The 576,716-nt window shown below is 43.1% G+C and overlaps 4 protein-coding genes, 3 non-coding genes and 1 pseudogene across 12 annotated transcripts; 3 read left to right on the forward strand and 5 right to left on the reverse strand.

Annotated features, from left to right (window-relative positions):
- Window positions 1-2,543: 2,543 nt before the first annotated feature.
- Dgat2 (diacylglycerol O-acyltransferase 2) lies at window positions 2,544-34,008 on the forward strand. The gene is made up of 8 exons (XM_090348439.1): window positions 2,544-2,861; window positions 16,252-16,380; window positions 23,050-23,157; window positions 23,466-23,536; window positions 29,085-29,289; window positions 29,688-29,862; window positions 31,811-32,013; window positions 33,699-34,008. The coding sequence occupies exons 1-8, from the start codon at window positions 2,741-2,743 to the stop codon at window positions 33,851-33,853; spliced, it is 1,167 nt and encodes a 388-aa protein (XP_090204565.1). The 5' UTR covers window positions 2,544-2,740; the 3' UTR covers window positions 33,854-34,008.
- A 10,869-nt stretch (window positions 34,009-44,877) lies between these two features.
- Uvrag (UV radiation resistance associated) lies at window positions 44,878-345,624 on the forward strand. 3 transcript variants are annotated; one of them, XM_090348440.1, is made up of 15 exons: window positions 44,880-45,232; window positions 77,061-77,178; window positions 83,836-83,870; window positions 93,976-94,137; window positions 110,579-110,653; window positions 129,194-129,276; window positions 182,428-182,533; window positions 196,345-196,471; window positions 212,032-212,116; window positions 215,373-215,460; window positions 217,037-217,097; window positions 225,426-225,591; window positions 277,019-277,097; window positions 319,312-319,403; window positions 343,743-345,624. In XM_090348440.1, exons 1-15 carry the CDS (start codon window positions 45,140-45,142, stop codon window positions 344,443-344,445), a joined length of 2,073 nt encoding a protein of 690 aa, XP_090204566.1. In that variant the 5' UTR covers window positions 44,880-45,139; the 3' UTR covers window positions 344,446-345,624. The 3 variants fall into 3 exon arrangements, with proteins under 3 accessions (XP_090204569.1, XP_090204566.1, XP_090204567.1); XM_090348441.1 differs by lacking the exon at window positions 83,836-83,870; XM_090348443.1 differs by lacking the exons at window positions 212,032-212,116; window positions 215,373-215,460; window positions 217,037-217,097 and having other exon boundaries at window positions 44,878-45,232.
- Window positions 90,973-91,080, reverse strand: LOC150053513 (U6 spliceosomal RNA). Its single transcript, XR_016538191.1, has one exon. It is a non-coding gene; the product is annotated as a U6 spliceosomal RNA (small nuclear RNA).
- On the reverse strand, window positions 187,595-187,874 carry LOC150053514 (transcription and mRNA export factor ENY2 pseudogene; annotated as a pseudogene).
- Window positions 345,625-376,687: 31,063 nt separating the features above from the next.
- Wnt11 (Wnt family member 11) lies at window positions 376,688-394,992 on the reverse strand. 2 transcript variants are annotated; one of them, XM_090349118.1, is made up of 6 exons: window positions 394,692-394,992; window positions 391,320-391,502; window positions 384,109-384,344; window positions 382,520-382,797; window positions 379,676-379,968; window positions 376,688-377,441 (listed from the first exon to the last, which is right to left on the reverse strand). In XM_090349118.1, exons 2-6 carry the CDS (start codon window positions 391,400-391,402, stop codon window positions 377,267-377,269), a joined length of 1,065 nt encoding a protein of 354 aa, XP_090205244.1. In that variant the 5' UTR covers window positions 391,403-391,502; window positions 394,692-394,992; the 3' UTR covers window positions 376,688-377,266. The 2 variants fall into 2 exon arrangements, with proteins under 2 accessions (XP_090205244.1, XP_090205245.1); XM_090349119.1 differs by lacking the exons at window positions 391,320-391,502; window positions 394,692-394,992 and having other exon boundaries at window positions 382,684-382,797; window positions 384,109-384,190.
- Window positions 394,993-417,253: 22,261 nt separating this feature from the next.
- Window positions 417,254-417,325, forward strand: Trnap-agg (transfer RNA proline (anticodon AGG)). The gene has a single exon. It is a non-coding gene; the product is annotated as a tRNA-Pro (tRNA).
- A 251-nt stretch (window positions 417,326-417,576) lies between these two features.
- Window positions 417,577-417,648, reverse strand: Trnap-ugg (transfer RNA proline (anticodon UGG)). The gene has a single exon. It is a non-coding gene; the product is annotated as a tRNA-Pro (tRNA).
- An 86,661-nt stretch (window positions 417,649-504,309) lies between these two features.
- Thap12 (THAP domain containing 12) lies at window positions 504,310-532,379 on the reverse strand. 3 transcript variants are annotated; one of them, XM_090348446.1, is made up of 6 exons: window positions 532,171-532,379; window positions 519,458-519,578; window positions 514,656-514,763; window positions 513,246-513,282; window positions 507,149-507,552; window positions 506,291-506,376 (listed from the first exon to the last, which is right to left on the reverse strand). In XM_090348446.1, exons 1-6 carry the CDS (start codon window positions 532,257-532,259, stop codon window positions 506,365-506,367), a joined length of 771 nt encoding a protein of 256 aa, XP_090204572.1. In that variant the 5' UTR covers window positions 532,260-532,379; the 3' UTR covers window positions 506,291-506,364. The 3 variants fall into 3 exon arrangements, with proteins under 3 accessions (XP_090204570.1, XP_090204571.1, XP_090204572.1); XM_090348444.1 differs by having other exon boundaries at window positions 504,310-507,552; window positions 532,171-532,376; XM_090348445.1 differs by lacking the exon at window positions 532,171-532,379 and adding an exon at window positions 531,527-531,639 and having other exon boundaries at window positions 504,310-507,552.
- Window positions 532,380-576,716: the final 44,337 nt, after the last annotated feature.

Below are 576,716 nucleotides of genomic sequence, written 5' to 3' on the forward strand. Positions count from 1 at the left end.
TTGACACTTCCATTTCATGATGCCACCTCCAAAGAGACCCTTTTAAAGCAGGCACAAGCCGAACAGTGGTCTTTCAGGCCTGCAGGTGTCTTATCTCCAAGAATCTACTGGTGCCTTCAGCATGTCTGCATTCTTCTTTGCTCCAGATTATACTATCCCACCCTGCCATCCCTTTTTGTATTGGTTCCTTTTTGAGATAGGTTCTCAATTTATGTACAGCTTGTTTGGACTTCACTCCTCCTATGTGTTCTGGAGTGACAGGCATGCATCACTTTATCCAGATATTGTGCTTCCCCCATAGCTGTGATGACAGGTTCTGATCATCACTACACTCAGCTATTAGTTGTGATGAAATCTCAATAATTTTTGGAGGGGTGGGGGCCTGAGCGGGCCTTGAGCCACTATCCTCCATCTCTGCCTCTCAAGTAGGAGGGTAGGCTTGAACCCCTGCCTTAGACTTGGGGTTCTAGTTTCTCAAGATAATTTACTCTTGTGGCTTTGAGGGAGCTAAATTAATGCAAATGTCTCACGGGTAGCATCTGTCACATGTTTCCTTGGGACTGTGACTCTTGAATTTCTCCTTTACCTGTGAAAAGAGAGTTAAAAGCAGAGACTTGCTCTCTTTTTATACTGCAATTAATAGTGCAGCCAGTCTGCTCATGCCAAAACTGTTTTTTCAAAAATCAGTTTGTTGCTCCCACATCTGATAAGCCACTCAATGTGTTCTTGATACCAGCCCTTTCTTCCAATCCATTGACTATTGCCTTGCTTGAGGCTCATCCTCTCTCACCCAGCTCTGCCCCATAACCCTTCAGGCTTACAGACCCTCCTGTCTAACTCCCATACTATGACTAAAGTATTTTTTCTTTTTGTTGGAGGTGGGGCTTAAACTCTGTGCTGTCCCAGAGCTTTTCAGCTCAAGGCTACCACCCTACCCCTGGGCCTGGGTACCTGAGCTCTTCAGCTCAAGGCTACTGCCTTACCCTTGAGGGGGTATTGGAGGTAAGAGTCTCTCAGTCTGTAGTGCTGGGGCTGGCTTTGGGCTGGCTTTGAACAGCGATCCTCAGATCTCAGCCTCCTAAGTAGCTAGGATTATAGGCATGAGCCACCTGCCAGGCTCATGACTATAGTATTAGAAGCTCTCTCTAAATCCCATTATCACCTCATGTCTAAGAATGACACAGTAGATCTTTTCTGAGACCAAGTCTTAGTTGCCCTCTTTGTCTGAGCTCCAAATACTCCAGCCCCAAACATGCTGATTTTTTTTTTCTAAAATGATATGCCTGTCCTGCCTTGTATTTACATGCTTTGTGTGCAAAACTATTCTCCATGGGCAGTAATAATAATAAATTGAACAATCCTAGTTAAGCATCCTTCATGATTCACCTCTTTAGCTCTTCAAGTACCTCACAATAATTTTTCTTATTTTGCAGACAGGAAAACGGAGGCTCAAGAATGACAGGACCTAGCCAGTAGCCATGGCTCACGCCTGTAATCCTAACTACTGAGAAGGCTAAGATCTGAGGATCAAGGTTCAAAGCCAGCCTAGGCACAAAAGGACCTGAGACTCTGATCTCCAATTAACCTTTGGAAAACAGGAAGTGGGGCTGTGGCTCAAGGGTAGGATGGTAGCCTTGATCTGAAGAGCTCAGGGACAGCGCCCAGGCACAGAGTTCAAACCCTATGACCTACAATAAATAAACAAACAAACAAACAAACAAACAAATAAATAAAAGAATGGCAGGACCAAAGCTGAATGCTAGGTAGGATTCCAAATCTGTAGTATATAGACCTTGTGAGGTGTTCCTCCTCTCCCCGTCCCCCCACACCTGTCCAGGGCGAGGCAGGGTTCTCTGTCTGTGGTTCCAGAGCCCCCTGGCTTCCTGCCTATCCCAGCACTGGTGGTCTTCCCTGTGGCCAGCTAACCTATGTGAGCATCCCAAGGACAGAGTCCTGGGTATCCAACCGTGCACGCAGATGCTTTCTGAAGCCTCTTTATAAGTGAAAAGGTAGGTGATTGGGAAGCGCAGCCTTAACCTAGCTAATCCCAGCACTATGACCAAGGTGCCTTTGCATCTGCAGCCACAGGAAGACACAGCCAAAGGAACGTGGGCACCCAAACGCCCTCGGACAGCCCTGCACGTGCTCAGTTTCCCGGCCCACGTTCTGGCTGCCAGGCCGTACCAATGTCTCTGGGGGAGGCCGAGAGGGTGAGCTGAGAAGGCATCTGGAATCGCCAGGCGCTCCCCTTGAGAAAGAGAGCCAGCCTCCAGGTTTCTGTCCTCTTCTGTCCAGCTGGCCCAGGACAGGCCCAGGCACTGGCCTGGGAGGAAGGGCACGGAGCCGGCACCTAGGCATGCCACCCGGGCGAGGACATGGGGCGAGCCGCGGGGTGGGGGTGGGGGCGGAACGCCCCGCCCCCTCCGAGCCCCGCCCCCGCCGGGCCCCGCCCCCGCCGAGCCCCGCCCCTCCGCGTCGCGCCCCGCCCCGTTGTGAGGTTATAAAGCGCGCTCCGAGCCCGCGGCGGGCTCAGTGGCCGCGCCTCGCTCGCTTTCCGGCTGCTCGGCGCTCCGCCGCTGGCCACTCGTCCCAGCTCCGGTGCCGGGGCCGTCAAGGCTTGGGCACCGTCCCCGGGGCTCCCGTGCTCTGCGCGAAGCCCTGGCCCCGGTGGCCAGGGCATGGGCCAGGGGCGCGGCGTGAAGCGGCTTCCCTCCGGGTTGTGAACTGCACTGGCTTCAGCATGAAGACCCTCATAGCTGCCTACTCAGGGGTCCTGCGAGGCGAGCGCCGGGCCGGCGCTGCCCGGGGCGAAACCTCGAATGGAGGAGCTGAGCTGTCCCCGGAGAGATCTGGAAAATGGGGTGAGTGTCACACCGGGGGCTTTCTCTCGTCGTGGGGATAAGCGACTGCACACCTGTGCTGAAGCACTGGCCAGTGAGGAGGTCCCAGCTCCTCCCCCTTCCCTCCTTTGCTCTCCCTCTCTCCTGAGGCCGGGTCTGTCTGTCCAAAACTGCGCTCGAGCTCATGATCTTCCTGCCGCTGCCTGCTGAGCGCTGGAATTGCGGTCTTCCTTTTCTTTGGGGGAGACTGTCCCCGCTCCCATCGTCTTGTTATTCCACCTGATCCAGTCAGTCAGGCAACCTACTCAGGTCTAGGTTCGTTCTCCATTCTGGCAGTCAGTGGTTTTTGCAACATCTGTTACATCACTTCCAGTCCCCCCAACTGATCAGGGTGACACCACCCACCCTTCTCAGGTATTCGGAATATTGAGCTCCTCCCCAGCATCACCCCCCTCCACCCCCAGACTGTTTCTGACCCCTGGGCAGTTCCCTCCCTTCGGTCTTCACCAGGTGGAACAACTTTGGCTTGAGAGGCTGAATGCAGCAGGGTAGAAAGGGTGTTGCAATCCCCTGAAGCAGCCACTGGATGGGGTACATGCCTGGCTAAAACAGGTGTGTCTGCACTGTCTAATATCCCTCTCCCATCTGCCAGCCCCGGCTGCAGAGCCCAGCCCATTCTGTAACAGCTCTGAGCATGGTGTACTCTGGATATACTTAGAAGGTGGGGGCTTGAAATCCTCAGTGAATTAGGAGCAGAGATGAAATCAAATGTCAGAGTTTTTCCTGTGCAAAGGAAAGCATTCCCACTCTCTTTACCTACACTTAAGAAACTGAGGCAGTTTCCCTCCTTGAGAATTAATACAAATTTAGGCGACCCTCCGTTGTCTTGGTCATCTCAGTTGTCTTGGACTGTTTGGCATAAAAACTCTCTTCCTAAGACTGCATTATGCTTGGAACTTCTCTAAGGTGATGTTTTTCTTTAGTGGTTAACAACTGCCTGCTCTATTCACCTTCATAAAAAAATAATTAATATTTCAGTGAAAATCCTAATACATAGACAGACAAGAAGAAAATAAAGGTCTCTGGTAAAGCCAGGTGCTAGTGGCTGGTACTTGTAATCTGAGCTACTCAGCAGGCTGAGATTTGAGGATCATTGTTTGAATCCAGTCTGGTGCAAGTGATACTATGCTAGCCTTGAGCACAAATGCTTAGGGACAGCACCTAGGTCCTGCATTCAAGCCCAGGACTGGCACCAAGGGAAAAAAAGTAAACTATCCAATGATACTTTTCTATTAGCATTAGCATTTCTCTATGCATAGAACATATTATGCATAGAACATGTCGTAGATATAGCTCTGAATTCTGTTTTCCCCTTAAGGTTACATCATGAGTATTTCTTGCTGCTAATCAAATCACTTCTAATATTCTGGCTGGAATGATCAGTCTCTCTTTCGCTGTCTTAACATTGACATTGTTCCTTGGGCTCTTCTCATTGCCCTTGGAGAAGTACAGAGCTTCTTTCCCCATCCTAGTGTGAGCAGCCTTATCTGTCCTACCCACCAGCCAATAATCTCTGACAGCCTCTTTTTAGTGTGCTCTGTTCACCGTGCCCTTTGATGCACTACCAGGGAAAGAAAGGATTGCCCACATGCATGTGTTTACAATGTTTTTGTCTTTGGATAATGGAATAGGAAATCTTCTCTGTGGTGATTCTTCCTCAGGATCCCTTCCGAGACTCTGCAGTCCACAGGCTGTGAGCTATGTCTTCCAGGCGCCTGTGACCTTAGTTTTCAAATTTTAAAGTTTGTTACAAAAGAAATTTTTTTTTGCCGGTCCTGGGGTTTGAACTCAGGGCCTGAGCACTGTCTTTGGGCTTTTTCCTCAAACCTAGCATTCTGTCACTTGAGCCTCAGCACCAATTCCGGCTTTTTCTGTGTATGTGGCATGGAGCAATAGAACCCGGGTCTTCATGCATGCTAGGCAAGCACTCTACCACCAGGCCAAACTCCCAGGCCACAAAAGAGAACTTATACTCCAGAAGGTTGTTATTTGTTTTTTTTTTTTTTTGCCAGTCATGGGCTTGAACTCAGGGCTTGGGCACTGTCCTTGGACACTTTACTCAAGGCTAGCCCTATGCCACTTGAGCCTCAGCACCACTTCCAGCTTTTTGTATGTATGTGGTACCGAGGAATCGAACCAAGGGCTTTGTGCATGCTAAGAGAGCACTCTACCACTAGGCCACATTCCCAGCCCCAGAAGATGGTTTTGACCAGAATTTCCCATGTTGCTAGAAATATGAATTTTAAAAACTGGGTGCAAGAATTTTCCATCGTGGAATATAGTAAGGACTGAGATGAAATGCAAACCAGTCAGTTCAGCTCTGAGATTTACTTTAATAAAAGACTAGGTGGGGTAGGGGAGGGTACTAAAGCAAATTTGGGTTATCTTCACATCTTCGTTGCACCTATCCTACATCCTTGGTTTTTGAAGACACACCCTAGTGGCCTAGTTTGCCTCTGTAGATAATTTCCTCACTGCTTTAACATGATGTGAACACTTGTTGGTGGTAGTATTCAAGGAGAGCCCATGGATTCTATGAAGGGAAGTGCAGAGCTGGGTGAGTGATAACAAAATATACCTTGGTGTCTGATTTCTTTGAAGGAGAGTGGGTGATGGCTATATATTGGGGGGCAGTAGTAGGGGTAATTTATGTTTTGTTTTGTTTTTGCCAGTCCTGGGACTTGAAACCAGGGCCTAGGCACTGTCCCTGAGCTTCTTTTGCTCAAGGCTAGCACTCTACCACTTGAGCCACAACATCATTTCTGGCTTTTTCTGTTTATATAGTACTGAGGAATCGAACCCAGGGATTCATACATGCTAGGCAAGCACTTTACCAGTAAGCCACATTCCCAGCCTTGTGTTGGTATTTTCTAATATCTGCAGTGCTTCCCTGGTCCAGGTGTGGAAGCTCTAGTTAGTTGTGTGTGCACTCATGGCTAATGTGGTGTGTGTTACTTGCACTCTTTAGGCCAGAGCCCCTTGTCTGTATCTTCAAAGTTCAACACAGGACCATGCACATGGTGCAGGTAAAATTCTAAGCTGATGTCTGTTGGCTCCAAAGAGCCAAACTGAAGAAAAGGATGTATTATAGGGGGCAGGTATGAATACAGTAAAGGATTTATTTTTTTTTCTTTTGCCTGTCCTGGGGCTTGAACTCAAGGGCCTGAGCACTGTTCTTGAGCTTTCTCAAGGCTAGCACTCTACCACTCTAATCATAGCACCACTTCTGGCTTTTTCTATATATGTGATACTGAGGAATTGAACCTGAGTCTTTGTGCATGCTAGGCAAGCACTCTACCATTAGGCCAAATTTCTGGCCCCCAGTTGCTGGGTGACCTCATAAGCTGGGGTAGGGGGAGTGGGTTGGAAGAGTGTTTCATCCTTCTTCCCATCCCTGGGGGCCTGAAGCAAGACTTCAGAGAGGGAGTGAAAAATGGTCAGAACTGTAGAACTGAATCAGAATGAGAATCTCACTCTCATGTTCCCCGCTTCCTCAAATCTATATAGCTTTACCCCCATCACTTTCCCAGTTATATACTTCGGAGTTATCTGTAGTGGCAAGGAAGGACTGGGAAAGGAGGGCCAACAGTTTTTATTTTATTAGCAGGCAGATGACTCAATAGCCAGTGTGGAAATCATGCCTTATCCCCACACACCTCCCTTTAAATTCCACAGCAAGTATTTGAGTCATATCTGTTGTTGCTGGATCTGGCCCAACCCTCATGGCACAGATGGGAATGCTGAAATCCCCAGAGAGAAGAGACTTATTCAGATGTGTGAGAGCCAGCCTAGAGCCCAAGTGTGTGGTTAACCTCCCTGCACCATTAAAGAGTGGTGTGGGGCCCAGGAAGGGCTAAGCACTGCTCATTGTGGGTGTTCTGCAATTTGCTGAATGAGTGGCATGAATGAGCTGTTGATGGCAGGCAGCTCCTCTTTCCCAAGCTTGAGCTCTAGTGGTGCATGGAGATACCTCCCCCTTCCCCACCCTCCACCAGAGCCTTGGTTGCCAGATGAACTGCTTGCTGCTACCTGCTCTCCCCATACTTTAATCCTAAATTCCACCTCAGGGCCTCTGAGTCCACATGAGCAGCCACCACCACCTCACAACCTCCTGTCCACCAGACCATCTCAAAGCCTTTGCACCTACTGCTTCCTGCCCAGATCTTTGCAGGTCTGCCTTCTGGATATTCAGACTTCTTTCAGAAACCTTCCCTAGCCACACCACCCCAGAAGAACCCTCCCCCCACCCATCCCAATCTCACCACATATCCCTTACCATTACCTTAAAATCCTGTGTATCTGTTTAGGTATTTGTAACATAAGAATGTCAACACTTGCGGGGCCTGGAGCATGGCCTAGTGGTAGTGTGCTTGCCTGGCATGCACAAAGCTCTGGGTTCGATTCCTTGGTACCATATACAAGAAAAAAAGCCGGAAATAGTGCTGTGGTTCAAGTGCCAGAACGCTAGCCTTGAGAAAGACCAAGAACAGTGCTCAGGCCCTGAGTTCAAGCCCCAGGACTGGCAAAAAAAAAAAAATTGTCAAAGGTACCCTGTCTGTTCTTCCTCAACGTTGGGTTTCTAGCATCTAAGTACTCTGCCACAGGTAGTAGGTGCTCAGTAAATATTTGTTAAAATGAATGACTCATTAATGGGATTTCCTGGTCCTCTTGTCAGAAAGCCTTGCTGGTAGCTTTCCCCAAGTCTCCTCTTCTTCTGCTAGTGACTGGGGCTGAAGCTGTGTGCTTCCCCAGAGACCCCCACACTCTGGTGAGCTGACTGCGGGGATCAGCACCTGGTGGGTGAAACCACACTTATCATGGTTTACCTCACAGTTTCTAGCACTTAGAAGCCCAGATCCAAGATCCCTGCCCTGCTTTTTCTCTGACACATGGCTGGGTAACTCACTGCTTTTCTGGCATCTTGGAGCCTCCCATCACCAAAATAATCAGAAATCCTAGACTCTCAGAAAGTGAGTGGGCAAGTGCTTCATAAACTAACTTAATAGTTTTGTGCCATTGTCCTGTGAGATGTGCTGTCAGTCCCAGCTGGCTTGTGGATAGTGCTGCCTCTGCTCCGAAAATCTATATCTTCATTGTTGAGGTGGGAACATGTCTCTAGTTCATTGAGAAAACTTCCCCGTGTGTCTACCAGCATACCAGCCTTTGAGAAATAGAACCCTGGCGGCAGCAGGGTTGGGGGGGGGGATGTGTACAGAGGGAATAGAGAGGATCAGCCAGCCAAACACTGTCAGAGAAGGAAGAAGTGGGAACTAAAAGTAGGAGGTGAAGAAACTAAATCAGAAATCAAGGGAAATTGCTGAAAGAAGTAATCTTTAGTGTGAATCTTGAAAGATGCCCAGGCATCTTTTGTCTTAGAAAAACAAATCAGAATATCCAAGTATAGGAGGATAGAAATAAAGCATGTGCAGACTCACTATAGACCTGTATTGTCCAACTTGGGCTCTGGTCCTGGTATAGAGAGGCAGAGACAAAGGAGACAGGATGCTACTATGTACAGTTCTGCAGTAACTTACCTGGGGAGGAACCTGTGGTAGTCCTTTGGTGGTAAGAGTTTGATTGGCCACTGGCCCTACTGATACTTGAATCTAAGGTATGTACATCCCTGTCCTGCTACTGAGGTGTCCTGCATCCTCAGCAAGCCACTCTCAGTCCTCTGCTGTACAAAATGAACAACAGTACAGCAAAGGTAGCCTTTTAGTTATGGTGCTGAACCTGAGAGCCTCATAGGAACAGGAAGCCTAAGCTCCTGTTGTTAGAGCCTTTAGAAGTTCTCAGTGGAAGTCTAGACCAGGAGCCTTGTGCTCTGCATATACTCCCTGTGTGGCCTTGGGTGAGACCCTCAGCTCCGTGATGCTGTTTGCTGTCCTCTAGTGTTCTTTCCCACTCTGCTGGAAAAGTGTGATGATGCTAGTCCTGCCTTGGTTGCTCTGGGCCACACTTCCTCATTCTTGTCTCTGTGTCAAATGTGGAAATGGAATTTGTTCTTGCTTGGGGCCCAGGTAAGCACTCCACAAGAACCTGCCTCCCCACATTTGCTGTAGATTGTCACAGGGGCCTATTTTGAGGACTGCGTGGTGACGCATATGCCAGCTAACAGTGTTGCCATGGTGCTCCCTCCTACTCCAGTATTCTTGAATGTTCTGGATCAGAAGGTAGGGGTGGAGAAGGCGGACCATTGTGGTCTTCAGCCATTGTATCACAGTCCTAGCTGTAGCTCTAGGGTGTCCAGAACATGACATCCTATGAAGCCCATTTCTTTGGGCTTACCACCTGAACCTCTACCTTCCTTTATGAAAACAGAACATGGGAAGACCCGTGCCACTGGAGTAGCCAAGAAGGGTCAGTGTTCTCTTTATTTAGGAGGATCTTTTATGGATTAAAAATAATGATTGGAGCCTGGCTCACACCTGTAATCCTAGCTACTAAGGAGGCTGAGATCTGAGGATTAAAGTTCAAAGCCAGCTCAGACACAAAAAGGCCTGAAACTCTTATCTCCATTTAATCTCTAGAAAAGGGGAAGTGGGGCTTGGCTCAAGGGTAGAACAGTAGCCTTGAGCTGAAGAGCTCAGGGACAATGCCCAGGCAGAGTTCAAGCCCCAAGACCCACAAAAAAAAATAAAAATAAAAATAATGATTGGTAAATTCTAGCAGATCACAGAAGGTTCAACTTGGCAAGGCCTCAGACTTCAGCTGTTCCATTAATTTAGTGCCAAGGAAAAAGATGTAGAGAGGAGAGGAAGAAGCCCATGTCCCCATCAAGTCTGTGGAGACCCAGAATTGAGGAGGTAAGCCTCAAGACTGCCTGCAAGTTGTATTTCTCTTATTTTGGTTTCTTCTGTAGGCCAGATGTCCCAGTGGACCCTGTTTAATGACACCTAATTTCCAAAACAGAACCCTCAAAGGAAATTGCTAGTCTTTGCAGAAAAGGACTCAGCAATGTGTTGTGACCGAATGAATGATTAGCTGTCTGTTCCATCTGAAGTTGCAGGGACTGGGGCAGTGGCTGGCTGTCCTCCCTGCTTTCAGGGTGGAGGTCAGCACTCTATGGCCTTCCTTCCAGTCCTTCACATCTCCCTCTCTGCTCCCACGGTCTGTTTTTCAGGCAATGGAACTGCTTACATTTCGGCCTTAAACTTGTATTTCCTCGCAAGGCCTTTGCCTACACCATGGACAGGGCTCTACTACCTGGACACTTGACTCCTTGCATCCCCCTTACCAGCTTAGCATCACAGCTGAGTTATTACTTCCCTAAGAAGGCTGGATTGGAGCCTTCTCCTTGGTGCCTAGCCTGGCTGGCCCTAGATGTAGGTTTCACCACCTTGTTTCCCCAGCCATACTGGGTGCCAGATTCAAGAAGATCTCACAGGCTCACACCTGTAATCCTAGCTAGTTAGGAGGCTGAGATCAAAGCCTGCTTAGGCAGGAAAGTCCAAGAGACTCATCTCTAATTAATCACCAAAAAGCCAGAAGTAAAGCTGTGGCTCAAGTGATAGAATGTACGTCTTGAGCAAAAAAGCTCAAGGGGTGGTGCCCAGTCCTTGAGTTCAAGCCCCAGGACACACACACTCACACTCGCAAACAGTTCTCAACCTGTTGACAATCCCCAGGCTGTATAAAGTCCAGTGGAATCATTTGGTACACAACAAGCAGACATATATGCTTTTCATGAGCTGCCTAACACGGTCTGCCCATATTAATAATTTATATGACTTTATGATGTTTAAAAAAATCTAATTATCTCTTGGTAGAAGATAGTTTCCCCACCCTTGCTAGCAAATGCCAAAAAACATTGGGAAGCTTAGCTCCCAGAGCAGAATGCAGCACGTAGAAGGCACTGAGAATGAATGGAGTATTGGGTTCCATCCTTCTCTTATTCTCCCCATCTTTCACTCAAGCCTATACCCCTCCAGCTAGGAGGGTCCCTTCCTTCCTAATTCCTCTGGCCAATCCACCATGAAGTAGGCTTATCTGTTCTTGTCCAAGCCCTGTTTATTCATCACCATATTTTCAAGCATTCATTTAGTAAACATAATCCTGTACCTGCTCCCTGTTGGAATTCTCAGATGAAAGAGACCTAGCTTCTTGAAGACAAACACACACCCTCGCCTATGTTGAGAAAGATTGATTATAGGAGTGAGGTGGGGCTCACACTGGGCGTAGCCAGTCTAACCTGGGCAGGAAGGACTCGGTGCTCACTGGTTCAGTGTGTGCAGAATGACTGGCCAAACTAGACTTCGAGGTGAGAGGACTTTTTCTAGGGGTACTGAAGGCAGGGAGGACCGGGAGAACAGGAGACTCCTAGAGGAAGAAGTCTCTGGCGTACTATATGGCAAGGCACTGAACAGACCTGCCCTGAACTAGGACCCTAATAATAGCAAGTCTAACTCTCCACAGTAGGCAGTTCTGCATGTCTGTCCCTGTCATCATCACATGTAGACTTCACTGAAAGGGGCTAACTGGGGGCCCCTAAGAGACAGCTTAATTCTGGCTTCAAAGAAAAGGCATCTTTTCTGAATTTGGGATTACTTCCTAGACCTCCCTGGGCCAGACATTATGCCCAAGGGGGTTGATATAATGGTCTCCAGTCCCATGCACATTTATCTGTACTTGGTTACAGATGAGTCCAAATGAGCCATCCCTGGGCTTGGGGTATAAACAGGATGCTACATTACTTAGGGAGCCCAAAGGGCCATTTCCACCTCCCTGCTTCCCTAGTGAGACACTGCTTGGGCCTTTTTCCTCCCATTCTTTGGAATCTTGTAAGGATCCTGTGTGGTAAGGAAGGACAGTGGGTCTTGAGAGAATGGTTTTCAAGGCCCCACAGTGGGAAGCAAAGGAGCCAGGGCTTGAATGCAGTATCTTTCCCATACCTTTGCTCCAAGTCAGGGCAGGTGTTGTCATAAACATTAGACCTGAGAGGACACCAAGGCTCACTTGATAATTAACTGGCATTCACACAGATCTTTACTTTTTTATGATGCTTTTTCCTACACATTATCTCCTGTAATTCTCTTCACAATCTGGCCAGGTGGATATTAGTCTCACTATGCAGATGAGGAAACTGAGGCTTGTATAGGAAGTGACTCATCCAGGCCACACTTCCTGCACATTAGGAACCAATTTTCCTGACTCCTATCCCTGCACCTTCTCTGGGATGGTATATCTCTTCCTTCCATAAATACTGGTAGAGGTGGCAAAGGAAACAGCCTGGGCTGTCTTCCTGCTACCCTGCTACCTGTCTGCATGTTTTCCTGTGTGCTCAGCACCTTCTCTCTCATTCGAGAGACTCTCTATTCCTGGCTCTGTCTTGCCCCCAATTCCTTTTCTTTATTCCACCACATGTTAGCATGTGCCTGCTTTCTCTTCCCCTCAGCCCAATCTGAGCTTCTTCACAGGCAGAACACCATCTGCTGCTTCCTGGCTCTTTCTTTCCCTAGAGTTTGCCATGAATCCTTAGCACCTTCTAAGTGCTTTGCTTCTGTCTCCAGCCACCTCCTCCAGGAAACCACCCTGGATTGCTCAGTCCTACTTCTCTATTCTCACCTTCTCTCCTATGTAATCCTGACTACCCTCCCCCTACTCTTTCTTGGGCTTTTGTGTATCCATCTTTGGGGCAGTTCCCCTGACCACAGTGTTCTCTCTCCTCTTTTCTTCTAAGCTTGCCATAGAGAGGCCTCAGGCAGGGCCTTTTTGATGCCTCCCTGCTGCAGCCTTCACTCTCTTACCTCTTAATGGGAAGCCTTGACATATGCAGTCTTGACAAGTTGATTGCTCACCGTTTATACCCTTCCCACTCAGCCACATGGAGCAGCAGTGCCAGTCTCACCTAGCAAATGCCACGTGTCTCTCACACGCTTCACCTCTCCTTTGTCTCTCCTGCAGTCCTGTGGGGTTTCCTCTCCTTTATCCGGGGGCAGATAAGTGAAGTGAAGGAGAGGTTAGGTGAGCTAACGTTAGGCAGGAAAGACTGACTGGAGTCCTTCCTCAGGTCTAAGGGGCTGTTTAGACTCTGGCACTTTTAGGCAAGTGTAGGGAGAGCCTAGGAAACTCTGGTTTCATTAGCACTCGGGTGTGGCTTCCCTGGTCACTCTGATTATCAGATATAAGACAAGGTTGCAACACACCTGCCACCACCCAAGTCTTGCCTGGCCTGTTGTGTGCAGCTCCAGTGGCAGCAGGTAATCCATAGCTATTTGGCCTAGGGCCACAGACAGCTCTAATATCAAGCTGGTAGCAGGTAATCTGTGGTGGGAAAACCTAAGTGGGCTTTACAGTGTTTCCATGAGACTGCCTCGTGCATATGACCTAGTGTGGGGCAGAGTGAGCATCCCTCCTTAGCTGGTGTCTTTCTAGAACCTGTGTGTAGATGGCTGTGTAGTCAGTCCTCAGTGACATGATATTGTAGAAATGTTGAGAAACCTGGACCCAGCTTTCCACTGTGAAAGATTAATCTCTCTTGCTTTACTCTGCTTCAGTTTTCTCTCTATAAAGTGAGATTGTCAGTCCTGTGGCTTCTCTACCTTTCCAGGGAGAGCTATGGGACACACCAGACCTGACTAAAGGGGAGGAAACTACTTTCTGGATGGCTAGGAAGTTTCTTGGACTTCTTTATGTCTCCCCCTCCCTCTCTATCATTCCTAAATTGAAGAGCACATGTAGTTTGTCCAGTGAACGGATCTCTCTTAAGATCTCTTGAGGCACATTTGGGCAGAGCCCCGCTCTGTTACTGTCTTGCTGAGATGTTTTGGGTGATGATATCAAGAACAGGAGTCTGCACGCCTGGGCAAGGGTTTTGGAGGCTGAAGTTCTGTGGGCCCCTTGGACTTGGCCCTGCATGAAGCCCATGGGGCCTGTGGAATGTCCAAAGCAGAAACTGCCTTTTCTCTTAGCAAACTTTCTGAGTACCTGTTCCATGTCAAGCTCTGGCAGGGCACTGCAGACCTAGATGGGCATCAGAGAGGCCTAGACTTAGGCAGCTCTGGATCTCATATGAGAATTAACTTGCACTAGGCAATGAGCACAACACAAGGGACTTTATGCTAGTTCCTCCTGACTTCCTTGCTCTAGGTAGACAGGTAGCCCCTGCCAGCTCTAGGTTTATATTGCCCATAGAGTTCTCAGAGGACAGATGCTCTACCTCTGACGGCTTCCTGGAAGAAATGCTGGCCACTTGTGATTTAGAAAGATGAACTTTCTGTCATTGTTCATCCTCAGTGGACACAGCAGGGTGGAGCAGTGACTCACTTAGGCCCATTGGGGGCTTCCATTGGGGCCTGGGGTTCAGCATCTGTGAATAGGCTAGTTACTCAGCTAAGCCATGCAGAGCCACAGCCCGTTACCCTTCTACAGGCAGCCACCACTGCCTTACACAGTAATACTAGCTCTTCTCTCCCCCCTCTCTACTCCCTACCATGTCCCCTAGTCTGCATTCTCACCTGGATGGCACGGTGAATTCCGGGCAGTGGTTGAGGCTGGGTATGTTAGTGTGAGAACAGAATTGACTGATGGTAAAGTCTGCCTGGGCTCTGGCAGAGTCTGCCTGGGCTCTGGCTCAGGACTTGGGACACAGCTCTCTGGCTCTGAGGTTTCCTTGGTAAAATGAGGTGAAGGTTGAACAACATGGGTTGTGAGTTCCTTCCCTCTGACTCTAATAAGCTTAGTAGGGAGATTCAAATGAGGCAGAGGGAGAATTTTTAGGTTTTCTCAGGTGTTTCTGGTGGGGTGTGTCACTGGTAAGAAATTTCTGCATGGCTACTCCTGAGCCAAAGTGCTGTCACCAGACACAGTTGGCTAGTCCTGACCCAAAGACAGGGTCTACATTAGTTGCAGCCTGGTTTGCCTTCTCAGAAGTGAGTCTCTGGTGCTGGCCTTGGGGATGGATCCTGGCAGCAGGAGGATCCCCTACTATCTTCGGTCTCCCAGTCTTATTCTGCCTGACAGATTAGATTTGACAAGTCCTGTTTTCCAGAACTTGTCAAAAGTATTTGCCTGAGTAGATCCAGGCAGCTCTAGCCAGTTTACAGGTAATACTGAGGCTGTTGTGTTCCTGGACCACACTGAGTAGAAAGTGCTTTCTGTCCCCTTTCCAGAGAGGACACTGGCCTACTATTGACTTGCCTATCATTAGTCTATCACTGATGGCTATGGCAGCTGGAAGGTGACATGGCCACTTGGCAGCTAAGAGCCTGGTTTGGGCCTCATTCCCCCTCCCCCTCTGGCTTATCCAGGTCTCTTCTCACACTCCTCATACCTAATGCCTACCATACCTGGGTGACCTTGAAGTAGATAGTTCTAATTTCTGCGCCTCGGTGTCTATTGGGCTCTGCTGATTGAATCTAGAGGGCCCTTGGACTCCAGTGTGTGTTGATGGGCCAGTCTTAAGATGGGATTTTGATAGGTAGGGACTGGATTATAGACCAATCCTCTGGAGTGGCAGGGAACCTAGCCTCTTTATTTGCTTATAGGGTAAGGCGAGAGGTTATAAGACCCTCAAGGAGAAGTCTGTGTCTGAGTCACATCCTGAGTTTTGAGCAGTGTGTGGTGGAAGGAGTGCTTGGGTAGCTCACAATAGGCTCTCAGTGAAGATGTGCTAGGCAAAGGGCTCACAGCTTGGCTCAGGGAGGGAAGAGTGTGAACTGGCCTTGCTTTATTCTAGGGCTAGAAGAAGTAGGTGTGGCCTACAGACCTTGCTGTGTTCTTACCCAGTGCACTCCAGCAGGACATCATCCTGGGGGTACAGCCACAGAGGCAATTAAGTGGGCACATCTTGTCCTGACCTCTAGACCTGGCACTTGCTTGATAACAAAGAATAGCTCTAGGCTGCCTGAAGTCCTCTGCCCCTGTGGGCACTGTGCTGATGAAAGGAAATCTCTCTGCACGTGATGAGGTGAGGGACTACTGGTATTGGGGTAGAAGCAGGAGCATCAGTCCCGGACAGGGGTTACTGATGCTCAAAGTAGAGTTGGCCCCAAAAACCAAAACATTGCAAATCACATGTTGAACCTCTGTCCCTGATCTCCCAGGCAGCAAAGATTAAATATTTGTGCTGGTGCAGATAAAGGATAGAGAGAGGTGTTGGGAGCAGAGTTGAGAGCATAGAACTGGCCATTATAGAGGATTAGCCAAGGCCCAGCTTGTCTGTGTGATCTCCCAGTGATGCTGAGAGGGGATGCCATGCTCACTGTGCCCATGTAGAGACCAGCGACAGTGTCTGACTCTGTGACCCATGTTCTCATATCTGTGAAGGTACCTGCAGAATGTTGGGTTGGTATTGGGAACCCTGAAAATGGAAGAAAGAGTGGCATTTAACTGACATCTCCCTCTGCCGCAGGTACTGGCTCCAGCATCCTCTCTGCCCTCCAGGACCTCTTCTCCATCACCTGGCTCAACAGGTCCAAAGTGGAAAAGCAGCTCCAGGTCATCTCTGTACTACAGTGGGTCCTGTCCTTCCTCGTGCTGGGTCAGTGTGGCTGGGAGGGAGAGTGGGTGTGTGGATGAGACCGTCTCAACAGAGGTTAGAGCAGAAGCAACCTTCCCACAGTCTCTTCCCACTTTCTTCCACCTTTGGGTCTCTGGTTTAAGTACTCCATTCCTAAGCATGCCTGAGGAGAGTGTGGGAGGAGGTGCTGTGATCCATTTTGCAGATGGAGAAACGCTTTCAGCTTAGAAGTAGGCAGCTTAGCCAAAGCCACCGGAATAAGGGCTTGTGGGACCTCCCCCCGCCCCCAAACCCTGTGCCACTCACAAAATTTTCCATGAGGCACATTGTTTTGCCTTTTGGGTATCTGGTGCCTGATTTAAGGCCTGACTGTTAACAAATAGCTCTGAGACCTTGTACAGGAGACTTGAGCCCTGCACATTCTCCTTCTGACTGTGAGAGCATGTTGCTTTTGTAGAAAGGAGGTAAAGGGAAGAGAGTATGGTAGTATAGCTTCAACTGTAGGAGAGCTTTAGTTAAGGGAGCACCCCCGAGACGACCGTCCCAGTCCTTCTCCTCTCTGCTAAATATATTCTGGCCAGGAGCCTCACTGCCTGGCTGCCATCTCAGCCAGGAGCAGATAGGATCTAGAAGGAGGGCATGTCTTGCTCTCCTGTAAACTTCTTCCCAGGCCTTGTGTACCCGACACAGCAGGTCGCTTCCCGAACATGTCAGTACAAGCCAGCCTGCCACACTGCCTCCTGTGTCTGTGGCATGGCCCTCTGAGTGGCCTGCTCAGCCTGCTATCTAAGCTGCTGGTGCTTAGCAGGTGTTAACACCTACAGCAGGAAAGACAAATCCCTCAATGTATCAGGCCCTTGATATGTCCCCTCTAAAGCAGAACTCATCGAGGGGTTCAGTGACAGCCCAGGACTGATACTCATTAAATGGTGAGGTTTGAATGAAAACCTAGTGCCTCTTTAGGGAGTCACTGAACCTCTGAAATTAGATGCAGGATTTAATCTATGTATTTTATCTGTTGTGGGGCTTGAATTCAGGGCTGGGGCACTGTCCTTGAGCTTTTATGCTAGCACTTGACCACTTTGAGCCATAGTTTGACTTCCCAGATGCAAGCTTATATGCAAAACCATGTAGTTCTTTACCTGTCCTCAGACTCTTACAGGGACAACAGCCCTAGAAAAAGAAGGAGCAGAGATTTAGAGAATAGAGCAACTTAAATCAAGGACACCAGCCCCCTGATTAGACTGCTCCACCAGCTCTCCTTTGTCCCCACATGCACTCAGAAGCCACTATGCTCTGTTTTAGTGGGTCAGGTTTTGAGTAGCTTGTGTAGCCTCAACCCACGCTGCAGCCGATGGGGTCTGGCCCCAAGCTGTAGGTTAACAATCAAGCAGGTCCAACCACAGCCCAGAAACCTGCCTGAGCGAGTCTCCCCAACATCCTCCTGTAAGTGGGAGTCAGGCCTAGGTGGGGATGGGCAGGTCTGCTAAGCTTCTGCTAATTACTATTCTGAAGCAGCATCCCACACCTGCCTGCAGAGGCTGACCTGGTATTGCAAAGCTGCCCCACCTATCCCCAACCTGCCCCTGGCTGGACCAGAGCTTTTACTATTTGTTGTACCATGGAGCCTTCTGATATTCCAGTGAATGCTGCCCCACCCTCTTTCTTTTGTGCCACCATTGGGGCTTGAGTTCAAGACCTAGGTCTTGTCCCTCAGCTTTTTTTTGTTCAAGGCTGGTGCTCTACCAGTGCTCCACTTCCAACTTTTTGGTGATTAATTGGAGATAAGTGTCTCATAGACATTCCTATCTGGGTTGGCTTCAAGTTGTGACCCTCAGATCTCAGCTAAGGTTATAGACATAAGCCACCAAGGCCAGGCTTTATTTTGTTTTATTTTATTTTTATTTGATGATGCTGGAGTTTGAACCCAGGACTTTACTTACAAGCAGGTACTCCACTACGCCACACCTCCAGCTTTTTTCTTTTTGTTTTTAAATGTGGAATAATACTATACAGAGAACATTAGGTTTCAACAGAAACCAGTGCCAGTGATATAAGAATCTAATGTATTCGGTAGGTCAGGTATAGTGGCTTGTGACTGTAATCCAGATATTCAATGGAAGGAAATGAAGATGGAGATTCAAGACTTGCCTAGTTAAAAGTAATTGAAATCCCATATCAACAAGCAAGCTAGATGTGATGGTCATTTCTGTAATCTCAGCTACAAGCAAGGGATAAGATAAGAAAGAGGATCATGGTCCAGCCATTCTAGTCAAGAACTGCAAGATCCTATATGAAACATAACTGAAGTAAAAAGGGCTAAGGCATGGCTTAGGTGGTAAGATTTCCCACCTAGCAAGCATGAAGCCCTGAGTTCAAGCCATAGTATTGCCCCCCCCAAAGTTTTAAACTTGTAGATTTTTATAGTTTAAAAAATCTAGAAGCAGGAATAATGCTTACTAATTCTTTTTATTAAACTGCTGTAAGACATGGCAACATTTTTTATTAGCTTCTTAATCATCATCTGGAAAGATGCATTCTAGAGTAACATTATTTAAAAAATAACTGGGTTGAGTTTGTGGCTTAGTGGTAGTGGTAGTGCCTAGGATATAATAGGCTCTGGGTTCGATTCCTCAGTATCAAATAAACAGAAAAAGCTGGAAGCAGTGCTATGGCTCAGGTAGCAGAGTAATAACCATGAGTAAAAGAAGCTCAGGAAGCTTCAAGCCCCAGGATTAGCAAAATAAATAAATAACTGTGATAAAGTCACAAGTGGGTATAATAAAGCTGGTGCAGGGTGTTTTCCACTCCCAAAGGTATAAACATAGTCCTTTCCTATGTCTCTAATACCAGAGGATACAATGAAAAAGACACTGACTGAAACTTGACTCTTCTAGCAGAGGGCCCAAAAGATGGTATGTTCTTAAATAGGATTTCCTTGCATTAGCCACACAGTTCTTACCTTCTTCATAAACACCAGCTAAAAAACATTTTTTTTAAAAAGCCAAGGAAACCCCTCCCCCAAAACACACAAACCCCCAAACAAAACAAAAACCCACAACTGGATTTCCTACATAGCCAAATGAAGGCAAGAAGGATTCAACAAAGCAGATACCAAGTAGCACTTCAAAACCGCAGACCACAACCAAAGCACCAGTCAGACACTGCTCATTTAGATGTGTTCAAGGATGCTGACATCATTAATCACCTGCTTATATTTTCAGGAAAAGGGAGAGCAGTTACCACAGTCCTTTGTGCTCAATCCAACCATCATGTTACAAAAATAGCAAGTTTCTCTACCCAGCACCAGGTATTTTCATTTCCCTACCACAAGCCTGCAAATGCCATAACAATCTCTGAAGAATGTAAGGAAGCAAAGAAACCACATCTAAAGCATTAGCTAGTGGTCACCCTGGTATTATCTTCTTTTTTATTCTAGTGTTTCATCTATTTACAGAAAAAGAATTTTGTCAATCATGGGGCTTGAACTCAGGGCCTGGGCACTATCCCTGAGCTTCTTTTACTTAAGATTAAGCGCTCTACTACTTAGAGCCACAGTGCCACTTCTGGTTTTCTTGTGGTTAATTGGAGGAAAGCGTCTCATGGATTTTCCTGCCTGGGCTGGCTTTGAACTTCAATTCTCAGATTCTCCAAAGGATTACAAGCATGAATCACCAGCACCCAGCTCATAGAGATTTTTTTTGTTTTAGGTTGAAAGTATATACACTTAAGAACTAAGTTCTGATGGCTTTGCCAGGTGCCAGGAGCTCATGCCTGTAATCCTAGCTGCTGATGCAGCTGAGATCTAAGGATTGTGGTGGTTTGAAGCCAGTCCAGTCAGGAAAGTTGATGAGACTCTTATCTCCATTTCACCACCAAAAAGCTGGTAGTGGAGCTGGGGCTCAAAAATGGTAGAGCTGTAGTCTTGAGCAAAAAAGCTCAGGGACAGTGTCCAAACCCTGAGTTCAAGCCTTAGGGCACACACACACACACACACACACACACACACCTAATGGTTTAAGTAGTGAGTGATACAAAATAAGTTTCCAACGTATTTTCAGCAACGATAATGTGATGTGAAAATACTTTGGTCATCTTTTGGTGTCCTTTCAGCAGGCAGTGCTGAAACTTCCACAACTTGTTATACTCCTAAGGGTTAAGTCTCCATGAGAGATGAGTGCAGGGGTATATGTCACTTTCTACCCCATCCTCAGCCATAGACATTTTCTGTGTGTCAGGTTGTGTGTTACCCTCATTTTGTTTTCCCAACACCCTGGAAGAAAGTAGTGCTCAGGTCTGAGCAGTGGCAGTATGTGGCAGGGCCATGGTGTTCACTGTTCTCTGCTTCCATGGATACTGAGCACCCACTGGCTGCTCTGCACCACAGAAAGGCCTCAGGACATGAGCTGCTTTAGATCCAGGGAGACGAGTTGTGGAGTGAATGGGTTCTTTACTGCATGGAGAGTGTTTATGTCGCATGGGTCAAGTGACTTAAGTTCCCACTGCAGCCCATCATGACCTCATATAAGTTAGGATAAGGGACAGTTTCTCCAAGAGAGCGCAAGAACTAGACTCTGAGAAAGGAAGATTTGCTGGATTCTACTTTATTTTTTGTCGGAGACCTGAACTTGAACTTGTACCCGAGGCTTTCAATCATTGGCTGGTATTCTACCATGTGAGCCACTCTTCCAACCCTGGATTTGATAATTTTGTCCAATGATACTTTCCATGTTGGTGGCTAGGGCTTTGCCTGGTTTCCACTCCCAAGGAACTCAGGGGAGCTTCTGCTACAGGGAGTCTGATGAGAGGGGCACATGATGAGAGAAATGAGAAGGGCTGAAACTAAAATGCTTTCTCCCCGAGATCGCCTCAATATTTTCTTTTTTTCGTGCCAACCCTGAGGCTTGAACTCTGGGCCTGGGTGTTGTCACTGTGACTTTGTGCTCAAGGCTAGTGATTTACCAGTTGTGCTATAACTCTTACTTTTAGCTTTTTTGGTATTTAATTGGAGGTAAGAAGACTCATGGACTTTGAACCTTGATCCTCAGATCTCAGCCTCCTGAGTAGCTAGGGTAACAGATGTGAAACACCGGTGCCTGGTCTCATCAATTTTTTTGTCCTCTGTCTAGGCTGCCTTGGCCACATAGTAAGGACAAGGTAGACAGGGCCATCTCCTTCCCAAGGAGACCAGCCTTCCACACATGGGCCCTGGTGGACTCTGACCCTTTAGCCCTACTACCTCCAGAGGAACTGGGGTTTGCTGGCATTTAGGTCTTCATCCTGCTCACACCCTACTGTGAACCACAAAGACCCTGCTTGGGCCCTCCTGCTGCCACAGAGACTCCAATCCCTGCAGGATGTGGGGCTGTGATAGAGCCTTGCCAGGCCTAAGTAAGGGGACCAGCAAGCTGCTGAACAATGTGACTTTGTAAGCAGCCTAAACATAGATGTGGCTCTTTGCCCAGCTATCTAAGGAATGCCACAGTTGCCTATACCAGGGGATGTGAGCTGCAGATAATTTCCAGGACTCACCTTCCCTGTATGTGATGTCCCTTTTCTACTGTCCCAAGGACCAGATGCTTGGCCACTCTGCCCAACTGGTTCAGGGTTTTAGGATGGCTTGCAAGTCTAGAATAGGACTGGCTTTGGGGAGGGGATGTGACCAGAGTGCCATTTCTCTGCCCTTAGGCTCACAGAGCCTGTCCTTTCCCAGCCCTTCCAGAGGAACTGCTTACCATGATAGGAGAAGAGGGCACTGAATTCCTGGGCCAGGCCTCTCCCACACCTCTTCTACCAAGCATGAGTTCCTGCTGATTTTTGGTCAGCGGGCAAAGATTTCCCCGCCCCAGTATGGAGACTCAGAGGTGCAAGATCCACAGGGATAGATTGATCCTGGACCACTTCTGGAAGAGACAAGGGCTGAGCTGGGCCTGAAAGCTAAGGCAAGCACCAGAGAGAGAGCAACCAGGGGCAGGCATGAAGTAATCCATGCCGGTTCGTACCTCCCTTACTTCTCTGGTGCCAGGTTCAGCCCATGGCCAGCAGCAGGTCCAGAGACCAAGAGGAGTCTTTCAGGCATTCTGCTGGGGTTGGGGTTGAAGCAGACTCTGGCTTTGGCCTGGGACTGCTTGGCAGCCCTCCCTTGACTTGGATGGAGCCAGCTCTCTTCCAGCTAGCACCTATGGGGTCCCTCTACTGACACTGAGACATCTCATCTTTTTGTGAACTTTTGAAGTGTGTGGACGTCAGAGTCAGATCCCAATCTGAAAGCTGGTTCTGCCACTGTCCTAGTGGGGAAACTGAGTGATTCACCTTCCCTTCAGCTCCCATATTCCCATCTCTACAATGAGGGTGGGGTGGGGTGGGGAGGAAGCCACTGGCTTAATCCAGACCTGAGAAATAGAGAACAGTTTTAGAGAACAGCTCAGGAGCAGTCTCCTCCCTTGGTTCAGAGTGACTTTGCCAGGAAAGCTGTGGGGAGGGACCATGAGCATAGCTCCACAGGAGGCTGGGCTCCCTCTGCTGATACCACTGCCCAGACATCATGGAGCCTCGTTCCCCCTCAGCACCAAGGCTGCCCTGTAGAATCTAGATGATTCTGGGGTCCATGGCTTTGCTCCTCACCAGGCTAAGTGTTCCAGGAACACTGGGAGGACGGGGCTTCACCTGTGGCTGTCTGCCTGCCCCCAGGAGTGGCCTGCAGCCTCATCCTCATGTACACCTTCTGCACTGACTGCTGGCTCATCTCTGTGCTCTACTTCACCTGGCTGGCATTTGACTGGAACACACCCAAGAAAGGTAAGCACATGCTCTCTCTGCACAGCCACAGCCCCTCTTCCTCATGGATGCAACCTGGTTTTCTGTAACACTGATTTTATGGAAAGCACAGGGCAGGAAAGTGTGCTGTTTTGGGTGGGGGCCCTCCATCAAGGCTTTCATAGCTCAGGGAATATATGTGGGAAGAGGCCTGCTGGGCAGGGTGGACAATGCAGCGGGGGCTGACAGGCCCCTCCTGCAAGGCTTCAGACTGGCTCCATCTTGACTGCCTTACACAAATGTCCCCTTACCTCCACTTTGGGCCAACACTGTGTTTTGTTCCCTGGAAGGTGGCAGGAGATCGCAATGGGTACGGAACTGGGCTGTGTGGCGCTACTTTCGTGACTACTTTCCCATCCAGGTAAAGATTTGTGGTGGTATCTTGGGAGATGGGAATGGAAGAAAATTTGAACTCAAGACTTCACCCACACCCTGTACAATGACCACATATGTGGAGGTATTGTGAACTCTTCATCTGTGAGCATCAGGTTGTATTGTTCCCAACTTTCTGCAGGATTAGAGGCACATAGTGCCATACCAGATGAGGAGAACAACTTGAAACGGGAATATATGTTGGCTACTAGGGGAGAGAAAGTTGCTTCAGTTGAACTTCACGTTCAGCTTTGAGCTTCCTGGCAGCCAAAGCAAAAGAGAAACAAAATAGTCATTGACTTGGATTGGACAAGAGAAGTTTCTTGTTGTTGTTTTTATTGTTTGGGAAACAAGACTTGTTTTATCCCTTGGATCTAAAAGATCCATTCACTAAGCACCTGCTGATACAACTGCATATATTATGGTAATTGCTCTCCGTGACTTCAGGACATAATTTACAATGAGCGTGATTTATCCAGTACAGTATCAAGGTAAGTTGAGTTTATCTAGCTTGAGCTGGGGCTAAAGTGACATGCATAGAAGTGAGAAGCATTTTCTCCCAAAGGTCTTATAGAACTTGTCATTGAGGCCAAAGCCCTGGGAAAAGACAAACCCAAGGATGGAAGTGGCTTTGAGAGGGATGTGTCCAGAGTTGCCTTCAGGATGTGTGGCATTGAGGAGGCAGGAGAAACTGAAGAGAAGCCTCAGGGTCAGAGAATAGCCAGGATTTCCTGAGATTACAGTTGCCATCTTGCTTGACAGCCTAAGGCTCCTCCCAGCCTTGGAGGGAGGCCCCTCTGTGCAGCAGTGCTGGGAGAAGTCAGCTGCAGCCTGGGGTATAAAGATAGGATGGGCCTATTATGGCCAGACTGGGAGCTTATCTTCCAGAATACAACAGCCCTCCAGGAGGCAAGTTCAGACCCAAGTAGTCCTTAAATTTCCTTCTTGTGGTACCTTGGGCTGCTTGAGGGCCTCCATGCTGCTCCTCTGAGCACCTGAGTGTCTTGGCTCTATCTGTTCCACTGGTGAGTTTGTAAGCTGAGGGATGCAGCAGAGCTGTTTGGCTTTGACACAAGTTGATGATGCTGGAGGATTGTGGATTGTCTTGGCAGAGCTTTCCTCAGCATCCAGTCCTGGCACACTCAAGCCCCAAAGCTGTCCAGTAAATGCAAGGGCCTAAAGGTGGAGACAGCATGTGAGCCTGAAAGTGTCCCAGGCATGAGGCAGGGGGTGAGTCAACATGGAGAATCTCCTGTCATGCTGCCTAGAGGTGCATTCCTGAACTGCATTGCAGTCTTGTGGGGGCCTCCCAGAGCCACTCCCTCTGCCCACCGGGCCCTGCCCAGCCCTTCTGTCTCTTAGGATCAAAGTTCCCCCTCCTCCCTGTTCAGACACCCATGTCTGAATGGTCTGAGGTTGCTGTGGCTGGAGGGGGTTGCTGTCTATGACTAACCTTCTCATTTTGGAGGTGAGGCCTTCTAAGTCCCCCAAAGAGTCAGGACTTGTTCAGTCTGTACAGCAGGTCATGGCAGTGGGAACGCTGGAATCTGGCTCCCACCCCCTGTTTCCCAGGAGGGACTCAGTCCCTAGATGTCCACACTACCTTCTTTCCCACTGCTGTAGGAGACATGGCTTTCAATCCCTGAGCTGTCTCCCTTTTCACTGACCAGCCATTGTGCTTGTCTGTTGCTGGTTCTGTGCTGGCCCTGCAGGCACAGAAGAGTGAGCCCGGTGCCTGCCCTTAGGATGGGCTCATTGTCTGATGAATCCTTCTAGATCTTGTCTCATTCTCTACAGACTTTTTCAAGCTCACTGAGAGTCACTTGCCTCCTTTGCTCAATGGCGCTATTAAGTGACATAAACTTGTATCACAGTTGAGAGGGACACTAATAGGTTCCATTTCTCTCTGCTATCTTTTTCCTACCCTAGGGGTCAGTCTACAGTGTTCTCTCTTGTGGCTATGTCTTCATCCTCAGAAGGTCTCCTGGAGGCTGGAGAATGGGGTGACTTGATGGCTTTTGATCAGAGCTGGAATGATTGGTCAGGTGTCCTTCCCCATCTCATCTCCGCCCTTCCAGAAGAACCCAGACATGCCCCATGTCCTCTGTCCCTTCTCTTATGAGAAGCCAGCTGGAATTGAAGCCAGTATATGGGCAAGCAGACAGCAGAACAAAAGCCACATGTAATCTTCTCATTTTATGCCCTTATAATGATCTGTCCCAGTACCTCCTCACCCTCCCCATTCCTTCTTAGTGGGGTTCTCACTGTTTGCCTCCAGAGCAGCCCAGCTGTCCTGAAGAGCACTCCTCCTGGCATAGATTGGGGCTCAAGAGTCAGCAGCAGTCACCTGGAATTGGGGGTGAACACTGTCTTTGGTCACCCCTCCTTGGCATAAAGGAAGGACCTTTGGAGAGCAGGTTTGGAAAGAATCTAAGCTTCAAACCATTTCACTGTCCGATGGCCTCATTTCACAAATGGGCCCTCTGAGGCCCAGAGAGGAGGGACTGCCTGTGCAGTCAGGAAACCTATCAATGGCAAATGGCTTAGGAGCCAGGGCTGCCCATTTCAGGCTGTGTCCTACTTCTGCGTTCTGCTTCCCCTTGCCTGTCCTTGTATGCTCAGAGCCTTCCTTGGCATGGGGCTAGGGAAGGCCAAGGCTCTCTGAGCACCTTTCTGTCCTAGGAGGCAGGGTATGTGACCTGTCAGGAATGCATCCCAGGCTCACATTGGCCAGTAGGCTTGGCATGGACATGCTGTTGGGCTGGGACTTGGCCACAAGAACAGGCTTGTCAACAGAACGCAGCAGCAGTGCCCTTCCTCCCTCTGGAGTGGACATTCTGTCCAGGGCTGGGTGAGGGGAGTGTGACAAGACCACAGATGAGAGCTCTCTCAGGTGTTTCCATTCGGCTGGAAACAACACCAAGGACTTGAACCTGCAGACACCACACAGGGCCTCCCTGAGCCACCCAGCCCATCAGATAGAGCCCACCAGGCGGCACATGTGCATCACAGAGGTCAGTTTGAAGTACAGCCAGGTGACTTTGTCCAAATGGGAAGATAACTCATGGTGACCTCCTGGGGTTAGTCACAGTGCCTCTCTCTAGGCCATAGTGCCTGCCTTGGCATCTAAGGAGTAGCCAGATCTATAAGCTCTGTGGTCCATTCATTCTATGCTTCAGCTACAGGCGACAGGCCTGTGCCTGGCTGTTAATCAGGAACAAGTTTCCAGCCTAGGCTCCTTCTAGGAAAAAAAGCCACCTGGATTCTTCTCTCACTGCTTTCTTTTCTATGGAAACTTCCCAGGGTACCTTTTATTACAGGCTTTACTGAGGGCTAGATAAATGGACAGCCCTGTCCAGCAGAGGCAACACCCCACCTTACACAGCTCTTGTGGAACCCTCACTGTTTCCAGCTCTGGCCTTCCATAGTCATCAAGTGGATAGCAGAACACTGGCTGAGTTCTGGAGCAGCTTTGATCTGTTTCCCAAAGGGAGAACACTAGAGGAGTCCCAGGTTCATGCCTGTAACCTTAGCTACTCAGGAGTCTGAGATGTGAGGATCAGGTTCAAAACCAGTCTTGGCAGGAAAGTCCACGAGACTATATCCAATAAACTACTCAAAAAACAAAAATCAGGAAATGTCACTGGCTTTAGTGGTGGAGCCTTGAGCACAAAGAGGCTCAGGGATTGAACCCAGGCCCTAGAGTTCAAGCCCCAGGACCAGCAAAAACAAGAACAAGTTATTTTGGGGCAATGTCACCCCTTCCCTCTCTCCAGTTTTTCCCTCCCATCCCCATATCCATTTTCAACATAGTATCTAGTGAATACCACTGCTGCATTTGTTCATCCTTTGTCCTTCCATTTCTGTGACCTTCCTCCTTTCCCTACCAAAGGCAGAAAAATGAACAAACAAGACAAAAAGAAAATGCAGCAGCACCTGCTTTCTTTTGTGTGTGTGTGTGTGTGTGTGTGTGTGTGTGTGTGTGACTTGAACTTAGGGCTTTGTGCTCTTGCTTGACTTTTTTTTTTTTTTTTCAGAAAGCTGGCATTCTACCAGTTGAACCACACTTCTACTTCAGGCAGGCTTTTTTCTTGTAAATTTGAAATATGAGTGTTGTGGATTGGTTCAGAAAAGTCTCAAACCTCCAACCTTCACATCTCAGCCTCCTGAGTGGCTAGAATTATAGGTGGCAACACCTGCATTTCAATTTTGTGAGGCCATCACCAGGCACGCTATTCCCCAGATTGAGTGCAAGAGCTTTCACTTTTGGCCCCAAAGATTCTCAAATCTCTCCCAGCAACGTAGCCCAGCCCCACGCTACCATCTGCTTTGGCGCAGGAACTGGATTTCTATAAGTTTATCTCATGGAAACAATCAGGAATGGGCACAGTGAAGTGTTTATTGAAGCATAGCTTCACAGAAGTTTGTACACTAAAAATGTTCATCAATATTGGCATGTGGCAGTGCTGCTCCATGTGGCGTAGCTGTGTCTGATAGGCACAAGTTTAGGCTATATCTGGTAGAAATGATACCAGGGAGGTGATGTTGTGCTTTTGCATCTCTTTACTTTCTTATAGTTTATATGTTCTTCCTGAGTATTATTTTCTAATCAGAAAGTGATAGATGATGAGCAAAACCTCTTACTGTCCCTTCCTTTTAGAACCACCCCCTCCCCAACCCAGTCCTGTGCCTGGTAATGCTGGGTAGGTTGGTGTCTCGGGCTCCAAGCCTTTCACTACTGAAGGACACATTGTACCACCCCAGGGACCTCAGGGCATGTAATGGGTCCTGGGGTTCTGAGGAAGCCCATCATTCTTTGGAACATCCCAGGACTACTGTGTTGACAGTGGCACAGGGCAGGTTGTCAGCTCTTGCAACAAACCACCTTTCCCCTAACCTCCACCCCTGCTCTGTTTCCCTGGGACTGGCTGGGTACAGGGTTGACATTTGCCCTGTCCTGTCTCACAATCAAGCAGTTCCTAGCTGCCTAGTAGGAAATTTCCGTCAGGCCAGCTGTTTAGTTCCTTGGCTACTGGAGGATTAGGAGGAGGGATACTTGTCACTGTTGTCCTGTAAGCCACTGATGAGCCATTAGGGTGCCAGGAAAGATAGACAGTCCTCCAGGGAGCTCCCAGACAGGAAGGCTGACTGTGGTTGATAGAACACAGGTAAGACCCCTCTTGCCAGACTAAAGATTCTAGACTCTGCCCCCCAACAGTGGCTGGATACCCTCTTATTTTGGTCTGAGCAGGCTGGGTTGGATTTGAGTTTTAGAGCAAATCACTCTGGCTGTGATGGGAAAGGTAAGCCCAGAGACAGGAAGGCAGGAGGGCGGCCAGATGTGAACAAATGGACCCTTGTGTGTGTGGCTGGGAAACGTGAGGAATGAGAGTCCCAATAACGTCTCAGTGATGAGAGTCTGAGGTTAAGTTTGCATAGCCACTATAGTCCTTGAGAGAATCCCTTCCCCACCTTCTAGGCATGCCTCAGTGTCCCTCTTCTGGGCACTGGCCTCTAACCCATGGTTTTCTTTGCAGCTGGTGAAGACACACAACCTGGTAACCACCAGGAACTACATCTTTGGGTACCATCCTCATGGCATCATGGGCCTTGGAGCCTTCTGCAACTTCAGCACAGAGGCCACCGAAGTGAGCAAGAAATTCCCTGGCATAAGGCCCTACCTGGCCACACTGGCTGGCAACTTCCGGATGCCTGTGCTTCGGGAGTACTTGATGTCAGGAGGTAAGATTCTCAGCTGGCCACCTCTGCCAAAGCCCATGAACAGGGTGGCACATGGAACTGAAAATACTGTTTCATTGGTGCTGGTGCCCTGTGGGTAGATACTAGTTGCTGCAGACACCTGGGTCAGGAGAACCTGGCTGGCACCCTTTTCTGAGCATACCAACCCTTAGACTGTGTGTTTTACAACCCAATCAATGCCTGTGTCCCTGTCTTTGTCTACTTGCCTTGACTCACAGTAGCCTGACCCATGGGAGCTTCAGCATCAACACCAACCCGGCAGAGTTAGGACCCCCAGATAAGTTGAGGCTCACGCAGGTGTGGAGTTGCAGTACAGGTTTTATTTTCTGTTTGTGTGCATCCACATTCAATCCTGCTCTGTGTCCCCACTGCCCTTCCAGGCATCTGTCCTGTCAACCGAGACACCATAGACTACCTGCTTTCAAAGAATGGGAGTGGCAATGCCATCATCATCGTAGTAGGGGGTGCAGCTGAGTCTCTGAGCTCCATGCCTGGCAAGAATGCAGTCACCCTGCGGAACCGCAAAGGCTTTGTGAAACTGGCCCTGCGCCATGGGTGAGTGCACCTGTGCATGTGCTCCTCTAGTGCTCTCCTCAGTGTAGGCAACAGGACTTTAGAGCACAGGAAGGGAGGAAAGATTGGAACCTAGCCTGCATAATGTGGGCCAAGTGTGCTCAAGTCCAGGTAGGGGGTAAAGGTTTAGCCTGTGACCCTTGGGCTCTTGCAGGTAGAGTTGAGAGGCGGCTAGGCTCAGAGGTAGGGTGTATAAAGACTTACAACCTGAACTGTGGGGCCCGGGTGTGGCTCAGTGGTAGAGCAAGTGCTTAAATGTGATGTCAATGGCTTTAATCCCTAACACCAAAAAAGAAAGAAAACAACCTGAGGCCCAAAGGAGGTGGCATGGTTAGAAATGCCAAAGAAGGTTTGCAGGAGGTTTGTGAAGTAGAAGCCAGGGGAGGAGCTGAACCCTGACCCTTTCCACAAAGCCAAAGGCACATTGATTGTCTAGCACATCTCCTCTAATAAATACATCTGCTGCTATGGTTCTCTTTGACTCCTCAGCAGCCTGCACAAAGAGACTGTATCCCCACTTCCTTAGTCTGTGGCTGGCAGAGCCAGGTTCAGAGTAAGATATTTGTTGCCCATATCCATTGCTTTCTGTCAGATGGGGACTCTGGGCCCCTTTGAACCAGGTCTTGAGGTAATAGACCTCCAGCTATACAGAGATCAGAGTGGCAGAGGTGTCGCCTGTGGGCACAAGATAAAGGGGGTACTTGGCCATACCAAGTCCTGGAGTGTGGTCAAGGAACAGCATCCCTTCCCTGCCCTCACAGGACACACTCAGGCTTTAGAAGAGGCTTCTTTGCAGACCTTAGCCCTTAGTCAGCCCTTGTCAGAGCAGTCTCTGCCTTTAGGAAACACCAGTAGCAGTGAGAGTGGAGGAACACATGTTAACCACACAGTGTGCTGAGTCTGTGATACAGGGTGACTCAAAGTTTGCCTGAGGTAGGCTGGAACAAGGAATCAGGCCCTGACTGATGAAAGCAAATATGGCCTTCTAGAGCAGATAGTCCTGCATGATGAACAGAGAAGCATAAGAATCTGAAGTGAAGAAGCCGGAAGCTGGGTACCTGTAATCCTGGCTACTCTGAAGGCTGAGACCTGAGGATCACAGTTCCAAGCCAGTTCAGGCAGAAACGCCTAAGAGAACCTTTCCCCCTCCTACCGCATCTGGGATTTGAATTCAGGACTAGGCACTATTTTTTTTGTCATTTCTAGGGCTTGAACTCAGGGCCTGGGCATTGTCCTTGGATACTTTTTGCTCAAGGCTGCCACTTGAGCCACAGCACCACTTCTGGCTTTTTCCGTGTATGTGGTTCTGGGGAATAGAACCCAGGGCTTCATGCATGCTAACATTAGGCCATGCTCCCAGCTGTGGGCACTATTCTTTTTTCTTTCTTTCTTTCTTTCCTTCCTTTCTTTCTTTCTTTCTTTCTTTCTTTCTTTCTTTCTTTTCTTTTCTTTTCTTTCTTTTTTTGTGTCGGTTGTGGGGCTTGAACACTGGACCTGGCACTATTTTTTGGTTACTTTTGCTCAAGGCTAGGGCTCTACCACTTAAACTCCATTTCTGGCTTTTTCTGAGAGTAGTTTATTGGAGATAAGAGGCTCTTGGACTTCCTTGTCTGGGCTTGCTTGAATAGATCCTCATATCTCAACCTCCTGAGTAGCTGGGATTATAGGTATGATCCAGGTATGCTTTGCACACCACTTCAATAAACTATAAAAAAAAAAAAGTCCAGAAAGAGAGGTAATAGAGAACTCTCCTAGATTCCAGCCCTAGGACTGGCAAGAGAAAAGCAAACGAATCTGGAGTGAAGGAATTGAGATTCTGACCTCCCCTGGGGATCAGGGACAGCTTGGCCATTGCCCAGGTCCTCTAGGGTGACTATAGGAACTGCAGCCAGTTTCTGCAGTGTGATTGACCCTGACCTTTCCCTTGCAGAGCTGACTTGGTTCCTACTTACTCCTTCGGGGAGAATGAGGTGTACAAGCAGGTGATCTTCGAGGAGGGCTCCTGGGGCCGATGGGTCCAGAAGAAGTTCCAGAAGTATATTGGCTTTGCTCCATGCATCTTCCATGGCCGAGGCCTCTTTTCCTCTGACACTTGGGGTCTAGTGCCATACTCCAAGCCCATCACCACTGTAGGTGAGTCCCAGCCCAAAGGCCATCCAGAGCACAGCAGGATAGCTGGAAGGCTACCTGGCTCTGATTGTGGTACTTGTGGGGTGGTGAGTTGGAGTAGGGAGTGACAAGTATGGAGTCAGGGCCTGTGCACTGCATCAGAGGAGTCTCAATAGATCCTATCAATGATGTGACTCTTTCACTATTAGATAATAGGATTTATCTACCTTATGTAGGAGGAGAGTTCTATAAGAAAGAATGACCTGGCTGGGAATGTGGCTTAGTGGTAGAGGGCTTGCCTAGCATGCATGAAGCCCTGTGTTTGATTCCTTAGTACCACTTAAACAGAAAAGGCTTGAATTGGTGCCTTGGCTCAAAGCTATGAAAAAGAAACTCAGAGACAGTGCCCAGGCCCTGAGTTCAAACCCTACGACTGGCAAAAAGAAAGAAAAAGTGACCTAAAGGAAGCTGGGCTACACTGTGATGATCTGTGCTACATAGAAGGCATAAATTAGGATCATAATTTGAAGCTTACTCTGGCTAAAAGTTAGGGAGATAGTCCCCCCCAACTATGTCAGCCAATAAGCTGGTATTGTAAGTCCAGCTATACAAGAGACATAGATTAAAAAAAAATAACTACAGCAAAAAAGGACTAATGTGTGGCTCAAGTGGGACTTTGAGTTCAAACTCTAGTACTACAGAAGGAGGAGAAGGAAGAAGAGGAGGATGAGGAGGAGGAGCCACCTAAGGAAAGTTCCAGAAACAGGATTCTATAACTTTTTGAGGAACAGAAAGAAGAAGAAGAAGAAAAATAGGAGCATAGACCCATGAAAAGTATAGCAAAACACTAGCTTTGCCGTTTGGGTGTGTTTGGGACATGTTATAGAATTCCAGTCTGTTATCTGCTGGGCGTGGTGGCATGCACATGTATGTGGGCATGGGTTTGAAGATCACAGGTTAGAGATTGTGTCATTGGTGCTTGTGGACTTGAATAGTATACTTGAAGGGCCAGAGCTCTCATAGATAGACTGGAGGCCATGGCACACATTTCCCCCACAGCACAGGTGAGGCTGGAGAGGGTTTGGGCCCTCAGGGGGGAAGAAGAAGGTCTTGACTTCTCATCTGGTACAAAGCTGGGAGGACAGGTTCCAATGAACATTTTAAAGTGCCCCCTGAGGCTGCTGCATGACAAATGGGTTAGAATAGGTGAGATGGGAAGCCACAGAACCAGTCTCCAGGCTTTCCTGGTACGGATAGAGTGACAGGGGAGCTGGAGGAGAAAAGCTTAGGAGAAAGAGAAATCCCACAAAGAGCAGTAGCAGGACTTAGGGATGGTGTGGGTTTGGAAATGAAGCAGGATGAGAGAATAGAACACATCACAGAGTGGGAGAGTTGTCTCCCCCTACTCCGCATCCTTCTGCCCTTTCCTACTGTTCAAAGCATGTTCCATTCTTCAGAGAATCCTTAGGATTCCTCAGGTGACAGACAAGGAGACATTGCTTTCCCAGAGCAAAAGTAAAGTTGTTCACTTGATTCTATGCCTTTCATAGTAATTTCTGGCTGGATACAGTGGGTTTATTTCTTTGCTTGATCTCTCTGCTGTGTGACTGTAGGCAGCTTCCTGCTTCGGGAGCAGTGATTAGCATCAGGAGGGGCGCCTGATGACATTTACTGACCCTCTGCCGTTTCCATCCCCTCCTCCTCAACAGTGGGTGAACCCATCACCATCCCCAAGCTGGAGCACCCAACCCAGCAGGACATTGACCTGTACCACACCATGTATATGGAAGCCCTGGTGAAGCTCTTCGACAGGCACAAGACCAAGTTTGGCCTCCCAGAGACGGAGGTCCTGGAGGTGAACTAACCGATCCGGCCCTTGAGAAGTCAGCTCCTGGAAGGAACCAGTGGGCAAAATCGTTTTCTACTGAGCGTTCTCAAGTGCTTTTTGTTCTGTAAATTTGGAAGCGTGATGGGTGTCTGTGGGTTATTTAAAAGAAATTATAATTTGTTAAACCATTACTATGTTAGGTCTTTTTTCAGAAGGAACAAGTCACTATCTCCAGCTTTCTCCACACTTTCAGTGTGTCCTGTTCTGGTGGTGGTGAACATACAGCCCCCTTATGATTCCTCCTCCCAAAACGATAGAGAAAGCCCCTTAGTAACCCAGGCTGGTTAGATGATGCGCTCTTTTCCTCAGGGCTGTGAGGCAGAAGCCACAAACATCTCCATCCCCCCCCCCCTTGTGGGGGGCTGCAGGACTTGGGGGAGGACACAATGGGCACGGCTGTCCCATTTGGGGAGGACAATGGAAGCATCTTGAATGTTCCAGCTTGGGTGTTCTGCCTCCTCACCTATTCCCTCAGTCTCTCCAAACTGAACTTGGTCTGGTCCCCTATGACACTGGGAGAGCCTCTGGGAGAGACCTGTCTACTCACCACAGACTATGGAAGTGACTGGTTTTGCTCTGGAGGCTCACAGCCTGCACTTAGCCCAGCCCAGCCTTGGCGTGGAGAAGCACATCCTTCCCAGATGCCTGGTGAGAGGACTGGCCCCTGTTCTGTTCAGACACTGGGTCCAGGACAGGAGCCCCCCAATCCTAAGCTTTCCAGATGTGTGCCTTCCTTAGGGTCTTGGGGCCCCTCCTGTGTGCTCCGTGTTCTCTCCATGAGACCGTTGTACCACATTAGACTTTTGTATGTTCCTAGACAAATAAAAAACGAGAACCTTCCATGAGTCATCGCTGGGGCTGGGGCTGCCTGCTGGACCCATTGGGGTTCTGCTCATCTACTGTGTAATCAATGACTTCAAAACTTGGGAGCTTCATACATTTGCTCTCCCAGCCCTGACTCAGGGGTCAAGGCTGTGCTGGGTCCTCTGCTCAGTCTCTGCCCAGGGCTGCAGTCCCAGTGTTGGACCAGATCACAGGTGGCTCAAGTCCAAACCACTTCCCAAGAGGTTATTATTATGAGTGGTGAGATTATCTCTTCCTCCTGGGCTGTCAATCAGAGACCATTCTGGGTTCCTTGTCACAAGTGCACCTCTACAGAGGGGAGTGAAAGCAGGCTTTATGAGGGCTGATGAAAAGAGCCAGGGTGAAAGGACACAGCCCTCTGTAACTGGATCCCAGGAGTGGTGTCTGCCAATACCTGGTGTTCTCTGCATTAGATGTGAGTGTGTAGGTTCAGCTCACACTGAAGATGAGGGCCCACCATCTCTGTCAAAGATCATCTCTGAAGATGGCAGGGAAGACCCAAAAAAGGAAGACGCAGCATACTGACCCCCAGTGGACACAAAGTCTTGAGAGATACTGCTGCTCTGCTCATTCTCCATATTCTCCCTCCCTCCCTCCTCTCTCTCTCTCTCTCTCTCTCTCTCTCTCTCTCTCTCTCCCTCCCTCCCTCCCTCCCTCCCTCCCTCCCTCCCTCCCTCCCTCCCTCCCTCCCTCCCTCTCTCTCTCTCTCTCTCTCTCTCTCTCTCTCTCTCTCTCTCTCTCTCTCTCTCTCTCTCTCGTGGGCTGTGGGGCTTGAACTCAGGGTACTCAAGGTTAGTGTTCTACCACTTCAACCATAGCACCACTTCCAGCTTTTTCTGAGTGGTTTATTGGAGATAAGGCCCAGGCTGGCCTTGAACCACAATCCTCATGTCTCAGCCTTCTGAGTAGCTAGGCTTATAGGTACATGCCAGGAATGGTCTGTGCTTGTTCACTCAGTTTGGTAAATTCTAAGAACATTAAGTACTAAGCTTGAGACCCCTTCCCAGTTGAGACCAAGGGACCACCTGGGTCCACCAGCTGGAAACAGCTGAGCTGCTCAGACAGAGATGACTCTAGCTTCATCCGGGATGCCTCATTGAGGACATAATGCCTGAGCATTGAAGGGTAGCTGGAAGCTCACCAGAGCAGAGCGGCAGGTGCAGCGATCTTCTTGGATCTTCTTTGATTTGAAAGACCAAGTGGTGGCAGAGGAGGGGTCTGTAGTGGGGCTTGGCTTGGAAGAGCAGGGGTTTGGTTTCTTCAGAGTTGCTAGGTAGTGAAGAAAGCAAAGCAGTGAGAGAAGTGCTGGGAGGATCTGTTTTGGAGGCAGTTTCATGTGTGCCCAGGTTGCACTGGAACTCAGTTCTCTTACCTCATCACCTGGAATGCTGGGATTACAGGCATGGCCCACTCTTCTGGGCCATCTTCTAGAGGATTTGACAAAATCTGCCTTCTGTCACACTGTGAAGCAGATTGTCTTCAGGAAGGAGAGCTCAGGTCAGGTTTTAAGGCTTGAACTCAGGCCTGGACTGGAGCTTTCTCAAGGCTAGTGGTTTACCACTTGAGCCACCACCACATCACTTCCAGCCTTTTCTGTGTGTGTGGTACCAAGGAACTGAACCCAGGCTTTATGCATGCTAGGCAAGCATTCTACCACTAGACCACATTCCTGGCCCCTCTTTTGTTTTTTTTTGTTTGTTTGTTTTGTTTTTTCTTTAGAGAAGGTCAGCCTCACACGCAAGCTTATCTCCCAAGCAGGAGACTGATCCATGCTTGATAGTAACTCTGCATCTGCCTTCGGGTGAAGCCCTGACCCTAACCCAGGTCATGGGGGGAGGGGTGGAAGAGAGGTGTTATTCTCAATCATTAATTTTATGTGGAGAGCATCACTAATAACTGGGACCCAAATCGAAGAGGTTTCCTCCCACCAGAGCAAGGAACTGGCTCTGCTTTTAAGCATTGCCTGAAGGACTTTAGAGGATGATGGAAGGTTTTACCTTGGAGTGGGAACTAGAACTTTCTTAACCACACACTTTCCTTCCTGGGGTGTGGTGGTTCTAGCTGATTCCTATTTACACGATTCTGCCTGTTGTTCCCAGACGTGACCACAAGGGGGCATGGAGAATGGTTCTTAGGCAGATGTCTTGAGGCTTCTGGAGCCTTCTCACATTTTGACCTTTATCTGCTTTCACCCTGGGCTAGAAGCTAGAGATAGTAAAAATTGCAAACTCACAAATGCTCAGGACTAGACAGGAACTTAGGAATCATTTAGAGTAAATTCTTAGGAAACTTGGCATAGAGAGATCATGGGATTTATCTTTAGCCACACAGCAAATTCATAATCACTGCATGCTCTCTCCAAACCCAAAACTCCTTGTTCCTAGGTGGTTCCAATGTAATTATGGAAGCAGAACTGGAAAGCAATTACACACACATACACACCTTTTATTTTTTTAGTTTTGTTTGCTTAGATAGGGTCTTGCTCTGTAGCCAGTGCTGGCCTTTAACTCACAATGTAGCTGAGGCTGGCTTTTTTTGTTGTTGTGTTTCCTCCCAGTCCTGGGGCTTGAACTCAGGGCTTGAGAACTGTCTTTGAGTTTTCTCAAGGCTAGTGCTCTGACAGTTGAGCCCCAGCACCACTTCCAACTTTTTCTATGTGTGGTACCAAGGAATCAAACTAGGGCTTCATGCATGCTAGGCAAGCACTCTAACATTAGGCCACACTCCTGGCCTTGCGCCTTTAATTTGTGTGTGTGCTGGGAACCTGAGGCTTGAAGGCAGGGCCTTGTATATTTTCACTTTTTTGTTTTTTAGCCTCAAAGCTGGTGTTCTACCACTTGAGCCACAATTCTAACTACTTCAGGTTTTTTGCTGGTTAAATATAAGAATCTCTCACATTTGTCTGCATGGTCTGGCTTTGAACCATGATCTATGATTCTCAAATCTTAGCCTCCTAGGTAACTAGGACTTGAGGCTTGAGCTGCTGGTACTGGGCCTTTCTTGGAATTCATGTTGTTGTTGTTGTTGTAGGTAGGTCTTTGCATTTACTAAGTGCTCTAACATTCCAACCGTACCTCCAGTTTTGCTTTTAGTTGTTGTTGTTGGTTTGTTTTTCAGGCTGGGTCTTGTGGTTTTGCCCAGGTGGGCCTTAAACCACAAGCCTCCTACTTCTGCCTTCTGAGTAGCTGCGATTATAGATGCAAACTCCCACACTGAGCTAAATCTCTCCCCCCCTGCCCCCCCCTTCTCCTCTTTTCTCTCATTCTAATACTTGGGTAATGGGGACTTGAACTCAAAGGACATACTTGCTGGACACACAAGTGAAAACCTCACCTCCATTCCCATTTGCTTTCGTTTATTTTTCAGATAGGTCTTATACTTTTGCCCAGAGCCCACCTCAGATACCCATCCTCCTTACTCTGTCTCCTGAATAGCCAGAATCCTAGGCATGAACCAGCAAACCTTACTCCCCTGACTGGACTTCTAATAATATTTGAATAGACTGTGAATTTTCATTTTCATTTATGGACTGTGGCCACAAATCATGCAACCAGACTTGATCCTCATCTTGCTTAAGCTCTGCCAGTTGTTTCCAATTAACCCCTCCCAATATCATCCTCTCAAGTTCCTGTAAACCTGGATTGCCTCTCACACTGCTGGTTCTTTGTGCTATTAAGCCCGCCCTGCACTGCCCTGGGGTGACCTGGCTTTGTTCTCATCCCTTGTATTTCATATTTTTATTTATTATTTACTTTGTCATTCCTGGGGCTTGAACTCATAAAGGCTAGCTCTACCACCACAGCACCACTTCTGGCTTTTCTATGTATGTGGTACAGAGGAAGCGAACCCAGGCCTTTGTGCATGCTAGGCAAGTCTTCTACTACTAGGCCAAACTCCTGGCCCACTTCATATTTTTAGACTTCACTATTTAGGTTGAGAGAGAGGAAGAAGAACTGCCTAGGGAGTTTTGCCCTTGGGGTTTTGTAGTTACCCTGCCGTTGATGGGAGGGAGCTTCTCATTCTTAACTGCTGAGTCCTAAATGACTTATCCCAATAGTGCACGAGGGACATGCAAGAGTCTTGGCTTCACAATATCAATTTACCACTAAGAGCACACGACTTTGGGCAGGTCGTAGCTACCAAGCCCGGCCCTACCCTCTTTTTTTTTTTTTTTTTTTTTTTTTTTCTGTTGTTATTGGTCAGTTGTGGGGTTTGAACCCAGGGCCTGAGAACTGTCCCTGAGCTGTTTTGCTCATGATAGTGCTGTACCACTTTGAGGTATAGTTCTACTTTTGGGTTTTGAATGGATAAGCCTCACAGGGCTGAGATCTGAGGATTCCGGATCAAAGCTAGCCTGGGAAGGAAAGTCCATGAAACCCTTACCACCAATAAACGCAGAAAAAGCCAGAAGTGGCGCTATGGTTCAAGTGGTAGAGTACTAGCCTTGAGCACAGAGAGGCTCAGGGACAATGCCTTGGCACTAAGTTCAAGCCTCATGACTGGCAAAAAAAATGTTTCATGGGGACTACCTTCAAACCAGGATCCTTAGCTCTCAGCCTCCTGGGTAGCTAGGATTGCAGACCGTGGGTCACCAGTGCCCAGCTCATTCTACCCTTGTTAAACTAGCCGGTGGTGAACAGATTATGAGCTGTAAATTGGCCAATTGGAGCAGGGGGGCAGGGACTTCTGGGTTAAGGATTAAAAAGAAGCAACCAGCCTGCTCTGCCTGCATACATGCCACATTTTTGGCTGATGGTATACTTTTCTGCAGAAGTAAATCTTCAAGTTGGTTTATTTTTCCTATGTGACACCCAATCTCGTGAGCCATTTTTAATAGTCTTGGATGTTAGGGTCCAGTCCCCCAATATTAGGGTCCAGAATGAGTCTGACACAAAAGCGGGGGTTAAACAGAGTTTTATTCCACGCCCAGCACCGAGAATCACTAAGATGTGAATGAGAGGGTGACCCTGCCTAATCTTACAGGCTACTTTTATAGATCACCAGCCATGTGATTGGGCTTGGCCATACACAGGTGGCCAATGGAATCTCAACATACTTGAGTGATGGCTGAAGCAACCACTGACACCTTTGCTGTTTGAGCTGACCTATCATCTTGGTGGGCTTCTGGCACACACAAAGGAAAGGGAGGGAATTTCCTGGCTGGCAAAGGGGATAGGGTTGGGGAGGAACTCTGGTAACCCCACATTGTTAAACTGCTCTTGTAATCTGAGCTCTGTTATCAGGGAATTTACAGCCCCTGGCTTGAGTCAAGTACTCCTTTGTCATGAAATGCCTATAGGGGATGGAAGAGGGGTCTCCCAAGGGTCTCTATTTTAGGGGAAATCAAGAAAGGGGTCCCTTCATTGAAGTGCAGTCCTCCTGATATCATCCTCCTGGCAGATCGGATTATAGGCATCAACCACTGGGAAATAGACTTGAAATGTCAATTTCTTTCAATTTTGACTACATTGAAATGTCAATTTTCCTTCAAATGTCTCTTTCACCTGCTGCTTCTCTTATCACTGCCCATTCTTCCTAGCTCTAGCTTTTTTTTAATTTCCTTTTTCTTCCTGTTTTCCACATTCCCTCTTTCAGGCTGCTGCTCCTGTACCTGTGACCCACACCACTTTTCTTGCTTCTCACCAGTCTTTGTGCAATTGACTTCTTATCCTTCAGGCCTTGCTCTACATGTCTGTTCTAAGGAAAGTTTTCTCTGGATGCTTCTTGCCAAATCAGCCTCTGGGTTCCAGGCATTGTATTCATGATGCATTGGCCTGGCTGGTCCACATTTTCACAAGCCCCTGTGCTCACACCTGCTCATTCATAGACAGTGAGGAAAGGGCCTGGTCCCTGGGGACGCATCTTTGGTTCAGTCTTGCCACAAAGCTTACTATGATTTGGGGCAAGTTCATTTCTTCTGAGAGTGTTCCAGTTGGGGGAGGATAGAAGTTTTCTATTTTCAGTGTTCCTCAAAGGCCCATGTGTTGAATAAAGGCTTGCTTCCCAGCCCACGATGCTAAGAAGTAATGGAATTTGTGGAGGTAGGGCTTATGGGGAAGAAGTTAGATCACTGACGGTGTGTTAGGATATACCACTCAGGGTCTGGGCACTGTCCTTGGACACTTTTTTTTTTTTTTGCCAGTCCTGGGCTTGAGCTCAGGGCCTGAGCACTGTCCTTGGACTTTCTCAAAGCTAGAGCTCTACCACTTGAGCCTCAGCACCACTTCCGGCTTTTTTCTATGTATGTGGTACTAAGGAATCAAACCCGGGTCTTCGTGCATGCTAGGCAAGCACTCTACCACTAGGTCAAACTCCCAGCCTTGGACATTTTTTGCTCAAGGCTAGCGCTCTACCACTTTAGCCTCAGCACCACAGCACCAGCTTTTTCTGTGTATATGGTACTGAGGAATCAAATCCAGGGCTTTGAGCATGCTAGGTGAGTACTCTACCACTAGGCCATGCTCCTGTCCCATCACTTTCTTTTTTGTTTTGTGACAGTACTGGAGCCTGCACTCAGGGCTTTGCACTAACACACAGCTCCCTCCTCTTTTGCTAGTTAATTGGAGATAAGAGTCTCTTGGATTTTTCTGCCTGGGCTGACTTCAAAAGTTGATCCTCATGTTTCAGCCTCCTGAGTACCTGGCGTTATAGGTGTGAGTACAGCTTGATTTTTTTTTTTTTAAAAAACCAGTCCTGGGGCTTGAACTCAGGGCCTGGGTACTGTCATTGGACACTTTTTGCTCAAGGCCAGTACTCTACCACTTGAGCCATAGCATCGCTTTTTCTGTGTATGTGGCACCGAGGAATCAAACTCAGGGCTTTGTGCAAGCTAGGCAAGCACTCTACCACTAGGCCAACCTCCTGGCCCCTAGGGTTTTTTTTTTTTTTAAAATACAGAGCTAGGGATTGAGCTCAAGGTCTTGTGAATACTAAGCATCCACCTGATCAGTGAGCTATACCCTAAACAATGGTGACATGTATTTTCTTGAATACAAGCAGCAGACTGAGTTTTCCCCTATCTCTAAGGGGTGGTATTTCCAGTTCACCTAGGGTTTATGCCGTATCAGAGAAGTCTGAGGTGGGTGTGGACTTAAAGTCTGCGTTTTCAGCGCCCAGCAGTCTAAAGAAACTGAACCATAGTAAAAGCTGTGAAGAGAATGGGTCCTGCTGTTTCTGCTAACCTCCTCCCCCCAGTACTTTCTTCAATATTCTGTTTCAATGTCAAAGCCACTGTGAAATCTGACTCTCAGCTATTTCCTCTGGCTCCAGCCAGCATTGAGGTACAGGACTGTTTGGGTCCTCTGACAAGTAGTGGATCTGGGTGTGATTTCCTAGCTTCTAGCAAAGGGCTAGATAAGGAGGGGCCCTCGGTGAACATAAAGTAATAAATATGGCTGATACTCAGAAGGGAGAAGTGATTCCTTGTTCTCACTCTAGGTCCTTTCTCTTATTTGGAGGCCTGAATAATGGTTCACCAGTTTCTAATTATAGCCTATGGGACTTGAGAAGATGATCTTATTTGGAAACAGGGTATTTGCCAGTGTAATTAAATGATGAAATTTTAAGATGAAATCTTGCTAGGGTCTAAAATCCAATGTCGAGTATAAGAGGAAGAATAAAAGACAGGAAGAAGAAAAGGCTATGTGAAAACAGAGGCTGAGACTGGAGTTCTGCAGTCATAAGATAAGCCAAGGACTCTGAAAGCCACCACTAGTAGGAAAAGAAAGGAAAGGTGTGTAGGAGTGTAAGGGGTGTAGGGGTGTGTGTGTGTGTGTGTGTGTGTGTGTGTGTGTGGCTTGAACTCAGGGCTTGGGCACTGTCCCTGAGAATTTTTTGTTCAAGCCTAGTGTTATACTATTGAACCATGGTTCCACTTCCAGCTTTTTGCTGGTTAATCAAAGAGTCTCATGGACTTTCCTGTTTGAGCTGGCTTTGAACTTTGATCCTCAGATCTTAGCCTTTTAAGTAACAAGGATTACAGGCATGAGTTACAGATGCTCTATGGAAGTGTTCTCTCTCTTAAAGCAGTGGAATCTTACTTCTGACATTTGAGACATATGAGAGAATAAATACCTGCTGAATTAGGCTGCTCTGGTCATGGTAATTTGATATGGCAGTCTCAGGAAACAAAGGTGTTTTCTGTGAAATTCCACTAAATCTTGGCACCACATGAGTTGAGATAGATGGTGATTTGGGATTTCCCAACTACTGTCTGAACAAAAACACCTGACCTCACCACCTAGGCTCCAGCCAGGAGGGGCCAGTGTGTCACCCCAGAGACAGTGGGACAATTCACATGATCTAGTTCTGAAATCAGATCCAAGTTTTGGTGTTTTTCTGAAAGGTAATATGCTTATGTGTTATAAAGATTTTTTTTTTTTTTTGTCAGTCATGTGGCTTGAACTCCAAGCCTGGGCTTCTGTGCTCAAGGTTAGTCCTCTACCATTTTGCGCCACTTCCAGTTTTCTGGTGGTTAATTAGAGATAAGAGTATAGAGATAAGAGTATCAAGGACTTTTTGCCTGGGCTGGCTTTGAACCATGATCCTCAGATCTCAGCTTCCTCAGTAGCTAAGATTACAGGCATGAGCCACCAGCAACCAGTTAGTTTTTTTTTTTTTTTTTTTTTTAATACAGTGCTACGGACTGAACTCAAGGCCTTGTGAATACTAAGCATCAACACGAGCGGTGAGCTATCCTCTCAGCCCACTAAAAATGTTTCCAATCCATCAACTCTGTACATCTGTTGTTTCACTTAATTCCTACCTTAATGTTCTTAGTATTTTACAGATGAGGAAACTAAAGCTGAAGGTGGGGGTGGGGAGGAGCTGATTTGCTTGGGGACAGGAGCCAATGGAGGCGGAGGAGGTAGAGTCCAGAAATGCCCGAGTCCTGCTGGGTCTGACCACCTGAAAGCAGTGTTCGGTTAAATCAGCTTCGGTGGAGAAGTTTCAGTGTGTGTGCGTGTGGGTGTGCGTGCCTGCAGTTCCCCCACGCACAGATCAATAGCCTTCAAAGTGACCCAGACTCAGGGCTACTTATTATAAAAGCGACTGCTCGGAAGTGGAGCTGTGGCTCAAGTGGTAGGACATCCACCTGGGGTGGAAACAGCCAAGTGGGCGAGCAAGGCCTGAGAACTGGCACAAGAGACAAGTCACGGTTACCAAGCCTATTAGGATGATCAAAGAAAGCTTTCATGGAGACAATATGTGTATTTTTTCCTTCGGTCAGGCAGTGGGGGATCTACTGATGGATCAGATCAGGTCCTTCTGCTTGAGGCATTCAGTTTGTGTGCGTGTGCTTAAGAGAGAGACACACGGAGAAGGCGAGGGGAGAGAGGAGCGGGAGCGGGAGTCGGATTAGGAGAGGAAATCTTAGCCCGAGATTGGATGGGCCGCAAGCTTCAGTGAGGCGGAGGAGAGCAGGAAGGCTTTGCAGGGACAGCAAAGCCACCCGCCCGCCCACGGCGCCGAAGCACCCTCCAGGGCGGCGGCACACCCCGCGCGCGGCCGGTCAGAGTACCCGAGGACTCGCGGGTCGGAGGTGGCGGCGGCCGAGCCGACGGGCCGTCCGACCGGGCTCCTCCGGTGCCAGTGCGTCCTGCGGGGCGGCTCTCCGCGGAGCCATCGATCATTCCTCTTCTGTCCTCGTCCGCGGGAGAGACAGACAGCCTCGGGAAAAGACTGCTCAAGGAGCTGGCAATAGGGAGACTACCCATCCTGACCCGCGGCTGCCAAAACGGGGGGGGGGGTCCCCTGCCGGGTCCCCGCCCTCCGCCGGAGGCCTGTTGCCATGGCAACTAGGTGAGGGCGGAAGTAGCTCTGAAGACTAAGTCTCACGAATCAGGTGACTCGCCAGCCTTCTGCACGTGACACGAGAGCCTAGACGCTCTCTGCCTCATCAAGACCCCGCCTCTCTTCCTATCGCCGAAAATTGACAGCGAGCTAGAGCCACAGCCCTTGCGACTCCACCATAAGACCCCGCCCCTTCATTGGGGAAGGACCAATCAGACTGGGATAAAAAGAAGCAACGCCCCGGGTTTCACCCGGGCTTGACAGACGCAATTGAGGCCAGCCTCCAGTCCCTCCGCCTCCAGGCCATTCCGGGCGGCGATGGACTGAGCTATTACCCAATAGCACGTCCCTTGGCTGCCTTTGCGTCCCGCCCCCGTGAGAGATGAGCCAATGAGCGAGCTAGTCCTCGGCCGGGTGGAGGGGGGGTTGCACTGCGGTAATATGGCTCTTCCTTAGCCAGCGGCGGCGGCCAACGCAGGGACTAAGCGGTCGAGCCTCTCGGGTGGGGAGTTTCTAGGCTGCAGGGGCTTGGCAGGTCGTGACTTGGAAGCGGCGGCGGATGCCAGAGGAGGGTCCGCCCCGCCGCTCGGCGGCTCCGGAGTCGAGATGAGCGCCTCCGCGTCGGTCGGGGGCCCGGCCGCCGCTCTGCCACCGGGTTCCGCCGCGCGGGCCCTGCATGTGGAGCTGCCGTCTCAGCAGGTAAGCCCGCCGGCGCTCGGCGCGCGGCGCTCGGAGGAGACCGGGGAGGCCCTCGTGGAGACCCGGTGGCCTGCGTTGACCCCCTTCCCCCTCCCCAGCCAGCGGGGAGACCCTGAGAGGTGGCCGGGAGAGCTGGCTGCACGGCGGAGGGCTGTCAGGGGCTCTGGCGAGGGGAGGGGTCCCGCGACGGCCGGACGTCGGGGGTGGGGGGACCCCGGCCCCGAGATGGGCGTGTGGCAAGCCCGCACGGAGGCAGCCGAGCTCCCCCGGGGCCCGCCTCTCGCCCGCCGGCCGCCGGGGATCCCCGGGCCGGGACCCTCCCCTCTTTCCTGCAGGGAAGGCACCCGGCCAGGTGTGGGTGGGGGGGTCCCTGTGCGCCCGGAGACCAGCCCGAGCGCGGCTCTCCCGTCCTGTCCCCGGCTGCGGAGGCCAGGAGGAGGTGTCATTTCCAGCACTTCTTCAGCTGCTCCCCTCCGCTCCTTTCTAATCCGCAGACCCTAGGCTCGCATTTGAGTAGTCAGTAATCGGAGGGAGAGGATTTGATTGATTGGTGGCTTCCCATCCTTCAAGCAAGGGCTTTGAGGGCGTCTTGGATCCGCACTGTAGGGAGATAAGGATTTGGGGATCTGAGAACTCGACTACTCATTCCTTCCCGTCCAGGGAAGATTTCGCAGGAGTGCTAGCACTAGACAGAGTTAAAATACCCGGCAAACTGTCAGTCTTGGGGAACTTGTCGTGTTGGATCTGTTGTGCAAAGTGCTCATAAATCTCCTAAAAAACTGTTTTGCATAACTACCTGTTAGAGCCGCGAAGATAGACCAGAATAAGATTCCATGTTTAGCTAGGTGGGGGGCTGGTTTCAGAATCCCGCGTCCTGACTCCGTCTCTGGTTCACTCTTGTTTGCTTTGGGAACTTGAGCAATCTTCTCTCCATTACCTCCGTACCTCCTTCATTCCTGCCTGGAACTTTCCATCCTACCCGAGGGACTTCGAAAAGGCTTCCTAAAGAAAGTTGAGAGAGAGAGAGAGGGGCGGGGGGCATGGGAATGGGGTGGATGTGTCAAAAAGGTGTGTGTGTGGGGGGACTAAGGGGAAGAGAAAAGTTGGGGCTAATAGCCATCACTGGGATGGTTGTAGATAGGCAGAGGGGTTTGCAGATGGTACCAGGCTTTCAGTCGTGGAAGAGGATTTAAGAGTAGGCTAGCCTCTGCCCTGGTTTTGTGGCCACAGGGAGTTGGTGGTGAGTACTAGGAGTTTGAGGACAGTGAATTTGAATTTGTGCTGTGAGGTTCTAATGAGAACATGAGTGTGCCCAGATAGCCTAGTGTGTATGAATGTGAGGGGGATGGATAGTGGGAGAAGGGAGGACTGATGAGCACTGTTGAAAGGGCCCAAGAAAAATTTAGTTTGGGGGAGCTTTGAGAACACATGGGATTTGAGAAAGAGAAAGAAAGCATCATTTACTTCATAGAGCCTGTTTGTTTAACCCCTGGAGAAATAATCCAAACAAAGTCTCCATGGAACGAATTCAAGTGCATCTGCCAGTGTCTGCCAAATTTTTGTATTGGTGCCAAGGGACATATAGTGGATTCAGTGGACAGCTGAAAGCTGTATGGGGTACCAAGGAGGATGCTATTTGCAGCTTTCTGGATCTTTCTGGAATTATGGGAAGGCAGCCTATATAACAAAGCCTATTGACTTTTGCAGTTGATAATTAGCTTTGTTGATCAAAAGTTCAGCTTTTGGGGATATAAATGTGTAGTATTCTAAACAATAAACATTTCTGTCATTGGCCTGTCTGAAGCACAGATGATTAGTGTATAGCTTAATGAATTGTCACAAAGTGAACCATTGTATGACTACTATCCAGATTAAGAAATGCAAAACCATGAACATTCCAGAAGTTCTCTTTGGCTACTTTCTTTCTACTTTTTTCCTCTCAACCGTTTTTTAAAATTTCTGATATAAGAGATCAGTTTTGCCTGTCTTTGTATTTTATATAAATGAAATTATGCAAAATACAGTCTTCTGTGTTTGTCTTTTGTAAATTTAGTATTGTTTGCGAGAGTCAAGTGTGGGTGCACACATGTATTTATAAAGCTTTTCATTTTTAGCCTCAAACTGTGTTTTGCCTAGATTTTGGTAAATTTCAAATGTTTAGATAGTTGCAGTGTCCATACTCACTCTCTTTCATGGTGATATTAAAATAGAGGCTTGTGTTTGCTAGTCTGCACTTCTAGCCCCCTTTTCCAATGGCTGATTTTGAAAAGGGGCCTTTTTGTTTGTTTTTGCATAGATATTGGGGCTTGAACTCAGGGCCTGGGACCGTCTCTTAGCTTTTTCTGCTCCAGGCAAGCACTCTCTCACTTGAACCACAGCTCCACTTAGGCTTTTAATTGGAGATGAAAGTCTCTCAGGGGCTGGGAATGTGGCTTAGTGATACAGTGCTTGGCTAGTATGCATGAAGCCCTGGATTTAATTCCTCAGTACCACATAAACAAAAAAGGGAGACATGCTGCTGTGGCTCAAGTGGCAGAGTGCTAACCTTGAGCAAAAGAAGCTCAGGGACAGAGCCCAGCCCTGAATTCAAGCCTTAAGACTGGCAAAAAAAAAAAAAAAAAAGCTTCCTGTACAGATTGGCTTCAAACTGTGATCCTCAGACCTCTGCTTCCAAGTAGCCAGAATTACAGGCAAGAGCCACCAGTGCAGGCATCTAACAAGATAGAGGGTCTTGGCTTTCTATCCAACTGGCACCTGAGCATGGGTCTGCCTCACTGTAAGCTTCTGGTTCTTGCTGGGGTCATAGGTGTGTACCATGGCATCCAGCTTTCCTTGAGGGAGTTGTTTGAACTTTTCTGCCTGGCCTGGTTTGGTTCTGTCCTCCCTATCTTAGTTTCGTGTGTAAGTTGAGGAGACTTAGAATCTTTTCTGCTGGGGCTGACCCTGAATCTTCAGTCCTGGAACTGTCTATCAAGTAGCTAAGATTACAAGCATTAGCCACTGGTACAGAGCAGCTTTCTTTTGAATAGCACTTTGAAAATCAAGCATGTCATTTATCTCATTGTAGTTGATAAGGTGTTCATATTTCTTTGTGTGTGTGTCAGTCCTGGGGCTTGAACTCAGGGCATGAGCATTGTCCGTGTGCTTTCCTCAAAGCTAGAGCTCTACCACTTGAGCCACGGCACTACTTTTGGCTTTTCTATGTCTGTGGTACTGAAGAATCAAACCTGGGTCTTCATGCATGTTAGGCAAGCACTCAACTACTAGGCCATACTCTCTGCCCCCAGGTGTCCATATTTCTAAATTTTATTATTGATTTAGGATTGCTGTGATAAAAGTGAAAATCAGTGGTCCCTCAGCCTGCTTGAGACTGTATTTCTCAGGCAGTGTTATTATTTCTCAGTATTATTGACATTTAGGGGCTGGGCAGAAGCTATAGCATGTCAGCCACATTCCTGGATGTTCCCAAGATTTCAGCAACACCTTCAAAGTTCTGACAATAAGTATGGGATCAAGCTGGACACTGGTGGCTCATTCCTGTAATTCTAGCTACTCAAGAAGCTAAAATCTGAGAACCATGGTTCAAAGCCAGCCTGTGCAGGAAAGTCTGGGAGACTTTTATCTCCAATTAATCATCAGAAAACTGGAAGTGATGCTATTTTCTCAAAATGGTAGAGTGCTAGCCTTGAGCAGAAAAAGCTCAGGGACAATGACCAGGCCCTGTGTTCAGTTTTTTGCCACAACGGACAAAAAATGAATGGGTTCATATAAGGCCAAATGTCCTTTGGTGGGAGAAATTGCTTCCAGTTGAAGACCAATATTCTAGGGTGTGTGTGTGTGTGTGTGTGTGTGTGTGTGTGTGTGTGTGACTATCCATTAGCTGTACAAGTTTAATTGTGACTTTCCACACATGTATACAATTTACTAAAAAAATCTTCCACATCTTTTTCTCTTAACCTGTTCCCCCTTTCTAATCCAGTATCAGCAAGTTTCACTGTCTTATTTTCATACAGACAATCCATTTAGACAACATCTATCCTTTTTCACCCTTTAACCTTTTTCTCCCAAGTACCTGTCCTAGCAGAGCTAGTTTTCCTGCTGCTCCTATTACACACATATCAATTAACAGCTTCCACTGAGGTTTGTTAATCTATTTTCTGTATTGTTACAGTGTGTTTCACATTTATTCACCCTCTGTCTTTTTTATTTTTCCCTCCTCTGGAGTAGTTTCTTCTGTAGGACTTGAACTCAGGGCTTGGGCACTGTCATTTAGCATTTTAGAGCCACAGCTCCACTTCTGGCTTTTTGGTGGTTAATTGGAGACAAGAATCTCCTGGACTTTACTTCCCAGACTGGGCTTTGAACTTTGGTCCTCTGATCTCAGCCTCCTGAATAGTTAGGATTAAAGGATTAAAAGTGTGAGCCATGGGTGACTGCTGTAGTCACATTTTGAAAATGATTGTTGCTCTTTTAATTTTTAGTTGCAGTTTAGTATTCATTGTGCATCAGTATGGGCTCATGTGAAGAGTAAGTTCCTTCATACCCTTAGCTTTACGATTCTTGAGAAACATTTATTATGCCCTTGTCCTTAAAATATTGAGAGAATTTCTTTCCTTTCCCAAGGCTTCAAGCCTTTGTATAGTATAACCCAGATACACTCTCATTTACTCAGAATGTAGAAAGTTTTTTTTTTTTTTTTAAGAGTTATATAGTGACTGATCCTTTAAGAAAGTCACAGGTTCAGCCGGGAGTTTGGCCTAGTGGTTAAGGTGCTTGCCTAGCATGCATGAAGACCCGGGTTCAATTCCTCGGTACCACATGTAGAAAAAAGCCGGAAGTGGTGCTGAGGCTCAAGTGGTAGAGCTCTAGCCTTGAGAAAATCCAAGGACAGTGCTCAGGCCCTGAGCTCAAGCCCAGGACTGGCAAAAAAAAAAAAAAAAGTCACAGGTTCCTTAAGAATTTAGTGAAAGGGGGCTGGGAGTGTGGCACAAAGCCCTGGGTTCTATTCCTCAGTATCACATACACAAAAAAGCTGGTAGTGGTTCTGTGGTGCAAGTGGTAGAGTGCTAGCCTTTAGAAAGTTCAAGGACAGTGCCCAGGCCCTGCGTTCAAGCCCCAGAACTGGCAAAAAAAAAAAAAAAAAGTGAAAGTTACAAGCTTTTTATAGAAGCTATGCTTATATAAGTACATGAGTACATTGTTTTGACCATAGGTTTTATTATTTTTTATTTTTATTCATTTATTTAATTATTTTTGAGAGGTTGAGTCTTTATTACAAAGCTGGCTATTGTAAAGGACTTATGTCCTAAAGAACTCACAGCCTAGAATGCAGTTTATAAAGGCAAAATCATGATTGGTATGAGGAAATAAACGTATCAAATATGTGTTTATAGAAGCAAAACAAGCTAAATGTAACAATCAGGGACTTAGGGAAAAAGTTCCTTGCAGCAAGACTTTATTATTTATTTGTTTATTGCCAGTCCTAGGCCTGAGCTCAGGGCTTGAGCCCTGTCCTTGGACTTTCTCAAGGCTAGAGCTCTACCACTTGAGCCTCAGCACCACTTTCAGCTTTTTTCTATGCATGTGGTACTGAGGAATCGAACCTGGGTCTTTGTGCATGCTAGGGAAACACTCGACCACTAGGCCAAACTCCCGGCCCCAAGGCTTTATTTTTTATATTCTTTGTCAGTCATGGGGCTTGAACTAAGGGCCTGAGTGCTGTCCCTGAGCTTTATCACTCAAAGCTAGCACCTTTGAGCTATATAGTGTCACTTCCTGTTTTCTGGTGATTAATTGGAGATAGGAATCTTTGGGACTTTCCTGTGTGGGCTGGCTTTGAACCACAATCCTCAAATCTTATCTTTCTGAGTAGCTAGGGTTACAGGCATGAGCAACTGGCGCATAGTTTGCACGTAGGTTTTAGTTCCCTGGAATTACAAGCATGTGTTACCATGCCTGGCTGATTTTTTTTTTTTTTTTTTTAACTAACATTGTCCTGATAGACTTTTGGACAGTTGCCAGACTTTGGGACTTTCCCCTTCCACCTGTGCAATGAATATCATATTAGGGGATATCTTTGTATAAGTATACTGATATTTCCTTCCCTTCCCTCTTTCCCTCCCTCCCTCCCCCCTCTCTCTCTCTCTCTTTCTTTCTTTCTTTCTTTCTTCCTTCCTTCCTTCCTTCCTTCCTTCCTTCCTTCCTTGCCACTAGTGGGGCTTGAACTTAGGGCCTGGGCATTGTCCTTGAGCTTTCTCAAGGATAGAGCTCTACCACTTGAGCAATAGCACTACTTCCAGCTTTGTATGTGTGTGTAGGTCTTGGTTATGGGGCTTGGGCTTGGGTGTTGTCCCTGAGTTCTTCAGCTCAAGGCTACTACCCTACCCCTTAATCCACAGCGCCACTTCTGGTTGTCTGGTAGTTAATTGGAGATAAGAATCTCACGGACTTTAGTACCCTGACTAGTTTTGAATTGTGATCCTTAGCTCTTAGCCTCTTGAGTAGCTAGGATTACAGGTGTGAGCTACCTCGCCAAACTCACTTGCAGTTTTTTCTGTGTATGTGTACTGAGGAACCAGACGCAAACCTTAGTGCATGCTAGGCAAGCACTCTACCTAGTGTGGCACTAGGCCATACTCCTGGCCTTGTACTGATATTTCTGATATTTCACTCCCAAAGCATGGGCATATTTGCACTTCCTTTATCAAGTTTTGATAGGGCTGCTTCTCTACATTTTGTCAACTTTGGGCATAAGTTTTCTCATGATTTCTACCCTTATGTACAGATTAAATATCTATACCATATGTGCATAGATACTTTACTTAAATTTGCATTTCTTTAATAGTTTTATATACATAAAATGATATATATATTTAATATATATAGGATTTGGATTGGGATTTAAACTAAGGTCTTGTGCTTACTTGGCTAGCACTCTACTACTTGCATTATATCCCTAGCCCAGTGTTGGTTTTTATTGTTTTTACTTTTTGTGTCAGTTACTACTGGTTTGAACTTAGGGCCCGAGCTTGGTCCCTTAGCTTTTTCATTCTAGGTTGGTGCTCTACTACTTGAGCCACAGCTCCACTTCAGCTATTTGCTGGTTAATTGGAGATAAGAAGCTCACAGTTTCTTGAGGGGATTGGTTTTGAATCGCAGTCTTCAGGTCTCAATATCCTGAGTAGATTAGATTACAGGTAGGAGTTACTACTTCTCCTTTTGCTGGTTACTTTGGAGATGGAGTTTAGAAAATTTTTCTGCCAGGGCTAGACTGGAACCAAGGTTTTCCAGGGCTTTGCTTTGTGAGGTGCTAGGGTTACAGCTTTGAGCTACTAGCACTCAGCTTTAGCTATACTTTATTAACTTCATATGCTATATGTCAGATATGCTGAATGTCTTTGAGTACATTGATTTAGTATTTTAGCATAAGTTTAGTTATTTTTGTTTAGTTATTTATTTCCCTTGTATTAAATTTTCTATTGCCTGTTACATTTTTATTGATTGTAATAGCTTTTTTTTTTGTATGCAGGGTTGCTAGTCTTTATCCACCTTGAATTTTATTTTATTTACTATAGTTTAAACTCAGGAGCTTTACCCCAGCAGATCAGTCTGGCGATTTTTGAGATAGAGTCTCATATTTTATGTGAAATGGCCTGGATTGTAATCCTTTTAATTATACTTAGCTAGGATAAAGGGAATGTACTGTCATGCCAAGCTTTTTCTATTGAGATGAGATGGGATCTTGTGAGCTTTTTGCTGAGGCTGACCTGGAACCTTGATCCTCCCTGTCTGAGCCTTCCTGAGCAGCTGTGATGACAGAGGTACATCATCTTGTCCAGCTAGCTGTTGGTTGAAATGAGGTCTCCTGAACTTTTTTCACCCAGGCTGTCTGGAACCATCATTTCCCCCTATCTCTCTCTACTACATCAGCACAACTTTGACACCAGATATGAAGGATTCTCCAAATACATGAAGAGGTTCTCCACTGGATAATAAGTGGTGGCCGAGAAGTCATTCCAATTTTGACACTATCTGCAGTTAGCATCCTGTAACACAGGTAAAAGCTCTATCCCTGCTTCACTTGCCAGTTTCAAGTCTGAACCTTCAGAGCTGGCCAACAAAAATTTTGGGTTTCATGATCATTTGCTACAGGGCAAGACTCAGGGCAGTGTGTTACTTCCATTTCCTAATTTTTTTTTTTTTTACTAGAATGTAGCAAAGGAGAGCACAACCTCCAATACTGCAGGTCTGTGCCTCTTGCTGTTCCTCAATAAACAATCCTCACTTTTTTTTTTTTAAGGAATGTAGCAAAGTATATAGGTAAACAGCTAGCCAAACCTAATGTGGGGGGAGGACAGGGGCCAAACTTTCATTCCCTCTCAGGAAACCTCAGTCTCCTTGGTTTCTGAGACTTTTTTTCTGGAGGTTTCATTAGTAAGCAGTTTTAATTATTAATTCCCCTTCTTGGTAGGAATTGGTCTTAAAATTCCAATCTCTCTCTCTTTTTTTTTTGTCCAGTCCTGGGGACTGGATTTAGGGCCTAATCAGTGTCCTTGGGCTTCCTCAAGGCTAGTGCTCTACCACTTGACCCACAGCATCACTTCTGGCTTTTTTTTTTTGTGTACATGATACCAAGGAATCAAACCCAGGGCTTCCTGCATGCTAGGCAAGCACTCTACCACTAACTAGGCCATGTTCCTGGTCCCAAAGGTCCCATCTTCAAACCATAGTTTTGTTTTTTTTTTTACTCTTCATCTAGAAGTCCACCGAGAATCCACCTTTTTTGGACCAAAGATACCCATTTGCCCAGGAAACACCCTGGGGTTATGTGGTTTGTGTCAGGAACTAGGGTCAAATACTTAATGTTAGAAGAAAAGTTTTTCCTAGCAACCCTATTGCTTAGGAATTTATAAAGGATTTAGGAGCTCTGGGCTAGGAATGGGGGCTGAGACCAAAATGCATATTCCTTACTATAAATTATAGTACCACATGGAATATGTGCCACATCAGGTCCCTGTACTGGAGCTTTCCTCATCATACCTCCTCCCTCCCTATACTGCTCTCTGGAAGCCAGCTAGCTACTAGTTATAGTCCATATTCCACCTTCTTGGGGCTGAGTGTTTACATAAATTATTTGTAAGTTTTTTGCAAGGAAGGTTTATATCAGTAGCCACCCACTTTACAGATGAGGAATCTAAGGTCGGGGTAACTTTTTATTTTTGGCCAGTCCTAGTCTTGAGCTCAGGGCCTGAGCACTGTCCTTGGACTTTCTCAAGGCTAGAGTTCTACCACTTGAGCCTCAGCACCACTTCCGGCTTTCTTCTACACATGTGGTTCTGAGGAATCCAACCCTGGTCTTCGTGGATGCTAAGCAAGCACTCTACCACTAGGCTAAACTCCTGGATCCGGTTGGGGTAACTTTTAAAAGACACCCTGACATCAACCTATGGGCTTTAGTCCAGGCCTTCTATTCCCTTTTATAGTCATCACCTATACACTCGCCTATTCCCTTTTATAGTCATCACCTATACACTCGCCTATTCCCTTTTATAGTCATCACCTATACACTCGCCTGATAAAGAGTGTTAAATTACCTTCCACAGCCCCTATACTTAGCACTGTGTCCATAACATAGAAGGAACTAATTGTACTTTTTTTCTTTTCCAAATTTTCTTTACATATGGGACTTCCCTGAAAGAACTTTACAGCTTAAAGAGAGAGGAGGACAATTAGCTTGAAAGAGGAGCCGCTTGTCAGAAGCAGATACAAAGCTTAGTTTAATATATTGAATATATAATGTTGTATATTGATAATTTATGTTGTATAATACTATTTACATATGTAATTTTCCTTTACATGTTTGTACCTATTTAGAAACTTTGTTTATTGGTGCCTGTTCTGTAGCTTAAACTTAGGTGCTATCCCTGAGCTTTTTTGCTCAAAAATGAACACTTTTGTACTTGAACCGTAGTTCCACTTCTGAATTTTTGGTGGTTAATTTTGGAGATAAGAGTCTCACAGGCTTTCCTAGCTGGGGTGGCATTGAGCTGTAATCTTCAGATCTCAGCCTCCTGAGAGGATTAAAGGTGTGAGCTACTTGTGGTTGTTCAGCCAGAAACAGTATTGTTATATTTGCATTTTGTTTATTTTTATTGTTATAAAGGTAATGTACAGAGGGGTTACAGTTTCATATGTCAGGTAATGAGTCCATTTCTTTTTGGATAATGTCACCCCTTCCTTTCTTCTCCCAGTTTTTCTCTCCTGTCCCCACTCACAAGTTGTGTAGTTCATTTTCAACATAGTTTCTACTGAGTACCACTGGTGCATTTGTTTACTCCTTGTCCCTCTATTTCTGTGCCCTCTCTTGTTTCCTTTTTCTGGAGTTCATTTTGATGTTTTATATGATCAGAGGCACATAGGCATTGTGCCTTTGTGTTTCTTCCCTAAGAGTATAGAAATCTTATTTTTAAAATTTAATGTCTCCAACTTCCCTTCCTTCCTTCCTTCCTTCCTTCCTTCCTTCCTTCCTTCCTTCCTTCCTTCCTTCCTTCCTTCCTTCCTTCTTCCTTCTCCCTCCCACCCTTGTCCCTCTCTTTTTCTTTTCTTTTTCCTCTCTCCCTCCCTCCTTCCCCATTTTTCCTCCTTTTTCTTTCTCTCCTCCTCTCCCCTTCCCTTCTCTCTCATCCCCTCTTTTCGTTCCCTCTTCTTTTCCTTAGCTGTGTTGGTAAGGCCTCTGAAAGCAGAGGAAAGGCTGTGTCTTATAGGGAACACATGCACCGTGCAGCACAGCACTCTGCTATGTACCATTATTCTTGATACTCAAAGAAAAAAAAGTGCCATGTATAGTTGTGGGTAGGGAAAGTTAAATCATAGCCACTTTTGACCTGCTTTGGAATAAAAGCATAAAGAAGCTCTGGAAACTTAAGACATCAGCATCCTAAAATCATTATTTTGACATGACAAAGTGCCATCAGGAATTCAAGTGTGTGGAATTTTTGTTTATGTATTTCCTGTAAAAGATTTTTTTCCTTTGAAATGAAAAGCTTTGTTCTTATTTAGTGGTTGCTTAAAAATTTTCTCCCCAGAGTCACAATTCTGTTTAGTGGCAGAAAATTTAGAAGTGAAACTGACTGGAAATAGAGCAGGAGCAGAACTGAAACTAATAAGCTGGGCCTGAAGTATGGTAAAATGAAGAAAGTTAGATTTTCATAGCTTTCAAATGGGTGTTTTTGATCGGCTGTGTATTTTTACTTGTCAGCTACAGTATTGCTGTGGAGAACAAGAAATGTTTGTCATTTTTAGTATGTATTTTAAAATGTAGACATTTTAGAAAAATTAAAGACAGACCTGTTTTCGGAGAGTAGTTGAAGCATTTTAGATTATATCCTTTAGGTTTAAGCACTGCTGTAATACCTCATTTTATTAGAACTAACCTTTTTTTTTTTGGTGGTGGTGGGGTCATAGGTCTTGAACTCTAGGCCTGAATGCTGTTCTTGAGCTCTTCAGTTCAAGGCTAGTGCTCTACCACTTGAGCCACAGCATCACTTCCAGTTTTTTGGTGGCTAATTAGAGATAAGAGTCTTAGGGCCTAGTGGCAGAGTGCTTACCCAGCCTGCATGAAGACCTGGGTTCCATTCCTTGGTATCACATACATAGAAAAAAGCAGAAATGGTACAGTGGCTCAAGTGGTAGAGCACTAGCCTTGAGAAATCCCAACGACAGAGCTCAGGCCCTGAAATTAAGCCCCAGGACTGGGGGTGGGGAGGCGGGGGAATGAGTCTCATAAACTTTGATGCCTGGGCTGGCTTTGAACCTTTATCCTCAGATCTCAGCCTCCTGAGTAGCTAGGATTACAGGTTTGAGCCACCAGTGCCTAGCAGAACTAACATTTTTCAATGTATTATGTTTTCACAGTTTAATTCTTTAGACTGTAAGGTAAAGGAACACAGAGAAGCAAATTTTCACACTGTAATTTTTTAAAAAAATTCATGTTATACTTTTTTTGGTTTAGCACATAGCTTTGTTTTTTGTCCTTTAGATGGAAATGTGAATTTCCAACCATGGAATTTTAGAGATGTAAAAGCTGAAATCCTCTGAGGTGAAATTGTTTGTCCGGCCATGGGCTTTGTACACTTGTTTACTCCTGATCTCAAGGGCTTTGTAAAGAGTACTAGTTTAACCATCTGTGCTGCTGGAGATGGGGAAATGACTAGAGCTAGGTAAGAGAAAATAGAAAAATAGAAAAGTGAAAGTGGGAATCAAGATTTATGTCTAACTACTACCAAAAACCTTAGTGATCTATAAAATGACTACTCTTTGTGACTCTGAACTCGAAGTAACGTGTTTATATCAGTTGATGTTAAAACTATTCTAAATTCAGAGTAGAAAACGGAGGCAGCTCTATAATTGTTTTCTTTTTGTGTGTGTGTGCTAGTACTGACAAATACAGACTCTTACTTAGCTTTGTACTAGTGCTTTACCACTTGAACCATGCCTCCATTCCAGCTATTTTTGATGGTTAATTGGCAGTAAGAATCTTGTGGATTTTTTTTTTGCCTGGACTAGCTTTGGAGCATCATTCTCAGATCTCAGCCCTTTTGTGGCACTGATGCTGACTCCGTTTATTTAAGATACTTAGGAAGTGATTTCTTTGAGGGCTAGGTCCAGATTCAGAACTGCCTGCCTGCCTTCCTTCCTTTCCCTCCCTTCCTTTCCTTCTTTCTTTCTCAACTTTTTTTTTGTTACTATAAAGGTGATACACAGAGGGGCATATAAGTCAGGTAAAGAGTACATTTCTTGGCCAGGCGCCCGGTGTTTCAGCTACTCAGGAGACTGAGATCTGAGGATCACAGTTCAAAGCCAGCCCAGGCACAAAAGTCTTTGAAATGCTTATCTCCTAAACCACCAAAAAACTGGAAATGGTGCTGTGGTTCAAGTGGTAGAGCACTAGCCTTGAGTTGAAGAGCTCAGGGAGAGCGCCCAGATCGACAGTTCAAGCCCCATGACCGACCCCCCCCTCCAAGAGTACATTTCTTTTGTTGACGACCCTTTCTTCACTCTGCTTTTCCCGCCCATCCCCGCCCACAAGTTGTATAGTTCATTTCCAAAGCCTTACTTTCTAGTGACTTGATAACAGAGGGTTGGCAGTGTTTTTCTTGTGCAGGGCCAGTTACAAAAGGTTACTGCTGTTGCAGGCCCTACAGTCTGTAGCAACACTAAGCTCTACTGTTGTCTTACTAAAATAGATCTATATAATGTGTAAACAAATGATTATGGCTGAAATCCAGGAGATAACTGCAAGTTTTTTTTTAAAATTTTAAGTAGTTATTACAAAGGGATTTCAGTGTAACAAGTCAGATTATGAATACAGTGAATGTTGAGTCAATGAAAAATTATATATTTGCATTTGTTATTATTAAGTTTAAATATTTAAGTATGTAAAATCTGTACTTGCAAAATATGCACAAATAGGCAATATTTCTGGCCAATGGGCCATAGTTTTCTTACCTCAATAAGCAACAACCTAAATTTAGTCAGTGTTGGATGCTATAAAAAAGAAATATAGCACTTGGCATGGTGATACACACCTGTAAATCCAGTGCTCAGGAGGTAGAGCTAGAAGAATTATCAGACTGAGGCGAGCCTGAGCTGCCTTGTGATACTGTGTCTTACACACACACACACACACACACACACACGCACACACACACACAACAAAGGCTGGAGATACAACTCAGTTATTGCCTAGCATGTCCAAGGTCATGGAATTGCTCCCAAGCACTGAAAAAGTAAGTTATTGCATAAACCACAATATGTTGCAAGGAATTCTGGTATCTAGGATAAAATAGTTACTAGACCATAGGACTGCTGTAGTACATCTGGGGAATACCAGTTAAAAATTTTATCTGTCCCTATTGGTTAGCTTGACTTTCAAATAAATTGCTCAGGTGGGACTTAGGATCAGGGGGTAATATGCAGTGTTCCCAAAATATATTGGTTTGTAGATTTCTTTTCCTAAGGAACATCTCAGGAGAATGACTTATTCTAGACTCTTCTTTGGGAATCAACAAGCCAACCATAAGATAATTACCAAAAAGACATATGAACTGTCAAAGTCCACAAATTATGTAGAATGTATGAACTTATAAGATATCCCCTTGGTTCTCACTAAGAGCACTTTTACCTTTTACATTTAGAAATTGTTCCAGAAATTTTAGTTATTAGATTTCTTAACTCCCAGAAGTCTTAGAAGCCATTAACTAGAAGGAGGAAAAGTATCTCCTGCAGGCAGGCTCATCAGCAGCATGAGCGAATGAGCCCCCTGGAGTTTGCGTGGAAGCAAATAGTTCTTTATGAACCAATACCTCTTCCCCATTATTAGCCGATTTAGAAGATTGTAATTACTGCCTGTTCCTTGAATTTCAAGAAAAAGACGATGACTATCTTCTTTCATGATAAGGTAGCAAGTATGTAATGCCTTGTTATCGTTATCGTTGTCGTCATCATCATCAGGTCCTGAGCATTGTCCCTGAGCTTCTTTTGCTGAAGGCTAGCACCAGCACCACTTCTGGCTCTTTCTGTTTATGTGGTATTGAGGAATTGAACTCTGGACTTCATGCAGGGCTAGGAAAAAAAAGCACTCTGCCACTAAGGCACATTCCCAGCTCCTCCAGTGCCTTTTACAAGAGTATAATAAGAATTAAAAATGAAACAACTTGATAGTTAGAAATAAACTTAACAGCTGGGACTGTGGCCTAGTGGTAGAGTGCTTGCCTAGCATGCACAAAACCCTGGGTTCAATTCCTTGCTATCACATATGCAGAAAAAGATGGAAGTGGTGTTGTGGCTCAAGTGGAAGAGTACTGGCCTTGAAAAAGCCCAAGAATGGTGCCCAAGCTCTGAGTTCAAGCCCCAGGACAAAAACAAAAAAAGAAAAGAAATAAACTTAAGATCTGTTCATAACTGAAAAATTTTGGAGTAGTATTGCAGCTTATTCGTAGAATGAGTGCTTAGCATGAATAAAGTCTGGGGTTCAAGCCCTGCATTTTTCTGCTCGCCAAAGCACTGAAGAGTTTAATGGATTAGTATTAATTTTACAATTGGCCTATATTAATTATACGGAGAGGAGAGTCATTGCTACAGTCTTTCACCTTTACAATGTATTCCAGTCAGTTTCACTCTGATACCACAGCTAACCACAGTGTTAGAATCCTGGCTCCACCATTTAGGAGCAGGCAGTCTGGAAATTATTTAATTTCTGTGATTCTGGGAGGATCGAATAATATTGATAGAAGTAATAGTCCACTCCTGAATTCCTTGAATTCAGTGATTTACACATGTGCTTGAAAAGGTACTTGGAGCCAGAAGTTAATGGCTCATGCCTGTAATCTTATCTATCAGGAGAGTTGAAATCTGAGGATTGCAGCTTGAAGCCAGTCTGGGCAGGAAAGTCCATGAGACCCTTATCTCCAATAAGCTCAGAAAAAGCTGGCAGTGGCACTGTATTTCAAGTGGTAGAGTGCTTAGAGACACAGGCCCTCAGTTTAAGCCTCAGGACTGGCACCAAAAAAAAAAAAGAAAAGGTGCTTGGTTCCAAAAGACTCCAGAAATCTTGTTGTTTTTGCTGTTGTCATTACAACTGTCAGACACTGAAGGAAAACAGAGGATAAATAAGACACTGTCCATACTTCAAGGGTTAGAATAAAGCAGATATGTCAGCAAACACGTATGATATAATGTAAGATAGTTTGAACAAAATGCTGAGATGGAAAAGAAGGGAAGTACCTGTAGCAGAGGACCAGCTTAAGCAAAAAGTTTAAGAAGCTTGTAGCATGCTGTGTGTCTTTCTCCCCATCATCTAATTCTCCTGTGCCAATTTTGACACAATCGTCTACCACACATACCAAGCTGCTGGTTATCACAGGTTTGTCTTCCCAGGCTATCTTCAAAGCAGAAGTTAGCCCCAGCTCCCCCATGTTGAGGCATGATTCCTACAAGATTGTGCCTGCTTCAGACACCACTTACAAGTCTTGGACCTCCTGTTCAACTCACTTACCAGCTCGGCCTAGGAAGTTCCTACTATCTGTTCATTAGGTTCAATAATGTGCTAGATTAGCCCACAGAATTCAGAAAATATGGTTTTCTTACTGTTATAGGTTTATTAGAAAGAATTCTACTCAAGAACTGGAAAGGACAAGATACGGGCCAGGTATGGAGGAAAGGGTATGAAACTTTTATAATCTGGGTTTGCCACCCTCACCAACTTGGAAGCTCTTCATCCTCAATTATTTAGGGTTTAATGGAGATTCTGTTATGGATGCCCAGTTGTTAAATCATGGTCATTGATGACTGGCCCAACCTTCCAGTCCCCCCTATCCTCTGTGGAGGTCAGGAACTAGGACGGAAAGTTTCAGCCTTCTTTCCCTACTGAAACCATTTGGCTGTTCACGTTCCAGTTTTGCCAATCTATCTTCTTTTATAGGAAATTCCCTCTTGTGATAACTTTCCTTAACTATAACAAATTCCTAAGGCAATAAACTTTCTTGGACATTTCTTTTTGGACAGTGTCACCCCTTCCCTCAGTCTCCCATTTTCCCCTCCTATCCCTACCCACAAATTGCGTAATTTATTTTCAGCTGTGTCTACTGAATATCACTGAAAACTACAAATACCATTGGTTTACCCTTTGTCCCTCTATTTCTGTGCCCCCCCACACCTTTCCAAAGAAAGATAAACAAGACATAAAGAAAACAAAAACAGTAGCTAAGGAAAAAACAACTCGTTTCCATTTTCTGGAGTTCATTTCAATAATAATTTGTATGATCTGATGCACATAGGCATTGTGCCTTCCTCTCCTAAAAATATCCTCTGTGTGTGAATGCCTAGAGTCCTGTATAATTTATTATGTCCTGGTGTATTTTAGATCTGTTCCTTCTCCTCTTTCTTGCTCAAAGCTTACACTCTAGCACTTGAGCCACACTTCCACTTGTGGCTTTTTGTTGATTATAAGGGATTTGTCTCCCCAGACTGGTTTCAGATTACTAGCCTAACCTCCTGAGTAGCTAGGATTACAGGGGAGCCCCTCATGCCATGCAGAAAGTATACATTTTTGACACATTCTTTGAAAATGCAGTATAACAAAGACTTAAATGACCTTCAGAGTCCTTTTTAGTTTTGCAGTTGTACTTTTCTGTTCATGAAATGTTTCCACTGTAGAGATTTGTTTTACCTTTCCGCCTGTTCCATCTCCATTATGATAGATGAATTCTAAATCTGTCACTGTGCTTCCAATTAGAAATGTCTAAGTTAATTCATCTTTTCCACTGATAACCACATCCCTCACTTGACATCCTTATTTGTGAAATACCTTATCTTTATGAAAGTCCTTTCTGTTTTCCAAAGAGCTTTTATGTTCATTATATTATTTGATCTCTGCAGTAACCCATGGGGGTGGGCAAGTCGACATATCTTGATAGAAAGGGAAGCAGTGACTGACGAGGGAGGGGTAGCATGCCCCCCCCCCCTTTGATAGCTCAGGATTATTTACTCTGCATTAAGCTCTCACCACTCTGTCACTCTACTGCAGGGAACAGCTGCCCACATATACCTGTGTTTAAACATGGATTGCCATCTCTTTAAAAAAAATATAGACTCACTTTACTTGAAAAAATACTATATTTCCTCTTCTCTTCCTCCTTTCCTCCTCCCTTTTCCCCCTCCCTCTCCCTCCCTCCTCCTCCTCCTCTGCCTCCACTTCCTCCTCCTCCTCCTCTTCTTCCTTCTTCTTTCTTCTTCTTTCTTCTTCTTTCTTTCTTTGCCAGTACTTAGGCTTAAACTCAGTGCCTCTGCACTGGGCTTTTTCAAAGCTAGCGTTCTACCACTTGAGTCACAGCACCACTTTTGGCCTTTTCTGTGTATGTGGTACTGAGGAATTGAACCCAGGGCTTCATGCCTGCTAGGCAAGCACTCTACCACTAGGCCATACTGCTGGCAAAGATATTATGTTTCTATGATTGACAGTTCAAAGGTAATCAAGGGGATTCATTGAACATTCTCCCTACTACTCTGCTCCAAATACCTGTATTCTCTCCTGGGGGGCAAAGATTATGATAACCTAGAGATTGTTACTTTCCAATAACTATATATTTTTATAAACATTGATCACATCAATTCTGTTGTCTTTTCAACTAATAGTGGATCTTTAATATTGTGTCATCAGTGCTCAAAGGCATGCCACATTATGTATTTTTGTTGTTGTTAGTTGTGAGGCTTGAACTCTGGGACCAGCTCTTCAGCTCAAGGCTACCGCCCTACCCCTTAAGCCACAGCCCCACTTCCCATTTTCTAGTGTTTAATTGGAGATAAGAATCTCACTGGCTTTGTAGTGTCTGGGCTGGCTTTGAACCCCAATCTTCAGAACTCAGCCTCCTGAATAGCTAGGATTACAGGTATGCACCACCATGGCCAGGTACATTATGTATTCTTTATGGCCATATTTTCACTGTAGGATATAGCATAATATAGTGAGTCCTTTACTGATGGACATTTATTTGTAGTCTTTTGCTGATATAAGCAATATGTTATTAAATACATTTCTTAGTCAGCTTCATGTTACTATAATAAATGCCTTTGAAAGTCAGCCTATTAAGAAGAAAGGTTTTCTTTGGCTCACCATTGCTTTTGGTACTGTGGAGTAGTTGTACATCATGGTGGGAAGTATGTACCCTAGCAGATGTCATTCACCTCATAGTCAGGACTCAGGAGAGAGAATGGGGAGTGGGAGCTGGGATTCTACTGTCTCGTTCAAGGACTTGTTCCAAATGACTCCAGACCTCTCACCAGGATCCATCTCTCAGAGGTTCCCCTACCTGTTCTTATTTATTTCTTGCTAAACAGGTGATCTGTCAGTTGAACCATATGCTCGGGCACTGTCTCTGAGCTCTTCAACTCAAGACTAGCACTCTACCACTTGAGCCACAGTGCCACCTCTGGTTTTCTGGTGGTTAATTGGAGATGAGTCTCATGGATTTCGTGCCCAGGCTGGCTTTAAACGGTGATCCTCAGATCTTAGCTTCCTGAGTAGCTAGGATTGCAGACATGAGATGCTAATGTCCACCTACATGGACTTTTTGTGATCCTTTAAGTATAGGCCGGGCGTGTGGCCTAGTGGTAGATGCTTACCTAGCATGCATGAAGCCCTGGGTTCTACTCTTCAGTACCACATACACAGAAAAAGCTGTAGGTGGTGCTGTGGCTCAAGGGTAGGGCACTAGCCTTGAGAAAGCTCAAGGACAGTGCCCAAGACCTCAGTTCAAGCACCAGGAGTGGCAAAAAAACAAAAAAAAAGAAAAAAGAAATGATTCTAAGTATAGGACATGGAGGCAGGGGATCATAAGTTTTAGTGAGCTGTGTTCGTATAACTGGTCCTATAAAACAAACATCTAAACTATAGCAATATGTTGTATTGCATTTCTTTCTGCAAGTGTATTATTATTATTTTTTCTTCTTTTGCCAGTCCTGGGTCTTGAAACTCAGGGACTGGGCACCATCCTTGGACACTTTTTGCTCAAGGATAGTGCTCTGCCACTTGAGCCACAGCATCACTTCCAGTTTTCTGGTGGTTAATTGAAGATAAGAGTCTCATGGATTTTCCTGCCTGGGCTGGCTTTGAACTGCAGTCCTCAGATCTGAGCCTCGTGAGTAGCTAGGATTACAAGTGTTAACCGCCAGTGCCTGGCTTTAGTGTTATTTTAATTGCATCTCTCTTAGGAGTGAGGATATTTATTTATTTATTTAGTGGGTCAGGGCTTGAACTCTGGACCTGGGCCCTGTCCCTGGGTTCTTTAGCTCAAGGCTACTGCCCTATCCCTTGAGCCACAGCCCCACTTCCCTTTTTCTAGTGATTAATTGGAGATGAGTCTCAGAAGAGTCTCAGGTTCTTTAGTGCCCAGGCTGGCTTTTTTTTTTTCCCCAGATATTTTTTATTGTAATTAATAGAAGGGTTACATTATATTCACCAAATAGAGGGTGCATTACTTCACGTACATTGATACCCTTTCTCATGTCTTGGTCCCCATTTCTCTCCCCCCAGCCCCACCCCTCATCTTGTTTTACCCCCTTCCCTATGCGATTTCAAATAACCAAATACACATATATCCAATATATCAGATAACAAGGTAAAATACTGTAACAATATGAGATAACCAAGGGACAGCAAAAGAGATGAGCAATAACATAGTACATTAAGGACAGCAATCACTCATTATATGGCTTTTATTTTTATATCCTGGAGGTCCTTTCATTAGCATCATACTATATGGCCTTATAGGTCTTGTTCTATTGTAAATCTCTGCTAGGAGAGCCCAAGGTTTCTACTGATTATGACAAATGAAGGAAACCATTGAGCCTATGTTCCATTGAGTCTGGCTTACTTCACTTAATATGGTTTTTTCTAAGTCTTTCCATTTCCTTACAAATGGGGCAATGTCGTTCTTTCTGACAGCAGCATAGAATTCCATACTACATCTTGTTGATCCACTTATCAACTGACGGGCATCTTTGCTATGGTGAATAGTGCTGCAGTGAACATTGTTGTGCTAGTGGCTTTAGTATGTCCTTGTTTCTGAACGATTGGGTAAATGCCAGTGGAATTGCTGGGTCATAGGGGAGTTCTATGTTTAGTCTTTTGAGGAGCTGCCATACTGCTTTCCATAGTGGTTGAACGAGTTTTCATTCCCAACCAAAAGTGTAGTAGTGATCTCTCTTGGCCACATCCCCGCCAGCATCTGTTGTTATTAGATTTCCTGATCATGGCCACTGTAACTGGAGTGAGGTGGACTCTTTGAGTTGTTTTGATTTGCATTTCTTTTATGACCAGAGATGTCGAGCATTTCTTCATGTGTCTATAGGCCATTTTTTATTTCTTCTTCAGAGAAGTCTCTTTAAGTCTTTGGCCCATCTTTTAATGGGATGGTTGTTTCTTTGGAGATTAGTTTTGGAGTGATTCAATTTTTTGAGCTGTTGATGTATTTTAAATATGAGGCCTTGTCCGTTGTACGGTTAGTGAAGATCTTCTCCCACTCTGTAGGCTTTCCATTTAATTTGCTAGCTATGTACAAGCTGGCTTTGAACCGCAGTCCTCAGATCTCAGCCTCCTGAGTATCTAGGATTACAGGCATGAGCCACTGTGCCTACTAGGAGTGAGCATTGGTTTTTTTTTTTTTTTGCCAATTCTGGAACTTGAACTCAGAGTCTGGACAGTGTCCCTGGTCTTCTTTTGCTCAAGGCTAGTATTCTACCACTTAAGCCACCACTTTGGGCATTTTCTGTTTATGTGGTATTGTGGAATTGAAGCCAGGCCTTCATGCATACTAGGCAAGCACTTTAACTACTAATCCACATTCCCAGCTCTGTTTAAGGGAATTTTATGTTTCCTTTCCTGAGAATTCTCTCAATATTCTTTTTTTTCTTCTTTCTTCGTTTCTTTTGTTTTTGCCAGTCCTGGGGCATGAACTCAGGGCCTGGGCCCTGCCATTGGACGTGTTTGCTCAAGGCTTAGTGCTCTGCCACTTGAGCCACAGCACCACTTTCTGCCTTTTCTGTGTATGTGGTACTGAGGAATTGAACCCAGGGCTTCTGTGTGTGGTAGGCAAGTGCTGTACCATTATGCTACGCTCCTGGTCGTCTCAATATTTTTTATTGTTGTTTTTCCTGTTTTTTCCAACAGGAAATGAGTTCCTTCTGTTTTAGTGAAATTGCCTTTGTTATGGGAATTTTTTTATTTTAGGTTACTTTTCTCTTTGACTTTTTATATGATCTGTTTTCTCCATTTCTAATTTTAAAACAGTCGATGGACTTTTACTTTTATTGCTTCTGGGTTTTCTCTCATTAGACCTTTGAGGATATAAAAGAATTCTTAATTTAGAGTACTGTTTTTTTTTTAGAGGATTTTATTAGCATATATTAGTTACATTTCTACATATTCATAAAACGTATCTTGATCAAATTTACCCACTCCATCTCTCTTTTGGATACTTTTTTTTGTTGTAGTTCTTTTCTGGGTCTTGAACTCAGTGCCTGGCCACTGTCTATGAGATGCTTTATTGCTCAAGGCAAGTGCTCTACCACTAAAGCCACAGCTGTACTTCTGGCTTTTTGATAGTTTATTACAGATAAGAATCTCATAGACTTTCTTGCCTGGTCTGGTTTCAAATTAGGATCTTCAGATTTCACTCTCCTGAGTAGTTAGTATTATAGGAATGAGTGAATGGTTCCTGCCCCCTTTGTATACTTTTATTCTTTAATTGTTTACATTTTAATATTATTAGTTGATGTTTAAAAATTTAAATAAAACTGTAATCAATACATAGAAGCATAAAGATTATACTTTTTTGGGAGGAACCATGTAATGTTTCTATATGTGTATACATTATACAATATCATTTCTTTATGATGACAAATTCAAAACATTTCCATCTAATCAGATATTATCATGTCTGTAATTATCCTACTTTACAATGGTATGCCAAAAAACAAATTATTCCACTATATATATATATATATATATATATATTTAAATAGCTTTAAGTCATCTTGAATTGATACAAACTATAGGTGTGTATTTTGATGACTACCATATTGCCCTGATGCCTTCATTGATTACTTCTCATTTCCTTAGGAGTTCTCTATGATTTCTTTGTTATTCTTATTCTCTTCTCTATCTTCAGCCATATCCATTGTCTATGTAGTTGCTTCATTAAAGTTCACTTTTATTTAGATACCTGTGTGCCCTTGTCCTTACTGATTGAACTTTAAAACTTTTTATTATGGAAATTTCAACATATACTGGAATACATATTGTATATATCTAAGTATTGCTCAGTATAACAGTATATATGGGTAAATTATGATATACTGTGATAACCAGGGGAGTGGGGAGTCCCATCCCATCCTGATGTCACCACTAGGGGTGGAGCTGAGCATAGTAGTACATGTTTGTAATCCCAGTTATATGGGAACAATTTGCAGCCAATCTAGGCTATGCACTCTTCATCTGTATTTAAACTGTTTTCAGTTGAATAACACTGACAGGTAAAATGTATTGTGAGAACAAGCAGGGCAGGAAGTCCCTCCTCATGCAGGGGCACCCAATATATAGGGGTTGGCTGTTCCAGAGAGATAACGTACACAGCACACCGGAAGCTCCTGGAGAAGAGGAGTGCTGGGCCAGTGAGAAAGAGAGGCCCATGCAGGACACCCCTAGAAGGGAGGAGTGCTGGAGCCCTTGCAAAGGAGAGAGAACTCCAGACTGGAAGCTCCTGGAGTGCAGCAATGCCCAGGAGAGAATGGCAAGCTTCAAAAGGCCTGTGGAGAAGAGACAGGCCTGCAGAAGGGTGACACGCCTACGGAGGGGTGACAGGCCTACAGAGGGTTGAGAAACCTTTGGACAGGCCTGTGGCGAGGTGACTGGCTTGTGGAGTGGTGAGAGGCCTGTGGAGAGATAAAACAAACATCCCCTTAGAGGTTGCAGCTGCTCCTAGTTCTGAGGTGGCCCAGGACAAGGCAGTTGCAGACTGACTAACAAAACTCCTTTTTTTTTTTGGTGGATCATGGGGCTTGAACTCTGGGCCTGGGCGTTGTTCTTCAAAACTCCTTTTTTTTTTTTTTTTTTTTTAACTTGAATCATGCCTCAGTGGATTTTCTCACTTTCAGATCATTACAATATGAAAATATAAGGTAAGATCGTCAATGTTATAGAGAGCTAGTAAAAGCTGAAGATAAGAACTTTCAGTTATCTGTTACGCAGGTTCCAGAACTATTACTTCATGACGGATTTTGGTTAATCTATATGCCTAATCTCTGTAATTATGTTGAATCAGATTGCAAGCCTGATATTATTCTGAACACTCAGATTACTGAGAACTCTCTTCTCTCTTCCAATTTTTATCCTATCCAACTTTACACAGGACATGTACATGTATATATATATGCACACATGTGTATATACATATATATGTATATATATGTACACGCATATATTTGGTCAATTGTGAGGCTTGAACTCAGGGCCTGGGTACTGGCCCTGAGTTTTTTTGCTCAAGTCACAGTGCCACCTCCACACAGATCATATTGTATAACTTTTTTCCCTTTGATACTGTGTTTCTAAATAGCCAACCTTCCTTCCTCCCTTGGTCCCGTACCCTCTGTGTCCTCTCCTTCCCCTCTTCTCCAGTTCTTTTCTTTCCTTCTGGTATAATCTTGTTTCCTGATCATGCTTTTGCCATTGTGTTGATAAGGGGGTCTTGAGAACTTTTTTTTTCCTGCCCATGCTGGCCTTGAACCTCCATCTGGACAGTCTCAACTTTTCAGGTAACTTGAGTGTTGGCCAGTAGTCGTTTTTGCTTTTCTTATTTTTAAGCCAAGGTTTTTCTCTTTTGCTTGTGTTGTCCTAAGACTGCAATTCTCCCGTGCATGCTTCCCACATCGATGGTGCTACAAATGTGTGTCACTGTGCCCAGATTTATTTATTGAGATTAGATTTTGCAAATGTTGCCAAGACTGGTCTGGAACCCCTTGACCTCTGTCTCTTGAGTACCTAGGGTTATATGTGTAATCTATTACCTTGGTGCACGTGTGCTCTGTCCACTCTCTCCTCTTCATATGTATTCTTTTTTTTTTTTTTTTTTGCCAGTCCTGGGCTTGAGCTCAGGGCCTGAGCACTGTCTTTGGACTTTCTCAAGGCTAGAGCTCTACCACTTGAGCTTCAGCACCACTCCGTTTTTTTTTTTTTTTTCTATGTATGTGGTACCGAGGAATCAAACCCGGGCCTTTGTGCATGCTAGGCAAGCACTCTACCACTAGGCCAAACTTCCGGCCCTCATATGTATTCTTGACTGGTCTTAACTTGCTATGTATATCATGTTGGCCTCGAGTTTGTAATCTTCGTATCATAGCTTCCTGAGTACTGAATTATAGATATGTACCGCTACACCTAGTTTTTAATTCGTGTGTGTGTGTGTGTGTGTGTGCACGCGCGCACATGTGCGCGCGCGGGTGTGTGTGTTGTTTACCTGAACTCAGCCCCTAGGTGTTGTACTTGAGTGTTTTTGCTCAGGGCTAATTTCTGTTTTAGCTAGAGTACCATAGACTTCCTGCCTGGGCTGGTTTTGAACTGTGATCCTCTGATCTCAGGTGTGAGCCATCATAGGACAGCTAAAACCCTCATTCTTTCACCCCCCCCTCTAGTCCTGGGACTTGAACTCAGGGCCTAGATACTGTCCTTGAGCTTTCTTTTTTGTTTATTTATATCCTTGAGCTTTCTTAAGGGCACGTACCACTTTTAGCTTTTTCTGTTTATGTGAGTACATGCTAGGCAAGCATTCTACACTAGGCCACATTCCTGACCCTAAAACTCACATTCTTAAAGTAGAGAATACCATATTTTTATTCTTCTAGCTCATAAGCAGAGTCTGAAGAAAATAAAAAGATGTAATGAAGAGGGAGCAAGCAAGGGAGGGTGAAAAAGACAACGCAGGGCCATACTGGGTTTGTCACTACAGAGACCTATAGTTTCTTAGAGCAAAACAGGGAAAGTGGAAGAAAAGTACTTGTTTTGTCCTTCCAAGCTGGGGGTAAGTATGGTCATGTATAAGGAAATGTAGAAAATCCAGAAATGATTTGGGCTTTGGCTGTTGAGAAGCCTATTTTATAATTTAGTCCATTTAGTAAATGATTTTATTAAATTCTTAGACTGATTTGAAGATGAGGGAGAGTACGGCTAATGTGAAAATAAAAGCTGCAGTTCTAAGATTGTGTGTGATTTATGCCAGCAAAAGCTCTCAATTAGGAACAAGAACTGTGAAGTGTTTCATGAGAGATTGGTGTTGTTGGGTTGTTTGTTTAAATCTGTAACATTGACTGTTGACACTATTTACTTACAGCCAGTTAGGACCAGGCAGTAGTTTTTAAAGCATTCTGTGTTCTTTCATAGCTTTTCACAGTGAGTCTTTCAGATTGGGTGGAAGGATTAGGGAAAAACAGATGATTGGGAGTGCTGGGTTGTAGAAAGGGCTTTTCTGTTTCTAGTTTTTAAAAATATGACGTGAATTTATTGAGGTTAAATTTCTGGTTCAGAACTTCCATGTTTACCTTCTGTGCAAGTATGGGAAACAAATTTTTTTCCAGATTTGCTTGTGTTGCAGCTTTCTTACAAAATTATTTGTTATATGAATATTTGTTATAATCAACAGTAATCTTCATTTACTTGTCTTAATTCTTTCCTACCCTTGAGCCTGGTCCTGGGTTGAGAACAAATGCCTAAACTAAAAAAGAAATGAAGCCAGGAGTTCAGAGTATGAATGAGAGAAGATGTCCGGGACATGTTAGACTACATTTTTCAAGCAAATAATATTTAAAAAATTATCCCATAAAAGCTGCAATTAGTTACATCAAGAGTCAGCAAAACAACGACTCTGTACGTGCGTGCGTGCGTGCGTGTGTGTATATGTATGCATGTATGTATGTGTGTATGTGTTTATGTGTGTGTTGGTTCTGGGGTTTTGAGTTAAGGCTAGTACCACTTGAGCCACAGCTCTACTACTTACAGCACTTTGGAGATAAGAATCTCACAGACTTTATTTTCCCAACTGGCTTTGGCTTTAATGATCCTCAGATCTCAGCCTCCTGGGCAGCTAGGTAATCTGGTTACAGGTGTGAGCCACTGGCTGGCCAGTGGCTGGTTTTTGAAGCAACTAATGAGCTAAGCCTGGTTTTTACATTATTAAAACTGATAAAGAAGAAGATGCAGAAAGACTGGATATGCTCTGAAAAGCATCAAAATATTTAAAGTGTTTACACGTCTACCCTTTCAAGTTTGCCAACCTCTGGTCTACATTATTCAGTGGGCATAGAATATTTCTTTAGGTGACCATTTAAAAATTCTTACTGTATCTCATGCCTGTATTTTTAAATATTCTTCTATATGACTTTCTGTTACATGAATGTTCTACCCTTTAAGAGGGGCTGGAAATTTGGCCTAGTGGTAGAGTGCTTGTGTAGCATGCACGAAGACCCAGGTTTGATTCCTCAGTACCACATGCATAGACAAAAATAATGCTGGAAGTGGTGCTATAGCTAAAGTGGCAGAGCTCTTAGCCTTGAGAAAGCCTAGTGCTCAGCCCCTGAATTCATGCCTCAAGACTGGCCAAAAAAAAAAAAAAAGTGGCTGTCAACTTTCTGATTTTGTAGAGATAGAATAAACACCTCTTTGTACACTTTTATATTATGTAGAATTGCTTGGTTGTTAATATGAATATATAACCGCATATAGTGCATGAACCATATGAATTTTAAAATTGGATAGTTGTTGCTAAGTTGCCCATGGTCCAAATTGGACCAGTTTACATTTTCCTTAATTCTGTTAACCTTTACTGTGACTGTTAATAGTGGTATTGTAGCCTATGTCAATCGTATAGGTTATCTATTGTGGTGTAGCAGATACACAATAGTGTCTTAAAACAGCATCATTTATTTATTTTATTTCTTTATTTATTTTTTTTGCTAGTCCTGGGCTTGAGCTCAGGGCCTGAGCACTGTCCTTGGACTTTCTCAAGGCTAGAGTTCTACCACTTGAGCCTCAGCACCACTTCCGGCTTTTTTCTATGTATGTGGTACCGAGGAATTGAACCCGGGTCTTCATGCATGCTAGGCAAGCACTTTAACCACTAGGCCAAACTCCCAGCCCCAGCATCATTTATTTTGCTCATGAATCTGGGCTTAGTGAGAAGTATTTCTCTGTGCTGTCATTTCTAAAGCTTGGGTTCAAGACACTCCCCAGCAACCAGCAGGGCTGTGGGGAAGACCTCTGAGGTCCTTTCCATGAGTTTTCACTGGATCCCAAGCAAGAGCATCCTAAGAGAATCAGGTAGTTATATTGCTTTTATGATTTACCCTTAGACATCACCTAGAATAATCTCTGCCACAAGTCACAGACTAGTCACATTTTTAGGGGAAAGTAACAATGTGATCACTTCCTGATCACAATGTTTGTGAAGAGATATAAGTTGGGATCCATATAAGGTGTCCATGTGGCAGAACATTGGTTTTCATGTGAATATCTTTGATTATGGGGGTGATTTTACATTTTTTCATTTGTTCAATGATTATTTCCATTTCTTTCCCTATGACTTGCCTTTTTAAAATTCCTTTATTCTTGTTTTTTTTTTTTTTCCGGTTATGGCGAATGAACTCTGGGCCTGGGCATTGTACCTGAGCTGTTCAGCTCAAGGCTACCACCCTGCCCCTTGAGCCACAGCACCACTTCCGGTGTTTAATTGGAGATAAGTGTCTCATGTACTTTACTGCCTGGGCTGGCTTTGAACCTGGATCCTCAGATCTTAGCCTCCCGAGTAGCTAGGATTACAGATATAAGCCATGTCCAGCTCCTTCATTCTTTTTTTTTTTTTTTAATTGTGATCTAGGACATTGATTATATTGTTGATTTGTAATAATTCTTGTAAATTAAGCATATTAGACTTTCATTGTGCTCTTGCTCTTGGGAATTGTGTTAGTGAGTTTTGGTGCTGTGACAAAACACCTGGCCAAACAACCTAAAAGGAGAATTTATTTTGGCTTATGATTTTAGGAGTTAGGACTTTCAGTCCAGAGTCCTTGGGCACATGCTGAGACAGAACATCATGTCAGCAAAAACAAGTGACAGATATTCACTTCATGATGGATGAAGACAGAGATGAAATAGGGACAAGATAGCCTCAGTGACCCTTCAGTGATCTAATTCCTTCAGTCCTAGGTGGAAGGTTCTATAACATGAAGCTCTTGCATTCTGAATGCCTTCAAAGCTAGCACTGTATAGGTCTGCCTTGGGACCACTGTTGAACAGTAGTCAGACTTGGACTACTGAATATGCAGAAACATTTCCCCAGATACCACTGTATGAAGCCTTCCAAATATGTATAGAATTTTATGTTCTTGAGACTGATGGGTGGGGTGGGCAAATTCCTGAGATGCCATTAGAACGTCCTCCTATTGTCCTAGTACAAAGCACTTGGCTTCTTTCCAATAATCTGAATCTCTTCATCAGTGATACTTTCCTTTAAACATGCTCTTTTTCTGGATAAACTACAAATTTTGCATCCCTTTACTCTTGAATTTTGCTCCCAGTTTCATTGTTAGTTTGCTGCTAGTTCTCACGCTTGTTTGCTCTTCTACTTCCTCTCTCTCCTTCTCTCCCTCTCACTGTATTTTAAGTTTGGATGAGTTTTTTATTTTCCCAGGTCTTTTTTTTTTTTTTTGCCAGTCCTGGGGCTTGAGCTCAGGGCCTGAGCACTGTCCTTGGGCTTTCTTAAGGCTTAGAGCTCTACCACTTGAGCCACAGCACCACTTCCTGCTTTTTCTATGTATATGGTACTGAGGAATTGAACCCTGGTCTTCATGCATGCTAGGCAAGCACTCTACCACTAGGCCAAACTCCCAGTCCTACCATGTCTTCTTATAAAACGTCCTGATGTAGTTGGTCTGTTCTCCACTCAGCTGAGAGTTGCAGAGCTTGGGATGAGCGGGTGCTCAGGAGCTGGTTGCCTTAATTACCACCATAACACAAAGATTTTAGCCATACATCCATTAGAGACAATTTCTGTCCAAGCCCTGCTTTGAAAGGCAATCAGTTCCATTATGACTGCATTTGTGATAGATTATTCTGTTGAGTTGAAGATAGGTCTTTGTCTTGATAGTCTTGTCCTCTGTGGCTTAGAGGAGGTTAAAGACCAAGCTGTATATCAGGCATACATAATATGGAGATGGAAATACATATCTATAAGTACAGTGTAGATATAATCCCTTAGCTTCAGTGAGCCTGCTGTCCTTCCTGCTTTTGATACATCCTCTTTCATTTATTATTTATAGTTCCTTTGTCTATATTTGGTTACTTAGAAATGTTGAGGTAGAGAATAATATGCAGGAGGTGTGGCTCAAGTGGGTGAATATGGAACAAAGCTCTTGAGTTTAGTCCCCGGTACTGGCAAAAAACAAAACAAAAACCCTAAAAGAAACAAGAAAATAATGATGACATCTCTTCTGAGGATTAAATGATGACAGGTGTGTAATGTTTAGCCAGGAACATGCCCAGAGTAAGCATGTCATAAATGCTGCCAGTGCAGTGGTGGAGATGGTCTCTGTGTCTCTGTCATCATGTCTTCCTGCTAGATGAATGGGGTAGGTAACTGTAAGCCACCATTACAATGGCTAAGTATTTTGCCTGAAAAAAGCTGGGTATATACCTGTAATCCTTGGGAAGTTGGGGGAGGAGGATCTTGGGTTGGAGGCCTTATCTCAAAACATAAACAAGCAAACACCTAGGTAGATAAATAACAGTTTGACTGAGAGGCCTAAAGAGAACTATGCAGCAGCAAGAGCAGCAGCAGCAAACACTTGTAATCCAGGGTGGGAAATGGAAGGGGGGCTGATTGTGGAAAATTGAGCTTTTCAGAGTGAGCCTAGGGAATTCTCATAAATACATTGAAACTTTTCATACTTAGAGGATTAAGCAAATTTATTAGCTCATACTCTTCTGTGTCAAAGAATATTAATCTCTAGGTTGGAAGAAAGGATTGCGTTGTGTGTATAGAGGAAAGTGCAGGGGCTTGCCTGGCTGGCTGGTGCATAACTGAACACTAATGGGTTCCACTAGGGATTAAGAGCCCTCCTCAATAGGGGCCTGCATGAAGCATATTTATTTGAAGACAGCATTCATTTCTGTTTTGAAGTCTGAAGATAATGTATCTAGTCTGGGGAGGAGGCTGTTAGGAAATAGAGACTAGTTGGTGCTGGGGAAGTGAGAATTTAATTAAAACACAATAGTTGTGGTACTGGCTGAATGGAGTCCTAGAGAGTTACTACTGGTTTTGGCTTTGGTCTTGATCTGTTTTTCTGGTTGTACAAATGATCCACTATCTAGACTGAACCAGCAACAATCAGTGATGGCTTTTTTTTTTTTTTTTGGTTGGTTGTGGGGCTTGAACTCTGATCCTGGGTACTGTCCCTGAGCTCTTCAGTTCAAGGCTAGGACTATACTCCTTGAGCCACAGTGCCACTTCCAGTTTTCTAGTGGTCAATTGGCTAAGAGTCTCATGGACTTTTGTGCTTGGGCTGGCTTTGAACCGTGACCCTCAGATCTCAGTCTTCTGAGTAGGATTACAGGTGTGAGCCATCAGTGCTGGCTAACCGCTGCTTTTCTGTTTGTATTCAGTGGATTTTGCATGTCTGCTTGAGTCTGTGGAAAATGCAAGTTATTGCTTAGGTTGTGTGTTAGAAAATATGAAGGCTATTCTGTAGGAGTATTACACTTACATTTCTGGTGTTCCAAAAATATAATATCTGTTGTCATTTTATCCCTACAACAATTCTACATGAGATAGGGCAGGTGTAATTCCTGTTTGACCAGGGGGATACTGAGGCATGAATAAAAGGCTGGGTCATAGTTGCCTGTTCCATAAGTTAATCAGTTGGGACAACCTGTTAAGTTTCATTTTGTAACTGCAACATTTAGTAACTGCAACATTTAGAACATTTTATAGAGGGCTGGGAGTTTGACCTAGTGGTAGAGTCCTTGCCTGGCATGCACTAAGACCTGGGTTCAATTCCTCAGTACCACATACACAGGAAAAAAAGCTGGAAGTGGTGCTGAGGCTCAAGTGGTAGAGCTTCTAGCCTTGAGAAAGCCCAGGACTGGCAAAAAAAAAAAAAAAAAAAAAAAAAAAAAAAGAACGTTTTATAGAAAGAAAATCCTGAATACCCTATCTTTGTGTTTTTTTTTTAGCGACGACTTCGGCATCTTCGGAACATTGCTGCTCGGAATATTGTTAATAGAAATGGCCATCAGCTCCTTGACACCTTCTTCACACTTCACCTGTGTAGTACTGAAAAGATATGCAAAGGTAAGGTCACCTGTGGTCAATTGCTATATTTCCTTTAATTTTTTTTTTTTTGTGTGTATTTCCAGAGTTTGAACTCAGGGCTTTGTGTTTGCTTGCTAGGCTAGCACTTTCTCACTTGTACTGCAGTCTAGCTTTATTTTTTTAGATAAGGTCTTGATTATTATGATAATTATGATTATGGTGATGTACAGAGGGGTTCCAGTTAAATAAGTCAGATAAAGAATACATTTCTTTTTGGACACTGTTACCCTTTCCTTTGCTCTCTATGTTTTTCTCTTCCATTCCCTCTTACAAGTTAAATAGTTGATTTTCAACACAGTGTCCAATCAGTGTAGCTGAGATTTCAGTTATGCTTCCCTATGCTTAGCTTTTTTGTTGAGATGAAGGGATCTTATTAGGTTTTTTCTTTGCCTGGACTGAACTTACGGTCTTCCTAATTTCTACCTCCTGAGTACCTGGAATTACAAGTATCACCCACTGTCCTCATGTTTTTATTTTGTAACACAGTGATTCTTGGTGCTTTCCACAATTATTGTTTATTGTAAAGCTAAATTATTATGCTGTCTGAAAATATGTTGAGCAGTTATAAAAAAGAAGCATAGCAGATGGGCATTGTGGTTCACTTTTATAGTCTCAACTGCTGTGAGAGACATTGCTAAGGGGATCGTGGCCTGAAGCTGGTTTGAGGATAACATGTAAGACCTTATCTGAAAAAGGATAGAATACTTGCGTAGCAAGAACAAAAGCCTGAATTCAAGTCTCAGAATCACCAAGAACAAAAAAACTGTGTCTAGTAGATAATTTATTCGATAAGCTTAGTAGTAACTAAGCTTTATGTTGATAAGTTTGTTAGTCCTTTATGAATTTATCTGCTAATATTCTAGGAGCTAGCATTTAAAATGGATTATGAAGGGGCCAGGGTTCTTGCTCAGCATTCATAAGGCCCCGGTTTTAGTGATGATTACATAATCCTTGGTATAGAATGACCATATAAACCAACTGAAGGCTATAGCAGATCCCCAGAAGATATGTGTGACACTTGTAACTTTTGGCATCTTTTTTTTTTTCTTTTTGCCATTGTGGGGCTTGTATTTAGGGCGTGAGTGCTGTTCCTGAGTTCTTTTGCTCAAGGCTAGCACTCTACCAGTTTAAGCTACACAGTTCCACTTCTGCTTTTTAAGTGGTTAATTTGAGAGAAGACTCTCCTGGGGACTGTTCTGCTTGGGCTGGCTTCAAACCACGATCCTCAGATCTCAGTTTCCTGAGTACCTAGGATTACAGGTGTGAGTCCCCAGGGCCCAGCTAGTCATCTTTTTAGTGCTCTTAGGAGATCGTCTGCATTTTGAATAGTTCACATAAAATGTCAATTATTCTCTCCAGAGAATAAAGCCCGTGTCAGTGGATTCTAATTCTCGTTCCCTCTTACATTTGGAGTTTTTGTAATATTGGGGTGTTCTTCAGAGTAGTTATTTTCTTACCTATGAAATGTTAAACACCTTTCCTCTCCTGGATACCAACTAGGTTAGATCTATCCAAGGGAGAACTCTGTAATCCAAGTATGAGATTTGTGGTCTCTTATATTTATTTTTATTTTTTGCCAACCTTGAAGCTTGAGCTCAGGACCTGGGCACTGTCCTTGGAAACTTTTTGCTCAAAGACTAGCCTAGGCACTGTCCTTGAACACTTTTTGCTCAAGGTTAGCACTCTGCCACTTGAGCTGTAGTGCTACTTGTGGCCTTTTCTGTGTATGTGGAAGTGAGGCATCAAACCCAGGGTTTATGCATGCTAGGCAAGCACTCTACTACTAGGCCACAAATCCAGCCCCAGTATTACTCATTTCTGTGTTTCTTGAGTTTTTTTTGTTAAATGCCAGTAACAAGTGAAGATGGGAATATCCTTATACTTTTCACACAGCCATACTATTACGAATATCCTTACATTTCTATTTCTTCACACAGCCATACCATTACATTGTGTGTCTGTGAGTGTGTGTGTGTGTGTGTGTGTGTGTGTGTGTGTGAGAGAGAGAGAGAGAGAGAGAGAGAGAGAGAGTATTCTGTGTGTCTAGATTTACTATATACCTTGTGTTTTTTATTTGTTATTTCCTAGGTTTTTCCATATTTGTTAGGGAGACTTCCTTTTTCATTTTCTCTTTTCAGTAATAGGGCTTGAACTGTGATCCTTGCACTGAGTGCTCTACCATTTGAGCCATGTCTCTAGTTTTCGATTTTTTTTCCAGCTTTTTTTTAATTGTAATTAATAAAAGGGGTACATGAGATTTGCCAGATAGAAAGTGCATTAATTCACATACATTGATACCCTTTCACATGTCTTGGTACCCATTACCCTCCCCCTCGATTCTTTTAAAACATTTTTTATTGTTATTTTAAAGGTGATATGGAGTAGAGTTACCATTTTGTAAGTCAGATAATGAGTACATTTATTTTTGGACAATGTCACTCAAGTTCTGGCCTTTTTTTTTTGCTTATTGGAGATAAGGTTCTCACAGAATTGTTTGCCTGAGCTGACTCTGAATCATAACCCCTAGATGTCAGTCTCCTGAGTAGCTAGGATTATTGGCATGAGTTACAGGTGCCTAGCTGTGTTTTCTGATATATTTACATTGAATAATTGTACTATAGTTTATTTAATTGGCTCCTTTTTTCTGGGAATTGAAGTTGTTCTAGTCTCTTACTACATACATAGATAGCATTGTTGTTATAACTTTGCAACTACCTTATTTTATATGAGTATTAGCATACTTATGGGGTAAATTCCAAGATGTGGGAACTGGGACAAAGAAAATCATGTAGCCTTTATGTTGGAAGATAGTTCACAACTATCCTCCTTAGGAGTAGTTTTCTGTATGAACACCTTCTCCCCCCAGCCTCACCTATAGGCTGAAAACTACTGAAGTTTTGCCAATCTGATAGATACACATAGTTACACTGGTTAGTTGAAGCTTACATTTCTTTTGTTTTGAATGAGATTGGGCAGTAGTAATACTTTGAACAAATGGAATTCATCATAATAGCCACAATGTGCCTTTGCATCTGTGTCTTCAGTCTCCTGACTGCTATATTTCTTTACAGGGATATCTGCAGAGCAATTGTAGTTAATAGTCCTATTCATATACAAACAGGTCTTGGATGATAACTTTTTTTTTTTTTTTTGGTCGCTTGTGGGGCTTGCATTCTGGGCCTGGGCACTGTCTCTGAGCTCTTCAGCTCAAGGCTAGTGCTCTACCACTTGAGCCACAACACCACTTCTGATTTCCTGGTGGTTAGAGAGTCTCAAGGACTTTTGTGCTGAGCTGGCTTTGAACTGCAATCCTCAGATCCCAGCCTCCTAAGTAGCTAGGATTATAGGCATGAGCCACTAACTGTTTGAAGATCTGCTTGTTAAATAATTTTGTAGAACTTGATAAAATAAAAATTAATACAATTTATTAATGAGCAATATAGTTTTATAAGTTACTTTAACTATACTTCATTTGACTTTCATAATAACCTTGTTATTTTCTGGGTGCCATTCTCCTTTAAAAGGTGAACGAACTGTAGCACTAAAAATTTAGTGAACCTGTGTAGATCACAAAGCATACTGGAATTTTTGTTAGCTATAAATACAACGTTCACTTTTTGAACCATATTGCTAATTTTATTGTCAATATTTTAGATTTAAAAGAACAATGCTCATTGTAGGCCCAGGCTTAGAAATGAGCTCATATTCAGCATTGTGCTTTTCTTAACCTATATAGTCCCTTTGTTGACATGTCTTCCTCTATTGAGGGTCTATCAGAAGGTGAGTTGCTTACTTTGGTTTCTTTGCACAGTCATCCAAACATTCTCAGAGATTTGATTGGTAAGAACCTTTTAGATACTTTGCAGATTAAGGAACATTCAAAAGAATGAAGGAATTTGTTTACCTTATTCTTTTTTTTTTTTTTTTTTTGCCAGTCCTGGGCTTGAGCTCAGGGCCTGAGCACTGTCCTTGGACTTTCTCAAGGCTAGAGCTCTACCACTTGAGCCTCAGCACCACTTCCGGCTTTTTTCTATGTATGTGGTACCGAGGAATCGAACCCGGGTCTTCATGCATGCTAGGCAAGCACTTTAACCACTAGGCCAAACTCCTGGCCCTGTTTACCTTATTCTTATTAAATTTTTTTTTTTGAAAATAAAATGTGGATTAAATCCAGTGCTTTGTACATGTAAGTACTGTGACACTTAGCTATATCCCAAGCTCCTCTGATAATTCAATAAATAATAATAATAACAACAGTGATGGTATTTTCTGGAAGACAAGGATTAAGTAATGTAGGTAGTATGCTTTTCAGCAAGTGCTTTAACAAAACAGCCCATACGAGTGTTTATAAAGGTGCTTATTTTTTTATTGTGTACTAACCCTTGAACTCAGGGCCTTTCCCTTAGCTTTTTCAGTCAAGGCTAGCATTCTACCATTAGCTACAGCTCTGCTTCTTGATAGTTAATTGGAGATGAATGTCAAGGACTCTCCTGCCCAGGCTGGCTTTAAATTTTGATCCTCAGCTCTCAGCCTCTGAAGTAGCTAGAATGACAGGCATGAGCCACCAGTGTCTGGCTTCTAGGAGGTTGTTTTGTTTTGTTTTGTTTTGGTGGGTTCACTATTTAATAATAGGCATGCTATTCTTATTTTTTTTTTTTTTTAGAGAATGGTGTTAATGATTTATCGGCAAAAATGCAAACAGCTGAATGGTATATTGACACAAAATCATAATGTTTGCTAACGTTAGAAATAGGAAAAATAGAAATAGCCATAAAAATAAAATACCTTAAAAACCCACATCTGAGCAAAATTATATTTGCTCATTTATAGTTGCACATAAAATGCCAATAAATATAAAAATCACAATTGCAAAATTAATCTTAACAAATGCATAGCTGCTATTAATATATTATAAAAATGAAGTTTTAATGTGCATAAATACTTGCAAACAGACACAGAAGACACTAAACAACAATATAATATTACTATCATTATTACACAATGCAGCATACAAGGTTTCTGAGGCGTGATGTTTTTTGTTTTAGTTTTTTAAACAATAGGCATTAGTGGATAATTCTGACATATTCTACCTCATTTTAGTTCCAGCTGTACTTTTGTAAGGTTAATCTTTTTTCTTTTTAAGTTTTTATTTTCTTTTTGGTGTGGGGATTGAAGGTCTTTTCTTGAATTGCTTAATCATGGCTAGTATTCTACCACTTGAGCCATGCCTCTAGTTAGGTAGTTTGCTAGACTTGGAGTCTCTGGTACTTAGAAAAGTCTTGTTTTGAACTACTATCTTTTAGCTAAAATGACAGGTGTGAGTCATAGGCACCTGGCTCTTAATCTTTTTAAGTTCATTAGTTAAAAAGTTAGGTGTAAGCAAAGGCTGTGAAATTGTTTAATTGATAAAATATGGAGTGAAATTTTTTAATTGCTAAAATGTGGAGTATCTGTCTAGCCTGTGCTGGGATTATTTTAGGGATTGAGAAAAAAGTTTTACAGAGCAAACACTGTTGGTCTCATGGGTATTAGGGAAGGAATATGTGAGGCATAAATTTCAATATGGTAGAAAAAATGGTTTCTGCATATATCACCTCAAATCTTCTGCACACCTTCCTCCTCTCCAGAAAAGAATCCATATCCCTGTCAGTGAAGTGTGGATCGCATAGGAAATGTCAGGTGAAAATAGCACAAAGATACAGGAGTGTTTGTGCAGGGAGACATGGAGGCAAGTTGGAAAGTTTGCAGAGGGAATGTTGGACAGTTGTTGAGATCCATTCTTCGTTGCAACTAATAACATTTTAATTTTGTCTTTGAGTTTTGTAACGTTTACCAACACACATCTAAGTTTGTTCAATCATGAAATGTTAATGCTTACACAGACCCTTCAATCATTTGTCTAATTTGTAAGTTGTCCAGTGAAGAAAAGAGCTTATAGAAATTATAGAAGTGCAATGTTGGGGACAGTTAGAGAGCTTAGGTTATGGGGTTACTAAGTGAGTGTTTGTTTCACTGAGCTACTATTACAGGGATATCCACTAGAGATGTTTGAGGACGACAAAACAGATGGAATCAGTTGTACAAAGTGGCATAGGGAAGGAAGCAGAGTTTTGAGTTTTTAAGAGTTCAAATTAGAATATGTGTAAAAGGAGGTAGTTTGGTAATAGTCATTACATTAAATGAGAAAGATTCTCATCTTTGTTTTTTTGTTTTTTTTTTTCCCTTGTAAAACATTTAATCTAGCCAGGTGTGGTGGCTCATGCCTGTAATCCTAGCTACTCAGGAGGCTGAGATCTGAGGATCATGGTTCAAAGTCAGCCTGGGCACTAAAAAGTCCATGAGACTCTTTGCTCTAATTAATCACCAGAAAACTGGAAGTGGTGCTGTGGCTCAATGGGTAGGGTGGTAGCCTTGAGTTGAAGAGCTCAGGGACAGTGCCCAGGCTCAGAGTTCAAGTTCCATGACCCACGGACAAAACAAAAAAATCACGTAACCTTTTAAAAATGTTTATTTTTTTATAAAGAAAACCAAGAGATCTCTTCAATGTCAAAATAATTTAGTAGGTCACAGTATTAAGAGTTAATGAGCTTCATTTCTTTCATTTTACTTATTGTTCTTTTTCTTTTTTTTTTTCAGAATTTTATAGAAGTGAAGTGGTTAAGAATTCCTTGGTAAGTTTACTTTGACAGCTATATGATCAAGCCTGTGAACCTTATTTTAGGAGAATTATTAAGAATTATGGTTCAGTTATTGTGTTCTGGAAAATTGGCAAACTGACCCTTCCCTCTCTCCCTCCCTCCCTCCCTCCCTCCCTCCCTCTCTTCCTTCCTTCCTTCCTTCCTTCCTTCCTTCCTTCCTTCCTTCCTTCCTTCCTTCCTTCCTTCCTTCCTTCCTTCCTTCCTTCCGAATTTAGGGTCTTGAGCTTTTTTGCTAAAGGCTAATGACTTCCTACCACTTGAGCCACAGCTCCTCTTACGGCTTTTTTGGGTAGCTAATTGGAGCTAAGAGGCTCACTTTCCTGTGATCCTCACATTTCAGCTTCCTGAGCAGTTAGGATTACAGATGTAAGCCCCTGATACCCAGCCAGCAGTGATTTTTTTTGTTTGTTTGAGACTGGGACTTGAACTTGGTCTGTTGACATTTTTGCTTGTTGACCGGCACTCTATCACCTGAACCATGCCACCAACGCTGGCAGTGAATTTTTTTTTGCCAATCCTGGGCTTTAACTCAGGGCCTGGTTTTCTGGTGGTCAATTGGTGATAAGAGTCTCAAGGACTTTTATGTCCAGGTTGGCTTTAAATTGTGATCCTCAGGTCTCAGCCTCCTGAATCTATGATTATAGGTGTGAGCCACCAGCACCCGTTTTTTGTTTGTTTGTTTGTTTGTTTGTGTTGTTGTTGTTTTGGTTTGGTTTGGCCAGTCCTGGGGCTTCCTTTGGCTTTCTCAGTGCTAGCATTCTCTGCTTTTTTCTGTGTATGTAGTGCTGAGGAATTGAACCCAGGGCTTCATGCATGCTAGGGGCCATGCTTCCTGCCCCATTGTAGTGAACTTTTTTTAATGCTATAAAGATCCTAATATTCTGTCTGACACAGGGTTTTCAGTGAATATATATTAGGTCCCTAGATATTAGCCCTTAAAAAGTTCCTAGAAATTGGTTTAAAAAGTTAATTCAAAGTGGGGCCTGGAGTTTGGCCTAGTGGTAGAGTGCTTGCCTAGCATGCACGAAGACCTAGGTTCAATTCCTTGGTACCACATACATAGAAAAAAAGCCAGAAGTGGTGGAGGTTCAAGTGGTAGAGCTCTAGCCTTGAGAAAGTCCAAGGACAGTGCTCAGGCCCTGAGCTCAAACCCAGGACTGGCAAAAAAAAAAAAAATTAATTCAAAGTGACCCACATCTGCATAGTAAAAATATGGGGCAGTAAACTCTTTGAAATGTGGCAGGCTGTATCTGGCTGTATCTGCATGTACCAACTTAGGAATCATTGCTCATTGTCTGGCAGCTATTTTGAAAAAGTATGAAGGAAAGTCTGTGATGAGAAGATTGACAATAGCTTTGCTGTATTACTTTTGCGTTGGCTTAGAAAGGAAACCTGGGCCATGTATTCATCCACATGAAATGACTTCGAAAACCTCTCTCCTCCAGAGCCTTTTGATTTCTTTCATAATGAAGTATTAAAGGTCATATAAGATGAGGCTAAATGAAAGGATCTTCAGGATATGGAAACAAAAGCCATGTAATGTGTGATTGCTGTTCTTAATATACTATGTTATTTCTCATCTCTTTTGTTGTCCTTTAGTTATCTCATATTGTTACAGTATCTTACTTTGTTATCTGATATATTGTATATATGTTTATTTGTTTATTTGAAATAGGATTGGGAGGGGGGCAAACAAGATGAGGGGCGGGGGTGTGGGAGGGAAATGGGGACAAAAACATGAGAAGGGGTAGCAATGTCTATTAAGTAATGCACCTTCTGTCTGGTGAATATAATGTAACCCTTCTATTAATTTCAATAAAATATATATTTTTTAAAAAACTGTTTAAGCTGGGTGTCAGTGGTACACGCCTGTAACCCTCACTACTCAGGAAACAGATCTGAGGATCATGGTTCAAAGCCACTCTGGAGAGGAAAGTCGGTGAGACTCTTATCTCCAATTAACCACCAGAAAACTGGAAGTGGTTCTGTGGCTCAAAGTGGAATAACATTAGCCTTGAGCTGAACAACTCAGGGACAGTGCCCAGGCCCAGGAGTTCAAGCCCCATTCCAGAAGAGGGGAAAAAGTGTTTAATACAATCTCCACCCCAGAGCTCTGCTCTTACAGTCAATGCTGTGTTGCCAAAGTATTTGTGCCATTTATCTTATCAGCAGTATGAGTTTTTTAGTTGTTCAATTATTCTTGCCTAAGTTTGATAGTACTTAGAGCCATTCTGGTGTAATCCTTGTATTATGACGTTAATTTATACTTTCTCACAAATTATTGCAGGGAAGCATTTTTTTCCCCCAAGTGTTTGACTGTTTTAGATGTTCTTTTGAGGCTGGAGGTCGGTCATGGGACTTGAACTCTGGACCTGGGCGCTGCCCCTGAGCTCTTTTCCTTAAGGCTAGTGTTCTACCACTTTGAGCCACAGCATCACTTACCATTTTCTAGTTGTTAATTGGTGATTAGAATCTCCATGGGGAAGGAACATCAGCTATGCGAGACTTGTCCTTCAAGAGAAGTTGCTTTTCTGCTTTTCCTGCTAAGGTTTGTATCTTACTAGGAAAGTTATCCAGTTTTCTCATGTCTTTAGAATTAGTTACAAAGCTTGTCTTCCTGCTCCAGGTATAACAAACTGTAACAAGTTAGGTGAGTTACTTAATGTTTCTCCTTTGGAATTTTAGGATTATACTGTCTAGTGCACAGGACTCTTAGGTTTTGTGATGATAAAGTAAAAATGAGTAGTTTCATTGGAAGCAAGGTGCCTGGCACTTAGACTTTAATAACTGAGTATCAGTTACTGGAGAGATTAAGTACACTGGTAGAAATTTCTACCTTTGAGGAGGGAGAATAGGTAAGAAAAACATGGTGATGTGTCATGGCAGGCACCTTAAGTTAGCTGCTCACAGGTTCCTGTGGGAACATAGAGAGGGTTGTTTGCTCCTAAATGACCTTATAGTTAGGAGGTATAGGACATTTCTGTTTATTCAGTATTTGAATATTTACTGTATCTCCAGGGTACTACATTATCTGTCAGGAAAAGCAAAAAGTCTCAGGCTCACAGAATGTCTGGCAGTGGAGAGAATCTTCTTTGAGGAAGAAATGTTTGAACTAAAACCTGGTGGTGAAAGAAACATTAACTAGGAAAACTGCAGTTGAGGGTAGAGAACAAGAAGAAGGGCTCTATCCGGAGACCTCAACTTCCTCATTTTAAAGCTTAAACTGATAAGTTCAAAGTTCCCTTTTAGTCTTAACATTTTTCTACAATGTGTAAAGTAGGTGGCCACCCTGATATTGTTTGTCTCTTTGTTGAATGGAGCTTCCTGATTTGCATGATCACCAATGTTAAGCACAGTACTTGCCACATTATGGCTCACAGCTGATTGCAATTATTCCTGTGAGGTTGGGATGGTGAAGGGGGATCCTGAGGGGAACAGGCCCATCCCCAAGCGCAGGAACTAGAGAGCTGGGCCTAGAACTCCAGGCTGTAAGGTTTTCAAGCCCTAGATGGTGAGCTGAGTAAACCTGTGAAGGCCAATTCTTTCCTGGCTACTCTGTTCCATTACGTTTCCTTTTTCTTTTCTTAAAAAAATTTTTTTTTGGGGGGCTGGGAGTTTGGCCTAGTGGTAGAGTGCTTGCCTAACATGCATGAAGACCTGGGTTCGATTCCTCGGTACCACACACATAGCAAAAAGCCAGAAGTGGTGCTGTGGCTCAAGTGGTAGAGCTCTAGCCTTGAGAAAGTCCAAGGACAGTGCTCAGGCCCTGAGCCCAAGCCCGGGACTGGCAAAAAATAAATAAATAAATAAATAAATAAATTTTTATTGTCAGGGTAATGTATAGAGGGGTTACAGTTACATTCGTCAGATAGTGGGTACATTACTTCTCGAACATTGATACCCCTTCTCATATTTTTTTTTCCCTTTTCCCCCTATGTTTTGTTTTTCTGCTATTATTGAGACTTGAAAGCCAGGCACAATACTTTTTTTTTTTATGGCTAGCAGTCTCACACCTATATTTCTAGCTTTTTGGAGGTTGTTTGTATGTAATGATTTTGATCTCCGTTTCCTGAGTGGCTAGGCTTATAGGCATGGGGCCTTGGTGCCTAGCCATGCTTTATTTTTGCCAATAACTAATAATCAGACTAGCAAGAACGAGTCTGAACTCTGAAGTTTTCAAGTGTGACTATGAGATCTAAACTAAGGGAATTACTGACAGTGTCTTAAGGTCCCTTTTGTTCTAAATTCTCACATCATTTAATGTGGAGAAACAAAACCTAAACAAATCAAAATTTACAGGCCAGATTCAAATTCTGCCACTGTTCTCAGCCTGAATGGTTAAGCTGGTCTTCTTCCATTTGCTTCTCAGCTTAGAGTTTTCCATGTTCCATTTCAAATATAGTCTGTCCTCATGGGTCTAACTTGCCCCCTTCTCCCATTTAGAAAAACTTCACAGACTGAGTTGGAGTTAGGGATAAAAGCAGCTCCAGGTAAGAGGGCAACCACTCTCCAGTTCTTAATCTGAACTCAGTATGTTTTTTTGTTCGGTTGGTTTTTAAAAAATAAGTAACTGGACCAGGTGCTGGAGGCTCATACCTAACTGCTCAGGAGGCTGAGATCTGAGGATTGTGGTTCAAAGCTAGCACAGGCAAGAAAGTGAGATTCTTATCTCCAAGTAACCACCAGAAAAACCAGAAATAGTTCTGTGGTTCAAAGTGGTGCTTTGAGGAAAAGAGCTCAGGGACAGCATCCAGGCCCTATGACTGACAACAAACATAAACATATGCCGTTTTTGATATCTAGAGCCCTGAAATTGTTGTTTGGATAGTTTTGTCTACTTTTACTATTGCTTTTTTGAGGGAGATTATTGCACTGCTCTACAATATTAAAAATCCTCTTCCTATCTGATATATTGAATTTATTTGTATTAGGTTATTTGAAATTTGATAGGGAAAGGGGGAAACCAAGATGGGGGTGGGTGGGAGGGTAAAGGGTACCAAGACATGTGAAAGGGTATCAATGTATGTGAATTAATGCACCTTCTATATGGCAAATATCATGTAACCCTTTTTTTTTTTTTTTTTTTTCCAGTCCCGGGCTTGAGCTCAGGGCCTGAGCACTGTCCTTGGACTTTCTCAAGGCTAGAGTTCTACCACTTGAGCCTCAGCATCAATTCTGGCTTTTTTCTATGTATGTGGTACCGGGGAATTGAACCTGGGTCTTCGTGTATGCTAGGCAAGCACTCTACCACTAGGCCAAACTCCCGGCCCTCGTGTAACCCTTTTATTAATTACAATAAAAAATATATATTAAAAAAAATCCTCTTCCTTTAGATTTGCCCCTCCCTCCCCTGCCCCTCCTCCTCCTCCTCTTCTTCTTCCTCTTCCTCCTCCTCCTGTCTAGGAAATTGCTATTTCTTTTTTTTTCCTTTTCTTTGCGGGGGGGCAGTCTTGGAGCTTGAACTCAGGGCCTGGGTACTGTACCTGAGCTTGTTTTGCTCAAGGCTAGCACTGTACCACTTGAGCCACAGTGCCATCTCTGGATTTTTCTGTTTAGGTGGTACTAAGGAATTGAACCCAAGGCTTCATGCATGCTAGGCAAGCACTCTGCCTCTAAGCCTCCTTCCAACCCAGTTGCTATTATTTTTTTCTATTTTTTTATTAAAGAATTTATTAACATTGATTTTTACATCATATTTCAAATCACTTGTTTAACAAACAAGTATTCAAGAAGGGAATCTCTATATACAGTCACTGGCACTTAGATTTTAGAACATAATTAAAATTAGGCTGAGGGTTTGTATTTCATAGATACATATTAATCTATGCATTAAAACATTATGTCTCTGGAGTCATAAATTTTATGTTTATGTAGTTGTGTTTATATTTCCAATACCATGTCCATAACATTGGGTACGCAGCAAATATTGAGTCATCGATCTTGTACTGTTTGGATCTAATAGCCACTATTAAGGATACCATGCGCCTTTTGTTCCTTTGGTCTTGATTTACCTCATTTAACATGAGTTGCTCTAGATTCATCCACTTTGCTGCAAATGCCATTATTTTATCTTGTCTGTTGGCTATGGAGAATTCCAGTGTGTGTGTGTGTACGTGTGTAGGTGTGTATACACCCCACACTTTTTGTATCCATTCATCTGCAGTAGGGCATCTGGGTCCAATTTCTACTATTTCTTAAATAACGCTTTGTCCCCCTGTTGAATCCATTTTTCTCCCTCGGAATTATTTACTAAATAGCTATCAGATATTTTCATTCTGTCATGCATGTTTTTGGATCTTTTCTCCATCCATATTTGTTTTCTCATTTCTCTTCACACATTTATTCCTTTTTTTTTCTTTTCTTTTGTTTGTGAGTATCTTGATATGTGACCCAAACTGGCTTTAAAATGCCTATCTTCTAGCCTCAGCATCCAAATCCTGCAAATACAGGCTTTTACCACCATGCTCAGCATCTGAACAATTGCTTTCTGTGCAATTTCTTCCTGTAGGGAAATTTCTCCCTAGTCCTCATGGCAGCCTTCCCTAGGGACATTTGTGGGTAGGAGGTTGTTAAAATTTAGTTTTATTTTATGCACCATGTAGTGTAATGCTTTTGTGGTTGGAGCTCAGTTTGGAGGGACTTGTTGGACTTGTTGGGCTTTAGCTTGAACCTAGGGTTTTTTTGTTTGTTTGTTTGTTTTTTATTTTATTTTATTTATTTATTTTTTTTTGGCAGTCCTGGGCTTGAGCTCAGGGCCTGAACACTGTCATTGGACTTTCTCAAGGCTAGAGTTTTACCATTTGGTACCGAGGAATCAAATCTGGGTCTTCGTGTATGCTAGGCAAGCACTCTACCACTAGGCCAAACTCTGGGCCCGAAGTTTTTTTTTTTTTTTGTATTGCAAGGGTAATTTATAGAGGGGTTACAGTTACATTCGTCAGGTGCATTACTTCTCGCACCCCTTCACATGTTTTTGTCCCCATTTCCCTCCCCCCACCCTCTCCCAATCACCTTGTTTTCCACCTTCCCTTCCCTATTTCAAATAAATAGATGTATATACAATATACCAGGTCAGAAAAATATGGAATGCTTCATGAATTTGTGTGTCACCCTTGCGCAGGGGTCATGCTAATTTTCTCTGAATCATTCCAGTTTTTAGTATATGTGCTGCCGAAGTGAGCACTGGGTCTAGGTTTTGAGCTTTGTCCTTGTCTCTCTTGAAGACCTCCAGAACCAAGTTTGTATGGTTTGGCAGTGGTTTCAAGGTGAAAGTGACAAAAGACTGCTAGATAGCTACTTCCCTCTCCCCCCGTCCCCCCGCCCCTGAATTCTTTCCTTCTTGGTTTGGAAATTGTTCTGTAATGTTAATGATTATTACTATGTAAAAAATATTCTAGCCAGGCATATTTATTGGAAGATTGCTTAGCCTGCCATTATTAGAAATGATGGCTGCCCTTTCCTCACCTTGAGCATTTATATTTGTACTTTACATATTTCTCATTGCTAATGCTCTTCATTCCTTCTGGTTGATCTAGGTTTCCATCTGGTACCATTTCTCTTCATCCTGAAGAACTAGCATTTCTTGTAGTGCAGGTCAACATAGCTATTCCTAAACTTTAAATGTTTAGCTATCTTCATATTTGAATGAAACTCTGCCCTTGTTTTGCAGGGTTATTAAAACATTTATAGTGAGATAATTGTAAGGGAATATTTCACATTCTTAGGTTTGTTCTGGGTTTCAGCATCATACTAGGAAATATTAATGCAGTATTTCAAGTATTAGTAGTATGGGTAAAGAAAAGATTAGACGGAAACTCAAAGACCAACAGGTTTTATTTGATTCAACCTGAGAAGGGTGACCATGAAGAAATGGCACAATTCCCTTACCATGAAGGTCTCTTCACAGGAAAGTGAAGTGAGGTGGGGCAGAAGTCTGGGGTAGTTTGTCTCTAGAGTGGGGCAAGATGGGAGCAGAGGGAGGGCTCTTTTTGTATAGAAACGGAATCTTGAGTTACAGGAAAGGGCTTTTTATTTTATTTTATTTATTTATTTATTTGCAGCATCTGGCTTTAGCAGACATGTCAACAAACAGTATGGTCCTCAGTTCACAGTTTTATCTCTTTTACAGCACAGAGCATGTTAGGGATGGGAGAGGGGAAAAAAGGAAGGGAGACAATTCAGCCTGGTCTGTAGCAAGGCAGTTCTAACATATGTCCATTGGGTGTTTTTAGTTTGAGTAGAGATTGGGATCATAGTAAGAATGGACTTTTGTTGCTCTGAGACTGATTGCAAAAAATGAATCACAGGATTGTTCTTGCATGTAACATTCATGCCAGGTATCCATTACTCCCTTCTAGATTTGGTGCCTACCCCAGCCCCTTCTCACTTAGGGAAAGCACCTAGCACAAAGCCAAAACCATTTAAGTTACCCTTCTATAAAGACCTTTTGATTCACTTATTTGTGTAACATTTAAGTTCATTTACTTAGTTGAATAACATTTACGTTCACAAAGTCAAGTATTGGTGGCTCACGCCTGCAATCCTAGCTACTCTGGAGGTTGAGATCTGAGGATTGTGGTTAGAAGCCAGCCTGGGCAGGTAATTCGTGAAACTCTTATCTCTAATAAACTATTCAAAAGCAGAGTGGTACTGTGGCTCAAGTGTAGAGCACGTGCCATGAGCAAAAGCAGCTCAAGGACAGGGCTCAGGCCCTAGAATACAAGCTCCCCAGGACTGGTGCCAATTCCCCCTCCAAACAAACAAACAAGCAAACAAACAAAGAAAATGTTATGTATGTATGTATGTACGTACGTATGTACGTATGCACGTATGTATGTATGTATGTATGTATGTATGTATGTATGTATGTATGTCAGTATGTCAGTCATGTGGCTTGGACTCTGGCATAGGCACTGTCCCCTGAGCTTTTCAGCTCAAGGCTACCTCTGGAGCCAGAGCCCCACTTCCCATTTTCTAGTAATTAATTGGAAATAGAGTCTCATGTTCTTTAGTGCTCGGGCTGGCTTTGAACTGCAATCCCCAGATCTCAGCCTCCTGAGTAGCTAGGATTACAGGCATGAGCCACGCACATGGCTAAAAAGTTTTATATTTAATTAAGTTTGTTTTCATTTAGCAACATTTATTGCAAGAAAACAATATGGAAGCAATAGTCAATGTACTATAATTAATTTATCTTTGTTATTAAACCCCTTCACAGTTTGACTTTTCAAAATGTTTGAATTATCTAGATGGAAATATTTGTTTTTAGAGCATAAATTTGATCTTGTCATTTCTTTTAACTTTAGAACCTTTCAATGGTTCCACATGTTGTAAGTAAAGTCTTGCCTGCTTGGCAAGGCATTAAACAGCCTTCAGTTTATTCAGTCCTTGTTTCTGCCCTTAGTCCTGTGTTGTCCTGGTCCTGCCAAGAGTTGTTGTCAATTCTTTACCACTTTGTCATTTCACACCTCTGAGCCCTTGTGTATCATGTTCCTTTGCCTGGAATTCCTTCTTTGAATCTGGTGAAATCCTACTTTTCCTTTTAAAAGTCAAATTTCACAGCCTCTGATGTCCCTGTTGCTTTAGTTTATTATTCTCCCTATGACACAGTGGAACCTTTCACATTATTCTGTTACTGACTCTGTGAAATAATACAATTGTTTTTTATTTATTTTGTTTTTGCAGTGTTGGAGATTGAGCCCAAGGCCTTGCACATGTTAGGCAAATACTTTACCATTGATTTATATCCCCAGTGATGTGATTATTTTAAATAGATATTTGAGCCCAGCTATATAAGTTGGAGGTTCTTCTGGAAGCATTGTTTATGTGTTGGCTTTCACAGAAGTGTTGAGTGAATGAGTGAATTACCATGTGTAGTTATGTCAGTGAGAGACAGAAATATATACTCCTTCTAGTAATGACTATACATTATTATCATCTTTGTGTTTAATCTTCTGCATATTTCATTTAAGGTACACTTTAGTTTATTTAGTTTTGAAGACAAAATGATTGAAATAATTGTAAACCTAACCTTAAATAAGTTAGTCTTCCTAAAGTATGTTTCAATTTCCACCCACAGAATCCAACTTGGCGGAGTCTTGATTTTGGAATAATGCCGGACCGTCTTGACACATCTGTGTCTTGTTTTGTGGTAAAGATCTGGGGTGGAAAGGAGGACACCTACCAGCTGCTGATTGAATGGAAAGTCTATTTGGATGGGCTGAAATACTTGGGTCAGCAGGTAATTTTTAGACTGTGATGTCAGGTGGTTGCCATCTTCAGATTAATCTGTCTAACCTTCCTATTGATTCTTCTGTCTCTATATTCTTTATTATAGAGAGAGACCTCTGTGGCTATTTACTTATATTGTTTATTTATGGTTATTATGTCTGAGTTTCTGCCTCCTTAAAAATAATGCTTTTCACTCAAGACATTTATGTAAATGTAAAGTAAATGTATGTAAATGTAAAGTCTCACTTTCTGTTTTGTCTCTTTGTTGAATATTCTCCTATAGAATCTAGAAATTAAGTTGGAATATGGAATACACCACTAGTCACATCTATTTTGACCAGAAGAGTTGGGTTATTCCAGGAATAGGAGGAGCTACAAGTTGTTGAGAACAGTATTTATTTATGAACATCCTGGATGTTTTCCGAATAAACAATTCTTTATTTTATAATAGGAATATTCCGTACCTCAATTTGCTTTATTTTTATTAATTTATTTATTTATTCTATTCTACTCTTTGAAGTGCTGGGAATTGAACCCAGGGCCTTCCTCAGGGTAAGCAAACACGTTCTACAGGACCCTACAATAGATTTCTTGAATTTTTTTTAATATATTTTTTATTGTAATTAATAGAAGGGTTACATGATATTTGCCAGATAAATGGTGCCTTAATTCCCACACATTGATACCCTTTCACATGTCATGGTCCCCATTTTCCTCCCCCCTCTCCCACCCCTCATCTTGTTTTCCCCCATTCCCTATCCAATTTCAGATAACCAAATACAAATATATCCGATATATCAGGTAACAAAGTGAGATAGTGTAACGATATGAGATAACCAAGGGACAGTAGAAGTGATGAGAGATAACATAGTACCTTAAGAATAACAATCATTAATTATATGGCTTATGTTTATATCATATTTTAAATGACAAGTTTAACAAACAATTGTTCAAGGAGGAAATCTCTAATTACATTCTCTGGGACTTAGTCTTTAGAACTTAATCAAAATTAGGCTAACGGTTTGTATGTCATAGAAACATATCAGTTTATGAAATAAAACATTATGATTATAGAGTCATAGTTTTTTTTGTCTATATAGTTATGTTTGTATTTCCATTACCATGTCCATAGCTTTGGGTATGCAGTTATTGAGTCCTCGCTCTTGTACACTTTGGATTTAATAACTGCATATTAAGGATACCATGCGCCTTTTGTTCCTTAGGTCTTTTTTTTTTTTTTTTTTTTTTGCCAGTCCTGGCTTGAGCTCAGGGCCTGAGCACTTGTCCTTGGACTTTCACAAGGCTAGAGCTCTACCACTTGAGCCTCAGCACCACTTCCAACTTTCTTCTATGTATGTGGTACCGAGGAATCGAACCCGGGTCTTCATGCATGCTAGGCAAGCACTTTAACCACTAGGCCAAACTCCCGGCCCCTGTTCCTTAGGTCTTGACTTGTCTCACTCAGCATGATTCGCTCTAGATTCATCCACTTCCCTGCGAATGCCATTTTTTATCTTGTCTGTTGGCTATGTAGAATTCCATTGTGTATATATACCACATTTTCTGTATCCATTCATCTGCAGTAGGGCATCTGGGTTGTTTCCATCACCTGGCTATTGTGAATAGTGCAGAGATGAACATAGCTGAGCAGGTGTCCTTGTAATATCCTGGTCATGCTGTTCAGGATAGATGCCAGAAGATTTCTTGAATTTTAAACTGAAAGATTATATCTTTTGACTAGTACCTACCCACGCCATCACTATACCCCAGTTCCTGTTAACCTCTATTCTGTTCTCTACTTTCATGAGTTCTACTTTTAAAAATTGCATACATTATCTTAGTCATGTTATTTAAAAATTGCATACATTATCTTAGTCATGTTCTTGGAAACAAAGTTTCAGATGCCTGGCCCAAACTCCTGAGATTCCACATGTAAGGTTTGACCACTTGCTCTTAAGCCAAATAAAGGATAGTAGTGAGTGGTAGAAGGCAGAGGAAGGAGACTTACTATGTGGCCTAGGCGGTCTTGGGAGGAGGCAAGGTAAAAACACTTGGGCCCATCTTTAGCTTTCTTTGACACATAGACATGAGCTTCTTGTATAGGCAGCATTGGTTGGGACAGCAAAAGAGTCTGCATAATAACCGTTGTAGTTACAAATGTGGCCTGTTTGGTCATTAACTCAGTTCTAGTCTTCATGGAGTCCAGAAGATTTGTTTATCACTGTCATCACTTTAGGGGAACAGTCTGGTCCCTCTGAGATGATTACTTTTGTTCCAGATTGAAGGCTCGTTACAGATAAGTATCTTCATTTAGTGCCACAGTCTGTCCTACAAGTACTTTCATTTAGAGGCAGAGTCTGTCCTACAAGGCTTTGCTGCTTCTCAGGATTAGTTTTGGTCTCTTCCCATGAAGATGTTTCTAATGAGTCCTGCCCTTCTTGCATTGTAGGTGTGTGAATGACTCAGAACAAAGACAGACACAAAAGTGGAGGCAGGGATACTAAGCTTTTCTTCTGCATTTGTTAATTTGTGGACCCAAATAAGAAATCAGCGGTGCTTTTCAGCAAAAGCAATTCAAGGACCTGTTAAAATTCTTCCCTTATGCTTCCACATTGCTCAGTCTTGAGGGAATTACATATTGGCTTATCTAGCTCTGTATATTTCTTGGACAGAAATCTACATACCAGAAGGGGACAAATAGTTGATAGTACTTGAAGTATTAGTAGGATTGAAAATATTTTGAAGTCAAAAGTACTTGTTTAACCTCCCAGCAGTAGGGGCTGGGAAGTGCTCGCTTAGCATGCGTGAAGCCTCGGTTCAATTTTAGTATCATGTATGTGTATACAGAAACTAGGGTATAGTATGCACATCTGTATATACAGAAAGAAGCTGGAAGTGGTCCTGTGCTCAAGTGGTAGCGCATTAGCCTTGAGGAAGCCCAAGGACAGTGCTTAGGCCCTGAGTTCAAGCCCCATGACTGGCAAAACACCCCCAAAACTAAACTAGCAATACCAAGTGGGAGTAAAGGTCAGGTTATTTATTTAAATAGAAGGCCTTGACCAAAAATACGAGTTGCCTTCTGCCAGTGATGTGTGATGTGTGATGTGTTAGTTTGCTTATGAATCTCTTATTCCTAACCTCTCACCTTTGATTACTTTTGGGAGGGTTGGCACAAGTGACTCCATTTGGATTCTAGCAACTTTTTCCCTTTTCTGAGCAGGTCTTTCCCCTCCCCCCCTCTCTCCCTCTCCTCTCTCCCCCTCCCTTCCCCTCCCCTCCCTCTCTCTCCCTCCTTTCCTCCCTCTCCCTTCCTTTCCCCCTTTCCCTCCCCCTCCCTCCCCCCCTCTGTTTCTCTCTGTTTCTCTCTTCTCCTTCCCTCTCTCTTTCTCTCTCTCCCCCTCCCTAGTTTGTGTTCTCTCTCTCCCTCCCTCTCTCTCTCTCTCTCTCTCTCTCTCTCTCTCTCTCTCTCTCTCTCTCTCTCTCTCCTCTCTGCCCTCTCCCCTCTCCTCTCCTCTCTTCCTCTCTCCTCCTTCCCTCTCTTTCTCCTCTCTCTCTCTCTCTCTCTCTCTTCTCTCTCTTCTCTCTCTCTCATCTCCTCTCTCTCTCTCTCTCTCTCTCTCTCCCTCTCCCCCTCTCCCTCTCCTTCTCTTTCCCTTTCTCTCCCTCCCTCCTTCTCTCTCCCTCCTTCCCCCCACCCCCCAGTATCCAGGCCCTGAGTTCAAGCCCCAGGACTGGCCAAAAAAAAAAAATCATGCATTTTTAGCTAATGTTGGCTGTTTATAAGAAATACGTTTTTCAAATGTTTCCTGCCAGCTCAGCTTTAGAATTTCTTAATAGTGTCATTCATAGAACATAGAGTTTTTTGATGCTGATTAACTGCACTATTATTTCCTTCTTTTGTGTTTCATGCTTTGTATGTATGGTTTATTGCCTATCTCAGTGCTACTAAGGGTTTTTTTTTTTTGTTTGTTTGTTGTGGTTATTGTTTGTTTTCTGTTCTTTTCTTTCAGAACTATTCTGCTACAAGTTTTACAGTTTCAGGTTTTACATTTATCTGTTGAATTGACATTCATATGAAGTACAAATTCCATTGTTTTGGAGATAGATGAACAATGGCTTCTATACTCCTTGTTGTGAAAGCTGTTATTTCCCCCAGGAATTACTCTGTCATCATTTTTGAAAAATCGATTATCAAGAGTCATTTGTATGCATCTAGTTTTGGATTCCAGTTCACTTGGTCTGTGTATCTAAGGCTTGTGTCAAGTTGTCTTGATTTCTATAGTTTTATGTCTTGAACGTCTTTATGTCTTGAATTCAGGTAACATGAACCTTCCAACTCTGTTCTTTTTGGAGATAGTTTCTGGCAATTCTAGATAGGCGTTAGAACATAAATAAAAACAAAAGCAAAATATTTTTGTGTTGTCTGTTTTGTTTTCCTTTTTGTTTATATTTTAGAATCTTTTTTTAAAACCAATTTCTACAAAATTTTTCAGGTATTTTAATAGGTGTTGAACTTAAGAAAATTTAGGAAGAATTGACAAATTGACCTGTTACTATTGTGTCTTTTGATCTATAGAAATGATATATCTCTTCATTTATGAGAAGCTTTGGTGTTATTCATCAGTGTTTTCTAGTTTTTCATATATGGATCTTGTACATATTATGTTTATATTTGTAGATTTCATATTTTTATGCAAACTTAATGACATTCCTTGAAAAATACTCTTATTGCCAGTTTTTGTTGTACATTTAATGCAACATATGTTTTTGGTCTCTCACCTTGATAAACTTATTTCTAGAATGTAAGTGCCTTTTAAATTTTTTTAGATTTCTTTTATAGATTGCTAAATAAGCAGACACATTGTGAACACTGACAGTTTAGGGTTTTTATTCTCGTTTATATGTATGTATGTGGATACATATATGTATGCATGCAAATACGCAAACATATGCTTTTATGCACTGATGGATTTGAGTTGCTAAATTTTATTTTTTTAGTGCTGGTCCTGGAGCTTGAAGTCAGGGTGTGGGTGCTGGTCCTAAGCATTTTTGCTTAAAGCTCATATTCTACTGCTAGAGCCAGAGCTCTGCTGTTTCTCTCTGTCTCTGTCTCTCCCTCTCCCTCTCTCTCTGTCTCTCTCTCCCTCTCACTCTGTCTCTGTCTCTCTCTCCCTCTCCCTCCCTCTCTCTCCCTCTCTCTCCCTCTCTCTTTGTCCCTCTCCTTCCCTCCTTCCCCCCCTCCCCCTCTCCCTCCTCTCCTCCCCTCACCTTCCCTCTCCTCTTCTCTCCTCTCTCAATCTGAAGTAAGAATCTCATGGACTTTTCTGCCTGAGCTACTGGCACTTGGCTGTTAATTTTTTTGTGTCTATATTTATGAGGATTATTGTCTATACTTTTCTGGAAGTCTGTCTGGTTTGCCATTATTAGAACAATGATGGATTCATAAAATGGAATGCAAAGTATTTACTTCTATTTTTCGGGAGGAATTTTTATAGAGTTGTTGTTACTTATTCCACACATATTTGGCAGGATTATTTAGTAAAGCCATCTGGATGTTAGGATTTCTCTGTGGTAGAGTTTTAGAGTTTGCTTTTCCTTCATGGACTGTGGGAGCAAGCTGTCTAGGCTAACTGTGACTTCTGGGAGTTTTGATGGCTTTTCTTTCAAAGGCTGTATCATTTGAGATTTTAAAATATTCTTTGTAGTCTTTCTATGTCTTTTGGATGCGTGTACGATTAATCATGCTTCCCTACTTTGTTCTTGTTATAGTTTTTTTTCTTCTCTTTGGCTTGATCCCTTTTATTAGAGATTTATCGACTTCATTAACTTTTCAAAAGCTAGTATTTGACTTTATTGATTTGTCTTTGTTCTTAATTTCATTGATTTGTTTCTATCTTTATTAATATTTGCGTTCTTTAGATATAATTTGTTCTTCTTTGCTAATTTGTTTTTTGCTAGTTTCTTTTGGAAGTTGCCAATTTGAAGTTTGGCACTATCCTTGGATACTTTTTGCTTAAGGCTGGTGCTCTGCTACTTGGGTTATAGCACCATTTCTAGCTTTTTCTGTGTGTATGGTACGAAGGGATTGAACCCAGGGCTTCCTGCATGCTAGACAAGCACTCTACCACTAGGCTATGCTCCGTCCCACTTGATTTGTTTTTAAAATCAGCACTTAATAAAAATTTCTTGTAAGCACTGCTTTAGCTACATTTCTTGTAAACACTTCTTTAGCTATATATCTCACAAATTTGGATTTTGTGTTTTTATTTAATTCTAAATATTTCCTAATTTTTCTTTGTTTCCTCTTTGAATCAGACAGTATTTAGAGACCTGTTGTTTAAGTTTCCAGATTTACTTCCATTGTTGATCTTCATTGAGTTTAGAAAACATTACTTGTATGATTTCAACACTTTTAACTTTTAAAAGATTTAATTTTATGGTCCCAGTTATTTATTCTACCTTGGTGAATGTTTCTTGTTTGTGTTATGTGAGTTCTTCTGTTGCTGAATGTGGTGTTTTACAATACTAGTGAAGATATATTGGTCTGGATTAAATTTCGAATGATGCATTAAAATTAACAAGAGCAATGAAAATGAGAGTAGAATCAGAAATAAGGTGAAGTAGAGCTAAATCTACCCCCATCATTTTCAACTGAGTGATGATACAACTTGTCAGAAGATATATATGTATGTCAGAGCTACATAGGAAACCCATATTTCCTACAGCCTTTACAGCTTGTCACAACTTTGTCCTTAGGAATCCTGAACTAAGCTGAGCTGGATCTATATTTTGATGAGAGTCAGGAAAATTTGGAAGCAGTCAAGGTGGAAAAAAATTGGAGAATTTGTTGAATATTGCTTATGTGGACCATTGTAGTACCTTAACTTACATGAGGAAACAGAAGTCAGTGTTTTCAATAGCAGCATATGTAATGGTTTAATATCTTTTACAGATACATAATGACTGGAGGCTTTTTGAGGATCAAGAGACTAAATGTTATTATTTCCTCAGTATTTAAGTGAGAAAACAAGAGCACAGAGAGATTAAGTGATTTGTTGAAGGTTACACAGTGATTACTAGATTCATGTAATTACTGTTTGTTTCCTTGATACAGATTGTATTTGTTCCTCATTTTACTATCTTGGATCAGCTGTCTTATAAAGTTTGTTGGTTTTTATATTGAGATATGAGGATGTGATTAATATAACTGTAGTTTCCATATTGAAATTCTAGTTATTATTATATGAGTCCATTTTTTTTTTTTTTTTTGGTCAGTTGTGGGACTTGAACTTTGGGCCTGGGTGTTGTCCCTACAACCCTATCCCTTGAGCCACATTGCCACTTCCTGTTTTCTACTGGTTAATTAGAGATAAGAGTCTCATGGACTTCAGTGCCTGGGCTGGCTTTGAACCTCGATCCTCAGCTCTCAGCCTCCTGAATAGCTAGGATTACAGGTATGAGCCACTGTGCCCAACAATCAGTCATCTTTAATTAGTAAGGGAGAGCAATTATTACAGTTTTTAATGCAATGTACTACTAAAACAGTGCATTTAAGTAGCATTCAATATAATAGTCTGTTCTGTTAAACACATTTTTTTTTCATTACTAATTAGGAACCAGTGACTCTTACTGAGCTTTTGATTGCCCATCTTCCCCCAATACTTCCCCGTCCAGTTCTTTCATAGACTCACTCTCTCTCTCTCTCTCTCTCTCTCTCTCTCTCTCTCTCTCTCTCTCTCTCTCTCTCCTCTCTCCCTCTCTCCCTCTCTCCCTCTCCCTCTCCCTCTCCCTCTCCCTCTCCCTCTCCCTCTCCCTCTCCCCTCTCCTCTCTCCCTCCCTCCCTCCCTCCCTCCCTCCCCCCTCTCTCTCCTCCTCTCCTCCCCCCCCCTCTCTCTCCCCCCCCCCTCCCCATGCCAGTCTTGGGCTTGAGCTCAGGGCCTGAGCACTGTCCTTGGACTTTCTCAAGGCTAGAGCTCTACCACTTGAGCCTCAGCACCACTTCCGACTTTTTTCTATGTATATGGTACGGAGGAATCAAATCCTGGTCTTCATGCATGTTAGACAAACACTCAACCACTAGGCCAAATTCCTGGCCCCTCTCTTTCTGATACTACAGAGCAGGAAATATTTCCTGCATGTTTGATGGGGCAAGTAAAGCAAGTGCCATTAAACTTGAATGGTTGTAGACATCCACAGTGTTCCAGACATCAACAGTTTTCCACCCAACAGCAGTACATTACACATTTTTCTCAGCAGCTCACAGAACATTCTCTTAAATAGGTCATATCATAGTTCATACAAAGAACGTATGGAGCTATAAGAAGATTAACATAATCCCTTGCATTCTATCTGACCATAGTGAAATCAAACTAGTGAATAACAGTACACTATAAAAACTGCACATGGAAGCTGAACAGTCTGATACTGAATAACACTTGTGTCACAGAACAAATTAAAGAAGAAATTAGAAAGTTTCTACAATGTAATGAAAATGAAAATTTATTACAAAGGATGCAGCAAAATCAGTCATAAGGGGCAAATTCATCTCCCTAAGAGCTCATATTAAGAAGACAGAAGAAACACAAGCAAAAAAACTCTCAAAAAGCAATTAAAGCTTCTAGAAGAGCAAGAAAAAATTAAATCTAAAGCAACTAGGACAGAAATTACAAAAAATAAAAGTAGAAGTTAATGAGGTAGAAATAAAAAATCCATAAAATAAATGAAACAAAAAGCTGTTTTTTTGAAAAAATTAATAAAATTGACAGACCTCTTACAAGATTAATGAAAAAAAGAAGAGAGGAGACTCAAATGAACAAGGTTAGAGATGCCACAGGAAAAAATCACAACCAACATACAAGATAACCAAACAGTCATAAATTACTACTGTCAGAATCTATATTCACTGAAACAGAAAACCTAACAGAAATGGATGAATTTTTAGAGAAATATAAACTGTCCAAATTGAACCAAGAAGATATAAATCAACAGAATAAATCAATATCATAAAATGAGATAGAGAATGCAATCAGAAGTGTGCCAATTAGGAAAATAGCCCAGCCCCAGATGGTTTCAATGAAGAATTCTATGAGACTTTTAAAGATGAATTAATACCCATACTACTGAAGCTCTTTTGAGAAACAGAAGCAGAGGGAGCCATCCCAAAGTCATTCTATGAAGCCAATATCACACTCATCCCCAAACCAGGGAAGGATTAAACTCTATAATGAACTCAGATGCAGAGCTTCTCAATAAAATACTAGCCAACAGAATCCAGAGGCAAATTAAAAAAATTATACACTATGACTAAGTAGTCTTTGTTGCACAGATGCAAATCTGGTTTAACATTGGCAAATCAATGTAATTTACCATATTAATAGAACTAAGGTCAAGAATCATATGATTATTTCTCTTGATGCCAAGCAAGCCTTTAACAAAATACAGCATCCATTCATGTTGAAAGTACTAGAGAAAGTAGGAATAGGAGGTACATTCTTTAGAATAATTAAAGCCACATACTACAGGCCAACAGCCAATATCATACTAAATGGTGAAAAACTAAAGCCATTTACCTTAAAGTCAGGAACAAGACAGAGATGCCCACTCTCTCCACTTCAATATAGTTTTGGAATCTTTAGCCAGAGCAATAAGGAAAGAAAAGGCCATCAAAGGGATCCACATAGGGAGAGAAGAAATTTAAACTATCTCTGTTTGCAGATGACATGATCTTATACCTGAACAACCCAATAAGTTCTACTCCCAAACTCTTAGAACTAATAAGCCACTTTGGCAAAGTAGCAAGATACAAAATCAACCCAACAATACACAAACAGAAGGAGAAATCATGAAAACAATCCTATTTGCGATAGCCCCCACCCACAAGAATAAAATATTTAGAAATTAACCAAACATGTAAAGGAATTATTTAATGAAAACTAAAGCCTAAAGAAATTAAAGAGGATATTAGGAAATGGAAAGACCTTCCATGCTCATGGTTAGGGAGAATCAACATTGTGAAAATGGTCATACTGTCCTGCACAAGCATTAACTCAAAATGTATCCAAGACCTCAATATCAGACCTGAAACCCTGAAACTGCTACATGATAGAATAGGAGAGACACTGGAACTCATATGCACAGGCAAAAACTTCCTGAACAGAGTTCCAGGGTCACAAAAGATTGGGGAAGAGAGTTGACAAATGGGACTACCAAAAAATAAGTTTCTACACAGACAAAGGCATAGCTACTCAAGTAGAAAGACAGCCACTCAACTGGGAAAAGATATTTACCAATACTACATGAGACAAATGCTTCATATCCATTATCTACAGGGAACTCAAGAAACTAATTCCTCTCCCCCCACCACCCTAACAAAACAAACCAGTCACTAAATGGGCAAGGGAACTAAAGAGTTATCAAAGGAAGAGGTTAAAATGGCAAAAAAAAAAAAAACCCACACCAACATATGAGAAAATGCTCATCATCCATGATCATAAAGGAAATGCAAATAATCCTAAGATACCACCTTACCCCTGCAATTAGAATGGCCAATATTCTGAACTCAGACAATGACAAATGCTCTTGTGGAGAAAGAGGAACCCTACTGCACTGCTGGTGGGAATGTAAACTAGTACAGCCACTTTGGAAGGCAGTTTGGAGGTCTCTTAAAAAACTGAAAGTAGACCTTCCCTATGATCCTGACATACCCTCTCCTAGTCATCTACCCTGAGCATCATAACCTAGTATATGATAAGGACACCTGCTCAGCCATGTTCATCTCTGCACTATTCAAAATAGCCAAGCAATGGAACAACCCAGATGCCCTACTACAGATGAATGGATACAATAAAATGTGATAGATACACACACAGACACACACAATGGAATTCTATGTAGCCAAAAGGCAAGATAAAATAATGGCATTTGCTGGGAAGTGGATGAAACTAGAGTGAATTATGTTGAGTGAGATAAGTCAAGACCAAAGGAACAAAAGGTACATGGTTTCCTTGATATCTGGATATTAGATTCAAACAGTACAAGAGTGATGACTCAATGTTTGGGTACCTGAGGTTATGGACATGGTCTTGGAGATATAACTACATAAACATAAAAATCTATGATGTGGTATATATTCTATAGATATAATATTATATAAATTGATATGTATGACATACAAACCCTCAGCTTTATTTTAATTATGTTCTAAAATCTATGTGCAGTGATTGCATACAGAGATTCCCTTCTTGAATACTTGTTTGTTAAACATGACATTTGAAATATTATGTAAAAATCAGTGTTACTAAAATCTTTCAAAAATTTGAAAAAAAAATACAAGGAAAAAATTTTGTAAAAAAAATGGCCATACTGCCAAAAATGATACACAATTTCAATGCAATCCTCATCAAAATTCCAAGGATATTTTTTTACTAAAATAGAGGAAACAATCCATGAATTCGTATGGAACAACAGAAGACCTAGCGTAGCCAAAGCAATTCTAGGCAAAAAACAATACAGGTGGTATTACACTACCAGATTTCAAACTCTACTATAGAGCCATAATAACAAATCAGCATGGTATTGGAACAAATAGACTTGACGATCAATGGAGCAGAATAGAAGATGTAGAAATAAAAGCACATACAGTCAGCTAATATTTGACAAAAGGAGCCAAAGATATTCAATGGAAAAAACAGCTTCTTTAATTACTGGTGCTGGGAAAACTGGGTGGCCACATGCAGAAAACTATTAGTGTATCCCAGCTTGTCACCATGCTCAAAATGGATCAAAGACCTCAATATTAATAGGCCCGAAACTCTGAAGCTGCTACAAGACAGAGTATGATAGACACTGGACCTCATAGGCACAGGCAGGAACTTCCTGAACAGAATCCCAGGGTCACGACAGATTGGAGAGAGACTTGACAAATGGGACTACCTAAAAATAAAAAGTTTCGAGCTGAGCGCGTTGGCTCACACTGAAATCCTAGCTACTCAGGAGGCTGAGATTTGAGGATCGAGGTTCAAAGCCAGCCCAGGGAACAAAAGGACTTGAGACTTTTTTTTTTTTTTTTGCCAGTCCTGGGCTTGAGCTCAGGGCCTGAGCACTGTCCTTGGACTTTCTCAAGGCTAGAGCTCTACCACTTGAGCCTCAGCACCACTTCCGGCTTTTTTTCTATGTATGTGGTACCGAGGAATCGAACCCGGGTCTTCATGCATGCTAGGCAAGCACTTTAACCACTAGGCCAAACTCCTGGCCGAGAGTTTTTTTTTTTTTTTTTTTTTTTTTTTGGTGGGTTATGGGCTTGAACTCTGGGCCTGGCCACTGTCCTTGAGCTCTTTAGCTAAGGTTACCTCACTATCCCTTGAGCCACAACCCCATTTCCCAGGACCTGAGACTCTTATCTCCAAGTAATCTCTAGAAAATGGAAGTGGGGCTTGGCTCAAGGGTAGGGCAGTAGTTTTGAGCTAAAGAGCTCAGGGACAATGCTCACTCTGAGTTCAAGCCACATGACCCACCAAAAAAAAATTAAAAAAAATAAGTTTCTGCACGAAGACATAGCTACTAAAATAGAATGACAACCAACCAACTGGGAAAAGATATTTACCAACAATACATCAGACCAAGGCTTAATATCCAATATTTAAAGGGAACCAAAGAAATGAATCTTCCCCAAACTCAACAAACCAATCACTAAATGGGTAAAGGAACTAAAGAGAAACTTATCAGAGGAAGAGGTAAAAATGTCAAAGAAATATATGAGAAAATGCCCATCATCTGTAGCCATAAAGGAAATGCAAGTAAAAACCCTGAGATACCTCCTTACCCAAATCATAATGGCCAATATGAATTCAGATAATAGCAAATGTTTGTAGAGAGGTGGAGAAAGAGGAACCCTATTGCACCACTGGTGAGAACTAGTATAACCACTCTGGAAAGCAGTTTAGAGGTTCCTCAAAAAACTAAACATAGACCTTCCCTAGGACTCAATCGTATCACTCCCAGGCATCCACCCTGAGCAACATGACTCAGGATATGATAAGGACCACCTGCACGTCCGTGTTCATCATTGCACTCTTCACAGTAGCCAAGAGATAGAAACAACCCGGATGCCCCACTACAGATGATTAGATCCAAAAAATGTGGTACATATATACAATGGAGTTCTGTATTGCCATTGAACAAGAGAAAATAATGATACTCTCTGGGAAATGGATGGAGCTAGAGAAAATCATGTACAGCGGGTTAAGCCAAGACCAAAGAGACAAATGGCACAGGGTCTCTCTGTTATGTGGGTATTAGATCTATGCAATGCAAGGGTATTGATGGGACAGAGAGAGAAAGAAGGACCAACCAATTCCCTAGCAAAGAGAGGAAATGTACATAGCACCCAATCTCGAAGAAATGGTTTCATTGTCAATATTCAAAGAGTTAAACCTTTCATTCTATGTAAGTCTAGAAGTTTTTGTATATTCCAGTATTATAAATTTTGTAGACTAGAACAGTGATGCTTAGTATTTTAAATGTTAAAAATGATTTGTGATAATTGCTAAGTACTGTCACAGTACTGTAAAATATATGTAGCCACTTAATCTTAACAATAAAAAAATTAAAAAAAAAACTGCTGTATGTTAAAAGCACTGGGCACTGGGGCCATAAACACAGCAGAGTTCCCTGTAATAAAGTACTTCCTTTTTTTTTTTTTTTTTTTTTGCTAGTCCTGGGGCTTGAACTCAGGGCCAGAGCATTGTTCTTGGGTTTGCCTGAAGGCTAACATTCTAACACTTAAGCTGTAGTACTACTTCTGGCTTTTCTATGCATGTGGTACTGAGGAATCAAACCCTGGTCTTCATGCATGCTTGGCAAGCACACTACCACTAGGACAAACTCCTGGCTCCATGAAATCAATTGAAGTTGGAAATAGAACCCAGGACTCTCAATGTTAGCCTCATGTCTTCCTAAGTACTCGAACTGTGTTGTCTCCTTTCCATGAACTAGTTTAGTGCTCATCTTTGTGAAGATTACACTCTGAGAACTTTACTTTCATGCTAGATTCACCTTTGCCTATACTTTTCTCATACCTTTTTAAATGCCATTGATATTTTCCTTCCAATTTAAAAAATAATATATGCCCTTTGTGGAAAAGTTTGGAAATCAAAGAGATAAAAATTCATGTAATTGTCTACCTAGCTATAAACATTCATTGTTAACATTTTGATGACTATATAGTTCATTTTCTTCTCCTACGTATGTAAGTAGATAAAATATTTTTTTTAAACTTCCCTGATAGAGAAGTGGGTTTTACTATAGCATAATGAAGCTAATTTAGTTTTTTTGTTGTTGGTGTGGGTTTTTTTTTTTTTTTTTTTTTTTTTTTTTTGCCAGTCCTGGGCTTGAGCTCAGGGCCTGAGCACTGTCCTTGGACTTTCTCAAGGCTAGAGCTCTACCACTTGAGCCTCAGCACCACTTCTGGCTTTTTTTCTTTTTTTCTATGTATGTGGTACTGAGGAATCGAACCCGGGTCTTCATGCATGCTAGGCAAGCACTTTAACCACTAGGCCAAACTCCCGACCCATAGGTAAAATATTTATAAAACATCAGTCCCATTTAATCTTGTAACTCATTTCATAATGTTTCCTTGTTTCTTTTTAAAGATGAGAAGCTTCCTGAGATTGATTACAGCTTTCATTAGAAATCCATGATTATAGACTCATCTTTGCTAGTGATTCAGCTCAGTAAATGATATGGATAAACAGGAAACATATTTAGGTTTGCTTTCAGTATAGAAGTAGAAGATGTTGAAGTCATATAAATGTTCACAGGGCTTTTTTTTTTTTTCTCCAAAGAGAAAGCCTCAGCTGAGGCATTTGTATAAATCAGTGAAACTCATCATTAGCAGTCAGTTGAAATACAACAGATTATGAATTTATGTACATAGTCAATAAAGGAATAAAGTATTTCTTAGTACAAAATATGGTATGCACCAATCTTTGAATATAATTCCACTATTAATCATTTTAAATTAGTCAATTTATATTTTGTAAAACAAAAGAAAACTTATTGAAGTTTCAAAGTGCTATTGTAATTATTCCTAGACTCACTTAAAAACATGTTATTTGGGGCTGGGAGTTTGATCTAGTGGTAGAGTGCTTGCCTAGCATGCACGAAGACCCACATTCAATTCCTTGGTACAACATACATAGAAAAAAACCAGCAATGGTGCTGTGGCTTAAGTGGTAGAGCTCTAGCCTTGAGAAAGGCCAAGGATAGTGCACAGGGCTTTTTTGTTGATACCCTTGGCTGCTCTTTCTCTATCTGGAGGGTGAATGGATCACATATTCTAGTATTTCTATTGTTCTTCTGCTTGAATTCTCTTTAATTAAGTAGCTGGCTAACTAATTTTTTTGTGGTATTGTGGATTGAACTAGGGCCTTAGGCTTGCTAGGCGAATGCTCTTCTGTAAGCCACTCTGTTAGCCTATGAACTCTCATTTGAATCTTTTTACAGTAGAAACTTTTTTTTTTCTTTTTGCTAGTCTTGGGGCTTCTGGCTTTTTCTATGTATATGGTATTGAGGAATTGAACCTGGGTCTACGTGCATGCTAGACAAGCACTCTACCACTGGGCCCTGTTTTTGTTCTTAAAGGCTACAACTCTTTCTGAGGAAAATAAATTTATTATACATTTCATATTAGATACTTTATATTGACTTATCATAAGATTTTATTTCTTAAAGGTATCCTCCCCCTTCTCCCTTCCTAGTTTTTAATGTGACAGGGACTTGTTTGATAGCCTAGACTGGCCTTGACCTTGTGATCCTTTTTTCTCTGCATTTATGATTGCTGGGATTAAAAGATATGCACAACTAGGTCTTAAATGTTTTAGTTATGTTCTCCTGCTGTTGAATGTTTGATAGTTAAGTCAGTTGAAATTCAAAGAGAATAATATACAGATAGTTAAGACTATGATTTTTTAAAACTGTCCTTTTGGATATATGAATGAATATTCATTTTTATGTTCTTTTTTGAAGGCTTCATATTGAAGCATTCATATAGATTTATTGGCTTATTTCCTTTGAGAAGAACATGTGCAGTGTCTCCTTGAACCCCCTGTCCTTCAGGAATAGCTGTTTTGTGACACCTTTCAGAGGTGATTCTAGAAAATAATTTTCCAGATGTGTCTGGAAAATTGTATGTGAGTACAACGTGGAATCTTGAGGTACTTTTCTGAGGCCTTTGACTCCGTAGTAAATGCTCCAATAGTCACCTGTGTTTTGTTTTGACAAGTGTCTAATTTAGATGTAGCAGCTCCCTTTCTCAGCTTTGAAATTGGTCCTGTTTCTCTGATATATTCAAGTGTGACTGGAAGTGCAAAATCCTCACTTAAACCCCAGTATAACCCAAACTCCCTCAAATATATGATTGGAATGATTAATAGTGTGCTTTCCTCCTTTCTTAGATTCATGCCCGAAACCAAAATGAAATAATTTTTGGGCTAAATGATGGCTACTACGGTGCTCCCTTTGAACACAAGGTAAGAGGAGTCTCCTCCTGTTGTGGGGTTTGGTTACTGTAGGTGTGCCTGACACCTGGGTTGATAGAATTCTAAGATGCTCCATGTAAAAATCATGCTTTAAAGGATCACTGTAAGATTCTTGTTTCCTGTGGTATAGGATAAATGCTTTTTAGCGTGAAAATCATCTTGTAAGGTATATAGCCAATCCAATTAAGCTTTTCTAAATTCAGGTTATATTCCTTGTAAAACCTAAGCTAGCTGTGTTCTGTTATGCTACATAATTCTTTTGAGGTGAATAATGGGTGTGTGTGTATGTATGCGTGTGTGTGCATGTGCACATGTGCATACTTGGATTTAGGGCTTTGTGCTCTCCCTTGCCTTTTTTTAAGTCCTAGGGTTTGAACTCTGGGCCTGAGTTCTGTACCCAAGTTTCTTTTGTTCAAGGCAAGTTCTCTACCACTTGAGCCACAGTGCCACTTCCATCCTTCTCTGAGTAGTTTACTCAGATGCCCTTCAGTAGATGAATGGATCAAGAAAATGTAGTATGTATACACAGTGGAGTATGCACTTCCATCAGACAGAATGATATTGCCTAATTCATAAGGAAATGGAAAGAATTGTAAAAAATCATATTAAGTCAAGTAAGCCAGACCCAAAGAAACATAGACTGCATGGTTTTCCTCATTTGTAATAGTGTACGCCTAGGATTGTCAAACCAGAGGATCATAATAGCTCAGTAGCTATGTACATATCACCCTGTAAAATGATGATAATTGAAATGAACTCCAAGATATGGACACGAGATGCCGAGGCCCATGGTGTGGTGTATAGGTTGCCTTGTGGTGCAGGAGTCAACTCACCAAGGTCACTGCTGTATGAAAGACAGAGATAGTAAATAGCTTTAGGATATGTAAGAAATACTTGTGCCCAAGTATACATATGGATAATTTAAGGATGACCAGTAAAGACTAGAAATGGAATAGGGATTTCTAATTAGATAAGAGAAGAGAAGGAATACAGAGAACAAAAAGTTTTGCCAACTTGGGAGGAGATGGATGAGGAAACAAGGAAAGAAATGGGTAACAAACTGTTGTGTGGGGGTAGGAGTGAGTCCAAGTACATTTGTAATTGCAGTGATTCTAAGTGTATGTCAAAAGTCATGCTTGGAATATTTTATGAAAAATTTAAAATGCTTAATCAACAAGGTTTGGAGAACAGTATTAAAATTTACAGACATTTTGTTCTGTATAGAAGAAAGCAAAACTTATTCTTGTCAAATTTTAGAGCCACTTTTAAATGGTAGCTGAAAGTTTTGTTGGCCAATTCTTTGGCTTCTCTTTTTCTTTTTTACATTGCTGATGTTTATGTTGATCCTCATTCTGTCCATGTTCTACTGTCTTTAACTAGTCTGGGTCTACTGGCAGAAGTATTCTTTATTTGCTCAGAACTTTTGCTTCTCTGCTTCTCCAAAAGGCTTTTCTCATTTCTTTTTGAATTTTAAAAACCCAGTGAACCTCTTAACTGTAGGAAAGGGATTCATCCAGAGTGTATTTGGAATCTTTCCCTCTCCTTCCCTCCCCTTCATCCCTTCTTGTGGCACTAAGGTCCTTTTTACTTCAGTTATTTTTCACATAGGGTCTTACATTATGCCAAGGCCAGACTGAATTATAATCCTTCTGTTTTTCATGACATTTATGTGCTACCACACCCAGTGTTTTATTGCTTGAGATGAAGCCTAGGGGATTACCTAGGATGCTTTATCCTCCTCATCTCTGCCTCCCAAACAGCTAGGATTATAGACATGAATTATGGTGTCCTATCTGGACAACTATGTAATACAACTAAAATTTTGGACTAACTTAAATTGCAAGAATTTTAATATTTTATTAGTAGCCTCTGCTGGCATCATTAGGCAGTGACAGGAGTTTTTAAATTTTGTGCAGTAAATTTTTATTTATTTGACAAATCAATTGCAGACAATTGAATAAGTAACAATGAACTCTTGGTCTTTAGTTGTAAAATAGTGTTTTTTTCTCTAGTCAATAAACATCAAGTGTCTATTACATGCCTATTGTTAAACAAAATCCTGCACAACATAACCAAAACTGTAAAATATAGATTGATGAATAGTTATATTTTCCATTAAAAAATAAGACAGCATGCATTCCAGTCAGCTAATTTTGAAGAATAATCATCTTGATATAGGTTGTTTAGGTTTTGCAGGTAAGTGAAGGTAGAAGTCTTTAATTGGAAGAATACCCAGGAAGAGGTTTTAGTGTCTGGAAACTACGGAGAATCAATGAAGAATGCTGTTGTAACTTGAAGCTGGGGTGGGAAGAGATTGGTGACTACACCCGAGTGTCTCCCACGTTTCCCAGGTGCAGTTATCTGCAATCATGGTGCTAGGGGTGGACAATAAATAAAAGGCTTTTGGTCTAAAAATCTAGAAACATTTATGATTCCTATTTGCCTTTAACTCCACATTGGCTATTTTTGCCTTAATATCCTTTTGGCAGTCACTCTTTTGGAGCATTGTTGTCAACTATCTTGGATCATTGTACACTCAGTGGTTAAGAACATGGGTTTTTGGCTGGGTGCTGGTGGCTCATGCCTATAATTTGAGCTGTTCAGTAGGCTGAGATCTAAGGATCAAAAATTAAAGCAAGCCCAGGAAACAAAGTCTGTGAGACTTTTCTCCAATTCACCACCAAAAGCTGAAAGTGGATGTGTAGTTCCAGTGGAAGAGTGCTAGCCTTGAGGGAAAAAGCTTAAGGACAGTGCCTAGGCCCTGAATCCAAGCCCCAATACAAGCACAAAAAACAAATAAGAACTATGGATTTTTCGGGGGAGCTAGTTAGAGTTGGCAGATGCCTGTAATCTCAGCTGTTTGGAAAGGATAGGCAGAAGGATTGTGGTTTGTGGCTAGCCAGAAATTATTGAACTCAAAAACTGGCTTTATTTATTTATTTGTTTGTTTATGGTTATGGGGCTTGAACTCAGGGCCTGGGCACAGTCCCTGAGCCTCTTCATGCTCAAGACTAGAGCTCTACCATTGAGCCACAGTGCCACTTTCAGTTTTTGAGTGCTTAATTGGTGCTAAGAGTCTCACGGGGACTTTTCTCCCTGGATTGACTTTGAACTGCAATCCTCAGATCTCAGCCTCTTGAGTGGCTAGGATTACAGGCGTGAGCCAGTGGTGTTGGCTGGCCTTTTATTTTTAAAAATAGTGACTTAGACTAAGCACAAGGTCAGTACTACACAGACACACATTTTTGGTGGTAGTTCCACATACGACCACTGCTTACCTATATAAGATACTGTGCATATTTAGTTATATCAGTTTGTTTCCTCATGTAATTGCAGGTAGCAATCTGTCCCTCATCCTAAGTCATTTTGAAGATTAATAGGATAATTGTAGAGGAGGAGCCTGGCACAGGAGTACAGTCCACTATGGGAACTAGTATTCACTGAGGTGTAAGTCCTTTGATAAGAGTGTCTATGTCCCTGATACTTAACATTGTGTCAGATGGTAACCCTAGCACAGTACCTGGTATATGGTAGATGCTCGATAAAACATCAGTGAATCCTTTCTGGGCTTAGAAGTAGAAATTTTAGAAGATGACATTTCTTTTACATTATTTTTTCCCCTAGCATCAACTTCTTATAATTATTTTGTATAACCCATATTGGCATAACTTTTAAATCTTGGCCCATTGAAAAGGCATTAAAAAAGCATTAGACAAGGCAATACTGCCTGTGGTGGTCTATAGATTCAATGCAATATTCATCAAAATACCAATGTCATTCTTCACTAAAGTAGAGAAAACAATCCAAAAATTCATATGGAACCACAAAAGGCAATATTGCTAAAGCAGTATTTGATCAAAAAAAGTAATGTGGAATGTATAACAATTACAGACTTCAGACTTTACTATAGAACTATAGTAATGAAAACAGCTGGATCCTGGCACAAAAGTGGGCCCAGGGAGCAATGGAACAGAGTAGAAGACCTCGAAATAAACATATAGGCATATATCCATCTACTATTTTGTAAGAAAGCCAGAGACATAGGCTGGAAGAAAGACAGCATCTTCAACACATAAGCAGAAAAATGAAACAGTCCTTATCTGTCACTCTGTACTAGTATCAATTAAAATTGAATCAAGTACCTCAATATAAGACCATGAAACGAGTACAGGAAGGAGAAGGAGAAGCATTAGAACTTCCTAGCACAGGCAGAACTTTGCAAGTAAAGTTCCTGGGGCTCAGCAAGTCAGAGAGAAAATTGACAAATGGGATTTCATAAAACGGAGAAATTTATGCATAGCAAAAGACATAGTTAACATGGTAAAAAGACAGCATCAATGGAGGAATCTTTTTTTTTTTTTTTGCCAGTCTTGGGCTTGAGCTCAGGGTTTGAGCACTGTCCTTGGACTTTCTCAAGGCTAGAGCTCTACCACTTGAGCCTCAGCACCACTCCTGGCTTTTTTCTATGTATGTGGCACCAAGGAATCGAACCCGGGTCTTCGTGCATGCTAGGCAAGCACTTTAACCACTAGGCCAAACTCCCGGCCCCTGGGGGAATTTTAACCAATTATTATGTCAGTTAATGACCTAACATCCACAATACACAAAGAGCTCAAGAAACTAAGCTCTTGAAGAATTAACAATCAAATTAATAAATGGGTAAACAAGCTAAACAGAAACTTCTTAGAAGAGGTACAAATGGCCAGTAGACATGTTAAGAAATTCCTAGCATCTAAGTGAAAGGACCTCTAGGATATTGAAACAAAAGCCATATAATGAGTGATTGTTGTCCTTAATGTACTATGTTATCTCTCATCTCTTTTGCTGTCCCTTGGTTATCTCATATTGTTATCTGATATATTGGATATATTTTATTTGGTTATTTGGAATTGGATAGGGAAGGCGGGAAAAGCAAGATGGGGGATGGGGGGAGGGCAATGGGGACCAAGACATGTGAAAGGGTATCAATGTATGTGAATTAATGCACCTTCTATCTGGCAAATATCATGTAACCCTTTTATTAATTACAATAAAAACTATTAAAAAAATTCCTAGCATCTCTGGCCACAAAGGAAATGTAAATCAAAACAACAACATTAAGATTCCATCTCACCCCAGTTACAATGGCCAACATTAGGAAAACAAATGATAACAGATGCTGGTAAGGATGTGGCCAAAAGGGAACTATAATATACTGCTTGTAGGAATGTAAGTTGTTCAACCACCCTGGAAAGTAGTGTGGAGGTTGCTCAAAAATTAAACATAAAACTTCCCTATGGTTCAGCAATTCGACTCCCCAAAGTTTACAAACCAGGATACAGTCAAGCTATTGCACAATCATATTTATTCTAGTATTATTCACCACAGACACAGGTGCCCAGATTAGCCCAGATGCCCCTCATGGGATGAATGGATTAAGCAAATACAGTTAATGTATTCAATGTATATTTACTACATATTCTATGAAACTAGGAAAATTGAAGGGAGGGGCCAGACTGGGAGGGATGAGGGAGAACGGTGAAAGCAATGACATCAGTAAAGATGCATTGCACTTATAAACTGATTTGATGAATATTATAAAAATCGTTTTTAGAAGGCATTCGATTTAGGAGTCTTTTTGCATATTTAAAACTATAGCAGCAATATCTCTAAAGTCCACTAGATGGCACTGCTTTCTCATTTTAGTGGGGAAAAACTAGGGAATGGAATTCAAGTCAAATGAATCCAATCTTTTCCAGTGAAAGAAATTCTCAGGAGATTGAAATAGCAATTTAGTGATGAACTTCGCAAAAGTAACCATATGACTTGATCATCTTAAGTACATTTTAATGTTGAGATTGAAGATTTAGGGACAGCAGGCTCAGGATCTGTTTTAAAACCCTGTACAAATGAGGAACAGATAAGTTCCTGATTTTTGTATTTTTCAAGTCAAAGTGCTTTTAAAAGTAGAAAAATTGAATCCATGTTTATCTTTCTTTCCTTTTTTAATACTTTGCTAGGCAGATATTCAACTACTTGAGACCCATTTCCAACCTTTTTGTTATGGTCATTAAAAAAAAAAAAGCCTTGCTCTTTACTTGAATCCACCTGGAATATAATCCCCTAGTTATGCTTTCTGCCATGGCTGGGATGACAAGAATGTCCCACCATATCTAGCCTTTCTCTTGAGATGAGAGCTTGCTAACTTTGCCTCAGTGAAAAAAGACTTAAGAGACTTTTATCTTCCTCATCTCAGTCTCCTAGGTGGCCAAGATTACGTGAGGCACCTTGGCTGGCCAAAACCCCCTCCCGAATCCTTATCCCAGATGCTGTTACTGTGTTCTTTGAGCAAACCACATGGTCTCTTGTAATTTTAGGCACCTATTCCCCAAAGTAAGGAAGTCCTAGGTAGCTAATTAATACTTCAGGAAGCAGACTAGTAGCGTACTCCTATCATGCAAGTGCTGTGGGAGTCTCACACAGGAAAGAAGGATTACAAGTTTGAGGCCAGCCTAGTCTCCAACAAAAGAAAATCAGAATAACAACAACATATCCTGTAGAAACTATTATGGTATCTAGCCCATACCCCCATAGATGAAGAAATTGAGGTTCAGAGGACCTCTTGAACTCTTGATCTTGTCATGGCAAATTTGTTTCATGCTGCAGATGATAACTTAGACATTGCTGAAAATACACCTGGGTGATTAATATAGGTAAATATGCATAGCACATAGATGTTAACAGTAATTAATGTTAACATAATATTTTCATCTTCAATCTTTAAAGAATCACCTATAAATGATTTTACTCCCTCTTTATGGCAACTTGCCGGAAGGAAGAGTGACTGGTATCCTTTCCTGCTCTTTGAGAGCTGAAGTGACTTACTTTTCAGTCCCTTCTGTGCAGTGCATTGCTCCTCACACTTTGCTTTGAAGCCTTTGCACATACTGTTAAAGATGTCACCAAAGTATCTGTGTGTGTTTACTATAGTTTTTGGAATGTATCACTCTCTCCCTTCTTAGGGAATACAAACTTTATTTTTCAAACACCAGCCTCAAAGTAGGTATCATCTAGGTATGTAGTCAATAATTGTGGAATACAGGAATGTCTGAGATACTGATTTGATTTAGTGGCAGAAGTGGGCATCAGAACACATGTTCTCTGGCTTCTTTTTCCTTGTACTATGTTATCTGCAAAGGGAAGGGCCAGATTTTTTTTTTTCTGTCAGTGCGTGTGGCTTGAACTCTAGGTCTGGGCGCTGTTCTTGAGCTCTTCAGCTCAGGGCTTGTGCTCTATCACTTGAGCAATAGCACCACCTCCAGTTTTCTGGTGGTTAATTGGAGATATGAGTCTCACTGCAGTCCTCAGATCTCAGCCTCCTGAGTAGCTAGGATTACAGTGTGAGCCACCCCAGCGCCCAACTGCTAGATTTTTTTTAATGACTTTTTTTTTTTCTTTGCCAGTTGTGGGTATTGAGCTCAGGGCCTGAGCACTGTCCTTGGGCTTTCTCAAGGCTAGAGCTCTACCACTTGAGCCATAGCACCACTTCTATGTGGTACTGAGGAATCGAACCCAGGTCTTTATGCATGCTAGGCAAGCACTCTTTTACCAGTAGGCCAAATTCCTGGCCCTGCTAATTTTTTTTTTTATCATTTAATTTCTTCTGGAGATTCTTCCATCATTTAGTATCTTTCATTGTGATTAAATGCTATATGTTATTGTACTTACAGTAACTCAAGTAGACAAATAGAAATGTTTTTGTTTTCAGGATGTATGTACTGAAACCAAGAAAGTTAAGAAGTTCGTACTTAGCTAACTTTATAGAACCAAGGAATTAAACAAATGCCTACATATTGGTTGTCAGATTAATGGAGCTAACTTGTTTCCAGAGCACAGTCCGTCCAGCACACAAGCAGAACATTCAGAATAAGGACCAAGTGTCCTGAGTATAGCTTTTATTTTTAACAACAGAGCTACATAGGCCTGTTAGTACATCATCAAGGAAAAGTTGGAAAACGATAAAAACTACTTGTTCTTTTACATACTTCATCTCCCACCTCATTACAGAAGAGGAGAAACAGACTGGACAAACTCTCAAGGACTATAAACTTTGCCTGCTTTTTTTTTTTTAGTTAGTTTTTTTGGAGGGGTAATATTAGGGTTTGAACTTGGCACCTTATGTTGTTACTTAGCTTTTTTGCTCATGGCTGGTGCTCTACCACTTGAACCACTCCTCAGTCCTGCATTTTGCTGGATAATTAGTGGTAGAATCTTTTGGGCTTTTCTTCTTGGACTGGCTTTGAACTTCCATCCTCCAGATTTTAAACTACAATGTTGCTGGCCTTCTTGCATCTGAGTTGGTTTGACCACTTGGAGCTCAAGTAATAGATAACGATTTTGAGCAGAAAGCAGCTATAGAGTCTCCTGAGTAGCTAAGATGAGCTATGAGCCAACCAGTGTTCTGTCACTGCCTCCTTTATTATAAAGCTTTGAGGTATCAGAACCCATTTTTAAATCCAGAATAATATTGTACCAGATGTGCACCAAGCTTTTAAAAACTACCACTGCTAGTTCATTTGTGCAGTACCTAAATTGTCACATTCTTCAATGGTTTCTGTTTAATCTGTGTGACAAGTCCAAGAGATAGTTTTGTTTCCTGAGTGAAATATCCTGGAAGAAAACATTTAATTATGATTCAAGATAACATAGTGAGTAAGCAGCAAAACACCCAGGTCTAACACATTTCAAAGCTCTGTGTGTGTGTGTGAATGTATGCATGCATGCATGTATGTATGCATATGTGCATGTGTACACCAGTCCTGGGGTTTCAACTCAGGGCTTGGATGCTGCTTCTGAGCTGTTTTGTTTGAGGCTACTGTTCTACCACTTGACCTACAGCTATATTTCTGGCTTTGTTTTGGAGATAAGTGTCTCATGAACTTTCCTTCCTGGAATGGCTTTGAATCTCAGACTGCAATTCAGTAGGTGAGATTACAGGTGTGAGCCACTGTGCTCAATCAAGCTTGCTTTTTAAAAAACCCCCATTGAGTATCCTTTTTTTTTTCTTTTCTTTTCTTTTGCTGGTTCTGGTATTTGAAATCAGGGCCTGGGCATTGTCCTTGAGTGAATTTGCTCAAGGCTGGCACCCTACTATTTGAGACACAACACTTCTGACTTTGGGATTCATGCATTGTACCACTAAGCTACCTCCCCAGCTCCTCCTTCTCACTTCTTGTAGTGCCCAGAGTACTGAGTCTCTGTCTTTGTATTGATGCAGAGATTCCCCCTAGCTATGTAGTATAAGAGCACTAGGAACAGTATATAACATGCTTCAGTCTACAGCCTTGGGTATTTATTATTGGAGAGGGGGCTTGCATGCCCATGAGACCATAAACTCACCCAAATTCACTAAAGTTCCACATATTACTCATTATATTTGGCTTTCCTCTAGCCGTCCCCCCTCCTTTTCTCTTGGATCAAATTAACTTTTGACAGATGTTTGGAAAATCATCTTATCCTGTAATTCGTATTTATAAATCCTGTTGCTGCAGTGTGGTCCCCATTCTCTCTCTTCATTGAAGCCAGAAAATAATCTGGGAAAATGCCACATTTCCTGTTATGAGTTTGGAGGTTCTTGTCTTTTTAGCACAAGTTCTGAGCTTTTGAGAGTCATAATACTGGAAGATTGAAAGCCAAGCATGCTTTTTTTCATATGGATGTTTTAGATTCTTGAGAAGTAAACAGAAACAGCTTTAGGTTTGTTCTTACCAGGGGATTTGGAGTTCAACATTTTGTTATGTTTCAAAGTTGGAAAACTTGTTTTTACTATTCTCCTTTAGATTAGATTTATAATGAGGACATTCTTGACTTTCATTTTCTCCTGATAAATCAGTTTCAGTTTAGGCTATTCTTTTTTTATGTGAACCAGTGTTGGGGCTTGAACTCAGAGCCTGGGTGCTGTCCTTGAACTCTTCTGCTCTCTGCCACTTGAACGACAGCTCCACTCATTGCTTTTGGTAGTTAATTAGACTTAAGAGTCTCATGGGACTTCCTGGTTAGGCTGGCTTCAAACTGCACTCCTCACTTCTCAGCCCCTTATCTAGCAGTATTCTTTTACAAGCTACAGACCACTGCCATCAGCTCTCTTTCTACTCTTGCCAGTTAGCTTGCTATCACTACTCCCTACTCCTTTCTCTTCACTTCTGTTGGCTTCTCACACGTTCAGCAATTTGTATCCTCCTACCCACATTGGCTTAGTGAATTCTTTTCCAAGAGTGAATGAAGTCTGCTAGGATCATATTGTCCTTATCTGTTGTAAAAGACATTTCACTTTCTATATTCCTGTTATGGTGTGGAAATTGAAGTTTTTGAATCACATGTTCTTGGGAGTGTGTGATTATAATTGTGATTGCCTGCTGACCTGCGAACAAGAACCCTTTCTTTCCTGTTGACTCAAGTTTCAACAAAAGGAACTAATTTTAGCTTTCAAATCCTTACATTTTTGCTTCATAGCAGTCTTGCTATTTGCTCACTGCTTTTCACTGTTTGGAAAGAGGAAAAGCAAGTCTGCAGTCTTGGCCAAGTGAAGGGAATGCTTGCATTGAGCTCAGCATGTAGGAAGAGGTCTCACCTTCCCTCCTTAACAGCTCAGCATCTGGGCTTCATCAGAACTCAGGCCCAGCGTGTCCAGAGCTTGCTGATGCTTAGCAGAGATGCTTGCATGGTTTTCTCAGTTTAAACTTGGCTAACACTTAAAAGCGTATTAATGTCTAGGAATATGTACACATAGGCTCACAGACTGGCTGTTGATCATCAGGTAGCTATTTTAGGAGTATTCATACAAATAAATATTTTGTTTTTAAAAAGTGCATTCACTGTGTCTGAAAATGTGCCCAAGAAGAAGAATGAGCCATTGTTTTGTTTTCCCTACCCACCCTGAGTTCTTATTGTCTCTGGTGAGGTGGAAAAGGGTTTTATGCCCAGCTCACTTTGCATATGTGTAAAGCTCACTTACAGTTTGAAGTACAGAGCACTATGGAAAATGTTGGACTGCTTTCAGTGGAGCCCTTGAATTTGTTCTCCCAGCTTCCCTTGGGCCTTTTCTCCTTCCTGCATTGTACTAGATGTTTTAGGTTTCTCTGTAGTTTACATTTCCAGGACAAAGTTCTGTACAGCTGGATTTGGTATGAGTGCATGGGGATGGGTACATTCAAGGGGTGCAGGCTGAGCCTAGTTCTCTCCTCTCAGAATGTTCTCTCCGTTGTGTACCTTCATTTAGTCAAGGTTTCCAGTTTCCATTCCCCTTTTGAAGTCCGTTCAGACAAGTCACCCTGGACCATTTTTTGTTGTTGTTGTTTTGAAAATTGAAATTGCTTCTGATAGCAGCTGCCATAAACCCACTTTATTACTGTTTTTTGACATTTCTAAAATGTTGATAATGTTCTTTGTTTTCTTAAAACCAGTAGAAATTTACCTTTAGTAATTAATCATGTGTAGTCTTTCTGTAATTTGACTCTTTATGTTTAAACATCACATCCTTAACATTTTCTTATGCTAAAATATATCCTTGTCAGTATTAGCTTAGATACATTTCCATAGAAAGGCTTTTTAAAAATCCTATAATGTATCTCCTGTGTCCTATGTTTGCTATTCCTCTTTCATGTTCCATAATACCTGGCATTACATTTCCCTCATCTTTCATCCTATTATCCCATCAGAATCTTCATTCTGATTTTACATTTGCTCTCTTCTCTTTCCTAATCTGTGTAAAGGTGGGGAGAGTGTCTGTCTTTACTAGAATTTATCCCTATTGCTTATCACTATGCCTGCCATATAGCAATAATTTAGTATATAATTGTTGAATGAGTGGATGAAGCTTCTATAGCAGTAGATCAATGGAAGTTCTATTGGGATGTTCCATAGGCTTGTCAATTACTATAGCCTACTACTTAAAAATTCTAGTTCTTGGGGCTGGGAGTTTGGCCTAGTGGTTAAAGTGCTTGCCTAGCATGCATAAAGACCCGGGTTCTATTCCTCTGTACCACATACATAGAAAAAAGCCGGAAGTGGTGCTGAGGCTTAAGTGGTAAAGCTCTAGCCTTGAGAAAGTCCAAGGACAGTGCTCAGGCCCTGAGCTCAAGCCCAGGACTGGCAAAAAAACAAAAACAAAAATTCTAGTTCTTTCTGTCTTTGATTTCTGACCATTTCTGCCTAGGTACCTGTAATTTCTAAATTATTAAACTAAGATTGTTTTCTTGTCTGGTTTCCCATATCTTTATTCCATTGATTGAGTCGGTTATGAATTTTTTTTCTTTAATCCATTCTGTTCAGTTAGAACTGGACTCATTGAGTCCTTCTTTGAGATAACTGGTCTCCATCTCCATTGTCATAATCCAAGCTCAGGTCAGTATCCCCAAAGGGCCGATCACTTCAGTAGTTTTCTGGCAGACCCATGGACTCTGGTCTGTTTACATCTATTCTGTGTGCTCACCACTGCTTGATTAATCTTGTTAAAGCATACTTTCATTTTGTTTTTATTCCTTTGCTTTAAAACTGTGTCAAGTATATTTCCTACCTGTAATGCTAGCTATTTGGGAGGCAGAGATCAGGAAGATTGTAGTTCAATCTGGGCAAAAAAGTTTGTGAGACTCCCATCTCAACCAATAAAAAAGCTAAATGCCTATCACCCCAGCTATGTGGGAAGCATAAATAAGAGGATCGTAGTTCAGTTTAGCCTGAGCAAATAGTGGGATCCTGTTCAAAGATATTGATAATGTAAAGGGAGGGAGGCTTAAGTAGTAGCGAGCCTAGCAAGTATAAGACACTGAGTCCAAATCTTAGTATTGTCAAAATATTGTATAAATTGTCAGTTTCTGCTGGATGTGTTCAGTTCTCTTCTATTAGCCCACATTGAGTCCACTGTGTAGTACTTTTGCTTCTATTGTCCACATCTCACTCATCCCCTTCATTACCATTGCTATCCTTGAAGTTTGAGCTCTCAGTCTGTCTAGTATGTGGGGAATTTTTGTAATAGCCAACTAACTGGTATTTGGGCATTGTGCCTCCTCCAATTCATCATATCTGTCATTACCAAAGTAACCTTCTTTGAACAGCCCTGATCATTACCATACAGAGTCAGAAACCCTTTATGAGTCTTTGTTGCCGTAAGTTGTCTTCACCCTTCAGCATGGTATTCAGGCTGACTGTACATGGGACCTCCCAGCCTACTTCTTCAGCTCTCTCTCCCTTTCCTTTCCAGTCCCAGGCTCCACATCGTTTCCATATCACTGAGGCCAAACAAATTGAATCACTATTTAATTTTCTCTGAATGCAGCTGTGTTTCTTCGTGTCATACTTTGGGTAAAGGTATTCAGTCTGTATGAGGCTTTCCTGTCCAGGCATCTAGCCTCTCAGTGCTACTTAATCCATCCCAGTTCTGCCACGTCTACAGCCTTTCACATCCCTGCGCCTACTATGTGGAGTCTTTGTGATAGCTTTTTTTTCTAAAAATGTTTCTTATGACACCCGTACATTACTTGCTTTACTGGAATGTTCACTATCTTACATGCTTGATGGGGTGGTGAGGAGCCATTACCTAACATCTTCTTTGTGTTAAGTGTGCAGTGAACACCAAAATGAATATATATGTGTGAGTAACACTGTGGGTTTCACAATTAATTCTTTTACCAAGTAAGTTATTTCCATATAACTTTGGTAGTTTTAATGAACAGTTATGACTGTTGGATTAGCTAAACACCCTCAAAATGGACTGACAGGACCATGTTTTTGACTTACCTAGTAAGTCTAGTACAGGGATAAACAAACCAAAGGTTGGCATATGCTTTTATATGCTTTTATGTTTCAAAAGAAATTGAAAGAAAAAGCAAAGACTATGTCACAGAGGTGACAAATGACCCACAAAGCCAAAAATACTATCTGTCCCTTTATGGAAATAGTTTCCCAGCCACTGATCTGGAAATACACCTGATTTGTCTGGAATTACTGTGCTTGTTGGAGATGGAAATTATCTGTTTCCCTAAACTGTTTAACAGGCTCTCACCAGACAGGCGACTCTTCTCTTCCTTGAAAAAGAATTGTCAGGCCTGGGTTTCAGAGGAGTTTGAGTGACAAGTGAGCCTTTTCTGGGCTCTTTTGCCCTTGCTGTATCTCACACAGATAACCAGATACAAATGAGTTGTTTCTTTCCATTATAATCCTTTGTCAGAGCTCTGTCAGGATGGCATATCTGGTCCTTAGATGTGGTTCAGAACAAGGCACTTAGCATATTTCAAGAATGTTAATTGCTAAGCGAGGGAGGGTTTAATACTGTCCTTAAGTTGCCTTAAGTGTACATGGCCTCAGAATTTGACAATTGTGGAAAGGACTACAGGATCATCAAGTAAATCGCAGCCATTGAAAACATGGGCAAGGAGCCAGACTGCATGGCTCTCCCACTAATCCGCCCTGGCTCAGTTTCCTCACCTTGAAAGTGGGGCTAATAATAGGACCCTCTTCACAGGCTGCGTGAGTGTTCAGTCCTGGAACAGAATAACAGACTGCATGAGGACCACAGTACTGCCTGTGATGCTGGGGATGCTCAGAAACACCACTGTTCATTGCAGTGTTTGTTTTGGTAGTAGTCTCAGTTTATAATTTAAGAAATGGAGGGCACAGGGTTCTAGGCTGGCTGCTCTTTAGGAAGGTGACTGGTGGTATGTACTCAAGTCTGATTTTAGACTTTCTTTTCTTTTTCTTTTCTTTTTTTTGCCAGTCCTGGGCTTGAGCTCAGGGCCTGAGCCCTGTCCTTGGATTTTCTCAAGGCTAGAGCTCTACCACTTGAGCCTCAGCACCACTTCCAGCTTTTTTCTATGTATGTGGTACCGAGGAATCGAACACGGGTCTTCATGCATGCTAGGCAAGCACTCTACCACTAGGCCAAACTCCCGGCCCCTGATTTTAGACTTTCTATCGAATGTTCCTTCCCTGTTCTCTCTTGGGTTGCTTTCTGTTGTACTAATAGAGTTAGGTAGTATTTTAATAGAGAAAAAGATTTGGTAACATTTTTCCCCCAGTCCTTCTTCTTCTTCCTTCTCCTTCTCCTTCTCCTTCTTTTTTGTGGGTCATGGGGCTTGAACTCTTGGCCTATACACTGTGAACTCTAGGCCTATACACTGTTCCTGAGCTCTTTAGCTCAAGGCTACCGCCCTACCCCTGGGCTTGGTTGTCCCTGAGCTCTTCAGCTCAGGTACCCTTGAGCTACAGCCCCACCCTCCATTTTCTAGTGATTAATTGGAGATAAGAGTCTCATGGATTTTGTGCCGGGCTAGCTTTGAATAGGGATCCTCAGATCCCTGCCTCCTGAGTAACTAGGATTACAGGCATGAGCCAGTGCCCTGCTGCTTCTACTATCTTGTCATTTAGATTTTGTAGCCATTAAGTAGAATAGCCCTCAGAATTTATAATGTGTTTTATAGTCATCTCTCCTAATTGGGGTGAAATTCATGTTATATAAATGTAACATTAGTATATTCAAGTTACATAAGTGTAACACAAGTATTATTCTGTGCCATTGGGTCCATTTACAAGATTGTACAGGAACCCCTCTATCATGTTTCAAAGCATAATTATTACCCTAAGCAAGATTTTGTACCCATTCAGAATCACTCCATCTTGCCTTCCAACAACACTTTGTAAAACATCATTTTTCTCCTTTCCAATTCCTGGAGTTTGAACTCGGCCTGGGCCCTTTCCCTGAGCTTCTTTTGTTCAAGCTAGCATTCTACCACTAGACACAGCTCCACTTCTGGCTTTTTCTAAGTCATTGATTAGAGATAAGAGTCTTGCCAACTTACTTTGAAACTGCCATCATCTAATCTCAGCTACCTAGTAGTTATGAACTTGGCCTATCAACCTACTTTCTGTCTCTATCAATAGGTATTTCACATAATTGGAATCATACAATACATGGTCTTTTTTTGTCTTCTTGCATTTAGCATATGTGGCTTTTATCATTATTTTGTTCCTTTTTAGGACTGAGTACTGTTCCAGTATGTGCATATATTGTGGTTTACCTATTTGATGAACATTTGAGTTGTTCTTCCGTTTGACTACTGTGAACTCTGCTACTGTTGTAACATTTGCAGACAAGTATTTGCTTGAATGTCTGTTTTCAGTTTTTTGGGGGTATAAAATTGCTGTGTGACATTACAATTTTATGTTTTGACTTTTTAAGGAATTGGTAAAAAGTGACTTACCATTTCACATTTTAACATTAATATATGAGAGTTCTAATTTTTCCTCTTCTTTGCCAACATGTGTTTCTGTTTAGTATGATTATTGCTTTTATTATAGCCATAGTAAATACGGTGACATAAAACAATGTTTCATTGTAGTTTGATTTACATTTCTTTAGTGACTAGTGGTGGTGAGTATCTTTTTTGTGTGCTTTCTGGCCACTGGTATATTGTTTTTGGAGAAATATCTCTTTTACTTCTTTGCCCTTTACAATTGGGTTGTCTTGGCTGGGCCCTGGTGGCATACATCTGTATAGCAAGGTAGGCAGTTGAGATCTAGGGATTATGACTGGAAGCCAGTCTAGGCAGACAAATCTGAGAGATCCTTATCTCCACTCAACAAAGTGCCAGAAGTGGAGAGGTGTGGTTCAAGTGGAGAGTACCAGCTTTGAGCAAGAAAAGATTAAGGGAGAATGTGAGGCCCTGCGTTTAAGCCCCAGGACTGGCATATGCATTTGTGTGTGTGTGTGTGTGTGTGTGTGTGTGTGTGTGTGTGTGTGTGTGTGTGCATGCGCATGCATGCGTGCGTGCGCATGTGCTCACATACACACAGTGGGCTTTTTTTTTGAGTGGGGGCATGGTTGAACTCAGGGCCTTATGCTTGCAGAGCAGGTACCTTACTAGGTGAGCCATGCCCTCAGAAGCTATTTTTTCTTTTTTTGTTGTTATGAGTACTTTCTGTGTTTTTAATATTTGGACTGGTCAGATATATGATTTAAGAAATATTTTCTATTTGAAAGTTAATTGTCCACTATAAAGTGACCTATTATGCCCCCAAACTTAATTTTAGTGATGTTCAACTTAATGTAATTCACATGCCTTGGATGTTATAGCTAAGAATCCACTTGGAATTTGAGGCTATATAGTTTATACCTGTATTTTTTTCTACTTGTTTTTTTTGGGGGGGGGGTTGTTGTTATTTGTTTCTTTTACTACGTGTATCAAGCTCTTTGTATAGTGTAGGCTGGTCTTGATCTCATGACCCGCTGACTTCAGTTTCCTTAGTGCTAGGAGGCATATACATGTACTACCAACCCTGGTGAGTTTTTAAGCTTTATAGGTCTTTAATTTCTTTTGAGATATTTTTACTATATATTGTTAGAAGGGACTTGTGTCTTCTTCCCTTTGCCTTTTTGTTTCTCTGAGTTCAGTTGTTTTATGTTTCTGTGTGGCACTTGGATTTCCTTTTCTCCAGGAAAATGTTACAAATGATGGGAGATGTAGTTGAAACATTAATACTCTTTGATCATATAATGTGTTAAAAAAGAGACTTGTTAAGTTTTCTTGGAGAGTTCACTATAGTTTATAATGTGAAGCATTGTTTCTGTGGGAAAATGTGAGGAAAATTATTTTATATTTATTGGTTCAAAAGGTTAGATTTCTGTGTCAATGAAAATTATTCTTTTAGTAATCTTTAAAATTTTAAATTCATTCAGGAAGTTATGAATTATCTGTGTGTGTGCCTGTGCGTGCGTGTGTGTGTGTGTGTGTGTGTGTGTGTTTGTGTGTGACTGGAGATTAAACTCAGGGCTTGATGTTTGCTAGGAGGCCCTCTGTCATTTAAGCTGTGCCTCTAACCCTTTATGCCTGGGCTCCCATCCTTCTGCTGTGCTTCCTCATACTTCTTCATATTGCTGAGGGTGACAGAGTGCACCATTGTGCTCAGCTATAGGTTCAGATGGAGTCTCAAAAACTTATGCTTAGAGGGGGAGGGAAATGGGGGCAAAAACACGAGAAGGGGTATCAATGTGTGTGAAGTAATGCTCCTTCTATCTGGCAAACATAACTGTAATCCCTCTATTAATTTCAATTAAAAACAAAGCAGAAAAAAAAAACCAAAATAAAACCTTTATGCTTGGTCTAGTATGGAACCTTGATCCTTTGATTGCCACCTCCCAAATACCTAGGATTACAGGCTTGAGCCACCATGCCTACATTTTAAGTGAAAAGAAAAAAAAAATATATGCACACTCCAAGTTCTGGGGCTTGAACTCAGTGCCTGAGTACTGTCCCTGTGCTTTTGTGCTCAATGCTAGCACTTGAGCCACAGCTTCACTTCTGGCTTTTTGGTAGTTCACTGGGGATAAGAGTTTCATAGACTTTCTTGCCTTTTCTAACTTGGAACTGTGATCCTCAGATCTCAGTCTCCTGAGTAGGATTACAGGTATGAGCCCAGCTTAAGTAATGTTTTTAAGTGCAAAACATGGTATGCGCAAATATTTTGTTTTCAATGATTGCTTTCTTGATCAATATCTTCCAGGGTCATTCAAATGCTCAGAAGAATATTCTTCAGGTGGATCAGAACTGTGTACGCAATTCTTACGATGTCTTTTCTTTACTAAGGTAAGCAGCTGCATACAGTCTCCCTGAATTCTAAAGAATTCACCCTATAAGTTTGTGACATTTCATTGTGGAAGAATGTATTAGAAGTTGTTACCCAGGCTTAACATTTTCTAGTGAAAGCTTCATAAGTTGTCTAGCTGTAATGATTTAAGTTTATCTCTTTCACAAAGCATTTGAAAAGCCATTTCTTTTCCTTGAACAATGGGACAGAGGAGCTATAAGTCAGGTCTTTTTTTCTTTCCTCCTCCTCTTCCTTCTTCTTCTCATCCTTCCATTTTTTCCCCCTTCCAGTACTAGGGCTTGAACTCCAGTATTTCTCGTTCTTGCTTGGGCTTTTTTGCTTAACAAGGACACTTTACCACTTGAGCCACTCCTCTAATTTCAGTTTTTTGCTGATTAATTGGTGATAAGAAATTTATGGACTTTTCTGCTTTGGCTGACTTAAAACTTTCATCCTCAGATCTCAGCCTCCTGAATAGCTAAGATTCCAGGCCAACAGTGCCTGGCTAAAAATCCATGATCTTTTTTTTTTTTTTTTGCCAGTCCTGGGCTTGAGCTCAGGGCCTGAGCACTGTCCTTGGACTTTCTCAAGGCTAGAGCTCTACCACTTGAGCCTCAGCATCTCTTCCGGCTTTTTTTTTTGTATGTATGTGGTACCAAGGAATCGAACCCGGGTCTTCGTGCATGCTAGGCAAGCACTTTAACCACTAGGCCAAACTCCCGGCCCCAAGTCCATGATCTTAAAACAGAGACATATCTACAGGCTGATCTTCTGGACTGCAAAGAGAAGCAGTATTTATACTCATCAAAAAAAAAAGTGCCACTACAAAAGCCCATCAAGGGCCTAGACATACCTAGGGTTCCAACCCATAGCTCATCTCAAAGATTCATGCTGGGCAAGCCAAATAAGCTTTGTAAGAATCTGATTCTCATAGGTTTTAAATTCTTCCACTGTATGTGTTTTATAATTTTTAGGCTTAAATTTGAAAGCTTATAAATTGTCGCTTTAATTTTACATATGATAGATCATCTAAGCTATTTTTCCAGGGGTAAGCTACTGAAGTAAATGCATCTCAAAATTATCAGTAACTCAACCTTTGCTTATCCTGCTTCACAGATTGTCATTGAAATTTGCTTTTGCACGTATTTTTTTTAATGTTTATACGCATACCACAAATTTCAGGCTATTAGATATTTTCTATATAGCTTTAAAGATGATTGCAGAAGGATGTTTGAAGAATGATTATTTAACAAACATTAGAAAGTTGTGAAATTTGTATTGAACTCTTCCTTATGATCTAATTTGTGTCACTTGGATCCTATTCACTACTTCTAATTTTTAAAAATTACCTTCTAAGTCATTGTACAAAGAGGATTCAATTTAGCATGTCACTTTAGGAGTACAATAATTTTTTTTTTTTGGCCAGTCTTAGGGCAGTATCCCTGAGTCGGTGGCGGCTCCTCCTCCTCCTCCTCCTCCTCCTCCTCCTCCCTCTCCCTCTTCCTCCTTCTACCTCTCCCTCTCCCTCTCTCTTCCTCTTCCTCCTCCTCCTCTTCCTTCTTTCTTCTTCTTCTGGCTTAAACTTTGGGCCTGGGTGCTTTCCCTGAGCTCTTCAGTTCAAGGCTGGCACTCTACCACTTGAACACAATGCCACTTCTAGTTTTCTAGTAGTTGGTTGGAGATAAGTATCTCATGGACTTTGGTGCCCTGATTGGCTTTGAACCGTGATTCTCACATTTCAGCCTCTTAAGTAGCTAGGATTACAGGTGTGATCACCAGCACCTGGCCCTGAGCTTCTTTTGCTTAAGGCTAGGCCTCTACTACTTGAACCACAGTGCTATTTCTGGCATTTTCTGTTTATGTGGTACTGAGGAATGGAACCCAGGGCTTCATGCATGCTAGGTAAGCACTCTACCTCTAAGTTACAGTCTCAGTCCTACAATATGTCTCGATCAATGAACCCTTTCCATCTGTCTACATTACTCTCAAGAAACAATATTTTTTTGGTTGGGGAGTGTTGTAAGACTTGAGCTCAGGGCTGTCCCTGAGCCTCTTTGTGCTCAAGGGTAATGCTCTACCACTTGAGCCCTAACACCACTTCCAGTTTTTGAATATTTCATTGGAGATAAGAGTATCAGAAATACTTTTCTTCCTGGGCTGTGTTTGAACTTCAGTCCTTAGAAAATCTTAGTCTCTTTTATAGCTAGGATTACAGATGTGAGCCACCAACATACAGCAAGAGTGATTTTGTAAAGAATTATATTAAATGTTTATTTTGTGCCAGACACTTAAGAATTTTAATAAACAGTAACTTTTAATCTTGAGGACAAAGACTAAATGCTATTAATACTCCACATTTTTATTACTATCTTTAAGTAGGTGTATAAAGGGGTTGCCATTTAACAAACTAGTTGATCAGTTTCACCCCTTTAACATTCTCACCCATCTTCCCCATTCTACCTTCCCTCACTCTTCTTAGTTTTGTAGAATATATATTGTTTTGATTTTTTTGCAACATTCTCCTTCTCTTTTTCCTCTTCATTTGTCTACCTCTTTCTCCTTGATGTACCCCTTTTGAGTACCAGATTCTTGCTTTTCTGAAGAGTTAAAAGATTTGAGTTCTTCCTTGGATCTACTGTATTTCAGTTAATACATTTGTTAGTATGTGCATAGTACCCAACATATTTACTTATTAGTGTGTATATGAAATCTAGCTTCCACATAAAAGGAGAACATGCATCCTTAGTCTCTCTAGGCCTGACTTACGTCACTTAATGTAATTTTTTCCAGGTCTTTTCCTTTCTTTACAAATGGTACAATATCATTCTTTCTAATGGATGAGTAAACTTCCATTGTGTATGTATACCACATGTTTTACACCCTTTTGTTCATCTGGGCTGATTCTATACCTTCGCTATGGTGAATAATGATGGAACAAACATGATTGTGATGATGGCTTTACTGTATCCTGATTTGTGATCTTTTGGGTAAATGCCTAGAAGTGATATTGTTGGGTCATAGGATAGTTCCATGTTTAAGTTTTTGAGGAACCACCACACTTCTTTTGAGAAGACCCTTTTTAGCTCATTAGCCCATGTTATTAATTGGTTCTTTGACTTTTGACTGAAGTAATGGCTTGTAATTGATAACTTTTGATTCATATTTTAGGCATGTCTTTACCTTGATTGTTTAGACTATGTAACAAAGCAATTAGGGTTTCCTTATTACAGGGTGGCCATACAAGGCACAAGTTGTGAATATGAACGCTTGTTTTTGAGCTTATTTAGTTTGGGTTATACTGAGTTTTAAGTATTGCAAAGAGCAATGTATAGAAATACTTTGAAATGTGAATAAGCTATTAATTTATCTTGACCTCTTTTTTTCCCTCTCAGTAAAATGAGGATAAGATGTGATTATTTTAAAGATGTTTTCTAAGTGGAAGATTGCATGATCCTTTTGGAGAAATAGTAGAATTAGAAGAAAGAAAAAAAACTCAAGGTCTAAGAGAGGACTGAGGATAGTGGAGATTGGAGAAGCTAAGAAGCTGGTTTGTGAAGGATGTGAAGGGAGAACGCTGACATATTCAGGAGAAAAGGAGCCGAGCAGAAGTTGTGGGTTTTGTGAGTGCGAGGCACACTGATCAGCTGGATGCCGGTAGTTTTCCCTCTTAAAATTCACGTAATGGCTCTGATTTCTTCAAGGAAATGGAAACAGTGATGTTAAAATTTTGGGAAATTCACAAGCATTTTCACAATTATTCTCTTAGAAACTTCTGTTTACTATCAGGGCTTAAGCTTTGCCTTTGTCTTGAGCTGAGGTTGCCAGGTGGTAAATGACTTATTTTTTGAAGGCACAAGGCAAATTAGAACCAGATTGGAGACTGGATTGAAAAGTTTCTGGCAAGAATGCTTAGGAGTCCTTTTCATAGTGTTATTTTTCTTGCCTGGTGGTTATAGTACTTATAACATAGGAACTGAGGGAATTTTCTTAGCACAGTGACTTCCAAAAATGTGAAAGCATCAGGCATTGTGGATGAACTTCCAGTCCTTTCATGTGGTAGTCGAGGAATTACTGAGCATTGATCTTGCAGGAATTTGATTCTTAGAGTATGATTTCTAGATCACCTTCCAGATTTCCCCAGAATAGAAATAATTCAGACTGCCTTTAAATGGTGGCTTGTTGCACAACTCATTTATAGATATAAACACAGGCACACTTTTTCTTAACCATCACAAGTGCCTGTTTATCAACCAAATAACCTGAACCCATAGAGTTAATCCTTGATACTTTAAATTGCACTTGTCAATATTAGAGGAACCCGCTTTCTTCATCTTTCAGACATAAGGAACTAGTCCCTCCCACCCCCAAAAAAATCTGCTTTACTGACAGCTTTGCTTTTCCTGTAGCTTTTGCCATAACAAATTTGAAGTGCCTGCTGGGAAACCTGTGTGCCTATCAATCACTGTGCTCTGTGGTTCACGTTTCCTCTCCCTCAGGCATATTGTCTCTGGATGAGGACAGTTACAAATGTATACATTTTCTTTTCCTGATCTTTCTTGGCTTATAAAATTATAGCTAATTGGTCTGTAATTATATTTGAAAACATAGCCTGAATTCTTTAGTATTACTTAGCTCTAAAATTGTCAGAGCTGGTTGGAGTCAAGATGAGAATCGAGGCCTCTGGATTATTTGCTTTGAGATTATATTCTAGTTAATTTTTACCGGAGCATTAGGTCCCCAGGATGCATATTTCCTCTACAGTTTTGTTTGTGAGAATCACAGAAGAAAAAAAAAGAGGAAATCTTGATGGAAGCAAGGACTTTGGAGCATCTAAAACCTGGACATTAAGCTCCTTCAGATGGACTTGTTTTACTGTTTTGCAGCAAAACAGTGATTTGAGATTCAGTTGTTGTCTTGTGATTCAGAGCTGAGAATTTAGGATAGTTTCACGGTTGCCAAACTATTAGCACCTCTTTGCAAATTTACATTAAGTATGTAATAGTAAAATTAAAAATTTGCAAATTAAAAGTTTATTTTTAGGTAAGCAGACATTTAATTATTTAATCCTTTAATTATTGTTATATTTGATGCTTTAGGATGTTCACCACAAGGTGTCAATGTTGCTCCTTAACTGGCATTGGAAGAGTCATTTAGTTTACAATTTTGAGATGAGAAAAGAAGAGAACTTGAATGGAGCATAAAGGAGTCTTCCAAAGAGCTATAAATATAAAATAAGCACTTATTTTTAGAAGCTGCGTTTAAAAATATTGTTCCCTCCAGTTTGAAGAATATAGACTGATTAGATAATTGCTTTTAATTATGGTTCCCCTCACCCCCTTTGTTTTGAAACGTTTGTGAGAGATAGGGAGTAATTAAATGATTATGAGGAGAGGAATGGCAAGGTAAGGCTTGCAATGTAGAAGTCTAACTATTGTGCCAATGTGAGATAGTCCTGGAGCCGACACTGGAGGCAACAGAGTCATCTCTGACCCTGCCTGTTCTCTTCCATTGACAACTTGTGTTAGGTATTGTGTGAAAATACTCTCTTTTCCCCCTTTCCTAGCTTCTAAAAGGTATGAGTAGTAAGACAGGTGATAATCACTCTGGTTTTCTTCCTCAGTACTTACTGCTTTTCTTTTCTCCTTTTGAAATGTCTTGCTTTGTCTGTAGGCTTCAGTTCGTTTTCTAGTTTCTAGTCCTAAAATATCATGTGCAAGCAAAATGGGAATCTAGACTTTGGGCTAATTCCTTAACCCAGCCTAGTCTTACAAAATAACATGGGGATAACACTTTTCTCATTTTACTGAGAGTATTGTGAGAAATAAATAAGGTGGATTATTAGCAGTGTCTTAGGACAGTTACAGGCATATTATTCAAGAAGAGATTTCTTCTTTGGTTTCATTTCCCTTCATTTGGAGTTAATTTTCTCTTCTACAAAAGATAGTTTCTGCTGGGCACGGTTGCTCACTCCTATAATCCTAGTTACCCAGGAGGCTGAGATCTGAGGGTTGAGGTTTTTTTTTTTTTTTTTTTTTTGTGCCAGTCCTGGGCTTGAACTCAGGGTTTGAGCACTGTCCTTGGACTTTCTCAAGGCTAGAGCTCTACCACTTGAGCCTCAGCACCACTTCCGGCTTTTTTCTATATATGTGGAACCAAGGAATCGAACCCGGGTCTTCATGCATGCTAGGCAAGCACTTTAACCACTAGGCCAAACTCCCGGCCCAAAGATTATAAGACTTTTTTTTTTTTTGCCAGTCCTGGGCTTGAGCTCAGGGCCTGAGCACTGTCCTTGGACTTTCTCAAGGCTAGAGCTCTACCACTTGAGCCTCAGCACTACTTCTGGCTTTTTTCTATATATGTGGTACCAAGGAATCGAACCCGGGTCTTCATGTATGCTAGGCAAGCACTTGAACCACTAGGCCAAACTCCCGGCCCTGAGGGTTGATGTTTAAAGCCAGCCTGGGCACTAAAGTCCATGAGATTCTTAATCTCCAATTGACCACTAGAAAACTGGAAGTGGCACTGTGACTCAAGTGGTAGGGACAGTGTCCAGGCCCAGAGTTCAAGCCTCACTACCGACAAAAAAAAAAAAAAAATTCCTTATTAGCGACTCGGCTTTTCAGCTTGATTTCCAATTGTCTTCTTGCTGTTCTAATGTTTATTGCCTCTGCTATCAAAATTACCTTTATTCATCTCAGTCATAGGTCAGTAATTTTTGGAAGCCTGCTCTATTTTTAAGGATTCTTCTGCATTACCAGTATTTCTGGCTCCTGCCTCTTTTTGATTTCTGGTGTGTATTTTCTAGTGGCCCCTGGGAAAATTGTATTTCCTCATCCTGGAGGAGTCTCAGCTCTGTTCCCACTATGGCCAGAGCCATACTCATTGGCTTAATCTACTTATCCCTTCTCATCCCCCTTCTTCCCCTTGTCCTCTTCCTTCCTTCTCCCTCTTCTTCCCTCTTCCCTCTTCCTCCTCCTCCTCCTCCTCCTCCTCCTCCTCCTCCTCCTCCTCCTCCTCCTCCTCCTCCTCCTCCTCTTTCATTAGCACCAAGCTCTAGCAATTGTAGTTATTTCTCTCTCTCTGTGTGTGTGTGTGTGTGTGTGTGTGTGTGTGTGTGTGTGTGTGTGTGTGTTTCTTTCTTAGGTGTCTTCCTTCAGAGATGCATTTAGATAGTTATGGCTGCTCTTCTCTGTTTTTACCACCTTTTTTTTTGCCAGTCGTGGGGCTTGAACTCAGGGCCTGGGCACTGTCCTTGGGTTTTTCTCAAGGCTAACACTCTACCACTTGAGCCACAGCCCCACTTCTGACTTTTTTCTGTGTATGTGATATCAAGGCATTGAACCTGGGGCTTCGTGCATGCTAGGCAAGCACACTGGGCCATGCTCCTGGCCTATACTGTTTTTTGACCTCCTAAGTAGTTTCTACTTCCAGTTTTTCTTGTGTACAGTTAGTAGTTATGGTTCATATAGCAGTTACCTTGTGCCAGGAATTACTATAAATGCTATGCAGTGCTTTACTCTTATGCCCCACAGCATCAATGTGTGAAAGAAATATTCTTTCCAGTTACAAATGAGAATATTGAGGCTCCAAAATTGACATAGAGTGAGAGCCCAGACAGCATAGCTCCATACCCCATTTTCTTAATCCGTTGATTTTATAGTTTTATAGTCAATGCTGAGTACCACATTAGTTCTGCTCATCTGCTGTATTGCTTGCTTCTCAGTGGCCCATCTTTTAAACAGTTGCATCAGTCTGGTCATTTGTTGGTGTTAGAAATCTTTGAGCTTCATTTCAGAATTGTATTATTCAAAGGACATTGTTCAAAATATCCCCATGGGAACTGTCATCCCGTTTCAAGTTCCTGCCTTCTCTCAACCTGTGCGATGAATAGCTAGTGTTTATGGAGCATAGGTGTGTCATAATGATTAAGTAGATAGTAAATGTTTGCATTATCAAATTCATCTATTCTAAAAGTTGCAGAGAGCATTATTATTTTTGGTTACATGTATTTCTGTTTGCATCTGGCAAACTGAGAATTGCAAAAAATTTCTAGACTTTTCTATAAAAAATGTTGACAGAGCTGTCAGATCTGTGAGCTTTCAGCCGGCTCTGTCACTTTCTATGTCATCCAGTGAGATTTTCAGGGGGTTGTAACTTTTAATTTGATGCTTTATAGATAGTTTTTCTTTTTTTCTTCTTTTTCTGAGAGAACTTGATTTGGCAGTCTGCAAGCAAATTTCTTTCTTTAGTTTCATAGAAAATACTTTCACTTTTAATTTTCTGTTTGAAAAGGAACATGTTCAACAAGTAAAGTTTTCTTTGTGGCAGTGTTAGGAAAAAGAGAGGGTGAATATGCAAGAGTTTTAACTATATTTGCAATCTTTAAGTTTCAGTATAATAATCTACTTTGAGGGAACAGTTTTATTTCGTTATCTCTTTTCTACACTTTCTCAGGTAGCAATTGAAACTATAGACAGCCAAGAGCCCATGATAAGCAGTTGTCACAACATTTATAGAGCTAAATACGCACGTTGTATTCATCACAGAGACCAGGTTCTTACCTGGTATTTATTTGCCTATTTTAACTAAGTAAGGAAAGCGATTAGGAGGGTTACTATTAAGATAAACTTACTGACAGCAAGGAGTAGCTTGTTCTATCTAACACAGTCTCATTCTGGAGTATGGCTTTGTGATGATTCCTAGTAGCTATCAGCTGGTTTTATCTTTCTGTTGACTGAATTCTTTTTTTTTTTTTTTTGCCAGTCCGGGGCTTGAGCTCAGAGCCTGAGCCCTGTCCTTGGACTTTCTCAAGGCTACAGCTCTGCCACTTGAGCCTCAGCACCACTTCTGGCTTTTTCTACGTATGTGGTACCAAGGAATCAAACCCCAGTCTTCATGCATGCTAGGCAAGCACTGTGCCACTAGGCCAAACTCCCGGCCCTTGACTGAATTCTTAAATAGACTTGCCTCACTCTTCTGTGTCAGAGGAGTTGAGAGGCAGATTAGAGAGCACAGCTAGCTATGTCCTGTGTGGGAGCCATCATCTTTGCCCAAGCCCATCTCCAGTTTGTGTTCTACATTCAAGCTAGTTATGAGAAGCATTGACAAGTGTTCTCACTCATGCTATCTGCACTTAACAGATGAGGAAACCAAGGAATAGATGTGAAAAGACTTGCTTCGGAGCTGTTTTTGAAATACAAATTTGTTTTTTATGTTTAATATATCTATAATTGTATACAGCAGTATGAATGAGGACATACATATACATATATATATATACTTATTATTATGATGTTTTTACTTCAGGTCAGTAAAATCTCAGAAGTGGAGAAAATTCATTAATATTTTGTTAATTTTGGTTTTTGATTTTTAAATATAATTTTACTGCTACTAAAGAGTTTCACAGAGGTGTTATAATTCATTTAATAAATCAGGCCATGGGTATAATTTTTTTTGGACATTGTCATCCTTTCCTTTCCTTTCCGTTCCTCCAGTTGCCCCTCCTTCTCTGCTCACTAGTTGCATAGTTCATATTTTAAGTAGTGTATATAGTAATTTTTTCTATTCATTGTAAGCTTTTATTAGGCATGGATGATAAATATTTTGAAATACCTTTCTGCTAGCAATATTGTGGCTTTTCTTTAAATTTTAACTTAAACTAATAAGTCATATACATTTCCTGGTATTTTATTACTGATTAGCTATAGATTATTCTTGATTATTACTGTAAGTGACAATAATATATAGTATGTCTTGTAGTTTTCTTGGGGGTGAGGTTAGTAGTTTTTCTCTGAAGACCTTGAAATTAAATTCTAAAAATTTCCATCTTATTCTATGATATTAATCTGTAAAAAGATGTTAATAATTGCAACTACCTCATTGGGCTATTGGGATGATTAAACAGATTAACGAAAAATACTTAGTATAGTACCTGAGCATCATTAATTAATAGCATTATATTTGTTAACAATTGGCATCATTTTCATCTGTAACAGATTAAATAGTTCTGAATATTGTCATTTCCTTAAACATATATTGGTACTTAACTATTAATTCATCCTGTTCAGGTATTGTGATGATGTTAAATCTCTTCTAGTCCTTTTGGTGCTATTTTCTTTTTTTTTTCTTTATTTTTTTTATTGTAATTAGTAAAAGGGTTACATGATATTTGCCAGATTGGTGCTATTTTCTAAATTCATTTTTTCTCTACTTTTTTTTTTTTTTTGGTCATATGTGGGACTTGAACTCTGGGCCTGGGTGTTGCCTGTGAGCTCTTCAGCTCAAGGCTCTACTCCTTGAGCCTCAGCACTGCTTGTGGTTTTCTGTGGTTAACTGGAGATAAGACCCTCATGAACTTTAGTGCCTGGGCTGGCTTTGAACTGAGATCCTCAGATCTCAGCCTCCTGAGTAGCTAGGATTACAGGCATGAGCTACCACACCCGACCCCTACTTTTTTTTTTCGGTTTGTTGTTGGCCAGTTTGTTTTGAGATAGGAAATCATCTGTTTCCTCTTGACTTTTCAAAACTATTGCTATAACAGTATATATAGTTTTATTTTGGAATTCTTTTTTTTTTTTTTTTTTTGCCAGTCCTGGGCTTGAGCTCAGGGCCTGAGCACTGTCCTTGGACTTTCTCAAGGCTAGAGCTCTACCACTGGAGCCTCAGCACCACTTCCGGCTTTTTTCTATGTATGTGGTACCAAGGAATCGAACCCGGGTCTTCGTGCATGCTAGGCAAGCACTTTAACCACTAGGCCAAACACCTGGCCCTATTTTGGAATTCTTTTAATCATTTCAATGCTTTGGAGCATATTTTCTATTTCAACTTGAAAAGTGCTCAGAGATTTCAGTTAGAAAATACTGTTATGAACTCATGTGTCCTCATCAGACAGGATGCTTTCTGATGTTGAAATTATAACAGCTTTTTATTATAAAAAAGTGAAATGTTTGAGGTACTTTTTATGTTTAAAGTGTTCTTATAATAGGAATTGAGAATATAAAGTCCATATGTTTTGGGATCTTACAACTCTAATTTACACTTTTATCTCTAATGTATAGCACCAACCTGGCTATGAGTTAATGATCAGTATTTAATGAATGAATGTATAAACCACATGGGCAAAATGTGGTCTGATTGGATAATAACTGAATATCAGATTTTTGGACAGATTTTTAAATCATCCTCTCCAAAGATAATTATATTTGCATTGGATATGTTCTGCCCCAGTTATGGCATATTCTTAATATATCTGAACATTTCATTTTGGACAAAGTACTTGTTAATGGAAACGTCATGTGAGAGCATTGTGTGTAAAATTACACTAAATCCAGTTTATTAAATGAGTGCACAAGTATGAAACTTAGTGATAGGTCTCATAGTGTTTAACTAGAACCTCTTGTAGGCTATTCATGTTTCGAAGTTCATTTTCTGTAGTTTACTAGCTGTTAAAAAGAGCAGGAATACAGTGGGTGACTTAAGTGAGCCTTCCCCAAACAGTATTCTAATTCCTTGCTTAGTGTAAAGTTAACTTTCAAATGTTGTTAAAATGGTGAATGAAGAATAAAATGAGCATGAAGAAGTGAAGAGCATTCTTTGAGGCAGTCAAGTGTGAGTAGTCTTCTGCCCAAGACTATTCTCTGTTTCTGCCTGGTCCTTCAGTTCTGGCTTGAATTCACAGCGTTACTTTACTGAGACTGCTTTGTTTAAGATGTCACTGCGAATTAAGGCTTTACCATCGTGCCCCTCACGGCTGCCTTGTAACTTCTACATTCCCACCGGTGCCAGGCATGTTCCAAGGCAACTTTCCAAGGGTTAGTGATTTCACCCCCCTGCCTATGCCAATAAAAATAACCAGCTACCACTAAACACCTACCCCACCCAGAACTTGATTTTTACATGCTGTTTTATTAAGAGAACTTATCTGAGATTTTAAGGGAATTAATGCATTTTGTCCGACAGGGTATTACCTGGCCCTTAAACTAGCTTTTGTTCTGAGGATGAATAGTTTGCTTTTGTGGAAGATCCAAGGTGGAGCACATTTATCTGTCGAGTATGGACTTCACTGTGACCTTATTTCTGTAGTTGATTCTCTGTGACTGGAAATATTCTGCTCGTAAGAGAGACAGATTTCTGCTTTGTGGACTTACAGTCTAATAAAACTGATAAACAGATGCAGCAAGCAATGGCTCTTTCATTTACTGAGAACTTAAAGATAATTTCCAAGTATTTCATGTTCTAGGTATTGATCAGAATGTATCCCTTTTCTACAAGGGCCTGATAGGATTTGAAGAAGAAAGTAATCTTTGAGTACCTAAAATATGAAAAGCACCTCACGGCTAAAATTTTGTATGTGTATCTTTGTAATATTGACAACACCGTACTCTTGGTATAGGTCTATGAAGCAAGTTGAAGTTTGGAAAAGTTGAACACATCTCTGAATGTATTCCACTAGAAAGTAATGCACAGCCCTGTGTGTCAGAGACCTTTCCATTGTACTTCTCCATTTCATGTTGAAGAATCCTCTGGTATTCTTTTCTGTTGTTGAGACTGCTAGAGTTGCAGATACCTGCAGATGCTGCAGAAGAAAGTCTTTGGTGCTGCATCAGATGTTTCTGAGTCTCCTGACAGTTATATAAAGATTTTCATGATAGGCTTTCATAGCACCCTCCACAGTGTGATCCTCATGCCCCACACTGCGCTGTCCCCTAGAAGAGATGTTAACTAAAGTCTGTAGTGGACTGCACAGCCCCCCAATCTCTTGACTGCTATAGTGTGAAGTGGTTGGACACATCATTTTTCCATAATTGGCATTCCTGACCCTTCTCAGTCTTCCATTTCTTAAATTTAGATTAAGAAGTACAGACCATTAAAGAAAAATGACCTTTCTGTAGTAGCATTGCTTTTTCTGTTGCTCAGATTCCTTGATTCTGGTGACAAAGTCAGATTTGAACTTTGAAGTAAAACTAACTTTTTAAATGATTTATAGGGAGAACATCTGGAGATTTGAATTTATGAAAAATCCAGTGTAAGCCAGGAAATTGACTCAGCAGCATTAAAAAAAAAGGAGCTAAGATTGTCTTCTATTGCATTAATTAAAATATGTTGTCCAGATTAGGTGAAGTAATCGTCTTCTTGGACTTTCTGTTTATTAGATCATATTTGGAAATATTTTGCTTGAGTCCCAGTTTACTTTGATGAGAAGGAGCCAGGGATGATGGCCAGGATGACTATTTGTAAGTTGTCCAATAAGGACTAGTTAGAGTAGACAATATTTAGCCTGAGGGAGGAAAGACTTGGGGTTTAATGGCTGTGTTTAAACTCGTGTTTAGCTAACTTGGCAAACTTGTTTTGGATAATGATAGTTCAAAAAAAAACCCCACACTTTTTGAACATGTACTATCTGCCAGATAAGTCTTTTCTTTCAGCATACCTATTGGAGCCTTCCTTATACTTACCAGTGAGGAAGGTGTAATATCAAGGAAGACTTTTTCAAAATAGCATTGTAGTATAAGGATTAAGATTCTATGACTCCATTTTCTTTCCTTTTCCCATGTTGCCACTTACATTCTAAAGAATTAGAAGTCTTTCTGAAGGGAAATTACTTGGAAGAGAAAAAGTATAGAGGTTTGGTATTCCTGAGAATTGAACATAGATTGTAATATATATATCACACCTTCTTTTCTTCTTTTTCTCTCTTTTCCTTTTCTTTCTTTGTTTTTTTGTTGGGGGGGAGGGGCATTCCTGGGGCCTGAACAAAGGGCCTGGGCACTGTCCTTGGACACTTTTTGCACACTCTGCCACTTAAGCCACAGCACCACCTGTGACTTTTTCTGTGTATGTGGAACTAAGGAATCTAATCCAAGACGTCATATATGCTAGGCAAGCACTCTACCACATTCCCAGCCAGCATCATACCTTAATGGTCCTTTTATTTTGTGCTAAGACTGGGCTTGAGCTCAGAGTTTTATATTCTTAATTGGTTTTCTTGCCCATTGCTGGTGCACAAGCATTTTGAATCACAATTTTAGTCTAGCATTTTATAGGTTAATTAGAAATGGTTAATTGGTAGATTTTTCTGCCCCGGTTAGCTTTGAATCATTATTCTCTGATCTGTGTCTCTTGAGTAGCTAGAAAAGTTTGTTTATTTATTATTTTTGCTGGTCCTGGGACTTGACCCTAGGGACTGGGCACTGTCCCTGAGCTTCTTTTGCTCAAGGCTAGCACTTTCCCACTTGAGTGCCACTTTTGGCTTTTTCTGGGTAGTTTATTGGAGATAAAAGTTTCACAGACTTTTCTGCCCAGATGGCTCCGAACTGTGATCTGTAGAGCTTAGCCTCATCAGTAGCTAGATATAGGCATGAGCCACCAGAGCCTGTTATTATTTTTTATGGAGCTTATATTACCTGGGAAATTCAGAAGTAAAAACAAACAAACAAACTTTTCCACCCTTTTGCATGCTCTCTCTCTCTTTCTCTCTTTTCCCTGTCTTTCTCTGTCTCTCTGTGTGTCTCTGTCTCTCCCTCCCTCCCTCCTTCCCTCCTTCTCTCTCTCCCTCCCTCCCTCCCTCCCTCCCTCCCTCCCTCCCTCCCTCCCTCCCTCCCTCCCTCTCTTCCTCTCTTCCCCTCTCCCTCTCTTCCCCCCTCCCTCCCTCCCCCCCCTTCTATGCTACAAACCAATGCAGGGAAGGGCTAGAGAGCATTGCACATGGTAGAGTGAGTTATTGCAGATGAAGGAAGGCTTCACCAAGAAGAAAATATTTGAACAAAGCCTTAGAAAGATAAGGCTGTTAGTTGTATGGGCATCTGGAGGAAGAACATTCCAGAGAGACAAGATCACAGATATCAAAGCCCTGTGGTGGGAGTGAGCTTGGTGTGTTGCAAGAATAGCAGTAGCTAGGAAGTCAGGCCTGGTTTGAACACAGTGAGCAAGTTGGCAGAAATGAGATATTGTTGTAGATTTTTTTCTAAGCATAATAAAAAGCTGTTTGAGGATTTTGAGCAATAGAGTAATAGGATAAGAGTTTTACTTAAAAGAAAATGACTGAGGGAGTAGGTCAGTGTGCAGGGAAGTGGTTTGGTCTCAGGAAGACAGGCTGTCTGTGTGTTGTCACAGTGGAAGGCATGAATATGGATATGGGTATGGAATCACTTGCCAAATTTGGAGATAGACAAGTGAACAAATTGTCCTCTGATGGCATCTGTTTTCAGTAGGGTCATTAGCCAGGTATTAAGAAATGGAGGGACTCTATAAGGTTTGATAAAAGATAAAGTATAAAATAGCAGACTTTGAGAGAGGGAATTCATCAAGCTGATATTTCTCAAATGTTAACTTGTATCGGAGTCAGCTGGAGGGATGTATATACAACTGTGGAGCCCTACCCTCGAATTCCTGGATCTGGGAATTCCTTGGGATTTGCACTTCTAACTCTCCTGGTTCTACTGGTTCTTACTTTGACTGTACATTCATTCATTCATTCATTCATTCATTCATTCATTCATTTATTTCCAGTCCTGGGCTTGAGCTCAGGGCCTGAGCACTGTCCTTGGACTTTCTCAAGTCTAGAGCGCAACCACTTGAGCCAAAGCACCACTTCCGGCTTTTTTCTATGTATGTGGTGCCAAGGAATTGAACCTAGGTCTTTGTGTGTGCTAGGCAAGCACTCTACCACTAGGCCAAACTTCCTGCCCTGACTGTACATCTAAAGGGGCTATTTATTTACCCTGTTGAATTTACTTCTCCAGATATATTTAGCTACTTGGGATGCAGAGGTGGAGAAGACAATGAGTTCAACCTAATCAGAATTGGCGGGTTTTTTGCCACATTTATTCAAGGGACAAAAGAGGGTCAAAGAAGTGATCTGTATAGCAATGGATCTTGGAACCTAAACTGAATGAGAGAAAAGAAGTCAAGATTAGTGGAAAAACTGTTCAGCTCAATGGTATTGGAAGTTGATAATGGTCATCAGAACTGGAGTGTGGTTCTGGAAGTGATCTGGGAAGATGACAGGTGATAGGGGTTTAGATGCTTGAAATTAAGGTTTTAAAATAAGCTGCTAAAGTTACTGACTGATTTAAAGCAGGGGTGGGGAACATCTGGCCTGCAGGCTGAATAAGGCCTGCAGAATCATTTGGTTCATGATAAAACAGACATGTATGCCTTTCTTACATTGCTCATTGACTTCCTGCAGCTGTCAACCTCCAGGGATAATTTTGTATGGCCCACAAATGATGTTTTAAATATCCAAATTGCCCTTGGAAGAAAAAAAAGGTTACTTACCTTTGTATGAGAATATATGGCTGAACTGAGTTGAACTGAAGAATTTGACAAGTTGGAATATTGCATGAGTGTGGAAGGATCAAGAATAATGGTAGGAGTAGCAGGGAGAAGGAATGAGGAAGGGAAAGAGGAAGGGAGGAAGGAAAAGGGAAAGGTTGAGAGAGGGAAGAGAAGCTAGAATCTTTACTCACCAAGCTAGAATGATCCCTAGAGGGATTGTAGGCAATGGCAGTAAGAAGGGAAGGTGGCACAACCAGATAATATATATCTTGAAAGCATCAAGACTCTGAAAGTGGATATGAACAGTCTGGAAAATAGAGGAGTGGAAAAGAGATGTCGAATTAATCTCAAAGCTCAGTGTTGTGTGGGGTATGAGAGAACACTTTAGATTCTCATTTGAGGTATGTTCTCACAACAGCTTTGTTACAGTAAGTGTTGTTATCTTCACCTATACAAGTTAGGAAACTGAGGTTTAAAATAACTGGTCTGACAGTCATAGTTTGGGAATACTGGAAGTGGTATCATGTGAGAGCCTAGAGATGCCCAAATATTGACTCATCGTGAGACATACTCTAATAATTGGAGGTGTACACTGATGCGGGTATTCTTTGGAGGAGAAGGTGAGCTCCGTCACTGAAGTGAATCTGTCTTACAGCTGTAACTGAATCCTTGAATGGTAGCAAGAGAAAAGCAGCAGAAAGGAAAAAGAGGAAACAGCTATTTATTAGCATTGCAGAAGAGAGCAAGGAGGGAGCTAGTTGAATTTATCTCTAAGATAAGAATCTCAGGTTATGTGGTTGTGGTGGATTGTACAGCATGGTGAATGTACCACAGAAGCGAACAGCTTAAAGTCTGATTAATAATACAGATTCTGATGAATCATTCAGAATATCACACATGAAACACTTCCTGCCCAGTGAAGTAAGAAAAGAATGATAGCTTTCTTGGAACCTAGAATTAGAGGATGTATACCTATGGATGTGTATACAGAGATCATGGATCATAATGGTAGGGCATATTAAGTACTGCGAAAATGGTTTGAAATAATTTCTTGAGCATCTGAAGAGAAAGAGCACACAGGGGTCTGGCTATGTGATCTTATTCCAGAGAGGTGTCCAGACATTTTTCCAGAATCTTTCTTTCTCCAGTGTTTGATTGAGACAGCATACTTGCTCAATTTTCAAGATATTCTACCTTGACCTGTGTAACATTAGGATAGAAATGTCTGGAGGAGGATTAGATTGATATTTTAAAATAGCGTTCTGTCAACTAAATCTCCTGGGAAATGGTCTAGTGACAGTAGCTCACGATTGCTGATCTTGCAGAGGGTTGCTGTGTTTCTGTTTAAGCTTGACTAAAATCTGGCAGAATTCCTTTGAAAACCACCTCCTTTGTTTGAACAAAAAGGACTGTTGGTTCAGGTTGTGCTGGTAATTCCCATTAATACTTTAGGCATTGATTTTTAAGAAGTGCCTGGTGGCCGATGTTAGAACAAATTAACTGTTCATTATTTTTTTGGCAATGCTGGAATTTGACATCAGTGTTTTATACTTTTCAGATAGTCCCTCTACCATTTGAGCCATGCTTCTAGCCCTTTTTTGATTTTAGATTTTTTAGTACTTTCAGGAAAGGCATCACATTTTTTGCTTAGAGCTGGTTTCAAACTGAGATCTTAATATATTTCTGCCCTTCTGTGTAGCTGGGAGTGTATCACTACAATGACTAATTGATTGACATGGGAGTGTTTCCTTTTTTTTTTTTAAGGCTAGTATTGAATTGCTATCCTCCTCATTTTTACTTCCCATGTAACTAGGATTAGAAGCATAAGCTACCACTCCTGGATTTATTTATTTATTTTAAAATACATATCCTTATTTTATAAACTTACCTTGGTATTTCAGCACAGTACTACTATTATGTCAAATGTATTTTCTTTTCTTTTCCTTTTTTCTTTTTAGTCAATCATAGGGCTTGAACTCTGGGCCTGGGTGCTGTCTCTGAGCTCTTCAGCTCAAGGCTAACACCCTAGCCCTTGAGCCACAGCCCTACTTCCCATTTTCTAGTGATTAATTGGAGATTCTTATCTTACATCCTTTAGTGTCCGGGCTGGCTTTGAACCTCGACCCTCAGATCTCAGCCTCCTGAGTAGCCACTGTACCTGGTTTACGTGTATTTTCTGACCATACAAAATTTTTTGAATCATTTTAGATAGAAATACAATAAGACAGTACAACTAGTTTCTGTATTCCACATTTAATATCTGAGAAGTATGGTATGTTTGTTACAACTAGTGAGCCAAGATCAATATGTTACTAACATATTGATGCCCTCTTCTAGCATCTCATCCTGGTACAATACTGTATTTAACCTTTGTGTCTTCTTAGATTACTCTTGGCTGCAGGGTTTCTCAGATATGGATGTTTCTTGTTGACCTTGACAGATTTGAGGTATTTTGTAGAATGTACAGTGAAGTATTTTGTAAAGATGTCTGATTCCTTTCTCCTTGTTTAGACCATGTTTTCGGGTTTTCCAGTATTTTTCTCAGTTAATAATTATGATTTCAAGACAATACGTAAAATATTACCAGTCAAGAACTTTACCATGTGAGTGTATCTGTGACACAAATGATAGTGCATCACCTTGATTGAAGAACAGCCCTCAACACACATACTGTGTGGTAAACATTGTAGATGAGAACTAGGATAAAGGTTTCATAGTCCAATAATAGAGAGAAAGAATGCTCATCAATTACCTGAAAGTCATTAAGGACAAATCCTTATTGGGCATCTGCTTTAGTAGGGCCATGTACCACTCTGTCAGTCATTGTTCCGTTCTGCCTGTTCCGCAGGGAGCTCTGCCCCAGTGTACTTTTTTTTGGAATACGCAGGATGCATATTCCAGTGCTGCTCCATGAGGAGCCTCACAAGGCCAACTTCCTCAATCAGTGTAACTGGATTTAGGCTCTGTTAGGACAGAGAGATTTAGGCCTAATGGTGCCTTCTACCTCACCCTTAGACCTCTATTTTGATCCCAGCTTGCTTGGCCATGCCTTTGTTTTAGGGTTTGTGTTGGGGAGGAAAAAGGAAGCACTGGGTCATATTTGTGTTCTGAAACTTTACGTGTTAGCTCTGCTGTCGCTGTGATCAAAATATCTGAGAGAAATGTCTGAGTTTAAGGGAAACTTGCTTTGGGCTCAGGGTTTTCCTTCTTGGTCACTATGGCTCTGTTGCTGTGGACTGGCATCCCACCAAGGAGCTGTTTGCCTCATGGTGGCCAGGAAGGGGAGAGGGAGGGACGGCAGTGAGAGAGGGGATGCCTATATTAGCTTCCTGGCTTTGTTTCCATCTTATTTCAGCTGGGTACCCAGCCTCTGGATGGTGCTGCTTACATTTAGGAATGTAGTTAATCCCTCTTAGTTAATCCTCTCTGAAATACCTTACAGACACACCTAGTATCCTTTACTAATCTAGGTGCTTCTCAGTCCAGTCAAATTGACAATCAAAATTAGCCACCACACATATGGGTGCAACTCTGTTTAAATACTCTTGATACCCTTGCAAGTTGTTCTCCTTGTGGGGACAGGGACTCTGGTTTATCTTGTTCAATAGCATAGCCATCAGTGTGATGCCTCTTCATTGGCAGTACATAGTAGGTATCAAGTGAACAAAGAACAGTCGTGATCTTGTCAGGTCGTACAAAGACAGATTTGTACTTCAGTGACAAGCAGCATGGAGGAGAAAGGGAAGGAGCAACTAACTTGCCTAAGATGTTATATTCTTCCAGACTTAGGTCACCTTCCTCTGCCCTAGAGAACCTTGGATTGTAATTCATTTTTTGTATCCATTTTGCACTTACCATGCATTCTGCCAAAACATTATTAACTCTACATTCTTATCTTTTTATGTAGGTTATCTTATTTCCTTAACATTAATAATTATTCTTTTTTTAAAGACAGGTTCTTTTCTTTTCTTTTTTTTTTCTTTTTGCCAGTCCTGGGCTTGGGCTCAGGGCCTGAGCACTGTCCTTGGACTTTCTCAAGGTTAGCACTCTACCACTTGAGCCTCAGCACCACTTCCGGCTTTTTGCTTTGTATGTGGTACTGAGGAATTGAACCCGGGTCTTCGTGCATGCTAGGCAAGCACTTTACCACTAGGCCAAACTCCCAGCCAAATGGAAAGAACTTTTTTTTTTGTGCCGTTCCTGGGCTTGAGCTCAGGACCTGAGCACTGTCCTTGGGCTTTCTCAAGGCTAGAGCTCTACCACTTGAGCCTCAGCACCACTTCTGGCTTTTTTCTATGTATGTGGTACCGAGGAATCAAACTCGCATATTCATGCATGCTAGGCAGGAACTCTACCATTAGGCCAAATTCCCAGCCCTTCTTTCATACTTTTCAAGACCTCGTCATGATTGCATTTGTTTTTTGTAATTTGTTCAGTGAACCTTGTAATGCTAACACATCTTCAAACTCAGAAGTTGGACAGCAAAACTGGTGGAACAGCTAAACTTCAGATGTTACATTTCAAGGCTACAAGTGAATGTCTAACTTACAGATTCTTTCCTACAATGAATGTTTGCTATGGAACTTTTTTTTATATAGAACAGATAGAAGAAGAAAGCTTTATAATTTCTTTGTGAAGAGATACACTGTGTTAGGCATTCTAGTTTTGATTTTTAACACTAAGCTGTTCCTGTAGCCTAGGAAACCAAAACTTCTCCATGCTTAATTTTAAGCTAGTTTTCTTTTTAATAATAAGTAGATTTTGATGGGGGAAAGAAGTTGTCATGTGGAATTACTTTGGGGAGCCGTTTGAATAGACTTGAAACACTGTTTATACATAAATAAATTCCACAATCTGAGAGATACCCTGAGAAGGCCCAGTGCACTGGCATCTGCTAGTCAGCCTGCATTTGATCCTGAGATTGTGTTCTGTAGAAGAGGTGCTGAAAGCACCTTTGATAGAAAGCAAATGGGCAAGGCAGCATATTTTTCTCTTTTAATTTCTTTTAACTTTTCCTGGGTATTTGTCAGTTTTTTTTTCCTTCAGTGAGATAGAATTGTTGAATTAAAACTGTAAATGTCTATGTACATTTTCAGATTGCTTTTGGCTTTTCTTTTTTTTCAATACTGTTTCCCAATTACAAATTAGTATGATTAGTTTTAATCACTGTTGTCAGCATAGATTGTTCAGTAAGCAGATTTTTAATTTTTACTACTCAGTTATTGTACTGGTTATATACAAAAAAAAAGTGAAGTGTTGACCAGGCGCTGGTGGCTCATGCTTATAATTCTAGCTACTTGGGAAGCTGAGATCTGAGGATTGCAGTTCAAAGCCAACTCGGACACTAAAGTCCATGAGACTCTTGCCTCCAGTTAACCACTAGAAAACTGGAAGTGGTGGTAGCCTTGAGCTGAAGAGCTCAGGGACAGCACCCAGGCCCAGAGTTCAAGCCCCACGACTGATCTCCCTACCAAAAAAATATTCCACCAGTGGTCCAGGCTGGCTTATTCAAGAACACAGAAAATGCCCCACGATGACATGGGGGGGTTTCTGGAGAAGATACTTCTCCTGTCTATCTCTGGCACATTGTTAAAGATGAAACTACAGCCTCTGTGTGCCACTTTAAAAAAAAAACAAAAACATAGTTCTGGGGCCAGGCGTTTGGCCTAGTAGTAGAGTGCTTGCTTAGCATGCATGAAGACCAGGGTTTGATTCCTCTGGACCACATACATAGAAAAAGCCAGAAATGGTGCTGAGGCTCCACTGGTAGAGCTCTAGCCGTGAGAAAGTCCAAGGACAATGCTCTGGCCTGAGCTCAAGCCCAGGACTGGCAGAAAACCAAAAAACCCAAAACAAAAACAAACAAACAAAAAACAGTTCTGAGGGGCCAGGAGTTTGGCCTAGTAGTAGACTGCTTGCCTAGCATGCATGAAGACCTAGGTTCAATTCCTTGGTACCACATACATAGAAAAGGCCAGAAGTGGTGCTGTGGCTCAAGTGGTAGAGTTCTAGCATTGAGAAATCCCAAGGACATTGCTCAGGCCCTGAGTTCAAGCTCCAGGACTGGCAAAAAAAAAAAAAAAAAAAAAAAAAAAAACCACAACAACAACCCCCACCCCCGAATTCTGAGATGAAAAGTAAAAATTCCTGCTTTATCCTCCCCTACCTTCCCTAGCCCCATTCCTTTGCAGTGACTGCTTTTAACATTTTTCATTTCCATTATAGTGCTTATCCTAAAAACTTGACGTAATGTACTTTGTTTCTATTATGTGATAAATAAGCTTTAGATCATGACTTAAGACTTTGGACAATAATGTGAGTTATTTGGCACATTTATAGTTCTTGTGTCCTCTTTCCTGTACTTGGCATTTCTGTTAGCAATCATACTTTCATATCATCAAGTTTAAAAATTTTTTAAACAAAATTTATACATTTTACAATCATCAGCTCTTACCCTTGTCTATAAGAGACCATAGCGCCACAGAAACGTGTCATTTATAATATTACCATAAATCCACAAATAGATTGATATGCCAAACTCATAATCAAATGGTTGAGCCAGTGGCTAGATTTTTGTTGATATTGTTGCTGTCTGTCTATAATGTACAAAGTTCTTTTTCCTATGATTGCATAAGTACAGTTCACTTTTCTTGGTAATGTGTTACTGGAGAATTGAAGTAGAATATTACATTTTTGAGGTGAAGGGGTTGGCAATGTCAATATATAACTATTATAAAAAAACTTAAAAAGTTAGATACAGCATAGTAAGTTCTATATTTTATGCAGAGGAAGAATCTGCAAGGCCTTGTTCAGAAACTTTTTGCTTTGTGAGCCATTCTACAAATTAGGGTATTCTAGTCTCTAGTTTCATAGTAGATTAAATGTTATTATTTAGTTATCAGAAACCCTGAGAAATGTTGTGTGATGTCTGATAAAGGAAAAGGCAGGGAAAGATCTGAAAAGCTGCTAGCATTTTTTAAAGAGCATTGTGATGTAAGGTATATGATACAGCAAGTTCTCTAAGCCTCAACATTTTTGATCCTCATCAGACTCTAAGAAAATGTCTCAGTATTGTCATTGTACATAAGGCCAGAAAGCAATTCATCAGGTTTAATTTTGAAAAGTCTCTTTTGACATTTAAAAAGATGTATCACATTCAGGTTTCAGTTGATTGGAAAGATGACTTATTTGAAGACCTTTTCTGAGGTCATGGGAATTTGAGATATTGGTGGAAATTTCTGTATTAGTTTTTAAAAACAAAGTCCAGCAAATTAGTTATTCTCTGAATTATTACTGCAAGGCAGCTGTTTGTTGACTTTGTTGTGAAATAAAAGGACAGTTTGCTGGTATGTTCCCCCACCCCCTGCTCTATGCCATCATGTCACTGGATTGACCTTTATTCCCACAAACCAGGAAGTGTACAGTCTGTGTTGGACATAACTGAATATACTTTTTGGTGGAAGTCTTACTTGGGTTACTACAACCTTAGTACTCCCTGCTTTGATTTCTTGAGCATTTTATGGCTTTTCCCTTTGATTTATAGAAACACTGCAAAAATAGTGCAGAGAGCTTTTCTTCCTTTTACCATTTGAAAGTAAATTACTAAGCCTGTCTCTCAGTCATTGCCAAATAAATCAAAGAATGTATTCCACCATCAAAACCATTCTCTTAGACAATCATAACATAACTATTATAACTAGGGCATTAACATCACTATATTACTATACTCTAACTCGGATATCCTATTCAGGTTTCAAGTTTCTCCAGTTATCCCAGTGTCCTTAAGAACAACATAAGGATTCTGTCTACTCTCACACATTGCATTTAGTTGTCATATCTCTCTTTGTTAGTCAAAAATAATTCCCAGGCTTTCTTTGACATTTTCAAAGACTTTCAAGCCAGGTGCTGGTGGCTTATGCCTTTCATCTTAGTTACTCAGGGAACCTGAAAATTGCAGTTCAGAGCCAGCCTGGGCAAGAAAGTCTGCAAGACTCCTATGTCCAACTAGCCACCAAAGAATAGGAAGTTGATCAGTGGCTCAAGTGGTAGAACATTAGTCTTGAGCAAAAAACGAAGGGACAAGGCCTAGCCCCTGAGTTCAAGCCCTAGTACCAGCATACACACACACACACACACACACACACACACACACACACACCCCTTCAAGCCAGTTATTTTGTAATGCACTTAATGTTAGTGTGTTTCTTGTTATTTCTCAAAGAAGTTCATCATTTCTAGATGGCATAGAACAAAAGTAAGTTGGAGGTTGTACATTTTGACTTGTCCCAATAATAGTGGTACTAATTGAGAACCCTTTGTTAGAAGTAACATCTGCCAAGTTTCACCTCTATGGAGTTAATCATTTTTGACTTCATAATCAAAATGTTTCCTGGGGAGATAATTTTAGATATACAAGTACCTAGTTTTCATCAAATTTCTACTCATTAGTTTTAACATGATTTAGTTTTCTTGGCTGAATTAATTATTAAAGTGATGGTTGCCAAATTCCATCAGCTATCTTAGATTTATCAGTTAACATTTGATGTAAAGAAAAGTTTACTTCTCTTTCTACTTTTTTATTTATATAGTATGAATACATGGATTTCTGTTTTATCCAGTGAGTGATTAGTGCTAGAGTAGTTTATGTTGATTATCAAACTAGTCCAGATTTGGTCATGTGAATCTCTTTAAGCTGGCTTCTCTATTACAGTATTATGACATAGTCCAGTACATTTTGAGTACCTTTTTGCTTTTTGGCACAGTACTTTATTCCAGACTTTCCTTAAAAATCACTGCTTCCAGGCTGGGAGTTTGGCCTAGTGGTAGAGTGCTTGCGTAGCATGCACAAAGACCCAGGTTCGATTCCTTGGTATCACATTCATAGAAAAAAGCCAGGAGTGGTGCTGAGGCTCAAGTGGTAGAACTCTAGCCTTGAGAAAGTCCAAGGACAGTGCTCAGGCCCTGAGCTCAAGCCCAGGACTGGCAAAAAAGAAAAAGACAAAAAAACAAAAACAACCCCCCCCCCCCACTGCTTCCCTTCCTACAAACCAGTGCAGAACAAGAAACTTTAGCTTAAAAATCATTTCATTATTTTTGTATATGAAGTTACAAATTTTAAAATATCTGAGGATTTAGAATTATTACAGCCGAGTCTATATAGCCTAAGTGAAAGTTTTCCAAATTTAACACATTCAACACTTTTGATAAATTTTAGGAAGTCTCTTTAGAGCATTCAGACCTCCCCTCATAGTCCCAAGATTTCTGCCTCGAGTTATCTGTAACGATTACTAATTCCTGGACAATTATTGTGTAAATCCTAATTTTTAAGGAAGATTAGAAGAGAGGACAAATGAGGATAGGGTTTTTTTTTTTTACATTGTTGTTGGTTTTCGCATTCTGCTAAACGAAAGTGTAATATAAAAATAAATAGTCCCAAAAGAAACATACCATATGACTGTGAATTGAGACTGGAAAAGTGTAAGCCCAAAGAAGAACTTGCCTTATTGTAAGTTGACTTATTGTATCTTGTCATAGTGAGAGAGAGCAAACAACCAGCCCTTTTGTATTGTCACATATTTTCTTTCTGTCATAAACATCATAATTGCTGTCCTTATTTTTACTTTTTATTTTACTTATTTTTAGTCTTCTAAAGAGATTTAAATACAGATAAAACTTGCTGAACAATGGGATACTTTGAAAAATTCATTGCTAAGTAATTTTGGTATTGTGTTAACATCATACAGAAACCCAAATGGCCTGGATCCGTCACTCTGCATTCAAGGAACATGGTGACTAGGCGATTTCTGATACAACTCTTAGCATGAAACAGCACACTGTTAGATTTTAGAATAGTAGAATGTATATTCTAGTGCTGAAAAGTATAGTGTAGTAAATACATACACCAGTAGTAATTATTTACGATCATTAACAAGTGATGTGTCCTGAAGATTGTTACATGTGCTCATCATTTATATGACTGGCAGTGTGGTAGGTATGTTTGTACCAGAATCACCATGAAGATGTGGATTATATGTTCCAGTTTTAAAATGGCTAGGCTGTTACTGGGCAAAAGGAATTTTCTGTTCCTGTGTCTTAGGGGACCACCACTTTATAGAGTCCACTGTTGACCAAAACATTGTTCTCTGGTGAATGATGGCTCACATATTTGCCATTTCTCGTGTCTTCATTCCCATGTGTAGATCTGCTTTTCCATCTGGTATCATTTTTCTTGTGTCTGAAGTTTTTCCTTTGGAGATTTCTTGTGCATTTCATTTGGTAATTGAAGTCTTTCAGTATGTCTGAAAACATCTCTATGTCATCTTAATTTTTGAAAGATATTTTTGCTGGGCATGGAAACGTAGGCAATGTTCTTTTCCCCCTTTAATTTTTTAAAGATGTTGCTCCATTGTCTTCCAGTTCACATTGTTTGCAGTGAGAAACCTGTCATTTCAACTTATTCTCCCATCTCTGTATTCTGTGTGTTTCTCAAGCTGTTTCTAAGGTTTTTCTCTTTATCACTGTTGGAAGCAATTTGATTTTGATGTGTATTGGTATAATTACTCTGGTTTTATGCCTGGAATTGGTTCAAAGTTATAGATGCGTGGGCTTATTATAGTCATCAAATTTGAAAAATTTTAGCTGTTATTTGGAGCCTTTTTTTCTTCTCCTCCAATATATTTCCCCTTCTGGATTTCAGTTGCAAGCATATTGGGCCTCAGAACTTGTGCTGCAATACTGATTCTTGGTTTGTTTTTAGTTTAGTCTTATTTCTTTCTGGGTTTCATTTTGAATAGTTCCTATCCAAATACTCACAGACATGTAGTATGTCATCAGGCTTATTAATCTCTTCTATAATATTTGATTTGTTCATCCTACATCATACACCATACATACATACATACATACATACATACATACATACATACATACATACACACACATGCACATGTCTGCATGAGCTTCTGGCTGCTCACAATTGTTGTTTTCAGCTCTTAGGAGTTCAAATTTTTTTTTTATTTTTGGTCATGAGGCTTGAATTCAGCCTGGGCTCTGTCTCTGAGCTCTTTAGCTCAAGGCTACCACCCTACCCTGGAGCTAAGCCCCATTTCCCTTTTTCTGGAGGTTAATTGGAGATAAGAGTCTCAAGTCCTTTTGTGCCTGGGCTGGCACCTTGATCCTCAAATCTCAGCCTCCTGAGTAGCTAGGATTACTGGTGTGAGCTACCACGCCCAGCTCAGGAATTCAAAATATTTTGAGTCTCAAAACTTTTCTATGTTTCTACTTAGTATGTTCATTTTATTCTCTAGAATTAAACATATGAATTATAGTTGCAATAACTTTTAGTGGCTTTGTCTACTAATTTGTCATCTCAATTCTTGGTCAGTTTCAGTTTATTCATTTTGCTTTTCATTTTGGATTATACTTTTATGCCTTTTGGCATGTATAAATTTTAATTGGATATTAGACACTATAAATTTTATGTTGGCTGGGCAGGTGGCTCACGCCTGTAATCCTAACTACTCAGGAGGCTGAGATCTGAAGTTCAAAAGCCAGCCTGGGTACTAAAGTCCATGAGACTCTTAACTCCAATTAACCACCAGAAAACCAGAAGTGGCGCTGTGACTCAAGGGGTAGGACGGTAGCCTTGAGCTGAAATGCTCAAGGACAGCGCCCAGGCCCAGAGTTCAAGCCCTATGACTGACAATAAACAACACACACACACACACACACACACACACACACACACACACACACACACACACACACACACAAAACCAATATATTTTGCCTTATAACTTGTGAGGTTTAATATTCCTAAAAATGTTCTTGAAGTTTGTTACTTGCTTTCAGTTGATTTTAGGCTTCATTAGCCCGGATCAGAGCAGCAGTTAGGGCTGGTTTTATCAGCTTTGAAGGAAAATTTCTTACATTTTTTTTTTTGTAGCTCCTGAGTTACGAGGCATGTTCTGGCTTTTGGGAATAGTTATGATTCCTGGTGAAATATCTCCTTGCTATTTCTTCTGCTCCTTTTCCTGGCCTCAGATTTCCTTAGGTGGTTCACTGATGAGTCCTCAACTGAATTACTTGTGTATGATGCTGCATAGGTCTCTAGTTTGTTCCATGTTACTCTTTGATCTTTACTGCAGAACCCAAAGAACTCAAGCACTGGAGGTTTCTTATCTCTTTTTCTTCCACATTATTGCTCTTTTAGGACTCTTGTCTTTGTTCCTAATCCTGTGTTCCTAAGTAATCTGAGGTTATCATGGAGCTTACTGTCCATGCTTCCCTGATTCCACATATTACTCCTCTTTGTTCTAACATCGGTCTAAAGAATAATTGTTTCATATGTCTTCTTATGTTGCTCCTCTCCGGGGCAGCAACACGGGAGTGGGGAGGGACACACAGGGCCAGCCTGTAGTCCTCCGGGAGCCAAGCGAGATGGTAAGTGTCGATGACCCAGCCCTCCCCCAGTTACCGGGGAAGAAAAAAACCACGCTGAGTCAGAAGCAGTGTTAACCATGAAAGCGCATCAGATCTCTCTGCTGATCTCTGCTGATCTCATGTTCTCCGATGCTCTCATGCCTTTATTGTGTCAGACAATTACTTATATACTGTTAGGGTAGGAGAAGGTGGGAACTGGGAAGCTAGCCAATAGGAAGAGGGCCTCTGTGCTACCACTAAGGGCCTGGGTGGGGCTTTCAGGTACTGAGCAGGTCAGGTGCAGGAAAGCATGCGAGACTTGAGCTGCTAGACCCGTGAAACTGCGGGGGGGTTCACGTACACAGAGATGCCTTAAGAGAGGTATGCAAAGGACTAAATGCCTGGTCAAATCCCTTTAATTGCCGCTGAGCCAGAATCAGGCCTCAGAGATGGAGGTCAGGCCCCAACATTCTTAGTTTGTTAAAGCTACAAATTTTAACTGTTATTTCAGATAGAAATTAAATTTAGCCTTTATTACTCCATTTTGGCAAGAAGCAGAGTAAATTATGTTGTCCTCTTTGTTGTCCTTGGTGTCCTCAGTAGTATCTTTGTGACTTGAGGATATCATAACTTTATTTTAGTGAAAAGGTACCTACCGCTGTATCATTTTCCTTTTCTCCCTTTGTTCCTGTTCAGATTTGAACTGAGCCAATTTGATGGAAAGTCTACAGTTGGGCCAATCACAGTACAATTGGAGTCAGTAACTAAATCTATTTCAATTTCATGGAGAATTCAGTTGCTCAGAGGCAACATAGTATCCATTAAATCTTAGTTTAAGTTGACAGAACTGAATTTGAGTGGTTTTTTTCTCCTCTACCTTAGCCAAGTATCCTTATGTACTCCCTTTATACATGTATGCATCAATGTGTATATACCCCTATGTGCATGCATGTACAGGTGTGGGTATACACACACATGCCTGCATCCTGTATAAGTAAGGGACTTCATAAATGTGTAGTCTAAAGAGTTTTCACACTCTGTAAATATTATTTTGTTTATTAGTGATAAAAAAGACTTGGGAGGAATTTGAGAATTTGTGAGGCTGGAAATGAACTAGCTCCAGTGGGATGAGAAGAGGAGGGCATGATGCTTTATTTTTTGGAACAGACTTCAAGAGTTCTAGGATCTAGAAACTTGTCTTTGGAGACACTGTAGTAATTTTGATTTGTTTCCAGTAAAAACTGCAGCAAAATTGCCAGTGTGTAAGGAATTCTGTACATGGTCATTTTCTTTAGATAGTAAGCCAAATGGAGAAATTTGTTAAGCCAATCCTGAAACACCAAAGCAAAATGAGCAAGTTTAATTGTATGTGTTGTGATAGGGAATTCTATGAAAAAGTTGTTAATTTCTGAGAGCAACATTTTTTCTTTCAAATACAGGTAATAGGCCATTTATATAACTCTAAATAAAACATGGCATATGTGAGTAGGCCAGAAAGGACAAAGTAATGTGGGGTACAGAAGAGAGAAGAAAGTGGAGAAACTGGCTTTAGTCCCAACTCTCTGACTGAAATATTGGGCAAGTCATTTCATCAAACTGGGTTTCTGTTTTCGTATTTAAGGCTGAATTTAAAGATCTCTAAAGTAATTTTTAGGACCAACACTGAACATTATCATAATCCTTCAGTTGATAGATGACCTTAATTTACGTGAGAATCAGTTTCTTCTTTATTTCTAGAACTAACATCATTTATAAAATTGCTTTTTTTCTTCTACTTACAAGGTCATTATCTGGTTTGATTACTCATCTGATTAAAATAAATTGTCTCAGATTAATCTTTTTTTTTGGGGGGGGAGGGTAGTTCTGGGGCTTGAACTCAGGTCCTGGGTGCTGTCCCTGGGCCTCTTTGTGCTAAAGGCTAGCACTCTACCACTTGATCCACAGTGCTACTTCTGGCTTTTTCTGAGCATTTTATTGGAGTTAAGAGTCTCATGGACTTTCTTGCCCAAGGTGGCTTTGAGCTGCGATCCACAGATCTCAGCCTCCTGAGTAGCTAGGATTACAGGGTTGTGAGCTATAAGCACCCAGCTTCAAGTTCATCTTAATAATTCCTGAAATTTCCAGGCCTTCAGCTAGGTAGAGACTTGTCATTACTGAGATACTCAGGTGTGATAACATAAACATTGTGGGTAGCTCTTCAAAGTGTTTTGGACAATAGCATTCTTACTGGGATACTATTCTTATAGGGAAGAAGAGAAATTCTATTTAGCGTTATCTTCTACTCAGATATTTGAATAGTCAAAGTCTAGTGATAAAAAACTGTATATACTTTTTAGTTTTGATTTGCATTTTATAGACAATACAGACAAGTTAGATACCTTCGACAAGGTCATGAGGTTAATGGAAAGCTAAATTCAAGCCATCAGTTTCATGGCCTGCTCTCCCATCAGCTATACACTTCACTATCCATTTTTACAGTGAAATATCAAGTTGCCTATTGCATTTCCATAGCGAGGTGATACGTCATTTCTTTATCTGTTATGACCTATCTTATATGACTTTATAATGGCCATATTGACTGTTGTGGACTGTAACTGAGAACGGATCCTTTCATAGTATCACTTAGCAGTTCAGTGATTCTGATGCATGCCTGAATGGTTGAGTTAGATTATCTGTCTGAACTGTTTTTGCCATTGCCAGTGGGACGAAAAGAATTTGTGACAGAATGTTTTCACCTATGTCATTATTGGACACAATATTAAATTCAGCTGATAATCTTTGTAGCAAGCCTTCTTTTAAGTTCATCATTACTATTGCCAAATCTAACATCTCACTCTGCAACTTGAAATAATTTCTTTGGGTATAATATATCAAATTAAAATTAAGGAAATATCAATTTTCCATAGTTGATTCTTCAAGTACACCTTATTTTTCACTGAAAGTCATAGAAGTCCAGAAGAACTTTTTAGATGGCAGAGCTTCAAGTCTGAGCTAAATTCATCAGGAGCCCTTATACAGGTGATTTTATGACTACTGTGTGTGTTGTTTGTTTGTTTGTTTTGTTTTGTTTTTGTGGATCTTAGGGCTTGAATTGGCCTGGGCACTATCCTGAGCCCTGCAGCTCAAGGCTATCTGTTGCCCTACTCTTGAGGCAAGCCCCACTTCTCATTTTCCAGAGGTTAATTGGAGGTAAGAGTCTCAGGTTCTTTTGTGCCTAGGCTGGATTTGAGCTTTGATCTTCAGATCTCAGCCTCCTGAGTAGCTAGGATTACAGGCGTGAGCCACCACACCTGGCTTCCTGAGACTTCTTGATCATGTAAGATCAGGGCAATGAAATCTAATGATAAGGAGTCCTAGAATCCAAAATAAGATGTTAAGAGAGATAGGATGCTTGTCTTAAGTCACTTTTGAAGATTATTTAAGATTAAAGGGCAAAACCTAGGTACATAAGGTAACAACCACACTTTCTTACTGCATTCCCAGTTATTTTGAGTATAACTTTGATCTTCAGAGAAAAATGAATTAGAGTTCTGTGTATTTGATAGCATGACTATGATTTTCTTTAAATATATTGTCATTATTACCTTGAAATATTTTATTAATGTCCTTGAATTAAATGTGTGTCTCTTATCTCTCACATTGATGTTAGACCCCTTTGTCTCTTGCTGTCTACATAGTACTGACCTCATGCTGGGAGAATCTTGTCTCAAGGGTTACCAATTCATTTTTTCCTTCATGGTTCAACACTGCTGATTTCTATTAGGATTTAGCCAAATTCACTAGCTTCTTTTTCAAATGTTCTTCTTAGGAAGCCTGATTAATTAATAAATGCTATTTAAATTACAGATTTAAAAACTATCAACTATATAATAATTACTGCTAAGGTTTTGAAATATGCAGATGGGGATACAAGAAAATTAGATAAGCTGTTCAGCCTACTTAGACAAAATAATTCAGCACCCAATTTTGTAGTTCATATGCTTGTTGAATCACATAAGGTACTTACAATAAAATTAGAAAAAAGAGAAGCCACATGACTTCCTAAAGTCTTCAGGAAAAGCATAAATAAAGCTGTGGGCTTAGAAAAGTTTTGAAGGGCTTATCGAGGAGGACAAGGGTGCACAGAAAGGATAAATCAGGGGCCGGGAGTAAGGCCTAGTGGTAGAGTGCTTGCCCAGCATGCATGTAGACCCAGGTTCGATTTCTTGGTATCACATACATAGAAAAGGCCAGAAGTGGTACCGTGGCTCAAGTGGTAGAGCCCTAGTCTTGAGAAACCCTAAAGGACCTGAGTTCAAGAAGCCAGGGCTCACACACACACACACACACCCCACCCCCCGTCTTAGTTTTCCCTCCTTCCCTATCCAATTTCAAATAACCAAATACAAATATGTCTAATATATCAGATAACAAAGTGAGATACTGTAACAATATGAGATAACCAAGGGACAGCAAAAGAGATGAGAGATAACATAGTACATTAAGGACAACAATCAAGTTACTCTTATTTTAATAGTCTCACTCTCTGTATCCCTCCCTCTCTTCCTTCTGCTTTCATCATCTTTTCTTTTCTTTTCTTTTTTTTTGCCAGTCCTGGTCCTTGAACTCAGGGCCTGAGCACTGTCCTTGGACTTTTTCTCAAGGCTAAAGCTATACCACTTGAGCCACAGTACCACTTCTGACTTTTTTATGTATGTGGTACCAAGGAATTGAACCCAGGTCTTCGTGAATGCTTGGCAAGCACTCTACCACTAGGCTACATTCCTGGCCCTCATCATCTTAAAAGATAGGATTTAGCTTTGCTGTTAAAGCTTATCTGGAAATTCCTGATCTTAAGCCATCCTTCTATCTTAACTAGCTGGAAGTACAAGTGTAATGCAGGTGTCCTACTGGCTTTCAGTTGACTCACTTGTGTATGTAAGATATATAATAGCGACATTTGCATATGAATTTTTTTTCTGAGTGGATACCCTTGTTTCTTTTCCTCCCCCTATTATTATTACTGAATCCTCCATGATGCATGTTGGATTGTCATATATCATACCACCTCAAAATTTAATAGTAGTTTAGCTGGAGCATGGTGGTTGATAAAGTATAATGTAGTATTTGTGAGGCTATGGCAGGAGGATTGAGAGTTTGAGGACAGCCTTGGCTATATAGATGGACCTTGTTGAAACAGAAAAAAAACAGTTGCTTTTCCTCAGGTCTTCATAGTTTTATGGAATGTCTTTCTTGTGAGAAGCCTTGCATGCAGTTACAATCAGCTGTGGTTGGAGTCATCTAAAGATTTTGCTTTACCCTCATGTGTTTCATGGCTCAGCTGGAAAGGCTGGAGCAGTGGGGGCTGGCTGGGCATCTTTTTCCAAGCAGCCTTTTCACATAACAAGCTTGAGCTTCCTTACATATGGCATTCTCAGGGTAGTCAGATTTCTTACATACAGCCTGGCTTTTCCCAGAGTGAGTGTTCAGAGAGGGGAAGAAGTTTCCAGGCCTGTTAAAGCCTGTGTCTAAAGTATCAATTACACAGACTTAATCAAATTTAAACCATTCTTATATTTCTGGGATGAATTTTACTCTCTGAGTGTGTGTGTGTGTGTGTGTGTGTGTGTGTGTGTGTGTGTGTGTGTGTGTGTGTTAAAACATTGAGTTAAACTTACTAATATTTTATTTAGTATTTTGTAATCCTCCTCCTGCCGTCATGGGGCTTGGACTCTGGGCCTGGGCGCTCTCCCTGAGCTCTTGACCTCAAGTCTGTCACTCTACCACTTGAGCCACAGCCCCACTTCCAGTTTTCTTTTCTTGCTTGCTTTTTTTTTTTTTTTTTTTTGGTGGGTCATGGGGCTTGAACTTGGCCTGGGCGCTGTCCCTGAGTTCTTCAGCTCAAGGCTACCTACTGCCCTGTCCTTGGGCCAAGCCCCACTTCCTGTTTTCTAGAGGTTAATTGGAGATAGTCTCAGGTTCTTTTGTGCCCCCCTGACTTTGAACCTTGATCCTCAGATCTCAGCCTCCTAAGTAGCTAGGATTACAGGCGTGAGCTACTGCACCCAGCTTACAGTTTTCTAGAGGTTAATTGGAGATTAATCTCATGGGTTTTAGTGCCTTGACTGGCTTTGAGCTGTGATTCTCAGATCTCAGCCTCCTGAGTAGCTAGGATTACAGGTGTGAGCCACCATGTCCAGCTAGTTTATTTTTTTCTAAATGTAAAATGAATTGAGAAGCACTGTATATTTTTCCCATGATGTAAAACAACTTGCATAATTGAGATTCAGGTTGTCCATTTGACCTGTTATCCTACTTTGTTATGTACTGGTATAAAAGGAGACGAGATCAATGTATGAGCCAGACCATCCCTCCTGGGCTTCTCCAAATGCAGGTCCTTCTTACATACAAATTGCATTTATTCTGTCCCCAATTGCTCAAAAGTCTTAGCTCATTGCTGCTTAAACTCCAGAATCCAGTTCCATCTAAATTACATAGGAGTGAGACTGAACGTAGGTGCCGTTTTTTTAGGCAAACTTCCTTCCAGCTGTGAGCCTGTGATAGCAAGCAGGTTTTAGGCTTTTGAAAGGCAGTGGTGGTTAGCCATGGAATGCTCATTTCCATCAGAAAGGAAAAAGTAGAAAAGAAAAAAAAAGGGATAACTGGTCTCAGACATGTTCTAAACCCAACTGGACAATTGATACTAACTGGTAAAGCTGACAGTAATTTTCTTTCACTATATGTATGTGTTCTAGACAGCTTGGGGTTGAGATTAGTCTCCAGGCCTCTGGAAGCCTGGCTCAGTTTGTGTATCCGCACAGGTTGGAGTCTCTTGTTAATGGCTATACAGTTTTGGAGGCAGTCCCACTCCATGGCTTTCATCTCCTCTGCAGTGGCCCTTCTTCTGAGTCTCTACTAGGCTTTGCTCTAATGGAGACTCTATGAAATGCCTTCTTGATGGCTCTCCCATTGAATAACATCTGGCTGGCTTCTTTCCATCTCCTTAACCTCCTTATCTAAGTGTTGCTTAGCCATACCTTCTGTATGTCTCCTGAACATCCTTGCTCAAATTGAAGGTTTTTTTTTTCCCTCCCTGTATCTTTATGTTCCACTTCTCTTTAACTGATAAACTACATTTTAAACCATCACTTTCCATGTGTAATATTTTACCATATGCAGTTAGAAGAAACCATGCAGCAACTGGAATGTTTTGCTTAGATAGTTTTTCACTGGCTATATCTGGAGATAAAATGTTTGTTGTTTTTAAGGTTCATTTCCCATACCTCCATACTCACTCCCCTCCACTCCCCAGTCCTCTATAGCCGGAACAGTTCAGCTGGATCTTTGCTACTTTATACTTGGTCTTTCCTCCAGTTTCCATTGCTTTGTTCACGATGAGGTCTCATTAGAATTGCCTTCACTGTTTGATTTGCAAGAGCATTCTGGTTATGATCTCTTAGATATTCTCTAAGAAGATTCAGACCCTCATTATAGCTTTCCTCATCCTCAAAGGCTTTCCCAGAATCACTCTTCACTCGCTACTCATGGCAAATCTAGATCTTCTCTAACTTTTTCCCTTAAATTCTTCCAGCTTCTACTAAGTCCCAAAGTTACATTTCCAGTTATTTGTTATAGCATCCCCCCACTCCTGGTACTAGTTTTCTTAGTTTCTTTCACTCTTAGTTTCTTTCTTATGATATAATAGAATACTTGAAACTGAGAATTTTATAGTGAATAACCATTATTCATCAGTCCTGGAGGCTTGGAAATTCAAGATCAAGTCACTAGCCTATGACAAAGGATTTGTTGGTGCATTTTATTATGTTGAAAAATATCTGCAGCATTGAAAGGAGAGAAAAGGGACAACCTCACCCTTTTGTAATGAACCCATTTCCAAGATAATGACCTCAATCCATTTATGAGAGTGAGATCTTATCTCCCAAAACGGTCAAAAAAATTTTAACCTGAGTTTTGGAAAGGACAAACATTTAAACCATAGTATCTTTAAAACCTTCATAGCCTATTGCAACTCCAGCCCTTCCTTTGCTCATCTTTTTCATTTCTCTGTGGTTATCGGTCTGTTCAGGTTTTCAATCTCTTGTTGAAACAGTTCGGCAATTTACATTTTTGCTAGAAAAATCATTTAATTATTTTTTCTAAATTGTTGGCATAAATTATATACTGAGTATTCCTTTTCAATTGAAAAAAAAATCTTGTCTATATCTGTAGTTTGTCCTGTTTCTTGTTTCTAATTCCGAAGTACTTTTCTGTGTACTTCCTCAAGTATGTTTATTGTGCAATGAGTACATTTTAAATTAAACTTGCTAAAAGGCACATGGATGGTATTATGAAAAGATCTGGGAATGATTTAGCCTGTTCTGCTGCCAAATGCGGTTCGTGTCTGCAGTGAGTTATGCGAGTTGTAAATTGGAAATGCGAAGACTTGATTATTGTTCTGTGAGTATTGCTTCATCAGTATTGTTCGCTGGTTGTGAGAGGACGTCTTGGTTAGACTTGACACTCTGATTATCACATGCTTCTATACCATCTAACCTCTCCTCAACACAACTTTCCCACCCACGATGCTACCATGAAAGTAGCAATGATATTTTGTATTATTTGAAGCCATTACCATGAGACCATGTATTCTCAAATATGTGCATGGTCTAGACAGAGGAATGTAGAAGCATTAGGGTAGACTCCTGGTCTTTTAGGAAATTATCATATTTCATAAGCCTATCAACAAGTATTTGAGTAATTCCCTTGTAGCTGAGACTACTGTAGTTAGTTAGTTTATTTATTTATTTATTGTTGCCAATCCCAGGGCTTGAACTCAGGGCCTGAGCACTGACCATGGGATTTCTCAAGGATAGAGCTCTACCATTTGAGCCTCACCACCATTTCTGGCCTTTTCTATGTATGTGGTACCCAGGAATCAAACCTGAGTCTTCATACATGCTAGGTAAGCACTCTACCACTAGGCCATATTCCCAGCCTGCAGAGGGTTTTATAGAGTCCACAACAGAGTATCTACTTCTGGTCCACCTCCCCAGGCTGCCTCTTTGGCCATTGCTCCCATTATTTTAGTGCATTGCCTGCTTTATAAGGCAGATCTCAATACTGTGCATGGCTAGTCCCTTGAATATAGGTGACCTATTTGCCTTTTCCTCCCTCAATTTCAGCTTAAATCTTGCATATTTGTTTATTTTGCTGGCACTGAGGCTTTCATTCAGGACACTCTTACATGTCTTTTTGCTCAAGGCTGGTGATTAATAAGTTAAGCTACATTTCCACTTCTGACTTTTTGCTAGTAATTGGCGGCAAGAGTTTCGTAGACTTCGAATCCCAGTCCTCAAATCTCAACCTCCTGAATAGCTAGGATTACAGGTCTGAGTCACCAGCACCTGGTTATATCCTGTTTCTTTAAGTGGTCAGTATCAGGGAGCCAATTATCACAGACTAATGTAAGTACTTTGCAAAGGTAGTTAGATTTGCCCGTGTAGATAACTCCACTAAAGTGTTTGAAGCTATACTGTGTTACCTTTGGGAGCAAGATGAAATATGAGCTAAGTGATAGGAAGATGGATGGATTGATAACTGCTTAATGACTTGCTATCAGCCTAGAGGGAAATTTGCAACTATATGGCACCAGGCTTTTTTTCCCCCCCTAATCTTATTTAACAAGTCTATTCAGTTACTCATCTGCCAAATGTTTATTGAGTAGTACAGGTTGGAAATTGCAATATGCTTAAGGTATAATGATGATCGTAAGAGATAAAGTTCTTCTTTTTGAGGATGTTAGAGCTAAGCATTTGCAAGAAGAAAACTTACAAGGCAAATGCAGTGGCCATGTGAAGCTGTCAGAACGACAAGTGACTAAGATTCAGGTTTCTTGATGAATTTTGACTGGAGTAAGGATACACTTGAATCCTGAAACCAGTTGAAAAGAGGAAGGCTTGCCATATGAGCAACAGCCTTATTAAAAATGGTATGTATTTAATCATTAGTCATGATTGCTAATAATCAGTGAGCTATGAATTGTCCCAAAATGTCTTATGGAAAGGCATGTAGTTTCTAGAATGAGAAATGCTAAACCCTTTCTGCTACACAGATTTCAAAAAATGTTTTCAAGTCAGTTTTCCAGAGGGGAAGGGATCCCAAGTTCCCTCCCTCCTTTCCTTCCTTCCTTCTTTTCTTCCTTCCGCTGGTTGTTAGGCTTGAACTCAGGACCTAGTCACTGTCCTTGAGCCTCTCTGTGCTCTCTGCTCTACCACTTGAGCCACAGCACCATTGCCGGCCTTTTCTGTTTGTTTATGTGGTGTTGAGGAATCAAACCCAGGGCTTCATGCATGCTAGGCAAGCATTCTACCACTAAGTCACATTCCCAGCCCCAGATCTTGAGATTGCCTTTAAAAATTTATTTCGTGATACTGGGATTTGAACTTAGGACTTTGTGCTTGTGAGGCTCTTTCATTTGAGCCCTTGAACTTGTGATGACTTAAGGTCAAAAATTGGTTCACAGCTGACTGGAGCTCTTTGCTTATGGTCTCACGTGGTGAGAAATTATAGTGTGAGTTGTACTGTGATCCTTTCTGATGCTCACACTCTTTCAAGGTCTTGTGGTTGTTGGCACATTCCACTTCCTTTTCTGGTTTATGAGGTCAAGGCCCTTGTTCTTCTACTGGTTGTGTTCCTAGACTGCTGTCAACTCCATAGAGGGTGCCTGTAGTTCTTTGACATGTAGCCACTCCCTAACCCCTCACATGCTTCAAATCCCTTATTTCTGGGAGGGCTAGTCTCTTTTAAGAACTTACCTGATGAGCTCAGACCTGCCCAGTATGGATTGGAATTTTCAACCAGAACATACATTTTCTCATAGATCTGAACACAAGAAATAGGAGATGAAAGCAGGGAGCAGAGCTGAGGTTTCGGTGAAGATTTTCTTCTAGGCTTGAAATGGGCATCTTCTTGTGGTGTTCTCATATAGCTTTTTACTTCTTTCTTTTCTCCTTTCCTTTTTCTTCTCTTTAGTGGAGAGGTGAGATGGGATTGAGAGGGAAGAGGAAAAGGAAGAGTATCTTCCTATTCTGATAGGAAATTTGGGTCTTTATATCATTGAAATCCCTTTACTGTGTAGAATAATATACTTCAGATAATGTTCATATTCACAAGTCTTGCTGACACTTCAGGGGAGGAGTTTATACAGTGCGTGTACACCAGTATGTGGGACGATTGGCAAGGGGGCATTTTATCATTCTGCCTCCTATGCAGATAGTAGGATAGAAAGCACTTAATTGAGATATGAAGTGTGTTGTAGGTAGAATATTATATAAAGAAAAGGCATCAGATCCTGGTACAATGGGAATAGCACTAAACTGGGATTCATATATTTGGAAGGCTCACCCCAAAGAATATGCCTGAAAGAAAGCCTTTGGAAACTAAAAATGTGTTTAACACACAGTCTTACTGATGCTTAGACTTACCGGGGGAGCTGAGGGAAATAAAAGCAACCTCTGCCTGCAGATAGTGGGTTTTGATGGGAAAATGCAGCCGTGAAGAGCATGGGCTTCAGTGTCTGAAAACCTGGGTTGAGACCTGACTGATTTCTCATTCTTTTAGCTTTAGTTTTTTCACACGTAAGGTGAGAATGACAGTGTACAGAGTATAAAAATTTTAGTGAAGGTTAAATGAAATCTACATTTCAGGCTTTTAATCCAGCGCCTGGTACCTAGCAAGCATTAAATAAAATGTGTATTTGTTCAATAATAATTACTAAGTAAATTAAAGCATACTATATGCCAGATACAATTAGCTGCCAGGAGTTTAATAACTTGGCATCACTGTTCCATTTTATTGGAATATAAATTGCAGGATGCAGCACAAAGTTTTCATACATTTTAATCAAAGAAATCAACTAATTTAGTCAATCAATTAATTTACCAAGATAGCCTGGGCAGCTTTGAACTAAAAAACTGTGCCTGAACCTCCTGAGTGTTGTATTATAGGCTGGTGCCATGACACATAACTTTTAATGTGTTTTAGACTATTCTGCCATTGATTGGGTTTGGTCACAGAATAATATTTAGTCTTTAGAATTTTGCGTTACTTATTCTAGTATGTGGCCCTGGTTTTTATGTAAAGGGTTCTATTTGCTTTTTGTTTTCTGAATGGTTGCTACACTAAGACCTGAATGTTCAATGCTGTGTTTCTCTGGAGACCGCTGCTGCTGTGTGTGTTTTAAGAAGGTCATTCTGACAAGGTCAGAGGGAGGAAAACCTTTTACTAATGCTGAATGGGGTGCTTATAGTAGGAATAACAAGAGGGAAATGATTTGATAAGAATATCCAGAGTCAACAGTTTAGGTGGCTGAAAATGTGGGAAAGGAGGAAGGAAAAAGCAGTAGTATTATTGTCAGGTCACAGTGCTGCAGGGACTCCCCATGTCAGGAAGTAGAGATTTAGTTGATTGAAAAATTCTAATATATAGTTAATTTTAGTTACCAGAAAAACCTTTTATCATTGATGGAATGGGTGCCATCATGACTAGGAGAACATGAAGCGTTAACCTCCACTAGATACATCACAGAGTGAAAAGGACTGTGTAAGTAATCAACCTCACTAGAGAGGACCTAGAGTATCCAAAGTGTTTAGCATTTAACAGAGGTGAAGAATGATAAAGTGCTCGGTATGATACTTCTAAGTTATCTCCAAAGGAATTTAACCCTAGACCTGTGTGTCAAATCCTCTGTAATTGCATGTAAATGGGAGCATTTAAAATCCTCCCTGTCAGCCACAGTACTCACTAGATATTTTGTTGAAAATGAACTATATAACTTGTGAGTGGGGATGGCTGGGGAAAACTGGGGGAGAGTGAGGGAAGGGGTGATACTGTTCAAAAAGAACAAGACCTGATATATGTAGCTGTAATCCTATATTTCACCTTTATAATAATAGGAAAATTAAAAATAAATAAAGTCATCCCCCCTACCATTCCCTTCTTCTCTCTTTTCTCCTCCCTTTCCCTTTCCTTTTCAGCTTTTTTTTTTCCTTCCAGTCCTGAAGCTTGATTTCAAGGTCTGAACACTCTCCTTGGGCTATCTCAAGGTTAGAGCTCTACCATTTGAGCCACAGCACCACTTCTGGCTTTTTTATGTATGTGGTACTGAGGAATCATACCCTGGTCTTGATGCATGCTAGGCAAACACTCTACCACTAGGCCAAACTCCGAGCCCCCTTTTTAGCTTTTAATTCAGGGCCTGGTGCTTGCTTGGCTTTATTGCTCATGACTGATGCTTTACCACTTGAACCATGTCTCCAATCTAGCAATTTTCTGTATTACTGGAGATAGAGTCTCACTGACAGACCTTTCTATCTGAGCTGGCTTTGAACTTCTGAGTAGGATTACAGATGTGAGCCACTGGCTTTTAACTTAAAAATCTCCTGTACCCTCCCCTTATGGTTAATTTCATGTTATTACTTCCTGTATCTGAGTTTGTTACCTGTATATTATATATACATTTATTTGTGTATTTGAAATAAAGAAAGGAAAGGGAAAGACAAGATGATTGGGGGAGGGAAAAGGGGCCAAAACATGAGATCGGTATCAGTGTTCAAGAAGTAATGTACCCATTTCCTGACGAATGTAGCTGTAACCCCTTTATACATTTTTTTCTTTTTTTTATTGTAATTAGTAAAAGGGTTACATGATATTTGCCAGATAGAAGGTGCATTAATACCCCTTTATACATTATCTCGGCAATAAAATGCAATTAAAAAAATCTCTTGTGCCCTATAAGAAGAGAAATCTGGAGTACTGGACTATATTGCTGGTTGAGACACAGTTTTTAGTCCTTATGTCTTGTTTCCCTTTTTATTTTTTAAAACTGAAAATTATGGAGTAACTGCAATACAGTAGTGATAGAGGTGATGTCAAACCATGACTGTGTAGCTAAATCTTTGTATAGCAAATGTTCTGGAGGCTGGGAAGATGAGTTATGATGAGTAACTGAGCACATAGCAGCTGGGTGGAAAAGGCAGCTGGGTACTAAGTAGGAAGTGGAATTGAGAAGAGCAGCACCTGAGGAGGCAGGATGCTATTGGCCAGGTGAAGATGAAGGAGGCCAACGATTGAGAAATGAACAGATTTAAAGTGGTCTTTAAATCAAGCCTTGTTGCTATATCCGAGGTCTAGACCTTAGGTCCTTTGACTTGGAGACAATGGCAGGTCATTGTTTGGTTCTAGCCTGCCTGCCTGGCTGCCTGCCTTCTTTCTTTTCTCCCTCTCCCTCTCTCCCTCTCTCCCTCTCACACTCTCTCTCTCTCACTCTCTCTCTCTCTCTCTCTCTCTCTCTCTCTCTCTCTCTCTCTCTCTCTCTCTCTCTCTCTCTCTCTCTCTCTCTCTCTCTCTCTCTCTCTCTCTCTCTCTCTCTCTCTCTCTCTCTCTCTCTCTCTCTCTCTCTCTCCTCTCTCTCTCTCTCTCCCTCTCTCCCCCTCTCCCCCTCTCCCCCTCTTCCCCTCTCCCCCTCTCCCCCTCTCCCTCTCTCCCTCTCCTGTCCTCTCCTGTCCTCTCCTGTCCTGTCATCACTCTGAGCTGTCTCTCTGTGTCTCCATCTTCTGATTTAGAATCTTTTTTTTTTATTCTTTTTTTTTTTTTTTGCAGGTTTTTCTTTTTCTAATCCCCTTAATACTGACACTCCCCGGGATTCTGTTCTAGGCTCTGTTCTCTCTCATTCTCACAGTCTTGCAGGGTGAGCTCATTTACTTCCATGTGTTAATAGTGTTATGAAATATTGCAAGGTCCCATGACCTTCTTAGAATCTGTGTGTTAGCAATTACCCCGTATCTCGGTCTCCAGATCTGCTTCTTCAACTCATAGGCAACACTGCTCTCAGATGGTACATCAATCAGACTTCGTGGACTGCTCCTCTTAGGTTCAACTCAATAAAGATCAGCACCATTTTCCTCACTTTCCAAACTACATTCAGTTCTGTCATCCTTACTTTTTGCAGTACAACTTGTACACAGTAAAATGGAGAATTTACTTGTACTGATTGAGGGATTTTGATGACTTATTCAAATCAAAGTATAGTATTCTTTCATTATCCAGAATGTTCTTTCATATTCTCCTTTGTCAGTCAGTGTAACACTGACTTGTAATCACTTCTTATTGCCTCATTATCTCCCTTCACAGCGCCCCCCCCCATGTCAGTCCTGGGGCTTGAACTAAAGGCCTGGAGACTTTCCCTAAGCCTCTTTTGCTCAAGGCTAGCATTCTACCACTTGAGCCACAGCACCACTTTCAGCTTTTTCTCTTTATGTGGTTCTGAGAAATTGAACCCAGGGCTTCATTCATACTAGACAAGCACTCTACCACTAAGACACATTCCTTGCCCTGCCTCATGTGGTTTGAAATGTGACTGCTTACTCCCCCCATACTTCTGCCATGATGTTCTGTTACCTACTGTCCTTACCAAAGGTGGAATCAGTGGGATTCCTCTCATCTTGAACGTGGAACCACCCGAGTTGTGAGCTAAATGAACCCCTTGTCTCCATCCATCAACTGTCTCCGATATTTTGTTTTCTGATACCTTACACAAGTCTTCTGTGGTTATGGGCCTTCATTTCTTTTATATCTCTGAGTAGAGCCAGCAGCTTTTTACAAGAGGTGTATATTTGGCTTATTAATACTCTACTGACAAGTTTTCTAAATTATAGTTTTATAGCAATATGCGACTGTTGGAGTTGTTCTGCCACTTGAACCAAACTGTAGTACTTTTTCCTTTATTTTTTAGATAGAGTCTCATGTATTTTCCCAGTTCTGTGATTATGATCTTAATACCCATTCCTCCCACATAGCTAGGATTACAGATGTGTACCATCATTGCCCGCTTAGCTTTTTTTCTTTCTTTTTTTTATTTTTTTTTGCCAGTCCTGGGCTTGAGCTCAGGGCCTGAGCACTGTCCTTGGACTTTCTCAAGGCTAGAGCTCTACCACTTGAGCCTCAGCACCACTTCCGGCTTTTTTCTATGTATGTGGTACCAAGGAATCGAACCCGGGTCTTCATGTATGCTAGGCAAGCACTTTAACCACTAAGCCAAACTCGCGGCCCCCTGCTTAGCTTTTGTGATAGGACCTTATAACTCTTCTTTTAGTCTAGCCTGCCTTAAACTGCAATCCTTCTACCTCTGCTCTCACATATTTAGGATTATAGGCATGCATCACTACACTTGACCTTACTGTTTCTGGTTTCGATTTTTAATCTTGTACTGACTAAATATATTCAGTTCCATTTTATGAGCATATCAACCATTCTTATATCTTCTTTTGTGATGTTTTTGCCTATATAGTTTACTCATTCTTATTTATTGGATTACTGACATTTTAATGTTGATTTATAAGAATTCTTTGTACATCCTGTATACAGGTCCTTTTTTTCAGATATATACATATGTATACATGAACATATGCATAGCATGTTTGTATGCATTATATAAACTAATGGTTTTTTTCAGTCTATGCCTTGGGGTTTTTTTTGCGGGGGGGTGAGGGGGGCAAGGAGGGTTGGTTGTGGGCCTTGAACTCAGGGCCTGAGTGCTGTTCCTGAGCTCTTTTTGCCCAAGCCACAGCAACACTTCTGGTGGTTAACTGGAAATAAGAGTTTCACGGGAACTTTCCTGCCTGAGCTGGCTTTGAACCTCAATCCTCAGGTCTCAGCATCCTAAGTGGCTAGAATTACAGGCTTCAGCTACTGGCCCACAGCTTTCTTTTTTTTTCTCTCCATTTTCTCACTGTTGCTTTTTAAATAAATTCTGTTTAAGAAATTGCTACCTAATGATGAAAATATTTTCTCTTTGTTACTCTAAAAACTTTATAGTTGTAACTTGTATATCTAGGTCTCTGTTACATCTCCTAGTTGGGGTTATGAGATAAGGTAGAGGCTAAGATTCATTTATTTTTCTATGTGAGTATGAGTGACTTCAGTGACAATGCTTTATTGACAATACTTTTTTCTAATAAAATAGATTATGTAGAAATAAATTTAATTATATAATCTGAACTGTATTTCATAGTTATATTTAGTCCTGTATGTATTATAAAATTAAGTAATTACCATTCTAAAATCTCATAGTATAAGATGTCTCTCTTTTTTTTTTTAGCTGTTTTGTATTTCTGTACCAGTTTTAGAATCTGTTTGCTACTCTGCACAAGAAGCCTACTGGAATTATGATTGAGATTGTTTTTGGCTTAGTAGATCAGATTAGGGAAATTTACCCTGTTAATAATGAGTCAGTCTATCAAGTCCATAAAATAGTATATGTTTGTTCATGTAAATGTTCTTTAGTATCTATAAACAGTTTTTTGTGACCTCATAGTATAGATGTTGAATACTTTCATTAGATTTAGTGTTAGCTCTCTGGTAATGCTACATAGAAATGCCATTTGTGTGGTATAAAAATGCCAGTTGTGTGGGGTCTTTTTGTTGTTGTTGTTGTTTTTTATTACTGATACTGGGGCTTGAACTCAGGACCTGAATGATTTCCCCTAGGTTTTTTTTTTTTTGCTCAAAGTTGGCCCTTTGCCACTTGAATCACAGCTTCACTTGTAGCCTTTTTTGCTGATTAATTAGAGACAAGATTTTTACTGACTTTACTGCCAGGGCTGCCTTAGAATTGGGATCTTCAGATCTCACCCTCCTGAGTAGCTAGAATGAAAGGTGTGAAGCACCTGGCTTTGATTGTTGTTTATTCTGAATCTTAAATTTGCTAAATTTATATATGAGTTCTACTACTTGAAGAGTTCACAGTATTTTTCCCTAAATACGTGGTCATAGCATCTGTGCATAGACATTTTTGTTCTTGATTCCTTGTACTCCTATATTTGTGACTTTTTATATTGTCTGGTTACAGATTGTTTGAACCACAGGTATGGTAAATATTTTTGTCCTGTTTTTGGTCTAGAATATAACAAGCAGTGAAGTTTTTTGTTGTTGTTTTTGCCAGTCCTGGGGCTTGAACTCAGAGCCTGGGCACTGTCCTTAAGCTCTCAAGGCTAGAGCTCTAATACTTAAGCCTCAGCATCACTTCTGTCCATTTCCATGTATGTGTTTTCATGCATGCAAGGCAAGCACTCTACTACTAGGCCACGTTCCTGGCCCTAGAGTTTTTTTTTCTTTATCAGTTTGAAGAAGCTTCCCAAGTATTCTTGTTTGTTAAATATTTCTTACTTGTTTTTAGTCATTAACAGATAGTGAATTTTATTGAAACATTTTTGTATCTTTTAAGAGAATCATGTTTTTTCTTCTTCATTCTGTCATTAACTCTCAATGTTATAGCAACCAGTCTTTGCCCCAGTGTAAGTTGATCAAGACATATTAATTTTTACACATTTGCAGAGTTGATTTGCTAATATTTTCTTAATGATTTCGCTTCAACTCTTGCTCATTCACTCCCTTTATGCAGTTTGACTCTCTTCTCTAAGGTAAAGCAACTGGTAGAAAGAGTATATGATTTCGAATTAATTCCTTTTAAGTATGTGTAGTGATATCTTCTCTTTCATGTAGATGTTGCTGTATTGGCTTTTTGTTACTAATGCAAAACCTGATACTTATGAAGTGAAGAGGTTTGTTTAGCTCACACATCTAGCACAGTGCAGGTTCTGACACAGGCCCATAGTGGACAGATGATGGTGTATGTGGGAAAAAGAAGCACGTTTTTTTCTTTTTAAAATTGTTATTATAAAGATGATATATAGATGAATTATAGTTTCATAAGTCAGGTAATGAATACATTAAGAATCACATCTTAAATCAAGCAGGAACAGCTTGAACAGAACACACTTATTCCTTGTATAACAGCTCTCTCAAAAACATAAAGGATTCCATGCGATTTTCCATCTGAGAGTATACCTCCAGCGACTCCATGCCTTCCTTGTAAGACCCACTGTTTTAAGGGTTGTACCAGTACCCTGAAGACCTTGCCTGTAATCGTGTAAACCACATTCAAATTATAGCAGTTGTGGGCTGGGAGTTTGACCTAGTGGTTGAGTGCTTGCCTAGCATGCACGAAGACTGGGGTTCAATTCCTCTGTACCACATACATGGAAAGAGCGAGAAGTGGTGCAGTGGCTCAAGTGGCAGACCACTAGCCTTGAGAAAGCCCAAGGACAGTGCTCAGGCCCTGAGTTTAAGCTCTAGGACTGGCCAAAAAACAACAACAAACAAAAAACCGAAACAACAACTATTATAGCAGTTGCCAATTTATTTCAGGCATCGTTTTTCCTCTCTTACTTTTCATGTTTTCATCTCTCCTCTTATTTTTCACATCTACACCATCTTTCCTGTCACCATTTTCATTTTAGACAGTGCCCTTTGTTGCTCTACTGTTGGAATAATTTCATGCCATTCTTGTTGGTAGTCCTTTTTTTGTGTGTGTATCCCATTTGCCTTATTATAACAAGAGGGCTTTTTGTTTTATTTTTGTTTATTAATTATGGAAATCAATGCATTTCAGCATTTATACCTATACTCCACCTTTCCTCTCTTACCCTTTCATCACTCCCTATCCCTCCTCTCTGTCCCTAATATCCCTCTTGCAGCTTTCCAAAGTATAAATGTATAACTAAAACTTTTCCGGTTTAAATCTGTCTCTTTCTCTCCCTATCTCTGTCTGTTTCCCTTTCTCCCTTTTTGCCTCCCTCCCTTCCTTCTCTTTACTGCATCCAAGGCCTTATAGGCAAGCATTCTACTACTTAAACTTGTCCTCACCCGTCCAGCTTAAAACTTTATTGGTTTCCTAAAACCTTCAGAATAAAAACCTGAGCTCCTTCATGTGGTATTCAAATCCCTTAATGATAAGATATCAGTTTGTTCTCAGTAGACTTCTATTTTCTCTGCATTTACTTCTCCCTTTTGCAAGCCATAGGGAAACAAACTGACTTTCTAGAAGTGTTCTGCTTTGTCATTATTCATCTTTAAATTTGCATGTAGATTTCAATTGTTATAGTATGAACATTAAGATGGAAAATTGTCAAATAACTTCTCCACTGAGATTATGGCTTATATCTGATTGGCATGACCTTTCAGTCTTTATAAATATTTATTTGATGTAATACCTTTGATCTCATTTATACTTGTGATCACAATAATAGCCTTAAAGCTATTTTTTACTTATTATCATCTCAGATCCTATTAGCTAGTAGGGGATGCATCTGTCTGTCCTCACTAGAATATATATGCGATAGTGACTTGATCTTGCCTCTCATCACCGGTGATGAGTTTTCTTTCAGTGGAGAGTGTTAGTACTGGTATTGACCAGTCACCAGAGAACTAGATGGTATATACTACTTTCTGTATGCAGAAATAACTCCTCATAGTTTTCTTCATAGTTTGTGAAATCAAGAAAAATTACTCAGAAACTAGCCAGGTAGTTTGGAAGTAAAGCAGTTGTTTCTTTTCTTGTCAGTCCTTCACCTCCTTATCCCTAGGAGAATCAAGATGGTCCACATTATTTTAAACACCTAGCACTTCAAACTTTTATTCTCCAGTTGGATTTGCAAGGGGGACATTATTAGCTCTGTCTTGATGTAGCAGGGGCTCTGAAAGTCTATTTGGATAACACTGAAGATTGGAGGAAATGTGACTCTGTCTGTGTGTTTTAAGCCCCTAAGGTAAGATCAGAAAGCGTCTGGGCCAGTGAGAGCCAAATAGTTGAAGTCATACATTAATTATGGTCATGAATCATTTTTATTTTTAAAGTCTTTACCATTTGACAAGGTTGTTTGCATAGTACCAGTGAAGTTTTCTGCAGTACTTTCTCCCTTTTAAAGTAACAGGACTTTTTTGTTGTTATTGATTTCTTCTCCAGGTTAAAAATACCTGTCAGTTTTAGTAAAAAAAAAAAATGACTATTTCTCTGCCTCAATGTGTGATCTTTACCTTCTGGGTTTTTTTTTTGTTTGTTTTGACATGGTATTTTGAAGTTAGATATATAGATATCATACTGACCTTTAAATTATACTATATCAATCAAAATATCCAATCCTGGAACCATGCTTTTTATATGTGAGCCACTAGACAGTTGGTGAATCTACTTTCAGTACCCCTTTTGTGCTACATTACATGGTACATTTAGGGTACATATGAGAAGATGAGACCCCTCCCTCCCACAAAGTCTTGTTTAGGAGATAGACAAGGAAGTGGACAGTTGTTGTAAGATGTGGTTCTTGAACAATATTTGTCATGATGTCCTGTACATGATGTATGTAGCATGTGTCTTCAGAGGAGAGTGAGTGCATCTAAGCTGCCAGCCATAACCAGTGAAGGCCTTTGAAGAAGAGATTATGTTTGAATTGCCACTTAGGGGTTAAAAAACTTTCTCCCTGCTAATAGGCAGGGAGAACTTAGAGGCAGACACCATGATAATAAGTTACACAAAGACAGAGACAAGATATGATGTGGTATAGAATTGCCAGAAGGTCAATAATGATGAAATTGAAGATACAAAGTAGACACCACCATCACCAAAAGGTCTTCCCTTGTTTGAAGTTTTCTTTATTGGTACCCTTGGAAGAGAGTGGTATAAATTAAGCAAATTGTAGTATAACTTTCTGTATTAGTTTCCTTAGATGTCCTGAGGAAGTTGTTGAATTTTGGATTCCATGAGCAAAGTAATTGAAATGACACTTGTTTGTCCCCTTTTAGATGACTCAAGAAATCCTTAAAACCTATCAGGCAATTTCCATATGTGCAGAATCCTGAGTATTTTTTTGGTGATGTATATAATAACATTGCCAGTGGAATTATTGCCATCAGTTCCTTAATTAAATGAAATTGTATGTACATGTGCATGTGTATGTATGTGTGTGTACCACTCTGGTTAAGATTAGTAGCTAGCTATTTTTTTTTTTTAAGCTGGGCACTGGTGGCTCACGCTGTAATCCTAGTTACTCAGGAGACTGACATCTGAGGATCATGGTTCAAAGCCAGCCTGGGTAGAAAAGTCCCAGTGAGATTCTTATCTCCAATAACCTACTCAAAAAAGCCAGAAGTGATGGTGTAGCTCAAGTGTTGGACAGCTGGCCTTGAGCACAAAGAGGCTCTGGGGCAGCACCCAGGCCCTGAGGTCAGGCCCAGGAGTGGCAAAATAAAAGTTAAAAAAAAATGGTTATTATAAACAAACCTGATTTTGAGTAAAAGATTTAAGAGTAACTCCTGAAGAAAATCTGAAATTTAGATGGAAAGTTTAAATTATGTTCCTAAAAGATTTTCAAGTCATAATTAAGCTGATGATATAATCAGAATAAAAAGCTAGAACTAAAAAAAATGTTATTATAAAGCTGATATACAAAGGGGACATAGTAGCCAGTTTTCGTAAACTAAAAATTACATTGTGTAGATCATAGTGTAAACTCTGAGTTTGGGCATAGTCTTTTCTCTCGTCAACAGATGTCACCTCAGATAGTTCTTTGTTCCCCTCACTCCCTGTCAGTACCTACCCCATAGAGACAACTAGTTGCTCTTCCATTTGTCACCATAGGTTGATTTTACTTGATCTTGAACTTTAGAAACATGTAATTTTGTACTTTTTTGCTTTTGGTTTTCTGTACTAAACATAAAAATTTTGAGATTCTTCTATTTCATCTGAGAGTTTCTATTCTTGGTATATTAGAATTAAATTCTTTTTTATGGCTGAGTAGATTTGAGCTATATGAGTATGCCCTAGTTTTAAACTTTTTTTTCTATGATTAGTCTTTTACAGACCCTCTTGTTGATGTATATTTCTGTTTTTCTTGGATAAATACCTATGAATAGATTTGTTGAACCCTAAGTTAGATGTCTGTTTAATGTATTCTACTACTTGAGCCATACCTACAATCCAGCATTTTGTTGGTTAACTGTAGAGAAGGTCTTACAGACTTTTCTACTGAACTGGCTTCTAACCATCCTTCAGGTTTAAGTAGCTGGGATTACAGGTGTGAGCCACTGGCCTTACTTGTTTTTAATTTTATGATTTGTTCTTTTGTATCTTTTCTAATAAATCTTTGTTTACCCCAAGGTTTCAAACATGAGATTTTCACAATTTATGCAAAAAAATTAAAATTTAAAATATTTGCTCTGATTTTCTTACATCAATGTTTTTGTTGAATATCATGAGATTGAAGACTTACTTTTTCCTATATGTAGTCAAGATTCCCACACTTTTGCTCAAAAAACATTTTCTTCACTGATTTGCGTCTATTCCTTTATTAAAAAGGAGTTTTCTATGTGTGTATAGGAATATTAAATGCTCTCCAGTTCGATCCATCTATCTATCTGTCCTTCTATCCTCCCATCTAGGCTAGTCTCAAACCCCAGTGATTCTTCTGCTTCAGCTTCCAAATAGTTGATACCAACACATGTGCCTGAATGTTTAATCCTTTTTTCCCCCCCTTAAATCCTGGCACTTGTATCATATTGCTTTGATTATGTAACTTTCATATCCTTGAAATCTGATAGTTTTTTTTATTGTAATGTATTAGAGGGGTTACAGTTACATTTGCCAGATAGTATGCGCATTACTTCTCATACATTGATATGCCTCATATTTTTGCCCCCTTTTCCCTCCCCCACCCGAAATCTGTTAATTTTAAAGCTTGCTATATAAATTGCAGCAACTTGTTAATTTCTGTAAGAAACAAAGCCTATTCGGATTTTTATGGGAATTGTGAGACTGTTGATGCATTTGAGGAAAATTCACATCTTAACAATGTTGAGTCTTCCATTATATGGGCATGATGTGTATTTCCGTTTATTTAGTTCCTCTTTGTCTTTTTCATTTCTGTTTCAAAGCATTGACGGCTTTGATTAGGACTTAATTTGAGTACTTGTGGCTTTGTTTCTTTATGGAGACCTCTGAGTCTTTCTCAGTCTCCAAAATAGTAGGACGCTCTTAAGTATCTTCAGCAAACCACCTAATTTCTTTAGTGCTCAGTTTGTTTACCTGTTTATTTTTCTAGTACTGAGGCTTGAACTCAAGGCCTCATGCACACTTAGCTTGCATGCTGTGTGCTTGAGATACATTTAAGCCATACTTCCAGCCTGGTTCTTTTTGCTGGTAATTTGGAAGCGGAGTCTCATGGACTTTACTGCCACATCTAGCTTCAAACTGTGATCTTTCAGATCTCAGCCTCCTGATTATAAGTATGAACAACTGGTACTTGGTTCACCTAATTATTTTGTAAGGGCATTCTCAAACTCCTATGAGTCTTTGAATCTAGCAGCCCAACTTTCAATATACCAGAAGCAAGCAGATATGAGTTTCAGAGCTAATATTACTGTTTTCAGATTTATTGCTATATGTGTTTCATTGTAAATATGGATTGAAAACAATTATTTTGGGATCAGTATTTCTGTTTACCCTGGAAAGGAACATTCATATCTATGGTTCTTTGTTAAAAGTTATGATGAATTTACTTTAATTTTTCTACAACTTATATTTCTAGGCTTCACAGAGCCCAGTGTGCAATCAAACAGACTCAGGTAACTGTTCAGAAAATTGGCAAGGAAATTGAAGAAAAACTAAGACTCACATCTACAAGCAATGAACTGGTAGGTTTTAAATTGCTTACCTGTCTAGATACCATGCTTTTGTATTGTTCTTTAATTCCTTTCCAGAAATCTTAGGTAGTTATTACTATTTTTTAAATAATGAGATGTCTGTTGGTATATTTTCAATATTGGAAATAAAATGTAGTCTATGAAGTGCCTTATTCTGTTAGATGAAATTTTAGATAACATGTAATTACTTAGAAGATGATTACCAGACTGTTTTATTAATGTCTTATACATGTGAACTGTAAACCTGAACTGTACAGAGAATGAAAACTAGCTTTCAGGAGAAAGAAAATAAACTATAGGGACTAATTGACTTTTTAAAGATGCATTTAAAAATTATGTGTGTTGAAACATAATAGGTTGTTCGGTGGACAGAATTGCTTTGGAAGTTATGTTTTTTAGTGACACATCCCCAAAGAAGCAGAAAGTCCAACCCGAGTGAGCAGACTTCAGAGAGTAGGCTAATCTTGGGTTGTTCTGTATTTATCTGAGGAGGGGGAAGGGAGAAACGTCCGTTTTGAAATGAAGCTTTTGTCTTTATACTCAGTGTAACTGATAAATTAAGCTTTTTTTAAAAAGATGGAGCCACATATCTTTGAATAGCTTGCAGTGAACTTTGTACTGTCCTCCCTTCATGTGACATCTTCTAATGAAGTTATATTTGAATCCAGTATGTACTATAGAACTGTGTCGTAGGTGGGTAGTGTCCTCCAGGTATCCCTTGTACTACCACCTTAGCAAAGGGCCTGTGCATTCTCAAACAAAAGCTTCTCTACAGGCTGAGCTTCACCCAAGATAATAATGGGATACAAGAACTGTAGAAAAGCAGCAGTGCCATGCATCCACACAGACTTCTTTCTTATGGAATTAGAAATTAATGTATTAGCTTAAACTGTATGAAATTATTGACGTTGACCTGTAAAGGAAATATTTTATAGTTCAACCTCATGTGTACAATAGCAGGTGTGGTACCTGGCACATGCCAGGTACACATACAGTGGTAGCTGCAACAGCCATGCTAGTAATGCTTTTATTCATATGACTTCCCTTGTCCATGGAAAACCTCCCATTGCAGAGACATTGTTTAACCACCTTTGTTGTAACTGAGGACCAATAAAGGAGCAAATTCCAGGCCATAAATACATTGGAAGGGAGGGAAACAACTCATTTTAATTCCTTTCTGTAATGCACATAAATGCATTTTTAGAACCTTTGTCTGGGGAGAAATTGCTTGGTTTTATTTTTCTTATTTTCTTCTCCCAAGGCAAGACTGGGAAATTACTTGCTTCATTAAGTGACAGCATATGCTTTGTCTCAGTATGGAAAAATGTATGTTTAATCCTGTTTTTCTAAAATGTAAGTGGTGACACACACAGTGTGGTGCTAGAATGTACAAGTTTAGAAAAGGTCACTATGTGTTTTTATGGCTGCCTCGTCAAAGTAGAAGGAAGTCATTGGAATTTTGAACTGAAAGTGAACTTAGAAATCATCTAGTTTCCTAAGACCCCGTTGAAAAGCACACCCTCAGTTTGTTTTGTCCCCATTTCAGCTTCACTTTTCTCCACTGTATTTGTTATTATCAAACATGACACACATTTGATATATTTTTCTCTATAAACTCTCTCAGGAGATCTCTTGATATCCCTCCTCCTTTATCCCCCCTCTCCTCCCCTGAACTAGAAATGCAAAGTTACATTAGCACTCAAAAATAAACATAGTTCGCTAGAAGGGAGAAATAATACTAGAAGGAAAGAGAAACAATAATAGAAGAAAAAACATACCATTATGCCAGGAAAAGCTTCTGACACAAATTTAACACATAGAAGTAAAAAGTTAAGATGATGGCAATAGAAATTTCAGAGAAACATAGTTAATTGCCAAAGCAAATGTTGGGCATTGATGTAATGTGAGAAGATGCCAAATCTTTGCAAGTCATCAAGTCTAAGGCCAATTTCTCATAACAATTAATTGGTTAGAACTAATTAAGAATTAGTCTTAGAAGGCAATCTGATTTATTTCAGCATCAAATATACCTTCTTACTGTATTTTTAATTAGGCTCAAATTAAACTGAGTTCTTATATATTGAAATTGCTTATAGTATGTTGGTCTTAGACCAGTTTGGATAGGTAATGAAAAGATAAGAGTAAATATTTCTATTATCTCAGGCAAATCTTAAAGTGATTAACATGTAGATGACATTATATCCTGAAAATAGGCAAGTATAGCAAGGATCTCTATTTGTCAAATGATTATGGGAAAATTGCTTTCTTTAGCTCTCATCTTCCTGTTTTACTGCAAGACATTATTCTGCTTCATTCTGACACTCAACAAATATTTATTGAGTACCTTATATGTGTCAAACACCTGTTTAGATAGTGGGGATTCTCCAGTGTATAATGAGGAAGGGAGGGAGGAGAGGGAGAGAAAAAGGGAGTGGGAGTATAGCTATCAATAAATTCCCTAAGACAGTGTAATAGAGAGGAAAAATATATCAACTATGTGTTTTATTTGATGATAATAAATACTATAGAGAAGAAGCAGAAATGGGGACAAAATATACTGGAGGTGTCATTTTCAGTGGAGGTCTTAGGTTCACTTTCAGTTCAAAAGTTGATTTAATTCATAATTATTATGTATAGTACTAGATTCAGTTTATTGAAACTTGAAAGAATTTTTTTTATGCTGGTTCTGGGGACTGAATGTAGGGGCATGGACACTGTTCCAGGTTAGTACGCTATCGCTTCTGGTTTTGATAGTTAATTGAAGAGGAAAGCAGTCTCATGGACTTTCCTGCCCTGGCTGGCTTAGAACTGCAATCCTTGAAGCTCAGCTTCCCAAGCAGCTAGGGTTACAAGCATGAGCTACCAGCAATTGATCTGTTTTTGTTGTCTGTCTAATGGTGGCTTAATTAATTTACTGTTGCAAATATTGCTTGCTTTTCTGTTTTTTGTAGAAGTACATATAGAATTGGAACTTTTTTTTTTGGTAAATACTTGGTTGAAATTTATCATAGAAACTGTCTAGGCCTGCAGTTTCTGGAGGAAGATTTTTGAACTAGAAATTAAGTTTCTTTAATAATTGCAGTTGCACTTAAAGTTGGCTTTGGTAGCCTGTACCCTTCGAGGTTGTATTTATTTCATTTAAAGTGTCTGACTTTTTGCTTTTAGCCATTCTAATAGTTACTGTCTTTTTTATGATGAGCACTTTCCATATCCTGTTAGTCACTTGTATATTTTCTGAGAAATATCAGTTCCAATATTTTTGCCATTAAAGCAAACATTTTATATTTACAGGAACTTGTAAATACAATTCAGAAAATTTCTTTATATCATTCAATCATTCATCCAGTCTTTCCTGAGCTATATATCTTATATACCCATGGTGCATTTGATGAAATAGTCAGAATTAAAATTAACATTAATACATTATTATTAACTATTGACTACAGATTTTACCACTAATGCCCTTTGTTAAAAAACTAGACTTATGGAGCCTGGCACAGTGGCTTATGTCTGTAATCCTAGCTACTCAGGAGGCTGAGATCTGACAATCAAGGTTCAAAGACAGCCACCAGAAAACCAGAAATACAACTGTGGCTCAGGGAGTAGAGCAGTAGCCTTGAGCTGAAGAGCTCAGGGACAATGCCCAGGCCCAGAGTTCAAGTCCCATGACCAACAAAATAACAATAAATAATAATAAAAAAAAACTAGACTTAAAAAAAAATTATCAGGGCCGGGAGTTTGGCCTAGTGGTTAAAGTGCTTGCCTAGCATGCATGAAGACCCGGGTTCGATTCCTTGGTACCACATACATAGAAAAAAGCCGGAAGTGGTCCTGAGGCTCAAGTGGTAGAGCTCTAGCCTTGAGAAAGTCCAAGGGCATTGCTCAGGCCCTGAGCTCAAGCCCAGGACTGGCAAAAAAAAAAATTATCTTATTGTGGGGGGTGGGGAGAGAAATAAGTACTAGAGATTGAAGTCAGGGCCTTGGAACTTGCTAGGTAAATTACCATTTTAGTCATTAGCCAAATAATTCTATTTGTTTGTTTGTTTATTTGTTTTGCTAGTCCTGGGGCTTGAATTCAGGGCCTGAGTACTGTCCTTGAGCTTTTCCTCAAGGCTAGCGTTCTACTACTTCCAGCTTTTCTGTGTATGTAGTACCAAGGAATGGAACCTGGGTCTTCATGCATGCTAGGCAAGCACTCTACCACTAGGCCAAACTCCCAGCCCTATACTTTTTATTTTAGAATACCTTTGTGTATACTTAACCTTAAATATTCCATGCCTAGTTTCTTCTGTCACTAATACCTTATTTTAATATTATATCCATCAAAATTAATGAAACCATATTGATAAATTGTTCTTTATCAAAGACTATAGCATATGTGATTCCTTAGTTGATGTCCCTCTTTTATCTTAGAATCCCATCAGGAAACCTCTAAGTCTCTTTCTGTTGTCTATGTAAACAATCATATCTGGAAGTTTGCACAATTTTAGGGCCTTATTTAATTTTTCTGCCTATCAGCAACTAGAATGTCAGTGAAAGCCAAGTAATAAAAAACAGTATCCTAGCCAGCTGTAGTAGTTCACTTGTAATTCCAGGTACTTGAGAGAAAGAGATCTGGTGGAGGATGATTGACCAAGGCCAGTCAGGTGAAAAAGTGGTGAGACCTCCATCTGAAAGAATAAGCTAGGTATGGTGGTATGTGTCTGTGCATCTAGCTATGTGAGGAGTGCTTTTTATTGTTTTGGGGTTTTTTTTTGGCAAATTTCCTTTTTATTTTCAGAGAAGCTTTTTGTTTGTTTTGTTTTTGTTTGTTCTGGTCCTAAGGCTTGAACTCAGGGTCTGGGCACTGTCCTCAAGCTTTTGACTCAAGGCAATGCTCTACCACTTGAGCCACACCTCCATTTCTAGTTTTTGTTGGTGTTTTGTTTGTTTGTTTGCTGAAAACTGTATACCATCATATAAAAAGGGATTTTATTTGGGGAGACAGTTCTAATTTATGGCAAGCTTTACTTCTAGAAATAAAACCACAGAACAACACAATCTAATTCAACCTTAAAGACTGGCATGCCGAGCAAGGATGTTCTTATTCTTTGTAGAAGCTCCTTCTTTACACTGTCAGGAACCAGGGCTCTGCCTTCTGGAGTGATTTCAGCCACCAAGTCATCAACAGTAACGTGTTCTGTCCTTTTTCTTTAATTACCTCTTTACAGTGTGCCTTCAACTGATCCTTCCAGCTACATTCAATTAATTTAGCTCTCAGCAACTCTTTCTCCAGTTTCTATTAATTTTTGGTTAATCGCTGCTCCATCTGTGCATCTTTGTTCATCTTGCTAACCACACTCTTCGACTGCCCAGGACTTAGACCTTCAGTAGTTCGGGCACCTAACTCTTGTTGTATTTTTTGAGGTTGGTAGTTCATTAGAGTTTACAGACTTTCCTGCCTTCCCTGTCTTCAAACCTCCAGCCTCAGATCTCAGACTCCTGAGTAGTTAGGATTACAGGCCTGAGCCCTTGGGTGCCCAGCTTGAGAGGTTTTGGGTATTTTTCTTTAATCATGATTGAATGTTGAACTTTTGTCAAAATGTGTTTGCATATATTGAAACAATAGTAATTTTCTTTTATTCATTTAATAAAATAAGCTACATTATTTTTGTTTCAATTTTTTTAATTTTTGATGGGTCATGGGGGCTTGAATTCAGGGCCTGGACACTGTCCTTGAGCTCTTCAGCTCAAGGTTACTGCCCTTTCTCTGGGCCTGGGTGTTGTCCCTGAGCTCTTCAGCTCAAGGCTACTGCCCTACCCCTTGAGACACAGCCCCACTCCCCCTTTTCTAGTGATTAATTGGAGATAACAGTCTGATGTTCTTTAGTGGCAAGGCTGTCTTTGAACTGAGATCCTCAGATCTCAGCCTCCTGAATAGCTAGGATTATAGGCATGAGCCATGGTGCCTGGCTTGTTTAAAATATTTTAATATTACTGTACTTGTTGTTAAATCTTGTGTGATATTAAACAATAATATTCCATGGGAATATTATCTGGAGCAAACCTGAACTGATTAAAATATATAGTCTCTTGGACTCAGGCCTTAGCTCAAATGATATAGTGCTTGCCTAGCAAGTACAAAGCCCTAAATTCAATCCCCAGTACCACCAGCAAAAAAAAGACACCTGTAATCTTTAGTATTTCGTTGAATTTTATCTGGTAATAAGGTTTTGTGTACCTATATTTATTATAGCTAGGAGGATGCAATACTTTAAATACTTTTGATATTATCATGATGGTAGTCTGAGCATTATACCTTCTTCCTGTTTACATTTTGTGTTGATACAAAAGTCTCCTAGATCTCTTAATTCCTACGTCTCTGGTAAGATTTCATCATCTTATTTATTATGAAAACACTTTACTCTTCATCACTCAGAATGCTTCTGAGTGGCTTTAAAGTATTCATCTAATAATTCTGACACTGGAGTTATCTTGGAGTTGGCCTAGATTGCATTTTTTAAAAGATTTTATTAACATTGATTTTTAAACATATTCAAGAAGGGAATCTCTTTATACAACATAGATTGCCTTTTAGCTTGTTAGTGATTTATGTTCTGACTCTTTGTACATTGAATAAAATAGTTACTTAAACATTGTGAATGTTGTCATTTCTTAGAATCTGTAGACTTCAGAGCTTTGCTCTAAACAAGTTTTCATTTTAGCAGGTAATATACTTGGGTAGGTGCAAACTATATACCACTATAAACTTTGGCTCAGGTTCCAGTTGTTTTTTGTTGTTGCTGTTTTTTGATTTTTTTGTTTTGGTGGGTCATGGGGCTTGAACTTGGCCTGGGTACTGTCCCTGAGATGAAGAGCTCAAGGCTACCACCCTACCCTTGAGCCAAGCCCCACTTCCCCATTTTCTAGAGGTTAATTGGAGATAAGGGTCTCAGGTCCTTTTGTGCCCAGGCTTTGAACCTTGATCCTCAGATCTCAGCCTGCTGAGTAGCTAGAATTACAGGCATGTGCCATTGCGCCCAGATCAGGTCCCAGTTTTATTCTTTCCCTCTTAGGCACAAGTAGATCTCGGTTTACTTCCTGTGTATGTGGCTCAGAGTGCAGCCCAAGAGTTCAAGCGGAATTTAAGGTGCCCATTCCCTGTCTTCTTCTTTGATTGTCTTATCTTTTCTTCTGGTTACTTCACCTGGAAAGACAACTCTTTTGAAGTTTTGTAGCCTCTTTCATTACAAAACCACAGAATGGGAAAATCGACCTATTTGTTATGCACTTAGATCAAGTTTTGACTCCTTTTGAAAACATACCTGCCATTACTCAATCTGCAGAACCTGGGGCAGATGAAGTGGTGCACTCCTGTAATTGACAGAAGGCCAAAGCAAGAGGATCATGAGTTTGAGGCCAGCCTAGGCTACATAGTGTCTCAAAGTTAACAAAGAGACAAAGCAAAAAACAAACCCAAACCCTGGAAATCCCTCAAAAAGTAGCCGTTTGTATTTCTAAAGTCTGTAGGCCTTACTTATTAGAAGACCGGTTGGTTAAGTGCTTATCCTCCTAGGTGTTGAACTCTTTAACTACCACCACCTCCTCACCTCCCTACCTACCATGCCTGTATCTCCTAGCTAGACATGGTTTGTAAATCTAGTGTTACCACTAAGTCTATGAAATTACTGTAGTAGACTTTGGCTCAGATTCCATTCAGAATAGTTGATTAGGTGTAGGTGTAAGAGAACCTACACATAATGTTTAAGAGTTGTTTAGAACAACTTACATATTTTTGTTTTCAAATTATTGGCTATTTCAAATTTCTCTGGGTGTAGAGGACTAGTATACATGAAGGTAAACTATATTCTAAATCACCAATTCCTCAAACTTTTTGGTCTATAAAAGCCTTTTATACTCTTCAAAGTTGGGATAATCTCAAAGTATTGAGATTATTTATTAGAAATTAAATCTGAGAAATTTTTTAAAATACTCACTTTGAGGTGGCAATAATAAATCTACTATGTTAATAGAATACCTTTTTGTGAAAAATAGCTTTTTGTTGAAAATCTGGGTTATATTGTTTTAAGTTTTTGTGACTATGACTTCTGTTATGTTCATTTCTAGGTTAATAAAAGACACCAGGATTCATATATCCATAATTAGTGTTATCAAAATCTTATAAACACTTATTGCACCAGATATTTATGAGCAAGTCAAATGAATTCTTATGAATATATTTGGGATCCTCATAATTTTTGAGACCATATGTTAAGAACTTTGGCCTAAGGTTCTTTAGCTGCAGTGTGATCTATGAGAAAGAAAAATTCCATTAAAGTTATGGATTAATCTGTCAATCTCAAGTAAATTTTTAGCATTACCCATGATTTTTTGGTAAAGATCCATAAATAGAAATGCGTGTGCCTGCAAATAGATGAGTGTGATTTTCTGATATTATGTTATGAAATGCTAAAATCCAATTAAAAATGAGACATGAGATCAGTACGTGACATTAGCTATACTTGGAGGGAACTGATAAACAGAACACAGAAACTCATTAGAAGCTACTTAGAGAACATGAGGATCTTTGAGCGACTTGACTTTGAAACATTGAGAAGGAAGCAGAACCAGATCCCACATGGGCAGGGTTTGTTTACTCATCAGAAATGAAAGCCAGCAATCCTGGCTTTGAATGACTTGATATATTTTTTGTAAGTGGGCCAGTTTCCACACACGGACCATAACACAAACACACTGTACTCACGCCTTCCTGTATTAACTTAGTATTTGGATTAACTTGTAACTGTAGTTCTTTGAATCTAGAAAACATTTTGAATTTGAGTATGTGGCCTGGAACAGAACAGGTTAACCTGTCCTCCCTGCCCCCAACCAGACATAACCTGTGTTTTCTAAAGACTTGCTTTTCTTTTTCTTTATTTTCTTTCTCTGCTCAGGTAGCAATCCATTTACGTATTTTTGTGGGAAAATTCAAGTTAATTTGAATACTTAGCTTTTCATGGAAAAAGACTGATTCCCTACCTATTTTTGTTTTGTTTTGTTTTGTTTTACCCCCTCAGTGAGACAATCCTAAGCTTCCTAATCACAGTGGTAGATTGCTAAGGAAAACCCAAATGGGTCTCTGCTTTTTTTCTTTGTTGATAAGCAACCTCATTTTTCTCCTAACATCTGCCTCCTGTTTAGTTTTTTAAATTTTAAACTACGTTGTAAGCCGGGCACTGGTGGCTCATGCCTATAATCCTAGCTACTTGAGAGGCTGAGATCTGAAAATCACAGTTCAAAGCCAGCCCAGGCAGAAAAGTCCATGAGATTCTTATCTACAATTAACCACCACCAACAACAAAAAACCAGAAGTAGCACTGTGGCTCAAAGTAGTAGAGTGCTAGCCTTGAGTGAAAAACAGAGGGATAGGGCCAAAGCCCTAAGTTCAAGCCCCGTAACTGGGGGGAAAATATTGTAATAAAATTCTGATCTCTTGGGGCTGCAAATATGGCATAGTTGTAGAGTGTTTACCTAGCATGCATGAAGCCCTGGGATTGATTCCTCAGCACCACATAAACAGAAAAAGACTGGAAGGGGCTCTGTGGCCCAAATGCTATAGTGCTAGTGCCCAGGGGGAGGGAAGGAGGGAGAAAAGTGGGGGAGGCGAGAGGGGGGGGCGAGAGAGAGGGGGAGAGAGACAATGGGAGAGGGGGAGAGAGACAGAGAGAATTCTGATCTTGCTCATGTTTAATTGTGTAGTTCAGTTGTATTAAATACACTCATAATATTTTGGAACTATTGCTACAATCCCTCTCCAAAGCTCTTTTATCTTGTAATATGAAAAGTCTGTATCGATTAAACACTGACTCCTGCTTTCCTCTCTTCTTGAGCCTTGGCAGTCACCATTCTTCTTTCTGTCTTGATTCTGACTACTTTAAGAATCACATTTAAGTAGTTTCAAACACAGTGTGCCTTTTATGCCTGGCTTATTTCACTTAGCATAATGTTCTGAAGGCTTATCCATGTTACTGCAGATTACAAATTTCTTTCTTTAAGGCTGAATAATATTTTGTGTTTGTATGCATTTTCACTCATATGGTAATGGATACTTGTGTGTTGCCTTTATATTTTTGAACCTTACTGGCTTTTGGTCATTGTTTACATTATGTGGAAAATGATTCTTTGTAAAGACATATTTCATAGACTTTTCAAGGGTAATATTATAATTGTCAGAAACGAAGGTTTGCTTTTGATTTTTTTTTTACTTGTTTTTTTGGCTTGTATGTCCTTAATGGATTATCACGACATCTGTTTAGAATCAGTATTTCAGGGATGATTAGAAGAAAGCATTTGGATTGAGAAATGATTGCTGTAAAGTACTTTCAACTTAAGTGCCAAAGTTTTGTTCCCTGCCATTGCATCAATGATGCACCTCACTTGGTCCCCAGGCCTCCTCACTGTCTATAAATCAAATCAAGTACCAACTCTTTCCTTGTAAACTTTTCCGCCAGCTTAATTCCAGGTTTTGGTAATTTATTTAGTGAGTATATTTTTTCTACTACAGTTTTAATTAGCTATTTTATACCTCTGGAAAGGTTATAAGAATTTACCAGGTATAGCCAAATTACTATTTGGTCAAGATTTTATGTCATGGAAAATCATGAACAGCATATTGTTGACACCATCTGGCAAATGCCAGGTGAGAAGGGTGCCCACATCTGAAGTGTATTCCGTGTGTGTTCCTAGGCAGACACACACATTCACCATGAAGGCAAGACACTGTGGTGTCTACCAACACTATTGGGGACTTATTTGGAACTGCCTAGGAGGCATTGGCTGCCCTTTGTTAGCTTTCTCTGAAATGCTTTTTTTTTTTTTGTCGTGGGACTTGAACTCTGGGCTTGGGCATTGTCCCTGAGCTCTTCAGCTCAAGGCTATCACCCTACCCCTTCAGCCACAATACCCCTTTCAGTTTTATGGAGGTTGATTGGAGATAAGCATCTCAGACGTTACTTCCCAGGCTGGTTTGGAACCTTAGTCCGCAGATCTCAGCTAGAATTACAGGCATGAGCCACCAGTCCCAGCTAGTCTACGAGGTTTTAAAAGCCGACTTCTCATGTATAAAATTTTGTGTTCAATCTATCTCTGTCACAGCATTTTTTCAGTACTTAATTACTTTTCTTTTTTCTTCTTTAAAAAAATTTTTTTGAGGAGCTATGAATTTGGCCTAGTGGTAGAGTGTTTGTCTAGCATGCACTAAGACTCAGGTTTGATTCCTCAGTACCACATGCGTAGAAAAAGCCAGAGGTGGTGCTATGGTTCAAGTGGAAGAGCCCTAGCATAGAGAAAGCTCAAGAACAGTGTCCAGGCCCCAGGACTGACAAAGAAAAAAAATTTTTTTTTTTTTGAGATGCTGGGGATTGAAATGAGGGTCTTGTACATGCTAAGCAGGTACTCTGCCATTAAACTACATCTTTCTTCATTTTCTTCTTATTGCAAAGTGATAGTTGGCTGTATGACTGTTCCACATTTTGTTTATGCATACCTCAATTGGTGGACTTCAGATTGTTTATACTTCCTACTTATTTTGAATGATTTTGCTATGAACATTTTTGTTGGACTTTTGGTGTGGAGATGTTTTCTTTGTCCTTGGTACATGCCTAGAAGTGGAAGTGTGAAGTCCTTTGGTACTGTTATGCTTCATTTTTTTGAGAATTCCATTCTTATTTTTCACTACTTTTGTTTTATATATTGTGTGATATCAAGAAAGGGACCTTGGTTATTTCTGGTGTCCTTTCAGTTGTTAGGACTTTACCCCCTGACAGCAAGACTTTTTACAATCCTAGCTCCTGGAGGGAAAGGGTAGATTGGAAGAAGCACAGTTTGAAGTCAATCTGAGTATAGGGGTGGGGAGTAGGGAGCTTAGTGAGATCTTATCTCAATCAAGAAGCTGGACTTGGCAGTATATACCTGTAGTCCCTTTAGTGTGGAGGGACCACAGTTAAGATGAACATGGTCTAAGATTAGGCCAAGGCAAAATATGAGTCCCTACCAGCAAAATGCCTAAAGTAGCCAGCTACAATCCTAGCTATTTGGAAGGCAAAGATCAAGAGAATAGAGATTCAAAGCCAGCCCAGGCAGAAGACTCCTCAACAACAACAACCAAAAAAAAAAAAAAACCAAAAAAACAGCAAAATGTGTGCCTGTTGTTGTCCCAACTATGTGGGAAGGATAAGTAGGAGGGCTGAACTTCAGGCCAGTCCCAGCCCTGGCATAAACCTGGTACTATTTGAAGAATCATAAAGTCTGGGAGCTTGCCTCTAGTAATAGACCACCTGCCCTGCTGTTTTGTAAAAAAAAATTGTGAAAACCCCAGTACTAGAATGTGTTTATAAATCCACAGATAAAAAAGGATATACTGGGACATGATGAATTATATAGGTCTTTAGACATTCACACAGAGTGAGAACAAAGGAGGATATTCTTTTTTTTTTATTTTTTTATTGTAATTAGTAAAAGGGTTAGATGATATTTGCCAGATAGAAGGTGCATTAATTCACATACATTGATACCCTTTCACATGTCTTGGTACCCTTTGAAAGGACCTCCAGGATAGTGAAACAAAATCCATATAATGAATGATTGTTGTCCTTAATGTACTATGTTCTCTCTCATCTCCTTTGCTGTCCCTTGGTTATCTCATATTGGTATAGTATCTCACTTTGTTATCTGATATATTGAATTTATTTGTATTTGGATATTTGAAATTTGATAGGGAAGGGGGGAAAACCAAGACGGGTGGAGGGTGTGGGGGGGGAGGGAAACGGGTACCAAGGAGGATATTCTTAAGAGAGGATCACCTAGGCACAAGACCTATGTGCAAATGATAAAATAATATTTATCGAAATGAGCTCCAGAAATTGGAAATGAATTTGTTTTTTTTTTTTTTTTTTTTGCCAGTCCTGGGGCTTGAACTCAGGGCCTAAGCACTGTCCTTGGACTTTGTCAAGGCTAGAGCTCTACCACTTGAGCCTCAGCACCACTTCCAGCTTTTCTATGTATGTGGTACAGAGGAATCGAACATGGGTCTTTGTGCATGCTAGGCAAGCACTCTACCACTAGGCCAAACTCCCAGTCCCTGGAAATGAGTTTTTTTTTTTTTCCTTTGTTGCTGTTTTTCTTTTCCTTTTTGTCTTGTTTGTTCATTTATCTGTCTTTGAGAGAGCAAGGGTAGGAGACCCAGAAATGAAGGGGCAAAGGGTAAGCAAATCCAGCAGTGATATTTACAAGACACTGTGGAAAATGAACTGTATAACCTAGGGGTAGGGATGGGAGGGAAAGACTGGGAGAGAGTGAGGGAAGGGGTGAAATGGTTCAAAAAGAAATGTACTATTTACCTGACTTATGTAGTTATAACTCCTCTGCATGTCACCTTTATGGTAATAATTTGCAAAAACAACAACACCGCTACAGAACAGAAATAAAAGTAAATGAATAAGAGAAAAAACATAAACCTGGCTAGCGGTGTACGGGTTAAATAGCAAAGGCCATTGATAGGAGGATCACAGGTTCAAAGGACCGTCAGCCTTGCCTGCCTGACATAGTAACCACAACGTCCTGAGTTCCAGTTATAAAAAATAAATATTCTATTTTTTGCTTAGTTCTATTTTCTTTCCATTTGGATGCTAGCTGCTGATAATGAAGTTACTTAGATGTATGGATTTCAGGAGTATTAAACACTTGTTTGAAACTTTGTAAATGTTTAATGATTCATAGTCAGGACTTTTATATTTCTAAATTTACCTGGGATTTTATTTCTTTAGAAAAAAGAAAGTGAATGCCTACAGTTAAAAATTTTGGTGCTTCGAAATGAACTGGAAAGACAGAAAAAAGCCTTTGGACGTGAGGTAGCCTTACTGCAGAAACAACAAATCACATTACAGGACGAAGGTGAGTGGATGCTCCATGCCATCAAGGTAACCACCCCATTTGGTAGTTTTCCTTTTTTCTTTTCTATAAGTTCAAGTAGTCATCTTTGTGGAAATATATTGATAGAATTTCTTTCATTTGGGAAGTAGTTTTGAAGTACTTTGGAATTGAAACAAAACTGTACAAGTCCATATATGAATGTTTTTTCCTGCTAGTCCTGGGGCTTTAACTCAGGGCCTAGGCACTGTCCTTGAGCTTTCTCAAGACTACCACTCTACCACTGGAGCCACAGAAACACTCCCAGCCTTCTCTGTGTATCAAACCTAGGCCTAAGAGCATGCTAGGCAAGCATTCTACCACTAGGCCACACTCCTGGCCCTCGGTTGAACTTTTACCAAGTGCCTACAGCCACATCAGCAGACTGTCCATCAAGACATGGCATTCTCAGGGTTCCAGCAGAACCTGACCACTCCAGGATCCCTTTATTTGCATCCATAGACACACTGAACACTGAAGACTACCTGTACTTACCAGACCAAAGATTGGTTTTACCTAATTTTGAACTTTATAGAAATAGAATCACCCGTGTACATTTTTTTTGGTCGGTTGTGGGACTTGAACTCTGGACCTGGGTGTTGGTCCCTGAGCTCTTCAGTTCAAGGCTACCATCCCTACCCCTTGAGCCATAGTGTCATTCTAGTTTTCTGGTGGTTAATTGGAGATAAGAGTCTCACGGACTGTAGTGCCCAGGCTGGTTTTGCACCCTCAGATCTCAGCCTCCGGAGTAGCTAGATTATGGCCGTGAGCCACTGCACCTGGCTTTACCTTTGTTTCATATTAGTTGTGATTTACTTATTGCTAATCCCCAGTAGTATTCCATTATATACTTGTGTTTGTATGGTTTCAGTAAATTTCAGTTTGGCACTATTATAATTAATGCATCTGTACCTATTTGAGTGCACATTTTCTTTTTCTTTTTTTTTTTTCCCTACATGGGGAGTGCACAGGTCATTGAGGCTTTTATTTTGCACATGCAACCACTGGGGATCTAGCCAGTGACCACCTTGGCAATCACACTGGAGGCACACATGGCTCCAGACAGTGGCTGGAAAGCATGGTGACAATGATTGGGACCAATGACATGATTATAGAGCTAGGATCTGATCAGGGTTCCTGTGGTCGGGTCTGGTTTCTGCACAAGTTTACAGAAGCAGTGGAGGAGAGGGGAGCAAACTACTCAAAGGGCCCAGCACTGGGGGCCTCACACTGCACACAGACATTGTGGGCAGGGGTTAAACAGCTGATGATGACACAAGCACTGGAAGCTCACAGATCGCCTGCTGGTGGCTTACTTGGCAAGAAGGTTTCTGAAGTTCCTGCCAGCAAACTTGGCCTTGCTCCCCAGCTCCTCCTCGATTCTCAGGAGCTGGTTGTACTTTGCCAGGCGCTCAGATCAGCAAGGTGAACCAGTCTTGATCTGGCCTGTGCAGAGCCCCACCACCAGAGGTCAGCGATGAAGGTATCCTCCATCTCTCCAGAGCCATGTGATACTCTCACACCCCAGCCGACGGACTAGGCCAGCGTCTAGTGCACCTTTACTAATGAAGTTTTTGGATAGAGATTCAAAGTAGAATTACTCAAAGATTGTACAGCCTTAGCAGATTGTGTTCAAAAGACTTCTCTCTATCAATGCTCTGATCCTACATCCTTGTCAGCCTTTGATACTCTTTTAAATTTTAGCTCTATTTGGTGGGTTGCTTAGAGAATCTTCTTGCAGTTCTGATTTGTATTTTCCTGAAAACTATTAAAGTAAACCATCATTTCATGTGTTACTTTTGTGAAATGTCAGTGTTACAGATTTTTTAAAAAATTAACCTTTTATTTTTTTCCCCCCCGGTAGTACTGGGCTCGAACTTAGTCTCTTGCTCTTGTTTGATTTTCACTCAAGGCTGGTGCTGTATCACTTAACCCACACCTTAATTTTTTAATTTCTTTTTGTTGGTTAATTGGAGATAGCTATCTCACAGACTTTTTTGCCTAGGCTGGCCCCAACTGAGATCCTTCCAGACCTAGCCACCAGTAACCAGGTTTCCTTTTATATAATTCACACACACACACACGATCCCATGTTGTGGCTTTAACAGTACCTTTAAATAGACATGACTTTTATTTTGTCATTCTTTTATATTGGAAGCTGTGTCTAGTTTAAGAAATATTTGCCCATTGGAAAATCATAGAGCTAATCTTTTGTTTTCAAAGGTAGCTCTCTATTTTACTTCTTATGTTTATGTCTTTATTTCATTTTGAATTCGTTTTGGTACATAATATAAGAATCAAGCTTTTATCCATTATCGAAGCACCATTATTGAAGACCATCCTTTGTTTTCATGTACTTCTTGTATGACTCATGTGACCTTGTCACACTTCCTCAATTAAGGGCCCTCAGTTATGTTCTGTTCAGCTGATTTCCAACTATTATCTCACTGTTTCAATCTTTCTCCTGCTTGATACTTGTTAATGTTCTTTGGTTTCATTTGCTTGCCTTCAAAACCATCTTGATTAATTTTGTCTATGTATATTTTCTTATGCAATTCTACACCAAAAAGAGAGACTTGCTAGGAGCTTTTTAAAACTATATTGCAATGTTTATCAGTATTTTTGAGAATAATGGACTCTGCCGTCCTCTATCTTAAGCAAGGAGTAACTAGATCTTTATAAGCATTATTAAGATGAATTCTCAGTTTATGGACCATTCTCACAATTCATTTAATTTCTTTTTTCCATATATTTTTATTGTAATTAATCGAAGGGTTACATTATATTCACCAGATAGAAAGTACATTACTTCACAAACATTGATACCCTTTCTCATGTCGTGGTCCCCATTTCCCTTCCCCTTCCCCTCATTTAATTTCTTTATGTTTCTGGTTTTTCAATATTATTATAACTGTTTATGTTATATGTTTACTCATTACTAGTATATAGATATACAGTTGATTTTTTTTCATTTTTGAAAAAAATTTTATTGTATTGTTGGGGTGATATACAGAGGAGTTACAATTACATTCATCAGGTAGTGGGTACATTACTTCTTGAACATGGTTACCTCTTCCCATGTTTTTCTCCTACTTTTCCTCCCCCGACTTGTTCCTATTCATCATGTTTTTCCCTTACTTTCCTTTTTTCAAATAAACAAATAAATGTATATACAATATACTAGGTACCAAAGTCAGGTACAACAACAACATGAGATAAACCTTAAGGGAAAAAGAAGAGAAAAGAAATAGCTTCACATAGTATATCAAGAACAACAATCACAAATTTAAGGTGGAATTTTTTGTTTCTAATCCTCAAATTTTTCCAATCGATTTTAAATACCTTGGATAAATGCTCCCTGCATTCCCGCTATCTGTGACACACACAGAAAGTGCCATAGATGCTGAAGTTACAGCTAACCAAAGGAAGCAGGCCAGGCCTGTCTGATTCTAGGATTCACCTTCTGTCCAAGCTCTGTGTTACTTCTTTTATACAGAGGCCATAAGGAGAGTATGGATGATGGATGATTACAGCTGCTCTTTGCTGAGCGCTACCAGGTCTACAGTTGATTTTTAAAGGGGAATTAATTTTTATTATTATGTTTGTGGAAAAAATTCACCAAAAAAGGGCCTGGCAGTTTGGCCTAGTGATAGAATGTTTGCCTAGCATGCATGAAGACCCTGGTTTGATTCCTAGGTACCACATACATAGAAAAAGCTGGAAGTAGTGCTGTGGTTTAAGTGGGTAGAGCTCTAGCCTTGAGAAAGCCCAAGGACACTGCTCAGGCCCTGAGTTCAAGCTCCAGGACTGGCAAAAAAAAAATCACCAAAAGCTTTATAGCAAACTAGCAATTTTTTTTGTACTTTCTTTTAAAAGAGTGACAGCTCTTGCTATGAGTATCTGTTTATTTATATTTTAGTATTATTGTAACCTAATAATAAAAATATACTTCAGTTGAGTTTGATTTAATTATAAGCATTACAAAATTATGAAAGTTCTAAAACAAATTTAGATATAATGTACATATTCTATAGGCTTTCACTGTCAAGTATGTAATTGAATCTTTTTCATATATATATATTTTTTATTGTAATTAATAGAAGGGTTACATGATATTTGCCAGAAAGATGGTGCATTAATTCCCATACATTGATACCCTTTCACATGTCTTGGTCCCCATTTCCCTCCTCCCAACCCCCTGTAATTGAATCTTTTATTTAACAATGACAAGAATTCTAATTTTTACTAGTTTGATCTAAAAGGAAAATTAATTGTCATCATACATTCTCCTCCACAGTCCTAAGGGGCTACTAAATTACTTTCTATCTCTATAGATTTCCCTATTCTGGGTATTTCATATAAATGGGAGTGTATAATATGTGGGCTTTCATCATCAGTTTCTTTCATTAAATCATCCATGGTATAGCACGTACCATTACTTAGTTTTTATTGCCAAATTAAATATTCAATGATATGGATGTGTCCTGATCTGTTTATCCATTCATAAGTTGGATGAAATGTAGATTGCTTTCATTTTTGAATCATGAATAATGCTGCTGTGAACTATCTCTGCTTTGCTGATGCCATTGTTTTGTGGGAGAAGCTACTTTTTATAATCAGGTTCAGAATGAAGTGATATTAGAACATTTGGGATGAAACAGATTAGCTTCTCCTCCTTTTACCTACTCCCAGACTGGCTGGATGTGTATTTCTTCCATTCAGCACTATTATCTTCTCTACACTGTGTCATCTCTGGAAGTAGACACAGCTTAATTACAAAGTCAAATACTGTATCTTGTGAGGATGGTGTGGTGCCTAGGAAATAGTAAGCATTCAATAAATATTTGTTGACGATCTGGATCATACTTGTCCTTCAGTGTCTTCATTATAAAGATTTCCCTAGTAGTTTCATTTAGGAAGACAAATATCAAATATCCTTAGAAATTGTGCTGGAAAAAGCACCATTATGTGGCATTGATTTAACATAATACCTGCCTCTGGTACAGTTTCTGTGCTGACATATGTAAATGAGAATCGGATAGAAATCATAAGACATTGTGGATGATGTTCCTTTCACAAGATCTCTCTTTTAGGATGACTCTAAATAGGTGTATTTACATATGTATGTAAAATGTATTCATCTGTTAAAAAAAAAAAGTTTCATCTCTGAAAAGACCCAGTTGTTATGGTGCTTTTGGAGTTGCATCGATTTGCACTATATTCTGAGTGTGTACATACTCATAACTTTCCTTTTTCAAAATCATCATCTCTAAACAAGGGGGAAAACACTGGGTACTGGGAAAAGGGGGTAGCTTGATATAGACAACCACATTTATTTACTAGTACTTCCCATTCTTTTCGGGAAACGATGTTTTCATAGTGGTACTTGATAACCAGAAACATACTCATTTTGAATTTAGACACTATTCTGACCTCAAGAATGCAGTAAGGATACTGAGTCAGTATGGTTTTTAATCTTGACTTTGGTACTGATTATACTGGAATTAACTTCTTCATCTTGAAACACCTCTGTTCAATAAAGCATAGCTGGTCAAAATAGTGTTGAATATCTATAATGTATTTTATTTTTATTTATTTATTTATTTATTTATTTATTTATTTATTTATTTTTTGCCGATCCTGGGCTTGAGCTCATGGCCTGAGCACTGTCCTTGGACTTTCTCAAGGCTAGCACTCTACCACTTGAGCCTCAGCACCATTTCCGGCTTTTGTCTATGTATGTGGTACCAAGGAATTGAACCTGGGTCTTCATGCATGCTAGGCAAGCACTTTAACCACTAGGCCAAACTCCCGGCCCCTATAATGTATTTTATACTTACAAAAACTCTTTGCAACAAGGTGATTTGGAAAGAGGCAAGGTGGGTCATTTCCATCTCTGCTGCTGACCTGCTGAGTGGCCACATGACTCCAAGGGGATTTGTTGTCCATGCCAGTGGGGTTTCCTCTGCTTTGCTTTCAAGGCGGCAATTCTCAGTTTGCCATCTAAGCAGCTTCCAGCTGGCTGTGAGGATTAATGTTTACTAATGTATATATTTTCATTCCTGGAAGATATTAGTAGTTTAACTTAGAGTGTTTAATATAAAGTAGATTTTTTCTCATTACTGTCTGAAGCCACATAACCTTTCACCAACTAGTTTTATTGTTTTGCAGGGACTTTTGTCCCAGCAAACAACCCCCCAAATCTTTCTGAGAAGCAGTAGTCTATAAAAATTAGTTTGCCAGGAATTGGGTTTAGAAACAATGATGTGAAACATTGTTCTTAATGAAATGCGTTCAGTATAATCTAGGTTTTTTTTTTTTTTAATCAACAGATGTTGATAGAAATCTAGTATACTTTAGTGATCCTGGAAAGTAGTATTAATTTCATTGAAGGAGACTCTTCTACTATTTGTAGGAATTGTGAGAAAAACTCTGTATTTTTCCTATCAAAGTGGCTTGCTTAAAATTTCTTGCTTTGGCCTAGTGGCTTGGTTCTTGTTGATTATTCTGAGACAATAATATTAGCATGTAAAAGAAGGGAAAGAGGAACTACTTTGGGATAAAGAAAGACTCCCCCCCCCCCCTCCAGTCCTGGCTTGAACTCAGAGCCTGAACACTGACCTTGGAATTTCTCAAGGCTAGAGCTCTACCACTTTGAGCCACAGTACCACTAACTGGCTTTTTCTATGTATGTGGTACCAAGCAATCAAACTTGGGTCCTTGTGTTTGCTAAGCAAGTATTCTACCACTAGATCAAACTCCTGGCCCAAGGAAACATTTTTGAAATGAAAAGTTTTGTCTTAACTGATTGTTCCAAGATGGAATTAAGGCAGACTTTGAAAGAAGTACCTCAGATTGTTCAAGAAGTAAATAGAGGGTGTGGTATGTTTTAGAAATTGCTTGTGTACTGTTAATCTTACTTCAAAGTCTTTTAATAATCACGTGTGTGTGTGTGTGTGTGTGTGACCAGTCCTGGGACTGAACTCGGGGGCTGGGCACTGTTCCTGAGCCTCTTTCATTCAAGGCTAGCACTATATCACTTGAGCCACAGTGCCACTTCTGACTTTTTCTGTTTGTGTGGTACTGAAGAATTGAACCCAGGGCTTCATGCATGTTAAGTATGTACTGTACCACTAAACTGATTAATGGTCACTTCTTACACTCTTTAAACTAGGGACTCTAGCAATAATCGAAGCAGAGCGGCCGGGCCTGCTGCATCAGGGATAAATAAGGAGCAGCCTGTTTGCCCTATGTGCTTGCCTGCAGACTTCCTTGTGAAATGTTTTCCTTATGTGACACCTAACACCCTGAACCATTTCCAGCAGAAGGAACTACATTTATTTATTTAAAATTTTTTTTTCTTATATTACAGAGGTTTGACTCAGAGCCTCTCACCAACTCTACCACTTGAGCCATGCACGTAATTCTTGTTATCAGGGTCTTGGTTTTTCTAGGGACAGAACTGAACCATCAGTCCTTTTGTTACGTATTGCTTCCCTCTATCTGGTAATCTGGCATTGCAGATGTGTAATATCCTAGTTGAAAGGAACCTAGTTTTCATGCAAATAAGCTTTGTGTTTGGTTTTTATGATACCTTAGATTTAACCCAAAGCCTCCTTGCAAAGGAAGCACTTTACCACTTGAGCCATGCCCCAAACCTACAATTAGTTTTTGTTGTTGTTTTGTTTTGTTTTTGCCAGTCCTGGGTCTTGGAGCACTGTCCTTTGGCTTTCCTCAAAGCTAGCACTCTACCACTTGAGCCACAGCACTACTTCTGGCTTTTTCTGTGTTATATGGTACCGAGGAATCAAACCCAGGGCTTCGTGCATGCTAGGCAAGCACTCTACCACTAGGCTACGCTCCCAGCCCCATACAATTCATTTCTCAATTGTAAATTTAACAAACATGGATTACTTCTCACTTAGAAAGTGCCTGTATATAGATTGTCATCTATAGTCTTTAAAAACCCAGTAATAGAAGATAAGCTAAATTGTTCTCTTCATTTTTTATAAGAGGTACTAGGATGTAAATAACTTGACCAAGAACACAGACAATAGGGAACAAAGTTGATAATGTGAACTCCAGACCTTTTGGTGCTTTTCTCATTATTCCATGTTTCAAACCTTGCATAAATCTTATAAAATAATTAACATACTAAAATACTGTAACATGCCAGATATTATTTATGACATATCATTTAATTCTTAATCATAAGAGAAAATTTTTACTTTTTTCCCATATGTGGAAAACTAGAACTCAGTGATAGTTTGTAAGGGCACAGTTATGTGACAAATCCAAATATGGATTATTTGACTTTAAGGTCTGTCTTTTTCCATTAAGCAAAATATCCTTACTGCTTTCTCTAGTGCATCCAGCTGAAGTTACTTACTCTGTTGTAAAATCCAGTAAATCCAGCCGGTGAGATACAGAGAAGCCACATTTTGAGGGGTAGAATTGGGAGTCCTTTGCAAAGACCTGCAGCTTCCTTGTGGGAAGCAAGAACACAAACATTCTTTTGATGACATAGCATTCAGCAGAAATCAGTTGTCAGCTTTTAGTGCTCAGATTTGTAGAAATAATTTTTCTTGACAATTTCAAAGAAGAAGAAGTTATTGCCAAAATAGCAAATGTTTTATATGAAATTTTCATCCATTATGATAGTTTCTTGCCATTTCTCTGAGACATTTGAGGAGTTAAGGTGACATTTATATGGCTCTTTTCCATTTTACTATCTTCTGCTTGGTCAATAAATTCCTGTATTCTTTTGGCCTGTGTCCTCACTAAAATAAACATCCACAGTGGATCTGATTTACTACTTTAGTTTCTATCAAAAGGTTGAGGCTCATAAAGTTACTTCTCTACTTCTTCTTCTTTTTTTTTTTTTTTTTAATTTGTCAGTCATGGGGCTTGAACTTAAGGCCTGATTGCTGTCCCTGAGCTCTTTCACTCAAGTCTAGAACTCTACTACTTTGAACCACAGTTTTATTCCTTACATTTTTTTTCTTTCTCCCTTTCTCCCTTTCTCTCTTTCTCTCTTTCTCCTTTTCTTTCTTTCTCTCCCTCCCTCCCTCCCTTTCTTTCTTCCTTCCTTGATTCATTGCCAGTACTGAATGCTATCCCTTAGTTTTTTCACTCAAGAATGGAACACTGCTACTTGAGCCACAGCTCGACTTCTGGCTTTTTGGGTGGTTAACTGGAGAAAATGAGAGTTTTATGGGCTCTCCTGCTTTAGCTTCAAATCATAATCCATAGATCTTACCCTCCTGAGTAGCTAGAAATGAAAGGTTTGAGCCACAAGCACCCAGTTTACTTTTCTAATTTTGTGTGTGTTTGTATATATGCATATACTTGTGTATGTATATGTATTTGCATGTGTGTACACCCCAGTCCTGGGTCTTGAGTACATGTGTCAGTCCTGGGTCTTGAATTCAAGGCCTAAATGATATCCTTGACCCTTTTTTCCCTGAGCAAAAGAAAGGAGGATTCTAAGTTCTGTGGAGTCTGAGCTAAATATACACACTCTCCCTCTTCCTCTCCCTACCCCATACTCACACTAAAAAACCAACCAAACAAACAAACAAAAAAAAACTTGTAACAAGTCTTGAAAATCAAATAGGTAGGATTTCAACCTCTGTCTTTCTGATTCCCAAGTCAGAAAGTTAAGGAATCTTTCTATTTCCTACATCAGAAATTTTAGACAGTACACTGTATACAGTGCACTGGCCTCTAAAGGCCTGCCTTTTCTCCTTTGGAAGTAAAATGGACCTCAACAGTCAAACCAGTCATATAGACAGAGAGAGCTGGGAAAGGTATCAGTTGCTCCCCATTCCCTGCTGCAAGGGAACTTATCAGTTCTTTAATGAGAGGAAAAACTTTTCTTAGCACTAAATTCTGAGAGGAATTTAACATGTAATTTCTCATGTCGAGGCTTTTAAACATCATAATGAAATATAGTCAATTGCAATTTTGCAAAAGTTAAGCAAGAAATATCTATTAGCCCTTGAGAAGGGCAGCATAATAAATCATAGTACAGAAGAGGCATTTTAGAAGGGAGAAAAGCCAGAGTAGTGCAAATGTATTCCTTTTGGTCATCTAACACGATGTGGAAAACCCAGAAGAATGATTGTCTATCGCTTTTAACTGTAACTTTGATGGGAGCTGGCCATTGGCCAATCTGAGACCAAACTCTCTGGGGAGAGAAAGCTTGAAGAATTCGTTTTTTGTTTTGTTGGTGGAAGCAAGATTCATAATCTTTCACTATTAGATTTACAGCAGCCAACATTGACATTTGGTTATTAAAATTATGGTGCTCATGTTGAATAGAGGTGCCATTTTACTCAACTGATTGGAACATTGTATATACCTGGACAGAGCCAAGTATTTCAGATAGCATTTTTGGAAGATGTAAATCCAAGCACATTTGCATTCTTTCTCTCCCTTTGACATAATAGTACATTTAGAATAAATCCATAGACATGGTGAGAACAAAAGGAGGAAACCATCAGGTGAGCAAAGATTTTGGTCCAAAGTCGATAGGACTGTTAGGGTGAGAAAGCTAGTGTAGAGAAAAACTGATCCAGAGCAGAAACGGAGAAGGCTGCAGTGGAGGTTTCTGGCAGAGTGTCCTTAGAAGCTTCATTTTTGAAATTTTCAAATGTTAAGATCAGTAACCAGCCAGAGCAATAATCAGAGTGGGTGTGCTTTCTGGCCCATTTTCTGTATATCTGAGTAACTTCTTTTAATAGTTACTTTCACTGCTTTTAAATTATAATGGACTCTTGATCTGGTTAGGCCTCATGATATAAGCGCCTGGTATGGTACAAAGGTGGAGAGTAGAGCCTAAAGTGACTATGAACTTTTATATCTGTCCAGTGGAAAACAAGAAAGACAGCTATCCTTAGGAGTGAAAAACCCCAAAATAACACAATTTCAAAATAATGTCTTTTTATTTGACCCTAACGGTAGTTTAAAATAAAGAAACTGCCTTCTCTCAACAATACGTTCTAAAGGAAAGCCTACTGTCTTATACTTAGCTGGAAACAATGAAACTCCTCATTTAAAAGAGTCCTTATAGATTCAAAGAAACCTATATCCCCATGGTCTATACTAATTATTCTAACCATTTACTCATAGATTTGAAGAGAGAGCAAGGGCATCAGATACTTGAAGAAAATAGAGTGCACAAGACCATGTTGAACAAATAAAACAAGTAGCTCAAATGGAACAGAAATTTCTTTTAAAAAGGGGAGGAGATGGGACCGGGAGTTTGGCCTGGTGGTAGAGTGCTTGCCTTGTGTGCACTAAGACCCAGGTTCGATTCCTCAGTACCACATACATAGAAAAAAAGCCGGAAATGGTGCCAAGGCTCAAGTGGTAGAGCTCTAGCCTTGAGAAAGTCCACGGACAGTGCTCAGGCCCTGAGCTCAAGCCCAGGACTGGCAAAAAAAAAACAAGGAGGGGGAGGGGCTTCCTCAGGAGTTTTCCTACTGATAGAGTGCTTGCCTAGCATGCACAAAGCCCTGGATTTCATTCCTTGGTATACCACATACACAGAAGAAAACAAAAACCCAAAAATGGTGTTGTGGCTCAGGTGGTAGAGCACTAGCCTAGAGAAAGCTCAAGGATAGTGCCCAAGCCCTGAGTTCAAGGGGCAAAAAAAGGAAGGGAGGGAGGGAGGGTGGGAGAAAAGGAAGGAAGGAAGGAAGAAAGGAAAATGCTCTTAAATTTCACTCCTATTCTCTACCTAACAGAAAGCTGGAAGGATAAGCCTGGCATTCATGGCTCATACCTGTAATACTAGCTACTCAGGAGGCTGAGATCTGAGAATCATGGTATGAATTCAGCCCAGGCAGAAAGGCTTTTCCCACTAAACTACAAAAAAAAAGTCCAGAAGTAGAGCTGTGGCTCAAATGGTAGAGCACTGGCCTTGACCAAAGAAGCTCAGAGATAGCACCCATGCCCTGAGTTCAAGCCACAGGACCAGAACCAAAAAAGAAAAAAAAAAAGGAAGGAAGGAAGGAAAGAGGGAAAGGAAAGGAAGTTGGAAGGATTTTGATATCTACACTAATAAGAAGAAGCTGAATCGTGTACAGGTTCCTAAATTTCAGAGAGTTAATACCTCAGGGCAGCCAGGTAGCCTATCGTGTAAAAAAAGACAGCACAAGGAAAAAGGAGTATCATCCATGGCAGAAGATAGGAAGAAGTTAGGGCTTCTGTATGAGAAGGTAAAACAAGTCACCAGAAGCTGGGGAGGAGGGGGTCGAGGGGGTCGGTCATAGGGCTCAGGGCCTGGGCATTGTCCCTGCTCTCTTTTGCTCAAGACTACCACTTTGAGCCACTGTGTCATTTGCTGTTTTCTGGTGGCTAACTGGAGATACAAGTTCCACAGACTTTACCGCCTTGGGTGGCTTTGAACTGTGATCCTCAGATGTTGTTTAGCCTCTTAAGTAGCTAGAATTATGGATGTGAGCCACCAGCGCCTAACTTCACCAAAAGCTTTGAACTGATTATTTATGACCAAGTGTGGGCTAGTGTGAACCATTAAATAGTAAGGCCACTCTCACCTTCTGCATACTCCTTCATTTTATGCTCACAAGAAAGATTTTGGACAAGCCAGGAAAGAAGAGGTATAGTTTTGGAGGAGGAGAATAGCTACTCTTGTTTTTTGTTTTTGTTTTTTTTTATATATATATAAGCTTACTCTTAGAACAGCAGTATTAAGAACTACAAACCCTGCAGATTCCATGGGGCAGATAAAGGCCTGTTGTGCCTATAAGGAAAATAGTCATATGCACAAATTGTACTTGGAAACCGTAACATTCATCTCTCAGCAGTTGATAGAACTAGTGAAGAGAACGTCATGTGTAGTGGTGCATGCCTGTAAATCCTAGTTTCTCAGAAGGCAGACTGGGAGGGTTACAGTTCATGACTATTCTGGGCAAGTTAGCAAGACCACAATCTCAACAAGCCACGTGTGGGGGTTCATGTCTATACAGGAGCTTGAAGTAGAAGGATTATGGTCCAAGGCCAGGCCAGACAAAAACAGACCCTATCTGAAGAAATAACTAAAACAAAGGGTTCCAGGCATGATTCAAGCAGCCATTAAATCAAACCTTCATACCATTAAAAAAAGAGAGAGAGAAAGAAAAGAAAGAGAGAAAAGAAAAGAAAGATCTTCACAGCGTATCTTTTATCTGAGCTTTTCCCCTAAGTATACATGGAACATTCAGTTAGAATATATTTGGTACCATAAAACAAGCAAATGCAAAATTATTAAAATTATACAAAGCTTGTTGTCTCTCCAAAGTAGAAATAAGCTAGAAACCACTAACAGAAAGATAGCTTGAAAATTTCATCTGTTTACATTGTACAAGCATGCATATAAGAAGCCATGGGTCAAAGAAGAAAAAAGACAAATTAGAAAATATTTGGAGTTGAATGAATATGAGTGAACATTTGGAGGCATGTAAGCTTAGAGAACTTTTTTTTTTTTGGCCAGTCCTGGGCTTGAGCTCAGGGTCTGAGCACAGTCCTTGGACTTTCTCAGACTAGAGCTCTACCACTTGAGCCTCAGCACCACTTCCGGCTTTTTTTTTTCTTTCTATGTATGTGGTACCGAGGAATAGAACCAGGTCTTCGTTCATGCTAGTCAAGTACTCTACTACTACACCAAACTCCTGGCCCTCAGAGAACATTTTTATTGCATTTTAAAAACTCACATTAAAAAGAAAGGTCTGTAATGAATAATCTAAGCTTGTGCTTTAACAGAAAAAGAAAAAATTAAGCCCAATTCAAGCAGAAGGAAGGAAATCATAATAGGCAGAAACAAATAATAGAAAAAGAACATTGGATACCACCAAAGCCAGTTATTTGAAGAGATCACTAAAATTGTTAAGCTGATGCCAGACCAACCAAGTAAAAAGTGAAGACATACAGATACCATGATCAGGAATGACAGGGGACATCACTTCAGATTCTACAGACAAGAAAATAATAAGATGGCATTTCAAACATGATGGAAACAGATCACAAGAGCTCTGGAGACAGATTGTAGAGAGGTTCAATGGTGAAATCCTTCATGATTATATACAGTTGTAGTGTTAGTACTCACCTTATTGAATCATTAAGATGAAGTCTAAGGGGTGAATGATATTAGGAATGAAAGAAGACAAATGGAGTTCCTTGATTAAGTTCTATTGGGGAGTGGGGTAGAGTTTTCCACTCACTGTTTTTTAAAGTGCAATAGAGAGACAGAGACAGAGAGACAGAGACAGAGAGACAGAGAGAGAGAAAGAGTGTCCCTAGGACTGCTTAGGATTGGAGTGTGGCTCAGTGGTTGAGCACTTGCCTAGCCTGCTCCAGTCTGGCTCCATCGCCAGCACTGGAAAATAAAACTACTCAGGTGGTGGGACTGGGAGTTTGGCCTGGTGGTAGAGTGCTTGCCTAGCATGCACGAAGACCCGGGTTCAATTCCTCCATACCACATACATAGAAAAAGCCAGAAATGGTTCTGTAGCTCAAGTGGTAGAGTTCTAGCCTTGAAAAAATCCAAGGACAGTGCTCAGGTCCTGAGGCATTGAATCCAGATCCTCAGATCTCAGCATGACCCAGGACTGGTAAAAAAAAAAAAACAAAAACTAAGGTGGTGAATATTTTGCTCAGATAAAACTACTTTCTACTTCTGGTGTTAGAATCAAGCCTGCATTGTCATGAATGTCAGAAGCTCTCATTTTCTCACAGCAGGAAGATGTAAAAGGATTTTATGATCACAAAATCAGGGTTAAAAGTTGTAGAAACACAAAACTTAGGAATATAAATATAAGTATTAATCATTTGAATGCTAAAACAAACACTTAAAGGAAATTAAATGTTCTGTAATAGGATTGTTGTATAAGGGTATCAGATAAAATGTGGAATATTCCTATAATCACATTTATGGAATTAAATTTTATACAGCTGTAACTTCAGACTGTCAACATATAAAACTGCTTATGACATAATATGGAAAAATCAGAATACACATTTCCTGTACCCTGTGATTTTTCACTAAAACCACTTATATTTATGACCAAGATGGAAGTTCATTAAAAAAAAACTATTTGGATATATGAACTATATTATAGTAATCAAAAGGCAGATAATTTTTCCTGCTCTGTACTTTATATTTCAATAATGCTCTTACATAGCATTTGTGGTTGAGAATAAATTAACCAGTCTTTTTTAAAAAGTAAAGTCTGAAGTTTGAGATCTCATCAAGGTTTCTTGGTCAGCCCACCAAAAATCTGTGGGCTGAGAGTATTAGATTAGAATCCTGCTCTTTGGCTCCTGCTAGGGGCTGGACTTGTATGCAGAATAAATCAATAGGAAGTTTGTTCTGGTTGATTCCACTGGGGACTTCTACACTTTGATGCGCTTTCCCTTCTGATTTTTTTTTCTTTTCCTCTCACAGTTGGGGGACTGGGCCCTGCCAGAAAGGATATGATTAAGCAGCCCTGGCTGTCTGCAGTATTACATCTGAAATTATCTCCTTCGATCTCTCTCTCCAGGCAGTGCATTTTCAACTGAGCATGTCAAACTTCAACTCCAAAAGGAATCTCTAGATGAGTTGAGGAAGGAGTGTACCGCCAAAAGGTAAATACAATCCTGAGAAAGGTTGCTGTGAGCATGAGTACAGTGATGGTAGATTTGGAAGTGAGTATTCTTTAGAATGCTGGTATTGACGTACATTCTGTTCATCTCAGAGTACCATTTGTTGATTCCACAAATATTCATGAATACCTATTTTGTGCCATGCATTATGTACATGTGAACCAGTTACTATGTCATCCTAATCAGAAACACTGACATTGTTCTAGCTTTCCAGGACATACAACACTGTTGCTTCATATTGGAATCTTCCCTTCTTCCTGTCCTCTGCGTTGCAATTTTACATACAGTGTTTATTTCAATAATTTCTTTAAACTAACTCCTCTTTTTTTTCTCACTTTCTTTTATCATTATCTTCCTCCTCTTTAACCTCCTCCTGCCCTCCTTCCTTCTCCCCCTCCCTCCTCCTTGCTATTTTGTTTTAGGTAATAAAGGATTTCAAATTCCGGGCTAACTTGTTAGGCAAGTACTACCCTTTGAGCCATGCCTCCAGCACTTTTTCTGCTGGCTGTTTTTGAGATAGGATCGCCTTGGATAGGAACGGTCCTCCATTCTTCTATTTTTGCATAGCTAGAATGCCAGGCACACACCACTACACCCAAACCCAATATCTTCTGTTGAAATGTGGTCTCACGTACTTTTTTTGCCCAGGCTGGCCTAGAGCTATGATTATTCTTAGTTCAGTCTTCAAAGTAGCTAGGAATATGGGCATGAGCCCCTGGCACTTGGTCCTGTTTATATTTCTTGAAGTATTTGGGTGACCTCAGCAATGCCTAGAAAATCTCTGACCTCAATCCTTCCATCTCTAGTTCCTTCTTTTTATGTGCTGTCAGGTCTTTCCTCTTAAAATACTATTTTTCCTCTTCTTAATATGATTATTCTTTTGCTAATTTTCAAATAGCTTTCAGTGGGAAGTTTGACATTATATAACTATAGTTAATTTTGGTTTTTCTCTTTATTTTTCCTACTACATTCTTAATGCATTACTACCTCTATTCTTTCTTTTATTTTCATTCACTTTCTTGGAAAGTCCTGCCAACCTGCATTCTTCTTTGAGAAACAGTCTTGGTAACTAAGGTCTTAAGAATATTAGCTCTCAGAAGAACCTTTCAGATCTTAAATCCTCACAATTTGAAGATGGGAAATTTCTGTTTGTCTGGTTCACAAGCAAAGCCAGAGCTAGACCCCATTTAGTGTTTAGTGCTGTTTAAATCAGAGCAATCATTTTTCTCATTCATATATACAACACTTTTGATACCAGGTTCTCCAGCAAGCACCAATTGAGTATACTATAATTTAGTTTAGTTTGGACACTGTCTATTCCTACTTGGTTTCACAAGGGTAACATCTCCCACTGATTGCTTACAGTCAGAAGTCTCTGATCGTAGATCTATGTTTCTCACAAATCCTTCCTTGGCTTCAGTTAATTTGTAGTTTACTAAAATAGCAAAAAGAAATTAGGAGAAACCTTAATGTTGGCTTCTTTATTATAAGGAATATTGCCAAGGATACAAGTAATGACCTGGTGGAAGAGAGACAGAGGACAAAAGTATAAAGGTTGAGATAGGGTGCTCTCTCAAAGTGGTACACTCTTTATGCTCCTTGATCTACAGCTCCCCTTGGACTTCTTTTTAGAGGTTGATGTGTGGGGCTTCAGTTATTTGATCTTTCTAGTGGTCAGTTCCATTTGTGGTCTGTCTTAAGGGTCCCACACCAACTCACCTCATTCATAAAAGCTCTGGGATAATCAAATGAGGCTTAGTGTGAATATAAAAACTCTGTTGTCACTTGGAATTCCAAAGATTTTAGGTTCTCTGTGATTGAAATGTAGCACAAACACCACATACATGTTTTGTTACAGCCAAGCATTCTACTTCATTCTGCAGCTTTTTTTGTTTCTGTGATGCAAAAATGTAATTATTTATGTCTATTCAAATTTGAGAAATCCAAGCCAGGCACCAGTGGCTTACACCTGTAATCCTAGCCACTTAGGAGGCCGAGATCTGAGGACTGCAGTTCAAAGTCAGCCTGTGCACAAAAGTCTGTGACACTCTTATCTCCAGTTAACCACCAGAAAACTGGAAGTGGCACTGTTGCTCAAGTGGTAAAGCCTTGAGCTGAAGAGCTCGAGGACAGTGCCAAAGCCCAGAGTTCAAGCCCCATGACCCACCAAAAAAAAAAAGAAGAAGAAGAAATCCAGATATTCTACAACTTTTGCATTCCACCTTAACCTAGAATATATTTTAACCCTTTTTTTTCTTAAATTGCTGACCGTTTGCATAGTTAATTTATTCTGTGGTACTTTATATTGATCTTGTTTTTCAAGTAGTTTAAGAGAAGCAAGTCATCTTTTACGATATCTTTTTGTTAGTTTCTTTTTACTTTATTTTTCTAACATTGCCATAGCTTGTTTTTTGAGATAGTTACAGCACATAGTTGTGAGTCAGACACTTTTTTTTTTTTTTTGGTCAGTCCTGGGGCTAGTGTTCTGCCACTTGAGCTAGAGCACTACTTCCAGCTTTTTCTGTGTATGTGGTACCAAGGAATTGAATCTAGGGCTTTGTGCATGCCGTCTTAAGGATATACCATATATATCATTCTTGAAATCAAAGTGACTTCATTAGATAATGAATATTAAACCTTGCTTAGTTTACTAGGCTTCTGTAAATCTTGTTTCCACTGTTTATAAGTGAGTATAATAATAGCAACCTACTAGAGTTGTTGAAATAACTGCACAAAGCCATTTGTAATGCTCCTGTTGAATAGTAGTAGCAGGTCAATGATTTGTAGCTTTTTATCTCTTAGCATGGTGTTGGGCATCCAATATCTTAGTTTATGTAATATATAACTATAGTTTATACACTATCTTTACTTTAAGAAATAAGATAGTGGGCCAGGAGTTTGGCCTAGTGGTTAAAGTGCTTGCCTAGCATGCATGAAGACCCAGGTTCAATTCCTCGGTACCACATATATAGAAAAAAAAGCCAGAAGTGGTGCTGAGGCTCAAATGGTAGAGCTCTAGCCTTGAGAAAGTCCAAGAACAGGGCTCAGGCCCTGAGCTCAAGCCCAGGACTGGCAAAAAAAAAAAAAAAAAGAAATAAGATAGTATGTGGCTATTATGCCAGTGACCTACTATAGACAATGTAATCTCTCTCTGAAAGAATTATGTAGCAATAAATGTTAGAAAGCCTGCAAGTGGTTTTTTTTTTAATGAGTGTGTTTTGTTTTCTTTTTTCATTAGAGAACTCTTTCTGAAGACCAATGCTCAGTTAACAATTCGTTGTAGGCAATTACTCTCTGAGCTTTCCTACATTTATCCTATTGATTTGGTAAGTTTCAATTTTCTGAAAAGGGTTTTCCTTTTCAAAAGATAATTCCATTTGAAATTCTTAATGCAAAATTCATTGCTCTGATCTAAATCATATGCTTTCCTGTGATTCAGGCACTAATGTCTGTTTGAGTATTTTGAATTATTTATATTGTTTTGGTGGTTGGATTTCTTCTAAGAATGCCAAGTTATTTCTGGTTTCTTTTATAATCTTTTTATTCATGCACATCCTTTAGTAACTTCTCTGACAATACCCATAGGTATATGTGTACTGCTTATATTTTAGTAATTACTAATTAACCTGTACTTATTCACATTTATGTACTTATTCATGTTTATTAAGATATCGATAACTTCTATGATGTTATATTTTGAATCTAGTTTCTTTTAAAATAAATACAAGTAATCCTTCAGGAAAAGTGATTAAGGTTTTTTTTTGTTTTGTTTTTTGTTTTTTGTGGGTCACAGGGCTTGAACTTGGCCTAAGTGCTATCCCTGAGCTCTTCAGCTCAAGGCTACTGCCCTACCCCAGGCCAAGCCCCACTTCCCATTTTCTAGAGGTTAATTGGAGATAAGAGTCTCAGGTCCTTTTGTGCCTGGGCTGGCTTTGAACCTTGATCCTCAGATCTCAGCCTCCTGAGTAGTTAGGATTACAGGTGTGAGTCATGTGCGCTCGGCTGATTAGTGTTTTTGTAAGAAAACCAAATTCATAAGTGTGGTGGTGCATGCTTGTAACCTCACCTACTCACAGGAGGTTGGAGGATCATTATCCAGGCTGCAGGCAAAAACATGAGACTCTATCTGGAAAACAAACTAAAAAGCCAAAGAATTGTAGAACGTCTGCTGAGATCGGAGTTTAATCTCCAGTACTGCCAAAAACATAAAATCAAATTTACTATATTTGATGTTCTCTTGTTAATAGAAATGTACTTTAAAAATTCAGAGAAGAAACCTAATAGAGTTTGAATGAACCAGAAAACTTCTATCTGTCTATTGAGTACAGATACTCTGATACTCTTGATAGATGGGTAGATATGTAGGTTGATTGATTGATTGGTCTTTAGAGGTGAGGGTGTTACTCAGGCTTGAAATCAGAGCCTGAGCACTTTTTAGCTTAGCCTGGTATTCTACAGCAGCTGGCATTCTGAATGTAGCTATAGCTGCACTTCTGGCTTTTTGCTGTCTAATTGGAGATAAGAGACTCAATGAACTTTCCTACCAGGGCTAGTTTCAAACCATGACTGTCAGATCTCCAGGTTCTTGAGTAGGTAAGATTGTAGGCATGAGCCACTGGTTCCTGGCTTAGAAGATACTTTTTAGGATGATAATTTAACATGACATTTTCTTGGACATGTTTTTACTATAGATAATTTTAAATATATATATATAAATTCAGAAAGATAATATGAGTGAATACGTGCTCCTCATCCATCTCCAACAGCTAATATATTGCCTTGAGTCTTACTCAATAGTATCTCTGCATCACCCTTGACCTGGTAAATTTTTAGGGAATTGGCTTATAGTTTCTTTGCTTTAAATATGTAAAAGTTAATTTTATTCTTTGGTTAAATTCACAGAATGATCATAAGGATTACTTTGTATGTGGTGTCAGGCTGCCTAATTCTGAGGACTTTCAAGGTATTTTATTTCTTTTTTACTTCAAAAGATATATGTATCTATATATGAATAGAGTTACCTTAAAATGCTGTATGCCTAGCACTTTATCCAAAATAGTTTGTCACCTTTTGGGTTTTTTTTTGTTTTTGTTTTTGTTTTTTTTTGCATTGGGAGTATGTATAGTCAGATTTCCTATTTTGATAGGGAAACTGACTAAACATATTTAGCTTAATTATGAAAAAACACTTGCTGAATCTTTTACTTAATTTTTAAAAGAAAATCATTTAAAATGGGGTTTAAACAGAGTATGGTGCTTAGGAATTATTAATAATCTCCCTATCCTTTGGAGTTGAGTTTCATGGGGAAAAAAAGATGGATCTGTTCTAGTTGTTTCTAGTGAACTGGAAAGGTATTTGAAAATTTAGCTTGTCATACTATAGGTTTAACTTGAGTTATTTCTTTCCTCTATAACAGTAAAGGTATTATGACATAATTCATAATAATTCCTATATTAAAAGTCTTTGCTGATTTCTTTGCAGATATGCCAAAGAGAACAGATTGTGCTTATTATTAGCAATAAAATGGTATTGTTAGTCTAAAAGATACTTTGAGATCTTCTAAATATCAATCTTTATTATTCCCAAAGGTAGCATATCTGTTTTCTATGTGGGAAGAAGTTATTCAACAAGAGAGCACTACTCATTTTGGTCAGGATTTACTACCATTTTCCTAGGAAGAAATGATAGTTATTTGTGGTTCTGAAACATTAAATGCTATTTTAATTAACACACTTACAAGAAATAAGTCACTGGGACATAATACAAGGAGGATGACAAACCAAGCATTTCAAAATCTGTACCTGTGCTGATTCCATTCTAGAAACCATGTAGTTTAGAACAAATCATACAACCTTTGAGTTAGCTTCCCAGGCACAGCCCTACTTGTGTTACATGGTGGTTGTGAGAATTAAGTAAGATGTAACATTACCTGTAAAAGTAAGAGATTTTTGCCTTTCTTAAATCCTTAACAAATCCAAAGGCAAGCCCATGAGAAAGTGATAATCAGTGAATTGCCTGGGACTAAAAGCTTTGTAGTGATCTAGCAACCCTCAGATCTCTGCTCATTATACAAATGTGCTTCAATGTTAATTTTAGGCAAAGTTGTGGTGCTTTGAAGGTCATACTTCATCATTTTCCTCATTCATTCGTTAAAAAACTATCTATCACGTATAAGCCAGGCACTTTGCAAGGGCTTGAAGATATAAGAACGAAAAAACAAAACACATGTTCTTTACTTCTGTGATACCTTGAAGGAGATAGCCACTAAACAGGAAACTAACAGGTTCTTAATAAAACCATGTTCTATCATAGAGAATGAATAGACCTACTCCATATACAGTAGTCAGAGGAGAGAGGCCTCTCTAGAGAGAAACATTAATAGAGATTGGGAAGGCTAAAAGCTAATTATACTACTGTTAGGAGAAACATTGCTGGGAGAGAGGGCAAGAAGTACAGAGGTAATGTTATAATAGAGGCACAGAGTATCATACTTGAAATAAAGGATTAGAGGGGGGGAAACAAACTTGTACTTTAACAGGTCATATATTCTCTCACATTAATTCTTTACTTATAAATTGAAATTAATATTACTAGCTCTAGTTTATTATTATGGAATGATATGATGTGAGCTTTTCATATAGGAGCTACTTAATAAATATATCTGAATTAATTACAAAAGAGGAAGGAAGGGAGTAGAGAATGAAGAAAGGGAGGGAGAGGGAGGAGAGAAGGCAAGGAAAACATGAGGGAAGGGGAGAGGAAGGATGGAAAAATAGGGCAAAGGGGAAAGGAAGGTAGGAGCAAGATAGGGAAAAAAGAGAGAAAGATGGGACAAAATAGACCAGACCTATGTGGTTGGAACATGGTGCACATGGGAAGTTTATATTAGAGGAAGGAGGAGAGATCAGACAGGGTCTTGGGGCCTCTGTGAGGTGTTTCTATTTTGTTCCCGGTGAAGTGGGCAGTGCCGAGGGCTTAGGAAGAGACCTGGCCTGGGATCAGCTATGCTATTAACAGTCACTCTAGCTTCTAAATACAGAATGATCTGAAAGGAGCAGGAAGAGAAGTGGGAATAGCTTTAGTGGTGTGGTCTGTTGCTTTAATCCACTCAGGGAGGTTTCTTGATTCTATTTTTGTTTTCTTTGAAGTGCCTTGTATCCTAGTTTTTCCTAGTTTTTATTGTTGTCTACACTTATAACATCTAATAATGTGGATATAATCCTTTTACCAAAAAACTTAGAGTAGCCTTTTAACTGTAAAATGAAATGGGAAATTAAAATGAATGTTTAATTTTCTTGTAAGATTCAATTACTTACCCATACCTCTTGGAGTCAGCAATTTTAAGAAGCATTTATGGTAGTATTAGATTTTAAAAATCTGGCTTAGCATTCTGCAAGATACTGCCTTGTAGTAAATACATTGAGTACCCTAGGTTTGTTATCTTCTATGTCAAGTGCTGACTGTATACCAGGAATTAAGGCATCCATACAGTCTCTGGAAGAGTGTAGTCCTATCCAGGGCATTAGATTTATAATCAAATTAATCAAGAAGTATTTGTTGAATACATAATATATCATCAGGCACTTAGAAGTTTATACCAGGTATGTGGAACATGAAATAGTAGAAATAGTTCTATCAGATGGGTATCAGAAAATCTTTATGTAAAAGCAAAGATGCCTGTGCTGTCTTGAGAAAAGAGGTACAGTAATAACCATACATGACATTATCACATTTATTACTTTCACTCTTGGAACTGTGAGAATCAATTTCTTTTATGAGGAAGAAAATACTTTTTTTTTTTTTTTTTTTTTTTGCCAGTTCCAGGGCTTGAGCTCAGGGCCTGAGCACTGTCCTTGGGCTTTCTCAAGGCTAGCGCTCTACCACTTGAGCCAAAGCACTACTTCCTTTTTCTGGGTATGTGGTGCTGAGGAATCCAACCCAGGTCTTCGTGTGTGCTAGGCAAGCACTCTACCACTAGGCCACACTCCTGGCTCTTTTTTTTTTTAAAGATAAGGAAAACTGAAACCCAGATTAGTTATATTTTCCAAAGTCTGGTTAACCAGTTATGTTTTCCAAAGTCTTATATTAACCAGTGGTGAAGTTAAGGTTATCACTGGTCTGCCTGACTCTAAGGTCCATATTGTCCTGTCATGGTGTAGTTTCCTCTCTTACTTTGAATAACCTTTTCTAAACCTCTGACCATGTTTTTTATCCTATAGCAGCTGCACTGTAGGAGAACTTGGTATAGGAACTCCAGACTGCTTATTCCCTAATATTTCTGAGACTTTGCTAGATAGGCTTTACATTGCATGAGTTAATACTGCTTGGGAAATTCTACCTGAGCCTCAACTTCATTATGTTTTGCTAAATGGGTAAGTTATTGTTAGAGTGTTTCAGTGACACCTGGACACAAGGAGAGAAAACTTTCCAGTGAAAGAGTTCCATTGACTGAGGCATTTAGTTTTAGAACAACAAAAAAAAAAGACAATGTTTGTGTATGCCTGTTTTTAAGTAATCCATAACACGAGAGCCTTTTGTGGTAATGAGACCCAGATTTCCTTCTGTGTCTGTATCCCTTTATGCAGGCATGATTTCTTGGAAAGGAGAGTCCATATGTCAAACAGTGTCTCATTGAGAACATGGAATGAGTCCATAGATGCTGTGGCAGTGATTAGAATCTTAAATATTTTGTCCTGTCTGGATCAGTGGGTGCTTGGTTCCTTTACAGATCAGCTGCCTCAGTGATTGGGAAGGCAGGATGGTAAGAGCTTTTAGATCACTTATTGTACTTGGATGCATTTGAATATGAATAGTTTGCCAACATACAAATCAAAGGAACAGCTGAACTAATTTATTATGTTGTCATGGCCATTGTGTTTGTGGAATTGAGTGTCATAAAAAAAATTACACAAAAACTTCACCTTTGAGTGGCTTCCTGCATTTAAAAACAAATACTTAGGAGAAACTTTGGCCTTTTGTTTTGCTGTTAAACCCCTTAAAACACTGCTTGAATTAGTATCTTTGTCTCTCACCTGAATCTTACAGCTCATTGCTTTTTCCTCCTGGACCTCCACACTCCCCATCCAACCTCTTCTCACCCACATAACTGTCATCTGTGACCCTCCTAAAACCCCCAGAGCAGAATAAGAAACCCAAACCTCTGCTGTGCATTAGGTGTTATGGACGTCATTAATGCTTACTGGAAAAGCACACCCCAGAGAGCCATGTTTTGGCTTTGGCAGGTAAAAAGTCTTTCAGATCTTGGAATGTTAGAAACCTTAAACCTTTTGGTTTTTTCACTAACGTGATTGGCAAGAAAATGTGACATGTGAGGTTGCGTGGCCTGCAACAGCCATAATTAACCACATGAGCTCACATTTTCCCACTGGAGGTTCAGTGGTCTTGGGGTGATGAAAGTGACTTCCCTACCAGGAGGTGGTTTTCCTTTTGAGGGTATTGGAATACCCCAGGGTCCTGTAATGCTTCACCCGTAGTCCTTTTAAAATGCTTTTTAATATAAAGCTGCAATATTAGAAATCCAACACCACAGTGTTTAACCGTGAGGCTGGGGTGAAGCTCTGTGGCCTGAAGTGGATATTTAATAGGTGGAGCAAGGAGTCTCAGGGCCATGATGGTGAGTGAGAATAACTGGAATCAAAGCTGGCTTCCAATATTATTTAATTTTAATTGTTTATTATTTCTCTTTGGTTTTTCTGATTTCTCTGCATAGACTTCTCTTAGAGATACTTTTTGGTCTTTAAATTTAAGCAAAGTTGTTCTGTTCACTGGGGTGGGATAGGAGATATTAAAAGAATGGTTGTTCATTCTTTTAATAAAAATGCATGTCATATCAAAATATGCAAATATAATTGTTTAATAGTACCTTAGTATTATTGTTAAAAAATGTAGATGCTTGAAGTTAGTACCAGATAAGCTTCAAAAAAATTAGTTTGCTTTTGACTTTAGTTTGTTTTGGAAAACTGATTAAATAAGAGGCATTGCTCTTTCTAGAAGTTTTCAAATCCTTTTCTATCAGGTTATATAGGAAAGGAAAGGCTTAGTATGAAGAAGCATTAGCTTTTCTTTATTCTAAGCCCTCCTCTTCCCTTCCTTCTCTGCTTCTAAAGAAGGTTCTTTCCCAGAGGAGGGGGTTGGGGATTGGGGCTTGAACTCAAGGTCCTATATTCTCCCTTGGCTTTCTTGCTCACAGCTGGCACTCTACCACTTGAACCACATCTTGAGCCCAGCATTTTGCTGATTGACTGGATCTGAAATCTCAAAAGACTTTTCTGTCCAGAATGACTCCATCACTAGGTCTCAGCTTCCTAGCATTATAAACTTGAACCATCAGTGCCTAGCTCACAGGAATACTTATTTGCTAAGCCTGTTTTTTTGTTTTGTTTTGTTTGCTAGTCCTGGGCCTTGAACTCAGAGCCTGTGGGCACTGCCCTTGGATACTTGCTCAAGGCTAGTGTTCTTCCACTTGAGCCACAGCCACCACTTCCAGCTCTTTCTGAGTATGTGGTAGTGGGAAATCAAACCCAGGGCTTTGTGCATGCTAGGTGAGCACTCTACCACTAGGCTATGCTCCTGGCCCCTGTTTGTTTTTTATTTTTTTTTTTTTGTTGTTTTGGGTTTTTTTGTTTGTTTGTTTGTTTTGGTACTGGGATTGGAACCCAGGACGTTGCACTTGGTAGGCAAGTGCTTTGCCACTGAGCTGCATCCCAGCCCCTAAGACTGAAGGAGGCAGCATTCAGCAGCCTATGAGGAACTCAGTCCCAACTGTGACTTCATATCTGTATGCTCCGAGATTGGAGTATTTTGAGATGTGGGTACAGTTCTTCCGTAGATCACAATGACTTTGGCCAAGCCATACCACCTGGACCTCATTATTCTCATCAATAAGTTGATTGTGTCAGATTACATGTTCTCCAAGATTGCTTTAGCTCTAATACTGTATGACATTGTATCTGTAATATACAGTACTTTTAGTTTCTAAGATTGTATGATATATAAGTTTTGACAGAAGCAAAATGTTGTAGTAGTAATCAAGGAATTTGAATGGAATTTGGATGGGAAGATGTGGCCTCCAAAAATATTTAGGGATACTACTTAGTGAGGGCATGACTCAGTAATCTGTAGAAATGAATTCTCATGAGTTTATTTTGAGATAATGACAGACATTGATTGAGAAGCCTGTTTTTGTCAAACACTTTACAAGTGATCAGGGACTCAGACATTTTATGCATTCTTTACTATTACTAGAAAAATGTAAAGAAGCTAAAGTTGTACCTGTGCCATATGCTTAGTAGATTCTAGGTTCCCACATTTAAACCTTGGTTTATTATATATTGGGTTTTTAACACTAAAATTCTACAACAGTATGACAGAGTAATCAAGGATAGCAGATTTAGGATCAGGCCAACATACTTACCTGCTGAACTGCTTTGGACAGGTTCTTTCATTTCCTTAAGCCTCAATTTACCTGTGAAATAGCATTAAAATGGAGCTCAGTGTAACAATGGTTGATGAGTGACTATCAAATATAAAGTACTACAGTTCCACAACTAATTTTACAACTAATAAAAATTACTAGTTGCTGGGGCTAGGAGTTTGGCCTAATGGTAGAGTGCTTGCCTAGCATGCACGAAGACCCGGGTCAATTCCTTGGTACCACATACATAGAAAAAAGCCAGAAGTGGTGCTGAGGCTCAAGTGTTAGAGCTCTAGCCTTGAGAAAGTTCAAGGACAGTACTCAGGCCCTGAGCTCAAGCCCAGGACTGGAAAAAAAAAAAAAAAAAAGATTACTAGTTGTTGAGTGACTAAAGAGAAATCAAGAACCTCTTATGGTGTCTACAGGTAGAGGACTGGGTGAGCTAAGAATGGGTAGCTCTACTAGCATTCCTAGCATAAGAGGGTAGAGTATAGATAATTAATTGCAAGCCTAGAAAACTCAGGAAATAGTCAAGCAACAATCATCTTAATCATTTTAAGCCTTTCTCTTGCCAGCTGGAGTATTCAGATTATGTGTTAAATCTTTCAGTGTGAATGCATGGATTGCATATGTGCACATATACTTTTTAAGGTATTTTAGAAATAGTGTGTGCCAATCAGTTTGCCTTTCTTCTGCAGGAAAGTTAGAACTTTCTATTATGTTACTCTCAGAAATCTGGATGATGATGATGCTAAATTTTAATATGATTATATAAAACTAGTTAAATGCTAGATTCTTATGTTTGACTATATGACACATTCATCTTCTCCTAGTTACTTCCACCTACATTGTATAAATAAGATAGCATACAAACCGTGTTGTTGTTGTTTTTTAACCTTTTACTATTTACTTGCACTATTTTAAATGTATCTTCCCTCATTTCATCTTAAATTTCCCAGATTTTCATATGCAACACTGTCTTGGTCAGTATCAAAGCATACTCCTTAAAGTATGCATGGTGTTATTTTAGTTGCACTTCAAAATGAATGAAACTGTGTAATAGTACATGATAATACTGCCTAAAAATTATTAAGTAGTAATATATGTATATATAATGATTATATAGTGTGCTATATTTAAGCCTTTGAGTAATTTTTTTGTGTGTGTGTGCCAGTCCTGGGCTTAACCTCAGGGCCTGAGCACTGTCCTTGGACTTTCTCAAGGCTAGAGCTTTACCACTTGAGCCTCAGCACCACTTCTGACTTTTTTCTATGTATGTAGTACCGAGGAATTGAACCCAAGTCTTCGTGCATGCTAGGCAAGCACTCTACCACTAGGCCAAACTCTTGGCCCCCTTTGAGTAATTTTTACAATGTATGATTGACTTAAGTACTAATTCTTCCCTTTAAATTGCTGGGAAAGGGTCTGGCAGCACGGATCAAATAAGTGATAGAGCATTTGCCTAACAAATATGAAGCCCTGAGTTGAAACAATAATACACCTCCCCCCCAACCACCACCACCAAAAATAAAACTGCTAAGAAAGTAATAAATGCTATGGTACATTGAGCTTTTTCTTAAGGCATATGTGGAATGTTTTCTCATACACTAATCACTAGGAAATAGCTTTAAATATAATTAGTAGACATTTAGTTTTGTTATTTCATTTAGATTTTCATATTTATTTAATGTTTAAATATTTATTTAATGTGTAAATATTTATTTAATATATATGTGATTAACATTTTATGTACCACTAAATTCTTAGAAGCTCTCCTCTGAAACTGATTTGTTTTTATCTCCCAGCTACATCTATAAGATAAATGATTTTTTTTTCTTTCTGCTTTTGAATTTGCAGCGAAAGATGATGGAAGCATTGCTGTTGCCCTCGGTTACACTGCACATTTGGTCTCCATGATTTCCTTTTTTCTACAAGTGCCCCTCAGATATCCTATAATTCATAAGGGGTCTAGATCAACAATCAAAGATAATATCAATGACAAGCTGACTGAAAAGGAAAGAGAGTAAGTGTCTTATTTGTTTGCTTTTAATATTTTTTAACACCAAGCCAAATTGAAATATGGCTAGGACACAGGATGTTAACAATATGAATTGTTTCCTAAATTTACATCTTTTAACCTCCATAAACTACGCCATTTTCTTTTAAATGTAATTGTTCAACTAGATTTTAATGGTTCAACTACTATACTTATAAAATTTGATCTGTTTTAGCAAAATTGACTCATTTAAACTTAATGTGCTTTTCCTTTTACTCTTGAGGACAAATGTATGTCCTGAAAATATTCTCATAGTACCTGTTGCATGCTACTCAGCAAGTAAAATGGCTAAAAGATTTGTCCGAGAGCCAATCAGGAAAAGGATAAAAGGCTTAATTAACAGTAGGTGGAACGTAACAAGAAAGTAGATTAGTGAACTCAGTGATACATCAGTAGAAAATATAGACAGTGGAAGCAGAGCTGTGGCTCAAAGTGAGAGTTGAGCAAAAGTGCTCAGGGATAGGAGTCCGGCTCTGAGTCCAAGCCCCAAGACCAACAAAAAGAAAAAGAAAAGAAAAGAAAAATACTGCCTAACTCATGGCGGTTTGGCTTAGCATTTTTCAACCTTTCAACTGTGCAAAACACACTTAGGGTTGCATTTTAGTGTGCTCCCAAGCCAGGAGTAGGCAGAATGATACTTGTGCAATGTTCGGTGGTAGCAGCAGTGAACTCTACCCCAGTCAACCATGAGATCACAAGGGAGGACAGCCAGTAACCTACTGTGTGCTTAGGTATATTAAATGTCTGTTCTATTTAAGATGCCTTTATCAGACAATAACTTCATTGTAAGTCAAGGAACATCTGCATCTCTACCACAGTATGAAGAATAAAAGGGGTAGAATAGAGAAAAGTACTAAACAAATCAGAAACAATATGAATGTCTAACATATGCAAAATTGTAGTCACAGAGAAGCTGAGGGAAATGTGGTATTTCAAAAGACAATGGCATAAGCCAGGTGCCGGTGGCTTGTGCCTATAATTCTAGCTACTAAGAAGGTTGAGATTTGAGTATTGCAGTTTGAAGCTAGATTGGGCTAGAAAATTCATGAGAGTCTTATTTCTAGTTAACCAGTAAAAAAAAAAAAAAAAAGCTGGAAATAGAGCAGTAGCCTGAGTGGTAAAGTGTCAGTCTGAAGCAAAAAAGCTCAGAGAAACTGCCCAGTCCCTGAGTACAAGCATAGTACCAGCACAAAAGAAGGATTGAAAGAGGTAGAGAAAGACATACATTTTTCAAGTTTAACCAGAGAAATCAAAAGGCATTTGAGACCAAACAGTATGACTATAGTGAAAACAAGGAGATTTAATAAGCTGAAAACCCAAAACAGAGTTAAAGGGTTAAAAGCAACTAAAGATGCCAGGTGAGGTGAGGTGAGCCAGTCCAGACACTACAAGGTCTGAAAGACTCTTACCTCCAATTAATCACTAGAAAAGGGGAAGTCGGGCTGTGGCTCAAGGTGTAGGGCAGTAGCCTTGAGCTGAAGAGCTCAGGAACAATGTCTAGGCCCAGAGTTCAAGTCCCAGTCCCATAACCAACAACAACAACAAAAAAAGGGGGCAACTAGAGTTGATTAATAGGGGATTGAGGAAGAACAGTGGAGGAGAGAGCAATGGAGAGGGTTATTCTGAATAACATGTAGTATATGCATATCTAAAATACCATCATGAAACTCCTTGGTATAGTTAATAAACACTAAAAATAATTGACAGGAAAGTAAAGAAGGTTGGATGTGGAGAGGGGCACAGTAGGAGGGGAAGGGCTAAGAAAGATGGTGGCTATGGATGAATTTGAAAATAGGACAATTGAACATGCTGAAATTGTTTGAAGAAGGGTTAATAGGGCGGGGAGAGTGGTAGAGTGAGGTTGATAGGGATACATTGTATACAGATGTGGAAACATTACAATGAAATCTCCCTATACAATATATGCTAATATAAAATTTTTTCAGCAGCTGGAGGAAAAAGGCATGTTAGTATCCATAGCTGAATTCTCAGTAGAATCCAAGGAAGCCAGAGGAATGCAATGACATTTTAATGTAGAGAAAACAACTGCCAGCCTCTAATTCTTACCCAATAGTTCCTTCAAAAAGAAAGGCAAATTCGACTTTTCAGCTCATCAGAACAACAACAAAAAGTTTATCCTGGAAGAACTACAGTAAAGCACATACGGACAGTCAATCTCTTCTCCTGACTGTACTGAATATCAAACTTTTTTTGCTTTTCAGAATCACCTTAAATATTAAAAGTAGCCAGATGCTAGTGGCTTACATTAATCATCCCTAGCTACTCAGAGTTAATAGGATCACAGTTCAAGACCAGCTTGGGCAGAAAAGTTTGATAGACCCCATCGTCAGAATGTCCAGCAAAAAGCAGAATTGGAGATATAACTCAAATGGTAGATCGTCAGCACAGCAGGCAGACAAGAAAACAAAAGGCTCTAAGTTGAAACTCTTAATTTTTTAATAAAAAAGGGAAATATTGAAAGCAAATTGGGTAGAGACTTATAAATATCCAAATGAGATATAAATAGTGTGAATATATTAATATCTGACAGCATAATTAAAGTGGAACATTTCATAATACTTTCAATTCCAAATATGTTTATCAACCTACTGGTGTGTTGTTATCTTGCAGTTCTGTGATATCATGCCTGAGAAAATCAAGTTACTGGAGAAAAAATTTATTTTATAAATATATACCTATATAGATATATAAGAAATAATATATAAATGTACAAAAATGTATTTTATATGTGTTTATATGTAAATATATAATAAAATAAATGTATAATATATGTAAATATATTAATTTAAAAAGATTTACGTTTTAGTCCAACGTTGCTCGGCTCCATTCTTCTGGGCCTAGATGTGATAAGCATGTGAAACAGCAAAATGGCTTCCCTCGTGTCTGATGGGAGGGAAGTTGGACCAGGAGCAATATATCTCCTCGACACTGCCTTTTAAAAGAGTCTTCAGAAGTAGCTGTATAATGTGCAATCCCAGTTGAGAACCACTATTCTAGATTCAAAGAATGTTGTGCTCATGGCATGAAGCAATGAAATATTTAGGAAACTGCAAACAATTTAGGGTCATTGCATTTAGAAGTAAATGGCATGGGAAAGAGGAAAGGTAGGCACTAACGGAGGACCTTAATTCTAAATATGGTTCTTAGTATCTGTGAGTTCTGCTACATCCATGAATTCAACTAAAATTAGAAGTAGTCAAGAGAAATTGTGTCTGTATTGAACATTATTCCCTAAACAATGCAGTATTACAACTATTTACGTAGCTTTAATGTACAGAGGATAGCTGGAGGTCATATGCAAACTCTGTGTACTTACATAAGGGGCTTGGGAACCACACATTTGAGTATCCGTGTGGGGTGGTGGGAACTAACTACTCAGGTGCTGACGATGACCATATGTCTGGGAGAACAGTGTCTCCCAGTTGTGTTGCTGATCAGTGCCTTTTCCAGTGTTGTGGTTGATTAATTTGGGCCCAAGTATTCTTTTCATTTTCAAAAATACAAGAAAATCTGCACCAGGAGTGTTGCCTAATGGTAGAGTACTTGCTTAATATGCAAGTGAATGGAAGCCTGTAATATGTGTATTTGACAAGAGGGAAACATGAATTTTTTTCTTGTCTTGCATTTGATTTTTAAATTATTTTTAAGTAGTTGTACAAAGAAGTTGCCATTTAACAAAAAGCAATATATCTTGGTCAATGTCACCACCCCTTTCAATATTCTCAACCCCCTCCCCCCCCACATCCACCCACAGCTTCCCTCACTTTTCTTAGTTTTGTAGAATGGACATTGGACTCCTGACTGCATTCTCGCCCTCTTCTCTTTATTTGACTTTTTTTATTTTGAAATTTAACATGAAATTGACATAACAAAGTTAGCTTACTAGTGTTCAGTCTGTCTACTTCTAGAATATTTTTTGTCATTAGAAAGGAAAACTCTGTATCCATTAAACAGTTTCTCTCTAGCCCCCATCTTCCCTTAGCCCCTGGCAAACTTGTCTTGATGCGTTTTCCTCTTGTGGATATTTTATATAAATGGAACCATACAGCGTGTGACCTTTTTTGTTCCTGACTTCTTTCAGTTAGCATAATGTTTTCAAGATGTGCCTGTGTTGTGGCGTAATCAGTACTTTATTCATTTTTATGGTTGAATAATCTTCCATTGAGTGTGTGTGCCACGTTTTGTTTATTCACTCATTTCTTGATGGACATTAGGTTATTTCTACCTTTTAGCTGTTGCGAATAGTATCGCTATGAATATTTATGTACAGTGTCTTACAGCATTCATTCTCAGTGTGGGGGAGGTATTACCTACCTGTGACTAGCCTACTCACGTGGTAATTCTGCGGTATTCATTTTTTTTTAACCACCAAAGTGTTTCCCATAGTGCTGTGTCATTTATTTGCATTCTCAGATGTGAAATCATAGCTCTTTGTGGTTTGGATTTGCATTTATCTAATGGTGATGCTTTTATCTTTGCTTCCTGTCCATTTAAATATCTTCTTTGGAGAAATAGCTACACAAATCCTTTGTCCATTTTTTTCTTTGGGTTGTCTCTTTTGTTGTAGAGTTGTAAAACTTCTTTATGTTCTCGTGGTATTGGACTTTTATCAGATACACAATTTACAAATCCTATCTCCTTTTTTACTTGGGTGGTTGTTGCAGTTTAAGGCCAAAAAAGAAGATGAAAATCATATGCTGTTTACCATATGAAGGCAAGAGGGCTTCCAGTGGCCCTCACTTCAATTCCCTGCCAGCTAGAAAATTATGAGAGACACTAATCTATCTTCCAGGGGTCACTTCTGCTTTTTGGTACTATAAAACATCTATCTAAACCCCATGTGTAGTGTGCCACTTGTATAATGAAATATTACATACTAAATAATTTATAAACAATAGAAGTGTATTTCTGATGGCTCTCGAGGCTAAGAAGTTCAAGCTGAAAGTGCTGAGATTTAGTGTCTTACTGCTTTGTCTATTTCCAAGAGGAGTTTTAATTGCTACATCTTCCAGAGGGAAAGAGTATGTCATCAAGAACAGCAGGGACAGAGGGGTTATGGAGCCATTTTGTAATGCATTAACCACTCACAAGGGAGAGCCCTTAAACACCTAAACACCTCCCAAAAGGCCTTCAGCACATTTGCATTGGGCTTAAGTTTGCTGCTCATTTATACCACACCATCTTGGTTGTTAACTCTTTTCCTAAGTTTGAGTCATCTGTCTGGCATGTAGTGATGAGTGTATGCCACTAATAATCTCCTTATTTCATCTGTCCAGTGTAAGGTAGCAAGAGTTTAACCAACACCTAGGGCAAATTCCCAGGAACAAAATCTCTTCCTATCAATGGAGTGAAGAAGAACAAATTAAAATAGTTACTTCACATTCTTTGGAGTGTCATTTAGTACATACAAGGTTTCTTTTTTTGTTTTATGAATTCCAATTTATCTCTTTTTGTTGTTTCCCATGCTATTGGCATCATATATGAAGTTGATTGCCAAGCCCATGGTTATAAAGATTTGTCTGTATTTTTTCTTTAATAATTCAGCACTTTTAGAGTTTGTTCCATTTTGAATTAATTTTCATAGGTGATGTGTTGAAGAGACTATTCTTTCCCCTGAATGGACTTGACACCCTTGAAAAAAAAAGTTGGCCATGAATTATTCTGGACTCTCACTTCTGTGTGTTTATTCCTAAGCCAGTACCATATTATGCTTATCCGAGGAAGTATAAGTGTTCCAACTTCATTCTTATTTTTTAATATTGTTTTGGCTCTCTAGGATCCCCTGTGTTTCTATATGAATTTGAGGATCAGCTTTTCCATTTCTGCAGAAAGACCACTGGAATTTTGATAGGGATTATATTGAACCCATAGTTTATTTTGAATAGTATTGCCATCTTATTAATATTAAATCTTTTAGTGGGTTGCTTTATTTCCATTTATTTTGATTTCCTTCAATTCCTTGGATAATGTTTTATAGTTTTTGTACATGTTTTGCACCTTCTTGGTTAAATTTATTCCTATATATTTTATTATTTGAATAGTATTGTAAATACTCTTAATTTATTTCACCAATTGTTGGAGTTTTCTGTTATTGGATCATATTGTCTGTAAATACAGGTAGGTTTTTTTTTTTAATTCATTTCTTCCCATTTTGGATTTTCCTTCTTGCCTAATTGTTCTGATGAGAACTTTTAGCACTGAGTTGAGTGAAGGAGCCTTGTGTAATGCATTATCCCTGTCATTAGAGAGATCCTTTAGACCAAAACAATCCTCAGAAAGCTAACACTTATATGATATTGAATTCCAATGATGAAAGCAAGCATCCTTGTTTTATTCTTAATTTCTGGGAGAAAGCATTTATTCTTTCACCATATATTTACCATAATGTTAACTTTGAGTTTTCCACACATGACCTTAACCATTTCAGAATGATTATGGTGAGGATTGCAAATAACATTTATAACACTGTATAATGTTTGATGATACCAGTATACCCTCTGTAACATATAAAAATTCAGCTTTCATATACCCTTATGCCTCCTTTAGATTGCTATTGTGACAACTTACCTCATAAAACAATTACCCTGTGTTCATTATGTCTTTTTAAATTTGTCTTTGTATATGGCCTTGCGCTTTCTAATACTTGCACTGAGCTTAGCAGTCAGGCAGAGTTTGTAAAAGCTTAGAATCATTTCAAGTTTTTAAGCATGATTTCTGTTTGGGGTATACATGCAGCTTTTAAGTTGCCCAGTATACTTACATACTTTTGAATGTCTTAATTTTGTGAAGAAACTTTTTCCAGAATTTTCTCCAGGTGGTTGTATGTAGTTTGTTTGCCCTATAAACATAAACAATGTTAGATGCTTTCAACACTGAGCAGGTTCTGACTAGAACATTTGCCCTTGAGGTATCCCCCAGAGAAGTTAGAAAATATAAGGTTATTTTGTTGCTTTATTGTTTTTTAGAATAAGGTTACTCTGCTCCCTGAAGAAAGGGAGGCCTTACCCTGGGAATACAGTCTGCTGTTTGAATCCACTGCCCAGCCAGGGGGCTGGGGAATGGGATCAAGATCAAGACAAGGAAACGTGCTGCAGACCTTTCCTCCGGTCTTGAATTTCCTTTTTCTTGATTTAATACTCTACTTGGCCGATGTCAACCTTTGACTATTTTCCAGAGTTTTGACAAAGTTGATTTTGACAATTTTTGCTTGATTAAAAAATATATATTTCTGTAGAGAAACTGGCCCTTAGAGCCACCACCACCTTCACTGTTTTCACTGACATCATTTGGTTTGTTTAGTGATGAAAAACATTACTTATAAGAGATGAAGGGACCCCTGGATGATTTTAAGCAAAAGAGACTACCATGACTAGACATGTACTTGAAAAAGAGCACCTTAGAGCTTTCTAGAGAGAGGTTCCCCCACCCCTGGAATTTTCCCTGGGTTCTATATTATTAAAATGAAGTATCTCTCCAGATTTCAATCAAATTTTACATGATAATCTGATTTAAAATGTGAGGTATATAGGAAAAGCACCATAGGAGCTTGAAGGAAGGCTGTCGCTTGGAATGATAAATATTCTCTCTTCTGACCAATATATGCTTTGATTTGTGAAGGAACAGTTTAACATGTGAGCAGCTCCAAGTAGTCTCCTCAGCAGAGGTAGCAGCTGTGGTTCACCTATTGGCTGATTTTTCTCAGGACATCTGGAAAGACTAGCTAAATTTAGATGATTATCTTACCCACTCCAGAAATTACTCTTTTGTGAATGAATGAATTTTATATACTACTTCTTTTTCTTTTCTTTTCTCTTTTGCTGAAACACATATTGTATATTGACATTTTAATATCACAAAAATTGGATATATCTAACATTAATGTGTCATCATATATGCTTCATTTTTATCTTTTCTTAGTGTTATATATGGATAGAGAGAGATTTCTTCCAAACTGGAGCCTTCTGTAGGTTTTATGTTATTAATATTAAATGTCTCTTTGGATTTTTATCAAAAAATTTAAATATGAGTCAGTGGAGCTAATGTTCTCAGATATTTCTTTTTTTAAAATAGTAATAAAAAACATTTAGTATGTCTTTGTGACATGATAGAACAAAACAGAGAAGTCACTCTTCTTATAAATAATGTATGGACCTATTAATGTTTTCTGTAAATAGATTCTTTACATTAGAAAATGTGGGATTGTTTTTTTTAGTTAATGATGACACTTCTTTTTGAGCAGTGTCACATCTTCCCGTGTTGTCTTCCAATTTTATCATCCAGACTTCCCTCCTTCACCCCCCCATCATATTTTCTTTTTTTTTTGTTTTTGCCTTTTTATTTTTAAAGCTAGGTCACTTTATTGTTATTGTGAAAATGATACATATTCATTTGAAGAATTTTAAAAAATGCAAAGAAATACAAAGATACAAGTTTTCTTTTTTTTTTTTTTTTTTTTTTTTTTTTTTCGCCAGTCCTGGGCTTGAGCTCAGGGCCTGAGCCCTGTCCTTGGACTTTCTCAAGGCTAGCACTCTACCACATGAGCCTCAGCACCATTTCCAGCTTTTGTCTATGTATGTGGTACCAAGGAATCGAACCTGGGTCTTCGTGCATGCTAGGCAAGCACTTTAACCACTAGGCCAAACTCCCGGCCAAGATACAAGTTTTCTATATAAAAAAATCTCTAGTCTCACTACCCAGAAATAGTTACCATTAACATATGTTAAAAATCATTTTAGACAACTTATATAGAGAGACACAGAAAGCATAGATGGAGAATGGATAGAGGGATGGGTAGCTGTATATAAGAATAAATAGAAATAAATATGATCAAATTTGGGGTAAAATATACTAATTTAACCTTATATATTTATTTTATTGCTATTTACAAGAAGATAAAGGAAGTTAAAATCCAGACCTTCAAATGTTTCTTCACCAAGAGATATTTACCAAAGGATCCTTTTACGGTTAAGAACCCTCAGATTTTCTTAATGGTTTTATGTGTTTTTGTGAAGTTCTTCGAGTCCTTTTTGGAACAACATAGATGTATAAATAAATACATAAATAGAAGTATACATTTATTGATTATACTTGATTGAGTCTCCCTCAGTTATTATAGCTGGAATCACTAGAGAGCAGATTAGGCATGGTTTTCTTTTCTCCTGAGTTTTCAGTTTTGATATAAATCTCTCCAGGGTATTAAATGGGAGATGGAAAGTAGGAATTGAATGACTCATTGAACAAATTATACTTGATGTAATGGAGGCCTCAAAATGCTCAGCCTCTACCCTTGCTGATTATCTGTCTCAGTTGGCTGGCACATAAAGATAGCAGAGTTCAAAACTCTATTTAGCCAATTTTTCTGAAAGGGTAAAAAAGCTGATTTTTCCTTTTGTCTGGCTTGTTAAAAACACAAGTCTGGACTGAGGCCTTGCTTAAACCATTACTTGTACACCTGCACACTGTAAAGGGAAATTCTGAAATGTTTGCTGCATTTCACTGTGAGACTCAGACCACAAAACACAAAGGAATGTGACTAGGGTCCAGCTGCAGTGTCCCTCCTATTTTCACTGAAGACAGAAGAGTGGGTTTTAAAATGACGTTTGGAATGAAATTTATTTTAGTCATTGGTATTGTGCTACTTAAGTTGTCTGGTGGTGGATACTACATTTGGAATAGATTACTAAAATAATCATTGTACTAGACCTGTGCTCGTCACACCATATGGCTTTCTCAAGCCCCTCAAAGATGTCTGAAGTTTTTGATTTTACTCTCAAAAGAAATAACAGGGCACTTTTTCATGCCTGCCCCCCCCCCTTTTTTTTTTTGCCAGTACTGACTGGAGCTTGAACTCAGGGCCTGGGTGTTGTTCCTTAGCTTTTTTTGCTCCAGGCTATTATTCTACCACTTGAGCCACAGCTCTACTTCTGACTTTTTGCTGGTTAATTGGAAATGAGTCATACTTTTCTGTCCAGGCTGGTTTCAAACCACAATCTTCAGTTTTCTGATTAGATTGAATAGATCGGATTGTAGGCTTGAACCATCAGCACCCAGTTTGCACTTTGGAAACTTAGTGGTTTATCTATAGTAACATTTTGCAAGTCTTTTAAAAGATGGACAGCTAGGTTTCTCTAATAGAATTTTAGAAACTAAAGAAATATTAGTGTTCTTATTCACATTTCCATGATTGTGTGTTCTTTTAAACATTTCTTTAAAATATTTTTATTGGTATTATAAAGGTGAGGTACAAAGGGATTCCAATTTCATGTCACGTCCATGAATTTGTGTTCTTGAGTTTATTTCCATGAAGGACCAGGACTAAAGAGTTACCCTTTTATATGCTTGGCTTTGGTTTCATTTAGAGATAAAATTTCTAAAGTACAAAGAAATTGTAATGTGTCCAAGTTGAGATAATCTTGGGTCAACATAGTACTCGTATGTGGGTCTGTTCCTTAAGAGAGTGGAATGGTCTGTTTCAATGATATCCCTTCTTTTTCCTGACCAGATGAAGAAGGAAATCATACTTCCTTCTATATAAAGGTATGAACCAGACAGGTCTCCATGTCTTGTGACCTTATAGCTACATATCAAGAGATCTATTACCTTCAGCATAACTAGATTAAATTTTGCCATGAATGAGAAGGCTAAGGAATTTTCCATAGCAGTGGACAGACTGATTCTTTATTATTGTAGTCTATCAGCCTACTCCTTAACCTGTCAGTCCCAACTTACTAAATGAATGATTTTTTTTTCCTGATGCCATCTTATTGAAGCAGTTAGAATCCCCTGGATCTCAATGTTGTAAAACTCATGTTGAAAACATAAATGAACATTTCAGAGCTCTAGTTTTTAAGACTGCTGTCAATTTCACTTCTATTTTCAATTATTACCTGCCTTCGGCATACTTACCTTCGATTGACAACATTTCATATTAGGAATTATAGATTCTTTTCTATAAAATTCTCAAGCTTCTGTTAATTAAGCAAGTTGGTCTAGTGCAGAGGGTTCAGAAATGATGGCTCTTTCCACCAAATTAGCATCTGTTAGCTTTCATGTCATTCAGTGGCAGCCCATCGGCTCTGGTGGCCATATTCCAGAAGTGGAAGCTTTCCACACACTGTGCTTAAGCCTAAGTGCTATGGCTTTAATGTCTAATTCTTCTGCCATGTTTTCTGTAACTTAGAACATGACTTTTAGCCTTCCATCTTTACTATATGTTGTTTCTTAGATGCTGCCACTTAAAGGACTCAGTAGACCCAGACCTCAAATCTTTGAACTAAGTAATTAATGTAGTATTCTGAGGGGTGGAAAATAGGGGAACAAAAATGTTTCTTTTTCAGGGTGACTATTATCACTGAAGTAATATTAGTTTTTTCAGGTTTTCTATTTTAATAGTAGACATATGACCTATGTGGAGGAATCTCTGTTTGTGTGAAAATTTTCTCCAAATGTCTGTAATTTAATTCTGCTATTACTAAGTAATGTTTTACCATGGAATAGAAATAAAGATGGAGGGAAAAAATGATCTATATAGAATTGTAGATATACTTTATTTTAGCCCCAGACAGCATAGTTATTATAGCATCTGTTGGAACTCTTCGTTTCACAAATGGAGAAATAGGTTGAGCAATACAGCAAGCTTGTACTGAAAATTACCTAAGCGCTCCCTTTGATAGTGTGATAGGCAAGGCCAGAACATGAAGTACAGGTTCCAGATGCAGGAAGTATCTATGAAGATGGGTCTCTGTCTGAGATCTACATACTCCTTTTCCTGATCAAGGGAACACTCGACAAATCCCTGTGTGTTACACATCACAGGCTCAGTTCTCACTGAAATGTCAGTCCTTAAGTCACATTGATCATTGGTTCATTTGCTCTTCTCTCTAAAAGATAGGGTGTAAACTGTCTTTCTTTTGCTTCTGTCTTGCCTCAAGTTATTTAGACTTTGAGAGGCTTCTTTATTTTTAAAAAAAAAATTGCCATTATTTAAGGCTTTGGAGTAAAACGGGCTTCTCTTATCACCAGGCCAGTGTGGAAGTATCTCTCTGAGCCATGGTCTGCTGGCACAGTACCATGCCACCACCCACTACATTGTGATGGGGATTGCCAAAAGCAGTGTCTGGCATATAGATGTTTAACAAACATTATTCCGTGTACATTGTGGAACTTAGAACTAGCAACTCTAAGCAATTGAGTAAAGTATCTTTGTGGTAGAAACTCAGTGACAATTAAAGTCTGGTCTTGAAAGGAATACAGAGTATATAGAACTAAATGATTCTTAGCCAAGCCAACTGATGTTTTGGTTTTATCACCAAGTTGCCCCCAGCTTTCAACCTGTGCTTCGGTCAAACTGAACTACTGATTGTTTTCTAAAGGTATTGGTATTTCCTACTGTGGCACCATGTTATTCTGCTTCCCGTAGTACCTTCCCCTAGGATCCAAACTGTAGTTGTGCATATAGCTCTTTCCCTATCTAAAACATACCTCTTGAGCTCCCACCATTTGATATATTCTCAGTCTTTATAACAAACAAAACTGTCTTTATACTGTCTTAGAAATGAAGTGATTTTAATATGATTGTGTGTGCGTGTGTGGGTGTGTGTGTATTTGTGTGTGTGTGTGTGTGTGTATGTGTGTGTATGTGTGCGAGTGTGCATGTTGTTCCTAGTCCTTGAACTCCAGGTCTGGGCACTGTTTCTAGGCTTTGGTTTTTTTACTCAAGTCTAGCTCTCTACCACCTAGCCTAGCTCCACTACTGGCTTTTTTGGTGGTTAAGAGTCTCATGGACTTTCCTGCCGTGGCTACCTTGGAACCACTGTCCTTAGATCTCAGGCCTCCTGAACAGCCAGGATTACTAGGTGTGAGCCACCTACACATGGCTAAGAGCCTGGATCTTACTTGAGTTGTCTTACTCTCATATAAAACATTTTCAGTGTAGAAACTGCATTTTACTTGGAGTAAATAATCTTCATGCCTCACAGAGAGACCTATATTATGTAGCTACTCTTAATATTTCTTGAATTGACTTAGGAGAGCAAGAGGAATGTTTAGTTTTTGCAAATACTATTAGGTAATCTGACACTCCACACCTTGGCCTATAGTTTTAATTGTAGATGCTCTGGCCAGGACCATCATTATTTCACAGAGTCCCTTAGGATTACAGAGGCTATTAACTTCTGTGCTTATTGTAATCCAAGGCACAGGCAGCAGTGCTGATGGGGTTGTGTTCAGGAATGAGAGCAAAGAGCATGTTTTAAAATGAGGAATCCCCAAGGAAATTCAGGCAGAGAGATCAATATAATAAAAATGCAGAAGGTGGTTGCTGGGTGAGACAGGAAATGAACACCTTGTGAAGATTAGACTTTCCACTGAGGGCAGGGAAATGTGGAAAATGAGTCAGAAGTAATTGTGTGACTGTTTCATGGCTGACACTGGAAGAATATTGTTATGTGCCTTGTTTTTAATGAAGTGTGCTTGTATAGCGCTGATGTTATTATCTGGATGAGGAAGTCTCCTCTAGTATTATTGTCATCTCAGCTTTCTGCAACCACCTGAATTAAGATACAGTAATGTAATTGGACAGTGGGATAAGAAAGAAAACCAGATGACTGTGACATATGACCCCATCCTGAACTTATTGCTTTTCTGGTTTGCAGTATACTGAAGTTAGAATAGAGGTGCAGTGCCATTCCTGGAGGGGGGATGGGATGTAGAAATAGTAAATTTAGTTAATAGTGGGCTATGTCATGAGTTAAATATTATTACGCTGTTAGATTATATGAGATTAGTGTTTGTCAACAGGTGGTCCCTAGAGCAGCAGTGAGCTTTCCATGAATTCCACAGAGTGGCTTTTTGCAGGCTATTAATATTTTCCATATGACTGCATGGATGCTTTGGGTTCTGAAAAGAATTAATCACTTAAGATTTTATTTTATTGATGTTGCTTGGAAAGCAATGTTGTTCTTTTCTCTTATTTTCTTTTATTTTTGCTGGTACTGAGGTTTAAACTCAGGCCCTCTCACCTGTTCTGCTTGCCTGCTCTTGCCTGCTGCTCTGTCACTTGAGGCACAGCTCCAGCACAGCTTTTCCTGGTTAATGGACTATCTCCAAGTGCCAGTCTCGGAGGCTTTTCTACCTAGGCTGGCTTCAAACTGCTGTGACTCTTCAGGGCTCAAGATTACATGTGTGAGCCACCAGCTTCCTTAAACTCTTACATGTTTGGGGTTTTTTGTTTCATTTTCTTTTTTGATAAACCAAGAATGGGAGAGATTACAGCAAAGCAGAAAATATGTAGGTATTTACTGAACAATTTGGGGGAGGAAAAAAGTTCAAGTTCAAAAGCACACAGGAGTCATGGTGCAAGATGCTGACATGAGGTAAAATTGTTCTGCTGCTGGCGACGGACAGCAAGCAGGTCTTCAAACAGATTTCTTGACATAGTAAGAGCTGTGATTTCGATCAGTGCAGGGCTGGCTGGAGCTAGCCTGTAAAGTATGTTTGAGGAGATGGCACCTAAACATCTAAGCCAGTGAATGTGGAAGGGATTAGGAACTGTGCAGGCAAAGACTGTGTGCCACCATAGGACCAGTGCATGGGCATAAACAGCTAGTAAATTTACTTTAAGATGCTCAACAGTTTCCTTTTAGCATAGGTGAAAGAAGGATGTATTTATAATTTAACCTTCAGTTTAAAGAAAAATTCTAATTATTTTCAAAATTAGCTTTTGTGGTTAATATCAAGGTAGATTTATTCGGGCTGGGCATGATAGAACACACTTATAATCCCACCTCTCAGGAGGCTCCCACAAGAGGATTACATTCTTCTATAATTAGTTGCATATCAATACTACCAGATATTCTCCATATTACCTGTATTCTTTCATACTGGACTTATATACAGTTATATACCTAATTACTTTTTAAGTGTCTCTGTCTTTTGTATTTCAGCACTCCCATTTCTTTGCATTGTTATTTTAAAAAAGACTTTCTTTTAGACTAGAAATCCATGTTTCTCTATACTAATGAACATAGGGCTGATGTGGGTGGCTAGTCTGTCTCATAATTTATATCATTTTCATATACCAGTTTTTGCTTCTTGATTGGTTTTAAATTTATAGTATCAGCTCTCTATATTTCCTTTGGCGCACAGATTGCTGTTAAGAATGCCTAGAATTTTTAGTACTACTCATATTATTGGGAACCTTTTTAAAAGACTTGCAAAAGAATTAATTCTTCCCAAGATACTTGTTAGTAACTCCCATTAATATAAATGATGGCTCCCAGGTTTATGATGTGGAGTCTAGTGATGAAATACAAGAAGTGTTAACTGTAGTATGTTATAGGAATTCACCCTTGTAAGTTAATTAAACACACCAATAAGCAACTGAAGCATTTTATTATTTTAATTTGTATAAATATAAGCTTGGTAACCTAATGAGAAGTGGCAGGTCTCTTGGCATTTGATTGACATCTAAATTTAAACTCTTTTAAACATATAAATTTATTTAGAAAACTTCTGTTGTAGAATATTCCATACTGAGAATGTTTATTTTTCAATGTCTGGAACATAATTTTGTCATTTCCAGCTTAAATGATGTTGTTATTAAAGGAAAAACTTTTTAGATGCCATCTCCTAATACTTGCTAAATAAGATTTTATGAGAGACACTTGAGGGTTTTTGGTTTTTTGGTTTGTTTTTCTTTTAACATTTTTATTTTCTGGATTCTGCATTTGTGGTTTCTATATAAATCACTGAATGAAAGGTTCATAAATTGGTTGAAAAGGAATTTTGTATATTGCTTCTTTTTTCCTTCAGAAAATCTAAGGGGAGGTTGGGTTGGTCATATTTCATTGAAAGAAGTTTCCCCTCCCATTTTATTTCTCTTTTATTAGAATCTGGCCTGTCTTTGCAGTAAATAATTTGGAAAAGATATTTAACTCAATTTTGTACTATCAATGCTCATTCAAAATCAAGGCTTACTGAAAATTTGTCTAATAAGAACACAAGAGAATTTGTTTATATCTAGTCATTCATTCATCAAATGATTGATTAGTGTATAGTATGTGGCAAACATTGGTCCAAGTTTTTGTGATACTATATCTTTTGAGCAAAGACAGTATTTGAGCAATAACATTTACAAATAAAATCTTTTAAAGAAACAATCAAATTATTTGAAAATCAATTCTGTAATCTATTGCATGGCTGTCATCTCAATAGACTTTATATTAGCTGTTTTTATGGACCAGGCTAAGGAAATGGATATTTTATCTAAGCTTATTGCCTAACTTCAACAACAATAAAAGCCACCTTGATTCTTGCCTTTTATTTAGTATAGTCCTTTATCTTGTTTGTGAATAGAACATTGCAGGAGACAATATGATTTTGAACAGAAAGAGGTGATTTGAGAGCAGCCGGAAGTGTCAATTTGTCTTTAAAGACCCAAAGGAGGCAGTGTGAAGCCCTGAGTTTAAATCCTACTACATTCACCTCTTATAAAAGAGTAAAATCCAAATAACTGAATAGAATGTTTTCAAAAGATTTAAAACCAACATAAAAGTCACTTTGCTCAATTAGGGCTTAGTACTCATTATCTACAAAGATGTACTATCAATACCTATTTATTTATCAATATTGAATCACAAAAGTAATACTATTTATCCAATGAAATCTAACCAATGGATAAAGGTTAAAATATTTCACCTGACATACCATGCATGGTTCTTGTCATGAATTCATGTGAGTATGGGAGGGTATGGTTGAGTACAAGCACAAACGCACGTAGAAAATGTCACATAATATTAGGCAAACCAAAAGTTCTTAGAAGTTGGCCAGTCATTACATTCAGTAGATGTCTTTTGAGAAAAATATCCCTACCTATGGTGTTCTAAAAAGTTGAGCTTCTAGAAGATGTCACCAATCAATTTGTTCATAATTATGCCTAAGGATTATATAATTTTTTTAAAGATTATGTAATTACTCTTTCCATCTAGGAGTTGTATGCCAGTTGAAAGTTTGGGCCCCTATGCTTGGTTCTTACAGCTTTAATCCTTAGGAAACTTTTCTGAGGATTTTATTATTTGTATTTTGTAATTCAGGTATTTGAACTCAGGACTTCGTGCTTGCCAAACAGATGTTCTACCACTTGAGCCATGCCCCTATCCCTTTTTGCTTTACACATTTTTTTAAATGGGGGTTTCACACTCATGTCTGGGCCAACCTGGAGCACAATTCTATTTATGCGTGTCACATAGCTATGTTGATGGTTAGAGCCACCACACTTACCTTTTTACCTTTTTATTAACTAAAATGAGATCTCATGAACATTTTGTCTGTGCTGTCTTTGAACCTTGAACCTCCTCTTACCAGCATCCAAAGTAGCTAGGATTACAGGCTTAAACCACCCTGTCAGCCCCATTCTGCAGATTTTAATTATGTCTTTTTTTAACCCATACTAATTGAGAAATGTGAGATATTTCATTTCTACTTTTGATTTATATACGGTACTTTAAGAAGATCTTAAAATAGCGGCTTGAAAATTGAATTTCCATCTAAAAGGATCATCCTTTCTCAGCTTGTAAACCCTACAATCAGTTGCATAGAAAACATCTGAACAGAGTCAGGTACAGTGCCTCACTCCTGTAATCCTAGCTACTCAGGAAGCTGAGATCTGAGGATCGCAGTTCAAAGCCAGCCGAAGCACTAAAGTCCCTGAGATTCTTACCTTCAATTAACCACTAGAAAACTAGAAGCGGCACTGTGCCTCAAGGGGTAGGAGTGGTAGCCTTGAGCTGAAGAGCTCAGGGATAGCACCCAGGCCAGAGTTCAAGCTGCACAACTGACGCCTCCCCCCCCCCCAAAAAAAAATCTGAACATGCTTCAGCATTTCTCAAATACATACAACTTTGGTTTTCCTCCCATTTCTAATCTGCTGTTTCTTTCAGATTCCCCTCTCTGGTGAACACAATCTATTTCTACTCAGTCATCCAGACCAGAAAGATAAGGAATCATTTGAGAGGCCTCTTTTCTTACCTCCCTCACATGCTCGCTATCTCAAGTTGTCCTTTACCCCCAGCCAGATTTCTTTTACATCACCTAAATTATCTTACCCAGATTGTCCCAGTAACTTAACTTTCTATCTAAACTCTACCTTTCCACCTTACCTGTCTACTTAGGACTTTATGAAATGAAAATCTTACCATATTACTCTTATATTTTAAAAATTATTTAGTGATTATCTACAGTTTATACTCCCAAGTCTTAAGAGAGGATCCAAAAATTTCATAGTATAGTCATGTGTGATGTTATCCCTTCTTTTGGGGGGGTTGTACTGGGATTTGAACCCTGAATGCATCCTAGCACACTGCCCAGATTCTAATCTTGTCTTTTGATACATCCTATACAAAGTCATATAGAACTCCAATTTCTTGAATGTCTCTCAGTATTTTATACGTTTGTGCCCTGTGTGGGCACGTGCATGCCTGTACGCCTATACTAGGGCTTGGACTCAGGACCTGGATGCTGTTCTTGAGCCTCTTTATGCTCCAGGCTAGTACTCTACCACTTGAGCCTCAGTGGCACTTTTAGGTTTTGAGTGGTTAATTGAAGATAAGAGTGTCCCAGGGACTTCTCTGCCCAGAGCAACTTTGAACTGTGATCCTCCAATATTTGCCTTCTGAGAAGCTAGGATTATAGGCATGAGCCAGCAGCACCAGCTAGCTTTTTGCGAAAGATTGACACTCTATTACTTGAGCCACAGGTCTACTTCCAGTATCTGTTTGTTTGTTTGTTTGTTTGTTTGTTGGCTAATTGGAGATAGTGTCTCAGGGACTTTTCTACGCAGTCTGACTTTGAACTGAGATTTTTCATATATCAGCCTCTTGAGTGCCTAGGGTTTCAAGTGTAATGTGCATCTTGGCCATTAATGTTTGCTTTAGTTGAATTGTCACTGCAACTTAAAAGACAACTAAACATCTTTCTCACTTTCATTTGTAACATGAGGATAACAATATATAATGATGCCATTGTAAAGATTTTATGAATGTTCACATAAAATTTTCTTAGGCTAGCTAGTTCCTAGCACATGACAAATAATCAGTGATAGCTAGCCAAGTGCTGGTATCTCATTGCCTATAGTCCTACCTGATCAGGAGACTGATATCTAGAAACTTGAAGTCTTTTGATACATCCTATACAAAGGCTGCCTGGGCAGAAAAGTCCTCAAGATTCCATCTTCATTTAACTAGCACATGTTCAACAGGAGGTGTGGCTCAAGTGATAGAGTACTAACCCTGAGCAAGAACACTAAGGAAGAACACAAGGCCCTGAGTTCAAGCTCCAGTACATTCTCTCTCTGTGTCTCTGTGTCTGTCTCTGTCTCTGTGTGTGTGTGTGTGTGTGTGTGTGTGTGTGTGTGTGTGTGTGTGTGTTAGATGTTTTTATTCATGAACCAGTGAATGGGGCTATGCATGTCTTCTTTTTAAATTATGTCTATATACTCAGTCTTTGACCCAGTGCTCCAAGAGCACCTCTTCTCACTTGTTCCTCAAAACTCTACCCAAGGACACTGTGTAATATGGGAAGGAAAGTAAAGAAGAGAACATTATCTGGGGCTTTTACAAATGCTCCTAAGCAGTGTTGAGGCACTGATGCTCCAGGTTCTAACCTGTTCTCTACACTTGGCCTCATCGTTATGCTCAGCAACAAAACTTTTTAAATCTTCTACCCTAGCCTTCTACATTTATGTTTCATACAAGATGAGACTATATTCAAAATAGGATATGGGATAGAAGCATGTGAATTATATTTTTAAGTCTGGAAAGATGACACCAATTTGATTTCAGTCAGAAAGATGGAATCAGTATGAATTTTAAGGTGTAAGGGATGTATTACAGGAATTAGATCTTACACATTTGTGGGAGAAGGTAGAGAAGAGTCCAAAAGAGGGAGTTGAAAGACCAAGGAAAAGTCACTGACCAGCTGTATGCAACTCTGCGACAGCTGGACAACTTGAGGCAGGAAGTATGAAGTGAGGGAGGCCCATCTGCTTAGTGCCTCCCAAAGGAGAGCAGGTGGGGTCTGCAGAAGGATGTTGCCACTTCATCTGGTAGTTGGGCTGGAGTTGCACTTGGTCAGCAGGGATCAAGAACTAGAGGGAGAATAGTAGTGCAAAGTCCAGATGGAATCTGCGGGCAGCCATGTGTCTTTTTCTTATTGTATCTAGCTACCATGACCTCCAAAATGCAACAGCTACTGTTCTATGTCTATCTTCCAAATCTTATGCTAATTTGTCTGATCTATCTCTATTCTGGATTCATACTGGCTTTGGTATTTTGGGAAATATTTCCAGCCTAGCTAAGTTGATTCACAACAGATACTAAGAGGCCTTATACTAAATTCTAGGAATACAATTAATAACAATAATAATAATCACTCAGAAAATTATAACCCCTCATACTATATTTCAGGTGCTGTTCTAAATTATATGAGTGTGTTCATTAATTGTTGCAAAGGCATCATGAGATTAAATGCTGCTATTTTTCATTATAAACTGAGTAACAGATCAAGAGATTTTTTTTTTCCCCAAGACTACACATTGCTCTCTTTGGCTAGTAGCAGACAGAAGTTATTAGGATGAAAATGTACTGTTTCTAAGTATGTCTCTAGAGAGACTTGCTCAAAGGAGCAAGATATTAAATAGGTAAAGATATTAAATGTGTCATTTTTATTGATGAGAATAGTCTAAAGCTTCAGTAAGGGAGTAAAGCAATAAAATGCAGAATATTCATAAGATGGAATACTAATTAGAAGTTAAAAGAATGTATTAGATACATATATGAACAAAAATAGCCCTAAAGAAACTGTTGAGCCATGCACCAGTGGCTCATACCTATAATTCTAGCTACCCAAGAGGCTGCAATCTGAAGATCCTGGTTAGGAGCCAGCCCAGGCAGAATAATCCAGGAGACTCTCTCCAAAACCAACAAAATAGCTCTAAGTGGAGTGGTGGCTAAAGTGGTAGAACACCATCCTTGAATGAAAAATCTGAGGGACCCCCCCCCTCGGGCCCTGTGTTCAAGTCCCAGTACCAGCATAAGAAAGAATGAGAGAGAGAGAGAGAGAGAGAGAGAGAGAGAGAGAGAGAGAGAGAGAGAGAGAGAGAGAGGGGGGGGGGGAGGGAGAGAGAGAGGGAGAGGGAGAGGGAGAGGGAGAGGGAGAGAGATATGGAGGGAGGAGAGAGGGGGTAAGGAAGGAAGGCAGACAAGCAGGTAGGCAAACGATAGAATAATTTGTAGAATCTGTTATTTATAGAAATACTTTTTGATTGATTGGCTGATTGAATTTTATTTTGGCCAGGACTAGAGCTTGAACTCAGAGCTTTATACTCTCCAGTTAACTTTTTCTCTCAAAGTTGGTGCTCTGACACTTAAGCTACAACTTTCCTTCCTGCTTTCAGCTAGTTAATTGGAGATAAGAGTCTCACATACTTTCTTGCCAGAGGTAGCTTCAAACTTCTAGCTTCAGATGTCCACTTCCTGTGTAGGTAGGATCGCAGGCATGTCCTTTGGAAAAGCACAAAGGTTTTTTAAGGACTATTTTTAAAAGACAAATTAAAAATACAAAGAGTCCAACATGATGGACTGTGCTAGTAATCCCAACACTCAGAAGGCTGAAGCAGGAAGATCTCAAGTTTTAGGCCAGCCTGGACTAAATAGCAAATTCCAGGACAGTGCTTAAGGAAAGGTAGATTGGTATATAAGTAAGTAGGTAAGTATGTGGGTAGGCTAGATAGATACTCAGACAGTTATATAGAACCAAGCAAATTACATAAAAAGGAGCATTCACAAAAGTAAAATACCTTAGAAACTTAAAAGTATATAATTAGGAAATTACAAATATAGATACCAGTGCCACATATCTGTAATCCTAGCTACTCAGCCAAGATCCAGAGGGTGAAGGTTTGAAGCTAGCCAGACAGAAAAGAATACAAACTTCTTATCTCCATTTAACGTGTGAGGAATCAGACTAGAACTGCGGCACAAGTACTGACATGTCAGCTGTGACTGAAACTGACTGAGAGGCCCTGAATCCAAACCTTGCTAAGGCCATGGCTCAAACACTAATAGTAACAATAATTCAACAGAAGAATGGGTCAGAAGGTTGATGAAGGTAAGGAATTAAAGGTAGTCTTCAAGTATCTAATGACCCAATATGCTAATATCAGTGAGCAGGAAAAGATAGAAGAAAACAAAAGATAGGAAATTATCCAGGAAGTAATGGAAATAAATTTCTAACCAATCATTTAATTTCAGAAGGGAAGAGCCCAGCAAGGCCCAGCACAATGAATTTTCAAAAGCTCACACTAAAGCATATCACTGTGAAATTGTGAAATTCAGGAGGTAAAAGTCTTTACTTTTTCTAAAAGTTTGTAGAGGGCAACAGAAACAGACATACCTGACTTTCTGAAAGCTAAAGCAATGGAACAGTCCCTTCAGAAGTTTCAAGAGGAATTTATTTCTGCAGCTTAGATTTATTTATCAAACGATCAAATGTAAGGATAGTTTAAAACAAAAACAGCTTTTCAGATATCCAAGGAAGGAAAAATCTACCTATGCACTTTTCCTAGAAACTCCTGAAAAGTGGGTTTTATTAATACAGAGACATTTAAAACCAAACAAACAATAAAATGTCGTTCATGGAGAAGAAGGGATCTGACAGCTGAGCAGCAGAGGTGTCTGGGAGTAAAGGGCATCTTCACATCAGCTCTCCAGCAGCTGTCTGCAGAGCTAGAGCAGAGAGAGAGAGAGAGAGAGAGAGAGAGAGAGAGAGAGAGAGAGAGAGAGAGAGAGAGAGAGGGAGGGAGGGAGGGAGGGAGGGAGGGAGGGAGGGAGGGAGGGAGGGAGGGAGGGAGGGAGGGAGAGAGAGATTCTCAAATAGAATTAACTATACCAAGAGGGGAATGTCATTGTTTCAGAGAGTCTAGGACTAAAAGAGTGACAGACACATATATACATTTTGAGCACATAAAAAGAAAAGGCTAGATGGTTATTAATTCCAGGAAAACCAAGTTTAAAAGAAATAAAATATAATTAGTATGTATTGTTGGCTCAACTCAAAATAATAATTATGTGGGTCTTATACTGTGATGTTGCATATTGGTTTAAGTAAACCTTGGGAAATGTTTACCCTCCTGAGTAGGCGAGGAAGGGGAGGTGTGGGTATTTGGAGAGGAGGAGGTAGAGAAGCAATTTGTAAGAGAGCTAACTTCCCATCATCCTGGTTGATTTTCAGTAGATTGTTTTTAAAACTGTTTGATCAAGAACAGGACAGGAAGGATATTCAGTAAGAACCATGGAGATCATAGCAGTAGGGAAAGCAGCTAAAAACCTTAAGAATGAAATTAACTCGGGAGTCTAGAAATGAAAAGTAGAGCGGAGGTATTTTTAGCTAATTAAACGCAGGAACTATTGTACTTACTATCAGACTTGAATACATCAGGTTTTCAGCAGGCTTTCATGGCTCTACTTTGTAAGTGAATTAAATACACTGCAGTGAGCACTTACTCATTACCTGGTACAAGCAGACCTGCAAATGTTATTGAAAATAAAGCATGCTGATCCATCTGTGGAAGCACTTGAACACTAACTGGGGACTAGTCCTAGGTCTCAAAAGGCAGAGCATGTGCACAGGGCCTCAGAGGACATGGGGAATTTGAACTGGAGATGCAATGCCAGCTGTGGCCAGGCTTGTCAAGTCCCCTGCGGCTAGAAGAGGAGACATGTGCAGGAAAGAAGTCTGGGAGAGCTGTGGGAGGCTGTGCTGACTTCTCTGCCTCTGCTAGACATTTCTATTAGTCACTTTTTCCTGAGGATTTACTCCTCCTGCCCTGGTACCCAGACACTCTTAATTTTCGTATTGACTTTACCATGCCGGGTTAGATTGTTGTTCTCCCTCCGCTGGCTCCCTGCCTCTAAAACTTTTGGTTTAATTTAAAAAAGGATAAGGGAAGGGGACAGAAAATCTTTGTTTCGCCTAGCCAAATGTAAATTCCTGAATATAAAGATAGGAACTCTCTTCTTTGACCTCACAGACAGCTAGATATCACTATTATCCTTTTTTTTGAGGTACTGAGATTAAACTGTCATTTTCACAGTTGGAGCATAATTTTTTTAAACCCCAAGAGTAATGTGAGGCACATCTAATTTTTTAAAAGAAATGAAGCAATTTCATCACTGCAGAGTATTTTCTGCTCTGTTATTTGTGAAAAATGTTTCTTAGTAGTAATTATGCAAAGAAGTACTCTATCTATGTGTGCATATCTATGTGTGTGTATGTGTATGACAATCTCCAAATTTAAAGGTTTTTTTTGCTCTAGATTTGTTTTTTTTTTTTTTATTGTAAGGTCCAAAAGAGGAAAGGCTGGCTTAGAACTAAATGGCAGAGCTAAACCATATGTTTTATTCCAAATTAGAAACAGGTGATGGTTGTTAAAATCCAGCAAGCGCTTACAAAAGCCTTAGCTTCAAGCTTGTATTAAAGGCAGGTGGTTATATGTACAATAAAAAGCAGTCACCAGCACACCAGCTTATTGATACATATGTGATTGATCTTTTTGGATAAAAACAAGGAGGAGTTAATAAATCACTGCACAAAGCTATAAAGATGTTTGGGCTTGAAAGCGTAGCCTGTAAGAGCAAATGTAGACCCTGAAGGAAATTTATGAAGCATAGATCCTTTTAGCTTTACTTAACAGCTAACATCTGACTGACCCAGGGGGACCATGGAAATTTATTGCGGGGCCATTCAAATATTGGAGCTGTTGTGTGATGTAGAACAGGTAAAGATTAGCCCAATAACAAATATGAGGCTATAAAATAAAATGAGATTTCGATGACTTGTAAGTACTTGTCAGAGGTCAGCTCCAAATGACTGGTCAGAAATGGGTAAAGCTTGTTGATAATTAAAGCAGATTGATTATGACATCCTACATGTTTGTATTGGTTGCTGTCAGATCGCTGGTCCTTGCATTGTGTTATATCTGGATTTAACACAATGACTTTAGGAACTTTTAATTTGTCTTTTTTGTGCTCTGAAATTGGGTAAGATGATGAGAGTGATTCCATTTGCTGTTTCATAATTGGAATATATCCTTTATATACCCTTTTCAAATATATTCTGAATATATGAATTCCTATATAGCCTATTTGCTTAGAAAACTGACTTATGTGTGTGATTTTGAGCTTTGACATTTCAGAAAGCAGGTAAAAGTCTTTAGCCTTCATGATAAATCATCTAAAATTAGTCTTTAAAACTTAAGTAGTTACCAGATTTATGTGTACCATTGTTGAAAATTTGATTTAGTGAAATTAAGTAGCCTTTATTGACAAATCTTTTGTTCATTTTATTCATGTAAATCTTCAAAGTAATAGTGTGTAATATTATTACTGGGACTTTAGAAACTAAATTTTGGACTTTAATGAGGCCTTCAATTATTGGTGTTGACAATCTGCCATTTTGACTTAGTCTAAACCCAAAATGTTGTCGTAAAAGCTAAATTTGGTGTTTTTCAGAGCACCAGCTCATCACATCATTTGATGAAATTTGGTAATAATTAGATGTATGAACATCTGGTTTGTACAAAGGAAAAACATTATCTATGGAAATTTTGAATGAAATAAAATTTAGAAAAAATTTACTAGGGAGAGAACAGAGAAGACAAAGTAAGATTTCGGAGTTAGCTATGGATTGTAATTTTAGCTCTCCATTTCATCTACACATTCACTCCTCCCTCAAGTCTACAAAGAACCATGTTCCAGACATACTGATTGAGGAACTGACATCTAACTTTAGGTAGTTGTATAAAGCAGTTGCCATTCAACAAAGCAGTTTTTGAATACAATATATCCATCATTAGGGTGACCCATTTTAACATTCTCTACCATCCTTCTCCAACACCCCTTCCCTCACTCTTCTTAATTTTGTAGGATCTACATTAGATTTTTAACTTATTCTCTCCCTCTTCTCCTCTTCATTCTGATAAGAATTAGGATCGTAGTTTACAATCCTGTGACAGCATGTACGTGGTATGGGGTTAGAGATCATAGGGCTTTCTGGGAAAGCATATTTGGAGGGGGAAAAAAAAACTAATAGACCCAGGAGCAGGAGTAGGATAAGATAGGGGGGCTTGGTGGTCCCCATTGAGTGCTGGGAAAGACTTGGAGCAAGGGCACTTCAGTCCTGGTGCCTACAGACAGTTGTTAGTATTCCGTAGATAATGTATGGGGACTGCCAACTCTGGTACGTGGCAGATATTCAGTACATGCTAGCATCTTTGTTGGACTAGCCCATCTCACTAGCTTTTCTTTAGTACTGGAAAGTTTTCCCTCAAGTTAATCCACTGAAACTTGGACTTTTCTCCCACCAAAGAAAATGTTTCTATTCTGCACTCAAAACACTTTGTGAAAATGAGAGTTAGTTGTAGGAAAATGTATGAAAACATGAATGAAAATGTTTTTGCATCTTTGATAACTGTGTTTTGTTTTATAATCTACAGGACTAGAGCATTTTCTTAGATATTTCTCATTTGATATTTAGTTATCTGGTTTATTCATTGAATCATTTATTTTCATGGATTTGTTAGATACCCACTGTGAAAAAGAATCTCAGCTTAACTCTCATATCCTTAAGGAGTGTACACTCATTGAGAAAATAAGGCATCATATGAATAACTGAAGTACAGGGTTAAAAGTATCCAGGTGTATTTTTTTAAAAGCTTTGTAATTTTTTTAGGAGGCTACAGAATGGATGAAGTCTTTCTTCTTGAGGCACTTGCTAGTAGGAATGAGAGGGAAAGGGGTGGGAAATAAAACATACCCTTTACACAAGGTCATAATAATCAAATGCTCTCTCTCTCTCTCTCTCTCTCTCTCTCTCTCTCTCTCTCTCTCTCTCTCTCTCTCTCTCTCTCTCTCTCTCCTCTCTCTCCCCTCTCTCTTCTCTCTCCTCTCTCTCCTCTCTCTCCCCTCTCTCCTCTCTCTCTCCTCTCTCTCCTCTCTCCTCTCCTCTCTCTCCCTCTCTCTCTCCTCTCTCTCCTCTCCTCTCTCTCTCTCTCTCCTCCGTCTCTCTCTCCCCCCTCTCTCTCTCCCCCCCTCTCTCCTCCCTCTCTCTCTCCTCTCTCTCTCCCCGTCTCTCTCTCCGTGTCTCTCTCTCTCTCTGTCATCGTTGGTCTTGGGGTTTGAACTCTAGAGTTTCACACTGTCCCTAAGCTCTTCATCTCAAGGGTAGCACTCTACCACTTTGAGCCACAGCACCACTTCTGTTTTTTTGGTGGTTAATTGGAGATAAGAATCTCTTTTATGCCTGGGCTGGCTTTGAACCACGATCCTCAGAGCTCAGCCTCCTGAGTAGGTAGGATCACAGGCGTGAGCCACCAGTGCCTGGCAGTCTAGATTTTCTTTTGTAAACATTTTTATTGTAAAGGTGATGGATAGAGGAGTTACAATTACATAAGTCAGGTAATGAGTGCACTTGTTGTACCCGAATTTCTAGAACCCCAAAAAGACCACCAGAGACCACAGCCAAAGTTAAAAAGCAGGGGTTTGTTTATTTTCGAGTCCGGACTCGGGCCTCTGTGTACCAGCAGCCAGCAACGCTGAAAGGCCCTGAGCAAGAACTTTACACCACTTTTAAAGGAGAATCACAATTAACCACTGGTTGAATTAGAACTCAGGTGTCTAACCGCTGAGTACCAAGCTGTTACCACCTGGGGTTCAAGTACATGGGCCCTAAACAACGGGGGAGGGGGTCATTCCCAGAACATGGAACAATCTTGGCACAACATTCTCCCCTTTCCCATGATACTTTTAGAGCCAATCTTGGCTATCTCTGCATAATCACACAAGGACCTAAGGGTCCAGCTAAGACAAAAAACAGAGTTATCAACCAAGGGGAAAAATTCCTTCACTTTGCTCCCTTTCCCGTTTTAACACCAGTAGATGGAAATACACAACTATGAGTATTTACCCACACAAAGTCCCTGTCCAAATACTGCCCATAACTATTATTGATTTTGGCAATGTAACTTAATTTTTAAAGGGCTACTTTTAGTCCAATCAATCTTCCTAGTTGTTTTGGACAAGGGTTCTATAAGGTCTGGAAACGGATCCACTGGCTTGGCATGGGTGTAATGGATCCAAAAAGCTACTCCATCTACTTTGAGGGCGGTGGGTGTTGTCAGGATGACCTGAAAGGGTCCTTTCCATCGTGACTCCAGATTTTCTTGCCGGTGGCGTTTCATGAATACCCAGTCACCTGGTCTATAGCGATGAGGCACCAGAGGTGGTTCTGTCTTGTACAGGTCCCTCAGCTTGGGCCAGACTTCTTAGCCTTTGCAGGGCTTGGAGTGAAAACAAAAATTCAAAATCACCATCCTCTTCTTTTTTAACAAGATTTTCTTTAAGATTAGGTATTATAGGGGGAAGTCTACCAAACATTATTTCATAAGGGGTAAGTCCTAATTTAAGAGGGGAGTTTCGAACCCTGAACAGAGCATAAGGGAGAAGAGCTACCCAGTTTGCGCCAGTCTCCATGGTCAATTTGGTCAGGATCTCCTTTAATGTTCTATTCATTCTCTCTACCTCTCCTGAACTTTGGGGTCTATAGGCACAATGTAATTTCCAATCTGCCCCAAGTATTGAAGCCAGTCCCTGACTTACCTTCGAGACAAATGCAGGTCCATTGTCCGAACCTACCATTACTGGAAAACCATACCTGGGTAAAATGTCCTCAAGTATCTTCTTAGCCACTATCTGTGCAGTTTCCCTTTCAGTGGGGAAAGCCTCGACCCATCCTGAGAAGGTATCTACAAAAACTAACAAATACTTATATCTATACTTCCCTGATTTTACTTCAGTAAAGTCTACCTCCCAATAGGCTCCTGGCTTATCCCCTTGCTGTCTTGCCCCTAAATTTTGCTGATTTCTCCCTACATTATTTAGCTGACATACTCTGCAACCTGAAATAATCTGATCAATTTTGACGGCTGCCTCCTTAATTCGTAGTCCAGTTTGTCTTATTAAGTCTTGCATCTTTCTGGCTCCCAGATGAGTACTATGGTGAATTTTTTGTAACACTCCTGGAATCTCTCTACCATCCATCAAGGAGCTGTACCATAGGTAGTTTCTCAATCCATTGCAAGTCTTCCTCTGTATACCCTGGGATCGGTGGTAAGACTCAGTCAGGGTCCTGGGTCTGGGAGTTGGAGGGCTAGAGCTGGAGTTGAAGATAAAGCCACCTCCCGGGCAGTCTGGTCAGCCAGATAATTGCCCCTGGACACTAGATCTACAGGTTTCTGGTGTCCTGGGCAATGGACTATTGCCAGTTTCTTTGGTTCCCAAAGAGCAGCCAGGCGTGCCAATATTTCCTCCTTATTTTTGATATTCTGCTGTAAGGAGGCCCCTCTGTCTGTATATTGCCCCGTGTATGTGGGCGGTGGCAAAAGCATACGGACTGTCTGTATAAACTGTCAGTCTTTTATCCTTACCCAGTCTTAGAGCTTGGGTTAAAGCCACTAGTTCCGCTCTTTGTGCTGATGTTCCTGGAGGCAGGGACTCAGCCCAGATTACTTCAGTCTCTGAGACTACTGCAGCCCCTGCATACCTCTGTCCTTGGTGTATAAAGCTGCATCCATCGGTGAACCAGACAATCTCCGCATCTGGCAGAGGCTCATCTTGCAAATCCTCTCTTACTCCATGCACTTGGGCCAAAACCTCAGCACAGTCATGAAGTGGGGCTTCCAGGTCTGGATCGGGCAGTAGCGAGGCTGGGTTAAGGGCAGTTGGAGGCTGGAAAAGAATCTTGAGAGGGTTTAGCAATAGTCCTGGATAATGAATAAGCCGGGCATTACTGAGCCATCAATCTGGGGGCTGTTTAAGAATGCCCTCTGGGGGCCATCCAGCATCAAAGGTCGGCCATTCCAAATTACAAAGAGTAATTAGTTTGTTTTTACTCAAATCAGAACCTCTGCTTTTAACATCCTTAATATTCATTATTAGAAGAGCAAGCGGAGTAGTACGCATCTCAGGGGAAGATATCCAAATCAAAAAACAAACAAATGAAAAAAAAAAACAAATAAACAACAAAAACAACATGTGTGCGCTTAAACCAATAACCAGAAGGGAATTGTTAACCAGAGGGGCAATCACAACACGATCGTCCTAACAGCAGTTCCCCAATACAGCCTGAATGGGAGTATCAGAGGGATGGTCGCAACACGACCATCCTAACAATAGCTCCTCAATACAGCCTGGATGGAGCTATCAGACAGAGAGATGGTCGCAGCTCAGCCGTCCTAACAATAAAGGGCACAAGGGACGTCTCCCACTGGCCTCATCAACAATCCTATAGCACGTCTGCCAGGATTCTTCGTTGACCCAGATACAGAACCTATAGGCAACCCAGATTAACAAATTATCAAATAAAACACAATACACAGAGACAAATGAAGCCAGCCTATTTACCGCGGTTTTCCACGACCCCTTGACTAGGCATCTGAGTGGACTTGGGGGTTCCCGGCCCATGCACCAAATGTTGTACCCGAATTTCTAGAACCCCAAAAAGACCACCAGAGACCACAGCCAAAGCTAAAAAGCAGGCAACGCTGAAAGGCCCTGAGCAAGAACTTTACACCGCTTTTAAAGAAGAATCACAATTACCCACTGGTCGAATTAGAACTCAGGTGTCTAACTGCTGAGTACCAGGCTGTTACCACCTGGTGTTCAAGTGCATGGGCCCTAAACAAGGGGGGAGGGGGTCAGTCCCAGAACTTGGAACAATCTTGGCACAACAGATTTTGAACAGTGTCACCCCCTCCCTCATTTTCTCCCAGTTTTTCCCCTCACTCCCATCCCCCCCCACACACACAATGTTGTATAGTTCACTTCTAACATAGTGTCTAGTGTAGATTTTCTTGTCTAATTCTTCCAGCAGTCATCAAGACTGGTAGAGCTAACCCAATAAGGTTTGGGAGACACATCCACACGCAAGTAAATAACAAAACAGCTACTTTCAAAACTTTTATTTACTTCTGTTTTGTTCTTCCTCTATTCTAAAGTGGATATTAAATAAAAGCTTTAGCATAAAGAATGAAGCACTTGGTTCAGCAATATGGCTTAGTGGTGGAGTGCTTGCCTAGCATGCATGAAGCCCTGGGCTCAGTACCACGTAGACAGAAAAGGACAGAAGTGACACTGTGGCTCACGTGGTTAGGGTGCTAGCCTTGAGCAAAAGAAGCCCAGGGACAGTGCCCAGGCCGAATTAAACCCAAGACTGGAGGAAAAAAAAGAAACACGTTCTAGCACTATATTAGCACTATATAAGGAGGCTATACATATACTGTAAAGAGTTGTATTTAGAAATATAAAATGGTGAATATTTTTCTTCTAAACTTACATTCCAGAGGCACATATCTTCTGGTATTACCAAGTATTTATGTATCTTGCATGCTTCAGTTGTAGGGCTTTTAAAAAAAAAATAGGTATATTTTCTTAACATTCATGTGTTTTTGTGGGAAATTGGTGCTTTGAAACCCAGGCAAATTCGAAATGTTGTAGAATGTGAAATTTCTTGACAGAATTTTTATTTTATAAGCTATTTTAAAAACCACGTTTTCCATCATTTAATTGGACTGCTGAAATTGGTCTATGGACTCATTTTTCAGTAGTAACAAAAAGGTGTAGAAATTTCTATAGGAAGATGAGCTGAATTCTTTTAACAGTTTCTACAACCCTAAAGATATGGAACCAACCTAGATGTCCCTCAGTTGATGAGTGGATCAACAAGTTGTGGTATTTGCACACAATGGAATTCTATGCTGCTGTCAGAAAAAATGACATTGACCCATTTGTTAGGAAATGGAAAGACTTAGAAAAAATCATATTAAGTGAAGTAAGCCAGACTCAAAGGAACTTAGGCTCAATGGTTTCCCTCATTTGTCATAACCAGTAGAAACCTTGGGTTCTACTAGCAGAGATCTGCAATAGAGCAAAACCTTGATACATAAGGCCATATAGTATGAAGCTAATTGAAAGGACCTCCAGGATAATGAAACAAAAGCCATATAATGAATGATTGTTGTCCTTAATGTACTATGTTATCTTTCATCTCCTTTGCTGTCCCTTGGTTATCTCATATTGTTACAGTATCTCACTTTGTTATCTGATATATTGAATTTATTTGTATTTGGTTATTTGAAATTTGATAGGGAAGGGGGGAAAACCAAGACGGGGGGTGGGTGGTGGGTGGGGGGGAGGGTGATGGGTACCAAGACATGTGAAAGGGTATCAATGTATGTGAATTAATGCACCTTCTATCTGGCAAATATCATGTAACTCTTTTATTAATTACAATAAAAAAATTATTAAAAAAATACTCAGGAGGCTGAGATTTGAGGACAATTCAAAGCCAACTATGCAGGAGAATTTTTATCACCAATTAATTTACCAATCACCAATTTTTATCACCAAGATTTTTTTTTTAATTTTTATTTTATTTTGGCAGTACTGGAGTTAGAATTCAGGGCTTCTCATTTGTTTGTTTTTTGTTTTTGCCAGTCCCGGGCTTGAGCTCAGGGTCTGAGCACTGTCCTTGGGCTTTCTCAAGGCTAGAGCTCTACCACTTGAGCCTCAGCACCACTTCCAGCTTTTTTCTATATATGTGGTACCGAGGAATTGAACCCGGGTCTTCATGCATGCTAGGCAAGCACTCTACCACTGTCAGGGTCTTCTGTCCCTGCCCCCAGCCCTCCTTCTCCCGAGCACAAACAGACGCGTCAGGCAGGTTCATCAAGGCAGGAATCTCTCTTTATTCGGGAAGTCCTCCTAATATGGGGTGCAGGAGCCTATCAGCACAAACGTGGGCAGGACAGGGAGGTCCACGTGTTTACTCTCACTATAGCTCTAACCAATGGTAATCAATTCTTGCGCCTGGCCTTGTTGCCCCTTCCTCAAAGCAGTAACACTTACGTGTTGCCTTGCCTCTCAGTCGAAAGTAATTACCGACAATATAGCTCAAAGTTAGACATGGGGTGACTCGGCCCCCAGCAACCACTAGGCCAAACTCCCGGCCCTATCATCGAGATTTTTATCACCAGTTAATTACCAAAAAAAACTGGAGGTGGAGCTGTGGCTGAAGTGGTAGAATGCTGGCTAAGAGCAAAAAAGCTCAGGGACAGTGTGCCCCAGACTCTAAATTCAAGCCCCAGGACCACCAAAAAAAAAAATTGTTTTTAACCTTATTAAAATTACATGGATGGGGAGCCGGGAGTTTGGCCTAGTGGTAGAGGCTTGATTCCTTGGTACCACATACATAGGAAAAAAACAAACTGGAAGTGGCACTGTGGCTCAAGTGGTAGAGCTCTAACCTTGAGAAAGGTCCAAGGACAGTGCTCAGGCCCTGAGTTCAAGCCTCACAACTGGCAAGAAAAAAAAATTACATGTAGTTTTATTTCTCTAAAATTCCATTCTCTTTAATACAGCTCTTTCTAAAACTATATCTAATATTAGCAAAAAGGTATTGTGATTTAAAGCCAGGTGCAGTGGTTCATGCCTGTAATCCTAGCTACTGAGGAAGCTGAGATCTGAGGATCACAATTCAAAGCCAGCCTGGGCACTAAAGTCCTAGAGACTTATCTCCAGTAAACCACCACAAAACTATAAGTGGCACTGTGGCTTGAGGGGTAGGGCTATAGCCTTGAGCTAAAGAACTCAGGGATAGCACCCAGGTTCAGAGTTCAAGCCCCATGACTGACAAAAAAAAATGTGACTTAAGTTCTTTTTTGTGTTGTGATTTAAATCTTGTTATGGCCATTTTATCATTTGTGTAGAATGAGTTGCATTATGACATTTTCATACTTAACTCTAATGTGTTCATAGTCTCATCCTCTTGCTCACATTATCCTCTTCCTTTCTTCTTTCCAAATAGTTGCCCTTCTATCTTCATGTCTTTTTTTTTAATCTAGATTTTTCATCTGAGAGTACATGGAGTATTTGTCTTTCTGATTCTCATTATTTTTCTGACATTGATCTGCACTTCCATTTATCTTCCAACAAATGATATGGCTTCTTTATGGCTGAATAACACTCCATTGTATAATCCATTCATCCATTGATGGACACCTAGATTGATCCCATACCTGACGATAGGGAGAAGTTCTACAAGACATGGCTATTCAGCTACTTCTATTGTATTCTAGTTTAAAGTTCTTCAAGTTTAACTACCCAGGGGCTATATTATTGGCTCTGTTTTCAGTTTTTTAAAGAACTTCCATACTAATTTGTATAGTGGTTGCACTTGTGTGCATTCCCACTAGCAATGTATAAGGAGCCTTTCCCCTAATCCTCATCAACTTTTATCATTTGTTTTCTTGATGCTGGCCATTAGTCTGGGGTGATGTAAATCTCTTCATTACATGATTTCTTTTTATTTTTTTGCCAGTTCTGGGGCTTGAACTCAGGGCCTGGACACTGTCCTTGGTCACTTTTTGCTCAAGGCTAGTGCTCTGCCACTTGAGCCATAGCACCGCTTCTGGCTTTTTCTGTGTATGTGGTACCAAGGAATCAATCCCAGGGTTTTGTGCATGCTAGGGGAGAATTCTATCACTAAGCCACACTCCTGACCCTCTTAAATTTTTGAGGTAGCATCTTACTATTTGTCATATCACATTGAATCTCTGATTGGCACATAGGATTTCATTATTGATTTTTTTCCCCCCTGTCTTTCCAAATAGGACTACCACTGTTTGCTACATCCACAAGATAAAGATTAGGACCATAATCTGATAGGGTCTACTAATCTTCTCCAGTCATCCTCTGCATCATCTCACGCCATCTCTCCACTGGTTCTTACCTTTCCCTTCCTTCAGGCAGCAGCATACTTTCTGCTTCCATGGCTCCCACATGCACTGGAACATTTCTTCTAACTGGAATCTTTCTTTCTTTCTTTCTTTCTTTCTTTCTTTCTTTCTTTCTTTCTTTCTTTTTTTGTGGGTTATGGGGCTTGAACTCTGGACCTGGGCGCTGTCCCTGAGCTCTTTAGCTCAAGACTACCGCCCTACCCCTTGAGCCATAACCACTTCTCTAGAGATTAACTGGAGATAAGAGTCTCATGGCTTTGTAGTGTCCAGGCTGGCTTTGAACCTAGATCCTCAGATCTCAGCCTCCTGAGTAGCTAGGATTACAGGTGTGAGCCACCGCACTGGCAGCAGTTCTTTCTTTAACCTCCTTACCTCTCTGAGATATCAGCTAGTCATTGTGTCTCAGAAGTCCTCATTCTTTTCTGAAATAGTGTGCCTTTCTTCAGAAGACTTAATTTATTTATACATTTGCTAACGGGATTACAAGAGTGACATCTGTGCTCTGTTGGACTCTAAGCTCAGGTCTGTGTTTGCCCACCCAGCTCTCTCCTCCTAGCGTTATATCTGGCACATAGTAGGAGTACACTGAAAACCCATTGAACAGATAAACCGAATCCACAGTGTGGTTTTCTTCATCTTGCATGTTAAAATGAGATAGTTGTCCCACCTGCCATTTGTAGCCTTCTGTAGCTTCCCTTATGAAGCCTGTCCCGTCACCTCTGCACAGTCTCTCTGCTGCGCTTTACCTCATCACCCCTGTTGCCCAGCTTTCCTCTCTCAGCCAATGTTGTCATCTCCAGTTCCTCACCTCCAGCTTCTCATGAACCAATACCCACGCTCTGCCCCTAACCTCTGCTCTATTTAAACTTGTTGTACATCTTACCAGAGCTGTATACCAATAAGCTCCAGGAGACATATTAGACTCTATTTTGTTTGGCTTTGCTAGCAGCATTTGACTATTGATAATATCTTCCTTTTTAAATTTTTTTGAGCTTCTCTTGGTTTTCTTCATATCTTTTACCCAATCCTTTTCTGGCTCCTTTTATTATTTCTCTGGCTTGTGTTGATATTTTCATGGCTTTGAAACATGGCTTCAGGAGACAGCTATGTACGGGATGACTCTTAGGCCACCTCTGTCATGCCTGTAGTTTTGGTCTCCATCAAAGTGCCTCTAATTCCTTACTTTGGATTTCACTCCAACTTTTTCCCTAAACATAATTATAAATAATGTACATGTATATAAGTAGACACACACTATTAATATAGTTACTTGATCTAGTGTTCCTAGCTCGATACCACTTGGATCCTCTTTAGAGAAACCAAAGAGTGGCCTTTCACTCTTGCCTTTTTTTGAGAGGGGGAAGGTGCCTGTCCCGGGCTTAAACTTGGCCTAGGCACTGCCCTTGAGCTTCTTTTGCTCAAGGCTGATGCTCTATAGCTTGAGCTACAGTGCCACTTGGGATTTTTCTGAGTAGTTTATTAGAGATAAGAGTATCACAGACTTTTTTTTTTCCCCCCTGGTGGGCCATGGGGCTTAAACTCAGCCTGGGAGCTGTCCCTGAGGTCTTCAACTCAAGGCTACCGCCCTACTCTTTAGACAAGACCCACTCCCTGTTTCCTAGAAGCTAATTTGAAGGTAAGAGTGTTAGGTCCTTTTGTGCCCAGGCTGGCTTTGAACTTTGATCCTCAGGTCTCAGCCTCCTGAGTAGCTAGGATTATAGTTGTGAGCCACCAGCACCCAGCCGCTTTACCCTCTTTGCCATTATTGTAGCAAATCCATCACAAATCCCTTCAGTTCTTGTCACTATCTATGGCTCACATCTGCTTACTTCTCTTCCTTTCCGCTTCTGGAATCCTATTCAACATGAGCATTTCTGGCCTAGACCATTGCAATAGACCAGACTTGATTTTGTTCCTCTTTACTATGAAATAGCCAAAATAATCTTTTAAAATCATAAACTCTGATCTATTATATTCATGCTTTAAAAGAAAAAAAATCTCTTCTAATCCTCCCGTTATTCTTAGGGATCTGGTCTAGATTTCTTGTGTTTCTGAAAGCCTGCACAGCCGAGTTCTTGCTCACCACCCTCATCCTCTCCATAGCTTTCACACCATGTCCTACCCAGCCTCTAGCTGACTAGTTTATCATCACCTATGCTTTGATAAGATGGCAACTCTGGTTGCTTACACCCAAAACTTTGAAGTAATCCCGTAGTCCTCTGTCTCTCACCCCTCATATGGCAGCTTGTCCTTCAGAACTGAAGGACATCCATGCAGCCATCATGCTGCTTCAGAACACTGACTTCTCTTGCCTGGATTGGTACAGTAGCTTCCCCATGCTTCCTTTTCTCTTCCCCTGAAATGTATTCTTACAGAGCAGTCATTCAAGTCTCTCTTTTTATAACCTTCCAGTACTTCCGCTGTCAGAACAAGAAAACAGAGTCCTTTGTGTAACTTACCAGACCCTGCATAATCTTGCTAACTTAATCTCCAATTCCTTTTCTTCAATCTTCCCAACCCTGATTTCTCTTAGACCTTCAAACATACCATGCCTTCCTGTCTCAGGACCTTTGTACTTTCTGTTCTTTGTGCCTAGTACTGTCCTCCATAGAGCACCTTCTCTCCCCCTCTCCCACCCTCCCCCCTCTCTCCTCTCTCTCTCTCTCTCTCTCTCTCTCTCTCTCTCTCTCTCTCTCTCTCTCTCTCTCTCTCTCTCTCTCTCACACACACACACACACACACACACACACACACAGAGTTTTATTCAAATGTCACCTTCTTAGCAGATTTTCTCTTGTTTGTGATGTCTCTCTCATTGAAATTTGTGTTTTTGTTCCATTTGAGCTCAGTACCCTGAACAGTGCTAGACATGCCATGAGTGCATTGTGTGTTTGGTGGGCAACTGAACAAAAAAGGAGGACTTTTGTCTTATTTGTCCAATGAATGCTTAGCAGGATCCTGCTACATAATGCAAAATTATTTGTTGAAATCAATTGTTTTATTATAATTTCAGATGATCTTTTTCTAACTTTCTAATGGGGGGCTTCTTTTTTATTTTATTTTATTGTCGGGGCAGTGTACAGTAAGGTTACAGTTATATTTGACAGGTAGTGGGTGCATTACTTCTCCTACATTGATACCCCTTTTCTTTTTTTCATAATTTAAAATTTTTTACCTCTAGGAAGCTGTTTATAATTGGTTAATCTTATTTTTGGTTCCTCCTACCCATCTGCTTCCAAAGCAGTTCTTGGTCATTTCTTTGAGTTTGTTCATTTGTAAGGGGAATTTACTGACCAATTAGATACAGAGGAGAAACATCAAAGATGATTTCACATTTGTGTGTTCAGTACAAATTAGAGTAACTTTTTTATTGTAATTAATAGAGGGTTACAGTTATATTTTCCAGATAGAAGGTACATTACTTCACAAACATTGATACTTCTTCTCATGTTTTTATCCCTATTTCCCTCCCCACTCTTCCCCTCATCTTGTTTTCCCCTCTTCCCTTTCCTATTTCAAACAAACAAATGTATATACAATATACAACAAATTAAAGTAAGGCAGTATATGATGGGTTCGAAATAGTAAGATTTAAGATGGACATGTAACAAACTGGCTGTTATTTCATTCTAAGGTATGGGAATAACTATTCACAAGATACTACAGGAACACCAATTTGGAAAAGCCCTTACTTAGCTTAGCTTTCAATAATAAGAAAGGATGTTAGTGAAGACTTCCTAGAGTAAATGATTCTGCTTTGATTCTTTAAGATTGAGTGAAAATTAATCCAGTGAGAATAAAGAAAAGGTCATTCTTGAAAAAGATTTCTAGCTTGAACATAGCAGTAAATGGAATTTGAAAAAGTAGATTTAATATTAGTGTAACTATTCCAGCTCTTTGATTAGTGAGTGCAGGGCAGATCTGAAGGATAAGATAATACTCTTAACTTTGAACATGGAGAATTTGAAATGTTTATGGGACACTTAAAGGAAGATATCCGGTATGTGATTAGAAAAATAATTATGAAATTTAAGAGAAAGAGAATGATATAGTACAGGAGATAATTATGGTATAAATGGCTTTTGATGCTTTGATTTATCCAACAACATTTACTCAAGTTCTATACTATAGCAGACAATGTTCTAAATACTGGAAACACAATAGTAAACAACACAGATAAAAATCTATGTCTTCTTGGACTTAATTTTCTAGTTGGAGGAAACAGACCCAAAACAAATGAGAAACAGATGATAAGATAGAGACTACAGAGCTATCATTTTCTCTTCTGTTTCTTTTTAATTAGATTTTTAGTATGGAAAATTTTAAGCATATGCAAAACTGGAAAAAATAGTATAACACACCCTATAAACTCAGCTTTAATAATTAGGAACCATCATTAATCTTAGTTTATCTCTATCTCTATTGCTTCCTTTGTCCCAGTAGATTGTTTTAAGTGAATAACAATGTCATAACATCCTATTCCATAAATTTCAGTCACTATCTCTGAAATATATGTTATAATGATTATATTATTATTACACCTTAAATTTTTTTCTTTACATCATTAAGTATTTAGAAACTCATTTTTAAAAACGGCTATTTTGCCAAGCGATGGAAACAATCCAGATGCCCTACTGCCGATGAATAGATACAAAAAATGTGGTATATATGTACAACTGACAAGATAAAATAATGGCATTCACAGGGAAGTGAATAACTCTAGAGCAAATCATGTTGAATGAGATAAGTCAAGACCAAAGGAACAAAAGGCACATGGTATCTTTAATATGTGGCTATTAGATCCAAACAGTACAAGAGCAGTGACTCAATATTTGCATACCCAATGCTATGGACATGGTATTAGAAATATAAATACAGTTACATTGACATAAAAATTTATAACTCTAGGGCGGGGGTTTGACCTAGTGGTAGAGTGCTTGCCTGGCATGCATGTAGACCCAGGTTCAATTCCTCGGTACCACGTACATGGAAAAAAGCCAGAAGCGGTGCTGTGGCTCAAGTGGTAGAGCTCTAGCCTTGAGAAAGTCCAAGGACAAATTCAGGCCCAGAGCTCAAGCCCAGGACTGCCAAAAAAAATATATATTATAACTCTATAGACATAATGTTTTATTACGTAGATTAATATGTATCTAAAACCTCAGCCTCATTTTAATTATGTTCTAAAATCTAAGTGCCAGTGATTGTATGTAGAGATTCCCTTCTTGAATACTTGTTTGTTAAACACGTCATTTGTAATATGATGTAAAAATCTATGTTAATAAATTCTTTAATAAAAACACAGGCTATTTTATAACTTGGTTTCATAATTATGATTTTTTTTTCAAATTAGAATCCAAGTGCATCCTCATATTTCCTTAGTTGCTAATGTCTCTTACATCTTTTTTTGGAGGGAGGTGCTGCATATTGAGGTTTGAACTCAAAGCCTTGTGCTTGCTTGGCAGGCACTACACCACTTAAGCCATGCCCTCAGCCTTTCTTTCTTTAGTTTATTTTTCAGATGGGGTCTCACACTTTTGCCTTGGCTAGCCTCAGATTATGATCCTGCTTCCTCTGACTCCCATGTAGTTGGGATTACAGGCATGAGCTATCACACCTGATCCTCCTTATATCTAAAAGTCATTTTCCTTTGCTGTTTATTACATCATCATCTTAATTTTCTTTGTTTATATATTCTAATATATTCAATAGTACTCATATGTTAATTATTAACATAAAATGTTTGTTGCTTACATATATAAGTGGAATACATATTTGCAATCTTTCACTGACAAAGTAGTATTGTATCAAAAGTTGGAAAATGCCATTTCTCTACCATACTATTTTATTTTTCTTTTAGCGTTTACCACTAGGCAATACTTTTATTGCCATTTTTTTTTTTTTTTGCCAGTCTTGGGCTTGGGCTCAAGGCCTGAGCACTGTCCTTGAACTTTTTCAAGGCTTGGCACTCTATCACTTGAGCCTCAGCACCACTTCCAGCTTTTTTCTATGTATGTGGTACCGAGGAATCGAACCTGGGTCTTCGTTCATGCTAGGTAAGCACTCTACCACTAGGCCAAACTCCCGGCCCTTTTATTGGCTTATTTATAATTGATCTCAAGATCTTGAAAATTTCTGAACATACAGAAGAATTGAATGAATTCTGTAGTGGATACCCACATACCCACAGTGAACATTTTACTATATATTTGTTTTGTTATTTATCTTCTCAGTTATCTCCCTTCTGTTTATCTGTAACCTCGATGAATCTCGATAAAGTTGCAGATGTCATTATACTTACTCCTGTTACTCCATCATGCATATGCTTAACTGTAGTACTCTCTATTTATTATTCTCTTTTTCTTTGGAAGACTCACATTCAGTGAAATGTAGCAATCTTGAATCACTCTATGAATTCTTTCAGAGGCAATCCATACAATCCAGTTTCTGTTCAGATACAGAATATTAAATCTCCTAGAAATGTTCTCCTATGTCCTTTCTCATGAATTACCATCTTCCCAGTCCCAGGCAATCACTTCTCGCCCATAAGTTCATTTTCCTTGTTCTACAACTTAATGCAAAAGTCAGCCACTTATCAATTTGAGAACTTTACACAAAGAACATGATATAGCCTTTTTATATAACATGTTTTTGTCACTTGGCATATTTGTAGGTCATGCTGTTGGGTATGTCAGTATTTTATATCCTTTTATTGAGAAGTATTCTACTGCTTGAATATGACAATTTGTTTATCCATTTTCCTAAGGGTGGATGTTGGAAGTGGTTTTTAGTTTTTTACTATTGAAAACAAAGGTGCTATGAACATTTCTATACTCTGGTATGCAAATGTTTTTGTTTTTCTTATGTTCACTTTTTAGAATTCACTTGTTAGAATTGTTAAATTGTGTGACAAGTATGTCAAGTAACAATCATATCTTTTTTCCATAACCTGTGTATGTATATTGCATGAACAATGTATAAGAGCTCAGAAGTTTTTTTTTTCCCCTGCTTTTTTTTCTTAAGGAAACTAAATTTACAGATTCCTCATAGAGTTTCCCACATTTTGGATTGTGCTGATTGCATTTTCGTGTTATCATCCCACATATTTCACTTTCCCCTGAGTTTCCTGAGATAAAAATCTCAATGATCATATTCTCATAGGCATTACTAATGCTTCCTATTGTATCACATCTGGAAACATCTCATATCTACTTAGTTCTTTTGTGTGTGATGTTAAAATTGATCACTACACCTGGCCATTCTTAGTCTCTTGTGTCCATCGAAGTGTTTCTGAGGAGCCATTTTAGATTGAGTGGTCTGAGATGGTTTCTCTACAGGTGACTTTAATCAGTGGGCAGATAGCAACAGGACATCAGCTTTGTGAAGATTTTAAGACAGAACTAAAAAAAAAAAAATGGAATAGCAAGTTCAAAAGCCCCAGGGTAAGAAACAGATTTGCCATGTTCAGAAAGAAAAGCCAGCATGACTTGAGCCTTAGAGAGTGCAAGGGAAATTTATATAAAATATATTAAAGAGATAGCAGTGAATCACACTATGCAGGACCCTGTATACTATTCTATATAGATTAAATTTTATTCCAAATGTAGGGGGAAAGTTTTCCCATGGTGTGGGAGAATGAGTGCTATGATCACATCTAATTTTTCAAAAGTCACTTTGGCTGTAGGGAATAAGAGGGAAAGTGACCTTTATATAATCATATTCTTTATAACTGCAACATTAGCCCAGACCAGTGGATATCTATTACTTTCTCTGCTACTTTAAGTTGATTATCATGCCTAAAATGAGATTATCACTTACATGGGAATGGTAAATGGTCCTTAGAGTAAAAAATTCAAGGCAAAATACTGAAAATACATTTGAATGAAGTTAGAATAGCAGATGGCAAATGAAAATTGAAATGTTCTTTTAAAGTGACTTGATATTTAAAGAGCACATTTTGGGCTAGTTAATAAATGTAACTTTTTAACATAGGAACAGATGCTCAAATATTTTCAATCTCCAGTGAAACCCTACAACTAGCTATTTCCTATCTGTGGCCTGCATTTGGGTTTTAGTATATTATTGTCTACTTGACAGTAATACTTGAGTTATAGTTGAAGCTTCAGAGATAGTGTATAATTTAGAAGAGTTTTCTTTTTTGTTAGTCCTGACAAAGTAAAATGTAACCTTTATTTATTGCCAAGTACTTTGCTTTTTTAATCCACCTTGTGCAGCTAAGTGTTTTAGTATGGATCTTCAGTTTGAATGTTTTAGCTTAGTAGTTGTCTTTGGGCAGACCCCATTCTCAGTTGCTGGATAAAGGTTAAAGGTATGCTGGTGGCATTCTGCATTTCCCAAATATTTCACAACTTCTTTTTTTTTTTCTGCCCTGGAAGATAGAATAGGATTTATTGTTTGCTTGTTGGCTGTGTGGCTTATCTCTTTGTATTTTTAAGCTGCTACTTTGGAATCCATGTAGCCTTAGTTAGAAAGTCAACCAATAACAATTCTCTTGTTGGTAGACTATCCCCTTACTACTGGTTTTCTAAACTTCCTGCAATCAGAGTCTAGTAGATGTCAGAGTATGAAACTAGCCTAATTTCTTTTTTAATTAAATTTATATTTATTTATTTATTTTGTAGGTCATGGGGCTTGGACTGGGCCTGCATGCTGTCCCTGAGCTCTTCAGCTCAAGGCTACCACCCTACCCTTGAGCCAAGCCCCCACTTCCCATTTTCTAAAGGATAATTGGAGATAAGAGTCTCAGGTCCTTTTGTACTGGGGCTGGCTTTGAACCTTGATCCTCAGATCTCAGACTCCTTAGAAGCTAGGATTTCAGGCATGAGCTACCATGCTCAGCTGGAGCCTAATTTCTGAATCCCCAAACATACCCAAGTTAACTCATAGTTTAGTAGAGTTGATTTAAAGGAAACTTTTGAAAAAATTAATATTGAAAAATATCTTTTTAAAAAATAAGTTTTATAAGTGGGCACGGGTGACTCAACCTATTATCTTAGCTACTTAGGAGGCTGAGATCTGAGGATTACAATTCAAAGCCAGCCTGGGTAAGAAAGTTTGTGAAATTCTTACTTTTCAGTTAACTACCAAAAAATGTTTTGTTTGAGCAAAAAAGAAGCTCAGGGACAGCATCAGGCCCCTGAGTTCAAGCCCCAGGACTAACACCAAGTGAAAAACAAAAAGATTTTTATGTGCTAATATCTTTAAATCCTTAATATCCTTAAGTAAAGCATGAAGCAACCAGAACATGAATGGTACATTCATGAATTGTGGAGTATTGTAGAATCGATGCCCTGCCACTGGAGTCAAACCAGTATGCAAATGCAACTTGTCTCTAGGCATTATTATTATTATTATTATTATTATTATTATTATTATTATTATTATTTTTGCCAGTGCTGGGGCTTGAACTCAGGGGCCTGATACTATCCCTGAGCTGCTCTTTTGCTCAAAGCTAGCAATCTACCATTTGAGCCCCAGCTTTACTTCTGGCTTTATTGGTAGTTAACTGAAGTTAATTGTCCTTGGGCTTTTTCAAGACTAGCGCTCTACCACTCAAGCCACAATGTCACTTCTAGCTTTTTCTTTTTCTTTTTTTTTTTTTTTTTTTTTTTGAGGTCAGAATGCTCTGTTCATTTACAAACCACAGCTAGGTTGAACTTGTAAAAAATAAAATTCCAGGGGGCCCTTTAGGGTTAAAAATTTTGATCCTCTTCTGAAGCTTTTCCTGGGACTAAGTTTCTTTCTGTTCTTTGGGAATGGCGCCAGGCAGAGGACACAGAGGTAACCAAAAGGCCAAGTGCCCCTTCCTTACTGGGACTCTGGGTTGGTGGTTTGTGGGTTATTCCTGATGGCAATAGCAGTCCCCAGACACACTGACATGAAGGTCAAATGGCATGGGTCTCTGTTTCAAGTGCAGGGCCTGTGGCCCACCATGGAGAGCAGACGCTGTGCTCACATGGGATAATTGAGTACAACTTCTAGCTTTTTCTGTGTGTGTGGTACAAAGAAATCAAACCCCTGGCTTTGTGCGTACTAGGCAAGCACTCTATAACTAGGCTGCGCTGCTGGCCCAAGGCATTAAATCTTTGATAACAAGAAGGTCAAGGAAAATCTGTGGGGCCTGGAATAATCAGAGAGGTTTCATTCATGTAGTACTTGAACTAGATCTTCTAGAGAATTCATTGTGTTTAGATGGGAAGGAAAGGAAGCCAGACATCTCCAGGGATAGTAACAGTTTGATCATGATCCTGAGGACACCAGTTGAGCAAAAGGCAACAGATGACTTGGAACACAGACCAGACCATTTAGGCCTTGAAAGGTAGACAGAAGATTCAAAATTTCTGGGCAGCGGGGCTGAGAAATGACATGACACCAAATCTTAAAGGAAAGTAACTTCTGTTTACAGCATGCTGTGCAGTTTCAATGGACTTTCTCAGTCTTTGATAATTTTTATCCTCATAGGAGTCAAATAGGAAAAAAAAAAAAAAACAAAAGCAGCTGGTACCAAGTTTGAGTACCAGTCTCAGACCTAAAAAAAAAGAGGTGGATAAATGAGACAAAAAAGATGGTAGTGTGTGTAATTCACAGTTTAAAAGCCTACCAAACAGACTAGACCAGGTCAGTCTGTCAGAGCATGGAAAGGGGTCAGACACTGAAGATGGTAGCAGGGGGGCTATTGTAGTAATAATTAAGTTTCAAGAACTTAGGCTTACACTAGTGGTTGTCAACTGGGGAGTTTATCCTCCTCCCTCACCCTCAGGCAACATTGGACAATGTCTCAAGACATGTTAGTTGTCACAAGAGTGGGATGCTGTTGGCTTTTTTGGGTAAAGGACAGAGATGTTTTCATGCTAACCATCCAACAACCCACAGGAAATCTCTCACCCCCAACAGAATTATCCAGAGTGGCAGTGGGAATGGGGAGATAAGAATGTTTCCAACGGAAAATGACTGACAGCTGGGTCAGTCACTGTACATGAAAGGCTTTAACTAAAAACAATATCACTCCAGGTCCCAGTAACTGAACAAGAAAAGTTGTAGCAGAAAGCTAACATGGTTGGTAGTTATTTGTCTTTAGGGCATGACATACATCCTTCCAAGCTCTTCTTGCTTGCTTGGTCTCTGCTGAGAAATCTGTGGTTATTCTGATTGGTTTTCCTTTGTAGGTGATTTTTGTCTTCTCCCTGGCTACTTTTAGGATCCTTTCCTTGGTCTCCATTGATCCTGTGCGGATTATAATGTGGCAGTAGTTTTCTAGTCAGGTCTGTTTGGGGTTCTAAAGGCTTTTGTATCTAGATGGGCCTGCTCTTCTGGATATTTGGGAAGTTCTCTGAGATTATTTCCAATTCCATTGACCTCTTTCTCCAGGCCCTCTTCAATACTGATTAGCCTTAAATTAGGCTTCCTAATTGTATCTTGGAGCTCCTGAAGAGATCTCTCATATTTCCTAGATTTGGTTTGATTCATTTTCTGGTCTTTCTCTATAATATCCAAGAAAGCTAACCTGGATGGGAAGTGTATTCTGTGTGAAGTAAAGTCCTCAGAACATCCTAAGTATCATCACCTTTCTACCAACATAGTAGGCAGAATGATCTTCCTCTTTCTTTCTTTCTTTCTTTCTTTCTTTCTTTCTTTCTTTCTTTCTTTCTTTCTTACTTTCCTTTGTCTCTATCTCTCTCTTTCTTTCTTTCTTTCTTTCTTTCTTTCTTTCTTTCTTTCTTTCTTTCTTTCCTTTGTCTCTATCTCTCTCTTTCTTTCTTTCCTTCCTTCCTTTCTTTCTTTCCTTCCTTCCTTTCTTTCTTTCTTCCTTTCTTTCTTTCTTTTTTTCTTTCTTTCTTTCTCTTCTTTCTTTCTTTCTTTCTTTCTTTCTTTCTTTCTTTCTTTCTTTCTTTCTTTCTTTCTTTCTTTTTCTTTCTTTCTTTCTTTCTGCCAGCCCTGGGGCTGGAACTCAGGGGCTGGGCATTGTCCTTAAGCTTCTTTTCTTTAGAGCTAGCACTCTACCACTTGAGGCACAGCACCGGTTCCCGCTTTTTCTGTTTATGTGGTACTGAGGAATCAGACTCAGGGCTTCATGCATGCTAGGCAAGCATTACGCCACTAAACTACATTCCCAGTCCATGTTCTTAATATGCACAATATTGTACTCATTTCCTTACTTATGTAATTGTAACCTTTCTGTACATCACCTTTACAATTAAAAAAAAATGGAATCAACTACAACCACATCCCACCCCCAGCTGCCATCAAAGAACTCAGCCTACATGTGAGGCTGTGAAGAAAACAAGTAGGAAATGATCACCAACTTAGAGTCCTTTGCAAAACTTCAGGAGTTAAGTGGGAGAAGGGAATACTTATAATAATTATTTTGGTGTTTTCTTTTTTAAATAAGGGAATCAGAGTTTCAACCTTTTTTATTTTTTTTGTTTTGTTCTTGTTTTGTTCAATCAGTTTCTCTTGCAATTGTTTTTCCAAGTTGAGTATCATATGGTCTACATGCATTATATAGCATGTATTTTGTGTATACATGAATTTAGTAAGAAATAATATTCTTACCTTCAGTCCATATATACAAATTTCTTTTTCTGCCCCTCCACCTACTAGCACTCAGCAGGTCTACTTGGCTGATGCCTATCGTAATGGCCTATCAGCAGGGCAGCCTTGAAATGTTTTCTTGGCCTCCAAAGGAAAAGGAAAATGATAGACAGTGTGTTTAGTTTTAAACATTGAGAAATATAGAATCTCGGTGTTAGAGGAAATAGTGTCTCATATAGCCAGTGAGAATCAGAGTTGCTTCCTCCTGTGCTAGTTTCTAGGATGTGATGAATTGCTGCCCATTTGATGGTACAAAACTACAGAAATGTAAACAAGGTGCCAGTCACTTACACATGTAATCCTAGTTGCTCCAGAAGCTGAGATCAGATGGTCCTGGTTCAAAGCCAGCCTAGGCAGATAAATCAGACTCTTATTTATAGTTAGTCAGCAAATGTTGGAAGTGGAGCTATGGCTTAAGTGGTAGAGTGCCAGCCTTGTGCAAAAAAAAGCCAGATGAGAACATGAGGTAGTGCGTTTAAGCCCCAGTACTGACACTACCACCACCAAAACAAAACAAACAAAAGGCCAGAAATGGATCCCCTCGTTGAAACTGCAAGTCCAAAATTGGGGTGTCATTATGTCCACACAACATTCTTAACTATTTCCAGTTTCTAGTGTTTGTAGGCATTGTCTGGTTCATATCTACAGACGTCTAATCTAATGTCCTCTCTGCCTGGTACTTTCTGGATATAAGACCCACATGCATGAAATTAAGGATGATTTCATTAAGGTTTACACTCCTCTTCCAAATAAAGTCATATTCACAGATTTGAGAGGGTACCATTCAACTTCTGTCCATTTTCTGGTTCATTCAGTCACCAGTGGCTCTTGTCAGTACATTGTCCTCTGTGTGTAGCAGAAAGAACACTGCATTGATCCTTGAAGACACAAGGTTATATCTCTTCTCCTCACTAAGTAGTAGGTAACCAAGGCAAATCATTGTCTTTTAAATAATAATGAAGTAGTTGTCACTCACACAGTCCCAAACTCAGCTGCTCTGTTTCAGCTAATTCAACCTGGGGTGACATTAGCATTTTAAAAAGTCATGTCCTGGCCGGGAGTTTGGCCTAGTGGTTAAAGTGCTTGCCTAGCATGCACGAAGACCTGGGTTCGATTCCTTGGTACCACATACATAGAAAAAAGCTGGAAGTGGTGCTGAGGCTCAAGTGGTAGAGCTCTAGCCTTAAGAAAGTCCAAGGACAGTGCTCAGGCCTTGAGCTCAAGCCCAGGACTGGCAAAAAAAAAAAAAAGTCATGTCCTAATTTTTTACTCAGATTAAAATTGCTGGGTACTAAAGAACTCCAAAATACTCTTTTTAATTTAAAAAAAAATTATTGAATGTCAGTAATAGTGCTAGATAAGACCAGCAAGGCAAATGAGGAATGAATTAAAACGTGCTTCTGTCTCACTGGAGTCACAGTTTATTAAAGGAGGTTACCAGTTCACCACATAATCGTGCAGAGAGTGCAAAATTACAAACTAAGACAGACTGACTTGGGCAAATTTGGGAGTTCATAGAGATAAGACATTTGCAGTAGACAAAGGTGGGCTCCATAATTCCTCCAAAAACTAAACACAGACTTACCCATGATTCAGCAGTAGCATTCTTGGGCACTTATCCAGAAGATTATGAATCTCAGGATCCAGGTAAATCACTTGCACAGCCATGTTCTTTGCTGCACTATTCACGACAGCCAAAGTATGGAAATAGTCTAGATGGCCCTCAGTAAATGAATTCTATTCATTGCTTCTATTTCTGTGATTTTCATCATGCACAGTGAAATTTTCAGATAATTTGAAAATTTAATTTAATTTGGAAAATAGTTAAATATTGGCTGTTAAATTGTCACATTAATAGGTTACCTTTAGTGAACTGATAAAAAGTACATAGTTTAATCCTATAGTTACTTAAGGCGTTACTGGCCTTTAATGAGCCCTGTTTGTGGTATTAAGAATCTTTCTCCTGGTTGAACTTAAATGGCACATTCTTACCTAAGCTAATGTATTTCCTCATCAGTAATTGAAATAAAATACCTTTGATTTATATCTGATGGTATTGTTTTGCTCTGTAAAATAAATTCCGTTTTTCTAGATTACTAGTCCTATAAACTTATGTGATGAATGTGGGGCCGGGAGTTTGGCCTAATGGTAGAGTGCTTGCCTGGCATGCATGAAGACCCGGGTTCAATTCCTCGGTACCACATACATAGAAACAAGCCAGAAGTGGTGCTGAGGCTCAAGTGGTAGAGCTCTAGCCTTGAGAAAGTCCAAAGACAGGGTTCATGCCCTGAGCTCAAGCCCAGGACTGGCAAAAAAAAAAAAAAGATGAATGTGTGACAGTTACAAACTATTATCCATTCAACACAAAAACAGTTTGAAAGTGGAGCAACATGTGAACTGTATCCTAATATTTGATCCCTCAGCATTGCCATGTCTGAACCATGTTTGAACCTTGAATTACTCTCCAGATTGGTTTTAATGTCTATACATATATCTTGTGGCTCTTTGCATAAAGAAGTCCCAATGAAACCATAATAAAGTCAAATGTTTTGAGACACATTTTTTACAAATATAAAGATTTGGTGTTCAATGTTGTTGGTCTCAATTTACCCTTTAAACATATAAAACAATTTCTACATTTATTAACATGAAGGTAGAGATTGCTTTGGGTTTGGAGAGCTGTTCATATAATCTACATGGGGTATCTTATTAAAAAAATAACTATACTACAGAGCTTCAGGACTCTAGTAGATCTATCTGAAATTTCTTGTTGTTATGTCTTTGCAAATATGAAGTTTCTCTGCACTAGATCCCATATGAATTTGAATGATTCCCAGACACCATGTAAAAACCCGATGCTGCATTTTGCTTTTCCTGAATTTACATTGCTTTTATTTTTTGTCTCTGATTGGGACCTAGATCCACATGTCCTCCTACTTTATTGTTTACTCTTTCAATTAAATATAAAGCTATTTCTTCTCCTTCTCCTCCTCTTCCTCCTCCTTCTCCTCCTCCTCCTTCTCCTCCTCCTCCTCCTCCTCTTTCTCCTCCTTCTCAAGGCTAAGCCTCTACCACTTGAGCCATAGCACTACTTCTGGCTTTTTCTATGTATGTGGTACCGAGGAATCGAACCCAGGTCTTTGTGCGTGCTATGCAAGCACTCTACCACCAAGCCAAACTCCCAGCCCTTCTATTACCTCTTTTTGTCCCCCCACCCACCCTTTTTTTGTGAGTCATGGAGCTTGAACTCAGCCTAGGCACTGTCCCTGAGTTCTTCCTCTCAAGGCTACCACCCCACCTTTGAGCCAAGCCCCACTTCCCACTTTCTAGAGTTTAATTGGAGATAAGAGTCTCAGGTCCTTTTGTGCCAGACTGTCACAAACTTTGATCCTCAGATCTCAGCCTCCTTAGTAGCTAGGATTACATGTGTGAGCCACTGCGCCTGGCTTTGTCCCCATTTTTATGTTGCATTTAAAACTGATTTTCTTCTCCTAACTTTTTTCCTTGAATCTTCTCCCATTTTCTAAAAGTTGAAATGTCAAATACAAGACACTAACTAGAAGGAATATTTGGGACAGGGAAGTCTTAATCTTAAGGTATTCAGGTTTATGACATATAAATAGGAAGTAATGCCTCAACTTCTTGGAAATGGTAAATCAACTCCTATTCCGTTTTTCCCTTGAAAGGAAGCAACCCTTCTGGCTGAACGCTGATGATAAAGGTGTTAGTAGACTGCAGTGACTGCATGTGAGTTAGTCAAACATGGAGACGTTTGTAGAATAAAGAGAAAGCTTCGATCTCCGTCAGCACCCGGAGGTTGTATCTCCTTGCTTTTAGAAAACTTCTCATTTTTTCTTTCCTTAGGTTTCCACTGTATCCAAAAGGAGGGGAGAAGTTACAATTCGATTATGGTGTCTATCTTCTGAACAAAAATATAGCACAGGTAAGTAGTTGTTCTTCACTTCTACTTCCTTGAATTATTGACCATCTTCCTAAATAAGTATTGTCATCAACCTTTTTATTTAACCATTTACTTGAGTGGTGCAAACTTCTTTTATGCCCATCACCCGTTTCTGTGCCATTGTAATGACTATAAATGACTATGAAGAGGCAGCAGGTACAATTTGCAATGCTCCTGCTAGCCACCTGAAGCAGCAGTTAGAAGCTAAGCACTGTTTTCTTACTTGCTGACAACCTTATACTTGAATGTGTGGATTTTATAATCACTTGGCTCTACAGTTTGACTTGTAATAACTTTCTTTCTGTAGATCACTTCTAGGGACTCCTATCGCATTGTTGTTTAACGAATAAAAGTTTAGTGCTTTTGGCAGGTCCTTAGTGGTCTCCTCACCTCATTATCCAGAACCAAAGGAAAAGACCAAACATATGATCCTTCCAACCCATCTAGGATTGTTGTGGCTCTTTCAGCATCACATAAGAGGGTGTCACTTGCATAATGTTTAACCACATGCCATAGTAAAACTATGAGATGCCTGAGTTTGTGTTTTCCTGAAAGATATGTTACAGTATTTCTTTAGCATACTTAGCTCTACCTCAGAAGTGGACATTCCATAAATTTTCCACTTAGAAAGGGAGATCAGCCTCAGTGCTTTCCTTTTATTTGAGTATCTTTCCAATTGGAATAGTCCATGGATGAGAATCTACAGCATAGCTGTTATTTATAAACATGATCACCTATCTTCTTAGACCTTTTCACTTTAGAGAAGTAATAAAGTTTGTGATACTGTCAGTTCCCTTTCATCCATATGAATCTAAAGTTTCCCCCAACTATTTCCTTGTTTACATGTGATCAATCAAAAATTATTCTTCCATATGGTATTATCTTTGCCTTGTTTCCCTTAACCAACCACTGTATAATGATGTTTTTTTAAAATCTGTTTTTTATTAAGATTGTTATCCTTTTTTTCTGAAACCAGATCAAATTTCTAGTTTGCAGGCCTGTATTAATCGCTTACTTCCTACCCTACACAGCATTCTCTTGACCATAGTACTTTCAGTTACCTTTGTTCCAGCTTGTACTCTGATCCAAGCAAGCAAGCTTTGCACACCATCCCTGGCCTGTGACTCTCCTTAACATGAACCACTCTTCCCATGAGTACTTACTCCCTTCTGCTTTTGACAGATAAATATTTAAGTCAAAGGAATCGGGCTCTAATGTCAAGACTGTCAGACCTGTGATCACAGTTGTGTTTGTACATGGAGAAGACAGTGTTTTGACAGAATTGGTCAAGTAATGCTAGACTTAAGACAGCATTAAGAAAGATGAGTAAATTAGTAAGTGAATTAGACATCATCTCCAGTGAGGTAAGCCATAGTAGAAAGAGCACACAGATACAACTGGGTCCAATTTGGCATCATTTAGTTGGACTAAGTCCTGATCTCAATTCAGACTTTGTTTTTCCTCATCCTATGCCCATCAGTCCAAATATTCGAAGGCCATTGGAATCTTTTTGGTGAAACCTGCCCTTGTCATGGTGCCTGGATTTCCTCTTATATATCAGCCTTAAACCAACACACACATGTACACACTATGTGTGCACGTGCCCAAATACTCATGCACATGAATACACACTGTACACACAGTTCACTTCTTCCTTTGCCAAAGCTCAGTATGAATTGAAGGATGTCTTAAAGAGGTTCTGAGAAAGGCCATGCTTGCTGGGGTAGAGCAAGATCAAGTGGAGAATGACAGTGCAACAGGAAACAGGAAGTCAGTGCTTTATATCAGATTCCCAGCTTTAGCACCTGTATGACTTCCTATTGGGAGTACTTCTGAAGTAGTCTTAGAAATTTTCACTAAGCTGCAGGTACAGGTTTGCTAAGCTAATTTTGTTTATCTGTTTAAGAAGTGGATTAATAAGTCATTTTTATCCTCTTCATGCTGATATTCTTTCCATAGACTGATAAGTTACTTGTGTTTGTGAATTATGACTAGATTAAACATTCTAAATTCATACAAAGTAATAGCTTGCTCTCTCATATATTTATTCACCACTGTTGACAGTTTTTAAAGGAGTGGGCAAAAGTACCAGTGGCTTACACGCCTGTAAACCTAGCTATTTGGGGGGCTGAGTTCTGAGGATCACAGTTTGGAGCCAACCCAGGCAGAAAAGTCCCTAGGACTCACCTCCAATAACCACCCAAAAGCTGGAAATGGAGATGTGGCTCAAATGGTAGAGAGCCAATCTCGAGCAAAAATGCTAAGGGATAGAATGCCCAGACCATGAATACAAGCCCTAGTACTAGCACAAAGAAAAAAGGAGGGAACAAGAAACCACATGACAAATCTTAGATTTCCAAGATTATTCAGGAAACCCCTTCTACACATTTAGAAACTTTCAGCAAATTTTTGACTTCAAGAAGCTTGGAGACTCTTTTTTATTTATTTATTTTTTTTTTGTCTCTGACCTTACTGCCATCACTTTTTCACATTTTAATTTGTAACAAATCAAAAGCCATTCATTATAATGGCTTCCTAACCAACTATGATAGCAAGAAGATATTTCTAGTTTTTGAAGGTTTACCAACATAGACAAATGCATGTTGTCAAAGGGAGTTTGTCTTTTCAGCCAGTCTCACTTGTACCTCATCTCCAGAGATGTGAACAAATCATGGTATTCAAACAGCCCACCTCGGTAATTTATAAGCCACATTAGTGGAGGTGGATGAAAGCTTTGGCATGTGTAGAAGTGCCAGAGAAAAAGGAGTGAAGTCATTTAATACTACGTTTATAACTTGGTTGAGGATTTGAATAGTCAATAGGACCTTTCATCACAACCAGAAGTAGTAGTAAAATCACTTCTTTTGGTAGAGGAAATGACAGAACTTAGTAATATTTGTTACTTCAGTATTTGGGATCATTCCAGCCTGTGTTTTGAAAGCATGGGCTTAGAAAGGCAGGCCATCAAGTAGATCTCCTCCTGTGTTATTTAAAGAGTGGAGCACTGGTCAGGCTTGCTAGCCCTCTGCACGCTCGTCACTGCTGTCTAAGGGCGTATGTGTGCTGGATTAGTATTGAAAGTGAGTTCAACAGAATGCCTGTGTTCAGCACCAGCTACTAAGATTTGTCAAATGTCAGCCCCTTCGGTGGGAAATAGCCTGCCCTGATGGTCATTAGGTGATATTAGAGAAGGGAACCTGTCAGAAATCAGGCATAATGTCATTAGCAACGATTTTATAAATGAGGCCCCGCTATCACTAATGTCAGTAAACTTAGAAGTCTAGTATATTCAAATGTGTGCAGAGCATAGTAGTTTGCCTCTAAGAGGTAATAGAGCAGAAATCATAACAGTTTATCTAATGTTTGTGAAGAGCTTTATAGTATGCTTCTGCTCATCACTCTGTAAAAAGCAAAAAGCAGGAAATATGAAATGGATTTACTCCCATATGCCCATTGTTGTGTTATATTTCTATGTTAAAACCATGCCAAATCAGAGTTGATGTTGTCATATAGAAAAGGAATTGTGCCTTGAGAACAGACAGTATGCATATTTAACATGGTATTTCCATTAGAAAGACAAGGTCTGAAACACTAAGTTCTAAAGACATGTTTAATAAATGAATGAAATGAATATTAATAGAAAACCATGATAATAACAAAACTGGACATGGAGTAGTGACAGATGGAAAAGAAATTGTGGAACATGTGTACATACCTTTACAAAGGAGATAACTGCAATTTGCAACAACAGGCACAAATCTGGATAACATTACCGTAAGTGAAATGGCCATACCCAGATACTTTATTATCTCCGTCTCTCTCTCTTTTTTTTTTTTTTTTTTTGTAAGTCATGGGGCTTAAATTTAGCCTGGGCGCTGTCTCTGAGGTCAAAGCTACCACTCTACCCCTGGGCCTGGGTGTTGTCCCTGAACTCTTCAGCTCAAGGCTACCACCCTATCCTTGAGCCAAGCCCCACTTCCCATTTTTGGAGGTTAATTGGAGATAAGAGTCTCAGGTCCTTTTGTGCCCTAGCTGGCTTTGCACCTTGATCCTCAGATCTCAGCATCCTGAGTAGCTATGATTATAGACATGAGCACTGAGCCCAGCTTTTATTATCTCTCTTAAAAGACTCTCTTCTTTTTTTAGTATAATTTTATTGTTATCATTAAGATATACAGAGAGGTTACCATTTTATAAGTCAGGTAATGAGTACATTTCTTTCTTGGACAATGTCACTCCTTCACTTTCTCTCAGTTTCCCCCTCCCATCCCTGCCCACAGTTAGATAGTTCATTTTCCATATAGTGTACACTGAATAACATTATTGCATGTGCTCACCCTTCCTTCTTCCTTTTCTGCACCCCCTCATGCTCTTCCTTCCCTCAAGGAGAATAAAACAAAGAAAAAACAAAAACCACCACCCAGAATCTTTGTGTGTGAGAGAGAGAGGGAGAAAGAGAGAATTAGAGCTGTGGCTTAAGTAGTAGAGTACTAGCTTTGAGCAAAAAAGCTAAGAAAAACCTCCAGACCCTAAGTTCAAGCCCCTCTTCTAGTACAGAAAAGGTTTAAGGTTGGAATGTAGCTCAGTGGCACATAGAATACAACACATTATTATTATTATTATTATTATTGTTACTATTATTATTACTATTATTATTATTTCACTTTTTTTCTTTTTTGTTGGTTTTTTGGCCAGTTCTGGGCCTTGAACTCAGGGCCTGAGTACTGTCCTTGGACTTTCTCAAGGCTAGAGCTCTACCACTTGAGCCACAGCACCACTTCCAGCTTTTATCTATTATGTGGTACTGAGCAATGAAACCCAGGTCTTTGTGCATGCTAGGCAAGCCCTCTACTGCTAGGCCAAACTCCCGGCGTCTAGAATACAGCATATTATTGCAAGGTATGGATGTACACTTGCAATCCGACCATGATGCTGAGCTGCATCATGAGTTCAAGGCCAGCCTATGCTAAGTAATGAAATGATGTCTCAAAATAAAAGTCAAGTAAGTAGAAATAGAGTTTTAACAATAGTTACCAAGATGGTGAGGAAGAGAAAAAATGGACAAGTAAGTCAAAGAGCGCAAATTGGAAGTGAGGTAGGATGTCTAGAGATGTAATATACAGCATGATGATTATAGTCAATAATATGGTATTCAGTCAATACTGAAATTGTATTGAGTAGGTTTATCACCCAAGAAAAGGATGATAGGTGGGTTCATTTGTTTGTCTATTGTGATCATTCTTCTGAGTGTGTGTGTGTGTGTGTGTGTGTGTGTGTGTATGGTGGCTGAGGTTTGTGGTCTGAAACCAGCTCTGAACAAAAAGCATGAGACTTATAAAAAAATAGTCATAAAAGGCTAGAGGCATGGCTCAAGTGGTATTATGCTTGTGGTTCTGAGTGCCAACTCTAGTATTATGGGAGAAAATAGTAAGTTATATATATGGACACACATGCATCCATATATATATATATATATGTATATCTTAAATATACACAATGAAAGTTAAATTTCTTTCTTCAAATTAATTTGGTTTGGGTCAGGAGTTTGGCCTAGAGGTACAAGTGCTTGCCAAGCATGCACAAAGAGCCAGGTTTGATTCCTTAGTACCACATACATAGAAAAGGCCAGAAGTGGCGCTGTGGCTCAAATGGTATAGCTCTAGCCTTGAAGAAAGCCCAAGGACAGTGCTCAGGCTCTGAGTTCAGGCCCCAGAGCTGGCAAAAAAAAAATTTAATTTGGTTTGGGGTGAGAATGTATCCTAGTGCAACCCTCTTAGGTTAGAGAGCTCACCTGGCATGCACGAAGCCCTGGGTTTGATTCCTTGGTACTACATACTTCAGAAAAATCTGGAAGTAGTGCTGTGGCTCAAGTGGCAGGGCGCTAACCACTAACCTTGAGCAAAAAGTTTTCAAGGACAGTGCCCAGGCCCTGAGTTCAAGCCCCAGAACTAGCAAAAAAAAAAAAAAAGTGATTTGTTGAGCACCTACGACGAGTTGTGTTCACTGAGTTAGGTTGTGACAGGATAGAGAATGAGGCAAAGGACCCAGGCCACCTTCAGTCTTCGTCTGATCTTCTGAAATAGCCTGTTGACTCACTCATAATTCAGCTAAATTCTACAGGTTATTGGAGCAGCCAGTAACTTCGATAACCTCAACCCATACTACTTTCCTGCCTATCATTGGCTAAATCATTCTTAAGTCATTCTTTCAAACTCTGCACTTAGAATAAAAATTAAGACTCTATTCTATGATCACTAAGCAGTATATAGAATGCTCTCTGGCTACTACTGACCTGGCTACTTCAATTACAGTGCTCCTTCTGTTACCTGAACACAAGCCCTTTCCTCATGGACTTTGGTCTTGCTATTCCCATGGTCTTTGGAAATGATCTGTTTCCTGGTTCCTTGCATGCCTGGTTCTTTGTCATTGTCCATGGCTTAGCTCAACAGTCACTTCCTCAATAAGTCATATTTGACAACTATTTCTAAAGTAGTGCCTCTTTAATTACTTCCTATTCTATCATTTAATTAATTTGCAACACAGAACTTAACTACCAAAATGTAGCATTATTTTCACTGTTTATTGTATGTTTGTATCCCATAAGCATGCTGCAGCAATAATCTGTCTTTTCTCTCTTTTTTTTTTTTGTACTGAGTGAATAAAATCAAGACCTAAAACAAATCTAGATAAGTGCTTTGCCATTGACCTATCCTTTCCACCTCTTTCCAAAAGAGAAGGAAGGAAGGAAAGAAGGAAGGGAGGGAAGGATGGAGGGAGAGAGAGAAAGAAAGAGAGAAAAGAAAAAGAATATATATATAGAGAGAGAGAGAAAAGCAAGCAAGCAGTGATATTAGGGAGCCAGTAGTACAGGCCTATAATCCCAGCTCCTTGATCATAAGTCTGAGGCCAGCTCTACTCTTAGTGAGATCTTGTCCCTGTTTCTCTGGGGGATCCCCAGCCCCTCAAGGGGTTTTGGAGGGCAGGGATATTTTCAGTCTTACTGAGACATTCTTTTTTTTTTTTTTTTTTTGCCAGTCCTGGACTTGAGCTCAGGGCCTGAGCACTGTCCTTGGACTTTCTCAAGGCTAGAGCTCTACCACTTGAGCCTCAGCACCACTTCTGGCTTTTTTCTATATGTGGTACCGAGGAATCGAACCCGGGTCTTCATGCATGCTAGGCAAGCACTTTAACCACTAGGCCAAACTCCCGGCCCTTACTGAGACATTCTTGCCCGCTTCATGGTACAGACATTTGCATGATGATACATGTGGCTAAAATCACTAGCCTTTTGAATAAAACAAAGCAGAGAAAGACTGTTCGCAATGTATTTGTCTTCTAATAGTAATAGTATTGTCTCCTGCACCATACACTCATGGATAAAAAAAAAAAAAAAAGAAAACAACAGCCAATTTTGCTAAAGAATGTCCATGATGAAGCAGAGAAATGTATTGATTATATTAAATCTTGGTCCTTTAATACACGGCTTTTTTACTATTTGGCATGTCTAGCCTTCCTACTTGCACACACTACATACTGGAAAGGCATTTGTGTGGTTGAGCTGCTACCTGAACTAGCTCCTTTCTTGGGAAGAATTGTCTTTGCTTGAAAGAATGGCTGACAAATGATTCAGACTTTGGAATTTGGCAAAATCTTCTCAGAAATGAATGAAGTGAGCCTGTCTCTTCAAGTCAATTAACTGATCATAAAATATTTAAGATTTTTCATTGAAACTGGAATTTCAGGACACTTGTATCTGCCATGAGATCGACAGTTTCCCAGTCCTTCCAGATGTTTTTGATAAGATTAATAGTGATTTTAACACGTGTGTGTTTAAATATTTTATAATAATATAGTATATCAACACTTAAGTATAAAGATATAACTCAAGTGAGCCAGTAGTTTTGTAACCACTAGTATATATTACTATGATAAAGATCCCTTCAGATTGCCAGAAAAACTAATGAGTTTCAATATAGTATAGTGTGAAAAACTTTTGATAGAGTTTCAGATAATGCACTGCTACTTTAACAGTTATTACTTGATGAATATAGGCATACTATCAAAAGAAAGTCTGCAATTATCTGAAAAGGCTATTAAGCAACCACTTCATTTTCCAACAATATATCTGTATAAGGCTGGATTTTCTTACGAAACAACATGAATGCAGAAGAAAATATGAGGCTCCAGCTGTTTTCTATTAAGCCTAGACATTACAAGAGACTTGCAAAAATATAAAACAATGTCACTCATCTCACTAAATTTCTCTTTGGGAAACATGCTTTGTTTTCATTAGAAATATTTATATTAACAAATAATAAGTTTCAATTGTTATTTTTAAACCAGTGGATAAATTTCCAAGCTTTCTTCATTTCTCTTTTGGTGCAATTCCTATTCTGGTATGTTAAGATACTTTTGACCCACTTAAACAAAAGCTCTTTGGAATCCTCAATGATTTTAAGAGTGTAAAGGAATCTTGAAACCAAAAAGTTTGAGAACTGTTGGCTTAGACAGTATGGCCATAGCTTTCCTAGCAAAGTCTTCAATTGTTCATATGATAAATGAAGTCACATGTGTCACTTACCCAACTGTGGAAACATTATATGAGACCTGCCAGTTTGAATTCCAGTATTGCTACGAAGTATAAAGTCAGAAGGCCAGCCGCCCTGCGAGGATGCTTCCCTGTTGCTTTTGGTATTTCTTAAGCCAGGCCTCTTCACTCTTTTTTTAAAAGCTCAAACACTTAGTGAGGACTGGTATTTTGAAGGTAAACTTTGTAAATGATCATGATAATTGCATTCACGTTGAATGTAAGGGCTTTGGTATACTTTTTTCCTATAGCTCATCTCATAGTCTGTTAAGTTTTCTAACCAGGTGTATCTTTAGATATAAGAAATTCAGCTGCTCCTATGCTAATGTCTTTAGGTTGACAAAGCTGTTAATTGCTAAAGACAATTGGAGAAACATCTTCTAAGATTATGCCCTGTAATAAACCAATTTTAAACATGATTTCTTTTTTAATGTAGTTGGGCACCAATGGCTCACACCTTTCATCTTAGCTACTCAGAAGGCTGAGTAGCCAGCAAAATGCCCAAGGTAGAGGGGTGGTTCAATTGTTAGAGCACCAGCCTTGAATGAAAAAGCTAAAGAAGAGCATGAAACCCTGAGTTTAAGCCCCAAAACTGATAGAACACAACACACACACACACACACACACACACACACACACTCCCTGAGTACTCATTACCTTTTTTTTTTTTTTCTGCAAGTTATTTTCTTTTTTTTTTTTTGCCAGTCCTGGGCTTGTACTCAGGGCCTGAGCACTGTCCTTGGGCTTTCTCAAGGCTAGTGCTCTATCACTTGAGCCATAGCACCACTTCTGTTTTCTTTTCTATGTATGTAATACCAAGGAATTGAGCCCAGGTCTTTGTGCATGCTAGGCACACACTCTACCACTAGGCCAAACTCCCGGCCCTCTGCAAGTTATTTTTAAGGCTTCATAGAAAGTAAAAGTTACCTCTCATTACAGATTTATTCTGCCATAGACCTGGTCTTTCTCTTGGATCCCACAATGAATAGCTATTTAAAAGGGATTGATGCCAGCTTAAACCCAGAAGCTTGAACTCATGTATTTCTCTAGCATTCAGTCCAATGTATATGACACATAGGGAAAAAATGAATTTCTATTTTTGTAATTCTTAGGGTAATCAAGAATCCAAATTCCAAGGATGTTTTAATAACCAAAATGCCATTTTCCCCTTGATGCCTGCAAAATTTGCCAGTAATATTCTGAAAGCTCATATTTTTTAAAAAAAGCTTTATTGTTATATAATTAAAATGTCATATACTTCGTTGATGTAAAGTATAAAACTCAATGGCTTTTAGTGTATTTATTTACCAAATAGTGCACTTACCCATAATCGATTTTAGGACATTTTCATTGCCTCAAAAAGAAGCATTGTAGCCATTCTCCTAACCATCCTGACCCACCACCATCCTCCATCCACAGGCACCTACCAGTCTGCCAGACTGTGTTCTGTTTCTGTTTATTTATCTTTTCTCAACTTTTTATAGTAATGCAGCTGTAAGAAATTGGGTCTTTTGTAATTTTGGTCCTTTTTTTTTAAAGATTCATCTATGTCATTTCTTTTTATTGCCAAATCATGTTGGCAATTAGATATATATGAATATATCCCACTTAATGTAATTAGGACTTGATAAATAAGTGAGTTGTTTCCACTTCATAGCTATTATGAATAATACTCCTATAAATATTTGTGTACAAGTCTGGTGGGCATATTTGTGTAAACTGCTAGGCCATATACTGTGTTTGATGTTTTAGGGGATTGTCAGACTTCTCCCCTCTCCCCAGTACTGAAGATGGAACCCAGGTTTTGTGCATGCTAGGGAAGTTTTCTACCACTTGAGCCATAATCCCAGCTCTTTTGCTTCTATTTTGCTTTAGGCATAGGTTCTTGGCAGATTCATGATCCTCCTGCCTCCACATGTCAAGTAACACTGGTCTGCTTCACCTTGCCTGGCTTCATTATGAATTGATTTGAATCTGTTGTGATAGCTAATGATGTTAAATTCTTATGACCATTTTTATATGTTCTTTGGCATAATATCAGTTCAGATCCCTTGTTCATTTTCAAATTGGATTATGTCTTTATAATTTAATTCAAAGAAATCCTTATATATTCTGGATCTGAGTCTCTTTTTAAATCAGTGGTTTTATAACTGTTTTGTTTGTTCAAAAGGTTGTTCTTTGAAGCACAAAGGCTTACAGTTTGATAATACCTAGTTTTATTTGAATTTTTCTTTTCTGTTTGTGCTTTGGTATTTAAGAAAGTTAAGGTTGTGAAGAGTCACTTTTTAGGTTTCATTCTCTGTAGTTTTAGCTCTTACATTAGGCTGTGATCCATGAGAATTAATTTTCATATTTAGTATAAAGAAAAGGTCAATCTTTCATCTTGTGGATACCTACTTGTTCCAGAAATATGTGTTAAGAAAATTATTCCATAATATTCTTTAATCATTGAATTATCTTTAATCATTAATTTTCTGTAAGTTAAGCATTATTATTAGACTCTGAAATCTCTTCCATTATCTGTCTGTCCTTAGTCTAGTATCACATTGTAACTTTAGTTAGGAATAACACTTGCAATGCTAAGTAGAACAAAGGAAGAAAAGAAGGAATTCTAAATTGAAAAATAATGTATATCAATTTTGGAAACAACAAAAGAATATAAAACAGGGTTGGTTTGTTTGTTTCACTCAAGGAGACTCAATAAGTCTTCATAGATGATGTGGAGTGGGAATGCCTCAATAAACATAGCACGCATACTGTAAAGTCAATGATAAAAAGTGTCTGACTAGTTAAAGGAGTGAATAAGAGGACCAGGAGTGTGGCCTAGTGGTAGAATGTTTGTCTAGCATGCACAAAGCCTTGGGTTTGATATCTTGGTATACCACACACACACAAAAGGCCGGAAGTGGTGCTGTGGCTCAGGGGGAGAGCCTTGAAAAAATTCAAGAGCAGTGCACAGGCCCTGAGTTCAAACCCCAGGACTAGCAATAACAGCAACAAAAATGAATGAATGGGGAGTCAAGATACAGCAGAAGGACTGCCTCTGGTCTATCTATTACCCTCCTATGGACTAGCTAGGAAAGTGGGCAGCCGGGAGGGGACGGTTCGGCTGACTAGTGGTAGCTCTAAAACTTCATGGTTCCAACTTCCTGGACCCAACTGTGGTCTTTGTGAGCTCCCTGGGCATGTTTCAGGTGTGCAGTAGCTTTTACTTTGTTTTGTTTCTGTTTTGCTGTATTGGGGTTTGGACTCAAGGCCTTATGCTTGCTAGGCAGGCACTATTACCACTGAATCACACCTCAGGCCTCTTTTGTTTCTTTGTGTTGTTTTGTTTTGTTTTTGATATAAGGTCTTGCTTCTTTTCTTAGACACATGCCGGGTATAATCTTCCTATGTTAGGCTTCCCTTTGTAGTTAGAATTACAGGCCTGCTGTATTGTGTCTAGCTCTTGGTTGAGAAGGAGTCTTGCAGACTTTGCTGCCTAGGTTGTGATTCTCCCAATCTCAGCCTCTTAAGTAGATAGATATGGAAAAAGTGTGAGAACTACCAGCACCTGGCTAATACATTTTTACTGAAAGAATAGTGAATGAGTTACGTAGATGATTATACTTTCTTCCTTAAGACTGATAATTAATTTGCTTATATCTTTCTATCTATTCATTCCATCTATCCACCTGCCTAACTACCAAACTAATCCATCCCTTTTTCTATTTGTATGCACATATATGTGTGTGTAGAAATATGTATTCAAATAGACATGTATAAATAGTAATGTTTATGTAAATAAAGATGTAATTGAATCTGGTGCTGGTGGGTCTCATCTATAATCCTAGCTACTCAGAAAGCTGAGATCTGAGGATCACAGTTCAAAGACAGCCTGGACAGGAAAGTCTGTGAGACTCTTATCTCCAAATGACTACAAAAAGCTGAAAGTGGAGCTGTGGTTCAAGTGGTAGAGTACTAGTCCTGAACACAAAAGCTCAGGGACAGCTCCCAGGCCCTGAATTTAAGATCCAGAATTGGCACCAGAGAGAAAAAAAAAAAGGCTTAAGATAGAAAAGAATGCATAGTTCTCTGAGATTTTCATTTTATCTTAAAAGGGATAGATTGCTATCCTTTTGTATTTTAAAATGAGTAGTTTGTTGTTTATATGTTCATTTTACTTACTTATTTATTTATTTATTTATTTCCAGTCCTAGGTTTGAGCTCAGGGCCTGAGCACTGTCCTTGGACTTTCTCAAGGCTAGAGCTCTACCACTTGAGCATCAGCACCACTTCCAGCTTTTTTTCTATGTATGTGGTGCTGAGGAATCAAACCCGGGTCTTTGTGCATGCTAGGCAAGCACTATACCACTAGGCCAAGCTCATGACCCATCATTCTGTATTTTTTAAAGAACTATCATCTGTTATTAATCAACTTCCTATGCAGTGTTAAATTGGCTGTAATCACTGTGCTCTTTTTATATAAAAATAATAAATTGATTTTACTATTTTTATCTCACTGGACATTCTTTTCCATTTTAAATTGAAACTAGAAAACCATTGCCAGGAATAAGTCATCAGATAAAAACTAAAATGTTTATAACATGTCCATCTATCTACTTTATTGTAGAGTACAGAGCTCTTTTATTATGCAAATGTTCAGAAGTGTTGGTGTTATCATGTGCAGTTTACTGAGCCTCTGAAGAAAAAGTTCTTTGGTCACCACGGTGCAGCTACTGGGTAACTGAAGACACTGATAGCTGCCAAGTTCAGGAGGCCATACTTGCCATTTCCTTTGATCTGACAGCAAGGTACACACATCATAATCTCCCTGCGTCTGGGAGCCAAGTGTCAATTCTGAACCTTACCACACTAAGCTCCTCTGTAACATTGATCTCTTCCTTTCTCTTCATTTTAGGAAATTCACTTCAGCCTTTTTTCTTAATAATGAGGTTATTAGCCTTTTCCAAAGCTCCACCAGAGGGAAACTATGTAAAGAATGCACCTCAGCTGAAATGAAATATTCGTGCTTAGTTCAGAGAGAGTGGGACATAAATTCTAACTATATTTTTTACAATTAAGCATTATGAAATGAATTATGTGTTATATGAAAAATGAATTTGTTCTGATTTTTGTTGGCATCAAAATGACCAGCATAGCTTAGATATAAGCTATTCAAAAAAATGAACTCCAAGAAAACAGAAATATGTAAATTGTAGTTCTTATTAGAGAGGACATTTTAAAACTTGCAGACTTGGGTTTTCAGTAAGAAACAAATTAGTACCCCCAATTAATGTAAATTTTGCAAGTGAAAGGCCAAAATCCTAGAATAAAGTGGTTAAAAGCAAATATTCAGCCATTTATAATGTCACGTATCTGTAATCCCAGCATTCAGGAAGCTGAAGCAAGAGGATCATGAATTCCAGGCCAGACTGAGATACACAGCTTTATTACCCTGCATCTAAGCTGTCGGAGTTCAAATCCCCATTGTTTTACTTTAGCTACATTGAATTGATAATAATTGCTTGGATATTCTAGCTCACTATTTTCATGTATTAAAGGGGTTTTTAATAGGTATCACCTCTTAGAGTTAATGGGAGAAATTTCTGCCTGTGTTGGTAAGCCTAAAGAAGTGGTATCTGTTACCATAGATATGGACAAGTATTTACTGAGTGATTGAAATGCAAAGTGCACTATTTCTTTGGTGACTAAGAAATAGTCACCATATTCCATTAGGAAATGAGATGAAAATATGTGGGAGAAGGTTGCAAGCCAAAGTCAAGCCAAATCAAGCCAAAAGCCAACCCAGAGGTGAAGACAAGGAGGGTTGCCTTTTTATCTTCAGGACTCAGATACTATGCAAAGCAAAGCAAAGTGTTCAGCACCTTATGTGTTCCTATTAGGATATTGTCCAAGTTTCAGCTTCAAGTTAGGATTTTTTTTTATTTTTTATTGTGATTAATAGAAGGGTTACATTATATTCACCAGGTAAAAGGTGCATAACTTCACAAACATTGATACTCTTTCTCATGACATGGTCCCCACTAGGATATTTTTATTCCTCTTTTTTTCCCAAAATAGAAATTGCATTTTCAGTCTAATTTCAGAAAAGCATTAAGAAAAAAAGGTCAAATCTTGAGACTTTACTGTTCAGAGACAACATTGATAGTACTTTTATGAATGTTTTTCTAAACATCTAGTCAGGTCTACTTATAAATATACAGATAGTAAACATAAACAAATAAGTATGTATATATATATATATATATATATAGGTAAAATTCTATGTAAATGGCATTGTTATATACACCAATGTGTATCCTGTTTTTCCACTAGCTATACTGTGAGGATAATTTCCCATTGGAAGTTGTAGCTGTGTAAAGTTCTGTTGTTTGTATTTCATTCTGTTATGTGAATGCACTGTAATTTATTTACTAGTTTCCTGTTGATAGACATTTAGATCATTTCCTCATATGGACACCAATGCAGTGAATAAGCATCTTCTACTTAGATATTTCCATGTTCTAAATAGATATTTATTTCTTAGAATAAATTTTTAATTGCCAAATCAAATTATATATGTATTATATGTACATATAACAATTTAATGTGTCTGGTTCTTTGTCCTCAAAATAATTTTTGTGTTATTAATCTTCTTTGATTTGTAGGGGTTTTTTGGATTACTAGTGAATGTTAGGTTTATACATTTCATGTATTTGTTTGATGTTTATTTTGTGGATGATCAATTTATTTTTTATTGATTTGCCCTTTTTTGAAAATTGTACACAGGCTAGAGTCCCTCAAATAATGAAAGTTCTAAGAAAATAACCCATACAACTAAGTGGGTAGAATTTTTCTAAATCACACACTTCTACTAGCCTTTTATTTCTCTATGCTAGTCTTCTTCCCCCACCTCCAGCCCCTGGACTGGAAACAGCTCTTCTTCATTTCTTTTTCTGCTTGGAGCCTCTCATCTGCTCTGGAGGGTTTCCTTTCATTCATCCCTAAGTCTTATGACTAGTGCCTCTCTTCTTCACTCTTCTGGTGCCTCTGTAGTTCCAGCTAGAACTGCTGGTTCACTCTGTCAAGTGCTACACTGGGCCATTGGGAGACAGGATGACTGTGGCTTAGTTTCTAAGTCTGGACTAACCCTCTAGCCATTTCAGCGTAGTCTGTGCTAATAATAGAGATCTGTGAAAACTTTTTGGGGAAATGTTTATTCATAGAGGTAATATACAAGATGAGACTTTTATAAAGGCAAAGTCAGGGCTGACTTTAATAGAGGCAGAAAAGGAAGGTAAACACACCCAAGCAGAGGGCTGATGTCCGTGACTCTTAGAGGAAGCATCACTGGGGTGGCTCTTCATCTACATTTCCAGGCTAATGATTGCCCTTTTCTAGAACATTGTATTTACAGTCAAGTGGACTATTGTATTCTTAGAACTCCTATAAAGACTTCAGAGTATATTGCGTTTGCTATTACAAAATTGAAGTATTTTAACCCCCAATGAAATAAAGTAAGGGCATTTTAGAACTGAATTTAGAAACTCTAAAATAAGGTAAATAGATGGACATGCTATAAACATTCTAGTTTTTATCTGATGCTCCGGAGACCGTGGCAGAGTGTGACTGTGAGGCCAGCCTAAGCTACATCAGGATATCCTGTCTCAAAAAAAAAAAAAAAAACTTTTTTAATGTATTCAAGAAATTCCTTTGTTTTGTTCATCATTATGAAAATAGAAATGAAGGCAGTTTGACGTGGATTGAGCATGGTCTATTGGGTTTTGCATTTTAACTTTCCTAGTATAGTAGTTATAAAGATAATAGCAACATGCTTACAGCAAGCCATTATATACATTACAGGATATTGAAAGCCTACCTTCTGTAACAGTCCTAGTTATTGATGGATTGATCCCAATAATAATTATCATTATTCTGCACTTATAATAACATTAATATATATCCATGTAAATTGTCTCTGTGTATATACACATTCTTAGACTAGCACATTTAATTTAAGTGAGATTCATTGAAAGGAATGAAAACTTACCGTCTGGGGGGCTACAAAAAGGTAGAAGAAATGGTTTAATGGAAAGGATATAATACCAACAATTAGAAATTTCCAGGTTCTGTTTCACCCCTTTTATCATGTGGATAGCAAATAGTCTCTTTGCACTGTGTCTGTATTCTCAATTGAATAATAAAGGAGATGCTGGATACTGATTCTCATGCCTGTAATCCTAGCTACTCAGGCTGAGACCTGATCATTACAGTTTAAAGCCAGTTCAGGCAGGAAAAAGCTGGAAGTGAATCTGTGGCTCAAGTGGTAGATCATTAGTCTTGAGCACAAAAGCTCACAGTGCCCAGGACTTGTGCCCAACACACACACACAGTAAAGGACAGCCAGTGATGAGGATGAGGCAAGAGCAAGTCCAAGTTCAAACTCTCATAGCACAGGAAAAAAAAATAATGAAGTGTTGGGCATTATGTGCCCTAAGTGTCATATTTCTTTCAATATTCATTGACTCTCTACTTCTTTGCTACTATTAATATTTCAATCTGTTTATTACTTTTTAAAATTTTTCCTTCAAATATTTTGACTCAACACAATATGATCTAAAAGATTAATTTACAGACCACATACTCTATTCAGAGATTTATGGATGACTATATTAGATATATAACATAATATATACCCAATAAACATGGACTTATACAAATAATGATAGTACTATCTTACATTTTATTTAACACGTAAACCTTTCTTGAAAAGCTCAGCAGTTATCCTCAGAATTTCTTATCTGAGAAAGATTTGATAAGAGCTTTTGACATGGATTTAGTAATTCCTTTTAAGAGTTCTATCATAAAGAAATCTAACTTCTTGAAGACAGTTGAACATGTTTATCATAACCAAAAATAATTATCTAAAATAGATTAAACAGAGAGAATCCACTTTGATTAAATTTTTATGATGATTATGTGACACAGAAATATTTTTTAATAGTGGAGGAAGGAAAGGATGGAATTGAAAACATACTCTGATGATAGTTATTAAAAGAAAACTTTTAAAGGCACCAAACTATTTTTCCTATCTGGGGGGGGGGGGAAGTAATAGTGAATGCATGCCAAAATTGTTATACAATGTTTGTTTTCTAAGATTTAGATAATCTTTCTACCTGTCTTTTTATTCTGACTTTTTTTTATTAAGCACATCTTGCTTCATAATAGAATTGTGTATGTGTGTATATAATTATAATTTTTTTAGATAAAAACTAAGGCATAGTTTTTTTTTTCCAACATTCTCAAAATGATCCAGATTCTCAGCATTAAGCTTTGGCCTAGCAACCAGGCTTCTCGCCTTCATCTGTTAGTTAGCATGTGGCTACAAATATCGAACTGTAGGATGTGCCAGCAGATGGAGATTTCCACTTTGAAGAAAGTAGAAATCTTTAGGATTCATTGTTAATGATAAAGTGTGTGTGTGTGCTCTTGCTTAGCTTTTTTTATGCAAGGCTGAGGCTCTACCACATGAGTCACACCTCATCTTCTGGCATTTTGTTGGTTAATTGTCATGGACTGTTGTTGTTGTTGTTGTTGTTGTTGTTGTTGTTGTTGTTTTACCTAGCTGAGCTTCAAACTTCAATCCAGAGGCTGGGAATGTGGTTTAGTGGTAGAGTTCATATGCAGCATACATGAAGCCCTGGGTTTGATTTCTAAGTACCACATAAACAGAACAAGCTGGAAGTGACATTATGGTTCAAGTGGTAGAGCCTTGAGCAAAAGAAGCTCAGGACAGTGCCCAGGCCCTGAGTTCAAGCCCCAAGAGTGGGGTTGGGGAGGGAACCTTTACCTCTTAGATCTCAGCCTCCTGAGTAACTAGTTACAGATGGGAGCCACCTTCGCCTTGCTATCAGTGTTCTGAGCAGGTCTTTGAGCACTGTGTGTGGCTAGGAACACAACACGGCTAGATAGACCTGGGTTTCTTTTCTCATCAGCATTGCCATTTAATGAGTGGTGCTGTATAAAGAATTGCTCTGCAGGCTTTAATTTCCCTATTTAAGTAATAGGACTCACAACTCTATTGTACACTGCAATATGATTGGATTTCTTGGAGTTTCGCTAATGTATTTCTGTCTTCATTCTAGTGTTCACATGTGTAGATAATAGTCTTATCTCTTTTTTTGTCCAAGACCAGAACTCAAGCTGAGTATCTGATGCTTTTGCTCACTGACTGGTGCCCTACCACCTAAGCCATTCCTCCAAACCCAATAGTCTTGTTTCCAGACTGTCTTGCAAAGCAGCACAAGATCTTGGGAAGAGTTGAGATTATGTTCTAGCCTCAGAGTTGTCTTTGTTTGATTGTCTGACTCAACATGCTGCTGCTTCTTTGTAACATTAGTCTGGTCACAATCTTCCTAATCCCTTGAGTTCTAGAATAAGGAGATTGAAGTAAATAATCTCTGCTTCTAACAATGCTCTTCCTTACAATTTAGCTGTGAGCACATACATGTAATAACCACAATAAGTTGGTAATAAGAGTAGATGGGGATATAAATTGATCCATGTAGAAAATAACTTAACACTGTCCAGTGAACTTGAATGCATGCATATGAAAGTGTTTATACAGCACCATTTACAATAGCCAGTGACTAGAAAGAGTTTACATCCATCCTTAACTGTGGATGGCTTGCATAATGGAAGATTGTCAGCCATGAAAACCATGACAATGCTAGGGACCACTTTCATAAACATATTGTACAGTTTTGTTCTAGTTGTATACAATTGAAACCAGGCAAAGTTAAATGATACTATTTAGGAATAAGAAATACACAGAATGGCAGGATATATGACAGGAAAGGGTCTCATGAGGAACACTCTTGAGGCAGAGCATTTTCTGTATATTGAGTGAAAATCTGCTTCATTGTCTTGATCCTTCAAGCAATGTATGATTTATGGGGTTTTCTATACATATACTGGATCTTGCCATTAAACAAAGTTTAGTGTAACAATAAAAAAAACACTTTCTAATGAATTCCTTTCATTGCTTCAGAAACAATTGCCACTACCAAAGACTTCATATTTTGTTGCTGAATATCAGAAAAAAAAATTTGAACTAGAACACTTCCTTTGTCTTCTCTTCATAACTATGAATATCTCATTTCATTCATTTATTTTTACCTATATACAAAGCAAATTTAAACACTTCACATTACCTTCACATTACAGAAATGGAAATGGGTTTAGAATAATCTTGGGTACAGGTGGCGCATTCCTCTAATCCCAACTATCTAGAATAGATCGGAGGATCATGTTTCAAAGCCAGGCAGGAGGAAACTGTGAGACCTTTTTTTTTTTTTTTTTGTAAAGATGATGTACAGAGGGTTACAGTTGCAAAAGTTAGGTCATCAGTGCATTTTTTTTAAACACTGTGACCCCACCTCCCTTATTTTCTCCTGTTACCTGCCTCTCCCCCATCTTCCTTTCCTTCCCCAAATCAGATGCACTTACATGCAAGACAAAGGATACAGAAATCAAATCAGTGACAACAGAGGATAAACCAATACCCAAAAAAAGAAGAAGAAAGAAAGAAAAAGGAAAAGACCTTGAGTTTCCATTTTTGGACTTCCTTTTGATGACTATCATTTTATATGCACATCACTATTGAGCTATTGTGATCCTCTGCTAAGAATATCATAGACATACTCTAGTTATTGCAAGTGAGGGAAATCATGCAGCCTGTGTTTCTTTGGGTCTGGCTTGCTTCGCTTAATACAGTTTTTTTCCAAGTTTTTCTATTTCCTTATAAATGGGGCAATTATTTGATGGAAGCATAGAAGGCTCTGAGACTCTTAGCTTCCACTTATTCACCAAAAAACCAGAAATAGAGCAGTGATTCAAGTACTAGTATACCATCCTGAAGCAGAAAAAGCTTTAAGGGACGGCACCCAGGCCCTGAGTTCAAACCCCAATACTGGCACAGGAAAAAGAAGTCACTGAAACAAATCTGTATGGAATACTTTTGGTAATTTTTTTTTCCCTTTCATGTTACAGAAAGATAAATTGAAAGTAACGTCTGTGACCATTTTAAGGGCATGTAATGTGAAAACAAGCTCTAGACAAATGAATAAACTGAAGTTTGGACAGATGTCTTTTCTTTCAAGTGTTCCTAAAAGTATGTAAGATTTCCCCAATGTCTAGTAGTAAAGCATTTGTGGGTATTTGAGGGCATTTACCACTTGTAGGTCAAGCCTCTGTGCTGAGTGTTGAAATCAAACCTTATTAGAGGAAAAAGCAGGATAGACAGTGTCTGCCTTTTTGATACACTAATTGTGGCAGTCACTATAGTCAAAGTTTGCTGCTGACCATTAAACTAACCACAAAAAGGAAATTGCTTTGTGTAGTTAAAGCCCAAAAAAAAATCATTTTAGATTGAGTTTGTAATATCGCTTAAGATTCTTAAAGACATGACCCTTCGCCTTCTTTTAATAAGCCTTCATAATGACACAGTCCCCCGAGAATGAAATCATCTGAGCGGAATGTGCCTGTGTCTTAAAATCTGATAAACATCACTTCATGGTATTTAGGAGATTAAAAGAGACTTAAAACACGTAAATGTTTCTTTCAGATTATTATGGCCAAGGAATCCTGTAGCCCAGCTATCAAAACAGCTTAGCTTCAGCAAGTTGAGTGGGCTTAGCCAGGTTGGTTAGAGCTGCCTGAGGATAGACTACATGATCTTTTGAGTTGACCTGTAACCTGTGATGTACCAGAATGTAATTGCTGCTTCATCTCTGAGGCACATTTATGTGTCCCTCTGCCCCTGACACTAATTCATCATTTGTTTTATAGTAATTCTGTTCAGACATGAGCATCAAGCCCCACTGAAGGCTTCTAAGTGATGTGAAAAGATATATTTCCTAATCAGTGACATTAGTTTATATCTCCTTATTAAGATACCCATTAAATTCATACCAGGAGAGATAACACAAGCACTAATGCACTTTATGTCCTCCATCAGCGCTCTTTTATTTATTTCTATAAAGGCAGTATTAATATCTGGATTTAAGAGTCTACGAGAATGCAGAGCTTTTAGTAATGGTCTAAGATCTTTTATTCTAGTTAAGATGTAGAAGATGTGAAAAGTCAGACATTCATTATTATGTTGTCATTTTTATTCTCTTTCTTTCCCTAAAACATAGTCATTATGATATATTTAATATCATTTATTTTAAAAGTTAACTCATATCTTTCTTATATATAAACAAGCCTTTCTTTTAAAAAAATATGACATCTTAGTTTTCCTGTACTTTATAAGTAATATATACTTACATAAGTTATCTTAGTTTGCTAATTTTATTTATTTTTTATTCATTTTTATTGGAATTAATAGAGGGGTTACAGTTATATTCGCCAGATAGAATGAGCATTGCTTCACACACATTGATACCCCTTCTCATGCTTTTGTCTCCTTTTCCCTCCTCCCACCCCCTCCCCAGTTTTCTAATTTTAATCTGAAACTCAAAATATATAGAGTTTGTATGCCTTTTAGATATGTGAGCAAGAAGGTATAATAGTCTCTGTGTGGTATGGAGGAGTTTAAACAGTTTCTCTTTAAGATAAATAGTTCACATCTGTATGAAATCTAATTTTTCGTATGAACTGTCTACCACATTACCTTAACCAAATTATCTGTTGACTAAATATCTCCTTAACTCATTATCATTATCTTTTGAACCATTTGGCAAAGATGCTCATGTGATTTTTTTTTTTTTTTTTGGTGGGTCATGGGGCTTGAACTTGGCCTGGGCTTTGTCCCTGAGCTTTTCAGCTGAAGGCTACCATCCTACCCTTGAGCCATGCCCCCACTTCCCCTTTTCTAGGGGTTATTTGGAGATAAGAGTCACAAGTCCTTTCATGCCCAGGCTGACTTTGAATCTTGAGCCTCAGATCTCAGCCTCCTGAGTAGCTGGGATTCTAGGCGTGAGCCACTGCACCTGGCACTCATGTGATTTTTTTTTTCATTTGAAGAACCCATAAATGACCCTTCAAACACTAGGGCTATCCCTGGCAGTATTGTGCTGTCTACTGTTGCTTTTATTGCTGTTTAGAACTGGTCCTATGAAGGTCCTAGTGGACCACAAGAAGAGCAGTTTTGCAAAGCTGCTGGCATGCACACCACTCATTTCCCAGCGTGGTTTCCTTCCATCTTTGAGTCCTTACTTCCAGTGTGAACCTGGGAGGTCAGGAAGAGAAACGCAGGCAGTGGGACCTTTGCATCAGACTCCCCTACTGCGAGTGAATCACGGCATTGTAGACACACAGTGCTGACTTTATACTAGCAAGCTATCCCCTTCACCTCCACTGATATTCACATTGTTCCACACTAGTGTTCACATTTGCTATCTTCATTTGCTTAGATCCAGTAACATCTAACTGCTGCAGGAGAGGTTAGGTGTCCAAAAGATTTATTGTAGTTCAGAAGAGCATATAGCTATTTACAGAATGAGAGAGAAAAGGAAGGAGGATTGAGTAGGAAGAGTTTTAGATTACAATTCAGTTCTAAGAATTTTTCTTCCAAGTTTCTGAAAAGCCCTCACACTAGAGTTGCCCACTGATGATTCTCATGTCTCTCAAGCCCTGCCTTAGCAAATCACTCCAATGCAATCACTGCATTAATAGAGTCAGGAGCCAGAGCCATCCATCATCTGTCATACTCCCTCCATTGGGACACATGAATGGCTTCTATGACTTTAAATAAGCATGGCTCCTCTCTGAAATCGAACACAAGATTATTATGAACTTTAAACAAGATGCACTACATTAATAATAGTAAGCAGAACAGACTGTCCTTACATTCTTGAGCCCTCCAGATGTGTTCAGCACAATCCACCTTCCCTCATCTGTCCAAACGTGCAAACTGCCATTCTATCAGTAAGATAGCAAACTAACTTGCAAGGAAGATAATCTGACGTAAGTAAGTCATACAAAGGTGAGTTTCTTCTTAGTTACATATTTCTAATTTAAAATGTGGGCCTGTTAATGACATATACTCTAAACTACAAATATCCTCATTTAACCTCAAACTTGAATCCTTCTTTAGTCTTGTTCGCCATGCATTCTGCAAATACTTCTCATTGCACATCCTCAAAACTGCTTCATCCTGTCTTAAAGGCATGTGGGAATTTCCTGCAATGTTTAATGTTGGTTACTTAACTTTGGCCAGGGAGACAAATCAAGAGAACACTCAGACCCATTCCCTATGTATTTAGAATTTAAACTCTTGACTGTACTTTGTTTTCAATTGTAAGTTACATATCCTTTAGTATTTGAAACTAATTAGGTGGAGATTTGATGTATTTTTTTTTCTGTGTGTTCCCATGTCTTTGATAGCTTGTTAACATGATATAGTAGACTCGGAATATCCAGTTTTGCTTTCATACTTTTGAAAACTAAAGTGCATGTTTCATAAAATTAAAGTGCCCCAAGAGCCAGTTAATATAAAGCAATATTTTACCAAGGTCATAAGTGATTTTATATGAAAGATCATATTTTATTGTAACTGTAACAGCCTTAACAAAATCAAGGCAGACAAATTGCTAGTTTAAAAATGATTTGAACTTTATTCCTTCTCCCTCCCCCACCACAAACCCCCACAAGATTGTGCAAATGTGGCAACAGGCGTTATTTCATTGATCCCCATTGTTGTGGACCTAGCAGTAACTATTATACCATGTATTGTTTTTATTATCAGGATGCCTCATTATTCATCTTGATTCTAGCCATTGCTGTTTATTGCAAGAAACAGCATCCCAGCTGAGACAGCCCAGCTAGTCATACCTTTTTATTGATGTAATTTGACTTATTTGGTTTCTTTCCTAGTGTCTAACAGTTTGTGAAGCCCTAACATAAATTATTGGCTTGTATAACCTACACCATCGGCTTCACTCAGAGATGTGCTGCCTGCACAGTTCCTTAATTTTCAAGTGTGAAAGATTTATTTTTCCTTTGTGAGTACTAATGTTTCTACATATGTGCACATGTACATACACATAAGATACACACACAGACACGCATACACATACCCTTGTGAATATGTGTGGATACATTGGAATGCCTAGTGGTAGAGTGCTTGCCTAGCATGCACCAAGACCCAGGTTCAGTTTCTCAGTACCACATACATAGCAAAAGCCAGAAGTGGTACTGTGGCTCAAGTGGTCAAGCTCTAGCCTTGAGAATGCCCAAGAGCAGTGCTCAGGCCCTGAGTACAACTGACCAAAAAAAAAAAGAAGAAAGAGTTATCTGCTTGGTGAATCTCTGCATGCAATTCTTGAGAAATAATTACACTTACAGCTACTGGTTGTTTTGTTCTAAAATTGACCTTACCACAGGTAATTGTATTGTTTTTAAATCTTGTCCCTTTTGTTCTTGTTTTTCTTAGAGACTCTGGCAAATCAGGAATTGGTATGCTTAAGGTTCTTGGAGACTGCTTGACTGTATAGCCACTATGGTCACTATTCCCTAAACCACAGTATATAGCTAAGGTACTGCTATAGCAATGGTCACAATGACTGCATCAGCAGAGTGCTCAATTCTCAGTCCAGGAGCAGAAATGAAATAATGCACACTTTCCAGTCATCTTAAAGCTCAGAAAAATAACAACTTGACCAAGTTGTACACTCGAAGTGGAAGATCAGAAAGCTTTAATCCAACAATGGTCATGTGTGTTTGGTGGCTTTCTGTTTTTTTGGTTTTTGGTTTTTGGTTTTTTCTGGTTGTGGGGCTAGAACACAGGACCTGGGCACTGTTCCTGAGCTCTGGTGCTCAAGGCTAGTGCTCTACCACTTGAACATTTATTAGAGATAAGTCTCGTAGATTTTCCTGCCCATGCTGACTTCAAACCACAATCATCAGATCTTAACCTCCTAAGTAGCTAGGATTATAGGTATGAGCCACTAGCACTTGGCTTATGTATGTTAGTTAATGTGATGTTGATAACATTCCTTAAGGTGGATGATTCGTATCTTTTTCTATTCTCATTCTAGAGCTGAGTACAGATTTAGTATTGTACCCTTAACCACTGCAGCAGGCTTGGTTCAATACAAGACAATCCTCTAAACCCTGATACTACTTGACATTTGTAGAAATGTGTAGGTTGGTCATACTAGGGTCATGCTTCTGTACTTTCCCATAGGCTATTTTTTTTAATTAGTAAAGCACTTCTTTATTTCCTCTCAGGTGAATTGTCTGCTCACATATGTGTCATTAAGTGAGATAGATATTTTATAAGGAGAAAAAGCAGTATGGGGAAACAACCTGGTTAATCTATTCATGTCAGCCCATTATTTAAAGCCTTCTAATAATTTCTACATGCCACATTCTCCCATCCTCTTTACTCTCCCTCATTACCCCTTAAAAAAAAAAAAAAAAACAAACCCATGAGCAAAGGCTTGTTTCATTTATCCTCTTCCTTACTTTCACAGCTCAGAATCCCACTACCACTCCCTCTTACGCCCAAAACTCCTGCCATGCCCCTTATGCCAGAAAAACTGATCTTCACACTGAAAGACTAGTCTTCTGTTTTTATACTGTCTTTCCCTGAAACTCCCACTCATGCTCCATTATCTAACTAGGCCTCTGCTCTTCTATGAAGCCCGACTTAACCTTCTTGTAGCATTCTCAGTTGTCATCTTTTCTCCTGGCTATCTTACTTTAAAACCAATCTGGAGCTGGCAGTGTATCCTAGTGGTAGAGTGCTCACTTTGCATGCACAAAGCCCGGGTTTGATTCCTCGGAACCACATATAGAGAAAAGCCAGAACTGGTGCTGTGGCTCAGGTGGTAGAGTACTAGCCTTGAGAAAGCCCAAGGACAGTGACCAGGCCTGAATTCAGAACCACATATAGAGAAAAGCCAGAACTGGTGCTGAGGCTCAAGTGGTAGAGTACTTGCCTTGAAAAAGCTCAAGGATAGTGACCAGGCCCTGAGTTCAAATCTCAGGACTGGCACACACACAAAAAGATTGATCAGTCATATCAGTGTTAATCATATTTCTCTTGTTTTTATTTTGTTTGGTGTGCTTATGTGTGTCTTCCCTCCTGACCTAGACGTTCCTTAAGGATCAGAGATTGTCACTTACTCAACCCTTTATCTCAACACAGGGCCTAACACATAACATGGAAGATAGACTGAATCAGTCCCCTTCCTGCCTGGACTTAAAAGTAGTAACCCACCACCTTGGGGGGAAGCATGCATTTGTATCAGATTACTGAACCATAAGGTTCTGCCCCATCACTGCTTTGTTTTTGGTACTTTCTAAAACAAATCATTTTCAACAATTTTAGCAAATTCTCTTAGAATTTGTCTGCATAGCTGGGTTGGATGGGTCACGTCTGTAATTCCTACTACACTGAAATCAGGAATTAGGAGACTCAAGCTGCCAACCCAAGCCAGACAAAAAGCAAGCATGACTCTTCATTTCAGTAAGTTGGGCATGATGGTACACACCAGGCATCCAGCCACTCAGAGGCTGTAAGGACAAGATCAAGGTCTGAAGCTAGCCCCAAGCCAATATAGAAGATCCTGCCTGAAATATAATTAAAGCTAAAAAGGGTTGGTCATGTGTCTAAAATAATTGAGTACCTGTCTACAAGCATAAATCCTTGAGTTCAAACCCAAGTACCACAAAAAAAGAATTTGCCTCCAGATCACACAATAATAGATAAGAAGGAATTTTGCTTTCAGACTTTCACAGATTTCTTCAGCAGAGGTTGAGAATTGAGCTCCCTTTTACCACATTCATAGGCCCTTTCAGTTCCTGCATTCGACCAGTTGTTATGGAAATTGCTCTATCTCTGTAAATCCCAGGACTAGTAAGCAAGTAGTATTGTACTTATTTTTTTTTTCTACTTAATTTTTGTCTGCTTGGGAGGTTTTTTTTCTTAATTCTCTTTAGTTTTTCACATATAATTAATTCTACCTCCAGTTATCTACCAGTTTAATGAATTTCAAGATATTCAGAAATCTCAGGTACATAATCAGTTTATATATATGTGTGTGTGTGTGTGTGTGTGTGTGTGTGTGTGTGTGTGTGTATGCAAACAGTGTCATTCTTGAATTGAATTGCATTGAATTCTCTTCTGCAACCTTCAGATCTGTTCTGTGCCTAAAACTGTAGACTAATGGGTTTTTTGTTTTTTTGGGTTTTTTGTCTATTTGAATGGATACTCAATTGTTCACATTCTAGGAAATTTCCTTGATTATTTTTCTTCTTTCAGTTGAACTTCTAAGAATGCTTCCTCTGACCAGCATAATCATTGTTTTAAATTTATCATTGGTTTTATCTTGACATATCATTTGTATAAATGCTTTGTGCAAAACAAAAGTTTAGTGATGTGTGATTGCATATCATTGTAAAGAGACTAGGAAAGCAGTTAGAAACATTTTGAGTGTATAGATAGGGGTTGTCAATAGGATTCACAGTAAAGTTCACTCTAGGATTCTATGGCTAGTCTCTTTAATTAAGGGACAACTGATATCCTATTTAGATTTTTCTTGGGCCTGTTTAGGATTTTACAGTCATCCTGCATTCTGAAAGTATAATTGAGGGAAAGGATTGGAAGTTCACCTTATTTAATATGCATATGTTCATTAAATCATCTTGGTTTTAGTACAGTGCCTTTACCTTTAATTGTGTCAGACATTTTCCTCTCCAGAGAATAAAGTCCTAGTGTATTTGTCAGAATAAGACAGAAGTTATTGGTTGATGAAGCTGGAAGAGGATATGGGGATATAATTGGATTTTAGATTTCTAGCCAGTCTTCCTGTTTTTGACCCTAGTTTGACTGCCACTTCAAGAAGTACCTGGGGCCACCAATTCCTGAGCCTTTGGGGATTCTTGAGGTATAGCTCAGATTGCCTCTCCATTCTCTTCACTTTAGTTTAGATTTGAGCTTTTCCAAGTCTGCTAAGTTATTTACCACATGTCCATCTGCTTTTTAGCTTGCGAAAGTTTCTTGCTGTTGTATCTTCTCTTCTCTGCCTTTGTTTTATATAAATATATATAATTTTAATACATATAGAAATAAACATTTTATATGTATTAAAAATACCTTGAGGTCCGGGAGTTTGGCCTAGTGGTAGAGTGCTTGCCTAGCATGCCTGAAGACCCAGGTTTGATTCCTCGGTACCACATACATAGGAAAAAAAAAAAAGCCAGAAGTGGTGCTGAGGCTCAAGTGGTAGAGCTCTAGCCTTGAGAAAGTCCAAGGGCAGTGCTCAGGCCCTGAGCTCAAGCCCAGCACTGGCAAAAAAAAAAAAAAAAACCTTGAAAGGTCTACTTCTGGTATTACAAGTGGCTCCTATCAGAACACCCCTTCTGCAGATTAAAAAAACATTTAAAATATGGAATAAAAAGGATAAAGACAAATACCTTAAAACACTGGGGACCAACCAAAAGGAAGCAATAATAAAGCTCTGAGGACTTGATGAATGTCTCGTTTGCATAGCTCTTACTCTAAGGAGGAGCCCAAGTCTGTAACATTGCAGGACAGCTAAAATTCTCCTAGACCCTGATGTTGTTTGAAAGACACCCTTACTCCCACCTGTTCTTCCCCTGGCCCACACTGCCAGTTTCTAACCATAATAGTTACTGTGTTCATCTGCTTAATTCTGTTAATAAATGGACTAGTCGATGGTGTCCTCCTCCCATGGTTCCTTTCCCTGTCTCCTGATCTTCGTCATTCATGGAAGCAGGACCAGTGAGGGATCTTCAGTAAAAATAAATCAAAAATATAATTTCAAAAGAGCTGGGTACCAGTGACTCATGCCTGGATTCCTAGCTACTTAAGAGGGTGAGATCTGAAGATTGATATTTGAAGCCAGTCCAGGTAAGAAAGTCCATGAGACTCTTATCTCTAATTAACTACCAAAACCCACAAGTGGAGCTCAAGTGGTAGAGAGTTAGCCTTGAGCAAAAAGGCACAGGGACAGTGCCCAGACCTTGAATTCAAGCCAAGATCAGCCTAAACAAATAAATGCAGAATTTCAGGGACTCACAGTTACTGAGAAATGAAGGGAGAAATTATATAAAGTTGAGAACTGGAGAAAGGAGTCCCAGATTCTTTGTATAACATCTGCCCAAAATTTTAACTGAGCCCTCATACAGTCTGGACTCTGAAAAATCTCCTACCTTTGCTATAGGGAAGATAGAGTTGGCAGTTTGAGTTTAGCCAAGTTAATTTCCTGCTAAGCTAAACTAAAAATTCAGCGCACTTCCAATGTCTAGGATATAACCTAAAATTGTTTGACATACAAAGAAAAAGGAAATTTGAACTATTCTCAAGAGAAATCAATGAAGACCAACCCTAAGATGACCCAAATGTTGGGATTAGCTGAAAAAAAATGTTAAACCAACTATTATAACGATGATCAAGGATATAGAAGAATATATTTTTAATGAAAGTAAATACATTTGGACTTGCATATCCATGGGTTCCACATCTATAGATCTAGCCAACTATGGGTGGAAGACATTTGAAAGAAACATACATCTATGTTGAACATGTGCAACCTTTTTTTTCTTATTAAGCAATGATAAGCAATACAATATGATAACTACTTATGTAGTATTTATATTGTATTTGTATTAGAAGTGAACTAGCGGTGCTGTCAGATGCAGGTATTCTGCCATTCCATACACTGAACTTGACATCCACGTGTTTTGGTATCTGTAGATGTGGGAATCCTGAGCCCAATCTCCTATGCATCCTGAGGGTCAAGGAAATCTCAGCAAGAAAACAGACTCTAAACAAAGAAGAAAGCAAGAAACATATGGGAATTGAAAAAAAGACAATATCCAAAATAAAATTAAAACCTCTAGATAAGTTTAACAGCAAGAGATGACAAAGTAAGCTCAGTGAACCTAAAGGTAACACAATAAATAAAAAGATAATAAATAAATATTAAAAGACTGAAAATTAAATAATTAAAACCTCGGGATCCCATGGAACAAGGATCAAAGCATCCTACCTACAAGCAACAAGGGGAGAAGGGAAAATGAAAACAGAGAAGAAATGGTGATTCGATTCCTAGGTAGCTGTGGGGCAGTGTGGAAAGGCCTGGCACACAGGTAATAAGAAAAAAAGAATGGGGACAAAGAGACTAAATGGATTTTAAGGAGGACTTCAATGTATAGATTCAAGAAACTCACCAAACTAGAAGTGAAAATACAACATACACACCCACCAAAGCACATCGTAGTCTATTGACTACAATCAAAACTAGAGGAGGAGCTGGGTGCAGGGGTTTACCCTTGTAATCCCAGCTACTTTAGAGGTGGAGATTGGGAAGATCATGACTCGAAGCCAACCCAGATACCAAAAAATGAGCAAGACCTCCATCTCAACCGACAAGATGGGCATGGTGGAATGCATCCCATGGTCCCAGGAAGCCATAGGTAGGAGGGTTGGGGGTCTGAGGCCAGACCTCAATGGCAAGACAAAGGCATTAGACCATTCCTGAAAATAGAGTTCTTGAGTTCAAACCCTAGTGCTAGGGAGACAAATTTATGTCTCTGTAATATATTTGACATAAAGAACATAGCTAGAATGCTATAGAAGCAGTGCTAACAGTTATAGGCTTGAAATCAGACCAGAGTTTGAGTATCATCTTGCCTTGGACAGTTGTTTAACTTAAGGACTTGTGTAACACTCTGAACCTCAGTGTTGTCATCTGCAAAGCAAAGTGGCAATGCTTTAAAGGCTTTATAAATGGTAAATAGACAAAATATTAAAGATAGGCATATGGAAGCATTTCTCTCCCTCTTTTTTGCAAAGGCACTAACCTCACCACAACTGCCCCACACTCAAGACATAATTAGTTCTTGAATGCTACATCTCCGATTACCATCGCAAAGTAGACCAGGGGATTCACCTTAGAAATATGGGAGAGCCCAAACATTCAAGCCACATTGGCCAGAAAAGAATGAGGAATGATATTCCAGGAGTAGTATGACATGGTAAACTGTGTCAAAAGAAGTCTGAGGCTTCTTTCAGGAGTGGCAAGTTCTACTAGATGTTTCATTGTAGAGCCATAATGGGGTGCAATGTCTTGGCATGGCAACTTGGGAAAACAATTGATATTCTTACATATTGGACCACTCAAAGAGGCACAGACAAAACAAAGACTCATTGGGGAATCAGGAATCCCTCTCCGTGGAAATTTCCTTAGTGAGGCTTTGTAACAGCTTAATCTGATGGAGAATGAAAATGTAATGGAACTTATTGATAAGCCTGGAAATTCTGGTTATTCTAGACAAATTAAAAGCATAAAGGGTTTAAGAGAAGGAGATCGATATCTTCACATATGAAAGATGGAGGAGGGCTGTAAAGTTAAACTGATGAGGTACTGAATTAATAAAAATGGTTATAGATCAGAAAGGGAAGATTTTTAGCTCATGAGAGACTGCTGTCAAACAATGGGTTGAGAAAGGTGGGGTAAATTAAGTCAGTAAGTCATCGCACAATAATGTGTGCATGCCAAAGCTCGGTAATTGTCAGGATGCTGCAGAGCAGAGAAATCACCAAAGTGCTCTACTCCAGATGATCTGAGTCTAAGCAGATCCCTTTTGAGTCTTGCTTAAGCTCTCCTGTCCCAGCTGCTACTTCTCTAGTCACCTGCATTGCTTCCTCCAAGCTCCTGGCTAATGTTCCTTCTTGCTTCTGGGTATTTGCACCTGCAGTGTCCTCACTGAAGAATACTATTTCTCTGTCCTCTCAGGCTTCCATCTCTCTCTGAGACTTGGTTAGTCCTTCATCTGGGTTCCTAGAATTTTCTTTAATCTGATCTTGTTTTGCACATAACTAGGCTTCTGATCTTTCAATACCTTTTCATAATGGGAAAAAATAGGAACAGCGCTCTCTCTCTCTCTCTCTCTCTCTCTCTCTCTCTCTCTCTCTCTCTCTCTCTCTTTCTCTCTCTCTCTCTCTTCTCCCCCTCCCGCTCTCTCCCGCTCTCCCGCTCTCTCCTGCTCTCTCCCTCTCTCTCCCTCTCTCTCCCTCTCTCTCCCTCTCTCTCCCTCTTGCCAGTTCTAGGGCTTGAACTCAGGACCTGGGCACTTTCCTTGAGCTTTCTCAAGGCTAGCGTTCTGCCAGTTGAGCCACAGCACCACCTGGCTTTTTTGTGTGTATGTAATACCGAGGAATTGAACCCAGGGCTTTATGCATGCTAGGCAAGCACTCTACCTGTAGACCACACTCCCAGCCCCAGGAACTGCCTATTCTTATCCTTGTAACTGAGTCCATAGCCTTGCTGTTGACTGAAAGAACTGCTTATCTTATTTGTGCCTTCATGGGACTAAAGGCAGAACAACTAGCTTTGTGGTTTAGCATAGCTGCCTTGATATGGCTAATTTAAGTTGTTTGAAACATGAATGTGAATATCATATTTGCTAAAATACACACACCAAAATATATAATATATATTATTTATTTATATCATATACAGTTGAGCCTCAGCACCACTTCTGGCTTTTCTTCTATGTATGTGGTACCGAGGAATCAAACCCTGGTCTTTGTGCATGCTAGGCAAGCACTCTACCACTAGGCCAAATTCTTGGCCGTTTATCATCCTTTTTGATGGAAACTAACAATCTGACTGGCTTTGTTAAGTTTCTTATGATTAAATGAATAAAAATATGGCCTTAAAATACTATATCAACGAAGATTTTAAAAACTGTGTTTTTATTAAAACTAGAAAACAGATTCCAAAACCTAGTTTATTTTGATGAAGGCTGGGGTGAATTAAGTCTGTAAGTCATCACACAATAATGTGTGCATGCTGAAGCTAACATAGAAAATACACACATTAGTTTATAGAGAAATGTCATCCTTGTAATATGTAAGAATAGGGTCTGAGTTTCTACTGATAAGACCTTCTGTAATGGGATAGTAACATTTTCTTAGGAATCTTGCCTTTTTTATGTTCATTTCTAGGTTTTTTTTATCTGTTGATAGTTATACTAGTACTACATAATCTAATTCATTGCTATTTATATAAAAGAATACTATTTTAATATTTTACTGAATTATAGTTTATGATAAGCTTCTTATTTTGCTGTGATATTTTGCTCAATAATTTATAAAAATGATCACCCAGTCTATTTCTATTTCAATTTCAACTCAAATGGCCTTTAACTTTTTCCCTTACCTAACAAGTATTGTCTAATTAATATTAACTGATAATAATAGTAGTGAATGTCTCTGTCTTTGAACTCTCTCCATTGTGCCTAATGCATGGTAGATACAAAAATATTTATTCAGGGGCCAGGAGTTTGGCCTAGTGGTAGAGTGCTTGCCTAGCATGCACCAAGACCCGGGTTCAATTCCTCGGCACCACATACATAGAAGAAAAGCTGGAAATGGTGCTGAGGTTCAAGTGGTAGAGCTCTAGCCTTGAGAAAGTCCAAGGACAGTGCTCAGGCCCTGAGCTCTAGCCCAGGATTGGCAGGGAAAAAAAATGTTTATTCAAAGTGTTGAATGAAGTTCTAGAATCTCCCCACATCTAAATATTATTTGTTCATAAAGGAACTACTCAAACTTGCTCCCATGAATTCCCCCTCTTATCTTCAGAAGTAATTTCCAAATGTATTAGTTTGCTCTGCTTCATACCAAGTTGTCACAAATTTAGCAGCTTAAACATCTCTCATTTTTATCTCAAGTTCTGTGGTTGTCAGTCTGGGAAGATTCTGCTGATTTCTCTGCTTAGGGTTACAAGGGCCAAAATCAAGGTGACGGCCAGGCTTGTCTCTTGTCTGGATGCTCTTAGGAATAATCCACTCCCAAATTCATTGGAATTGTTGGCAGAATTCATTTCCTTTCAACTATAGGTCTGAGGTTCCCATTTGTTTACTAGCTTTCAGCCAGGGCCACTTTTTGGCCCTAGCAGCCATCCATATATATATATATTTTTTTTTTTTTTTCTGTCTGTCATGGGGCTTGGACTCTGGGCCTGGGCACTGTCCCCGAGCAGTTCAGCTCAAGGCTACCGCCCTACCCCTGGAGCCACAGCCCCGCTTCCCATTTTCTAGTGATTAATTAGAAAAAGAGTCTCATGTTCTTTAGTGCCTGAGCTGGCTTTGAACTGTGCTCTTCAGATCTCAGCCTCTTTAGTAGGTAGTATTACAGGCATGAGCCACCATGCCCCGCACATCCATATTCTTGTTTAGTACTCTTCAAGCCCTTCTTCTACTTCAAATCTCTGATTTTTTGCTATCAGGCAGAGAAAACTGTACTTTTGAAGGGGTTTATATGATGAGGCACACCCAGTTAATCTGTATCTACTATAAACATAAAATTATCATAGGAGTATTACCAAAAGGGAAATAATGACCTTTTAAAACGTTATACTTAGTCCTTATAGAAGGCTATGCTCTCCTTGTAGGTTCACTTAATTATCATTCCATTAATAGATAACCTCCTTCAAGGTAGTATTCATAGCTTAATTGTTTGTTTGTTTGTTTGTTTTGCCAGTCCTGGGACTTGAACTCAGTGCCTGAGCACTGTCCTTGGGCTTTCTCAAGGCTAGAGCCCTACCACTTGAGCCAAGCACCATTTCTGTTTTGTTTTGTTTTTCTGTGTATGTGGTACCGAGGAATTGAACCCAGGTCTTCATGCATGTGAGGCAAGCACTGTACTACTAGGCCAAACTCCGGGCCCAGCTTAATTGTTTTATGATATCCCGTTACGCCATATATGCCTTATAAGTAGTACATACTCAGTATGGCTATGATTTGATGAGTTGCCCACAAATGTCCAAGTATTAAAGATTTGGTCCTGTTGGGAGATAATAGAATCCTTAGAAGGTGGAGATTTGAGAAACATCCTTAGGAGTCCCGTGGAAGGGGATTATAGGACGCCTGCCTCTTCTTCATCATCTCTTTAGGCTCCCTGACTACTAACAAGGCCACATGCTTCCACCATGGTATGCTGCCTCAATAGAGGCAAAAGCAGTGAGCCCTCTTGATCGTACACAAGAATCTCAAGCAAATACTCTATCACTTATCAGCCTTGCCTCTAGCCCTGTGTTTTGTTTTGCTTTTATTATTATTATTTTTTTTTGCCAGTCCTGGGCTTGAGCTCAGGGCCTGAGCACTGTCCTTGGACTTTCTCAAGGCTAGAGCTCTACCACTTGAGCCTCAGCACCACTTCCGGCTTTTTTCTATGTATGTGGTACTGAGGAATCGAACCCAGGTCTTCATGCATGCTAGGCAAGCACTTTAACCACTAGGCCAAACTCCCGGCCCTGCTTTTATTATTTTTTTGAATGGGGTTTCCCTTCTTGCCCAGGCTGTCTATACTGCAGTTCTCCTGCTTACACTTCTTAAGTAGTAGAAGTGACAAGAACACATTAGCATACCTAGATTAGTCATTGAGGTGGGGGGGATCTTGTTAACTTTTTTGCCTGCCCTGGCCTCCAACCTCAATCCTCCTATTCCTAACCTCCCAACCCAAGTAGCTGGGATTGCAGGACATAAGCCGATGCACTTGGCTTCGCTCTCGTATTAATTCGATACTTGTAAATGCAGCTATCAGTATGGTAGGGAGGAGGACTGACAGACGCCTTTCCATTCTTAGACTGTAGAGCTTTTTGATTTGGTGCTCTGGCTTTAGGCCTCATGATGGCATGCCTTAGCCATTTCCAGTGTGTATGTAACAATATATCTCTATTGGAATACACTGACAAGTGTTTGTAGCTGGGGTTGGGAACATATTTAAGTTGTTCTTTGTAACAGAAGGCTCATAATCAAGTTTTTATTCTTTTCCTCAGAGATATATATTGCAGTGACTCACTAAAGGAAACAACATTATTGCTTATATTAAATATGCTTTAAGTAGTTTTTCCACATCTTTGAAAGAGTTGTATTTCTTCTGGAAAGGCAGATTTTATTTTTGACATGATGGAATCCTTTTTTTAAAGCTCATAATCTAGTTTTTCATGTCAGTGAAACCTTAGTATTTAAAAATGAATTGAGATATTGGTAACAAGAACTGCAGAGATTTTTTTACTACATAAGCCAGAGTTCTAAAGTTAAGTCTTTGATGCATATGTACATTTTTAATTTCTTATTTTTCAATTTCTCCAGACTATTTCTTTTTGTAGTCAAATTCATTGTAATCCCATCACGAAAGTGTTGATCTTTTAGTAACCTTTATTGAAGCATCATATTCATCCACATTCCCTCACGGTAACAGACGGTTTGTATCAAACATACCATGCAGCTTAGTTCAGGCTCCATATGGAACTAATAAGCATCGCAATAAGTGGCCTTGTGTGGATGAATGGAGTTTGGAAGGGTGTGGGGGGGGGGTGTGGGTGTGTGTGTTGCCCAAAGTGAATTTCTCTACTGCCAAACTTTAAATGACAAAATGATTTCTGAACCCCTAGAGTCTTTCCTGGCCTGGAAAATTTATGTGGTTAAAAAATAAAAATAAAATGGGGTACTTTGATATTAAATTAGATTTCTCAGCTCAATAGGAAGAAGAGCTCAGCATTTATTTCTCAGAAGTACCACCATGTTTAATTTTTAAATATGATCTGCAGGAATGCAAATGGTGTCACCTAGTCAGAGCAGCATTAAGCACAATGTTTGCCTGGCTTACATCCCTGCCAGAAGATGTGTAACATAGTGGTTGATCTGTCTTATTTGGTGAAACTCACAGTGGGTGTACAGTAATTTGCAATGAGACCAGCATGTGGCTTTGGGAAAATGGTGTATTTTTCTCTATAAAAAGGGGTGTGGGAGAGAAAAACAAGATAGTTAATGGAATTGACATGGCTATAGTTGTCTATTGAGGTTGATGTGTCTTTGCTCTCGTTTTTCTTTTTGCTTATTCCAGTAATTCAAAAGCCAGATCCTCCTGGCTATTGTTATATGGGGATTCTTTTTTGCTACTAGACAATACCACATGTTAATTTTTCCAAGGAAACTACTGAACATTGCTGCTCCTACTTCCCAGCTAATTTATCATCTATGTGTAGCTTTCACCCTAGTTGCCTACTAAGCATTGAATTAGACAAAAAAATTAATTGCTTCCATAGAATCCTGTACCAATCAGAAGAAAGCTGAACTTCAAACTAATTGAAACCAAAATTCCTCCTAAAACCTGCTTACACTCTGGCTGGTGGTGCAATAGGAAGTTATTACCAAAGGTGTTTATTTCAGAGACTAATTTAAGGCAGTTAGACCCTTAGCAATATTTTATTTGCCTGGGTCAAAAGCAAGGGCAGGGTCCAAGTTTAAACTTGCAGGTTTAGGAAAATGTGGAGCATGGATTTGGGTGAAGTTGAGTTAGGATTTCGTTGTGAAAAGGGAACTTCATTTTTTCAGCTGTCATTCACAGCTGCCCCTGGAATTGTTCTCTCTTATTCTCTCCTGAGAGCCCTGAAATCAGTTCTGACCATTAATAAGAAGGATAAAGAACTCTTCACGGTTCAGGGTCGAGGGCCATGGAGAGGAAGGAGTGGTGATGGGGGATTGTGGTGTGAGGCCAGCCCAGGCATAAAGGTTTACTAGACGGATTCCCAGTCAGTTGCTGGGTGCCAGCGACCTAGGTAAACCCAAATAGAACCATTGCAGTTCAGGGCAGCCCAGGCATAAAATGTCTTAAAGATGACCAACTCAGAAAGAGACTTAATGGTGCTTAAGTGTAAGCGGTAAGATACTTGCTCAGCAGGTATGAGGTCCTGAGTTCAAATCTCAGTACCACCAAAAGAGAAAAAAAAAAGTACTTTAAAGTTGGAAAACCTTTTGACTATCCCAATCAAGGAAGGAATTTGCCACATAGCCAGGCACGAAGTAGAGCTAGGTTTGCCACTCAGCTTTTCTGACCCCCACTTCATCAATCTTTCTATTTCCCTGTATAATTATTTTGAAGATACTGACATATGTCTGTTTTAGCATTTAAAGAAGTAAACCATTTTCTTAATATTTTGTTCTTTGAAGTAATTTATTTTTTCTTTGTTTTCTGAATCCCACTTCAATTAGTTAAGTAACCATTTTAGCACCAAGTTTAAGCTTAACCCAGAGGCTGTAATGATGATAGGTAGAATCTCTGTGCATTGTTAATAATACTGAATACTTACTATATGCCAGATACTGTTTTGAATGCTGTATAAACATTATCTCTTTTTTTTTCTTCAGTACTGTGGTTTGGAGCCTTGTGCTTGCTAGATAGGCACTCTACCACTTGAATTACGCCCCCAGCCTTACTTTATCTTCTTTAGGCTCTGCAAGTCAAGTAACAGCCTCATTTCATTTCCAGAGTAGATCAAGCTTCAGGAAATATGCCTCTAAAGGAAAAATGACTTGATAGATTATATGATATTGATATATATCATACACATATATTGATATCATATTGTGGCTTTGTGCAAAATTGGGACTTGAACTTGGTGACTCAAGCTCTTGTTCAGCATACTTGTTTGGTTGGCTCTTTACCACTTGAGCCATACCTCAAACTTATCTAGAGTTTCTTGGACTTTTCTGTGTGACCTAACTTGAAACGAATATCATTAGCTCTCAGCCTCCTCAAGAGCTATTTTTACAGGTATGAGCCACCCATGCTTGGCTCCAATGTGTCTTTAAGCTATAAAATCCTGTGATTAAAATACAGGGCTATACAGCAATTAAAGAATTAAAACTTGGGTGGAGGTTTGATGTTCCCACATTTTCCTTTTTTGGTTGAAGTCAAACTTGGAGAGAAACTTTCATTGTGGTCTCTGAGAAGAATTCAGCTCTAACCTTCCATTGGGGAGCCTACGGGCTAGGGGCCTGCAGTTGACTAAGCACTGGCTCAGAGACACATCACTTGGTGTTACTTTAGTATAGGCTTTTTTTTAATATTTAATATTTTTGGTATGAATCACAGGTGAAATTTTCGTGCCATGTGTAAACAATTTTACTTTTTTATTGAAACAATGAATTCAGGAATGTCATATTGAAATGTCAGCCATTTTGCTTTTATCAATGTATGGAGAAATACTTTTATATTAATACAATAAATGATGTCATTTAATATGGAGTAGATATTATAATTCAAGGTTAGCAAATCTCAGGAGGTGATTTAGGTCACCAAGCTAGATTGGAAAAAGGAAAAGAACATTTTCCTTGTCTTTCTCAAGTAATGTTACCAATTTCCTCCTCAGACTCGGGCAGATGGAAGGGTAGCATGGTTTATGAAAGTGACCCTGGCTTATTTTATCTGTGCAATGGATGCTATGGCCCTGGAGAATTTACTTCCCTTCCTCCACTTCCATTTCCCCATCTGCAGAAGGAAAGGATTGGCTTGCATAGTATCATGGTGCTTTTTTGCTTTCAGTTTCTTTGTTATTGTTAATAGCCGATACTGGGACTTGAACTCATGGCCATACATTCTTGCTTGGCTTTTTCACTCAAGGCTGGTACTCTACCACTTGAACTGTATCTCCACTTTTGGTGTTTGGTGGTTATTGGGAGATATGAGTTTCACAGAGTTTCCTGCTCAGGCTGGCTTCAAAAGGTAATTCTGCCTCCTGAGTAGCTAGGGCTATAGGTATGACCCAGCCATGCCTGACTTCACATCTTATTCTATTTCCATTTTAGAAATGAGCAGAGATTTAATATCTTACCCTTAGTCATTAGAACAGGGCTTGTTCAGTTGAAGGCTATCCTCTGAACCGTATTATTACTTAGCATCTATAAAAATATGAAGGCCAGTCGTCTGCCTCCTTGCTTGATGTGTGTATTCATTCTTCATTGTCTTCAGAGCCCATGTTGTGTTTGGGCTTAGATTCACAATACCAAAATCTCTGCTAGTTTTCAGTTACTGACAGACAGAAGTGAAGTGAGTAGTAGACTCATGCAAGAGAAAGTTACTCTTATTAGTAATTGTTCTAATTGTTTTTGTATGTGTGTGTGCCAGTACTGGGGCTTGATCTCTGGGCCTGAACATTGTCTCCAAGCTTTTTGCCCAAAACTAGAGCTCTACTACTTGAATGACCACAGCTCCATTTCCAGCTTTTTGGGGTGATTAATTGGAGATAAGAGTCTCCATAGACTTCATTGCCCAGGCTGGCTTTGAACCACAGTCCTCAGATCTCAGCCTCCTGTGTAAGATTACAGTCTTGAAATTGTTCTAATTTTGTTGTGTTTGCCACTACTATGGCTTGAATTCAGGGCCTGAAGCCTTCACTGTCTGCTTTCCTGCTTGAACTGGTGCTCTATTGCTTGAGCCACACCCTCAGCAAGCATTTTGTTACTTAATCAGAAATGGAATTTCTCCAACTTCTAAGGACCACATGTATCCAGCTCAGTAGTTTTAATTTTTAAGAAAATAGTTTGAAGTTTTACTAAGACACCCTTAATTTTAAGTATTTAAAAGTAAAACAAGAATAATGCCCATTCACGTTTGCATACCAATTCATAGCACATTTGTAAAGTGTGCTACACTAAATATATTCAATCTCATCTACACTTTATAAACCATCTTTATATGCAGTATGTGACTTGAAAAGATGTCTTTTCACAGGTATGATGTACAGTCTCTGCACACCTAAAATGTGGGTGAGCAGTGTATGCATCTGCCCATCCATTATGGTGGGATGAGGGAACAAATGGTGCTCGTGAGAAATTGCCAGCAGGTGTGGGACTAAACCCTTTGCAAGGTGTCCAAGGCATAAAAGATACCTTTTTTTAATGCCACAGAAAGAAATAGTCCCAAGAGAAGGTTATCTAGCCTTTAGTTTTCTTCCCACTGGCTGCTTAGTTCTGATTTTGAACAAAGAAAAGAGGTAGAGACTAAAGAAAAATATAGAGCCAGGTCCCCATCAAAAGTGACCTCCTGCCCAGCACCATTCTAGCTACTCAGGAGGCTGGAGTCATGTCTCAAATGTTAAAGCACCAATCAGCCAAGGAAGCAAACTAAACAATATTGAGGCCCTGAAATTAGACATCCAATACAGGCAAAAAAGGAAGAGAGTGGGGCTGGGAGCATGGCCTAGTGGTAGAGTGCTTGCCTAGCATGCTGAAGCCCTGGGTTCTATTCCTCAGTACCACATACACAGAAAAAGCCAGAAGTGGTGCTGTAGCTCAAGTGCTAGAGTGCTAGCCTTGAGAAAAGCCCAAGGACAGTGCTCAGGCCCTGAGTTCAAGCCCCAGAACTGGGGAAAATAAAAAAAGGAAGAATACTTGTTTACTGAACATTGCTTATGACAAACAGTTGGTTTCAGAGATGGGTAAAAGATGTTTCTTGCCCTTGTTTGCACGAGAACTAGTGAAACAAGGAAAGCCAGTAAAATGAAGTTATGGTTTTATGGTATGTGTGCTTGGAATTGGCATCAGCAAACCCTTAAGTGCTCTGAGAACTAAATAGAAGACTGGATGGATACCTGGGTTGTTAACATGTAGACTCCTCATTTTCAGCACACAAGGGAACAATGGATGAAGAGAAATACATCCCAACAGTGTGCTTAGTAAGGGTTCATTCATTTGCCTCTCCTCTTTCAGAGTTCAAAAAAATGTTGAGTAGTTCACTTTTCTGTATTGTTGCCTATTGTCTGCTAAAATGTCTTCTAATTCTGTTCTTCCCCTTTGCAGCTAAGATACCAACATGGACTAGGGACTCCAGACTTAAGGCAGACTCTTCCTAACCTGAAAACCTTCATGGAGCATGGACTGATGGTCAGGTGGTGAGTATCTTTGAAAATCAGAAACAAAATCTGTCATGTGGGTGGTGAACCTGAGAGATTTCCCTGTCTTCTATGTTGCTCATTGCCTGCCTTCTGGATATCCTTCTGCAACAAGGTGGAAAACTTTGCAGAGTTGAGTAGGCAATGAATCTTCAAGAGTTGCCCCACAACCCCTTTTCGTTTTTAGAAAAGGGAAGCTAGGTATCAGTGGCTCATACCTGTAATCCTAGCTACTCACAAGGATGAAGCTTGAAGGATTGAGGTTTGAAGCCAGCCCAGGCAGAAAAATCAGAAAGACTCCGTCCCCAACTGACCAGCAAAAAGATAGCCTGGCCAGACTCCAATGGCCCAAGCTTATAACCCTAGCTACCCAGGAGCCTAAGAACTGAGGATTAAGCCTCAGAGCAAGCACAAGCAAACAAATCCAAGTGACACTTACCACTGGTTAACCAACAAAAAGCTAAGCAAGAGCACAAGCTCACAGTTTAAGCCCCAGTTCCAGTGTACACACACACACAAGTTGGGTTGCAGTTCTGTTTCAAGTAATAGACTGCAAGCTGTAAGCAAACAGTCCTAGTAAGAATGTGAATCCCTGAGTTCAAGTCATAGTACTTGCAGAGAGAGAAAGAGTTCTGATCACAGAGAGAAGTGGAGCGGGGAAGGAGATGGGAAGAAAGAGATTCTGATCACAGACCTTTGTTCCCGTCTTGCTGAGTGAACTTTAAGTCCTTACTGCCTTTCTGAAACTTGATTTTCTTACTTGTAATTATTCCCTGCTCCTCTCTCTAGTTGGTTACGAGGATAAAAAAGGTATGAGATTTAAAAAAAAAAAAAACTGAGAAGGAAGGAATAAAAATTTCCCTCTGTGCTGTAAGGATTATAAGTAAGTGACATCTATGGTTGACCTTTGACATTTAAAATTTTTTTTGATCTGGTACAATCCTCAAAATGATAGGTTTCAGACATCTGGATGTAAGCAGAACTCCTTTTAACTACAGATTTTCGGTTTGGGATTTGGGGTTTTGGGTTTGGGGGGAGTTGTTTTTGTTTGGGTTTTGGGTTTTTTTGCCAGTTGTGGAGCTTGAACTCAGGGCCTAGGCACTGTCGTTGGATGCTTTTTGCTCAAGGCTGGCGCACTGCCATTTGAGCCACAGCACCACTTCTGGCTTTTCCCATGTACGTAGTACCAAGGAATCAAACCCAGGGCTTCATGCATGCTAGGTGAGCACTCTACCACTAGGCTAAACTCCCAGCCCCCAGAACTCCTTTTAAGCAAACATACAGGTTTTTTTTCAAGGATTCTACTCAGAATATGAAAATAATTATCAACATTGGGTGCTACTGTGGACCTAGGTGCCTTGAGGAATACAGCAAAGGAATCAAAGTCTAATGTGAAAAATAATGACATGAATAGTAACAAAAATGAGCCTGCAGACATTTCTTCTGCATTGTCTCTGTGGAAAACTCTGAGCTAAGCATTCTGGGAGGTGATAGCAGTACCCAGCTCCTCCCCACACTCAAGGAAGTTGTGGTCTGATGGGAATCACATAACTCAAAAGTTTCCTAACACAATTGGTAAATTACCTAAAATACAGTATGAAGTGACAACACACCACTTGATGGATCACTGAATGAAGCTTGCTCAGTACTGAGTGGCCCTGTATCACTTTCTGAAGAGACTTGTCTTTTCTCCACTGGTTGATGATGGCCCACCTCTCTCAAGTTCCGAGTTCCCTCATATACCACTCCTGTTTCCAGATCCCCTGCTCTTCTGCATCGTTTCATCTGTCTGCCCGTAGGCTGGGCTAGTACCACATTCTTAATTAATATGAGACATAACTTTTATCATTCTCCTTGAGGTTGAAAGATGCAACTCTCCTCTCCCCTGACATTTGGAACCATTTTAGAGAGAAGATACAAAAGACAGACTAGTACAATCAAAATGTCAGTTTTAGTACTGATAAAGCTGCTTGAAAAATGTGGCTTTAGATCTGTAATAAAAGGGGCTTACGAAGATATCACTCAAAATTGAACTCACTCTCACCATCACCATGTATGCCTCCGCTGAGAGCCTTAACACACTACAGAGAGTGATTGGCTGGCTCCTCTGCAGGAGGCCTGAGCCAAGATACCCTGACCCTTTTGAGCCTCTAAGTCACCAATAGAAATGTCTTCCTCTAGCTAGCAGATAGAGAGACACTCCTAAGCCAGACTCTCATAGGAAAGAAAAGGAAAATGTTTTCAGCCTTCTTCCTAACCTGCAAGGAGGAGCTCCTACTAAGTGCTTCTTCAGAACTCTTGCCTTTTCTTAAGAATGCTATTTTAGTGCCAGTGTGGTGGTTTACATGTGCAATCCCAGCTACTCAGGAGGCAGCGGTCAGGAGGATCACTGTTTGACGCCAAGTAGAATTCTTTGTTTTAATTAGCCAGATCTCATGTAAATAAGGCATGAAATCCCACTACTAAGGAAGTGTAGGTAGAAGAATTACAGTCAGAGGCCAGCTCTAGGCAAAAAATGCAAGACTTTATCCAGAAAATAATAATACAAAAAAAAAAAAACCAGACTAGAAATGTGGCCCAAGTGGTAGAGGTCCTGCTTAGCAAGTTATATATCTATAATATTATTATAATTATGTCATTGATATATTACAAATAATATAAAATCATTTGCATGATCAGGCTGCTTTATGAGTTTTCCTACTAACATGGTATCTAGCCTTTTTTTTTCTTTTTTTTTAGCATGTCTCTGAAGTTTTATAACTTTATTCACAATGATCTTTTATTAAGTCCTAGGTACCTTACAGTCTTCTCCACTATTATCAATGTTTTATTATAATATTCAACGTTTTTGTAACTACACACAGGAATACCACTGGTTTTTATTTAAAGAATAGCTTTATTAGCATTAATTATAGTAGCTTATCTTAGTGTCCCATAAATTTTCTGTGTACAGTTATAATTTCAATGACTCATGGTATTTTTCCATTTTTGCAGCTTTTCTTGCATTTTATTACAAAATAGAAGCAATAGTGATTCCTTGCCTTGCTCTTGACTCTACAAATACTAATTTTCCACCATTAATGATTATGCTTATTATAGGTCTAATAGATATCTTTTAATGGAGGCAGGTTTTTCTTTTCCCCATGTGCTGAAAGTTGGTTTTAAATCATGAATACATATATTTTAAATTTTACCAAATATTTATTCTGAATATATTGGAAGTATACTATATTTTTTCTCCTATGTATAAGACCATCTTTGTCTCTACTTGTCCTGTTACAGATTTTTCCTTACATTGCTGGAATTGTTTACTAATAGTTTAGAATGTCTAAATCTGCAGACTGAAATGAAACTAGCCAATAATTTTTCCATTAGTTAAAATCCTTGTCTGATCTTGGGTTTTGACAAAACCAAATATGCCTTATGGAATAAATAGAGCATCTTTCTCTTCTATTCTCTGAAATCATTTATGTAAGATAGGAATTATCAGTATCTTGAAAGCCTCAAAAATCTAATACTTTTCGTTTGTTGGGCCAGTGTGTTGAGTTTTAACTACTGGTTCAATTTCTGTAATGATTACAGATCTCTTTATGTTACGTTAAGTTGATGTTTAATTCCTCATTAACTCACTTCAGTCTAATTCTTTGTCATCCTGCTGAAATTTCATTTATCTAGCTGGGTGCCTATTGAGCTCAGTTGCCAAACCCAAAGTTTCCTTTTCTGTCCTAATCCTGTCAGGATTAAGCCTCCACCCTTCTTGGAACTAGTCTTTTTCTGGCTTCCACCATCCTGCCCTCTTGGCCTTCCTCCTCTGAAATGTTCTTTCTCCCCCTGACATATTTCTTTCACGCCATGTGACTGCCAAGTGTCACAGTTTTCTATATTTCCATCTTAACTTCTTGCTCTGTCTTGTGTTCCTTTTATTCATTCCTACCATCTCAAAAAGGAAAAAAAAAGAGAACAGGAAAAAAAATATGACAACAACAACAAAACAAAACAAAAAAAAAACACTATAGGCTTATGACTCCCCAAATTCTATTTCCAGTCTCCACCTCTCCTGCCAACTCTCCATCTGGACACTGCCCCTTGCAGAGTCACAGGCATCTACCCGTGCTGTCCTTCTCTTCCCATTCTCTTCTTCTCAGCACAGCCAGTCTGCCTTAGTTGTCCTGGGAAGTTATCATTGATTCTCTTCTTTATCCCTACCAAATCCAACCACATTTATTAGCAAACCATCCACATCTGCCTGCAAGGTTCATACCCATGAGAATCCTCCTGGCTGCTTCCCACCGTCTTCCACCACCCAGTCTAGACTGCCACCTTCCCCGATTTAGACAGCAGGGCCAGCACCGTTCATCTCCCTGACTCTACTCTTGTTTGATCCCCTTATTCTCCACGGGAGTACAGTGAGCTTTTTAAATTCTATGTATGGCTTAACTACTCTGTAACTTCCCTGGAAATCACATTCTGGGATAGATCTTAAGACTTTCCCCCCATGGTCTGCCTGTCCCCTGCCTAATCTGACCTCACTCTCTCTACTTGGGTGGCCATTGCTACATTGGTCTTCAATTAGTGACATGAGAGCTCTTTACTGTCCTACTGTCTAGAGTTCTTCTTACTCCTCCACTTCTGTCTCCTTATCCCACCACCTCCTCTTCCTCGTCATCCTACATCTTCCTCCTTATTCTACCACTTCATCAAGACAGAACAGTTTAAAAAAAGGCACACAGAGAAATTTTACTGGCAAAGTTAGAATATACATTCCTTTTAGCAATAGCGAAGATGGGGTTACTCAGGAGGCTGAGAACTGAGGATCAAGGTTCCAAGTCAGGACAAGCAGAAAGTCCATGAGACTTTTACATACAATTAAACATCCAAAAGCCAGAAGCTGAGCTGTGATTCAAGTGGTAGAGTACTAGCCTTGAGGACAAAACCTTGGGACAGCGTGCATGCATGTGTGAGGAATGCATATGCACACACCCACAAAATCTGGGTATGAGAACACTTATACAATTTTCCAACCCTCTTTTGAAAAGATGAACACAAAATAAAATTAGAAAAAAATATTCGTAATGATGAATAAATAACAATTTACTGAAATCTTACAGATAACGTCTTTTTTCCCATTATACCCAAAATATTTACATCAAAGTACTCCTCCTGACTACCCTTCTGTAATTTTCAGCAATTCTCAATTTTTAGATATAGAGAGATTAAAATGACTTTCTGAGCATGGTTGACTCGTGAACCTGTTACAGAAACACTAGAATTTATGTTTCCCGGCACTGATATAAAATCCATTATGCCCAGACTTACACATTTCCATTGTGCCTCTCAATAACAGCTGTGCCAAGCACATTAATAGGAGTGAACAGTAATGACCACTCTGCAAAATGCTGATGAAAACAGGCTTCTATTTTTCCATGCAAAGTACTGGGGAAAAGAACGCTATGGAATGGCTCTGAGTCAAGACCACTGCAGGAAGCCAGGCTGGAAGTTACACATCTAAACAAAGACCAAATAAGCACTTTCAGCCTCTAAGGAAATCTGAGAATTTCCGACAGCAACCATACATTGAAGAGTTAACACCCCAGTCTGTTCCTTAGGGCAAAGGGTAAAAAAACTCAGCTCCTAAGGGAGGCTCTTCACATCTTTGGGGGAAGACAACATTTCCATTTTCCACATGGTCATTTCCATTCACAGATTGCTCCCTGTGGAGGCACACAGAAAAGACTATGATAAAAGTCTTGTAACAGGGATGGGGATGTGGCTTCATGCTTGCCTCGCATGCATGAAACCCTGGGTTTGATTTCCCAGTACCACATACACAGAAGAAACTGGAAGTGATGCCATGGCTTTGCTTGCCTTGAGCAAAAGCTCAGGGATAGTGCCCAGGCCCTGAGTTTAAGCCCCAGGATTGGGGGGAAAAAAAGTCCTTATTACAGAATGGTTTTTTTTCTATTGCAGAATTATTAACCAATGCTAGAAGCATCTTTTTACCCAATTCATCCTAAAATCAACCCTTCTTTGTCTCACACACGTTGTAGCATGAACCCAGTTTTCAGTGTTTTATATCAGTTTTCCCCAAAAAGAAGTCCCCATTTTCTATCCTAGAATCATAAACCTGGTTGAACAGGCAAGCATCACAGTTTTGCAAAAACAGAATTTCAGCTCAGACCCTGTGTTCCTGGGTACTTTGGTTAAAAGTTATCAGAATGCCACTTAAACATTCCATTTTTCTTTTTCAACTGACTTCGAAATGGCCCAAGGCTCAAGTTGACATCCCTATCCAGATCTGCCACTTGTACTGAGTTATGTTCAGGGAAGAATGTACTTGAAAGCTGTTGATGATGGCTGCCACAAGATGATAAGCTCAGTACTGAGTTGAAAAGACAGTGTGTTGTGGTTGCTGTGTGATGGGTCCTCACATCCGGGTCCTGAGACAGTGCCTCAATTATGTTTCCACCACTCTCCCAGCCTGACTCAACTGACCCCTAGACATAACACACACTTCTGACTCATTTCTTCAGTTGATGAGTTCCCAGTACCCAAAACAGCCCACCCCTTCATCTGCCCTATGTAGATGCGTTCTCATTCCAGCCCATGTCTTCCCTCATCTATCCATCCATCCATCCACCCATCTGCTCTCTGGCCAAGTACAATGGCAAGTACAGACACAAAGACATTCCATCTGTGGATCAGGTCTCTTCTGCCTCCAAATCTTAACCTTGAGGCTTGTGGCTTAGTGGTAGACTGCTTGCCTGGCACGCCTGAAGCCCTACATGAAGCAGCTTGAGCTGGGGTATGTCTTACTCATCTCTGTATCTCCAACCTGCCACCAGGGAAGTGAATGACAAAGTCATCAGTTCTCTTATTTTCGTGGAATATATCCCTTGAATTTGCTTTCAAGGAGCTTATAGCCTCAGTATTGAAATAGTAACAAACAAATAATAGAATGTATAAAGTGAGGGGCCGGGAGTTTGGCCTAGTGGTTAAAGTGTTTTCCTAGCATGCATGAAGACCTGGGTTCGATTCCTCGGTACCACATACATAGAAAAAAGTCGGAAGTGGTGCAGAGGCTCAAGTGGTAGAGCTCTAGCCTTGAGAAAGTCCAAGGACAGTGCTCAGGCCCTGAGCTCAAGCCCAGGACTGGTAAAAAAAAAAAAAAAAAAAAAAAAAAAAAGAATGTATAAAGTGAAATAAGGAAGAGGTATGTTATCTCAAGTACTTAGAAGAAGCCCTTTATTTCATAGCATGAGGCCTATGAAATGACATCTTTAAATGGATCTGAAGTACAAGAATGAGGTAGGGTTTGAGGACTCAAGTTTGAAACTATGGCCCAGTCAGAAAGAATGAGACTGTGAATTTGAATACCAACTCCAACACTTAACCGTGTCTGTGACCTCGGGCAGACATGGGCTACCCGCCTTACCCTCTTTACCTATAAAATGAAGATAATAGTGCCAATCTGGTAGTAGTGCCATAAGATTAAGTCTGTAAGTGTATAGCATACCGCCTGGCACTTAGTCATACTTAATAAATGGTAACTATTATTATAAAAATGTCATGAATAAGTGAATCATAGTTGTTACATCTGTTTTTAAAATTAAATCCATTCTTTGTTAGAGGTGTTTAGTTTTTCTTTCAGTTCTATAGTCGTCTTGGAAATAAGTATAAAATACTGGGGCTTGAACTCAGAGCCTTGCACTCTTAATACTTTTTCCACTCAAGGTTGGTACTCTACCACTTGAGAGCTATATCTCCACTTCTGGCTTTTTGCTAGTTATAGATAAAAGTCTCTTGGATTTGTCTGCCCTCATTGGCTTAGGGCCACAGTCATGAGATCTTAGCCTCCTGTGTAGCTAGGATTATAGGTATGAACCACACTGATACGTGGCTTTTGGTAGAGTGCTTGCCTATTATGAAACCTTGGGTTCAATTCCTCAGTACCACATACACAGAAAAAGCCAAAAGTAGTGCTGTGGCTCAAGTGGTAGAGTGCTACTTTTGAGCAAAAGAACCTTAGGGAAAGTGCCTAAGCCCTGAGTTCAAGCTCTCGGGACTAGCAAAAAAAAAAAAAAACAAAAAACTTGGAAAATAATTTAAGAGCGTGAGCACTGAAAGAATCAAAAAAATGCTAACCCTATTGCTTAAAAAACTAGAACAGGGGCCAGGAGCATACCCTAGTGGGAGAGTGTTCACCTAGCATGCACGAAGACCCAGGTTCGATTCCTCGGTACCACATATATAGAAAAAGCTGGAAGTGGTGCTGTGGCTCAAGCAGCAGAGCTCTAGCCTTGAGCAAAAACTGTCCAAGGACAATGCCCAAGCCCTGAGTTCAAGCCCCAGAACTAGCAAAAAGAAAAAAAAAGAACAGGGGAAAGGGAGGCACTGGAATTGGATCAGTAGCCTGAAAAGGTTATTTGCCTATAGTTTTTATCTTCCATGAATAGTTATTTTCTCAAACATATAGTTAAAAAGAAAGTGGGGGGGACGTAGAAGAAGCCAGGTGCTGGTGGCTCACATCTGTAATCCTAGCTACTTAGGAGGCTAAGATCTAAGGATTGAGGTTCAAAGCCAGCCCAGGCACAAAAGAAGTCTGTGAGACTTATCTCCAATTAACCACCAGAAAACTGGAAGTGGAAGTGGTGCTATGGCTCAAAGCTGTATTTCCAAGCCATCTGTTTGGTTTTCTTGGTGGAAATGTTAACTCTTTCCTGATAGCAAAGCTTAAGCTAACAATATCATACAAGGCAGTGTGATGCAGAGGAGGGAACACTAGAGTTTGGAAACAGAAAATGTGAGTTCCTGTTTTAGCTTTATCATGATTTAAAAAATGTTTTTGTGTATCAGTATTTGGGGTATTTTTTTAAACTACTACTGGGTTTTAAAATCAGGGTTTGCATTTAATAGGTAGGTGTTCTAACCCTTGAACTGTGCCTTCAGCCTTCCCCACCCTCCCTTTTTTTTTTCTTTGTTTTTCAGATAGGATCTCTCCTTTCCTGGGCCAGCCTTGGGTTGTGATCCTACCTACACCTCCCTCATAACTGGGATTATATATGTGAGCCTCTACCCTAGCCAAATGTCAGGGGTTTTTTGTTTAGGAAGGTGGAGCGGGTGAGTGGGTGTGGGTGTGTGTTGTTACTGAAGTTTGAACTCAGGACCTTGAAATAGTTCCGCTTTTACAATTAAGGCTAGCACTACCATCTGAGCCATACCCCCACTTCTGGCTTTTTTGCTGGTTAATTGAAGAAAAGAATTTTATGGACTTGCTTACCTGGCCTGCCTTGAACCAGAATCCTCAGATTGCAGCCTCCAAAGTAGCTAGGATTATAGATGAGAGCCACCAGTGTACCACAAGTATTAGTTTTTTTAAGTGAAGTTAATAGACATCAGTCCTGTTTCCCAAGCACAGCTGTAGAGAACATGGTTTATAAACTGAAAAGAATATACATTGTATTATTATTAAGCATTATTCATGCATTTGGCAACTCCTTGTCTCCTGTGCATATAGTACTATTCAAGAGACAGGGGAGATTCAAATGTATAAGATTTCCCTGCCTTTGGCTAGTAGACAGTTGTTTAGTTTCTTATCTAAAGGAACAGATAAAACAAACATTTTCAAGAGATGTTTTGAAGGACATAACTGGCAAAAATATTCCTATGTAGTGTTCATTGTCTGTGCCCGAGACCCACCTTCAGTGGGCAAGTCTGTCACAGTGCAGGAGGCCATCAAAAGACCAGACATTGAATGGGCCTCAGTGCCAAGCAGGGGCTGAGTGCTGAGGAGATCCCCTGGCCATCTCAGTGTGCTAGAACATTCCTCCAGACCTGTGCGGTACAGTGGACAGAACTGTTTGTTGCATACTGGTCCTGAGAAGCCCCTCTGCAATAGGAGCAGTGGGAGGGGCCTCCCACCCCAGTGCTGGAATCTCCATGCTGTGCCCTGCTGCTCCTCTCTGGATCTCATCTCCCTTTCAGTTTGGAAATAGAGAGGCTCAAACTCATCAGCTTCGAGTAAACATACAAAGTACCTAAGAGTTTAGAAAAGTGGTTTTCCGTAATTTGAGAATAATGAAAAGCCTAAAATAAATGAGTCAGTCTCCATTCCTTAAAATCACAGCAAAGACGGAATAGTAATAAAAATAAGTAATATTAAAAAGCTTCCAAAAGTGCCACTTTTTAAAAAATCAGTCTTCCTTTTTCCCTTCCCTCCGTCATGCTGCTGAATGCAGAACTGAATCCTGGCAGGTGGCCTCTGAGGGACTTAAAAAAACAAGTCTTTCTGCTGATAGGCTTTTTAACTGAGGTCACATGACATTGTCTTTGAAGTCTCAAGGGCTTTAGGCTGGCATCTCTAATTCAGAAGTGCAGCCTAGTGAAAAGTAAATGAAAAAGAAAGTTTTATTGGAGTTACTTACTCTAAGATACCTGTTTTAGAAGGAACCTTGACAAGCCATTTTCTTGCCTCTAGACAGGAACACACAAGGCATATGGGTATCTGTAGTATTTTAAAAGACCTTGGGGGGACCAGGTTTCTTCCATAATTCATTCCAGACTTTAAACACCCTCCCTTCAGGAAATTCTTCCCTATATTTAACTTATAGGCCCCCTCCTGCGGTTAACACCCATTTCCTCTTTCTCTGTCTTCAGCCAGGATGGAGAACAGCTGTCCAACATCCTTTTGTGCACTAACCTTCCACCAGTGACAGGGGGTCATTTGGGTATCACTGGCCACTTCTCCTTCCCGCCTGTAAGCAAGTCTTAGAGCCAAACCCAGATCTTTCCTTTCTGCATCATCTTTATTTCTCCTTTTGATTATAAAATAATGCAATGAATAAAATTGGGAAGTTATAAAAATATGCAAAAGAGAGTCAGCCGGGTTCTGGTAGCTCACGCTTGTAGTCCTTGTTACTCAGAAGTCTGAGATCTGAGAGTCACAGTTCAGAGCCAGCCTGGTCGGGAATGATTCTGAGACTTTTAGCTCCATTTGAGCACCAAACAGCCAGAAGTCAAGCTGTAGCTCAGGCAGTGGAGCACCAGCTTTGAGCAAAAAAAAAAAACCTCAAGAACATTGCCCAGACCAGAAAGGAAAAAAAAAAAAAAGCAAACTAGGTAAGGGTGGGGAGAACACTGGGCTTGAAATCTAGAGACAAAATCCTCTGTGATCTAAGCCAGATGATTTTTTTGTTTGTTTTGTTTTCTTCAGTCATGGGTTTGAACTCAGGGACTGGTAACTGCCTCTGAGCTTTTCTGCTCCAGACCGGCACTCTACAACTTTGACTCATATCTTCATTTCCAGTTTTCTGGTGGTTAATTGGATGTAAGAATATCATGGGCTTTCCTGTCTGGGCTGGCTTTGAACCATGACCCTCAGATCTCAGCCCCCTGAGTAGGTAGAATTAGAGGTGTGAGCCACCAGCACCCAGCTAGGTATTTCTAATCTAACTAAAATCCAATCCTCTATTCCAGTTCTATTAGTGGAAGTATAGTGAATCACATGCACAAATCTGAATTTTCTGATAGTCACATTTTACAAGGCAACAATAAGTAACTTTATTTTAGTAACATTTTTATTTAAACCAAATAAAATCTGGATTGTATATCCAAAATCATATTTTGTCAACATTTTAAAAAATTTTGGCAGGTAGGTCAAAGGGCTTGAACTCAGGGCATGGGTGCTATCCCTAAGCCTGAGTGCTCAAGGCTAGTGGTTACTACTTGAGCTACAACACCACTTCCCATTTTTAAATTATTAATAAGACAACATTCTTTCCTTTTTTTCATAAGAAGCCCTCATTCTGACCTGCCCAGGGAAAAAATGAGAGACCCTGTTCAAAATATAAAGCAAAAAGGGCTGGAGTATGTATGACTCAAGTGGTAGAGTACCTGCCTAGCAAGCATAAGGCCCTGAGTTCAAACCCTACTATCACCCAAAATAAAAAGTAAAATAAATTGCCTTGTGTGCACCTTCACAGTACATAGTGCATACTTGGTTTTTTTCTGCCTATCATCCCATCCTCCGAACCATAAGCCTGGTGAACTATAGAACTCTCGTCATCAACACATGGAACCTGCTCCTGTTCCCTTACACCAGCAGGAAGTCAGGCAGAAGAACCCTTGGTTCTTCTTTCCTTTCTCCTCTTTCCTTTCACCCTGGTGATTCCTGCCTAGTTTTCTTGCTCTGTTTGTCCATAGCTGAATTTCCATAAAAATAGAAGCCTTCATCATCTCTCATCTCTACAACTGTATAGCTCAAAGTCTCCCAGCAGCCACTCTGGTTCTCCCTCCCTTCTGTTTGCTACCTGCAGTCAGAGTTTGCTTTCCAAAATCAATCAATATATGTCTTCCTTCCTCCTCCCACCCCCAACCAACACACCTACATGTAGGACAGATACACTGCTTTGGAGTCTCCAGTAAGGATGGAGGATCAGACAGGACATTAGGAGCAGGTGGCATAACAAAATTTTTCATCTCAAAGCCTGGATGCAGAAAAGAGAAAGGGGAAGGGATCAGGGCCTACTAAACAGTTCAGGGGCATACTTCCAATGACCCAAGACCTCCCACTAATCCCCATATCCCAAAGATTCTCCCACCTCCCTATCGTGCCCAGCTGTTAACCAAGTCTTTAACATCTGTGGGGCATTTCAAATCCACACCATACCTCACTTTCTATTTAAAGATGAAAAAATCTAAACATGGCCTATGGACTGTTGCATGTTCTTGACTTTGTTTTCCTCTCCTGCATCATCTGCCATTCAACAAGCTACTCTTCACTCACTGCCCTTTTAGGTCCCCAACCATCATTCTTCCTGACAGCATCTTGTCATCTCCTGTTTTTCTGCTAGAAAATAATCTCATACCACCCTGTCCTTTATCCAGTGAAGAACCTTAACTCTCCTTCCTAACATTAACCTTGTCTGGTCCAGCCTTCCATTGCAGGCTCTTAGCCCCAGCCCTCTCCTGTGTGGTGTGTCTAGTAGTTGGTTTACATTTGTGTCTGGGGTTTTGTGACGCATGTCTGCCCACCCCACACACAGTAAGCTTCATGAAGCTTTTCCATCATATCCCCAGAGTCTAGTACAGCACCTGAAGCATGATACATCCTTAAAGAAGGGAGCCAGTCGATTAATTTGTAAATGTCCTGTCACTGTCTTATGCGGTGCCTCTTTTAGTAGTATGGAGAAACGCCAAAAGTGTCGCTAGGTCTCTCAGGAGAAGAGACCCAGTCTGGGACATATCAGTGGCTAAACCATCTCAGTGGCTCACTGGCAACTTGGGCACTCCTGTGCCTAACCACAGTGTCTCTGAAAAAGGCAGTGGTAGCACCATTATTTTTCCTTTAAAACAACAAACTGAAGTCCCATAGTTTTGGCTCATGTCAGAGTTTATTAGAGATTTGATGGTAGCTGAGCTTTAGCAGCATCTTTCAAAGACTTCATTTCACAGTTTCTGTCATTGGCCTCAGGAGCCTCACGCTTCCTTTAGCTCCCTTCCAAGTCAAGTTTTAAAATTCCTAAAGCATTCTCTGACCAAGGTTTTAATTTCCCTGTTGAGTTCTTTCTGGGTCTAGGTTCTGTGAGATCGCTATTTCTCTGGTTTCCCTGGCAGAGGTAGAGCTTTCTATTTTTCTAGTTTTCAGCATAAACAATTTATTATTCCCTAGTCCCCCGTGCTGTCCAGACACTGCAAGGGGTCCCCAGGTAACCTTCCTGGCATCGCTTCCCTCATTCTCCCGTGTCCTCTGTACGATGATGTTGCTCACGTGCAGTATAAATGACATCAAGATGGGCTATGTCTGTTTCTACAGACCATTTTATAGTCCTCATAATGTTGGTTGCCTGACTATAATTTCACTACATTCGTTTGTATGATGATTTCTCAAAGTGAAAGCTGATGGGTGACGTGTTGACTTGACCCCTCCCACGACCTCTCCTTGGCCCCTGAGAGATCACTGTATGTTCCCTATCCAGGGCGCTCTGCCTAGAAGCTGAGCTGGTTCTGATGGAGCCTCCGCTGGAGGTGCACCCTCATCCTCGGGTCCTGCCTGACCTGTGCTTCTCTAAGCTGGTCCCCGATGTCCGTGGCTGTGGGACCCTGTGTCCAGGCCCACGTCAGCATCACATCCCTGGGGAGCTGATCTCCTTAGCTTATTTATTTTGTCCTCCGCCTGTGGAACTTCCTTGTTCACAGACTCATCTCTCCATCACTAGTCAGTTTAAATAAAATCTAAAGGTTCCCTTGTTACACCTTTTTATGTACTCTTGTTTTTATTCAGTGAGACTTTGGCAAGAGACCTTCCAAACCAAACTCGGGAAAGGTGACCACTGCCTCTGCTTTGGGCACCAAGATTATTTCTATTTTTATTTTGTTTCCGAGAGCTTTTGTTAACATCCAGGGCAAAGATTAAGCACTTGTCCTTATCTGTCAATGGTGAGAGGTCTTTAGATCACCTGCCTGTGGCCAGGAGATACTTGCCTCAAACTATTAACCCCAGCTACCTCCTGGGAGATAAGCTCTGTTAACTTTGGCTTTTCTAAAAGGCAGCTCAGTGCTTCCATTTAATCTGAGAGAGGGAAAGGAGGAAGATAAAACCCCTCCCCTTTGCTGCATTTTGAAAAGGGATAGTAGCCTAATTTATGGGGGTTGTTTTTTGAAAAAACTAACTTTATGTCATAATTTCTTAACTGCCAAGAGACGTAATTCTAGTTCAGCTATGCCTTGGCAACCTCCCTTTGGCACTCTGTACAGCCCTGTCATTACTCTGCATTATTTAAGCAGTAATCTTTAAGAAGGTGAGAAACTATTATTGCTTTTTAGCTCAGTTGACATGATATTGGCGCGGGGTAGTGCCTAGAGCTTCAAACATTCCTGATGGCTGTACACCAACCTAAACACCTCCGGGTAGAGGCCTCACTGCCATGAGGTCATGGATTGCTACAAGAGAGAGAAAGAAGATCAGATGTTGTTTAATTTTTTTTTTTTACTTCATTTTAAGTATTCCTATTCCACTGAGTTGTAGCTGTAGATTTTGGCACCGATCCAGACCATCAAGATTTAGTGTTTTGACCAGCTGTGATCTAGTGAGGTCCTCAGAGGAAATCCTCTGAAGGGAGGAGTCTGTGAACTGTGCAGTATGCGCAGGCCCTGCCCACAAAATAAACCCAAAGGAATCAGAAAGAATCTGTAGGAGATGGGTTTTTAAACTATCTCCACTTCAAGAACTCCTTTGTCTCCCCCACCCCATACTGGGGCTAAAACTCAGGGTCTTAGCTTTTTCACTGAAGGCTGGTGCTCTACCACTTGAACCACAGTTTCATTTCCAGTTTTTTGCTGGTTAACTAGAGATGAGTCTCATGGACTTTCCTACCTGCCCTGGCTTCAAACCACTATCTTTAGATAGCAACTTCCTGAGTAGCTAAGATTGCAGCACCTTACATCAACTCTTTTGATATGGTGAATCTTTGCAATTTGTGCCTATTTCATTTTTTTGGTAGAGTTTCTTTCTGGTCATAATTGATGTCCAGAGTGTCTGAAAGCATTAAAAATCCTGTGATGTCAAAAAAGTCAGACAAACATAACATAGGCAGGAAGAGAAAAAAAAGTTCCAATCCACTGAACCTTAACAGTGTTTTGTTTGTTTGTTTTGCCAGTCCTGGGCAAACTCAGGGCCTAAGCACTATCCTTGGGCTTTCTCAAGGCTAGAACTCTACCACTAGAGCCACAACACCTCTTTTGGCTTTTTCTGTGAATGTGGTACTGAGGAGTTGAACCAGGGCTTCCTGCATGCTAAGCGAACATTCTACCACTAGGCCACACTCCCAGCCCCTTCAACAGTGTTTGACCTCATCCTTCCCTCAACAGATATAGCTTTGATGGCTTCAAAAACGTTAAAGGCCCTTGGGATCGGACCAAAGAAGGAGGGTAACCTCTGTTGGATTGGTTCCATCACAGCTTTAAAGTACCTAGTTGCTTTGTGACCTTGGGCAAGTTACCTACTCTCTGCTCATGTGTGGCATGGTTTGTTTATGCTACTTCATAGTTGTGTTAGGATTTCTAATCTGGCTAACTAAAATTAAATGTGACTAGGCATTTAAAACTGTTGACAGGATGCTTACTTCAAAAATGTCTCATGAATAATAATTTATGGACCTAATGCTTGTGTTAAGAATTTTACTTATCCATTTCATTTAATCCTGAGATAGATAGCTGTTACACAATGTGCCCATTTTACAGGAGGCCCAGAGCACTGTGCCTCACTAGTGACCCGTGTTCCCCAGGTCTCCCAGGGGTGCAGCTGCCTGTGGAGAACATCGCCTGTCCTTTCTTATTTTCTACTTCAGGCACAAAAACAAAGAGACAAAGAAGAGGTGGTGGGTAAAAATGGTAGAATGAACTGGTTCACTTCTTGGGTCAACTTCCTGGTAAAGAGTTTCATGGTTCTGGGAGTACTGACCATGATTCTCCATCATTTAGGTCATTTTAGAGAAGGTCCCTCTCTTATAAAAAGTCTCTGGAGCTAAATTCATAGACAAAGAAAATGATGCATCAGGGATCTGGGGATGATTGGAGTACCCTAAAGGATACATTTCTGCAATTGTATGCCTTGGAAGTTCTTGTAGTCCCTAAGTAGCTGGTAGATCAGATCATTTTACAAGGGAGCATTTTGAACATTTCTTCTTTATTCAAAGCTTTCCCCACCTCATACCCTCAAGGAAAAACTAAATGTCCATTCACAGAGGGCAGAATAAATTGATTCAAACTTTTTCTGTAGTATTCTTTGACCTTTGCTTTTTTACTTTCATTCATTCATTCATTCATTCATTGGCTTGAGGCTTGAACTCAGGGCCTAGGCGCTAACCCTGTACTTTGTTTGCTCAAGGCTAGTGCTCTACCACCACTCTTGAGTCACAGCACCACTTTGGGTTTTCTTGCAGTTAATTGGAAATACAAGTTTCAAAGACTTTCTTGATCCTCAGATCTCAGCCTCCTGAGTAGCTAGGATCACAGGCGTGATCCTCCAACATCCAGCTCCTTTATTCTTTATTTACTTCTTGCATTCGCTCCTAAAGATACAGGTGGTGGCAAGTGTCCTGTTCCTGCTTGGAGAAGAGGACTGGTGGGAAGGAATGGAAGGAGGGCTAGATTCTGCTCTGTCACTGTGGCTGTGCAGATATGAGGGTCCTTGAGCCTCAGTCCGCCTTTCTGTGAAATAAGGATAATACATTTGAAATTGTGAAAGCCCACAAGTGCCAATCACAGTTCTGATTACTACTGCCATTTAGTGTATATGCCAGGGAAGTGGCACTGTGGCTCACAGTGGTAGAGAGCTAGCCTTGAGCAAAGTAGCTCAGGGATAGTGCCCAGGCCCTGAATTCAAGCCCAGGAACTGACCAAAAAAAAAAGTAATGTATATACAAGGCATTCTGCCAAAGATTTGAAGTACAATACTGTATTTAATCCTAACCATAGTCCAGTGATCTATTATGCAAAGGAGAAAACCACCACAGTCATATAACCAATAAATGCAGAAGTAACTTCACATACATGTAACACCCTTTCTCCAGAACTCTTTAGGTAGAAATGAAAAGGTAACTTAGTATAATAAATAAGGGCTTGCAGAATGAGAAAGAAGTTAATCGTCCTGATTGAGAGAGCTCAGGAAAAAAAAAAAACAAAAACAAACTTGATCTAAAGGAAGCCAAATCTTAGCCAGAGTGTTCTGCTGGACTCCTATCACCCCCCACCCCACTCCCCCAGCTATTCTTCTTCTCCCCGTCATGACTTTAGCAAGTGCTTTTTACCTACAGCAAAAGTTTACCTTTGAGTCAGGTAATGGTCCCTGATAAGGTTCAGTTATTCCCCCTGTCTGTGCCTTATTTCACTAAGCTGTAGCCTACTAAATCTACAGTTCTGGTATCTGTGGCCTGTTGTTTTTAATGAATTTCCTTTCATTGTAGCATTGAACCCCAGTAGCAGGTTTCCATCTTTGGGCTCCTCCAAGCTGGAAGACATCCACCCAGGCAAATGGCTGAGGAGAGAGAGGTGTGCAATCTTGGACCTTCAGTCCAGCTCTGCACCTAAACCTAGAGCCTCAGAACAGAGGGCTTGACAAGCATGGAGAGTAATGCAGAGCAACCATTTGAGAATTATTCACCTCTCCCTTGCCCTCTCCCTCACCCTTCCCCCCTCCCTCCTTCCTCTCCCTGCCCCTCCTTCTTCTTTATGTATGGTAGATTGATCCCAAGGCCTTACCCTTGTTTAGCACACTCTGCCACTCAGCCACAGTTTTACTGAGCTGCCTTCCCAGGCCCTGGAGTTGGTTTTAATGTGCTCATTTGATAAATAGGTGACATTTCAAAAGTTGTAATTGGTGAATATGAATTTCAAGCCCTTTGTTGATAAAATTATAAAACAATATTGTAAAGGATAAAAGAAGGCATAAAACCTGGGTACTTCTTTTTTATCTCTATGGCCTTTTTGTTGTTGTTTTTGTTTGTTTCATTGAGCCTCGTATCTCAGCCTCCTGAGTAGCTAGGATTACAGGCACTGGCAGCCAGCTCAGATTGTGTGTGTGTGTGTGTGTGTGTGTGTGTGTGTGTGTGTGTGCGCGTGCGCGCCATTTGTGGGACTTGAACTCTTGGCCTGGGCATTGTCCCTAAGCTCTTCAGCTCAGGGCTACCACCCTACCCCTTGAGCCACAGCACCACTTCAGGTTTTCTGATCGTTAGTTGGAGATAAGAGTCTCAGGGACTTTAGTGCCCCAGCTGGCTTTGAACCTCGATCTTCAGATCTCAGCCTCCTGAGTAGCTAGGATTATAGGCATGAGCCACCATGCCCAGCCCAACTCAGATTTTTAATGAGTTGTGTTTGTTTTGTGTTGTTGTTTGAGATAGGGTCTCACTATGTAACCCAGGCCTTGCATTTCTGAACAATTTTCCTCAACCTCCCAAATGCTGGGATTACAAGCATATACTCCCAGTCTTTTAAGCAATCATATAAAAAGTACTCTTTTAAATTTTTGGGTTTTTTTTTCTTTTTTGCCAGTTTGGGGCTTTAGCTCAAGGCCCGAGCACTGTCCTTGGATTTTTCTCAAGGCTAGAACTCTACCACTTGAGCCTCAGCACCACTTCTGGCTTTTTCTAAGTATGTGGTACCAAGGAACCCGAGTCTTGGTGCATGCTAGGAAGCACTCTACCACTAGGCCAAACTCCCAGCCCCTCTTTTAAATTTTTAACTTATACTAAAACATGTAATGAAAAGATTTTCAGAACCTACCTTCTGTTAAACATGAAAACCTAGATTATTTTATTTAAATTTATGCATTGTTTTTATAGAGATATTCATAGCAGTTAGTTTTTTAGTAATAAAAGTTCAAAAGTATCAAATCCATTTTTAACAAATAAGGAAATAATTAAGTAAATTATGATATTCCACTCAGTAGAACAGCCACTTAAAATTACGTTTACCCAGAGATTTTAATAACCTACAACAGCAGAACACAGAATTACATATATAAACTACAAACACACATAGGTACATAAAAGCAAAGCATAAAAGAAAAATTTCCAAAGTTTTAATAATAATAGTTTGATGAGTAATAGACTTGTTGTGGTTTTTATCTTTTTATATAGTTTACTTTTTTTTAAGTTTTTCTGTGAGTATAAATATTATAATAATTAAAGATGCATGTGTGTTTATAATATATATGTCTTTAATGTAACCGTTACAATCCTTCAGCTGTTTAGGGCTCAGCTATTTAAAAAAATCTGGAATATAGCTAAGATCTTGGAAGTGATTTAATTTAAACAAATCAGTTCTGAACAGCCCAAACCAATGCTACAAAGCTCATCAAATACAGCCTGCTATCCCAAAGACCTCCTGTAGTTTACTGCCCAGAGCACACCATAAATCCTCTTAGGCCCATCACGTGCTCCCTGCCTGTGTTTACCCTGCACTCAGTTCCCCAGACATAAGCTTCGGAAGGTCAGAGAAGACACTGTACTCAGGAGCCCCAAAATTACCACACCAAACCCCACAGTATGAGGGGACACAGAAAACGTGGGTCTTGAGAGTCGATGGCCCTGAAATCGTGCACACCCTTTATTGAGACATCACTTAGTGATCCACATTTGTTTCTGTGGTCTGAAGTTAAGTAAGAAACTGGGGGAGGAAAGGGTGTTCAGCTTTTTTTAACTATAAGAGACTTTCATTTTTTAAAAAAATTATGCTTTATTTCACATAGTGAAAAATGAGAGGAAAGACTGAGAAAAAGGTAAAGATTAGGGCCAGGAGTATGGCCTAGTGGTAGAGTGCTTGCCTGGCATGCACAAATCCTTGGTATCACATACTAAGCAAAAGCTGGAAGTGGTGCTGTGGCTCAAGTGGTAGAGCTCTATCCTTGAGAAAGCCCATGGACGGTGCTAGAAACTTTGTAGTCCTTTATCAAAAACATATTTTTTTGAGGCAGGCTCTTACTGTGCTAAGTCAGATAACTTTCTTTTGGAACAATGTCACCCTTCCCTCTCCAGGTTTTTCACTCCCATCCCCACCCTCAAGTTGTATAGTTCATTTTTGACGTAATATCCAGTGAGTACCACTGTTGGATTTGTTCAGCCTTTGCTCCTCCATTTCAGTTATCCCTGCTTACCCTCCCAAGACAAGCAAACAGGTCAAAAAGAAAAAATCTAAAGGAAAAACCTCTTGTTTCCACTCTATCACTTGAGCCATAGCTCCCCTTCCAGTATTGTGGGGTTAATTGGAGATAAGAGCCTGGGCTGGCCACAAACGGTGATCCTCAGATGTCCAACTCTTGAATTGCTAGGATCACAGGTACCCAGCCTTACCATTCTTAAGAGAATGTTTTACTGATAATTTTACAGTTTGTTTCCAGTAGTAATACACCTGATTTCTCACAAAAACCCAAGAGATTCAGGGAAAAAGTCACAAAATCAGGATGTTAGAAAATACACACACCACTGGGCATTGGTGGCTGGCTTGTGCCTAAAATCCTGGCTACTCAAGAGGTGAAATCTGAGGATCACAGTTGAAAGTCAGCCGGAAAAGAAAAGTCCTGTAAGCCTTTTATCTCCAATTACCCACCCCTAAAAATAGAAGTAACCGGAAGTGGAGCCATGGCTCGAACTGGCTCCAAATAGTAGAAGGTAGAATGGAAGCGTTGAGCTTAGCTCTAAGTGTACAGAATATCTTCTGCAGTGCCAGAAACACTGATGCTCAGGAAAATGGTGTTCTCTTCCTATTGTAGTTGATGAGGAGACAGATGTCACACTTTCTTACTTTTCTGTTATATATATAGTTAGAGAAGCCAGGCACTGTTACTTCACCCCTATAATCCTAGCTGCTCCGAAGGCTAAGATCTGAGGACTTCAGCTCTACGCCAGCTCAGCTAGGAAAGTCTGAAAGTTTTGTCTCCAATTAACCTGTAAAAACAAAAAGCTTATAGTGAAGGTTTGGCTCAAGTGATAGAGCATCTTCCTTGAACAAAAAAGCCAAATGGGAATTTGAAGCCAAGTTTAAGCCCCAGTTCTGGTGCTCACATGTGTGGGAATGCACACGTGCACGTGCGTGCGCGCGCGCACACACACACACACACACACACACACACACACACACACACACACACACACACACACACGGAGACTTGAAAATAGGGTTATAAAGAAGACCCCTGTTCCTCTGGTGTCATAAGCCCCCTAGGTGTGTTGGGTCTCATCCTAGTGGCTGGCTGCCTTGTGTCCACCCATTGGGGAGCCCTGCCGAGAAGAGCAGGAAGGGAAGTGGGAAGCATCAGGCTTCCATCTTTTACCACCAGAAGCGGTGATACACCCGGCCGATTCTGCGTCCCACCATCCTCCTCCGGCTTTCAGGCTGGTGTACCAGTTTCCCAGTGGCCCTGGCTGTGTGTACGGCACAGGTAGTTGTGGGTGGGGCTGTGCTGTGATTTGGTGTGTTCACCCAGTCAGCCTGCAGAATCGTTCAGGCAAGGAGACAGAAAACACGGTCGGCAAAATGTGCAGCCGACCCAGTTACTATGAGCTTTGACCACACAGTACCCGAAAACCTAGATTATGGCCAACAGAGGTTGTTCTGTTTTCTTTGGTTTGGAGCAGGAAAAACATCAATTTACTGGTCTACTTGCCCAGTTTGATCTGCACCCCAGAGACGCCCCCTAATTATGAAATCTCTCCTGGCACGGATACTTAAGAGTCAAGCAAGGACCTGTGGCAGCCTATGAAGCCTCCTGGTGCTTTTTCTCCAGGAGAAGAGCACTTTATGTGTTATTTGAGACCACAGGTAGAATCCAGCTCAGAAAAACATCAAAGGAAAAGACCTAGGTCTGGGGCTGTAGGTATCTATGGTCACAGATAGAATGGATCCTCCATTTCTTCATCAGGGCACTTACAGAAGCTGTAATTTGAAAATGTGTCATTGGAGCTATTAGGACTATTTTTGTAATATTATTTGTTTTTTTAAGTCTTTAATACGTGTATGGGCAGTGCTGGGATTTGAACTCGGGGCCTCCTGACAGTTTTGTAGACTGAGGCAAGACCTGCTCTGTTTTCCATCTTTCTGTTCTCCCCACAGCCTAGCATAAGAAGTTCTAGGTGTGTATCATTTCAAGTCCTACCTCGATTTGCTCTTTTACCAGCCACTTCTCACTCTGGTTTCTTCCTGTTTAAAACAAGTCACCCCCCTGTGCCTCTCAACCCAGTCTTCATACAGTTGTATTAAAGCTAATTTCATCTGCAAATGGTAACATCTACAACACTCTGGAGGTAGCTTAACTAACATAGTACATAATGTAACCATCATTTCCCAGGTCTTTACACTCTTATTTCTATTAACTGATTATTATTTATTATTTCCAACTTCACTGTTTTGTTTTGTTTTTTTTTTTTTGCCAGTTCAGGGCTTGAGCTCAGGGCCTGAGCACTGTCCTTGGATTTTCTCAAGGCTAGAGCTCTACCACTTGAGCCTCAGCACCACTTCTGGCTTTTTTCTATGTATGTGGTACCGAGAATCGAACCCGGGTCTTCATGCATGCTAGGCAAGCACTTTAACCACTAGGCCAAACTCCTGGCCGCAACTTCACTGTTTTGATGGGATTTTTCTAAGGACCAAGTGAAAGGATGTTTGTGAAATGACTTGAGAACCTATAAAGCTTTGTCTAGCTGAACAATGATTATTATTGCTGGCTCAAAGAAATCTTCCTGAGAAGTAACTCAGGCTCGAAAGAAGACACCGAGGATTCAGTATTGTAAAACATGTGTGGCTAGTCTCGTAAAAGAGAAGACATTTCCCAAATTAATTTTTCTTTTTTCCTTTTCTTTTTTCTTTTTTTTCTGGTCCTGGAGCCTGAACTCAAGGCCTGAGCACTGTCCTTGGACTTTCTCAAGGCTAGAGCTCTACCACTTGAGCCACAGCACCACTTCCGGCTTTTCTATGTATGTGATTCCAAGGAATTGAACCCTGATCTTCGTGCATGCTAGGCAAGAACTCTACCACTAGGTCAAACTCCCAGCCCCCCAAATTAATTTTTCTTAAAAACAAAATCCCTCTTGATGCTCTCTCTCTTGCCTGTTTTCTAATGCGGGATGATTGACATTTGGGGGGGTTAAAAAGGCTGGTCACCAGTCAGAGGGCCTCCCTGAGTTACCGTATGTGAGTCACTGAACTACTCCACCGAATAAGGTGACTGCTTTTGAAGATAAAATATAGGTGGACTATTAAAAACAAGAACCCTAGGGCTAGGATCATGGCCTAGTAGTAGAGTGCCTGCATAGCATACACAAAACCGTGGATTCAATTCCTTGGTACCACATATAGAGAAAAAGCCAAAAGTGGCACTGTGGCTCAAGTGGCAGAGTGCTAGCCTTGAGAAAGCCCAAGGACTGTGCCCAGGCCCCAAGTTCAAGTCCCAGGACTGGCAAAAAAGAAAAAAAGACACTCATAACCCTGCAGACATCTATGAGGTTGACAGTATCTTCAGTTGTGTTTTCATTTCCAGATCTAGTCCGTCCAGTTCTGTGAGCTCTTTCCCAGGTGCTGCACCCCATTTTGTACTGGGGTTTTCTTTTAAGTGTACTGATACATCTGCACCCTTCCTGAAGGAAGCTCTGAAGGTTGGGCCCAGCTTCATGCTTCCTGCCCATGCTTGCACGCATTCATTGTAATAAATGCTAGGATCGGTGATCATCTGATTTTATTATCTCATACCTAAAAGATACTTTTTCCTCTGTTTGGACCAGACTTAGAGTGAGTTCTAAAGCAGAAAGTAACTTCTCGTTATTTGTTGTTGTTTGCTTGTTTGTCTTCTAGCGACAGACATCACACCTCCAATGCAATCCCTGTTCCAAAGAGACAAAGTTCCATCTTTGGGGGGACAGATGTAAACTTCTCTGGGGCGATCCCCTCACCAGACAAAGGACATCGAAAACGGGCCAGCTCAGAGAATGAGAGACTCCAGTACAAAACCCCTCCGCCCAGTTACAACTCAGCGTTAGCACAGCCCAGGACCACCACCCCTCCCAGGAGAGAGTCCGAGAGAAAGATAGCATCACTGTCCTCCTCCTTGGACACCTCCTTGGACTTCTCCAAAGAAAACAAGAAAAAGGGAGTGGATTTGGGTGACGCTTTACATGGAGGAGCTGTGAGCATGGACACTAGCCAAGAACAAAGAGAAGCCCTCTCTGAGCACCCAGCCACAGTAAATGGCACCCTGCCACCCAGTGAGCAGCCTGGCCCCTCCAGTGTCCAGCTTCCTGGCGAGTTTCACCTGGCCTCAGGGGCCGAAGTCTGCTGCGCCGTGGAGCAAGCAGAAGAAATCATGGGGCTGGAAGCTACAGGTTTCACATCGGGCGATCAGCTAGAAGCATTTAACTGCATCCCTGTGGACAGTGCCGTGGCAGTCGAGTGTGACGAGCAAGTTCTGGGAGAATTTGAAGAGTTCTCCCGAAGGATCTATGCACTGAATGAAAATGTATCCAGCTTCCGGCGGCCACGCAGGAGTTCTGATAAATAAAGTGAGCAGGCAAGACAGGAGGGCCGGCGCAGAACCACTGGTTCAGTGAGGATAAAGCTGCACTTACCCTTTTTCATAATTATGATACAAAGTGAATATCAATGGAGGATATTCCTCAGAAAAACTAAGTTTGGGAAGAGCCGAGGGACTCGGGACCATTGTGTATCAGTGGGCCAGAAAAAGTTAGATTTTGCTTTCCAAGGTTTGCTTTTCAGGCCTGATGATTGTTTTAAAGCAAAAGTCACCCCCTAATTGAAAGAGCTTATAGCTCGAGTCACCTTATATGTCTGCTTTTTATTTACACTTCTATGTTATCCTCAGAGGGAAGATAATAATATATAAATAATATAATGAACTATCCTTTCCCATAAGCATTGGCATTCACCATAATTGATAAAAACGTTGGAAAGATGGGATATTCAGGAAAAGCTTGCCACCATTTTCCTAAGTGTCTATGGCCATCCATCAGGTTGATAAATGAGAAGCTAGTAGCACCATTTACCCAGGTCCTCTGCCCCAACCCTTGTTCCCAAACACCACTGTCAAGAAGAGGCCCACTGCCGGCCTGTCTCCCCAGTGGGAGATGGGCTGTGCCTCTTGAAAGCCCAGGATGCCATACTTGCAGGCCTAGAACTGTCATCGGGACATTCCTTCTCTTCTCCTCAGCCAGGACCACCCCCACCTGCCATACCCTTGCTATATCCCTCAAATTGGATGAACTTTCCTCTCATGGATCCAAGAGACTCCCAGTTCCCTTGGGGGCCCAAAGTTTGACATGGGTAGATGCAGTGGGTCAGAACTTACATAAGCTTTCTGGCACCCCGCTCACCAGACAAAAAAGAAAGCTCTGGATATAAATTCCATGTTAATTTATTAAAGTTCAATCTGAAGGAAGGTGTGGTACATGACAGACTATGTATAGTCAGACTACCCACTGCAAAGCAGGTGACATGGGTGAGTTAAGAGACTAGACAAGGCATAGAGTATTGTTGGTATGTGTGCAATTTCATAAGTGTTAAATTATGTTTTTGAAGGCCAATTTGTCATTCCTGCATTTGTTTGCTGTTGCTTTATACATTATGTACCCAAGGACGATGCCTCAGGGTTGCAAGCTCTTTAAGGAAAATGTATCCATATATCCATGTATTGTATAGAAGAATAAAAATTGAGTTTACTTCACTTAGCTTGTTTGGTTTTTTCCTGCGTTGGAATTCTTAACCCTATATTTCTATGTTACAACAGCATGACAGGGCTAGCCTGAACAAAAGCTAACGGTTGCATCTAAGCTAACGCTGTTGACTTGGTTTGCCTTTACAAATCCTGCAGATAACAGCACATATGCTTTACACATGCGCTCTCCCCGTAGCTGTTTGTCCTGCCTGGCAACTTAACAGGACTCTCATAATTATGTCCCTGTGACATTCAAGCATTCCTGGGCTCAGCTTTAATTGATAGCTTCATTGTACAGTGGACTCAGGCAAGTAGTTATCCTGTGCAGAGAGCCCACAAGCCACAACATAGCAGACCCAGCTCACATGCAATTGGAAGCTTTCACTCCATCTGAGGAAAATCATCTTATTTCCACTCAGACATGCAGGTCTGCCTCCCTGAGATCTGCAGCAGAGGCCTGCAGGAGTGTTTTTGCTAGGTCTTGTTAATTCCTTTTAGAGTCTTAACAGGTGGAGCGGAGCAAGTCTCTATCTTAGGTGTGAACATCATGCTATAGTGTTTTCCACTGAAGTAATATCTGAAAAAGAAAATGACATTTGAAGGCCAGTTAGTGTTGCAGAATAGTAGGTAAATCTTGTGATGGGTAATTTTCCCTGATACAAGGGTAGCCTTTAAACTTTATGCGAATGTAAACTACATGCCTGAACCACACAGCGAGCAGGAGGACGGTGTATAAAGAACCCTTGTCATCTCAGGCACCACGCAATGGGTTAGAACCCACAGCTCTGGGTTTCTTGCATTGCTCTCTGCCTTATAGGCTCCCTGATCTGGGCTTCATGGCTTTGTACTCTATAGCTCTTGACTGATCAGATTGCTTAAAAATCATCAGAATTTGCTTTACTTTTGCAATGTCTAATGATGGCTGCATAGAAACACAACATAGGTTTAGGTTTGGGTCTTCATTTACATTTAGTTGATATATGCAGTTCCTGCCATGAGCTGGATCGAAACAAAAGCAACAGAATCCATTTGCCTCTGTGTAAAGTGGCCAAGGCAAAGTATAGGATAATGTCTCTTGCTAATCTTTATAACTAGTCATGTAAATCATTAAAACAAAATTTTCTCGGAAGATACAAGTTGAAATGCAAACTCACTTCTGTCCATTTCTGAGCTGCTAAGTGCTCTTTTGAATGTTCATACAGCTGAGACACTCTTGACAGCCAGCAAATATTAGCAATTGAATATTTGATTATGTTTTCTCTCTCCATTTCCCCTTAACCACTTTAAAAAATTCCAGAGATTTTTTTCCCCTTCAGAATATTAGTTTTGGAAGAGTGTACCCAGCTATATTTTTTTAGTGGTTCTAATGGTGCCCATTTATCCTGACCTAACTGGTTGTTTAAATAATTTTTTAAACCACCACCAATAATAACTGGCATGTGAAACTGATCTTTTGGTAATTGGAAGAAAATTTAGCATCTGTATTTATAAAATAAAATTGATTAGTATTTATTTTGAGAGTTAAAAGTGTATGTTTTTTCCCTGCTGTGTTTGAGCCCTGTCTTCATTGTTTTGAATTTCACACTGAAGCTGGGTGAAGTATGAAAACCTTATTCTCAAACAGTCCGCCATTCTGCATTTATGGAGCACACTGTGTATACAAGAGCATGTCCAGGCACAGGCACATAGGTACATGGGCTGAGCCAATCAAGTCATACAGAGGTTCAGCCTTGCCCTTTGCCCTTTGCCTTTTGCCCTTTGCCCTTTGCCCTTTGCTGCAATGTCTAGTGGGAGCACAGGTATATTAACAATTCCAAGTCAATGTGACCAGTGATGGAGTGTGAACATTGAGAAAGGTTGGTGGGGCTTATGTGGAGGGAAGCATATGGACCCAGAGGCAAGGGGTGAGGGGATGGGGAAGGGTAGGAATGTTTAGAACAGCAGCAGTTCTGGTGCTGGAAGGGATGTGAGCAAGGTAGGAGGAAAATCAATGGGAGGTAGGCTGGGGAAGGGGGCTGTGGCTAAGTATGTTTTCCTAAGTCTTTTTTTCTGTTTAATGCTGATCTTGTGGTTTGAACTCAGGGCCTGCACACTGCCCCTGAGACTTTTTACTCAAGGTTAGCACTTGAGCCACACCTCCACTTCCAGCTCTTTGGTGGTTAATTGGAGATAAGAGCCTCACAGACTTTTTTGTCTGTGCTGGCTTCTAACTACAGTCAACAGATCTTACCCTCCTGAGTAGCTACGGTAGCTTACAAGTGCCTGGCTCCTTTTCCCAGATTTTTAAAGCAGAAGAGCAACTGAGTCTGACCTGAGTCATGAGGCAGATTCTAGTGAGAGTTGCTTGTATCTGGTTATTCTTTCCTCTCTGTTTAGAGCACAGAAGTGCATCAGAGTGTCCCTCTGTTCTCAGGGTGCAGGTTGAGTAAGCCTGCATTTTATTGTCTGTACAGCAGAAAAGTGTCTCCTTAGATCCTCTTCTGAAGTTCCCATAGCAACCCGTCATCTCCCTGCAACTCTAGAAGCATGGCAGAAAGCAGGAGGCTACTTCAGAGTCATGGTAAAGATAGCTGAGAGAATTCATCTTCCACTTCCCTCATGGTGGCCTGAGCACCGCTACTTAACCCTCGGAAGACCCTGTCTCTCTGAATTTGGCTTCTGGTCTGTTACATAGAGATAATACTGTCAACCCCAGAGTTGATGCTTGAGATAAACATTGGAGTGCAATGGGCTGGGAGTTTGGCCTAATGGTAGAGTGCTTGCCTTGCATGCAAAAAGACCCGAGGTTTGATTCCTTGGTACCACATACAGAGAAAAAGCTGGGGATGATGCTTTGGCTCAAGCCCTAGGTCTGGCAAAACACACACACACACACACACACACACACACACACACACACACACACACACACACACAAACCACACATTGGAATGCAAGCACCCTGTGCATAGAAGAAAGTAGTCGTTCAACCAAGATTTCTTATGTGGGAAGTCACTGACATTTTTTTGAATCTATGCTATATACCAACTCATGGGAAACTAAGCTCTAAACTGATGGGATATGTTCTGAGGGATGGGAGAGTGGGGTGGATACAGGACTGTAAGTGGCTGACAACCTAGCTTGCCTGGTGTTCTCACCTTATGCACCTGAAAATGAGCTGTCCCATCCCTTAACTGTTTGCCAGCACAGCTTCTCACTGACTGGTTGCTGAATTAGTGCCCAGAATTCTAGATTTTCATTCAAAGTCAATGGCTTTTTTTCCCCCTTTTTCCTCGTAGTTCATTGAATTACATTTTATAGGTAGACAGCTCAGCCTTGTGGATTTTATTTTTTTTGCATTTTTTATTGTAATTAGTAAAAGGGTTACATGATATTTGCCAGATAGAAGGTGCATTAATTCACATACATGGATACCCTTTCACATGTCTTGGTACCCATTTCCCTCCCCCCCCCCAGACCCCCCACCCGTCTTGGTTTTCCCCCCTTCCCTATCAAATTTCAAATAACCAAATACAAATAAATTCAATATCTCAGATAACAAAGTGAGATACTATAACAATATGAGATAACCAAGGGACAGCCAAGGAGATGAGAGACAACATAGTACATTAAGGACAACAATCATTCGCCATATAACGAATGATTGTTGCCTTGTGGATTTTAAATAAATGAAGAAAAATACATATCTGTGAATTAATTCCACAATGTTTTAGAGATTGGTGATGTCCGCAAGCCAGAATAAGAATGATCATGCAAAGCCAGGTGCGGTGGCTCACACCTGTAATCCTAGTTACTCAGGAGGCTGAGATCTGAGCATCAAGGTTCAAAGCCAGCCCAGGCACTAAAGAACGTAAGAATCTTATCTCTAACCACTAGAAAACTGAAGTGGTGCTGTGACTAAAGGGGTAGAGTGGTAGCCTTGATGCACCAAAGGGAAAAAAAATGACCATACATGTAGACAAAAATGAAAACAACAGCCAGGTACTGGTAACCTGTGCATACAATCCTAGTTACTCAGAAGATTGAAGTCTGGATTGAGGTTCAACAAAGCAGAAAGGTTCACGAGACTCCATCTCCAAATTAGCCAACAAAAAGCATTGCTGGAGCTATGGCTCAAGTGGTAGAGCTCCACTGAGCAAATACATAGAGCAAGACCCTAACTTCAAATCCCAGGACCTGAAAAAAGACAGTCAATTGGTAAAGTAGCTATAGATAAGCCCAGGCAAAAAATTAGAAGAGGAGTGATGGCTAACTCACAGCCTTCTCACTACTGGGTATAAACCAATGTGTTATAAGGAGCTTTGGGCCTCCATTATATTATAGCAACAATTCAAAGAGGTAAAATACTGGATAACCTGACTCGGACACTGATAGGAGCCTTCAGAAAGGTAACAGCCAGAGGCCTGAGGGAGACGCCCACAGCCTGACAGAACAGCACGTCAGGAGGTCTCACACCCAGTACACTTAGCTATGTGAGCCAAGCAAGGCATTTGCCTGCTTGGAAGACTCCTCTATAAAACCACAGTGGCTTCTTGCGCAGGATTCCTTTCAGCCTGGACAGAGGCTCCTCTTGCCTTAAGTGTGAATTTGTATTCATTCTGCAGAACCTGCCTCTCGCTGCTTGGGGTCCAGCAGAAGAGCACTGAGTTGCTCTTCTCCTTGCTCTAATTAACTGACAGCTAGCTTATGAGCAGGGTTTGCAGTACCAGAACCGACACCACTCTACCACTTTCTCAAAATCCTTGAGACAAAGACTCGTGAACTATTAACAAAATTTAAGAAAACAGCTTTTAAAACTTCAGGCCAGAAGTGTAATTCAGAGTGAAGCACCTGCTTGGCTTAGCATGCATGATGCCCTGGGTGGATTCTAAGCACCGAAAAGAAAAGGGAAAAAAATCAGTCTATAGGTACTATGTCTTATTTCTGAAGATGAGAACCCCGTCATCAGAAAAGTGTTACATCACCCAAGCACAGTGACTCATGCCAGTGGCCCAGACATAAAGACAAGACCCTATTCAAACAACAACCAAAACAAGGACTGGGAGTGTGGCTCAAGTGGTAAGAGTATTAACCTAGTCAGCACAAAGTCCTTTGTTTAAACCCCATTATAGGAAGGGAGGGAGGGAGGGAGGGAGGGAGGGAGGGAGGGAGGGAGGGAGGGAGGGAGAAAGAAAGGCATTCTTGTTGAGTGAAGGACAAATGATAGGAAGGCTACAGACCCAACAAAGAAATGCCAAAGGTCAGAGGGAGGGAGATGGTAAGGGAAGCCATACCTGCTACATAGGGACAACAAAGGGGTGTGTGTGTGTGTGTGTGTGTGTGTGTGTGTGTGTGTGTGTGTGTGTGTGACAGGGAGGACAGAGTCACATGTGGGTGGACAATCTGGTTTAAGTAAAGCATCATCCATCCCATTGAATTAATATGGCTAGTACAAATGTAATTGGCTTAGTACTTTTGTGTGGTTTTAATTTGTATACTTGTTTTAGTCATTCTTCCTTGAAATTGTCCACCATCTCTCCCCCACACCCTGCCTGATTTTAAAAAAAAAAAGGACTGGGAGGACATGTAAAGAGTCTTTCCCTCAGGGCTGGGGCAGACCTGTCCATCCAGGCAACAGGAAGCAGGCGGTCAGAGGAGGAGCTACATTCACCTGCCCGCAACCATGGTCTTTGCTCTAAGATCTTTAGAGCCATGCTCTAGGTCCTTAGCCTTCCTCACCTTCGGGGTCTGGTCTTCTTCCCTTCAGCCCTGAGAGAGGTCAGGCAGAAAAAGGGGCCTTGATGGTGCATCCACCAGACCCACTGACCACTTTCAGAACCAAATGGTGCCTCTGCTAGCATTGTTATGCCAAAAGTGTCTGTCTTCTGCTTCCCTTGGCTCTGATCCTAAAGGCCCCCTCTGTGTCTGGCTTCAGTGTGCGCCAGGCCCCAGGAATCAAAATGGAAAAGGAGAAGAGCCAATCTAGTGTAGGCTTTTTAGGCAACATTACAAATAAAAACAAGTTTTCAACCAGGGGGTAGGAGGGCAACAGAAATGTTTAACCGTGAAAGAATCTGCACATTACATTTTGTATGGTGGTGGAGGTCTCATGATAGATTTCATACTTGATCTTCAAGGCAGTGTGAAATCTCCAAAGGGTCTTAAGCAAGGAGAATGGCATGTTCTCGTGAGTGTGTTTAAAAGAGCACAGTGTGAGAAACTTCTTAAAATAATGGGAGTGTAAAGTGGTTACATGAATCTTTGTGCACACATCAGTTATGAAATCTGGAGTGTGTGTGTGTGTGTGTGTATACATTTGAGACATGATGGTACTATATCGGCAGACTGGCCTTGAACAGACCATGTAGCCCAAGCTAGCCTTAAACTCAAGATCCCCTTGCCTCTGCCTCCTAAGTGCTTAGATTATTCATGGGCACCGCCTTGCCCAACTAGATTAACAAAGGAATAAGTCCTCCTTTGCCTATGAGAGATATACTCTAACTGCTAAGGTACAAACAGGCTGAATTAGGAAAACAGAATGTGGAACCCTCTGCAAATCTGAGACAACAGATAAAGGGAATTTGAAAATAAGGGTATTACTAGACAAAATATTATTTGTAGCAACAATAAAAAGCTCGATGTGTTGAAAAATATAAGAATAATAAATGTATATTTGGGGCTAGGAGTATAACCTAGTGGTAGAATGCTTGCCTAGCATACACGAAGCCATGGGTTCAATTCCTAGGTACCACGTACACAGAAAGAGCCGGAAGTGGTACTGTGGCTCAAGTGGCAAAAAGTGTCCAAGGATAGTGCCCAGGCCCTGTGTGGAAGCCCCAGGACTGGCAAAAATAAATAAAGAAAGAAATGTATGTCTATTTATAACATAGTTTATTGTATGTGGGGAATGCCTCAATTGCATTGGTTTTTGCTTGTTTCTTTTCAGATAGGGTCTCACTAGGTAGCACAGGCTGACCTCAAACTCATGATCCTCCTATCTGTGTCTCTTATTCTTGGGACACCACTTCCTGCTTGGTGTTTAAGAGAGTGCAATGGATTCTGGAGGAAGTAGCCTAGCTCAGGATGGGGCTGTGGAGCAAAGAGGAAAGGCAGATGGAGACAGATCCTGATGTCAGAACTGGATGTGGTAGGTTTGAGAGGCCTGTGGGACTTGAAAGGGAACGTTGGTGGCCAGATGTGCAGACAAGAGCTCCCTGAAGAGAGTGCAGCGTGCTCATAGAACTGAGCCCTAAGGTTTCTTCCAGGATGCAAAGGTGCAGGAAGAGTAGAGAAAATCCATCCTTGGGGAACAAGAAAGAAATGTCCAGAGAGCCAGGAAGCAGCTAAAGAATCCAGAGGAAATGAGAGAGCTGAGTGGTAGCGCACGCCTGTCAGTCATGCCAGGAACTTGGGATACAGAAGCAGGAAGATTATTTGAACTCCAAAGTTCAAAGCCAGCCTTGACAGTACAAGAAACCCCATCTTAAAATACACACACACACACACACACACACACACACACACACACACACACACACACACACACACGGTGACGGGGTAGTGAGGGGCATTGAGGAAAACATGTAAGCAATGCACTATGAAATCAGATCCAAGCCTGGAGCTGTGGGAGACAGAAGATGGGGAGCCAGGCATCTGCCCCAGGGGATGATGGGTAAGTCCTGGAGAGTGCCAAGGAGTTGGAGTGTGGCCCGTACCAGGTAGGCAGGCAGCTGGCCAACACTCTCTGACCCGTGCGTTAGTGGTCACCCTCTGCTGTTTGGTCCATCGGGCACAGAGAAGACCCTACTGGTTCTTACCCTTGGGCTCCCGTCTGGGACATGTGGGAGTATAACACGGAGCCACGGTCAGTTCAAGCTGGGACAGCGGAAGAGGAAGGAGTGCAGGATTTCCAGGTGATGAGCTCGAGGGTGGCTTTTCCATGTGATCTGGGGACAGATGGAAGGGCTGCAGGTGACCAATGTGGGACTCGAGGAGGCAGACACTCATTCCACACAAGCCTTCTCCATGCCAGGGTGCAAGAGTCTTCGTGGTGAGGGATAAGCACTCGTCTATGGAGCTGTGGACAGGGTGGGGGCCGAGGCTGAACGCAGTAAGGAGGGAGGCCACAGGGTCTGACAGCAGCCGCACACCAGCCTTTGAGCGCATCCTGCCAGGTTCATTTCCTATGGGCTGTACTCAAGGGAGTTCCTGGGCCACGTGCAGCCCAGCTGCTGAGTGAGGTTGAGAGTCTGGACCCACATCTGCTTCCACAGAGCCCCTTCTCTCCTGGTCCTTCCCAGAGAGGACTACCTGCTAAAGTGTCCTCCAGCACAAAGAGACCGAGTAGAGAAGGTGGGCGGGCGGGCGGGGAGGAAGCATGCAGACCATGCAGCTCCCTTGATGAGTGGGACAGCCCAGGGTTGAGGAAGTTCCAAACCACAGCCAAAGAATTAGCATTGATTACAGGGAGTGTGAGCAGAGCTGCAGGTTTGCCAAAATACAGGAATCCTGATAAATGACATTCAGTGTGCTTATCATAGAAATGCCCAGGGCATGGTAGCTTTTACCAAGTGCATCCTTGGCAAGAGCAGCCTTCCATGTTCTGCAAACACCGGAGAACCAAAGCTACCTCTTAAGCTCTTTCCACAAGCTAATGGTTTTTGGTTTTGTGCCAGTACTAGGACTTGAACTCAGGCCTGGGCATGGTCCCTTAACTTTTTTACTTAAAGTTGGAGCTTGAGCCTCATCCTCACCTCTGACTTTTTGCTGGTTAATTGGAGGTAAGAGTCTCTTGGACTTTGCTGTCCCAGCTGGCTTCAAACCTCAGTCTTCAGAGATTGAAAAGCTGGAATTACATATGCGACCATATGAATGCATCCAAACCAGAGGCTCTGCCACCTGACTTTCTCCCAGGCCAATTCCCAAATATGTACAGCTGCTCTAGGGAAGAATGTGCTAAGTCAGGGTAAAGAGACAGGAGTCTTAACTGATCATTGTTAAAGCAGAAACATTGCCAGGTGCCAGTGGCTTCTGCCTTTAATCCTAGTTACACAGGAAGCTGAGATCTAAGAATCACAGTTCAAAGCCAGCTGGGGTAGGAATGTCTGTGAGAGTCTCATCTCCAATTAAACACCAGAAGCTGGAAGTTGAGCTGTGGCCAAGTAATAGACCACCAGACTTTAGCATAAAAGCTCAGGGACAGGGCGAGGAGTTTGACCTAGTGGTAGAGTGCTTGCCTAACATGCACAAAGACCTGGGTTCGATTCCTCGGTACCACATACATAGAAAAAGAGCCTGAAGTGATGCCGAGGCTCAAGTGGTAAAGCTCTAGCCTTAAGAAAGCCCAAGGACAGTGCTCAAGCCCTGAGCTCAAGCCCAGGACTGGCAAAAAAAAAAAAAAAGTTCAGGGACAGAACCCAGGCCCTGAGTTCACGCCCCAAGGCTGGCACAAAACAAACAAACTCACAGATGTGAACACATCACTAATTCACACCCTTTCATCATCTTGTTTTGCTCAAGGCTAATGCTCTACCACTTGAGCCACGCCTCCACTTTGTGCTTTTTGGTGTTTAATTGTACATAAGAGCCTTATGGACTCTTCTGCCTGAGTTTACTTCAGCCTCCTAAGTTGCTAAGATTACAGGTATGAGCCATAGATACCCAAACCACATCTCTCTTTTCATCCCAATTTGCCAATGAGGAAATCTGGCTCAGAGAAGGGCACTAGAGAGATCAAAGACACCCAATGATAAGATCATAGTTCTAAGGTGGGCTTTCTTCAAACGCATAGAGCCTCTCAGCCTGGAATATGGCAGGGAACCCAAAGCTGGAATCTGTGGCTTGGGATGTGTGACCTCCTCTATGAGCATTGTCCTGCCACAAAAATTGGCATGAAACTATGCTTACAGCGCAGGCAACAACTGCTTTGAGAAAGAGCTGTGGCATGCCTCGCTGCACTGCCCTGAGCAGGCTGAAGTCCTTGGTCTAGGTTGTGCATCCCCCAAAGCAGGCACAAAAGATCTGGACAGAGCCAGGCTGGGTGCTGGCTGGCCTTTGTTCCCTGAGTTGTAACATTCCTAAGTATGGCAGGGCTGATAGATGCTGACCTATCTGCAGTTCTGGGTCCCCAGGCACTCAGGCCAGAGAACATGGCCGCCTTGTGTAAGCTGATTAGGAGCTGAATATGACTAAACTTTTCTTAGTTTCTTTTGTCTTCCACACAGAATGGCATCCTCTCTGGGTCCCTTTGCAGAGTCCCTTGTCAACTCTGTGCAGGGCTTACAAAGTATTTGTTATCAATCACAGCAGTGGAGCCACTTTCCTCGGCATCTCATCCCCCATTATGCTTGGCTGCAGGCTCTGCTGCCTTTTGTTCATCCATTCGTTTTGTTTTTTTTTTTTGTTCAGCCTTGGGGCTTGAATTCAAGGCCTCGGCACTGTCCTTGGGCTTTCTCAAGGCTAGTGCTTTACCACTTGAGCCACAGTACCACGTCTGGCTTTTTCTGTGTATGTGGTACTGAGGAATCAAATCCAGGCTTTGTGCATGCTAGGTAAGCACACTACCACTAGGCTATGCTCCCGGCCTATCCATCTGTTTATCCATCCATCCATCCATCCATCCTTCCATCCATCGTTCCCACACTGCCAAGCCCTGCACAGGAACTGCAGCTAAAGCTGAAGGGCCTGCCCCAGTGCAGACCCTATGGGCACTTGAGGACACTGAGAGCTGACCTGGGTGCGCGCACTCCATTTCCTGAAAAAGGGAAGTGATGTCCAGACAGGTGGCGTGGAGGGGGGCGGGGGAGGCTGTCTCTCGTCCTCAGACCACAGCCCACTTTCCAGGCCATCTGTGGCCCTACCCTGGCTAGCTGCACTTCTTTGGCTTAAAGTCCCCTGGGACAGGGGCAGCCCAGCCACTGCCCCAGTTAGAGGAGCAGGCAGGGTGCAGAGGCTGGGATGAGGAGGGGGAGTGGAAGGGGTGCAGGAGGCCCTGCCCAGCCTGCTGCTCCCCAGCGCACATGATGTTATCTCTGGCCCAGCCTGGGCCTCAGAGCAGGATGCAGCTTTCATCACCTCCCTCCCCTCGGACTGGCCCAGGCTTTTGGAGTTTCTCACGCATGGATCAAGAGGCTGGGCCTGGGCAGAGGAGGCCCCCAACTGAGGCCGCCCAAGCCTGCAACAGCTTGTTGTCAGACAGTCACAGTCCTGAAGTGGGAGAGGGCCAGGTCTTACGCATGAGGAGGAGGGGTGCAGGCACAGCTCCCTGAAAGTCTGCCCCTACCCCCTTCCTCTGTTCTGCTGTCCATAATCCTGGGCGCCCGTTCAAGAAATTCTCCACCCGTGTGTTAGTGATTTATTTAGACTCGCTCATCCAGCCCGCCCGGCGGGTGACAAGCCCCCACTTCTCCCAGCCCCCAGCCCAGACCCCAGGGCCATTTTCATCTCCAGCAGGCAGTCTGGACTTCCTCCAGGCTGCCCCAGATGGGAGGGGCTCTGTGAACTCTTCAGACATGAAGAGGGCCCCAGAATCTCACTCCTGGGGGCCCAGCAACCCCTCATGTTCTGTGGCTCCTCCTCCTTGATTATGTTAGGCTCTCAGGCCTGGGCAGTGACAGGTAAGCTTAAAGAACAGGAGACAGCCTTCTGGATCCTTCCACCCAGTCTCCCCGTTGAGCAGAAGACAGCCAGAGATCCAGAAAGAGAAAAGTCAAGGGTGGTCCAGAGCCCTCCCACATTCTGTGGTGTGGCGTGGTGTGGTGTGGTGTGTGTGCGTGTGCGTATGCTTATGCACACATGCACGCATGCATGAACTCAGGGCTCGGGCTGGACGTTAGCACTCCGCAGGTTTATCGGAGATGGGAATCTCACAGACTTTCCTGCCTGGGCTGGCTTTGAACCTGAATCCTCCTATCTCAGCCTCCTGAGTAGCTAGGAGACACCAATACCAGCTCCCTTGCCCTATCCTTGAACTTATTCAAGACCTCCCCCAAGGGTGCTCCACACAAGAGTGAGGCTGAGACTGGTAAGTGCCCTGCAGGCACCACAGACACCAGGCTGGACTGAGAAGCCGAAGCCACCTCTCCTTACCATGGAGGCATGCCCTGCCTCCCTCAAGTCCTGCCTCCGGCTCTCAGGTCTAGCTTTACCTCCACAGTGAGGGAGACCTGTCCAGCCTCATCCTCATGGAGGCAGGACCAGCATCCCTGTGGGCTTGCACTTCAGGGTGGGGGCGGGGCACTTCATTGTCAACAAGCCATGGGAGCACCATAGGGGGAGCACTGTGCTGGGAGCACGGTCGGGCTGCTGGTGTTGGCCTCTGGCTTCTTAGCCCCCTAAAGGGCCAACAGGCAAAGAACTCTGGTGTTCCAGCTCTTCTCCAAAATCCCCCTTTCCGATGACGCAGCGTGCAGTGTAGAACCCATGTGTACCTTCCTTCACTCCAACTTCAGGGCCACCTGGGAGGGCCGAGGGAACGTTCCTATGTGATCAAAGGAGATCACGCAGCCCTGTGGTGACACCCATGTCACCCTCCTGGCTGCTCACTTGGCAAGGCTGCCTGGTGCCAGGAAGTTCTGGATCAGGGCCGGGCATCAGGCTGGCTCGGTCCCCAGGGGTAGACCCCAGTGGAGGAGCAGGTGGAAGCACTTCCTAAGACACAGCCCTGGGCTGGCTGGCTTCTCCTGCCCCTTCCTGCATAAACTCCCTCTGGTTCTGAACAGTCAGAGGTCCCTCCTTTCCACCTGCCTCCATACCTGGAAGAAGGAGGCCCCAGGGCCTTGTCCCTGGACGCCAGGGCAGGGTGAGGCAGGTGGCACCACCTGGCCACTGAATGCTCTGCTCAGTCCTGACCTCCAGAGAACTTTGCTGCAGCGCTGGCTGGACCCCCTCCTGCTGGAGCCACCATGATTATCTGTCTAGAAGCCCCTGGCTGGGAGGGAAACTGAGCTCTGCAACCTGAGAGGCTCCACCCCACCCCCTGCAACTCTGTGGATTATTGGAGCTGGAGCATCTGAGCGGCTTTAGGTTAAGTTATAATAAATTAGGTTCAGGGTGTCACAGAGCTTTACACACAGACCCCAGCGCTGCCCTTCACAAGCTGTGTGACTCTGAGCCGATCACTGCCCCTCCCTGGAACTCTGTGTTCTGAGGATGAGTCCCTCCCTGCACATATGGAGCACGGAGGCATCTGTAGTAAAGGGCCGCCCCGTTGTCTGACTGTTGCTGTGGCTACCTATCATGGGCATGGCCTTGTCTTTGGGATGGAATCTTTGATCTAGCCCTCAGAGGCCTCTGTGAAGAATCTCTAGCAATGTCCACGGTTCCTCTCCTCCACCCCTGGACCTATGACAGGGGGAGACTAAAGTCTTGCTTATTCGCAAGGTGGGATGCACACAATTGCAGCCTCCTAGACCTAGCCTACCCTCCTAGGGTAGGCCAGAAATCCTGTGTATGCATCAACCCTGACACAAAGTGTGTGAGTGTGTGTGTGGTGCAGGCCCTGCGAATTTTCATGTCTCTCCCTCAAGCTGGGACCCCTAAAACTGTGAACTCTACACACTGTCACTCTGAACCCTGGGTTGGACAGGACCCTCAGGGCCCTGGGGGTGGGGGTGGGTGCTGGACAGCCCCCAGCCTGCAGTCACAGTTCTTCCCAGCTCCCTGAAGGTTTGTTGACTGTGTGAGTGCATGAAACAGCAGGGCCAGGCTCCCTGACTCTGGGCCCTTGTTGAGTCTTCACCATTCTGGCTGTGAGATGAGTGTGATGCCCCAGCCAGACCCCTACCCACGGTAGGCTGGTGTTTGGAGAGCATTATTAGAGGCCTGGCCTCAGCTTCTCCTGGTCAAGTTCAAGGTGAAGAAATGAGGTGAGACTTCCGGCCCACCCTAGGAACCCCCCAGAAGCTCAGTTATTTACTGGAAATACTGAGAGATGAGTTCTTGGCGGCTTCAGTGTGTGCGAATCAGAGTGACGACGCTTCTCAGCTCCAATCTGGTTTTGATCAGTTGCAACCCAACGGGCGGCTTGTTAAATCGGAGTTGATGGGGCCCTCCTTTCTGGAACCCAGTTCAGCCCCCTCCCACCGCAGGGCTTGATGGCTCTTCGGGGAGCAATGAGTCCCACCCACCCGTTTCACAGACAGACATGGAGACAGAGGCCCACAGAAACCTCTCTAGGCCCATTGTGGCTGCTGTGGATGCGGGAGAGCTGAGCTGGCTGCTGGGAAACTGGGGTCCTGGCTCTGTCTTGAGCAGATGATGAGGACCAGAGACGTTATGCTGATATGCAGCACCCCACCATCACCCCAACCTTGCCTGCCTGCCCCTCCCCTGGAGCAGCATGGAGGCTTTGTTACATTTCCCTGGCTGTACCTCACCTTTGTGGCTAGGAGCCAAACAAAACACTCAGACAGAAGAGAGGTCTTTGGTGTCCTTGTGTGTGAAGTACTATGAGTGTCCAATGATATGACAAGCATCACACTCCACGGGTATGCTGCACCCAGAAGGCTCCATTCTCTTAGCCATAATCTGCCATCCTCACCCTCAGGCTCCTTTTTAAGGTCACAGACACCAGTTGGGGTCAGCAAGGTCAGTGGGCCTGGCCCAGCCATCAGGCCTCCCCCCTCCCCACCCCCCGCACCTCTTCCAGGCCTTCTGAAGCCACGACCCACACGGTAGACCCAACACTGCAGGATGTGCCCATGGGCATACTGCTGGGGAATACATGTCCCGCTTGCAGGCCCCGCCTGGAGACCCCAGCTCCCCAACATCAGCTCATCATGGCTCCTGGGCCTTGTGTCTTCTGGGCTGTTACCTTCCCCAGCCACACTGCCTCCTGCAGGCCCTCCAGGGTAAAGCCAGGCTCACCAGCAGGTGGACTATTCCCTGGGGTGTTCACGCTGTCCCTGGCTACTGCTGGTAAAGCAAGGAACATGTATCAAGTCTCAGCGAAGACACTGGGGCCTGGAGCTTCAAAGTCCTTGGAAGGCTGACGTGTGCTCTGGGGCTTCGCCATAAGAATTCCAGAGGGTCAGGAAACCGTGCATCAGGGCTGGAGGAGCGAGTCTGGGGAGAAGGTTGTATTTCAGCCAAACTTCAGAGGGAGTGTTCAACTTAGGAGGTCTCTAACATGCAGCACTGCCATGCCTGGAAGGATTTTTGAGGGTCACCAAATTCACCATCTGCTTATTGGCAGCCTCCAGCCCTTGCTTGAACACCTCCAGGTACAGGGAGCTCCCTCTCTCAAACCCGTGAAAATCCTGGCCCGGTGAGACTCCTCTCACTAGAAGATCCTCTCCTACAGAGCTCACTGGGGGCTCCCCAGAGCCCCCAGGTCCTCCCCAGGCAGGAGTCCAGGCCTGGGACTGGAGTGTCCACACTCAGGTCCCAAGAGTTGGCAGGAAGTGCAATCTCACCTGCCAAGGTTTGATCCTCCAAGCCCCTGCCCTCTCTGAGCTCCGCTGGCAGTGGCCGAGGGGCTGACAGGATGCTGCTGGCTTGCTTTGTGTGGCCACCGTGAGAGGCGGTGGGAGCCCTGGGCGACCTTTGGCTGCCCTCATCTCCCTGAGGATCGCTGCACCAGGGCTTCTTCCAAGCACTGATTAGCAGCTGGGTTGCACCTGGCAGGCAGATGTTGACGTCTCCTCATCCCGCTGGATCCTACTTGTGTGTGTGGGGGGGGTATTGCATGCATCATGCAAGCGTGTGCAGCATGCACATGTATGTGAAAACATGCACTGGACACAGCACAGGAGTGAGGGGTGCAAAGAGTCAGCATGGCCTAAAGTCCCAATGTCCCTTGGAGATTAGGAGTAAACCACTGTCACACAGAGTGGGGAAAAAGGCTAGGGAAGCCAGCCAGGAGCCCTAGGCAGGACTGACTCCTAACCCCCTACAGGCCCCATCTAGGGCTGGGGGAGCCTTGCCTTGTGTGTGGGGGAGTCGGGGTACAGTCAGGTAGACCCCATAGCCTGCAGATTACCACCTTTCCTTGGGCCTGGCTTCCCTAGCAGACCTAGGCAGAAGGGAAGAGATTTCAGGAGGAATCTGGGAATGATTTGATAATTAGAAGAGTGGCCTTGCTGTGAGGTCCATTAGGGATCCTGGAGGTGGCGGGGTGGAGCGGGTGAGGAAGGGGGGAGTCTGCAGAGAAGCTGGCCACCTGCCAATCTATCCTCAGTGTTCCCACTCACTGCCCACTTGTGCCCATTCTTGTCATCCCATGAGACCCACAGAGGTCCCTGCCAGGGCCCTGCGGGCCCCGTTACCTCTGTCCTACTCAGCTCTGACTGAGTGAGGTAAGGTGAAGGGTGGGGCTGTGCTCAGCTTCTGTTTCCAGGGATGGACTCACTGCACCACTGCAGTTCTGGGCTGCCTCAAGCCAAAGGAAACTGAGGCCCAGAAGGGGCCACACATGAAGCTGGCTCAGGCTGGCCTCCCCAAGACCTCCCCAGGGGCCAGGGGCCACACAAACTCCATAAAGACAATGCCTGCTCTTCTTCCCCACCTGGCCTAGTCACACGGCACATCAACATGTCCCAGAGCTGGGCTCCCAGAGGCCACGGGGGAAGCTGACACACTGAACACAACTTCTTTTTTTGTTTTTTGTTTTTTTTTTTTGCCAATCCTAGGCTTGGGCTCAGGGCTTGAGCACTGTCCTTGGATTTTCTCAAGGCCAGAGCTGTACCACTTGAGCCTCAGCACCACTTCCGGCTTTTTTTCTATGTATGTGGTACCAAGGAATCGAACCCAGGTCTTTGTGCATGCTAGGCAAGCACTCTACCACTAGGCTAAACTCCCAGCCCCTGAACACAACTTCTTTCTTATGAAACAAGCTCAGAAAAAGCAGGAGAGGGAACCCCAGCCAGGACAGGGACAGGCACAAAGGACAGGCAAACAGGGTCAGTCTGTACCTGACTTCAGCTCTGGAAGTGGAGAGGATTCAGGTGGGCGTCATTTTCAACCACTGTGAGCTTTATCCTCGAATGACCCAGGCAGTACCTTGGGCCCATCTTCCCAAGTGTAGTGCAGCCACACCCCTCCCGAGCAGTCTGGTCTTTGGAACGGAAAGAAATGCTGGCTGCCCTCCCACATCTGTGTATGCCTGTGCACACACACACATGCACACACATGTACAGATATATGCATGTGCATACACATGCGCTCACACACACGAGGCAGGCAGGGCTTCAAGAGTCACATGGCCAACTGGACTGTGGACTCAGGCTGTACCTGTGGAAATGACTAACGAAGGCCACCGGTGTCCTGAGACCCATGCTCAGCCCTGGGGTCACAAGATGTGGGAAGCTGAAGCTCAGAGCGTGTGAGACTTCTCCAGTGAGTCTTCTGCTAGCTGGCCTTCCACAGTGTGACGTGAGCCAGGCATGGCCTGCTCACAGGCCTGACCATAGGCCTGGACAAGAGGTGAGGTGTTGGCAGGCACCTATGGAGGAGCTGGGGTGGGGGGCAAACCAGGAGGAGGCAGTGCCAGGCAGAGGCACTGGGTGGGGCACATGGGTGGGCAGTGGCCTTCCACCCTCAGATATTTCATGCTAGGCTAAGAAGGGGGCTGGGTTCCCAGCAGAGCCCACACTACTGCCTGACAAGGACCACTCTCCTCCAGAGAGGCTGGGCCACCACGGGCCTGCTCCAAACAGCTCCCAGCCCACTGTGGTGAAAAGCACTGGAGATCCCTCTGGGGTGTCAAAGAAATCTCCAATGGCTGGCAAGTTCTCACTTGTTCGTGTGTAAGCTTCAAAACCCCGTACACCTCTGGCTACCCAGAGCTGCCAGCCTAGGTGGGCAGTGGCACAAGGAGGGAGGCCATTTTGCCCCACATCTCAGAGGTGGGAGAAAGCCTCATCCAGGCCTCTGGGCAGCTGACTTAGCCCCTCATATAGTTGCTAGACTCTGAGATCCTGAGGGGGAGGTGTCCTCCCCTTTTTCCAAACCCCTTCCCAGTCCAGGGAAAATATGCCTCCCTTGGTGTTTTGGGCCTGGCATTCAGAGCCCTGGGCTGGGCAGTCAGTGTCCAGAGCCAAGAACCACAAGCTTAGTGGAGTGTGGAGGCCTGGGACTGCTTACCCACGGAGGTGCTGTTGAATCTGTCAGTGCCCCCCCCCTCGTTGGGGTGTCAGAGTGATTTATGGGCAGATCCTGAGAGAAGAAGCGGAGGAAAATAAGCACTCTGAAAGCCAGTCCCATCCCCTGCCTAGCCAGGCTCAGAAAAGGAAGGGCCCTCCTGCTGTGTGACCTTGGAGAGGTCCTTGTACTCTCTGGGTCTCTTGCTGCCTTTGAAATCAGTCTAAAAGCCAGCCACGAATCACCAAATGGCTAAGAGATGAAATGAGAAATCAGACATCAAGCACCCGGAGCAGAGCCTGGCACGGAGGAAATCCTATCACCCCACTCTTTCCCACCCTGCCGAGGCTCCCATGCTCCCCAGGCTGAGCCTCTTCCTGATCTGACTTCAGCTCGGGGGGACCCCTCACCCTGGGGCTCCCTGCCTGGAATGCTCCCTCCACCACCAGCACAGGGCTGGCCCCCCCCATCTCACTGCACTCTGCCCAAATGCCTCTCCCTGTGGCCTTCCAACAGCTAAGGCTAGCCATTGCTTTCCTCAATCTTTGCTTTTCCTGAGAGAAAACACTGCAATTTTTTTTGGTTGGTCATGGGGTTTGAACTCAGGGCCTGGGCACTGTCCCTGAGCAATTTCACTCAAGGCTAGTGCTCTGCCCCTTGGAGCCACAGCAGGCTTTCTGGAGGTTAGTTGGAGATAAGAGTCCCACAACCTTTCCTGCCTGGGCTGGATTTGAACCCTGATCCTCATATCTCAGCCTCCTGAGTAGCTAGGATTATAGGTATGAGTTACCAGCACCCAACTGCAATGTTTTTATATATTCTTTTTTTTTTTTTTTGGTCATTCTCCCCATCTGAATCCTGGGGGGATTCTGCACAGAGCTGCCTGTTGATTGCCTATTGAGTGTCAACACAGGAGTTCCTAAAAATTAGCAGCTGAAAAGGAAGGATGCTGGCCAACTGTGCCTGATTCACACCTGTGCACCACACAGTAATGATTGTGATCAACTCTGAATTTCCTGTTTATGAAGAGATGTAATGCACTCAAGTTGTACAAGAACGGCAAGCAGTATGTGGGGTAAGGCAGCCAGGTAGGGGAGAGAATATCTCATTCTGTCAGAGAGAAAGGGAAGGAGTCAGGCGCTCTTCTAGAACCTTCATTGGCCCATCCCCTTCATGGTGGTGACAGATGCCCGGGTTATCCTTCACACTTCAGCACTTCTGGGAAGTCTCCAATGTCGCATGGCTAGGAAAAGCTAGTGCTGGGATTCAAATTAAGGGCCATCCATTGGAAGGACTTCGTAGGGACAGGCAGGAGGGGTGACATATGCGGAGATATGGAGACAAGAAAGAGGGTGGCATTAGGACAAGTGTGCGTGTGGAAGTGGGTGTGCAGAGGAGGCTGGGAGGCAGGCAGTGGTCATCCATGCCCCACTGGGGAGCTAGATGAGTCCCACAGGCCAGGGAGTCATAGGAGAGCCATGTGGTCCTCTCCATCTCCAGCATCACAGCCCTCAGACTCAGCAGGTCTGGAGAAGAGCCTGGGAACCAGTGGCTCACACCCGAAATCCTAGCTACTCAGAAGGCTATACCATGTGAACCACAGTTCTACTTTCAGCTTCTTATGGAGATAAGGGTCTCACAGACTTTCTTGCCTTGCCTGGGTTTAAACTGTGATCTCAGCCTCCTGAGTAGCTAGGATTACAGGGGTGAGCCACCAGTTTCCCGGCAGTACAATGAATGTTGGTCCCCGTCTCTTCCATCGTTTTCCTCCATTTTTTCCCCTCCCATACCTACTCTCAAAAAGTACTTTTATTTTTCGCATGATGAACATTGAATATGACTGCATTTGCTCATGCTTCCTTCCCCCATTCCTCTGCCCTCCCTTCATTGTCCCCCCCTTCCTGGGGACCTGTCATTCTAACACATGTGGGGGAATGAAAAATGTGCCTATTTGTGGAGATAAGGACCTAGTGCTGCTCAGGACTGGAGGAGGGGGGGAGGGTTAGTTGAGGCTCCCACAGACATGAAGAGAGACCAGATCTGGTGGTGTCAAAATAAAGCCAAGCTGAAAGCAAGGTGAGAAAAGGGGAGGAGCCTGGGGAACAGCTGGCCCCTCCCTCCCTGGGAGGAGCCTGGGGCTCCTTCCCTAAGGAACTCCTGGACACCCTTCACCTCTAGCTGCCACTGCCCTAGTGGGCTAGAACTGGAACTGAAGCTCCTCAGCCCTGCTGCCCTCCAGCTCTGTCACACGTCAGCCCTAATTTCTCATGCAAAATGGCCACCAGAGTGTCTGCCTTACAGCACTCAGGACTTGAGGTTCTGTACATGCCCATGTACCCATGACTCGTGTGTGTGTGTGTGTGTGTGTGTGTGTGTGTGTGTGTGTGTGTGTGTTGTGTGCCAGTCTTGGGGCCTGAACTCAAACCCCCTGGATGCTATTCCTGAGATTTCGTTCTCAAGGCTAGTTCTCTACCCCTTGAATTAAACTCCACTTCCGCTTTTTACTGATTAATTAGAAATAAGAGTCTCACAGACTTCCCTGCCCAGGCTGACTTTGAACCTTGAACCTCAGATCTCAGTCTCTTGAGTTGCTAGGATTACAGGCGTGAGCCACTGGCACCTGGCTCGTGACTTATTGTTTGTATCTGTTAATATTACATTAGGGAAAGGAAATCTGATGGCAGATGTGATGCTTAACCCCAGGGAAATACCAAAGGTGACATTTCAGGCACCACAACAGATTTGTGTGAGAAGAGGATGAGATGGGGCTTCAGGACAAGGTCTTGGCCTTCTATGATGTGACTGTTGGCATGGGGCCTGGACTGGGCCACCAGGCTGGGACCTGAGCCCCCACTCTCTTCTGTGCAGACTAAATATTTGGGCTTTTCCTTCCTCAGCCTGACAGGACCCAGGCCCCACTCTGCTGGGGACGGAGGACCCTGCCTCCCCTGGAGCAGCCAGCAGGGGGGCGGGGAAGCACAGTAGCAGGCATACCAGCCTGAGGAGCCCCAGAAAGACCAGGGACGCTGGGTCACCCTGAAGTAGCCCTGCCCTTCTGAGCCTCAGTTTTCCTGGGGTTGAACAGAGCCTTTAAGATCCCGCTGGCTCTTTCCAATGACCCATGCTTCCTGAGCCTCATCCATGGGTTGCGACCTGCAGAAGGCTCCCTGGGGTGGCGTGTGAAAAAACATCCCTTGACAATGGAAGGCCCCAGGGTGGTGTTTACAGAGGGAGGGCCAGGCTTGCTCAGAGCACCCCCAAAATGTTGCTCATATATCCACTATTCCTCTAAGTCGTGAAGCCCAGGGCTGTCTGCAGGGACCGACCCTGCGCCTGGCTTTGCGGCAGGGACTACTGCATGAGGCCAGGTCTGAAGCATGCCAGGCAGTAGGGGGCGCAGGGCAATAGGAGCAGACAAGAAAAAGTTGGCCAGGCACTGCTGGTGGCTCATGCCTGTAATCCTAGCCACACAGGAATCTGAGATCTAAAGATCACAGTTCAAAGCCAGCCTGGGCAGGGAAGTCCATGAGGTTCTTATCTCCAATTAATAACCAACAAAAGCCAGAAGTGAAGCTGTGGTTCAAGTGGTAAAGAGAAAAAAAGGCTTGAGTGAAAAAACTAAGGGAGAGTACCTAGGTCCTGAGTTCAAGTACCATGGCTGGCACACACACACACACACACACACACACACACACACACACACACACACTCGCAAGGCACAGAAGGAGTAATGTCCGCAACTGTCTATGGTAATTACTCACAAATCCTCATCTCTGTATTAGGCAATTCTCTCTCTCTCTCCCTCTCTCTCCCTCTCTCTCCCTCTCTCTCTCTCTCTCTCTCTCTCTCTCTCTCTCTCTCTCTCTCTCTCTCTCTCTCTCTCTCTCTCTCTCTCTCTCTCTCTCTCTGTGTGTGTGTGTCTGTCTCTCTCTCTCTCTCTCTCTCTCTCTCTCTCTCTCTCTCTCTCTCTCTCTCTCTCTCTCTCTCTCTCTCTCTCTCTCTCTCTCTCTCTCTCTCTCTCGGCTCATGGGGCTTGAACTCTGGGCCTAGGCGCTGTCCCTGAGCTCTTCAGCTCAAGGCTACCGTTAGGCAGAGCTCTTACCCTCTTCTCTCAACATGTGGTAAGTGTGCTTTATGCCTGACGGAGAGTCCCCATTTTATAAGAAAACGGACTGAAGCATAAATGTGACCCAGGTCTCCTTGGAGCCGTGTGGTGGAATTGAGTCTTGGTCCCGGTCTGGGGTAACTTATATCTGACCAGGCAGCCGGTGTTGTGTGGTGGCTCAGCCATCTGGACATATGGGTGAGTGCCTAATGCCTAACACCCAGGAGGCACTCAGAAAAAAGCACTCAGGCCACACATCAGTGACTCATGCCCATAATCCTAGCTATTCGGGAGACTGAGATCTAAGGATCACAACTCAAAGCCAGTCCAGGCAGGAAAGTCTGTAAGCCTTTTATCTCTAATTAATCCCCAGAAGCCAGAAGTGGAGTTTTGACTCAAGTGTTAAAGCACTGGCCCCTTGAACAAAAAAAAAATATGCTGGGGACAGAGCCCAGGTCCTGAGTTTAAGCAGAGAGAGGGAGGGAGGGAGGGAGACAGAGAGAGAGAGAGAGAGAGAGAGAGAGAGAGAGAGTTAGTTCATGCCACTAGCACCTGGCTCAGGAAAGAAGGGAGGTAAGGAGGAAGGGAAAAAGGGAGGAAGGGTAGAATGGAGGAAGGAAGGAAGGAAGGAAGGAAGGAAGGAAGGAAGGAAGGAAGGAAGGACGGACACAGGAGTTGTGAGGCATCTCTCTGGAAGTCTGGAAGGGGCTCAGCCACAACTGAAGTGATGGTTCTGAGATTCTGTGTCATGATTCTCAATTTTGGGGCTTTCTGGTCACATCCCCTTTGGGAGCTTCTCCCATGAGAGAGATGTCCTGGCCTCAGTTGCTATCACCCCAAGCCCTCCATGGCCCAGGACGTCAGGGTGAGGTGAGGTGATAGGCACAGAGCTGAGCCTCCCCAAGGGCTGCTGAGCCTGAAGCAGTGGGGGCAGAGTCGAGGGGATGGTGTAGGATCTCCCTTCAGAGCCTCATCTGTAACGCACTCACTGGAGGAGGAGGTCTGGGTGCCCTCCAGTCACCAGCTGAGTGGAATCCTTCCAAAAGTTATGTCTCCACATGCCGGTTGGGGCTTCTGGGGTGGGGATCCCTGGCCCCTGAGTTGTGCCCTTACCCCATCAGCCTCTGTGCTTCGGCTTTGTCTCTGGGCCAGACCTGGGCTAGGCTCTGAGAGTCAATGGGAACAAGATGGCATTCTCGGGGCCACTGTGAGGGGCTGTGGCTGTGAGGGTTCTGGTAGCAGAGAAGGATCCTCACAGGCTCATGACTACCTGGGAAGGAGCAGACTGAAGGATTTCAGGACTCAACAAAGATGAGGGGAAAACCTCTCTCTCCTCAGTCTGTCCACCTGTCACAGAGGTAGGAGGCGAGAACCAGGCTTGGCAGAGCACCCCCCCCCCCCCTTCACAAGATTTTCCCAGTCTAGCTTCTCCATAATCCCAAAGACACTAAGAGAGACCTAGCCTCCCATTCTTGAGCCTGTGCCTCCGCCCTTCCTATCTAGGTGCTCTTTCCTGGTACACTCAGGCTCCTTGTCCTGGATCTGGTTACAGCACCCACGGGCCTTCTTGGGGAGGCCACCTTGACTCCCTGGAACCTTGGAGCCATACAAAGAGGTGAGTGTCCTGCTACATTGCTTTCTCCCAACCTATATGTGTGGCCTCCTGGAGCTCCTTGAAATTAGTTGATGGGGAGTGAGAAAGCTTGGATATAGTTTCTAGAGAATTCTGCATGAAAAATAGGCACCAACCAGAAGGGGACAGCAGTAGCATTGTCGCCCCTTTGTGGGACATACCAGAACTCAACAGTATAGGAAAGCCTTCATGTGGCTAGAATTTCAAGCAGTGAGTTTTCATTTCTTTGCTTAGAAAGCAAAATCGTCCATGGTTTGGCTGGATGACCAGAGACTTGGAAATAACATGATTGGAAGATTGATGGTAAGGAAATTGGGGGAGATTTGCTAAATACGTTCAAGTAAAACTCTTTTAAAATGTCTCCTTTTCCTTCTGTCTTTCGTTTTCCATCTTCTTTAATTTACTATACATATGGACCCATTTTCAAGTAACAGCTGCTATACCAGATAAATTAAGAAATAAAAAGGATCATTTAATCCCCCAAAACATGTACCTATTTTTTTTGCATCTCTGTCATAGTCCATCAATAGAAGTATTACTTCTTTCCAACTTTTTTTTTTGTTTTGCCAGTCCTGACTTGAGCTCAGGGCCTGAGCACTGTCCTTGGACTTTCTCAAGGCTAGAGCTCTATCACTTGAGCCTCAGCATCACTTCTGGCTTTTTTTTTTCTATGTATGTGGTACCGAGGAATCGAACCCGAGTCTTCGTGCATGCTACGCAAGCACTCAACCACTAGGCCAAACTCCCGGCCCCGAAGTATTACTTCTTTGAGCATGCTTTATTTATATATTCTCATTAGGTATCCCATTTCTAAGTGTGACTTTCACACAGATGCTTCATTTTGTAATGTCCCAAATTTAAAGCAGATTTCTTTTTCCAGTCACAACTGGATGTTAGAACTCAATATTTCAGTCACGAACTAATTTGCCAAATCTGGTTATAAATAATAACTCAAGACAAAAGAAGAACCCAAAGAAATGGGTGTTGCCACTGATCCTGCTTTCCCAGTTAACACGCTGAGACTTCCGAGTTAAGAGGCTTACACCAGGCTGCGTGCCTGACCTTTCTGACTGGCAGGACAAGCCCATCCTCGCCCACCACATAGCTGAGGAAGTAGAGTTCTGAGTCACTGGGCGTGTGAGCAGGCCCTGCCTGCTGTGTAGGAGCCTTCCTGCAGGTGTGTGTCCCAGAGGGGTAGGACCAGTGACAAAGTAGGAAGTGTGTTGTGTGGGTAGTAGGGGAGAGGGCTTCTCTTTCCCTCGGCTCCTGAAATGGATATTAAACCGAGCCGAGGCTTTGGCCTAGACAGAGAGGATTGGGGCATCTTCACGCCAAAGAATCCAGCCTTAATGGACCTAGAACAAATCATGTGAAGTGAGGTAAGCCAAGCTCAGGGAGAAACCGTAGGTGTTCTCTCCTGTGCAGAAGCTAGATCTAAAGTACATGGGGACATGGTGATGTACACAGGACGCTACCCATTCACACACAATGAGACCAAAGAAGGGGACTCTTAGGCCAGGCCCGGTGGCTCACACCTGTAATCCTAGCTACTCCGGAGACTGAGGTTTGAGGATTGCGGTTCAAAGCCAGCCTGGGCACTAAATCTGTGAGACTCTTATCTCCAATTAACCACTAGAAAATCAGAAGTGGCGCTGCGGCTCCAGGAGTAGGGTGGTAGCCTTGAGCTAAAGCGCTCAGGAATAATGCCCAGGCCCAGAGTTCAAGCCCGAGGACTGACAAAAAAAAAAGTAGAGAAGAAGGGTACTCTTAGGAAAGGAACACAAAGACGCATTGCCTATGTGCATCTGAGAGTATAATATTTATCAAAATTAACTCTGGGAAATGGAAACAACAGGTTTATTTTTTCGTTGCTGTTTGTTGTTTTCTTTTCTTTTTGTCTTGGTTGTTCCTTTACCTTTCTTAAAGGTAACATGGGGTCACAAAATTGGAAGGAGAAATGGGGAACAAATTCAGCAGACACACTCACTAAACACTATGTTGAAAATGAACTACACAACCTATGGGTGGACAAGAGGGAAAAACTGGGAGAGAGCAAGGAAAGGTGACGACCAAAGGAAATGCACTCTTTACCTGACTTATGCAACTTAACCCCTCTCTGCATCACCTTATAATAACCATCTTTAAAAAGAAACTCTAAAATCCAGCCTTAGTCAAGTTTAGGAGTCTCAGAGGCTGCTGCTCTCCCCAAATGGCAGCACAGGGGAGGGAGGGCAACATCAGCAGGCCAGGAACAGTCCCTGCATTGGCCCAAGGGACTGGTGAGCGGCTGGCAGATGCCGCTCTGGGGTACCAAGGACAAGTACCTAGCTTAACCCACAGGGTCCAGCCCTTAGTTCCTTGATACCCAGGCTGCTCTTCCTTTGCCCAGGAAAACGCTTGGGCTGAATGGAATCATGGCCAAATGGATGAGCTACAGCTGGAGAGGAAGGGATGTGAGCTAATCCAGGGACCAGGCAGACAGGAGAAAAGAAACCTCTCTCAGCAGGGAGAGAAACACAAAGGCAGGCAATTAAAATTCTGAAATTGCAAACAAGGCAGAACCTTCTCTATGTGTGTGTGCCAGCACCAAGGCTTGAAGTGAGGACTTGGATACTGCCCCTTAGCTTTCACTCCAGGCTGTCACTGTACTACTTGGTCCATAGCTCCACTTCTAACTTTTTGCTGGTTGAGTGGAGATAAGAATCTAATGGACTTTTCTACCTGGGCTGGCTTTGAACCTGGATCCTGGGATCTCAGCTCCCTGAGTAGCTAGGATTACAGGAATGAGTGACAGGTGTCCAGCAGACACAAGAGACATTTAGTGTTCTTGATTCCTGATTCCTGAAGCTCCAGGATCCAGGAGTATTTCTGAATAAAATCCCAGAATCAAAGACAACCTCCCTGAGTCTACAGGGAGCTGAAAGGAAAGTTGGAGGTTGCCCTACCAAGCCACATCTGCACCTTTTACGCAGCCTTCTTCTCCGTGGCCCTTTAGCACTGTGCACTTTTATGGAGGCGAAGGCAGTGGAGACATAAAATAAACACTTGGATTTTAACTGCTCTTCTGCCCTGGCTGGAAGCACTGGGGTCCTGGGCCAGGCCCTGTTCTCACCTGACAGTTACGATAGAGAGGAGGCCTGGTCCTTCTGGCAGCCTGATTTGGGGGTGTCAGAGCTGCTGACACCTGACCTTCAACTTTGTCCTTCTCTGCCTCCCCTGTGTCAGCCCTGAGTCCCAAAGCAGGTGAGGCATGAGACCCAGGGGGCCGATAAGAAAAATGTCTTCAGCAGCCACTGGCTGGGGGGAACCAAGCGGATATTGGTCTACAGGCGCGATGGGACTTGTTAAACTTGTGGCTGTTAACGTGGGGCACTGCACTCTGCCATCTTTGCGGTCGGGCGGCTGCTCTGCTGAGCAGGCGCAGAGACGCCCGGCAGCTTACCTGAAATGCACAGGACAAGAGATTGTGGGCTGAGCTGTGGCCCAAATGGGTGGCATTTCCCAGTCCCTATCATCCGTCAAGAAATGCTAAGCCCATTCTGGGGGGCACCAGTCCCTCCCCAGCCGGACCTACCTTCTGCTTTCAGAGGCCGAGCATGCAGGCTGAGAGCAGGCTTGGGAATTAGAGGCTGACAAACTGGAGCCTAATCCTGGCACTGCCACTAACAGCCTTGCAACCCTGGGCCAGGTGCTTCCTTCTTGGATGTAACCAGTTTCCTCCTCAGTAAAATCAAACCCTGAGCCCTGCCCCTTAGAATGGCATGAAAACCAAATATGACAACCATTCCAGACCAGAGAGGGCCAGGAGTTGCCCAGAGCTGCACAGCAAGAGAACAAAAAAAAGATCCTGGGATTAGCTCAGATCTCACTTCATCTCTTGGATCTAAGGTCCTGAGCTCAGGTTTGCACTGGGCCAGAGGCCTGGCCTTTGTACCCTGGCAGCCCGCCTCTATGATCTCAAGAACAACAACAACAACCAGAGCAGCTCTGGCTGCCTGGAGCCCTCTCCACCCCACCCCTCTTAGTGGTTCCTTTGGCCAGAGCCAGATTCCTGTAGAGCCTTATCTGTCCTTTCTCTCCTTTCCCACCAAACTAATCTCTCCTTCTTTTCAAGAGTTCCTGTTTCCTCCCTGCCGCCTTCTTGTCTCCCTGTCTCTCCGGTGACTTCAGCCATGACTCCAGCCATCCTCCCACACTGGTCTGAGCTGACTCAGCTTGGTTGGTGCTTTTGCCGCTTTGCAGGGCTTTGAGCCACACAGAACCTTTGGCATTGTGTGTAGCAGAGGAGGGTGAATGGCATGTGTGGGGACTCACGCCTCCATTAGAGATGTGGTAGCCACAAATCTAAGTTCTTTGAGGCCTTTGCCAGGTTCCCGATGCCATTGCTTGAGGTCCTACTGTAGAGTTCCCAGCTACCAACATTGTATGCTTTGAAATCTCCACATACAGTGACCTTGTGATCTATGGGAAAATCTGCGTTTCTCATTCCAGGGAACCCCGTCCCCTAGAGTGGCTTTAGTTGAGAGGCTGTCCTGGTAGGGTGATAAGAAATCTAGGTACCAGCTGTCTACGTTTCCTCTAGTTTCTACCTAGCCAGAAAAGTGCAAGTGTTTTTTCACAGGTGCTATATATAGAAAAGAAGGGGAGAACGCCTCTTGCTTGAGAAATGCAGAGTTCTATTTTTATTTTATTTTTTTGGTGGTTGTGGGACTTGAACTCTGGGCCTGGGAGCGGTCCTTGAGCTCTTCAGCTCAAGGCTACTGCCCTACCCCTTAAGCCTAGTGCCACTTCCAGTTTTCTGGTAATTAAATGGAGATAAGAGTCTCATGGGCTTTGTAGTGCCCAGGTTGGTTTTGAACCACAATCCTCAGATCTCAGCCTCCTGAGTAGCTAGGATTACAGGTGTGAGCCACCACACCTGGCTTTTTTTTTCTAAATCTGAGACCGAGACTCAAATTTGATATTTGATGCTTTCACTCATAAGAGATGGACTCTAAATAGTGTCATTTTTACTCCTATGTCCACCCTTCTGTATGGTGATTCTGGGTCTTTGGAAGATTTCCTTGTCTAGTTAAAGCTCAAAGAATATCCTCTAACTCAACATTTATTTTGCCAGTCCTGGGTCTTGAACTCTGGGCCTGAACACTGTCCTTGGTCTTTCTCAAGGCTAGCACTCTTACCACTTGAGCCACAGCACCACTTCCAGCTTTTTCTGTGCTGTGGTACTAAGGAATTGAACCCAGGGCTTTGTGCATGCCAGGCAAGCACTCTACCGCTAGGTCACACTCAGCTCTAATTCAACACTTCTGAGAAGTGCCTTGAACTCAACTCCCAGGGCCTGACAGGTGCACTGGGCTGGTCCCAGATCATGATGAAACCCCAGGAAGCAGGAAAGGCAGGTAAAGATACACCACAGGCCTCAGCACAGTGGAGTGAAGGGGAGGCTTTTCTGGGCTCATGTGGTAAGGGAGGGCATCCTGGAGGAGGGGTCCATTCAAGAGGGCCTTGAAGGAGAAAGAATGATGTCTGGTCATGGGACAATGACCATGATGGTTGCTTTCAAGGTTCAAAGGTTGTAGGGAAACCAAGGAGGCAGCCAGAGCTTTGCAGAGAGGACTGAGAAGGGGGAATCCAGCAAGGACAATGATTTTCTGGGCCTCTAAGGAAACAGATGATGTCAAAGGTGACTGGCTGAGCAAGTAGAACTCCTTTTCACTGCTGTGAGATGCGTGCTCTAGCTAGAGACAAGCGGGTACCAGAGGACTGCAGAAAGTCGGACTGGAAGAGTTCCCAGGCCAGGGAACTGGGACTGCTTTGGGGGTTGGGGGAATGGGCCAAGGAGCCCTGGGCCGGAGAGGGAACATACTCTAGGCACAATGGAGGCAGAGATATTAGTCTGGAAGGCTCTCACCCAACCCCCAGCCTCTAGCCCCTGTGACCACAGGAAAGCCCTTCCCACCGCTGACTTCCTCATCCACAAAACAGGAGATGAGACTAGAAGACTTATCTGGAAGTTCCTTCCAGCCTATGATTCAGCCACTGAGCTACCCCCACAGCAAGATTCCCAGCAGAGCTTAGAGATGTTCGTAAAAGCCCACCCTCTCCCCTCCTTGAAAGCAGCCCAACCCCATGCCACCTCACTTCGAGGAATTTCTACTTCAAATCCTCTCTAGCATCCGTGTGTGAGATAGACTAGGGCCCTCGTGGCCTCCCTGTGGGCAGAGCAATGATAATAACAGGCAATGATACCTGCTTCCACCGTGGGGTATCTTCAGGGGGTCTGCCTTAGGGCCTTCCTCTGCCCATCACCTAGCTGAATGTCAGAGAGGGAGAGTGACATGCTAGAGTGACATGTGCCCACCCAGTTCTTGCCTCCTCCCTGTTTGTTCTTTTGCCTTTCATCCTTTTTCCTGTACATGCCTCCAACCTCCGAGACAGAACCACCCCAGGCTCAGGCTTTGAGCCTTTTGGCTTTTTAGCCTATCCCAAGCCTTAGCAATGGCACCAAATACGTCTCTTCAACCTTGGAGTCTCTCCAGAACATCAGCTATCTGCCTATCTGCTCAGACTTTCCGCTGAGAATTGATTCCATCCCTCAACCACCATGTGTCCAAATCTGAGCCCTTGTCCTCTTCCCACCCCATCTTGCAATCAGCCTGACATCCTCCCTCTTGCTTTGACCCAAACCTGGCAGTTCTTGGGCCTCTTGCCCCTCACACCCCACAAGAGAAAGAGAATACTGTTGGCTCCACCTCCAAAACTGAACCAGAATCCAACTGCTTCTCAGCCATCAGCTTGGCCCAGGCCTGAGCCCAGGACCTTTTCCAACTTCTAGACTTAATCACCAGCAGCCCTGCGTTTCACAAATAGGGAAATGAGGCAGGGATCTTTCTCAGGGTGGCACTGAAAACCCACTAGGGCTAGCTGACGCCTGGTTCTGCCACCATCTCGCCAAGGTGCCCAGCCCCCTGGGACGGGTTCCCTCTTGCAGCTGACCGCATGGGCCTGCAGTGGATGTTAGGCTTGTGTCCCTGAGGAACGAAGACGCCGCCAGCTGGGTTTATGTTTCAAGACGTCTGTCCTCACCCTTGACCAAGAGATCTGACAGAGAACGTGGGGCCAAGGCTTGGTGAGAGGAAGGGGGGAGGTGGCTGTCAGGACATCAATGGGAAGCCGCCTTGCCTGGAAACTTTAGACTCATCTCCACCAGCCTCACGATCTGCTGGGTTCACTTGAGGAGGCCAAAGTCTGCAGGGGCCGGCTGGGGTTCGCTCAGCATTTATTTCATACAACTGTTTCAAAAGCTTGTTTAAAATATAGATTATATATTTATATATAATATATATAAAGAGGAACTGAAGTGAGCCACCCTCCTCCCAAAAAAAAAAAAAAAAGCTGTTTTATAAATATTTCTGTAGCTCCCACATCCCAGAAGGGGGAAAAAAAAAAAAAGAAAGAAAAAAGAAAAAAATGTACAACCCAAGCTAGTGGTTCCATGTGGTGGGCCCAGGGCCCCGCAGAACGTTCCAGAAAGACTTCAAAGGTCAAGTCCGCAGTCTCGCCCATCTTCCTCTCGCCCCTGGCTTCGCAGACCAGCCTGGAAGGCGGCGGCTGTGGGCACCCCGGGGGGCCTCTGGCTGCCAGGTTATTTTTAATCCTATCGGGTGTTCTTTGATGTCCTGGCCTTCCCTCCCGGGCGGGCGAGCCGGCCTTTCTGTCCCTGGTGGCTTCCAAGCAGAAGCACAGCACGCAGGCCGGGCATGCAGAATTTGCAAGAACGTCCCTGGGGCGCCGGCCCCGCCCCCGGGGTGCAGAGCGCATGCGCCCCCGCTGGCGGCGCGGCCGTGGGCGGGGCCTCACTTGCACACGTAGCGCTCCACCATGCGCTCGCACCTGCGGCAGGTGACGTAGCAGCACCAGTGGTACTTGCAATGGCACCGCTCCACCACGCGGTCCGTGTAGGGGTTGTAGCCGCGTCCACAGCACATGAGGTCGCAGCTGTCGCTGCCGTTGGACGTCTTGTTGCACTGCCTGGGGGCGGGGTGGGGGTGGAGAGAGGAGGTCAGCAGGTGCCACTCACCCCGACCCCCAGCGCCTGGCGCTGTCCCCATCTCCAAGCAGCCCTCGGGAAGTGGCAAGGTCTGGGGCCACCTTTAGGTAATCTGACCTCGATGTTTCTAATAAGCTGCTGGGGGCTGGTTTGTTTCCTGGAAGATATCTCGTTGCCATTTCTCCTGAATATTGGAAGGACCCCCGCAGACCAGTGTCCTTCACAGTCTTGGCTTCCTAAGTGAGCCTCTAATCGTCTTGGGATGGGTGGGGAAGTCATGTCTGTTTGGTTTCACATTTAGAATCCCAGAATAAATTCTGAAACGCTGAGCATGGCACAGGGCACGAGGCGGAGAAGCACCTTGTTTGTGGAGAAGCACCTACTGGATGTCCCCTGTGTGTCCCTCTCCTTCAGTGACAGACAGTCTTATCTCCCTGAGGCTTAAAGGTCCCTGAGTGGGTGGCATTCCGGTGCCTTAGACAGATGAAGCAGGCCCTGCACAGCCAGGAGGCTGCTCAGCTCTCAGAGACATTCCTGGTGATGATCTATGATCAACTCAGGTACCAAGGCAACCGCCTAACTCCCTCCCCTGAGCTGCAGGAGGAGCCAGGAAAGGTTCCTGTGAAATCCAAACACCAGTAATTCAGGGGGGTCATCCTCCAGCTGGGCAGGCAGGGCAGGCAGAGTTACAGAGATCTGGGGTATTTGTTACTGAAGTAAAAGCCTAGTGACAGGGAGCCTGTCCCTAGAGGGGGCTGCTGGAGACTTGGAGGGAAAGCTAGGGAAACCAGGGTAATGTGAGGTTGAGACCGCTCCTTTCTTTGCAGTGTGCAGGGCAAGTCCTAGGGCAGACTGGGATCAGCCAAGAGGTGACGCTAGGAAAGTGAACTTGGACTTTCACTGCCCCCACTGCAGGAAGTGAGCCTAAGCCACAGATCCATGAAAAACAAGTTCAAGTTCACTCAGCTCAGATGCTGCTCCCTTCTCTAACAGCCATTCCTTCACAGATCCAGGGGAACTCTCTCTTCCCTATGGAAGTGTTCAGCAGGCCGCACCCAGCCTCTTATGTTCTAGAATCCTCTCCCCTTTGCAAATCCCTCACCCTCACACCAGCCCCTAGAGTCTAGCTCTTTTCTTGTCTCCCTGGCCTGACCCATTCTATCTTCCTTCACTCCAGCGATCCCCTCAATCTGGCCTCCAGATGGAAGCCTGGGCCTCTTTTCACAGAGCCTGCTGCCCTGGCCTGTGGGGATGGAGCCCCAAACTACCCCTCCCCTCCCCTCCTGGACACAGGAACGTGGGCTGTGGAGGAAGCAGATGCTGGCGAGGCACCAAGTATGTGCCAAACACATTCCCAGACACCCGCGTTCCACTCAATATTCCTCTAACCTTGCCGAGCACCAGTTTTGTGGAATGCTATTAGGGGCTCCTTAATAAAAGATTTCCCCAGCCAAGCATCTCTGGGAAACACTAGCTTAATCAGTTCTTTACTATGGCTTCCCCAGGGCCCTTGATAATTCTTTGTACCTTGTGGATGGTCGAAGAGAACTTTCTAGAAATATCTGATCACAGAACTCATTCTACTCTCGTCTCAGGCTAGCTTTCTCCAGAACCTCCCTGGATACTCAGTAGTCCCACACAGCACAGTAGGTCTGTAGCCACCACTGGATCCCTCTTCTCTCCTATTTGAGCCAGGATTAGGTCATCTGTGGAGATCCCAGCTCCAGCCCAGGCCTGGGAGAAGCTCACATAGATCAGAGGCCTTGCTCTCTCTCCACTCTGCACACTTCCTTGAGTGGCTATGGCTGGCAGACCCTGCCCCATCTCTCTACCTTCTTTTGTGCCTGTCACATCTTTTTTTGCTCACTGATGGGCTATGGGACATTTCTCTTTCATCTGCTCACTGGGCACACATCTCCTGAGCCCCTGTTCTACACAGGGCAGTCCTTTCCTACTCTTTGTCTCCCTACACAGTCATTAACCCTTCTTATTCTGAGGGGAAGTATGTGGTGGAGGCCCCATCAATGCCCATTCCCCGGGCCAGGGTGAGCACTCTTCCCACGATCCCTGCAGGAGGACCCTTGGACTGTCAATTCCCTCTCAGCACTCCCAGGTCTCCTCCCTACCCTAAGCAGCATCTTGGGATCCCACATGCCAGTCTCCGCAGTGTACCTGGCCCTCAGCTGATGCCTGCCGAGATGGCAACAACCCTTACCTGTCCTGGGTCCCGTGGGAGCCCACCTTCTCGTTCTTCATGCAGAAGTCAGGTGAGCTCTGCAGGTAGACGAGTTCTGAGTCCTTTATGGGCCGGATGTCCAGGTCCTTGGGCACCAGGTGCTTGCGGGTGCCCATGGGTCGGTGCACCACCTTGGTGGCCGACAGGTAGCGGGTCTTGAGATCAGCAGCCACATCCCGGAGCTCCTGCAGCCCCTTCCAGCAGGTACGGATGGAGCAGGAGCCAGACACTCCGTGGCACTTACATTTCATTTCCAGAGAGGCGCGCAGAGCCTGCGGACATTCGAGGTGTTGGCTGGGCAGCCAGAAGGCCTTCCTTGGCCTGACTGGGTCCTGGCCCACCGCGTGGCTGGGCGCTCTTAAGAACGCACCACCCACTCCAGCCTCCAGGGATGAAGAGACTGGCTCTATTGAAAGGACTGTAGGTCGTGTTGGCCCCGGTGCAGGGATGGCTGAGAAGGACAGAAAGAGTGGCCTTTGCTGGACTAAAGGCTGCCACTTATCAAGTGCCCACTGTGTGCTCAGCCTGACTGCCACTAATGGGGGTTGATCATTACACTGCCCTTCCAACAAGGATTGCTGTTTCCTCTACTTAGAGGTGACAAAAGCTCAGACAGGCTGAGCCTGTCCAAGGTGACACAGCTAGAAAACTGTTGATTTTTGAACTTATGTCCTAGGGGATGATTCCCCAAAGCTTCAGCTTTTCATGGTTCATATCTTTTCTGTACCACAAACCTGGAACTTGATAAATGCTTGCTGGAACAGTGAGCAGCAAAGAAGAGCAGAAAGGAAGGCAACAAGGAGGACTGGGGAGGATAGGACAGAAGAGAAGGAGGGCGGGAGGGAAGCAGAGGCAGGGTGAGTGCTTGGGGGCCCCTCCTCCCTCCCCCACCCCCAACTGGCCTGTTCCCTCCTGCCTCAGTGCTCCTGTCACATGGCCCTTAATAAGTGTATTAACACTCAGGGCCTCTGTGCTCCTTGTTATATCCCTGCTTGGCTGAAAGGATTAAATGAGATGATATATACAAAAGGAGGTACAAGCTATAAAAGTTAAATCAATATTGGCTCTGAAAATTCATGTTCAGACTGGATACCAGTGATTCACACCTATAATCCTAGCTACTCAGGAGGCTGCGGTCTGAGAATCTGGGTTTGAAACCAGCCTTAGCAGGAAAGTCTCTGAGACTCTTATCTCCAATTAACCAGTAAAAAGCAAGACGTAGAGGTGTAGCTCAAGTGGTAGAACATTAGCCTTGGGCAGAAGAGTTAAGAAACAGAGTCCTGGTCTTGAGTTCAAGCCCCAGCACTGGCACAAGACAAAAGAAAAAGAGAGAGAAAGAAAAAAGGACGGGAGGGAGGGAGGAAACTTGGGATCCCTTCCCCTCTTTAGCAGGTAATATGGAGCCAGAGAATGAAACTGGGTATAAAATCTGGAATTTGCTACACAAACCTAGGAATGGCTTGGTAATGCAGTGAACAGGACCCAGGCGGCAGGCCTGTGAGTCATCAGGTTAAGGTAACCCAGGCTTGGTGTAGGGTGGGGGAAGGGTCCAGCAGCCCAAGGCCAACTAGGCCCACCGAAGCCACTATATTTGTGGTCTCACTTACTCCTTACATATCCCTCTAGCTGGTGGGGATGGCAGCCCCAGGAACTGGCCTGATGTGCCCTGAGCCCCAGTACCCTCTCCATACTGAGGCAGGGCAGGGTCCTCCAAGCAGGCTCAGGGAAGGCCAGAGTGAGAGTAGGGCTGTGTGAAGGGTTGCTGTGGGGTCCCCGTAGATAGAGACCTTCACAGAGCTGGGAGCACAGAGCACTGAGTCCTCAGCAAGGCTTTTTGCTACAGGCCCACAGTGTGCTTTGGCCTCAGTTTCCTAGACTGTCCACAGATAGCCTGGATATCCTAGAACGTTCACAGGAGGGAGATCACTGAGAGAGGAGGCACAGAGGCCCACCCACCTAGCTCCCTGTTGCACGTGTCTCGGCCATGCCATCCACATCCCTCTGGTGTCATCAGATGCCTCTATGAAATGCACTAACAAGAATGGAAGATGCTGGGCACACAACCCTCTGTCCTTCTGGGCTCTCTCCCCACCCATCTGTGAAAAGTAAGGATAGAACCTGCCAGAGTTGCTGTGACCACAGGAGAGAAAATCAAGTGCCTGGCACAGAGCCTGCATCACAGATTGCCATGACTCCCCCCCCCCCCAAGAAGTAAAAAGGTCTGATCATCCACATTCACTCACCCAGGCTTCTGTATAACTGCGGGGACATGAACAAAAAAAACAGTAATAGTAGATTATCCCCTGGCGGCTGGGGTGAGTGGATGGGTTTGGATGCTACTCCTGATTTAGTCCACGTTGACCACTGCTGATGTAAAGCCGGCTCATCCACAGGCCCCTCCTCCCTCTAGAGGAAGAGCTGAGCACCCCATCGCCAGTTCATAGATGGGAACAGAGAGGAAGTTCACAGCCAGCCAGCCAAGGCCAGAACTCAGAGCTTCTGATCCCCTACCTAGCTCAGTGTTCTTTATTCCAGGACATGAAGAAGATGGATGGGGAGGAAAAGGAGGAGGAGGAAGAAGGAGGAGAGGGAGGAGAGGAGAGGGGGGAGGAGAGAAGAAGGGGAAGGGGAGGAGGAGGGGGAGGGTTTGGGGCAGTGGCTGCCAAGGGAGCCCAAGCTGCTGAGGAGAGCAGAGGGAGGTCAGCAGACACAATGGGTGTGGGTGGCCAGGGCCCAACCCCCGCCCCCTGATCGGGCCTCCGTGGCACTTTTCTGGCCAGTGGCCCAAGCACACCCTCTGGGGCGGGTGGGGTGGGTGGTTACCTGTCTCCCCACTTCACTGTTGTGTAGACGCATCAGTTTATTGGCTTGGGATCCTGTTTTTTTCACCTTCATAGGAGCATCGGAAAACTTGGCCCCCATGAGGAGCCCGTAGCTGAGGTTGTCCGCACATCCTCCCCAGCGGTTCCCGGGCCCGGGGGGCTCACCTGGGACAGGCCCGCAGGAGCAGCCGGGCAGGTCGCCAGAGGTGCAGGCCCGGGCGATGGCATGGCTGATGGCGGCTGCGGACAGCGCATACACGAAGGCAGACTCCCGGGTCCCTGCGGGGTGGGAGGCGCTGGTCAGCAGGGGGCTCTGTGTCACCTGGCTGAGGGGTCAGGCGGGTTGGGGTGGATCACCAGGATGTTAGGTGCTCTGCACTGGAACCATCAGCCTTCTCCATTTCCTGCCTTGTGCCCCTCCCAGTCACAGTGTGGGGAAGGGGTGCTTTATAGAAATGAAGGCTCAGACTTTAAGCTCCTTCAAGAACTTGTCTCCTGATGGGCCAGACAAGTGTGCAGAGAGCCTGCTGTAGGTTTGAATTGCATCTCCCACAAGACAGATTCAAGTCCTGAGTCCTAGGACCTGTGAGCATGATCGTATTTAGAAGTCAGCTCTTTGCTGATCTACTGCACTCAAATGAGATTACAGTGAACTGGGAGTGCCCTGGGCCAATGGCTTAGAAGAAGAGGGAAATTCACATACACAGGCACCATATGGCAAGGTATGCATGGGCCATGTGATACAGCTCAAACTCTTGATCCTCCTGCCTTAGCCTCCAGAATGCTAGGATTGCAGAGGCTGCACGATGTCACAGGCTAGCCCAAGACAATAATACATTTGTTTGTTGTTGTTGAAGTCAGCCAGTGTAGCAGTGATATCTTCCCTAGGAAAGAAGTGGGGAACCGTGACTGTCAGTCCAGAGTCTGAGTCTCTTAACCAGCCTTTGTTTCCCCCTTCTGGAGCCTCAGCTGCCCTAGCTACAGAACTCAGTGATAATGTGCAACCTGCAGACTAGCCCTGCTGTTCAGATAACTCTGGAAGGAGGGAAAGTTGCCATGCTGAGAATACATGAGAGAAGTTCTTACCATGTGGAAGAGAGATGAGATGCCTTGGAGTTAAAGCCTCACTGTGTACCTGTACCTCCCCCCGCTAAACCTGCCTCCCCACAAAGTCTGTTCCACAGCTGTTCTGCCCCTAACTACTTTGTGCCTCACAGCAATTTCCAGCAGCCAGGCTGAAGACCACCTAGGGCCTCTGCCTGCCTGAGGGTGGGCTCTACAGCAGTCTCAGTATATGAGCCCCTCCTGGGAGCCCTCAGTACAGCAGGCAGTGACCTTGGGGCACACTGCAGCCATTGCTGCTCATTTATATGCGCTGATATATGCACTCATTGATGTTTATTCATTCCCTAACTCATGAATGATTCATGGCCCATCCATCCAACCAGCCATGCCTTGTCCATCTGTGTATCCATCCATCTATTCACTCATCCATCCACCCGTGCATTCACCCACCTATCCAAACACATAAGTTATGCCTGGATCCATTCATCCCCACCCCCAGGCACAGAGCAACCCTGCAGCCCCTACCTCTCTCCAGGTCAAGCAGGTAGTTAGGGGCGAGTTCGATAGAGGAACAGTTCCAGCGCATGTCGGCAAAGGCCCTGCGGCAGGCTTTCATGGCCTCACGGGCGGCGTGGACAATGGTACGCATGAGCTCCAGGTTGCTGCGACACAGCTGGACCTGCGCAGACACCAGGCCCTCCAACTGCTTGCAGTGCTGAGTCTGGTTCAGTGCCAAGGCTGCAGGTGTCTTGGATAATGCCCTGCATACCCCAAACACAACCAGTGAAAGAAAATCAGGACGTGAGGGGTAAGAGGTCTCCACATTCCATACTGTGGATTTTATTACATTGTTGTTGTTGTTATATGATAGACCGGGGCTTGATGTCGGGGCCTGGGCCCTGTGCCAGAGCTTCCCCCATCTCCTCCCCATCCCGAGTCCTGGGCCTTGAACTCAGGGCATGGTCCTTGAGCTTTCTCAAGGCTAGCGCTCTACCACTTGAGTCACAGCACCACTTCCAGCTTTTTCTGTGTATGTGGTTCCAAGGAATCAAACCCAAGGCTTCATGAGCACTCTACCAGTAAGCCACTCTCCCAGCCTGTGTCCCTGAGCTTTTTTTTTTTTGCTCTAAATTTATGCTTTACCATTTGAGCCACTGCTCCACTTCTCATGTTTTTGGAGGTTAGTTGGAGATAAAAAGTCTCGTGGACTTTTCTGACAAGGCTGGTTTAGCCTTCTGAGTAGCTCGGGTTTCAGACCACCAGAATCTAGCTCATCATTATTCTTATTACTATTATGTATTCAGGGGTTTCAATTCAACATGTCAGCTGGTGAGGACAATGCATCTTGATCAATTTCAGATGACTTTGGAACAGTTCTTGGAAGAAGCCAGGAAACCAGAAGGCAAAGGCCTACCACTAGAGAGAGCAATAAGCCCCCTACCTCTGTATCCATCTTGGGCACATCATTGTCCTTGACTGGGCCTCAAGTCCTTACTATGATCATAATCCCCACCCCACCTATAGGATAACTGGACAAACACTAAACATTTCTGCAGTTCACCAAGCATGCTCATCCACTGCTTCAGTGAGCTCTCCTGCAGCTGTGAGTTATTACTCTGTATTCAACATGCATCTAGCACTGGGCAGATCTGTGCTAGAAACCATGCAAACTGCTAGACTATAATGATGATGATGATAATAATAATAATAATAATAACAAAAAGAACACACTATTGAGCCCTTACCAAATTACACAACAGAAATTAGGAACATTGTATCATGTTCTAATTACCAAACCCATTTATTATGTTGTCAAGTTCATACCCACAAAAAGGACTGCCATAAAGAGTTAATGGACACTCAAAATCTGTAATGATCCAGAACTTAGAAATTTTAGTATCTAATCCATATTTAACCATTATCTTGCTGTGGAGCTTTATACAAGTCACTGATTGTGCTGGGCTTCCATGTCTACACCTACAAACTATCCCCTAGGATGAGTCAGGCAAGATAGGGACTTTCCTGCCAACCTGCCTTCACCCTGCTTGTTCTGATGCTTGGTTTCCTCCTGTATTCAAATGAGCTAATCACAGAAATCATGCCTGAGATAATGAACACGACACAAGTCATTTTCTCCAGGAGCCACTAGTCCAGTGGCTGGATAAAGTCATCAAGTTAGCAGGAAAGGCTGTGTTGTTCCACCTTCTGGGCTGGACCAAAGACGGGAATAAGATTTGAGCACCAGCTGTGTGACCGAGATTTGTGACCTAATCTTTCTGGGTTTCACAGTCTTCGTTTGTCTCAATGGCCATCTCTACTGAAGTCTCACTAGGGAAAGACTTAAATGAGATAATGAATTCCTAAATGAGATAATGAATTCCAAGTGTTTAGAACACTTAGACTGGGGGCCAATTAAATCTTGGACTGCAGTAAATGAATAGACCTAGGTTCTAGCACAAGCTCTGCCCTCTATATACTGTACAGTGTTAGACAGACTGATGCTCTTCTCTGAGCATCAAATACAAAAAGGCAAGGGCTGAATGAAATAATATATTACACTGAATACACAGTAGGTTTTTATTGGGGGGGGTGGTTGGTTTTGTTGTCGTTAGTGGTAGTCATGGGGCTTGAATGCAGTGCCTGGGTATGGTCCCTGAGTTTTTGTGCTCAAAGCTATTGCATTACCACTTTGAGCCACAGCTCCACTTCTGGTGTTTAGGTGGTTGATTGGAGATAAGAGTATTAGCTACTCGGGAGGCTGAGATCTGAGAATCACAGCTCAAAGTCAGCCAGACACTAAGGAACATGAGATTCTCATCTCAAATTAATCACTAGAAATCTGGAAATGGAGCTGTGGCTCAAGGGGTAGGGTGGCAGCCTTGAGCTGAAGAGCTCAGGGACAGTACCCAGGCCCAGAGTTCAAGCCCCATGACTCCCCCCACACACAAAAAAATACAGTCACAGGTGTGAGCCACCAAGGTCTGACTTAGTAGGTTGGTTTTACCCCTCCTGCTTCCCCCCTATATGATGACCTACCCATAACACATAACCAGCTAAATATATAAACCTAACATAGGCTCAGGAAACAGAGGGCAGTGGGCCCGGGTGGGCCGTCTGCTGTGAGGACACCATAACTCAGCTAGCCTGCTTTGGGCAGTCTCCCCTCCCTGCAGCCCTGGCCCATCCCTACAAGTAAGGACATGCTGAGTGCGTCCTAGCTCCAGCATCCTGCACTAGCCACCTCAGAATGGACTCACCTAATTTCTAAGTGGAATCATTCTAGGGCTCTCTAGTCTCTCCTTCCAGTGAGTGTGTCGGCATCCCCGCAGCCACGTCTGGGTGGGTTCTGACCACACACGGAGAGGCAAATGCCTAGCTTCCGGGGTTCTTGGTGGCCAGCAGTAACTAGCCCCCCAGCACCACAGCTCCCCTCCCTATGTGTGGAAGCCTCTTCTGGCAGCCCTGGGTCAGCCTGGACAAGCCTGGCACAGGCAAGGACATTGAGGCCAGACAGCAGGTCCAACCCTCCACAGTGGCAAGTTTTTGGTCCCTTCTGGTGGGTGTGGCCTGTCCTTGGGGGTCCCCCTGCTCTGCACTGAGCTGTCCACACAGCCTGTCCTGATCCTGTTCTGCCTGTCACTCTGGCCAGTTTTCTTCCATCTGGACTAGTTTGCTCCATTCAAAATGGAAGGTTCACACATGGGACAGTAGATCAAATATCTAGCTCACCGTAGATGCCCAGTGGGTTCACAGGGCGCTCACTACCTTTCAGGCATTTTCCTGAGCCCCTGCTGAAGCCAGAAGCAGGGTGCTGGGAGCCCAGCCTTTACCATGGAGCTCAGGCAGACAAATGCCTACAAGCTAGGGGCAGCCTCTCTCTCAAGGAGGGGGAAGTCTGGGCTTTCTGTGCGTCCACCTCATTGGCTGAAGGGAAACTGTGGGGACCCTTGAATCCTTCCATCTCAGCTTCCCTCTCTCCAGCTAGCCAGAAGCAGGGTCCTAGGAGAAGGCCTCTCAGGGGGGTGGGAGGACCTGTGGGGTCCATTCTGGAGGTGGGGGCCAGAGGCAGGGCGGAGGCCCCCGCAAGGGCCCAAGGAGCTGGCTGTCTGGGACAGGAGTGCTCGTGCATGGCCAGTTGGTAGCAGTGGCCAGTGCACAGGGCGGAGGCCCTGGAGCACACGGAGGCAGCAACTGTACTGCTGGGGAGGGCCAGCTCTGCGGTCATCTGGTGATTAGTGGTAATGACCGAGTCTAACTAAATCCCCTTTGGGGAGGTAATCAAGGATTAAGGCGGGAGGCGGGGGAGTCACCAGCGTGGACATCTCTCCAGGCTTGCTTGCTCCAGCAGACCCCTAATTGGAAACATTTTGGTTTATCTAGGGGAGGGGGCGGTGGGAGAGAGGGTAGAGGAAAGGACAAGAGGGAACAGAAAGTTCACAGGGGAGGCCTGTGCCAGGGGTTCTGGAGAGGGCCATTGGCTTCCCTCACTCAGGAGTCCAGGGTCTCCTGGTTTAGGTTCTGACTCTGTCATTCACCTACCATGTGACCTGGGCAAGGCCAGTCTCAGTTTCCCCAGGCCACAATATTCAATGCACAGAGTTAGAACATTTTTTGCTGAGACGGATGCACAAATGGTTTCATCTACCACAGGTCACCTAAGGCACAATCCTGCCTCTCTCCTTTCCACTTTGCCAGCCATCTCTCCACCCAGATGACCCACTCTGCCTCCAGCCTCAGGCAGAGCTATGTCACTGGTGCCTTCCATCCTGCTTTCCCATGTAGTCTCTGTCCCTGAGCTCATTTCCTATGCTCAGGAAGCTCTCTGCCACCCAGCCCAGATAAGGTCACCTTTCTGAACCTGCCCTCCACAGCAGCATCTCTCTCCCCTGGGAATGTGATATATCCCAGTCCAAAGGCCTTGCCGTCCCTAAGGAGCTTGAAGCCACTAAAATTCTTCAATTTGGCTGCTCACAGTGCTGAGGTTGATACCACTGAAGCCCAATTGAGCTCCACGGCCTCAGAAGCACATGTGTCCCTGCAGCCCATGTGTCCCCCACAGGGAGTCGGAAAGAGACAACTGTCAGATGCTGAGTAGATTCTGAGACGAATAACTACAATTCAGGGTGAGCCAGAATCTGGGCAGAGCTGTAAGCTGACAGAGGCCCTTGAATCATGCCCAGAAAGGCCCCATGGTTCTGCTTCCATGGACTCTGCAGACCTAAGGATGGGAGAGTAACACAGTCTGTGGAGATGGCATTTCCTGCCCATCATTCTTTGGGCTGTCTTGAACTAAAGGTAAGCCTGGAGCCCTGAGGAAAGGGGAATGTAGCAGGAGCCTGGGATCTAGTTTGACTCTCATGCTTTGCCCTCTCTGGGGTTCCAGCTGTCCCTAGGGTGGCCTGGGTAACACAAGTCAGGACTCCTCAGTAAGCCCCTAGATCTAGAAATCGGGGCTCCTGAGGTCTTCCCTCAGGCTGGGTAGGGGCTTGCACTAGACTAGGAAAAAGAAGCCTCTAGGCACAGGACCTGTGTAAGTCCTAATTCTACTAGGAATTCATTCTAGAACTTCAGAGCCATGCAGAACAAGGAAGCTTCTCTCCTATGCTGTAAGATAAGAAAGGGAGGCAAGGGCCGGGAGTTTGGCCTAGTGGTTAAAGTGCTTGCCTAGCATGCATGAATACCCGGGTTTGATTCCTCGGTACCACATACATAGAAAAAAGTCGGAAGTGGTGCTGAGGCTCAAGTGGTAGAGCTCTAGCCTTGAGAAAGTCCAAGGACAGTGCTCAGGCCCTGAGCTGAAGCCCAGGACTGGCAAAAAAAAAAAAGAAAGGGAGGCAAATTGAAGGGTCTGGAACCATGATAACCTCACTGCACATCCCTTTCTGTAATGTGTGCCAACCAAAAAAGCTGTCAGGGAACTCTCACAGCATTGCCAACTCCTGGTGTGTAAGTGGGAAACAGAGGCTGAAGAAGGACAGGTTCACACCAGGCTTCTGAGACCCAATACCAAGTCTCTTTCCAGGCCGTTGAGGAGCTACAGAAGCTGAGACCCAGGGAGATAGGTCTCAGGCCTGATGTGCAGCTAGTGACCATGTGTTGTTCAGATTGGAACTTATTCTCTGACTGGCAGCAGCTGCCTTCTAGTCTCTTGGGACTCTTAGAAAGACCCTCTCCTGCTAAGTGGCAAGCTCACTGCTGGTGGAGGGGACAGACTTTATCGAGATCCCGGGTTATTTCCTCCTATTTACGGAGTACTTTTCCTCTGCTCTTTCCACCAGGACAACCAAGGGCATAAATGGCCCAGAACTGCCTCCTCTCCTTGCTGGCTTTGGTGGTACTAAAGGGTCCCAGATTATCTTAGGGCAGTCAGGTATCTGCCCCTGCCCTCTCCCCATCCACCACATGAGGTCACCTCAGGTCAGCCACATGGGATTTCAGCCTATGTCATCTCCAGGCCACTAAGCCCAGGCACCATGGTCCTCAGAGCTGCTGATCCTGTGGGATGGGGCCTCAGCCTCCCACCCACGCTGCACAACTCACCCTGCGGCTTCCTGCCACCAACGGGCCACAGCCAGACAGCCCACACAAACCTTGCCTCTACTCCACTGACTGAGACAGCATTATAGTTAAGAAACCCCACTGTGCGTGAGAGAGAGAAAAGGAGAAAAGGAGGGGAGGGGAGAGACAGAAGGGGGGGAAATCATCAATTAATCGATAAGAGCCCCAGAGGGGCTGGCTAGTGACCTGGAGACTTTGTTGGTGGCCCAGTGCTTTGCTGCCCAGTCTTCTAACTAATCCGCAACCCTCCCTCCCCACACATCTCCAGACCCCTTAATCATTCCCTGCTGTTTGGTCTGCAGGCTCCCTGCCCCTTCCCCAGCCCCAGACCTGCTCCTGTCCTGGACTCTCCACCCTGGTCTTTGCTCAGTGAGTTTCACACTCCTACCTGCCTCCTCTTGGGCCCCCACCTGCTGAAAGCCCCCAGTTTTGCAACAGTCAAGTCACCTCCCATTGTCCCATGGTGTGACCCCTCAGAAAGGCTCCTGACCTCTGGGCCCTCACACTGCTCTCTACCGGGGCAGTGGGACACTGGTGGAGTTATTTACAACCTAGGCTTATCTCTCCCAGCTCAGGGGTGGCTCCTCCAGGACCAGGCTGGGTTTCACTGCCCTGTCCTGCACCTCTACTCAGGCAAGGAGCAGCCTGGAGCGATCATTTAAACTCACAGGAACTCTAGTCACAGGGGAGGCCCTAACAGTTCAGGAGCTCCCAGGGGCCTCTTATCAGATCCCAGGTAGCCAGAGGGTATCACCTCCTCCAGAGGGAAGACCACTGAGGCTCCAGGAAAGGGAGCCCAGGTGGAGGGGTTAGGGCAGTTTTGGCAGATCTCCAGCTCCTGGCCTGCCCCGGTGCGGGGAGCAGAACCTCTCAGTTGTGGCTCTTGGAAAGGATGCCATTTCCCAGAAACCAGCGGAGTCTTCCACGCATATGTTCTGTGTGTCAACCCTTGGCTGTCCAGGACCGGACAATCCCCTCGCTCACTTTACAGGCCTTTGGGGGTGGGTGGGTTTGGCAAGAACATTTCTCAGCAAAGACCTGCTCAAGACCCCCCCCCCATTCCATCCTCAGCCAGTTTGTCCTCCCGGGTTTTGTCGCGCATGCCCCACGGGGCAGCTGCTCCAGTGGCTGGTCCCGGGCCCATCGGAGTCGATGTGGGGTCTCCCCGATCTACTTACAGCCACTTGATGCCGTAGCAGACCCCGGTGTGGAGCGCCAGGACGAACAGGAGCGCCTCGCAAACCAGCGGCCGCGCCCTCATCCTTGCGCGCCGGGCGCGCCCCGGGGATCGCACCCCGCCGACGCTGCGCCGCAGTCCCGTCGCCCGCAAGCCACCGCCGCCGGTCCTGAGCGCACGCCGCCTGCAGTCGGGGAGAGCGAGGTGGCGGGTTGAGGCTGCGCCCGGGCGGGGAGGCGTTTTATTCAAATTACAAAGGAGGGGTCGGACCCCGGAGGGCGCGCGTCGCGGGCGTCCCCTCCCGCCCCGCACGGCACCGCGCCGGACTCGCCCGGGTCTGGCTCGGATTAGGTGCGGCCGGGGGCGGGTCCTGGTGAGGAACGACTCTACCACCCGGCTAACCCGAGACTGCGAGGGGAAGAGATTGAAGCTGGAAGCCGCCGAGGCAGAGCCAGAAGCCGGCACAGACACGCCGACCAAACGATGGGAAGAAGAGCAAGGGGTCCCAGGCGCAGGCAGCAGATCGGGGCCCTGGGCTCTTCTCCCCCCGCAATATGATTAGTTGTTTTGGTTTTGGCAATCAATGCTCCTTGGCACGATCGAGCTTGCATAAAGAACGTTCTCTTCACACCTAACCGCCTCCATCCAACAGATGAGAGCACTGAGGCTGGAAAGATGTAAACCGGGCCGTCCAGCCTGGGGAGCGCGCGGGCGCCTGGCTGGCGCTTTGGCCTCGCGTCTGCCTACGCCCGGGGAGACGAGGGCAGGGAGGAGATGGGAGAGCGCTCTGGGCATCAGCTTCTCAGTCTGGGCGGGAAAGGGTGAGAAAGGGGATGGCAAGGCTCTTCATTCAGCCAGGGCTGCTCAGGGTCTCCTGGATCGGCGGCGCTGGCGGCACTCAGAGCCCATACGATGCCGCCTCCGGCCACCAGGCGGAGCGCCGGAGCCCCGGAGCCGCCGCTACCCCGCCCGCAGCCCCGCTTTCTGCGACCCCCCCTCTTCATTCTCACCTCATTAACTCCCTTCCCAGCTTCTCCCAAATTTACCCACACCTGGCGTTGGCCCGCAGTCATCCGCTGCCCCAACCCCTCAGAAAGAGACAAAGACAAAGGGATTCCTTTCTAAAGGGCTTGACAGAGTTGGAAGGAGGCGTCGGCCTTAGTGAGGGGGCGCTGGACGGGAAGCGCGCGCTCCTCCGGCCCTGGGCTTGGGCAAACCCTCGACCAACCCAGCCTCCATTTCCCCTGCTATACAAAGGAAGCATCTCCCAGCCGCCTGTGAGTCCTAGCGCTCCCCTCTGCCTGTTCCCATTAAGACCTGCACCTGAGTTAGCGTATGCGCGTACACGTGTGCCTCGGGCACACAAATCCCACTTCAATTCCAAACCCCACTCTTGTTTTTCTGGGTTCCTCAGCTAAATGCTCAGTATGGAGGTTCTTGGCGTGAGCGTGCGTCCAGTCTGCGTGAGGAAGAATGAGGACACTCAGCCTGAATCCAAACCTATTCTCGGTAGTTCTGCATGTCTATTGCCCTCATCAGAAATATCTATCCTCTGCATAAGTGTGTGTGTGTGTGTGTGTGTGTGTGTGTGTGTGTGTGTGTGTAACTCCAATCACTGTCCTTTCTTGTTCCTCTTCTTCAAGTGTGGGCTCCCCACCAGACGCCTAGGATTCCTGGGTGAGGAGGGAGCTGGCGCTGCATGCAGGGGTGAGGGGTGTCCAGGACTTACAGCGGGGATCAGTGTCCGGCCCAACTCTTCCAGGGTCACAAAGCCGGCAGGGACCCAGGCCTCCTTGCGCTTTCCGAGAGGCCTCAAAGGTCCCGGATTCTGCCTCTGCCACCGCCTCTCTGCTGGGGGGAGGCAGCCCTTGGACTGGGCCTTGGGCCTTGCGGATTATTCCTGTCCCATGTAAGAACATCCAGGACAGCCACTCGAGCCGCTGGGTCACCCTCAGCCGGCTCCCTGCGGGTCAGCGCGCGCGCGCCAGGGGGCGCTAAACAGGGGCTCGTGGTGGCTCTGCAGGGGCCTCGGGTGCGGCGGGGCTCTGGGGCAAGCCCCATCCCACGTCCCGGGATGGGACGCGGCGTGCAGTGGGTGCCCTCGCGGCACTGTAACACAGGGACCGTGCCTTGGCCGATTCTGAACCGCCCAAAGCCTCGCGTTAAGCCGGGCGGCGTCAGGCGCAAGGGAGAGCCCGCCCCAAAGCGCGGTGCCTGTGGAGAGGTAGGTGTCCCTTCCTCTCGGCGCTGGGGAACGGGTCTAAGCAACCTCGTCCGCCTCGGACGGAGGAGGACGGGGCCTCCCGAACACGGCGATCGCAGTCGCCCCAGCCCTGTGCCTCCAACAGGTGATCGTAAGACTTTAAGTATGCAGGTCTCTAGAAACCTCGCCGCGGGGGCAGCGTCCCCCGAGCGTGGCCCGTGAGCATTAGAGAGGTGCCTGGCTTCCCCCACCCCGGTGCGCCGCCGTGCTGCCGGGCACCCGTGCCAAGCGAGAGCGGCCGTGTCCAAAGCGCGAGTGAGGCCGGGGCTGGCCGATCCAAAAGCCTCTGGTGGAGAAGGTCCCCGAGCGGACTGTGTCGGCCGGGCTGCCCAGCGATCACTTCACGGCTACCTGCGAGGCGGAGCCAGCCCCCAGCCCGCAACTCGCCTTTGACCCCAGCCAAGTCTTTCGGGGCCGCTCTGCGGAGCTGCGGACGGACGGCGCAGGGTCGCCGCGGAGGCGCGGCGTTCGGAAAGTGGAAGCGGAGGGTGGGGAAGCCAAGCAGCTCGGCGCCCGGGCTGAGAGGTGCGGGGCGCTGGCTCGAGCTCGGCCAGACGTTCCGGACGGCTCCAGATGTGCCCCGGGTGCAGTGGGGGAGGGCTCTCTCCTTCCCCAGCCCGCAGACCAGAGCTCAGGTCTGTAAACAAATTCGGTTCCTCCCTTACCCCCGTGGCCTTTGGAAGGCGTCTGCTCCCCCATCTCCCGATTTGGGAGATGATTTTGTTTTATCCTTTTCCACCCCCTCAGGCCACCCCGTCCTGTCTTCACCACCGCAAACCCTCTACCGCGGGATCCAACGCCCCCACCCCCGGGATGGCTCGGCCATGACCTCATCAGCCGACCGACTGGGAGGGAGGGGGCCGAGCTTGGAAGTGGGGGACAGGGCTGGAGAGGTTGGGGGAGCCCCAGGAACTGTGCAAGCTCACCCCATCCTGCACTCCCTTAAGCCTCCGTCCCCAAAGCCAGGGTCCCTGCGCCTCACAAGGGCAACTCTCGCAGTGCCACGAAAGGGCATGGGAGAGTGCTTTGGAGACAGGAGAGATCCCCCCAAGTCCAGGCCCTCGCGGATCCCCTCTGAGAGTCCGCCCATTGCCCGCGACCACTACTCACCTCCCCGGGAGCTCTCCGGGCGCTCCCAACGTGCGCCCCGCCGCCCGGCCGGCCTCCGGAGTGGCAAGCGCGGCCCCCAGTGGGCTGGAGCGCACTGGATCTGGGCGATTGGAGAGGGCGCCCTCTCGGTGAGGCGGAGGAAGAAGGACGCCGGGATCCGGGCAAGCCGGGGCTGGCTCCGGGGCGGCAGGGACCAGGGCTGCCCTTGGCTGCGCTCTGGATCACCGCTCGCAGGAGCTCTCCTCGGACCGGGCGAGGTCTGCACCGCCCGCCCGCCGCCCGGACGCTTTATAAAGTGCGGGCGGCTGCTTTGATCCGCCCACGTCAGCGCGCCGAAACCCCACCGGGCGGCTCCGGCCGGGCGCGGGGGCGGGGCGGGGTCCCGCCGAGGCGCGGGCCCGCCGAGCCCGCCCCGCGCGCCACAGGAATTCGCACCCCGTCGCGCTACGGAGGGAAACTCGCTCCGCACGGCTGGTGTGGACGCGTGCCTGCTGCGCCAGGGGAGCGGGGCGCAGGTCAAGACAGGCCGCCGGAACCCTCCGAGGAACCCTAACCCGTCGAGTCTGACTTGGGTCTCCGCTGGACACTTGTAGGTGCTCCTTCCTCTTGCAGCTCGGTTCCCACGGCGTCAGAGGCCCCGAGACATGTCCTGGCTGTCTGGGCTCTGGTCCTTCCTGCCATCTCACAGGATGGAGGTGCTGGGACTGTGCTCCGTGAAGCGCGCTGTGCGTCGCTCCCCAGCTCCTGAGCTCCTGGCGTCTGGAGAGGCTGGGGAGTCCTCTGGACACCTCCGCCCCTGCCCCCTCCCCGCCCTCTCGGGGGTCGCCGCAGCGGAACAGGTTTCAGGAATTAAATAAGGAGACTACAGAAGGCCTCCCCTGAAGTCTCACCTCTCCTCAGGCACTGAAGTACCTAGGACTGTGTCTTCTAAGAACTCCTCCAAATGCCTGCTTCTCTCTCCTCTCCCCCTTTTTGTGCGTGCTACTAGGGCTTGAAGTCACCGCCTGAGAGCTGCCCCTTAGCTTTTTTTTTTGCTCAAGGCTGGTGCACTACTTCTTGAGCCACAGCTCCACTTCTGGCTTTTGGGAGGGTATTTAATTGGAGATAAGCATCTCTTGAACTTTTCAGCTGGTTTCAAACCATGATCCTCAGATTTTAGCCTCCTGAATAGCAAGGAATACAACTCAGGAATACTGAGGAATTCAGGCATGAGCTGCCTGTGCTCTTTTCCCTATTCTTTGCAGCTGCAAGTAAAGTGACCCTCACAGGCTGCCTCATACCCAGCCACAGGCATCTTCATCACACACACACACACACACACACACACACACACACACACACACACACACACACACCTGGGCCCACAATGCCCACAGAGCCTCCTCAACATGTAAGTATAACACCACTCAGGAGACAAGGGACACCCAGTAGCACATGAGTGTGAAATGACCCCACACCTCAATAGGATGAGGTTGACCACACAGACTGCACCAAACCAGTTCATGTGCGAAAACACGTTTCTATACATACAGAACACATGCATAGTTCCCCAGTGTACAACACCAAATACATATACACATCTACACAATCAGGAAATAGCCTTGCAAATGCATTGGGTCATTCCTTACCTTTCATCCCACAGTTCTGGGGTTAGTCTCACTAGGAAAACAGGAGGCAGTGGGGTTTGGGGTGAGGAGTTGGGGAGATAGGGAAAGAACAAGGCATTTGCCCTTGCAAAACACTGGGGACAAAGATTTCCAAGGACTCAAGAGCGTCTTTTGCTTCTCTGTCCCAAGTAACTCTGGCCACCAGGGTCAGAGCCATTTCAACTGACCTCTGTCAGATTAGGCAGAGGCTCCTTTGAGAATGTAAGTCAGCAGCTCCAAACATTTACTGCTTCCCAGCTGGAACAGAAATAAGAAGCCATTTGAAATCACAATGTAGATTTTTTTAGGTTCTAATACAGAAACTGCTCCGTTTTATTTTAAGCAGTGTGATCTTAAATCCCATAAGGGGTTTGCTCACCCATAAGGGGTTATTCCATAATCCCACAAAATCCTCTACATTTTCCACATCAGGATTAATAGTTCCATTTCACAGATGCCACCGCCGAAGCTCGAGAAGGACATGCTGGTCAGCTTTGGAACTGACACCTGGGCCCAGGTCACCCCAGCTCCGAGTCCACTCCAGCTATGCCCTAAGTGAAGGGTGAATTTCTATTGCCTCATGGGATTGCAGGAGGCCAGAAGGTGGTCCCAGAACTCCAGAAGCCCTGCCAGCCCTGGCCTCTCCCAGCTGCTCAGTTGTGAGGATGAACAGAGCTTAGGGTGAGACACCTGCCCTGAGGTGGGCTTGAGGACTCTGTGGAAGGGATGCTAAAAGTGTAATTGAGAGATTGGGGCCAGGCTCTCCCTTTTGTGCAGTGGGGAGAGCTTTAGCAGAGAATCCCTGGGACCCTTGCGAGGATGCTACTTTTGAGATCACAAGGTCTCCTCTTTTTGTCTCCCCTCCTCCTAGGCTTCCTCCTGGCCACTGTGTGGCAAGCCTGTGCTGGTATCTGGGTTATAGGTCTTCTCCAGAGGGGATGAGGCAGGTCGGGGATGGCACACTCCTGTGGCTGTTGCAGTGGGTTCTGAATATATTTTCTTCCTCCTCACATACCCATGTGACACTGGTTATCTGATTGCTCAGCCATGCCCAAGCTTCCAGCTGTGCATGTGCTCAGCCCCTGCCTCACCACCACTGGACCCCCCTGAACATGCCTTACCCTAGAGGCCCTCAGACTAAATAGAGCAGCGTAGTAGTTACAGTTCCCTTTGCCATCTCACCTCTACTGCCTATCTCAGCTTCTTTTCCTGGAAGCCAAAGCCTTGGAGTTGGTGGTGAAAGCAGGCTAGTTGGGGGAAGGGGGAGGGAGAATTGGCAAGGGCTTTTCCATCTCTAAGCCTTTTTGTCTCTGACTCTAACCTGTGTTACAGGACATGAGAAGAAAAGAAGCTGATGCATCTCCCTCTCCCAAACCCAGGTACCTGGTAGGTGCTGATTTCCCTGAACCATGTTTTAAAGATCCTTAGTCCTAGCCAGGTGCCAGTGGCTCACGCCTGTAATCCTGCCTATTCAAAAGGCTAAGATCTAAGAATCCCAATTCAAAGCCACCCAGTCAGAAAAGTTGGTAAGACTGTAATCTCTAGTTAACTACCAAAAGGCCAGAAATAGAGCTGTGGCTCAAATGGCAGAGCACTAACCTTGAACAAAAAAGTTTATGGTAGTGCCCAGACCCCGAGTACAATCCCAAAGACCAAAAACAATGAATACATAAATAAAAAGATACTCAGTCTGGCTTTTGTTCAAAACAGGAAGAAACCTATCCTTACCCAAGTGGACCTAGAGATGACCTAGGGCGTGGTTTAGAACTCAGCCTGGGCTGCTGTCTCCTGATCATCTTCTTTGCCATACTCCAAGAGGCCAGATCTTCCAAGGGGTGAGGGATAACAGAGGGGCAGGTCTGTCACCATCTCTCCCCTCTTGTTCCATGTGTAGGTCCCAGGAAGTCACCCAGCTGCTGCAAGCCTTGGTTTCAGCAATTGTCACCCCCCCACCCACTTCCAAACCAAGTCATTGGCTGTAACAGATAGGAATACACAGCCATGTGCCAGGCTGGTGCAGGAGGTTTGAGTTGTTCTGCAGGTAGAATGACCAAGTCAAAGGCTTGGTGGGTTGTTTGTGCAAAATCTGGCAACCCAGGTGAGTCTAACCTTGCCAGCTACAAACCCAGTTCTGCATGCTGCCCAGGAGGCAGCTGTCCTCCTCCTCAGGACCTTAGGGGAGCATTGTTTCTCCACAGCTCTCAAGGTACCAGCCTGGGCTGGGGCCTGAGAGCTTTCTCTCTCCTGAGCCACATAGCAAAACACTACCCGTCATGTCTACTGAGGCCTCGCCTTTGAAAGACTGCTTTCAACTCTCCATTGTTTAATGGTGGTAGTGGCTGCTCAGGCGACAGTGTTGGTGTTACTCAGGCCTGTTTCAGCTCCAGGAGAGAAACCAGACCCCAGAGTAGCTGACACAGACGGACTGGCTGAGGCTGTTTCTGGAGACCTGGAGGGAAGGGTTGTGCTCACGAAGGCCCCCAGGGTGCTGTGCTTCTGAAACTGGTTTGGCTTCTTGCTGCTCTGAGCCCACCAGGTCTCATCCCTCCCTCTGGGAGGAGGCCTCTGATAGGCTGGGTTAGGAAGTCATTCAAATAGGCGGTGACTTCTTGTTCCTGGTTGTTGCTTCTAGCAAAGGGGGATGGTTGGGTGCTTGAGTCATGCACTCTCCCTCTAAGCCACCATAAGGAGAGACCCTGGGAAAGCCTCTGTCACCAGGTGGAGGGAGTGTCTGAACTTCCCTGGTTTGAATACAAGTTAGTGGCACTGTACATGGAGGAAGATGTGGTCCAAGTTGCTCCTCTGCCAATGCACAGACCCCTAGTGTACAGTGCCAGGGTAGGGCCAGAGGCCTGCTTATTGTCCCACTGTACACAGAGAAGTGGAGAAACTAAAGATGTGCTTGTGGTGAGACAGGGAAATCAGGTTCTTTGTCACTGGTTTTGGACCTTTGCTACAAAGGAAGGGAAGGCCAGTGAGGCAGCTTTTTTCTTTTCTTTTCGTTTGTTGGTGATGTTGGTGGTGGCACTGGAATTTGAACTCAGGGCTTTTATGCTAGGCAGGAGCTCTACCACAGAGCCAGTTGATTGCCAGTTGTTTTTAAGACTGGGTCTTTCTTCCTGCCTAGACCCACGCTTGGATGGCCATGGCCTATTTTTGGCTTCTTGTAGCTAGGATGGCAGGCAGGCTCTGCTGGGCACAGGCTACGGCTTGAAAGGGGATCTTAAGAATTTTTTTTCCTTAGGTTGGTCTCAAACCAAGATCCTACCATTTTTAGACTCAAAAGTAGCTAAGATTGCTGGGCGCGATGGCTCACGCCCGTAATCCTAGCTATTCAGAAGGCGGAGATCTGAGGATCAAAGCCAGCTTTGGCACTAAAGACCTAAGATTCTTATCTCTAATTAAGTAGTAGGAAACCAGAAGTGGCGCTGTGGCTCAAGGGGTAGGGTGGTAGCCTTGAGCTGCAGAGCTCAGGAACAGTGCCCAGGCCCAGAGTTCAAGCCCCATGACCAAAAAAAAAAAAAATGTAACTAGGATTATGGGTGTGACACACCAGTATCTGGCTTGCTGAGGCAGCTATTGATTTATTTATTCATTTAGTGAGGCTCAAGTGGTAGAGTACTAGCCTTGAGCAAAAAGCTCAGGGGTAGTGCACAGGCTTTGAGTTCAAGCCCCAAGAGTGGCACACACACACACATCTGTGATCAGTTGTTAATGCCATTTCCCAATCTTAGCATCTCAGAAGTGGGCAATCTCTCTAATACCTCCCAAGTCCCTGGCCCTCAGAGCCCCTATTCTGTCTCTTGAGTGATTTGGGAGTGGCACAGGGCCTGTGATGCCTCTTTCTCAGCCACGGCTGTATCCCCAGTGCACCATCGGAGCTGCACAGTACTAGTTGCTCTGAAGTGGCAGGTGAAGGAATGAGTGCTGCTCATGAGCGCGCGCCTGTGTATCCTCAGCGGGGAGAGCTCACACCTCCTCCATTAGGGAGTCCTTCTGGAAAAAGATGCTCCTCCCTTTAGATTCCCTTGGGAATCTCCTGGATCTCTTCCTGGGCCTCTCCTCTGCTGTATGACAACCCTGGTGATTTATGAAGCAGCACAACCTGGCTCATTGCAAATGTGTTCACAGATGGCACTGTGGCTATTTCCTGGACCATGGCCTAGAACCAGCCTCCATGTCAGTCCATCACACCATGTAAGGCTTTAGTCTCAACCCTACCTCTTGTCTCTGAACTTTAGTTTTCTCACCTGGAAAACAGGAGGAGTGAAATTTCCTGCCTAGGTTTGCTGTGGGGCCTAAAGGAGATGATGTATGAGAAAAGCCTTGATAAAGGTTAGTTCCTTCTCTGCCAGGTACATAAACCATTCCAGATGGAAAGCTCATCGAGCTCCATGCTCGTGTCTGTATAAATAATGTGCAGGTGGAGAGACGCTGTCAGGTGGCCAGTGAGGGAGAGGGGCGGGCAGGAGCCCAGGGTGAGTGAAGACTAGAGGGAGGAGGAGGGTGGTGTCAGAGAGCAGTAAGTGGGTGGCTCCTGCTGCTGGCAGGAAGAGTGATGGGAAGGAAAATGAGAGGGATGAGAAGCAGCCCCGTGGAGCCCATGCTGGGTTCGGCCAAGGGAGACAGATAAGTGGAGGGGAGGGATGGATAAGGTCTAGTGTGGGCCTCTAGTCTAGTACAGACATGGAGCTAGATGGGAAGGAGGGATGAGAAGGGGCTCCAGGGAGACTGGGATGGCAACAGAGGATTCCCATACTGACGGTCTGCAGGGCACAGCTATCAGAGGAAGCATGGCAGGGGCCTTGACCCCTGGCCTAGTGCCTCTACTCTGTGTCTTGGGAAAAGCCTCCTTTCCAATTTAGAACAGTCTGTGGGGAGGCCAGGTAAAAGATCTGGGCCAGATCTACAATGAGAGGGATGTAGGAAAGACAGAGAAGGGACTAACCTTCCCTGTTCCTATGGTGAGGATTCAAGAAGTAATTCTTAGGGTATGTCAGTTCATTTTCTTAGCTGTCTTGATGGCTAAGTGTTAGTTTTCGAATCCCTGCCACAGTTATGAGCTTCTGTGTACCCTGCAGCAGCTGTCTTGGGAGGGAGGCTGGCAGGCAGGCAGCCTCTCCTTCTCCTCCTTCTTCTGTGTGCCAGTCCTGGGGCTTAAACTCAAGCAGGGCTGGGGTGCTGGCCCTGACCTGCCTTTGCTCAAGGCTAGCACTCTACCATTTGAGCTACAGCTCTACTTCTGACTCTTTGTGTTTTTTTTTTTTTTCTCATTGGAGATCAGAGTCTCACAGATTTTCCTGCCCAGGTTGCCTTCTAACTGTGACCTCAGCTCTCAGCTTCGTTGTGTAGCAGGGATTACAGGCAAGGGCCACCAGCTCTCAGCTGATCGGTCTTGTTTCTAAGATGGGGATATCTAGGCCCAGGAAGAGGAAACAATTTCCAAGACCACATGGCAGGTGTGTACAGAGCTGGGCTGGAACCCAGGCCCCCTGCTGCTCGCTCCCACCCAGGGCTCTGTCCCAGCATTGAAGGAAGGAGCAAGAACCACTCTGGGGGAAAAGTGAGGCCAGCCAAGGGAAGGTTGACAGCCGTCAGCAGACAACACTTAACCCAAACTGACAATTTAATTGTGAAAATGTGGATGAGGTACAGTGATGTGAAGGAAATCCAGACGGTCTGGGTTCCCCTGAGGAGCCTCAGCCAGCACCCCAGTTGCTGGGGCAACAGGAAGAGTTAGGGATGAAGTCACCAGACTCCAGCCTAGCCTCGGGTTTGTCCTCACTTTTAACCCCTTCCCTCATAGAGGGCTCAAGGGCAGGTGGGGACCTATCCAAGGTCACACAGGCAGTCCAATTCTGAGGTTCAAGAGAGGAATGACTATTCATCCAGCTAGGCTTCAGGCACCATGGAGACAGAGCTGGGCCAGAGTCAGCCTCCTATGGCTGAATCCCTGCACAGAACAGATGCTCAGGTTTGCTCTGCAGTGAGGCATGCTTGTTTTCTCTCAGAAGCAGGAAGTGCAGGCCACTTCAGGTGACACTGCTGAATCCAGAGCAACCACAAATGAACGAGTTGGTTTAGGGAATGCTGAGCTGAAAAAGGGCATGTCACCAGGCCTATGTCACCCAGCACCGTGACTGGGGCAGTTTAGGGCCCCAGTATTGAGTCCAAGACTCCCAGAAATATCAGGCTGCAGTGGTTTACTCCTGCAATTCTAGCTACCCAGAATGACATGTGATGATCACTGTTCGAAGTCAACCCAGGCAGGAAAGTCCATGAGACTCTTATTTTCAATGAACCAGCAAAAAGCCACAAGTGAGCTATATAGCTCAAGTAGTAGAGTGCTAGTCTTGAGCACAAAAACTAAAGAACAGTGCCCAGGCCCTGAGTTTAAGACCCAGAACACACCTGCCATGTGGTCTTGGAAGTTGTTTCCTCTTCCTGGGCCTAGATATCCCCATCTTAGAAACAAGACTGATCAGCTGAGAGCTGGTGGCCCTTGCTTGTAATCCCTGCTACACAATGAAGCTGAGAGCTGAGGGTCACAGTTAGAAGGCAACCTGGGCAAGAAAATCTGTGAGACTCTCATCTCCAATGAGAAACAAAACAAAACAAAATAAAGAGTCAGAAGTAGCGCTGTAGCTCAAATGGTAGAGTGCTAGCCAGAAGAAGAAGAAGAAGAAGAAGAAGAAGAAGAAGAAGAAGAAGAAGAAGAAGAAGAAGAAGAGGAGGAGGAGGAGGAGGAGGAGGAGGAGGAGGAGGAGGAGGAGGAGGAGGAGGAGGAGGAGGAGGAAGAGGAAAAGGAAGAGGAAGAGAAGAAAGAAATATTCCTAGGAGTGAAGTTTCTAATCAGGCGTCATGGAGGTGACATTGGCTAGAATCCTCACCAGGAGAGATGGCTCCTCTCACCCTTTGGCCCTGGTGCAGGCACCTGGACTATGGGAAGTTCCATTGTTTGAAGCATCTACCCATAAACCTGGGCTCCCACCTAGGCCTGACCCTCAGTCCATGGTAACAGTGACAAGCGTCCTTTGCACAGCCCTCCAGTAAGCCAGGCTCTGGGCCGTCACTGTTTTCTTACCTCTAATATTTTCACCTCTACAAGCTGGGAGTTACTGTTCTCATTTGCAGTTGAGGAAATGGAGGTTCCAAGGATTCCTTGCCCTCCTGCACACAGCCAGAAGGTAAAGCAACTGGGTCTTGTGTATCCAGACCCCACCGCTGTCTCTTCTCTGGCTGGCTGATCCCCACATCTCCTCAGTCCCTGTGGGAGGGGACAGCTGATAAGCATCCCACTGCAGATGGGGAAAGGAACCCTTCCTCCAAGTCCTCCATTTTCTGAGGTTCTTATGGGGCTGCCAATCACAGAGCCCAGTATCCTGACACAAAGCCTGGCCTTCTAGAGGATTCCAACTTCCTAACTCTACAGCTGACTAGCTGACCCAGAAGTGAGAGGTCTCCCTAGAATTGCCTAAGTTGGCCAGGGAGGGGGTTGTTTGGAGAGGGAACACAGAAAGCCCCCTTGGAATGTGAGCTTGAATGGTGGGGACCCAGGCCTCCTGACCTACTGTGCCCTGTTATGTGAGGAAGCCAGGAGAAGGGAGAAGCAAAGGGAGAAACAGAGATAGGATGGGGAGTCATTGGAGCTCGTGCGCAGCCGTGTGCTAGCAGTTACCCAGGCCAGCGAGCTTACCGGAAGTGGGTCTCTACCTATCCCAGACAGTGGGAGCAGTCCAGCCCACGGTCCCACCCCCACAGTGCCCCTACTGTACTGTCTCTCCAGCAGGAACAAGATTAATAATGGTAGCCAGGTGCCAGTGGCTCATGCCTGTAATAAAAGAAAAGCACACAGACATTTGGTTATTGCAGATAACGCTGCTATGAACATTTACATGCATGAGTTACATGAGTTATATCTTTTCAGTTCTCTGGTGATATACCTAGGAATGGAATTGCTGGATTATATGGTAACTCTATCTGACTTTTGGAGAACTGCCAAACCATTTTCCGCAGTGGCTGTTCCATTTTACATTTTTTACCAGCACTGTATGAGGTTCCAGTTTCTCTATGCCCTTGACAGTGCTTGTTATTTTCTGTCTTTTTAATTATTATTATTATTTTAGTCAGCTTCATAGGTGTGATATCTCACTGTGGTTCTGATTTGCATTTCATCAGTGACTGATGGTGTGGGGCATCATTCCATGTACTTTTGAAATATCAACAAATACCATTTGCTGGGGTTGGGAGTTTGGCCTAGTGGTAGCGTGCTTGCCTAGCATGCACAAAGACCCAGATTCAATTCCCCCGTACCACATACATAGAAAAAAGCCAAATGGTGCTGTGGTTCAAGTGGTAGAGCTCCAGCCTTGAGAAAACCCAAGGACAGTGCTCAGGCCCTGAGCCTGAGCCCAGGACGAGCAAAAATAAAATAAATTAAAAAAATTTTTAAATATATTTGCTAATCAAGATCACGGATATTTATACCTTTGTTTCCTTCCAAGAATTTACCTTCAGGTGCTTGATCAATTTGTTTTTTGTTTTTCATTTTGTTTTGTGTGCTGGTCCTAGAAGTTGAATTCAGAGCCTGGGTGCTATACCTGAGCATTTTTCCCTCAAGAGAGCATCCAACCACCTGAGCCACAGCTCTACCTACTTCTAGCCTTTTCAGTGGTTAATTGAAGGTAAATGTGTCATGGACTTTCCTGCCCCAGCTGGCTTTGAACGGGGTACTCAGCTCTCAGCCCCCTGAGGGGCTAGGATTATAAGTGTCCACTGGTGCTCTGCTAATTTGTTAATTTTTGTATACGTGTGAAATAGGCTCCAACTGCATTCTGCTGTCTGCTCCATTGAATTATCTTGGTATTCTTGTCAAAAATAAAATTATTGTGAGGTGCTGGTGGCTTATGCTTGCAATCCTAGCTGCTCAGAAAGCTGAGATTTGAGGATCAAGATTCAAAGCCAGTTGGAGCAGGAAAGTCCACAATACTTTATCTCCAATTAACCACCAAAAAGGTCAGGAACGGGTCCTGAGGTCAAGCCTCAGGATTGGCACACACAAAAAGTTATGATAAATATGAGTTAACTTACACAAGTAACCAGGAAATAAGTTACTGTAGAGATCTTACATTTCCAATCATGTGAAAGGTGGTGTGGTAGAGAAAAGAGAATTAAAAATTTAGAGTTCACCAGGTGATGCTGTGGCTCGGGTGGTAGAGTGCCATCCTTGAGTACAAAGGGGCTCAGATACAGTACCTAGGCTCTGAGTTCAAGCCCCATGACTGAAGGTGGAGGGTAAGGAAATCTACAGTCCTAGACTTAACTCCAGACAATTTGTTTCACTATGTCTTTTTAAAAATGACACAGGGCCAGGAGTTTAGCCTAGTGGTAGAATGCTTGCCTAACATGCATGAAGACCTGGGTTCGATTCCTCAGTACCACATACATAGAAAAAAGTCAGAAATGGGCCGGGAGTTTGGCCTAGTGGTTAAAGTGATTGCCTAGCATGCATGAAGACCCGGGTTCGATTCCTCGGTACCACATACATAGAAAAAAGCCGGAGTGGTGCTGAGGCTCAAGTGGTAGAGCTCTAGCCTTGAGAAAACCTAAGGACAGGGCTCAGGCCCTGAGCTCAAGCCCAGGACTGGCAAAAAAAAAAAAAAAAGAAAGAAAAAAGTCAGAAATGGTGTTGTGGCTCAAGTGGTAAAGCTCTAGCCATGAGAAAGCCCAAGGATAGTGCCCAGGCCCTAAGTTCAAGGCCCAGGACTGGCAAAAAAAAAAAAAAAAAAGAAAGAAATGACACAATGCCAGGTACCAGGTGCTCTTGTCTACAGTTCTAGCTACTCATGAGGCTGAGATCTGAGAATCGAAGCCAGTCCTGGGGCTTGAACTCAGGGCCCGGGCACTGTCCTTGGACACATTTTGCTCAAGGCTAACTCTAACACTTGAGCCACAGCACCACTTCTGGCTTTTCCTGTGTATGTGGTACTGAGGAATCAAACCCAGGGTGTCGTGCATGCTAAGTGAGCACTCTACCACTAGGCTAGGCTTCCAGCCCTTGTCATTTTTTTTTTTTTTAAGTTGGTGAAAGCTGGTGGCTCACGCCTGTAATCCTAGCTACTTAGGGGGCTGAGATCTGAGGATCATGATTCGAAGCCAGATGGGGGAGTGGGGCAGGGTCTGAGAGACTATTAAATTAAAACCAGAAGTGGAGCTATGGCTCAAAGTGATAGCGTGCTAGCCTTTAGAGAAAAACTCAGTGACAGCACAAAGGCCCTGAGTTCAAGCTGCACAACTGACAAAAAAAATGACGTTAGTGAGAAACACAAAAAACCCTGGTGTCTGAGTCACAGCTCAGAAGATGCCTCCCACATGGGAGTCCCAGAGCAGAGGCCAGACTATGATGTATGTCCAGGCACGCCTACCGTCACTAAGCCAGCCATCAACACGCTGCCTGCCATACTGTTGGTTCCACTTGATTCTGGGGCTAGAGAAGGATGCTCAGAACACGGTTGTTGGGAGTCCACTGTATGTGTGAACAAGAGATGCAAAAGGAAGCTAAAATGAAAACACACACACACTTGTTAAACACCTGCTAACAGAAGACTCTGGACTCAACTCAGCTTATATCCAGAGGAACAGGAGTTACGAGACACCTCCTCCTCACTTTCTAAGACTGGAAACAGAGGCAGACGATGGGAGATCACATTTGCCCAGGATCCCACAGCCAGCAGAGGAACTGGGGTCTGAGCCCTTTTCCATGTGTCCTGGGACATGTGATAATCTTAGAGGAAAAGAAGGCAAGGCAGAGAGAAGCATGGCAGAAAAAGAGAGGTCAAAGAGAGAGGAAGGCAAGGAGAGACAAAAATAAAATGTAAGAGTGGAAAGAGCATGAGGCCCTGGCCCAGCCGAGGCCTGGAGCGGGTCCTTGGGGAGTAGCTGAGGGTGGGGACGGCCGGAAACCGGCTCACTGAACCTTGGAGCCAAGAACACAACTTGGCCTGTGGTGTGGTGGAAAAGCTCTCACCTCAAGATCCTGCAGACAGTAGCTGGCACAGGGGGAGCAGGGTCTGCCTGGAAAGAGGACAGCAGGGCCAGATGGCCAGAGGCTGCCAAGCAGGGCCACCATGCTGCTTAAGTAGCCGTTGCGGCCCTTAGGCTGGCAGGCCATGCTCCTGACTTGCAGAGCCAGAGTCAGGCCTGGGGCTGGGACGGGGGAGCAATGGCCCGCTTTCCTGGAATGCTGGCTGCTCTGGGAACAAAGCCCTTTATGTGTGAGAAGGGTGGCTCTGTAGTTTATCATTCAAGCTGGATTGGAATGGGAGGGAGCTCCAGCTCACACCTTTAATCCTAGCTACTTAGAGGGCAGAGATCTGAGGATCAAGGTTCAAAGCCAGCTCCTAGCAGATAAATCTAGCAGACTTTTTGTTTTTGTTTTTATTTATTTATTTGTCTGTTGTGGGGCTTGAACTCTGGGCCTGGGTGCTGTCCTTGAGCAATTTTTCACTCAAGGCAGCCACTTTGAGCCACAGCTCTACTTCTGGTTTTCTGATGGTTAACTGGAGATAAGAGTCTTGTGGACTTTCCTAAGGGGGCTGGCTTTGAACCTCCATCCTCAGACCTCAGCCTCTAGAGTAGCTAGGATTCAGGTAAGAGCCACCAGCACCTGGCTTAATCCAGGAGACTCTTAACAGCCAAAAGAGAGTAGAGATTTTCCCAGTGTTCTGTTTTTCATCTATGCTGGCCTTCTACAGATACTCGATGCCCTCTTTTTTTTTTTTAAGTATACTGGCTTACGTCACCCTTGACACCTTCCTATACCCTTTCATTCTTCCAGCATATCCTCAAAACAAGCGTCAGCCAAGAACAGTGCCCTACCCCCAGTAAACTATTCAGAACACTGGGTGCTTTTTCTTCCATGGTAAAGGCATGGATCACAGAAACACCTCCGCTTTTGATTGATTACGTGTTTGATTGTTTCACAGTCCATGTTCCTTGGGTGTGAGTTAGGTGTGATATCCACTGTTGCATGCTGATCCCCTAGCACAAAGACCAAGTACGTAAATGCCTGAATCACTTCCTGGGTCCTGGTGCTGTCAGAGCCATGTGCCCACCTTATTTTTGTTCTATGTTGCTCTCTTTCTTTCTTTCTTTCTTCCTTCCTTCTTTTCTTTTTTCCTTTCTTCCTTCCTTCTTTTCTTTCTTTCTTGTATGTTTCTCATGGGGCTTTGGACTCAGGGTCTAGACACTGTCCCTGAGCTTTGGTGCTCTAATGCTATCAGTTGAGCCACAGTTCTATTTCTGTCTTTTTTGGTAGTTAATTGTATATGAGAGTCTCATGAACTTCCTATCTAGGCTGGTTTTGAACTGCAGTCCTCAGATCTCAGCCTCCTGAGTAGCTAGGATGACAGTCGTGAGCTAACTGGGTACCTGGTTCCTTTGTTCTTTCTTATCCTGGGAAAGAAAAGAAGAAGTCCCAAAGAAAATTGCCTCCTGGCACAATATATACTTGTGATCTATTCCACACAGTCCCTTCAGGAAGGTCTGGGTGTCTGTTCTTTCTTCCTGTCTTTAGCCTTGCTTGGGGACACATCAGAAGCTCAGGTTAGACTGAATGACTTGGCCTTGGCATGGATGCCATGGTTGTGAACCCTGGGAAAATCAGAACTGGAAGGACCCTAGAGATCAGGAGGTTCTCAGCATAAATGCTGAGGCCAGCCAAGGAGGGTGTAGGCACACACACAAAAAATCAGCCTTTTACTACTTACAGGTGGCCTTATCCAATCAGCCACCTTGTTAGGACTTTAAAAAGTATTATGCTGGGAGCGTGACCTAGTAGTACAGTGCATGCGTAGTATGGGTTCAGTTCCTTGGCATTGAATACACAGAAAAAGCCGGAAGTGGTGCTGTTGCTCAAGTGGTAGAGCTCTAGCTTTGAGAAAGCTCAAGGACAGTGCCCAGGACCTGACTTCAAACCTCAGGACTAGCAAAAAATAAAAACAAAAAACAAAATGTATTAGTTGTACAACTGGAGTTTCCTAATCACCCATTGTGTGTGTGTGTGTGTGTGTGTATACAAGGATTTGAACTCCACACCTGGGCACTGTCCCTTAGCTTTTGCACTTAAGATTAGCCGCTCTACCACTTAAGCTATAGCTTCACTTTGTGAACACTTTGTGATGATTAATTGGAGAAGAGTCTCACAGACTTTCCCAAGGTGGCTTCTAACCATGATACTTACATCTCAGTCTCCTGAGTACCTAGGATTACAGGTGTGAGCCACCGGTGTCCAGTTGAAGCCATCTGTTCAAATAAGGTTGTTGTTTTTTTTTAAATAAGTGTACAATTCACTTTAGAATGCTCATAAATTGGTGCAGCCATCATTACTTTCAATATTTTATCACCTCATGAAGAAACCCCGAATCCAATAGTAGCCATACCCCCTTTTCCTCACCCCCGGCAATGGCCAGTGATCTTATGCTCAAGACACCGAGGCTCCGAGAAAGGTAGGGCCCTACCTAAGGTCACATCCCCGTCAGCTGGGAGCAGAGCTGATAGCAGAGCCTGAGCCACCTGCCACCTGCCAAAGTCAAGCCACCAGCTGAGCCTGTCTTACCACAGGCATGCTCTGGTACTGACAGAACAGATACATCTAATGGAGTCTACCACACGGAGATGCCCGTGACGTCCATGACAACACCACTGTGCCCAGCATGGAGCTGAGAGAGAGGATGAAAAGACCTGCCCATCACAGCCATGTCCTCCCTTCCCCTACACAACCACCCCCTTCAGTGTCTCCCAAAGGTCCCCTTCTCCATGACATCAGCCCTGATCATCCCGCGTAAGACTGCGCCCAGTCCTTGCTGCTCCCTATCATGTGCTGCCCTCCCTCCAGGTGGACTTTTCCTTTGTAGCATTCCACCAGCTTCCCTTCATACGGCATCCTTTCCTTCTGCAGCGGTCTGGGTAGGTAGGTCCATGAAGGCACATGACCTTTAGCACATGCTGGCAGCTTGATCCTCATGTGATGGTGTCAAGAGATGGTGAAACCTCCCAAACGTGGAGTCTAGGCCGGTGCTAGTGGCTCATGCCTGTAATCCTGGCAACCTGGGAGGCTGAGATCTGAAGATCATAGTTCAAAGCCAGAAAAATCTGTGAGATTCTCAACTCGAATTAACCCAAAGAAAGCTGAAAGTAGAGCTGTGGTTCAAGTAATAGAGCTCTATCCTTAACCAAAAGCCAAGCAGAAATGTGAGGCCTTGAGTTCAAGCTCCAATGCCACCACAAAATAAACAAATAAATGCATACACACATAAATATCTAAATAAATAATTCAAGAAAAGAGAAGGGAAGTGATCAGGTCGCAGGGCAGCATCCTCTTGAATGGATTAACTACTTTCTCCAGAAACTGCACTAGGTCTCTCAGGAATAAGCTTGGTCTCTCAGGCTGGGTTAGGTATTGGAGAGTGGATTCTTATAAAGCGGGTTTCTTTCTCACACTCATGATCCTGCAGTGTCTACTACCCTTGCCACTTCTCCACCGAGAGCCGATGCTGTTATCAGGAGCTGACTGGATGCAACTATCCAAATCCTGGAATTTCCACTGATATAAACCTCTTTTTATAAATCCCCCCAACCTTGGGCAGTTTCTGGAATCTTGGCTGGGAGGATTTCTTAATAGATGCCTCACTTAAAACAGTTCTGTTGAAGTGGAAGTTCTGTTGTTCTGGAAGAAACACCAGGCCTTTCCAGAATCTGGTCTAGAGCTTTTTTCCAGGATCTGCCGTCAGGGCTTAGCCCCCCCACCAGGGAACAGCTGTTGGCAAAAGCAGGAAAGATATTGATTATAAGTGGAATCAGGGGAAGGTGATTTAGGTCAGTGAGGGGGGTTTAGGGGAGCACAAAGGGGTGGGGAAGGCAGAGGAAATTCCATTGTAAAACAAACCAAAGGTGTATTCACTTTGAGAATTTTCTAAGCTTGTTATAGTTCTATAATTAACTTTATATATTTGAAAATGATAAACTGTAATTAGGGGTAGTCTGGAATCCAGGATTGTTCTGGCCCTGCCCCACTTTATAAACAGAGATCTTTCTTAGGAAGGCTACCATGAGAGGTAAATGAATCAAAGACCTCAGCTTAGCAAACAGTTCTGCAGCTCATCCACAAGGGACGCTTGGCCCTCTAAAGACAGGGTACAACAGCCAAACTGGGAGGCAAAGCCAAGGTTCTGAGAAGCCCCCTTTGGCCATGTGCACATAAGGTGCTGTCGAGGTCAGTAATACAGTCCGTGTGACACCTACCCAGTCACCACAGCAACTCCCTGAGGAGGGTGTGGCTGATTGGCCAGAGGTCACCAGGCTTTGCCTGTGTGCACATTCCAGTCTCACCAGGCCACAACTTCCTAGACACCTGGCTTCCAGCAGGGAGGGAGACTGGGGAAGGGACAGCTAGTATCAGTTATGGCAGCACTGGGGGATGCTACCCTTTTGAGTGGCCTGATGACCTGTAGCTGCCCTGAGAAAAATTAGTGGAGTGTGGACGGCTCATGCCTGTCATCCTAGCTACTCAGGAGACTGAGATTTGAGGATTGTGGTTCAAAGCCAGCCTCTGCAGGAAAGTTTGTAGGATTCATATCTCCAATTACTAAAAATCCAAAAGTAGAACTGTTTCTCAAAGTGATAGAGCACTAACCTTGAGCAAAGGCAGCTCAGAGACAGTGTTCAGGCCCTGAGTTCAAGCTCCAGGGCTGGCCAAAAAAGAGAAAATATTAAAATTCAGCTTCCGAACCAGACTGGTAAGGGCCAGACTCCAGGCTGGTCAGTCAGTAGGACCTACAACCCACTGGCAAGGTTACATGGTTTTCAAATGTGCATAGTGCTTAGAATTGAGCCTGAGATAAAAACAAGTGGCAATAAAACCTGCTTGGTAACTGGGTGCCGGAGCTGTAGCTATGGCTCAAGTGGTAGAACACTAGCTTTGAGCAAAATCTGCTCAGAGACTGTGCCAGGCACTGAGTTCAAGCCTCAGGACTGGTACACACACACCCTACTTGGTTAAAGTTAAAATCACCTGTGGTCAGTCTGGACAGCAGGGTGGAGCAGTGAGTCCTAAGGTGTGGCCACTGAGTCCTGGCCCACACACCCTGCTGAAACCCCACTTAGCTCACATCTTTCTCACCTCTGGTCAGTGTGGCCGTCTGTGCTGCCTCCCGGCCCTGTGCTCAAGAACACCCATCCGACTGTTCTGAGCTGTGGTCCCCTGGCTAGTCTTCCTCTCCCAGCTCCCCTCTGATCTCCAGGTCTGAGTGGGGATCCTGACTCCTCACCCCTGGAACACCCTACCTCACCCCATTTCTCATCGCCTGCCATCACTAGGCTAGAACTCAAGAACCTAGAATTTGAGGTCAGGCAGGAATCCACAAGGTCAGAGCTACAAGGTTAGACTTTTGTGTATTCCTAGCTCGTCTTTGCCCCGGGATATGAACAAGGGGACCCTGAGGCCTAGAGAAAGAAAGCTTCACTCCAGTCCCCCCACCCACTCCAGGTCTGCAGAGCTACAAGTCAGAGCTGGCACCCTCCCAACCTGCTTCACACACTCTGCGTGGGTCTCCAGAGGCGCCTCCCGCCCGTGGCCACCCCTCACCTGGTTTTTGCTTTCTGCGTCCTCTGTAGCTCTGTCTGGAGTAATTCTCAGCAAGCCAAGCTGGGGTTAGCCCCTTGGGAAAAAGCAGCTAACGAGCTTCAGATGTCCATGCCTGCTGGCGTGCGGTACTCAGATACTCGGTGATTGCGGATGGATGTCTGGCTTGGGTGGTGGGGTTGGGGCTGGAGTTGGAGAGGAAGCTGCTGCTCTCCACAGGTGACTGAAACGACCCAGAGGCAGCAGGCACCCTATACTGAAATCCCACATCTGAGCTGGGGTGGATGTCTGTGCCAAAGGAGAGATCAGGAGGGGAGCAGAAGAGCTAGGGAACAAATGCATTTACAGCATCTGGAAACTTAGTTCTGACCTTTTCAGAGTCCTGGTGTGGCGTTTCTCTGAGCTAGCAGCAGGGAGGTGGGAGAGAGAGGTAAGGGGCTTGCTGACAGCCAGCTCAGCCATACTCTGGGCTGGGACACGTCATCCCCTCCAACCTCAAAGGATCCTATAACCTAACATTCATCAGCTTACTGAAGAAGAAATGGAGGCTCAGAGATGTTATATAGACCCGGAGTGGCCAAATGAGGGTCCCTCACCCCACTACAGTCCCTGTAACGAGCAGGGACTTCCACAGCCTGGCACACTGCTCCTCCAGGCTATGCTTGGGTTTCTGCTCAGAGGCTGGGGGTGAAGCTGACTCCCTGGATTTTGACAAGGCAGAATTCCCATTTCTGAAGTGGTGGCAGGCTGGGGTGGGGGGCGGGCGTCATCATCTAAGTGCAGTGAGGTTGTAATTAATGACTGTCACCGTCACATTCTCCTTTGAGCCCAGAACACAGAATCTGGGAGCTAGGGCTGTTACTGCGGGGGCCTTTCCCCTGGTTAGCTGTGAACAGCCTGCATTCTACAGCGCTACTGCTTTCTAGCTAGCTGTGAGATCCTGTAAACTTAAGATTTGCAGTTTCTCAATCAGAGGCCTCATCTGAGCCATCCAATTCCTATTTATCTCACAGGGTGGCAAAGCGAGTTAATATCTATATTGTGGACTAGAAGGATGCTTGGCACAGGGCACACATCGAGCATATGTTTTAGCTACTATTGGGCTCAACCTTGTGAGGTAGGGTTCATTGCCCCAGAGGATAGGTGTGAAAACTGAGGTCATGAAGTTCAGCGATTCCCGACCTTTGTGTGCATCCAAATTATCTGAAGAGTTTGCTAAAGTCCTGAAGACTGCTCCATAGGGTCTGGTTCTGTTGTCTGGGTTGAGTGAGAATTGACTATGTTTATTTCTAGCATGTTCCTGGGTATGGAACACACTGCTCTAGTAGATGGGACTTTGGCTCCTGTGATAGCAGGGTGGCCTGGGAGCAGGAAGTAATACCCTGTGTGGTAGGTGGGTGAGAGTTTAGGGAGAGCAGAAAGGATCTTGGCATCTTGTCCTGAATTTGCTCCCAGTTCCTGGAGGACTTGGGCCCAAGTCAACTTGCCCATGCTGTCTGGGTGTCTTCTTCTATAAAACAGGGAGCTACCTGGGCACTGGTAGCTGACTCATGCTTGTAATCCTAGTTACTCAGGAGGCTGAGATCTAAGGATCCTATAGCTAGCCGGGGCAGGAAAAGCCCATGATATTTTTATCTCCAGTTGACCACTAGGAAACTGGAAATGGAACCGTGGCTCAAGTGGAAGAGCACTAGCCTTTGTGCACAAAAGCTCAGGGGTACTACCCCCACCCTGAGTTCAAGCCCCAAGACCAAGCAACCAACCAACCAATACAGAGCAAAAATAATCCCTCTCCACAGGGCTGTGTGTAGATGAAATGGCTGTGTACACAAATCCCTGGAACAATTTCATCCACCCCAGCGTAGTGACAAGGGTGGATTTGGAGGACGGCGCCTGGCACTGAATGCTCGTTACACTCTTCATGGCTGTCTTCATCTCCCAGCATCAAGAGCTATAGGCAATCCCTGTTTTTCCCTTGAACCTGAGTTGGGAAGCTCACGACTGTCCCCCATGTCCTGTGGGCAGTATGCTTGCTGTGGCTGCAGCTTACATAAAGGGGCCTGTGTCCCCGCCACTCACCTCCCACTGTGTGTCCAGTGGTTTTCTATTTCAGTTGCTGTAAAAATATCACCTTTGATCTCAGCTTGTGGCTCTTTAAAAAAAGAAGAAGAAACCACCACCAGGCTGGGTTTTCCTTTTCCCCCTGGCCCTTCCTCCCTCTCCCCTTCATTCTCTCCTTTCTGGACCTCCTGAACCCTGGCTGGAGAGGAGCACCTTGGCCCCCTATGGGATGCATTAGGTCTCTCAAGGGGCTCTGAGCTGAAGGAACATACAAAGGAGAGGCAAGTGAAGGAAGGATGCCTTCTTCCTTCCTCCCTCTCCCCCTGCTCCCCTTTCTGCTCTTAGGCCAAGAATCTCCGAATTCTCTGCTTGGCCAGGTCTAGGCAATTCTCCAGCCGCCTTCAAGCGCATGGTATCAATCAGAACCCTGCATCTGTGAAGTCTCGAGGCCTCCCCAGAGTGCAACAAGAACAGCCTGTGGGACCTAAATATTTATTTCACGCCATGTACTCAAGAGGCCTTCAGCAGCCCAGATTCTCCTGGAGGACTGGCCTCAGCCACCTCCCGGCTCAGCAGGCCATTGGAGGGATGTCCCTGTGTCTCAGCAACCATGCACACCTTTTTCTCTCTACATTTGGGGAATTACACACCAGGCACCTTCTCTTGAGTCTCCTTGCCCTATACTGAGAACTCATAGCCTGAACCCTTCTGAGTGAAAAGTCACCCTCTCACCTACTGGGGCCTGCTCCTGCTCTGCCGCCCCTCTGTCTAATGAGATCATCGCCAGAGCACTGCGTACGTCCCTGAGAAGTTTCTTGGCTGACAGGCATATTGTGCCAAGGAAGACGGCAAACATGCCTTGAACCTCTGACTCACACCCGGCTTTGTGCTGTTGTGATGTATTCTTTTGGCTTCGGGTTTTCAAGAAAGACAAAATACCAGTTCATTCAACAAACACTTCTCCATAGGTCATCCACAACTGGTCTGGTGCTGACATGGTCACTGCCCTTTCCTCTGGGAGCCCCAGCCCTGCAGATGGAGTCACAGACGGGTGCAGGGGCCAAGTAGCTGGGTGACCAGGACATGCAAGGCACCCAGGGGGAAGAGGTGGTGGAAATGGCTAGGCCGCCTATGTGCCAGGAAGCTGGGGATGGCTGGGTGGCAGGGCTGGCAGTGGATGAAGACATGGCAGGGTGGGGCACAGAGGTCGCAGGAGCCACTACTGGAATGAGCGGGATACTCGGGCTGTCCACCAGGAGGACCTGTCTGGGGGCAGCAGGGCCCAGCAGAGGACAGAAGGTCCTGGGTGTGCGCCCAGGCCGCAGCCCCGTTTAGCAGCAACCACAGCCCTGACAGCCCAGCCCACAACCCCGGGCTACACAGAGGGTGCAGCCAGTGTGGCCGCCGCCGGCCAGGGGGTCCAGCACGCAGGCCTGACTCATGGGGTCCGGCGGGCGCCAGGGAAAGGGCGCTGTGGGCTCCCAGGAGCCTTCGATGTGCGCCCAGCAGACGGGCCGGGCCGGAGGGGGTTCCTCCCGCCGCACCCCCTCACCCCCGGGACGGAGGCTGCAGCCAGCCCCGACGCCAGGGGCCACGAGGGAAAGGTGATTCTCCCGAGCCCCGCGGGCTCGGTTTCCCCCCCGCCAGTCGTCAGGACGCGCGTGCGCGCAGGGCGCGGGTTCACGCGCGCGTCGGGAACGGGCGAGTAACGGAAACCGTCCCGAACCCCCGGGCCCGCGGCGGCGGCCGGGCAGCGGGGCCGCGGCTCCGCGTCCGCCGACCGCCGTGCGTGCGTCTGCGCGGCGGGGCGCAGAGGGCGGCCCGCCGCCTGCGGTCCCCGGAGCCCGGGAGCCGGGGCTTCCCGGAAGGCGTGCTCTCGGTGAGTCTCCGGGCGCCGCGGCGAAGCCGGCCCGGCCCTGGCCCCGACCCCACGCCCCGCTGCAGCCCCATCGGAGACCTGTGGCCTGACCGTCCCCGACCCCGGGCTGTGGCTAAGGCCACGCACGGCTCCCTAACGCATGGCTGAGCGGCCACCTTCGCTGCCACGCACTCCTGGAACCCCTGCGACACACGACGAGTCTCGCGGTGCGGCTCCCGAGGCGCTCGCGGGGCCATGCGGGAGGCGGCTGCGGAGCGCGGGTCCGCCCGGGCGGATTGCGCAGGCGCGGGCTCATTCGCTCCACTTAGAAAGTGAACTGCGAGGTCCTGCGGCCGGCGGCTCGTTGGTCTAGGGGTATGATTCTCGCTTAGGGTGCGAGAGGTCCCGGGTTCAAATCCCGGACGAGCCCTGCTTTTTTTTTTTTTTAACTTTCTTTAAAGTTAGGTTCCTCGCCACTTCCCACTTTCTTTTCCCAGAAGTCCGATTCCAAAGTACTCGTAGTACTTTTCCAACAGAACGAATTTCTAGGACGGACACTGGTGAGCAAAACGTGTTATTCGTTCTTAATTGGCGTTTTGGCTTTTCCTACTCGTACGTAGCTCTAGTCACTACGCTCTAGTATCACAGACTACTAAATCACCAAGACTTGAGAACAAAAAAGGGCTCGTCCGGGATTTGAACCCGGGACCTCTCGGACCCAAACCGAGAATCATACCCCTAGACCAACGAGCCGGCTGCCGGGGCGGTCCTTCCAGACTTTACTAGAGCGAGCCTCTGCGTGAGCATGCGCACGCGCGTGCGCAGAACGCCGGGCGCCGCACCGCTCGGATCGGGGTCGGGGCCGCCCGCGGAGACACGCGTCGATTCGAGTTGGTGGGTGACCCGGGTTCGCTCTTAGGACACCAAGCAGCACTTGGGTCCGGCCGCGCTTCCCCGTCTCGCTCCCTTCCTCGGGTCCACGGCCGGGGGCCTGGTCCGCCGCAGGTGCTCCGTCGCCTCCCCGCTGGGGGGAACCTCGCCGAGACCCGTGCGACCGCGGCCCGGACCGCGGCTCCGCCCGGGCCCGGGAGAGGGCGGCGGGTGAGGCGGCGCCTCCCGCGGCTGAAGTCTGGGTGGGTGCAGAGTCTTTTGGGGGGTGTGGGGCAGTTCTTCACCACCCCCCCAAAACCCCACTTAATAACGATGATCAGCAGTAGTGTCGCCGGTGCATTCTGTTTATTTCTCGCAGCCCCTCGAGTAAGGAGTTGGCCCCGTTTTACGGGATGAGCAGAGCGAGCAGACGGGCCTTACCCTGGGTCACCCAGCTGCAGGCGGCAACGCGGGCCCGGCTGCCACGGCTGGACTCGCTTGCCTGCTCTCCCCGGTGCACAAGTACACGCTATTTCTATGGGTATCTGTTTTCCAGAAATTACTTGAAAACGTGTGGAAACAATTTACAAAGAAAAGGACCGCTCCCCACATTCATGTCCCCAGTCAGTCACCCCCCAAATCACTCCCGGCTCAGCTATGTTCTGCTGCTTCTGAAAATGACATTACTTCGGCCTGTCGCAGCAAGGCCTCCATTTTATGAACATTCCTGTCTGAACACTTGAGAAGGGCTCACCGAAAGGGCCAAAGCACTGTGGTTTTTGTGAAACTCTTTGAAGTTGCACGTGAGAAGGAGTGTACCAAAGAAGGTTAAAAAAAGAAGAAGAAAAGAAACAAAGAAAAAAAAATGTAGAGGTATTATTAAGCATCTTCCCATGTGCCAGGCAACGTCTGAGGAGTTTTGCAGACACTTTCTTGGAGCTCCTCTCAGTACCTGGGGCAAGGGTGCTTCCTGGCTGTCCCCACTTCACAGATGAAGCTGAGGCCTAACTCATTGCTGTAACCAGGGCCATTGGCCTCCTGACTTTGGAACAATGGCTTTGGGTCTGTGTGACTAGCCATCGCTGCTCTGCAATGAAGAGGCCTGCACTGAGGTGGCTCAAGTGGGAAGCAAGCAGGCTGGGTTTCCCTATCAGTAAGGGAAACTGATCCTGGATCCTCCTCCCTCAGCATCACTCCAGAGGGCCCAGAAATCTGTTATCTCCCCACTCCTCCCTATGCCTCCCCTGTCTTCTGGCTCAGAGGAAGGAAGGGTGTACTTCTGCCCCAGGGTCTCAGGTCAGCTTCCAGTGGCCCATGGAGACTGCCTCCTCGGCCCAGGCTAGCTCCCATAGGCCTCCCTTATCCCCCTTCTAAGCACCCCTCAGGTCAGAATCTCAGGGATCAAGAACCCAACCCAGACATTGGCTAGGCTGCACACACAGCTACAAAATAAGCATGGACTCAAAAATGCAGCCCAGGCCACTGAAAGCCACTTGACTCCATTCCCTTTGTCCAGTGCTTCCAGAGCAGGGAGACTTCCCCGACCCTGACCACAAGCACGTGTGCACGTTTCTTCTGCCCTTTGGAATGGTCACACTCTGGGTTTTGACACTACTGAACTGGTTCGTGGGTTGGAGGGCCGGGATTAGCTTCCCAGGGCTCTGTCATCTGGTGACTGACCTGAAATAAGTTGGTCAAGCTCTCAGAGGCACAGACTCCTTATTTGTAATGCAGGGTGGGGACAGGGAGGTGGAAGCATCTGCTAACCCTGATCAGATTGTCAGGACTCAGCCTTGCTCCCTGCGGGTCTCCTCTCAGGAGGCCCTCCTTTCCTCTGCCCTACCAGGAGGCACATGCCATTAGAGGGGCCAGTGTGCCTGGAGGGTCCTTGCTCTACTCCCTGCTGGTGTGCGAGGACCCCTCCCCCCAGGGCTATCCTGGCATTGGTTGTTGCGAGTGGTAAAGTCTTTGCATGGAAGCTGTGATGGCTGGCTTCCTCTCTGAAAAGAAAAGTCTAGACTTTGCTAGATGCCTCATGCAGTTTTATGGGAAGAGGAGTCTTCATGTGGGAGACATCCCTCCTGCACCCACACAGAGTGATCAGGCCTGTAACGGGCGTGGGGGAAGCTCAGAGGCTGAACACTGTGTGTGAGGTGACAGGTAAGGCTCTGTGTGTGTGTGGGGGGGGTCTATATATGACCTTTCATGGCCCTGGAAGCAAAGCTCTAAGCAGAGGGTTATAGTGTCCCATGTAGTTTGGCCAGCTGCCAGCCGGGCTCTGTCCATTCTCTGCCTACCTCCTGCCCCTCCTCCAGCCTCTTCTTATCCAGTCCATCCCTGGCTCTCCCCAAGGATTGCCTTTCTGCAACCAGCTGGGACCCAGCCGCTGCCCCCAGGTAAAATCCAGACTTCCAACTTCCTGTGGAAGGAAGTCCTAGAGGATCTCCGCTCAACCAAGCTCTCTAGCTTCTGAGAGGCAAAGAAAGTAGTGGGGAGGGCACTGGGGCCTGGCTACTGCTTCCAGATGGGGCAAGCGGAACTTCCTGAGATAAGGGCAGCGGACAATGAGGCTGTGTGGCTGGCTCTGTCTGCAGGCCAGAGGAAATGAGCAGCCTCCGCACCATTAATCCCAAAGAGGGACCCTGCAGGGTGGGGTACGGGACCCAGGCGCCCTCATATGCTGTCCCTACCAGAGGGACATGCTTCCACCTGAGGCCTTTTCAGGCTCCCCATGTGGAGCTGCTTGGGGGCCAGAAGGGGAACTTGGCCCAGAGCCCTGGGACACAGACTGTCCCTACATGTGTCAGGTAATGGGGTTCAGGCAGCTATGAGCGGGGAGATCTGGGGCTTTGTGGCCCGAATGTTCTGTCCCTGAGGCAGTGGGGACCACACATGACCTGTGCCATTAGGCCTACATCTCCCCTTCTGCACAATGCCCATCGCCTGGAGGCTGCTCCTGACAGACACAGAGGTGTTCCTCCACCCACATGTGGGCCTGGGCGGCCCCCTCTTCCTAGGGCCTGGGTCTCCTTGTTGGTAAAGCAGAGCTGCTGCCCTGCCAGCCATCCACTCTTGGAAGACACTCCCGGTATCCCTAGGCCTTCAATACTATGTGGGCCACCGCATTGTCTCTGGAGTGGCTGGGTTGGAGTGCCCTTGCGGGAGGAGGTCCCCAAGCCTGTACAGCCCTCTGGCACCCCCTTTCCCATTCCCACTGTTTGCTCTGGGATGGCAGATGGGCCTGGCTTCAGCGGGGACAGAAGTTGAGATTCCAACCCCAAGTGACATTCAGATCTAAGGACAGGACTCATGGAGGCCCGTAGATCCCCTTAGAAAGCCAGTCCATTCAGTGCTCAGAGAGGGAAACTGAGGAAACCAAGGCTGATTGTCTCTTACACGGTACAGAAGAGCCTGGAGCGAGAACCCTGGTTCTGGAGGGGAGGAGCTGCATGGAGGCAGCGAGGTGCAGGACTGCAGAGGGAAGCGGCCCCTGGACCCGTAGCCTGTGGAGGGGTTGCAGTGTCTTTAACCCTCACCGCCCCACACCAGCTCACCACCTCCCAGTCTCCTCTGATGTCTCTGTAGACTCTGTCTCCCATGGAAATGGAAGTTCTCATGGGGTGGGGTGGGTAGTACATGGCATAAAGGCCTGCAAGGCTCGCATATGATCTGAGCATGCCCCAGCTCTCAACCCTGTCCACTCTAAGCACAGGAGAGCAGAGGAGCTCAGGTCTTGCTGAGTCCATGTATCCTTCTGTCCTGACTGCTGGAGCCACCAAAAAATGAGATGTGGAAGGGAGAGCATGGAGATGGAGAAGGGAGCCAGGAGAAGGGGTTTCTGAGAGGAGCTGTCAGTGGAGTATCAGGGCCCTGAGGGAAGGAGGACAGTTGGGGACACACAGAAGGGAGACAGGGGCCAGCAAAGTGTGGGGAACAGGAGTGGGTTTAGGATCACAGTCCTCACCGCCACAGTCCCAAATGCTGAGACCCCCAAACGTCCAAATTCTCAGGAGGCTGAGCGCTGAGGATCACATTTTGAAGCCAGCCCAAGCAATAAAGTCCATGAAACACTTACCCTCAATTCACCACTGAAAACGCCAGAAGCGGAGCTATGGCTTACGGAGAACATTAGTGGAGCACACACAAAAAAAAGCTTAGACAATACCCAGGAACTTAGTTTAAGCCTCAGGACTGATTCTCTCTCCTCCCTTCCCCCTCTGACTCTGTCTCTCTCCAAACACACACACACACACCCCTACCTTCTAAAATCCTGAACAAAATCCTTAACATTTTTAGAAAAAAATTAACTTGTGTATAGGAATTCAACATTCAGGTTGATGAAATAAGGCTTCCGTCTTTTAGGATTATGACTGGGCAGGCAGGAGAGCGGTGTACCTTGAGCTGGGAACACAAGAGGGGAGAGCACAGGGGGAGAGGGGCTGGGGAATGTGAGGAGCACCTGGGCCCAGGGATACCATACAGAAAGTCCCCTCCTGGGACAGGTCAGGAAGAAGATGGAGGCAGAACTGGAACAGATGCAGATGGGGCAGGAAATGAAGACAAGGCTCCTGTCAAATGTCAGTGGTGTGCCTTGAGCGCGGAGGTAGGCTGTGAGGAGGGCAGGGAAGGGCTGCCTCGGGGGACCGAAGAGTGGTTCAAGAGCCAGGCCACCAGCCACGAAGCCTGGCTTCGGCTCTAGTCCTTAGCTAGCACCTTCTACCTCGTTATAATGGTTGATAATGACCAGTAGGAGTCTTACCAAGCACCAGGCCCTGTGCCTGGCCTTTCCAATGTGTTAATGTGTTGAAACCGCAGAACAAATCTAGGAAAGAGGTCAGTTTCACACAGAGACATGGAGATAAGTGTGGATGTAGTCTTGTGCAGATTCATGTCCAGCCTGAGGAAGAAGATACGCTGAGGGGCAGGGCAGGAGCACTTACCCAGAGCGTTTCCTGACCTCCAGGGTGACCTTTGTACTGTCCTCTCTTCCCCCTGCCTCTCCTGTAGCGCCAGCCACTGGGGGAAGGCCTCCGAGCTGGACATCCACAGAGTTTGAAGCCATGGGGGTTCCTGGCAGGAGCTAAGCTTATTCCCACTGGCTGGTTGGCAAGGAGGAGGAAAGAGGCTTCTGCAACTGATGCCTGCTTCACTCATTCCCTGCTTCCCCTCTTCCTCCTCCTTCTGGTCTCTAGAGGTTGTTGTCTACCTCTACTTACCCTCAGGGGACTGATTGCACAAATTAGAACTCCCTTCAGGGAGCACTTAGGGCTGCACAGATTCGATCACATTGCAAGATTTTTTTTTTTCTGCTCTGAATCCATATCTAGTCTCTGTCCACCCAACCAAACCAGCCAGTCCCTCACCCATCTGCCCCCCCCCCCCCCGCGCATTCCATCTGCTGTGGTCTGACTCTGCTCTCCCAAAGCCACATGGTGAACTCTGTTTTCCAGTGTGGAGGTTGTCAGGAGCTGAGGTCGTGAGGGTGGAGCCTTCGTGACAGCATTAGTGCCCTCATAAAGGGACCCTGGGAGAGCCTCACCCTTCTCCCTGGGCAGCCTTGGTCAAGAAAGATCAGTGCTAGATTAGTATAGGTTCCCCCAAGTTGGACCTTCCTGCCAGAAGAGAAACCTAAATCTCTGAGAGGGGCCTGGAGACACAATTGAAGTCATCGCCCCTCCCCTCCGCCTCAGCTCAGCCATCTATGGCTCTGCAATGGGGCCTAGCCATATACATCCGTACACATTTGCATCTATTCATCCATATATATATATATATATATATATATATATATATATATATATATATATATATATATATATGGGGGTGTGTTTTCCTCCCTTAGCCTCTTTTTTCTTTTTTTTGCCAGTCCTGGGGCTTGAACTCAGGGCCTGAGCACTGTCCTTGAACACTTTTTGCTCAAGGCTAGTGCTCTACTACTTGAGCCACAGTGCCACTTCTTGCTTTTTCTGAGTATGTGGTACAGAGGAATCAAACCTAGGGCTTCATGCATGCTTGGCCAGCAATCTATCACTAGGCTATCCTCCTGCCATGCCCCCCCTTCCCCCCCACCTTAACTGGGATTCTGGGCAGACTTTGACTCAGAGGTCACAGCAAGGGGATTAGATATCCTCTAAGAGGGAGAATGGAACTCTGATGGGGAAAAGTAGGGCAAACACTGGGTGCCACAGGCTAGTCTCTCTGAGGTCCCCTAATGTTCTGTCTCCAGCCTGAAGAGTATGCTGCTGATATACCAGGACTGAGGTCACTACCCTACTCACGGCAGGGGTAACACTGAGTGGGTTCTGAAGGATGGATAGGAGCTACAAGTTGAAGTTTCAGAGAGGAAAAGAGGGTCTAGTTAGAGGAAATGGTTGTTCAGATGCCTAGAGGTGTGAGCTGGGAGTTGGGCTGTGTAATCAAAGCTTGCCAGCGGGGCCTGGAGAACAGTGTCAACTTCAGCCCCAGGGCCAAAACCAACATGTCCCGCAGGCACCTCCCTGCCACCTTCTCCGGCTGACCCCCTCTGTGCCCTAAAGCCTTCTCAGCCCATCAATCAACAGCCTAAATTTACTGGGTGACCAAGACTGTACTCTGAACTGAAAGCCCATCCCTTCCCTTCACACCTACAAAGCAAAGGGGCCAGTGTTCCCTGGGCACCTTGATGCCAGACTAGTTCTAGTTCTGAGGAGAACCAGGGCATGGTGCTCTGTCCATAGTTGGCAGGGCCCAGCTGTGTGTGTGCATGCGTGTGTGTGTGTGGGTGTATGTGTGTGTGTGGTGTGTGTGTGCGCGCGTGTGCACGCAAGTGCGTGCGCTGGTCTTGGGGCTTGAACGCAGGACCTGGGCACTGCTCAAGGCCAGTGCTCTACCCCTTCCAGCATTTTTGGTAGTTTATTAGAGTCTCATGGACTTCCCTGCTTAGGCTGCCTTTGAACCACAATCCTCACATCTCAGCCTTCTGAGTAGTTCCTGATTACAGGTGTGAGCCACCAGCAACTGATGTCCACAGTTTTCTTCTTTTGTATGTGTGTGCCAGTCACGGGGCTTGAATTCAGGGCCTGGGTACTGTCCTTGGGCTTTCTCAAGGCTAATGCTCTGCTACTTGAGCCACAGCACCACTTCCGGCTTTTCTGTGTATGTGGTACGGAGGAATTGAACCCAGGGCTTCCTGCATGGTAGGCGAGCACTCTACCTCTAGGCCACGCTCCTAGCCCCACATCCACACTATTCTTCTTGTCACATGGGGATGGTGTATTCTCTCTTGCCTAGGTTAGGATCATTAAAAGGCTAGGGGAAAGCAGGTGCTTGTGGCTCACAGCTGTAATCCTAACTACTCACGGGGCTGAGATCTGATTGTTGAGGTTTGAAGCAAGCCTGGAAAGGAAGTTCATGAAACTGTTATCTCAAATTTTCTAGCAAACAAATGAAAGAAACAAGCAAAAAAAAAAAAGCTCAAGGACAGCACCCAGGCCCTGAGTTCTAGCCCTAGTACTGGTGAGTACATGTGTGTATGCATGTATGTACCCATGTGCACACACACACAAACACACACCCCAAGCCAAAGGGGGAAAAATACAAGTAGGGGAGGCAGTAATTGTCAGGGGTTGTGGGTAGGGGGAGATAGGATGGGGATAGGATGAGGTTGGGCTGCTGAAATGTGCTGGAACTAGAGCAGGTTGGTTGCAGGCCCTTGTCAATGTACTAATGGTAAGGTATGTTTGGGGAATTTTAACATAACATTGTTTTAAGTCAATAGATGAACTTTAAAGAGTTGCGATTATAAGGGAAAGTGGGGGGTCTGTAACCATTATTTCCTGAGTACTTCCAACTGCCAAATGCCAGGCTTAGCAGGAAAAATGACTTGCCCAGTGAGCAAACTGTATGTAGTCTTTGGGAAGAGGAGCTGTTCCAGTGCAGGTCCCAGGACAAGAAGGGTCATGGAGGAGAGACCCTGCTCAGAGGTACAAGAGTCGCAGCATTTTGGGGACATAGGGACCTGCTATTTGGTTGTCACCTCTTCACGTGCTTCTTGTCGAGAATGTCCTTCCCTGAAAAGTGCCTTGGCAGGAAGCAGAGGCCTAAGTCTACTACAGAGGAGGAGAGGATGTGTAGTCCCTTTCTCAGCTCCCTACTCTGTCCCACAGGCTTCCAAGGCCCAGCTCACCCCTCCATGCACTGGCCAAGGGCTTTTGGTCTTGCAGGAATGTCTTCAATGCCACAGACATGGGAAGAGTCATAGGGGAGGCAGGTGGCAAGGAGGATGGTGGAAGGAGAAAAGAAATGGGCAGGGGCCAGGAGTTTGGACTAGTGGTAGAGTGCTTGCCTAGCATGCATGAAGACCTGGGTTCGATTCCTCAGTACCACATACATAGAAAAAGCTGGAAGTGGTGCTGTGGCTCAAGTGGTAGAGCTCTAGCCTTGAGAAAGTCCAAGGACAGTGCTCAGGCCCTGAGCTCAAGCCCTACAACTGACAAAAAAATAAAAGTAATGAGCAAATGTATTCATTAAGGAAGATTTTACAGCGTGCTTCCTACACATGAAGTGAATCAATGAATGAATCAATGAATGAGAAACGCCAGTGTGGTAGGTGTGCATGTGGGAGCAAGCGTATGATAAATGCCAGGGGGCTGCCAGGCCCGGTGAGGGCCTGTCAGGGAACCCTCGGTGGCCCTATGGTAACTGGCCCTGGCTCAGGTTAACAGCATGTCCACTGGTTTTCTCTTTCAGAGGCTAGGCAAGGATGGGGGTCGGGGTGGAGTCTGGTCCCTGACAGGCCACTGGTCCCATAAAAGCCTGATTTATATTCCAGCCACCCCCTTTGCCATAATGTCGTCTGTGCCTTGTTTATTTATTTGTGACAATCAGTTGGGTTCTGGCTCCTCTGTCCTTCTGTCTGCATGTGTTCTAACCCCACATGCCAAGAAAGATGGATGTCTTGGAATTATTTTGCATGAAATTGCCGTGGAAAACTATTTGGCCTGCATTTGAGTTCACCTCTTGTTACAGCATAATTTGTTATCCTGAACAGGGTGACAGCTGGAAGGCTGAAGGAGCAGATGTTCCCAGGGGGAGGCCAGGAATCCCCAGGAAGGGATGGTGGCATCCTGAGACAGCAGTAGAATGCAACTTCTGCCAGGCATCCTTGGTCTGGACTCTATACCCTGCAACAGTGACTTCACAGTTCTATTTGCCTCAGTTTCCCTGCCTATAAAATAGGGAATAAGACCACCCATCTTCAAGAATAAGAGCCGAAAGAGAATTTATAGAAAGCACAGTGGAGCCCATGGAAAGGCTCAAGAGAGGTTACCTCTTACTTCTGGGAGAAGTGATTTGCCCCCAGAGAGACTGTGTGTGTGTGTGTGTGTGTGTGTGTGTGTGTGTGTGTGTGTGTGTGTGTGTGTGTGTGTGCATGCTGGTCCTAGGTCTTGAACACAGGGCCTGGATGCTGTCCCTAAGCTTTTTGTTCAAGGCTAGCACTCTACCACTTGAGCCACAGTGCATTTTCTTGCCCAGGTTGGCTTTGAACCATGAGTCTCAGAGCTCAGCCTCCTGCATATCTAGGATGACAGGCTCGTGTCACTGGTGCCTGGCTTTCCAGAGAGATTTTTAAGGAGCTGAAGTGACATCGATGAGAAGGAGGGACCTGGGGACTGCCTAGTGAAACATTCACAGGCACAAGAGGGCAAGGCCTAATTATGCCTATTAGGTTAAAAAGAAATGGCCTCTTCCAATTAGGTACAGCAGGTATCCCATAAAACCAAGTATGTGGGAAGGTGGTGGGTATACCAAAACTGTGCATGAGAATGGTGGTAGTATAGGAGTTCAGTGACTCTGGATGGGTAAATCAAGACAGAAGGACAAAGTAACATGCTTAAGGCAGTGGGGACCGGTTTGTGGGGAGCATACAAGGACAGTGACAGGGATGCCAGGAGAAGGAGAAACGTTTGAGGTTTTTATTTTTTTCTGGTCCTGGGACTTGAACTCAGGGCCTGGGTGCTGTCTCTGAGATTCTTTTTCTCAAGACTAGTGCTCTACACTTGAGCCAGAGTGCCACTTCCAGCTTTTTCTGAGTAGTTTATTGGATATAAAAATGTCATGGACTTTCCTTATTTGGGCTGGCTTTGAACTTCAATCCTCAGATCTCAGCTTCCTGAATATCTAGGATTATTGGCGTGAGTCATCGGTGCTTGGCTGGGAGGATGGTTTTATTGGTGGGGAGAGGAAGTCACGTAAACTGTCCCAGGCTGAGAGTGGGCTGGTCAGTGAATTCAGAAATGGCGGCTGGAATCAAGGAATCAATGATTGTCCCCGTTTGTTGGCTTTTGTGTGTGTGTGTGTCATGGGGCTTGAACTCAGGGCCTGGATGCTATCTCTGAGCTCTTTTGCTCAAGGCTAGTGTTGTGCTTTGAGCCACAGCTCCACTTTGGGTTTTCTGGTGGTTAGCCAGACTCTCCTACCCAGGCTAGCTTTGAATCACAGTCCTTAGATCTCAGCCTCCTAGATAGCTAGGATTACAGGCTGAGCCTTTAGCACCTGGTAGTTGCCACAGTTTTAACTTGACCATGAATCAACTGCTCTGTGAACATTTCAGGCAAGGGCAGGGCTCTATGGGCCTCTGAACAGTTGTTAAGGACAGCCTCCATCTCTTGAGGGCTAGAATTGCAGCCTGAAGCCAAGGAGGGCAGGACCAGGTATATTTTATCACTGCCTCTTTGGGCAGCTGATGTTCTGGGCTAGTAGCCTGATATGGACCACCCAGCCCTCTTCTCAAGGAGCTCTCAATAGCAGATAAAGGCGGGCCGGGAGTTTGGCCTAGTGGTTAAAGTGCTTGCTTAGCATGCCTGAAGACCCGGGTTCGATTCCTCGGTACCACATACATAGAAAAAAGCCGGAAGTGGTGCTGAGGCTCAAGTGGTAGAGCTCTAGCCTTGAGAAAGTCCAAGGACAGTGCTCAGGCCCTGAGCTCAAGCCCAGGACTGGCAAAAAAAAAAAAAAAAAAAAAAAAATAGCAGATAAAGGACCTGAGCCCAGAACTAGTGATTGGTCCATCATTGACCATGTACCTGGCCAGGAGCCAGGATCAATATTGAACAAATGTTCAGGGCCCCAGCTCTCAGCATGGTGGGTGGGCTGCTAGGCTTACCCCAGAAGGTATCTACCTACTAGTGAACATCAAGGATCAAACCAAGAGGCCATGTCACAGCGATACTGAGGACTATATAGGATATGTAAAAACTGGAGGCACAGAGGGAAGACAACCCAGGATAAGGACAGAGCCACAGGCACATTCCATAGCCTGACCGCAACAGACCCTGGGCCCTGAAGCGCTGGAGTTCCACACTCCCGGTGAAGGGGAAAGGAGTAGAGAGCAGATGCAAATGTCTGAGGACCTCTCCTCCCTCTCCCCTACCTCCTGTGACCCCTGCCTGCCCTACTGTGCCTTTGGCTACCTGAACACCCAGTTAAACCACCCTCCCCTCATCGGCCAGGTAAGGGCCCAGGACAGGACCAAGGGGAAAGGAGGGAAGGAGGTATTTTGTTGTTGTTGTTGTTTTGGGTTTTGTTGTTTGTTTGGGGCCTGGGTACCATTCCTGAGCTTACGGGCTCAAGGCTAGTGCTCCACCACTCGAGCCACAGCTCCGTTTTTGTGCTTGTGGCTCATGCCTGTAATCCTAGCTACTCAGGAAAAGGAGATCTGAGGATCATGGTTTGAAGCCCAGGCAGACAAATCTGAGAGACTCTTATCTCCAGTAACCATCATAAAGCCAGAAATGGAGCTGTGGTTCAGGTGGCAGAATGCCAGCCATAAGCAAAAAAAGCTAAGAAACAGCACCCAGGCCTTGGTTTCAAACCCAGTACTAGCACCAGAATGAATAAATATTAAAAAAAAAGAACCAGAGTTTAGCTCAGTCTTGAGTATCCAGGCCCATTTTACCTAGTGTTGCTTTTTTCTCTTGGAAGCCAGAAGCACATAGAAATATGAGTCAGCATAAACCAGACAAGGCTCCCCCACAAAACATTACTTTCTACCTAAACCAGTGTCCTAGGATGCCAGGGGCTCAGGCACAAGCAAAGTACCCATTCCCATGTCCTGCTGCTATGGCAGAGCCACGGTGCTGGCCTAGTTTCCTCACCTGCAGCAAGGCTGGGAGGCAGCAAAGCCCTGGGGATGCTTGTCTGACATATAAACACAGGCCTGGGCTACCTTCCCTCTAAGGCTGGCTGCTGGCTCACAGATAGAATTCCATCTGCCTCAGTCTCCCAGGAAATGCCTCTCATAGGCCTGGGAACCACACACCCCTTGGTGAGCCTGGAGCCCTGAGTTCGTTGTATTGTCCTCCCTGTTCCATCCTAGCCTGGGGCCCCTTAGGACACCCAGTTCCTCCTGGAATCTCTATTTGGGTTTGGTTTGGGGTTGGAGTTTGTTTCCATTCAGGGCAACTTGATCCGAACCCAGCCTCCAGCCCCCCTCTGCCCTTAGCATGCCTGTTCCTCTGGAGGGAGCTTGACTTTGCCACATGCTGACAGGGCAGGCTTCTTAGACCTCCCACCAAGGGCAAGGGGAGGCTTGATGGGCTTTGATGTCCCAAAAGGAGGGCCCCAGGCCTCCATCTTTTCTCCCTCAAAACATAAATAAAGCAGAGTCTGTGGAGACCAAATGCCACCCTGTGGAAGAAGATGAGAAAGAGAAGCAAACACAGTGGAATCACCGGGGCCTATGCAGTTCTTGGTCAGTTCTTCATTCTTTGACCCAGAAGTGACATCCAACCTTGTGGAGAGGTGACTCAGATGGCACCTCAGATGACCCATAAAGGGGCAACCAGGAAGAGGAGCCATGACAGATGGGTAAGATGACTACTACCATCTCCCTCTTCCAGTGCACAGAAGATTAAAGTCTTCTGGGGTTTTGTTTTGTTTGTTTTTGCGCCAGTATTGGGGCTTGAACTCAGGGCCTGAGTGCTGTCCCTTAGCATTTTCATTCAAGGCTAGCACTCTGCCGCTTGAACCACAGCTCCACTTCTGGCTTTTTGCTGGTTAATTGGGCCCAAGAGTCTCATAAACTTTCCTAGGCCGGTCAGACCACTACCCTCAAGATTTTTTGAGTAGACTTTTTTTTTTTTTTTTTTTTGCCAGTCCTGGGCTTGAGCTCAGGGCCTGAGCACTGTCCTTGGACTTTCTCAAGGCTAGCACTCTACCACTTGAGCCTCAGCACCACTTCCAGCTTTTTGCTATGTATGTGGGGTACCGAGGAACCCGGGTCTTCGTGCATGCTAGGCAAGCACTCTACCACGAGGCCAAACTCCTGGCCCCCATTGAGTAGACTTCTGACTAGCTAGGTTTATAAGCTTAAGTCACTGAAGCCCAGCAAGTCCTTCCTTTTTTTTTTTTTTTAATGTATACTGTGCTGTCAATTTAAAAGAAAAATTAGCCCTGCCCTCAAAGAGCCCGTAGGCCTGGGGAACTAAATCCTAGATGAGTTGACACAGCTCCAGGGAAAGAAATTCCAGGACTGGAGGAGTTGGAGTCAGAAACTGAGAATGTTGCTCTCACTGTTCACAGATGAGGAAACAGGCCTGAGCAATTGCATAAACACTGCAGACTTACAATAAAGGAGAGTGGCTGTCCAAGAGAGGCTTAACCAAAGGGCTCACCTATGCATTTTTCCTGGTGAGTCTGAGGCAGGCACCCTCAGCCTCTGCTTTTCCCCAGACACCCATCTCTATTTCCTGCCGTCCACCTCTGAATCTCAGTAGGCCACAGAGCTTTTCAAGAGCTTGGCACCGTTGAGCATCTGACATGCCTGTCCCAAGAGAGGGCCGGGAACACAGATCAGACACCAGCTGACAGCTGCAGAATCTCACCTACAGCTGTGATGCCTTTGCCTCCGTGAACCTGGGAGTCAGAGAAGCTGAAGGGGTGGGCAGAGCAGTCATGCCAGGTCCACGTGGACTTTTCCTCCGTGGGGTGGGCCACAGCTTTCCCTGCCTGGTTTGATGTGTGAGCCTGGATAGAGGGCCTTTTACCAATGCCATGGAGTGGACTTGGAGCAACTTGACATCTTTGGCACCAGCATGCCGTAGATTCTAGAATTCCAAACACAGAGATTCCACACGGCAAATGGAATCTCTGGTTTTAAAATAACAGAATACTCAGATATCATTATTGTGGCTTCCTATGATTCGATGATTGTAGGCAGCTAGGATTACATCATCCTAAGCTTCTATTATCCTGTGATTCCAGGGTCCCAGGATTCTAAGTTCCCCTGAGAGCTTGGGCTCTGAGGAATTGGAAAAGTCGCTGGGGGATAGTAAGTGCAGAATAAAGAGGTATCTTTCCATCCTATGGCTTTTCTAACAATGACAGAGAAATGGGTTGTTTAATGCTCATCGTGTTCGAAGGAAAGTGCTGAACTTAGCCAAGCCACTTCAGAGGGTGAGTTCATCCACCACTGGCAGAACAGCGCCTGGAGCTGGGAGAGGAAGAAGGAGGAGAGGAGGCACTGTCCACCCTCCTGGGCTAGAAGTGGCAGAATTCCATCCTCTTCTGCGAGGCTCTGTGTTGTGCCTGGCAGTCTTGTCGGTCACCAGGGTCCTATGTCCCTCTTCCTTGGTCCAGTGTGCTAGGAGTGGCCAGCCAGATACAAGGATAGAAGCCAAGAGCAGTATGGAGTTTGGATGGGAACCAAAGCAGGTGGCAGGAATTGACTAGGTTGGAATGCAGAAACAGCCATCTCCGTAGGGAGCCCAGGGCAATAGTTCATCAGGGAAAAGGTTCCCCCCAGTCTGGGGGCTGGGGAGGGGTGAGGGGGGATGACAGTTGCCTCTCAACTGAGGGACCCTGAGGAGGGAGGTGGACAGTAGCTCGAACAAGAGGCCATAGGTGGGAATTACTGCCCAAAGACAAGAAACAGCTCCTCTTCCTTGTACAATCAACAAATGTTGATCAAACAAATTTGGAGGAGGAAAAGAAAGAGCAGGAGGAGGAGGAGGAGGAGGAAGACGAGGAAGAGGAAGAGGGGGGAAGAGAAGGGAAGGAGGGAGGGAGGGAGGGAGGGAGGGAGGGGGAAGGAAAGAGTTCAAATCCAGAAAGGATCATGAAATACCATTCAAGAATAAAGCAATGGAATTACTGAAACAATCCTTGGGCATTATGTTGATTGAAACGCAAAAACACCCCCCCCCCCAAAGCCAATGTCAGCCAGGTATAGTGGTATACACTGTAGCATTCAGGAAGCTAAAGCAGAAGGATCCTGAGTTCAAGGTCAGTCTGAGATATATAGGGAGAAAAAAGAAGTCCAATCTCAAAAGGTCACATACTGTTTAATTCCATTTATATCCTGTTCTTGAAGGATTCGATCCCTGAGGTAGAGAATAGTAGTTGCTAAGGGTTGATGCATGTCAGACTGGATGGTAGGAAGCCTGGAGCATGAAGTACAGCCAGGTGTCTAGGAGAGTGGAGAACTCAAGCAGATGGAGAAGAGCAAGGAGGTAAGCTCAAAAGGCTGAGGGCTGGGCAGGTGAGGGTTCCTGAGCAGCAAGGCTATTCAAGTGAGCAAGTCCTTTGTGGGGATAAGGGCATCTGGGCCTTCGCTACAATGGTGGCTACGTGACTCAACACATGTGTTGACATGACAGACTCCAACAGCACCCCAGAGTGTGTAGTAATCGTCTCAGAAATGGGACTGTTGGTGGAAATCGTTGTGCTGTGCAGGATCTTCCTGTGCTATCTTTACAACTTCCTACGATGAATTATTTCAAAACAAAGCTTTCAAAAACAATCCAGTGCTGGGCGCCAAGTGGCCTGGAATCCTAGCTACCTAGGAGACTGAAATCTGAGGATTGTGGTTCGAAGCCAGCCCAGAAAGGAAAGCCTGTGAGATTCATCTCTAATTAACCGCATTAAGAAAAAGAAAAGAAAAGCTGTGGCGCAAGTGGTAGCATGCTAGCCTTAGGCGAAGAAGCTCAGCATGCAGGCCCTGAGTTCAAGCCCCAGGACCAGCATACAAAAGAAAATTAAAAAAAAAAAAATCCAGTGCCTATGTTTGTGAGAATCTATCTGCCCCTAACTAAATCTATGGGTCTGTCTGTGTGTCCTTCATTCTATCTGCCCCTAACTAAATCTATGGGTCTGTCTGTGTGTCCTTCATTCTATCTGCCCCTAACTAAATCTATGGGTCTGTCTGTGTGTCCTTCATTCTATCTGCCCCTAACTAAATCTATGGGTCTGTCTGTGTGTCCTTCATTCTATCTGCCCCTAACTAAATCTATGGGTCTGTCTGTCTGTCCTTCATTCTGTGACGTGTGAATAGGATGACTGCTGCGGTAGACTGCGTCCTGCAAGCTGGAAGACAACTGTCTCCTGTATTGTTCCTGTTACAGAACTATTTTATTCCAGTTATTTTGGCCTTTCCATATAAACGTTAGAATAATCTTGTCATACTTACAAAACAAATTCTTGCTGAGATTTTCCCAGGGATAGAGTTAATTAAACCTAAAGACCAACTTCCGTGACTATATAATTCTATACTTTTAAGTTAAAAAACTCAAAAAGACACTGGATGGTATAAGAAGAGGAAGGAAGCAGTGCTGGCACTCTGAAGGCGCTCAGTCTAGATGGACAGCCTGGGCCAGGGGAGGTAGGCAGGGAAAGACCTATATTATTTTACAGATCAAGTGTGAGAGCCTCAGCAACCCTTGCTTTTCTTTCATGGCAGCAAGGCAGATAATATACAGTCCACTCTCTCGTCCATTTGGGGTGACACAGAACAGCCCTAGCTTTTTGTCTGAGTCATGAGGTGGCTGGTTCCATCTAGATCACAGACTCCTCAATATGAGGCTATTTTGGCTTGTGGAGCCCTTGCCAGAGGCAGGTCAGCTCTGGGCTTCCAGAGGTTAAACAGAAACCATTTCTGGCCCACTGTCTTTACCTCCTGCTTGACCGCGGGCCTGCATGCCATCCCTTAGCTTTTTAGGTGAGCCCCTTTTCTACTTGTGACTTTTTGCTGGTTAATTGGAGATAATAGTTTCATGGACTTTTCTGCCTTGGTTGATCTCAAACAGTCATCCTCTGATCTCAGCCTCTTGAGGAGTGAGGATTCTAGATGTGAGCACAGGCCCCTGGCTGAAATAGTTTCATACTTTTTTTTTTTTTTGCCAGTCCTGGGCTTGAGCTCAGGGTCTGAGCACTGTCCTTGGACTTTCTCAAGGCTAGAGCTCTACCACTTGAGCCTCAGCACCACTTCTGGCTTTTTTTTTCTATGTAGTACCGAGGAATTGAACCCAGGTCTTCTTGCCTGCTAGGCAAGCACTCTACCACTAGGCCAAACTCCCAGCCAGTTTCATACTTTTTAACAGAGACAGGAAGTTCCTTATTTCATAGAAAGTGTGGAGATGTATGTGATGATGTCTTGCAATGCGTGGCCTGGTGCAGGGCAGAAGGACCCAGATCAAGCTCGTGGTCCTGGGTAAACGTGGCTGAGTAGCACCACCTTGCAGGACCATTCAGGGAACCAAAGCTACAAATGTCTCCCAACATCTGGCATTTCCAGCATCTGGCATTTCCTCATTGCCTTAGAGCTGCTGCTGTGCTGGGAACCCAGCTCCCACACAGCACTCGTCCAGCCGTGAAGGGGCTGAGAAGCAACTCCTGTACCTTCCAGCTCTGGCAGCCTGGTGACCAGGGGCGTCACCATGGAGGGGGTCAGATGTCTTCCTGCATCCTGCTTGCTAGGCAAGCACTTTAACCACTAGGCCAAACTCCCAGCCCAGGCGGCTGCGATCTTGAAAGTCAAGGCTCTGCCACCTGCCTCCCAGCATTGATTCCTTGCAATCCTTCCTGATTGGGCTGTGGAGACATCTTTGGGGTTTCTGCCCATCTGGCAAATCTCAGATACTGTCTGGATCCAACCAACGACATAGCTGCAAGTGGGCAGCCTGGACCAGGGGAGAGGAAATACAAACCCCAGCTCTCCACAGCTCATTCTCATCGCTGGACACTCAGAAAGCCACGCCCTATCCCCAAGCCTCTCTGGAAACTTTGGCAGCTTTATCTGTACAGGGGAGGGGAAAAGTCTGGGATGGGCGGGGAATATCAGGAGAGTGGTTCAGAGAAGGATGGGAAACACCCCATGGGACCCCAGCCCTGGCTATCTCAAGAGCACTTACTGTTGTCCCAGGCTGCAGCTAGCCAGCGTCAGTGGCTTCCAGCCTAGACCCATCTTGAGCCTGCTGGGTGACCTTTTCTGACCTCAGTTTCCCTGTCTGTGAAATGGGAAGCTAAATGCAGGCTAGTGCATGGTTAGGAAGTGGGGTTTCCAGAGCAAGGCTCATGACCTCCCTAAGCCACAGAGCCGCGCCCTCCCGCAAGTGTCTAAGAATTTGGCTGTGAGTATTTCATTTATCATCCTGAGGCTTACAGGTACCAAGGCCGGCAGGCGGATTACTCAACAGGCTTATTACACTCCTTAGTGACTAATAGATTCTTCTTCTGTTTGTGTTTTAAAGCCATAGCAATAACATTGGCTCTCAGTAAGTATACTGAAATCACCATTATTCAGCCCGCCCCTACCTACATAATAAAACAGAGCCACAGAAACATCTCTCCTTAGCAAAAGAGGGCCCAGGCCTCTCCGAGCAGGGCCGGTAGCCTGCACGAGGAAGCTGGTGTATTGTGGGGGGAGGGCATGGATTTATGAACCGCTGAGAATCATACAATGAGATCATCTCTTCGATCCCTTCCAGCTCTGACCTACATAATGGATCTCCTCAAAGGGAGGGCTAGGCAGATACCATCTTTGCTTTCAAAGGTTGAGTGTGCGGTTAAGAGCCCGCCTGAGAGGCAGACAGCCTGGCTTTAGGTCCTGGCTCTACCTTCTGCTGGCTGAATGACCTAGGGGAAGCCATATCTTCTCTCTGCTCTTGCTTTCTTGTTTAAAAAGAAGAGGGAAAAAAAAGAAGGGACAAGAAAAGGATGACCTTCCACTTGAGAGAGATGGTATTGGAGGAAGTACTGTGAAAGAAGCACTCACTACATAATAAGTGCTCAGAGAGGAGTTGTTGATGGTTGATTCATGTTGAGCCCAGGACAGTGAGCAGGAGGTCAGCTGGATGCAGAGGTTTGGGACTGACAGCCGAGGGAGTCATAATGGACGCATCAACACCCGAGCACATTGCTCAGAGGGGTAAACTGAGGGTCACTGTCAGAGCACAAGAGACACTCTGTCCAGTTTATCTGTCAAAATTGCAAGGAACAAAATATCCCCGGATTACACAGCAACCTCCTGAGACCCCAGGGTCTGTCCATCCTACAAAATTACTCATTGCTTATTGCTAAATTCTTCAGAGGGAGAAAGTAGGGGCTGCCTCCCAGAGCAGGGAGAGGGAGGGCGGAACTTTCCATGGTTGTCTGACTCCCCCTCCCAGGCCTCAGTTCAAAACTCCTTGGCTTCTTCAGGGTCCACTTCTCTCCGGCCACAGGCAGGAGAGCCCTACGTCCCTAACAGCTGCAGGCTCTCTTTCTTCCTTCTGTGACTCTTTTGCCTGTGGGTCCAGTGGCCCCTACTCTCCACTGAACTGATTTTCTTAGACAGCATCACTGTCACCTCACACACGGAAATAAGCCAGGGTAGTAGATGGTGAGCTGGTAAATGTTTAACAGTCATTTCTCTGAAGGAAACAAAAATGTTGATTTATATCATTTGCCAATTTCCGTGGTATAAATATTTCTTTCATGGCTGATTTCCAAATACCTACATGACAACCCTGACCTAGAGCTAAAAAGTCTTCTTGTGACACCAACTCCAGTATATCATCGGATGAAATGAAATCTAGGGAAAGTAACTTCTGCTAAAGATTCATACGTCCCTGGTTTTCCGCTCAGGCTCTACTCTAGAAGTACATGAATGCTAAATGCAGGCTTGCCATCATGGTAACTTCTGTGTGTGAGGGTGGGGCTAAGTGTGCCAGCTGCTCCTCAATATCCTCAGAAATGTGAAATGGTGATTTTGTGAAATGGTTCAGTAACGTTCTCCACAAAGGATATTCTTTCCTGGGCTCAAGGCTGTTGGGTTTGTGGAAAACTCAAGGTTTATAAGAACCATATACAGGGGTTGGGAGTGTGGCCTAGTGGGAGAGTGCTTGCCTAGCATGCACAAAAGACCTGGGTTTGATTCCTTGATAACACATCCATAGAAAAAGGCAGAAGTGGTGCTGTGGCTCAGGTGGTAGAGCACTAGCCTTGAGAAAGCCCAAGGACAGTGCTCAGGTCCTGAGTTCAAGTCCCAGGACCGGCAAAAAAAAAAACCAACAACACGCACAAAATAGTTTATATAAAAGAGACGTTAAGCCACAGGCTTTTCATTCCCTCACATGTTCGGTAACGTTCCCACTCCCAAAATGCCAGTGGAAACTCCCAATCATGGGACACCCAAAAGGCATGCCCACCGACTTCTACACAGCCCCTCAGTTCGGTAGTCAGAACCTGTTGGGAACTGCCATTCCCCAAGCACATTCTTAACCCCAGAAGCCACTCTCCAATACCCTGCCACTGAGGACATTGTTAAGTTGCGCATGTAGTTCCTTCCAAATTATAATGGGTCCACCAGCGATCATCCATCCATCCATCTACCAAACATCCACCTACCCACCATCTCTGTATCATCCATCCATTCACTATCCACCCACCAACCCACCAACCACTCAACCATCCTTTTATCCAGCATCTATCTTTCCACGGTCTACCAACCATCTATCCAGCATCCAGCCAGCATCCAACCCTCCATCCACCATCTATCCATCCACCTACCCACCGCTCATCCATCTGTCCATCCTCCATCCATCATCTGTCCATCTGTTCATCTACCCATCCACCTATCTCTTTTAGCCATGCCCAGTACTGGCAGCTAAGGTCCCAGAACAAAGCCAGGTTGACCCCTGGGAAAATGGGAATCCACTGCATAGGTAGAATACACAGAGCATGTTAGTGTGTATGCCAAGTGACACAATAGAAGTGTGTCTTTAGCCAGTATAAAGGTGAAAAGAACTAGCTTTGATCTTGAACAGATGACTTCAATTCCCACCTGGACAAGTACTTCAGGAGTGGACTTCAGTTCTTTCAAATATAAAATCAAGGAAATAGCCAGATGTTGGTGGCTCATTCTGGATTCACAGCAAGCTGAGATTGAAGGATCACAGTTCATAGCCAGTCTGATCAGAAAAGTCTATGAGACCATTAACCAATTAAATACCAACATCAAGACATGGAGGTATGTCTCAAGTGGTAGAGCATCAGCCTTGAGTGAAAAATGAAGAGAATGCCAGACCCTGAGTTCAAGTGTGGCGCACGCGCGTGCACACACACACACACACACAGGTAAAAGCCTAACATCTCAGGACTACTGTACTTAGACATTGGGATGAAGACGAGCCACCCCCATTCCTGGGCACTGGTCTCAGAGAGTCCAGATGTTCTGTCCCGCCTCCTTCCTCGTGGATCTGTGTAGCCGGCTGCTGACACTGGTGGTAAAGAGCCTCTCTGTGGCAGTGGGTTGGACAGGATTTTGCTAATGGGATGATTTCTAGATGGTCCTGAACTTCCCAGACCAAAATTCCCTGTTCCCAGGGTTGTCCCAGACTCCTGTTTATGCCCCTCTTGGCTGGGGTGACCACATCTGGGTGGGGTGAGGGTCGGTCAGCAGCCACCAGGATCTCCTTGGGACCCTCGTCCCGCCAGATGGCCAGGGATACGAAGGCGTGCACAATCCTGACCCTGACCCCAGGATGCCGCAGTCTGGTTGCAGAAGGTGGTGCTTGCCCACCTTCGGCTTATCCGTGTTGTTCTCCAGTGACTTTGTTAATGGTCATCCTCCTGGCCCAACACCCCAGCCACCTCTGTCCTGCTGACCATCTCCTCTGGGCCCCCTGGCAGACCCCATGATCCTGCAGAGGGAAGCTCCGGCCCGGCTCCAGTGTTCTTGGCTGCATTATGTCCCCTTGGGGAGAAGGAAATTGCCCTGCTCCCCTTTCCTCCTCCAGCCCCAGTATGATTCTATTTTGTAGCCCCACAGCCTACAAAATAGCAAACAGCTGCTGTGACCATGGGCTGCCCAGACCCCAGGGGCCTGGGGGAAGCAGGCCAACGGGAACTTGGAGAAAGAGCTCTTAATAACATACCTTCCCCAAGCTGCTTCCAAAGAAACTTCTCCTCACAAATCATTCCATAAACACTTAGCAGGCTCTCAGGAAAGCGTGCACAGCTCTCACCCGGCTATTAGGAGGCTCCTCACAAGTAAATTGAGACCAGGCAACGGAGGCCTGCGCCAAATCCCCCTTCCTGCCCTCTTCCCATGTGGCCTCCTCCTCCCCCACTCCGAGCACTTCAGCTCCTAGGGCAGGGGTCTCCTGTGATGTGCTGGGCTTCTCCTCAGGCTCTGGTCCTCTCTTCCTGTTGGGCAGAGGATTCCCCCTATTTCCCTGGAAGCCTGCCCCCTCCCCCACCCCAGCTGCTAGGTTTCCAGGGCTTCTCCTGGCTGTACAGAGGCCTAAATCCTTCTGTGATTTCTAAGGGTCACAGATAGCGTCAGGCCAGGCCCTGACAGAGTAGGTCAATCCACAGCCCTGCTCTGTCCCAAGCATCCCTCAGCGGAGGCTGCTGGTGCCTCTCAGGCTGGGGCGACTCAGCAGGGAAAGAAGTTCAGGTTCATCCAAGTCACGAGCTGGAAAACCCCTCCCATCCAACAATCCCCCTCCAGGGAGAGAGCATTGTGCAACTCGCTCTGAGCTGGCTGATATCCAGCTGCAAGGACTGGGGAATGACTTGATGTTGACACGTTTTGTCTCTGGGTTTGCAGCTTGCTGGGGGTAATGACGTTCATTAGGGTCTTTGAGAACAGTGGCATGGGCTGGCACTCCAGTCATCATTCTCCCTCATCAATGGCTTGGAAAAGATTGCAAGAACGATCTCTCCCTTTCCTAGCTTTGAAAACCACAACCATAACAACGAAAAAGCTCTGGTACAGGCAGAAATGATTGGTGAAATAAATCAAGCATTCCGATGAAAAGAAAGCCAGTGTAGATGGGCGGGCACTGCAGGGAACTGTGGATGGGCTTGGAGAGGTGCACCCAGGCTGTGGACCCAGATCTTGGGTCCAATTCCAGCCTAGCATTTACTGCAAGGCTGGACCTAACCTCAGTTCTTCCGCTTGAAAATGGAAGCAAGTCCTGCTTATGCCAGAGAGGGGCCCACTCCCCACCTTCACCCTCATCTATGGTCAGGGGAGGCCTCTGAGGAGACCCAGAGCCCTGGGGTTGAGTCATCTATGGCACCAGATGTGGCCCTCTGTCCATTCCAGCAGTTCAAACATAGGATGCAGGGTGAGTCCTTCTTTGAATGTATTTGGGGAGATTTTTCTAGATACCAGGCCCTCAGCAGAATGCTGGGGCAAGGCCAAGAAGAGGACAAGCATAAAAGGATAAGCAATAAATTGTGTTGTAACAGCAGCAACAATGTCCCGAAGTCAAAAACTGCAGGGCCTGGCTACTCAGGAGGCTGGGATTTGAGGATCATGTTTCAAAGCCAATCCAGGCAGGAAGGTCCATGAGATTCATGAAATTTCCAATTAACTACCAAAAAGGCTAGAAATGGAGGTGTGTCTCAAGTGGTAGAAAGCTAGCCTTAAAACAAAAGAAAACAAAAAAAACCAGCCAGGAACACTTCCAGGTCCTTAATTCAAGCCCTAGGACTGTCACCCCTCACCCCACCCTCCAAAATACTGTAGGGCAGAAATCAGAGATCAGAAATCAGAAGTTAGATTCCAGGCTCAAAGCTGCAGGGAACCAGAAATCTAGGCCCAAAGGCCTCAACAAGAAGAAACTAGTGGCAGAGAGACCTACTTAGCACTATTTGTGTGTGTGTGTGTGTGTGTGTGTGTGTGTGTGTGTGTGTGTGTGTGTGTCTACTGGGGCTTGAACTCAGGTTCTAAGAGCTCTCTCTTAGCACTTCACTCAAGGTGGGTGTTCTACTGCTTGAGCCACAGTTCCAACTTTTTGGCGATTGTTAATAAAAGCCTCATGGGCTTACCTGCCCAGCCTGGCTTTGAACTGAGACCCTCAGAAGCCTGTTGAGTAGCTAGGCTTATAGGTGTGAGCTCCCAGCTCCCAACTCCCAGTTCGCTTTGCTTTCTTCACTACAAATCCCCATCCCAACTCTTTAACTTACAGACAGGATCCCAAAGTCCAGAAAGGTGAAAGTTCATTACCTGACACGTCTTAGAGGAAAGAAGGGCCAACCCAGAAATTCAGGATTGCACCTATGGTCAGCTTTAAAATAAAATGAGAGAAAAAAAAAATCCCTTGTCTAGGCCTATAACTGAGGAATCAGCTCTGGACACCCGTCATAGTGAGCATCACCCCAGCTGTGTTCTAGGGGACTCAGGCAAGACTCCACAGTCTCATCTGAAGCCTGTCTTCTTAGGGATCTACATCTCCTCCACCAGTGCCTGCCCCTCTGTGCTTAGCATGGTCTGCAGACATCTCAGCCCTTACATCTCTTGGGTCAGGGGACTGTTAAGGAGAAAGTCCTTAATATATCCCACTTGGCCTTACATGGCATGTTTCATCCAGCACTCGCAAGCCTGCTGCCACCTCCAGGCTTTGGTTTATTTGTCCTTTCCCCCAGAGAAACGCTTTACCCTGCTTTGTGAGTGAGTGTATGTGTGCATGCATGTGAGTACTGGGTCTCGAACTTAGGGCCTCTTACTTTAGCTTTTTTTGCTTTATGCTGGCGCTCTGCTATTTGAGATATACCTCTATTTCTGTCTTCTTGTTGTTTAATTGGAGATAAGAGTTTCACAGATTTTTCTGAACTGGCTGGCTTCAAATGTTGATCCTCAGATTTCAGCTTCCTGAGTAGCTAGAATTATAGGCATGAGCACCCAGAGTCCCTTGCTTCTGTTGGGTCTTCCCATGCTCCAGGGAAAGCCTGCCAAGCTAGACCTTCACTTCTTCCCAAGACCTTACCTTATCTTCCAGGAAGATGACACAAGAAAGAGGAGGAAAAAAAAAAGAAAATTTTTCATCCTGGAAAACCTGGCCCTGGAACATCACCATTATGCTACCAGAAGCCAGTTACATTTCCTCTCCCAGACTCAATTTTCTAAGCTACAAAATAGGGCTAGTAATCCTTATGTATAAACTTATTATGATGGTTAGATGAGATGTGGATGCAAAAGTTTTTGTAGGGTCAGGCATAGTGGCTCATTTCTATAATCCCAGCTACTCTGAAGGATCACAGTTCAAGGCTAGTGCAGGCAAAAACTTAGTGAGATTCTATCTAAACAAAACAAGTTGAATGTTGATATGGAGGCTGTAGGTAGGAAGGCTACACTCCAAGGCTGGTCCTGGAGAAAAACTGAGATTCAATCTGAGAAATATTGCAAGCAAAAGGTACTAGGGGCATGCCTCAGAGGGTAGGGTGCTTGGCTAGGAGGCACGAGGTCCCGAGTTCAAATTCAAATACCACTGGAAAAAGTTCACTACTTTTTTAACAGTTTATTTCAATAAATATTATTTTTATGATCAGAAACGCATAGGTATTGTGTCTTTGTGTTATTTCCCAAGAGTGTCCTCCTTTGGTCTCACTGTGTATAAATGCTTAGAGTCCTGTATAATTTATCATGTCCTGGTGTGTTTTAGATCTAGCTTCCACATATGAGAGAAAGCATGCACCGTTTGTCTCTCTGAGCTTGGCTTTCCTCACTTAACATGATTTGTTCTAGGTCCGTCTTACAAATGACATCATGTTAGTTTTTCTAATGGCTGTGTAAAATTCCATTGTGTATAAGTACCACATTTTTTTGATCCACTCATCCATTGTAGGGCATCAGGGTTGTGTTTTGATAACTTGGCAATTGTGAATAATGCAGCAATGAGCATGGATGTGCAAGTGTCTTTACAGTGTCCCAGCGTGTGATATTCTGAGTAGATGCCAAGGAACGGATATGGTTGTAGGGAAGATCTATGTTAGGGTTTTTTTTGTTGTTGTTTTGTTTTGTTTTGTTTTGAGGAACATCCAGACTGCAATGCAGAATAGTTGTTCTAGTTTACATTCCCATCAAAAGTGCAATAGGATTCCTTTTTCCTCACATCTCCACTAATATTTCTTGTTGTTTGAATTCATAATGTTGGTCAGCCTGACTGGGGTAAGTTAGAATCTCAGAGTCATTTTGCTTTGCATTTCCCTTATGGTGAGGGATATTGAGCATTTCCTCATGTGTTTCTTTGCCATTCTTACCTCTTCATCTGAGAAGCCCCTCCTAAGTTCCCTTGTCCATTTAGTAATTGGCTTATTAGCTAGGGGAGGGGTTTGTTTTTTTTTTCAGCTCCTTGTATGTTTTGCTTATTAGGACTTTGTTGGCTATATTGCTAGGAAAGATCTTCTCCCAATCAAGTTCGCTATTCTTGACCTAGTGCTGTCAGGATAGTATTTATTATCAATGATCTCATTGTCATATAATGACAAACACTGGCTTAAACACAAGAAGTATTGACTCATGTCACCAAAAATTCCAAGGGTATGAGAATTTCAGGCATAACTTCAGCCAGGGACTCAAGTTTTGTCCTCAGAACCTGTCTGTCTATCTCTGAATCCCTCTGCTTTCCATATTTACTTCACTTACTCTCCATGTGATAGAAAGAAAAGTACAGTTAACTCAGGTTCAGGTCCAGCTTCCACCCCCCCCCCAAAAAAAGTTTCTTTTCTCAGTAGTTCCAATATGTATTCAAATATTTAATCTCATTACTTCTGTGGGCCACATGTCACTTCCTACACAAAGCCCTGTGACAGAACCGATGTGATGTTTTGACTGGCAAGGCCTACATCTCACCATTAGCTCTAGGATGGGGAGATGGGCCCGAATTATCTGAAATACATGAACCAATAAGTAGGGAGGAGTACAACAGTTCACCCCTTTGCTAGACTGCCTGTGTCAGTATACAAACAGCACCTTTCCATTCCTCCCTTCCCCAAAATAGAAGACACAGCCAAAACTCATAATTACGGAATTCAGAGCTCTGGAAGCGTTATAGTCTTTTCTTTCAAAGTTAGATGTGTACTCGTTTTGGAAACTGAGATTTATTTTTAAAATTTTTATTATAAACATGATATACAAATGGGTTACAGTTTCATAAGTCAGATGAAGAGTACATTTCTTTTTGGACAATGTCACCCCTTTTCTCACTTTCCCAGTTATTCCCTCCTGCACCACCCATAAATTATATAGTTCATTTCAACCAAGTGACTAGTGAGGACTACTGCATTTGTTCATCATTTGTCCCTCTGTTTCTTTGTCCCCCTCACTCTTCTCAAGACAGATGAACAAACAAGACAAAAAGAAAGCAAGACCAAACCAGCAAGATATGTTCTTTTATTTATTTATATTTATTTTTTAGATGTGTTCTGGCAGGCCCACTATCTCCAGCTGAATAACGACCCCCACCCCCACTCCCCGCCAACATACCATAGCTTTCCATTGGCAGTGACATACTTTGGTAACAGAGGGAAAAAAAATCCTATTTGAAAGAGGGAAGAAAAGAGAAGAAGACATGAGATTCCCAGCCTAGATGGTTCATCAGTTCCTGAAGAAAGATAGTTAATAAAGCCTCCAGGTCGTAGCGGGAGACTGGCTTGCTTGACGGAGGGTAGAATTCCCAGCCTGAGATATACACACCCTAATCCCGGCTACCTGTGCCTATGTTATGTTACATGGCAAAGGGGAATTAAAATCACAGATGTCATTAAAGGTTGTATATTAATCCATTTCCCATTACTATAATGAAATACCAGAGGCTGGGTAACAAAAGAGAGAGAGAGAGAGAGAGAGAGAGAGAGAGAGAGAGAGAGAGAGAGAGAGAGAGAGAGAGAGAGGGAGAGAGAGAGATATTTAAATCACAGATTCGAAGAGTAGCATGTTGCAGTATCTGATGAGGCCCTCCCCCTCCCCCGCTCCCACCCCTACTCACATCAACTCAGGATGAATGGCCCCAATAGGGAACATCTGAGGGCAGACTGGACAGCAGAGAGGGGAAGAGCCAGTAATGACCTCCCATAGGCCCTGCCTCTTAAAGATCCACCATAACTGGGCCTAGCTCCCAATACATGAGCCCTTGGGAGACACATTCAGACCCAATCCAAACCACAGTACGTTGCTTATTAGTCAGTTTCACACGGGGAGACAACTGTGGATTACCTGTAAGTGTCCTCAGAAGTGGCAAGGGGATGGGGCCAGTGGCTCACCCCTATAATGCTAGCTCCTCAGGATGCTGAGCTCTGAGGATAGAGGTTCAAAGCCAGCCCAGGCAGGAGAGTCTATGAGACTCTTAATTCCAACAAACTACCAGAGAACTAGAAATAGCATTGTGGCCCAAAGTGGTAGAGTGCTAACCTTGCGTGAAAAAGAGCAGGGAGAATGCCCAGGCCCTGAGTTCGAACCCCACAACTGACCCCCCTTCCAAAAAAAGGAAGGGAGGGAGGAAAAGGAAGGCAGAAGCAAAGCAGATGTTAGAATACAAGAAAGACTTGATCAACCACAGCTCTGAAGAAAGAGAGAGGAGTCACAAGCCTAGGAATGCAGCAGCCTCTAGAGGCTGGACAAGGCAAATGACAGGCCCTCCCCAGAGGCCCAGAAGGGAATGCAGCCCATGGACACTTTGATTTTTAGCTCAATAAGACCCATTTTGGATTTCTGGCCTAGAGAAAAGTTAGATAATAAATGTGGGCTGTGCTAAGGCACTAAGTTCGAGATCATTTGTTCTGATAGCTCTAGAGAGTTGAAACAGATAACAAGACAATCAAGATCCTGCCAGGACTCCTTTTGATCATCTGTCCCCCTTCTTACGAAGTTGATATCTGAACTCAGAGCCTTACACTTGCGGGGAAGGTGCTCTACCACTTGAACTGCATCTCCAACTCTCTTTTAAATTTTGTTTTAAATGAAGTTCTCATGGCTTTGCACAGACTGGCCTCATATTGTGAGTCTCCTGCCTCTGCCTCCCAAGTAGCTAGGAGGACAGGTATTACCCTTGATCCTATTTTGATGCCTCTGGCTGGATATTGAACAGATGTAGCCATATTTGGTTCTAACATTCTTAGGAATGGGGTGTGATCAGCCTCAGGTGAGAGAAGAGAAAACAGATTGGGATAAAGGCCAAGTTATCTAAAGCCAACCAGCTACAGGAAGGGGAAGCCAACATGTAAATCTTCATCTGCCTGACTTCCCCTGCCCCACAATACCCTTGCTCAGTGGGTCCTCACCTCACCTCTGGAGCTTTCTAGTAAGGAGGGAGAGGTTCTTGCCCTGCAAGGCTCCAGACCTCTCTGCAAGGTTCCCATATGTGACTCAGCCCAATGGATAGTGGCTAGAATATCTGTGGGTCTGCCATAATAAATGAGACGCATGGCCTTGTCAGAGGCTGAAGTCAGGTTTCCCCCTTCCCTGGAGGGCAGGGCCACTTCTTTCTTCCCCCAGCCTTTGGCTTAAGGCAAAGGGTATTGCACTGCACCAGCCCTCACCATTTGTATTAAGTGGAGGAAATGTGGGACTTTATCTTTTAAGGATTTATTCTTTTCTCTGTTGTCGCCTCCACTCTCATCTGATACAGCAAAGTCCCAGGCTGGAAAGGCAACTCAGACTCCGCCGAACTCAGACTCCTCCGATTTCTTCCTGACAAATGTGAAATGGGATGGGGACCCCAGAGGAGATAAATAGATCCCTAAAAATGCTTTGTGTGCAATTTGGAGCTGAGAGTCAGTTCACACAGAGATAGGGCTCTTGGGGGGGGACACTCCAGGGCTGTCCCAGCCAGCTGACAAGCAAAAACAGCTGCCTCCCTGCTCCCCAATACACAGGACCCTCACAGAGGCCCAGGCCACGCCCCCTGACTAAGTGGGAATAGTCAAGGGTCCCAGAGCCCAGCAGAAAATCAAACTGAAGAGGCCAGATGGCTAGGGGTAGACCTAATCTAACCCCTTCATTGGCCCAGAGAAGGTAAAGTAACTTTCCAAAAACTAAACAGAAAACTCAGGACTTCTGCCCCATCAAGACTATTTCCCAAGGGTAAAATGCAGGCCTGATGAGAAGCTCAAATGAGACAGCAAGTGCTAAGTAGACAGGAGAGGGAAATAGAAACTGCCCACCATGGACTGAGTATATGTGCCAAATGTTGGGCTAAAGGCTTGACAAGCCTCTTCTCATTTCATCCTATAACACCGTGAAGATTAAGAAACGGATGGATTTTTTTATGATATTGGCCCTGTGCTTTCTAGACAGTTCTACTACTTGCGCCAAGGCTCCAGCCAAGGCTGGCCCAGACTGCAATCCTAAGCTGAGACAACAAGTACATGCCATCAAGCCCAACTTTTTCCTGACAAACTTTCTCCCAGGCTAGTGTTTTTAGTCTCGTGATCAATTAGAATCATAGACATGAACCATGCACCCAGCTTGAGAATCCATATTTTAATGGATTGGTGGTTCCATAAAAGTGATTGAGTTGTGTGTGTTTTAGGGTATATTTTATTGTTACGACTGTTTGCTTCAGTGCTCAGAGAGGTTAACTTTTTTTTTTAAGATCACCGTTGTTGGAGGGTGGCAGAGCTAGACCTTGAACTGCTTGACCACTGGACCTATAGCCATTCCTCTCACCACATGTTAGCATTTCTGTGACCCAGACCATCCTCTTTCCTAATTTGCTGGACAAAAGCCCAAGGGAGTAACTGGAGGCTGAAAGCTCCACAGGGCTAAGGAGTCTTGATGCAGGACAGATGCAAGCCCCAGCTTATCAGTTAGACTTTGTGCAGTGCACATCATGAAGCCCCGTGGACAATCTTGACTGGGGACCAGGACGGGCAGGAGATACATCACGGCCTGGTGGGATTTGGTCCAGAGGGCATTCCTTCCTGGGCACCACTGCCTTTTCCTACCTGGGCATTTCTGCTGTCTGCTCTGTCGGCTGCTGTTTTGGTGTAGATTCCTCAGCTACAGGGACCTTGGCCACTCAGCAAAAGTTCAGTGGCGATCCTCTCTGTGGCAGGCCCAAACAGAGAGGGTTCAGCCCATCCCTGCCCCTGGGCAGCCCCAGGGCATCTGGCACTTGGCACACAGGTGTCCCCTCCCCAAAGCAAGAATGAGTCTTCATAGAAATGCAGATCCCAGGGGTGGATCTTCCTGACCCTTCAGCCCCTGCACGCCCTCCAGGGAGTCTTCCTCCAAAGTGTGATCTTCCTGCAGCTTGGCTGTCCCTCTCCCCGCATCCCACACCCTGTCCTTGCTTCTCCACTGCCTGCCCTCTGCCTCTAGCACAGGCAGGAGCTGGAGGGGTCCCCGAGGCCACACCTGCCTGGGAGTGTGGGTTTGGGCTATGTGTGTGGGAGTGTGTGCAAGACCTGGCCTCCGAGCCAGGGCAATGGGCCTTGAAGTGCACGAGAGCATTCCTTGTCAATGTGACGTGACCAAAGGAGTCCCTGGGGAAGGGAGGGAGAGAGGGGTCATGGGAGAGAGGGGCAGCTCCTCCCATGTAATCCAAGGCTGAGCCTTGGAGAAAGGCAGACTAAGGCAAGAGAAGCTCAAAAAGACCCAGGAACTTATCCAAGGTCACACAGCCACCTTGCAGCTCCATCCTGCATCTCCATCCCAGGCTCCCTTTATTCCCCTCCTCCCCCCCCCCCCCACAGCCTCTCTAGAGCTCACTCAGGTACGCTCGGGGAGGCAGGAGGCCAAGGCTGCCAAGTGCACTGAGGCGTTGGTGTTGGCAGTGACGACTGAGCTGCTGTCTGCTGGGAGGGGTCACGGTCTGCAGACACCACGGTCTGTTGGCTCTGGGAGCAGGATGAACTGGGGAGGCCCACCTGGGCAACACAGGCCTGGACTGGGGGCCTGAGTGAGTAGGGGACGCCCAGCAGCACTGGAGAGGCAGCAGAGGTGCACAGGCCCTCCTGTCCCCCCTTCCTGCTGGAGGGTGGGAGGGGCTGGATGAAGAGTGGGCAAGGGTTGTTTGGGGGAAGGGGAGAGGGGCCCTCCAAGGCTAAAGCAGCCTTTTCCAGTCCTCTAGGAAGATGGAGAGCTGACAGGAGTGGAGTAGTCACATTCCTGAGTTCAGATCTCACCCGTTTGTGACATGGGGCAAAGTGCAGCACGTCATTGTGCATCAAGCATCCCATCCACAAAATGGGCTCATGTGGCCATTGGTCCCCAGAGAGCTGTGAAGATGATCTAACCCTAACTCGAAGAGCCATGTGGCTGGTGGGGCTAGGAATTAGACCCTGATTCCTCTCACTAGAGGTATAGCACGGACCTCATCCAGAATCCCACCCCCCATCCCTCCCCTCTCTGGCTTCCATCTTTCTGTCTACAAGGAGCAGCTCAGCTACTGTCTCCAAGTGTGCCCTGTGTCCCTCGAGCTACTGCAGGGTTCTAAGGGCTACCAGCAGGGGCAGGATCCCCACCCCTCCCCAGGCCATAATAGTGGGGGTGCACTTATGGGTGGGGGGTGGAATGGTATCGTCCTGTCACATGGCTCCCTGAGGCAGGGGGTACAGGATGAGGACGTAAAATCTAGCTGCTTCCCAGATCAGTGTGTGTGTGTGTGTGTGTGTGTGTGTGTTGGTTCTAGGTCTTGAACTCAGGGCCTAGGCACCAACCCTGAGCTTTTGTGCTCACAGCTTGTCTTCCAGTATTGTTGGTAGTTAACTGGAGATAAGAGTCTCATGTACACTTTCCTATTTGAACTGGCTCCGAACTTCGATCCTTAGATCTCTGCTTCCTGAGTAGCTAGAATTACAGATGTGAACCACTGGTGCCCAACTAACTTCTATTTAAAAACGAACATGACAGCAGTTAGCTCTTGGGCGTGGGTTGCCAAAGATCACAATGTGGTTTGGGACTACACAAGTAAGTAAGGGCTTCCATTCTACCTTTGCTACTTAATGCTGGGTGACCTTGAGCAGCACAGCCACAGTCTCTGTGCTTGCATTTCCTCACGTGTGAAGTGGGGCTCACAGCCCCCGCTACAGGAGGATGAGGTGGTATTCAGAGGATTCTGACTCCTTCCCCACCTATGACTCAATCCAACCACCTTGCATGTGCACTGGTGCATGGAGAGGCCCTGGTATGGGCCGGGGACCCACAAAGTCGAACCTCAGTCTTACTTCCCATGAGCTTCAGGGGCCCCCGGGAAGCCATAGCTGTGGCCTCAGATGTTGGGAAAAGGGAGGGTTTTGTGCTGGAGATGCAAGAGGTGATGTTCTTCTTAAAGTGCTGCTATTGGGTAACCACTGTAGTATGACTCTGTATAATCCTGTCGTATGTTTTCAATGCTCTACAGTTATAGTTTTTTAAAGATTTAGTAAATCATCTAAAATCATCTCAAATATGACCGCCAATCTACCAGACTTCACAAGGTGCATTTGAGCTCGATCAAACCATTTCCTCTGGACAATCAACAGTCATTACAGTCATTCCACGGAGCCTAGAGCTGGTTGTTGTTCCAAGGACCTCCCCTCTCTGCCACTAACCCCCCCCCATATCTCTAGTGATGCAGGCAGACGTGACAACTGGCCTCCTCTGCCACCCCCCCCCCGCCCCTGCTCCCAGGTGAGAGCCATTCTTCCCTTTGCTCCTATCCTGGGTGGCCTGCAGGCAGGCTGAACCCCAGATGGCAAATATTTGCTGACCAAGGGAATGCATTGTCCCTGAGGACCGTTTAGCAGGTGTCTGTGCACCCACAGGTCAGAGGAGGGGCAGTGACTGGGGAAGGAATGGCCTGTGAAGGGCCCAGCTCATGGGTATCCAGCCCCAGCCCAGGTCATGTTCAAGGTTGAGGGAGAAGACCAGATTCACAGTGCTTCAAAAGCAAAGATGTCATCAAAGGGTGACTGTTCTACCGCTGTGTCTGAGCTGGACATGAAAAGGTGAGGCCAGGTCCGAAGGGCAGGGTAGGGGATGGGAAAGCCATGTCCACAGGGACCAGGGCAGAGGCTGAGCATCTGAGGTGGGGGGGGAATGAGACATACCAGGGCCAGGTGCGGGGGGGGGGGTTGTAGAGTGTGCTGGACAAAGGCCCCATGGTGCCCTGGTACCACCCCTGAATCTGAGACCCCTTGTACTCAAGTCAGGCTTTGCTGCTCGCCCCAGGCTGCTCTTGGAGGAAGCCAGCCCTGTCCACATCGAAGTAAATATGGTCATAGGACAGCAAGAGCTAGTGATTCATGCTGGAATCCTAGCTCCTCAGAAGGCTGAAAACTGGAAATCCTGTTTTGAAAACAGCCCAGGCAGGAAACTCTGTGACTCTGATCTCCAATTTACTAGTAAGAAGCAAGAATCCCAAGCCCTTGGTGACAAAGGTAGATAAAGAGTCCAAGCCCTGCTCAAGCCTCAAAAAGTAAAACAAAGCAATACCCAGTGCCGACAGTTCAAGCCTGTAATTTTAGCTGCTCAGGAGGCTGAAATCTGAGGATCAAAGCTCAAAGCTAGCCTGGGCAGGAAAGGCCTTGAAAGTCTTATCTCCAACGAACTACCAAAAAGCTGGAAGTGGAGATGTGGTCCAAATAGGAAGCTTTGGGCAAAGAAAGCTCAGAGATAGTGCCAAGGCCCTGAGTTCAAGCCCCAGGACCAGCAGAAAATTAAGAAAGAGAGAGAGACAGGGGGGGGAGAGGGGGAGAGAGAGAGGGAGGGAGGGGGGAAGGAAGGAAGGAAGGAAGGAAGGAAGGAAGGAAGGAAGGAAGGAAGGAAGGATGGATCTGGGCACAGTGGCTCACATCTGTAATCCTAGCTACTCAGGAGGCTGAGATCTGAGGATCACAGTTCAAAGCCAAAGTCCATGAGACTCATTAACCACTAGAAAATGGGAAGTGGCACTGTGGCTTAAGGGGTAGGGTTGAAGAGCTCAGGGACAGCGCCCAGGTCCAGGGTTCAAGCTCCACCACTGACAAAAAAGAATAAAAGGAAGGAAAGAAGGAAGAGAAAGAAAGAAAGAAAGAAAGAAAGAAAGAAAGAAAGAAAGAAAGAAAGAAAGAAAGGACAGAAAGAGAAAGAAAGAAGGAAGGAAGGAAGGAAAGAAAGAAAGAAAGAAAGAAAGAAAGAAAAGAAAGAAAGAAAGAAAGAAAGAAAAGAAAGAGAAAGAAAGAAGGAAGGAAGGAAGGAAGGAAAGAAAGAAAGAAAGAAAGAAAGAAAGAAAGAAAGAAAGAAAGAAAGAAAGAGAGACAAAGCAAACAAATGAAAGGGGCTGGAGTGGGAGTAGTGGAGAAAGGTAGCTGAAGTGGTAGAATGCTTGCCTACTGTGCAGGAGACCCTGAGTTCAGTCTCCAGTAGTGGGAAGCAATGTCTTAACACAATACTGATCGTATCGTTAAGCACCTGCAAAGCCCATTAGGATTCTCAAGGTAACTATGCACCATGAAGATAGCCTTGATGCTTCCTGAGAGATGAGGATGCAGAAGATGGGGTATTGAGGATTCTTTCCACCTCTAAGCCCCTCTGGCTCGTCCTGTGCCACCACCATCCCCACAGCTAGCTGTCTGGGCCACTCCTTGTGCCAGAGTGGTTTGTCTTCTATAGATCTTAGAGCAGCTAGCAGGAGGTTTACCCACCAGTCCTTCAGGCAGAGCAGAGACCATGCCCTCCCTCCTGGGTGCCCACTCTGGGCAGGGGGAGCATAAGGCTCTTGTTGGCCTGCATAGAGGCCTGGCCTTGCTGAGGTACTCAGATTGTCCAAGAGTCCATGACTCAGAGGGGAGCTCATATAGTTCGCCATGCCTAGAGCCAGTGGGGCCCCGGGCCTTTCCTCAGCTGACGGGAGAGGCTGGAAGGGGAATGGAGGGTTCTTGCTGCAGGGAAAGGGGCCAGACATTGCACTCCCCACTCACCATCCCACATGAGGTCAGAGACAAGGGTCCCAGGTCTGGAGGCTTGGGATTTGTGGGTGTCTGAGGCAAGGCCCAGGCCTCTCAGAGTCTATGCCCGTGGCGTGTGAGACACCCTGTGTGTCCTTCAGACCGATGTAGCCTGGCACCATCCAGCCGGGCTGGCAGTGCTCCCGGTGGGAGGCAGAGGTGTGGTCTGCTCAGATAAGGGGTCCCCTGGCTCCCAAGCAGGATGGCAGTGGCTCCACTGGGTGATTGTGGAGACACCCTAAAGGCAAACCAGGAAGTCAACAACGATGATGCCAAGCCTTCCCGCTGTGCGATGGCAGACATGCCGGATGTGGCTGGGAGGGCTGTGCGGAGGGACTGGCTGGCTGTGCCCACCTGGATGGGGACTCTGCATATTAGCAGGGGCTGCTCTCTGGTACTTCATCCCAGCCTCCCCTGAGGTGGCAGCTGGGCCACCTAGAGGCTTTGCTGGGCTGTACCGGGAGGGACCTGATCCCACTTGCATGTGAACTTGGGGCTTCCTGGGCATCTCCGGAGGTCAGGACTTCCATGCACGCATCAGGGGTCTCTGACTCTATGACAGGGACCTGGGGGTTCACATCAGCAGGGCTCTGGGGCTGAACGGGTTCCAGGAAGGAGTTGGACTTTCATTGAGGCAGCTCAGCCTCAACTGTTCTTTAATCCCTCATCAGGACTAGGCCTCATCGTCCTCTGGCTCCCTGCCTCCCTACATCTGCCTTGCTCCTTCCTAAGGGGCACAGATCTCACCCCCAAGCAAAGAAGCAGTGCATTTTCCAGGGCAGCTCTCTGCTGGGGGTGGCCGAGAGGACATGGGTGGGGAGTGTCCACTTCTAGGGAGGCTCCAGGCAGGGTGAACAGTCAGACACCCTGTTGGACAGCAAGGCCTCCCTGGGGTGGCTCAAGGTCAAGGTGGAGTGAGGGACAGAGCTGAGAGGGCATTTGAATGCTTGCTGAGGCTGTGATGCTCTCAGTGTGGAGGTACAGAATAGGACCAAGATCAGAAGCAGAGATGCCAGATACTATGGCAGGGAGGTGGCAGGGAGGAGAATATTCCAGTGCTTGGACAGACGTTTGGGGAGGACCAGGGCATAAGGGTCCAAGATGGGAGTCAGAGCTTCTCACCATAGGTAGTAGTAAAGAAGGGTCCAGCAAAGAAGCCAATGGCTGTCTTGAGGTGTGGACAAGGCCACAGGCTATCACAGCCCATCTGAATGGGACCTCAGGTAGGGCTGATGGACAAGTGGGAGGCCTTCTCTTTTGGCTAACATGACTTTGCTCTGCCCTGGACCAAGGCTGGCACATAGCTTCTCCCTTCTCCCCAACATCCAGCACATATTGGCTCCTTTCCCCAGACTCCTCCATCCCAGAAGCCCCTCTCCCATATTCCTGGGATTCATCTCTAAGCCTTGGGAATCAGATCAAGAACTTTTCTTTCTGGTAGCCTCCCATTCTGGCTTTTCCAGTGTCTTGAAACTGGAAAACTCCAGTAACAGTGCATTATCGATGACTGGTCTGTGCCTCGTGAGCTGGGAAAACCTTGAGGTCTGGAACTCCTGTTTCCAGAATCCCCAGCACTGGTCCTAGAACAGTAGGCTTTCAATAAATGTAGACTGAGTGGTTAGACTGATGGGTGAATGGATGAGTAGATAGATGGGTGGATGGATGGTTAAGTGATAGATGAATAGGTGGGTGAATGGATAGATGGTTAGATGAGTGGATTGGTGGGTGGGTGAGTGGGTGGATAGATGGATGGATGGATGGAGAAATGAAGGGAGGATGGAGGGATGGGTGGGTGGATGGATAGGTGGATGGGTTGATGAGAAAGTAATTCAAGAGTTTTTTTTTAATGTGTGTGTGTGTGTGTGTGTGTGTGTGTGTGTGTGTATGTGAGCATATGATAGTATTATGCAATGTGACAATTGGAGGAGGGAGTTGTGAAAATGAGACAGCATATATGTTCAGCTCCCAGTGTATCAGAATCCCAGGAAGTGGCTCTGGACTGAAGGGAGGGGGCTCTAGTCCTCTCTGTGGCAGAAAACCCACTAGGGACAATAAGCAGGGGCCTTAGCAGATACCCCAGAATATCGTCTGAGGCAGAGGCTGGCGGCTGTTCCAATGTCAGTCCTTCTCTCCTAGCATAGCGGTGGCTCTACAGATTGGAGGACAGAGAGGCCATGGAACAAAGGTCTGGAGGAAGGGTCAAAGGGGGAGAATGAGGACAGGGAAGAGACAGGACACTACATGCTTCTCATAAATTCCTCACACCAGCTGTCAAAGAGGCAGGAGAGCATGCCAAGGGCATGCTACACGAAGTAGCAGAGCTAGACTTGGACTTGACCTCAAAGCCCTGGCCCTTTCCTTTCTGTGTGGGCTGCTGCCTCCAAAGGGAAGGTAAGAGGGAGACTGAAGCCATCTTGTCACCAAGCTACTGGCTCTGCCAAGTTGCCAGGAAAACCAAACCATGGAACTGTGACCCCAGGAGGAAGGGAGAAGAAGGTGTGAGGGAGTTGAGGGGGAGAGGCAGACTCAGTAGAAGGGTGTGACAGCTGCTGCCTGGCACTCAGATGTGGCATCCTTCTAGGGTTGATGAGACATTTGCCTGCCGGACTCCTCCCTATCTGTGAGGTCAAAAGGCGAGACAGGAGAACAATGCATCATAGAAACACCCAAAGGGAAGATCCATATAGTGCAGACCACCGCTGGACTAGAGTACACATCTGCTACAGTTTGTGTGACCCGTCATGCCTCTGGGCCTCCGTTTCTCACATGGTGATCACCCTCAGCCCATCCCATGAGCTGCAGGGCCTGCAGGGACTGTGGAGGTGAGATGGCCCCTGCAGGGGCTGGGATATCCCACCAGCCCCCTCCCTATAACAGGCACTGCTGGTGCTGGGCTCCAGGAGGCTCTACAGAGCTGGAAGGCCTCTCCCTGTTTGTTCTGGGGTTTCATGGAGCCACCTGCACCCCAGGCCTTTCCCAGCCTGCCCCTCCCTGCCCTGCCCTGTCTGTCTGCAAGCTGGGTCTCCCCATTGTTCTTGGAGCCCTTCCCCCAGCTGGCCCTCCAAGACTGAAGCTCTGGGGACAATGCACATTCCATTCCAAGAATTCCACTGCCCCCATCCCCTGCCTTGAGCTTACTTCAAAGAAGCCCAGAGCTGGGGGTCTGTCCCTGCTGTGCCAAGACCCATGTTCTACCTATGAGCCTCCATGCCTCCTCCAGGTTGGTGTCTCTGAAGCTCTTTCAGTGGCTCTAAGAAGGGTGGGGGCTGCAGGTGGGAGAGGACTGACCTGGGTTGTCGAATTCAACTTAGCTGTCTGGAGCCAGGATCTGCTTTTAACTTGCTTGGCAGTTCCAGATAAGCCACTGGCCACTTGTGACCTCAACTTCCTTCTCTGTAAAGATGAGCAGAAAAGCCGGGCGCAGTGGCTCACGCCTGTAATCCTAGCTACTCAGGAGGCTGAGATCTGAGGATGGTGGTTCAAAGCCAGCCAGGAAATTAAACTCCGTGAGACTATTATCTCCAATTAACCACTAGAAAACCAAAAGTGGGGCTGTGGCTCAAGTGATAGAGCACTAGCCTTGAGCTGAAGAGCTCAGGAACAATGCCCAGGCCCAGAGTTCAAGCCTCACAACCAACAACAAAAAAAGAGGAGCAGTGACTGCAGGGTGTGGTCATGGCTTTGACCCATGAAGAACTTTGGGCCTCTTCCTATTTCCTATTTGTTCTCTGTCAGATGGAGGTGATGCCAGCATCGTTCTCACAGGTAGCCTATGGCCTACATATCTATGCCCACTCAGTTCACTTGGTGAACCACTAACCACAATGTAGAACAAAGGTGAAGCTTTGGGGAGACAAGTATGGAGGGGTGGAGCTCTCACTGACAAAATTAGTGCTCTTCTGAGAAAAGATAGGGGATCCAGGTTCATGGGGACCAAAGTGTGGTAACCTAACTTGGGTCACACGCAGGTGATGTAGCACCCCGGTCCTCCTGTCCTATGCATACACCCCTCCCCATACACACACACAGACACGCACATGTGCACATACCAGGTCTGGAGCCCCTTGGAAGCAGGACCTGAGGCTGCTCCATCTCACACCCTTCGCTCCCACCTGGGGACCTCAGCTGGGTCGGGTATTGAATGGAAGATAGGAGGAATGGGAAGATTGAAGGGACCCTCCAGTTTCCTAGCACCCCCAGACAGCGTTTCATGCCCCTAGCACCTCCCAGGCAGGACGCTGTGGGCCTCCCCTCCCACTCTGATCTGCAGGGTCTCTGAGGTGGTTAAAAAAAAGTCTGGGTGCCTTTTTCCTTCCCACTGGGCCCAGGAACACCTCTTAGAGTCTACCCTAGAGAGGCCTGGGGACTGTGGAGGGGGTAGACATCTTTCAACAGTACCAGAGGAAGGACACGGTCAGCTTATGTGTCAGCTCTGCTGGTCAACACCTGCCTGACTCTGGCTTCCCCACGGGTGGTCTGTTTCTCTTGGAGCCCTTTCCCCGAGCTGTCTGCTCCCCACAAGCAAAACCTGTTCATTTCCTTCTGAAAATACTAACACTTCCTGACTTTGCAGAGTCCCACCCGGCTGAAATGGGCCATGGTGTGAAGGAAGTCTGTGCACCCCACAGCCCAGCTGGTGGGGGAGGGCTTCTCCCCCTCCCCAGCACATATACAAAATCAGCACAGGTTCGGGCTCCATCCATGAGCCATTCCTGTCTGGCCCTGAGCAGAGGTGTGGACAGATTCTGACTTCAGCAGACTTCCACCAAGCCCAATGTCTCCGGGGTCCAGGCTGGTCGCAGAGGTGATAATATGTTTTGCCCTTGCCCCCAAGGTCTGAAGAAAAGAAGGCACCCCCTCCCCCAACACTGGGTGTGCATCTTGAGCCAGCCTTCCCAAGGCAGCATGGCCCTGGGCAAGGCCCTGGCAAAGGCCCTGGCCTTGGTGCTAGGGGTGGAGAGTACTGGGCTGTAGGCCTGCAAGCCTCACCTAAAGAGCAGGCCACAGAACCACACGTGCTCAGGGTAATCAAGAAGCTCTCTCTGGAAGAGTAGAAAAGCTCTGCAAACAATGTCATGTTGGAGGAACCTGGAGGCCATCACTACACAGAAACACATGCAAGGTCCTGGGAGGACTAGGAGCTTGTCTCAGGCCTCACATGGAGTCAGGGCAGCAGCTGGGTGGGAAGGGCCCAGATAGGGTGTCAGAACTTTTTTTTAGCCGAGACCCTTCCTTCCTTTCTTTTTTTCCTTCCTTTCTCTTCCATTCTTCCCTTTTCCTCCTTCCTTCCCCTTCCTTCCATGCTTGCTTGCTTTCTTCTCCTTTTCCTTCCTTCCTTCTTTTCTTCTTTCTTTCTTTTTTCTTCCTTTCTCTTCATTCTTTCCCTTTTCCTTCCTTCCTTACGATTTTTTCCTTCCTTCTTTTCTTCTTTCTTTCTTCCCCTTACTTTCTCTTCCATTCTTCCCCCTTTTCTTCCTTCTTTCCTTCCTCCCTCCCTCCATCTTCCTCCTCCTCTTCTCTCTCTCTTTCTTTCTTTTCTTCCCTGCTTCCTTTTTCCTTTCTCTCTTCTTTGTTTTTGTACCAGTACTGGGGCTTGAATTCACTCAAGGCTAGTACTCTACCACTTGAGCCATACCTCTACCTCTGGCTGTGTGTGTGTGTGTGTGTGTGAGAGAGAGAGAGAGAGAGAGAGAGAGAGAGAGAGAGAGAGAGAGAGAGAGAGAGAGAGAGAGAGAGAGACAGAGAGAGAGAGACAGAGAGAGAGAGAGAGAGAGAGAGAGACAGAGAGAGAGAGAGAGAGAGAGGGAGAGGGAGAGAAAGAGAGTCAGGCAGGCAGACAGAGAGACAGAGACAGAGAGAGACAGAGAGACAGAGACAGAGAGACAGAGAAACAGAGAAAGAGAGAGAGAGGTTAATGGGGGATAAGACTCTCACAAATATTCCTCCACAGTCCTCAGATGTCAGCCTCCTGAATAGCTAAGGTTATAGGTGTGAGCCAGTGCCTAGTGCAGAGAGGCCAACTCTTTCCTTCCTTCCTTCCTTCCTTCCTTCCTTCCTTCCTTCCTTCCTTCTTTCTTTCTTTCTTTCTTCCTTCCTTTTTTTCTTTTGCCAGTCCTGGGGCTTGAACTCAGGGCCTTGGGCTTTCTCAAAGCTAGCATTCTACCACCTGAGCCACAGCACCACTTCAGGCTTTTTCTGTGTATGTGGTACCAAGGAATTGAAACTAGGGTTTTGTGCATGCTAGGCAAGCACGCTACCACTAGGCCATGCTCCTGGCCCTGCAAAGGCAATTTGTGAGTGCTTATTCTACTGCCAGTCAGCTTCAGAATATCACCGAGTACACGCACAAATGAATACCAAGACACACCTGTTAGAATGCTCACAGCAATACTATCCAAACAGTCCCACATGACAACACCCAAAGGCCACCACAGCCAGAAGGGAATAAACTGCTGTCTCTTCACTCAGGGACAGCCATCAGCAGTGAGAACCAACATTATGTCACAGCAGGATGGATGTGACTCATACATGCCACAAGCCAGATGGAACAAAAAGCTACGCAAATAAAAAAAATAAAATAAAAGTAATGCCAAAGGGATGGGCTTTGTACACTTTTCTCTGTTATATTTCAAAAGCAAGTTTTCACTACCAAAAAAAAACAACCCTCACAGCAGGCCCTCGACTCCTCCAGGGCCTTTGGTCCACACAGGCAGCATCCTGTCACCTAGACCACTGCCCTGGCCTTGTCCCCATCCTTGCTCTAGAGTTGCGAGGCTTAAGCAATAAAAACACACTTACCAAAGGCAGTATTTGGTGTTTACTGAAATGCCAGCTCACTGGAGTGTTCTATATTTGATATAACACAGCTATCCTCATTCTCCTGAAGGATCTTTCAGGCAAATCACATCCCTTCCTGCTTAAATCCTGTCCCAGCAACCCATCCATGGCACCGAGCCACGGTTTTCAAGACTCACTCAGTTTCCAGACACTTCCAAACTCCTCACACCTCTGACACAGAAAACTTGTAAACACTCTCATCCATCCATCCATTCATCTGTTCATTCATTCAGAGCTATTTACTGAGTGCTTCCTCAGCCCCACAGATCCACTAAGGGAGTCATCTCCACAGGTGCTTGTCCTCTGCCTTCGAGCTTGACCAATTCACCTTCACAATTCAGGTCAAGCCTCTCCCTCCACCTCTCCTCAGGGGACCCCTGGCCCCTCTTCACCCCAGCTGTATGAGAGGCTATCCTAGGGGCTTCCCTTTGTCTCAGTGCCCAGAATCCTGGTTTGTCATTGTCATTGCTTCTTTCCACACCTGTCTCCCTACCAGACTGTGATTCATCCTGGATGAAGGCCAGGTCTGACTCATCTCAGGGTCCCAAGTCCTTAAGAGGAGAGAGGAGCTGGCACCAGGAAAGGAGAAGCAACTAGAAGAACTCAGGGAAAGCAACCCTGGGGGTTTTTTAATGGCTCTGGTTTTAGTTTCTTTCTAGTTGCTCTCTGAAGAACCCAACTATCATCAGACCACATGTCTCAGCTGTTGTTTCAGAGTTTGCTCCCCAGCTACCTATAGGAGAGGGCCTGGGGTTGGTGAAGATCAGACTCACGGCAAAATCAGGCTGGTGGGAAAGCTCTGCCTCTGCCCCTCCCCTCCCTCAGTCTGTGAATGGACTGGAAAGTATCTGACAGTCCTCCACAGAGGGGACCCTGCCATAGCTCTCCTCCTCCCAGCTGCCCTGGGGCTCATGCTCTGGCGCCTGTAGCTGTGGGAGTCGGGAAGGCCAACAGCAGAGGTGAAACCCTATGCATTAATGGGGCCATGTTTACCCAGGCTGGTCCCATAAAATGCCTCAAGTGGAACTGAGCTAGGCTTGGAGCTCTGTGGCCTTGTTCGTTTCGGCTGCTGAACCTTGGAATGGACCACCTGGGTGGGCATCTTGTTCTCTAAATGCCTTGGAAAACTCCAGGAGGAAGCTCAGGTATGCCTTGAAGTCAAAGAATGGACCAGGATGGGTTGCAGGGCTTGGGATCCTGAGAGATCAACTTGTCCAGGCTTCTACCCCATGCAAGGGTCCTCTATAGGCTTCATTGTAGCCCCATATTTGGGCTGGTACCCTGTGCTGGTACCTATGGGTCTGACTCTACGACCTCTGCCTGGGTCACTATATACTTTGTGTCACATCTGTGGAGCTGCGAGGGAAGGATTCTAATCTCTCTGTCCTCCAGCTTGGCCCTTTCCTGGGCTTTTCTTTCTTTCTTCTGCTGTTGTTGCTCATGGGACTTGAACTTGGGGCTTGGGTGCTGCCCCTGAGCTCTTTTTGCTCAAATCTAGAGCTCCACCACTTTGCGCCACAGCACCACTTCTGGTTTTCTGATGGTTGATTGGAGTTAAGAGTCTCGTGGACTTCGCTTCCTGGGCTAGCTTTGACCTGTGATCCAGATATGTCAGCCTCCTGAGTGGCTAGGATTACAGGTGTGAGCCACCTACACCCAACGTAAGTTTTGCTTTTGTGCCCTGCCTTGTCCTGAACAACCAGGTGAAGACATCAGAATCATTATTACCCTTGAGGAGTCTCTGTCTTATTGGAAAAAAATCCAGGTCAGCAATGAATTGGATAATGTAGCCCAAATCCATCTATCCATCCATCCACTGTCTATCCATACATCCATTCACGTGTCCTTCTATCCACCTACCATTCATCCGTCCACCCTTTCGTCCATTCATTCACAACCATTTGTTGACATCAGTACCATCAACTCCTAGGCTACAACGTCATCAGTGAAGATTCTAGAATCACATGGCTTTGTGATGACCTTCGGTTTCTCTAACTCCCTAGACCCTACCAAGATAACACAAATGAACAGTTATAATGTGTGTGGCACTGAGGTGAATGTACCAGGAAGTGGATGAAGTCTGCAATTAAAGGCTTGTCCTGGTGTCTGTTTCTTCTCTGACAGAGATCCTAGCAGCATGTTCCCATGGTCACACACTGTTGTAAAGTGTGATGCAAAGTAATCTCCTTCACCCACAAATGATTGGATCACTGTTTTCATTCCAAATTGTCCTCCATCTTCCTTTCCTGTCAGGGGGTGTTGAGTGGCCAAGGCGTTTGGGGGAGATTTAGCTAAGAGATGTTGAGTTGAAGATCCTTTTACAGTGACTTGGGATTTGTGGTCACTCGAGTATGGTTACTATTAAAGGTCCCATCAGATGAACACCCCTACTGCCCACCGCAGTCACGTATTCAGATCATAGCGTAATATCTCTGGACATCTGAACTCACTTTAAAATGATCAGCTGTCGAGAATATAACTGATAAAGCTGGATGCCCATAGCCCACTCCTATAATCCTAGCTACTCAGGAGGTTGAGATCTGAGGACTGTGGCTCGAAGATAGCCTGGGCAGAAAAGTCTATGAGACTATTATCTCCAATTCATCAGCAAACGTCAGACATAGGGCCGGGAGTTTGGCCTAGTAAGTAGAGTGCTTGCCTAGCATGCACAAAGCCCTGGGTTTGATTCCTCAGTATCATATACACAGAAAAAGCTGGAAGTGGTGCTGTGGCTCAAGTGGTAGAGCGCTAGACTTGAGAAAGCTCAAGAATAGTGCCCAAGCCCTGAGTTCAAATCCCAGGACTGGCAAAAAAAAAAGGAAAAAGAAGAGAAAGGAGGAGGAGGAGGAGGAGAAAGAGAAGGAGGAGAAGGAAGAAGAGGAGAAAGAGGAGGAGGAAGAGGAGGAGGAGAAGGAAGAGGAAGAGGAGGAGGAAGAACAGGAGGAGGAGGAAGAGGAGGAGAGAATTGTGGTATTTGTTAAATTCTAATTTTTAAGTTAAAATTTTGCATTTGTGGGCCAAGAGTTTGGCCTAGTAGTACAGTGCCTGCCTAGCAAGCACACAGACCCAGGTTCCATTCCTCAGTACCACATACACAGAAAAAAGCCAGAAATGGTGCTGTGGCTCAAGTGGTTAGAGTGCTAGCCTTGAGAAAACCCAAGAACAGCACTCAGACCCTGAGCTCATGCCCCAGGACTGGCAAAAAAAAAAATTGCAATTGTGTATTTTTTCTCATTCTAAATATGTATTCACTTTTGTACTTTATTTTGTAATTTTTTATTTTATATTTTTTGTCTTGAAGTCTCCCAAATTATGAGTCTCAGAACGCACAAAACTAGATCCAAGCCTGCCTGATTCGCTAATGGCTGGAAATTTCTGGCTTGGTCCTCCTATCCTAGCCTGTTTCCTAGCTCCTCCTATTGTGGAATCCAAAGGTACCTTCCACTTTGCAGTTTCAGATGCTCCTTGCTCCACTAATAGTCACACTTCTAGAAACTTACCATAAGTTGAAAATGTATTTAACACACTCAGCTCAATGAACTGAGCAGACAGCGTTGGCAGCATGGAACTTCCCAGAGCATGAGCTGTTTATCCTCATGATGCCATAGCTCCCTGGAGCTGGGCCTTACCACCACTGCCCCCATTGTAGCGTAGAACTGAATCACCAGTCCAGAAAGAGATCAGCATTTAAAAGATGAAGAATGAAGCACGGTAGCTCTGCCTGTAGTCCCAGCTACTTGAGAGGTTGGAACAGGAGGATCATTTGAGCACACAAGTTTGAAACCAGTGTGGGCAACTTAGAAAGACCACATACAACCCACAAAATCAAGCAAGCAAGCAAGCAATTTGGTGCCCTTCTCTTATCTACAATCCCAGTACTCAGGAGCCTGAGATGTGAGAATACAAGTTTGGAGCCATCTCATGCAGACAAATCCTTGAGATTTTTGTCTCTGATTAACCAAAAAAAATCTGGAGGCCTGATTCAAAGAGCATCATGCCAGCCTTGAATAGAAAAGAGTAAGAAGTCTTGAGTTCAAGCCCTAGTGCTGCTTCCCCACCCAAGTTAAACTAAAACACCATTCAAAGGACAGTTCATTCCCATGCTATCATAAAGCTGAAAATCTAAGCTGAGTATAAACAGATATATGATAATGTGGAGAAGAGCAATCTGGTTACATTATAGTCCAGTTCCACCAACCAGAGAACCCTGGCTTAGAGGTGTTCTGGGGAAATGAGGCTAAAACACAGCATAGCTGGGTTCCTTCACTTTTTTTTTTTTTTTTTTTTGCCAATATTGGGCTTGAGCTCAGGGCCTGAGCACTGTCCTTGGACTTTCTCAAGGTTAGAGCTCTACCACTTGAGCCTCAGCACCATTTCTGGCTTTTTTCTATGTATGTGGTACCGAGGAATCAAACCCGGGTCTTCGTGCATGCTAGGCAAGTGCTCTACCACTAGGCCAAACTCCCAGCTGGGTTCCTTCACTTTCTGTGTGTGTCCATACTGGGACTTGAACTCAGGGTCTAGGCATTGTCCCTTAGCTTTTTCTGCTCAAGGCTGCAGCTCTATTACATGAGTCACAGCTCCACTTCTGGATTTTTCCTGGAAAAGTTAATTGGATATTTTCTCTCTTATCACTTAATTGGTGGGAAGAGTCAGATGTATCTGCCCAATCTGGTTTTGAACCATATTCTCAGATCTCAACTTCTTGAGTAGTTAAGATTATAGACATGAACCACCCTGAGTGTTCATTGCTTTTTTGTGTGTGTGCTGATCCTGGGCCTTGAACTCAGGACTTGCATGCTGTCCCTGAGCTTCTTTTTGCTCCATCCTAGCTTTTTTTTCCTAGTAGTTTATTAGAGATATGAATCTCATGGACTTTCTTGCCCTGGCTGGCTTTGAACTATGATTCTCAGATCTTGGCCTCCTGAATAACTAGGATTATTACACCACCACTTTGCCAGCTTGGTGATCTTACACTGAGCACTTCCCATCCTCAGAGGAGTCTCGGGGGCAGTCCTGATAATCAGTGAGCAGTTGGGGTTCCACGCCCCCTCACTTCTCTTCAACCAGAACCCGTTCCTTGTTGTTTTTGTTTTGCTTTATTATGTTTTTGCCAGTCCTGGGCTTGAACTCAGGGCCTGAGCACTGTCCTTGGGCTTTCTCAAAGCTAGTGCTCTACCACTTGGGCCACAGCACCACTTCCAGCCTTTCTATGTATGTGGTATGGTGGATTTGAACCTGGGTCTTCATGCATGCCAGGCAAGCACTTTACCACTAGTCCAAACTCCCAGGCCGAGAGCCCTTTCTTCTTTCCCCCTGAAATATTAGGTGAGGTTCTGCATACAAATTCACTTGGAAAATGTCATATAATCCTAAACACTGCACCCTAAATCCCTAATGTATTTCTTGTCTTCCATAGGTTCTGTAAAGCTCAGAGCCATACTCAAGTCTTGCACTTGGTAAGCAGAGAGAACTTTCCAGCAGGCTATTTCAATGCTGATTGTTTTGTTGTGTTTGGGGGGGTTTTGTTTGCTTTTTATTTTTGTTTTTTTCCCCCCATTCTGACTTTCCCTTCTCCCTTAAAAATCTGATTGTATTTTACCTACCTGAAGGCCATCTCCCTTCTGGAACTGATTGAAAGGCTTAACAAAAGCCACAATCTATTGAATGATACTCCTTCCTCACATGCATGTTCCCCAGAGCTCCCAGTCGGGAGGAGGGGCAGGGGGGGCAGGGAAGCTGTGCACCCTCCCCCCCCCCCCCCCCCCCCCGCACACACATTAGTGCCAGTTCTCACCCCAAGCTTACAGCAAGAGGGCAATAGACCAAGGAGATGGGAAAGGCTATCCTAGGTGGGAACCATCATTCATGGTACAGGAGCAGGAATTCATGCTTAGGTTTGAATTGTGGCCCCAAAGCCTGCTCTCCCAGTAGTTCCTCGGCTCCAGGGCTTCAAGTCCAGTGGGGTGGAACCTCTTAATTGGCTGAGCAGGAAGATGGGGGAAGGTGACGAAGCCTGCTTTACCTTGGCAGTGAGCCAAGTCCTGCCAACTGCCAGATCCCCGGTAACAGGGTGTTCCAGGCCTTTCTGCACCCCAGCTCGCCACGGGCCACACAGGCTGCTCAGGTGCTCACCCTGTGGAGTCCTTGAAGCCCTTTGCTTGTGGTTAGGAGCCTAAGACAGGAAGCTGGACATGCAAGTGAATTCAACTGTGGTCTATGGGAAAATTATGTATATGTATATTATGTACTTCTGTATAAAATATGTAAGTACTTCTGTCACATGCAGAGTACCCTGACTTTACCTAGACAAAATGAAACAATACCATCGCGGTGATGTACTGAGTGTTTGCCATATTAAAAAAAAAAAATGATCTATGAGCTGGGCACTGGTGGCTCACGCCTGTCCTGAAAAGCTAAGATCTGAGGATCACGATTCATGATTCAAAGCTAACTGAGGCAGCAAAGTCTGTGAGACACTAATCTCCAATTAACCAACAAAAACAGCAACAACCCCCTCCCTGAAAAAAAATAACTGGAAAATGGAGTTGTAGATCAAGTGGGAGAGCATCAGCCTTGAAAGAAAAAGCTAAGAGACAGTGCCCAGGCCCTGAGTTCAGGCTCTAGTAATATCACAAACACAGAGAGTCACACACACACACACACACACACACACACACACACACACACACACACACACACACTATACGTAATTCAAGTCCCTCCCTGAGCTTTCCTTTTTCTTTTTCCTTTTTAATTTTTTTTTTTTTTGGCCAGTTGTGGGGCTTGAACGCAGGGCCTGAGCACTGTCCTTGGACTTTTCTCAAGGCTAGAGCTTTACCCTTGGGCCACAGCACCACTTCCAGCTTTTATTTATGTATGTAGTGCCGAGGAATTGAACCCAGATCTTCATGCATGCTATGCAAGCACTCTACCACTAGGCCAAACTCCTGGCTCTCCTTTTTCATTTTTTAAAAAATATTTTTAGCCCATTGTCCATGCATTCATTCATGAGCAGTGAAGGGAAAGTGGAGGGACCAGGAGTGTGGGGTAGGGCAGAGGATTCTAGAGTCTAGACATCTAGATCCAGGGTGCCACTCAAATACCCAGTGCTACTGCCAGTACCTCAAATGAGGCACTGGGTCCAGAAATGTGGAGGAATGACAAGAAGCTAGGTCTCAGTGAACAGGAAGAAAGGATCACAAAGGCCCCTAGCATTTTGGAGCTTCTGCCCCCTGTGGCATCACAGTGAGCTGGTACTTCTCCAAGAAGCCCCTGCATCCCCAGGCACTTGGGAGATGAGTCTCTTTGGTCCATCTAGGAGACTCAGATTCTCCGGAAAGGGGAGGAATGCTGAGCTGGAAAGAGCATTCCTTCAAATGCTGCATGAAGACACCTTGAGTGAGTCCTAAGATTGTTCCGAGCCTCTGTATGTGTGTGTGCGTGTGCGTGCCTCTGTGTGTGTGTGTGTGTGTGTGTGTGAGAGAGAGAGAGAGAGGGGGGGGGACTATCTTATGGCATGCAAATAGTCCAATTCCATCAATTTCCCAAACCTTCCCCCGACAGGGTCTCCCTTCATATCCTGAATAGGATCTAGGGTTGGACGCCAACCACCTTATGCTCTGGTGGGTTTGAGGGAACAATCTCACTCTCAGGTGCTAACAGATGTTCAGGCTGAGTGGACACTGCTGGGTTAACCTGGTATCTCCTCCAGGCCCTGCCTCCCCAGGCCTTGCCCATTCCAGATCCGCCTCTGGAGGGGAAGATTAGTTGACTTCCTCTGCCAGCTGGGATGGGGAACAGAGGCTTCCCCAGGGCAGCTGAGTCTGCCATTGGGCTGCTTTTGGTCAGCATTGTTGAGACCCCTGGGTTGCAGCTCTTGGACAGAGGTGGGACCTCTGCCGCTCCTCTAGCTCTTCCCTCCCTTTTCTACTGTCTTCACTTTCATCCCTAGTACCATGCAGATGCTTCTGTTGGGGTAACCTGACCATAGCAGATAGCCAACTTCCTACGACAGTCCCTGAAAAATGATTCTTGAGTATCCATTTGGGTCCCTAAAGCCCCTCTCTCTTGCTTCAACTCCAAGCCTTCAATGGCTTCAGGTGTGAGTCACTGTCCCCATGGGGAGGGGACAATCCTTGAATGACAGGCTTATCCTTCCAGCTCCTGTCTCATCCATTTTGGGATAAGAGTGAGTTATAAAACTGATTTGGGGCCATTCTTTTTCCTTCCTGTACAGGCGTGAGATGTGGCACATCCATGACAGGCAATCTAGGGCCCCAGCTCCTAACACCATGAAGTTGTCCGTAAAGACTTCCAGACTCCTCTCATCTTAACACAAGGTGAGACAGGATTCTAGGAAGGAAACGGAAGAGCAGAGTGCAGCTAGCAGAACATTAGAGAGAAAAATCCCTCCCCTACCCTCCCCCATGGCAGGCTCCTGGAGACGGATATAAAACCAGGGATTGGAGGGATTCGTTTTTAATTAAAAAGCAATCGAGGTGCAGATATAAAGTATCATGACACTAATGGTCCAGGAAATCTGGACCTTTAAATCACAGCAATTCCTCCCCAGAGATCAGGTCTGGGACCCCAGGATTGGAGAGGGGGCTTGCCACGTGCCAAGCCAGGAAGCAGTGAAGGTAAGCAGCCTCAGGCTTGCCCACAAGCACAATGAATGTGGCATGGTACTAGCACTTCACAAATGGAAAACTGAGGCTTCCAGAAAGGTGGCACCTACAGGAAGCAGAACCAAAGCCGGAACCAGAAGCTGAGCTAGAAGGCCCTTTCCCTTAAATGAGTCTCTTAATCATCCCCTAAATAAACCAGGGCTGGGGAACAGGAACTTTGCTAGCGGCAACCCTCACCCCACCCCCAACCTTGAGACCAGGGCTGCTGGATTTGGTAGTAGATAGGGTAGGGCTCACACAGATGCAAGGACTGTCCTCTTAGGATCAGAGGACACTGGCCTAATCCCAACATGGTCCTCATCCCTCTAACAGCACAGCCTTTCGGCTGATCTTCCCTGCCTGGGATATTCCACTCAGAGGGGAGGCCTCCCTCCACTCTGGCCTGGGTTTTGACCCGAGCCTCAGTGGAGGCCCTTCTAGGCTCACATCCTAGGTCACTGTGCATCTCTTAGTCTGCTGTTCTACTGTGAAGGTCAAAGATGACCTGCAGGGCTGGGGAGAGGGGTGGGTGATGAATGGGGGAGGGAGACAGGAAGAATTGCAACCTCCCAAGGGAACACTGTAACACCACCCCCAACCTGGAGGATTCCTCCATGCCCCTTAACTTTCTAGATTTCCCTCCACAGGGCCGGTCTGAGCCAAAACCCAGACACTTCATTCATTCATTCATTCTCACAAGGATTTACTGCTTCCCTGGAATGCGCTACTCCTCTTTTATAAATCTTAAGATGTCTAAAAGCATGAAACCAGAGCTGGTGGGTCTCCCTGCTGCCACTGAAAGATTTGCTGCCAAACAACCATTGACCTCTTTGGCCACATCCATAGAGGTATGTTCTCAAATTCAGGGAGATGGTTTTTCTCATTCTACTCCATTCTGACTAGATTTCTAAAGAAGAGTGATCAGTGTGGGAACTAGATTCTAAGGAGATGACCAGGGAGTTCTGGAACCTAGACTATGTAGAGAATGTTGAAACTGTTGGCTCAGGCCAGGGCACTAGTTGCAAGCTTCTAAGGATAGCTCGGGATAAGGGACAGTCTCCCCACAGTCTTGCTGACTGTTAAACCCTAGTTCAGCGCCTGAGACACAAGGTGTTTATACCTTCCTCCCCAGTACTTCCACAGTAAGCTTTTGTGTTTGTGAACTCAGCCTCATGCATACTGAGCAAGCACTCTACCATTTGAGACACATCTCTCCAGCCCTTTATTTCGTGTTTGAGATATAGACTCACTGTCTTTGCCAGGTAGTAGCCTCAAACTCTCAATCCTCCTACCTCTGCCTCCTGAGTCACTGGGATGATGGCATAGTGGGCCACTTCTTCACAGTGAAGAAGATTTGGGTTGCTAGAGATTTTTGTTCATTTGTAGTATCCTCTGCCATTGCAGCTGTCACATACTGTGCTTTATCAGTCTTCATTAATTTTCACAATCCTGGGAGGTAAAACTTACAATTCATTTCCACAAATTCTGGCCTCAGATAATTCAACCATGTTTCCCGAAGTACCATAGCTGGCAAAAGCAGAGTAAGGAGTCAGTCTTATGTCTCTCTGGTTCCAAAGCCACTTATATCCCAAAGCACACTCATTTTTCTTCCTGTTCTGCCATGCAAACTGTCTTGTCTTTCTCAAGGGCCATAACAATCTCCCATGAGCCTTTGCCTGTGCCTCACTGGGCCTGAAAAGTTCCTCCTTCCATGGCTAAGAGAGGCAGCCTCCATTCTTGATCCTCTTCATCACTGCTTCCCATCCCTAATCCCCAACATTCTTGTTCCCTCTGTCTTTTCCCATATACAGTAGATGCTCTGAGTTTATCTAAGCCACCCATGATTGCATATAGTAGACACTTCATGTTCGAGTGAATGATAGATGATTGCCTCAGTAATGCCAGTCCTCAGTTCAACTCTCCCTGCTGCAGCCTTCTGCAAGATGAGCCAGCTAGTTCTGGACTTCTGCCCTCCCCCTGCCCCAGCGCTACACATTCAGCGCTGGCACCTGGCACCTTTCCCAATCCCAGCACTGGCACAGAGAACAGAAAAGAATGTGAAATGTCAGCCAACACTGGACTCTCAGCAAAACTCCAAGGTGACCAGACCTGACAGAAGAGGAAATTGAGGTGCAAGAAAGAAAGACCTTGGAGGCTGGGAATCCAAACACTAAGCACCAGTCCCTTGGATGTCTTGCCCAAAGTCAGGAGGCCAATGGGATGAAGAGGAGACTTGGGGTGGTCCAGAGGCCTGCCATGGCCTTAGGCTCCCTGCTCAAGGCAGCCACCGAGCTGCTGAGCTCAGGAGCCCTGCCTCTGGAGCCCTGGAGGGGTGAGCTGGGGTTTAAGGGGAGTTGCTGAGGCTTTTGCCTCCCGTTTCCCAGGGCAGAAGCCTGCTCCTCTGCTGGCTGGAGGAAAGACCCCTGGTGGGTGCTGAGTCAGGCCTGAGGTTCAAAGGCTGCTTGCAGCAGGCGCCAGCCCTCAGCTTCCGCCATAAATTTACAACCCCCCAAAAATCCCTGTTCTGGGGAGGCAGGCCTTCCCCCCTCCCCACCCCCTACTCCCACTCCCACCCCCGCACTGGCCCCACTACCCTACACAGTCGACAACTAGGTGGAAAGTCTGAGCCAGACACAGTGGTTCAGCCCTGCTGAGAAGAAGGTGGGCCTGACCTGGGGAAAGAGGACCTACCCACAGGGGCCTCCGGGTCTGGCAGAGGACAGTCAGCACCCACACCCACCCATGCACACACACACACACACACACACACACACACACACACACACACACACACACACACACTGGAAAGGTGGGAAGCAACAGTAGGGGGTCCTCAGGGTACAGTGAGCACAGGAGGGGCCTATGGAAAAACAAGAGGGACTCAGCTCTTGGAGAAGTGTCCTCTGTGCTGTGCAGATGGGGGCCCCTCTCTGTCTCCTTCGTCTTCCTCAGCTTTGGGGGCGGGAGGGGGTGTCTCTGAACCTGGTGTCAGTTCCTTTATTGGGTAGGTGATAGTTACGACCCTGAACGGGAGATGCAGGAAAGGGCTCTGGGGGAGGGAGGGAGGGGTCCCTGACACCAAAGCCGGAAGTAGAAGTTGAGGGAAAGGAAGTGCTTCAGGCCAGCGGCAGGCACCTGGTTCGTCAGGTAGAGCCATCTAGGTGGCAGGATGGTCACCTGCAGATGCATGGCATCCATGGCTCACCGAGGGAGAGTTGCAGGGGACACTGTGACAGCCTGACTCAAGCCATGTGTGCACCTGGCCTGGATTGGCCCTAACGCTTCAGGGCTGGTCCAGTCTACCTCATGGAGAGGGTAAATTGGGAGGGGAGGGACAGGGACAAGGACGGAAAGATGTGCTGCCAAGGGAACATAGGGAGAGGAATGCTGGGCAAGGAGACAGTATGCCCTAAGCCAGGGGTGCTTCACAGGTGTCTGGTAGAATTGGGGTGGGCAGGAGGAGGAAAAGAGCTGGAGCGGGGTCAGTGGGGCCAGGCCAGGGAGGATTTGTAGGTGGCCAGAAGGAAGTGGGCTTCCCCTTGGGATTCAAGGAAGGCTCAAGGATACCCCTCACACAGCTGGATGTGACAGAGCCATGCCTGTGGCTCACCCACCCACTCACCACAAAGAGCCACATGTCCCCAACCTGGGCAGCGACATCTATGATGGCCATGCCCAGATATAAGCCATCCTTGGTGATCTCTCCAAGGCCTCTTCTTCTCTAACCGAGAGTTTGCTTCCTGAAGTGTCTATTTAATGTGGACCTTTTTTTTTCTACGCATCATACTGAAGACAAAAATAAAAGAAACCCATGGACCAACAACTTTGACTTTCTCACTACTGCTTGGGGACCAAGTTTCCCAATAAGAAACAGTCACCACTCATAGAGCCTTGCAGCCCTGATGCTGCCTATCCAGCTCGAACTCTCAGTGTGGGCCTGGCCAGGGGGCCAACATACAGTGGGAGGGGCCGAAGCCTAGAGTTCATATAAATTAATCTAATTGGGCCCTATTATCACTTTGCTCTGAGCCTGCAAGTCTAATCTAGCGTTGAAGTAATTCATTGGGTGTGAAGTGTCCTGGAGCCAAGACTTCCCTCAGCTCACGGAACAAACCTCTCTACTCTTGGCCCAGACCCCAGGCCACTGCAGCCTGGCTCGTCAGAGGGGATGTGCAGGGTGCAGGGCGGGCAGGAGAGGCCTTAAAATAGCTTTTTGCCTTGGCTACATTTCCTTATTTTCCCAGAATGAGGCCCTAGCCATACCCCACACCCCCAAAACATGTATACTCAGTCACTGCAATACATATGACATATGGCCTCAAGGATGAAGAGGGCGGGGGAGGTCCGAGGAGATCTTGGAGATACTCAAATTGCTATGAGATTTTGGACAAGTCTTTTTTTTTCTCTCTCCATTCTGTGCCTCAGTTAGCCTTCCTGAAACTTCCTACTTTAGTAAGTATATAACATTACTTTAGTAAGTATATAACATTAAACATGTTATGAAAGCTCAGTGACATTCAAGTTTCTTCCCTGTGAAAGCAAATTCGATAATGCCCATTAGTATTGTTAGAAAGAATGAAAGAGAGGAGGGCTACACCTAGTATACAGTAAGCACTCCATAAATGCTCACACATGCTTACTGTGGGGTGAGGATGGAGCCCTCTGCAGCTGTAATTCTTGAGGCCTGGCACACCCTGTGGTTTTAATTTCAGAAATGTAGAAGGGAACTGGATGATGGGGTTCCCACGAAAGCTTTGTCTTCAACTCAGGGCACCTGAGAGCTGAGAGAATGCAAGTTGCCCAGAACAGTGTTGTTGTTATTCGATTTGCATAATTAATGGTGCAATTATTCATACTCTGATGTCGAGCTCATTAAGCAATCAGGCACCATGAACCTACTAGTTGAACCCAATCTGAGGGAGAGCCCTGGCCTTGGGGGCCCTGGGAGCCCTGGCCTGAGGGTAGAAACAGGATACTCATGCATAAAAGCAGTGTGCACCTATACTCCACCCCCCTCCCTGGGTCCTGGCCCCACAGAAGATTCCTTAGGGCCTATAGGGTTCAGGTGAGCTAAGGACTTCCTTTCCCTTTCTCTCACTCATCATGAAGCCTCAACCAGTCTTTGCAGGGCCCTGAGTCCTGGACTGGCACTAAACCCTGCTTATGAGCCACATGGCACTCTGATATACACATCCATTCATGGATGGACAAAATGGGAAATGACAAATCTCCTTAACAAGCACAAAAGTGGCTCCAAGGACTTCTACCCACTCATGTCTGCTCCCTAATTCAGAGATGATAGGATATAGTCTCTCCTCCTCCTCCTCCTTCTCCCCCTTCTCTTCCTCCTCCTTCTCCTCCTCCTCCTTCTCCTTCTCCTTCTTCTCCTTCTCCTTCTCCTCCTCTTCCTCCTCCTCCTCTTCTTCCTCCTCCTCCTCCTTTTCCTCCTCCTCCTCCTCCTCCTCCTCCTCCTTCTTCTCCTTGTCCTTCTTCTATTTTGCAGGGTGGGAGACATGGGGCTTGAAATCAGAGCCTGGCACTGTTCTTGAACCTTTTTGCTCAAGGCTGGTACTCTACCTCTTTGAGCCACAGCTCCACTTCCAGTTTTCCAGTGGTTAATTGGAGATAAGAATGGACTTTCCTGGGCTGGGAGTGTGTCTAGTAGTAGAGGGCTTGCCTAGCATGCATGAAGCCCCGGGTTCAATTCCTGGGTACCGCATACATAGAAAAAGTTGAAAGTGGTACTGTGGCTCAAATGGTAGAATGTTAGCCTTAAGAAAGCCCAAAGACAGGGCCCAGTCCCTGAGTTCAATCCCCAGGACTTGGGGGAAAAAGAGTCGACTTTCTTGCTTGAGCTGGCTTTGAACTTCAATCCTCAGTCTCCTGAATAGGTAGTAGTACAGGCATGAACCCCAGTGCCTGGCTTTAGGATAGGAGTTTTATATTTAAAGAAGTAGCTGGGGAAAATTGAGAGAACTCTTGACTGGGAGTTAGGAGTTCTGAGTGAGTCTTTCCTCTCAGGACATCAACTTCCTCTCTGAGCAATGGGTGAGCTCATGTCTCTCATTGGGTTGCCTTGCAGATCTGATGGGTCCTGTGACTCACAAACCACACAGTGGGCTTGGTGCATGCTAAGTGTACATAAAGATCTTCTGAGCTTGGTGCTGAGGCCCCATGTCTGTAATCCTAGCTACTCAGGAGGCTAAGATCTCAGGTTCATGCTTTAAAGCCAGGCAGGCAAGAAAGTCCATGAGACTGTTATCTTCAGTTAAACCAAGAAGTAGAAGCTTTGGGCTAAGGAAACACTGCCTTGATTTTCACCTAGAAAGAAACTCTCCCACAGAGCCAGATCATAAGATCCCAGCCTGTGTGATCTTTGTTGAGTCACCTCATCTAATTGGCTAATTATACTCATTTTCCCTCCTCTCCTTACCTGACTTTGCCTTGCTCATCACAATGTGGTTCTTTAGAAGCTCTTTCGAAGGAATAACATGGAACTTTCTTTGCTTGATAGCCGGGGCGGGCTATGGAGTTGGGAGGGGGGAGGATAGCTCTGCTCCCCTTTTTTCTCTTTCCTCAGCACCCAGGGCCAAAATCCAGGCCAAAATGTTAAAGCAGCATTCAGGTTGGGTTTTTTTTGGCAAAGCTATTTAAGCTGCAACCCACGGGACTATAGACCTGAGACCACCTGTCTGGCTAGGGATTGAAATGGAGTAGGCATGGATTTCTTCTCTGCCCTCCCTGAGGGATGTTATGGCTCTGAAAAAGTGCTAAAAAGCTCCCCCACTCAAGTCAGAGACTCTACCCAATCTTACTCTTGCCTTCCATCTTGAATTTTCTCCCTCTGTCTAGGTTCCTATCATTCACCACTTAGTTTCTTTCTCATCCGCCGTTATCACTGTGCAACTCGTTATAGCTCTGCAGGCCTCAATGTCTTCATCTATTAAATGGGCTGCTAAGCTGTCCTTTTCACAGAGCTGTGGCAATCACCTGTAAGAGTGCAGAAAGCCCTTGGGAAACAGTGACAAATGGCTGGGCAGTGGGGTGTTTTGTTTTGCTTTGTTGTTTAGTCTGTCTAACCCATGATCCTGGGAATCACAGGGCCCAGCTCTGCCTCATCTTTCCCTTAAAACACATTCTTTACATCACCTGATGGCTCTCAGCCAAGGCCTGGGCTGTATTTCTGCAGGGCATGGTACCAGGGACGCCACAGAGGCCGAGAAAGGACAATTCTATGCTGGAAAACATCAGCAGGAGACCCAAGAGCTCCCCCTCCCCCATGCTGTGTCCCAAAGCCCCTCCACGCATCAGGGGAGGCCACCTACAAAATGGTTGGAGTTCTTAAAGAACCTCTCAGAGTCTCCCATGCTCCCATGCTCTCTCCATGGAGACCCAGAGGTAAAGCAGAGGCCACAGGAGAAGAGCGTATAGGAACAAATAGGCTAGCTGAGGCTGATGGGAGCCTTGGTGACAGGCAAAGTTCACAGTCATCCCGAGTGTTTACCCACCTGTCCTGTGCTATGGTGTGAATATGGCCCCCAAGTTCTTAGGTTAGGAACTTCATTCCCATGAGCTCATCCCCCAGCCAAGCACTATCTTCTGCCTTGGCAGCCACCTCTTCTATTTTCACTATCACTCTCTCTTCTTAGGTGGCACTTTCAACCAGGGACAAGTTGATTTGAAAAGAGGAGAGGCCCCACCTTTGCCCTAAACTGAGACAATTCTGCATCTCACTTATCTCAGGCCCAGCGTGTCTGCGAGACCAGGGCAGGCCTTCGTGAGCCTACATCACAGCCCAGCAACTTCCCTCCAATTCTGGAGGAGAGATTCTGAGAGCATTCCAGTACAGTCCACATGCCAGCCCCATCCTGGGGAAGCCACTGCCCACAGAAGCTGCATGAAGACTCTGAGTGTGTAATCATTCACTTGATGTTCCCTGTCAACGTAAATCTCCTGCTGGAGACAAAAAGCTCCCTAAAGGCAAAGACCAGGTTTAATTGTTATGTCATTTTTATTTTGTAATATTTGAAGTAAGAGTTTCATGGACTTTCCTGCCCAAGCCGACTTCCAATATCCATCCTTAGATCTCAGCCTCCGGAGTAGCTAGCATTAAGGCATGAGCCACTGGTACCTTGTTCCATGTTTACTTTTGTTTGTCTCTATAATCCCAGGCCTGTGTAGAGTTGGAACTCAGTAAATATAGACAGAGGAAGTTCAGAGATTTGGGTGACATTAAAGAGGGAGGGCCACAAAGACATTGTCTCCCAGGCAAGGGCCAAGATGAGAGCCTAGGCACTAAAAGAAGACCAGGTGTAGATCTCAGGGAAACACTGACCCAGAGACAATGGCCTTAGCCTAAAGGCATGGGGAACCTGGAAGGGTTTCCAACACAGAGACATGGTCAAGTGTGTTTTGGAAAGACACCTATTGCCCTTTGGTAAGCAGAACAGACCATTCAAGCAACAGTCATGATCCAGGTAAGACTGGGCTTGGGTGGGGTTGCGAGCTGGGAGAACTAGATGGGGCAGAAAATGATTGGAGGTTTTCTGCTTCCGCACTTGGTACAGGGGAAGCAAGGGGAAGATGCCTAGATTCTTGGCTGGGCCCAAAATGGATAGTGAGGGCATTTACTGTCCTAGAGAAACTGGAAGATATGGGGGGAGGGAGAGGGAGGACACAGACTGGAGGGACCTATGGGACATCCATGGGTTAAGTGGAGACCTCTGTCCAACATAAAGCATGTCCAAGTGGGGGACAGAAATGTGAGAAGGAGCTGAGAATCTGAAGGAATGACCAAGTGTGGGTCTGCTCAGAACCCCATATAGCTTAGGCCTACAACAGAGTCCATGCTGGGTAAATGTGGATTGGCTGGATAGACAGACAAATGGATAAATGCAGAGGTGGACAAATGAGCAAACTTAAGGACCATGACCTGACAGACAAATCAGTCCGCTCTTTCCTGTAGAATCCTGGGCTTTCTCGTGGTGGGAACGGGGAACATTTCTTGCTGCTCAAAGCTTAACTTGGGTTTAAAACAGCCAGTGTAACAGTCACAGGTGATAGCTCATGCCCGTCACCCCACCAGTTGGGTGGTAGAAATTAGGAAGACTTCATGTGGAGGCCACTCCAAGCAAAAAGTTATCAAGACACCATCTAAACCAACAAGCCTATAATTCCAGCTATGTAGGAGAGGTAAGTGGGAGAATAGAGATCCAGGCCAGGCCCCAGGCACAGGAGATCTTACCTGAAAAATAACCGAAGAAAAAAAAACAAAAACAAAACAAAACAGAGCACCTACCAAGCAAGTAAAGGCCTGAGTTCAAACTCCAGTACCATAAAAAAGCAGGGGGTACACAGATACCACTGTACCATAACCATCACTGTGAGGAGAGTGAAGAGAGTGAGGAGGAAAGGGACAGAAATGAGGGTTGGCTGTACCAAGAGTCTCTTTCTCTTTAGTAATAATAGGCAACCATTATGTCCCTGGAACAGGAAAAGGAATGAGTCTACAGGAGATTCGACAGCACGAGGGATCAAATAGACCTGTTTGGAAGTTTAGGGTGTGATTCTAGATTCCCATCCAGAGCACTTGTGACTGAGCCTCTCCCTCTGTGGGTCTTTCTGCAGTGACCAAATAGTTAGAGACCTATCCTGTGGAATGGGGAGCTGGGCAAGCCATGGGACAAGCTCCCTAACCTGCACTGTATGGTAGCCCTTTACAGCTTGAGGGTAGATCACAGAGCCCAGTTCCCCTCCAGGCCCGGCATCCAGCAGGCACTACATGATATCAGTGGGTTTCTGGCCACACAGGCTGGCCTGAAGTGAGAGATCAGAGTTGAGGTGGAGGTTCCCAGATGAAGCCATGTGAAGCAGCTTGGGGCTAAAAGCAAGCTGATGAGCCTTCCTTGTACCTGGGGGAATGAGGGGGCCCTCAGGCTGGGGATAAGGACCGAGCTTTGAACCTCAATCTCAGATCTTAGCCTCTTCAGTGGCTAGGATTACAGGTGTGAGCCACCAGAGCCTGGTGTTAGGAAAAAATAATAAGTAATTATTCTCTATGTGAGTGGGGAGAGCTGGGCAAAGGAGAGGATATGGATTCCAGGAGTTACATTCAAGGACTGGTTCTGTGGCATGGCTCTGCTTTGGGGACTGGGGGGGTTGTCACCAGCAGGCACAGTGACACCACACCATTCCTGGCTGACGTGAGGAGTAAGGAAAGAGGCCTTCGCAGGGTGCAGAGCCCTGTGCACCTGAGCGGCAAGGCTGTGCCCTTCATGGGCCTTGCCTGGGAGTGAATATTTCAGAGATGAAACAGAGCCTGAGGAAGAGCCAGGAGGCCAGGCAGAGAGGTTGCAGGGCATGCTACGACTTGCCAGACTTCCCATGGGGATGGGGTGATGCTTAGCTCCTCGTGTCTCTGAGGCAGGTTGGTGGCGCCATCCCAGAGGCTGATCTGATTCTTTGTTCACCAGGAAACCAGCAGCCTCTCCCTGCAGCGCAGGGCTGGAAGGCAGTGATCAGAGGCTCTGCTGTTCACAACTGGCTGGCATGGGAAGAGGCACTCCGCCCAGAGACTGCTTGACCTGGGGAAATTGCCTTCTGAAGAAGCATCTGGATCCTTTCGCTGCATCAAGAAACCCTGACTAGATAGATTCCTATGGGAGTTGCCCAGAGAGAGAATGACCTCACTGCGTGGTGTGATGTTGGCAGGTGGGTGAGAGGGTGCCATGTTGGGGAGTCACCACCAAGCTGACACCCTCTCTTCCCCCAGGAATCCCACAATGCCCTGCTCCCCACCTTTCCCCAAACAGGATGGCTACAGTGGGATAGCCCAGCACTGTGTTCAGTGGAGTAGACCAGGAAGAAAAACACTCCACATATTCCCTACTAGAGGTGGAAGCCAGAAGCATGGATTCATTCTGATGAATCCTCTTTTTGCCCTGCCCTCCAATCACTTCTCTGTTTTTCTGCTGCAAATATTTGTAGCTTGTTACCAAGTCTGTCTTCTGTGGCAGCCTTGCCATCACTTACCTCTTGTCTCATGGCATCCAGCCCACTGACCACAGGACTCCTTAGAAAGTCTTGGTATTTTGGCCTGGCCTGATGCCAGACTATACGCCACCCAGCCACCCCACCAAGCCTGGCTCTTCCTACATTACGTGGGCATCCTCTTCACTGGCCCAGTGCCAGGTCTTCCCAGGTAGGTGCTTCAACTGGAGTGGTTGGGACTCTGTGTTCCCAGGCAAGCAGGCAGAGAGGGGAATTACCTCTCCTCCTCCTCCTCTTCCTCTTCCTCCTCCTCCTCCTCCTCCTCCTCATCCTCTTCCTCCTTCTCCTTCATGCTGATACTGGGACTTGAACTCAAGGCTTGGGTATTATGCCTTAAGTTTTTTCCCCTCAAAGCTAGCACTCTACTGCTTGAGCCACAGTTACACTTGCAGCGTCTTGGTAGTTAGAGATAATAGTCTCATGGACTTTACAGACTGAGCTGGCTTTAAATCATGATTGTCAGATCTCAGCCTCCTAAGTAGTTAGGATTACAGGTGTGAGCTACCCGTGCCTGGCTGGGAACCTCTCTTCTTGAGCCCTCTGCCTCAGGGCTGGCCAGCTGGTCTCCTGATAGCCCTGCACTTGCCTTGCTCAGACCAGCTCAGCGATGTTGTTTCCACAGCCTCTGCAGCCCTATAGCCTCTGGAGGGGCCCACTGAGTGGAGCCCCAGCCTTGGAGGCCCAGGAGTGCCCATCTAAGTCTCCACATCTCAGAGGTTCCCATTGAGTCACAGATGGTGAGTGTATGACAGCAGGAGGAAAGCAGTTAGGGACTGGGAACAGACTTGTGTGCTTGGGCCTTTAGGGATGAGGGCATTTGCCAAAGGTCTTGCTGATCAGGCTGAGCAGCCTGAGGAGGACAGGGCCAGGGAAAGGTTTCCACAAGGGCAAGTGATGGCTGGAGCTATGGATGAAAAAAGAACCTGGGTGAGGTAGAGGGAGACACATGCAGGCATGAGAATGACCCAGAATGCCGGAGACCTGAGAGAAAGCTGGAACCATGGTCCAGGGCAGGCAGATGGAGACAGACCATGAGGATGATGGGAAGGTGGTGAGCTAGTAAGGAATGCAGGAGGTAGGGACAGGTAATCTCTCTGTCTGGCACACTGGAAACTTTCCTGAGCAACTAACCCTATCTTTAATTCAGGCCAGCCACTCTCTCTTTGAACCTTAGTTTCTTTTCCTGTGGAATACCCCTGTGGTTTGTAAAGCAGATGCATTCCCTACTTCTAGGGGAAACGGAGCAGTGCTCACCCCCATGGCGCTCCCGTCTTCCTCCCAGTCGCTTACTGAGCCAAGCAGTACAGAAGTGCTCTGAGCCCAGGTGAGGGAGGACAGGTAGCCTCACCCAGGAGCTAAATGCACTGGGCTGCAGCGCCACCTACTGTTCACCTGGAAAATGCTTCCAGTTTGTGGAACCTTGCTGGAACTAAGTCCCAGTGGACTGAAACTTTACAAAGAACTTCTAATGGGGACTTCTAACCCCACATCTTACACACAGACACACACACACACACACACACACACAGAGCACATCCTCACTGCCTCTGCAGGTGGCTCATTGGAGTAGAATGTTTCTTTCTCAAAGGGACTCAGACCACAACAGAAGGAACACACTTGGGAGAAAGCACCATCCCTTTGCTTCGTACTAGAAAAGGGCATTCATTCATTGACCGCTTTCTGGCCCACATCCATCCTACAATTCCTATAGTCCTACCCTTTCTACCTGGGGAAATCTTTTCAACGCCTTTCCTGTGTTCTCACAAGGGCTAAGTTGACCTCATGCCAGGACAGCCTCTCCATTCACTGCCCTGCACGCCTGCACACCTCAGTGATCCTCCTGGAAAGCACGGATTTACGCGCTCTCTGCAGCCTCGTCGCTTGACTAGCTTGAGCTCAGCATTTCAGTGATAATACAATATCTGGAAACTCTCCAGATGTCATCCTCTTGGCTTTTGCATATGCTGCTCTTTATCCCTCCATCTTTCTTAAATGTCTCCAAAAAGAGTCCCCTGTGCCCTGGGTGGAGCGGGAAGCCCTCCGGGGCAAAGCCGGTCCTGGGTGTGTGGCAGCCTGGGCTGCGGGACCCGGGGGTTCTCCCGCGAGCCGCCCCGCCCACCACCAGGCCCTGCGCCTGCGCCCTGCGCGCGGTGGGCGGGGCTCCGAGGCGCCCTCGGGACCCCACCCAGTGACCAGTGAACACGGGAAGCAAAGCAGGGAAAGGCACATCCGAGCGACGTGGACACCTAGTGCCAGGGGCTCACGCCTCTAATCCTGGCTATTCAGTAGTCCACCCACAAACACTATGTAGGTGAGCATCACACGCAATCTCTGGGGGCCGCATCTTTGGTGCTCCTCCAAGACAGCAGTCATGTCAGCGGCGCTAGGTAAGAGTTCGGATCTCAGTTCTGTCACAGCTGGGGGGCTTCGGCCATCTGAGCCGCTAGCTGTCCAGGCACGCTGGAAGATCTTTCTAGCGTGTGAAGGAGACTATCCTGTCTGTCCCTCCTTGGGTCAGACGAGATGAGAGCTTTGGGAGACTGGAATTGTTGGGTGGCTTCATGACCTGGGGTGGCAGAGCCCCTCTAGGCCCTCCCCTGCGTTCTGGGTACACCCTGTGGATGTGTTTACAAGTTGGCAGTGAAGAATTCCAGTTCCGAAACCTGTTGTTCATTTAAAAATGGAAGTAGGCTAAAGATGGCAAGTTAAACTTGCCCTGTGGTCTTTCCTGAAACCAACTAAAAACAGCAGTAAAGAAATTTATCAAAATATTGGAAGCCAGACACAGCCAACAACAAGCTGGTAACTGTGCCTTAAACAGGCAATCTCAAAAGTGGAAAACCAGCCCAGTGAACACAGAACCAGCCCACATGCTTCTGGAACTTGTTGTACCTGGTACTTCTGGAATTGGGTGGGTGTCAAGGCTAAAAACAGGAAGATTGCTTAGAAACCTACTTAAAAAGAAGCAGCCTCCCAGGTAATTCCATCTTTCACTCTCCTGAAGAAGATATTAATACTGCAGGAGAGATAAGTGAATTTAGGTATTTGGAAGAGTTTTTTTCTTGATAGCACAACAGAAAAATATATAGATGCCCAAACTAGATCCATCTAATCATGTTCATAGGGCAGCAAATCTGTGATGCAGTGTCCCTTTTTTTGTTTGTTTTCTGATTTGATAGCAGTTCTGGGGCTTGAACTCGGGGCCTAGGTTCTGTACCTTAGCATTTTTTGCTCAAGGTTAGCACTCTACCACTTGAGCCACAGCTCTACTTCTGAGCTTTGGTGCCTAATGGAAGAAAAGAATCTCACAGACTTTTCTGCCTGGATTGACATTGAATCATATTCCTCAGATCTCAGTCTCCAGAGTAGCCAGGGTCACATGCATTATCCTGATGCTCAGGTAGTCTCCCATTCTTTTTTTTTTTCTTTTGCCAGTCCTGAGCTTGAGCTCAGGGCCTGAGCAGTGTCCTTGGACTTTCTCAAGGCTAGAGCTCTACCACTTGAGCCTCAGCACCACTTCTGGCTTTTTTTTCTATATACGTGGTACTGAGGAATTAACCCGGGTCTTCGTGCATGCTAGGCAAGCACTTTACTACTAGGCCAAACTCCCAGCCCCTAGTATCCCATTCTTAAATAAAAGTATATAAGAAAAGATTTGAGATGTCTCTAAGAAAAGCCAGAGATCAAAACAATAAGAGAAGACAGAAAAAAGGAACTTGGATAACAACTCTACAAAAAGCAGAAGATTTAAAAGAGAAAGTTATAATTAATGCCCTAAGAAATAAGATATTGTATTCATGTACAAGAATAGGATGCTAGGGCTGGGGGTGGCCTAGTGCTAGAGTGCTGGGTTTGATTCCTTAATATGACATACACAGAAAAAACAGGAAGTAGTTCTGTGGCTCAAGTAGTAGAGCACTAGCCTCAAGACACCATTTCAAAATCCCGAAGACCACAAGATCACAAATCTTAAAGGTAAAAGAAAAATAATCAAAGAAAGGACTAAAAAAATCAGAATGGGATTTCTCAACAACAGAACCAGAACCAGAACCAGAACTAGGAGACCATAAAGGAAATGCCTCCAACATTCTGAAAGAAATTATTCCCCAGGAATAATTCTGCAACCAGTTGAATGATTAGCAAATGGATGATGGGTGTACAGTAAAAAGCAATTGACCCTGACACACAGAGTAGACGCCTGGGAGGGGCCTTCAGAAATAAAATGAAACACCTTGAGATATCTTCTATTGTTACTGTAGGAAAAAGAATTGGAGATGAATTGGAGAATGCTGCATGGTTCCCTATTCAATCTAATTCTCTTAATCAAATTTGTGAAGTAGGTATGCTAAGAGCTGGAAAGACACCAAATATACACGTGGGTTGGTGGTAGGAGATGATGGGGAGGGATGTTATTTTTTATTACAAGGGTTGTAGTCTTTCTGAACTATATATATCTACAGTGAAAAATTTATTTTTAGCAGTACTATAATTTGAACTGCGGATCTTGCACTCATTAGGTTGATAAGTTGATGATCAACTTGAGTCATGCCTTCAGCCCTCTTTTTTTTTGTGGGGCTTAAACTCTGAGCCTGGGCTCTGACCCTGAGCTCTTCAGCTCAAGGCTAGCACTCTACCGTAAGCCACAGCACCACTTCCGGTTTCCTGGTGGTTAATTGGAAATAGGAGTCTCACAGACGCTTTTTTGTGCCCATGCTGGCTCAGATCTCAGATCTTCAGATCTCAGCCTCCTTAGCAGCTAGGATTACAGGTGTGAGCCATTGGTACCCGGCCTTGTTAGTTATTTTGGAGATGGAGTCTAATACACTTTTTTTTTTGTATTTTATTGCCAGGATAATGTGTAGGGGTTGCGGTTACATTCGTCAGGTTGTGGGTGCATTACTTCTCAAAACTTGAATCTAATAAGGTTTTCTTCCTGAGTTGGCTTTGAATGGCAGTCCTGTGGATTTCAGTCTCCTGAGTAGGTTGTAGCTAAGTAAACGAGTTCCTAAGCTAGGGCCAGTAGTAAAATGAGGATAATAATTTCCGGTTGATGTTCTACACTGACAGGGAGCAACACAACATCAGCAGGAGAGGAAGGAGTATAGTGGAGGAGGCTGTGGTTGCACAGCTGAATAGATAGAATACAATTCAGCTATTAAAACCAGACTCGAACCCAGCGCAGATGGCTCACACCTATAATCCTAGCTATTCAGGAGACTTAGACCTGAGGATTGTGGTTCAAAGGCAGCTCGAGCAGGAAAGTCCATGAGTCTCTTATCTCCAATTAATCACCTTCCCCCAAATAATGCTGTGGCTCAAGTGGTAGAGCGCTACCCCTGAGCTGAAAAAGCTCAGAGACAACTCCCAGGCCTTGAGTTCAAGGACAGGACCAGCAAAACAAAACCGAAAACCGATTAATATGCCATGACTCTGAGAAACCTTTTGTGTCCCTTCTTTGCAACTTCATGTGACAAGTCTTCTTCCACCTTATACCTCCTCATTACTGTGATGACTGTTTAGAAGATAGTTTGTTTAGTGTCATTTCACCTGCCAGGTTCCCAATCCCAAGGGCAATAAGTTCAACACTGAGAAACTGCCCATTTTGCCAAATGCCTGAATAGTCAATACCTATGGAGTCTTGGGCACATAGAGAATAATCCTTAAGGCTCGCCGATCAGATCTTCCTTCCTTTGAATCTCCCTATCCTTGTCTTTGGTATAATGCAAGTCCTAGATAAATGTTCACTGTGCTCAAGGCTAGAGCTCTGCCTTACCATTTGAGCCAAACCACTTCTGGCAATTTGATGGTCAATTAGAGATAAGAGTCTCACAGATTTTACTGTCCAGGCTTGCTTTGAACCGTGATCTGAGTAGCTAGGATTACAGGCAAGAGCCACCAGCATTCAATGAAATAGCATAACTCTTTAGAAAGATGGCAGGACTTCTTCACACACCAGTGGGATAGAAAGAATGGAGAATGACTGCTGGGTCTGGGAAGCATGACCTGGGAGTGGAGTAGGAGAGAAAGGATGTGATGGTGGGGTGTCATTGATGTCTTGAACATCTGGCTGTGGAGGGTGCCGGGAGGACTGACTGACCACAACAAGAGCAGAGAAGCCTATGTGGACTCATCCTTGGCTCGCCCCACCCAAGCCATTCTTCTTCACTAGCCTTGGTCTGGCCTCCAGGGTCCAGCTGTGCTGAGGCTCACATCTGGAGGGTTGTTTGAGCCAGATTCTTTTTACCTCTGGGACTGGGCGGGTAGGGTCTCAGGTTCAGCCAGATTGTGGAGTGGTCACCCTGCATGTGACACTATTAGATCATCTAGCCCAGAAGGTTCCCAAACTTTAGGTTTTAGGAACTGTTCATAAAAATAAAGATGACTAACAGCTGGATGTTGGTGGCTCAAGCCTGTAATCCTAGCTACTCAGGAGGCTGAGATCTGAGGATCATGGTTTGAAGCCAGTCCAGGCAGAACAACCTGAGAGATTTCATTTCCAAAATAAACTGCAAAAAGCAGGATGAGAGGTATAACTCAACTGGTAGCGTGCCAGCTAGAATAAAAAAAAAAAAAACTGAGTCACAGTAGGAGGCCCTGAGTTTAAGCCTTAAACAACAAAAAAAAAGGAAGAAAGGAAGGAAGGAGGAAAAGAAGGAGGAGGAGGAGGAGGAGAAGAAAGAGGAGGAGGAGAAGGAGGAGGAAGAGGAGGAGGAAGAGGAGGAGAAAGAGGAGGAGGAGGAGGAGAAAAAGGAGGAGGAGGAGGAGGAAGAGGAGAAGATGACAACCATGATGACGATGATGACAGAGGCTAGGTCCTGGTTTCCAGCCAGCCTTATTTTCTCTGTTTATAAACTCTGGGCCCCTGGTCATCACCCTCTACTGACCCTGAAAATGTCTCTCAAGTTCTTCCATACTGCTGTAAACTCTCCAGAGCACCGGGGCTAATGCTGGGCTGTAGGCAATCAAGTTATCTGTACAGAGAGGTCCCTGGAGAAACCAGCCAGGGCTCGGGCAGCTTGGCAGGAGGACAACTTGGGATGGCTGGCCTCCTGCAAGATGCTAGAGCTGCTGTGATGGAGGGCTTCAGCCATCCAATGACTCCTTAGGGCTGCTGTCACCAAAGCCAAGCTAGACACCCAGCTCTGCCGGGGACTGGGGACAAGTACAGGAGGGAAAGTTGTTGAGTCAGTTCTCTGCCAGGCAGAATGGGGGCGGGTGCTTGGCTTCTACAAAGTAGGTCTTTCTCTGTCTAAGGGCTTTGCTCAGCCCTCCTCCTCCCGGCCTCTCACTCCTCACAGACATGCCCAGTTTTCACCAATTACAACAAGGCCTCTTTAATTCACTGAGGCCATGAAGGGGCTGCTTGAGAAGCCCAGGGCCAAGGCCTGTGTTCTGGGCTTTTACTACGTAGTCTGTGAAATGGCCTCTGATGAGTATTTGAAAATCCCCAAGTTGGGTGAAGTTGGGGCCCAGGGCGTGGGGGGGGGCAGGGAGGGGGTGGGAGAGCGCTCCGATGAGGACCCAGGCCCTTGCCATTCCCCATGGCTTAGGCCTACATGGGAAGAAGAATCGCCTCCTTTAGATCCTTCCATGTGGCCGATGCAAGAAGAAAACCCGGCAGCGATGTGTTCCAGGCGCCTAGGAGGTCTCAATGTTTGTTGAATGGATGAAGCATTCATCCATGAAGTTCAGCTCTAGATTAGTTTAAAGAAAGTTGTCGACTCTTAGCAAAACAATGCGTGCCCTCATCTGACAGAGGAGGCCCAGTAACGTCTTCTGGCTGAGGCACACGAGGACCAGGCTGGCGTCCTCATGGGTAAGTTCACCAGAATCAGGGCTGGACGCTCCATAGAAAATCTGCCCCTTCCACTTACTTGCAAATTCCTCTTTCCTCTTGTGGACCCCATTCTAATTCACATTTCATTGAGCTCTTCCATGGCTAGCTGGGAGACTCTCAGAAAGTTGCTCAGCCTCTCCTGGTTGAGCCTCTTTATGCAAGTCATAGGTGACTCCCGACATTCCTCCAGACACTTGAAATCCTAGCTACTAAGGAGGCTGAGAGCTGAGGATCACGGTTCAAAGCACCCCAAGCAGGAAGGTCAATGAGACGCTTCAATCCATCATCTGAAAACCAGAAGTGGAGCTGTGGCTCACTGTGGGCTGGGGCTTAAACTCAAGTCCTGAGCACTGTCCTTGGGCCTTCTCAAGGCTAGAGCTCTACCACTTGAGCCACAGCACCACTTGCAGCTTTTCCTATGTATGTGGTACCGAAAAATCAAACCCAGGTCTTCATGCGTACTAGGCAGGCACTCTACCTCTAGGCCAAACTCCCAGCCCCTAGTGCACTATTCTTGAGCGAAAAAGCTCAGGGACAGCACCCTGGCCCTAAATTAAAAAATTCAAGCCCCACAACTGACCACCCCACCTCTTGCCAAAAAAAAAGAAAAAAAAAAGCATAATAAAAATGAACATTAGCCAGGTGTAAGTAGCTCAGACTGTAATCCTAGCTACTCAGGAGACACAGATCTGAGGATCCTGGTTGGATGCAAGCCTATGTAGCAAAGTCTCTGACTCTTATCGCCAGCCAAAAAGTCAGAGGTAGGGATGTGGTTTAAGTAGTAAAGTGTCAACCTGGAGTGAAAAAGCCAAGTTAGAGAATGAGGCCCAACAGAGCACACACACACACACACACACACACACACACACACACACGCACACACACACGCACACACGCACACACACTTGAATGGCCCCGTGCTTGGCACACGCAAGCATGGAGTGACAAGCAGGTTCCATGCCATCCTTCTCCAGGAAGTGCTTCTAAGCCTCACGGTGCCCTAGCGAGGGAGTCCTCACACTAAGAGTATAGCGTCCTATGTGGGTCTAAGTAGTAGCATCAGTTAAGAGGAGTGAAGAGGTCCTGGGATGGGGAGTTGGGGATGGGGGGGCTGCCATGCAGGGCTGGCAGCCAGCAGCCCTGGCCCTGAGCCCCAGGGCCACTGCTTTTCTAAATCAGATCCTTCCCTCCCTGAACAAGTGAGCCAGCTCTGGAGGAGGCCCTGGCCAAGCACAGCGGAAACTTTGTGAGCTCTTGGCTCTCCTAGTGGCTCCTCCCATCCTGTCATCACCTGAAGGCAGCCCTGAGGACGAGCTGTAGGCAGGCGGGGAGTTCTCAGGCTATCCTGTTCCCCCACACCTCTAACCAGCTCTGACTGCTCCAGCCAAACTTGTAGGGGTGAAGGGTCTGATCTCCAGTCTGAGCTCCTGCCCGCCCTTCACCCCCTCCCCCACCCTTGGCTATGGCTCTGCCTGTGCACATAGGCTTCTCTCCCTTGGCTTCTCTTTAAGCAGAGGCTGTAGAACGGCCAGGGTTTCCCCACCCCCAGATGTGGCTGTGCCATCTCACCTACATGTCCAGCTTAGGCTCTGAAAGTCACACCTGTGTGAGGGCCAGTTCACTGTTCAGAGCAGGGACAATGTGGCATCCTCACTGTCATTGTCCCATTCCCCCATCACTGCCACTATGGTGAGCTTCGGCCTTTATCCCTGGTTCTCCAGGACTGGGGCCAGGGTCCGGGTTCCACAATCAAGTCTTGGCTGATAGCACCCACCCCCACCTTCACCTCACCACAGAGTGAATATTTCTGCTTGGGAAACAACAACAATCTATCTGTCCAGACTCAACAAATGGAGACATCCTACATGGAAGAGAGACAAAGATGCTAATTTTTATAAAGCAGGAAGAAAAAAATACCTTTTTAAAAATAGAAAATATGGGGCCTGGAGTTTGGCCTAGTGGTTAAAGTGCTTGCCTAGCATGCACGAAGACCCAGGTTCAATTCCTTGGTATCACATACATAGAAAAAAGCCAGAAGTGGTGCTGAGGCTCAAGTGGTAGAGCTCTAGCCTTGAGAAAGTCCAAGGACAGTGCTCAGGCCCTGAGCTCAAGCCCAGGACTGGCAAAAAAAAAAAAAAAGAAAGAAAATATATACATTATCCAATTGGAAACTTTATAGAAAGATAGCAAAACATTTTTGCTACTTCTCAAGCTGGGCGATGGTGGCTTACACTTGCAATCCTAACGACTCAGAAGGCTGATATCTGAGGACTATGGTTCAAAGCCAGCCTGGACAAGAAAGTCTGAAACTTTTATTTCCAATTAACCACCACAAAACCAAAAGTAGAGCTGTGGCTCAAAGTGGTAGAGCACAGAAGGGACAGGGCACAGGCCCTGAGTTCAAGCCCCATCACTGACAAAAATAAATAAGCTACTTCTTACACAAAACAAAAACAAGGCCGGGAGTTTGGCCTAGTGGTTAAAGTGCTTGCCTAGCATGCATAAAGACCCGGGTTCGATTCCTCGGTACCACATACATAGAAAAAAGCCAGAAATGGTGCTGAGGCTCAAGTGGTAGAGCTCTAGCCTTGAGAAAGTCCAAGGACAGTGCTCAGGCCCTGAGCTCAAGCCCAGGACTGGCAAAAAAAAAATAAAAATAAAAATAAAACAAAAACAAAACAATGAACCATGAAAGGTACTCTATGAGTTATACCTCTTAGTCTAGCTTAGGTTAAAGAGGACAGTGACTATGAATGCCTCCTCCCACTTGCTGGTGGCAGTAGTCAGTAAGAACACGTCCTGCAAGCGTAGGCAGTGCCCTCAGTAAAGGACTAGATAGTAGGGATTTAAGCTTGAGGAACCATCTGCACCTGTCACAGCTGGATCTCAAAATTAGCCACCAGTAAGCATCATGGATAAGGGTGGCTATGTCCAGTAAACTCTTCTTTATGAACACCAAAATTTAAATTCCATAGACTTTCCATGTGTCCCTAAAATCATGTATAAACATGAAAAAGTGGATGTATAGGTGGCTCACCTACTCAGGTGGTTGAGATCTGAGGATCACAGTTTAAAGCCACCCTGGGCAAGGAAAGTTTGTAACACTTATCTCAATAAACTAGCAAAAAGCAGAAAGTAGATCTGTGGCTCAAGTGGTAGAGTGCCAGCCTCTAACAAAAGAGCTAAGGGACAGCATCATGCCCTGAGTTTGATCAAGCCCCAGTCCCAGTACCTTGAAGGTCATACAAAAGCAAGGCTGGATTTGACTGATGCATGTTGCTCTCTATAAAATGAATTACTACCATAGCACACAGTAATGTTCTCAGTGAACAATCCTCTGTTCGCCCAAATAAAAGTGCTCCCCAAACAAAGGGATGTATGGTGAAATAAGCTTGGCATGCACAGAGGTAGGCAAGGTTAAAGTAACACATCTCAGGAATAAAGTAGGGTAGCCTGGATTATGCTGCTGTGGCCTTCTGAATTCAACTGCAGATTTGTGGGACCATTTATCCAGGGAGTATAGGTAGGGAATAAGCATTCTGTGGAATAGAGGCTGGGGTCACAAATGTCTTCCCCCTTACTGTTCTCCATCACACACCCTCACATACCCCACACAACAGCCCTTCTGGAAGTGCCTTTCTCAGTTCACCAAACCCAGGAAAGGCTCTACTGTCACGTTTTGGGGAATTGTTGCTCTGCCAAAGTAGATGACAGATGACTCTTGCTCTTACTTCTCCCAGATTTGACTTCTTTCCTGCTTTTGTTCAGAGCATTCCTGCCGATTGTGTTAACCTATTTCTCTGGCCACGTTTTAAAGCTCATGTGTCGAAGCTTGGGTCTCACGCTTTCTGTCCCATGACCAAAGCTTCAGAGATCCTGACAAGATTATTAGAGTTCCCTTAACATCTGTCCTGAATCATGACTGGAAGAAAAATTGCTGAGCGCAAGTGAGGATTGATGGGAGGGGGAAGAAGGGAGAGAGAGATGACTGGGTGGAGAGTTGGATTAATGGGGTGACTGCATGAGACTGGGTTAATAAGAAGCTTGCAAAAACTTGTTAAACCCTTGTCCATAATTCTCCTGGCTGTGGTGGTACAGAAGCTTGAGCTCTATGGGTCTAATCCAGAGTCCAGAGCAATGTGCTCGCCAGCTCTTGGGCAGCTCCCAGGGACAACTGTGAGGTCCCTTTCGCCTCTGCTCCTTCTTAAGTTCTCACCTCTGTTCCAAGCCTTACCAAAACCCCTCTGGATGTGGATCTGGAAGTGCTTTGCTATGTGACTTGTTTGCCATTTAGGCTTTCTCTAGGGACACTGTAGGGAAAGGTGCCTGACTTTACTTATAGAACCTGAAGGAACTTTCCACCCAGACTCTGAAGCTCACTGGACAAGCAAGCATTAGCTCTCTTCCACATCACTTGAGCCCCACAAGGGAAACAAGATAGCAAGACGCCAAGTGACCTGCTTAACCTTAAGTTTCCTTAGAAGCAATTTCCCCTGGAAATTTCAACCTCATGTACCCTAACTCTATAATAGGCACAACTACCTTTGGGGTGGTAGGTTAAATAAAGTACAAAGTAAACTGGGTGCTGATGGCTCAGGCCTGTAATCTTAGCTACTCAGGAGATTGAGATCTGAGGATTGTGGTTCAAAGCTAGCCCAGGCAGAAAAATCCGTGAGACTTTTATCTCCAATTAATCATGAAAAGCCAGAGTGAGGTTGTGGCTCAAGAGCACTGATCTTGAACACCAAAGCTCACAGACAGTGCCTAGGCCCAGAGTTCAAGCCCCAGGTCTGGCAACAAAAATAAAAATAAAATAAAGTAGAATGTAATAGCAAGCAATGGGTCTTAGCAGCAGTTACTTTCTTTTTTTCCCCCCAGAGCTGATTCAGAGCTGCTAGGGAAAAAAAAATGTTTCTTGGGGCCAGAAGTTTGGCCTTAGTGGTAGCGTGCTTGCTTAGCATACATGAAGGTTCGATTCCTCGGTACCACATACATAGAAAAAGCTGGAAGTGGTGCTGTGGCTCAAGTGGTAGAGCTCTAGCCTTGAGAAAGTCCAAGGCCAGTGTTCAGGCCCTGAGTTCATGCCCCTGGCTGGCAAAAAGAAAAGTTTCTTCATTCTCTAGTGTGTACACTGCATGGAACCTACATTGAGAGAGATGAGCTGTGGCTTAGATGGTCAGATTCAGATCTGCCTATTGCAAAGTAGCCTCACCCCCTAGGGGCAGCTTCCCTGAGCCTCCCCTTCTGGGACTGCCTTTGCCTTGTTCTCTTGTAGTTAGCTGGATTTCTTACCCATCTCCTTTCACCCCTTACTGATGTGGACCCCCACAAAATCAAGTGCTAGAGATCATTCAGCTGTGTGTCACTAAGGCCCTTCAGGATTTGGGACAAGTTGTTATTTGCAGTTGTTGATGGATGGCAGTTGGAGAGCAGTTATCCTCTACGGAGAGGATGTGGAGCTCTTGGCAAGAGTGAAGCGGCGCTGGGAGGCTGGGGAAGTGGTGGCGAGAGGCAGCCATGCTCAGAGCTCAGAGAGGAATAAGCTATTTAGCAATTTGCCTTGGGCATTCATTCATGAAACTCAGTCTACAAGTCTTAAGCGCCTAGCCTTGCCAAGATCTTTTCCCCCCATTCTGGCTTGGGGTATTGTGGTATATTGGCACAAGTGACGTGGCTCTGTGAGTAAGTTATTTAATGTGTCTGAGCTCTGGTGCTATCATCAGCAAGAAGGACACACTATCCACTGCTTCAAAAAGTAGATATTCTTTTATTGTTTTGTTTCTGTGCCAGTAGAAAGACACTCCACTTTGTTTTTGCTCAAGGCTACTGTTCGACCACTTGAGCCACACATTTGGCTTTTAATTGGAGATAAGAGTTTCACAGACTTTTCTGCCTGGGCTGCTTTCACATTGTGATCCTCAGATCTCAGCCTCCTGAGTAGCTAGGATTCAAAGACTGAGCCACAGCTCCTGGTTTCCAAAGGAGGATTGCTTGAGTTTAAGTGTGTTTATTTCTCCTCGCTGTTCCTGTCCGATAACTGCTCCTTAATATAATTGCTAAAGGTAAAAGTCCTCATTTGGTCCCTTCTGGCTTGCAGCAAGGTTTCCAGCAGGCCTGGGGGAGGGGCTCTAATCAATTCAGCTCCTGCATTTGACAACGAAGAGAAGGCAGAGGTGGAGTAGGAATGGATTCCCAGTCTGGGTCTTGCAGGGCTCTCTTTCCATGTACATGCTATTTTTTCCCTGGGTTTAGAGCCTGTGGAACAAGTGTGCACACTGGTCCCCCAAGCACTCCTGCGGGAAAAGTGGTATGTGAAGCTGGGCTCAGTTTGAACCTAACAGTATAATCCAGGCAGCTTCCTGGATGCACAGCTGAGGATGTACTTAAGGAACGGCCTGCTGTGGGCCTGCAATGTGCTCTGAGCTCTGACCCTCTCGGCAGTCCCTTATGTTGAGTTACAGACTGCCTGGGGCGAGTGTTGCTTCACCACACAACATACCCTTACATAATAGAGATTGAGGCAGTAACATTGATACAAGTGTATCTGTAAGATTTCCCTGTTTCCATGGTGGTAGCACATCCTTGATTTCATTTGACCCCTTCACAATCTCTCTCCTTCCTTTCCTTTCTTTTCCTTTCCTTTCCTTTCCTTTCCTTTTTCTTTTCTTCTTTCTTTCTTTTAACAAATGTATTGCTGGGCAGTGACTCATGCCTATAACCCTAGCTACTTAGGAGGCTGAGATCTGAGAATCATGGTTCAAAGCCAACTAGCACAGGAAAGTTTCTAATAAACTATCAAAAGTCCTGGAAATGAAGCTCAAGTTGTAGAGCGCTTGAGCAAAAACGCTCAAGGCCCAGGGCCCCAATTTCAAGCCCCAGAGTGCACACACACACACACACACACACACACACACTTTGGCTAAAGGAGTTGAGAAATTTATCTTAGGTCTTGGTACTAGCCAAGGTACTTTCTCTAAATTTAGGGCTCACTCAGCACTCAAAAGCTCCCAGAAGTCGACGTCTGAAAGGCTCCACCTGCGTGCTGTCTTAACACTTCTCAATCACTTCATACATGGTGCCTGTCCTCTCACAGACAAAATGTTTAAGTTCAGACATCAAGGAAATGGTTAGTATACATAGGTAGAATTACAGAGCCAGGATCCACACCACATCATCAGAATCTAGTCTACTGTGTGTATGTATATATGTGTATGCATACACATGCATGCATCTAAGCCAGCACTAGGGCTTATGCTCTCATGGTTTCTTTTGCTCATGGCTGGTGCTCTATCACTTGGGCCACATTTCTATCCAACATTTTTTCTTATTAGTCGGAGATGAACTTCTGAAGACTTTCCTGCCTGGGATGGCTTTGAACCTTCATCTTCCAGCATGAGTCACTGGGATTACAGGTATAAACTATCAGTGCCAAACTTTCTTTTTCTTTCAGTTGTTGTCATATTCTTCTTCCTCCTCCTCCTCCTCTTCATCCTCCTCCTCCATACTTGTGTGTATGCATGTGTACTGGTACTGAAGCTTGTGTTTAGGGAGCTTCAAGCTCTTGCTTAGCTTTTTCTACCCAAGGTAGGCACTCTAATTCTTGAGCCACAGCAGTCTACCTTCTTAACCTCAGTGATCACTTGGGGCAGATTGCCCTGAGCTGAGGAACAGTCTTTCTCAGTAGGTTACAAAGTAACTTACTCCAGCTGCTCGTGGTACTGACTTTCCCATGGCTATGACAACCAAGCAGGTCTCTAGACATTGCCAAGCATCACGTGAGAGGGAAAAACATCTCCATTGGGGACCACTGTTGTGGCGTATTACCCTAAATGATGGCATATCGTTGTTGTAGAAAATACATGATAACCAATAAGTTTTAGACAAAATAGGTTCCCATAAACCTCTCTCCAAAGTGAATCAACATTCAGATTCAATCAACCTTAACTGCTTACCCCTCTATGCAGGCAATTTATGGCCCATCTTAAGAATGTATTGACACTTAAGAGAAATCAAGTGACTTGCCCAGAATAACACAGCTAGTATGTGGGAGAACAGGAATGTGAATATTGCTCTCAAAGTCTATATGACTTAACTCTTTCTGGTAGAATTCATTCTGAAATGACAGAACTATATTTTCTCAATTCTAAGATACACACAATTTAATGGTTGTAGAATTGGGATGCAACTTAAAACTAGTGTATGTTTATAGTGGAAATACTTGTACTTCCCCTAAAAGCTATTAGTCAATTGAAAGCATGTCTCAACAGTCTCCTAAAATTCAGAGGGGGTGCTTGAGCTGTATGGAAGACACTATGGAAATGGATGGGAAGGAAGGAGAGAGTAACAGCCCTCTCTTCCCTACTCGCAGCCGGCTCTTCTGCCCCATTGTCCAGGCCAGTCTACTCCTTACCTGCTGAGCCTACCCAGCCCTCCTGACTCAGTGCTCACCACACAACTCCAGGTCTGTGGCTGCTTGCCCTTTCTCTAATTCCACTTAGCATCTTTTCTTTTTTCAGAGTATTTCTGTTCTCCATCATGGGCCATGGTGCATCATCCTTGTGTTATTGATGGGGAAACTGAGGTCTAGAAATGGATACCAACTTGTTCCACATCTCTCTCAAGGTCAATGGATGGACAGAGAGAAGTATCTTCAAGTCTTCACATCAGCTGGAAGTGTGGCCTAGTGGTAGAGTGCTCACCTAGCATGCACCAAGACTGGGGTTCAATTCCTTGGTACCACATACACAGAAAAAAGCTGGAAGTGGTGCTGTGGCCCAAGAGGTAGAGCTCTAGGCTTGAGAAAAAAGTCCAAGGACAGTACTCAGGCCCTGAGTTCAAGCCCCAGGACTGGCAACAAAGGAGGCGGCGGCGGCGGCGGCGGCGGCGGCGGAGGAGGAGGAGGAGGAGGAGGAAAGAGTCACAAGTTCTTCACATCAGTACTCCAGGCTTGTTCTGGAGTCAGCAGCTTAGCCGGGCCCTTTGTTGGAGAAAGCATCACTCCAGGATGATTCCACAAGAAAAAAACTGTGACATCTGAGCTCAGAGAGGTGAAGGGGTTAACCCAAGGTTCCTCACGCTGTTATGGCTTCAATTTGGAATATCCTCCGAAAACTAATGCTTGGTCCCCATTGTAGCCATGTCCATGGAGCCTCTAGGAGCTGACTGAATCCTCAGGGCTCTATCCTCATCCGTGGATCAACTCACTGATGGATTAAACACCTTAATGACTCCTGGGAGGTGGTAACAACTTTAGGAGCATGGTTTCGTTGGAGAAGCAGGTCACTGGAAGCATGCGCTTAAAGGACATAGTTTATACCCAGCCCCTTTCTGTTCCACTTGAGGCTGCCATGAGGTAGCAATTTTCTACCACACACACCTTACCACAAGCCCACCAACAATGAATGGTACCAGGTGACTGTGGACTGAAATCTTTGAAACCATAATCAGAGTAAATCCTTTCACCTTCAAGTTGACTTTCTTAGTCATTTTGCCACAACAATGAAAAGCTGGCTACCATAGTAGTCTAGCAGTGTACTTAGGCTCCCAACATAGAACCCCCACATTTCCCTGCTGCTGCTCTGTCCAACCATGGATTTTTCTCCAGCATACACAAGCAGTGCCCGCATCCTTCTAGAGCAGGATTCCAATCTCTCCAGCGATGGGCATAGGAAGGAATATGACAAGCCACAGAGTCAAAGGAGAGGAGGCATGATGCCAAGTTGCCAGGGGTGTTACATCCTGGCAGGTCCCTGGGGCATAACTCGTGGCTCAGTTGTCATAAGGACTGGGCAGACCTGTGGTGTGCTGTGGTGGGGTGCAGGGTGCAGCACAGTAGTATGAAGACAGTAACTCCAGATTTGCAAGTCATGACTTTGTGTCCTGAGGAAAGTGATTCCTTTGACATACAGTTCTCTTGTGGAGATATTAACCTCATTAAGTTGTGAGTCACCAATGAGGTAGTACATATTAACCACTGGGCCTTGCATGGCAGAGATAATCAATGAACACTGCTTTCCTTCCTTTTTTTTTTTTTTTTTTGTCAGTAATGGGGCTTGAATTCTTGGCTTGGGCACTGTCCCTGAGCTCTTCAGCTCAAGGCTACTTGCTTTACCCCTTGAGCCACAGCACCACTTCTGGTTTTCTAGTGGTTAATTGGAGATAAGAGTCTAACATTCTTCAATGCCCAGGCTGGCTTTGAACTGTGATCCTCAGATCTCAGCCTCCAGAGTGGAATTATAGGCATGAGCCACTGTGCCTGGCAACTACTTTCCTTCTTATGTGTGTCCCTACATAAAGCACTGCAGAAGCCAGCCGTACCTAATTCTATTATTTAAGCACATAGATGTATCTCATGAGGTTAAATTCATCAGGGGACTCAACTTCAAACTAACACTAGAGATTATTAGTGATTTTAAAGCACCAGCAGGCTTCTCTGTATTTAGTGAACTCTCCTGCAGGGAGACTGCAAAGCTGAGAAAGGAACTACAGCCTTGAGGGGAAAGCCACTGTGGAACAGGATCATGTAGAGATGCATAGCTCTCTGCCCACCCCCGTGTTAGGCCTGTTCTCCTTCTCTATAAAAAGGCAGCTCACACACAAGCAGGTTCTAAAGAGGGCAATGAAAATTATATGGGTTGTGCTTTGAGAAGAGGAGGAAGGGAAGAAAGAAATCAAGGACGGAATTACTTGACTTGGAAAGGAAGGGGTAAGATGGTGATAAATAGGAGGGTATTAAACAGCGGGGGAGGGGGCAAGTCACAAGCCAAGGTCATTACTGCAGCAAGAGTCTGGGGAAACCAAAGGGATCATGTCTGAAGATCTATAACATTCTGGAAGAGAGACTATACCAGCCGCAGATGTTATTAGCAATAAGATTGATGGGGTTTGTTCTTCAGTTTGTGTCTGTCACCAGGCCTAGAAACTGCAGGCTGGGCATCACCAAATCCATCTGGAATGTAAAGGACACCATTTCTATGGTGAGGTCACAGTCCACTCTAGGCTGTTTCTCTTATACTCCTTGTCCAGAAAATAATGGCCAGGAACTCCCTAGGGTTTTCATGGGTTGGCTCCTAAGTCCCTTTCTCTTACCTCTCCCAATCTTCTATCCACTTTGAATTCCCCCACTGGTTTCCTTCCTTCATTTATTCACTAGCTACTGGTTTACAGTGGGGAAACAACTACAGTGAACTGGACCAATGTTCTAAAATTTAAAAGAATTGATGCACTAGCAGAAGAAAACCAATTATTTTTAGGAAAGTAGTTCTGAAAGAAGCAGGGAAAACTTCTCCGTGGAGGTAAGTTTGGAAAGCAAAGCCTCAAATGATATGAAAAGTGAGCTAAAAGCTTGGGAGGCTGCCAGCTTTCAAAGGTCCACCTAGACATAGTGAGAGAAACCAAAGATGATTAAGGCTAAGGCCAGACAGTGGCATGGATCAGCTCACAGAGGGCCAGGAACTTGGCCTCAATGTGAAGACCACCACCAAAGGGTGAGGATGTCTCCACAATCACTCTGTTGGGTGGAAAACAAGCTCAGGGGAAAGGTGAGGTGGGAGATGGTGAAAGTTTGGACCAGGGTGGGAACACTGAGGGTGGTAACTGGGGGAAAAAAAGGCAGGGGTGTCTTGATAAGGAACTTGAGCTGGGCCTTGAAGAACTAGCAGCTAAATAACTAGCCATTCTAGGATCAGTGTCTTACCTCTAGGTGAAATATCTAGCATAGTAATTGGGGTGACATGTATTAAGTGAGCTGGAAAAGCTGGGAAAAAATATTCTGGAAGAAAAATGCTGTCACATAAGTCATCTTGACTTTTCTATTTCAGAATGCTATTCGATCCCTTTCAAAATGGGGAAAACATATTATAGAAAATGTGGAAAATAGAAATGTTTAAAAAGGAAAATTTATCAATTCCTCAGTCTCACCACCTGGAGACAATGGTATTTTGTACCTTTTCCCTCATGTGGTATGGTGGGTCTGGAGTTTGAACTCAGGGCCTCATACTCAATAGGTAGGCATACCTCTGCGCTCCCCCTTCAACATTTTTTTGTGGTTTTAAGTAAGGCCTTGCTTTTTGCCGATGTCAGCCTGGACTCCCCTACTTATGTGTTCTATGTAGCTGGGATGGTAGGCACACCCTACCAGGCCCAGCTTTTTACTGATTTGAGGTCTTGCTAATTTTTTGTCTGGATTGGCTTCAAACTATGATCTTCCCAATCTCTACTTCCCAAATAGTTAGGATTCCAGGCAAAGCACACTGTATTTAGCTTCATACTTTTTGTTTTTGTCAGTCATGGGGCTTGAACTCAGGGTTTGGGTACTGTCTCTGAACTTTTTTGCTTAAGGCTAATAGTCTCTCATGTTGAGCCACAGAGCCACTTCTGGTTTTCTGGTGGCTCATTGGAAATGAGTCTCATGCACTCTTACCTGGACTGATTGAACTAGGATCCTCAGATCTCAGCCTCCTGAGTAGCTACCTGTAGTCAGTCCCTAGTTTGCACAAACTCCTCAACCGATTGAGCCAACTGAGGGTCTAGACTATTCACCTTTGTATCCATGACACTCAGCATTAAGCCTGATGCTAAATAAACCGAGTACCACAGCCATCCGAAACTATATTTGAAATTAAAAAAGCACATAAAAACAAGAAAAGTGAGAATCCTGCTTCCACCTTTCATTAGTGTGACTTTCAGTTTCTTAGGTTTTTTACCTGAAAAATAGAGATGAGACACTTCTTCATAGGCCAGAAGTTTAAATTAGATGAATCCCATGATATACTCTGCATGTACCTAGCACAAAGCACTGCTAGCAGCAGCTGCTGCAGACAGGGGCTCTTCTGTCACATCCTCTTAAGAAAATAGAAGCAGATCCTAATGAACAGCCAAGGGATGTGAGTATGCATCAAATGAATGCTTAAGTCTAGCATGACCTGCAGGTTGCAGACCTTTCTTAGATTGGAAGATTCGTTTATCAGAATTACAGTATAGAAGCCAAATGTTTTGATTCCTCTAAACCTAATCTTAATAATTAAAAAAAATTCCCCTTATAATACTTTCCTAAGCAGATTATAGAAGGCAGTAGCACTTTCTGGCAGCATCCTAGATGTTCAATGCTGTCAATTAGCAGCATTTAAAACTCATCCTTTTCCTTTGGGTCCATGTCTTCTTCTGACCTATTGTAAGACCCTCTCAAGCTTTATGTGATTAACGTACATGGAAAAAAGTAGAAAGGTCTTAGATTGAGTCAAAACGATCCCCCAATTACAATATCCTCTTTTTGTAGTGTATCCTTGTTGAACATTTGGAATGAATTAAGACTTTAAACTTCCAGATGTTTAAAGTACTACTGTAAATTTAAACGCATTAAAAAGGGGGACAGATTTACTACCTCTAGTTTTGAAGTCTGTTGTTCAATCTAATTTATGAAACCAAATATAGTGGCATGTAGTGTATTCTATTTATACAGTATTTATGGTAAGAAACAAGGTGTATAAGGGTCTGGAAATTTACTGCCATTTTAGCCCACCTATAGATCACACTTATTGTTTCTAAGCTAGTAATTGTTTCCTGAAACTGATCTAGTGAATATTTTTATGCTAATCTGCACTAAAAATGACTTTGTTTTTTCTGGCCACAAAAAGCTGGCTGCAAGGGAACATTTGATTATGGCAAAAAGACAGCTGCACCCACTCTTGTGAAATAAATGGACCTGGATCTATGGTCCTTTGTGGTAGTGTCTTGGCAGCCAGACAAAGGTGGCAGCATTTCTACACCCAGTTTGTAAAACCTCAGAAGTTGCAGGCTCCATTTTTTTTTTTTTTTTTTGCAGGGAACTCATGTAGAGTATAATGAGTACATTTTAGATGCTGTGCTGAAAGCTGGCAGTGGATAAAGCAAGAACATAAAAGAAGCCTATTCCCAAAGCAAATATTTCTTTTATAAACCTTTAAGAATGAAGTGGCTTTCATAATCAATTTTAAAACTGAAGTCCTAGATTGAAGTACCTGGCTCTGGCACTCATTAGCTATGTAATTTGAGGGAATTAATTTACCTGTGTGAGCAGGCTTAGTTTCTCAACTGAAAAATGGGAATAATGCCTGCCTGGTTTTTTCTGGGAACTTGAATGAGATAATCAAGATGTGCTACAAGCTCTGAAGTATTGCATAAATATTAATAAATACTGCAAGTACAATCTTCTTGGGACTTATGAATGACTTTACTTTAAACAGCATTTAAGAAGTCTGCCCTTAAAATAAAATAAAAATAAACCAGACTCTTCCTACTACAGGAGCTGATCTCTGGAGGGCTCTTTCAATTCAAACTACTACATACCTCACTCTAGTTCTTCTAGGAATTAAACAGAAATTACATTAAATTTTTTATAAATGATTTGTTCTTAGTCATAAATAAATAATTCATAAATTGGTACTTTTAAGCACTCAATACAAACTAAAAGCTTAATGTTTAATGTTTGTTACATGGATTTACAATGTGGTACCTGAAAATAAGCTCCTCCCTTCAAAGGGAGTCTAATTCCTCATCCTTCAAGAATCTAGACTGAGGGACTGGAAGTTTGGCTTAGTGGTAGAGTGCTTGCCTAGCATGCATGAAGACTGGGGTTCAATTCCTCTGTACCATATATATAGAAAGAGCCAGAAGTGGTGCAGTGGCTCAAGTGGCAGACCACTAGCCTTGAGAAAGCCCAAGGACAGTGCTCAGGCCCTGAGTTTAAGCTCCAGGACTGGCAAAAAAAAAAAAAAAAGAATCTAGACTGGCCAAGTGATTGCTGTGATAGAATGATTTAAATGACATTTTGTGAACTGCTGCGCACAGGCTTTTAAGTTAATGCTTTTTCTGTCTTCTTAGTGCTCTATGACTACTATGTCATAAGCCCTAGATAAAAGATATATGGACAGGCCAAGCATATTGAGACCTCAGCTGACCTGCTGATGCAGAAGGCCCAGATGAGACTTACAAAACCAAACATAAATCTGTGAGATGTGATTAAATGGCTTCTTTCCAAGGTTGGAAATGTCCAGCTCTAGAGTCACATATGGCCTGCAAAATCATTTGGTATACTACATGAATGACACATCAGCTGCTCACGGCCAATCTGCCTGTATTAATAATTTTGTATGGCTTTCATATGCTGTTTTAAGGCTCTTGTCAGAAAAAGACCTCAAATATGAAATTTGGGAATGGTAGTAAGCAGCATTAGGTTGTGATTGTATTTAGGTTATTAATCACAAATCACCCAATTCTCATATCACAATCTTTTTTTATATATATAAAGTGATTTATTTAACTCATCATTTTTTTTCTAGTCGTGGGCTTGGGCTTAGGGCCTGAGTACTGTCCTTGGGCTTTCTCAAGGCTAGAGCCCTACCTCTTGAGCCACAGCACCACTTCTGGATTTTTCTATGTATATGGTACCAAGGAATTGAACCCAGGTCTTTGTGCAAGCACTCTACCACAAGGCCAAACTCCCGGCCCCTCATATCACAATCTTAAGGTTGGCTTTTACAGTTGAGGAAACAGACCCAGAGATTTTGGCCTGCCAAAATCCTATGACTCTTGTGTCCTAAGAACTGCATGCAGGTTCGAGAAGTAATGCACACACTACCTGACGAATTTAACTGTAACCCCTCTATACATTACCCGACAATAAAAGAAAAAAAAAACAAAACAAAATGAAACTACATGCAGGTTCTGAAAGGCCAACTCTTTCCTTCACTACCATCTTGTCATCATGAACTTGGTCGGCTCTCTCCCAAGGACAGAGGCATCTCTCAAGAGCTGCGAAAATGATTTAAAAAAAAGGGGGGGGGGGACTGGGAGGTAAGTCTAGTGGTAGAAGTGCTTGCCTAGCATGCACGAAGACCTAGGTTCGATTCCTTGGTACCACATACATAGGGGGAAAAAAAAGCCAGAAATGGTGTGGTGGCTCAAGTGGTAGCCTTGAGAAAGCCCAAGGACAATGCCCAGGCCCTGAGTTCAAGCCCCAGGACTGGCAAAAAAAAAAAAAAAAGCTTGCAAATATACTCCGTCATTTCAAATAACCAAGTGCGGTTTCTGCAGTTTGAGTGACACTACCTTAGCCCAACACTAAACATCTAATAGTAGATGTGCAACTGAATTCATTGACATTTAACCAGCACCAAGAGCACAAACTTAGGCAATTTATATTAGGAGCCATACAGCAGATAATATTTACACACAGGTAAATGGTAATGATCTCTTACTTTTAATATTTTATATACCTTAAATAATACACTCCATTATCAAAAAAGCCACAAAACACTTCATTTTGGATTGCGCAAATGATTACCATAAGGGAATTTATAAGACTGTGTTTTGACTCTATCAAAAATAAGGTATTTGGAAATTTAGTTCAGTGGAAGAGCACTTGCCCAGCAAGTGCAAATGCCCTGAGTTCAGTCCTCAGCTCTGAAAAAAAAAATACCTGAACTTTAAACAAAATTCACATTTTATTTAGATTGAAATAAACTGTACAAAATTGATTTTCTTCACCAAAAATAACAGCAATCTTTTTCTGTATTATTTCTAGATACACCACAAAACATTTATTTTTGTAGGTTTTTCTTGTAAATCAAGACGAGGCAGTAGATATATAATCACGGAAAAAGACAGAAGCAAACAGACAAGGAAGTTGCCTGTGTAGCTGGCCTTGGCTTCTGTCTTGACCATGAAGCAGAAGTGTTCAACATTACTTGCTGAAAAGCTTATGAAAATGTAGGCTCAACAAAGGAATGTAAACAGCAACAGTCAGATGTAAAGCAGCAAGGGCAAGTTCTTTCATTCCCACTTCAACTGTGGCTTGTTTCTCTGAGTTGCTTTGATACATAAAATCTATACTGAAACCTTTGGGTGAGCTTACAAATTTCTCTTTCTGGTAATTCCCTTAACTATCCGCTACAGATTTTTTACCTTTGTGCTGGGCACTGAACCCAGAGCTTCATGCATACTTAGATAAGTGCTCTACCCCTGAACTACATCCCTAAGCCCCTAGTTTTTTGAGATAGGATCTTATTATGTAGCCCAGGATGGTCTTGAACTTGACATCTTCCTGCTTCTACCTACCCAGTGCTGCCAAAACAGTTTTAACACTACACTTAAAATTCCAATCAGTCAAAAGCCAATAGCTTCCTTGTAACATTTCATAAAATGAATTTCTTCCTTTTCCATACTTCCTCAAATTCATTTTCATCAAAAGATGGGTAATACCTGACAACTAGATCCACAGTGATAATGTTGTATCTAAAATGACTTAACTCAAACAGTTCCACAGTGACACCATCAGAAGTGAGGGCACTTCCAATGCCATCTTTCGGAAGAAGAGACAGGTATTCAAAGCATGAAAATTCAAACAGGAGCTGCTTACATAAGCAGATTATCAATGGCTAGTATATTCATTTGAGGCCTAGAGGCAATGAAAGTCAATGATTCAGTGGCTTACAACACCTTAAAGGCTTTTCTTCCAAACAGCAAATATGAGAAAGCCCATTTTACAAATCTTTTAAGTATTTTGAATGGTCTCTGAATTCTCTGTAGGTAGCTCTGACTTAGTTGTATAAAGTTTGATATATGTATCCACCATTAGATCCAGATCATGTTTTATATCAAAATTTATATTAAGCAAAGCCAAGTTACTTGACCTTTGGTCTGTCAAAGTGTTCCTTAAGTATGCTTTGAGACGTTTTCGTCCATTTTCATAACGCTCATTTTCAACCTTCATCACAGGAAGAATGCACAGGACCTTCAGCAAGGCATATACATTAGGAAAAAACTTGATGTCGGGCAGGTGGAGGGCTTCATAAATGGTAGATGGTAGCTCTATATCTTTCCCTCTGTGTTTCCACTTAATTCTCCAACAGTGAAGCTCGGCTGAGAGGGTGTCAGGGTTGGGTAAGTCACTTCTGTACATGTCAGCATGGTGTTCCTCTGAAGTGTTAAATTTGAGCTGGCCCATGACTGAGGGAACCAGAGATAAGCATTTAAGAGCTTTGAGGTGTTGTTCTGAAAATATATCTTTAAGTTCCTGAATAATATGCTCCACTGTTGGAACACTTAGGGTTTCTTTATAGTAACTCTCAGAGGTTAGCTGAGATTCCACATTACCTTGCTGGGCCCTTCGGAATTTTCCAGGGAGTTTCATTTGGATATCAAGCTTGGTTGCCAAATTTGTAGCTTCCTCAAACCAAAACTCATGATAAACTTCAATGTTTTCCATCACTTCATTGAGTGAGTGAAGCACCGCCGTCAGACTACTAGCTGCAAAGAAGACATCAGATGTTTGCCCCTGGAGATTTTTCCCAAAGGCTCTTGTAAAAGATAAGACATTTTTAAGAACAACAACAGTAACAATAAAATCAAAATCTGTCACTGCACTACAGAGAACAAATGCCCGGCCAGCTATACAGTTGTTCCACCTAGTATTTGTGTCACTATTTATACCATCTAAACACAAAACAAGTGCTTGCAGGAGATCCACTAAAATTTCAAATGCATCATGCCTGCCTGTCCACTGAGAATGGCAAATTTCCTTCAGTTCTTTGCCTCGTTCTTCACTATTCTGGAAAAGAACGGAAATTACATTGTCAAGTTCTAAAAGCAGTTGCGGTGATCGATGGAAAAAAGAACAAACTTCCTCAATTGTTCCTAATGCAATGGATACCCCCATCACTGGGACTGACTTTGCCAACCACATATTTAAGGCACAGGAAGAGCAGAGTGTGTAGATAGCTTGAGGATATTTCTCTAAAAGTCTAGATGCAACAATCTTCATTTTGGATGAAAATCCACTAGATACAATGTAAGCCTGACCACGACAATACTCCATATTTAGTCCCCACTTCTCAGTTATTGTAGTATGAAATTTCACCGCCAGAATTTCTGCATCGGCTTCATAAGGCAGAAAGCCCACAAATTCCTCTCTTAGGTTATGTGATTCATCAACAAACCTCACCAACACCGGTAGGTGCTCTTCCCCTGCTATATCTACCACGTCATCAGTGATAATGGAAAAGAAGTGGGAGTCTCTTACTTCCCTGAGAGTTTCTTCCCGGATGCAGCTCTCACAGATCTCTAGCATCTGTTTCTGCTGTGTTTTAGAGCAGAACAATGTGTTAACTGCTGTGGTCTCGAAGCGCTTTCTCAGGACCTCCTCACCAGAATTTATCCGACACTCCAGCAGTGCCTGGAAGTTATCAGGAGTAAAGAGACCATCTGGGATTTCATCAGCTTCATGCCCATCCAGGGGAATGTTTTGTTTTCCCATAAGAATCAAAATTTCAAATAGAGACTTCAGATATTCCTTGTTTTCCTTCTCTTCAAGGGTTAAAGGTAAAATGTCTTCCTCCTGCTGGCTACCCTCCTCGGCACTGGGGTTCTGAGCGTTGCTGTTGTTTGTTTCTATGTGTTTTTGTTCCTGTTCAGAAGTTTCATCAACTGAAAAACAAAGAGTTATTTTGACAGTCTTATATGGAACTAAAAAAAAAACAACAACAACAAAATTCACAATTTTGATTAGGTAAATAATTGAAATCCACAAACTCATTCGTTCAACATTCATAAGCCATTGATTAGACCACAGAATAGGATAGAAAGATTGAAGTAAGACACAAATGGGAGAGACAAACAGTATAAACAGGGATAGTTCCACAAATAAAATTCTGTAATAAACTGGTAACAATTTCATATAAACTTAAGGCATTTCACACATTACTCAGAACAAGTATTTCATGTGCATCACATTACTTTTTTTTTTTCATGCAGATGTTATCAACCCTACTTGCCAAAGAGGACACAGACGTAATAAGAAAGATAGAAGTGGAACTGAAATCCAAACCTGTTTAGCTCTAAGGTCTTTCCATCAAACCAGTAAGCCACACTTTTCTATGGGAGATGAGACTGCTCTACAAAAGCCAATGTAATGTCGATTCATGTAATTTGCAGTCTATTAGAATATTAGAAATCTTAGCCTCATCTCTTCATATTTGTATGGAGATCCAAAGTGAGATCCTACAGGTTATTTGTATACTGATCACTGGTGATACCAGGCAAAGAGTCAAGGCTAGAATCTAGTTCTCACAACTTAAGACTATGATTAGGCCATCAAAAATAGTAGTTGGCCAGGAGTGGAGCCTAGTGGTACAGTGCTTGCCTAGCATACACGAAGCCCGGGGTTCAATTCCTTGGTACCACATACACAGGAAAAAGCTGGAAATGGTGCTGTGGCTCAAGTGGCAGAGCACTAGCCTTGAGCAAAAAATGTCCAAGGACAGCACCCAGGCCCTAAATTCAAGACCATGGAATGGCAAGAAAAAAAAAGGGAGAATTTCACTGGGAGAAGGGAAAACTGAATAAACTTATCTATCCATGGATTAGAAAGACATAGCAAAGACAACGCATCAGTTAGCAAAAAGTGTAAGGTTTGCCAAAGGAAACTCCACGCAGTTCAGGAGAAGAGGGTTTATTGCGTGAGGAAAAAGCAGACTCCTGCCACCCAAGATGGAGTCGGGGGAGCAAGAGGACTTAGGGCGGGAAGTGAGTGATTATATAGGGGGAGGGGTATAGACACAGCGGAAACGGATGTGATCTCAGAGGATGGGGAAATGCCTCAATGGGGACCTCCCACTACCCCCAGGCATGTCAGTTGCCAGGGTTACAGGTGCTGGGCAGGTTCCAGGGTGAAGTGGGAGAGAGCCAAGGGAAGAAGTCATTTCTTCCAGTCAGGCCTAACATTCCCGCCTTCTGATAGTTGTAAAGGGGCGCAGACTCTTTCTGGCTACTTCCTGACAAGGGGCATCGACATTAAGGGTAGAAGGCAGGGATGTTGTCCATCCAGAAGGAGCAGTAAGAGTTCCATGGTAGTAAGCATGCATATGTGTCCTTTGAATGAAATTCAAAAGAAGTCTTAAGAGACAGGGGTGCCATCTTCTTCAGGGATGCAAGATACCTTGGCATCATAGAAGGGGCAAGAGCAGGAGCCTTTTTCACTCTTGACAGAAGAAACCACTGTGGCTGTCCGTTGAGCTAAACTGTGTGGGAGCAGTCAGCAGGACCTGATGAGGGCCTGTCCACTTAGGATGTAAACCAGACAGATTAAGGGTCTTAAGAAAGACTCGATCCTCAGGCAAAATTGGGGGAGAGGAAAAGGGCTTTAAGGGGCTGAGGGAGCTTGGATATGGGACAGCGGGGTAAAATTAGAAAGGAATGTTAAAAATAGGAAAGTTATCTATTCTACAGAGCAAGTAAGAAGGTCATCTATACCCACCACTGAGATCTGGGAGGGAAAAGACAGGCTGGAACACTCAGGTAACAATGAGTAACTGGCTCCCATATCCAAAAGAAAGGATACAAGTAGTTTGCCTGCAACCTGGAGACATACCCTGGGCTCCTCCATTGTGAGGCTTGTGGGATCCAGCGGCCCTGGGCAGCATCGCACTTCTGTTGCCAAGCTGAGTATCTCGGATAAGTTGGGCTCTTCCCCATGTGTGGGGGGATGGGAGGGACTGGCCCACCTTGTAGAGACAAGGAGGGATAGTCGACTCCCCAGTGTCCTGGCTGTCCACACTTTGGCGGGATCCAGATGGTGGTTGTAGAGTAGGGCAAGCCCTTGCCCAGTGGCCTTCCTTGCCACACTTGAAGCATGGTCTGGGTGGTGTGTGTTGGGCGCTTCTTCTTTGAGGAGCCCGAAGGGCAGGAGCTGGCAATTTTTCCTATTACGGGCAGCCTTATCAGCCTTTTTCTGTTCCTACTGGTTGTTAAAAACCTTAAAGGCCGTGCTCACCAGATCTCCTTGAGGGGTTTGAGGGCCATCCTCAGCTTTTTTCAACTTTTTTTTAATATCGGGAGCTGACTGGGAAATGAAATGGATATTAAGGACCATTATACCTTCTTTTGACTCCGGGTTCAGCTTAGTATAACGCTAGAGTGCCACTGTAAGGCGATCAAGAAATTCGGCCGGGTTTTCAGTGGGTCTCTGGGTAACCTCCTTTAGTTTATCATAGTTGACTGCATGGTGGGCTGCCTTCTGGAGGCCAGCTACCAGGCAAGTTACCATCCTGTTTCTGCTAACCCTTCCAGGCGCATTATTTTCATAATCCCATTTGGGCTCTTCCCTGGGCACAGCCGTTGCCCCTACTGGGAAAGTATTGTCTAGTGGTGGGTTTCATCAGCATGTGCCTGGGCTGCAACCCAAACCCTTTCCTTTTCCTCAGAGGTAAGGGTAGAGGACAGGACTGTATATAAGTCATGCCAGGTGAGGTCGTAAGTTTGAACAAGGTATTTAAACTCTTTGGTATAATCATTGGGATCTTGGGAGTATGATCCTAGTCTCTTCTCAATCTGGGAAAGATCGGTCATTGAAAAGGGAGCATGCACATGAATGACCCCTTCTGCCCCTGCCACCTCCCGCAGATGATATAAGGAGGCCGGTGAAGGCTGTGAACTACCAGTACAAGATCGAGTATGAATAGCAGGAGGTGAGGAAAAAGGAGATAAAGGGGAAGGAGAAGGAAGGAAAGGTTCAGCTTGGGGAGGAGAAGCAGAGTCTTCAATGTTGAGTAGGGGATCAAGCACTTTAGGGTTAGGAAGAGGCTCCAGGCTCTAGGTGATTTGGCAGGGACAGGATGCCCCTGTGCCAGGAGGACAGGGGAAGTTGAACAGGATTGGTAGAGAGAAGGGCAAGCATGGAGAGCAAAGAAAGCCTGAACATATAGAACCTCTGGCCATTTACCATTGTGTCGGCAGAAACTGTCTAAATTCCTGAGAATATTATAATCCAAAGTCCCATTTTGGGGCCATTGAGACCAATTGTCTAGCCTATACTTTGGCCAGACACAATTGCAATAAAAGATGAGCCGTTTTGGCTTTATGGAGTCTCTTGAGTAGAAGAACATCTAAAGAGCGTAAAAGATATCCCAAGGGGGTGTCCCGACTTGGGTGAGACTGATGAGACCCCATTGTAATAAGAAGCACTAAGAGGAAGTGAAGTCTGTGAGGGTGGGGGTGGTCAGTGAGGAGGTAGGGGAAGAGTTAGTGAGGACATGGGTGGGGGGTCCAGTAGGTGAGGACACCAGGGAGGGGTGGAGTCAGTGGTGACTGGGAGTGGAGTCAGTGAGGATGTCAGGGGGTGGGGTTACTGAACATGGGGCAGAGTCAGTGCGATGGACAGGGGGCGGAGTCAGTGAGGACATCATTGGGTAGAGTCAATAAGGATGTTGAGTGGGAAAGTAGAGTGTGGGGGGAGGGGGAATCCAATCTCACCAGAACATGTTGGGGGGGGGGGGTCTTAAACTAGACCCAGGGAGAGAGCCCTAGGCAGGGGTGGGTTAAAGGAGACAGAAAAGAGGCCTGCAGGCAGGAGTTACTCACCAGATGCAGACAGGAAACATTGTAGCGAATGCACCTCCAGCAATGGGAAAGGCAGAGGTCCGGGAGTGGAGTTTCCTTTCTCTAGTTCAATGGAGGGGGGGCAGAAGGCGGATTGATCCTCGAGAAAAGAGGGGATCCAGCCACTCTTAACCCTCTCCCCCATCTGAGTCACGGCACCAAATGTAAGGCTTGCCAAAGGAAACTCCACGCAGTTCAGGAGAAGAGGGTTTATTGCGTGAGGAAAGAGCACTCTTGCCACCCAAGATGGAGTCGGGGGAAGCAAGAGGACTTAAGGCGGGAAGTGAGTGATTATATAGGGGGAGGGGTATAGACACAGCGGAAACGGATGTGATCTCAGAGGATGGGGAAATGCCTCAATTGGGACCTCCCACTACCCCCAGGCATGCCAGTTGCCAGGGTTACAGGTGCTGGGTAGGGATTTCCAGGGTGCAGTGGGAGAGAGCCAAGGGAAGAAGTCATTTCTTCCAGTCGGGCCTAACAAAAAGTAATCCAGCAAAAGCACTAAAGTTGAGTCTGGTTGGAGTCCATGTAAGCTATGCTTCCAGGTGGTCTAGGCCCTCAGAACTGCAACTTCAGAAAAGGTGAGGAACACCGTTCTCCCATTCCCCTCAGCTCAGATTACATTCTGTTCATCACATACTATGGAACAGTATTCGGTGTTTTCAGGTGTTCCCAAATCAAAATGCAAGGTTATGCTGGACACCTGACTGCCCTCCTCCATCCTATTTTTCTTCTGTCCTCCATAACTTGCTATCAACACATGTTAAGTTTACCACTTCTATATCTCTATAAAATGTTCACAGAAGAGCATAGAATAGTATCAAGAAAAAAGCCAGTTCTTCTCCTTGTGGTTATCTTTCTATGTAGAAGTCATCATCTACAAGTTCTGAGTTCTAGCCTCTTACCTTGAAGTGCTGCCTTCCTACTTGAACAGTGTTCCATGTAGCCAGGCCCGTGTTATCACCTACTTAGAAACTTCAATGGTTCTAACTACCAGGAGCTTACAATCCCTAATTTCTGGCTCATTTTCTAAGCACCATGGGTTATCAGAAACTCTAAAACCCAAATGAACATAGTTCCGTAAATCTAGACCCCGTTTTGTGCCAATCTACTTCTGCATGGAATACCTTTTCCTTCCTTCTCTATCTGAATCCATGTCTCATCTGTAAAGAAATCAAACAATGTTGCTGAACACAGTGCCTGTGAGAACTATATGAAATCATGTTAAGGACTTGGCGTCAATCAAGAATTCTGTGACCACTAATAATAAGAGGAAGAGATAGGGAGGAATACCTGCAAAACTGACAAGAACAAAACAAATTTGCAATGCTCATTCTTTGGTGACTCAGAACCTGCGTTTCAACTACTGTGACAACTATGAGCAATGTACCATGTTTATTTCTTAAACATCTATCAAGAACTAATTTTGCACCATAAACTGCTGCTCTTCTTTATTGGTTCTGGAACATTTTGTCTATGATCTACCATACCTCCATATTGACAGCACCTAGAAGGAAGGAGTCAACTCTCTACCATCTATATGTGGTAGTGTGTATGGCACAGCAGCACTCAGAAAAGACAAAGAGTTCAGTCTTTCATAGATCTAAGCCACAGGACAAAGCCAACCACTCTTACATCCATTCTCGTTAGGTTTTGGATATAAAATGTATTTATTTGTCCTTACCAGGTCAAGGCCTTTTAAAAAGGCATTCAGAAGCTCAGTCATTAACACTATCACTTACTTTTTTTCTGTTTCAGTGTCCTGATTTCATCTTCACTCTAAATAACAAGAAAATACATTCTTTAAGAAAGTTGACCTCTAAGCTGGGCACAGTAGCTCAACGCCTGTATTCCTAGCTACTCAGGAAGCTGAGATCTGAAGACAGGTTCAAAGCAGCCCAGGCACTAAAGACCATGAGACTCTTATCTCCAATTAACCACTAGAAAAGCAGAAGTGGCGCTCTGACTCAAGGGGTAGGGTAGTAGTCTTGAGCTGAAGAGCTCAGTGACAGCACCCAGGCCCAGAGTTCAAGCCCCACGACCAACATACACACACATACACACACAGACACAGACACCAACATACACACACACACACAAAAATAAAGTTTTGACTTCTAGTATATCATTATATAATGATATAAATAAAAAGTTTATTTTTGAGCTAAATTTTACTCATTCAAGAGCCTAAGTTCTTTTTGCTTGCCAGTACTGAGATCTGAACATAGGGCCTTGCATTTGCTAGGCAGGTGCTTTACTATTTGAGCTATATCTCCAATTCTTTTTACTTTCATTCTGTTTTTCAAATAAGATCTTACTTTCTCCTAGGCCAGCTAGGATGGTCCGCTTATCTGTTTTCCACATAGCCTGGATGGTGAATCACTATTCCTAGCATGTTATTGGTTAAGATGGGGGTCTTATAAACTTTCTACCCAGGCTGGCCTTGAACTGTGATCCTCCAAATCTCAACCTCTTGAGTAACTGATGCTATAGGCATAACCTTCCATGTCCAGCTGAAATTTTAAAAAAATTTATCATATACAATTAGGAATTCAGGTGTAATGTTAATAATTGGTTATATGCATTTATCTATCTGTATATGTCTCATATACCAATATGGATGTAATGTAAATAACTATGTAGTTATATGTACTTATCTAAGTGACTGTTTACTGAAGGGCAATAAAAAACAGGTCTCAATAATCAGAACTGAAAGATATCAAAGGAACATATAAATACAGATGAATCAGGTCTTAATAATTTTAAAGCCTTTTCTAAACCTTGTCAATATTTAGTAATGACAGGTCTCAACTTTTGTACTTTATCCCTTTGTGCTGAATTCTGGAAATATTTCTCAATTTCATTTCCTTTATTATCAAACAAAGGTAACTCTCCCTGTCCCCCAATTACAAAGAAAAGAGTTAGTAGCTGGCAATTAACAGTACACTTTGGTTCACATCAACAAGTATTAACTTGCTATATTTGAAGTTTTCCCAATGTGAATAATACTAAGATAAACTAATCATCTTGTATCTGGACTACTTAATTAAGTACAGCACTAATTTTCCTTCATCTTATCTTTGATGAGCTTAACATGGATGTACTTATTTTAATTTCACAGTTTTATGAAAATTGAAGGTTCAAAGACATACCAATTCTTTTATTCGTTTTCTATGTCTGCTATGTGGATTGTTCAAATGACTGGTAAGATCAAATATTGTTGGTATTGCATTATCTCGAAGAACTGTTCTGTAAGGACTCTGCAAAAAAAATGTGTTAATTCAGAAATGATCCTTCTAAAAAATAAATTCCCTAGTATATCAACTATCTCTAAAGTATACAGACTTGAAATTTTAATGTTATTCCAGGAAATGAAAAAAAAAAAAAGTCAGCTTTTTCATTTGTCCTTCTGGCAACCTTTATCAGTTCTGTCCTTCTAGAATCATCCCTTCTAGGGGACTCACAAGTCTCCCAATAATCTACCCACCTGTATGTTTTATAGCAATGCTTCCCTCCTTACCTGCTATTTATGCCATTGTAGCCAATATTAATGAAAAACATCAGGCATACTGAAGATAACAATTGGACTAAATATCTAGAAACCAAAACATCTAGAAACTAGTCCAGTACCTACCAGTGACACACTAAAAGACTAACTGGTGATTTCTCCTCATTTTAGACCTCAGTTTCCTCTGCTCATTCAAGATATTTCCCAAAATGAAACTGTTTATATACCAACAATGATTATAATGCTTGCTGTTTCCATCATATCACCATATGTACCTCTCTCTTTCTCAATCTCTCTCTTTCTTTCTCTCTCTCTCTCTCTCTGCCAGCTTGAACTCAGTGCCTGAGCGCTGTCCATGGGCTTTCTCAAGGCTAGAGCTCTACCACTTGAGCCACAGCACCACTTCCAGCTTTTTATATGCATGTGGAACCAAGGAATTCAACCCCAGTCTTTGTGCATGCCAGGCAAACACTCTACCACTAGGCCAAACTCTTGGCCCCATATGTACTTTTACATAATATTCTTTTTCTTCTTCTTATTGTGTGTATGTGTGTGCTTGCATGCGCACTGGGCTTGGGGTTTTGAAGTCCTTGAGCTTTTTTTGCTCAATAGTAGTGTTCTACCACTTGAGCCACAGCTCCACTTTTGGATTTTTTTGGCAGTTTATTGGAGATAAGAGTCTCATAGACTTTCCTGCCCAAGCTGGCTTCAAACTGCAATTCTCAGATCTGTGCCTCCTGAGTAGCTAGGATTACAGGCGTGAGCCACTGATACCGTATGCCTTTTTAAAAATTAACATTATCCTAAGCAAAAACTGTAAAAATAATCTTTGATATTTTAAGTTATATGTCATAAATTACAAAATTTCTAAGATTAAAAACAGATCAATGAGCCATTTTAAGTCATCTTTCATACTATCATACATTACTATCAATGTTAATTCAGGTATTCCTAAATTTCCCTTCTATTGTGCTTTTCCCACTTTTATTACTTATTTTCTTTTTTCTGACACAAGATCTTGCTGCCTTTGCCACCCAAGTGTTGGAAATACTAGAAGTCTAGGCCCAGCTTCTCCTAATTATAATGATCTTATTATTATTGAAGGATGGTTATTGAGCTTCAGCCTCCTGAGTAGCTAGGAAAACAGGCATGAGCCACCAGTGCCTGGCAAGGATGATTATTTTTCACTCTATGCCCTATTAACCTAATCCAATTTAGCCATCTGGATAGATAGTCTTCCATAGTAGACCAGAGAAGGTGTGTGTGTGGGGGGGGTGGAAACTAATAAGAGATAAAATAACTGCTATTACATTCCTCCCAGCAAGTCAAACGAAGCAGAGACTTTAATTTCACCCTTCAGTTGCAATACAAAAATAGTGACTGTTCCAAACATATTCAGTACATAGTCAGCACTGGAACCATGGCTTAGTTTAAGCAGTAGAATACCTGCTTAACAAACATGAACCCTTGAGTTCAAAATCCAAGACTATCACAAAAAAAATAATTTTAAAGCATGTTGAAAAATGCCCCAAACAAAAATACCAATATAGGGACTGGGAATTTGGCCTAGTGGTAGAGTGCTTGCCTAGTATGCACCAAGGAAGACCCAGGTTCGATTCCTAGGTGCCACATACATAGAAAAAAGCTCGAAGTGGTGCTGAGGCTTAATGGTAGAGTTCTAGCCTTGAGAAAGTCCAAGGACAGTGCTCAGGCCGAGGCACTGAATCTAGATCCTCAGATCTCGGCATTCTGAGCAGCTAGGATTACAGGAGTGGGCCCCCAGAGCCATGCTCCCCAGGAAATCTGACTTCTTGATGACACTTCAGCTTCTAGTTTGGGACTAATGATTTTGAGTCTGCTAGAGGTGGATTAGTAAAATAATCACAGGAGATAGCAAAAACCTATCACACCTTAAAGTTGCCATCCTTTCCAAAGAGCAAAAGTCTCAAACCACAGATACACACAGTCAACTTTCAGTATTTTAGGAATTTTTTTAGATGAGAGGGATAAAACACTTTAAGAAATTAAGATTTAATTTGCTTTTTAAATTATTTTAGCAAATGAAGTAAAGATCAGAAAACAATGAGTGAAAAATGTGATATTTCATAAATATTCACTTATGAGTACACATGCCAAAAAATATTTTGTCCAATTGATATAAACAATTTAATTCAGTATTTAGATTTAATCTTTGCATATTTTAAGGTTTGAACAACAAAAAGTATTAATCATGTTATTACTCTGGTATCAAAGATGAAATATTTGGCTTGAAAGAACTACACATGAGAGTTAACTAGTAAGATCTTAAATGCCAAATGAATGAAGCCAAAGCTCTTAAACATTTCAAAATAAATATTATATAATCCAGCTTTTAACAACAGCACTGTCAACATATATAGAATATTTTTGCGTGGTGGCTCATGCTTGTAATCCTAGCTATTGAGGAGGCTAAGATCTGAGGATCAAGGTTTAAAGCCAGCCTCGGCACAAAAGGACCTGAGACTTCTTATCTCCAGTTAACCTCTAGAAAAGGGAAGTGGGGCTTTGTTCAAGAGTAGGGCAGTAGCCTTGAGCTGAAGAGCTCAGGGACAGCACCCAGGCTGGGTTCAAGCCCCATGACCCACAAAAAAATTTGAACAAATAAAAGAATTACTTTTGTATGTCTGAATAAATTTATTCAAGATTGAAGAATTTTTTGTAAATTAGAAAAGCAATAATAGCTTAGCTTCCTTTTCTGTACTCTTACTAAACAAGGAGTATACTAATGAACTATATTGTAACTTTCTCTCATTAATCTCATTGCAACTATATAATTGAGACCATATTTATTATTAAGTGTAAAAATGGATATGGCATTTAAAATAATCAAGCAGCATATTTTTACCTAATATCAAGAACATAAAAACAATTTGCCTTTTAGACATAAAGAAATCTCTTCTTTTGGTTGACCATTAATGCTCCACTCTTAACAATGCAAGCCAAAAAATAGCCCTCAAGTATTTGTGATTAAATTATCAAGCCGGAACTGGCTCACCTCCCAATGACTTCACAAGTATCTGCTTCAATTAAATTTGGGTAGTAAAATAACCCAATCATTCATTAGTTTTTGGATGCCTCTGCAAAATATATTGGAAAAAAAAAACTAAAATAAATTGCAAAGTAACAACATATAGTGTACCTTCAAATAAAGTTTATGTATATTCTAACATACAGATGTTACAATAGTTATACTAAACAAGAGTACCATAAATGAACAAAATTTTCTTCTTTAATATGTTTTACATTTGTTTCATTTGACTTAAATCTGCCCTATTTCTACCTTTTATTAGTCACATCAATAATAGAATCCTAGAGTGTTAAAAATCTTAAGCTCTGGGCTGGGAATGTGGTTTAGTGGTAGAGTGGTTGCCTAGCATGCATAAAGCCCTGGGTTCAATTCCCCAGTACCACATGCACAGAAAAAGCTGGAAATAGCGCTGTGGCTCAAGTGGTAGAACACCAGCCTTGAGAAAGCTCAAGAAGCCAGGCCAGGTGGCTCACACCTGTAATCCTAGCTACTCAGGAGGCTGAGATCTGCTGACTTCAGTTCAAAGCCACCCTAGGGACTAAAGACCTGTGGTGAAACTCTTATCTCCAATTAGCCACTAAAAAAAAAACAGGAAGTGGCACTGTGGCTGAAGGGGTAGGGCGGTAGCTTGAGCTGAGGAGCTCAGAAACATCTCCCAAGCCAGGAGGGCCCTTGAGCTAAAGAGATCAGGGAGCACCCAGGCCTAGAGTTCAAGCCCCACGACCAACAAAATTAAAAAAAAAAAAAAAAAAAAAGATGAAAATTTTGTTTTCACATTATTTGTGTGATTTTGTTTCCTCTTGTACATAGCGCACTAAAGTAGTGGTTCTAACAGGAAATTTGTAAAATGACAAGAGCACCATTTCTTAACAAAGGCATCATTCATAAAAAAAAAAAATCTCTAGAGAAACTGTGCTAAAGAAAGACAGACATTAGCTTACACTGTTATAATTATGTAGAATTTTTTTTTTTTTTTGCCAGTCCTGTGGCTTGAACTCAGGGCCTGAGCACTGTCCTTGGGCTTTCCTCAAGGCTACAGCTCTACCACTCGACCACAGCACCACTTCTGGCTCTATGTATGTGGTACCAAGAATCAAACCCGGGTCTTCGTGCATGCTAGGCAAGCACACTAGGCCAAACTCCCGGCCCCACGTAAAATTTTTTGTAAGTTCTAAAATGGTTATATCTAATGAGTGGGAATGGGATATCAGGAACAGATTAAAACAAAACAAAGAACAAAATAAATACTACTCAGTTCTACATTAATCTTCATTTTAGGGTGTTGGGTCACAGGTATACCTTCTAATTAGTAGACTAAAATATGCATTTCCAACCAGGTAAAGAGAGGGAGAAAAGCCATGTCATGTTCTATTACTTACGGTTCTACAGATCATGGAGGTCTCAAAGTGTTTGGCACATAGTCGATAATGTTTATTCAGCTGATCAGGTGTTTTATCTTCCAAGTCTGCTCTCCTACAATTCTCCACCCACTTCTGGCATCTATAAGCAAAACCAAAACACTATTATGGAATGTAAGTTCAACATTCAAATTTCAACATTTGGACTATGTGTAGTAGCACACACCTGTAATCCCAGCATGGGGAGAGCGGAGAATTACAAGTTTGAGACAAGCCTAGGACACCAAGCAAAAGTCTGCCAAGGATGTGAGGAAGGGAGGAAGGGAGGAAGGGAGGGAGGGGAGGGAAGGAAGGAAGGAAGGAAGGAAGGAAGGAAGGAAGGAAGGAAGGAAGGAAAAGGAAAAGGGAAAACACTACAAACAGCCAGGAGCACACATATAAATCCAACTTCATACCAAGACATGTGAAAGGGTATCAATGTATGTGAATTAATGCACCTTCTATCTGGCAAATATCATGTAACCCTTTTACTAATTAGAATTAAAAAAAAAAATCCAACTTCGCCATAGGCAGAAATCAGGAGAAACAAGGCTCAAGGCTAGCCCAGGCAAAAACTGAGCAAAATCTCATCTCAGTGAATAAGCTGGGTATGGTGGCACATATGCAAGGTCCTAGCTACACCTCCCAGCTATAACTGAGGCATAGGTAAAGAGGATCAAGGTTAAGGACATCCCCAAGCAAAATTTCAAAGTGCATGTTAGAAGCAATGAAATTGTTTGGAATATAGTGTAAATGTGTGGAGACTTAACAATAACACCCCACCCATGCAAAACTGATATAAGCTAATTTTTAAAAAATTGAAAACATGAATGAAGGATGTAATTCAAGACCTAAAAAATAACAAAACTAAGGGCTTGAATCCAGCTTAAATGAGCACTTGCCCAAGAACAAAACCCCCAAGAAGTTCAAAATCCTATGATTACACACATATACATACATGCACAAAAATTAAGTAAATTTCAGCATTTGGTTTAAAGACACACACATATATATTAACAAATTAACAAATTAAAAATAATTTGGAGAAGCTGATGAATAGCAAGATGAGAGAAGAAATCTTACAATTCATTCAATATAAATTCTTTGATTTCAGACAAAGTTAAAAGTATTATAAAATCAGTAGCAAAACTACAACTTAAACTTGTGTCTCAACTCCCAGGTTATCCCAGTATCAGATAGAACTCAATGATCAGAAGAACAAGTGAAAAGTTTCACAACTCAAAAAGCCATCATGCTAACTTCCCCTCAGGGAATTTGCCCATGGGACTTAACCAAATGAAGCAACACAATCATTGCAGAAAATTAGCAGGTAGAGTTCTTCTAATGACTAGTTTCAGGTAAAGCATGAAGGCTATACTCATTTACTCATCATAAATATGACTTATTACCTACAATGATAAATATATACTAATGCTGTAAGCTCTAGAATACAGGCTGTGTTTTTATATCCTATACACAATACTGAAGATAGCGAACGCATACACTCTTTATGTTTAAATTTACTCAGAAAATCAAATAATGATAAAATACTAAGCACCTAAGAGCTAAGACACTATTCAAGTTCTCTCTAAAGGTGGGTATTATTATCTGACTTGTACAGATGAAGAAACTAAGCCACAGAAATGCCGACTGGAGAAAAGTCAGATGTTCCCTTCACTTGATGGATAGTGTCACAAATGTGAAGATAATTCATCTATAATTATATAACAGTGTATTTTTGTCATGTCAACACTGTTGTCCACCCCCAATTCATACTCTTACAATTAATTTCCTCCTTGCTAAATCATGGTGATAACCAAGTATTATATTGCTCATTAACGATGCTCCTGTCTCAGCATTTTACAAACACTAATTATAAACACCTTATCTTTCAAAATCCAATTATTAAGTATAAAAACTCTTACTATAAAATCATTTGTTAAAGTGCTACAGCTAATTTTGTTTTTAAATTCTTAAGTCTCTGGAGGCCTTCTACATAGAATACTATCTCAGAACTAAGTTAAAATAGATTTTGATACCAATAACTAATTCCAAAACCCAAGAAGAACAGGTTGGTTATGGGACAGTCCAATTAATTACACTTATATCTTTCCATACCAAATATCTTAGGAATAAATCTAGTGAGAAATGTACAAAATACCTTGATGGATCAATTCTTCCCCAATTGATTTATTAATTCAGTGTAATCCCAATATATTCATGAGTGAATGTATGTAGAGAGACAGAGACAGAGAGAGAAAAAGAGAGGGGATGGCTAGAGAGGGACAGAGAGGGAAAGAGAAAAAGACAGGAAGTGACAAAATTGGGGGAGAGTTGAGAGAGAATTCTAAAACTTTTTTATACAGGAATTCAAAGGCTCAAGAATAGTGAAGACAAACAAGCAGGGAAAAAAAGTTGAAAAACTTATACTACTAGATAGTAATACTTATAAAGTAAGGTAAAAGTGTGGGTTAAATGCCTGACTAATAAGTTTGAGGTCCTGTGTTCAAACCTCAATGCTGCTAAAAAAAAAAAAAAAGGACAGTTTAGTATTATCCAAGGACAGAACAATGAAACAAAAGCAGTGAAAATGGATTTATCTTAAGATAAAGCAGTGAAAATGGACTTTCTACAATAAATATGAAGTCCATTGTATAACATGAACAAAAATGGATTTTGACTAGTACTTTTACACTACCTGAAAATAAATTCCAAGTGATCACAATTTTTAAATAAATATAAAATAATAAAGCTTCTAAAAGACAATGCAGGAGACCAGTAACTTTCCTTCATTAAAAGAAATAAGAATCATCTGCGTGCTGGTGATTCAGGCCTATAATCCCAGTTACTCAGCAGGCCAAGATCTGAGATTAACAGTTCAAAGCCAATCTAAGCACATAAATCCAAGCGACTCTTACCACCAAGAAGCTAGAAGCAGAACTGTGGCTCAAATGGCACAGCACCAGCCTTAAGAAAAAACAAAATAACTACTTAAGCTTACAAGAAGTGAAGGTATTTACAATTTACATTTCCAATGATGGATTCATCATATCTATCCATCTAAAGATAATACATAAATATGTGTATGAAAAACTCCTACAAACAAATTGGATAATCTAGTATAAAAATGGGCAAAGAATCTGAATAGGTATGTAAAAATAAAAGATTGAGGAGCATAGCCTCGTGGTAGAGTGCTTGCCTTGCATGCACAAAGCCCTGGGGTTTGATTCCTCAGTATCACATACACAGAAAAAGCTGGATGTAGTGTTGTGTCTCAAGTGGCAGAGCACTAGCCTTGAGCAAAAAGTGTCCAAGGACAGTGCCCAAGCCCTGAGTTCAAGCCCCAGGGCTGTCAAAAAAAATGAAAAAAATGTAAGATTATTGAAATGGCCAATGCATAGATGGGATTTTTTTTTTTTTTTTTTTTTTGGCCAGTCCTGGGGCTTGAAGTCAGGGCCTGAGCACTGTCCTTGAGCTTTCTCAAGGCTAGAGCTCTATCACTTGAGCCACAGCATCATTTCTGGCTTTTATTCCCCTGTGTATGTGGTACCGAGGAATCAAACTCAGTTCCTTGTACATGCTAGGCCAGCATTCTGCCACTAAGCCAAACTTCCTGGACCTGGAAAAAAATATTTTAAAGCCCATTTCTCATAAACTAAATACTAATTAACACCACAACAAAACATTACTATACACCTAGAAGAATAACTACAGTGTAGAAGAGATAATAGCAAATGTAGAGGTGAATCTACTTTGCCCATCATGGTAGAAAAAGTGGTAGTGTTCAATGGAATCCTATCTGCCTATGGAAATAACTTACGGACTCAAAAATAAAGTGAAGAAGCCAAGAGAACATGTTTTATGATTCTTTTTATATGAAATTCAAGAAGAGCCGAATGAAACTAAGGTTTTGTTCAGAAAGATTTTTTTTTTTTTTGGCCAGTCCTGGGCTTGTGCTCTGGGCCTGAGCACTGTCCTTGGACTTTCTCAAGGCTAGCACTCTACCACTTGAGCTTCAGCACCACTTCCAGCTTTTTTCTATATATGTGGTACTGAGGAACCGAACCAGGGTATTCATGCATGCTAGGAAAGCACTTACCACTAGGCCAAACTTCCAACCCCTGTTCAGAAAGATTTAACACATGAATAGCAAGTCCCATGCATAACTACTGAAATAAAAATATTTTTAAACGAATCTAAAACAATAAATAGTTTACACAACAGGCCTCAATTAACTATCCTTGGAAAGGCTTCCTTAAGCGTCTTTGGCAGATGTCTAAGAACTTAGCTGGTAAATCGTTTCTTACATGGACATAAAATTTTTCCTAACTGGTAAGGTGGCTCACTGTATCTAGACTGTGCAAACAAAATGATTTATATTGAACAACTGCTTCCTTCTGGGGATGTGAAGTTTTAGTATATGCTAGGCAGAAGCTGCTTATGTGACTATACCCTAATAAAAACCCTGCGTAATGGCAGCTCCACTTTCATTGCTGGGGGAAAATGGGCTATGTAACTGCTTATGGGAGGGTGAGCATTATAAGGAATGTCTCTTGACTCTTTCTTTGTTTCCTCCTCCCTGACAATCCAGGTGTATATACCTTCACATTCAAGACTCCTTTCATTCCTCTCCCTACCATCAAAACTTAACTAATCTGGGCCAGGAGTTTGGCCTAGAGGTAGAGTTCTTTTCTAGCAGGTTCGAAGACTGGAGTTCAATTCCTTGATACCACATACATAGAAAAAGCCGCAAGTGGTGTTGTGGCTCAAGTGGTAGAGCTCTAGCCTTGAGAAAGCCCAAAGGACAGTGCTAAGGCCCAGAGTTCAAGCCAGGACTGACAAAAGGAAAAAAAAAAACAAACAAAAAAGTAACTAATCTAAGCTATATGAAATACTGAGGAGAGTAGGATAATGACTGGAAAGGCAATGGAAGGATAAAACTTGGGATACTAACAATTCTTTTTTTGTTGTTTGTTCGTTTTTGGCCAGTCCTGGGGCTTGCTTGAACTTAGGGCTTGGGCACTGTCCTTGGACACTTTTTGTTCAAGGTAGTGCTCTGCTACTTGAGCCACAGTACCACTTCTGGCTTTTTTTGTCTTTTTGTGTGTGTGTGTGTGTGTCTGTCTGTCTGTCTGTCTCTCTCTCTCTCTGTGTGTGTGTGTGTGTGTGTGTGTGTGTGGTATGGAGGACTCCAACCCAGGCCTTTGTGTATACTAGGCGAGCACTCTACCAGTAGGCCCTGGTCCCAACCCCAGATGCTAACAATTCTTTATTTTTCCAAAATGTCATACGCATGTCACTGAAAACCCAATGTGCTATATTATATACACTTAGGATTTCTGACCTGTGTGTGTGTTTCTGAATCAATAAAATTTAAGATACCTATGACCACAAATCTTTCTTCTATGCCTGCATGTATAGATTATTTATGTACAAATATATAGTACATATTTATGTATCTCTCCGATCTTTACCAATCTCTCCCCTTGTCATTATCTGTTCCATGTACTCTAGACTCTGGCCTTTTCCTTCTGTAGAATGATATCCTGAATCTATCTCCATCCTGAACAATCCTGTATTTAATTCATTAAAATAGCAACATTGGTCGAGTGCTGGTGGCTCACAACTAAGCTACTCAGGAGGCTGAGATCTGAGGATCAAGGTTTGAAACCAGCCTGAGGAGAAAAGTCATTGTGAAACTATTATTGGCAGTAAGCTACACAAAAAAGCCAGAATTGATGGTGCAGCTCAAGTGGTAGAGTTCTTGCCTTGAGCACAAAGAGGCTCAGGGACAGTGTCCAGGCTCTGAATTCAAGCACCAGAACAGGGCAGTGGGGAAGCAATATTGCTGGGCACTAGTGGCCAACCCTGTAATCCTAATTTTTTCGGAAGCTGAATTCTCACAATCAAAGTTCAAATCCAGCTGGAGCAGGTAAAGCTGTCAAGACTCTTATCTTGAATTAATCAACAGAAAACTAGAAGTGGTAGAGTGCTAGCATTGAACGCAAAAGCTCAAGGACAGTGCCCAGGCCTTGAGTCAATCCCTATCTCCCTCCCTCCCTCTCTCACACACACACACACACACACACACAGAAGCAGCATCACTGCTGCTATTCTAATGAAAAATACATTTTCAAAATAAGCAACATTTGACAAGAAATGCCACTGTTTTTCTTTTTTCTTTTTTTTTTTTTTTTTTGCCAGTCCTGGGCTTGAGCTCAGGGCCTGAGCACTGTCCTTGGACTTTCCCAAGGCTAGAGCTCTCTACCACTTGAGCCTCAGCACCACTTCTGGCTTTTTTCTATGTATGTGGTACCGAGGAATCGAACCTGGGTCTTCGTGCATGCTAGGCAAGCACTCTACCACTAGGCCAAACTCCCGGCCCAAAAATGACACTGTTTTTCATCTTTGCAAATCTCTTTAAAGTCTAGCTTAATGGGAGAAAAGTGGAATTCTCATATCTGTTTTGGTATTTAATCGGATGCCATAAATCCAGCCTTGCATTGGTATGCAGTTTAAAACTATTAAAATACATTTCCCATAGGGCACCAGTAGCTCACACCTGTAATCCTAATTATCAAGAAACTGAGATCTGAAGACTGCTGTTCAAAGTCAAGCTAGGTAAGAAAGTCTGTGAGACTTAACCACCAAATTAAGCACCAAAAAGCTGGAAGTGGAGCAGTGGCTTAAGTAGTAGAGAGCTAGTCTTAAAAAAGGGGGGGTGGTGGTCAAGAACATAATCTAGGCCTTGAGTTCAAGCCCCCAGACCTGGCACAAAATGAAGAATTAAACAAACACACACATATTTCCCTTTTTCATGTAATTTTGGATGCTCATCAAATTATACAAATGGCAGTATCTTTAAAAACAGCCTTTTCAGGCTGGATAAGTGGGACTGCATTAAACTGCAGAGCTTTTGTATGGCAAAGGACATAGCTAGTAAACTAATCAGGAAGCCTACAGAGTGGGAGAAGATCTTCACCAACTAAACAACGGACAAAGGCCTCATATCTAAAATATATCAACAACTCAAAAAATTGAATCACTCCAAAACTAACCTCCAAAGTAACAACCATCCCATTAAAAAATGGGCCAAAGAGTTAAAGAGAGTCTTCTCTGAAGAAGAAACAAAAATGGCCTATAGACACATGAAGAAATGCTCAACATCTCTGGTCATAAAAGAAATGCAAATCAAGGGGGCCGGGAGTTTGGCCTAATGGCAGAGTGCTTGCCTAGCATGCACAAAGACCCGGGTTCGATTCCTCGGTACCTCACATACATAGCAAAAAGCCGGAAGTGGTGCTGAGGCTCAAGTGGTAGAGTGCTAGCCTTGAGAAAGTCCAAGGACAGTGCTCAAGCCCTGAGCTCAAGCCCAGGACTGGCAAAAAAAAAAAAAAATGCAAATCAAAACAACTCTAAGATTCCACCTCACTCCAGCTAGAATGGCCAGGATCAGGAAAACGAATGACAACAGATGCTGGAGGGGATGTGGCCAGGAGGGATCACTAGTACACTGTTGGTGGGAGTGCAAACTCGTTCAACCACTATGGAAAGCAGTGTGGCAGTGCCTCAAAAGGCTAAACATAGAACTCCCCTATGACCCAGCAATTCCACTACTTGGCATTTACCCAACCACCCAGAAACAAGGACATACTTAAACCCACTAGCACAACAATGTTCATTGCAGCACTATTCACCATAGCAAAGATATGGAACCAACCTAGATGTCCCTCAGTTGATGAGTGGATCAACAAGTTGTGGTATTTGTACACAATGGAATTCTATGCTGCTGTCAGAAAGAATGACATCGCCCCATTTGTTAGGAAATGGAAAGACTTAGAAAAAATCATATTAAGTGAAGTAAGCCAGACTCAAAGGAACTTAGGCTCAATGGTTTCCCTCATTCGTCATAATCAGTAGAAACCTTGGGCTCTACTAGCAGAGATTTGCAATAGAGCAAAATCTTGATACATAAGGACATATAATGTGAAGCTAATTGAAAGGACCTCCAGGATAGTGAAACAAAAGCCATATAATGAATGATTGTTGTCCTTAATGTACTATGTTGTCTCTCATCTCCTTTGCTGTCCCTTGGTTATCTCATATTGGTATAGTATCTCACTTTGTTATCTGATATATTGAATTTATTTGTATTTGGATATTTGAAATTTGATAGGGAAGGGGGGAAAACCAAGACGGGTGGGGGGTGTGGGGGCGGAGGGAAACGGGTACCAAGACATGTGAAAGGGTATCAATGTATGTGAATTAATGCACCTTCTATCTGGCAAATATCATGTAACCCTTTTACTAATTACAATAAAAAATAAATTAAAAAAAAAAAACAGCCTTTTCAGGCTGGGAATGTGGCCTAGTGATTGACTGCTTGCCTAGCATGCATGAAGCCCTGGGTTCAATTCTTTGGTACCACACACACAGAAAAAGCTGGAAGTGGTGCTGTGGGTCAAGGGTAGAGTGCTAACCTTGAGAAAGCTCAAGGACAGTGCCCAGGCCCTGAGTTTAAACCCCAGGACTGACAAAAACAAAAACCCCCAAACACTCAGCCTTTTCATACTTGATTATATTAAAATCCACTGTTCCACCTCACACTTTCAACAGATCTTTTATCTATTAATGTGTCTACAAAAATCATAAATTATTTTGAATGATTACTTCAATATAGACCATCTAAAGGTTACCATTTCATAAACAAAATTATTAGATCAATATTGTCAATGATTTCATGAGAAAAGTGTTTAGTATTAGAGAGCTTTCAAGTTCATGGTAGCATAAATTTTCCATTATTCCAATTTTCACTTGAATTTTAGAATCTCAGTTATTTTTCTTTCTTTTTTTTTTTTGCCAGGCCTGGGACTTGAACTCGGGTACTGAGGAATCAAACCTGGGCCTTTGTGCATGCTAGGCAAGCACTCTACCACTAAGCCACGCTCCCAGCCCAATTTCTTAAGTGATGGACATATTAGCTGGATATGGTGGGACTGCTTGTAATCCCAGCATGTGGGTAGTTGAAGAAGGAAGACTGAGTTTGCCATCAGGCTACATAAGATGATGTTGTCTCAAACAAGAAAAAAAAAAAAGCAACAGGCTAACTTCATTTATTTCTGAAAAAATATCTACTAAGCAACCAGATCTGAACAATCACATGTATATTTTAATTCTAAAAAACACAATAATCAAATTATCTGAGCACAATGCTTTAATGTTACTACTCCTACCCCTGCGTATCTCAGCCTTTATACTCCTGAAAGGACATACATTTAAAAAAGCAAATAACATTAATGTTATTATGAAAATAGCTTCCACACTGCAGATTCTTTGAAAGGGCCTTGGGAACTGCTATGATCTAAATGTGTCTGCCCACCTCCCAACTCACATGCTCAGTTTAAATTCTCAGTGCAATGGTGCTGGAAAATGGGGCATCTGCAAGGAGACTAAGTCAAGAGTAAAGTCCTCTCAAATTGGTTTAATATTATATATAAAAGAGTCCAAAGTGCCAGGCACCGGTGACTCACACCTGTTAGTCCTAGTTACTCAGGAGGCTGGGATCTGAGGATGATAGTTCAAAGCCAACCCAGGCAGGAATGTCTTTGAGACTCTTATCTCCAATTAATCACAGAAAAAGCCAGCAATGGTGCTGTGGCTCAAATGGTAGAGTGATAGCCTTGAACCAAAGGAGTTTATGGACAACGCCGTCCAGGCCCTGAGTTCAAGCCCCAGGACCAGGGGGAAAAAAAAGGTCAAAGAGATTTTGTTTCCTCTTCTGCCCTATGAGGACATAGCAAGGCGGCACCATTATGAAGCTAAAAACAAATCTTTTGGCTACACACTAAATCTGCTACAGACCTAGTCTCAGAATTCCAGGCCTACGAGACTGTGAAAAATAAAGTGCTGTTACTGATTTACTATTTGGTCCAAGCTATTTTGTTACAGCAGCACACATGGACTAAGACAAAGACTTAAGTCCCCTAAAGACTATTGTTTGTCATTTTACAAGACAGAGAACAAATCTCAACTAATCTTGATTAAACTCTCCAAAGAACCCTGGAAGAGCTGGACACTTCCTCAATACTGTAATCCTAGCAACTAAGGAGCCGAGATCTGAGGATTGCAGCAGGGTAGACAAGACTGTGAGACTATTATGTCCAATAAACAACCAAAAGCCCAGAAGCAGAACTGTGATTAAAGGGGTGGAGTACTAGCCTTAAGCAGAAATGCTCAAAGACAATGTCCAGGCCCTGAGTTCAAGCTCCAGGACCAGTGCGCTCGCAGACTTAATTCTCAAAGTAGAGAACATTAATTGCCTAAGAGGGAAAGAGCTCCAACTGCCCAACTCACTCTGGGAAGAATTCATTAGCTCCACCAGCAATTTTCACCTGATTTGGAAAAGAGTCCAACAATGAATTGCCCACAGATTCCCATCAATACTTTATATTAGGGGTCAGGAGTTTGGCCTAGTAGTAGAGTGCTTGCCTAGCATACACAAAGACCAGGGTTCAATTCATTGATACCACATACATAGAAAAAGCTGGAAGTGGTGCTGTGGCTGAAAGTAGTAGAGCTCTAGCATTGAGAAAGCCCAAGAACAGTGCTCAGGCCCTGAGTTCCAAAAAAAGAACCAGCAAAAACAAAAACAAAAATCTTCGTATTAGGCAAGCCATAGGTTGATAACCAATGACCAACTTTAGGTAATGAATGACTTCCATGCCAAGGCCCTAACCTGAGTTAACCCTTACAATACTTCACTTTAGGGACCAGGAGCAGGCCTAGGGGTAGAGTGCTCACCTAGCATGCACAAAGCCCTGGGTTCAATTTCTCGGTACCACATATACAGAAAAAGCCGGAAGTGGTGCTATAGTTCAAGGACAGTGCCCAGGCCCCAAGTTCAAGCCCCAGAACTGGGGAAAAAAAAAAAAACAACAAACCATATATATATCTATATATATACACACACATACATTTCAGTTTTAAAAGGCACATTATGCCAGGCTCTGGTGGCTCACTCCTGGAATTCTAGCTACTTAGGAGGCTGAGATCAGAGGATGGCCTGGGCACAAAAGTCCTTGAAACTCTTATCTCCAAATAACCACCAGAAAGCCGGACGTGGCATTGTGGCTCAAGGGATTGAACGCTAGCCTTCAGCTCAGGGACAGAGCCCAGGCTGAGTACCAGCCCCACGACTGACAAAGTAAGTAAATAAAAAACGTAGGAGCCATTTTTTTTTAAACTTTTTCTCTTCAAACCTTACCTCAAAATGCAACAATTTATACCTCTTCTACTAATATCTCTACTAATCTAGATTACTGCACGAATCTTTTTTTTTGCCACTTTCCCAAACTTTATTAAAAGAAACAAACCAGTCGTGATGAATCTCTATGTAACAGTCAATTTTCCAGGATTCCTCCCTTGAAAATGTGACATCTGATTTCCAAACGCATGCCGGAAGTGTACATGGCTCCCAATTGTACTAAAGAAGGTTAAGAAGCTGAAATGCTGAACATTCATCTCCCACCCTTCCCCAGTCTGTGGTCTGTCTTTGGATCAGCAATAATTGCCTGAACAGCTACTATGGCTTCATTAATTTTTGTCTGTAGTTCTCTGAGCTCTTCTTCTATATGCAGAAGTCGCAGAATCTGAGCAGCTTCGTTAAGAACTGCATCTCCTGTACTGCACTAATCTTTAACTGGTCCTCCTTCACTGTTGAAGCAGAAGCCTCTATGCTCTGAATGTAACCATAAGAAACTGTTCACTCAGAATGCATGTCAGTATTATATATCCTTCTTCAGTCTCATTCACAGGAAAGCCTTGCTTTTTATTTACTGTTCCCATTGATTCCTCTTTAATCTCTATATTTTTATGTTCTTTACCAGTGACACACTTTTCTATATATTTTATTGGTCTATTTTCCCCCAGAAGAACATAATCTCTGTATGAGACTTTATTCGATTGTCTGCACTGTTCCCTCCCCTTGCTCAGACCACTGCCAGGACATAATAGGCCTTCAATATTTATCGAATACATCACTCGCTACGTTACCATCTGTTGATATATCCCTCCTCCCACGGATTGGCGCTTTCTACATGCAGTGGCACTGTCTCATTCGCCTCTCAATTCCTAGTCCCTGACATCCGTGCTCCCCGTTAGCAGGCACTGGATTCTGAATGAGTGCCCCAGCCTGAGAGGCCTAGGAAATACCCTCAGCCTTTTATTACCTCCACACAAGCCAGCGTGCGGGTTACGTCAGTTCCCACGCCCTCACCAGTGTCCCCCGTTCTCCTCCCAATCACCAAGGCGGTGGAGTCACGGTCAAGGCCTGCATTTGACAAGTGGCAGGGAGGCGGCAGTTGTGACCTGACGAGATCAAAGAAGGCAGGAGGCAGAGAGGGGGGCAGCGCCGGGCCCAGAAGACCACAGCGCTGGATTTCCAAGTGGCTTCTTTTGACAGCTGAGGAAACTGAGGCCGGGGAGAAGAGCAGCGCCCCGAGGACACAGCGCCAGGGAACCAGGATCGGAGCCCAGCTCGTCCCGCCTCCGCGCCGCCCCGGCGGCCTCACGTTCCGGGCAGCAGGCTGGACGCGGGTCCCCCGCGGACGCACGTGCTCCGCGCCGCTCCCACGCCCCTCGGCCCGCGCCCGCGCCCGGCGCGCTGGGCCCGGCGGCCGGCCCCGCGCCGCCCTTACCTAGCCGGGTCCCGCGGGAACCTGAAGAAGGCCAGGTCGGACTGCGTGCTCTTCCTCGTACAGTTGGGGGCCGCGCAAAAGTTCGGCATCGTCGCTCGTCCGCCGGCCGGCCCCGCTCTCCCCTCCCCGCCGCCTCGGGGCCGTCGGCCCGCCCGTCGGGGCCGGGGAGGGGAGCCAGGCCGGCCGGCCGGCTCGGCAGGGCTACGCGCGGGGAGGGGCGGCGCGTGAGCAACCGCGAGGGGCAGGAGGGGCGCGCGGTCCGAGGCCGGGCTGGGGACGCGGCTCCACAGTGCTGTGAGCGGCCGGGAGGATTTACCGCCGCCGCCGCCGCTGGTGCACCTCCCGCCCGCCCGGGACGCTGCCGCCTCCTTCCCACAATGCACCCCGGCGTCCGGGGGTGCCCTCTCTTCCCTCAGCCTTCCTCCTCCGCCTCCCTCGGAGCCGACCTCTCGGCGGGCGGCCACGCACAGAGGAACGCCTGCCGGGGTGTGGCGGGGGAGGGGGCGGGGCCTAGAGTAGCTGCCACAGTGCGCCTGCGCTCGGCCCCACACTTTGGGAAAGAACTGCGCATGCGAGTCAGTCTCCGGAGACCTAGCGGGCGAGCTCCGGGGTGCGCTGGTAGGTTTGGCGTGCGTTTGTTTCTGCAGATTCGGGGCGAGCTTGCACGTTGCAAAGCTGCTGCGTCTCTCCCGGTTTGCTTGAGTCGCCGCCACGTAGGCATCTGCTGTGGAAATTTCCGCAGACGCTTAAGAGGGCCGCTGAATCCGGACGACTTTGGTGTCTGCCAGGCAAACTGGCGGCCGAGCCGGATGCCCCAGCAGGATGCACAGACGTGGGCTGTATGGGATTTCATTTTCCTCTGCATCGCCTGTGACCCTGTTAGCCTCTCTAGGGATGCCTAGACACTCAGGGACGAAAAACTCAGACAAGCAATTACTTTTCCCTGGTGAGGCTTCCAGAGCAAGAATTAGGATTACACCCACCTTAGATTACACCTTCTCTTCCGCTCACAATTGTGGCCTGTTGACGTCCAGAATGAGTGTTCATTATTTAGAACAAAGGATTATTACATTTGGGTGAAACGGATCAAATTTGCAAGTGGCTGAAGAATTAAACTTTAAACTGTTACACTCATTCTGAAAGAAAACTGGAACATAAAGAAGTCATGTCAGGTATTTTGAAAAATGGGCCTAAATCTGGCAAACTCCGATCTGATCTTTCAAAGTCAACTAGGAAAAGTAACATGTATGAGGGGAAAAGGTAATAAATTCCGAAACACGGAGTCATCTACAGAGCAGATTTGGCAGGAGAAGGCCTTTGTATCACATCCCAGAACCTGCTACCCTGCCAGCGGATTTCTGCAGGGTTCGTCTTCAGCAAGCCTTCCTACTAGGGTTGCTCAGGATTGCTTTACACCCTGGTGAAAGGAACTAGAGGTTGCTGATCCTTCACCAAGGAAGCTGTCTCCCATAGGCACTCTCATCTACTGTTCTGCTTTCAGGCTTCTCAGCCACTCCCCTCTGTCTGTCATGGAACCACTACTTAATCTATGCTGGACTATAGGGCCATCCTCACTCTTCTCCTCTTTGGAGTGCTTTTGATGGTTGACTTCTGTGGCTTGCTTATGCTTGATTTTCTTGGCTTCACAAAAATTGAATCTCTTTACTTCCCCTTCCTCAGCTTGCTATGTTCCTTTGTGTTAATCATTCTGCCTCAGGAGCTCATGTCAGTGAGAAGTTGGGGACTGGATCTCTTAAAGTCCTGGAAGACAGGTTCTTCTGGGAGGATGCCTAGAGAAGGCCTACAGTTTCAGGCTGCTTTGCAGTTAAGGCCTAAGCTATGATACAGAAGGTTACACTTGAGCCACACTGGGATTAACAGCTGATCTGACACAAATGACTTAGTGGAAGCCCCCCAGAACCCAGAGATTGGCCTCCAGCACTGATCTTCTTCTAGACATTCCCCTCACAGAAGAGCCATGTTTGTTTCATTATAGTCTTGTGCTTTGGCCCTTTATTTACTTGAGTGTCACCTCTGCTGGAAGAGAAGGATCTGGCTCTACAACATGTAAGTCAGGTGACAGGCCAACACTGTGCTATTTTAAGAAAAAGACCAGTTCAACAAGAAATGTACTCATTACCTTACTCATATAACCCCTATGTATATCACCTCTACAATAAAATTATAGAGAAAGAGAAGAGAGAAAGGAAGAGAGACAGAGACAGACAGAGAGACCAGGTGTCACTCCAGACTGGGATGTAAGGGGATCTAGGGTCTAGTGCCAGTTCCCACACAATGATCAGGTTTTACTAACACTAATACTATGAGGTGTCTTTTGAGAATGTGCTGTTTTTAAAACACTATACTAGGCATCCAGTGTGAAATTCTGAAACAAGATCACCAATGTTGTATGGGCTTCATGGAGAAGGTAGTTTTTAAACCTGATCCGTGAAGAAGGGATTTCAGATTAGGGAACTTCCCAGAAGGTGGAACAGCATGAAACTTAGCACTTGTATAAGAAATCATGGCTAAAATAGCAAAGGCTGAAGGGAAAGATAGAGCCAGGTATGATGATACATACCTGTAATCCCAACGCTTGGGAGGCTGAGACAGGAAGATCCCAAGTTAAAGCCAGTTTGGGCCAGAAGAGATAAAGATGTTGGAAATGAGCAATTTGGGATAATTTGTTTCTTGCCTTCTGCCACTGGTATTATGTCATTATACTAGTAGCTTATAAATTGCTTTCCCCTGATTAGGTTTATAATAACTCATATAATTATCTCAGATTTGGGGGAAGTAAAATGACTGTTGTAATATTTACCTAGAGAAAAACACATTCTTGTGGCTGTTAAGAATCATTAAGCCCAAGGCTGAAATGAGCTAGGAATAACCCAACAAGAGAGTTCTTTTGTAACAATGCTCTTTATGTCTTTGCCACCCACCAAATCCATTTTCTTACTGACCTGCACCTTGTTTCCCAGGCATCTAGATCTCCTAGACCTATAGTCGCAGATCCAGCTGTGGCTCTTACTGAAGGATCTGCAGATAACTATCAGTTTATTCTTCACCAGTTAGTTGGCTGTCTGTTCTCTGATTCCTTGGTATTTTGTTTTCTATTTTTTTTTTTTGTGCCAGTCCTGGGCGCGAGCTCAGGGCCTGAGCACTGTCCTTGGACTTTCTCAAGGCTAGAGCTCTACCACTTGAGCCTCAGCACCACTTCCGGCTTCTTTCTATGTACGTGGTGCTGAGGAATCGAACCCGGGTCTTCGTGCATGCTAGGCAGGCACTCTACCACTAGGCCAAACTCCCAGCCCAAGGTATTTTGTTTTCTAGTTGTAGACTATACCTCCAAAAGTGGCTTTTAACCACTGGGTATACTGAATTACTTTTTTTTTTTAACCCCCCCCCTCACCTTACAACTCTTCTTCCTTGGGTTTTTGGATTGTCCTTTTCAGCTCTTGACTTCAGCTGTGGTCCATAGGGACAGAAGTGGTCTGCTCTAGCTTTAGCCTCCTGTTGCCTTCCTGGCCACAGAAGTAGAGTGACGTGACATAAAGAGATTCTGTTTTTGCTTATGTTGGTGTGTATGTGCACATGCACAAGGCTAGCATTCTTACCACTTGAGCCATAGGCCCACTTCCTGCTTTTTTGTAGTCAGTTGCAGATAAGACTCTCACAGACTTTCCTGCCTTCCTGGCTTCCAACCTTAGTCCTCAGATCTAGCCTCCAGTATAGCTGGGATTACAAGCTTGAGCCACCTACACCTGGCTTTGTTTTTGTTTTTGTTATGCCTATAATCCTAGCTACTCAGAAGGCTGAGATCTTAAGAACATGGTTCAAAGCTACCCAGAGGTAAGTCCAAGAGAAGTCTGAGACTCCAAGAGCTAGGGGTAGAGCTATGGGCTCAAGTGATAGAGTACCAGACTTATATAAATAAGCAGAGTCAGTGTAAGCCCTGAGTTTAAGCCCCAATAACACACATGAATGTGTGTGCACATGCACACCCCCTCCCAGATATACATATAACTTGACTTGTCAAATTACAACTGTTACAAATTTTCTGGTTTTTATGCAAAATTAAAAATTTTTAAATATTTTTAAAGCTAAACATAACTTGCCCTATGTCCCAGCCATACCACTCCTGGGCATCTACCCTGAACATCACAAGCCAGTATATGATAAGAACACCTGCACATCCATGTATATTGTGGCATTATTCACAACAGTCAAGATAGGGAATAATAGCTAGGCATGGTGGCTCACTCCTGTAATCCTAGCTACTCAGGAGGCTGAGATCTGAGGATCATGGTTCAAAGCCAGCCTGGGCAGTAAAGAATGTAAGATTCTTATTTCCAGTTATTCACTAGAAAATGGCAAGTAGAGCTGTGGCTCAAGAGGTAGGGTGACAGCCTTGAGCTGAAGAGCTCAGGGACAGCACCCAGGCCCAGAGTTCAAGCCCCATGACCCACAAAAAAAAGATAGGGAAACAACCAGCATGCCCCACAATAGATGAGTGGAGCAAAAAAAAAATGCAGTAACTATACACAGTGGAATTTTACACAGTCATTGGGATAAAATGCCATTTGTAGGGGAATTGATGGACCAAATCATGTTAAGTGAGATAAGCCATGCTCAGAGAAACAAATGGTGCATATTTTCTCTGATATGTACAAGTTAGCTCTAAAATGGGGGATATGACAAATTACACAGAATTCTAGATAACCACATACAATGAGACCAAAAGAGGATACTCTTGGAAGAGAAACACAAAGGTGCAATGCCTAAGTGCCCCTTCATATTTATATAAAATATATATGTACTGAAACAAACCCCACGAAACAAGAGGCTACTCCCCACTTTGTTTTTAGTTTTTGATGATTCTGTTTTCTCATATATGGTATAGTCAGTAATACATCTTTGAAAGGGTTTGGGGGGAAGGTACAGAACTCAAGGGAAAATGGGTAAAAAAAGTGCAGCAGTGGAGCTCATTGGACACTGATTAAATGAACTATAGGTGGCGATGGAAGGGAAACTGGGAGAGAATGAGAATAGAAAACACTGTACAAAAGAAAATGTACTCATTACTCGACTCATGTAATCCCTCTGTATGTCACTTCTATAATAAAAAATGAAATAACTGGTATATTGTATATATGTTTATTTGAAATAGGATAGGGAAGGGGGGAAACAAGATGAGGGGAAGGGGTAGGGGAGGGAAATGGGGACAAAAACATGAGAAGGGGTAGCAATGTTTGTTAAGTACTGCACCTATCTGGTGAACATAATGTAACCCCTCTATTAATTACAATAAGAAAAAATTTTAAATGAAATAAATTAAGAAAATATTTAATTTCTAGTGGGCACCAATGATCCTGTAAATCCTAGCTATTCAGAAGGATGAGCTCTGAGAACTGAGGTTCAAACCTAGTCTTGGCAGGAAAGTCCAAGAGACCCTTTTCTCCAGTTAACCACCAAAAAGTCAGTGGAGCTGTGGTCCAAGGGGTTAGAGTATTAGCCTTGAATAAAAAAGAACAAAAAAGCTCAGGGAGAGTGCTAAAATTCTGAATTTGAGTCCCAGGACTGGCACCCAAAAAAAAAGTTGGCAGAAGTAAGAATGAGGCCACATCACTGATCTATGAGAATAACGCAGCTAGGTCAACATGTATGTAAGATACACGTGGTGATGGCTGGAGAGGGACAGAAGGGAAAAGGGCCAACCTCAGAGAAAAATCTCTACAAAAGAATCAGTGATCAGAATCTACAAAAAATAAACCAAAATGATTATAAGAAAACACTATGAGTGACATCTATTATGTGGCTTTACGTAGGTAAAAAGAACTTAAGAATGAAATATGTTCTGATAAATGAAAAAGGATATGAAATTCTCTCCTGGGTGAAATTAACTTCCTTTAGATTTCACTGTCACATTCTCTCATACAAAATGAATTCTTAAGATGGATTTTATTACAGCCGAGTCTCTGAAGATCCTTGAGTGTTCCATCTAATTTCTTTAGGAATAGCTTTCAATGTGTCAAGTCTACCTCCTCCCACACTCAAACAACATGGTGTTTTACATCGAGAAAGTGACACTAAGATCATTAGTCATTTGAATGTTGTAATTTACAAAACCCTTAAGGTTTTCAAATGTTACTGTGTTGTCTAGAATTACTATATACTTAATGCCTGAAGAGTAAATCACATTGTGAGATTTTAAAGCACAAACTTTGCAATGTCTGTCCATAGATGAAGTTATTATGTGAAAAAAGATGTACTTAAATTGTTGCTTTAGTAAAACTGATTATCTTTAAAATAAGTGTATCTTCTTGATGAAATTCCAAGTCTTTAATTGAATATACAATATAAAATCTATGTGCATATATGGAAGAGGAGAAGAGGAGGTAGAGGAGGAGGAGAAAAAGAAGGAGGAGGAGGAGGAAAAAGAAAAGAAACCTTCAAAGAACAGAAGACATTATTTTGCTAGCTCTTCTTAGCAATGTAACTGGCAGTTCATATATACCTTCTAAGTGACTCAGCAATTCATCTATAAGAAGAAAACAGCATTTATTTTTTACAGTTGTTCATTTTTTCAACAAATATTTGTTGAATGCATGTCCGACACAGGTCCAGACATAGGATGTAGTAATAAACAACTATTTCACAAAATGACAGTCTGTAAAAAGTTGAACCTACTATTGCTTTCTGTCTTCTGTTAGCTAATAAAGCAGGAACCTGCTTTTGCTTAGGCAGACAAATGAATTCTTACAGTTGTGTTTTGTATTTCCTGTATGACAGATTAATCAAAGTAGTGTCTAAACACTGTTATAAACGGCCTTTTTCTGGAGCCAGTTGGCAGGAGTCCTTGTGTGGGGCTGGATGGCAGGTGTTAGGTCCACAAAGACAGATGTAAAATGTCATTGCTTTTTAAGCATAACAAACTAGAAGACTTTTAATGCCTGTTTCTCTTAAAGACAAACTGTACCCTGCACACTGTGCCAGACATTGGAGGACTGAGCAAATTTCCAGTTATTAAGAGGGGGCTGACTACTGCATTATTTATGGGAGACCAAGGCATTGACAAAAAGCCAGGAAAAGGAGAGTTTAACACTCATGGTTTGTTGATATTTTTGCTCATGTTAGAAAAATTGGAAGGTTCACAAGCGCTCAAAAAAGTAGAAGTTCAACCTTAGTATTTAAGTCTTTCACCAGACTCATCTCTCTGCCTCGGCTTATGAACAGCTATTTACTGAATTCCTTCTTTAGCTAGCCTGAGACTAGGCACAGAGGGTTCAGTGTTTGGTTAGACAGTCTCTACTAAAGGGACAGGGGAAGAAGGGTGAGATGTGGAAAGATGCACCAGGAATAGGCCAGGAATAAGACTGGCCAGGAATTTACCCAAATGTCCAGAAACAAGGCCATATTAAAGCCACTAGCACAATGATGTTCATGGCAGCATTATTTACCATAGCTAAGATATGGAACCAAACCACATGCCCTTCAGTATGATGATTGGATCAAGAAGATATGGTACTTATACACAATGGAATTCTCCACTGCCATTAGAAAGAATAACATCACCCCATTTGTAAGGAAATGGAAAAACTTGGAAAAAATCATATTAAGTGAAGCAAGCCAGACCCAAAGGAACATAGGCTCAATGGTTTTCCTCATTTGTAATAATTACTACACATCTAGGACTCTCCTAGCGGAGGATTACAATAGCTCAAAACCTATGTACGTAAGGTCATATAGGATGAGACCAAATGAAAGGAACAAGACCTTTATCTTTTGTGATTGTTGTTCTTAATGTATTATCTTTTCTCTTTTTTTGCCCTTTAGTTAATCTCATATTATTATCTCATATTATGTATCTGACTTCCTTACCTGGTATATTGTATATTGAAGTGGGAAAAACAAGATGATTGGTGGGGGGGAGGGAAATGAGGACAAAAACATGAGAAGGGGTATCAATGTGTGAGAAGTAATGTACCTACTACTTGATAAATGTAAATGTATCCCCTCTATACATTATCCAACATTAAAAAAAAAAGACTTATCAATCTTTCTCAAAAGGAAGCTCTAAGGAACAAGTTTTGTAAAGAATTTGGAACAAGGGGCCAGGAACTTGGCCTAGTGGTTAAAGTGCTTGCCTAGCACGCACGAAGACCCGGGTTCGATTCCTTGGTACCACATATATAGAAAAAGCTGGAAGTGGTGCTGAGGCTCAAGTGGTAGAGCTCTAGCCTTGAGAAAGTCCAAGGACAGTGCTCAGGCCCTGAGCTCGAGCCCAGGACTGGCAAAAAAAAAAAAAAAGAATTTGGAACAAAATGTTGTAATGTCACAGATAGGTTGATTATGGAAATGAGAAAGTGGGGTATGAAGAAACAAAATGAGGGCTGGGGGTTTGGCCTAGTGGTAGAGTGCTTGCCTAGCATTCATGAAAACAGGGGTTCGATTCCTTGGTACCACATACATAGAAAAAGCCGGAAGTGGTGTTGTGGCTCAAGTGGTAGAGTTCTAGCCTTGAGAAAGCCCAAAGACAATGCCCAGGCCCTGAGTTCAAGCCCCAGGACTGGCAAAAAAAAATTAAAATTTAAAAACCCAGGCACAGTGGCTCACACCTGTAATCCTAGCTACTCAGGAGGCTGAGATCTGGCCAGCCCAGCTACTAAAGACTATGAGACTCTTATCTCCAATCAATCACTAAAATAAAAAAAAAGGGAAATGAGGCTGTGGCTCAAGGGGTAGGGCACTAGCCTTGGGCTGAAGAGCTCAGGGCAGCACCCAGGCCCCAAACTCAAGCCCCATGACCCACCAAGAAAGAAGAAGAAGAAGAAGAAGAAGAAGAAGAAGAAGAAGAAGAAGAAGAAGAAGAAGAAGAAGAAGAAGAAGAAGAAGAGGAGGAGGAAGAGGAGGAGGAGGAGGAGGAGGAGGAGGAGGAGGAGGAGGAGGAGGAGGAGGAGGAGAAACAACAAAATACACAACATAGTACCAGTCAGCTGGAGTACCAGTCAGCTGACTGTGCCATCCTTAGCTCCTTTTATGTAGAAAGGCCCTGATCTCTGTTCACAGAGGATTCAGTCTGGAATATTATCTCTTGAAAGAAACTGAACAGTAAGCTGTGGGTCAGTACCTTACCTTGCTTTAAGAACTTAAATGAAAATTCATAATTATAGCTCAGAGAAGATGAGGACATCAACCCAGGGAGGATGGGTGACAGAGCTAGGATAATAAAATCTTAATCCCGACTTTTTCTATTATTTCTTTGGTCGTAATTTCCTTTGCTAAAATGCTCCTCTCCTCTCAACCTGGGCACTTGGAATTGAACATAGGGCCTTGTGCTTGCTAGGGAACCCTCCAACACTTGAAGCACACCCAGCTCCCCACTCCATTTTTTATTGTGTGTGTGTGTGTGTGAATACTGGGGCTTGAATTCAAGTCTTGAGCATCAGCTCTTACCTCTATTGCTCGAACTAGCACTTATCACTTAAACCACAGCGCCATTTCCAACTGTTGGAATTATTTGGAGAGAAGTCTCATGAACTTTTCTGCTTAGACTAGCTCTTGATCACAATCTACAGATCTCTCGGGTTAATAGGCATGAACCATGGGTACCCATCTGTTACGCACTCCCCACCCCAGCACCACCCTTTATAAAGTTTCCTTAACTCTATGCAGACTGGCTTCAACTTTGTAATCTTTCTGCCTCCATCTCCTGAATACCTGAGATTACAAGTATGTGCCACCACCCCAACTAAAATGTTCATTCTGTGTGTGTGTGTGTGTGTGTGTGTGTGTGTGTGTGTGTGTCCATGCTGGTCCTAAGGCCTGGGTAGCATTTTTTTTTTCGTGCCACAGCTCCACTTCTAGATTTTTTTTTGCCAGTCCTGGGCCTTGAACTCAGGGCCTGAGCACTGTGCTTGGGCTTTCTCGAGGCTAGAGCTCTACCACTTGAGTCACAGCACCACTTCTGGCTTTTTTTCTGTGTACGTGGTACCAGGTCTTCGGGCATACCAGGCAACCACTCTATCACTAGGCCAAACTCCTGGCCCTCCACTTCTAGATTTTTGCAAGTTTATTGGAGACAAGTTTCATAGACTTTTCTGTCCCTGCTGGCTTCAAACCATGATCTGTGAGTAGCCAAGATTATAGGCCTCAACCTGACTATCATTCTTTGTATTTATTTTCTTTTTGTGCTGAGCCTGGGACTTGAACTCAGCGCCTAGGCACTGCCTCTGTGCTTCTTTTTGTATAAGGCTAATACTCTACTACTTGAGTCACAACTTTGACTTTTTGATAGTTTATTGGAGTCTCATGGACCTTCCAGCATGAGCTAGCTTTGAACTGCAATCCTTAGATCTTAGCCTCCTGAGTAGCTAGGATTACAGGCATGAGCCACTGGTGCCCAGCTCATTTTTAATATACTTTTAAAATAATATTCACTTATACCTTTAACAAGTGATTTACTAGCAAAAGATGTACTTGCAATTTTCAAGAAGCTTCTTTATAGCATAAAGCATGGTATAGAAGGTTTTTCCAAATTTCCCTGGGGTGTCTAAGTATTTAATTCCTTTTTCCATATATATATATATATATTTATAAGGTTGGCATTCTGTCATTTTTTCCCCAGATGTTCTTCCCGAGTATGTGTTATGTTTTGTGTTTTTAATATTTCTCATATAGTTTTTAAAAAATCAGGACACATAAATCTTAATAAAGCTTTCAAGATATCTCCTGTGTGCCATCTCAAACTTCTGAGTTTGTATTCATGACGGTGTCTGAAATCATGAGTTTCATCCCATAATTAGGGCTCATATCCCTAAACCTGTCTTGTATTCTATGTCCTGAAAATTCTTTACACTTCACTTGTAAATGCCACTATATTGTGCCCTGACATTTCCATGGTAACATATTTCAAACAGAAAACAGAAGAAGCCCAAGTTTCAAGCGAGACAGGAAGAAAGAGAAGAAAGAAGAGAGGGAGGAAAGGGGAAGAGGAGGGGGGAGGGAAAGAGGGAAAGAAAGGGAGACAGAGACAGTGAGAATAATAATAGAACTCATAAGCTAGGTTAAAGGTAGAGTAAGGGGGTTATATATTGCATATTCTATTCTAGTTTGATATCCTCTAAGAGCACAGTGTTCTGCACACTCACCTTTGGGACTGGCTGTATTCACCATCTGCCAAGTAGCCCTCACATCCTCGCAGGCACGTGTCTTTCTCCTAACATATCCTACTGTTATCTCCTTGCAGCGCAAATGGGTAGTCACCCACCCCTCATCGCCTACCCTGCACATGTGCTATTATGTTTTGTGTTTGCTGAAAACCAGACAAGGACAAGTATTTGTGCTTCTCTAGATACTCCCTCTTTCTGGAATTCTCTGCTGCTGGATACCTGGCAGACCACTACTCTGTACTCTAGCCTCAGCCTTGCCATTGTTGAGGTCCTGTCTTCCCCAATAATAATAATAATAATAATAATAATAATAATAATAATAATAATTTAAAAAACAGCCATTGCCAGTGTACAGTGCATGTTTTTCGTCAATGACACTGTGACATTTACCCAAACTTAATGTTCACAGGATTATTTTTCTCTTCCCTACTAGACCATGAACTCAAAAGGCAACCTCGGGCTGGGAGTTTGGCCTAGTGGTAGAGTGCTTGTCTAGCATGCACGAAGTCCCAGGTTCAATTCCTTGGTACCACATACAGAAATCCAGAAGTGGTGAAGTGGCTCAGGTGGTAGAGTTCTAGCCTTGAGAAAGCTCAAGGACAGTGCTCAGGCCCTGAGTTCAGTCCCCAGGACTGGCGGAAAAAAAAAAAAAAAGCAACCTCATGCCATTCTCTGTATTCCAAGCAACCAGGATTAGATTTGCCTGTAATTGCTCACAAATGTTTGATGGATGAAGAAAGAACTTTTATGGTAACTGTTGTTTTTCCCCCCCTCTTCTTATTGTGGCAAAACTCATATAAGAAAACTTACCAATTTAAAGTATACATTTCTCCCTCTCCCCCTAGTATGCTCATAATGTTGCACAATCATCACTCTGTAATTCCAGAACATTCTCATTTGGAAACTTCATGCACATTAGGCAGTTCCTCTCCACTCCCTCTTATCCCTCATTGGTGGCAACCATTAATCAAATGTTACTTTTGCTAGTTTTTCCTATTCAGGAAATTTCATATAAATGGAATAATTTGTGTCTAACTTTTCTCATAATGGCATCATGTTTTCAAAATTCACTCACACTGAAGTATGTATCAATACTCCATCCCCTTTTAGGGTTGAACAGTGTCCATTTGTCTTGATATACCACATTTTGCTTATTTCCAGTTATGAAAGGCTGTTTGGATTGTCTCCAGTTTTTACTATTGTTGAGCAGTGGTGATATAAACATATATGTGCATGCTCATATTTGCACACTGGCTTTCTGTTCTCTTGCATATATTTCGAAGAATAGGATTGCTGGATTGTATAGCAATTGTTATACTGCTGAGGGACTGACAGACTATTTTTCATAACTACTGCACCATCTTACATTCCCACTGGTAATGCATCCTTTTATCTATTCATATTCCTCCAACTTTTTAAGTTTCCTTTTTTCTTATATCCATTCTGTGATCATGAAATGGTATTCTTTATGCTTTTGATTTCATTTCCTAATGCCTACCGATGTTGACCATATTGACCTGTGATTTTTATTCAAATTTATTGCCCTTTTTTCTTTTTTGGTTGGTTGTGGGACCTGAACCCTGGGTCTGGGTGCTGTCCCTGAGCTCTTCAGCTCAAGGCTAGCACTCTACTCCTTGAGCAACAGCACCACTTCTGGTTTTGTGGTGGTTCATTGTAAATAAGAATCTCATGGACTTTTCTGCCTGGGCTGGCTTTGAATTGCGATCCTCAGATCTCAGCCTCCTGGGATTACAGGCTAGGATTTCAGGTGTCATTGCCCCTTTTTTATCTGGGCTATTCATCTATAGCCATAGCTATTTTCAAAATGATATTGAAGGGTTTTTTGTTTGTGTGTGTGTTGCCAGTCACGGGGTTTGAACTCTGGACCTGGGCACTGTCCCTGAGCTCTTCTGCTCAAGGCTACCACCCTACCAATCCCTTGAGCCACAGTGTCACTTTTGGTTTTTTAGTAGTTAACTGGAAATAAAAGTTTCATGGTCTTTAGTGCCTGGGCTGGCTTTGAACCTCAATCCTTAGATCTCAGCCTCCTGAGTAGCTAGGATTACAGGCATGAGTCACTGCACCTGGCTAAAATTTTGCCAGTCCTGGGGCTTGAACTCAGGGCCTGAGCACTGTCCTTGGGCTTTTCTCAAGGCTAGTGCTCTGCCACCTGAGCCACAGTACCACTTCTGAATTACTGAGGAGTTGAACCCAGGTCTTTGTGCATGCTAGGCAAGCACTCTACCACTAGGTCAAACTCCTGGCTGAAGGTTTTGTGTTTTAAGTGTGTGTGTGTGTGTGTGTGTGTGTGTGTTGGACCTGGGGCTTGAATTCAGGGTGTGGGCACTGTCCTTAAGCTAAGCTTTTTATGCTCTAAGCTGATGCTCTTCCACTTAAGCCACAGACCCACTTCCATCTTTTTGCTGGTTAATAGTTTTTCTGTCGGGGCTGGCCTCAAACTATGATCCTTAGATCTCAGCCTCCTGAATAGGTAGGATTTACAGGTGTAGGCCCCCAGTGCTTTACTTGGATGGAATAGGAGGAAAGGAGACACGTACACAGAAAACTTTATTACAAGGCAACAAGGATTTACCAAAGTAAAGAAGGTAAAGAATTGGCCCCTCTAGTCAGTGTTGTAGTTTGGTGAAAGGAAGTAACATTTGTACAGGGTCTTGAAGGATGAATAGGAGTTCTCTAGGGCTTTATAAACTGTTAGGCACTATGTAAGTACAAGTCTTTGGCCTTTATCATTATTGTCAAGATTTCCCTCATATAAAGCCCTCTTTCTTGTCTGTTTCTTATGCTTTTTAAAGCCCAGGATCCCTGTGACAGGAAGCAGGAGCAGTTTAACAGTCACACCTCAGTGCTCCAGCAAGTGAACTGAGGTGCATCCAACTACAGAGCAGATCCAGGACCAGAGGACATAAAATTATCTGGGAGCACAGCCAGAAGGTGCGGGTGGGTAAACACTCCCCTACTTGCCTCCCTATGGAAAGGCTGGCTTTGCTTGGGGCCTCCGCCTTGACTGATGGGGCCATCTCCACCTGGGGGATGGTAAAAGCATAGAGTGAGTATCACACCCCAGTGTGTGATTTACACTGGCAGGAAATGATGTGTCAGATGTCTAACAGACTCCAGACAGGGTGGAGTGGAAAGAAGAGGTGTGAGTGAGGGGACCAGGAAGGGTGGCAAGAGATGATCTGAAGTTTAAGATTGGAAGGGGTTTTTATTTTTTTGGCAACACTAGCTTGAACTTGGGGTGTTGTGCTAGCTAGGCAGGCACTCTACCACTTGAGTCATTATGCCTGCCAGCCTATTTTGGCTTAGTTCTTTTTCAGTGAGGGACTCCTGTTTTTTTGTTGTTGTTGTTTGTTTGTTTGTAGGGCTTGAACTCTGGGCCTGGGCACTATCCCTGAGCTCTTCAGCTCAAGGCTACCACTTTTCCCCTTGAGCCATAGCCCCACTTCCTGTTTTCTAGTAGTTAATTGGAGAATCTCATGGACTTTAGAGCCCAGGCTGGCTTTGAACCTTGATCCTCCGATCTCAGTCTTCTGAGTAGCTAGGATTACAGGTGTGAGCCACTCTGCCCAGCTCCAGGGTCTCCTGTTTTTGTTTCGCCCCACAGCCAGCATGGTCAGCAATTCTCTTATTAACCTTTCTCATGTAGGTGGGATGACAGCCATGCTCCTCTTAAACCTCCCTTGTATCTGGAGTTATAGACATGCTACACTATACCTAGTTTCTTTGGTGAGTTGGGATGTACTGCTTTTGCTGGGCTGGCCTCAAACTATAATCCTCCTCCTGGGGAGGTCAGTTGTGGAGCTTGAACTCAGGGCCTTGGCACTGTCCTGAGGTTTTCTGTTCAAAGCTAGTACCCCACCTCATGATTACAGAAAAAAGTTTCATGGACTTTGGGCTGGCTTCTGTGATCCTCGGATCTCTGCCTCCTGAGTAGCTAGGATTAAAGGTGTGAGCCACTGGTGTCCCACTACAAATATTTTTATTTAATTCTTCTAGTCTCTTCCCCATAAACTTATTGTCATGCTTTTGTCTTCAGGGTATAGCTCAGAAGATCTTATCTTCCAGCACCTCCCACTTTAATTCTTCTGGCCTATATTTTGAGCATTCCTCATTGTTTAATTTTATGGAAAAAAATTCAGTGCCTACTGTGTGATATTGTATCAATTATAGCATACCCTACTGTGATTCCTACTGTTTTTTTTTTTTTTTTTTTTTTTTTTTTTTTTTACCAGTCCTGGGCTTGAGCTCAGGGCCTGAGCACTGTCCTTGGATTTTCTCAAGGCTAGAGCTCTACCACTTGAGCCTCAGAACCACTTCTGGCTTTTTTTCTATGTATGAGGTACCGAGGAATTGAACCCGAGTCTTCATGCATGCTAGGCAAGCACTTTAACCACTAGGCCAAACTCCCGGTCCCCTACTGTTTTGTTTTGTTTTTTTTTTGCCAGTCCTGGGCTTCAGCTCAGGGCCTGAGCACTGTCCTTGGACTTTCTCAAGGCTAGAGCTCTACCACTTGAGCCTCAGCACCACTTCCGGCTTTTTTCTATGTATGTGGTACCGAGGAATTGAACCGGGGTCTTCATGCATGCTAGGCAAGCACTTTAACCACTGGGCCAAACTCCCGGCCCCCCTACTGGTTTTTTCATATATTTTTTATTGTAATTAATAGAAGGGTTACATGATATTTGCCAGATAGATGGTGCATTAATTCCCATACATTGATACCCTTTCACATGTCTTGGTCCCCATTTCCCTCCCCTCCACCGCCATCCTACTGGTTTTTAAAATAACTTATTCATGTAACCAACATATTGAATATCTATCTACAAGTGGAAAAAACTGGCAGCATCTCAGGTTCTTATAAGCCTGTCATTTGAGTGCAGGAGAAAATTAACCAATTAAAAAACAAGAAAGTATCAGATTATTAAGGTTGAGAAGTCAATGATCTCATATTTTCCCCAAAGGCCCACCTCTTAGAAATTCTGCCATTTCTTAAACCTACCACACTAGGGACTAAGCTTTTTGTGTAAGAACATGGGGGACAAATCACATCCGAACCATAGGAGATACAATTTACAATGCCATACAACCAGTGGCTTTGGATGTGATACATTCCTCTGCAAATGAAACTCTTTTCATCTGTTAGGACATAGTTCAAACATTGCCTCTTCAGGCAAATATAACCTGGTTGTCCCAGATTAGAAGTGACCACTGCTATCTTTCCTCCTTGAAAACCCTGAATGGGTGTCAGCACACCTGTAATGGTTTGCCATTCTTTTATTATTATTTATATGAGATAGAGTGGCACTGTGCAGCCCAGGCAGACCTCAAACTCTTGATCTTCCTGTGAAGCCTCCCAAGTGCTGGAAGTACATACATGCAACATTGTATGTTGCTTGCTCTACCATTATTATCATACCAGAGCACTGCTACTCCCTAGTAGATATCCATGTCATCTGAAGATGACATTCAGCTTTCCAGGCAAGTCTTCAATGCCCAGCAGAGCATCTGTAACCAGAAGTCATTTGTTCTGAAATATATGAACTCTCATATAATATGCTTCTTAGAATTTTGCCACTGAAAGTTTGGTCTAGTGGTAGAGTGCTTGCTTAGCATGCATGAAGACTCGGATTCAATTCCCAGGTACCACATTTATAGAAAATAAGCCAGAAGTGGTGCTGTGGCTCAAGTGATAGAGCTCGAGCCTTGAGAAAGCCGAAGGACAGTGAATTTTGCCAGTGATGTTTATTCAGACTTGGCAACTGATCAGTGTCAGGCTTTGTGCTGGTTACTTTCCAGCCTGCTAACTCTCAAGCTTCAAAAATTGCCATTGCAGAAAGAACTATGTTCTTCTATAGTAAAGCTAAGATCATTAGATGGAGTATCTGAGTCAGGTCAGTAACAGAAGTCAGAGCAGAGTGGACTAAAGGCTTCATGTTTGCTTGATAAACACTCTACTACTTGAGTCTTACCTCTAGTCCTTTTGTTTTTTCAGATAAGGTCTAGTATAATATACCTGGGCCAGCTTGGGACTGTGATCCTTCTACCTCCATCTACTGATTAGTTAAGACTACAGATGTGAAATACCATGCTGGTGCTTTCTTCTCTCTTTTTGGGTGTGGGACTTGAATGCTGGGCCTGGGGGTTATCCCTGAGCTCTTCAGCTCAAGGATACTGCCCTATCTCTTGAACCACAGTGCCACTTCTGGTTTTCTGATGATTAATTGGAGATAAGAGACAGACTTTTCTATGCCTGAGCTGGCTTTCAACTGCAATCTTCAGGTCTCACTCAGCCTCTTCAGCAGCTAGGATTACAAGAGGGAGCCACCAGCACCTTGCTTTTTTTTTTTTTTTTGCCAGTCCTGGGCTTGAGCTCAGGGCCTGAGCACTGTCCTTGGACTTTCTCAAGGCTAGAGCTCTACCACTTGAGCTTTAGCACCATTTCTGGCTTTTTTCTATGTATGTGGTACCGAGGAATCGAACCCGGGCCTTCATGCATGCTAGGCAAGCACTCTACCACTAGGCCAAACTTCCGCCGCCCCCCCCCCACCTTTTTTTTGAGATAGGATCTTGATAACTTTTTGCTCAGGCTGGCCTCAAACTTAGACCTGCTCCCTTTATTTTCTGAATAGCTGAGATTATAGGTATATGCCATCACTGTCCCTACTCCCAAGTCCTCTTGATGTCAAATCCAGTGCTTTGTCCTCTATGTGATACCACTAGTCTGGCATTGATTCATTTGTGGACCTATATTCTCTGTTACCATTCACTGAGGGAAGGCTATGTATTTGATGCTATTCTGTATTCCTAAGGAACCCAACGAGTACTTTGTATTCAGTACACAGTCAATACATCTGGGGGAATGAACGCTTCTGATATCAGCTCATTGAATGGTGCTGGGCTAGAGAGAGAGAGGTTCTTCTAGGTAGTGCAGGTGTCTCTCCAAGGTGGCCTGGGGAAAGTGGAGGAATTGTTTCATTGCTAAAGCATGCATTTCTTAGAAATCACACCTTTTCCTCAATTGCATCTCTCTGCAGGCAGGCAGGCCGGCAGCAGGGAAGAATGGAACATGTATAGCTTCCAATAAGTTGGGAAAATGAAGTTAGGTTTTGATTCAGATAGTTATTTGTATTTTCTGGGTCTGCATGGTCGATAAATTTTCAACGAGCAGTGATTGTTTCTCATCTTTCATTGCTTTATGAGACTTCAGGGAATGAAAGCATAACATCCTGCTTTCCCATAAGTTCTCTGACCACTACCCTGGCACCAATTAAAGACATGTCTATGCAATTAATCAAAATCAATTTGGGAGTGCTCTGGCGCTGCTCCTCTGATGTGCTGCCGGCTCCAATACAGTAGTTCCTCAGCTGCAGGGATGGAGTCAGGCACATACGAGCTGTTGATGAACTAGCTGTGCTGGCCCCAAGTGTTAACTATGTCATCTGACATGACTAATGAGGCTTCCAGACTTGATCCTTATGAACAGAGCAGCCCTACTGTCTGGAGGAGGCTCAGTTTCCACAGCCAGCCTGGGAAGAGGCTACAGTGTTCAGGGTACACACTCCATCATGTCAGCTGGAGTCCTGGAGGCCTCTAGTGTTGGAGCTGGGAGTTGTCCATGGGGGGAAGGGTGGATGGAAATGGCAGGTTAGGCTCTGTGTTGTGTGCCAGCATGAACGTGACCCAATTTAAACTTCTGGCTCAATCTCCTCATTTCACAGACATGAAAATCTACAAAGCGTGGGATTTGCCAAAGACCTGAACTTTGGAGAGAGAAAGAAGGGCAAAATCAAGGTCACTGCCCTAGAGGAACTAAACCTCCTAGTGAAGTGTACATGAAGGTAACAATAGGACTTAATACAAATACAACTTATCAGGGGTTAAGTCATGGAATACTTTCCTTTTTTTCCAGAAAACCTTTATCAAGATGAAGGGTTGTCAATGCCCTTGTCACCCCAGAAGTCCTAGGAGCAAAGAATTTGTAGTCAACAAATGAATTTCAGCTTTCCTTTGAATGAATGTAATCTTCAATAAATCACTTTTTCTTCTTCTTCTGAGCTTTGGTTTTCTCAGCTGTAACAAAGAACAAGCCAATCCTGCCCACCCAGCTGACTTCCTAGTCCTTGTGAGACTCCACGGCATTAACGGGTGTGAAAAGAGTCAGAGTCCTGCATATGTTAGTTATTATTCATATTATTACTCCAAGGAACACTGGCTGAAATCTCTGGAATATAGATCCATAGACAGCTTTAACTCTCTTCCTTTTCCTGCCTTTCAGAATGCACAAGAAAGAAATGGACATCTGCCTATAATTTCAACAGCTTTCCCAGAGAGTCCATGACTCTCAGCCATTGTAATTTAATGTCAGTTCATATAGTGATTGAGTACCTACCATATATGCCAGACATTGGCCACGCTGTGTGGAGAATCAGAGTTGGATAAAACATATTTCTTGGCCACCTCGAGCTCACTATTTAGTGGCAGAAACAGATGTGAACATAAATGACTATGCACTGCAGAAAAATACAATTGCCATAGGAAAAAATACAGATCAATTGCTTTTGATGGACAGAGGATGGAAGGATTCATTTTCCTAATGGTGAGTGGGGAGAGTCTCATCACGGAAGTGGTACTAAGGCATTGGTAGAGTTTAGCTCCCTTAGGAAGCATGAGAAGGAGTACTCCAGATGGAGGAGACAACATAGGTAAGTGCATGGCTTCTGAAAAGGAAAGGTAATTTAAAGCAGAATAACCCAGGCATGGATACTGCTGCTTCCTTTCTCTTTGTTGGCTGAAGTCAGCTTGGCTGCTATCCCTCAATCAGAAGCTCATATAGGCTCTTTCTCCAGCAGAAAGTGATGTCCCAGCCAGAAGCACCAACAACACATGACCATGGAACATAAAAAAAAGTTTAGCCAAGAGTGTCAGGTCACAGCTCTGATTTCTCAGCATGCTAAAGAGATCCAGATGGGATGCAAGGACACTAACACTGGTGTGTATGATAGCAGAGGATCATGGGTCATGGTCTATATTTTTCTCCTTCCCACTTGTCCAAAAGGAACCAGCTTCTTTATGAGAGCTGCCGTCATAATGGCTCTGGTAGGCCCAGAGCTGCAGCTGGACTCCAGGCATATCGGGCGCTACCCCAGGGACTCATATCTTCTCAGTCTTTCCATCCTTCATTTTTTTTAATTGTGCAAATAATACAGTGATAAGAAAAGAAACACATCAGAGAAAGACAGCACTCACTCACACATTATCTGTTTACATTTCTCCTTGCCCTTCCTGCTTTTGTCTGAGTATAAATTGTCTTTGGTCAATTTTATTATGGCTGTAACTACACATTCTATTTTTATTGCTACAGCATTGTATCATATATCTTTTTTCAACTTTGCTACTCACTGGTGTCCACATGATTTTGGCCTTATTCTCTCAGGACTGAACAAAATTCCCACGTAAAAATGACTTCCTTAATACAGCACATGCCTGCGATCCTAGCACTGTGGAGGCTGAGGCAGGAAGATTTGGCCTGACACGGATGGCAGTCTCAAAAATAAATAAATAAATAAAATAATATGATTTGGACATGAAATGTCCTTTCAAAAGTCTCATGTATTGAATATCTTGTTATCCACCTGTTGGTACTGTTCTGGAAGGTATTGGAAACTTTTGTAGGTAGAACCTATCTAGAGAAAGAGGTCACTGGGGGTGGGGTTTTGGTGGGGGTCTTGTTCCTGTTCATTTTCTGTCTCTCTGCTTTCTACCGTAATGAGAATAGCCTTTTCTACATGTTCTCACCACCATGATGTTTAGCCTCAACAAAGGTCCAACAGAGCCAGCTAACCACAGGCAGAAACCCCTGGAAACCATAAGTCAAAACAACTGATTCTTCCCTTTAAGTTGTTCTCTCAGGACTTATTGGTTCCAGCTATGGAAAGTTAACTAACACAATATATAAAAGATCACTTTCATCCTCAGGCCCTTGTTTGCAAAATGAAAATGGCAGTAGGTTTCCCTTCATGGGACTGTAGTGAAGACTGCGATACCAAAATAGAACTCCCTTTGGGATAACTGATCTACAGTCCACTTTGGTTATTTCTTTCTTATCCATAGTTCACTTATTCCTCAATTCTGGGCCCATTAGGCTTCTTGGGTGAGTTTATCTCAACTCTGACAACAATACCAGTCTGTATGTCCATGTTCATTGAATGATTGTTAGTATTCTCTTGTGATTGAAATTTTGGTTGTTTTCCAAGTTACCACTATTTCTAATATAATGATACAATAAATATATTGCTATATATTGCTCACTCTATCATTTAAAAATCCTACAGCCTTAGAAACAATCCTAGGGAGCTGAGTGTGGTGGTTCACACCTGTAATCCTAGCCACTCAGGAGGCCGAGATCTGAGGATCTCAGTTCAAAGCCAGCCCTGGTACTAAAGAATGTGAGACTCTTATCTCCAATTAATCACTAGAAAACAGGAAGTGGGGCTGTGGCTCAAGGGGTAGGGCAGTAGCCTTGAGCTAAAGAGCTCAGGGACAGTGCCCAGGCCAAGAGTTCAAGCCCAGGACTGATCAAAAAAAAAAAAAAGAAGAAAAAAAAGAGCCAGTCCTAGGGAATAGAAACACTAGGATAAGTTAGAAACATTTGAATGGCTCCTGATAGGTCCAAATTGTGTGTAGAAGGTTTGTACCTGTTACGCTGGCACCAATTCAAGAGAAAAGACAAGTTGGGGTACATTAGAGGCTCTTGGACTTGCTTGAAAACCTTTGCTTTTACTTGATTTCCAGAGTTTTCTTCTCCTAGCATGCATCCTGAATTCCTGTGTCATATGGGACAACTGTCTCCTCTCAGAAAGATGCTCCTGTGCATTTATCTCTTTGTATTTTCTGCCAACTCTGTCCAAGAATATCCTTTCATTAAGATATCCTCTTACCTCACAGCTCAACCACTATAGAACTCTATAGAACTAGGAACTTCTATATTCATTTGTTTCAAAAGCAGCTCAACTACTCCATTCTCTGTGAATCAATTGTCAAGTAGGGTTAGTCATTCTTGCTACATGTGGTACCTTGGCATCCAAGTGATCACTAAGAAACAATTCTTCCATAACTCAGGCTACCTGTTCCAATCTTCTCTACTTTGTCTCATATCAGGCAATCACCGGGTTGTGTCAATTCATCTCCTAAACATTCTTGGATCCACTTATCTCTGTCTCACTATCATCACCATTAGCTATCACCCTTCAAATAATAATAATGACATCACTATTAGCTATTACCTTTAAAATAGTAATAATAACAACAATAATAGAAGCAGTAGCAGCAATATATATAGATAGTCCAAAAGTCAAAATTTTCTCTATAGCTTACAACAGAAATAGTAGCTTTTTTCACATTCCCACTCTTCCCCAAGCTTTGCTCCTCAGAGAAAACTAGCCACTTGGCTGGGCATGGTGGCTCACTCCTGTAATCTTAGCTACTCGGGAGGCTGAGATCTGAGGATCATGGTTTAAAGCCATCCTGGGCACTACAAAGCCCTGAGACGCTTATCTTCCATTAATCACTAGAAAATGGGAGGTAGGGCTGCGGCTCAAGGGTAGGGCAAGTAGCCTTGAGCTAAAGAGCTCAGGGACAGCACTCAGGCCCAGAGTTCAAGCCCCATGACCCCCCACAAAACAATAACAACAAAACTAGCCACTTGGAACTTTCAGTTATTTCTTTTGTTATGTACTTCCATTCTCCATATAAAATACATATACTGCTATTTTAATTTAAGATCAAACATTATTAACTGATTTTAAACAATGGAAGATTTCTCTAATGTCATATCCTTCTCCATCCTCTAATACAATTAGATTTATAATTGAATCAAAATTTTGGATAAATTATTATACAGTATTTACATATTATGGCCAGAATTACCACTAAAAATATTCGCTTGCTTTTGTAATCCTAGCTACTGAAGAGGTTGTGATCTGAGAATTGCAGTTTAAAGCCAGCCTAGGCAGGCAAGTCTGTGTGATTCTCACCTCCAATTAACCGCCAGAAAGCTAGAAGTAGAGCTATGGCTCAAGTAGTAGAGAGTTAGCCTTGAGCAAAGAAAGCTCAGGGACAGCATCCATGTTTTAGGTGTAAGCACCAGGACTGGAAACCAAAAACCAAACAACAAAGCTTGTTAGCCTCTTGCTTTTGGTGAAGTCTAAGTCTTCGGAGGGCAGTCAGAACATTCAGGAACAAGAAAGGATGTGAGTTGAGGTAGGCTGTCTTAGCTGGTGGCTACTAGAACAGTCTCTGGATGGTTCACATAAAGAGTTTCCTAAGCAGGTAGGTATAGCAAGCAAGATTTAGTAAGTCTTCTTGGGGAACCTAAAGCAAAGCCCATGAGTTACTGGAGATTGATAACTGAGACTGAATCAGATACTGTCACCTTGGGCAGCATTCTGTCTCACTTATAATTTTATTTTGATGAGACCCTCAGCACAATGAGAAGATAATCCATCTTAAAATCCTTTCACTCACAGTTCTCATCTTGTCAGTGCCTTCTAGCAGTCATTTAGTTTTCCAAGATGCCTTCAACAGGCATCTTATCTCAGATATTAACAGGTCCCCAGCAGTATCACATAATGCTTTAGTTTAGTTGCTAGATCCTGGAAGTTTTAGATTTGTAAGATGGTAGAGTAGGGGTAGCCAGAACAGTGGCAGCAGAGTCTCCAAGAACTTGGGTAGCTACTATTTACTAACCATCATAGAAATATTCCAACTGTTTGATAATTACTATCGTCTAATATTATCGTGAAATTGTTTAAGGCTCTATGGTTACATTTCCATTCTTATTAACATTTTAGTTTTTCTTGTAGTTCATAATTACCTTTCTTTTGCTTAGCTTCAGGTCTAGGGACCAGACTTAAACCTCCAGTTCAAACCCCAGTACCCACCAAAACCCCAAGATTAAATAGAAAATTGCATTATTTAGTTTCTATATGCCCAACTCTAAATCTTCCAAACTATTTGACAGATGAATAACCAAATCTGTCATGTAATTTGTCATTTTCTGCTATATATTGTGCTGGCCAGTACAGTATCTCTGAGCTATATGTGGCCAGTGAAATCTTTGACTATGCGGCTTGAGAGACCAAGGAACTAAAATTTCAACTTTGTGTGACAATTTAAATATTAATAGCCATATGTGGTTAATCGCTATCATATTGAAAAGCACACATCTTCAATGACTGATTTCCTTGACAGGACATTTGCTGATATAGAGCTGATGGATGTGGAAAACTGGCCCTTAAAGATGGGAATCTGAAATTGTAACATGACCTGAGTGGGCTTGAATTCAGTGATGATCTCATTGCAGCTGGAAAATGAGATACTGTGTCAGGGAAGAACCTTAATGTCATGGGAGATAAGAAATAAGAGGAATTCTAACTTGGCTTAACACAACTCCTTTGATGCTGAAAGTACACACCAAGGCTCACTAGATCAAATCAGGAAAAGATGGTTTACTACTCAGCCTGGGAAACAGCTGGGCTACCCTTTGACAGAGCTAATTTCTTGGTGCTGGAGGCATGGCTCAGGTGGTAGAGCCATTGGCTGGTGCCAATGAATGAAAGCATTAGATACTGAGATATGTACAGGGATACTGGGAGCTACTGGTAGAATGCCTATCCCAGCAACTAATACTATATGGCATGCAATACAAAAAAGTTAAACTCTCACCTACTAATATCTATGATAAGATACCTATTGAAGGCATCTTTGGACTGCGGGAAGGCACTGTTAAGAGAACTATGAGTGAAAGGATTTTACGAGGGATTATCTTCTCATTGTGCTGAGGGTCTCATCAAAATAAAATGAAATAGACCATTTACAACTTTGAAAATGTAACCAGGAAACCTGATGGGGAAGCTATTTCTTAGAGGGGAGGGTGAAAGGAGTGTGATAGAAGGGGTGAGTTGATTGGAATGTGAATAGACATATTACAGTGAAATCCCTTACACTACAACTTACATAGGCCAATAAAAATGAAAAAGGGAGAAAAAATATTAAAGCAAAACTATGATAGTTATAGGAATAATATACTTAAAAACCAGACTCAAACTTTGATCCTGTGGGCACACAGGAATTATAAGGTTACTAGAAATCACAGATGCCTCAGGTCTCTTACATGAAGTTAGGGCACTGAATGGAAAGGAATAGGACACTACATTTTGGGACGGCAATATTTGGTTCAACTCAGATAAATGTGAGCATCTGGCATGCCTATATCTTTCTGAGCTCCAGAAAAATAATTTAAGAGCTGGAAGTTTGGCTCAGTGGTCGAGTGCGTGCCTAGCATGCACGTAGACCCGGTTCCATTCCTCGGTACCATATCCGTAGAAAAAGCCGGAAGTGGTGCTGTGGCTCAAGTGGTAGAGCTCTAGCCTTGAGGAAGTTCCAAGGACATTACTCAGGCCCTGAGTTCAAGCCCAGAATTGGCAAAAATTTTTAAAATTTATCTTAAGCTTCTTTTTACACTTTTTTTTGTTAGTTGTGGGACTTGAACTCTGGGCCTGGGCTCTGTCCCTGAGCTCTTCAGCTCAAGGCTAGAGCTCTACTACTTTAAGCCATAGCGTCACTTCCAGTTTTCTGGTGGTTAATTGGAGATATGAGTCTCATGGACTTTTGTGCCTGGACTGGCTTTGAACATTAATCCTCAGATCCAGCCTCCTGAGTTGGTAGTATTATAGGCATGAGCCACTAGTGCCTGGCATCTTTTTAATTTTCTAGCTAATTTGAGGGAGCACAAGAATTTGATTAAAAAATTGTTGTATATGGTTGAGGGGAAAGCGAGAGAATATGTACATTAAGCTAGCCACAACCCTTTATGTTTGAAGAGGGAATGTAAAAATTCAGAACTCTTTCCAAGTAAATGAGTTTAGGTGTCCTACTTCCTCCAAATCACTCTGGCATTATGTCCGCCCCTGCCTGTTAACTATATTGGAGGCAGAAGTCTATGTGGGAACAAAATCCCCAATCGTAAATCTATCAGCTTTGAGTGTGTTCACAGCTTTTTGCCAAGGCTGATTCCAATCCTTCTCTTGGGGCCTACATTTCCCTCTCCCATTTATTCCACGCTTCTATTATTTGTTTATTGAAATGCTCCACTTGCTCAGATAGTCTCCCCAGGAAGCAAGTTATCATGTTATTCGTCATGGTTGGGATTCCAGAAGTGACTAGGGAAGGAGGGTGAATGATATTGTGGTGCTCTTTGGGGTCCTATACAACACTCATGGAAACTTCACTGCAAAGCTTTTCCCTTCACTGGTTGACTTCAGAGTAGTGATGGTACTTTATCACTTTTTACTCATCGGAGAGTAAAGCATTGAGTAAATCAGGATGGAGGTAACCTTACTTTCAACTTGTGGTCTCATAGTCCAGTGGGGAAGACAGGGAAGTAAATAAAGTTACAATCTTGAGGGGTGAAATCACTTTAATAGTAAGAAGTAAGTGCAAGACATGTTAGGATCACTGTACTGCATAAGAAGGGGGGGGGGATACTTTCCAGAACTTCATCCTGAATGGATAAGTCCTAACACAGATGAGAACTGGCACTGATGCTGGTAGGAGTATTGGTAAAGGATGAGAGGGAAGGTGTAGTTGTTCAGGAACAGGAACTGAAGGTCTGACTTTAAGGAAATAAAAGATGAAGTAATACTCCATTTTACAGTGATAAATGATATTCAAATAGAGATGCTTTGCCTAAGGTTACACTGCTGGTAAGTAAGTAGTAGATCTGGGATGGTCAGCACAACTTGATATAGACATAGTCCTGAGTTCTGAGGAGTAAGGGACATAGACCATGCTTCCTGCCCAACAACTTCCTGCTCTGAGTTTAGAACTTAAAAACAGATCTTCTATCAGTGTGGTTGTGGTTATTGGGCTTGGGCTATAAAGTCCCTTCAGTAGGGGTGACAGGATTGTCTATAATGATCTCAAGGGGTCAGGGTCAGTGGAACACTTCACAGAGATCATTGTTTCACTGGTTTGTGAAACAACAGGAGAATTGGCCAGGGACTCCTAGCTCATGCTTGCAGTCTTAATTACTGAGATGGGAGGATCTCCAGTCTGAAAATCCAGGTTTAGAGAAGAAGATTACAAAGATAGGAAATGGCAAAATACCATTTGACTCTAATTCTGCTTAATTTCAGGCAGGAAAGTCCAAAAGACTCTTATCTCCAATTAAGCACCAAAAAAGCCAGAAGTGGAGCTGTGGCTCGGGTAGTAGAGCCCTAACTTTGAGCAAAATAGCCCAGGAATAGGGCCCAGGCTTGGAGTTTAACCCCCGGCCTGACACAGACAAACAATAAAACAGGACTACTGTTGGACACACACAGATATACTACTAAGATTGAGGTTTGGAAGATTAATATGCAAACTCACAATTATAGAACACTAAGTATGAAATGTTTCTAATGAGTATTCTTTTGAGTTTTCAGGCTGATGCCAACCAAAATAACTTTTTTTTTTTTTTTTGCCAGTCCTGGGCTTGGGCTCAGGGCTTGAGCACTGTCCTTGGACTTTCTCAAGGCTAGAGCTCTACCACTTGAGCCTCAGCACCACTTCCAGCTTTTTGCTATGTATGTGGAGTACCGAGGAACTGAACCCGGGTCTTCGTGCATGCTAGGCAAGTACTCTACCACTAGGCCAAACTCCCGGCCCCCAAAATAACTTTTTGATTGGAGACCTGCAGCTCAAGTAATCTGGCAATAAATATATACAACTATAATAAGAAGCCATTATTTAACACCAAAAAGTTTAATGTGTCATCTCCTTTAATTTTATAATAATCAAATCACATAATCTTATTACAATAACTAATACATGTTAATTATGTGCTAGATTCCATGTTAAACATTCCTAACAACCATCCTACCCCTTCTCTGTTCTGGAATCTCAATTCTGTTCAAATATCCATCTGTAAAGAAAAAGGATTCTATCTCCAGGATGACTAGCCAAGGTAGTCATGGTGACCCTATTCCTCTTTATCAGTCATTTTATTAAAAGGAAACTTAGCCAAAGATATAAGAGATAGCGTAAGTGAGGAATTTCTGAGAAAGAGAAAGGTTTCTCACAAAAAAGACATGGAAGAAATGAAGTGGCGCTGTGGCTCAAGTGGCAGAGCTCTAGCCTTGAGAAAGTCTAAGGACAGTGCCCAGGCCCAGAGTTCAAGTCCAAACCAAAAAAAAAAAAAAAAAGAAAGGGCTGGGAGTTTGGCCTAGTGGTAGAGTGCTTGCCTAGCATGCACAAAGGCCCAGGTTTGATTCCTCAGCAACCACATACATAGAAAAAAGCCGGAAGTGGTGCTAAGGCTCAAGTGGTAGAGCTCTGGCCTTGAGAAAGTCCAAGAACAGTGCTTAAACCCTGAGCCCAAGCCCAGGACTGGCAAAAAAAAAAAAAAAAAAGGTCACAAAGAAAGGAAATGGAAAATATCACTTGAAGCTAATTCTGTTTAATTCCAGAGTTCTTATTTACATCAAATTAGCAAAACAATGAAAATGGAACCGTGGAAGTATTGCTGTGGCTCAAGTGGTAGAGCTCTAGCCTAGAGCTGAAGAGCTTAGGGACAGCACCCAACCCAGAGAGTTCAAGCCCCATAACTGACAAAAAAAAAAAAAAAAAAAAAAAAAAGAAAAGAAAAAGAAAATGGAACTGCATTTGGCAGTTAAAAGACCACATTCTTCCTTTTATATTTCATTGCCTACCAATTTCTGGGACAGCAATTCTCATTAACTTGAATCTATGACGTAGAGTACCTAAAATCTGAAGTTTCTCTGCTCTGAGAATGAGGGGAGGCCTCAGGATGTGAGGCAGAAGGGTTGAGTTGCACACATGCACTGGGTTGGTCTTGGTACTCTATTAATGGCACAGAGGGCTTTTCTGGCTGCAGAAGCTTGAGAACATGTAGTGGGAAGGACTTATCTGCATGAAATTCCTCTTGCCCCATGTGTTTAATTCTACCTGGATGAGCTCAACCATTTTTTTCTGTCTTAGCAGGAAGTGATTTGGAACCACCTCCTATCATATCTCCTACCACATCAAATATGGTATTGGACAAAATGACACTTAATAGTTGTTTGCTGAAGAAACCTAGCATTACGTGAAAGGTACCAGAAAGGCTTTTTTCCAGCTCTATCCTAAAATATGGCAGGGAGGAACATAATCAGTTCAAATGAATACATGTGAGAATCTTGAATTTATCAGGTCCTCTCAAGTCGATAGTAATACAGAATGATAACATCTGGTACTGTTTTTTTGAGTGCAGTCTGGCAAAATTCACATAGCAAAGTAATTAAAACAACTGACTATAGATAGAATTTGAGAAGAAACATGCTTTATGGCAAGTATCTCAAGGTAGAAGAGGTTATCTGGCTGGAGCTATTTGAGAAAACCCAAGGAAAGAAAGCTTCCTGCGTGCAGATAATGTCTCCTGTCATTCTGCCTGGAGCATTTATTGATAGTGATAGGAAGATAAGTCTAGATAAAGCATTTTGGGGTGATCCTGTGAAAGGTCCAACATGCCAGGGCAGACAACTTCATTTTTTAATTTGGTAGAAAATAGGAAGCTGCTGAAGGATTTTGATGTGATACATGACATGTGTAGTATGCTCTGTGTTAATTTTGCAGAAATGAGCAGTTGATATGGGAGAAGATGGGTGGCAGAGAGATCAATCAGGCTTAAGGAAATCTCTTTTTCCTGATCTCCCAGTGAAAGTACTGTTTCTAAGACTAGTAAATCACAAGCATTTAACTTTCCACAAAAATGCAGTTTCAATGGCCTGGGAGGAAACTCACACTTCGCTGAGGGTTCCACCCAGCTGGGGTCTCACACATGTCATAGTGTACACAAAAGAAGCGCTGACAGAACCAGAGGATGGGGATCAGTTACAGGGAGAGGAGGTAAGAATGCTAGAGCTGAGCTGCCCAGAATCATCATTGAAGACAGGAGGTCCCCAAGGAGCCCATGGCAGTCTCTCTCACCAGCTATTGGGAGCTTAGGAGCAGGAATTCAAGGTTCTAAAAGGGTTGTAGGGTTTAGATACTTACAAGTAAATGCAACCCTAGGATGTGGGGATGAGGGAGTGGAGATGGGGGAAGAATGTGGTGTTCTAAAGGATCCATTATCCCTTATTAAGAAAGGGGGACAATTCTTAGGTCCCTGATTACAGGGATCACCTCAGTCTTTTGGCCTTAGATGGGAGTTGGGATATGTGGGAGAGCTGATTTCCACTATAATGTTACTGGCTGAAATCTGGCCAATAACTGCTTTTTACTGAGTCCTCTCAATTTCTTTTTACTTGATTCATCACCTATTTGAGGCTCTGAGAGTCAATGTTGGCCTCTCTTCCACAGGCTCTGGCCAGACGTGTCTCCCACACCTTCTTTAAGACTAGCACACCCAGCACATTCCTTCCTGATGGTCTGTGAGTACTGCAAGATTTTATGAAAGTGAGGTGGCCCTGTGAATCCATCAGTCTTTTTTTTTTTTTGCCAGTCCTGGGCTTGAGCTCAGGGCTTGAGCACTGTCCTTGGACTTTCTCAAGGCTAGAGCTCTACCACTTGAGCCTCAGCACCACTTCCAGCTTTTTGCTATGTATGTGGGGTACCGAGGAATTAAACCCGGGTCTTCGTGCATGCTAGGCAAGCACTCTACCACTAGGCCAAACTCCCGGCCCCGAATCCATCAGTCTTAACAAAGCTAACCCTGCAGATAATATAAACAAAAGGGAACTGGGCTTCAGAGAAAGGTGCAGTCTTCCAAGAGATGGGCTTTGCTTTCTTCCACAAAAAAGATGCCTTTCCCCATTTTCTGAAATGCTACGTTTATTGTCTAACCTCCATTTTTTACTTTTCACAGAGACAGAAATAAAGAAACGTTTCTCCTCCCAGAATAAAAGTACAAGTGTGATGACAAAAGGGTGTGGTAAGGATAGAGAGTTACAAACAAAACACACATAGCATCTAAAAGAACAAATAACACTTGATCCATGTGGGAATGAGAGAGAGCTCAGTGTGTACCATGATCTGATTTTATTTTTTTTTTGGTAGTGGGATCTGAACTCTGGGCCTGGGCATTGTCCCTGAGCTCTTCAGCTCAAGGCTACTGCCCTACCCCTTGAGCACTGCGCCGCTCTGGTTTTCTAGTAGTTAACTGGAAATGAGTCTCACAGACTTTAGTGCCCAGGCTGGCTTTGAACCTCGATTCTCAGATCTCAACCTCCTGAGTAGCTAGGATTACAGGCATGAGCCACCACACCTAGCTTTGCCCACACATTTTAACCATTGTGATTCCTGGCTCATGGACTTGATTCTTTTATTACTTGATATCACCTCTTAGATCTACCACTTGAAATATTCATGCCTCTGACTCTCATTCCCATTTGCATTTTCCCCTCTGACAAATTACTGCTTTGTTGGCATATTTTGTGTTCTCTACCCTAAGTTCTCAGGTTAAAGACAATGAAAGTCCTTGCTCTTGGGGAGTTCTCAGGTTGGTGAAAAACAGAAAAGAAAAACAGAAGTTCCAGGACACTGTGGGGTATAAGCACAAGGGCTATCAAGAAAAGATTCCTTCAGATGCATTAAGGTTCAGAAATGAGTATTCACTTGTAGTCATATAACTAGAGAGGATCAGAATCAGGATTAGGAAATAGGCCTATTAGAGCCTAAAAGTCCAGTCTTTCCAGTGCAGAAAATTGAGAGAAAGTAGAAATTACTTTTTGGTTACAGAGGAAATAAATGTGTGGTCAGCTTGGTTAAACTGCAGCTGTACAACTGTAGTTTAAAGTTGGTTAAAAGCAATAGATGCTTGAGATTTGGGAAGGGAATCTATAGTCACTGCTCTCTGGCAGTCATGCGATTCGTAACACCAACTGATGTGGAGGTGCTAGCAGGCTGCAGCTTGTCTTCAATCTCCTACACCACCCAGCACTTTCTGACTACTGACTCTGCTGATCAATAGCAACTTCTAGCCTACCTCCAGGGTGTATACCACAGGTTCTGTAGACATCTCCAACAGCAATTTCTACACAGTTCTTTTGTGAGAGGTAGGTGTGCTTGGCATCTTCTGCAGGCTGGTGACACCATTTATACCCTGCCTTTTTCTACTTTTAGCTAGGACTTTCCTAGCTATTATAACAATCGTGAAAGCTGGAATTACTGTAATAAATTCCTTATCCATTAACTCATAGTAGCCCTGCTTCTTTTAACTGAATGCTGACTGAAACATGGTGCTTTTCCCTATGAAGAAAATGAGTGCATAGAACAGTAGACTAAAGTTAGATGTCTATTCATCAGTAAAGGCTTCACCAGTTTCTCCACAATTCCAGTGCCCTGCACTTAGAATTTCAAAGAACTTATGTATTGAGTTGAAGTTTTAGATTATTTCTTCATTGGTATAGGTAGCATTGCAAAAAATAACTTCCAGGAAGGATTTTTTTTTCTGTTCATTTTGCTAAGATCAATTCATGGTTAGAGTTCTTTACGACTTGAGCTCTTAAGGTTTCACCCAGAAGAGTATCTGTTATGTATAACCCTAGTGTTCTTCATAGTTTAAGATAGAGATTTTCCTGATTTCAATTTTTCTTTTTTACCCTCACTTTCTATCCTTTGGAAAAAGATAGAGGAAAACTTTACTCTTGTATACTTTCTTCAAGGAAAATATTTCAGTCTCTAATCAGATCAGCAGAAAAAAAAAGACATGTGGGTTATTCTTATGAGACAATTCCTCTAGGCTGGCTAGGCTAGATGTGCTGGATATGGGAAAAACAAAGACATCTGGAAAATGAGGCTCTGCTTATTTGGATTGAATGGACAGCAATCAACTATGAACCACTTAATTGCAGGGGAATTTCCTCCTTGCTACTTAGTCCACTCATCGCTTGTTTGGGAGAAGACATGTTACCTGATCATTTGCCTCCCCAGAAAAGAGGATTAAACGTTATTTCAATTAGACAACCATTTACAGAATCTCTTTCCTAAACTAGTTCCTATGATAGTTGTTAAAGATAGTAAAGATAGTGCCTTTGAGGCATTTTTCAGCCTATAGAAAAGGGAAACACAGTAAGTTGTTTTTTTTGGGCTCAGGGCTTGAGCACTATTCTTGGACTTTCTCAAGGCACTCTATCACTTGAGCCTCAGCACCACTTCTACCTTTTTGCTATGTATGTGGTACCAACGAATCGAACCTGGGTATTCGTGCATGCTAGGCAAGCACTCTACCACTAGGCCAAACTCCTGGCCCCAACACAGTAAGTTTCATAGAACAAGTCATTCTAAGAAGTTTTGTTTTTTTTGTTTTTTTTTTTTTTGTTGTTTTTTAAAGAGGCATAAATAGGGTACCATGGAATAGAGGAGGGAAACTATCTGATAAATGACTGGGCAAATAAACCTAATGGAGAAGTTAAAGAATGTGTAGGCAGAGGGAGATAACACTTTGAAGGCTCTAAGCTAGTTTCCTAGAACAAGGTAAATAAGGCTAACGTTAACTCACTGACAATGTATTCTATACCAGTCTCAGAGTAGATGCTTCTCATACTTTATCACATTAAATCTCCTAAAAACATCTGGAGAAAACTGAGGCACAAAGAGATGCTATAACTTGTTAAAGAGATTGAAAGCAGATTTCAAACCCAGAACTTCTGGACCCATAGAACATTTCCCACTCCTATTTGTATTTACAGAGCATTTTCAAAAGAGAGAAAGATAACTATACAGAATGAGGATTTCTGACAAATTTCAAAAGATAGACATGGAGGAAGATTGGGAAGGATATGGTTAAAGGGTAGAGTATTAAGATCCAAAGCCTAATTGGGGACCCTCAAAGGAGGACAGTGTGACTGTAGGCATGACATTGCCACAAAAAAGTCTTAGTCTTTTTCTTTTTTATCAGTCATGGGGCTTGAACTCTGGGCCTAGGTGCTGTCCTTGAGCTCTTCAGAAGCTCAAGGTTGGCACTCTACCACTTGAGTCACAGTATTACTTCCAGTTTTCTGGTGGTTAATTGGAATTAAGAGTCTCATGGACTTTCACGCCTGGGCTGGCTTTGAACCACAATCCTCAAATCTCAGCCTCCTGAGTAGCTATGATTACAGAATTATTCTCAAAAAGGTTTTAATAGAATTATAACCTGGCATAATAACTATTACTGCTGATTGGTTTGTATACTTGTGTGAATGTATGTGCATTTGTGCACACTCATATGGGCATTATTTGGTTTATTTACTTCCCACAATCTTTTCTCAACAGACATACCTCCTGAGATTACAATAAATGTGTTTTCTATTTAAATTTCCTCTGCCTTTAGCAAGTCTTGGATTTGAAGTACTAGCCTTGAAGTGATAACTATAAAGCCCACTAGCACCTCAACAAGGCCTTTTCAGCTCAATAGAGATGAAACCTTATCTAATCTTCCACCAGCTCACTTAGAAATTAATAAATTCTGGGGCTGCCAGAAAAAGATGTTAATTGGAACTGACATGAAAGTGGACACCTTCTACTATTTCTTTGCAGACTTCACAAGTGCTCAGCACTTCTTGAAAGAGACTATGGCTCCAAGCTTTCTATTCAGCTGGCTGGAACAGAGTTTTAAAAATGCATTTCATCCCTGGCAAATCACAGCAGAACGTCATAAACAGCTGGAAACTCTCTGAGGTGAAGACAAGTTGGATATTATGTTTGGATTTATAGTCCCTTTCTCCATGATAGCTGATTTCCATTTCTGACAGGATTATTATTTCCATATTTGTGAAATATCTTGGATCTCACCTTGGATAATTACTAAAAATCATCAGCTCCTCACCTGAGGCATCTTAGCACTTGGGTGAACCTTAAAAAATGTTATTTTTCCCAAAATGAACTAGGGGAAAACATGATGTGTGACACTACGTCTCTATTTCTATTTTCATTTGCAATTCTCTTTGGGATTTTTTTTTTTAAATAATCAAGTCATTAATCAGTGTCAGGTCATGGTCTAGAGCACAGTGTTTCTGCCACTTGTGTTCTAACACAGATTGAACAAATGGCAATAACTTGTGTTATTAAGACTGTGGCTCTTCCATGAGAAATAGTGAAAATCACAACCCCAGAAACTGTTAGGGCAGAGACATCACATCAACAGCCATGTAAGGTTATCATTTAACAGAGGTTCCCCCAAGCTATTCTGATGAGCACTCCCAGCTGAGGACTACATCCGAGTCTAACATCTCAGAGATGGAGATGTGGTTCAAGTGGTAGAATACAAGTGGGAGTAGACAAGCCAAGTGAGAGTGTGAGGCAAACAAGAACCTACCAATTCTCATTTTACTTTTTGAGGTTGCCATTGGAGGTTCCATTCTGTATGTTCATTTATAGTTCCATGCCTTAACTCCTCCTATTCCTTTACATTGAGATCCCTGATATTTTTTCCATACTTATTTTTGGTAAGAAACTACTAATCTAGTAAGGATCAACCTAAGTGCAATTTGTGCTATGAAGCCCTCTGTGATGGAAAGAATCCATCTTCTTGCTTGACAGCATTTCTTAAGCACCTTTATGAACGTTCTGTTCCACTTTGCATGCCTATTCTCAGTGGCTCTATATTCATACCATAACATAATATTGTCAGTATATTTTAGTTCTTTCATTCTATTAGGTGTATAGTGTATTACACCATGAGTACAATATTCATTTCTCTAACAGTTAATCATATTCAGTACATTTTCATGTTCTTAATTGCCGTCTTATATCTTTTTTAGTGTAGTGTCTTTTCAAGTCTTTTGCCTGTTTTTAAAACTGGATTATTTTCTTGGATACAAATTCTTTGGCAGATGTTTTACAAGTATTTTTCTCTCAATCTATAGTTTTCCTTTTCATTCTTTTAACATTGCCTTTCGCAGAGTATGGTTATTGTATCTTTGTAAAAACGCATTGAATCTGAGTTTGCCATTCACCAAAAAAAAGTGTATTCTTCCTGCTTAGGTACAGCTAAAACTCCTATTGCATGTAAAATAGTATATGTAAAACTTTCATAAAACAAGCATAAGAAGACGCTGAAAGGTGAGAGAAGCAGACAGACCAGCTAAGACCTAGAACCTAATGAACACATTGTGTTACACTCTTAAGGATTTTCCTTCTTTTCTCTCTCTTTCTTTCTTTCCCTCCCTCCCGCCCTCCCTTCCTTCCCTTTTCTTTCAGATATCCTAGGCTAGGTACTGGAGAAGTTAGTCATTAGAAATGCAGATGGACATGGATTTTTTTTTTATTTTTAAAAATTTTTGTCTTACAGGGACGGGGGTTGGGGGAAGGAAATGGGGGCCAAGACACGAGAAAGGGTACCAATGTTTGTGAAGTAATGCACCTTCTGTCTGGTGAATAATAATGTAACCCTTCTATTAATTACAAAAATAATACATGGGAAAAAATTTTTTTTCTTACAAAGGGCCAGCTCTTGCCTGGGATAAGCCTTTGAGTTCAAACTTCAGCACTGCCCCCCACCCTAAATTCATGTAAATTATGAACTTTTCCTAATCATGCCATGTTAATGCCAGATCCTATGTTTTACCACATCCAATACTGAAACAACATGCTAATGACAGAGCAAATGTCATTATATGAATGTATGTGGGAGTGGGGTTCCCAATAATTTTAAAAAGCTTCTATCTGGTTGGGAGCGTGGCCTAGTGGTAGAGTGCTCACCTAGTATGTATGAAGTCCTGGATTCAATTCCTTGGTACCACATACACAAAAAAAGCTGGAAGCGGTGCTGTGGCTCAAGGAGTAGAGTGCTAATCTTGAGAAAGCCCAAAGACAGTGCTCAGCCTCTGAGTTCAAGCCCTAAGACTGGCCAAAAAAAAAAAAAAAAAAAAAAAAGGCTCTTTAAAGTTTCTGTAAACCTAGTAGTGCTCTGAAAGTTTTCTTGTTTTAAGTTTTCTATTGCCAGGCGCAGTAGCTACTCAGGAGGCTGAGATCTGAGGATCAAGGTTCAAAGCCAGCCAGGGCATAAAAGGACCTGAGACTCTTATCTCCAACTAACCTCTAAAAAACAGCAAGTGGGGCTTGGCTCAAGGGCAGGATGTTAGCCTTGAGCTGAAGAGCTCAGGGACAGTGCCCAGGCTCAGTTCAAGCCCACCAAAAAACCAAAAACCAAAAAACACACTGTTGGGGCCAGGAGTTTGGCTTAGTGGTACAGTGCTTGCCTAGCATGCATGAAGATCCAAGTTCGATTCCTGAGTATCACATAGAAAAAAAAAAAGCCAGAAATGGTGCTCTGGCTTAACTGGTAGAGCTCTAGCCTTGAGAAAGCTCAAGGACAATACTCAGGCCCTGAGTTCAAGCCCTGGACTGGCAAGAAAAGAAAGAATGAGAAAAACACAGTTTTAAAATAGCTTCTACTCTCATATCATTGTTTAACACCTCAAATGTAGCTATTCTAAAGGGAAATGGTCTAGGAACATAAAGAATAAACTGCACAACTTTTTTTTTTTTTTGGTAGGTCATGGGGCTTGATCTCGGCCTGAGCGCTGTCCCTGAGCTCTTCAGCTCAAGGCTACCACCCTACCCATGAGCCAAGCTCCACTTCCCATTTTCTAGAGGTTAATTGGAGATAAGAGTCTCAGGTCCTTTGGTGCCCTGGATGGCTTTGAACCTTGATCCTCAGATCTCAGCCTCCTGAGTAGCTAAGATTACAGGCATATCCACTGGGCCCAGCTAAATTGTACAACATTTGTAAAAAAGAAAAAAAAAAGCCAGCTCTTTATAGTCAATAAACTGGAAAGAGGGTAACCACATAAAATAAAACAAAACAATTAGATAATAAGCACTCTACTATGGCTGGTTACCACAGAAAACAAACTATAGCCTCCCTGCCACCACCATCAGAAAGACTTCTAACCCAGCAAGGATAAAATGAAGCCTGGGTTCAGCTCCTGGGTTCATGTCAGAGAAGATAGTAAACATTCTTAAAGGCACTAACAAGGCCCTCCCCAATTATTACTCTTGCCTGTCAGCAGATGTCACATATGGAACATAGAGTCCAACTTGCCCTTGGTGGTAATGAGGTGCCCCTTTTCTGGTAGGATGGTATCGGACAAGGCCTAGAGGTACAGCCAGTTTGTAGTAATCAAACTGGCTAAATCTCTCATTCTTTATAAACTGAAATACATGGTTCTTCAAATTCCAATTGTTAGATCATGAGTTTGTCATCTTTTGTCATCGCAGTTTCTCTCTGCTTTGAATGCTCTTTTCTCCATTGTCTTTTGAATTCCAGTTTTTGTTTGTTGGTTTGTTAGTAGTACTGGGGTTTGAATTTAGGGCCTCCTGCTTGCTAGAAGAGCATTATACTATCTAAGCCACATATCTATCTAATCTGGATCTTCCACTTTTTTTTTTTTTTTTTTTTTTGCCAGTCCTGGGCTTAAGCTCAGGGCCTGAGCACTGTCCTTGGACTTTCTCAAGGCTAGAGCTGTACCACTTGAGCCTCAGCACCACTTCTGGCTTTTTTTTTTTTATATGTATGTGGTACCGAGGAATCGAACCTGGGTCTTCGTGCATGCTAGGCAAGCACTCAACCAGTAGGCCAAATTCCTGGCCCCGACCTACCACTTTTTAAGGACCTGATTACATATGTCTTCTTGGAGACTTTTTCCTCACTAGCTTTTAATTAACTGAACTAATTAAAAAAAACTGTAAATGGCTCCTTAACCCTTTTCTCACAACCTCATTAATACCACTGACACTGTAGTGTAAGCCAGTAAGCTTCTGGACAGAGATTTGATCTATAGTATTATCAGGATGATATGGTGTAAAGATGAAATCGAAGTCATGATTGTAAAAAACCTCTCTAAAGACTTCAGATTTATTATAGGCATTTAAGGAGGCAAAAGGTCTTTGGCTGTTTTTGTTTGTTTGCTTTTCGGGTCCTGGGGCTCTGAAGGCAGGTCCTAGGTGCTGTTCCTGAACCTCTCTGTGCTCAAAGTTAGGCTTCTACCACTTGAGCCACAGTGCCACGTCTAGCTTTTTCTGAGTAGTTCACTGGAGATAAGAGTCACATGGACTTTTCTCTTGCTGGCTTCGAACCATGATCTCACATCTCAGCCTCCTGAGTATAGGACTACAGGCATGAGCCACTAGTGCCTGGACAAGAGTCCTTTTAAAAGTCTTAATAGTGTAGAATCGGGATTTAAAATAGAAATGCTGTGGGTATTAAACTTTTTGCCCCACAGCTGTTTCACAGGAATCTATGATAGAGAAGGGTTTATTTGGTTTTGTTGGTGTGGCTTTTGACTAAAGGACAACATAACTCTAAACAATACAACTCATTAAAAAATTGTATGAAATTTTATCAATATAAACATAAGTCCAAATGAACAGAATCAGAAAATATTTATAATGGAATGACTTTTTAGACTCCTTAATTTAGAGTGTGTGTGTGTGCCAGGACTGGGGCTTGAATTGAAAGCCTGACCTGCTCCTTAACATTTTTGCTTAAGGCTAGCACTCTACTATTTGAGCCTCAGTTCTACTTCCAACTTTTTGGAAGTTAATAAGAAACAAAAGTCATGTACTCTACTGCCTTGCTGCCTCGAACCACAACCCTCAGATCTTAACCTGAATAGCTAGGATTATAGTATGAGACCTGGCTCCCAGATCCTGAAATTTTTGACCAAGAAGCATAGTGAGAAATTGCTCAATGTGCATTATCAACCTTAAAAAAAAAAAAGGAAGACTTAAAAAAGCAAAACTCAGGAAGTCGTGGAGATGGGGTTAGAGTTAATCATATGCCTACACATAAAATAAAGCCCTATTTAGAGAATTAGTTTCATAAATGTTACAAGTCAGTGGCTCTGCTGTGCTTTATGATTTTCCCTTTGAACAGAAAGGTCAATAGTAGTTATTCTATGCCCATCTCACCACTGTATGTTGAAGATGTAAAGAGAAGATAATTTGTCTCTTAGTTCTTAAGTCTTCACATTGAGAGAAACTGAATCTGAAGAGCCTCACTCAAACTTGGACTTGATTTAGAGCACAATGTCCTTGCCACAATGGCAAGAGACTCTGGGGCTTCTTGGGTAAAAGAATATGAAGTATGTGGGAGGAATGCAAATTGTGATCTGTGGCAGATGATGATTTCTAAAAATAGCCACATTAATATTTCTCACCCAACATGGCCTTCTAGAATTCTACCATGCTTCTATGAAGAGATGGAATCTATTAACCTTTTCCTGGAATGTAGATGGTCTTGTGAGTATTCAAAAGTAAGAGAGAAGTAAAGGCATGGCTCAAATGATAGAGCCCTAGCTGTAAGTGAAAAAGCCAAGTAAGAGCACTAGGCCCTGAGTTCAAGCCCCAGTGCCAGAACAACATTCTCTATTCTCCCCCGCCAACAGCCATCAAACAACAACAAAAACAAAGAAAAGAAGGCGAGAAATAAGGCTATTCTACTTCTAAAATTTCATTATAAAAATGTAGCTTGTCTTTGGTTATTTGCCTTGGAATTTGGCCATGTGTTGAAAGGACGCCTAGGTCACATGGACATGCCACAAACAAATATTCTGGTTGATAGCACCACCAGATTTTAGGCAACAGCAAAAATTACTGTTAGTCAAATAAATAACAGGGTCAGAAATGATTCCATATTTTACTCAGGCCCCCCGCCCCTTTTTTTTTGGCTAGTCCTAGGGCTTTAACTCAGGGCCTGAGTACTATCCTTGGGCTTTCTCAAGGCTAGAGCTCTACCACTTGAGCCACAGCACCACTTTTGCCTTTTTCTATGTATGTGGTACTAAGGAATTGAACTCAGGTCTTCATGCATGCTAGGCAAACACTACCACTAGGCTAAACTCCCAGCCCCCACACTCAGCTTTTGAACCACCACAGCTAATGTCACAAAGAGTAGAAATAAACTGTCCTTTGAAAACCCTACCAAATAAATGCTATGAATTTCAACTCATCAAGTTCTAGCTTTGAACAATTTCTCCTTCATGGGATATGTTATGTTCATTTATATATACATATATTTAATTTTATATCTATCTAGCTACATATTATGAGATTGTAGCTATTATGTTGCCCTTTTGGATCATCGGCTCTAGGGCAAACCAGGTACCCACATTCTTAAGATGCTCAGCCATGCAGGGAGGTCCACTCGGAGTCTGGGGCCTTCTGCTTTGCTTGCTTACCAAATACATGAGCAGCTAGCTACCTTGGAGGCTGATCTTCTGGCGACCATCAACCTCTGAGTAAATGAAAAGTCTTGGAATACTAAGCAGGATTCAGCCAAAAACTTCAAAACTATCCTGAGCACTAGTGACTCATGCCTATAATCTTAGCTATTCAGGAGGCTGAGATCTGAGGATCTTGGTTCAAAGTCTGCCTAGGCAGAAAAGTCCTTGAGACCAGAAAATGAGAAGTAGAGCAGTAATACAAAGTGGTAGAGGACCAGGTGTTTGGCCTACTAGTAGAGTGCTTGCCTAGCATGCATGAAGACATGGGTTCAATTCCGCAGTACCACATACACAGAAAAAGCCAGTGGTGCTATGGCTCAAGTGCTAGAGCTCTAGCCTTGAGAAAACCCAAGGACAGTGCTCAGGCCCAGAGTTCAAGCCCTAAGATTGGCAAAAACAAAACAAAACAACAAAGTGGTAGAGTACTAGCCTTGAGCAGAAAAGCACAGGTACAGTGCCTAGGTCCTGTGTTCAAGCCCTATTACGGAGAGAGGGGGGGAGAAGGGGGGGAAGGGAGGTATAAGAAGACTTGAGGACTGTTTTTAAGAGTGGTATAGGAGAGGTGGTTGTGTGGATATGCAAATATTAAGATGTGTTTGAAATAAATGACTTCAGTAAAATAAGGGGAATAGGCTTAGAGAATTAGGAACCTATGAAGTCTGCAGATTTCACTGAAATTCAATAGCAGGTTTGGGGAGAGGGAGAAGGTAAGAATAAGAAATCTTCAATAAAATTAAATTTTGTTTAGAATGTGGAAAGTCTTGGTCATTGAATTGAGTAGAAGAGTAGTTCAGTAGAAGAGTAGCTCAGGAAAACAAACACAGATGGTTACAGTGCAGCAGCAGTTAATAAAGGTTTGTACACTGGTGAGAGAAGCACATAACAGATGGACAATGGGGAAACTAAAGCAGATGAAGGCAAGCTGTTGAAAATGTTCTCCCTATGAGTGATAGAATGGAAACTACATGGCATGCTTAATGGTGAAAGCCTCAGTACATCGAGAAGCCTCAACACAGCAGGAATTGGCCTGGAAGTATAGTGACAAGTTAGGAGAACACATTTAATATTAGCTAGAGATAGAGAAGCAAGAACTCTAGGATGGATTTTAAGGGAAACAGTGAATTTAAGAAAATGCCAAGTTTTAGTCAAGATAATGAGGTGGCATCCGAGCTCTAAGAAACGGTTTCATAGATAATTAGCATAGGTTTCCAGAAGAGCTGGAACTTAATTCTGTTGGAAAAAGGCAGTCACTGGAAAGTTTAAGAGAACTGAGATAAGGAGCTTTGTTTTGACCTCTACCTCTGATAGCCTGGGCAAGATAATGATTGTATTGGGCAAAGGGTATACTGACATTCTTATGGGGAAAGGTTGATAAAAGGGCCCATTCCGCAGAGGTGATAAAGCTGGATCACTCCACTAAAACAATGAAGCCAGCTAGTTAGGAAATAGAAAACTACAAAATTCACTGGAAGTTCATGAGGCAGTAGGAAAGTCTTTCATGCTAAGGCAATTCTAGACTACTCAAGTGTTTCTAATTATGGACATGTAATTGTCAGCTATCTCTAGTTTAGGTTTTTTGCCAGTCCTGGGCTTGAGCTCAGGGCCTAAGTACTGTCCTTGGACTTTCTCAAGGCTAGAGCTCTACCACTTGAGCTTCAGCACCACTTCCAGCTTTTTTTCTATGTATGTGGTACCGAGGAATCGAACCTGGGTCTTCATGCATGCTAGGCAAGCACTCTACCACTAGGCCAAACTCCCGGCTCCAGTTTAGTTTTTTTTTTTTTTTTAATTATTTTTTTTGTCCTCTCAAATCCACCTAACAATTACATATTTTACTTTTTTTTTTTTTGGTATTGCTACTACCATTTTTAGTACACATTGGTTAATCAGTGTGACATTTCATAAAGGTAAGAATCTGAAGGCAGTGTAATACAGGGGAAAGAACAGCTGTTAAAAGGCCCATTTCCAGGGCTGGGAGTTTGGCCTAGTGGTAGAGTGCCTGCCTCGCATGCACAAAGACTCAGGTTTGATTCCCCGGTACCACATACATAGAAAAAGCCAGGAGTGGTACCACTAGCCTTGAAGAAAGTCCAAGGACAGTGCTCAGACGCTGAGCTCAAGCCCAGGACTGGGGAAAAAAGAAAAAAGGCCCATTTCCAGTTCTACCAGGAAATTCTCATGAGACTAGTTAATTCACTTGACTTCTTCAGCCTAAAGTTTTTTTGGGTTACTTTTACTCATATTTATTTCTTTACTTATTTTGAGACAAGATCTCACTCTGTAGCTGAGGCTAGCTTGGAGCTCACTAGGTTATCTAGGCAGGCTTCAAACTAGTGACCTCATGCCTCAGCCTCCTGAGGGCTGAGATTTTTTATGTGAACCACCACACTTGGCATTTTTTTTTTTTAATGTAGAAATGAATCCTTAAGGTTTTTTTTTTTCCCCCTGCTAGTCCTGGTGCTTGAACTCAGGGCCTGGGCACTGTCCTTGAGCTTTCTCAAGGCTATTGCTCTACCACTTGAGCAACAGCATCACTTTGGCTTTATCTGTGCATGTGGTAGCAAGGAATTGAAACAGGGCTTTGTGCTTACTAGACAAACACTCTATCACTAGGCCATATTCCTGGCCCGATCCCTAAGTCTTATTCATATTAATTTGTCTATCCGCATAATACCATGGTATCTTAACAGATATCTTCAGTAGATTTATTTTATCTATGATACCACTATAATATAAGAATGGTAGGTAGTAGTCATCTTCTAGAAATCTGTTTTAAGACTAAGCTGCGTAGTTTATAGGGCGATAAAATTTAGACATATGCGGTATACTCACACATTTTCCCAGACTAGAGGCACTTATAGTAATTTATGTCTAACCGGGTAGCCTTCTTTTTTTAGAAGTGTATTTACCATATGTTTCCTGGAGTCAAAGTGCCTTGATTTAAAATTATTGCTCTACTATTTTACTAGCTTATTAGTAATAGGCAAGCTATTTAACTTCTCTGTGCATTTGTTTTACCATACACAAAATAGGGTTGATAGAAGGTCTCTGCATAGAGTAAACAAATTAATGGATATTAACAACATCTGGAACAGAGAAAGTGCTGCCTTTC

The sequence above is a fragment of the Megascapheus bottae genome, chromosome 16 (genome assembly GCF_031878675.1).
Source record: "Megascapheus bottae isolate mThoBot1 chromosome 16, mThoBot2.hap1, whole genome shotgun sequence".
Taxonomy (NCBI): domain Eukaryota; kingdom Metazoa; phylum Chordata; class Mammalia; order Rodentia; family Geomyidae; genus Megascapheus; species Megascapheus bottae.

Bases quoted from the DNA above. Each gene is read 5' to 3' on its own strand.
- Dgat2 (XM_090348439.1), top strand. From the start codon at position 2,741: ATGAAGACCCTCATAGCTGCCTACTCAGGGGTCCTGCGAGGCGAGCGC. The intron at 23,537-29,084 runs GTAAAGATTTGT...TTTTCTTTGCAG, and splicing joins GTGACTACTTTCCCATCCAG to CTGGTGAAGACACACAACCT. The intron at 32,014-33,698 runs GTGAGTCCCAGC...CCTCCTCAACAG, and splicing joins CAAGCCCATCACCACTGTAG to TGGGTGAACCCATCACCATC.
- Uvrag (XM_090348440.1), top strand. From the start codon at position 45,140: ATGAGCGCCTCCGCGTCGGTCGGGGGCCCGGCCGCCGCTCTGCCACCG. The intron at 94,138-110,578 runs GTAATTTTTAGA...CTCCTTTCTTAG, and splicing joins TGAAATACTTGGGTCAGCAG to ATTCATGCCCGAAACCAAAA. The intron at 225,592-277,018 runs GTAAGTGTCTTA...TTCTTTCCTTAG, and splicing joins CTGACTGAAAAGGAAAGAGA to GTTTCCACTGTATCCAAAAG.
- Wnt11 (XM_090349118.1), bottom strand. From the start codon at position 391,402: ATGAGGGCGCGGCCGCTGGTTTGCGAGGCGCTCCTGTTCGTCCTGGCG. The intron at 379,969-382,519 runs GTAACCACCCAC...GAATGTCCGCAG, and splicing joins ACAGTGAAGTGGGGAGACAG to GCTCTGCGCGCCTCTCTGGA. The intron at 377,442-379,675 runs GTAAGGGTTGTT...CCCCGCCCCCAG, and splicing joins TCCCACGGGACCCAGGACAG to GCAGTGCAACAAGACGTCCA.
- Thap12 (XM_090348444.1), bottom strand. From the start codon at position 532,259: ATGCCGAACTTTTGCGCGGCCCCCAACTGTACGAGGAAGAGCACGCAG. The intron at 514,764-519,457 runs GTAAGTAATAGA...TTTTTTTTGCAG, and splicing joins CCTCCATGATCTGTAGAACC to AGTCCTTACAGAACAGTTCT. The intron at 507,553-513,245 runs GTAAGTGATAGT...TTTGTTTTTCAG, and splicing joins GACACTGAAACAGAAAAAAA to TTGATGAAACTTCTGAACAG.